Source organism: Dermochelys coriacea, chromosome 6, assembly GCF_009764565.3.
Source record: "Dermochelys coriacea isolate rDerCor1 chromosome 6, rDerCor1.pri.v4, whole genome shotgun sequence".
In the NCBI taxonomy this organism is placed as follows: Eukaryota; Metazoa; Chordata; order Testudines; family Dermochelyidae; genus Dermochelys; species Dermochelys coriacea.
In genome coordinates, this window is record NC_050073.1 from 90,144,489 (window position 1) to 90,721,204 (window position 576,716).

At 41.6% G+C, this 576,716-nt stretch overlaps 1 protein-coding gene and 2 long non-coding RNA genes across 4 annotated transcripts; 2 read left to right on the forward strand and 1 right to left on the reverse strand.

Annotated features, from left to right (window-relative positions):
- Window positions 1-32,809: 32,809 nt before the first annotated feature.
- Window positions 32,810-467,430, reverse strand: CEP128 (centrosomal protein 128). Of its 2 annotated transcripts, XM_038407035.2 has the most exons (24): window positions 467,279-467,430; window positions 438,240-438,400; window positions 435,633-435,719; window positions 426,968-427,094; window positions 426,196-426,317; window positions 423,356-423,447; window positions 422,134-422,206; window positions 407,566-407,682; window positions 387,197-387,283; window positions 377,812-377,886; window positions 374,537-374,669; window positions 372,430-372,590; window positions 316,272-316,622; window positions 304,997-305,647; window positions 299,040-299,204; window positions 275,367-275,543; window positions 271,029-271,088; window positions 260,955-261,147; window positions 131,205-131,254; window positions 102,695-102,718; window positions 65,633-65,710; window positions 58,326-58,439; window positions 51,308-51,416; window positions 32,811-36,922 (listed from the first exon to the last, which is right to left on the reverse strand). In XM_038407035.2, exons 2-24 carry the CDS (start codon window positions 438,384-438,386, stop codon window positions 36,816-36,818), a joined length of 3,300 nt encoding a protein of 1,099 aa, XP_038262963.1. In that variant the 5' UTR covers window positions 438,387-438,400; window positions 467,279-467,430; the 3' UTR covers window positions 32,811-36,815. The 2 variants fall into 2 exon arrangements, with proteins under 2 accessions (XP_043372060.1, XP_038262963.1); XM_043516125.1 differs by lacking the exon at window positions 407,566-407,682 and having other exon boundaries at window positions 32,810-36,922.
- Window positions 467,431-467,632: 202 nt separating this feature from the next.
- Window positions 467,633-473,025, forward strand: LOC122460612. Its single transcript, XR_006282032.1, has 2 exons — window positions 467,633-470,939; window positions 472,950-473,025. It is a non-coding gene; the product is annotated as an uncharacterized LOC122460612 (long non-coding RNA).
- A 1,224-nt stretch (window positions 473,026-474,249) lies between these two features.
- Window positions 474,250-481,212, forward strand: LOC122460613. Its single transcript, XR_006282033.1, has 2 exons — window positions 474,250-476,590; window positions 480,923-481,212. It is a non-coding gene; the product is annotated as an uncharacterized LOC122460613 (long non-coding RNA).
- Window positions 481,213-576,716: the final 95,504 nt, after the last annotated feature.

Below are 576,716 nucleotides of genomic sequence, written 5' to 3' on the forward strand. Positions count from 1 at the left end.
GACACCAGTAGTAATCCTCTTCTTAACAAAGTGCCCCAGGATCCTTAAATCTCATTTGGACAATAGCCACTATGTCTGGATTCCTGACACACCATCCTTCTCTAACACCTTTCATCCAAGGACCTCAAACATAATGAATTTCAATCATCAGCTTCTCCCGTGAGGCAGGTTAACATTATTATCCCCATTTGACAGAGGAGGAAACAGAGTTACGGAGAAGTAAAGTGACTTGCCCTAGGTCACATGGCATGTTTGTGTCACAGTCCAGAGTAGAACCCAGATACCCCAACATCTAGTCCTGCACTTTAACCAAAAGTCAATCTGTTTCTCTTTTTGATAAGCAGAAAGAACCTTTTGTTTGTCATCTGTTTCCAAAGACGCCCGCTTTCTCTTCAGTAGATTACCTTTGGAAAATGAGAGGGTTCTTTCTTGGGTTGATATGCATTCAGCATATTCAGGGTTCAGTGTTTAGCTATTGTGGTGATAGATGCTGTATATCTACCTCATGTAGATTGGATCGGGTATACCTTTCATGAGCATTGGTGGGAACTGCTTTCTGTCATGCACTGACAGAAAAGAAACTTGATTTAGGTTTCATACCATCACTGTTAGAACTTTTATTTCTATAACTGCATTTCTCCTGCATATTAACTGATTCTTTTCATTTGTATGTTCCCTGTAAAAAGGTTACCATGAAAGTAAAGCTGAAAAGGGCTTAGCAAGATGCTCTCTTTGGTGGAGGAATAGGAAGAATAGACAGGTTAAAATAAATTCACACAACTTATTCCATGAACATGCACCGCTCTTCTGGGGGCACCATATCAGTGCCTTTACCCAGGAGAAATTTTCTATCATTTAGAACTCCCCCACATGCAGTCTATTGGTACACACATGCCCCCTGGAGTGTTTCTGTGGTACAACAGCTCTGTCTCTTGAGTGGGTCAAGTTGACTAAGTGGACCAGTCACCAGAGAAGCAAATGACACTCTGTTACCATAAAAGGGAGTGTTTCCTGCCTACTTCCTCCCTGCCCCCTCACATAAACAAAATCCATCATGTATCAATATATCATTACTTCTGTTTTCTAGTGTGAGCAGTGAGAGTGCCAGACAGACCGTGGTTTCTGGGGCACTGAGCACTGACCTGGCTGACAGGAATTTCCAAGTTCTATTCCCAACTCTGCCACTTACGCTGTGTTACTTTGGACAAGTCATTCCACTTTTCTGTGCCTCAATTTCCCCTCTGTAGAATGAGGTTAATAACTCACAGGGGGGGTTGGGGGCCCCAGGAAGTTAATGCTTAATACTATATAGCAATGTTCTTTTACAGAGCACAGTACACCTTCCTCACCACCATCTAATGAGGACCCTTTTCTATACTCTTAGCATCAGAAGTTTGGGGGATGCTTTATGAAGATTGGCTGATGAAGTATTATTCAATAATCATATCATTATTTTCATTCTCTGTTTTGCTTTTCCCTTTCCAATCCCTTGCCGCCCTACCACTGACCAACCTGGCTTATACTCAGCTCCCCCATAGTGCCACAGAACAAAGATTCTGTAACCTTTTGCCCAGAACCCACAGCCAGCAGATAATCATAATGTAGGGCACTGGGTGCCTTGGTTCTTGTCCCACAGGGAATGGCCTTTTAGAATTAACAGTGCTTTTAGAGACTTATTTTAACATTTGGACAGCACTCAGGTTTCAGGGCAAACTGCTGAGCTTTTTTAAGCATTTGGAAGCAACATACAGGTGATGTAACACTTTATCCTGATAAATAACCACAGACAAGATTAAATATTAGTCTTTTCTGTTGAAAGCTCATCCAAAAAGCAAACAGCAAAATCCCTTCCAACTCACAGGTGCTAGGTTATATATTTATTTAATGTGTTCCCTTATTTCATCACTAGTGCTATGTCTTCTCATAGGAGTTTCCACATCATAATAGAACAATGGTCTATCTAGCCTAGCAGGGTCCTATACTAGATGTCCAAGAAAGAAAAACACTTCCATATTGCATTGGACAGTTGATCAACATTAAATTGTGGGGGTTAAGTCCTGACTTCTACTAGTGGTAAGGACATGCATCTGTTCTGGCCTTCTATGTCTAGAGCACATGGAATATAATCCTTATTTTGTTCACTTTAGATTCATAGCTCTCTGATCTTTGGCACACTGGACAGCAGAGTACAATAGGCTGCCATGTGAAAGAGGAGTGGAGAAGGGAAGCCACTTCACCCACTCAGAACATTACACCAGCTGCTGCTACACTCTACATTGGAAATGCATGATATAAATGAAACTCCACAAAGGTGAAAGGGTTTCACACAGAAGAAACTTATCTTATCTCTGCTGCTCTTCCAAACCTTTGCACTGGCTTCCAGGTAGTATAGATTTTTTATTTTTTTTAACATTAACTAGAATGGATTTAAAACAGATTCAGCTTATGACTATTCAAAGAGTTGAAGGTCTCTTATTTTATCTGGGAAAAGCTGGAATTTCTAAGTTTCACAGCACTCACTTACCACTTATAGAGCATGACTAGGATCTGGGGGTGAATCTGTGTCCTTTGTACTGTATCAGAAAACCACAAAGGCTCAAGCACACAGAGAATAGTTCAGAAAATGAATGAAAGTGCCATTACTTAACTTTTTTAATGTTCACAGATTTTTAATAACATATGCATATGCATATGTTTTTTCCTTAAAATGTATAAATTAACACAAAAAACAGATGAACTCCATACAGTATTTACAAACAGTGGGAAGGCATTGAATGTTTCCCAGGAGCACAGAACACAAATTTACATAACCAGTGTGAATTTAACATTTACTTAGCAGTTTGCCTATTACTGTCAGAAATATACCAGAAAGGTCAAATATGAGTGTGACTAACAGCTAGCTTTGTATCTTAAAAAGAAGGAAACTAGATATGTGCAATAGAGAACACACTAAAGTATTAATACTTTTCATGTCTATAAGACTGTAAGTCTGAGGATCTCAAAGCATGTTGTAAACATTAATTAAAGAACAAGAAAAGGAGTACTTGTGGCACATTAGAGACTAAAATTTATTTGAGCATAAGCTTTCGTGAGCTAAAGTGTCACTGAATGCATCCGATGAAGTGAGCTGTAGATCACAAAAGCTTATGCTCAAATAAATTTGTTAGTCTCTTAGGTGCCACAAGTACTCCTTTTCTTTTTGCGAATATAGACTAACACGGCTGCTACTCTGAAACCTAAAGAACAAGAACCATTCATGAGGTGAGTAATATTACCCTGGTTCTACAGATGGGCAAACTGAGACTCAGAAATGTGAAGTAACTTATCCAGGGAAGCACAGCTGGTCAGGGGCAGAGCAAGGAACAGAACCCAGGAGTTCTGTTTTAACTAGGGGATGACAGATTCTTATTTGTTCAGTAAGTCTGTAAGAGACATTGTTATTGTAATACTTCAGGATAAACAGTTTTTGTTTGCTTGGTTTTCTGAGTTTTCTTCAGTGTTCCCAGAGATTGCACAGAGTTGGTTAACTAGGACAGGTGAGTATCTCTTCTCACAACCCATTAGCATTCCCTTTCTAAACCTCCACTACTACTTGCATCTGGTGGTGTGGAATCCTCACTAATACAAGAGTGACGAGGTCTGTCTCTTTTAAAGTAGAAAAAACAGAGTGCTGTCTCTATGTCATACACTCCCACTCATGTTACTGCTTTCATTCTTGACAGAGGTCCTGCACATTGCAGCTGGAACTCTAACACTCTCTTCCATTTAATCATTCTCTCTCTCTCAACTCCACATTCATTAAAAAGGACTTCACAGAATGCCCTTTGAAGGTCATCAGCATTGCTCTGATCTATTTCAACCATGTTTTACTCCCAGTGTTGCAAAGAACATGGCGCTAATGAAGATGCTGTCTTGCTGATGAGAATAAGGCTTTGAGCTTGCCTGGATGTAGCACTTTTCATAAGAATGAAAGAGATAGGAGGGTCTCATGGCTAAGGCACCAGACTGGGGGCTTGTCTACACTAGCCCACTAAATCAGTGCTGCTGTGATTGATGCAACGGTGTCAATTTTCAGGTCTGGTGAAGACATGATAAATCGATGGGAGAGCGCTCTCATATCGACTTCACTACTCCACCTCCCCGAGAGGTGGAAGCTAAGTCGGCGGGAAAGCATCTCCCACCAACATAGCGCGATGTAGACACCATGTTAGGTCAATGTAAACTACATTGCTCAGGGGGGTCATTTTTTCACCCCCTGAGTGATGTAACTCACATCAATTTAAGTGGCAGTGTAGACCAGGCCTGGGGCTCAGGCAAGCAGGATTCAATTTCTGAATTTTAGTGCGGGAAGGAGTTAAAAGGTAAATTAGTTTGTTTGATATCCTGTTTGTAGAAGGTTGTAGGTGTAGGATCTTCAGTTGCTATTATAAATGTCAGTCATTATTATTTATTAAACGAGGTACAGATAGCACTCATACAGTTCCCTTGACATATTTACAGAAAACTTTAATAGCATCTGCTAGATAAATGTGAAAGCAAGGAAGCTAAGAGTAACTTCAGCAGCCGAGTCTGACTGACTATATTAGCAAGTGACTCCGTTTTCTAGTAAAAAGACCCAGCAGACTATTCCCCATCTTGATTTATTGTTTGGATATTTAAATGTGCTTAACCATCTGCTCTAGGTGCATGAGTAAAGATAATTAAAATCTTACCGATTTCTTAATATTTATCATTTATGTTAAAGTACTCCCCAACATGTACAGACACATGCTCACTGCTTGAGACAGTTTACAGGCTAGGAAGACAAGTGGCACATGAAATGTAAGGGAGGCAACCAGAGAGGAGACAATTTTTGTGCACACCATAAATATGGAATCAACTATCCCAATCTGGGCAATTGCTCAGTACTACCATCTCGGAACACTCACAAGGAAAGCATGGAGCTATTCAGGAGTGACTCTATTCACACTTGCATAATGACAGGTTTCAGAGTAGCAGCCGTGTTAGTCTGTATTCGCAAAAAGAAAAGGAGTACTTGTGGCACCTTAGAGACTAACAAATTTATTAGAGCATAAGCTTTCGTGATGCATCCGATGAAGTGAGCTGTAGCTCACGAAAGCTTATGCTCTAATAAATTTGTTAGTCTCTAAGGTGCCACAAGTACTCCTTTTCTATTCACACTATATCAGGGTCTGTAGGTGGGCCAATGCCACCTTGTGGTCAATGGTGTTGAAGGCAGCTGACAGTTCATTAGTGTCTGTAATGCACAATGTCTGTAACAGAAGGGGCACCATTACCTCCCCAGGACTCCTTGTGGCTGAGTGCGTCTCTGCTGTGGCCTGCCTCAGTTTTGCCTTCTTAATGAGGTAACAATGAGGTCACTAAAACAGCTTGGTCACGTAGAAGTCAAACACTATACTTTCCAGTAGTATATCTCCCTTTAATAAAGCCTTCTGAAAGGACCACAGGGTACAAGCGTCTGAAAGCTTTTTCCTCAGAGCCCAGATAAAACTTAAAAGTCCCACAACAAAAGCGTCTATGTTCCAGCAGCAGGTAATTCTGCTGTAAGGCTTCAGACTTCTCCGCCACCTGGAGAGCTCTGCAGTCTCTCCCATTGGCTCATGGTCTCTCCCAGGCCTCACAGCCTGGGAAGCTTTAGCCTAGCTTGGGCTCCCCTCCTCTAGAGCTTCTTTTCTCCTCAGGAGCCTTTTTCAACTGAGCACTCTTAGCCTTTTATCAGGCCCAGGTTCTCCTTACTTAATTAACTGCCTTCTAGCTACCTGAAGAAGAGCTCGGTGTAGCTCGAAAGCTTGTCCCTCTCACCAACAGAGATTGATCTTTTAAAAGTTAATACTTCACACACCTTGTCTCTCTAATGTCCTGGGACCAACATGGCTACAACAATACTGCATACTTCCAGCTAGTTAGGCAGCTAACGATCCCCAGGTGGACCTGGGTTAGCTCATTCTCTTCAGTGGAGCCTGTCACAGGTAGGTTGGGAGGCTGACGCCCTTAAAGACCCAGCCCTGTGACACATACATGGTCTAAAGTCCGGTTGATTGTGCTGAGGAGACCAAAGGGATCCAGGTGTTCCTGGAGGTATCCCATCATAACCTTCACATTCATGATCCATAAAGATAGAAGATTCAGAACAGCATGGTAATCGGAGAGTTTGTCAGCATCAAGAGGTGGCTTTTTGAGCAACAGTCTAACAATTGCTTCCTGATAGGAAACTGGCACCTTGCTCTCCAGATGGGAGGTGTTCAAAAATAATATCCAAACAATGGCTCCAACAACTCCATGCTGACTTTCACCTGCCAGGAGAGACATGGATCTAACTTATACATCACAGCTCAACACTCTTCCAGCAGTTATAAAATGTCAGTGTACAACACAGGCTGAAATTTAAGCAGAGAAGACAACTGTTTGTCTCCCATATGGCTGAGTTCTGCAACAATGAAAGCAGACAGTGTGGTCGAAAATTCAGTGATGATACACAGTTGTTTCCATTACTGAGTGTAAACAATACTGATTAAAAAATTTTTCACTGCCAGGATTAGGCCCACCAATTGGTGACTTGACAAACGCTATTTTCAGCTCCTAATTTCCATTTCTAAGTGAGGAAGCAAAAATTGTGGTTTGAGTTGCTGTGTTTGTGGATCTGTACTTAACACATCAGTTAGCACAGCCTTTAGCTACAATACACACAAACAGTGTTGTAATTTTATATGAGATTCTCCCATCCAAAAGAACAAAAAAAGGCAGAAGTCAAACCCATGCATCTTAAGAAACATTTAGCCTAGAGACTTGTGTTCAGTCATGAAATTCCAGCTACTTCACCTCCAACCCATGGGATGCACATTTATTCTACAGAATGGGATCATCACACATAGCCAGTCCCTCTCACACTGGTGGCAATGTCCAAAAAGCCCTGTATCTTCAATGTCCCTGTTTGACCATCAATAATACCACTTTTTTTTCCATCTTAAGATAAATTGTATTGCTGAAGTACTCCCCCAGAACAAGTTCAGCAAAGGAAATGGCAATGAAAGTTTCTCCCAGAACTAGGGTGATCATACATCCCGTTTTGGCCGGGACAATCCCTTTTTTAAGTGCTATCCTGGCCAGCCTGACTTTTTTTGGAAAAACTGTGCATTTGTCCCATTTGCTTTTGCCAACTGCTCATCAGTTGGCAAAAGCAAACAGGACAAATGCACAGTTTTGCCAAAAAGTAGGGTGTGACCCCCAGCGGGGCACAGAGGAAACCATTTGATATTAGCCAAACACTCATCAGATACTAATACATTTAGGACGGTAAAAATGAAGCCAAGTTCAGTTCAAAAAATAAAAAAGGTCTGTAACTCATTTGTAGTCTCCTAAGCCAGCCACCAGCCCTATCCAGGAGGGCATCTCTGATATGGGAAAAAACAGCCGATCAAAACCACAAATTCTTTCATATCCCAGCATGAGAGGAAAGCATTAAATCAGATTTAAGATCCTGTGTAATTTTGATTTATGGAGCCTGAGTCTTCATTGCCCTTTATCTTTTGTTTTCATTTACATTTTCCACTGCAAAACAATGGAGAATCAGGTCCATGTTGTTTTAGGGAAAGCTAGATGGGATGGGAAAAATGATGGGAAAGCTAGAGCAAGCCTTTAATCTAAGCATCATGTATGTTCCAAGGTAAATTTATGATAAGCTGGTGTCTATTTTGAGTATTTGAGCAGTATCCTACATCTTGGGGTAGAATATTTTACAATGCTATTAATTCCATAATTTCTAGTCATACACACATCTCAGAAGAACTGGATATTTATTGAAATCACCAACTCAGAATTTAGTATTTTCATCCAAACCAGCAAAACTGAACTGGAAATCTTGCAAGGAGATTTCCAGTACTCCCTACTTCTGTTGAGGTTAGAAAAATCAGGAAAAAAGCCTTTCTCACGGAATCTTAGAGCTTCTAGTTCCAATCCTGGCTGGACCAGGAAGTGCAAACGCATGTGAAAATGAAACTTTATTGTTTTAAGAAGTTAATTGAACTTATTTCAATCTAAAGTTCAAGTGAGTCAAAGTCGAGAGTGAAGATTCAGGTCAATCTTTATTTATTTTTTCAGTTTGTAAGAGGTATCTATTGCAGTCTCTAAACACATGGAGCTGGGAGCTAGCCATTCTCAGTAGTAGACCTTGGCTTCTGAACCAAATTCTTAATGAATACACAGTATGTCTGAGCACAAACGGGGCCACGTGTTAAAATGGATCTCTTTGTACAGGCTAACTGTAGGACAGAATCCCCTGCTATTTAGCCGGCTGGCTGAGTTACCCTAACTCTGCTCCTTTCAGATGTTGCTTGTGGGTCAGAGAGCATATGTTCCCTATATTTTGGAGGTGATCTTTGCTCTTAATCTAAACCATGTGCAATGTAATGTGCCCAAATGTTACTTTGATGGGCACCTTTATTATTTTGTATAGTAATACCTTCAAGTCTCCCCTCAAAACTCACCTTTGTAACAGTAAATATAGAAAACTGCCATCTAACAACAGCTAGACAAGTGGTAAGTTCTGATTACTGTTTGGCTAAGAAACTGCGTGCATCGCTAGTCTGTATTAAAATCTCATTTTATTTTGTTTTCCCATCCGCCTACCCACTTTTTAGACTCATCCATCTGTTATATCTTGTCTTTTAGACTATAAGCCTTTTGGGACAGGTCATTTTGTGTGTTTGTACAGCACCTTGTACAATGGTGCCCCAATTTGGTTGGTTTCTATCTCAAAATAAATGTTAAATAGGAATAATAGTACCCATAGGTATTCAGTTTATAAAACTCACACATTAAAACATAATTACTTTAATGTGATTTCCGCTAAAGAAGATTCATAAGCCTCCCCAAAACACAAGTTACACAAATTAGGTCACCCATCCCTAATAAATTATCCACCCCACTACCTCTATTTAGATTTAAGGTCTTTGGAGTAGGGAAATTATTTACCTACAGGACTGTAAAGACATGGTTCTATATAAAATGGAATAGCAATAATACTATTAAGCTACTTGCAAGTGTACGGTCAAGACTGAACTCCTCTGTGTATGAATGAGAAAGGCCCAAGCCAAAACACCAGATCCAAGAGCCCCATAGCTTTGGGGTAGTCAAAATCTGAACCAAGCTCCAAATTTTGTAGTCCAGGTCCATCTGTAAGTATGTATCAAAAGGCAGGAAGAAAGATTATTCTCAGTTCCTACTTCTATAATAGTATTTTGGGTTATTACTATTGCAATAGTGAAATCAGGAACTAGTTGTACTGCGGGATGCTATTACAAACATGTTTCGAGAGTCTCTCTGTCCCAAAGAGCTTATCATCTAGACAGACAAAAGTTGAGAGATAGGAAATCTCATCAGAGGCACATGGAAACTAAGTCTAGTGTGAACTCCAGGTCCTACGCAATGGGAACTTTGCAATTGACTTGAATGAGGCTAGGATTTCAACCACAGTTCATCTAAGACAGCCAGGAATTGAACCCAGCTCCCTCAAAACCCAATCTAATGCCTTAACCGTAAGGTCACACTTCCTCTCAGGTTGCAGAGGGTTAAGTTAGGTTGAATATCTCTTCTACTTGTTTGGCTGAAGAAGTGAAGGTTTTGCTGAAACTGCTGATATGCAAACTTGTCAGGACTCCTCTCCACTCCCTCCCCAATCTCATTTCATCATCCTGCAACTGAACAACAGAAGTGGTGGGAATTAAGAATAACACCCAGAAAAACTACCTAAATAAAGCAGTTACCCAAAGGTGCAAGCTTAAGCACTGTCTAATCAACTTGATTTAAGCATGTCAAGTTTTGTTCATTAATCTGGAAAACTAACATTTGCTCAGCTTGGCAGCCCTTTGTGTTTAATAATGTCTGAACATAATGTACAGTCCTCTCCATCTTGCTCTGTTTGTTCAGTGCCTATGCAAGCGTCCACTGCCTGGTTAGACTAAGCTGCCAAAACTTCAGAGGGTATTTGGCAGTGTCAAAGAAAATGTAAAAATAAAAACAAAATAATATTTAACACCTGAGGTTCTTTTCTCTCTGGTCACTGTTGGGCCGGATCCTCAAATGGTGCAAATTGGCACACTTCCACTGAAGCTGAGGATCTGGACCAGCCTTATCTATTCTTTCTTGAGCACCACTTAAGATGTACCATTTCATGAACAAAAATTGCACTCGTATAGAGGGATTAAGTTGCTAAGAGACCCATGACATTTATGCAGGAGTTCTGCCCACTTTGTTTCCTTGTGGGTAAATCTGGGAGATATTGGGTTATGATGGTGGCATGAGAGTAGGTGGGAATATGCTATAACATGCCAGTGAAGTTTTAATTTTCTGGAGGTATCTTTTACTTCTGATCCCACTGGAACTCGCTTCTGCTACTCCAATAAACTAAGTGTTGTTCATGACTTCTTTATATCTTGCTCCCTCTACCTGCTTGCATCAAAACCTCGCTATCTTCTGACTGACCACCCAGGAAGACGACTGCATTTGGTTCCTCCCTTCCTTTTCTGTTACTTTCAGACCTTCTTCCTGCCTCTCACACAGCATATTGCTTTGAGATCTGCTCTGTCTGGCTTTCCTTTGAGTTGCTGTGATCTATTGTCTCCTTTGATCTCCTCTTTCCACCTCCTCTGATCAATGTCTGCCTCTCTCATTTACTTCTTACTCCATCTTGATCCTGGATCCAACCCCAGACCCTATTGCTTCTACTCCTCTCCTTTGACCACGAACAGTGCACCAATTCTATATCCCCCATCTCTCACACACTCTTGTTGTAGATATTAATATGAGATGCACTTTTTCTCTCCCTCCTATTGTCTTCCATCTGTAAATTTTCTCTCCTCATTCATCATCATCTCTCGCTGAACATTGTTCATTCTCCCTGCCTCTCATGATCTTCTGTTCAGTAACCTCCCGCAACCGCTCTCTTGCTCTTGGCTCCCCGCAACTTGCACTTCACTCTGTTGATTCCAGTTTCTCCATAACTCTTCTCCTTTCTCAGTACTTGATATCTTTACTGCTCTACTGGAGTTCTACTCTCCCATCTAACCTTCAACTTTGGCTCTGTCTTCTCCTCTGCCACTTAGACCCAAAACTTCGCATATCTCTGAAGAAAGGGATAGTAGTACAAGCTTGTTCTTCCCTGTATCAGCTGCCTGACTAAACAACTTTACTTGCCCTCCCCACAACTTTGACACTTCTAACCTGCAGTATTTCTTCATTATCCCCCAAGCCCTCTTGCTGTTTCCCTGTATTCTTGTGGTCACCCTTTCTAAGAAACAGTGTGCAGGATTTTCAAAAGCAAAGATGACACTGTCTGACACTTTGTGCTGCTGCTTCTTTCCCAACTCCAATTCTCAAATCTACTTTCTCCTGTCCTCATCGCGCCCCATAAGCTGAATATTTTATCTTGTACCTCCCACCACCTTCCTCTCCCTCAGATGTCTTCCTCTCTTTGTGAGGTCAAAGGGCTTTTAAGTATCCCCCCACCTTCTATCTTGAAAGACCTCTCCCTTGACTCTTTTTGGCTCTCCAACCACTGACGACCCATTTCCTTCCTCCTCTTTGCCTATAAACTCACCCTGAAGAATTAACTATTCTTCCAACTTCTTTATCTCTTTAATCCCCTGATATCTGGATTTTGTATCCTGCATTTCACTGACACAGTTCTCAGTGTTTTGAAGGCATTTCTCCTGAACAAGGCCCATTCTGCACTCTTGTTCTCCTTGAACTATCTGCTGGCATTGTCACAACTATATACACTATTGCCTCCTTACTGACATTTGCAAAGTGTTGCTTACTCCTGGGACTCTTCTGGCTTCACTGATTAATCAATCCTTCCGCATTACTTTTGGGCTTCCTCCACCAACTCTTTCCCTCATCACTATTGGAGACCCCAGGGTTCCAGATTAGGATCCTTCTCCTCCTTCTTCCTCTGTGCACTATTCCTCTGTGCTCTACTGTGATATCTCTGTGGAGATCTACCATACTTCTCTGTCTGGGATCTTTCGTCATCTGCCCAAGAGCTTATCTCTTTGATGCATCATAGTTAACAGTTTAGCATGTCATAACCTGTGGTTATAATTATTCACCCACTTCTCTCCCACCCACCCAGACTTTCAACCTTAGTTTCATCTTTGCCTCCTTTCTTCTTTCCTTCTTAATGTATAGAGTGAAATTGATGCATAAAGAGCCTGAACTGTAGCCTGATACAGCACCAACTGAAATGAACAGAAAGATTCTCATTGACTTAAGTAGGCACAGGATCAGACCCTTGCTGAGTTACCAGGAAGTAGAACAGAGATGCTACTTTGAAGATTCTGACTTTGGCCAGGGGTTAGAGAGGATGAACTCTCTGACAGTTTTTAGAGTAGCAGCCGTGTTAGTCTGTATTTGCAAAAAGAAAAGGAGTACTTGTGGCACCTTAGAGACTAACAAATTTATTTGAGCATAAGCTTTTGTGAGCTACAGCTCACTTCATCGGATGCATTCGGTGTTTCTGATACCACCTCTCAGAGTCCTCTCAGAGTCCAGGAAAGCAGTTTAGAGCAGCTATATTCATAGTGCACTGGCCCCATGAGTTACAGGATCAGAGGCAGGCAAGGAAGCATGCTCTGGCTATAAAATGGTCAAACAAGATGTACAGTTGACAATTATGCTCAAGGTGCCGTATCTTATGCGTGCATTACACCTAAATTATGCTGCAGGACCTATGAATTATGAGGCACAAACTCCAGAAATGTGGCACTGCCTACCCAACACCACCGCCACACACCCTTTTACTTTTCAGGTCTATGTGTTTATGCCTAGCTTACTGGCAGAAGCTACACACTTGACATTATATGGAGCTGTAATGTAGTCTGAAGCTTTGATGGAGAAATGACCACAGAGTCTGAACAAACAGCCTAGGACATACTGTATCTGATTTAAATGTATATACAGTAGAATGTAATGGCCCTTAAGCACACACATGCATTTTTAAAACACACAGACACGCACACAATTTGAGTTGAATTATTTTATTTTTTAATTCAAACAGTAGTTTGCACTTAAATGTTACCTTCTATCTGAAGAGCTCAAAGTGCTTTCCAAACATGGGTACTATTACTACATTATATAGATAGGGAATACTTCAGCACAAGAAAGTTAAGTGTCCTGTACAGCACATTATACCTAATGTATGCTGAAGGGGCCTCCCAATTATGAGGCACAAAATCCTGAAATGTGGCCACACCTTCTGGACCATTTTACATCAGAGCATGATTCCCTGAAAAAGGTCACATAGTGAATCAGCGGCAGAGTTGTGAATGGAACCTATTTCCTTGTTAATCACTAGCCAACCATGCCTGTCTTAAACTTGTTTCCAAGGAGAGCTGCCTAAGTTTTGATCAATGTTTGTGGCCAGATATGGCTAAGTGAATGAAACATCCAGCCTCTCTCCATTAGATTTGATAAATTGTTGTTCAGGTGCATGCAGTGTCTAAAACAAGAGTAAAAAGACTGTTTGAAAAGGAGACAACTCTCCTGGAATTCTGAGATTTATATTTTAAAATGTCTTTTTAAAAATAACAACCTATGAAACATCCAATCTGTTTAGTGTTTATATCATTTTGGTTCTTTCTGTATATTGACCCAGGGGAAAGGGAGGGATGAAGCAATGGTAATTAGCACCTTCTTTCATAGTCATTCTTCATGTATACCATTCTTCATCTCTCTAAGTGCTTTCACGCCCTAAGCTCTTTTGTTTCTCAGTAAGATTGGATATTTCTCCCCTTTCATTCAAATATGACAATCCATTTAGAAAGACTTAGTGCAATCTATGTATCTAGAAAATGCCAAGGTGCAGCTTTTCGATTGCTCCATTTACAGTGTCCCCATGAAAATAAACTTCACCTGGAAACAGTAGGGAAAGATGATTTAATCATTATAGCTTTTCTAAATCACACTCACTGTTGTGCAACCAGGTTAGGTTACGGTACATTTGTGAATGAATGTCTTTATAAGACTTTTTTTTTTCTTAAATGTAAGAAGTGGACAAGAAAGATCTTATGCTGCAAAAAGATCACATCTGGAAGTATCAAAGACACCCCTATGAATTTGGTGTTTTTTTTTTAAACAATAAATTGTATCCTGCCATTGCAGTCTCTCTTGCCAAGACCTGTGCCAATGGAAACTGTGATAAACTTGAAAAAACAAAAAGCTTTGGGTGGCTTATGTGGATCTTCTTCATTGGTCAGTTTCTAAGGAAGGTTAGTGAAATTGGTGGGAGCAGGAAGGCAATTATTATTTTTTAAAAGTCCTAATTAAGATGTCAGATTGAGCTGTGGAATGTACTTAGAATCCCATGTAAATTGATTATGTTGGCCTATTAGATAAATTGCCTTTGAAAGACAAACAGGCAACTTAAAATGTTCAAAAGGCCCAGGCTTTGTTGCAGTGTTTCAAGCCATGATCGAAGCAATGGCCTTATGAAAGTAATAGCTTACCCAGTGACAGACACTGAAGTGTCAAAGTCTGTTTCATAACATGGTGGAGGGGAACTGCTGCAGGATACATAAGCACATGAAAATGACCATTAATCGGATAACCTGTTCAGTTCCTGTTTTTTTTTTTTTAAATTTAAGCAATAAATACTTCTCCTCTGAAGTACAGACCTTTAGGGATTGGTATTAAGATATTTTCCTGTAACCCTCGGCCTTTTCCTGACTAGGACTTTGAAACATCTGCAGTAGAGACAGTTGTCAAAGATACTACCCCATGTATTACACAGAGCCCTGTGACAGAATATTTGAGCTGGCTTTTAGCATGAATGCGTGCAGTAAATCTGCTAGTTCCTGTTGTTAGCACTAGGTCTTAGAACACGTTAATGCTGGTCTCGGTAACCTGGTCACACTGCAAACACTTTTGCCCTAAGGATCTGTGGTACAAATCTGTCCCACGGTAGGGTTGTTAAAATGTCACTGGTCTCAGTCCAGTATATTCCTGCACACCAATGTCCTACTCATTACAGAGATCATATATAGCATTAAGAAATCTCCCTCACCATATACATTTGCTTCCAACGAACAACCATCAGATGGTACTGACTACAGAAGGATTGATCTTTGACGCAGTTGTGAAAGGCTCCATACTCTAATAGCATACCAGAATCATTCAATCGCCTCAGCAAAGACAATCATATTGTCGGTAGTAGGTGCTGCATTTAAGCCTCCTCTTTTGTTGTATTAGGTGCATAACTTCAGACGATGTCTACTGCTATTAGAAACAATTCACGATAGGTCTCCAGTGACTCTCTCCCTTTTTCAACGATTTAATTTGCCAGCTTATGAACAACATAAAATCCTTCAAGTCCTTTTGCATTGCACAGCAGAATGAGTTAGGGAGCAAAGGGGAAGATACTATTCTCCAGTCCAAAGAAAATAACTCTACCCCAGGTTGCCTTAGTTGTAAATTCACAGGCAAGTAAAGGGGTGGATAACTGTTGCCCCTGAGGAGACACTGGTTTAGCAGCAGTCCACACTAATGATACACTTTGATTCTCTCAGGCAGGAGCATATAGCTCTCCCTCCTCTAATACCCCTTTTAACTGGTGTTTCTACTCTCTGGGCAGGATCAAGACCTTCAGGTTTGTTTTTTTCTTCAGGTGAACCAAGCCCGTTTTCTTGTACTTTACTCTGCAGCTCACTTGACATGACTAGGGCTCTCTGCAATGGTTTAAGCAGGGTAATTGTGAGGCTGTCAAGGCAAAAGAAAAAAATTCTTTTTGGTGCTGGAGGTGTGGAAAAACCCAGTAGCACTCTCTGACTCAGTGGCATTGTGGAAGATTAGCTCCTGAATGCAACATTAATTCCATGTTGATTAAAGTCTAGTCCCAACCTTTCTTTTCCTCACATTCTAGATCAGCTGTCCTGGGGGTTTTAATCTGCTTTGCTCAGGTACATGAACCTGGGAATCACAGGGCAAAACTGAGCATGTGCATATATGTTTGTTTAATTCCAGCTCACAGTGAGTGCGTTGGCCTTTCCTAGTCATTGAAGGTTACAAATTCCCATCCCAGCACTGTGGTTTGAACTACAATCTGAACTCATGCCAGCATAATGGGACATCCAGTGAATTTCACACCAGGCAGCACAAAGGAGGAGAAACAAGGTTTTTGCTCCCAGGGCAAGAAGAAGGTGAGAACATTGCCCTAGTTGGAAGGTGAAAGAAGCAGCTGCACATAGCCAGCTTGGCATGGCTCAGCAGCTATTGAACTTGCCCTGGCGTGGCCAGGAGAATTCAACTGGAGGATTGACTTGTTCCAGTTTTCCCTTCCCCAGACCTTATTAGCACTGGCTGCACACTATGCACCTGGTTTGTAGGGTTATTAAAACATACAAAGTCTTCCCAAGTTTGACCTACTTTTCCCCTTCCCCTCCTGAGGAAATAGGAGGAGGACAGCAAGAGGATTTGTGAAAGCTATTATGAGAATTAATTCAGAGCCGATACCTGAAGTGCTAATCAACCCAACTTCCGATTAATTAATCAGGTTTAAAGCAACAGGAACAGACTGTTATGGCACAAAAGCAGAATAATCCCAAAGCTTTGGGGGACTGCAATTCACATGACAGGCATGCATGGGAGCTCTCTGCCAGGGCAGCAGGCAACTTATGTGAGACATTAGATATGAGGTAGGCCCTGGCATGCTCAACTTCCCTAGCATTTATTTTATAAAATTAAAATTAAATTCTTTAGATTTATTTTCCTTCCTGAAATAGCTAAGAAGATTGGGAGCAGGACTGATATTTCCTGACAGCTGTGACCAGTTATTTGACTCCTGGCTTTAGAAGTATTTTTCCTCCCCCTGACTTGTGCATTTCCTTTCAAAGCTTGGCGTGTGTTGATTAGCTCGCTACCACCTGCCATATGTCCAGATCTCCTCTGGTTTTGGTACTATTGTGCCTTCCCAGTGCTCAGGCACAGGACTCAAAAATCAGTCAGGCAAAGTCTTCAATAGACATTCTCTCATGCCTCTTATTCCATTCACAAAGGCAACTTGTTATAGTATAAATGTGAGTTTTAGTTCTCTGAAATATTTTGGCTATAAGTATCTTACGTAGATTACATTGTAGATAGAGAGTCTTATGGTTAGAGCAAGGGGACTGAGATAAAGGTCTCCTAGGTTCTCTTCCTTGTTTACCCATTGACTTAGCACTACTTTGGTCAAGTCATTTAATTTCTTTGTCTCAGTTTCCACATTTGTAAAACGGGGATACTGTTACTTACCTGCTTCATAGGAAGCATAAGGGCTAATTAACTACTGCATTCTAATAGGGGAAGCTATGGAAGTAAGATGAATAATACAATATTTTGTATATGTACTAACCCAGTGAGATGACTCAGTTTGTAAAATGCCAGTTGTTATACTCATGAATCTTATACATTATAAATAAAATAATTAGTATTAAGTATCTTTCACCCAAGCCCAGAGTACTTGGCATGCAGCACAGAAATAAAAAACATAATAAACATATTAAGACTTCATAAGATGTGCAAAACAAAACACAAACAAATTGTAAACAGAGCACTGAAAAGGAGGTGTTTATGTCTCATCCAAGACACCGTTTCCTGCATTATGCTGGGGCATAGATTCAGCTCTGATTCAAATGGCAGAGCAGTTCCTACTGAGTCACCTGCATCACTCCTTCTGGCACACTACCTCCTAGCAATATGCTGGGGCATTGCTATTGGCACGGACTTGAGGGAAGAGCAGCTCCTACTGTATCACCCACACCACACTCTTTAGCACAGATACTGCTAGCAGCATGCTGATGCCTGGGATCAGTACTGACTCTTAGGGAAGAGCACCTGGTAGATAGCAAAGATCAACTGATTGAAATCAGAAATCATAATCACAATTATTGGTTGCAATCTTTTGGATCTCTCAGAGTTAGACAACACAACGGATGCTTTTGGCTGGAGGGAGACAAGAGTTCAATCAATCTTCCATTCTATTACAGTAGTGGCCAGCACTATTCAGACAAACCTGTATCGATAGCTGATGAATGACTATGGGCATAAGACCACAGATACGTTTTCCTTCCATGACAGTCCTGCAGGAATGTGAGCAATGCTACCCAACCCTAGTAAGCAAATCCTTCTTAAATAAATACATAAACATGATTTGGTGAGAAGGACTACTGCAGTAATACACAATATATTAAAATAAATCAACCACTGAAGAAATTTCTCTGAGTCTCCTGCTACTTTTAAAAAAATTTAAATCAAGAAATTAAATATAAATTCTATCAACAAAACAAAAAAGCTGCTCTAAGTTCAAAATTTTAGTAACCTCTTATTTTGCATATATTATTAAACACTACTATGGTCTGTGGGCAATGACAGAGAATCAGCTGTTTTTGCAATTTCTGCAAAAAAATTCATGGCTGGTCTGAAAGGTGTTAAACTACAAACTCTGCCATCCTTGGTCGAAATATTGGACCAGATCCTCTAATGATGAAAATCAGCTTAGTTTCACTTACTTCAATAGAGAAACACCACTCTCACTTACAGCACTCACAAATCTGGCTCAGCATGTCAATGATATTTTTGTCATCACGAAGAATTCTCTGAAATCCTTAACATTTTCAGAACAAAGATGTTGACCACTTTAGAGAACTGACATTTTTGATTATCTGGGGGAAACAGTCTGGACAGTGGCAGTGTGAAGTTCTCCATACTGCTCTGCCAACATGTCTCAATTATGACTTGGAGGGACTGTTTCTGGAGATGACTAAGATAATTCAAATCTCCATGAACAATTCCCTCCTTTGCTTCACTACTGAGACCGCCAACAAATATGCCAATTAAAATAAAGGCTTTTTGTAACGTAGACACTACTGGGATGTGGATGAAAGCCACATTAACTGGAATATTTTTTATCAGACTATATGAACATGAATTGAGTCTCTTTTTTGGAATAGAAGGGTCTAAGGGCAACCCTCTCCCCAGTCTGTTTATTTCAAAAAGAAAAACTCTCATAGCTCCATGAGTTCTAATCCCACTTCTACCACTGACTCACTGTGTGACTTCAGGCAATACACTAGGGCCAAATTTTAAAAGCTGGCCTCTGGCTCTAGGTGCACAGTAGAACATGTAGGGCCTGATTTTTAGAGTGATACGCATTCATATTCCCCTTTGACTTCGGGAGTCAATGACTGCTAAGCATCTCTGAAAATCAAAGCAGAGGTGTCTCAAATTAGAAAACCAAAAGTGGAGGTAGCCAAATTTAGTGGACGCTTTTGAAAATGAGTCTCTGCCTCAGTTCTCCATATGTTCTCCTGAACTACCTCCCAGAATGTTGGGAGAGTTAATTAGTTTATATTTGTACAGTGCTTTGAAGATGTAAAGCATTCAGCCCTAAGTATATTGCCTGAGGTCACACAGTGAGTCAGTAAGAGTTCAGGCTTTATATGTTAAAACCTGTGACATTAACAGGAATACAACAGCTGCTAAATTACTGCAGACGGATTGTCTGTTTAGTCTCCTGCATCTGGAAGTAGCCTATCCGAAATACCTATAAAGAGAAAAGAGGAGAGAAACAGTAGTTATGTAATACTTTTAACATGGAAGGAAATTTGCTTCTAACCCCCAGAAATATGCCCTAAAGCTTAAGTTAAAACAGAGGAGTGAATTTTTAACCCAGCTCATTGCACATCTGTTCACTGCAGCAATTTATTATGGTTGTTAGAGTATAGCAGTGGTTCTAACCTTTACTGCAGCCTGCACCCCTTTGGTTCTCAAAATACGTTCTCGCACCGCTTATCAAAAATCGTTGAAGTAGGTCAGTTCTTTAAACCTACATATATCATAACTATAGAATGAAAGAGATGGAATTATATATTTATTTTAATTTCGCAGTAAAATTAAGAATACATGAAAAATTACACACTCTTTACAAATTTACCGGCTCAGTGACTCTTCTGCTGTTGCTTTTGTTCAATGATGTTTGAGAAATGAGGAACTTTTTTTGAAATAGCCACACGCATGTCATCACTCGCATTTAGGCGGTTTCTGGCCTTTATTTTGATGTGTAAGAGGGATGAAAATTCTATCTCACACATGTATGTAGTCGCAAATAGCACAAGGATCTAGCACATCTCGCACCCCCAGAAAGGACATCTCGCATCCCCAAGGGGTGTGCGCACCCCAGGTTAAAAACCACTGGAGTATAGTGTTGTCACCATCTCAGAATTTGCAGCTGATAAATGCAGAGAGGAATCATTAGCCCCCTCAGAATACCTTTCTCTTGAACTCCCAGAATCTCAGAAGAGTTGTAATGAGTTTAGAGACCCTTGAGATACTATCCATAGATACAAATGAAGATCCCACAACTTTAGAAGACCAAATGCAATCCATATGATGACCAAGAAAGGGGGACTCAGTCTGTTATTGGTGAAAACAAAATCCACATTAAAGCACACACGTGATGGACAAGTAACTGCCACCAAAACCCTGTTCAACTGGCAACGGGAAAATCAGTGTGAGAATGTTTGCATCTTTCTGCCTTGTTGAAAAGGCAGGAAATAGAGGAACTTTGCAAATATATAAGTGCTTTCATTCTGAATTCCTTTTGATTCTGAAAGGGGACAAAATAGTTCTTCCAGACTACTGGATCAGTTTCTGTAACTAGTGTTTACTTCTAAAAGTTTGCATTTGCCAACCTTACAACAGAGTGGATTCTGAAATTAGCACAGATTTATCCTATAATTAAAATAGGAGAGATCTGTGGTAGCAGCTGATAAATATTAACTTTTTAAAGGCATCTACTCTATGTTCCACTGGACCTGTATATTGCTTGTCCTAGGATTATTTATTACATTTTCTCATGTCTGTTTCTTTTTAGCGCTTTATAAATTAGATTTAGCTATCAGCAACATTCATTAACTTTCCCTAAAGCGGGTCTAAGATTGTAGCCAGGAAGGTCTGAGATTGTAGCCAAGTACTGGCCTTTGAACAATTAAAAAAAAATAAAATTTTAATTCCTCTACTCCAAGCCTCCAAGGGAACCAAGAAATACTTTAGTAAGTTGCTTACACATGTGCATGTGACACCAGTTGAAAGTAAGCAATCAACACAAATAAGTTGACAAAAGTAGCATATGAAAGTCTATAGTCTTTTTAATGATACATTGTACATACACATAAAAAAGTCACTATTTTTATTTCCGCTTCTTTAAAAATCTGGCAAAGGCAGACAACATCTTTGAGCTAAAACTTTTCCCTACTCCATTGCAATATGAAAATACCAGCCAACATAAATTATATAAACAAAAAAATTGATTTGTACTTAAAATCTGACCTTCAGCAGTGGAAAGATTTTGAAAATGATAATCTGTTTGGGCGTATTTTTTTTTTCTTGGAATCTCTAGAAAACATACTCATACCATACCAACTGCAAACTTACCACAGGGAAAATCATTACAAAAACCTATCATCACTGAATGGTTCTTTCTTATCTTGGGAAAAAACACAAATAAGTTCACTATGTATTGCCACAGATAATTATCTATCTGCATAATACAAATAGGGAAAAGTGTAATAATTGCAGTAATAATATAATTATATCATAAGCTCTTAGGTTAACATGGCACGTTTTGTCTAATAAGTGCTTTATGTAAACCCTAATGGAACTCATTCTACCCAACAGCTGCTCCCAAACTTGCTGCTTCTTTGGCAGAGATTCCCAGCTATGTTTGTGGGAAACCTCCGATTATGCACTGGCAGATATGCACCCCTCAGCCCATATTCTTCCACACTATGCCCTGCAATACTGCTAAATCTCTTCTTTCTTCAACCCATTTTCTCTCTCCTTTGCTCCCTAAATTGTTTTTTCCTGCTCAAAGTTTCTTTTCTGTCTTCTTCCTCTTTTTTCTTCCCTTTTTAAAAATTTCATATTGAGGCTCATTTGCCTTTTTGCTGGCTGTCGTCAGTTACTTCCCATCATTAGGACTTACATACTGCTCTGGATCCTTTGGTGGCCCTGTGAAACAGGAGCACACATGCTCTTGTAGATGAGCTTCCTTGTGAGAGCAAAGATGCAAAACTTAGACCAACAGACTGATGAAAAGCTAATGGCCCTGTATTGTAAGATGCTCTTGTTGTGAGATATGTTAGGCACAACTACAGAAATAGGAAAGCAGGCAGCTTTCAATAATCTACAGACTGCTTTACCCACAGGTGTGGGAGTAGATTTGTAGGGTGTGGAGATAATATGGCTCCACATGTCACATACTCCACTTGCCTATGTTCTCTAATCTTTCCTGTGTCCCCTCTTGGACTAATCTGCACCACTCCCCTCTAAAAAAAGCCAGCAATTGCTTAACACTGCATAGAAATGCTACAACAGTTTAAGGCAGGAAATGAAGAGGAAGCCCATATCCAACTGGAATTGTACAGGGTAGGCAGAATGTATGTAATAACCCAAACTGGAACTTGTCCAGGACATCTGGGCTCAATCCCAGACTCTGGTGAAAAGTGCCAGGAGATCTCCGATAAACACATGTGGTCAAGATCCTCATTTTTAGACTCAGCTGAAAGACAGGCAAAATTATTGCTTTGTGGGTTCCTTGCAACCCACTCAAACAAAAGGGATCAACAGTGGGTGGCAATGGCCAAAGGTCACTACTTAAGCCCCATTAAAAAGAGATGAAATCTTCACTCGGTGTACTTTATTAGACTGTAGGTTTAAAAAACTTTATTTTTAATGCAGGAAGTTTCATGTTTAAAGTATCTTTCTGTAAAACAGTATCTATCCACAGCAACAAAACATTCACTGTGAAGTTTTGTCCTCTGTACTATTTCCATTGGCTCAGTCTAGCAAATTCTATGTATTCCTCCTGGAGTCTTCCTTGTCAAACAGTGATCCAGATTGATGCTGTTTAGCTTGTCAGATATGAAAGGATAGTAGTCTAGGGTGATACAAGACACAGGCACTGAACAAAGTATCAGCTGCTTTTTAAACTTTCTTAGTCATGGTTTTTGCATGACTTGAATTATGAGGGAGGGACTAGAACTGACTTCAGCTGTCTGATACTAATGACAGACCACACATTGGCAGGGATGGGGTCATGTAAGAGACAGTTGCATGAGACAACTGGGTTGTCACAGGGTTATATAAAAATTTCAAACCCAACAGAGAAGAATGTAATAGAGGACAACAGAGCTAGTGATATAATTATGGGTTTTCAGTGAAGAATTCTCATGGCATTATGAAAACAGAGCCTGGGTAGTTTTCCACAAGAACCCCAATGTGCAAGTTTCTTTGTTATTGCATTGCTGAATGTGTAATAATTTTGTTATTTTTCTGAACATAATACAAAGCTCTGCTTCTGTTTGAAATGTCTCTCGTTCTATGTGAATTTTCAGCAACAGTTTATTTTATAATTATTAGAAACTTTACACAATGTGCCAAACTATCTGAAGGTTTAGATGTGTACAGCTCCCATTGACTTCAGTGGAGTTTTGCACGTTTACATCAATTAAGAATTTGGTCCCACATCTCCATGAAGGATGATGTGTAAGGTTAAGTGGCTGTACACACAAAGGACTTGATCCTCCAATCTGATCTGCACAAGCACACGCTTGTGGAGCCTCCACTGACTTCAATGGGACTCAGAGCAAGTGTAAGGGTCTCTTTGTATTGATTTGGTCACAGGTTTGGGGCCAAACACAACAACATGTTGCAATGGGAAAATGCTCCATTCTTCCTCCATTAATAATGCAAGTATATTTTTACTTAAATAAATGGCAATACACACTTTTTGAGGAAGCCTATTTAGGGCTCGTAACTGTATCAAAACACACATCACAATTGAATATTTAACAGATTTAAAAACATTTCAAATAAACATTTTTAAAATTAAACACAAGAAGACCAAAAGGCTTTTTTTCTTCCAGTGTCAAGATAAAAAACAAAAAAAAAATAGTTAATATAAATCCATATCAGATGCCTAAAGATTTCACACAAAGCATAAGCAAATCAACTGATCTAAACACACACAAACTTAAAAGATATCAAAACTCTTTACAAAAGTACAAGACAGATGTATCTGTTAAAAAACATGTGTATACAATATCAAGCCTTATTTGAAAAAAAATATTTAATTTTCCAAGTTACAAAAATTTTCATAAAGTTTTGTGTTACACTAAAGTGGTGAATAAAAGCTGGTAGCTTTGATCCTGCTAGGTATTAGGCACCTCCTGAACTGTGAGGAGCACTTCCAACTCACACTGACTTCAGTAGGAGTTGAGGGCACTCAGTGCCTTGCTGTACTAGACCAAAAGTCAGCATAGTTAACATATGATAGAAACCTCCACATTTTGACTACTGCAGAGGTATAAATGTTGGCATTTTGTGAAAATATGGACATTTCATTTAGGGCCTGATCCAAATCCCACTGAAATTAATAAAAAGACTCCCACTGACGTCAATGGACTTTCGATCAGGCATTTAGTTTTTATCAACATATTCAGGGGCATGATACTAGAGATTTCAAAAACTTGCATCTTAAAGTTCCTGTTGTAATGATCATAAGTGTGTTCTGCCTAGGTTCAGACATTGCACTTAGTGGGTAAGGTAACAGCAGGACTGATTCTGATCTCATGCTGGTGTAAATTGGGTATACCTTAATTAAAGCCAATGACGTTATGCCCTGGAAAAGCGGCTGTGAGATTGGAATCAGGCCCAATGTGACTATCACAAACTCCACAGATTGTGAATGGTCCATGGTTAGGTATATCCACATTACTAAGTTCCTGCCTTTATACTTCCCTAGCAAACCCTTTGTTCCTAGAAAGAGAAAAGACATTTTTTTAAAAATGTTTTAACTGTAAACTTCAGGAAGATAAGAGGAGTGAAGGTTAATGTATGTATAGCAGTAATTTAATTTCACAAATCTCAATGTCAGCCTTATAAGGATATTATTTGAAGACAGCGTCTAGTGGGAAAATATCCTATGATGAGACTACTTTGGAATAAAACCATCAATTGACAAATAAGACTCTCATCACAGAAGCTGGGTGATCTTTGACAAAATAAGATAAATCACAAGAGAATCTCACTACACAGTGGTCTTAACTAGTTAATATCCTCTTCAAATGTATAATCCCATCAATATGCAAGTATTTAGACCTAGAGTGTAATTAGATCCTGACTAGTGTAAATTAGCACACACGTGCAAACACACTCTCTATGTCTCTGGTTAATTTTGTTGTGCAAACCAGCATGAAACAGAAAATTCAACAAACAGTGTGAAATGCAAGGTTTCTTTTAGACCCCCATTTCCTGGAGTATATTTTTATAACTGAAATCCTCTCTCCACCCCCTGCTGTAGCAGGGATGCACTATTTTGAGAGCTCTATAATAGCATCATACAACAGAGGGAACAAAGACAGGGTAGTTATATGTCTAAACTTCCTGACTTTTGTTGGTTTGTATTAATGATATGTAAACGTACAGTGGGTTTGATTGTGTATTTAAGTTTCTTTTTAATCTCTTGAAAAAAATAGGATTAAGGTCTAACAATGGCCCATAATGAAACCATACTGTGTAAATATCCAGTTATTGTATTTTCAAAACACAGCCTACGTGGCAAAGTTAGGTAACTTTGAATTATTCTGAGTCATTATGGTCTGTCGTGAAAATATATAGATGAAACCATGTTTTTTTGAATACGTATTTGTTTGCCCATCAGTCTGACAATTATTTATGGTCTTGCAAAAATGTGGAGCCAACAAAAAACCACATAAATCTGTGTTTAGAAAACATTTAGAATAGCCTACGATGAAATCCTGGTTCCATCTAAAGCAATGGGAAAAAACCCATTGATTTCAATGTGGTCAGGACTCATTCCTAAAGTATACTATTTTCTTTGAAACATAAAGCTTAATGGTGCATGTGTGTTCATGTTCATGCACATGAGTGAATATAAAAGAGATAAATGTATCTATATCAACATACAAAATTTACATATTAAATTAAAATATTTTAATACAACCTTAAAAAATTATGAAATCAACCACTCTAATGTAAAGGAAACTTTAAGAGTGAAGATTGCTTCAGGAAAGTTAGCTTGGCTATGTTGCATGTTCTATATATTTTATAGTATAGACACATTAATATAGCACTTTGCATGTCCCTAGTGTTTTGCAAGCATTATCTAATTAATCTCCACAAAAACCCATGAGGGAGGATAAAATATTTTACAAAGGAAAGAGGAATGGAAAGTTCTAAACCGTGGCCCCAGATTATCCACTGAGAGCGAAGCTCATTTGTAGTGAACAGGGTGGCACAGGAAGCACTTTGATAAAAGGCAACTCAGCCTCAGTGCAGATTAGAGCTGCAAAAAGGCAGCCCTAACATACATCACAAACATAAGGTCCCTTAGGGACTTTATGCTACTGAAGAACCAAGCATAGCTTAATTTCATTCTGCCAGACTCTTCCCCATATGCTGTAGGTCTGTGGGAGGGGCTGGTTTAGGAGGTGGTGGAACCACCTCTGACAACTTTACACCAGTCCTTCTGCACAGGGGGAATTCTCTACTTGCCTTCTCTGGATGCTTTAAAACCATTTTGCACTACGTAAGCAGTGCAAAGTGGCCTTAGTGGACTGGAGAATCTTGCCCAATAAGTGTAATGCTGTCAATATAATACTGCTAGACCAACCTTGATTTTTGTAATTTCCTGCTTTAAGTGCATAAGATTCACTCTGCATCAATGCTAGGGGTTTTTTTTGCATTTAGCTTCTTACTTTTTTTTTCTTATTAAGTAGACACAAAATCAGAAGGTAAATATCTCATGCAGCAGTTAGTTTTATGAGCTGTGTTTGTAATTTCTGTGATTTAGCAAGTGCACACTTGACTAGACATACATGACTGTGACTTGTCCAGCTTTAAGAGATTGATCTGGTAAAGAGCTGATTACCTATTTTAAGGTAGTGGGTCTCCAAAACTCGCACTGAAGTCAGTTGGTACCTCAAAGATTGCACTAAGCCTCTTGCAGAATCAGGTCTAAACTGAGCTGTTGATAACTGCACATATTGTCTGCTATACATGCTCAGTCAACATGTTCAAAAAAAGATTATTTCAAACTGAAAGCCCGTGCTGCTCATAAAGGTCTAACTATAATCAAGTGTGAAATCTTGGCCCCATTGAAATGTATGGCAACTTTATCACTGATTTCAACCGGGCCCGGATTTTGCCTCAAAACTGAGGTTTCAAGTTCTTAAAATTTAGCCAGTTTTTAATTAACCCAAAATTAAAAAGAAAGTAAGTGGCCAGAATGTTATTTGAAAATTTAGAAAAATGTATTTGTTTCACTGGCCATGAACTCAAAAATGGCTAAATGGATTTTACTCAAGTACTCAAAAAAAATCAACTTTTTGCAGCCATCAATCATGGAAGATTTCTGAATGTTTGAGGAAATTGAGATATAGAATGTAAACTATCTTGCAACATTACCTACAGCATAAATGTTGCTTATCTATTTTCTCTGTCTCCCTACACCCTCTAATAATTTTTTTAAAAACTTATGCTACTGTAATGTTAAGGCTGAAATTTCAACATGTGACAAGTCACAGAAAATGCACAGTCCATTCCTGCAAGTCCTCCATGCGCAGAACACCTACAGTCTTCAATGGAATTTCTTCACAGAGGACACACAGGATCAAGCCTTAAATACTGTATATACCATTATGCATATCAGAATTTTCTGAAGTGCATGGATTTATACATTAAGACATTAATGTAGACAATTAATTAAGACAAGTGAGCATTTTACAACACATGGAGACTGACCGGTTTTGTTTCCCTGAAGCTTTCAAAAATTTGAGAAATGACATACAATTTTGTTGTAAAGACACAACATAAGATGATCTACAAAAAGTAGCAACTCAAGATGGGATTAAGAAATTACTTGAACAAAGGAAAGGCAACACAGTGAGGAAAGTGTTTCCTGACTCTTCTTGGAGACTATTTGTCATATCCTGCTCTGACATAATTACACCTGAGACCCTACTGAGTTGAGTGAGAAAAGGATTTTGTTACTAACAAAGAGAAGGCGTTTTGGTCACCTGATATGGTGCTAGCAAACCTTTATTTATTTATTTATTTATATGATGGTGGGCTAGCTAAAAAGCTCTCATTTGCACATACAACTCTCTCAAGAAACAACATATGGCATGCTAACAGATGCATATTTTGCCACTGGTGAACATCACCACTGCTATACACCTATGTAGCACTCTGCATTCTCCGGTGTTCACTCTGACTATGGCTTCTTGTTCTTACAGTCTGATGACTTCACTAAAGACTTCTCCAGTCGAAAAAAGAAAAAACAAATCCACCTTACTGGGTTTATTGGCTACTCTATCAGTCAAAACACAGAATGAACAAACTTTGCCGACCACCTAATGTTTTCAAATCTGCAGCTGTTTGAATAAGGTGGTGTTGCCAGGGTTGCCAGTGGCAGCAAAAGCCTCATTAAAAATGATGCACCCATCTTGCTCAGTAAAGCATACAGTTCTATGGGTCATCTGCAAAGCATACCCAGTCTTTATGGTTTTTAATTAATAACCATGTTTTTGCAGTAAGGCAACTGACATCTTTTGGGACACCGGTGGAACACGTGAAGGGCTCAATTGCAGAACAAAAACTAGGCTCACATCCCAATTTAATGCTTGTTTAATAATGACACAAGCAACATCAAAACTCAAATGTGCAAACTGACACCAGGACCGTGTTTAGCAAGCATCAGTATAACTTTTTAGCAGTATTGTATTTGTCAGCAAATGGCTACAGAGATGGTAATTTGAAACTGACACATGTCCAAAAATTACCTTTCAGGGTATGAGCTTTTAGAACTCTGTACTGAGCAACAGGGGTGCAGTTCTCTTAAGTAAACAGTCTCCATCTTTTATTTTCTAGACATGACTTACGTACTGTACTCAACACTGATTATACTATCTCTGAGCACCCCCCCCTCCTCCTTTCCACTAGTCCACTCATGATTGGGGGGGAAATTGTAGCACTCAGCAAATCTGGATAATAACTCAGTATAATAACTCAACAACACCACATTCAGATGTACTTGCTCCTGCCCAGGAGATGATCTTTAAAATTAAGCAGCATGTGATCTGATGTTAGCCTGTTTACAGTATGGCTTTTATTTTAGCAAACAACTGGAGTTACAAAATCCTCATGAAAAGAGATTATAAGAAAGCATTCCCTTTTATGATGCTACCACCTTACAGGCAAATCAGCTATTGAAATTGATCCCATGAGCTAAATGATGTGATGATGAACAGCTGAATGATTTCTCCTGATGTACAAGTGCAACATATAAAACAGCTTGAGATCAAAACAACTCCAGTGTAAAGAGAGAGGGTTAAAATCCTGTAGTCCTTACTCAGGCAAAGCTCCCACTGAAGCCAGAGGTGAAAGTAAGCCGGTACGCCCTGATACGGTGTACCGGTAAGAGCTGGTGTGCGTACCAGGACCGGCTTTCCGAGAGGGCAATTTAAAGCCCTGGGGTAGCGGGGGCGGGGCTGCGGCAGGGATTTAAAGGACCCGGGCGCTCCAGCTGCTGCAACCCCCCCCGGGGCCCTTTAAATCCCGGCCTGAGCCCTGCTGCCCGAGCCCTGGGGTAGCGGCAGTGGCGGGGCTCTAGTGGGGATTTAAAGGGCCCCAGAGCTCCAGCCCCCGCTACCCTCCCGGGGCCCTTTAAATCCCCACCTGAGCCCTGTTGCCGAAGCCCTGGAATAGTGGCAGTGGGGCTCCGGAGGGGATTTAAAGGGCCGGGGAGGTAGCGGTGGCTGGAGCCTCAAGCCCTTTAAATCCCGGCCTGAGCCCTGCGGTAGGGGTGGGGAGGCTCTGGTGGGGACTTAAAGAGCCCCGGAGCTCCAGCCACTGCTAGTGCCCCGGCCCTTTAAATCCCTGCCAGAGCCCTGCTGCCAAAGCCCTGGGGTAGCGGTGGTGGGGCTCTGGCAGGCATTTAAAGGGCAGGGGCGGTAGCGGCAGCTGGAGCCCCGGGGCCCTTTAAATCCCAGATGGAGCCCAGCCACTGCTACCCCAGGGCTCGGGCAGCAGGGCTCAGGCCGGGATTTAAAGGGCTCAGGGCTCCGGCAGCTGCTACCACAACGGAGCCCCAGGCCCTTTAAAGCTCTGCCAGAACCCAGAGCCCTGGGATAGCGGTGGCAGCCGGGAGCCCCCAGGGCTCCTTAGTGATTTAAAGGGCCTGGGGCTCCGCAGCTGGTAGCTCAGGGGTGATTTAAAGGGCCCCAGGCTCCCAGCCACCACTACTGCAGCTGAAGCCCTGGCCCTTTAAATCAAGATTTAAAAGGCCCAGGGATTTAAGGCCCTGCTTCTTCCGGTTGAGGCCACGCCCCCTGCGCAGGACTCCAGTGTACCGGTAAGTCCTCTAACTTACTTTCACCCTTGACTGAAGCTAATGGCTTCAATGGGTGTTTTGCCTGAGTAAGGATGGCAAGATCTGATCCATAATGAGTTATTTTCATAAAATATTTAATCACATGAAAGACCAGATATTCAGTAGAACTTAGCCCTTAATAGTTCCTATTAGGCTCTGAAATGAAGTAGCCAGACTTTCAAAAGTAATCAGTACTTTTGTTGAAAACAGGATATGTTGGGTACTGAGCACTTTGGAAAAAGCTGGCCTGCTATATACCTATTTCTAATTTCTCTAAGATCCATTCATCACACAACAGGGAATGTGAGTGGATTTCCTCTTTTTTCTTTATTTGGTCTTGCAGTGAAAGCACACTGATGAGTGTAGGATATTATCTTTTCATGGCAACCGGCTGATGGTGCAGCCACTAGATTACTTCAAAATACAAATACCTTTAACAGTAACAGCACAGAGAAGAGAGAGACAATAATTGCTGACAAAGTTGACTGCTTTTTGTATAGTTTCTGTTTGCCCCCCTGAGTCAAGTCCTTCATTAAAAATAAGGACAGGAATTTTTTTACAAAAAGATACAAACACCCTGAGAGTAATTAATGAGCCTAATTTGTCCTCCCTTGCTACCAAATCACAGGAGAACTGGTCTTTGTTTGATTTTTAATTATAAGCTTGACTTATTAGTGATTTTACTATCCATTCGAACAGTTGAAACTTATTTTGCTTCAGGCCCACATTTTGTTTTCTATTTCAGTAAAATATCTGTGCTGACATGACACAGAAAATTGTACTTAATAAAGATACATTGTCTCCCACTCACTTTTTTTTTTATTTAAATTAAAAGGCCAATCAGAAATTTCCCTTGGGAATAACCTGCAGTATAGGTGTCAAGAAATCTCAGTCGATGAAACAAGTGGGTTTGCTTTATATTTGTTATATTGAAATCCATATCACTGCCTATCTTCTCAAGGTATCCGTGCGTGACATTAAAATTTTACATCTGCCAAGTAAAAACAAAACAAAACAAAAAAAACAATAACCAGAGTCTCATTCTTGCAGGCTGAGGCATGGCAGGTTTGTAACTTGAAACTTTAGAAATATGACTATTTATTGTTGCTAGTACAGATGATATATGGTGGATGATATATAGATAACCACAGTAGCAATTACTTTCTTTTCTCTTTCAGTTTTGCTGCCAACGTTCTCAAAGAAACTGGGTTCCAGATTTTGCAAGACCAAGTTCGCCAAATTATACTTTGCTTCTGCTGTACTTCTAACTATAATACATATGTTTTGCTAAGTTTTAAAATTTGATTTATGCCTCCACACAGTAATGCAGTAAAGTTCAAACCCACAATTGTTGCATGAAAATGTGCTCAAATCCCTGTAGAGATTTTTGAATGAATGATGAAGGAGTTCTGAAGATTCATTGTGAATCCATGGGTTTTACTCATTGAATTACTGTTCTGTTTAAATGCTGATAACAGCTAAACACAATAGCAAAAATATGCAGCACCTGGAAATTCATCCTGGTGAACAGATCTCAGATAGGATGGCACAACTATTCCCTGAAGAGGGACCCTTCTCCTCCATATCATACTTGGTTCTAAATTGTTTTTTTAAATCATATCTTCTTCATCATCAGCACCTCCACCAGATTAAAAGACACAGGAATTCGTTCTTGCAACATTATATTCATTTGGACCTGCCTATGTCCCCAGACACATGGGTGCAGTTCCTATAGACTTCACTTAGAATTGCACCTGTGGGGGCAGAACAGGGCCCAGCTGAGAAGGGACAAGGTTACTAACACTATAGATGATAGACTTGTAGACCCAAAGGGTCAGAGTTTTACAAAAATGGGGTAAGATTTAACTCTCTTGTTTACAACACACAAAGCAGAGGACACAAAAAGAGGCAATTTAAGCCTATGGCTACATTCTTGCAACAGCTACAGATGTGAAAATTTCTCCATTTTTTCCTTTAGGAATTTTTAGACATAAAGACTATGGTGATCATTGCTATAAAAATACCTGAATACACTGCTGGGCCAATATATTGTCATTTTCATGCAGAAAAGCCAGTTTTTCCAGGAAAACACAGTTATCTAGTGCAGTGGTTCTCAAAGCCGGTCCGCCGCTTGTTCAGGGAAAGCCCCTGGTGCACCGGACTGGTTTGTTTACGGCCAATCACGGCTCCCACTGGCCGCAGTTCGCTGCTCCAGGCCAATGGGGGCTGCGGGAAGCAATGCAGGCCGAGGAATGTGCTGGCTGCCCTTCCCGCAGCCCCCATTGGCCTGGAGCGGCAATCGGGTGAACCTGCAGACGCGGCAGATAAAAAAACTGGTCCAGCATGCCAGGGGCTTTCCCTGAACAAGCAGCGGACTGGCTTTGAGAACCACTGATCTAGTGCCAGGTCACTTAAGAGGCCATGTTGTTGAAACATGTCCATGAGAAAAACATGGGATGTGGGAACAAACACTCTCCCACCCAAAAGAGGATTGTAGGGAACAAGATGACAGTATTTTCTTAGGGACTGGGTATTCTAATCCATTCAAATCTGTTTTGAGGAAAAGCTGGAAGGAGTAGAGATGTGGGTGATGCATGAATGCACAAAACTTCAGTACCGTTACTGTTGAAACCTCTCATTTCCATGAAAAATTTGAGGAGAAAAAAGGCTGCATTACTTCTCCATGTGGTGATCTATCCCTGCCCTCTCTACTCTTCATTCCACAAGAGGAAGACGTGTTCTGTGCCTAGCTCTATTTTTTTCTTTGCAGTTGTTTCCAGAAGAACCTAAATTTGATAATAAAAATCAGCAGTTTGACTAATTAATAATTACATCCAATAGGTAAGGCTTTTAAATATAAGTGTACTAGGATTCTGACTTGCCCATTCAAGTAGAAGAAAGTTTACCATTAAGCAGGCATCACTGGATTACATGGCTGCCAAACCTTGAAAATATATAAGGTTCCAGATGAAGCTCTAGAGAACTGAGGGACAATGTAAAACTGAAGTAACTCAACTGAAGATGCTTGGATATCACAACATGTGGTGTTTTTCTTGCATACTGAAAGCGCTCATGTGTACAAGGATTAGACCATTAATGAATTAAATAATATACAGAGGATCTATGATGAATGAAATGGTTAGTAATTTTAGGATAGTGAATGCACAAAATGTTTCAAATGAGCAATCTGATTTTCTACTTTAGAATCAGAAACTGGTCAGGAGGAATAATTTTTTTGCCAAGATGAAAAACTATCATTTATTAAACCACAAAAGGATATTTTTAAATAGTGTCAGGAAAGAGACTTTAACCCTCATTAGGAAGGAAATTAATTCATTGTATTACAACTGAGGTGTTGCAGGAAATATGATCCTCTATCTAAGGCAGAATTCAGGCCGATGTTATACATTATCTGGGCTGCAGTGCCAAGAGGGTAAGTTTAGGAAAGAATTTCCTGGGTTTGGAAAGCTTACACCAACCCATTAAAAAGTTCCTTTACTGTTTTTGTGGTTTAATTTCTTTCTCCCAACCCTCTTGGTAAATTACAAAAAGGAAATAAATTGCTTGAGAAAAGATATCACATGGCCCAATTTGTAAAGAATTAACATATTTAAGGAGTTTTAAAGCCAGTATACTTCACCCAATAGTCATTTTCATTCAATTGTGTGAATGTATTTATAGAGCATTTTGAAAGCATGTCCTGGAGTTTAGATTCCTTAAACGTAGTAGTCAGAGAATGCAAAAAACAATTATTAAAACTAACTAAACTGCTTTTAGAAAACACAAGTAAGAACTAATAAATACAAGCCAAGAGAGCCAGAAGCAATGAGCTTTTTTCATATTCCTTAGGAAAAGCAAAGAGATTTTTATTTTTACAAAAATAGTAATTTTGCTCCTGAAATGAGGCTCTCAGTTGCCAGGTTTCAGCCTAGTCCACTTACAAACAGGCATTTACCATGGAAATTGTTCCAGATTCAATAAAAGGTGGTTGATACACATCTATCTATCCAGCAATTCAAACTGTAGGGGGTTCTTTTAAAAAAGATCTTGCAACGGTCTATTTTAAGGTCACAATTTACTGTGTTGCAAAACAACAGTTTTTATTTTAAATTGACCGTCCTATATTTCTTTTAACCATTATCTGTATGCACCATAAACTCGGGAAACTGTAAATATCTTATTTTCTAATTTTCCAACATTTCACCAGGCAAACTGGCTGAAGTGTTTTAAACACCAATTTCCAACTGTTACCTGATTTAACTAAAAAAATAAATTACAAATGCTGAATACATTTATAGTTGGTTTAGTTTAGGGCAACTATGGACTGAGTTAATCCCATATTTCATGATGTCCATACTCCTTCCTACTCTATGACAGAAACAAGTTTTCATTAACTTTATTTTCACTAGTAGAGAGGGGGTTTTTTATGTATTTTTTTTATTCTGGCTCTGACACAACCATTGGGATTGGAAGAGATGGATGACCCTGTTATGCTTTTCTGGGCCTTCGAGGTAGGAAATGCACCCGCAATCTGTAAAGGGCTAATGCCAGCACAACTACAGCCTACACTATGCACATATAGAAGGCAAAGAGAATATCTTCAGAAAGGCTAATCCAATCTTTTATGAGACATAAGAAAAATAGTCAATAGCTGTTTTCATACAAAGAAGTTACAATATGCACATAAAATTAATGCAAAGCATAAATCGAGTGTATCTTCTCATCTCCCTTTCTGTGGAATCTATGATGTTAATACCCTCAGCAATAAGGCGTGCTTGGAACAATGCTGAGTATAAAGGGCTTGCTCCAACAGACTCCCCACTTTCCCAGCTGTGAGCAGAATCTGTCTACAGTAAACTCCTTAAAAGCACTGCCTGCCTGTTCCTTAGTTGGCACATAATGACCTGGACACTGCTACTAAAGGTTCCATCTCTACTGACATTGCTGGTAAAAGAGTCACAGTCTTTCAAAGGAGAGGGCTCTCTATACAAGAAAAGGCTGACATAAATGAACCATTACAATGTAATTCATATTACTCTGATACTGCCTGGTGTGTTTGGCCAGTAAGGCACTTTAGTGGTGACTCAACCTGGAACACTAAAGATAGGCATGTATCATAAAACTGAACCAAGACTGGTGCAAATATTGAAGATTCTTGAGATAGTGGAAGATGCTACAATAGTGGTTAGTTGGGGACTTTAGTAAGCTAGGAAATGTATCAGATTTGAATGGAATGGGATCATCAGAAGCAAGAAGGACATCCAGTATTATGAATAATCAGTAACATTTTAAAATTAAGGTGAAATTTCATAATACTTAATATAAAATAAGAAGAATAATTAAGTGGTTATTAGAAGTTGCTTTTAAAAATGAACAATGTTTCATGCTCATATATAGCATCACCTTTCATCGAAGGTTTTCAAAGTGCTTAACAAATATCAGTATCATCAGGTCATTTTGCAGGTGAGGAAACTGAGGCACAGAGAGGTTAAGTTATTTGCAAAAAGTCACACAGTGACTTAGGAGAAGAGCTGAAAACCAGTCTTCTGACTGCCATTCTCTTGCTCTAACCATTAGATAATAATGCCTTCTTGCCATACCATTGGATTTTAAAATATTATATTTTAGAAATAATTCTAAACCCCTACAACAGAGATAGGCTGCACCAAACTATGATCTACATTCCCTCCAACTTTGGGAAAATTTGGTTCTAAGTTTTAAACTTTGCTGAGTGGATTCTTTTCTAATAGTTAATGACCTGTTACATGGTTTTTATAAACTGAAATACCTAAAATCATGTATACATTTTGCTGCAACATATTATAAAGCCTCTTATAATATATTGGAACAAAAGTAATTTCTAGTAATTGTTTCTTGATTATTAATCATTATTAAACAATGCCTAAATTTAAGTGTCAACCAAAGTTCCTTACACCTGTAATTTTGCTCTTAGTAAAAGTGTGTGTACTAGTTTTTCAGCTAGTAATCTTTAGAATCCATGTATGCTATAAGCAAGAATGAACTTTAGTCAGGCGAACTACAGAAACGAATGCAAAGAGTACAAAGCTTTATGCCATGAAACCCTTTGGCAGATGTGGTACATACCGTTATCTTCAGGTTTAAAAAGGCTCACTCCCCTGAAACAACTATGATGAACTTTCAGTCAATATTTGGCAATTGATGAGTTACTGAAGCTGCATCACTCCTATAAGTGCAGCTGTGCTTGATTGCAGACAGAATTATTGTTTTAGAACAATGGAGCAGAATTGAACCTCCAGCAAGTAAAGCTGCCGTGTTTTTGCATAATTTTTTAGCTGCTCTAGTGCTTCTCTTTTTCTGCATGTGACTTCATTTCATTGATAGTAATACTAATGGGATCTTCCTTGGTTGTATTTAAATGGAAAGGAACCATTCTTCTCATAAATGCTGGAAAGGAAAGAACAAAGGAATGTGAGGGACCAATCAACCATCTGCAAAGAAATACTATCAATAGCTAGTAGTGTACATAGGTTTGCTAGGGGCAGCTACCATAAGTTTGACCTTGGTCAATTTAGCTGGTGTGCTAAATCATATTATATTACAGTAATCTCACTATTGTGCTGTTCTTCACAGTCAGAATTTGTACATACTTGCCTGATATAGTACTACATGCAAAAAGCTATGTTAAATACAATATTTTGGTTACAAATTTAAAATTTTGAAGTCAGAAAATCCAAGTGATGATGGTGCTCATACAGCAACATACTATGGTATACATTTATCAATACAGAGAGTAATATAAGTGCTTATTGGTCAAGAAAAACAGATTTTTTAAGTCCATCCATGATTAACCTGGCCAAGTGAGCTTTGTTACACAGATTTCAGAGTAGCAGCCGTGTTAGTCTGTATTCACAAAAAGAAAAGGAGTACTTGTGGCACCTTAGAGACTAACAAATTTATTAGAGCATAAGCTTTCGTGAGCTACAGCTCACTTCATCGGATGCATTTGGTGGAAAAAACAGAGGGGAGATTGATATATACGTTCTCTCTGTGTGTATATCAATCTCCCCTCTGTTTTTTCCACCAAATGCATCCGATGAAGTGAGCTGTAGCTCACGAAAGCTTATGCTCTAATAAATTTGTTAGTCTCTAAGGTGCCACAAGTACTCCTTTTCTTGTTACACAGAGGAAGCCTTAATTTCTACTTTACCTGACATTTAAGAATGTTAATTATGTGCCCTTTATATTGTATTTACACTTTGCTTGCATTTAATTTTGTAGTTTTTTTAATAAGGGGAAAAAACTCAGAAAATCCCCAAAGAAAATACCCTTCTTAGAGGAACATTCTAGAGGAACAAATTGTATTGGCCCCAGTGTTTTTATGACATCAGAATTAATGTATATGTACTTTAGGCGTGCATGTGTAATTTTTTAAATTCTTGGTTCTGGGTACTTCCACAAACTTAGCTTGAGTGCATGATATGGCACAAAGCCTCAAAGTAGATATGAACTAGATGAAGCATCTAGTAATTATCCATTGGTAAAAAGAACACTGATTGGATGGTAAGGACTTGACAAGAGGCAGAGGCACCAAGTCATGAAACAGAATCAGTCATCAGGCTTCTATTTCTACAAAATATCATTCTTGTACTGTCCATGCATGCATCACGAAAGTGTCAGAACACCGGGCATACCAGGCAGTTTGTTATAAATATGCTTAGTGTACTTTTTACAAAGGGTACTGTAATAACTTAGCAGCTCCCATCTGGGAGCCATGTAACAAGGAACAAGACTTCACTCTTTAATGTAGAATCCTTCAATTTCCAAAAGTGAAAGTAAAATCACTATCTTGATTCCTTAGCCCTTAATAAATCCTTGAATTATCATTTTTCTGCACCAAAGAAACTAGAATTCTCTCAAGAATTATACAGTGTTAGCTTTCTAAGTGTGAAACCATCATTATTTGCCACAAACTTCTTTTCTGAATGCGCACCCTCTTCTCTTCAACACCCAGGTAAATCTGGAAAATTTCCATAGACCATATTAGAGAAGCAAAGTCTAGCAACCTGAGTACAAGACTGAAGACAGGAATTCTTGAATTCTAATCCTGGCTCTGCTGCTGTCTCCCAGTCACCATAGGCTAGTCATAAGTTAACTACTACTGGATGCACCTCAATGAAATGGGGATACTACTACTTACCTCATAGCAAGGTTATGAGGCTTTGTTGTTTGTAAAAGGGCTTTGCCGATGAAAAGCAAGAGGTAAGTACTACAATGTATTCAGTTTTGTTAGCTAAGGAGTCCCAGATCTGTGATATGACTCCCGTTGCAGAACATAAAATTAAGAGGCCCCTTGGTGCTAGAAAATTCAAAGGAGTAATGATAATATTGAAAACCTAAAGGCTGTTTTAGACAGAAACACAGCCTCCCCCCCTGCTCCCACTCCCCCCTCCCCCCAGTGTGAGGCTGTGACAGGTTGGCAGAAAACATGAAGAGCACATTTTTCACTAATCTCTCAGTCATGGTACTATTTATTCTCTGAACATTTACAATGCTCATCTCCTAAGAAAACTAGAAATACCTAATTCATTATGCAGTTTCTTTTGGCAAATAAAGAGAAAAGCTATTACAGAGAGCCTGCTGGTAAAATTAAACACATTTTTGCAATGTCATTTTTTGTAGCTATCCGGGGAAAATAAAAATAAACACATATCAAGTTCCTCCCATAAGATCTAAGAACATAAGAACAGCTACACTGGGTCAGACCAATGGTCCATCTATCACAGTATCTTGTCTTCTGACTGGCTAATGCCAGATGCTTCAGAGGGAGTGAACAGAACATACAATCGTTGAATGATCCATCCCCTGTCATCCACTCCCAGCTTTTGGGAATAAGAGGCTAGGGACACCCAGAGCATAGGATTGCATCCCTGACCATCTTGGCTAATATCCATTGATGGACCTATTCTCCATGAACTTATCTAATTCTTTTTTGAATGCTATTATAATTTTGGCCTTCACAACATCTTCTAGCAACAAGTTCCACAGGTTTGCTGTGCATTGTGTGAAGAAATACTTCCTTTGGTTTGTTTTAAACTTGCTGTCTATTAATTTCATTGGGTGAACCCTGGGTCTTGGGTTATGTGAAGGAGTAAAAAACACTTCCTTATTCACTTTCTCCACACCAGTCATGATTTTATAGACCTCTATCATATCCTCTCTTAGTCTTCTCTTTTCCAAGGTTGAAAGTCTCTGTCTTTTTTATCTTTCCTCCTACAGAAGCTGTTCCATACCCCTAATCATTTTTGTTGCCTTTCTCTGTATCTTGTCCATTCTAATACATCTCTTTTGAGGTGGGGTAACCAGAACTGCACACAGTATTCAAGGTGAGGGCAAACCTTGGATTTATATAGTAGCATTACATTTTTTTCTGTTTCCTTGCTTAATGGTTCCCAACATTCTGTTAGCTTTTTTGACTGTTGCAGCACAGTGAGCGGATGTTTTCAGAGAACTATCCACAATGACTCCTAGATCTCTTTCTTAGTGGTAACGGCTAATTTAGTCCCCATCATTTGTATGTATAGTGGGGATTATGTTTTCCAGTGTGCATTACTTTGCATTTATCAACATTGATTTTCATCTGCCATTTTGTTGCTCAGTCACGCAGTTTTATGAGATCCTTTTGTAATGCTTCACAGTCTGCTTTGGATTTAATTATCTTGAGTAATTTTGTATTGCCTGCAAATTTTGCCATCCTGTTGTTTACCCCTTTTTCCACATCATTTATGAATATGTTGAACAGCACTAGTCCCAGTACAGATCCACGAGGGACACCACTATTTACCTCTCACCATTCTGAAAACTGACCATTTTCTAATGCTCATCACATTCAGGGCTTTGTCTCACTGGTCTCTTCCCATTAAAGCTAATTTCATTTTTTTAGGAGGGAGGAATGTTATAGTGGATAAGGCACTGGACTTAGTAAATGTGGGTTCAATTGGGCTCTGCCACATATTTCCTGTGTGACCTTGAAAGTCATTTAGTCCCACTGACTTCACCCTTAATCTTCAGAATTTCACCCTTAATCTTCATGTCTGTTGCCCAAATGGAGATAATACTATTTCTTTTATTCCACTCTTTGTCTTGTCTATTTAGACAGAAAGCAATTTGGGACAGAGTCTATGTCACTGTGTTTGAATAGAGTTTAGCCCAGTCTTTGTTGGAACCTTTTGGGGCAACCATAATATAAATAAAAAAATAAAATAAAATAATAATCTGCAATAAGGAAGAGTTAAATAAAATGTTTCAGAGTAGCAGCCGTGTTAGTCTGTATTCGCAAAAAGAAAAGGAGTACTTGTGGCACCTTAGAGACTAACAAATTAAATTTGTTAGTCTCTAAGGTGCCACAAGTACTCCTTTTCTTTTTAAATAAAATGATGATTTTTCCATCTTTCCCACTTATGTGGGAAACATGTAAACCATTCTGTCTACCACACCATGAGCACTACAAGCTGAGCAGAAAAAGAAAGAAAATGGGAAAGATAATAAATATATGGGCAAAACTTTAGGGCTTTTTTGTTTTGGTTTATTAACAGCAGGAAGTGATAGACTCAGATAGCTTTCAGGGAGCAGTAAGTTTCAGACACTAAGAATCTTCTACAGCAAAAACCTGAATACTAGAAGAAAACACACAGTGAGTGGTATCTGAGCATAGAAACACTGCCAAGTACGTCTCCTTTGGTTTGTAAGAAAGAGAGTATACTTCCAGCACTCTTCCTGCAAATACAGTTCATCTCTCTGGAACTACATACTTGCAAAGTTGACGACATTTTCTACAAACTCAGGCCACATCTACATTGGGAACACTTTACAAGATTAGATATAGGTATATGATACTAGCAAAGTGCTCCTAGAGTAGACGCAGCTTATACTTATACCAGGAACTCTTACCAGTATAGCTTATTCCACCACACCTGAGCAAAGCAAGTTATACTAGCAAATGAGCACTTTTGCCAGCATAGCTGTATCTACACTAGGGGCTTCTGTGGCACGGTTCCCCTAATTTTATGAGAGATAACTCCTCATCACATCTGTGGCTGACACAGCTTTGTTGGCAGAAAGCTGTGGCATAGACCTGCCCTCAGTATGCAATTTTCAAAATGTTCTTGTCTTTGTTAATTTCAACCATTTAGCAGAGTATTACTGACACACCAGATTTCAGAGTTCAGCCATTTTTGAGTTGTCTGGTTGATAAAAATATAGTAAACTTTTATTTTATAGTAGAAAGAGTCTATTCTTTTTTCATCACCCCATAGATAAAAATGGCTGCTTAGAACTTTTCAGGTGTGTTTTTCCAGAGAGCTAAGAAGGTCTTAAAAGCAGGGATTTGCAATGCACATTATTTTCAGTACCAGCTGGTAACCAGTACCAAGGAATTGGTATATAGACTTATACAGATGTAACAGTAGACAGTTTCTGTTTGCCCTTCCAATAATACAAGAACTAGAAGGCTCCTGATAAAATCAGAGGCAAAAAATTTAAAACACATAAAACAAATCCTCTTTTAATCCAATGTATAATTAACCTGTGGAATTTGCTGCCATAGGATACTGAGACAAAAAGTTCAGCAAAGATTTAAAAAGGATTAGACACCTATGACTAAGAGTTGAATCTACAGTTGAAGTAACTAAGATAAAAATAGATTTCAGAGTAGCAGCCGTGTTAGTCTGTATCCGCAAAAAGAAAAGGAGTACTTGTGGCACCTTAGAGAGTAACAAATTTATTTGAGCATAAGCTTTCGTAAGCTACAGCTCACTTCATCGGATGCATGCAGTGCGAAATACAGTGGGGAGATTTTATATACACAGAGAACATGAAACAATGAGTGTTACCATACACACTGTAACGAGATTGATCAGGTAAGGTGAGCTATTACCAGCAGGAGAGAAAAACAACTTTTTGTAGTGATAATCAAGATGGGCCATTTCCAGCAGTTGACAAGAACGTGTGAGGAACAGTAGGGAAGGAAAATAAACATGGGGAAATAGTTTTACTTTGTGTAATGACACATCCACTCCCAGTCTTTATTCAAGCCTAAGTTAATGGTGTCCAGTTTGCAAATTAATTATTGTCATTATACAAAGTAAAACTATTTTCCCATGTTTCTTTCCCCTCCCTCCCGCTACTGTTCCTCACACATTCTTGTCAACTGCTGGAAATGGCCCACCTTGATTATCACTACAAAAGGGTTTTTTTTTTTTTTCCTCTCCTGCTGGTAATAGCTCACCTTACCTGATCACTCTAATTACGGTTTGTATGGTAACACCCATTGTTTCATGTTCTCTGTGTATATAAAATCTCCCCACTGTATTTTCCACTGCATGCATCCGATGAAGTGAGCTGTAGCTCATGAAAGATTATGCTCAAATAAATTTGTTAGTCTCTAAAGTGCTACAAGTACTCCTTTTCTTTTTAAGATAAAAATGTTAACAGCTATCACCCTGTGCTTGAGATGTTCTTTCAAAATGTGGTCTCTAGGCTCATCTTCCTGGCACATTGTTCAAACCACTTTACACCCATGTTTTCACCCCACTCTCTCTCCATCCCCCATCTCCAATTTTACACCATATAAGGCCCTTCACCATTTAGTTCTAACTTGTCTTCAAATCTAATTTCTTACTGCAACGTCATCCCCTGACTTTGGTCTGCCCATGACATCTGCCTTGATCACAGCTTGCCTACTTTCCCCATATGTGCCTTTGTGCTTTCTGCCATGCTGTCCCTTATATTTGATAAGAACTCTCCATCAAAATTGGCAAATTTCCCACTTTATTCTCTTTTACATCTCTCCTTAAAACCTATCTTTGCTTGATTTTGCTTTGATTTTGCAAACAAATCACTACTGTCTGGCAATGCTTAGGTATGGCCTGTGACTAGAGGAATAGAGAAAGCCAGCACTACAGTGGGGTGAGTGCGTATGTGTTATAGTGGGAAGGACAAAGTTTCAGGATTACTTATTTTGCCCAGTGGTTAGTCCATCCCTACTATATACCATGGTGACATAAGAGTGCTATGTATCAGCAAAACCAATGGGTAATGGAATGCTGTGATCCCAGTTTTCTGAGATCAGGAAGACTAACCACTATTTCCTCTCTCTGCAGGCTTAAGGTACGAAAGCCTGGGATAGAGACACCTATCAACAATATAAAGCCGAGAAGCAATATGACTTCTGGGAAATATTCCAGGTCAAAACCTTGAAACGATAAACTGTACAAACAGAAGGACAGAATCAATTTACAAAACTAATGCAAAGCATCTGCAATTGTTAGAAGCTTAGTAATATAAAACTGCAGAAAAACACAGTGGCCATGAAAAAAGCAATTTCTGAGGATTATTCTATAGATAACAGCCAGTAGCTGATTTTTTTTTAGACTAACCTTTTTTCAGTTGCAGCTGAAAATAATATGGACTGCAAACTATGTATCTAATGAGTGCCTTCTTGTCTAAATTATGCTCTCAGTTAAACCTCTTCCTTTCTAAGAACATGGGTATAGTAAGCAAAACTAGCACTCTATAAAATAGCTGGTTATGGAAAAGATATTGTAATTGTAGAAATTATAACAAAAACATGAAGACCAGACATGAAGCAGATGACTAATTGCTATCCCTTTCATTGACTGCTGTAATTAGCATCTCCATACTAAATATATCTATAAATACACAGATTGCAGTTTATTTACTTTTTATCATTTATTTTCTTCTCTTTCCCTCCAACAATTTTACATAGATCAAGGTTTAATTCAATTCCAGTGTCTCCTTCATTTCTAAATTATATCAAAATTGTCTTCTCGCCTCCCTACAATGATCTCTCCAAGTCAGGGCTGAACCACACTGGCAGGGAAAAATAGGGAAAATTTGTAGTGCTACTGGCTATACTGTTTTTGTTCTGTAGAAGACCTCAGTTCCCATGTTGTTAATCTGGAAACTTTCATCAGAATATAGGAAGAAAAATATAATGTTATAAGGTCTAGCACACAGTTACTGTGAGTGACTGATCGAAACTATTATTGGTTCATATGGCTAAAGTCTAGTCTTCTGTTTCTGAACAAGCAAGGAGATAAATTAGACACAGGAATGAGTGACAAAATAAGAGAGACTCATTGTCGATTTTATTAAATACCCTAGGGCTCAGGAAAAGAAAATCAGATATGATTGTCAAAACCTTAAATTAGTGCTGATAAATATCACTGCTTGAAATTAGAAGTAAAGGAGCGTATGCCACTGAGGTGACTCAAATGACGATTTACTACCTGCCTTTCAATGGTGATGGCTAAGCCCATGATTTTGTCATGGAGTCATGGACAGATGACGGGCATTAAACAAAAATTACTAAAAACATCCCTGACAAAATAGGGAAGGAGGAGGATTCAGCACCCTGTCCCCTCCTCCCCACAGCAGCTAGGAGCTGAAGTGACCCCATTGCCCAGTGGCTGGGAGGGTTCCCCCCAAGCTGCAGGGCTAGGAGATGCGGGGGGCTTGCCAGTGGTGGGGTCTGGGGGGGCTGTGCCCCCTGCAACCAAAGCTGGCCTCTGAGCAGCTCCAGGGTCCCTCTGCAACCGCTGGCAGCAGCTGGGAGCTGTGGGGGGAACTGGCTGCTCATGGCAGCTGGGAGCTGCCGGGGGAAGAGGGGTCGCACCTTGCATAGACCGAACAGCTGCAGGGTGGGCGCCTGCAAGCGGCAGCTGAGAAGCTGCAGACCCCTCTCCCCCCACATGGCCACTGAGCAGCTTTGGGGTCCCTACTCACAGCGGGGGAGTCCTGCCAGTAGCTGCGGCTGGGCAGCTCAGGGGGCAACGGCAACAGCCAGTCAGTTGTGTGGATCCCACCGCCCGCAACTGTTGGACAGCTGTGGGAGGGTCTCCTGCCATCCGCGGAAGCTGGGCTGCTGCGGGGTCCCCAGTGTCCCGGAGGTTGCTGGAAGTCACAGATTCCGTGACATAATCTTAGCCTGAATGATGGCAAGAAGAGTTGGTTATGTGAATTGCTGCCAGAATATTTCAAAGTCCTCAAAAATTCTGGAAATAACTTCAGGACCTTCAGTTCTTTGATTGATGGAGATTAGGCTCACCATATAAGTGACACATCAAGTTTGGAAAGTGATACTAATGGTTTTAGAGGAAACTCATTTTCTTGACAAAGGTAAAGACCATCATAATAGCAGCTACTATTAAGAGAGTATGCAATCCCTACACTGAGAAATTAAAAAACCTAATCATGTGAATAAAAACAATGTATTCCTTCAGAATCAACTAGCAAAAAAAGAGCACAAAAAGAAAAGATTCATAGTGCTGACAGGTTCATGAGAGGATTACCACCAGACCTACAAGGGTGGGTTGTTAGCCAAAATGACCATATGGGAAATGCCACCCCAATCATTATAAAAGTTAAGAAAAACTCAGTAAGCAACAATCGTTCAGCCACATTTATATACTTAGAAAGGAACTTTCCCTATATGATGTTGAATGCAGATATACCATAACGATTACAGTGGGATCAATGCTCTTATCAAGCAGCTGCTTTTCTTTTTTCCCCCTCCAGAGAGTTTAGTTTCGCTGAAAGGTCTTTCTGATTAGCTCTAGGAAATGAATTTCACTGTTCATCTAAAAAACATGTACATTGTGGAGAGTGGCCATTTAAGCTTACCCCACATTACCCCATCATTTTGCTCTACCCTGGTGGAACCACTCCTCTAATGGTTGAAGAAGAATTCCATTTCAAGGACCCATTCAATTTTTGCTCTCTCTGCCTCATGTGGTTGTGATATTTTGATATGGCCCCTTTTCACTAGGAACTGGACAGAGGTCCAGGACCTCATGATGTTCACCATTATTTATGTAGACTTGAACCAGTGATCTAGAGGTGATAGAATTTTTATCCCATTACCAGTCCCCTGAATCAGGTAGACCACTGCTACTTCCCATACAGAAATCCATGAATGTTATAAAAATGATTGTTGCTAATTGTAATTCCAGTTCTTATTTGGAAGAAAATCAAATTTAATCAAGGATAAATGTAATAATACACAAACACAGACTCCACGTTTGTATTTATCCCCATCACTGCAAAGTAGAGCTGTCAATTAATCACAGTTAACTCAAGTGATTAATGCAAAACAAATTAAGTAGATTAAAAAAATAGTTTTGATTAATCACATTTTTAATCGCACTGTTAAACAATAATAGAATACAAATTTAAATTTATTGTAAATATTTTTGGATTTTTTCTACATTTTCAAATATATTGATTTCAGTTACAACACTGAGATAGTTGATAGAATGTCAGAGGTAGTTACTAGATTGCACTGCAAGACAGACTGTGTCAGGACTTCCACCTAAAAAAAAAGAGTATCTCCGCTGATTCTGTGGTGAGTTTCCTTGTGCTGTGTAGATATAAGAGCCCAGATGTGCTGGAGCAGCAGACCAAGGCAGAATAAATTGTTAGATTTTTTGTAGGGTTTCACAGAAGTATATTATAGTGTTTCATCTGATTGATACTAAATTAAGAGGTGACTGTCAAAGATTCATAACCAAGGACTGTAACAGAAGAAGTATGATGAAAGGAAGATGATAATCCCATACACTATACAATCAATATCATTTGTGAAGTGCTATAAAATTAAAGATTGCTATGGAAGCACTAATTACCACTTTACAGGATCAGAGATGGCCCATAGTTTTGCAAGGCCCTTTGTCAGGTAACATAAGTGGATGCAATCCAATTCCCTCTCTACATAGCTATCTTACCACCACTCCACACACAGAGGGATGGAATATAAAATTGTTTCCCATCCCCTCATCACTTTCTGCCTGCCTGTAATCCTCACTCAGGGTCTGGCAACCTTCATTCTGCCAATATTTTAACAAAGGGTTCCAACCAAAACATTGTATTTATATTAGTCTGCAGGAAGCCCTGTCTAGGGTCAGAGAGGAAGAATAAGGGATTGGTAAATCTATTTGTTTACTTCCAAAATTGTTTTTCAGAACCACAACTGCTGAAGTAGGTAAAAATTACTTGGCTAATAAACTCCTATAAATGCCACTCAGAGAATATCTCTACTCTGTGTGAAGGACATGGGGATGCCTGTAATATTTTATGACAGGTTTCAGAGTAGCAGCTGTGTTAGTCTGTATTCGCAAAAAGAAAAGGAGTACTTGTGGCACCTTAGAGACTAACAAATTTATTTGAGCATAAGCTTTCGTGATCCGATGAAGTGAGCTGTAGCTGTAGCTCACTTCATCGGATCACAAAAGCTTATGCTCAAATAAATTTGTTAGTCTCTAAGGTGCCACAAGTACTCCTTTTCTTTTTGTAATATTTTATGAATATTATATATTGTGGTTGATTGGTATTGTGTTTCTTGCTATAGGACTGCAAGAGGTTAATTCAGGCAGGGGTTATTTGCACATGTGCAGGAAAGAGAACAATAGCTTCAGATAGCTCCACTTGCTGGTATTTAAAAGATGATATCGGGGTCATTTACCTCATACACTTTAAGGTCAGAAGGGACCATTGTGATCATCTAATCTGACCTCCTGCACATTGAAGGCCACAGAACCTCACCCACCCACTTCTGTAATAGACCCCTAACCTCTGGCTGAGTTACTGAAGTTCTCCAATCATGATTTAAAGACTTCAAGTTAGAGAATTCACCATTTACACTATTTTAAACCTGCAAATGACCTGTGCCCCATGCTGCAGAGGAAGGTGAACCCCCCGTTCCAGGGTCTCTATCAATCTGACTAGGGGAAAAATTCCTTCCTGATCCCAAATATGGTGATCAGTTGGACCCTGAGCATGTTGGCAAGACCCACCAGGCAGATACCTGGGAAGGAATTATCTGTAGTAACTCAGAGCCCTCCCCATCTAGTATCCCATCTTTGGCTGTTGGGGATTTTTGATACTGGCAGTTGCCGATGGGCCACAAACCACTGTAGGCTGTCCTATCATACCATCCCCTCGATCATGTTATCAAGTTCGGTCTTGAAGTCAGTTAGGATTTTTGCCCCCACTGCTCCCCTTGGAAGGCTATTCCAGAACTTCACTCCTCTAATTTTGAGCCTAAACCTGTTGGCCTGTTTATAACCATTTGTTCTTGTGTTCACATTGGTGCTTAACTTAAATAACTCCTCTGGGGAGCAGACTGAACTTCAAGTTCCCAGAGATTAGGGTATCTGGGATAAGCTTGCCTACCTAAGTCTATATACAAAACAGATATGTGTGTAGACCTCTTATTGTGTTTCAAAACCTATTGTCATGACATGCTGTGTATCTACTGTTGTGATTAAACAATACTTGGTTTTAAAAAGGTTGTTTTGGGTAACTATTTATCATTGGTCATGGCTCAGAAGGGAAGAACCAAGGTAGCCAAACACATTGGGTCTGCTGAGCAATCATAGTTGGTACACAGAATGCAGCACCCCTGTGTGACAGTTTAAGAGTGACAGAACCACAGGATTCCACATAGAGGAGGTGAGGACTCAAGACCTGTCACCTGTGTTGAAAGAAAAGGAGTACTTGTGGCACCTTAGAGACTAAAAAATTTATTTTGAGCGTAAGCTTTCATGAGCTACAGCTCACTTCATCAGATGCATGCAGTGGAAAATACAGTGGGGAGATTTTATATACACAGACAACATGAAACAATGGGTGTTACCCTACACACTGTAACGAGAGTGATCAGGTAAGGTGAGCTATTAGCAGCAGGAGAGAAAAAAAAACCTTTTGTAGTGATAATCAAGGTGGGCCATTCCCAGCAGTTGACAAGAACGTGTGAGGAACAGTAGTGGGGGAAAACAAACATTGGGAAATAGTTTTATTTTGTGGAATGATCCATTCACTCCCAGTCTTTATTCAAGCTTAATTTAATGGTGTCCAGTTTGCAAATTAATTCCAATTCAGCAGTCTCTTGTTGGAGTCTGTTTCTGAAGTTTTTTTGTTGAAGAATTGCCACTTTTAGGTCTGTAATCGAGTGACCAGAGAGAATGAAGTGTTCTCCGACTGGTTTTTGAATGTTATAATTCTTGATGTCTGATTTGTGTCCATTTATTCTTTTACATAGAGACTGTCCAGTTTGGCCAACGTACATGGCAATGGGGCATTGCTGGCACATGATGGCATATATCACATTGGTAGATGTGCAGGTGAATGAGCCTCTGATAGTGTGGCAGATGTGATTAGGCCCTATGATGGTGTCCCCTGAATAGATATGCGGTCAGAGTTGGCAATGGGCTTTGTTGCAAGGATAGGTTCCTGCGTTAGTGGTTCTGTTGTGTGGTGTGTGATTGCTGGTGAATATTTGCTAAAGGTTGGGGGGCTGTCTATAAGCAAGGACCGGCCTGTCTCCCAAGATCTGTGAGAGTGATGGGTCGTCCTTCAGGATAGATTGTAGATCCTTGATGATGCGTTGGAAAGGTTTTAGTTGGGGGCTGAAGGTGATGGCTAGTGGCGTTCTGTTATTTTATTTGTTGGGCCTGTCCTGTAGTAGGTAACTTCTGGTACTCTTCTGGCTCTGTCAATCTGTTTCTTCACTTCAGTAGGTGGGTATTGTAGTTGTGAGAACGCTTGATAGAGATCTTGTAGGTGTTTGTCTCTGTCTGAGGGGTTGGAGCAAATGCGGTTGTATCGTAGAGCTTGGCTGCAGACACTGGATCGTGTGGTGTGGTCTGGATGAAAGCTGGAGGCATGTAGGTAAGTATAGCGGTCAGTAGGTTTCCGGTATAGGGTGGTGTTTATGTGACCATTGCTTATTAGCACTGTAGTGTCCAGGAAGTGTATCTCCTGTGTGGACTGATCCAGGCTGAGGAAATTGTTGAAATCATGGTGGAATTCCTCAAGGGCTTCTTTTCCATGGGTCCAGATGATGAAGATGTCATCAATGTAGCGCAAGTAGAGTAGGGGCATTAGGGGACGAGAGCTGAGGAAGAGTTGTTCTGTCACCTGTGTGGGGGCACTCAGAGAGACCAAAGAGGGATGAAAGGTGCAGCTAGCACTGAACTGTGACACTGTTTCAGAAAAATACAGAGTACAATATTGCAAATGTATAGTACAGCATTCAACCTGTATATGTTGAAAGTATTTGGGGGTGTGTGTGACAAAATTGCAGGGGTTAGTATTGTGCTCCAGGATTTTGTTAAAAAATATCTGATGCCTGCTGCAAACTGGCCTGTTTCAGAGGAAAAAAACCTCTTCAGAGGTATTTTTGTAAGTCAATTGTGGCAGAATTGGTTTAGTAGCGTTCAGAAAAGAAGCAACTTCATCAGAGTTGGAGCTTAAGATCCCTTCAGAGTCTCCCATTCATCACATCACTACCTCTTTGAGAGACCGCTGCAGCCTCTTGTGACCCGTTACGCATAGACTCGTGGGCTAGAAGTTGCAACCAAACAGCAACTTTCCAAAAAGGAGGTCATGGATAGGGAATTCTACTTCTGCTGTTACACTCCACTGGCACTAATGTCAGACAGATTAATTAATAGGAATTTGAATGGGGTGCTTTGGTTGGGTATTTGCATGTGGCCTGGAAATGCAGTGTCTTTTAAAGCTAAGGCTCCCACTTCCAGGATTCATATTACAATGCATGTAATTTTCTTTCTTCTGGACTTTGCTGACAAAATGCAGTATTTCCAAATGGAAAAAATCCCAGTGTGACAAAGCACTAACTACAGGATAAATTCAGTGCCTGAAGCTGAAAGCCAGCAAGAATCCTATGATGATTTCAGCGGGGTCTCTGTCATTCCACTCAAATAATTTTAAAAACAGAGGATACCCAATACTTACAGCCTGAATCTGAAAGCAGTGAGCTGGACATAAAGCTCGTTTTAGTCTGCCAGTTGGAGGAGAAAGCTGCCGCTTGTATGTCAGAAACATCAGCATCCATTTTCTCATCCTAAGAAAGGCAATGAACATGCTTTCTGTGAAAAATGTGCAGTACTTAAGTTATATACCTCCTTATTTACTGAGATTAAAAACAGCCTCCAGTTTGGTTTTACACAGAGATGGTATTTTTTAGCATTAAACTGATAAACTCTGATTCCAATCCACAGAACATAAATCTTGTAGTTAGGTTTAAATCTGATTTTATCCCAAATTTCTTGTCCTTGTCAACATTCATAACTCCTGGAAAGAAGCTACTTTCCCTGCTTTGCCCAGGGAGCTTGGCTGCTTCTTGCCACTATAACAAGCTGTATAAATGTGGCATGGTTCCTTTCCTGTATAATCACATCTAGACCTCAGAATGAAACAGAAGGACAGAGCATGCATGCATTGATGACACAACTGAACACTGATCCACATCAACTTGTTCCAACAATAAATCTAAGCAACTGTAAAACTCAAATCCATTTTCCCCTCCCATTAATTAAATCCAAAACTTTTATCTTTTAAATACAGGTTTGATTTTTCACCTATGAAAACCTGAAATTGCTTTTCCATTTTTCCTCCCAATTTTAAAATAAAGTAAAATCCCATATATGCTGTTCTTATTTATACAGTAAAGAGCATCTGGATATGTGCACACAACATATTACTTTGTTGAGAGGAGGCACTTGGTTGAGCGGCTAGAGTAGAACATTTAAACAATGCAATTTAACCAAAAATATCTGGAAATCTGTTTGAGCATTGAAGCAAAGGGTCTTTAGATATATTGCTCTCCAAAACAAGATTAACAGGTTGGCTTAGTTTCTAAATTACTTTATTTCTTCAGATGAGAAGGGATGATAACACTCATATGTATTAGTTCATGGAATACTATACTTTGCTACTCAATTTCCTCAGAAACAGCATCAGGGGATTTTCTTAAAAGCATCCTGTAATTTATCATTCTTGTATTACACTTTGGAAACTGCCCCCCTCCTCCCCGTGCATTAATTTAGAGACTAAAAGGGAGCTTTTGTCCCATTAATGTACAGCGGATTTGCTCCTATTAATACTAATGGGAATTAAACACATTAATCCCCTCGTGTGTCAATGAGGATCTTGGTACCTATAATATACACACTACAGTAATAACCTTTAAAAGGAAAAACAAATTTCAGGATTTTTTCCTGAATATGGAACTGTAAAGAAGTTCTTCCTTCATCTTCACTCCCTCCAAAAATCCAATCTTAAAACAGACCTATTAACAAGCAGTACTTGGGGCCAATACTTCACCTGCAATCTCTGCATTGCAAGAAGCCTCTCCATTTGCAGAGTAAGCAGCTTCTCTGTTACACCCTTTTCCCACATCCTTCATGGCTTTGCTTTTTGTTGTTTGCATATTTTGGTTGTAAGCTGTTCAGAGCAGGGAATTTTTCTTAAAACGTTCAGTTCTATGTAGCACAGTGCCCATCACTGTAAATTTTCTCTCTCTTATTTCATTTTGTTATTCTACACATTGTTTTATCATCAGTTCTATTCCTGTATTCTGCCCTTCCTCCTGCTCCCTTCCCCTACCTTAATTTCTCTTTTCTCCACTATCTTTCAGCCAATGACTGACAGCTCAATACTATGCTTAATGTTCCTCAGCCCACTCCCCACCTCCCCCATTGAAATCTGACATTTTAATCTGTCCAGATAGTACTTATAACTTGTCCTGCTCTTCTAAGCAATCAGGTTTTTAGAGCCTGTCATGAGCCTAAATTCAACAGATGAAATCAGAGAGTATGGGAGGGAGGTGAGAAGGAGAGGAGCCAACTGAAAACAAAGGGACAGGGCAAAATTGATCTTGGGATAGCAATCTACAAAGAGTGATCATGCATTTTCTGGTTTGTCTTTGTTTTTATTTTTGTTGCTTAAAATAAAATAATCAGGTCCCAAAGTGAGACCAAATAGAGCCTTCTCTGAAATTAATGTGAGAAAGCAAGGTGAAAGAAGTACGTTCGGTGAGGAAGGGGTTGAAGGTCATACAGGAGGAGGGAGGCTGACTCAGGCAAGAAGCTGTATGTAAAAAGGTTGATACTACTGCACACACAGAAGCTCTTTATAAAAACTCCCTTTTAACATACACTTCCTTATCACTTACTTGGCTACTTTATACAGTGAGAGTACTGCACTGCATATAAAGTGTGAATTGAAATGGTTAGCAAGCAGGAACTTTGATCTCTCTAGATCTCCCTCTCTTCCATAAGGCTGAGTGATAGAATAGCTAATGATAAATTGTAACAACAACATAAAGAAGCAAAACAATAGTGTATTTGAGGCAGATAAGACAATTCAGTGCATGGTAAGAAATGCAAGCAATAAAGAGGGATTTCTTGAACTAAGCCAGGCTGATCACTGAAATCAGATTACACCCTTCTGTTACCTGCTTTTGAACATTCTGTTCTATTTGCAACAACTGTGACAGCAAAGAAGACTCTATATTGTGCAAAAACCAAATTAGGCCTGACTAAAGGGAAGCCATGAAATGTTTCCAGTTGTCTACAGAAAGGGGAAATTATTATTTTGGAATAAGCCAAGTATTGGGTTCTTAATATAAGTTCAGAACAAGCCAGCACAGTGAGCTTAGTCAGCTTGTGCAATACTGCATTACATTCTCAGCTGATGCAGCCCTTACTGCCAGCCAACATTTCAACAGGTTTCGAAATCTCGTAATTACTGATGGTAACTGCTGTGGAGGGACATGAAAAGTGGGGGAAATTGAAGGTTATCTCCAGCACTTGAACTGAAATGAATGCTGCCTTGCACACTTCCTGTTAGTCCTTCCTTACAGAAGTATAGCTTGGACATGTCAGAGAAGTCATGGGCTTCTTACTATAGCAACACTGTCAGCTGCAAAGTCAATGCCCAGAACATCTCTCTTATTTTTCTGCCAGAGGAAATAGATAAATAATTCCATGCTTATGTGCTCAGAATCTGTAGACATTAGACATTACGTACTACCCCAGAACAAAACTAAGCCCCCCAAATACAACTAAATCATTGAACGTAGCTTGGAATCTTCATAGAGTAATAGAAGATTAGGGTTGGAAGAGACCTCAGGAGGTCATCTAGTCCAACCCCCTGCTGAAAGCAGGACCAACACCAACTAAATCATCCCAGCCAGGGCTTTGTCAAGCTGGGCCTTTAAAACCTCTAAGGATGGAGATTCCACCATCTCTCTAGGTAACCCATTTCAGTGCTTCACCACCCTCCTAGTGAAATAGTGTTTCCTAATATCCAACCTAGACCTCCGCCACTGCAACTTGAGACCATTGGTCCTTGTTCTGTCATCTGCAACCACTGAGAACAGCCTAGCTCCATCCTCTTTGAAACTCCCCTTCAGGTAGTTGAAGGCTGCTATGAAATCCCCCCCTCACTCTTCTCTTTTGCAGACTACATAAGCCCAGTTCCCTCAGCTTCTCTTCGTAAGTCATGTGCCCCAGCCCCCTAACCATTTTCGTTGCCCTCCGTTGGACTCTCTCCAATTTGTCCACATCCTTTCTGTAGTGGGGGGACCCCAAAACTGGATGAAATCCAGATGTGGCCTCACCAGTGCCAAATAAAGGGGAATAATCACTTCCCTCGATCTGCTGGCGACGCTCCTACTAATGCAGCCCAATATGCCATTAGCCTTTGTGACAAAAAGGGCACACTGTTGACTCATATCCAGCTCCTCATCCACTGTAATCCCCAGGTGCTTTTCTGCAGAACTGCCACTTAGCCAGATGGTCCCCAGCCTGTAGCAGTGCATGGGATTCTTCCATCCTAAGTGCAGGACTCTGCACTTGTCCTTGCCCTTGTTGAACCTCATCAGATTTCTTTTGCCCCAATCCTCCAATTTGTCGAGGTTACTATGGACCCTATTCCTACCCTCCAACATATCTATCTCTCCCCCCAGCTTAGTGTCATCTGTAAATTTGCTGAGGGTGCAATCCATCCCATCATCCAGATCATTAATGAAGATGTTGAACAAAACTGGCCCCAGGACCAACCACTGGGATACTTCGCTTGATACCTGCTGCCAACTAGACATCGAGTCTTTGATCACTACCCGTTGAGCCCGACGATCTACCCAACTTTCTATCCACCTTATTGTCCACTCATCCAATCCATACTTTTTTAACTTGCTGGGAAGAATACTGTGGGAGACCATATAAAAAGCATTGCTAAAGTCAAGATATATCACATCCACCACTTTCCCCCATCCACAGAGCCAGTTATCTCATCATAGAAGGCAATCAGGTTGGTCAGGCATGACTTGCCCTTGGTGAATCCATGTTGATTGTTCCTAATCACCTTCCTCTCCTCCAAGTGCTTCAAAATGGATTGAGGACCTGCTTCATGATTTTTCCAGGGACTAAGGTGAGGATGATGGGTCTGTAGTTCCTCAGAATCTCCTTCCCTTTTTTAAAGATGGGAACTAGATTTGCCTTTTTCCAATCATCCTGGACCTCCCCCAATTGCCACGAGTTTTCAAAGATAATGGCCAATGACTCTGCAGTCATATCAGCCAACTCCTTCTGCACCCTCAGATGCATTGCATCCGGCCCCAGGGACTTATGCATGCCCAGCTTTACTAAATAGTCCTTAACCTGTTCTTTCACCACTAAGGGCTGCTCACCTCCCCCCAATACTGTGCTACCAAGTGCAGCAGTCTGGGAGCTGACCTTATCTGTGAAGACTGAGGCAAAAAAAGCATTGAGTTCTTCAGCTTTTTCCACATCATCTGTCACTAGGTTGCCTCCCCCATGCAGTAAGGGTCACACAATTTCCCGGACCTTCTTTTTGTTACTAACATATGTGTAGAAACCCTTCTTTTTACCCTTCACATCCATTGCTAGCTGCAACTCCAATTGTCCTTTGGCCTTCCTGATTAAACCCCTGCATACTCGAGCAATATTTTTGTACTCCTCCTTAGTCATCTGTCCAAGTTTCCACTTCTTGTAAGCTTCCTTTTTGTGTTTAAGGTCACTGAAAATTTCTCTGTTAAGCCAAACTGGTCGCCTGCCATATTTACTATTCTTTCTACACATCGGGATAGTTTGTTCCTGTGCTCTTAATAATGCTTCTTTGAAATATAGTCAGCTCTCCTGGACTCCTTTCCCCCTCATATTAGCCTCCCAGGGGACTCTGACTCCCTTAGGGGACTGATGGGCAAAGTCTGCTTTTCTGAAGTCCAGGGTCTATATTCTGATGCTCTCCTTTCTTCCTTTTGTCAGGATCCTGAACTTGACCATCACACGGTCACTGCTGCCCGGTTGCCACCCACTTCTACTTCCCCTACCAGTTCTTCCCTGTTTGTGAGCAGCAGGTCAAGAGGAGTATGGGCAACTTGACTAGAGTTTGGCCACTGGCCTGAAAAATAGTTGAAATAAAGGGAGTTTCACTTTGTCTCTGTTGTTTTGTGAGAATATTGGTAAAGACCTTTTGTTTTATTTTGGTCTTTGCCATCATCTGTTGCCTGTTTCTGTGTATGATAAGTTGTATCTCTCTGACTGCCCCCTGGGTTAAGCAGGGGAGGTGCCCCTCTCTTATCTTGGATATCCTTTTCTGGACGGCAGCATGACTGTAATCTGTGTTATGTACTTGGGATACATAACTCTTAGGGAGTCTGCCCTCTTCTGGTTGGGGCTAAAATAATTCAAAAGAAAAAGGCAAAAGATGTCCATGGCTCACAAATGGGCTGGGTCCCTGCAGCCTCATGTAGGGTAAAGGCCAATAGTCCTTGGGAGGAAGATCTGGGCTCCTTATCCCTTGCATATCCAAACAACCCCGGCTGAATCCCAGGGATTCACAAAGAAAAGTAAGGAAAAGCTGGTCCCTCTTTTTCAGCAGAGGGCTCAGCGTGGCTGGTCCTCTCAAGCAGTTTTCTCAGTAGACAGCCTGTTGCCTGGGACCAGGGAGCTCTGTACTCTAGTGCAGTTTTTTACCAGATGCCACCCAGTATGAGCCTGGATCCCCCCTTTTGAGGACCCATCCTTAAAAGATTCATGAGCTCTTTAACTCCTTCTTCACTGGCGCAGGAAGCTGCCCTGCCACACTGTGCCACAAGAAATTCTCAATTTCCAGTTAAAGGAAGCAGCTATTAGCAGTGTAACCAGTGAGAAGTGACATGATGAATAAGCACTTTGCTGTAAGTAGATAAGATTGGTAGCTGAGAGAGGGGATCAGGCAGGGGTGAAAGTAAGTTGAGTGACTTACCAGTATGCTGGGGCCAGCTCTGGCCCCCGGAAGGGGCAGGGCCTAGGGTAGAAGGGGAGGGGCTGAGGGGGTCAGAGCCAACCCCAGCCCACCCTGTAATGTAAGTGCCCCCCCACTCGTTCTCCTCCCCTCCTCCCATCCCTCTCCGGGGTAGCAGCAGCAACCCGGGGCTCCGGGGGCTATTTAAAGGGCCTGGGGCTCCCCTGCTTCTCCTGCCCCGGTCCTTTAAATAGCCGCCAGAGCCGCACAGCTGCTACCCCAGGGTTCCAGCAGCAGGGCTCTGGTGGCCACTGCTGGGAGCCCCAGGCCCTTTAAATTGCCCCCTGGGGAAGCCAGGCTGCTCCAGTACGGTGCACCGGCTCTTGCGTACCGGCTTACTTTCACCTCTGAGATCAGGGTACTTTTCACTTGGGGAATTGGGGAAAATTAGATCTCTAAGTTTACCTTTTAAGTTAGAGGACCAGAAGGAAAGCAAATAGAAAAAGTGCAAAGGGGTGTTTCCAGGGAATAAATGCTGACAGAGCTGGAGCCCATTTGGCTGCACACTTGGCAGGCGAGGCCTGATAACTGAAGCAGAAACATTGCTCATATAGGATTTTAGTCAATGCCTGAAACTTGAGCTAATCTCCATAAAATGCGCATCTCCTAGTGACTGAATGCAAAAGGGAACAACACAAGAGAAAGGAGACAGACATACTTTGAAGTTTTTGATTCTGCGCTTTGAATCCTCCAGCTGCTGCTGTAGAGAGCCCACGATTTCCTTGTATTTAGTGTATCTCTCTTCAATTATCTCCCTCTGACGATGAGATTCCTGGAAACACACAAAAAGGTCTGACTGTTTTTGTAAGGTGAAAGAGTACCTAAAGAAAGAAATCTAGTCTACTTGTGTAAATAAGAGTATCACTAATGGACATTCAAAACAGTAAGGACTGATTAAATACTGACGTTCAGGGCTAGAAATATAGGAACTTTATTGCACTGCTGGTGATAAAGGTGTAAGAGGCTCTCTACAGAACCCGGATGTTAAGATGAAAACAATCAAATTAAAAAATAAAAGGCTTTTCCCCCCTTGCTAATTAATATTGATTAATCAATGATTCTTTACAACTTCCCCTAAACACTAAATCATATCATGGAATTCAATTTATTTCTTTCATGGGGGAAAAACAAAATTAGTTAGGGGTATTTAGATACAGCTGCTTTTTTATAAATTACGGTACTGATCGCATATGACTCCAGTTAAGATCCATCATATTTTTGCTGCTAGGGAGGAGCTCTCTTGGAGAGGTTGTGGGGAAAAGGGAACATACTTGCACATGTGGTGATTGTGTCCAGGAATTAGACAGTTTGGAGAGGAAATTATTAAAGAGATTCACTTCATGACAAAATGCCAGCTTCCTAGAGATCCCCATATCTGCTTACCTAATGCTCCAGTAAAGGATCTACATTTTAAATGGAACAATAAATTAATTTATTTTTTATTGTTAGACTTTGTATTGCACAACATTGGAAAAATGTGACTTCTCCTTATAGGGAATTGTGGTATAGTAAAATATGGAGTATCCTTATAATGGAAAACTTTCACAGAAAGTATGTACACAAGAGAAGCTCCAAAAAGAAGATAGGTATTTAGAAATGTGGTCACCCTTTTTAGAGTATTAAGAGGAGGAGGGCTCCCCAGCCAGCAAGCCATATCCTTTAGTCAAATTCCTTGAATATTACCCTGATCCTGAATAAGTAAAGTACAATGTCGTATGTTAATGTTTTATTGTAACTTTCCCTTAATACATAAATAAATAAGAAAGATGTTCTGAGGGTACTATCTTACAATGCAACAATCTTACGATGCATTCTTGGAAATGAAAAGAAAAAAATGCAACACAGACACGTGATAAATCAGCCAATGCACTACGTAAATGAGTCAGTGTAGTAGGATGCAACAGAGGCTGTGAACCATAATTACAAAGAGAAGTGCCTCCTTTTGCCCAACCCCACCCTCCCACTGACATATGGGGAACAACTAACATTAGCTTTGGAAGGAGATAAACAGTGTTGAAGCGCTTAACTTGTTCATCCTACAGCAAAGTGAAATTTGCTGGAAGTGTGCTGTAATATTCTAGGACTCTGCTGTACTTAGCAGGATCTAGAAGAGAGATTCTTCCCCATAGTATGGAAGCATCATTTTCAAATTTATCATTTCAAACTGAAATACTAACAGAACCTCAAATCAAACCCTACTTTCACAGCAAAGGGATAAAAATCTAGCTCTCTATAATACTGCAGTCAGATAGTTATTGTGGCTTAATGTAGGAAAACACTCAATAGAAGCACTATTTTCAAGCATTTAAATTACAACCACCACCTACATGGCATACTAATTAGGAAACATGACAGAACTCACATTTAATAAATATAATTTTGTCTTCCTATATAAAATAATCAAAAACCTCCAGCATAAGGGACCAAATGCTGCCAAATTCAAATTTGAAATTTGTACTTCAAATTGTACCAAGTGGCAAGTTTTCAAACAGGGTTATATAGACATACAGTACTAGAGATAGGCCGGAACTAAAAATCTGGATATGAACTGAACCCTAAGTAGCAGATCTAAATTATATATCTGAAATTCATGGCAGATTGACTTGGAAGGAAGAATTCCATATACAGACCTATGACCACCATTTTCTACAGTACTTTGGTGTTCTTTGGAGGTCTCCATTCAAATACAAATCAGGAACGACACTGCTTAGCTTGTAGGATCTGATAAAGTTGTAGTACAGCAGAAATATCCCTTTGAGAGCACTTCTCTGTCTTGGAAAACACACTCTTAGTAAAGTGAGGCTTTTTCTTAAAAATCCAGTATTTGTAACCATTCTTTCTTGAGGTGTTGGGTCAGGGACATAAGGGTGGATATTTATGGTCAGAAAAATGGCTACACAAAAATGACAGGTTTCAGAGTAGCAGCCGTGTTAGTCTGTATTCGCAAAAAGAAAAGGAGTACTTGTGGCACCTTAGAGACTAACAAATTTATTAGAGCATAAGCTTTCGTGAGCTACAGCATCCGATGCATAGCTCACGAAAGCTTATGCTCTCATAAATTTGTTAGTCTCTAAGGTGCCACAAGTACTCCTTTTCTTTTTACACAAAAATGCTTACTCAATCAAGGTTCTCCTTGAATTAAAGTTCTTCTATTATGATTAGGACTCCGTGTCTGTCATGGATTCATTGACTTTCCACAATCTCTGTGACTTCTGCAGTGGCCAGTGTGGCTGACCCCAGGGCCAGCTGCTCAGGAGGCTCTGGGGACAGCCCAATGGCTGCTGCTGGAACAGCTCTGCAGCCAGCCACTTGGGCAGCCCTGCAGACAGTTGCACCAGCCACTGCTGCAGCGGACCCTGGGCCAGACACACCAGCCACTGTTTGGGCGGCCCCAAGCAACGGCCAGTGTGGTTGACCTTGGGGACTGCCTGAGCAGTGGTCCTGGGCAGCTGGAGCAGTTGCTTCTTTGCGGGCCCCAGCAGCAGTCTCGGGACAGCTGAAGCAGCGGTGAGTGGGTGGCCCTGGGGGTGGCTACAGCAGCCACTGCTTGGTGGCCCCCAGCAGCTGGTGCAGCTGGCCCTGGGCCCACCCCCCGGGGTCCCTCCCCCAAGCAGTGGCTGCTGTAGCCACCACCCCACTAAGATTTAGTCATGGGTATATGTCATAGACAGGTCACAGGCCATGAGTTTTTGTTTATTGCTGGTGACCTGTCCATTTACTTTTATTAAAAATACCCATGACTAAATCGTAGCCTTAATTATGATATCATTATAACTATTTATTATTTGCATGACTATACATTCTCACCAAAGCTAGTGGCCTTATTGTGCTAGGTGCTCTATAAATCCATAGTAAGAGACAGCCTCAGCCCCAAATATCTTAAAATCTAAACAGACAAAGGAAAGGAGAAATTAAGTAATGCTGTCCGCATTTTACCAATGGGGAACTGAAGCACATAGAGATTAAATGACTTGCCCACAATTACACAAGATGTCCGTGACAAAGCATGGAGTGAAATCAGATCTTTTGAATCCTTATTCAGTGATTTTACCACAATATCATCATTTCTGTACATACTTGACTGAAAAAAGCAAAGTTTTTTCCCACCTTTACTCACAGGTGAATTTGCAGAGTCAACACAGCTACTGGAGAGTAACCTAGGGTCTAATCAGGCACACATTCCACCCAAAGATTTATAAACTAAGTTCCAGTCTCAGAACTTTCAGTGCATATGATGATGATTATACGCGTCAGAAGAAACTCAACTTCACATTCAGAACACAGGTTTAATTTTCAAAGCTAGCAGTTACAAAAAAAATCAGATTTGTAAACTCGGTAAAATTGTTATGAAGTGACTCAGAAACAACATACATAGAACCCCACAAAGCCATTTTTATAATGTCACTTTTCAGAGCACATCTACACTTTTTAAAAAAAACCTAATTTTCCCTGGACCACATGAATTCCACCAAGTTTACTGGGTAGAGGCTCTTCAGAAAGGACCTTAAAAATGGAGGTCCTATCTGTTCTATATGGATATTACCCAACTTATTTCACTTGTCTGAAAAGTCTGCCCTGGTGACTCTCCCTAAAATTTTCCCTCTTCACATTTTGTGCAAAGGGTTGGCTCCCCCACCCCAATACTGGCTACATTTCAGTGCTGATGTGAGTAAATATCAAAAACAATAATTGGAATGAATGCTTTTCCCTTTGGTAATCTCACAGTGCTTTACAAATACTAATTGCCCAACCACTCCAACTCCTCTGTGAGATAGGTATCATCAGCTTCACTTAACAGACAAGGAAAGTGAGGCACAGAGAGGTGCAGTTTCTTGCCCCAAATCCCATTGCCAAGTTTAGAGCTCAGGAGTCTGATACTGATCTTACTCATGCTGGGGTATATCAGAACTAGAGCTAGAGCAAAATTTTCAGAGCAAATAGTTTATTCACTAAAAAATACAGTTTGGGCCGAACCGAAACTATTTGCAAATTTGATTTGAATTTGCCAAATGTATTTGGGGCATAAGGTGCCATTCACAAAACTACCAGAGGAGGTGGTAGTTGTGGTGTTGGTGGTGCACTTCTTCATAATTTTTAGCCCAGTGGTTAGTACAATCACGCGGGATGTGGCCACAGGTTCAATTCCCCCCTCTACCTAATGTGGAGAAGGGATTTTAACTAGAATAGCCCCAACTTGCAAGAGACAGCCTAACCATTAGGCTATGGGATATTCTGTTGTGGGTCTCTCACTCTCTCCCACTGAAGGTGTTCCACTTTTTATAAACAAATTATGAAATACTATGAATTGCTACTATGAATGACAATGAATAGTCATTGGACCAGTGAAAAAATGTGAGCATTACTCTATAGCTTGGTGTTTAGGACACTCCCCTAAGATATGGAAGACTCTAGTTCAAGTCCCTTCTCCAATTACTAGTTAATTATTCATCAAAAGTAGAAGAACTTCAACAGGAGAGACTGAGAAAGACCAGAATATCCTATAGTTAAGTGGCTAGGGTGCTCTCCTGCAATGCATGAAACCCAAGTTCAAATTCCTTTTCCACATCAGAAGGAGGAACTGCCAATGAACCAAAAAATCAGTTATTCGCCCAGCTCTAATCAGAGCTCGACTGAAGACAACAGACATACACTGATGTAAAACCAAGATGAAGTCTGAATCAGCCCCAAGGTCTCCTAACTCACAGCCTTGTGCTTTAAAGACCAGAATACAGTGTCTCCCATACACAAAATGTGTGCAGTGCTTTTGGATCTCTCAGTATGAAAGATTCTATATAGAAAATAAATGAAAATTAATATGCATTTTCACTGATGGATGTTTTAAACAATTCTGATTTAAAAGTTTGTTTGAGTTTATTGGGTTCCCAACTCTCCTTTAGAAAATAACAACAGGTTTTCAGAATTTCTTAATTTTGTGAGGCTCTCATGAATGTAGAAGAATTACAGCACAACAATTTAGCCATTAAGCTCCAAAAGATCTAATTGTAGGCTTACCAGCCTTGACAGCCTCTCTCTTAACACTGTCAATATGTCCTCATGAGTCAAGACAACCATATATCTTTATTTGACAGCTGTGCTGTGAAAATACCACACTTTTGTAGGTGTTGGGTCAGAAACCAAGTATAGAAACTATACAGAAGATTTACTGCAAACATCAGCTATTTCTACTCACTTCTCCGCATTTGTTGGGAAGATATTTTAAAAACTGGGATGAGTGGATTTAATTGCCGTGTTCAGAGTGAATTATTACTGATGATGGTTAAATAAGAGCTAACTGTATTACTGTTATTATTATTATTTGTTGAAATCCTAAAGTCCTTACACAATCAAAATTCTTATTGAAATCATCAAGTAACTAAGTAAAATCTGAAGGACTTTATGATTTGACCCATTATTATTCCTACAATGCCATAAAGGTGTGTAGTGCTTCACATGCAAAAGATGATGGCAAGGGCCGTGTACGCCAAAGAATTTATAACCCAAGTTGAATGGCAGGTTAGCATGTAAGCATTACAGCCCCACTCAGCCTCTCCGTATCATTACAGCTAATCAATTATCAATTGCTCTTCAACCTTCAAATATAATTTCTAAACTCTCTTCTCTCTCCCTTTTGTGCTACAATTTAACTCTGTAAAGTGCTTTAGGAAATGTTTTGTCTGAGATAAAAAGTGAAGTGAAGTACATAAAATAAAGTGAAATTCTGCTTACCTCTCTCATAAGAGTAGTCTTATTAAAATCAATGGGACCACTTGTCTGAGTACAGCAAACAGGATTTGGCCATTAAATTGCATTGTTCTGTATTACTAATGTATCTCCCTTCATCATACACAACAATCTTTCTGTTAATACACCACTAAGCTGGAAAAACCAATAGCACAAAGCTGCAAACTGTCTAAAGATGAGACTGAGACCACTACATTCATTCTGCTGGGACCTGATTCTGCAAAGCTCATCAGCTTCTATGGAACTTATGCGCATGCTTAAGTGCTTTGCTGAATTGGCGCCTTGTGACCTAAGTCATTCTTGAACCTTGGAACTGTCAAACAGAATGTGGAAGATCTGCAACACATATTGTAACCTTCCAAAGAACGCACTTTGCATGTAAGAATTGCACTCCTAAATATTGGAGTAAACATTAATAGAAAGTAATGATAGCATTTGATGTTCAAGATGATGTGACAATGTTTATCAATTTGGCATACTGAACTTCGTGCTTGATTTTCCCCTCAATATATGAGGATGTATCTACCTAACATAATGAACAAACTTGACTCTCAAACAGCTTTTATGCTCATTATCATAAATGACTTATCAATAAATGACCTGGGCTAGGAAAGCACAGGCACTCAGCAGTCCTCATCCTGGATAGCCAAGGGAACTGCAGGATGTTATGTCTATACAAAAATCAAACAATAACCTGCCTCTGTCTAATTATTGATGCAGAAGTTGTTATCACTAATAAAAAAGGCATCGCATCAACATATTTTGAACAAGTCAGTAAAGACTATAGCAACAGTACTTGAAATAGTTTACTCAATTATCTTGGCTTGCCTAAACTGAAAGTTTTATAATGTAGTCATATGACTTTTAAAAACTAACTTTATATTTGTGGCTAATCTAAGCACTATACCCAGATGTACAAACACTCTTTTCCCAACCTACGTATTATATAATTTTTTTAATGTTAGCTTTAATAAAATTTTTAAATCTGTTCTTATTCCAGTATTTCCTTACCGGTATAAAGTTAAACTAATTCCACGATTTTCAACTAATTCCTCAAGAGTAGGAAATAAACCCCATTATTACTATACGAGTTAAAATTGGAATACTGTAGTTTAGATTTCATTGTATGTCCTTTAGGTAATAGATTTTTCTTTGCACATCAGGAAGTTGTCAATTATTCTCAACAATTCAGAAATACAGAGAGACAAATGAAAACTTTCTCACTCCAAAATCTTTGAAATCTTCCAAAAGGCTCAGTTTCTCAGGAACAGACTCTAGATGGTCCAAGGCCACTCGGGTACTCTGAAGAATAGAACACAAGAAAAAAGAAGCATTATAAAAGTTTGATAAATGCTTTCAACCCTATTCTGAAGTCTGAAACACTAAAATTCCCTTCACATGTTGTAGCCTCCAGGATTTAAGTAAATATCTGTGTAAGTGTCATTAAACTACTCAGTGTAAAAATAATTGCTACTTACAGCTAAAATTGACAACAATAATGCAATTGTCAACAAATTGCTCTGTTATCATGAGCATCTATAAAGAATTTTCATCAATTTTTGATTGCTGAATGATTCTTATTCACAATGGATGTAATTTCTAATTTTCATCTTATTATTAATCATCATCATCATCATCATAGCCATAGCATTTAGGAGACCCAGACCCCATTGTGTTAGATTCTGTACAAACAGAACAAAAAGACAGTCCCTGCCCCAAAGACCTTAAAAGCTAATTTTAAGACAAGAGACAACATATGAATACTGACAAATACAAGAAAACGATGAGACAATATTGGTCAGCATGATAGGTTGTGGTCTCAGGACCCCAACAGCTGAACCATTGTACAACTTTTGTAGGCATCCTAACAAAGGAGAGTTTTAAGGGGGTTTTGAAGGAGGATAATGAAGTAGCTCTATGGATGTTTACAGGGAGCTCCTGTCAAGCATGAGGGGCTGCATGGAGAAAGCATGATGGAGCTTGTTTAAAAATATAACAAGCAGACAATGGAGACTGGCATCATAGACCAAATGAGGTGCAGGTCAATCTTTTGATACAGAATGAGAGATGATAGGCAGGGTAGGGATGGGTTGGGATGGGTCCTGAAAGCGCAAACAACTAGCTTGTTTGATCTGATAGAGAGAAGGGAGCCAGAAGGAGGAAGCAAAGAAAACGGTGATGAGGTTAAAGCATCATGCTAGGAAAATGATCCCTGCAGAAGCATTCTGACTGGGTATGAGTGCGGCAAGAAAAGGACATTGCACTAACTGAGATGTGAGATGATAAGAACCTGGATGAGAGTGTTAGTTTTGTGTCGTGCTTAAAATGCTCCAGGTTGCAGCTGTAGGAAATAACATTTCCTAGAAATGAACTGTGTTGCTGAATATTTCCAACACACCTCTGAACAACATACTAACCCACAGAGACCTTCCTACCAACACTCCCCAACCTCTCCTGGGAACGACTGGATGGCTCCTCTGCTCCTCCCCTCTTCCTCCCTGCAACATGAGGCTTGGGAAGGGCAGAGGGGGATGAAGAACCCTTGGAGCTGCCCCCCCAGCCTGGAAGGGGCAGAAGGGGTCCCTGCTGCAGGCCCCCCCACTAGGCCTAGAAGATGGATGTGAAAAAATCCAGGGGCTGCAGGAGGAGCAGAGATGAGGCTGGATGTGGCAGAACAGATGGGAGGGCTGAAGGGACAGGATTGATTTGGGCATTGGGGTCAGAATTGAGAAATGGGCAGGTAGATGGGCAGATGTGGGGATCATGACCCCCTCCCAGTTTTTTTCAGAGCTCTTTAAGCACTTGATGTGTGGCTGGATAGAATAGACCAAATCTTAGTGATATTATGCAGAAAGAAGCTACAATTTCTTTGTATTGTAATTATAATAGTGAAGTGGATTTAACAAAAATATTATTTTGTAAAACTGCAACAAAAGTAGGTGTGTATGTTCATTCCCCCCCCACAAAGAGGAATGAACCACAGTCATTTTTCATAAATAGAAACATTTACAGTTAAGAATTATGCAAAGAATATGTATAGTCAAAATTTTTTATTTTTTGCAGTAGAAATATATCTACTAAATATTGCAGAAAGTTTCAGGCAGTGAATCAATAGCAAGATACATAGGCAGCATTTCATCTCTACGCCAATGGTTCAAATCCAACCTATAGCAAGTTGAGCACAATTGAAAACAAGTGGGTTGTAAGATCCAGGGAAGGTGTGTGGCTAGGTTAGATGGTGCATGCACTAATACTGAGCATCTCCTCAGCCTTCCTACTGACCAGGTTCCTCTGGAGCTCTTCAAAGGCTGTCCCTCCACTACTTGCTGAAGGACACGTAGAAGCAACACTGCTTTTTCTTTTTTTTTTTTTTTTTGAGTGAATACTTCCTTTGGCATAAGAGGTCTCACTGGAACATGGAGATATAAATTACCGGTACATTACTCTGCATCGGGTTCTTTTACTCTAGTTCCTAATCTTCAAAGAACCATGAACCTTGCTGCTGCTGCAAGCTGAAGTATAAACCAAAACTAAGCAAAAACCCACAAGCCACACAAAATTAATAAATTACAAAGTCAAATGACAACATGCCCTGAAATCTGTGCAAACTGGGCTAAGGTCTTCAATTAAGGAAGCTTTGCTGCTCATCCTGGAGAGTTCAGCTCACCAGATGCCAAGACCATCCTATCTAGGTCCGAGACCAAGCTTTTAGAGTGACAATGACACCTTTAATTTTACCAAGATACAAAGAAAGAAACAAGTGGATAGCTCTAAGCAGGGCTATTACATGTTTAGTGCAGTCTGCCACAGAAGGGGCTGCAATCTACATCAGATGAAAGGTCACCCAAAAATGTTATAGAAGCAAAATTACTAATGAATAAAAATTGTTATATGGTCAGCATTAGGAAGGAAAAGGTACACCTCCTTGGTCAAACAGAGATTTAATATGGCTTTGCAAGCCTCCTTTATTCCCATAGAGAATCAATCTGTATCAGACTGAAATATAGCAAAAGGTGCAGTTCTTCAACTGCATAGTTGGAGTCAAACCTCAATCACCTAACAGAGATAAAAGGGTCTCTAATGACAAAGGAGCTATGGAAGATGCATTTAGATGGCAGCCCAGAAAGCTGTTGCTATTTGCATTGCACTGTACACTCACAACAAAAGACAGTTCCTGTCCCAGAGAGTTTAAAATCTCAGTAGTACCAAACCTTACTATAATGTGAAGACGAAAACATCAAAAAAATAGAATGTGCAACAGTTTCCTAACTATACAGATAAACAGATTAAACAAGGCAATATTCTAAAGGGAAGCAGGCCTGTCTCATCTTTTTTCAGAGGATTGTATCTCTTTGTGAAACTGCATATCATAAATAAAAACAAAGTGTGGCATATGCTCAAAAACTCACTTTCTAGATCTAACAACAACAGTCCTCAGGGTATAAAATTATTATTTTTTGCTCAATTTAAAAAAATCTGGAAAAAAGTCCAGGATGTTCATCTGCTCAGCTCATAGAAAGCAAACTAGTAACAGCTATTCCTCAGGAAAACAAAGTGTCTTCTGTGACCCTCATCAGTGTATTGGTGTCAGCCAAACAGGGGATGAGAAACTGTATAATTCAACTAAAGCCATATTTGAAACTTATCCAAAACAGAGAAAAGAATGATTACTTACCCTACAGTAACTGTGGTTCTTTGAAATGTTGCTGTCAGTGTGAATCGCACTGTAAGTGCATATGAGTCTCACAAGCATGGGATCAAAGTCTATTGAATAGCAGTATCCATTGGGGCTTTGCAAGCACCGCACGGCTTCTCATGCTCCAATGCAAAGGCAGCAAAGTTGGAGCAGCCGCAATCCTCCATCAGTTCCCCCGCAATTCAAAGCCCATGTTCACTGAGGTCTCTGAAAGCAGGAAATGGAGGGCTGGTCAAATAACTGCAGTTACTATAGAGTAAGTAACTGTTCTTTCTCCTTTGAGCGTATGCCAGTATGGATCCCACTGTATATGACAGGTAAGTAGCACCCTTGCTGGATGGTGGGATGAAGCATTATCAGCTGCATCAGATGAACAGTGATTGTTATACCGCTCTCCCAAACTTGGCATCTGCCCTTGTGGCTAAGTCCAATCCATAACATTTGACAAAGGTCAGTGGGTTACTACGTGTTGCCACCTTGCAGATTTCAGAATTTGGCACATTTCTGATGCAGGCAGAGGATATTGCTTGAGCTCTGGTGGTATGAGCCTTGATGTTCAGTGGGAGAGGTACAGCAGCCAGCTGGCAGCACAGAAAGATATGTTGCATTATCCACTTAGATATTAGATGTGATAAGGTGGCCTGGCCTTTGGAACGGATGGCTATAGCGAGAAATAAATGGGAGACAATATGATTAGTTTGGTTCTGTCCATGTAGTAAAGTAAGACTCTGGAAACATCGAGCATCTGTAACTTCTCTCTCAATGTTAATTGGGTATTGGGAAGAAGACAGGCAAATTGATTGACTGATTGAGATGGAACTGTGAGACCCTATCTTGGGGATGACCTTAGGGTAAGGATACAACATCAATTTGTCCCTATGAAATATCATGTAGAGAGGGTCAGCCAGAAGTGCTTGGAGCTCAATCACTCACCTACCTGAAGTGACAGCATCAAGGATGACCATCTTCAGAATGAGCTGAAGTAAGATGTATTCTGACAGAGGATCACAGGGAATGCACATGAATCTCAAGAGGACAATGTTGAGGTTCCAGGCAAGAGAAGGTTCTCTTATTAATGGATAAGTATTTAGCAGGACCTTGAGGAACTTCAATGCCCTGTGGTATGAGAAGACCAAGCATGACTGCACTGGCATATGGCAAGCAAAGACTGCTGGAAGCTGGACCATAAGGCCAGAGTGTTTCAGATGCAGCAAGCAATGGAAGATCTTTGGTACTGTAGCCTGCATAAGGTCCATGCCCTATGGAGAGGTCCAAATCAAGAATCTCTTCCATTTTGATGCACAAGTCCTTTTGGTGGATGTCTTCCTGCTCTATATCAGGATCTCCTGGACTTCTCTAGAACAGTCCTGTCCGTGTTATTTACCCAGCTAACATCTGGGCAAATTAATCAGATGCAGTGACTTTTGGTCTGGATAGGCTATCAGACTGGTGCTGTGCAATCAAATCCAGGGAGAGGGGGAGATGCACTGGCAGCTGACAGGATATCTGTAGCAGGTGTATCATCCAAAGCCATTTCTCTTGGTATGAAGCCACAAGAATGATTGCGGTTTGTTCTCCTTTGATTTTGGAAATCACCCGATGAATCAAGGGAATCAATGGAAAGTTGTAAAGAAGGCCTGGGTTCCACTGCAGAAGGAAGGCATCAGGCAATGAGCTCTGGCTCCTGTCCCCCCTGGAAAAGATATTCTGGCATTATCCTTGGTCTATCATGGAAATCTCACAAAGATGGAATTTCAACTTTATGATGGATCTCCACAGGGACCATGCATGATTGGTCATTGGTAGTTTGCTTAGGAAGTGTCTTATCAAGTGGGGTGTTACCATGACTAGATATTTTGTAAAGACTCTCAGTGCTCTGGAGAGTCCAAATGGCAAGTACCTTGTACTGATAATGATTTGGCCCAGTAGGAATCTCAAGTACTTTCTGGGGGCCAAGTGAATGTGGAAAGATGCTTCCTGTAAGGTGAGAGCCAATAACCAATCCTGACCCTGGAGAGATGGAATGACAGAAGCAAGTGTTACTTCCTCGTGGCTGGACTTTACAAAAACTAGACAAGCCATTTCATAGATTCATAGATACTAAGGTCAGAAGGGACCATTCTGATCATCTAGTCTGACCTCCTGCACAGTGCAGGCCACAGAATCTCACCCACCCACTCCTATGAAAAACCTCACCTATGTCTGAGCTATTGAAGTCCTTAAATCATGGTTTAAAGACTTCAAGGAGCAGAGAAGCCTCCCTCAAGTCAACCATGCCCCATGCTACAGAGGAAGGCGAAAAACCTCCAGGGCCTCTCCAATCTGCCCTGGAGGAAAATTCCTTCCCGACCCCAAATATGGCAATTAGCTAAACCCTGAGCATATGGGCAAGATTCACCAGCCAGATGCTACAGAAAATTCTTTCCTGGGTAACTCAGATCTCATCCATCTAATATCCCATCTCAGGGGATTTGGCCTATTTACCCTGAATATTTAAAGAACAATTACTTACCAAAATCCCATTATCCCATCATACCATCTCCTCCATAAACTTATCAAGTAGAATCTTAAAACCAGATAGATCTTTTGCCCCCACTGCTTCCCTTGGAAGGCTATTCCAAAACTTCACTCCTCTGATGGTTAAAAACCTTCATCTGATTTCAAGTCTAAACTTCCTGGTGGCCAGTTTATACCCATTTGTTCTTGTGTCCACATTGGTGCTGAGCTGAAATAATTCCTCTCCCTCTCCTGTATTTATCCCTCTGATATATTTATAGAGAGCAATCATATCTCCCCTCAACCTTCTTTTAGTTAGGCTAAACAAGCCAAGCTCCTTAAGTCTCTTTTCATAAGACAAGTTTTCCATTCCTCGGATAATCCTAGTAGCCCTTCTCTGTACCTGCTCCAGCTTGAATTCATCCTTTTTAAACATGGGAGACCAGAACTGCACACAGTATTCTAGGTGAGGTCTCACCAGTGCCTTGTATAATGGTACTAAAACCTCCTTATCCCTACTGGAAATGCCTCTCCTGATGCATCCCAAAACCGCATTAGCTTTTTTCACAGCCATATCACATTGGCAGCTCATAGTCATCCTATGATCAACCAATACTCCAAGGTCCTTCTCCTCTTCCATTACTTCTAATTGATGCGTCCCCAATTTATAACTAAAATTCTTGTTATTAATCCCTAAATGCATAACCTTACACTTCTCACTATTAAATTTCATCCTATTACTATTACTCCAGTTTACAAGGTCATCCAGATCCTCCTGTATAATATCCCGATCCTTCTCCGAATTGGCAATACCTCCCAGCTTTGTATCATCTGCAGACTTTATGAGCACACCCACTTTTTGTGCCAAGGTCAGTAATAAAAAGATTAAATAAGATTGGTCCCAAAACCGATCCCTGAGGAACTCCACTGGTAACCTCCCTCCAACCTGACAGTTCGCCTTTCAGTAGGACCCGTTGAAGTCTCCCCTTTAACCAATTCCTTATCCACCTTTTGATGTTCATATTGATCCCCATCTTCTCCAATTTAACTAATAATTCCCCTTGTGGCACGGTATCAAATGCCTTACTGAAATCTAGGTAAATTAGATCCACTGCATTTCCTTTATCTAAAAAATCTGTTACTTTTTCAAAAAAGGAGATTAGGTTGGTTTGGCACGATCTATCTTTTGTAAAACCATGTTGTATTTTGTCCCATTTACCATTGACTTCAATGTCCTTAACTAATTTCTCCTTCAAAATTTTTTCCAGGACCTTGCATACTACAGATGTCAAACTAACTGGCCTGTAGTTACCAGGATCACTTTTTTTTCCTTTCTTAAAAATAGGAACTATATTAGCAATTCTCCAATCATTCGGTACTACTCCTGAGTTTACAGATTCATTAAAAATTCTTGCTAATGGGCTTGCAATTTCAGGTGCCAATTCCTTTAATATTCTTGGATGAAGATTATCTGGGCCCCCCGATTTAGTCCCATCAAGCTGTTTCAGTTTCGCTTCTACCTCAGATACGGTAATATCTACCTCCATATCCTCATTCCCATTTGTCATGCTACCATTATCCCTAATATCCTCTTTAGCCTTATTAAAGACTGAGGCAAAGTATTTGTTTAGATATTGGGCCATGCCTAGATTATCTTTAACCTCCACTCCATCCTCAGTGTTAAGCGGCCCCACTTCTTCTTTCTTAGTTTTCTTCTTATTTATATGGCTATAGAACCTTTTACTATTGGTTTTAATTCCCTTTGCAAGGTCCAACTCTACTCGACTTTTAGCCTGTCTCACTTTATCCCTACATGTTCTTACCTCAATTAGGTAGCTTTCCTTGCTGATCCCTCCCATCTTCCACTCCCTGTATGCTTTCTGCTTCTTCTTAATCACCTCTCTAAGATGCTTGCTCATCCAGCTTGGTCTACAACTCCTTCCTATGAATTTTTTCCCCTTTCTTGGGATACAGGCTTCCGATAGCTTCTGCAGCTTTGATTTAAAGTAATCCCAGGCCTCCTCTACCTTTAGATCCATAAATTCTTCAGTTCCATCCACTTCCCTAACTAATTTCCTTAATTTTTGAAAGTCAGCCCTTTTGAAATCAAAAACCTTCGTTGCAGATTTATTTTTGTTAATCCTTCCATTTAGTTTGAACTGAATTAGCTCATGATCACTTGAGCCAAGATTGTCCCCTACAACCATTTCTTCTATGAAGTCCTCGCTACTCACCAAAATTAAATCTAAAATGGCATCCCCTCTAGTCGGTTCAGCAACTACTTGATGAAGGAATCCATCAGCTATCGCATCTAGGAAAAGCTGAGCCCTATTATTATTACTAGCACTGGTCCTCCAGTCTATATCTGGGAAGTTAAAGTCTCCCATGATCACGCAGTTTCCATTAGTATTTACTTGATTAAAGACATTAAAAAGGGCTCTATCCATATCCAAATTAGATCCCGGAGGTCTATAGCACACCCCAAGCACTATCGTAGGAGAGGCTTTACTAGTTTTCTTCCCCAATGTAATTTTTGCCCACATGGACTCTGTCTTATCCATTGCATCGCTTCTTATTTCTTTACATTCTACCTCATCATTGATATACAATGCTACTCCACCACCTTTACCTTTGTTTCTGTCTTTCCTAAACAGCACATATCCTTCAATACCTGTAGTCCAGTCATGACTACTATTCCACCATGTTTCTGTTATCCCTATAATATCTGGTTTCACTTCCTGCACCAGTAGCTCTAGCTCCTCCATTTTGTTACCTAGGCTCCTCGCATTGGTGTATAAACATCTTATTACACACACTTTGCTTCTCCACAAAAGAAAAAGGAAACTAAACTATCTAAACTACTACATGCCACAAGGGGCCACAACAGTGGTTCCCTTGATTCACCCAGCAATATTGTTAATCTATCCAACTATACTCTTAGCCCCACAGAAGAATCTGTCCTATCTCGGAGCCTCTCCTTTTGCCCCTCCACCTCCATGAACATGATACAGTTCTGTGGTGACCTAGAATCCCATTTTCGATGTCTCCGACTCAAGGAATATTTCCAACACACCTCTGAACAACATACTAACACACAGAGACCTTCCTACCAACACTATCAAAAGAAGGATTCCGTGTGGACTCCTCCTGAAGGTTGAAACAACAGACTGGACTTCTACATAGAGTGTAGACATGCACGGGCTGAAATTGTAGAAAAGCAGCATCACTTGCCCCATAACCTCAGCCGTGCAGAACACAATGCCATCCACAGCCTCAGAAACAACTCTGACATCATAATCAAAAAGGCTGACTAAGGAGGTGCTGTCGTCATCATGAATAGGTCGAAATATGAACAAGAGGCTACTAGGCAGCTCTCCAACACCACTTTCTACAAGCCATTACCCGCTGATCCCACTGAGGGTTACCAAAAGAAACTACAGCATTTGCTCAAGAAACTCCCTGAAAAAGCACAAGAACAAATCCGCACAGACACACCCCTGGAACCCCGACCTGGGGTATTCTATCTGCTACCCAAGATCCATAAACCTGGAAATCCTGGACGCCCCATCATCTCAGGTATTGGCACCCTGACAGCAGGATTGTCTGGCTATGTAGACTCCCTCCTCAGGCCCTACGTTACCAGCACTCCCAGCTATCTTCGAGACACCACTGATTTCCTGAGGAAACTACAATCCATCGGTGATCTTCCTGAAAACACCATCCTGGCCACTATGGATGTAGAAGCCCTCTATACCAACATTCCACACAAAGATGGACTACAAGCCATCAGGAACAGTATCCCCAATAATGTCATAGCTAACCTGGTGGCTGAACTTTGTGATTTTGTCCTCACCCATAACTATTTCACATTTGGGGACAATGTATACCTTCAAATCAGCAGCACTGCGATGGGTACCCGCATGGCCCCACAGTATGCCAACATTTTTATGGCTGACTTAGAACAACGCTTCCTCAGCTCTCGTCCCCTAATGCCCCTACTCTACTTGTGCTACATTGATGACATCTTCATCATCTGGATCCATGGAAAAGAAACCTTTGAGGAATTCCACCATGATTTCAACAATTTCCATCCCACCAGCAACCTCAGCCTGGACCAGTCCACACAAGAGATCCACTTCCTGGACACTACGGTGCTAATAAGCAATGGTCACATAAACACCACCCTATACCGGAAACCTACTGACCGCTATGCCTACCTACATGCCTCCAGCTTTCACCCAGATCACACTACACGATCCATTGTCTACAGCCAAGCTCTACGATACAACCGCATTTGCTCCAACCCCTCAGACAGAGACACACACCTACAAATTCTCTATCAAGCATTATTACAACTACAATACCCACCTGCTGAAGTGAAGAAACAGATTGACAGAGCCAGAAGAGTTCCCAGAAATCACCTACTACAGGACCTGCCACAAAAAGAAAATAACAGAACGCCACTAGCCATCACCTTCAGCCCTCAACTAAAACCTGTCCAACGCATCATCAAAGATCTACAACCTATTCTGAAGGACGACCCATCACTCTCACAGATCTTGGGAGACAGGCCAGTCCTTGCTTACAGACAGCCCCCCAACCTGAAGCAAATACTCACCAGCAACCACAGACCACACAACAGAACCACTAATGCAGGAACCTTCCTTGCAACAAAGCCCGTTGCCAACTCTGTCCACCTATCTATTCAGGGGACACCATCATAGGGCCTAATCACATCAGCCACACTATCAGAGGCTCGTTCACCTGCACATCTACCAATGTGATATATGCCATCATGTGCCAGCAATGCCCCTCTGCCATGTACATTGCTCAAACTGGACAGTCTCTACATAAAAGAATAAATGGACATAAATCAGATGTCAAGAATTATAACATTCAAAAAACAGCTGGAGAACATTTCAATCTCTCTGGTCACTCGATTACAGACCTAAGAGTGGCTATTTTTCAACAAAAAAAACTTCAAAAACAGACTCCAGTGAGAGACTGCTGAATTGGAATTAATTTGCGAAATGGATACAATTAACTTAGGCTTGACTAGAGACTGGTAGTGGACGGGTCATTACACAAAGTAAAACTATTTCCCCATCTTATTCTCCCCCCAACTCCCCCACTGTTCCTCAGACGTTCTAGTTAACTGCTGGAAATGGTCCACCTTGATTATCACCACAAAAGGTTTTCTTCCTCCTCTCCCCTTATCCCTCTTCCTGCTGGTAATAGCTCAGCTTAAGTGATCACTCTCCTTACAGTGTGTATGATAAAACCCATTGTTTCATGTTCTGTGTGTATATAAATCTCCCCACAGTATTTTCCACTGAATGCATCCAATGAAGTGAGCTGTAGTTCACGAAAGCTTATGCTCAAAAAAATTTGTTAGTCTCTAAGGTGCCACAAGTACTCCTTTTCTTTTTGCGAATATAGACTAACATGGCTGCTACTCTGAAACCCATTCTGAACCTGAGAAAGCATATGTATTTGCTCTGGAGTTGTTTTAGGATGGGATGATGAAGTATCGGGAGTTAGAAGCCTTTTCCCTTGTACTCTTGTGATACCTGTAAGTGCCGAGATAAAGCAATGAGGTCACTTCTGTATGTAATAGTTATGAGAAGGTGTGAAAGAAGAAGCCCATTGGTGGTTCACTACTCTGTGTCAGCAACTCCTGTCAGGCCTGACATATTCATTATACTTAACATGCGGTTGTCATGATATATACCCAAAAAGTAGCATGTAATATCTCACTGGAAAACTAACTCACTGATCCTTAATATTCGTGTGATGTATGTGAAGGATGTGTACAAAGAATTATAAATATGTGATAGAATTATGTTCTTTAAATGTGTTTGACAAGCAATGCATAAGCCCCATCTGCCCTAAACATAGGAATGCATATTTACTTGTCTGAACCTGGTCATCAGGCACAGACCCTGAAGGCACATTTACAATCAAGGTAGACAAAGCCATCATGAGAGCAAGCGGGAAAAACTGACCACCTAATAATCTTGATGGGGATGGAGACTGCAACTCCAGGAAGCCTTCCTGCCTCTTGAAGTAGGGTCAGTGACTTTGGGAAGATATAAACAAGGACAGAAAGCCATTTTGGCATCCATCTCTTGAAAGAACAAACAAACCAGCACTCTGATTCTGTAAGGGTGGATCCTGGAAGCAACAGCTAGTCATGCTGGAAAAGTTGCTGTAAGTAGGGAAACCATTGTGAACAAGGATCATATAATTAAGTTTTACTCTTAGAAGTGTATATTTACTTTTGTTTCTTTTAACCCTTTCCATCTTTATTCCTTTTATTAGTTATCACTTAAACCTATGACCTTCTGTTTAATAAACTTGCTTTATCTTTTCTATAAACCAATTCAGTGCTTTGATTAAAACAGAATGTTTGTTAACCCTAGTTAAGGTAATAAGCCAGGGGGTGCTCTCTTTTTACGGGAGCAGTGAACTTAACTTCTGCACGTGTTCAGCGAGAGAGCTGGACACTCCAGGGCAGATGGTTTTGGGGAAATTTGGGACTGGCGGGTGTTGTGGTCACCCTGTAAAATGTGACTGGGCAGTAGAAGCCAGGATGTGACCTGCATGCTTGTATGCTGGCTGTTAGTGTCAGGGTGTGAGCCACAGCTGCATAACATTTAAGGAACCAAGAGTTGCAGGGCAGGTGGTGACACAACCTCTTACTGTCTGGGTTGAACAGCTAAGCATCATAAAAGGGTCTCTGAAGAGGAAAGGGGAAGGGAGGTGAGTAGTGGGTAAAGTGGAAATGAATAGCGTTGCCTTGTTGTTGATGTCTCTGACCCATGTGTCTGATATAACAGTGGACCAAGCTCAGTGGAAAGGGGCAAGATGGCTCTGGAGGGTAAAGAGAGGGTTTGGATCAGCTCTGGTGTGTCTCTTATCAACACTCTTATCAAAGCAGCTGCCTCTATGACTGTCAGGTAAGTAACAGAGAAAGTCAAGGATGGATGTCTGCAAAATTACTGGGATCTTTTAGGAGGCTGAAATTCTGGTTGTAGGCCCATAGAGTATGACTGTGACCTTTGTCTCTGTTGGGGCTGATATTTATAAGATCTCAGGTAGAGAGCTGGAGTGTAAATCCCTAAGGACCTTAACATAGCCTTTAAGTCTTTCAGGAAATGGAGCACCTCATTGTTCTTTGATCTCAAAAGGCAGTAACTCAATGGTGGCTTGTTCCTTTTGGGTATCACTGACACTAGCAGCAAAGCATCCATCTCATCATGGTATCTGTGGCCATCAACCTCATAGCCATGTCATCCATGGCTGTTTGCAGTGCCATGCTTGCAACTATTTGGCCTTTTTTTTTTAAACTTCTCCCTATACTGAGGTGGGACCTTTGTCAGGAAGGGAGAGACCTCTCCCACATGAGGAAGTTGTATTTCATGAACAAGGCCTTGTAGTTCACCACCTGGAGATGAAGTGAGGCCAAGGAGTATGCTTTGCATACAAACAAGTCTAATTTCTTTGAGTCTGTGCCCTTAGGAGTATCTTATGAAGATCTGGATTTCTGATGGACTCTAGATACTAGTGAGGACTTTGTGTTTGAGTGGACATAAAGATGTTTGAAGCCTTTTAGAGTCACCTGATATCCCTTTTCCAGGCATTCAGAGGTGGGAGGAAGAGTGGCCAGGGTTTGCCACAATGCCTTAGTTGGCTCCATTACACCCCCAATCCTGGCCCAAGTAATGCAGCTGAGAATACCGAACAGTTGGTGGGACTTCTCTTGGATAACTCTGTTGATGCACAGGGTCTCTGCTATATAGGATAGAAACTCCTGGAAGGCTTTGAAGTCATCACCCGGCAGGGTAGGGACTGGTGTCATTACCTCATCAGGTGATGAAGATGACAACTCTGGGTGGAGCTGTGGATCTCTGCTGGCTTTCCATTAACTCCATCTGCCAAAGGGCAACATCAGGCTCTAGTATTACAGATCTGTCCAAGAAAGCTGATGGACAGTAGGATCTCATCCTTTTTCTGGATACGTAAGAGAGATCTGCTCTAGGATTTGTACAATGATGGTCCCCAGTAAGGTGGGTATGGTCAAGATGGCATGCTTTAGGGATCTGGCCCAGTGCCACTCCTATTTAGCCTGGGGCAGCACACTTGGCAAGGAACCACCAATATTGTTCCAGGTGTCACTCTCTGAAGGCAAGGGAGAGGCATCTCTGCTCAATGCCAATGAGAAGGAGTAAACTGGTGAGGATGAGGGTGAGTAGCCCTTTGAAAGGCAGTACTTTGAGGAGAAATATCAACATGTGAAAAATAACCTGTTTGCTATAGGCCTAAAAAGGGTGTTTTTTTTTAAATAAGGTACATAAATGTTTACAATATAAATCTAGATAAACTGCTTAATTAAAGATGTTTTATCAAGTCTTGGTGCAGGTTTTCCAAAATACAGTGGGCTCTTAAAAAACTAAAAAATATCAGTAAAAATAAACTACTTTACTACTATATATTTCTAATATGTATAAGGTGTTATATGATTCTGCAGAGAAAATTTGGGGACCACTGTCTGGGGAAGACTAAGCATAGACTAAGTAATCAGAGTGAGTTCAGACTGTAAAGTCCATATTTTGACTTTACACATACAGCATTTGTTTTTATTAGTATCAATAAATTGGCACATCAGAGGGTGTTTTCATTCATACATTGAATCTACACATTTTATGTTAAAAACAGTAGTTTTGCTGACTCCAAATCACAAAACGTATCTGTAAGTGTTTAATCTACACACAATCTGTTAATGATTTGGGATCTTAAGTGGTGTATTCATTTAATTTTTTAAAGGATTTGAGCTTATCTGTAAACAAGACCAGATATAAATTATACCTTAGAAGTGGACAAAGAATAGAAAAGGACCTACATTCATAATTATCCATGGTGAAGTAGGATTGAAATCATTATGGTATAGGTACCTTTTCAGTCTGGAGTGATCGGAGGCAAATGCAGTTGTATAAAATTCACCAGGGAGATGTTTCAATAAAGTTATATAACAAATTTGCTGAAAGTGGGCCAAACATTTGCAGAAAACATGCTTGTTGCAACTCAACATGTCAAATAAAAGTGGAATACTCCCTCTTCCGTTTCTATCACTTGTAGACCTCTGAATTAGGCTGCAGGATGGAACATGCATAAAGATGCAGTTGATGATGCACATTAACTTGTTCCAGCAAGAAATCTAAGTAACTGCTAAAATCAATATAACTGAATTGCTCAGAGTAAATCTGATACATTTTAATTTAAAACCATGGATTTTCGTCTTTTCACCTGATATTACTGTTGCATTATTTTGCCTGAGTCTCAAAATCTAATTCAAAAGGCACCATGGGTACAGATATGGAAAAAACCTATACAAGGAAAGGCTTCAGAGTAGCAGCCATGTTAGTCTGTATTTGCAAAAAGAAAAGGAGTACTTGTGGCACCTTAGAGACTAACAAATTTATTTGAGCATAAGCTTTCGTGAGCTATAGCTCACTTTATCGGATGCAAGGAAAAATGCTCTCAGATAAGTGAACCACTTCTTGAAGCTGGAAGAATTTGAGGACATACAATACAAAGAAAAGTGATGAACTGTGAGACTGAACACTTACCATAACAAATTGTTTATAAGAGATAATACCAAAGAGATGGAAAGGAAAGTTAAGTGTATATTCATTCTAATCAGGTATAAATTCTTACTGAATATTTCCCGGAGGTGCCTCTCTCCCCCCACAACATGCTATAAAAACTCCAGTGGGGGTTGAAAATATATACTGGAGCTCTGCCCTGGACAGCTCTGGCTGAATTTAAGCCCTGATTCTAATTATCTTTGAACAGTGGGCTAATAAAAGTTGGTCTTGCAAAATTCAAACCAAAAGTGAGAAATATTTTTGATAACAAGTGAAACAACATTTCTTTCTTTATCATCACCAAAATGGGAATGGTGAGTGAATAGATTTTGAACCTGGCTGGTAAATTTTCATGATAATTTTGCAAGGCTTATCTAAGCCTAGACAAAACTGGATTGTATATTTCTTATTTTCAGATGAATGTCTTGTAATTTAATTTATTAAGTCCTATTGAAAATGTTTTAAAGTTAAATTATCCATTTACCTTCAAAGTTCATGTTAAGAACATGTTAAAGAAATAAAGGAATTATTTCCTCCTACACCATATCTGGTTCTTTACTGCTCAAACTCGTATAATTTGCAAAAATTAAATTAATCAACAGCACACTCAGCTGGATTCTTCTCTATACCTCCACCCTGCAAACAATGATATGGTAATCACATGCTGATTAAGTGCTTTCCACAGATTTTAATTTAGAACTGTTTTTATATCTGTAAAATACCTAAATCAAGTTTTTCAAACAGGGTCTCACTATACCTTTCTGTTTCAGGTTAAAATTGTCCCGAAGTATCTATCAATCTCTAAGCATCTCCCTCATTAAACTGCCCACAATTGCTCCTCTCCCACAATGAAACTGTACTCATTCATACTGCATGCTTCATTTACAGTGGCCTTATGTTCATCAAAGCCTTGATTTTCCACTCCATTAATTTACGATGAGTTGCATGGTTTGCTACTTCTTCCCAGAGTAGTTTGTGGTCCTGGTCTGTATGTGGGTTTGAAAGGTGGAGGGATATGTGAAAGAGACAGTAGATTCTCACCACAGGTTTCAGAGTAGCAGCCGTGTTAGTCTGTATTCGCAAAAAGAAAAGGAGTACTTGTGGCACCTTAGAGACTAACAAATTTATTAGAGCATAAGCTTTCGTGAGCTACAGCTCACTTCATCGGATGCATTTGGTGGAAAAAACAGAGGAGAGATTTATATACACACACACACAGAGAACATGAAACAATGGGTTTATCATACACACTGTAAGGAGAGTGATCACTTAAGATAAGCCATCACCAACAGCAGGGGGGAAGGAGGAAAACCTTTCATGGTGACAAGCAGGTAGGCTAATTCCAGCAGTTAACAAGAATATCAGAGGAACAGTGGGGGGTGGGGTGGGAGGGAGAAATACCATGGGGAAATAGTTTTACTTTGTGTAATGACTCATCCATTCCCAGTCTCTATTCAAGCCTAAGTTAATTGTATCCAGTTTGCAAATTAATTCCAATTCAGCAGTCTCTCCTTGGAGTCTGTTTTTGAAGCTTTTTTGTTGAAGTATAGCCACTCTTAGGTCTGTGATCGAGTGACCAGAGAGATTGAAGTGTTCTCCAACTGGTTTTTGAATGTTATAATTCTTGACGTCTGATTTGTGTCCATTCATTCTTTTACGTAGAGACTGTCCAGTTTGGCCAATGTACATGGCAGAGGGGCATTGCTGGCACATGATGGCATATATCACATTGGTAGATGCGCAGGTGAATGAGCCTCTGATAGTGTGGCTGATGTGATTAGGCCCTATGATGGTATCCCCTGAATAGATATGTGGACAGAGTTGGCAACGGGCTTTGTTGCAAGGGTAGGTTCCTGGGTTAGTGGTTCTGTTGTGTGGTTGCTGGTGAGTATTTGCTTCAGATTGGGGGGCTGTCTGTAAGCAAGGACTGGTCTGTCTCCCAAGATCTGTGAGAGTGATGGGTCGTCCTTCAGGATAGGTTGTAGATCCTTGATGATGCGTTGGAGAGGTATTAGTTGGGGGCTGAAGGTGATGGCTAGTGGCGTTCTGTTGTTTTCTTTGTTGGGCCTGTCCTGTAGTAGGTGACTTCTGGGTACTCTTCTGGCTCTGTCAATCTGTTTCTTCACTTCAGCAGGTGGGTATTGTAGTTGTAGGAATGCATGATAGAGATCTTGTAGGTGTTTGTCTCTGTCTGAGGGGTTGGACCAAATGCGGTTATATCGTAGCGCTTGGCTGTAGACAATGGATTGAGTGGTATGATCTGGATGAAAGTTAGAGGCATGTAGGTAGGAATAGCGGTCAGTAGGTTTCCGATATAGGGTGGTGTTTATGTGACCATCGCTTATTAGCACCGTAGTGTCCAGGAAGTGGATCTCTTGTGTGGACTGGTCCAGGCTGAGGTTGATGGTGGGATGGAAATACCAGGGGATACTGTTCCTGACGGCTTGTAGTCCATCTTTGTGTGGAATGTTGGTGTAGAGGGCTTCTACATCCATAGTGGCTAGGATGGTGTTTTTAGGAAGATCACCAATGGACTGTAGTTTCCTCAGGAAGTCAGTGGTGTCTCGAAGATAGCTGGGAGTGCTGGTAACGAAGGGCCTGAGGAGGGAGTCTACATAGCCACTATGGATGTAGAAGCCCTTTACACCAACATTCCACACAAAGATGGACTACAAGCCGTCAGGAACAGTATCCCCGATACTGTCACGGCTAACCTGGTGGCAGAACTTTGTGACTTTGTCCTGACCCATAACTATTTCACATTTGGTGACAATGTATACCTTCAAATCAGCGGCACTGCGATGGGTACCCGCATGGCCCCACAGTATGCCAACATTTTTATGGCTGACTTAGAACAACGCTTCCTCAGCTCTCGTCCCCTAATGCCCCTACTCTACTTGCGCTACATTGATGACATCTTCATCATCTGGACCCATGGAAAAGAAGCTCTTGAGGAATTCCACCATGATTTCAACAATTTCCATCCCACCATCAACCTCAGCCTGGACCAGTCCACACAAGAGATCCACTTCCTGGACACTACGGTGCTAATAAGCGATGGTCACATAAACACCACCCTATATCGGAAACCTACTGACCGCTATTCCTACCTACATGCCTCTAGCTTTCATCCAGATCATACCACTCGATCCATTGTCTACAGCCAAGCGCTACGATATAACCGCATTTGCTCCAACCCCTCAGACAGAGACAAACACCTACAAGATCTCTATCATACATTCCTACAACTACAATACCCACCTGCTGAAGTGAAGAAACAGATTGACAGAGCCAGAAGAGTACCCAGAAGTCACCTACTACAGGACAGGCCCAACAAAGAAAACAACAGAACGCCACTAGCCATCACCTTCAGCCCCCAACTAAAACCTCTCCAACGCATCATCAAGGATCTACAACCTATCCTGAAGGACGAGCCATCGCTCTCTCAGATCTTGGGAGACAGACCAGTCCTTGCTTACAGACAGCCCCCCAATCTGAAGCAAATACTCACCAGCAACCACACAACAGAACCACTAACCCAGGAACCTACCCTTGCAACAAAGCCCGTTGCCAACTCTGTCCACATATCTATTCAGGGGATACCATCATAGGGCCTAATCACATCAGCCACACTATCAGAGGCTCATTCACCTGCGCATCTACCAATGTGATATATGCCATCATGTGCCAGCAATGCCCCTCTGCCATGTACATTGGCCAAACTGGACAGTCTCTACGTAAAAGAATGAATGGACACAAATCAGACGTCAAGAATTATAACATTCAAAAACCAGTTGGAGAACACTTCAATCTCTCTGGTCACTCGATCACAGACCTAAGAGTGGCTATACTTCAACAAAAAAGCTTCAAAAACAGACTACAACGAGAGACTGCTGAATTGGAATTAATTTGCAAACTGGATACAATTAACTTAGGCTTGAATAGAGACTGGGAATGGATGAGTCATTACACAAAGTAAAACTATTTCCCCATGGTATTTCTCCCTCCCACCCCACCCCCCACTGTTCCTCTGATATTCTTGTTAACTGCTGGAATTAGCCTACCTGCTTGTCACCATGAAAGGTTTTCCTCCTTTCCCCCCCTGCTGTTGGTGATGGCTTATCTTAAGTGATCACTCTCCTTACAGTGTGTATGATAAACCCATTGTTTCATGTTCTCTGTGTGTGTGTATATAAATCTCTCCTCTGTTTTTTCCACCAAATGCATCCGAAGAAGTGAGCTGTAGCTCACGAAAGCTTATGCTCTAATAAATTTGTTAGTCTCTAAGGTGCCACAAGTACTCCTTTTCTAGATTCTCACCAGCTATCTATCTGGCAGCTTTCATGAATGGAAAAGTTAACTATGTGTGAAACAAAACATCAGCCCCTACTGCTCAGCAGTCATCCTAGGGTATGTCTACACTGGCAAGTTTCTGCACCACAAGTTATACCACTTTTATTAAAATTATGTAATTAAACTGCTGTTACATGTCCACATTGTGCTCCTTGTGATGCTGGAGCGCATCCAGATAAGCAGCTCTTGCAACGGCAGACACAGCAGTACACTGTGGTAGCTATCCCACTGTGCAACTGGCCATAGGGTGCTTTGGGAAGGGTTTGCAATGCCTCATGGGGCAGGCATAGTGTCACATGATGCAGGTTTTCAATCTTATTGTTCCTTGGGCATCCTACTACATTGTCAGCTGCTTTTCAATTGAAGTGTGTGTGTGTGTGTGTGTCAGTGTGTGACAGGGAGTGTGTGTGTGTATGGAGGGAGGGGGAGAAAGACAGTGTGTTTTGGGGGACAAAGAGTGTGTCAGTATGCTGTAAGTTCAGATAGCGGCAGGAAGCAACCAGTCCTGAAGTAGGAGGAGGGGGAAACCCAGACATCTGCCCCCACCTCTCTCTCTCTCTCTCTCTCTCTCTCTCTCTCTCTCTCACACACACACACACACACACACACACTTGTGTTCAACAGCACAAGCATTCCACATTAATGGTTTGCTTTGTGTTCGGGAGCAGATCAACACAGCACCCAACAGTTGTCAGAAACAGTGCTTTGAAAGGGGAGAGGTGCATGTCTCCAGGGCAGATAAGTTCAAAACAATGAGCAGAGTGGTCACTTGGAGCATTATGGGACAGCTCCGGAAGCCAATTACAGTGCAGAAAGCAATCTAGTGTCTATACTGGCAACAGAGTGCTGGAGCCTCTACACAAATAGCCTTATGACTCTCATCGAGGTGGGTTTTTTTGCAGCGCTGCAACTGAGGAGTTTCTGCACACAGAGTGGTTTGGCAATGTGTACATGTCTGCAGTTTGAGAGCAAAAAGCTGCTTTACTGCACAGAAACTTGCTAGTGTAGACAAGCCCTTAGAGGAACAATACCTTTCAGAACATCCCATCACATGAAAAGGACTGTAAAGCTACTGACTTTGAACAAAAACACCTAACAAAATGAAACATCTTTTGTTTTCCTGGTTTACAAGCCAAATCAAACTTTAAAAGCTTTAGTTTATTGTATACGTTAACTTCTTTATCTTCCTGAAGTACTAGACTTCCAAACAGCAAAGCAGCTTTCATTTGAGATTTAACTTTCATGTGGGGCTGAATTAAAGCTCACTGGGGGCCCTAGGCACAGCTCACATGGGGCCCCCTTAACATCAGGCCTATGATATTATCCTGCACCTCTTTGGAGTGGCAGCAAGTTTCAGAAAGGGCAGTTCACACGTCTTGGATCTCATGTTTCAGACTGTCTGCAGACTCAGGCAGGCAGCAGTTATACTCTTTTCATGTTTTAAAGCTTTACTTTGCATCCACAACGGTTTCATACTTTTAAAAATAATGAAAACTCAGATTCTCATTTTATCATGTGATGCCAGGAGCTGAAACTCTTAGCATGTGCCTAGAGTACCTATGCCTTAATCCAGCCCTAATGCTGAGAAAAGCCCTCAAGACAGCATTCAATTTATATATGTTAATTTAAAAAGAAGTTCAAACTCCACAGAGTAATTTATGATCTGAGTTGCATAGGATAACTTGTATACTCCCAAATGTATCTCATTTTGAGGCACAGAAGGCACATAACATCTGTCCCACAAGACCCTAGGAAGACATTTTGCGGGTGGGGGAATGGAAAGGGCAAAATAAACAAACCAAAGAGAGGGAGGAGAACTGCAATAAAGAGGGAGGCAGCACAAAGAACCAGTCAAAGAGAGGGAGAGAAAGAAGAAAAGAAGGCTAAGCTTTTAGCTGACCCATAGAAGTGGTGCAACAATGGTTTAATAATATGCACAGTAACCTCAATAATATGGATCAAGTGCTGCATTTATATCATTAATGACTACACTCTTCTCTATTAAAAGAGTTTAGCGACACAGAACAAAATGCTAAAAAGAATGGTGGAAACACCTGACACAGAGGGCAATTAAGTGCTGCTAATTATTTTCCAGAAATCAGCAAACTATGTGCCATAATGCATACAAGTAATCCTGAAGAGAGCAATCATGTCTGTCTGCTCATTATTTAGCAGGGAACAGAGGGTACTGATACAGTGCACTGATGGTACTGATAAGTGGAAAGAACTCCAATTGTACTGATAGAAGCAGCATCCATGTTAATTTACTTAAAAGCATACTGTTCCATTCAGTTAATGATATTAATCGTTTGTTTTTAAAATAAAAGTTTATTTATTTTTTAAGAGGCATTATGTTCAGACAGAGAATGATAAAACGAATTACTCATTTTCCATGACTTCATATAAACACTTTGATGTTTAAAGTGCATGTGAACAGTTAATCCTCCTATACTGATGTATCCTCGGTGATAGGCAGCTGTGTGCTATCCCCAGGGACAGATCTAAATCAAAATCAGACACTCTTTTATTTTTAGTCTCAAAGCCACAGTGATAAACACAAAAATAAATCAAATCAGGTTTGTATATATTCCACCTAAAGTTTGGTTTAATAACTAATACACTGAATACACACACAATAAAATTTTACTGACTGTCATGTATAGTGTTGCTTTCTTTCCTGAGATAGATAAAACAAATGACCAATCAGTAGAATGAGAGTTTTTTTAAAAAAAAATTAGCGATGATTTAAGTACCAGTTAGTTAATCCCCAAAGATTATCCATAAAAAAATTAAATGTATGCATAATTTTAAGTGACACCATGCATTTCAGCAGGCAGTTACTTACAACTCATCTGGAAGACATAATGTAAAAGGTGACCCACAAGAATTTTTTTTTTAAAATGAACTAAGTGTAAAGTTGCATGTTGAATACCCGAATAGCAAAATGCACCTAAAACACGTGTGATTTTGAAGGTCTCTTTTTCTTTCTATTTAAAGACCCCTAAAATTGAACAGTGCCAGATCCAACACCTAAACTAGTACTAGGATGATGATATCTCAGATCCACTATGGAACTTGTCTGGATGATAGACCCAGTATAAAATATGCCAGGTAAATGGTGTTTTACTATATATATGAGCTTTCTCATTGCTTCAGATCACAAAGAGTCTAATTAACAATGGGGATAGGAAAGACGGGATTTTGCAAAAAATACACCACACAATGTAAAAAATTACATTTAATGTACCTGACTGCTTATAGGCTAGCTCATGCATCAGACAAGTTCCATGGTAGCTGAGACATGCTATGACCCAGTGACCCATGAGTTTAGGAGGAGCCCACGATGAAAATAAAATATAGTTCACTACACTTTAATTGCCCCTCTTGCTCATCTTAATTGTGCATTTAGGCACAAAATAGTACAATTAATTTTGAAAAGTGCAGATTACCTTTAAAATGGGTGAAAGAAAGAGCAAGAAAGTGAAGATAAACAACTCTCCATAGAAACTTATAAAGTTACACAATGTATGAGTTCAACTGGCATTTGTCACAATGGATTGTTTTCACTGATGCTTAAATGACTTGGAATTTTTGTTACGCAAAAACTGTATTCATACACATTAAAAACAATGGATCTTTGTTAACATGGGGATCTGAATAAAAAATAACTGGACATGCCAAAAAAATGAACTTTCAATCTAGACACCAGATGTTTAGCATGGGGTAGACCACATTGTAATTAAGATATTGTCTCACGGACACTTCTCCTCCTATTTGCAATTGCATGGACCACCTCCCCTCACATTCATGATCACGTAACATCCCTGTGGTAACGACAGGAATTGTTTACATGGAAAAAGTAATATTATGAATGTATTTCAGGCATTTTGATCTGTTTTAACGCAACCTAGCAGTTGGACTTGAGGAGGCGGCAGCACTGTATTAGCCAACCAGTTCTCTATAATTCACTAGCTAGTGCTCTGTGGACCCACTAGTGGTCCATGGACCACACATTTGGGAAACTCAGTTTAACATAATTTACTAAGATCTGATCCAATGCCCACTGCAGTCAATGAAAATACTTTTGGAAATAATTATTTGAAAGCATGTGTGGAAAGAGCCTGACTCAATACACATACTACAGGTTTAACAAGGATTTCCAATCATGAGGGACAATCAATTTTTCTGGGTTGTTACAGGCTGAAATCTTTCACTTATGATTTAAATTAACATTTTGTACTCTAAAATAATTTCACAGCGGCTCACAAAGAGCATTATAAGCATTAATTAACTGACTCTCATAGAGAGGGAGGAAAGCATCATTACCCACAATTTAAGGATAATGGAAACTGAAACACAGAGCAGCTATGTGATTAACCCAAGGTTACACAGCAAATCAGGGGCAGAGCTAGGAGGAGAACTCAGGAGTCCCGACTCAAAGTTTCTTCCATCTTAACCACTAGGTAGCATGAAAAGTGTCTGCAGTTTCACCATTTAATGCAGTTGGTATTTGTGTACTCCTTAGGGTTATGGAATTGATTGTAAAGAGTTAATCTTAATGTATGGGATACTACAGTGAAAATTATCAACACATTAGAAACTTCCTTTATTATTAGATTACATTAAAACTGTGTTTTTTTAAACTTTGACAAAACCTCTTTATGGGGGTGGTTACTTAAAATAAAATGCTTACAAAAACATATGAATGGCCTATTTACAAAATTTATTGGCATATTTTACTACTGTGTATGGAAATATGCAGAAAAACATTTCACATACAGAGAAAGTAATATTCCTGAAGAAAATCCTATGGACTGAATACAAAGCATCCCCTTTAAGCAGTTCTATAGTATGTGCCATGCCCAAAAAATTGCCTCACTGAGGATCATTGTATATCAGCACTTGTGCTTGGTCTCTGAGAAATGAAAGATGATATCTAGAAAAAAATTATAGCCCCTGACATTGGAGATTTGTAGATTTCCACTCTCCCTGGAAGGAAACCAAGAACATTTTTGTATATTAAAATCTTGCAGCAGGGTTCAATCCCTTACACTCTGCAGAACAAGCTCACATTATCTTCACAAAATCAAAGGACAGTTTCTTACTTGGAGAATGCACTATGTACTGATAGCATTCTGAGCCAGACTATAAAGCACATTATCAAGCCAGGCAGTTAGACAAACCGGATAACTACTTATCAGCAACCAAATATGAAGCTGTCATTCTGATCTCCAAACACTGACTGATTTAATAAAGCTTAACCCTTCTTCGGGCAGATCTACCTTCATTAGTAATGTCTTTTCCATAAGAAGTTCAGCAAGGGGTTCAAAGCTGACAAAAGCCCATAGGTATGTATAAAAAACGTGGACCTTAACGGAGGACTAGGTGTGTGTGAGTGTGAGTGAGAGAAAGAAAGAGAGAGAGAGAATGAAAAGTTACAATTGGGTCATAGGAACAACAAGAGGAAAACAGTGGAGTAATCTGCTCAACATCTTAGGTGTCTATAAACAAATGCAAGGTGTATTGGGAATAAACAGGAAAACTGGAAGTATTAATACATAAACTAAATTATGACTTAATTGGCATCACAGAGACATGGCGGGATAAATCTTATGACTGGAATATTAGTATAGAGGGTTATAGATTCTTCAGGAAGAACAGGTAGGATAAAAAGAAAGGAAATGTTGAATTATGCATCATGAATATATATACTTGTTCTGAGGTCCAGGAGAAAGTGAGAGGCAGAGCAGCTGAAAGTCTCTGGTGAAGGAAAAACTGGGGTAACATCATGGTAGGGGTTCACTATAGACCACCAAATTAGGGGGAGCAGGTGGATGAGGTACTTCTATATTAAATAAGAGAATTATCCAAAACATAAGACCTGGTAGTAATGGGGGTCTTTAACTATCCAGACATCTGCTGGAAAAGTAATACAGCAAAACACACTATATCCAAATAAGTTCTTGGAATGTATTGGTGACATCTTGTTTCAGAAGATGGGGAAAGTAACCGGGGAGGCTGCCATTTTAGACTTGATTCTGACTAAGAGGGAAGACTTGGTTGCGACTCTATAAGATGAAGAAAATTTGGGTGAAAATGATCATAAAATAGTAAATGTAATGGTTCTAAGAAAAGGAAGGAATGAGCAAAGCAGAAAAAGGACAACGGACTTCAAAAAAAGCAGAATTCAGCAAACTCAGAGAACTGGTAAGTTAGATGCCTTGGGAAGAAAATCTAAGGAAAAAAGGAGTTCAGGAGAGTTGGCAGTTACTTAGGCAGAGAATATTAATGGCACAAAAGCAACCAGTCTTGATGTTAAGGAAAGATAGGAAGAGAAGTGAGAGGCCAGTATGGCTCCTTGAGGAACTCTTTACTGACCTGAAAATTAAAAAGGAATCCTACTAAAAGTGGAGACATGGAGAAACAGCTAAGGAGGAGTACAAAAGAATAGCACAACCATATAGGGTCAAAATCGGAAAGGTTAAGGCACCTAGCAAAAGAAATAAAAGGCAATAAAGTACTATAAATACATTAGGAGCAAGAGAAAGATGAAAGAAACTTTAGGTCCACTGCTTAGCAGGGAAAGAGAGCTAATAATTGATAACATCAGGAAGGCTGAGGTGTTTAACATCTATTTTATTTCACTCTTCGTTAAAAAGGTTAACTGTGACCAGATACTTAACACAATTATTATCATCATCTAGGGTCAAGGAACACAACCCAGAACAGAAACAGAAAAGATTAAAGAATATGTATATAAGTTAGAAGTGTTTAAATCAACAGGACCTGATGAAATTCATCCTCGGGTATTTAAGGAACTAGCTGAAGCAATCGCAGAATGCTTAGCAATGAATGTCAAGAACTCATGAAGAATGGGGGTGGTCCCAGAGGACTAGAGAAAAAGTGGCTACTAACGTTTCATAAGTGTTGTTTTTCGTAAGTGTTGTTGCACATGTACATTCCATTCTTGGTGTGTGTATGCACCATTCACAGTTGCCGGAAGTTTTCCCCTCAGTGGTACCCACTGGGGGCTTGAGCGTCCTCTGCTGCAGCATGCTGCTGGCATTGGTATAAAGAGCCCATCAGTTCCTTCTTTCCAGAAACTCCAATGTAAAGGGGTACAAGGGTAGCTCATGGAATGGACATGAACAACACATCTCGAAGAACAACAGTTAAGAAAGATTAGTCACTATTTTTCTTCTTTGAATGATTGCACATGTGTATTCCACCCTTGGTGACTCCCAAGCACTAGTATAGGCAGAGGGATCAGAGTTCATGTACAAACAGTCTGTAGAACAGTTTGACCAAATTTGGCATCATCTCTAGAATAATGGGTGACGGCATACTGGGAGAAGAAAATATGCACTGATAACCAGGTTGCTGCTTTTCAAATGTCCTAGATAGGAATCTGAGCTAGAAACGTTGTTGAGGATGCTTATGATCTTGTGGAGTGAGCAGTCAATTTGACAGGTGGTGAAATGCCTGCCAAATCATAATAAGCGCAGATGCAGTAAGTTATCTAAGACAAAATTCTTTGTGAGAAGATTAGAAGATCTTTCATTCTGTATGCTATTGCAATGAACAGTTGGATGGATTGTGGAAATGGTTTGGTCCTGTCTAAGTAGAACGCGAGTGCTCATCTAACGCCCAGTGTGTGTAGCCATTGCTTCTCCCTATTTGCGTGTGGTTTCGGGTGGAAAACAGAAAAGTAAATTAATTGATTGTTATGAAAATTTGAAACCACTTGAGAGAAAACTTGGATGAAGGTGTAAGTAAACCTTATCTTTAAAGAAGACTGTACACAGTGGTTCAGATGTGAGGGTGCACAGTTCAGTGACCCTTGTGGAAGAAATTATGGCAATTAGGAAAATCACTTTCCAGGAAATGTGTAGTAAGGAGCACATTGCTAAAGGCTCAAATGGTCATCCCATCAGTTTAAACAAGACCAAGTTCACGTCCCAAAGGGAAACAGGCTCCCTTAATTGAGGATAAAACCTTTCCGGGCCTTTAAGGTATCTGATTGTCATGTCATTAGAAAAACAGAACAGTTATCCACACAACAGTGGAAAGCTGATATTGCTGCCAGGGGAAATTGCTAAGCCTTGCTGTTTCAGGTGCAGCACATAGTTAAGTAGGTGTTGGATGGATGAATGGATTGGTGAGACTCTGGTTTGACAGACCCAGACTGAGAACCGCTTCTATTTTGACAGGTAGGCGGCCCCGGTGGAAGGCTTTCTGCTACTTAATAAGACTTGGCAAACTTGCTCCAAGCAAGCTTGTTTTCTGGGATTTAGCCGCAGAGTTTCCAAGCCATTAGATAAAGGGACTGCAGGTTTGGGTGGAGCAGCCAACCGTGGATTTGGGAGATGAGAGCCAGGTGCAATGGTATTGAAATTGGAGATGTCACTAAGGAGTCCAGTATCATGGAGAACCAGTGTTGGCAGGGTCACGCTGGGGCTATTAACATAACCTGGGTGTGATCCCGCTTGATTTTCAGTAGTACTCGGTGTTTGAGTGGAATTGGTGGAAATTGTAGCAAAGCTTTTCTGCCTAGGGTAGCAGGAAGGCATCAGTGATTGAGCCCAGACTGTGGCCATGCAGAGAGCAGAACTGGTGACATTTTCTGTTGAACTTGTTTGGAAATAGGTCTATTTGAGGAATTCCCCCTCCCTCCCCCACTGGAAAATGCATCTGGCTACATCCGGACAAAGAGACCACTCGTGGTGACTTGAAAATGACCTACTCAGGGAGTCTGATAGCTTTTTCTGAACCCCTGAAAGATAAGAGGCCTTCATGTTGATTGAATGGGCTAGCAAAAGTCCCATAGGTGGACCACTTCCTGACAAAGGAGTGATGAGCGAGCTCTTCCCTCTCTGTTGAGAAAAAACATAGCTGCAGTGCTGTTTGTAAGAACAAACAGGTTTCTCCCTCTGACATGAGGTAGAAAAGACTCACAGGCAAGATGAATCACCCGTAGCTCTTGGACACTGATATGAAGAGAGAGCTCCTGCAAGGACCAAAGACCCTGAATTCAGAGGGGTCCCAGGTGAGCCCCAAGCCTAAAGCAATGTGTCTGAGACCAGAGAAATTTACGGTTAAGGACAGATGAAGGGAACGCCCACAGAATCATTGAGAGGATCTAACCACCAATTCAGTGAAACCAGAACTTAAGAAGGTACTGTGAGCACAGTGTCCAGACGAAGATGGCTTGCTAGTACCCTGGGGGATCTGAGGTGCAGTCTCACATGTTGTATTACATATGGACATGAAAAAATGTGCCCTAGGAACCTCATATGGTTTTGGGCTGTTGTGATTGGATGAAACTTGAGGTGAGTCACTAACGATCAGACAGATTGGAACCTTGACTCTGGGAGAAATGCCCTGACCTGGGTAGAGTCCAACACTGCCCCTATAAACTCTATCCTCTGTAACGGGCAAAGGGTAGACTTGTCTGCATTGATCAATAGGCCTAGGACCCTGAACGTTGAGTAAAATGAGTACAACACTGGATATTACTTGGACCAGTCCATGATTAGCCAGTTGTCCAGATAAGGGTAGACCTGCGCTGCTAGTGTCCTCAAGAATGCTGTTACACAGCCATGCATTGTGTGAACACCTGAGATGCTGCAGAGAGGCCAAACAGAATCACCGTGATCTGGTAATGTGAATGCTTCACTAGAAACCTGAGGAACTTTTTGTGTCCTTCATGTATTGACACATGAAAGTAAGCATCTCTAAAATCAAGGTTGACATACCCTGGATCCAGAGAGGGAATGATGGATATCAGGGTGACCATGCAAAACTTCATCTTTTTCAGATAGTTGTTGAGCTAACACAGGTCTAGGATATGTCTGAGGCCTCCCTTTACTTCTGGGATTAGGAATACTGGGAGTAGAAACTCTTCCCTCTTAAATTCTGTTAAACCACCTCTATGGCTCCCACCGGAAGGAGAGATTGAATGTCTGAAACCAGAAGTTCTTCATGAAAGGGGGTCCTGAAGAGGGACAGGGAGGGAGGGTGGGAATAAAGTGTAGGAATAAACCAGATAATGTATCCCACTTCTACAGTGCTCAGCACCCAAAGGTCTATGGTGATACAGGACCAAGGACTGAGGAAATGGGAAAGGCAGTTTGCAAATAAAGGAAAATGGGGTTTGGCATCCTGGGAACTGGTATGACATCCTCAAGCATCCCATCAAAATGCCTGCTTAGAACTCCTTAGATGTCTAGGTAGAACAGGCATTAATATGGAGGTAGAAGGAGGATGAAGCCTACGCCAATCACCTCTACTCAGTTTCCTCTGCAGGTCCTGTTGGACAACTGGAGCAGAATACTGGAGGGATTACGGGGGCCTGAAGTGATTCCTGGAAGGGGCTGGGGTGTACAACCCAAGGGACTTTAAGGTTTCCCTTGAGTTCTTTAACCCACAGAGCTTAGGGTCAGTCTGCTCCAAAAAGGAGGAGGATCCCTCAAAGGACAGATTCTGCACAGTCTGTTGGACCTCCTGCGGGAGGCCAGAGAACTGTAACCAGAACTCCTATGAATGGCCACAGACCTGGCAGCCAAGTCAGCCACATCCAGAACAGCTTGCATCGAGGCCCTCGCCACCGAGCTTCCCTCACTCACTAGTGAGGAGAACTCCTGCCTACCATCTGCTGACAGTTTCTTTAAATTTTAGCACAGAGTCCCATATGTTAAAGTCATACCTGCCCCAAAGTGCATGCTGGTTTGCAACCCTGAGTTGCAACCCCCCAGGTAGAATAAATGTTCCTATCAAACTGGTTTAGCTTTTTTGAGTCTTTTGATTTTGGGGTTGTGCCTTGATGCCCCTGCCTTTTTCTATCATTAGTACCCAAAACTGCCAGGAACCCCAGGGGGCAGGATGGGAGTAAAAGAACTAATAACCTTGGGCAGGTGCACAATACTTGCATTTGGCCCAAACTTAAGGCAACCATTTTTAACTATTCTTGGTGTGCCTTATAGTCATCTGGGGGAGGTGACATGACCCCTTCTGAGACTACCTCATCAAGGGAAGGGGAAGAGGAAGAGGAGGCCAGAACTGGCTGAAGATGCTCTTCTTTCATTTCTTGATCTTCCAGGTCCTGATGAGCCAGCTCTTGATGTCCGATACGAGGTTGGTACGAGAATCAGGAACGGATGCTGTAAGGTGAGTAAGAGCCGCACTCCTCTCCAGGGCAAACAAATAGAAGAGCCTGGAATCGGATCTGGAAACGGGGAAAGAGGGATTTCCAAAAGGCTATGGGACAGGTACCAGTGACCTCCTGGCCAACCACTCTATGGCATTTCTGTGACAGGATCTGTGGAAGGGTGGAAACAACTGGAGGTGGGTTAGCAAGAGCAGCTCTGAGCATGGGAAATGTAGGACCCAACCTCCTGTTCAGAAGAAGATAACTCTCCTTCTGTTCACCAAGGAGGCACAATTCCAGATGATGCCTATGTGGAGAAGCCTGCAGAGAAGTAAGCATCATGGGTTTTCCCTTTGACAGTACCAAAGAATGAGCTATCCGGAGTACATGAGACTGACATGGTACTGAGAGCTGTAACAATCTTGTTGGTTCTCCCATGCCCTCCAGCACCAAGAGCATCAACACTAAGGTCAGGATGTCCCTAGCAGTTGCAAATACCTCTGGCATGGTTGGTACTGAGATTGGGTTGGTACGGTGCAGTACCACAGATGTGGAAGGTGCTTCTTCTGACTACTCAGTCAATGGTACTTTCCTACATGTTGGGGTCAACGGTGCTTTCTTCTGCAGTACTGAAGCATGAGTGTGATTAGACTTAGACTACTCTTAAGCCCGTAACTAGCAGTCTTTGGTGCCGGGATCTCCCCCTTTCTGCACTCTGCTTCTTATGCCTCTTCTTGGGAACTGGGGATGGTGAATGGTGACAGGACTCAGGTATGGTAGGAGGCACAGTCCTTACTGAGGCCGAGACACCCAGTGCTGAGTCTGATCGACCTGGCTCAGATAGAGGTCTGAGGAACACTCTATGAGTAGAAACTTTAGCCTGGCTTCACAATCTTTCCTCATGCGGGGCTTAAAGTGCCTGAATATTTGACAATGCTCTCTGATCTGAGCTTCCCCGAGGCGTTTAAAGCAACTTGAGCACAGATACTCACAGCCATAGCCTCACTGCAGGAAATGTAGGGCTTGAAGCCCGATGACAGAGGCATCCCTTGGCACTCGGAACCAAATGAAACCATCAGATGAAGTAAAAACCTAGCTAACTAAACACTAATAAACTTACTTACACTGAATTATTCAAAATAAATTACAAATGAATACAGTCCACTGAGAACGAGGAGTACTTGTGGCACCTTCGAGACTAACAAATTTATTTGAGCATAAGTTTTTGTGGGCTAAACCCACTTCATCGGATGCATGTGTGGGAAAATACAGTAGGAAGATATATAACACAGAGAGAACATGAAAAAATGGGTGTTGCCATACACACTCTAAAAAGAGTGATCAATTAAAGTGAGATATTATCAACAGGAGAAAAAAAAACCTTTTGTAGTGATAATCAGGATGGCCCATTTCCAGCAGTTGACAAGGGGGGGAAATAAGCATGGGAAAATAGTTTTACTTTGTGTAATGACCCATCCACTCCCAGTCTTTATTCAAGCCTAAGTTAATGGTGTCCAGTTTGCAAATTAATTCCACTTCAGCAGTCTCTCGTGGGAGTCTGTTTTTGAAGTTTTGTTGTTGTAATATTGTGACTTTTAGGTCTGTAATCGAGTGACCACATTGGTAGACATTTATATGTGATATATGCCATCGTGTGCCAGCAATGCCCCTCTGCCATGTACATTGGCCAAACCGGACAGTCTCTACGTAAAAGAATAAATGGACACAAATCAAACGTGAAGAATTATAACATTCAAAAACCAGTCGGAAAACACTTCAGTCTCCCTGGTCACTCGATTACAGACCTAAAAGTCACAATATTACAACAAAAAAACTTCAGAAACACACTCCAACAAGAGACTGCTGAAGTGGAATTAATTTGCAAACCGAACACCATTAACTTAGGCTTGAATAAAGACTGGGAGTGGATGGGTCATTACACAAAGTAAAACTATTTTCCCATGCTTATTCCGCTCCCCCCCCCGCCACTGCTACTCTCACCTTCTTGTCAACTGCTGGAAATGGGCCATCCTGATTATCACTACAAAAAGTTTTTTTCTCCTGCTCATAATAGCTCACCTTAATTGATCACTCTCATTATAGTGTGTATGGCAACACCCATTGTTTCATGTTCTCTCTGTGTGTATATATATCTTCCTACTGTATTTTCCACTGCATGCATCCAATGAAATGGGTTTTAGCCCACAAAAGCTTATGCTCAAATAAATTTGTTAGTCTCTAAGGTACCACATGTTCTCCTTGTTCTTTTTGCTGATACAGACTAACACAGCTACGACTCTGAAACCAGTCCACTGAGAGTACTTGCAGAAGCTACGAGAGCAGTCCCAGTGACCATCAGAGCCAGTAAGAAGGAACTTAGAAAGAAAGAACCTTTATACCGATCCCAGCGGCAGCAGAGGGCACTCAAACCACCCCGATGGGTATCACTAAGGGAAAAATTTCTGGTGACTGTGCATGGGGGCGCGCACACCAAGAGTAGAATGCACATGTGCAATCACTCGAAGGAGGGCAACCACAGTGTCTACCTTTTAAAAGGGTCACAAAGAGAACCTATGGAATTATAGACCAGTCAGCCTAACTTCAATACCTGAAAAGATACCAGATCAACTGATTAACAATCAGTCAACATAACCACCTAGAAGATAAGAGGATAAGTAATAGCCAACATGGATTTGTCTCGAAGAACTCATGCCATACCAACCTAATTTTCTTCTTTAATAGTGTATTGGCCTAGTGGATGGGGGAAAGCTGTAGAGATGATATCTTGATTTTTGTAAGGTTTTTGACACAGTCCCAATTGATGTTCTCCTCAACAAACTAGGGAAATGTGGTCTAGATAAAATTACTATATGATGGATACATAATTGGTTGAAAAATGAGCTTAACTTGAAGCAAGGGAGGTTTAGGGTAGGTATTACAAAAAGCTTTCTAACTGTAAGGATAGTTAAGCACTGGAACAGGCTTCCAAGAGAGGCTGTGGAATCCCTGTCATTGATGGATCTTAAGAACAGGTTAGACCAGGTATACTTGGTCTTGCCTCAGTATCGGGGACTGGATTAGATGACCTCTTGAGGGCTCTTCCAGCTGTACATTTATATGATTCTATAGAATGCCTTCTAGTGCCACTGTCTTCAAGCATTTTTTATTACATGCAAGGTAAAACACTACTTTTCTCAGATTATGCTGGGTCACATATTTGGCCTTCAAGGTCTCACCACAAGCATATTCATTTTTTCCATTAAAATATTAGCTGATTATTTCACATTATTTTAAAATACAAAAATGGATCTATATTTTAAGAACAGAAAACTAGCAATACGCTACTCCAGAATAAGGAGTACAAATTTGTATAGAATTTTATGATGATGTGCAACGTTTAAGGGAAGTAGAGTTGGGAGACAAACTTTGAATACAAAAGTTTTATTTTGCAGAGTCTATGTATGTAAACTAGATACTATAGATGAGTACTGTTTAAAGTATCCTTATAAATCTATTATGGTAACCTTTTCAATCCTATTTTTTTAAAATGCAGCAATGGGGTAAGGAACAGGAAATAAGAGATAGCTTGGACAAAGGGTCATTGGAAGGTGCTGGAGGCAAATGTGTGTCATTGAGCAATAAAAGGAGGAGGAACTGCAAAACAGGGTGGGGGAAACTATTGAGGGGGCTAGGTTAGTAGCGAACTGAAGGACAAGAGAAGAGCCATAGAAGAGGCTAGAGAACCAGAAGGGGATTTGGGCAAGAGCAGTAGCCTATATGAGAGAAGCAGACATAAGTAAAGAGTACAAAAGTAAATAAGTAGCTGAGGAGGAAGGTAAGGACCTGGAGGAAAGAGGCAGGTGGGAGCCCAAACTGCAGGGAAACGTAACTGGGAATGCTTCTGGCAGTGGTAGCTTCAGTAGCTGCCAACCAAAGGTCTTGGGTTTGGGGAGAAAGGAAGGAAGCAGGGAATCTTGTGCAAGGGTCATACCACTGGCTAGAGGAAGTGGCATGCTAGCTAGTTGATGAAAGGAAAGGAAGGGGTAAGGCAGGCAGGGTGGAAGAGCTTTGAGTTCCCTTCTCTCGTCATTTTTCTAACATCAAAAGACTGCCAGAAGCACTCCAAACCCTTTGATGTGAGAGCAGTTCTGGCAAGACACTACAGTAGCACACCAAAAAGGGAGGGGACTATTAACTCTTAGATTAAAGAGTTCCTAAATGCTCAAAGACACATAGAACGACAGCCAAGAAACAGGCATGAGAGTGAACTGCCTAGTACTATATGACACCCCGAGATTTGAAAATATTGCGGGCCCCTCTAAATTTCAGGGGTCGGAGATGGTCACAAGACCCTTCTCTGATGCACTGTGATCCTTGTCTCTCTTTCAGTGTTACTGCTGGAAGGGGAGATTGAACAGAGAATTGACTCCACTCTGGTCCTCCTAATGGAAAAGAAGAGTAGAGCATCTCTTGAGTTTCTGAGTCTGTTCAAGGCCTCAAGGAGAAATTTGCCTTACTGATGCTTAAAGCCTTAACTTTCATGCACATACAATATAGTTTAAAACAAAAAACACTAATACTGAAAAAAGAAGTCCATATATAAAACCATTTCATAACATTCAGGACCAGTCAATGATACTGGCATAAATCTACAGAGTTACTCTAGATTTACACTACTGAAAAGGAGAGAAGAAACCATTCCTAGGTGTCTGAACCAAGCTAACAAGAGCCAAGAATTCAGAGTAACTTTTTCCTCAACTTCCGTGTTTTCTGTTGATGAGCATGAGAATAGCAAGCTATAATAGACATCAAAGGAGATGTAATACATTGGCCCAATGGGGTAAACTAAGGAAGAGTTAATCTCAAATAGAATTTTCTGGTCTTTCATTTAAGTCAGACTGATCGTGTTAAGGTAACATAGGGCCAAATCCTATAGCTTTTTAATGATAGCTTTGTTTAAGAAAGGACTAAATCGTTTGATCTACACTATTTTGTATGCAACAGTACATTTTAGCATGCAGATATTTTATGAATGAACAAAATATAATGGCTGATGTTAGGAAATTTATTATTTGACACATTTACTGCTTGTTTTTTAAATGACATTTGAAAGATATATTTTTTTTAAATTAGGGACAGTGAATAATCAAGAGATTTGTCTCATATGGCACCCAGCACAGAAGAAAAGACCTCTAGCCCGGATGCAGTAGAGGATGTGTTTATCTGGTTATTTTTCTTAGAAGGAGGAGGAAGTGCCATGGCAAACACAAATGTTGCTATTGATTAACATGATTGTCCTGCATAGCAGAGAAAAAGGTATTTTTAATATATTCTTACAATCAACAAGGTATATGGAAACTGTTACCATGGGTTTACCTGGAATAAACTGACACATTACTCAATTTCTTATTGGATTAGAGTATTGCTATAAAATATTTGTTCAGATGGAATTTTTGGAGAATTTAGTTGCAAAGCTCTACCAACTCTCTACTGCAGTGCTTCTCAACCAATTAATCATTGTGGGCCACGCATGCAGAATTTCCCCAGAAGTATTAATTGTAGTTTACTTGCTCATTTCATCTGTCCAAGTGCAAAATTGCTGGTAAAGAGATACTAATATATACTTTATATTAAACTTAAGCAAATTAAACAAATTCAATAAATGGCAATGTTTGTCTAATTAGTATTTATAGAGCTTTGACCTTTAAAATATGCTAGGCTTTACCAACATATGTCCATTAAATGACCTCATGCCAACACACTGCTAGTTGATAATTTCACCTATTCTTTGGTTCATTTTTGTCAATTGGCAAACAAAAACCTCTTGGAAGTTGGGTTAGTGTTTGGAAAATTGCTTTCACACATCCTGGACCTTTTTCCTTTTGAGACTATATGAAAATCTGTTTAAGAACTAGAATTGGGTTTGAAAAGGAACAAGAGAAACTTACTGTTTCTAAGGCCATGATGCGCTCCTGCAAATAAAGAAGAATACATAATTAGAAAAAACAAGTTGAACATGATGAAAGGGCTTCATTTTGTCTTTGTTGTATTAGCACATACAACATTTTGTACAAAAACTTATTATATAGGAACACAAGAATTGCCATACTTGATCAGGCCAGTGGCCCATTTAGTTCAGGATCCCGTCTTTAGCAGCTGCTTTAGTGGAAGGTGGAAGAAAACACTTATGAAAGAACTTGCAAAAAAGAAAGGTTTCTTCTTAACCCCCAGTAGAGGCTGGCTTCTGCCCTGAAGCAGGAGAGATGATAGAAATTTTTTGAAGTATTTATTATCATGACTTTGAATATTTTTTTAACCATGTAAATGTCCAATCCTTTTTTGAATCCTGATAAATTCTTGGCCTCCATGGCAATGAGTTCCATTGTCTAACTGAGTGTTACATGAAGTATTTCCTTTTTGCCATCTTTTAATTTTATTGGATGCCTTCTTGTTCTTGTCCTTGCATCATATGAAATTGTAAAATGAAGTTCCTATCTACATTATCTGTACCATTCATTATATATATACATATATATATATATATATATATATATATATATATATATATATATATATATATATATATATAGTGCACTTTCTTATTCCTTTCCTCTAAGATGAATTTTTTCAATCATTCAAAACTCTTCATGTGAGAGTTTCTCCATGCACCAACTCATTTTTATAGCCTCAAGCACCCCACTGCATTTCTGTTATGTCCTTCTTGGGATGGGGTTACCAGAACACAAATTCCAAGTGAGCGTGTACTCCTGATTTCATATGGTGTTGTTATATTTTCAGTATTCTCTACCGTATTTCTTACGCATCCTGACATTTTGTCTGCTTTTTTGACCATTGCTGCATGTAGACATCGTTCTCTGTCAAATGAAGCTGCTGGTAAAAAAACCAAACAAACAAACATGCACACACATAGAAAAAATATTTTCATCATTGGCCTCTGAACTAGCCAGGGCTGGTTTTCAAAAAGAGAAAAGAAATCTCAACATTTGTTAAAAATTATTCTTCCTCCTGCATTTCCAACTAAAGTGCCCCCTTGTCCTACAGATAATGTGCATGGATCCATCTTTCAGATGAGTAACTGAAAAACTGGCGGTTTAAGTGACTTGACAAAAGTTATATAGGACATACATGGCACAGCTAAGAACAGAAACCTGATAACTAAGGTAATAGACCACATTGCCTCTGATACATTAAGAAAAAAACTCTAGCTGTTATATAGTGCTTTTTATTTGTAGATCTCAAAGCTCCTTATGAAGAAGGTCATGTCATTATCCCATTTTACAGATGGGGAAGCTGAGACCCAGGGAGGGGAAGTGACTTGCCCAAAAACACCTGTTGCCAGTGTCAGAGTGAGGAATGGAACCCAAGCCTCCTGAGTTTAAGTCCAGTGCCTACTTGATTAAGCACACTGCCTCCGAAGTTCCCTCAGTTACGTAGGGTAACTGTAAAATGGGGGTAATACTCACCTTTGTAAAGTGCTTTGAGATCTATAGAGAAAAAAGTGTTAGATACGACAAAGCTTTATCACCACTACATAATTATCATATTCTTAAAATGGATAAGAAAGACACGATGAGGTTCAGTGGGTGGTACAGGCACTCTGACCTAGTAGTCTGGGCACTAGCTGTGAAACCAAAAGACACAGCTTCTAGTGTAGTGTTTGACACCATTTGCTATGTTTTTCTTTTAGCACATCTTAGCACATTCAGAGTAAGACAGTAGGCCTGCTGCACTTGCATGCATGGCTAATTTCACTATTTCAGGAATGTGCATCTTTTCAGATATGCATTGTATAAGGCAGATTTGCACAAGAGTCATTGTGCAGATTTGCACAAGTGTTTTGATCAACAAAAACACTTAAGGACTTTACCTGAAAATCCTGTCTTGAGATAAATAAGTCAACTGAAATTTTCCCACTTAAGCGTATCCTTACGAAAATAATGTTTAGATAGTGCAAAAACAAAACATAAAATATAAAAGAAGCCAACAGTCCATCGATCCATGTTTGTTGTGCTGTGATGGAATATGCATTTCTTTATTACTAAATAATATGTTCTCATTATATGGACTGCGCTATATTTATGATTACTGTAACTATTTATTTGCTGCTTCAAGTGCTTGGATTTATTAATGATGTGATAGATAACTACACTGTTCTCACTTAGCAACCTTAACTGGTTTTGACAGAGGCTTGAGTTTTTTGGAATTATAATTGTATAAGGTGCCTAGAGGGTTTTTCTGTCTATATTATTATGTCTCTCATGTACCACCATTTATCTGGGAAAAATCCACAGAGCTTCACTTTATCATCCTATACAGATCAAACCAGAACACTTTATAAAACAAGACACCCTGAAAATTAGTACCCCCAGGACACCATAAAAATCTACTGGATATGATCTTGGAAAAGAAAAACATTTGTGACACACCTTTGACATTGAACTTTCTAAATTTGTCCCCTGATGCTATTAGTACACTGATAACATATGCAATGGAATATTTGTTTCCTCATGATTTTCTTTCTGGGACTGACCTCTCCTCTAGTCCAAGACAAACGAGCTGTACTTCTCAGCTACTGGAGCAGTTCAGACTCATCCATGAGCGCTCTGGGGCTTGGCTATACCCTCTTCTGCTCCTGTGCGAGATCAATGTTTCCAAAGTTGTAAGGAAACACTTAATTCTTATAAGTAGAGTAAGCATAATTTATAAATTATGCGCTAACTGTGCTATCTTTATACAAAGAGACTAAAGAAGCTACACACACACACACACACACACACACACACACACAGAGACAGAATTTTTTTCAGGTGGAGAAAGAATGGGGAGAGGTCAGTCCAGAAAGGAAGTAATCAAGTAACAAATTTTCTATTTTGGTTCTGTTTTTGTCTTCCAATCTCAAACTGGGAGATAGGAAGCAGCATGGAAAAATTAGTTCTGAGGAGAAATAAGGCAGAGGAAAAAGTTGTTCCATCCCTAAAATTGGTAGAATTAATCTATTTTGGGACTACTGTTGGAGCACTTTCCTTCTGAAGGATCAGGGGGTAGCCGTGTTAGTCTGTATCCACAAAAACAACAAGGAGTCCAAATTACAGATGCAGGCATTATTATACTGACACATGAAGGGAAGGGAGTTACCTCACAAGTGGAGAACCAGTGCTGACAGGGCCAATTCGATCAGGGTGGATGTAGTCCACTCCCAATAGTAGATGAGGAGGTGTCAATTCCAGGAGAGGCAAAGCTGCTTTTGTAATAGCCAGGCACTCCCAAGCCCCTATTCAGGCCCAAATTAATGGTGTTAAATTTGCAAATTAATTTTAGTTCTGCTGTTTCTCTTTGAAGTCTGTTTCTGAAGTTTTTTTCTTCAAGTATATTCTTTTATATTCTTATATATTCTTTTAAATCAGTTATAGAATGTCCAGGAAGGTTGAAGATTCAATGTCCTAATGGCTTTTATATGTTACCATTCCTGATGTCTGATTTGTGTCCATTTATTCTTTTACGTAGGGACTGTCCGGTTTGGCCAATGTACATAGCAGAGGAGCATTGCTGGCACATGATGGCATATATAACATTAGTAGACGTGCAGGTGAATGTGCCTCTGATGGTGTGGCTGATGTGGTTAGGTCCTCTGATGGTGTCGCTAGAGTAGATATTGGGACAGAATAGGCAACAAGGTTTGCTACAGGGATTGGTTCCTGGGTTAGTGTTTCTGTGGTGTGGTGTGTAGTTGCTGGTGAGTATTTGATTCAGGTTGGGGGGCTGTCTGTAAGTGAGGACTGGCCTGCCTCCCAAGATCTGTGAGAGTGAGGGATCATTTTCCAGGATAGGTTGTAGATCGTTGATAATCTGCTGGAGAGGTTTTAGCTAGGGGCTATACGTGATGGCCAGTTGTGTTCTGTTATTTTCCTTGATGGGCCTGTCCTGTTAGGTGATTTCTGGCTAACCATCTTGCTCTGTCAATCTGTTTCCTCACTTCCCCAGGTGGGTACTGTAGTTTTAAGAATGCTTGATAAAGATCTTGTAGGTGTTTGCTCTGTCTGAGGGATTGGAGCAAATTTGGTTGTATCTTAGGCATGGCTGTAGACAATGGATTGTGTGATGTGTCCTGCATGGAAGCTGGAGGCATGTAGGTAAGTATAGTGGTCAGTAGGTTTCTGGTATAGAATGGTGTTTATGTGACCATCACTTATTTGCACTGTAGTGTCCAGGAAGTGGATCTTTTGTGTGGACTGGCCCATGCTGAGGTTGATGGTGCGGTGGAAGATGTTGAAATCCAGGTGGAATTCTGCAAGGGCCTCTTTCCTGTGGGTCCATATGATGAAGATGTCATCAATGTAGTGCAAGTAGAGGAGGGGCGGTAGGGGACGAGAGCTGAGGAAGCGTTGTTCTAAGTCAGCCATAAAAATATTGGCATATAGTGGGGCCATGAGGGTACCCATAGCAGTGCCATTGACTTGAAGGTGTAAGTTGTCTCCAAATCTGAAACGGTTGTGGTTGAGGACAAAGTCACAAAGTTCAGCCATCAGGTGTGCCGTGGCCTCCTCAGGGATACTGTTCTTGACAGCTTGTAGTCCATCCTCATGTGGAATATTGGTGTAAAGAGCTTCTACATCCATGGTGGCCAGAATTGTGTTTTGAGGAAGATCACCAATGCATTGTAGTTTCCTCAGGACGTCGGTGCTGTCTCAAAGACAGCTAGGAGTGCTAGTAGCATCGGGTCTGAGGAGAGAGTCCAAATAGCCAGATAATTCTGCTGTAAGAGTGCCGATGCCTGAGATGATGGAGCGTCTAGGGTTTCCAGGTTTATGGATCTTGGGTAGCAGATAGAATACCCCTGGTCGGGGCTTTGATGGTGTGTCCGTGTGGATGTCTGAAGGATGTTTTTCTCAGAGGAATGAAATTCAAGATGAAGTGCTTTATAAAAGCGTTGGTAGATGAACAGGTGGCCGGATGGTCAGCGATGCCTCTCTGCCCACAAGGCTGTCGTGCCACACTGGGTGGGCTCCAGTCCTTTCTGGAATCTGATTATCTGCAGCTGAATGTGCTCAAGTGATTCAGCACTTGATCCTAACTATGTGGTATTTGGATGGTTTCAGGCCCATGAAGTTAAAATTGAAAGAAACAAAGTTTTGGGCTAAAGGAAGGAAGAATTTCTCCTCCTCTGAGGTACAAGAGGAAGAATTAACCTTGGCTATGAATGATTCAGACGTATCTTGTCCTTCTGGAAAATGTACTATATAAGACCTAAGTATTATTAAAAACAGTGATTTCAAAGACTTTCTTTGCCAATGTGACTGTGACCAGAAAAGAGATACAGGGAGCTATATATTCTTGGTTTAACCAGATAGATCATGAATAAGGATTTCCACCAAATGCATCCGATGAAGTGAGCTGTAGCTCACGAAAGCTTATGCTCAAATAAATTTGTTACTCTCTAAGGTGCCACAAGTACTCCTTTTCTTTTTGCGAATACAGACCAACACGGCTGCTACTCTGATACTGTCACAGATACCGTGACTTGAATGGACCTCCATGACATCTGTGGCACCAGCATGCTACAGTGGCGGGGCTGGAGCAGCTGTCAGCTCCCATCCAGTTGCAGCAGCAGGACAGCAGCAGTCGCCCCCCGGGACTGGAGCAGCAGCTGGCTGCTGTCAATTCCTGGGGCAGAAGCAGCGGCCAAGGCTGGGACAGTCACCGGGGGAGGAGCAGCAGCTGGGACAGCGCGTGGGGCAGGACCAGCGGCTGGCAGTCAGCCCCTAGAGGGGCTCTACTGTTAGTCTCCCTCTCCCCCCAGAGTATTTTTAGTAAAAGTCACAGACAGGTTGCAGGCTTCCGTGAATTTCTGTTTATTGCCCATGGTCTGTCTGTGACTTTTACTAAAAATACCGGTGACAAAATCTTAACCTTACTCACAAAGGCTTGTAGTGCTCTAGGTAGATTCCAAGTAGGGAACACTGATTTGGAAAGAGATGTTGCTTTAAGGAACAAAAAAGCCACCTACTGGAGGTTTGGATGAGTCCACATTTATGCCATTTTTTAACACGGAGGCGTGAGATGAGTTCTTGCCAAGAGACTGTTACCCACTTGAGTACATGGGAAAGGTGTCTGGAGTTTTTTCCTTTGGGATAAATTGGACAAGGCACCTTAGGGTATTTACCCCTGTAGTATCCCTGAAGGTAAAGATGGTCTACCCTGTTAAACCATAAGTGCTGAAGAAATCTGATTTACAGAGAGGTGTCTCAGCTGATGTGGAGACTATCTGCTGGCAGAGGGAGGGTCTATGGGTTGAACATGTCATGTTCCATGGTCAGATAAGGGGTGTGACACAGTCAGAAGGTGCTTGGCTGAGTGGTCCCTGTTGGGGAAGAGACCTCCATAAATTTTGGCCCCAAGGAGAACGGAAAGAATATGTGTGAGCACACATGTAGATGGAGAGAGTGGAAAGAGATTTAAAAGAAAATAAATAAAGCAGGCACAGTGAATTGCCATTTTGTTTACACTTCCAGAGACAAAGAATCTAGTGAAAGGGTGGAAAGGGCATGGCCAAACCCCAGAAGGTATGTCTATACCGCAATTAAAAACCCATGGCTGGCCTGTGCCAGCAGACTTGAACTTGCAAGACTCGGGTTACAGGACTGTTTAATTGCAGTGCAGATGTTTGGACTTCGGCTGGAGCCCAGGCTCCTAGACTTTGCAAGGTGGGAGGGTCCCAGAGCTCAGGCTGCAGCACCAGCCCAAACATCTACACAGCAGTTAAACAGCTCCTTAGCTCACGCACCACAAGATCCAGTCAGCTGGCATGGGCCAGCTGCATGTTTTTAACTGCATTTGTAGACATACCCAGAGACAAGACTGAAGGGCCTCCAGTATTTGCAGGAACAGAGATGCTGCTCATTTGTCTTCCACAAAGGTAAGAGATCAGGATCCAGAAACTGATCTTGCTGTATGTGTTGATATCAAAGCAATTTCTTTTTACCTCAGGGTGACAGTGAGCAGAAAGGGCTCATCAAGAATTTTTAATTATTGTATTAGGAAACCTAATAAGAATGGCTATTTGTATTGACTGAACAGCTGAACCAATTAGCAAATCAGTGTGTAAACTAGATATCAGTTGCCATTGATTTTATCAAACAATACTAAGATTAATGTATTTAATCTTTCCGTGGGATCAGAGCACTATATGCCTTTATTATCATTGAAAACTTCTGAAATACACTGTGACGGTGCCCCCATAAGGCTTTATGGAACTATGCTTCTGAATATATACATGACATAACTGGAATATGTTTTATACTACATATGCCATGTAACATATCTCTGTAAAGGTTATGATCTAGTGAATCCATTCATCCTATTTGTATGCATGTGTCATTATTGTATTCAAAGTTATGAATATTGGCTGTATACTTGTTTGCTGTTAAATAACCTTAGTAAGGCATTTGGTCAGCTTCTTTAGAAAAGAATTTGCAAGTTAAACGCCCAATCAAGAAGCACTTAACGCACAATGGATCTTGGGAGGCTCCAATCCAAATAAGAAGTCTACATGAGGACATTCAAGGTAGCATGTGGGCAATGGCTGCTGCCTGTAAAGACTGAGTAATGCATGGACATGTGACTTTCCCATGTGACTCCAAAACTCCATCTTGGAGCTGGACTTTGCATAGGAGAGAGGAGGGGGTATCCACCCACAAGAGAAAGTCTATTCAAACTCTTGGGAGATCCCCTCTATTTTGTCTTCAGCTGGCTCAAAAGATAGCCTCTCTACCCCCAAGGATACCTGAAAGACACTGGAACAAAGGACAGTAACAACAGGGGTGTGATTGCTGGACTCAGACTAGAAGGAGACTAGTCTGTAAAAGTAAGCTTACTGGAATTCCTCTGAGGGTAAGGTTTTTAGCTGTATTCAGTGTTCGTACTGTATTAGACATAGACTTGCGTGTTCTATTTTATTTTGCTTGGTAATTCACTGTGTTCTGTCTGCTATTACTTGGAACCACTTAAATCTGTATTTAATAAAATCACTTTTTACTTATTAACCCAGAGTATGTATTACCTGTGGGTTGGGGGGGCAAAAAGCTGTGCATATCTCTCCATCAGTGTTATAGAAGGTGAACAATTTATGAGTTTACCCTGTATAAGCTTTTATACAGAGTAAAACAGATTTATTTGGGGTTTGGACCCCATTGGGAGTTGGGCATCTGAGTGTTAAAGACAGGAACACTTCTGAAGCTGCATTCAATTTAAGCCTACAGCTGTTCGGGGATGTGGTTCAGACCTGGGTCTGGGTTTGCAGCAGGCTAGAGGGTCTGACTCAAACCAGCCAGGGCACTGAAGTCCCAAGCTGCCAGGGCAGGAAAGCAAGGACAGAAGTAGTGTTGGCACATCAGGTGGCAGCCCCAAGGGGTTACTGTGATCCAACCTGTCACATTCACCCACTACATGATGTTGGGGTTGAAATAAAGTTAACTTGCATCAGCATTGTACAGTAGTTGCACCCTTCATTATAGTACTAACATATTTTTGTCGGCAGGTTGCCTTAAACCACAATCATAGCTCCTTTGGACATCTTCAAGGGGCAGAAAGAAAAATAGACAACATATTCCAGTAAAAAGAAAAGGAGTACCCGTGGCACCTTAGAGACTAACAAATTTATTAGAGCATAAGCTTTCGTGAGCTACAGCTCACTCCATCGGATGCATCCGATGAAGTGAGCTGTAGCTCACGAAAGCTTATGCTCTAATAAATTTGTTAGTCTCTAAGGTGCCACGGGTACTCCTTTTCTTTTTGCGAATACAGACTAACACGGCTGCTACTCTGAAACATATTCCAGTAAAAACAGCTTTATCAAATGAAAGTGAAAAATCCAAGAAAATCAAGTGACATGTGGTTTTGAAAACGTGCAAACCATGCCAGAATTGCTCATAGAAGACTGGAGAGGGTGAATGAGTATAAACATATTCAAAAAGCTAGGAAAAAGAAAACTGGCACAAAAGTGTGTGCAAATTAGCATATTTGAGATCCAAAACACAGTATTACAATACAACTGTGTAAAAATTATAGCTGATTTCCTGCCAGTAAAAATGGATATCAGTAAGACTGGCTGACATTGAAACCATATGAACAGTATGGATGAACAAAATAGAGAAACACAGTAAACTTGAAATCTAGTAAATTTCAAGTTTACTGTGTTTCTCAGTTTTTGTAGTTTTAGAATTACATTTTCCAATTTAGAATATTTTTCTCTCCCTTGAAGCTGTGTGAAATGCCCACAACAAATAGACTTTACTAACTATAGTAGTAAAATGGTGAAATCGACACAAACTGCTGTCAAATGCTGAAAGTAAAAAAAAAAAAAAACTAAGAAAATAGGGGAAAATGTCCCTCTTTTGTTTTAGGTATAGGAATCTTAGGTTTTAACTCTGAGAATAGTTGATAAAAAAAACAGAAGTGTAATTATTAAGTTGCTATCCTTCGAAAACAGAAAAGATGGTTTTGTGTTTAAAACACTGGATGGACATTCAGGACATTCAGGTTTGCTACCGACTTCCTTGAGCAAATCACTTAATCTTTCTGTATTTCAGCTCATCAGTAGAACAATAAGACTAAATTTCTTCCACACTGAGCTTGTTTGGTTCTGTAGAGCTGGTACTGCCTCTTACTATGTGTAAGAGCACCTAGCACAAAGGGACCCTAAACTGAGTTAAGGCATCAAGGTGTCACTATAATACAAATAATAATAAAAGAATCTTACAAGTTGCCTTAATACCTTTGGGACTTTAGTCTAAACGGAGTCTTGGCTGTGGTTTGCAAGCATGTCTGAGACATCTGATTAATATTTGAACTTGTGACACAAAAATCAGTTAAACAAATATAATGTAAAAGAAGATACAACATCCATTTTGAAATGCCCACTTCCTCTATGAAGTTGCAGTGGTAGTTACAAGCACTTACACTTGTTCAAGAGCTTTCTCATCAATGAACCACATCTGGATTGGGAACACCAAGAGAATATTTACATATCTAATAAAGGTTTGTGGCAATCCAGATGACAAGTTCTGTAGACTACACTATACAGTTTTGTCGACAAAAGTCAGTTTTCGTTGACAAAACAGTGGAGGTGTACACACTACAATACTTCTCCCACCAATTTAACTCTCCTGCTACACTGACATAATAAAACTACCTTGACAAGAAGTATAGAGCATTTTGCGACCAAGGTAGAGCAATGCAGTGTCAGTGTAGTCACTTTGCTTGTTTATGTCGCCCTAAGTGGCCTCTGGAAAATGTTCCACAATGCTCATCATGACCTCTCTGGTCAGCAATTTCAACTCCACTACCATGCAGCGAAGTACACAGGCATGCACTTCCCCCTCTTTAAAACCTTGGAATTTTTGCAATTCCACTTCCTGTTTGTTCAGTGTGGAGAGCTCACATCGCTTCTTCCCAGCTGACCATGCTGCTTTCTGCAGCAAACATGCTACCACCTGAAATATACTGGATCTGTTGGGTCCATGGAAAGACAAGGCAGTGTAGTCGCAGCTGTAGGAACTTGGATACCTAGAAGCAGATTGTTCATAGCATGGAGGAGAAGGGGCATGAAAGGGACACGCAGCAATGCCATGCTAAGATCAAGTTGCTGAGGCAGGCATACCAGAAGGCCAACCATTACTCTGATGCAGTGCCAAAGATATGCCGCTTCTACAAGGAGATTCACGCCATCCTCAGTGGCAATCCCACTCCCACCACCAAGAGCCCCAGGGATATTTTGGGAGGACTGGAGGCAGCAATCAGCGGAGTCAACCCTGAATACAAAGGTTTCAGAGTAGCAGCCATGTTAGTCTGTATTCACAAAAAGAAAAGGAGTACTTGTGGCACCTTAGAGACTAACAAATTTATTAGAGCATAAGCTTTCGTGAGCTACAGCTCACTTCATCGGATGCATTTGGTGGAAAAAAAAAGTGAATACAAAGTGGCAGATGAGGAAGTTGAGTTGGAGGAGGATGTGGGACAGGTGACAGGATCATCTGGTGGCACAGTGAGCAGAGGGGTCTAGCGAGTCCCAGTACTCCAGCTCTGGCTCACCTGAACTAGGAGAAGAGAGCTCCAGTAAGTACTCATTTTGCGTCAATACTGCACAGTTACATGGAGAAGTGTCTTTTATTTTGTTACATGGTACAAGTGGGAGAAGGGACAGAAAATAACACTGGGTACTGTTTGCATCTGCTTCACATTCCCCTGTGCAGCTCTGCAATGGGGACCCTGTGGAAAAATTTGTTAATACACACCGGCCTCTCCCAGGAATCCTCCAGAGAGATCTCTAGGAAACTTTCTTAAAAGTACTCTGCAATCCTCTGCCAAAGGTTCCTTGGAAGAGCTGCTTTGTTTCTTCCCTGCTGTAGGAATCATTGCTGTGCCAATCGGTAACTATTTCTGCAGGAATCAAAGTAGCACAGAGATGAGCAACATATGGACCTGATCTGAAGCTGCATGCATGCAGAGATGCACCTTTGTATCCTTGTTTACCCTCAGCAATGAGATACCAGCTTCGATCACACCCACCTATGGAAAACAGTGCAAGTATTCAGAATAGTGTCACTAGACGCTTGTTGTGATCCCCCTCTGAAACCACCCACACCCTTTGTCCTATTTTGCACCTTCCCCGCTTGGGCCAAACTCACCATATTTATGGCTTTCACCGTGCTCTGTGCTTGCCAAGGGAAAGTGAGAAAGAGGTAAATGTAACTTTTATGATTCAAGGCTGTGAGTGCACTCACAATACGGACTCTGTGCATAGTTTCTTTTGCTTCTGCAGATATGCCTTTGAGGGGCAGCTCCTATATACTGGTGGAGCACCTCTGCCCCCATGATACACTGCAATCCATTCCCAAAACTCCTAGAAGCAAAAGATTGTGATTTGTACAGTGGGCTAGCTACCCTCATTGCACTGCTCTCTCTGTTGGTGCTAAAGCACCGACTGTGGATGTGCTCCGCTGCCATAAGGAACATTGTGTGAACACGCACAAGCGTTGTAATTACAGTGGTTTATGATAGCTGACGTAACTTAAGTGGACTTAACTCTGTAGCTTAGACATGGTCTAATTTAAAATGAGGACTGCTAAGCAAAAAGTAGCTTTTGCATGGGGATAAGAATAGTAGGATGACCCCAATATTGGAAAATAAACAATATTTTCAAAAGGATTTACATTTTAAAATTAGATGCATTTGCCTCTAGTTTTGAACTCCGAGGTATTTGCCTGTTGAATAAGCTTAGAGAATTTCTTCAAACATAATTTTTCAATGATTACGGTGTAATTTATGAAGAGATTTGACACAGAGGACTCGGGCATGAGTAGTACAGATGTTTCACATATTCAAATTGACAAACTCACCTTTTACATTAACACAAAATTATGTCTAAAAATATTCCTATAATTTTCTCAATGATAGAGCAGCTGGCAGCTCCTCAACACCTCTAGGACTGATCCCTTGACAGCTATGCAAACATCATATCCTGGCTTTCCAAGCTGGAAACTGCTCCAACTGTATCTATGCCACCTCCAAAAAATGTTGCATTTGGTGGCAAGCTGTACCATGTATTGTGTATCATAACTATATAGAGGAACCACAACTCTTATGTAACTGTTATCAGTTTTTCTCTTCTATGTATTCATTTTATTTTATCTTGCATCAAAGCACTGCACACACTACACACAGCTGCCACCTAGGATAAAACAGTTATCTACTGTTCGTAACTGTTGTTCTTTGAGATGTGTTGCTCATGTCCATTCCATGTTAAGTGTGTGCGCATGCCACATACAGCATTGCCAGAGATTCTTCCCGTAGTGGTATCTGGAAGGCCGGATCTAGTGTCTCCTGAAGGCCTGCACTCGTGCACTGGTATAAGGGGTGCCACTGGCCCCGCGCCCTTCCATTTCCTTCTTGCCATCAATTCTGGTGGTGGGATAGGAGGGTGGGTCACGGAATGTACATGAGCAATACATCTGGAAGAACAAATGGTAGGTACAAAAGGTAGGTAACCTTTTTTTCTTTTTGAGTGCTTGCTCATGTCGATTCCATGTTAGGTGACTCACAAGCAATATCCCTGGAGGTGGGCTAGGAGTTCAGGGGCATGCCAATTGTAACACAGCTCTCTCGAAACTGGCATAATCTCTGGCCTGTTGGGTGATCAAATAATGGGATGTGAATGTGTGGCTTGATGACTATGTCACTGCTCTGCAGATGCTCTGCATTGGTATTTGCACCAGGAAAGCTGCTGAAGATGCTTGCACTCTCACAGAATGGATCTTCACGATGGCCAGTGGAGGGGCCTTTGCCTGTTGGTAGCAGGTCTGGATGCTGGCCATGATCCAGGACAAGATCCTCTGGGGAGACCCTTTCATTCTATCCATGACAGCAACAAAAAGCTACACTGATTTGCAGAAGGGTTTTGTCCTGCCAATAAAAACAGGTAGGACCCTTCTAACATCCAGAGAATGCAGACACCATTCTTCTGTTTTGTGCAGTTTCGGGAAGAAGACAGGCAGAAAGATGTCTTGATTGATGTGAAACTGCGACACCACTTTGGGTAGAATGGCTAGGTTGGGACGCAGTTGGATCTTATCTTTGAAGAAAACAGTATAGGGAGGTTCCGAGGTCAAAGCCTGAAGTTCTGAAACACTTCTGGCTAAAGTGATTGCTACCAAGAAAGCAACCTTCCGTAAGAGCAGCAGCAGGGAGCAAGATGCCAAGGGCTCGAAAGGTGGCCCTGTGAGCCTGGACAGGACCAGATTTAAATCCCAAGGTGGGATTGGGTCACAAACCTGTGGGTAGAGCCTCTCCAAACCTTTAATGAATCTGCTCATCAGCTGCTGGACGAAGATCTGCCTTGGATCGGGCGATGGAACACTGAGATAGCTGCCAAGTGGACCTTAACTGAAGACAGTGAAAGACCTTGGTGCTTCAGATGAAGGAGATACTCTAGGATGGACTGCATGGACACCTGCACCGGGCAAAGGCCCCACTTGGCTGCCCAGCAAGTGAAGCGTTTCCACTTGGCCATGTAGAGGGCTTTCTGCTCCTAGCAAAACCTGCTGGACCTGCTCCGGGAATGCTCTCTCCTCGGGATTTAGCCATGCAGCAACCATGCTGTCAAGTGTTGTCAAGGCTGTTTCCCCACTCTGGCATTTCGAGTGCAGAAGGTGGGGGTCCTCAAGGATTCTAAAAGTTAATACTGGCCACTCCAGGCTTGTATTAAACTCCCAAGGTTACATTTTCGCTGCCACCACCCAAATGCAAAAAACCCTTTTGAAACCAGAAAGGCACACTTGTGAATTCCTTCCTGTGGGGTACCCTCAAGCCCTTTCACCCTCACTTTGGGGAAAAGCTGAGAAAGAAAAACAAAGGAAATCAGCTGTTGCCACCAGCTAATTTAACAGCATATGCACAAACCTCTTAGGACACCAAAAATTCAATCCTGTTCTTAAAAAAGGTAAATTTTATTAAATACAAAAAGAAAGAAAATACAACTGGAACTTAGGCTTTTGCTAGATTTAAAAAAACCCACTTATAAAATTTAAACGTCAAGAATAACATTCTTGAGGTCCAGCTTAAAGGTTACAAACAAATCAAAAAGCATTTTGGGTTAGCACAGAGGAGTCCACAAGCCAATTCGAGATAAACAGAAATAAACCTAATCATGTCTTTCTAGACATTACCTAATTTACTTACATATCTGGGGTTTCAGGTAAGCAATTTCTAGGTATGATCTGATGGTTTTTTCATATCTGGCTTAAGCTTCTCACAGCATAAATGCTCCCTGTTCTCCTCTCTCCAGAGAACCATAACAACAACAGACAAAGGGAAGTTTTTTTCCCCAATTTAAAAAAGTTCTAGCCCTCCCATTGGCTCTTTTGGTCAGGTGCCCACTCCCTTTCCTTTACTGGGGGACTTTTTTAACCCTTTACAGGTAAAGCAAGCAGAGACTCGCCACCAAGAGGGACTTTATAGCTAACTGGCTGGCTGGGTGTCCATAAAAGGGAGCTACCTCCCCACTTCATTTATCACAAGTGTAGACCTGTGAGGTTCAGATGGAGGAGTAGCTCGTCATCCTGCAAGATCAAGTCTGGTCTGAGAGGGAGCGTCCACTGGGCTGCGACTGAGAAGTCTAGGAGCATGCCAAACCAATGCTGATGACACCATGCTGGGGAAATCAGGATGACCTTCGCCTTATCCCCTTTGATCTTCAGGAGGACCTTGTGAACCAGGGGGATCAGAGGGAAAGCATACAGAAGGCTGTCCAACATGACTGTAGGGAGGCATCGGAGAGAGAGCCTTAGGCAAAAGCAGTGATACTTCCTATTCTCTGTGGTGGTGAACAGGTCCACCTACAGAGTTCCCAACCTCTGGAAGATGACACTGATGACCTCTGGGTGGAGAAACCACTTGTGGCAAGAGGAGAAGGATCTGCTGAGGCAATCCACCAAAACGTTCAACTTCCCAGGGAGATGCAATGCCTCTCGGTGAATGGAATCCTTCATGCAGAAATCCCACAGCCCGAGGGCTCTGGGCAGAGGACCATGGAGTGGGCCCCTCCCTGTGTGTTGACATAAAACATTGATACTGTTTTGTCCGGAAATACTTGCACACTTTTGCCTGAGAACTGTGGAAGGAACACTTCACAGGCCACCAGAATTGCCCAGAGTTCCTTCACATTTATGTGTAAGGATAGTTCGTCCTCTGACCAGCGACCTTGGGTCCTGAGGTTGCCAAGGTGGGCTTCCCACCCCAGGTCTGATGCGTTGGACAGCAACATTATCGATGGCTGCGGGAACTCAAAAGGCACTCTGGATAGAACTGAGACTGGGTCTAACCACCATGTCAAGAAGCCAGAACTGATGCTGGAATGCTGAGAATCGAGTCCAAATGGTGCCTGCTTGGTGAGTAGATCGATGCAAGCCACATCTGAATCTGTAAACCATCGGAGAAGGTTTGAAAACACAAGGAAGAGAAGGCTGTTCCAGCAACCGTCAAGGGCGATAAGAAGGAACTGAAAAGGCACAGGACTGAGGGCACCCCTTATATCGGCACATGAGCACAGGCCTCCAGGGGGCACTATCCGGCCCTACGGACACCACTAGGGGGAAAATCTCTGGTGATGGTGCACATGGCACACGTACACGCCTAACATGGAATCAACATGAGCAAACTCTTGAAGAACTAGGCAATTCTTCAATGTGCTTCTTGGATTCATATAGTGATATGTGCCTGCAAAGATTAATTTCATCTGCTAAAAAAAACTATTACTAATAACAGACTTTTGGCCCTATCATGTTAGTCACAGTCCAAACACACAGGATGATATTTTTCTTTCCTAGTAGAGCAAATCCAACCTAACAGATGCAAATTTCATGGGATGGCCTCAACAAAACTGGGCTAACTGAAGAAGAGTTCTGTATAGCTCTAAAGACCATAATTTCCACCAATAGAAGCTGGTCCAATAAAAGATATTACCTCACCCACCTTGTCTCTCTAATATCCTGGGTATAACACACCTATAACACTGCAAACTATTTTTCCTGTCCTTCATACTTTTCAGCTGATGGCCTTGTAGATTAGTAAACATAAAAAGCACGAAGTGTAACTATTTGTATTTACAGCAGTAATATTGCTTATTTTCTGATTCTTTCAGCTGAGTACTTGTAAACAAATCATTCCCTAACTGGGAAGAACTTTGCTTGGGGTTATAAAAACCTTAGTTTCAACTCATTCCGTTTCTTGCAAATTTTTTGACAATGGGGTGGTGTTTACCTCCTCATGCCCATCTCACCATAGCAGAATGAGCAGAAGTCAAGGCCCACTAAAATCCATTGATTTCCTTACATCTATGGGGAATACTCCTCCACACTACAAGGAGGATGTGGAAAAATTGGAAAGAGACCAGCGGAGGGAAACAAAAATGATTAGGGTGCTGGAAAACATCACTTATAAGGAGAGGCTGAGGGAACTGGGATTATTTAGTCTACAGAGGAGAAGAATGAGGGGGGATTGTGACGGATTGGATCACAGAAATCCTCTTGCGGTTGCCAACTGATGTTCAAAGACTACTTCTGCCCCTGCTTTCCCTGCCAGCTTGGGACTCCAGCACCCTGTCTTGCTGAGCCAGACATGCCAGTCTGCTCCGACAGACCCAGGGTCTGAACCACATACCCCAAAGCTGCAGACTTAACTGAAAGCAACTTAAGAAGTGTTCCCATCTTTAACACTCAGATGCCCAACTCCCATTGGGGTCCAAACCCCAAATAAATCTGTTTTACTCTGTATAAAGCTTATACAGGGTAAACTCATAAATTGTTCGCCCTCTATAACACTGATAAAGAGATATGCACAGCTGTTTGCGCACCCCCCCCACACGTATTAATACATACTCTGGGTTAATTAATAAGTAAAAAGTGATTTTATTAAATACAGAAAGTAGGATTCAAGTGGTTCCAAGTAGTGACAGACAGAACAAAGTGAATTACCAAGCAAAATAAAGTAGAACACGCAAGTCTATGTCTAAGAAAACTAAATACAGATAAAAACCTCACCCAGCAAGCTTCCTTGTCACTCACACCCGCTGAAGTTACTGTCCTTTGTTCCAGTTTCCTTCAGGTATCCTTGCGGGTGGAGAGGCTATCTTTTGAGCAAGCTGAAGACAAAATGGACTGATCTCCCAGGGGTTTAAATAGACTTTTTCCTCCGTCCCCCTGTGTAGAATCCAGCTACAAAATGCAGTTTTGGAGTTACATGGGCAAGTCACATGTCCATGTATGACTGAGTTTCTTACCAGCCAAGCCACATTCCTGGGAAAGCTCAGATGTGGATTGGCATCTTCAAGATCCATTGTCCGTTAAGTGCTTCTTGATTGGGCATTTAATTTGCACATTCCTTTCTCAAGAAGCTGACCAAATGCTTACTAAGGCTACTTAGAAATCAAGCAAGTACAGTGCCAATATTCATAACTTCGCATACAAAAATGATACCTGCATACAAATAGGATGCATAGATTCAGTAGATCATAACCTTTACAGAGATATGTTACAATGGAATATGGAGCCTAAAACATATTTCAGTTATGTCATATATACCTTCATAAGCATATTTCCATAAAGCCTTATGGGGTGCACCATCACAGGGATCTGATAGCTGCTTCCAACTACCTGAAAGGGGGTTCCAAAGAGGATGAAACTAGACTGTTGTCAGTGGCAGCAGATGACAGAACAAGGAGTAATGATCTCAAGTTGCTGTGGGGAAGCTTTACGTTGGATATTAGGAAAAACTTTTTCACTAGGAGGGTGGTGAAGCACTGGAATGGGTTACCTAGGGAGGTGGTGGAATCCCCGTCCTTAGAGGTTTTTAAGGTCAGGCTTGACAAAGCGCTGGCTGGGAAGATTTACTTGGGGATTCATCCTGCTTTGAGCAGGGGATTGGACTAGATGACCTCCTGAAGGTCTCTTCCAACCCTAATTTTCTATGATCATGAAACTTCCACTTGGGGTAGCAGCACTCACATAGAATCCCAGGGCCTCCCCTGACTTCCCTCCTCCATAGCAGTACAGTGATTTCTGGATCTGTGCTGCACGGTCCTCCCTTGTCACTGGCTGCTCTGAGGCCACCCACCTTTAAGATGGAGTTTACCCATATGGAGGAAGAACCCATGAGAGATAATGTTGACTAGTCAGCATTATATTCAGTGAGGAAATGCTCAATGGTTGGGGAACAGAGATGGGGCAAGTGCCTCCCTCCACAAGGATGCTCTGTGGCATGCCCACCTAACAATAACTAAGCGCTGACCTCACAGAAAGTGGGCAGAGGAACATCTGCAGGATTAAGCAGAAGAGAAGTGCAGTATTAACTTCACAGAGTTAACTTCCTCCTACCCCATGTAGTGAAGGGGGACATAGCCTTTCAAAAACACTTTAAGCTGAGACTATTAGGATTATTCCATGTTTGATTTTTTCAAACACCTACAAATTTGATATAGAACTTTTTCTACCTGCTGAAGAGAGCAGTTTGAATATGAACATGCTCTAGATTAGAGACAATGACTATGTTCTCTTCCGAAAAGCAACCCAGAATTATACATCAAACAAGAAATTTCTAGAAAAGAAAGTCATTATGACATGAATATTTCCTTTTGTAGACCTGTATAATTTATGTATGACATTTCTTGTCTACACTTCCATGCTGCATATTCCAGCATTCTTCTTTTGAGCCTCTATCCAAGACTGACCCATATTTCTTTGCCAAATTAATACAAACAGAATTTAGAATATTTTAAAATTTTAACTAAGGAAACGCCACCCAGTAGAATTATTTTTATGCACATCCTGTAAACACAGATATCACAGTTCTATTCTGTTTAAAACTTTTCCCTCCCTTGCCTAACTTACTTATCTGTTGTTTTCTCTTTTTGTATCACATCTAGCTTAAGGAATGATCCAGTCATCTTCATGCTGTCCCACAGATATCAATGGGATTCATTTTATGAGAGGAAGGAAGTGTGAGCTAGTGAATAAAGCATTGGTAGTCAGGAGACCTGGGTTCTATTATTCCCAGCTCTGCCACTAACTTGCTATGAAACCTTGAGCAATTCACTTCACCTCTCTGTGACTCTGTTTCCCCTCCCATCCTTTGTCTGTCTTGTCTATTTAGAGGGCAAACAATCTGGGGCAGAGACTGACACTTATTCTTTGTAAGGTACCTAGTACAACAAAAACCCAATCTCAGTTGGGGACTATAGATGCTACTGTAATACAAATAATAAACAACAACTATCAAACTGACACACTGTCAATTGAAGTCAGTTGTCTCATTGATTTAAACGGCCACTGTACCATGCACTAAATGAATAGGGTCATAACTCTTTTCAAGATCTGGTCTCAAGGTTCTAAACTCTTTGGGCAGAGACTATCTTCTGTCTGGAAGAGTTATGAACAGCTAGGATGATGTATGAACACCACAGTCCAGCATTTGACTTCAAGGAAACAACTCACATGATAAGTACATACATGAGTGTTTGCTGGATTGGGCCTTAAAATGGATAACATTTTATATTGCTCTATTAAACAGCATCAACAAACAGTATAGTTCAATACTTGTGGCACCTTAGAGACTAACAAATTTATTAGAGCATAAGCTTTCGTGGGCTACAGCTCCCTTCATCGGATGAACAGAATGGAACATCTAGTAAGATATATAGTGTCCAAGAAATGGACCACTTGTGTGGATTGGTCTAGGCTGAGGTTGATGGTGGGATGGAAATTGTTGAAATCATGGTGGAATTCCTCAAGGGCTTCTTTTCCATGGGTCCAGATGATAACGATCTCATCAATGTTGTGCAAGTAGATTAGGGGTGTTAGGGGACAAGAGCTAAGGAAGCGTTGTTCTAAGTCAGCCATAAAAATGTTAGCATACTGTGCAGACATGTGGGGTACCCATAGCAGTGCTGCTGACTTGAAGGTATATATTGTTCCCAAATGTGAAATAGTAGTGGGGAGGACAAAGCTTCAAAAACAGACTCCGAGGAGAAACTGCTGAGCTTGAATTAATATGCAAACTAGATACCATTAACTTGGGTTTGAATAGAGACTGGGAGTGGCTGGGTCATTACATATATTGAATCTATTTCCTTAAGTTAAGTATCCTCACACCTTCTTGTCAACTGTCTAAATGGGTCATCTTGATTATCACTACAAAAGTTTTTTTCTCCAGTTGATAATAGCTCATCTTAACTAATTAGCCTCTCACAGTTTGTATGGTAACTTCCAACTTGTGTGTGTGTGTGTATATATCTATATCTTACTATATGTTCCATTCTACACATCTGATGAAGTGAGCTGTAGCTCACAAAAGCTTATGCTCTAATAAATTTGTTAGTTTCTAAAGTGCCACAAGTACTCCTGTTCTTTTTGCGGGTACAGACTAACATGGCTGCTACTCTGAAACTGTCAGTATAGTTCAATGTCCTTCAAGTGTGCACACGACAATATCTGGAGATATAGGTGTGCTCCATCTACTTCTGAAATACAAGGATGGTTCTGAGAGTAAATATTAGGACAACTGTACTAATTCTCCAAGTAAATGTTTAACTTAAAAAATTCACTATTCATACGTGGAGTAATCCATACTTTAACAGAATAATATTTCCCCTAAGCAGCAGGGGAACCCTGTAATTTATCATTTACTGAAGACAACCTGTCACTATCCAGGGAGACACCCTCTACTATCATCTGTTATTCTGATGAGTCAAAGAGCCATTCAAATTGAGCTTCTGTTTGATACTTTCCCAGAAGATGATTCAGTTGCTGAACTTCAGTATTATTAGCTGAAGGATACATTATTCTCAGGGCATCTTATTTTCAGGTTTATTTGTAATAAATTTGAGTTCAAAATTAAGCTACAAACTTCAGGTAAAATAGAGTGATAAAATTTAACCACCACTAAAACTTAAAGTGAAAAGGTGTTTTACTCTCCTCATCTCTCTGCTCTCCTGAGATCTCCCAGCACAGTAAATTGAGAAGTACAGCTCTAGTTGGTTGAGGCTCTATTTGACCATGTTGCAAAATGGTGAGGTTCCAGTCTTGAGTAAATTTTACACAATAAAGTTAGATTTAGCCTTTTCACCTTCATCAAAATTGGAGATTAAGAGGCCTATTAGGACATCTAGTCCACCTCCAAACCAATGAAACTTTATTTCCTCAGTATGCTCCCCATAACTTTGTCTAGTTCAATTTTAAATTACAAACAACAGGGAACCTACCACCAGCCTTGACAGACTGTGCCACAGTCTCCTAGATCTCAGTGTTTAGAATTTTTCCCCAGGATTTAGTTCAAATTTACTTTTGCTTAATATCATTCAAATATTTTTTAGTTCTGTTCCTTTACGCTACCCTAAATTATTTCGCTCCCTTCTCTCTGTCTATACCTTTTAAACACTTGTAGATGGTAACCATTTTGTTATTGATAACATAGCACCCATCATTACAAAGGATCCATGAGCCCTTCACAAATCATGTACTATATAGAAATCACTCCACCTATCACTAAAGAACAGTCACGTCTTTTGTGAAACTAGAGCAACTATTTAACAGCACAAACAAACTCTACACCAGAGTCTAAGAGCGGAAATGAATAACAACATACACAATTAAAATTACTAGGCTAGAGGATCAGATCCTGAAGTAAAGGAGTACTTGTGGGCCCTTAGAGACTAACAAATTTTTTTGAGCATAAGCTTTCATGAGCTACAGCTCACTTCATCGGATGCATTCAGTGGAAAATACAGTGGGGAGATTTATATACACAGAGAACATGAAACCATGGGTGTTACGATACACACTGTAAGGAGTGTGATCACTTAAGGTGAGCTATTAGCAGCAGGACAGTGCGGGGTGGGGGGAACCTTTTGTAGTGATAATCAAGGTGGGCCATTTCCAGCAGTTGACAAGAACATCTGAGGAACAGTGGGGGGTGGGGGGGAAATAGTTTGACTTTGTGTAATGACCCATCCATTCCCAGTCCCTAGTCAAGCCTAAGTTAATTGTATCCAGTTTGCAAATTAATTCCAATTCAGCAGTCTCTCGTTGGAGTCTGTTTTTAAAGTTTTTTTGTTGATGAATTGCAACTCTCAGGTCTGTAATCAAGTGACCAAAGAGATTGAAGTGTTCTCCAACTGGTTTTTGAATGTTATAATTCTTGACGTCTGATTTGTGTCCATTTATTCTTTTACGTAGAGACTGTCCAATTTGGCCAATGTACATGGCAGGGGGCATTGCTGGCATATATTACACTGGTAGATGCGCAGGTGAACGAGCCTCTGATAGTGTGGCTGATGTGATTAGGCCCTATGATGGTGTCCCCTGAATAGATATGTGGACAGAGTTGGCAACGGGCTTTGTTGCAAGGAGAGGTTCCTGGGTTAGTGGTTCTGTTGTGTGGTGTGTGGTTGCTGGTGAGTATTTGCTTCAGATTAGGGGGCTGTCTGTAAGCAAGGACTGACCTGTCTCCCAAGATCTGTGAAAGTGATAGGTCGTCCTTCAGGATAGGTTGTAGATCCTTGACGATGCGTTGAAGAGGTTTTAGTTGGGGGCTGAAGGTGATGGCTAGTGGCGTTCTGTTATTTTCTTTGTTGGGCAGGTCCTGTAGTAGGTGACTTCTGGGTACTCTTCTGGCTCTGTCAATCTGTTTCTTCACTTCAGCAGGTGGGTATTGTAGTTGTAAGAATGCTTGATAGAGATCTGGTAGGTGTTTGTCTCTGTCTGAGGAGTTGGAGGAAATGCGGTTGTATTGTAGAGCTTGGCTATAGACAATGGATCATGTGGTGTGGTCTGGATGAAAGCTGGAGGCCTGTAGGTAGGAATAGCGGTGAGTAGGTTTCCAGTATAGGGTGGTGTTTATGTGACCATTGCTTATTAGCACCATAGTTTCCAGGAAGTGGATCTCTTGTATGGACTGGTCCAGGCTGAAGTTGATGGTGGGATGGAAATTGTTCAAATCAAGGTGGAATTCCTCAAGGGCTTCTTTTCCATAGGTCCAGATGATGAAGATGTCATCAATGTAGCGCAAGTAGAGTAGGGGCATTAGGGGACGAGAGCTGAGGAAGCGTTGTTCTAAGTCAGTCATTAAAATGTTGGCATACTGTGGGGTCATGCAGGTACCCATAGCAGTGCCTCTGATTTGAAGATATACATTGTCCCCAAATGTGAAATGGTTATGGGTGAGGACAAAGTCACAAAGTTCAGCCACCAGATTTGCTGTGACAATATCAGGGATACTGTTCCTGATGGCTTGTAGTCCATCTTTGTGTGGAATGTTGGTGTAGAGGACTTCTACATCCATAGTGGCCAGGATGGTGTTTTCAGGAAGATCACCGATGGATTGTAGTTTCCTCAGGAAATCAGTGGTGTCTCGAAGATAGCTAGGAGTGCTGGTAGCGTAGGGCCTGAGGAGGAAGTCTACATAGCCAGACAATCCTGCTGTCAGGATGCCAATGCCTGAGATGATAGGGCGTCCAGGATTTCCAGGTTTATGGATCTTGGGTAGCAGATAGAATACCCCAGGTCGGGGTTCCAAGGGCGTGTCTGTGCGGATTTGTTCTTGTGCTTTTTCAGGGAGTTTCTTGAGCAAATAGTGTAGTTGGCAACAAAGCCTGTTGCCAACTGTGTCCACATATCTATTCAGGGGACACTATCATAGGGCCTAATCACATCAGCCACACTATCAGAGGCTCGTTCACCTGCACATCTACCAATGTGATATATGCCATCATGTGCCAGCAATGCCCCTCTGCCATGTACATTGCTCAGACTGAACAGTCTCTATGTAAAAGAATAAATGGACACAAATCAGACGTCAAGAATTATAACATTCAAAAACCAGTTGGAGAACACTTCAATCTCTTTGGTCACTCGATTACAGACCTAAGATTTGCAATTCTTCAACAAAAAAACTTCAAAAACAGACTCCAATGAGAGACTGCTGAATAGGAATTAATTTGCAAACTGGATACAATTAACTTAGGCTTGACTAGGGACTGGGAGTGGATGGGTCATTACACAAAGTAAAACTATTTCCCCATTTTCCCCCACCCCCACCCCCCACTGTTTCTCAGACGTTCTTGTGAACTGCTGGAAATGGCCCACCTTGATTATCACTACAAAACGTTTCCCTCGCTCCCGCTCCCCCCCGCTCTCCTGCTGGTAATAGCTCACCTTAAGTGATCATTCTCCTTATAGTGTGTATGGTTACACCCATTGTTTCATGTTTTCTATGTATATAAATCTCCCCACTGTATTTTCCACTGAATGCATCTGGTGAAGTGAGCTGTAGCTCACGAAAGCTTATGCTCAAATAAATTTGTTAGTCTCTAAGGTGCCACAAGTACTCCTTTTCTTTTTGTGAATACAGACTAGCACGGCTGTTACTCTGAAATCAGATCCTAAAGTAAAACTTTCCAAGGCCAGATAGAATCGACCCTGTTTCTGGAATTTGCTCTCCTTCACAATCCAAAGCCCAAGTCTAGTGAGCTTCTCTGTAAACTATTAAAATGAGACTCATGAATTTTTCACCCAGCTTTTTCCCCTCTAAGTTTCAGCCCTTTCTGAACACTGCCTACAAGACACATATCCTCCTGTCATTTCTCCAAAGACTTCCATAATGTTGCTGTACCTTGCATGGTTATGAAGGGATGATGAGAACAGCCTGGGCTTGTGTCCGTCTCTCAAAAAATTAAGACCACTGCATCTGCAATACTCCCACTCTCTATACTAGTGGGGATAAAGTAATAGTCTCATGATCTCAGTCAGCTAGTTTATCTCAATATTTGCCCCATCCCTAGAGCTTATGGTCTTCATTTTTATAGCAAGGTGAAAAAACCGAGGCTTTATAACTTCATTATCAGTCAGCTACTAGGAATCCATGTTTCTTTCTTTCTTTTTTTTAAAGTACAGGACACCTTGTTATCTTGCCTGGCAAAGTAATAATTTAATGTAACATGCCAATTCCTGCAAATGAAGCTACAAAGCTAGACTGAGGGCTGGAAGCTAGAACCTGAATTCTGAGAAATCCATGGTGGCCTTCCTATATGTAATTAACGGTTAATTCTCTATGGTCTCTACATGAGTAAATTGTTCAGAGTGGATAAAAAAATCCTGGTAGTCTGGGCTGAGCCTGACATTAGAGGTTGGATTCTAGCCCAGGAGGAAAAGGAAGAGGAGGAAAATTGCTTTCACAACACAAAGTGCTTTGTCTAACCTGCTCTTTTTGTACATTTCTATTTTGTTGTATGTTTATGGGAAAATATGCATTTTAAAAAGTCATGTTGCTATATCAAATAAAGTTAGAACAAAGATCTCCACTGGCACAAAGGATTAACAAACCTTTTTTAAACATGAATAGATTTTTCCAGACATTTAGTAAACAACTGCTGAGTACCACCAATGGCTTGGCTTCTTTAACAATTAGGCAGCACTATGACCCCTCAGCAGTGCTTCCCAGGCACTGACTTTGCAAAGATAAATATTGTAAATCAAGATCAGACATGCACTCAGACTGCAAGATTCTGTAGGAAGTTTTCATTGCCTTGATGTGTCTGAAAAGGAAAAATACTCCAAGGGTCCATTTGCACTCATGCTGCTATGCTGAATAAGGAAATGCTCCCCTCAAGTCATTTTTCCAATGCCCCAGTTGATCTGAAGTGGGTTGGAGAAGGGATTTAGCTGTTTGACTAGTTCATAAACCCGTAAGCAAATGGAACTATGATACTTTAGAAAGCATTTAAATTTAAAAACAATAACATTACTAAAGAGAATAGACAACTATTGTATATGCAAGAAACAAAACACAGGGGATAAAACTAATGACACAAACAATGAACAAGCATGCCAAGCTGCAATGAAGAGTTTAATAATTGTACGGTTGTAATTTAAAGACACCCTAACATGTGTTGTTACAATTTATTAATATTTTACTTTTATAGAGTTTCCCAATCTCTTCAGTCAACTGTTCCAGTTTATCAATAAAAATACCACCTTCTAAAGATCTTGGCTTTATTGTCCAAAACCTCGCTTTTAATTGTGCATTCTCCTACGCACAATGAAACTTGACTTGTTCGAAAGACACTACGGTTTGGAGTATTTACTGCAGTCCAAGAAAATGAAAATGAAAAATAAGTGGATAGGACAGTCACGAAGGCACAGCACAGTAGCTTGGTATCAAGGTAAAACATGGAGAGGCTAGTGTACCAATCACAAAATCTGAAAAGGACCAGCACTGATACGTATCCTGTTTATTGTGAGCCACTGAATAAAGTTAATAACAGAAGTATAGAACTTAGTAAAGCCCAAGAGTCAAAGGATAATTTTGGAGCTCAGACACTTAATTCATATATCCTTCAGAACTCTTGGGTGTACTATATGGGCTTGGTACCTTGTTGCTTAATTTAACAATTTGTTTCTGTACTACTACTTTTGACCTCTCAACCTCTGATTGTACCTCATCTTTGCAATCGGAAAAGAGTAGATATCTTAACTACCCTGTGGCAAAAATTTATGCAGAGAAGTCTTTAGCTTCTCCACAATAGCCTTATTCTTCTTCATTGCTCCTTTTACTACCTTTTAATGCAACAGACCTAGAGCTTCTTTCACAATATTCCTGTTTCTGACATAGTTAATTATGTCTTATTTATTTTTAATATTTATGACTATTTGCTTTTCACGTTTTGTTTTAGCCTTTTAACTTCCATACTACATGTTGCCTGCTGTACCTTTTGCTCCTCTCAAATGTTTTCATATGGGTTTGATTTTTATTTTCTGAAAGACACCGGCTTTGCTTGAATAAACCTCCCGAACCTCACCATTTAGCCATACTAGTTTATTTCTTGCCTTCCTATTCCTTTTGAGTTCAAAGGAATGCATGCCTTCTCTGACTGTTACGGTATGCTTAAATAGTATTCCAGTTCTGGGTCTAAGGTTAAAAAGTGTGAGCTTTGAAGACTAATGTAAACCACTAAGTGCTAATAAAATTAACCACTTCACTGCTCGATGACATACTAAATTCTGTACATCTAGCAAGGGTTTGCCATAGGAAATTCAACCATACCTGGCACACTCCAATGGTTCATTTATTTGAATGGACATTTCATTGGAAATTGCTGCCAGAACACACACACACATGCAGTAACTGCATGGAGATTTACAAAGCTAGCTGGGATGAGAATGGTACCTAAATTTGAGATTTTATTCAGTGTTATGGGAAAAACAAATATGTTCCAAGAAGATGAATCAACCTAACGAACTAGAGTAAAAACACAAAAATACATCACACACATATATACATATTACATCACATATGTGTGCATAGCTCTATAATTTTCTTCTGAAACATCTGGTCTTTCAACTAAGTTTTCTAAATAATGGAATTTGCTTTCCTGGCAAAGAAAATTGCGAAGTGCTTTCATAAATTTCCCCCTGCATTTGCATTGTCCTTATATATGTGCCCACATGGAGAGGGGCCAAACATATGATATAAACAGAGCAACTGCCAACTGAGACAAATTCAGTACAGCTTGGCTCACTCCAAAGGGAAAGCACTTGTTTTGCTGATGAACTGCATTTGCCACCTACAGAACACAAGAGTAATTGGGTTGAATCTCACTGGTGGCTATAGTATCATGAATAGAATAGACAGCCAGAAGTGCAACCACCAGATGGAAGACAGTTAAGTCTGCTTTATTATCAGTCTAGCTATTGGCTGGCAGGAAGCAACCCAGAAGTGTGGTCTTACTGGTGAGCAGTCAATGTGTGGCTGTGGGTTTCCTCTATGTGGATTTAGGAGAAAGACATTAAGGAGGAAGGTTACCAAAAAATAAAGCTTCTTCAGTCTAATCAGTAGATATACCTGTAGAGCTCCCATTTCTTCCTCTCTCCTGTGAGTCTTCTCCAGTAGATCTGTAAGAAAGACACAGAACGCAAAGCAATGAGAACTGAGTTACTTGTTATTAAGCTAACCTTGAAATGTTAGCGCCTGATAAAGAAAACCTGTAATAAAGATGTCAAGTTTTTGTATGAAATGTCATAAAAATGTGCCCTGTGAAACTGAAATGTGTCAGTGATAAGAATGCTACCAAGCATGGGCTGCTGAAGTGATTAAGAACTATATATGAAGACAATTTGACTCAGAAAGCCACTGAATGGGGTAGAGTTTAATTCAGACAAAAAGATATATTTACCTCTAATTTTTCTTTATTTTAACACTTGTATCAGATATGAACAAGGAGATCTTTTCTGAAAACTGATTAAAAATAGGAAAGACATCAAAGACATTCATTTACATGTCATCGTTCACTTTGGAGTAAATTTTTATGGCCAAGATACAACACCTTGAAGAAAAGGACACTTATTAATAGAAGTGCAGTCTTAATCACAGTCACAATAATTATCACCTTTCACCAGGAGGAAGTGAAAAAAACATTTGATCATGGAAATGGCAAGCTCCCTGAAAGATCAGCGCCTGACAGGAAAAGTACTCACCAGAGGAGAACTCACTCTCTTACAGTCTATGCGCCATGACACCTTACATTTTGATATTCACTTATGTAACAACCACCAAAATATACTCGACAGTTCATGTTGCTGTGCACTTGCCTATTGCAGCTCCACATAGGATTTGTCACATGAGTTGCACTACTCTTGGTTTCACTCACATACTTTGGCAATACAATTAAACTCAGGATATAGCGTGTGATGTTCACAGGTCTATCTGGGAAAGCTTGACAGGTGACCTCACAAAGTCCTCAAGAAAAACAGAATTGACTATTCTAACACATTTTTCTTTCTAACTACTGTAACTGACAAAAATCTCAGTTCAGAGTCTGGCATCAAACAGAAAGAGCAACAAAGTCAGAGATAGTTTTGAACCAAGATGTGCTCCAATATGCTGGGATGAGGAAATTTGTTGGTTTGAGAGAACTTCAACTGCCACAATAGCCTTGTGGGAAAGTACGAATGGAGTCTCAAGATGCACAGCTCCCCCCTGATACCGCTCAGGTAAGGAGCAGTGGATTGTCAGATGTCCAAAAGCACCTATTCAGACTTAGTGGGAGAAATAGTCCATTCATACAATTTTCAGAGTAGCAGCCGTGTTAGTCTGTATCAGCAAAAAGAACAGGAGTACTTATGGCACCTTAGAGACTAACAAATTTATTTGAGCATAAGCTTTCGTGGGCTACAGCCCACTTCATTGGATACATAGAATGGAACATATAGTAAGAAGATTATATATATATACACATACATACAGAGAACATGAAAAGGTGGAGTAAGAGGCTAATTAATTAAGATGAGCTATTATTAGCAGGAGAAAAAAACTTTTGTAGTGATAATCAAGATGACCCATTTAGACAGTTGACAAGAAGGTGTGAAGATACTTAACATGGGGAAATAGATTCAATATGTGTAATGACCCAGCCACTCCCAGTCTCTGTTCAAACCCAAGTTAATGGTATCTAGTTTGCATATTAATTCAAGCTCAGCAGTTTCTTGTTGGAGTCTGTTTTTGAAGCTTTTCTGTTGCAAAATTGCCACCCTTAAATCTTTTACTGAGTGGCCACAGAGGTTGAAGTGTTTTCCTACCAGTTTTTGAATGTTATGATTCCTGATGTCAGATTTGTGTCCATTTATTCTTTTGCGTAGAGACTGTCCGGTTTGGCTAATGTACATGGCAGAGGGGTATTGCTGGCATATATATTGGTAGATGTGCAGGTGAACAAGCCCCTGATGGCATGGCTAATGTGATTAGGTCCTATGATGGTGTCACTTGAATAAATGTGTGGACAGAGTTGGCATTGGGCTTTGTTGCAAGGATAGGTTCCTAGGTTAGGGTTTTGTTGTGTGGTATGTGGTTGCTGGAGAGTATTTGCTTCAGGTTGGGGGGCTGTCTGTAAGCGAGAACTGGTCTGTCTCCCAAGATCTGTGAGAGTGAGGGATCATTTTATAGGATAGGTTGTAGATCTTTGATGATGCACTGGAGAGGTTTTAGATGGGGGCTGAAGGTGACAAGTATTGGCGTTCTGTTATTTTCTTTGTTGGGCCTGTCCTGTAGTAGGTGACTTCTGGGTACTCTTCTGCTCTCTCAATCTGTTTTTTCACTTCAGCAGGTGGGTATTGTAATTTTAAGAATGCCTGACAAAGATCTTGTAGGTGTTTGTCTCTGTCTGAGGGATTGGAGCAAACGAGGTTGTAGACATGTAGGTAAGTCTACCGGTCAGTAGGTTTCCGGTAGAGGATGGAGTTTATGTGCTTAGAGCTTCATACAATGGCACATAGTTCACTGGGCAACAAGGAACCAAAAGCATCCATAGTGAGAGCTATTTAATTATTTTTCCTGTATGCAAAAAAGCTTTCCTTCTTTTCTTGGTACTCTTATTTTTCTTACTCAGTCCACAGTATTTATTGTTACACATATTAAAAGTTTCTCAATTTCCCCGTTTGCCACTGTTTCTTGATAGTTACAAGAAATCACAATCCAGGGGAGAATGAGTATAACAGTAATTTGTCCTCATTACATACTACTGAACATAAAGGGATGTGGAAAAAGCCTTCTTGTAACAAATCTTTTTGGTGGCCATCACTTACCTCCAACCCGAAACCACGATTACCCCTTTGGGATGGCCTGATGAAATAGATTCTGCAGAGAGTAGTATTCCAGACCCATCAAAGAACAATCAAACCACTGCATGACTCTGGGAGGACACCCTTTAGGGAAAGGGTCACACTAGTGGAGAGGGAGAGGAATTTCTGGTATCAATGGGGTGCTTCAGACAGTTCAAATGGGGTTTCTGATAACTACAACACAGAGACAGTTGCTGTCCAAATCAAAAAAGGGATGAGAAAGTCAAACCAGACTTAACATTCAAAAAATACATACAAAGGCAAGATTTCAGATGGAATCTCTAAAACCCATAATAGCAAGTCTCTCTCAACATACCCATACCGGAGCCTCACTAGCAGTAGATATGCTTCTACTATTACAAGGGCTCTTCCAGCAAAAAGCCTTCTCTTTTGTCCTAATGACAGTCTTGAGGTATTTTACCAAAATACCAATGGTTTTAGTAGCAGTCCTTCTACTCGTTCCTATACAACCTGCTAATCCAATCTTTCTTAAGAAAAAGGCCATTCAAGAAACAAACACCCAGATCATTCCTATAAAAGCAAGTATGTGGCAAATTAGATTCGAGCCATTCAATCCTGACATAGGCTGCAACACCTTGGTAATAACTCCAGACAGAGACAAAGCCAAGGGCTCTATTTAACATCCTACTTGGTGCAGGAAAAGAAGTGAAGGGCAAAGGTGGTTTTATGCCACTTTTTCACCTCCCCATATTCTTGGGTTATTTTGGTCTCCTCCATAATTTAGAGCAGCATGGCTATTGTGTTAGCCAAGAAAAGGCAGACCACAGTGGTGCTCTGGTGATATCCTCTTCCACCTAAACATACAAGGGTCTAAAGAGTTAAAAAATATTTTCCTCTGGGAGTTTCCTTTCTTAGACCCTTAGAGAAATATAGAAACATAGGGCTGGAAGGGCCCTCAAGAGATCATTTAGCCCAGCTCCCTGCACGGAGGCAGGACTAAGTATATTGAGACCATCCCTGGCGGGTGTTTGTCTAATCTGTTCTTGAAAACACCCAATGACAGGGATTCCACAAACTCTCTTGGAAGCCTATTTCAGTGCTTAACCATTCTTATATTTAGAGAGTTTTCCCTAATATCTAACCAAAATCTCCTTTGGTGCAGGTTACACTCTTTACTTCTCCTACCTTCAGTGGATATTGCAGAACAATCACAGTCCTCTTTATAACAGCGCTTAACAGGTCCTCCCTCAGTCTTATTTTTTCAAAATTAAACATGACCAGTTTTTTTACCTTAGCTTATAGGTCAAGTTTTCTAAATCTTTTATCATTTTTGTTTCTCTCCTCTGGATGGTCTCCAGTTTGTCCATTCCATTCTTTAAGTGTGGTGCCCAAAAATGGACACAGGACTCCAGCTAAGATCTCACTAGTGACAAGTGGAGCAGAACAATTACCTTCTCGCTTACATATGACACTCCTGTTAATATGTCACAGAATGATATTAGCCTTTTTTTGCAGCTGCATCATATTGTTGACTCATTTTTAATTTGTGATCTGCTATGACCCCAGATCTTTTTCAGCAGTATTACTGCCTAGCCAGTTATGCTCCATTTTTTGTGCATTTGATTTTTTCTTCCTGAGTGTAGTACTTTGCCCTTGATTTAATGAATTTTTGTTGATTTCAGACCATTTCTCCAATCTGTCATTTTGAATTCTAATCCTGTCCGCCAAAGTGCTTGCAACTCCATCCACAAATTTTATATGCATACTCTCCTCTGCATTATTCGCATCATTAATGAAAATATTGAATAGTACCAGACCCAGGACAGACCCCTGCAGGATCTTAAAATATATGTCCTCCCAGTTTGACAGGGAACCATTGATCATGACTCCTTAAATATATTTTTTCAACCAGTTGTGCACCCACCTTATAGTAATTTCATCTTGACCATATTTCCCTAATTTGCTTAAGAGAATGTCATGTGGGATGGTATCAAACACCTTAATAAAATCGAACTATATAATGTTTACAGCTTCCACCCTATTTACTAGGCCAGTAACCCAGTCAGAAAAGGAAATTAGGTTGGTTTGGCATGATTTGTTCTTGACCAATCCATACTGGTATTACTTATTACCTGATTATCCTCTAGGTGGTTACAAACTGATTGTTTAATAATTTGTTCCAGTATCTTTCCAGGTACCAAAATTAGGCTAACGGATCTATAATTCCCTGGGTTCTCTTTGTTCTCCTTTTTAAAGATAGGTACTATGTTTGCCCTTCTCCAGTCCTCTGGGAGCTCACCCATCCTCCATGAGTTCTCAAAGATAATTGCTAACAGTTTCAAAATTGCTTCAGCTAATTCCTTATGTACCCGAGGGTGAATTTCATCGGGACCTGACAACTTGAATACATCTAATTTATCTAAATATTCTTTAACCTGTTCCTCCCCGCTTGCTAATTTAATTGTGTTAAGTAGCTAGTCAAAAAAAAACTTTTTAGTGAAGACTGAGACCAACAAAATTAAAGGTTTTAAAAAGAAGACACATTAAACATCTCAGCCTTCTTAATGTCATCTGTTATTAGCTTTCATTCCCCCCCAAGTAGTGAATCTACACTTGCCTTCCTCTTTCTCTCATTTATAGATTCACAGATTCCAAGGCTAGAAGGGACCATTGTGATCATTAAGACTAACCTCCTGTGTAATAAAACTTCCCCAAAATAATTCCTAGAGCATATTTTTTAGAATAAACATCCAATCATGATTTAAAAATTACTAGAGATGGAAAATTCACTACAATCATTGATAAATTGTTCAAATGGTTAATTACCTTTACCATTAAAAAATTACATCTTATTTCTAGCATGAATTTGTCTTGCTTCAATGCTGGATTGTGTTATAACCGGACGGTGTTAGAACTCTTTCTGCTAGATTGAAGAGCGCATTATTAAATATTTGTTCTCCATGTAGATAGTCATAGAACATAATCAAAGCTCCCCTTAACCTTCTCTTTGTTAAGCTAAATAGATTTGGCTCTTTGAGTCCATCACTGTATGGCATGTTTTCTAATCCTTTAATCATTCTTGTGGCTCTTTTTTAAACCCTCTCCAATTTATCAACAGCCTTCTTGAATTGTGGGCACCTGAACTGGATGCAGTATTCTGGCAACAGTTGCACCAGTGCCAACTATAGTGATAAAGTAACCTCTCTACTCCTCCTGGAGATTCCCCTGTTTATGTATCCAAAAACTGCATTAGCTCTTTTGGGCCCAATCTGATATCTGTTCAACTGATTATCCACCACCACATCCAAATATTTTTCAAAGTTACTGATTTGTAGAATAGAGGTTCCCCTCCCATAAGTATGGCCTATATTTTTTCTCCTAAATGCATACATTTACATTTAGCCAAAATAAAATGCATATTGTTTGGTTGCACCCAGTTTACCAAGTGATCCAGATTGCTCTGTACTAGTGACCTGTCCTCTTCATTATTTACCACTCCCCCAATTTTTGTGTCATCTGCAAACTTTACCAGTGAGGATTTTGTGTGTTCTTCCAGGTTACTGATAACAATGTCAAATAACACAGGGCCAAGAACCAATGCCTGTGGGACCCCACTAAAAACTCACATTCTATGACGATTCCCCATTTACAATTACATTCTGAGACCTATCCATTAGCCAGTTTTTAATCCATTTAATGTGTGCCTTTTTTTATCATTTTAGATTTTATAATCAGAATGTCACACAGTACCAAGTCAAATGCTTCACAAATATCTAAGAGTATTTATACACTCCAAAAAAAGACCTGCGGCAGCAAGTCTCAGAGGCTGAGTCAACTGGCTCAGGCTACAGGACTAAAAATAGCAGTGTAGACACTGGGCTTGGGCTGGAGACAGGGCTCTGAGATTCTTCACCGTCATGGAGTTTCTGATCCCTAGCTGCAGCCCAAGCCCAAACATCTACACTGAAATTTTTAAGATCTGCAGCCCAAGACCCACAAGCCAGAATAGGCTGACCTGAGCTCTGACACTCAGTGCTGTGGGTTTTTTATTGCAGTGTAAACAGACCGTAAGTATATTACATCAACACTGTTACCTTTATCAACCAAACTTTTCATCTTAAACAATATATCACGTTAGTTTGAGAGGATCTATTTTCCATAAACATATGACACTCTGAACCTCAAAGTAGCACCCTGTAATCCCCAAATTCATCATATGGTTGCAATATTTCATACAAAGCATGCCAGGTTTAAGATACTATATGAAACTCAATGTTCTGTCAAAATACGTATATCTATTATGTATGAAGTTATGAGATTTTGCTATAAGGTGGTTAATGAAATGTGTTGTGAATTTGGGAGATGCCCACTGCTAGCTCTCCAGTGATAACAAAGGTGATGACCCACACCCAAATGGATGTTAAGCAACCATCACGAGCTATTGACCAGTGGGGGAACTGTAAATAAGAGATATACAGTTCAATAAGAGACAGTTGCACAAGCACCACACAATGGAAATTGCTTAACTCTGTGACTCAACAAGCCTCGCCTGAACATATTGGGGCCAGTATCTTTCCTGGGACATGAACTGAGAGTATAAACAAGGGACAGCAGCATCATCAGACCACCTCTCTCCTCCCTCACCTATGCTGAAGGCAACAAGAATGCTGGGAAGACAAAGACTTGAACTGAGGAGATTGGTCCCAGGCTGAGAAGGAAATTCAGACTGTGTATTAAGAACTGTCAGTTGCCTGTAACATCTATTAGGGTGAGAAAAACTGATTCAAATCTTGCTTAGTCTGATAAAGTTTAGAATTTAGACTGTGTTTTTACTTTTATTTCTTTTGTAACCATCTTTATCCTATATGCCTACCCCTTATAATCACTTAAAATCTCTCTTTCTGTAGTTAATACACTTATTATAATGTTTTATCTTAACCAAGTTAGTTTGTCTAAGTGCACGGGTAACCTGTTTAGATTACAAAAGGTGGTGCATGTCCACTATCCTTTGACAAAGTGACAAACTAATTAATGAGCTTGCATTGTTCAAGAGGCGGTCTTGAGCAGTATAAGACGGTACATTTCTGGGATGCAAGGCTGGGGGGATTTGCTCGTGTTTCCCTGTGTATGGTTCAGGAGTGGCTTAAAGAGCATTCATGCAATTTAGCTGTGTGTGTCTCTGTATGCTGGTGGCTGAATTATAACAGCATCTGGAGAGGTTTGCTGCCTAATATAGAACAGAAATATTTACTGAAAGCTTCTGCTTTATGTGCATTATTATTGATAATTTTACTATTCCATCGAGTAATGGATCAATACCATGGTCTGGAATCTACCCCTCCCCGACCCAATACAATGTAAAAACTGCTCCTTATTGTCCTTAACTCCTCTGACCAGAGATTTCTCCTCATATGCCTTTGCTTCCCTTATCAATTTTCCATAATTCTGATTTATATTCATTATCAATTTCTGCTTTCTTCCATTTGTGTACGTGTGTGTGCACATGTGTGTGTATAAGTAAAAACAGCTGCCTTCTCCTCCTCTCTAAACCTAGTCAGTTTTTTAAACCAGTATGACTTTCCCCCCTCAATTATGGCTTTTTTGGAACATCTAGTAAGGTGTTAAATGATTCTCAATTATCATTCAAATTTTTCTGATTAAATTCTTTCTCCCAGCTTATTTGGCTTATAATTGTTTTCAGCTTTGTAAAACTGGCCCTACTGAAGCATCAAACATATATATTACTGGTCTAGACTTTATTCTGTTTGCACATAATGCATTATTCCTAATGTATTTATAGAACCTCTTCTTATTACCTTTTACTAGGTGCAACTCCTTCATGGCCAGCAGTCTGACACAGTCATGGAGAATTCAGTTAGAACAATCAGAAATTCCATAAAACCTGACTGAAGTCAGTGGCACAAGTAATAAATAACCATGACCAGTCCCCTAACAGTCCATGGAAGTAATTAGCTCTTCCTCAGACAGCCAATGCAAGTGAAAATGGTCTCTTCTATGCAAAGAGTCTGAACAGAAAGTGAGGGCCTTTGAAAAGACAATCAAGAAAAGAATTAGGATTCCAGAAGCCTCACATTTGGAGGGGAAATTTGGCTTCCTATAGCTAGGTTTTTAAAACACAAATGAAACAGCCAGAGTCTTTGAACCAGAGAAAGTGGCGTGGTACCTTTAACAGGTGTCTTAATATTCCTGCTTCCCTGTTTCTTGGGGAGTCCAGTCCTTATGATCTGTTAAGTTCAACTCCCAGCAAGAGAATGAGTCATACCTTTCCCCCTTCTCATATTCAGTTTTCCTGTTCCATGTGTGTAACTATTTTTAACCGGACCCTATTCCATTTCTCACTGACTAGTTTCCCCAGCAGTCAGTCTTTTGTCAAAAAGAAAAGGAGTACTTGTGGCACCTTAGAGACTAACAAATTTATTAGAGCATAAGCTTTCGTGAGCCACAGCTCACTTCATCGGATGCATTTGGTGGAAAAAACAGAGGAGAGATTTATATACACACACACAGAGAACATGAAACAATGGGTTTATCATACACACTGTAAGGAGAGTGATCACTTAAGATAAGCCATCACCAACAGCAGGGGGGGGAAGGAGGAAAACCTTTCATGGTGACAAGCAGGTAGGCTAATTCCAGCAGTTAACAAGAATATCAGAGGATATCACTGTCCTGTAGTAGGTGACTTCTGGGTACTCTTCTGGCTCTGTCAATCTGTTTCTTCACTTCAGCAGGTGGGTATTGTAGTTGTAGGAATGCATGATAGAGATCTTGTAGGTGTTTGTCTCTGTCTGAGGGGTTGGAGCAAATGCGGTTATATCGTAGCGCTTGGCTGTAGACAGATTGACAGAGCCAGAAGAGTACCCAGAAGTCACCTACTACAGGACAGGCCCAACAAAGAAAACAACAGAACGCCACTAGCCATCACCTTCAGCCCCCAACTAAAACCTCTCCAACGCATCATCAAGGATCTACAACCTATCCTGAAGGACGAGCCATCGCTCTCTCAGATCTTGGGAGACAGACCAGTCCTTGCTTACAGACAGCCCCCCAATCTGAAGCAAATACTCACCAGCAACCACACACCACACAACAGAACCACTAACCCAGGAACCTATCCTTGCAACAAAGCCCATTGCCAACTCTGTCCACATATCTATTCAGGGGATACCATCATAGGGCCTAATCACATCAGCCACACTATCAGAGGCTCGTTCACCTGCGCATCTACCAATGTGATATATGCCATCATGTGCCAGCAATGCCCCTCTGCCATGTACATTGGCCAAACTGGACAGTCTCTATGTAAAAGAATGAATGGACACAAATCAGACGTCAAGAATTATAACATTCAAAAACCAGTTGGAGAACACTTCAATCTCTCTGGTCACTCGATCACAGACCTAAGAGTGGCTATACTTCAACAAAAAAGCTTCAAAAACAGACTACAACGAGAGACTGCTGAATTGGAATTAATTTGCAAACTGGATACAATTAACTTAGGCTTGAATAGAGACTGGGAATGGATGAGTCATTACACAAAGTAAAACTATTTCCCCATGGTATTTCTCCCTCCCACCCCACCCCCCACTGTTCCTCTGATATTCTTGTTAACTGCTGGAATTAGCCTACCTGCTTGTCACCATGAAAGGTTTTCCTCCTTCCCCCCCTGCTGTTGGTGATGGCTTATCTTAAGTGATCACTCTCCTTACAGTGTGTATGATAAACCCATTGTTTCATGTTCTCTGTGTGTGTGTGTATATAAATCTCTCCTCTGTTTTTTCCACCAAATGCATCCGATGAAGTGAGCTGTGGCTCACGAAAGCTTATGCTCTAATAAATTTGTTAGTCTCTAAGGTGCCACAAGTACTCCTTTTCTTTTTGCGAATACAGACTAACACGGCTGCTACTCTGAAACCAATCTTTTGTCAGTTTCCTTCTCGGGATAAGGCTTTAAAGCTCTTTCTGCCAAACACTGGATGATCCTTCCACCCAATCACACAGAGATTTTTAATAGAATTTTCCCATTGACAAGTATTAGGGAAAAATGCCAGGAAGTTTCCCCATAAGGGTTTCTATACTTTTAAGTGGACAGTTCATGGCAAGGCACATTAATGACACTGTTTTCTCCCAATAATTGGGTTACAGAAGTTTGTTACCACTACATATATTTGCTAGCTGCTTTGTTCTGGAATACGCTTATGGAATAGAAGACCACATGTACGCTAATGAAGTGATGTAAAAGTACAGCTACAGACCTACCTGAAACACTAATGCATAACTTAGGAGGAGAAGGGGATACAATTCAGGTGGTGTATGGGTGTATAGAGCTGAGTCTAACAGAAATGAATTAATATCACTTGTTACAAAGACCAATTTAGTTGCTGTTCATTCTTCATGACCTTGCACCTCCTTTGCATTGAAAGAGCTAACGCTTGTCTCTTCATTTCCACTCTTTATTGGCATATTCATGGTTTTCTTGATTATACTTAGGTATGCTGTTCAATACAATGATTCAACTGCCAAGCAAATTACTGTAGCTAAATGCACTTCTAATAACATTAGTTAACGAGAAAATTTGGGGTTTGGAGAGTGTCTGACTTGCATGTTTTTGTTGGTGTTATCTAGTGTTGTAATTGAGGTGGTACAAAATGATTATGGAATACTGACTCTGTTTTAAAATCTTTATCGGAGAAAAGCAGGAGAAGGTGAGAGGATTCTTCCACATTCACTGGAGCCCTCAGATTCCCACTATGCTCCGCTTAATGCTGTTTTCACTATATTGAACTACTTGAGACTTCATGGAACAGATTTCTCCTTTCTAGCTAAAACACACTGAATGAGAACCCCTTTAGAGTCCTCCAAATCATTATGGTAGCTGAGGCAAGCTTCTGCTAACAGCCTCTGGATCTGAATTTTGTGCTCCTGAAGCTAGAGAAGTCTGGAATTTACTCCCTTTTTCAATCCAAAGCCCAAGTTGGTTGACCTTAGGATACTGTGTAAAGCTCTTGCCCAAAGGTGATGGTACTAAAGAAATTTAGTTTAGCTGACCACGGTCAATATGATTTTTTGTTGTATTTTATATATCTACATTATGGGAGTGCAACTTGCAGCTCCATACTTAAGATGGAGTTGACTTTTGCACTTAAAGTGGTGATTCAGCCTCTGTTATGTAGGGAAAATACAGAATGTGATCTCAAAGAGTAAGTGTTGTAATTTTTAACACAATGAATTTTCCAAAAATTTACAAATATCTTTTACATTTCGTTAAATTGAATTAAATTTAGTAAATTTTGTAAAAAATATGTTTAAAATTAATTTAAAAACTGGTCCTTTAAGAAATATAGCACCTGGTATCAGACAAATAGCAATCTTGGATGATATTAATATCAGAACATCCCTGTAATGTATTTTACCCTAAATTACTGATAGATGTATTCTTAACCTTCAATCCATTTTAACGTAGTTTTTGTCTGGGCAGATTTATAGGTGTGTGTATTTGCCCAATTACTTAGGCATGGGAATATTTTATAAATTGTAAAATAAATCAACTCAGTTTATTTACTGTGGTGGTGTTCAGCACATTCTCCTCACAAAGACACTGACTATGTAGAACTTCAAGTTACCACGAGTCTGAGGAGTTAACAACTGGATCAAGAGTCAAACAAGAACATCCTGCAGAGAGCCAATAGAGAAAGCTCTCTGTGCCCCCTTCTCCCCTATTTCCCACTTCTTGTGTGAACAATGTCAGTATTTCTCTAAAAACACTTTTGCTGAAAGGAAGATGCTCAATATTATGAATTCCCAGATTTCAGACCCTAGTAAACCATCACTTATTTTCAAGGCCTGATATAATCTAATGGTTAAAAAGGTGCTATATTAGCACTCTCGTTGTCATGAATTATGGGTCACAAACCTGAGTCCACAGGGTTTCTTGGGAGAGGCCCAACCCTCCACCTGGCAGCTTGTTGACAATTGTTTACCTAGGACCCATGAAGCCCAGCCCCAGTTTGAGGCTCCCTACTTAAGCTAGCAGCAGGAGGTTGTCAAACAACTGGGCTCCACTCTGATCAGGACTGTGTGCCTTGTACTTTCTGGTGCTGCTCCTGCTCCCCATCCCCTGGCTTGACTTCCTGGCACCGCAACCCAGCTTGACTCCTGGTGTCTGACTTGTGGTTCCTGACCTTCAGTTTGTCTCCTGCCTCTGACCCTTTGGTATCCTGATTCGGCCTGACTCTGGCTCCTGACTTGTGTTTCTGATTTCAAGTTTTCTTCTGCTTCTGATCTCCTGGTATCCTGACCCAGCTTACTGTTGATTCCTGTCTTGTGATTGTGGATCCGGCTCTGACCACTGCCCATGATCAGACTGTGACAGCTTGTTTGGATCACAATATCCATGTGGGACCAAGACAGGTGTGAAAAGGATGGACCCAGTAGCATCACCACAGCCACCATAAGTATCAGACTCGTCCAAATGGGCCCTCTGCCTCCAGGAGGATAATCAAGCTCTGCAGGCCCAAGTTGTGCAACTCATTGGGGAAACCAGTGGCTGCAGGAGCAAGTGAGGCAGCTCAGCGCCAAGAACACCCTGCTGCACACAAAGCCTGCTGCACACAAAGCCTACAGCACCTTGCCCCGAACACAGAGGAGCAGTACCCTTGCCCGAACAGTTCGATGGGAACCACTAGTGGTTCTGGGGCTTCACGAACCAATGCTACCTTCTATTTCTGATGAATCCCAAAATCTAGGCCTCTGCCCAGTGCAAGGGTCTTGGTAATAAGACTGATGAGAGAAGATGAATTAGAAGGTGCCACAACTCCACAGTGCAGGACACTTGGGGAGATATAAAACATAATGATTAATGTCCTGGTACTTCTAGTGATCCCTTATGTGCACCACTATAAAGACCTTTGTCACTTCCTGCCAGATGTGTGCCCACACCAAGATCCCAGGCCAAAAACCCTGTGATCTCCTCCAGTCTCTGAACACCCTGTTCAGTCCTGGCAGGCCATTTCCTTGGACCTTGTGGTGGAACTACCAGAATCCAGTGGTTTCATGACCATTCTGACCATGGTGGATCGCTTTTCTAAAATGGCCCACTTCATTCCCTGCATGGTTTACCTTACACAGGGGAAGCCACCTGGCTCTGGATAAACAATATAGTCAGTCTTCCTGGCCCCCTGGATTACATCACCTCTGACCAGGGGGCCCAGTTTACTGTTCATTTCTGGCACAAAGCCCTATGTTTATTAGCGGTCTATGTGCACCTGTCTTCTGCCTACCACCCTCAGTCAAATGGCCAAAGGGAAAGAATCAATCAGATCCTAGAGCAATACTTCTGATGCTACATCAACCATCACCAGGACAACTTGTCTTCCCGATTACCATATGATGAATTCTCACATTATAATACAGACCATGCATCCATGGGCCACAGCCCCTTTTTTGTCAACTACGGATACTATCCCCAGTTTCACCCACAACTACCCACATCCTCCCCCAACCCATTGGCCTCGGACCTAGTACAATGCATCCATCACATTCCCAGAGGAGGTGAAGGACCACCTTGAGAAGGGAAAGGAAGACTACAAAAAGCAGGTAGGCAAGCGTAAGCAACAAGGGCCCCTGTACTTCACAGAACAAAAGATATGGCTGTCTATTGAACACCTCCACACCCTCTCAGAAATTAGAATACCAGTACCTTGGCTTGTACCAGATTTCGTGACAAATCAACCCACTCACCTTCGAGCTCCAGCTCCCTGGATCACTTCGAGTCCACCCTGTATTCCATGTCTCACTTCTAAAACCCTACACTGAGAACCCATTGGCCCATACAACCCAATCATCACTCCCGCCAGTGCAAGTACAAGATCAGGAGGAATATATTGTTCACAAAGTCCTTGATTGCAAGATCAAGAGGGGTAAATTATGGTACCTGACTGACTGGGAAAGTTACGGCCTGGAGGAAAGCACTTGGGAGCCAGCTGAAAATGTTCATGCTCCTGCCCTGGTTTGGGCCTTCCATAGCAGCCACCCTGAGAAACCTGGACCTACGTTGCCCTGAAGGGTCCCCTAGGGGAGGAGCAGATGTCATGACCCACAGACCGTAAACTCATGTCCTTAGAATTCAGGGGAGTGGCCACACTTCATCGCTCCACCTGGCAGCTTGCTGACAACTGTTTATCTAGGACCCATGAAGCCCAATCCCAGTTTGAGGTTCTACGCCCGAGGTCCTAACTGGCAGAGTCCCAGAGCAACTGATTGGCCCGCTGGCCTACTTAAGCCAGCAGCAGGAACAGAAAGCTGTCAAAACAACTGGACTCTACTCTCCACGGGACTGTGTGCCTTGGGCTTCCTGCTCCCACTCCCTATCCCCCGGCTTGACTTCCTGACACCACAACCCAGCTTGACTCCTGGTGTGTCTGGCTTGTGGTTCCTGACCTCCAGTTTGTCTCCTGCCTCTGACCCCTTGGTACCCTGACTCGGCCTGACTCTTGACTCCTGTCGACCGTAGTCTCCATCTCTGACCACTCGATCTGTCTGCCTATGAGCCGGCTGTGACACTCATGCACTGTGAAATACACATCAATTCCCTACTTTTAAAGGAGAGTTTGCATTAGTGGAAAGCCATCATGAGGGCACTTTCACATATGGCTTGCTTCTCCCCCAGTATAAGATTAATGTTCAGAAAAGGACACACATTGGTAAGAGTTAAAAGGATTGGCAACTGATATGAGTTATAAAAATAATACATTTGTTAGCACATTTTTCTTCTCTTTTATTAGACCAATAAAAATCAAACACTATTATAATAAACTCCTGCTTAAGCCCAAACTATTCCAAACAATCACGAGTTTCAGGAGTTTTTTTTAATATCAATGAAAATCAATAGCAAATTCAGGATACTGTGTGGAAAAATAAGGGATCATATTTTAAAACCTGTAAAAAAAAAGTATGTTGGACCTCGGCCTAATGTATTGCCTTCAAAGAGCGCTTAACTACTGTGCATAACTAAATAATCTAAGCTTATGTCTCAGTCTGCTGCCACCCACTGGTGCACAGCTGGGTATGCCAGATATTATAACACAGTAGCTTAGATGTTCCTGATCAGAAGTCACTGCAAAAAATGTGCACGTTAAAATTTAAAACATTCCAGAAGAATGGATACCCTCTGTGATTTGTTTTTGACACTGAAACAACATGGCAGTCTGCAGACAAATTCCATGCTATCCAATAAATGAGGATTTTATAGCTGATCATACATCTTGTGTGTGTGAAAAACAATTGTATAGTTATTCAGAGTGGTTGCTTTTCCTTCTCTCGAGTTTCTATTTTCAGTGAATTCACTGTTGGTGAACAGTGTCAGACTGACATCCTTTACAAAACAGACAGCAGCAGTCCAGGCTTATCTACACTGGCTACTTCATTAATATTACATACTTCAGATCTGGAGTATTGAAAAGGCAGTTCAGTCTCCATGGTCACTATGCTGAGGCTATTGACAAGGAAGTCAACTATGATAGTATTCTCTGTGAAGTGGAACAGCTGCCCCTGCGACCTGAACTGAAATCACCCATTCACTTCAGACGGGACACTCAACTTTCAATCAATACCTACCTGGGGCTGGATTCAAAACTCTCACTTTCAGATTATAGGGTCACTATTTGCATGATGATTTTCCTTTTTAGAAACTAAAAATGGCAGATAAAATATACCTTGGGCAGGTGCTCTGCATATCTGTATCTCTTTATCGATTGAATAACACAAACTTCAACAAAGGGAATAAAAGGTGGAGTAGGGGTTCCTACATATGAGCTTAAAGCGATATGAAACTGTACCCAAAGTAAGGCAATCAACATTTTGTCAGTATTAATTAATTTTAAGTATTTCTCTCAGTAAATATCCATTTAAAAAAAATCATAGCACTCTAAGCTCATACGTAGCAATCTTTGCCCCTTCCCTTTATCAATGATGGTATTCAATTTGGATTTAGGTTCTTGGTACTTGTTCTTATTTACCACATTATAACATGTTTTAATCAATACTGTTAAGGTACTGTGATAACTGTATGTTTAATATGGTCTATGTAGCACCCAGAGTGTACAGATGGTGAGTACTTAGAAGTAGCATGGCCTGGTGGACCAACCAAGGATTTGGGAGCCAAAACTTCTTGAACATTATCCCTGGCTCTATCTCAGATTATATGAACATGGTCACTTAACCTTCCTGGGTTTGATGTAACTACAATAAAGGTAATGGAGTTACATTAGGGATTGCTTTGGTCCTGTGTCTCAATTTTTACATCTGTAAAATGAAAAGTACTTAATTACCTGCTTCACAAGGGGTGATCAGGCATAATTAATGTTTATACAGTGCTTTGAACATATTTATATAGTATATGTGAGCTATATATCTATCTGTGTTATGTATTAATACATTTATTAATTAATAATTAACAATTCTATCATTTCAGTGCTAAAAAAAATGAAGGACTCCTAGTACCAGCTAGAAGCTCTGCAAGCTTTCCCTATGGTTCACAAAGACAGGGCACCACAATCCTATTACACATCATGCTATTACAAACAAGAAGTTCTAATGTTGGCTCCTACCCCTCCCTGACATGACTGGCACAATCAGAGAATATTAATGGTATACTCTATCCATCACTGAACCAAGACAGAGATGACCTCTTGACTCGGTCTGACTAAAACAGAAATAAGGACCTTCAAATGTACATTAGTAAAAGGACCCTTTAATTTTCCCAATATGAAGAAAATGAGAAACCTATATTTTATGCAATTACTTGGCACAAACTGTTTCATTAGGAAACACCTTACTAGATTCCCTGACCATTTTAATTTTAAATTTGTTTTGATCACAAATTGCTGTAGGTCAATAGGTTACCTCAGGTTTAATCATTTTAGCTTCAGACATACATCATACTTCTGCAGTTTTGAATTGTTACTTTGATATGCAGCCTACAAATTTTCCAAGCAGTTTCTGAAGAGTTCCTGTAGGTTCCCCAGGCAGCCAAGCAGGTTTTTCCATCGTGTTGGAAGGGCATTTGTCCTGGAATTTCCAAGCAGCTGAATAAACTAGTTTCTCTCAGCTAGCAATTAACCATCCTGTGTAAATCTGCAGAGCAGAGTTGAATCATATATTATGCCAATTATACATTTTCCCTTTCACGTTGTCACTCTAACATTAAGGCCCTGTCTACCTTAGAGAACTAAGCCATTCCTAATTGAACCTGTATGACGAACCAGTTTAAGCACAAAAAGTTTAGTATGTCTACACTAGCCATACTCATTCTGTGCCACTGCAGTTTTAACATGTATTCACATTAGTGCTGTTCTGTTGCAATGCCCTCTGAGTATCTACACCAGAGATCTTACCGTGGCTTCTGGTAGACTTTGAAAGGCCATAGATACACTGTGAGAAAGCAATAGGAGGAGAATTTGAACAGTCTGAAATACTATGCAAGCAACCACAATCCACACTGGCACTAAAATGGTTGAAAATGAAAGAATATAGGGACATTTGCTGGCAGAGCAATATAGCAGTGCACAGACAATCCAGGAAGTTTTTGGAGAGTGTTGGGGACAACTTCCTGGTGCAGATGCTGGAGGAATCAACTAGGGGCTATGCTCCTCTTGACCTGCTGCTCACAAACAGGGAAGAATTGGTAGGGGAAGTAGAAGTGGGTGGCAACCTGGGCAGCAGTGACCGTGAGACGATTGAGTTCAGGATCCTGACAAAAGGAAGAAAGAAGAGCAGCAGAATACAGACCCTGGACTTCAGAAAAGCAGACTTTGACTCCGTCAGGGAACTGTTGGGCAGGATCTCCTGGGAGGCTAATACGAGGGGGAAAGGAGTCCAGGAGAGCTGGCTGTATTTTAAAGAAACCTTATTGAGGGCGCAGGAACATACCATTCCAATGTGCAGAAAGAATAGTAAATATGGCTTGGCTTAACAGAGAAATCTTTGGTGAGCTTAAACAGAAAAAGTAAGCTTTCAAGAAGTGGAAACTTGGACAGATAACTAGGGAGGAGTATAAAGATATTGCTCGAGCATGCAGGGGTGTAATCAGGAATGCCAAAGCACAATTGGAGTTGCAGCTAGCAAGTAATGTGAAGGATAACAAGAAGGGTTTCTACAGGTATGTTATCAACAAAAAGGTCAGGGAAAGTGTGGGACCCTTATTGAATGGGGGAGGCAATCTAGTGACAAATGATGTGGAAAAAGCTTTTTTTGCCTCAGTCTTCACAAACAAGGTCAGCTCTCAGACTGCTGCACTGGGCAGCACAGTTATGGGGAGGAGGTGAGCAGCTCTCAGTGGTAAAAGAACAGGTTAAGGACTATTTTGAAAAGCTGGTCATGCACAAGTCCATGGGGCTGGATCTAATGCATCTGAGGGTGCAGAGGGAGTTGGCTGATGTGATTGCAGAGCCATTGGCCATTATCTTTGAAAACTCGTGGGAGGTCTGGGACGATTGGAAAAAGGTAAATCTAGTGTTAATCTTTAAAAAAGGGAAGGAGGATCCGGGGAACTACAGACCAGTCATCCTCACCTCAGTCCCTGGAAAAATCATGGAGCAGTTCCTAAAGGAATCCATTTTGAAGCACTTGGAGGAAAGGAAGGTTATGAAGAACAGTCAACATGGATTCACCAAAGGCAAGCCATGCCTGGCCAACCTGACTGCCTTCTATGCTGAGATAACTGCCTCTATGGATATGGGGAAAATGGTGGATGTGATATAGCTTGACTTTAGCAAAGATTTTTATAGGTATCCCACAGTATTCTTGCCAGCAAGTTAAAAAAGTATGGATTGGATGAATGGACTATAAGGTGGATAGAAAGCTGGCTAGATCATCAGGTTCAACCGGTAGAGATTAATGGCTCGATGTCTAGTTGGCAGTTGATATCAAGCAGAGTGTCCTAAGAGTTGGTCTTGGGGCTGGTTTTGCTCAACATCTTCATTGATGGTCTGGATAATGGGATGGACTGCACCCTTGTCATGTTCATGGAGGACACTAAGCAGTGGGGAGAGATAGATATGCTGGAGGGTAGGGATAGGATCAAGAGTAACCTAGACAAATTGAAGGATTGGGCTAAAAGAAATCTGATGAGGTTCAACAAGGTCAAAGTGAAGAGTCCTTTACTTAGGAAGAAAGAGTCCCATGCACTGATACAGGCTGGGGACTGACTGGCTAAGTGACAATTGTGCAGAAAGGGACCTGGGGATTACAGTGGATGAGAAGCTGGATATGAGTCAACAGTGTGCTCTTGTTGCCAAGAAGGCTAATGGCATATTGGGCTGCATTAGTAGGAGCATTGCCAGCAGGTCAAGGGGAATGATTATTCCCCTCTGTTCCGCACTGGTGAGGCCATATCTGGAATATTGCATCCAGTTTTGGGCCCCCCACTACGAAAGGATGTGGACAAATTGGAAAGAGTCTACTGGTGGGCAATGAAAACGATCAGCATGCTGGGGCACATGACTTATGAGAAGAGACTGAGAGAATTGGGCTCATTTAGTCAGCAAAAGAGAAGAGTGAGGGGGGATTTGATAGCAGCCTTCAACTACCTGAAGGGGGGTTCCAAAGAAGATTAAGCTCGACTGTTCTCAGTGGTGGCAAATGACAGAACAAGGAGCAATGGTCTCAAGTTGCAGAGGGACAGGTCTTAGTTGATTGAGATAGTTTAGAGGGATTTTAAAAGAGTTGAGATCAATATTGTAGAACTCTTAGATTATTTTTAAGTTAATTAAGCTTCACAACACAACACAATATTAGGAAAAACTATTTCACTAGGAGGGTGTGAAGCACTGGAATGGGTTACCTAGGGAGGTGGTGGAATCTCCATCCTTAGAGGGTTTTTAAGGCCTTGTTTGACAAAGCCCTGGCTGGGATGATTTAGTTGGCGTTGGTCCTGCTTTGAGCAGGGGGTTGGACTAGATGACCTCCTGAGGTCTCTTCCAACCCTAATCTTCTATGATTCTATAAAGTTTAATCCAAACAGTATTTAGCATGCAAGTAAACCATTTAGAACACTTCTGCATGTAGACATGAAGCATTTTACAGGGACCTAGTAGGAACAAATATTTATTAGAATGGTAAGTTTCTCTAGTGTAGACAAGGCTCGAATTAGGAGAGACCTAGAAATAGCACTGTATTGTTAAGAGACTAGAATCTGCCATCACCTCACTGTATCGTCTTGTGTGTGGCCATCTTTCTGTGTGTGTAAAATAGGGAAACAATTTCTCACCTACTGTATGAGGGTTATGAAGCTTACTTAACTTAAAAATAATCTAAGAGTTCCACAATATTGATCTCAAGTCTTTTAAAATCCCTCTAAACTATCTCAATCAATTATTTCCAGTGGAAGTGAATTCTATCCAATATTCCTTTACACAGTACTTTATGTAATAGGATTTCTTTCCTTATTTGGTTGTTCAGTTATTAAGAGAAAAAAACTATTCAGGAGGCCTCCAAATTGTATATGGAGCCTTGCATTCCTATTACATTCGTCTTTGTCCTCTCATCTCACCTCACCCCATTGTGTTATACACCTACCTGTCATAGTCCTTCTCCCTATTTAGACTGTAAGCTATTTGAGGCAGGGACTGTCTTAGGGTGTCTAAGCATAATTACAATACAAATAAATAGTAATAAGTAAAAAAAAAAGTAGATGAGCTATTCCTGAAGCCAGACACAAATTCATAAAATCTTTCCAAACTGTCGAAAGCTCATGAATGAATATAAAGAAGGATTGCAATTTATGCTGCATTGATCCTTCTTTATTCATGAGAATTACAAATTCATTTTTCATCTAAGCATTAAGAATTAAAAAATGTGCAACTGCTGTTCAGAGAAAGCAAAGAAAAGTGAAAATTTCCAATGTGTGTATTAAAGATACAGCTGGGAGAAGCCTCCAAAGCTAATGTTTTCTTTGGAGTAATATTCAGATGGCTAATGGTTTTCATGGCCAATCTCACAGGTCATTGCTCTCTTTAATTAGTAGCTTTTGCTAAACATAAAAAGCCTCAAGTAATTTTTAATACTGATTACAGCTGTCTAGTCCATTAACAAATTGTTGTATTAACACTGCCCACCTTGCACTGCCTATCTTTAAAGGTTTCCTTGGCTCTCTTTCATAGATTTTAATTAACTTTTCCCCCCTAGTGTTCATCACTGTAAGCAGTGACAGCACCGAGGAAAGAAATAGTTCAGTTTATTCGAGGCTGAGCCAATAGCATTCTATTCAGTGCACAGGAATAATACACACATATGCAGAAGAATGGGGCAATTGTGTCAGAAAAGTTTACCCCACAAAATCCCCAAAGTTTAACATAAAATGTAGCAGTGTATTAGATTCTGTCATATACAATTCAGCTGCATGTTCAACATTCAAGGTGTTTTATGCTTTACAGACTAAAAGTGTGTTTTTATAGACCAACAATGCTTAGTTTTGCCAGACTCTTGAAACCAACCTTCTATACCAGTTGTTCCCAAATTTGTTCCGCCGCTTGTGCAGGGAAAGCCCCTGGGGGGCTGGGCCGGTTTGTTTACCTGCCACATCTGCAGGTTTGGCTGACCAAGGCTCCCAGCGGCCGCGGTTTGCTGCTCCAGGCCAATGGGAGCTGCTGGAAGCTGCGTAAGCCAAGGGATGTACTGGCCACCGCTTCCAGCAGCTCCCATCGGCCTGGAGAAGCGAACCGCAGCCACTGGGAGCTGTGATCGGCCGAACCTGCGGATGCGGCAGATAAACAAACGGGCCCAGCCCCCCAGGGGCTTTTCCTGCACAAGCGGTGGAACAAGTTTGGGAACCACTGTTCTATAGCAATGTGCTTTGTTTGCATTAACTTGAAGAAGCACATATAACCATAACAGATAAACAGAAAAGGAGGAGTTTAAACTCTCAATCTGGGGATAGAAAAGGACAACAGTCATTGTTTGGATTCCTCAAAGAAGAAACTTATCTTTGTTCAGGAACCAGAATGTACTGTACTTGCTCTCTAATCCCTCAGGCTTAGGTAAGTTTGACAGTTTTTAAACACAGACCTTAAAAGTTTCACATCTCGAATGCCAGCCTACTTTATATCTCCCTCATACGAAAAGCAACTAAACAGTTTTTTTGGGGAAAAAAACAAAAGTAACACAGAACAGGCAAATTTAATATATACATAAATCTCCTTTTCCTTTATGTAGAGTGCCACAGATCCTAGTGAGCTCCCCCCTCTAACCACCCACCAGGACTGCTGAAAGGGGAATCCAAGTCTCTGTGCTCTGGATTCCTGGGGAGCGTTAACCTTCTACACGCCCGGCAGGCAGTAGCACAGGTTCCTCCCTTGGCCCTTCTGGCACATTTCCTGGGCACTGACTCTCAGTCTGGTAACACTTGGAAAGGGGACAGATTTTCATAATAAAATTTGTCAATATCAATCAAAATTCACATTTTGTACAAATATAGCTGCAATTCATCACATATAATTTAACTACATATAGCTTAGCTAAGCTATGACTGAGATGGTCGTAGGGAGAGGGATAACCATTTCCTGGAATAATTTAAGTTGCCTCAAAAAACAAACAGAAAAATCATAAACCTGACTAGTAGGGGATATCTTCCACTATCTCCCACTCCTTTCCATTGAACTTTTCCCCTTCCTCATCTTGTCCAACTCTGTCTCTAACTTTCTTTTCTCACTATCTCTACTGTTAAAACCCAGGGCCATGACTTGGTCATGTTCCACATTGATGGCTTCCACATTTCTTTCTCTATCCCTTCAAGACTGCTGTTCCTAAAGTCATCTTTCTTTCCCACCTTTCATTGGCTCTCTGCCACAAACTCATTTCCACCTACAACTTTGGACCACCTTTCTTCTTTTTCCCCTCTTGTTCCTTATGCTCGGCATTGTTCCTTTAAGCTCCCATTCAGCTTCACATCTGTTTCACATAGCCAGTTATACTTAGTCTCCCATTCCCTGTTCATTAAGTATCCTCTCTGTCATCTTCAAGCCCACTTCTTCCAAGAATCCTTCCTAATTTGCCATCCTCACTATTAATCGCTCTACTGTTCTTACCGGAACTGTTATTTTGTTTGCCTTAGATTATAAATTCTACAAAACATGGAGCAAGTTTACAGGTATAAGACAGTGCTGTGAAAATCCACATCAAAATTAATTATACTTCATGATACAGAGACATCCAAAATGAAATTTCACAAGCTTTTGGCACAGAGCATGGCACCACAGTCTACATCCTGAAGTGAACACAAGTGTACTTTTGAGTATGCACAATTTCAGTGCACAATATGTTTACATGCAGTACCTACATCCTTAGACCTGGTCTACACTACCACTTACTTTGGTATAATGACTGTCGTTTGGGGTGTGAATAAGTCATCCCCGGAATGATGTAAATTACACTCACCTAAGTGCCTGTGTGGACAGTGCTGTTGGCAGGAGAGCTTCTCCACCGACATAGCTATCACCACTTGCAGAAGTGGATTTATTATGCCACCGAGAGAGCACTCTCCCATTGGCATAGAGTATCTTCACAGAGCAGAGCAGTTGTGCCAATGTAGCGCTTCTAATGTAGACTAGCCTTAAATGTGCTTGCCCTGGAATACTGTGTATTTGGAATATGGTAAATTAAGTAAAGAGAACGCTTTACTTAGAAAGAAAAGAAAAAAAGAAAAGAAAGGCATTACTTATTACAAAACAGCTGACCAACAACTATAGAGTCTAATGAATTTCTTGTGATATTTTGAAAAAAAGGCCTTCATCCAGAGGAAAATGGTTATTTTTTAGTAGTCAAACAGGACTCATTGGTTCTATTCCTGGCTCTGACGCTGTCTCAGTGCATCACTCAGGGCAAATCACTAAGCCTTTATGCTTCATTTTATTCTTCTGTAAAAAAGAACCAGGGAAATATTTCCTTATCTTCATAGAGTTCTTGTAAGGCTTAAGTTAACGTGAGAAGCAACGCTGGAGATGAAACAAAACCCACAACATTTACCACTTCAATCAAATCCTAGTACTAAGTAATGCCTCAACCAATTGAAAGTGTAAATGACTTGCAGACTTCCATAGCATTCAACATGCAAGTGAGCTATGAATTTAGAAGAAAAAATAATTACAAATTATGGATTCTGGCCAAACAAATCAGCAGTGAAGCCTAATGTAAAGTGCATGAATGATTCAAAGTAACACTAACTTCAATGTGGTATATGATGTATAGTGATTTCTTTAAATAAATTAACATCTTGACAAAATGACAGCTTCATTTCAAGCATTGCTCTGGGAGAAAATTGTTAAATATTAATAGAACATTGAGCATAGTAAAGTATGCAGAAGCCAGTAAACATTGTTCTTAAAAGCTTAGAAATTAATTAAAGCACCTGCTGCTAGTGAGATAATGGCCAGCGATCTTAGAGAATGGGATGGAAGCCATTAACTCTAATCTGTATCATTACAACTATTCGAAAACAAGAAAAAAGGGTAATTTTGTAAAACAGTACTGATAAATTGAGATTTTAGAAAAGATATCTTTATTTCCTCTGACATTAAAAATCAAACAATCAATCAGAATGAAGACTCGAAAGAAAGACGAAAGACATCAGATTTTTTGGTTCAGATTTACTCAAAACAGAAGTTAGTGTTGAGGAAAATAAGAAATTAATAGCAATTTCAAGAGACAGGAGCAATGCTCACAAAGTACAAAGTAAACCTTCTCCAACAAAGATGCAAAAGTATCTAAATCATGTCAAATAAGACCTCTGGTATTCCAGTTCTGCATTCCCAAACAGTTTAGTCAATGAACCTCAATCCTGACCTGCCACCTGGCCTGCTATTCCAATCCTGGACAGAGACTATGAGATACTGCAAATGACATTGTGGCCTTCTACTGTCTGATAATGTACTAGGATAAGACCACCAAGTCAGTTTTTAATTGAGCCCTAACTGGATTTTAAATCTAGGTTTTCCAAAGTAAACCAATACTGTGCTACCAACTATCTTTCTGTCTTAGCATCTTCACTTCAATGAGTTTATAAATTAATGTAGCATATAAATATATGTTTGTAATTCAAGAATTATTCTAGTAGAAAGAAGAAATGTCCTTGGTGAAAGATAAAAACAGAAATAAATATGGTACATAAAATAAAAACAACAGTAGATTTATAAGAAATAGCCTCAGTAAGTTGAGTTTTTCTGAATGCCCTAATTTCTGCCATCTTAAAATATATAGTTTCCCAAACTGAAAGAAGAGCTCTGTAAACTCAAAAGTTTTTCTCTCTCACCAACAGAAATTAGTCGAATAAAAGATATTACCTCATCCACCTTGTCTATTTTAAAATATAGTATCACACATCAGATAACAGCAGCACACCTGGAAAGTTAAAATATAAAATTAAAAAGAATTGAAACATTTATCCTTTTGCTATTTTGAAGCATTTCTGGACTTTCAGGATGCTGGCATTTTCCAGATTACAATCCAGAGAAACACATAGGGCTTGTCTACATGGAACATTAGTGAACACCAAACCAGGGTGTGAAACTACAGTGCTCTAGGTTGCAGTGCAGTAATGTCTTGTGATACAAGTGCACTAAAAGTTCAATACTGCACTTTGACATATTTTGAAATGGAAGTATGTTAAAGTGAACTACATAACTTTTAGTGTGCTGTAACAGTGTCTTCATGAAACACAAATGGACATCAAACTAGTGCACTTCAGATTCACACTCTGGTTTACCATGCACTAACATCCTGTGCATACAAACCCTCAGTGTTCCTCTGGATTGTAATCTGGAAATTGCCAGCATCCTGAGAGTCCAGAAACCCTTCAAAATAGCCCTTAGAAAGATTATGTCCATAGATCTGCAGCCCTTGGCTTTTGATGCTTGCTTAGTCTTTACCTGACTACTGACTAGGTCTTGTGTGTGTGTGTGTGTGTGTGTGTGTGTTCAAGTTCTTCCTCTGCAAAAATCTCAAAAGCAATTAACCCGACTGAATCATCTACAAAATCAATTCCAATTACCTTAAAGCAAAAAGATAAGTGATAGAAACTAAAGATTAATATCATAAAAAGAAAAGTAGTTAAAATGAGGGAGATGCACAAGGGAGATACTGAGCTCAAAGGCTTTTTAAAAAAATAATTAAACTTAAAACATTCAAGAAACATAAAGGCACTAATAGAAACACAACATTCACTGAAGACAATGACAAGTGTGCTAATGGAAACCTCCCACCCTGTAGGCATCCTACAGATATGTGTGTAGGCCAATGCCAGGAGCAATAACAGCAATACGTGTAGTATACACTGCAGCCCTATTCCTACTAAGTGTAAGAAAAACATTCAGCAATAGTCTGTCAGGGCCTACTGCATTAGGGAGAAATGGTTACTCACCCTGCAGTAACTGTGGTTCTTTGACATGCTATAGTAGCATGGAACCCACAGTATTTGCACACAAGCCTCATCCATACAACATCATAATCAACTGAACAGCAGTGCCCACTGGGGATGCAGCTACATCCTGTGACCCCTAATGCTCCTGTGCAAGAGCATGCAAGGTGGAGTAGCAGCGACCCTCCCTCAGTTCCTTCGCTATTCAAAACCTGTGTTTGCTGAGGATTCCAACAGCATGGGATGGAGGGAGAGTCATGGGATCCACATTGACAACATCTCAAAGGAAGGTTAATTGCCTTATAATAACCAAAGTTCTTCGAGATGTTTGGTCCCTATGGGATTCACTGTGTGCATACATGCGCTCCGTGCTTGTGGGACCAGAAGATTCTTCAATAGCAGTGTCTGTTGGTCAGCACCTGTGCCCTATACTTCCTTGTGATCTGAACCGAGGGTATAAAGGGCAGTGTAGACCAATCACCTGACCAGTTCCTACTCTATTGCAAATCAAGGGAGGATCTGAGCAGAGGGGAAGGAGGGCGGGTTATAGAATACCCATAAAGACCACATATCTCAAAGAACTCCAGTTACTATAAGATAAGTATTCTTCTTTTCTTTTTTGAGCACTGGTCCTTATGCTCATTGAGGAGGAAGGTGCACGGAAATATTCTGCACCACAGATCCCAGGACTACTGAACCAAAGGGAGCATTCTGGGCAGAAGCATGCACTAAGGCATAATTAGTGAAAGTGTGAATGGAGCCCCAAGTTGCTTCCCTGTAGATCTCGAAGAGTGAGATTCCTTGTAGGGACATCACCAAGGCAGCTGGGGGTCTGGTTGATTGAACCTGACATACTGAGAAGGACAGACTTCCATAAACTCATAGCAAAGGAGGATGCAGCTGGAAATACATCTAGAGAGTCTTTGGAAAGCAATTCCTTTCCTGTTCATCATCTTGGTTATGGAGATAAATAATCTCATAGATTTCCTAAAGGACTTTGTCCTGTGCAAATAGAAGACCAAGGCCCTGTGTGCATCCAGGAAGTGGTGCTCCCTGTCTTCCCTGTTATCATGAGTCTTCTGGTAGAAGATGGGCAGATTAACAATCTGTTTTAGGTGAAACTCAGAAGGTAACTTTGTGAGGAGCTTGGGATGCAACCTCACAGATCCCTTATCCCTGTGATACACCATGTAATGAGAGCACAGAGCTCACCCACTCTCCTATCCGAGGTTATTGCCATAAGGAAGGCCACCTTCATAGATATGTAGGAGGGAGCAAGAGGCCAAAGGCTCAAATGGCAAGTTTATAAGTGCCAATATCACCAGGCTCAGATCCCAGATAGGAGCAGGTTTTCATTCTGGAGGAAATGTTCTGATAATGCCTTTCAGGAATTTCATGGTTGTGGGCTGGATGAAAACCGAGCAGTTCTCCACCAAAGGCTGAAAGGCATTAACAGTTGCTAAATGTACAGATAGTGAACAGACAGATAGGCTTGGTGTCTTCAAGGAAAGAAGATAATCCAGGATAAGAAGGATCCCAGACTCCTCAGAGGTAAATGATGCTGCTGACACCAAATGGAGAATTGCTTCCACTTTGCACTTCCTTGTTAAGAGTTACTGCTATTGTTAAGGATGGATCATAACTCTTGTGAGCATGACCTCTCTAAATTTGTTGTCCATCCAAAAAACAGATTACAAATAGAGGGATGCTGGGCTGGGATGGATGGTTCTGAAACAGTTGGAGGTGTATGTAGGGGCAAGAGGCCATCTTTAGGACAGCAGTGAACCAGAACTGCCTTGGCCACCACAGCATTATGAGAATTACTGTTACCTTGCTTTGCTTGATTTTTCTGAGCATTGAGGTAGTAGAGGAGTGGGTGGGAAGACATAAATCTGTGGGTCCAACCACTGTACCAGGAAGTCATCCCCCATGGAATTGTGTCTCAACTGGCTTGAGAGCAGTAATCTGGGGACTTCTTGCTTCTTCTTTCAAAGATGTCTGAGGAAAATCCCCACTGCCAGAAAATGTACTGAATCACCAAAGAGTGAAGTTCCCATTAATGATCCTTGTGAAAATGCCTGCTGAGACTTTCCGCCAGGGAGTTCTACTGCCGAGTGGGTACTATGATGTTGGATGCACCAGTTCCAGAGTTCAATTGTTTCTCTGCAGCATGGGGCAGACCTTGCTCCCCTTTGTTTATAGAATAACTAGTAGTCATGTCATCTAACTTGACCTGGACAAGATCTTTAACTGGATGAAGGGTAGGAATATCTTGCATGCCTGGTGTATGGCCTGAAGCTTGAGAAGATTGATATGTAATCTCGAGTCCTGTAGAGTCCAGGGAATCTAAGGTGTATGGCTATCCAGGTGCTCTCCCATCAAAAAGACACCCCTACTATCTTTATGGGTGGCCTGGTAATGAAGGGAACCCCTTTGGACAACCAGACACCCAGAATTGTGGGAAACTCTGGGCTACAGAATGGAAAATTTCTTACCAATAATTTCCTTTTGCTAGCAGTGTCTCCCATAATTCTACCCACCCTGCATGGCTTATAAATCAAGGGTCAGATATTAAGTGGAATCGTCATCATATGACTGTTTTCCTTGGTCTAATGTACATCGCTATTTTGTTTTCTGGAATATTTATTAATGATGTTTTGTGAATTTTACAGGTTGGGAATAACTCATTTGACAGCAAGTAGGAGCAGGGGAGGCCTGGCCAGACTGGGCAGTACCAAAATGCTTATTCTCCTCTATGAGCTGCAGAGAGAGGAGACCAACCCAGACATCTAGAATTGTGGGAGATGCTGCCAGAAAGGAAATTATCAGTAAGAAATTTTCTGTTCCCTTGGAATCAAATAATACCTCTGGGGTGCACCATCATTCTTAAAGAGTGGGTGTAATATAATCCCAGTGGTTCACACTACCTCCCTGCTACATTCTACTCTAGCTGTATCTTCCATGTGTCTTCCAAGACTAGCCCCATGTACAGTGTATTGCAGTAATCCAATCCGGAAGTTGCAAAGGCAACATGCATAATTCTGGTAAAGTGCACCTCAGAGATATATGAATGTACTCCCGTAAACTAATGCAATGTACCTGAAAAAATTGGGAACCACTGTTGTAATGTCTGACTATTCTGCCCTCCTTTTTGTTCTCTGTATACCAAAAAGTGTAATGCTTAAAGTGCGTGTTAAGTCTAACAAAATGTGTGCTTGTCTACCACAGAAAGAATTTGCTTGGCTACCCTTTTTTCTTCGGCTTTGTTCTCTTCTGCTTCCATCTTCTCATTCTCAAGTAGGCTTGGTGCTCATAGTACTGCAAGTGTCACGTCCTTTCAAGCAGACAGTAAAAAGAGAGGTAATCAGAGAGCTTACTCTTGTAGTACATTTTTACTGGCCTGGATAGCACAATGAAAAATTCCCCTTAGGATTCTCCATGGTATCAGAATAAAAAAAATGTCCCTAGATGGAAAATGTTACAAGTGTAGAGCCAAAGGCCATATTGGGAAGTGGCATCACAGGTTTCCATCAAGAGAGCCTTATTTCTCTGGTCAGGAGAACTGGTTGTAATGGGGTGCACTCACTTCTCGTGAGTACCCCCTTCGCCGACTGCGTGTGCCTGCACACTCTTTCTCAGATTGTCCCTGCTCTGGGACAGAGCAGCTCCCTCCCTGGAGACAATGTCTTCACCCTCTTGGACTTCCTGGTTACAGCTCTCTAGGTGGGCCACTATAATTCAGTTCCCCCTCTGGGGTGCCTCAATGTCCCCAGTGGGTAATGGGGGGTTGGGAGACATGGGCCTGCCCACTACTCTGGGTCTCAGCCCAGGGACTCTGTAGATAGAAGTTGTCTTCTATGACCCTTTAACTATGTCACATGGCTTCTCTAATTCCCTGGGTCACTTTCCCACAGGGCCACTTCCCTCAGGGCCTTGGAGTCCCAGCAACCAGCTCAGGGCTCCTTCTTGCTCTCCCCAGCTTCTGGCAGCACTGCCCTGTCTAGAATTTTGCAGCTGGGTCAGCAAGCCATACACCAGCCACATTTCTACAGCTCCAGCAAAGAACTGAACTGCCTCTGACCCTGCAGCTCTTCTTACATTAAGCTGCTGGGACCTGAATAGCTGTGTCCCACACAGCCACTCTAGGCAACTTGGAGGATCCTCTCCACTGCCCTTTTTGGGGGTTGGGTAGAGTGTGGCAGGGGTACGAGGGCTCCAGCAGGGAGCCTTAGAGGGTCTGGTATATTCCATTACACTGGCCGTTAGACATGCTGTGGGTTTCCGAATGTGTGTCTGTCTTGCCGGATAATTTTAAACACTTCACTGAAATGGCAAAAACATGGCTTTCTGAGGAGGAAGAAAAGGAGTCAGAGGATTCATATCATCTGGATATTTTGTGCATTTACTGTCCATTTTTAGTCTTTTAAAATGTTTAAACCTTTGTGGCATGCTTTGGGAGCATAGAAGCATGCCTTCCTTTGGGATGGGAGCCCTCTCGAGGGGTCTGTCTCAGGATCCTCTCCTACTGGGTCCCATTCCCCCGGGAGGGGTGGACTTGTTGTCAGAGCTCTCTTGGACAACTTGGGAGGGAAGGGTCTGATTAAAACCTCTGCTTCTGTCCTGAGGACAGTCAGGACCCACGCTGGGGTGGTGTGGACTTATGGCCCCACAAGTCTTCCCTCTTTGTTCTGCAGAGGTCCCTTGAGTCAAGGATCACCCTGCTTTTGGAACCTCTACTTGCTCTTCACCGGGGTTCAAGATCCATTTTCCCCCCACTGAATTTACAGCTGCCTCAATAGGTAGGGGACCCCACCATCTTGTCTGACTCATAACCATGTTCCCTCTAAGCTGTGTGCATGTGCACACAGATCCTAAACCCTGTGCACATGGCGAAACACCGTGCGCACAAAAATTTGCACAGAAGCACAACAATTTGTACAGAAGAATTTTTTTGCGCACATGGTCTGTCAAAAATTAGAGGGAACACTGCTCACAGCCCCATCCCTAACAGAATTAGGGATTGAAGGCTGGGTGCAGGGTGGGCACAACTTGCAGTCAGCCAAGCCTGGGAAAGCTGCCTAACAAAAAGAACAGCACTGGGATTTGAGCTGCTGCTTTCTTGGCTGTTCTCCCCGCTCAGGCTGGCCTGAGATGTTCTCGCTAGCCCTCCTTCCAGCGCAGGGCTGGTGTTGCCACTCCCCCACACCCGCATGTTCCTCCATGCCCCTCTAGGGGTCCGACTCCACTTTTTTGGCAAAACTGGGCATTTGTCCCATTTGCTCTTGACAACTGATGATCAATTGGCAAGAGCAAACAGCACAAATGCCCAGTTTTGCCAAAAAGGATGGATTGGCCAGGACAGGGCCTAAAAAAGAAACTGTCCCAGCCAAAATGGGACATATGGGTCACCCTAATTAAACTCTCAAAGGATTAACAATCTAGGGAGGAGGAGGAACCCTACAGAGAGAGAACACTGCTCCTCACTGCCCAAAAACTAGGGAGAAAAAGTTAAAATAGAAGGAGTAAGGGTGGGAGCAAAGGCAGAGAATCTGGAACTCCAACGGGAACAGAGGGGCATGGCCTGATCGTGCTTTGCCAGAACATTGATTTGCTTCTGTGAGCTGCAGAGAAGGAGAACAACCAAGATATCCAAATTTGTGGGAGATGCTGGGCTGTAGAAATATATGGTATTTGTTCTGTAAAGCATTGCATAGATTACATACTGGTTGCTTGAGAGTTTACTTCTTTCCCAGCTTACAACTGCAGCAGCTGAAATAGCCTAGGGCATTTGAGTGTGCATGTAGGGGTTGTTGACAGGGCATCTTCACTGAAAAGTCCACTGATTTGGAATTTGCTTCTCACTGCACGAGGAGAGGCAGTTTGTTGGCTTCCAGAGCACACTTTTTTCTTATAGGCTTTTGCCTCAGAAGTGTGATTATGGGTGACATAGTTTAAGGATGGATAAAAGACTTCTCCTGTTGATATTTGTGAGCTACATATTTTATAGTTCAGTTGGAAAATCTAAATACCTAAACTCATTGCATTATAGATAATTGCTAAAAAAAATTCTTAAACTTTTTTATTCCAAAGGTGTTTCTGGTGCTGGATGAAGAATGTTGGCCCATATTTATTACCTTCTGGTTTTATGGTAGTTTACAAATGTTAGTGTGCCCTTTTATTTGATATTTTAAAATGTATTGTAAATTTTTATTATTCAGCAGATCACCCTCAATAAGGGTGCTTTATCATTAAACAGTTCCTAATAAATCATGGTGTAACAGATTTTTGAGTGCCTCCAATGAAGGTTAATTCAAGGATTTTTTTCCATTGTGTAACAATATGGTTGAGGCGTACTGGCCAGAAAACAGTATTCCTAGGTACCAGTAAAACTATTCTCAACCTATTCTCAAAGCTGTAATAAAGTACAGAAAGTGCTGGGTGGCACTGTTACATCAAAAGATGTGGCACACTTATGTGTAAGGACACTAGCTAATAGATCATTTACAATGCTGTTGACAGTATTGACCTATATTTACTAATCATCATTTACAAATAGACATTTTACACATCAAGGCAGAGGCAAAAATTCATCATATAATCTCAAGAGTTAGAATTAGAGATCTCTAATGTATCTTTGTGGGAGAAAGAAGCAGGAAAACTGAATCTTCTCTTTGTGGAAAAAGGAGAAGAGAAAAAAAAAACTTGCTTAGAAACACTCCATATCTCAAAACAAGCTGAAGGAAGCGGATGCCTACTGTGACAAAGCTCTGTCCTTGTCTCCATGGGTCCCGCGTTTCCTGGCGGATTTCGCTAGCCTCAGAGGCTCACTGGGACCCTCCACATAACCCTTCTTTCTCTAGAGACAAGGGTCACAGTTACTGAGCCATTTTCATCATAAGCCAGCGAGGGAGGTGAGGAGAAGTTATCCTTACTTGCACAGTCTCTGTTGTCTCCCAGTCTCAGTGATTAAACAGGGGGCAAAGGTGGTTATGGGGGAAGAGCCCGGGCCCACCCTCTACTCCGGGCTCCAGCCCAGAGACCCTAATAGTATCAGCTAAGGTAGCTGACCTTTTAGAAACATGACATGTACAATTCCCTGGGCTACTTCCCCCACAGCAGCCCTCACTTCCTCAAGCTCCACTTCACCCTTACCTCAGGGCCTGCTTCCTTGTACCTGATATGGTGTGTACTACTCAGTCTCTCCAAGAGCGCAACTTCTTCCCACAGCTCCTGACATGCACACCCACCTGACTGACTGGGAGGCTTTTAACTAGTTTCAGCCAGCCCCCGATTGGCTTCAGGTGTCCCAAACAACATAGCCTTCTCCCTGCCTTCTGGAAAGTTCTTAATTGTCCCCAGGTGTCTTAATTGACCTGGAGCACCTTCCATTTCACTTAACCTGGTATCAGGGATTTGTTTAGCCTGGAGCTAATATATCTATCTCCCACTACTTTTCTATAGCCATCTGGCCTTGCCCCGTCACACTACCTATAATTTGAAAAAGCCACCAAAGTGAATGAACAGTTAAGTAAAAGTAAAGATAACATTTCGATAACTACATTTCAGCATCAATTTTATCAGTCTGTAGTTCATATGAGTGTGCATGGTGACCATACAATCATGTGTATTACAGTTAATTACACTTACTATTTTTGAAAAAGATGGTTGTAAGTTTCTATTGATAGAAGGCAGATTCAAATGAAGGAAGATGGCAGTAGAGGCTACTCAACATGGACTGGGCAGCAAAAGCTGTCCTCTTTGGAGGCATACAGCAAGCCCTTTACCTGCTGCTGTTTATGTGGGTCACCGAAGTCTGGAATTACTGATCTGTGCCTCCAAGTTATCAGATCTGTAAATAGCAATATGAGGCTATTGGAACACAGTGGTTTCCAAAAAAGGCAGTGATTCATTAGGGGGCATGACTTTTCACAGAAGTGTGATGAACAATACATAATATCAATATTGCCAATCCGAAACATTCAAAAATCATGAGTCAGGACCCAGATAATGAGAAATCATGAGCAGTTTTGTTTGTTTGTTTTTCAAGTTTTGGGTTCTTTTCATTTACTTTCTGGGTTTTAGGGTGAACTTGGGTCACATTTTCAAACTTCTCTCCACAACCATGAAGGACAGAAACTTTTCTTTTTTTAAATAAAAGTTGAGATTCTCATGTAATCATTTGTCTCAGAGGCTGAGGCTTTAAGTAAAACGCCAAATCTCACAATAGCTAGTAACCATGAGTCATCATAAATCACTGATACAGCATTTAACATTCTAAAAGTTAATTTATTAGTATTATTACTACACTCAGGGCAGCCCTCCCAATATTTAACATTGATTCATTAAGTCCAAGGCTGGAAGGGACAATTGTAATCATCTAGTCCAGCAGTTCTCCAACTATGGGGCAGGCCTCCCAAAGGTGGCGAGTGTGTGTATGTGAGAGAGAGAGAGAGAGAGCGCGAGCGAGCGCGTGCACTCTGGCTGTTAGCTCCAGATAGCTGGGGTTCATGCTGAAGGGCCATGTTCACCTGGAAGGCAGGGATAAAAGGAACAGCCAGAGCCTCACCACCTGGGATTCCTTCTCCTCAATCCCTCACTGGAAGGCAATCCAGGCTCAGGCTCTCCTTCCTTCCTCCCCACAAATCCCTCACTTGGAGGCAGCAGGGCTCTGGCTGTCAGCTCCGGGGTGGCAGCAGCAGCGCAGAAGTAAAGGTGGCAATGGGAGTACTCAGATTGCTGTGAAAAGTGATATTGATAACTTTCACATTGCCACCCTTACTTCTGACCTGCTGCTTGCACAGAGCTGCCTTCAAAGCTGGGCACCCAGCCAGCAGCCGCTGCTCTCCACTCTGCCTTTAGATCTGGATGGCGGTATATGTACTTGTGGGAAAGGGAGTGTAAAAAACAACAGACAAAGAATCGGAGCCCAATCAAATACATTTGAGAACTGCTGAGCTAGTCTCACTTCCTGTATAATACAGGCCATAGTACTTCCCCAAAATAATTCCTAAAGGAGATCTTTTAGAAAAATATCCAATCTTGATTTGAAAATTGCCAGTGATGGAGAATCCACCTTGACCATTTGTAAAACACATCATGTACCTTTTTCAAAAGCAAAATCTAAATCCAAGTTCTACTTTTCTGCATTCTATCATGTAGTAAGATCCAACTTCAAATTATTCTCACTGAAATAAAAGCTGTTTTTCAATTACTTAACTGAAGTTACTATACAAATGTAATCCAAATCATCTTCATTATTGCAGAAACACTCAAAAGGCGTGGTTCAGAAGAAGAGTTCAGACAAAGCAATATTTTATAGAGGACAAACGTGCATATATTACCAAAAAGAGACACTGAAGCAAGCAATAGCAAGATGTTCAAGAGAACAAGATGTGCTCCTAGATAACATCTAAATAGAAGGTTTGGAGTGAAAGATGAAGGGCAAGCTAAGACAAGTAGTGGGTGCACTCATGTTTCACCTAGGAATATAAGCATTTGAGTAACTGAACTCCCTCCCAACACCCAATAATGACAAAGCTGTAAAGCATCCTAACTCAATTTTTAATACATTGGTTAAGATCTTTCAAGCAAGCAAATTAGGGCTCATGATGTGTGTAAGTCATATTATCCACCAGACTGGTCTAGCAATTATTACATTGCAACAGAAAAAAAAAACTAATTTTGTGTAAAAAAAAAATTAAGTGACAGAATTAATATGAGAAAAACAAGAAAAGTCAGATTCAATCTGTCAAGAAATCTGGGTTTTAAACAAAACTCTACCAAAGGCTAAACTGTGTGGTCATATTATGTTAACTTACAGTTCCTGAAAAGCACATTAGTAGAGCACAAGATGGCTCAGAGAACTAATTGGTAATGCAATATGTATCTGGTTCAAATTCAATTCAGGTTAATAACAGCAAAAATGTGTCACTCTATAAACTGTTCAATGGTCTATGTGAAGTGAGTTGGTTATCTAAGTCCAGTTGTCAGTGGACAAACCATGATTACAATTGGCATTTAACTGGTCATGCCAGTAGAAAGGCCTGCAAATGGATGAGCATAGAGAGCGAACTTTCTTTAACCCAATGTTGCAGTACATTGATAAGGAAGCCTGAGGGAAGTTAGAGGTAACAGATTTGAGGAACTGTCCCAGACTGAGGTATTGGTATAGGTGGTTTTGGAACAAATTGATAAATTAAACAGTAATAAATCACCAATACCAGAAGGAATTCACCCAAGACTTCTGAAGGAACTCAAATATGAAACCGAAGAACTACTAAGTGCGGTTTGTAACCTATTGCTTGAATCAGCCTCTGTACCACATGATTGGAGGGCTGCTAGTGTAATGTTGATTTTTTTAAAAAGGCTCCAGAAGCAATCGGGGCAATTACAGGCTGGTAACCTTAACTTTGGTACCAGGCAAATTAGTAGAAACTACAGTAAAGAACAGAATTGTCAGAGACGTAGATGAACACAATATGTTGGGGAACAGTTAGCATGGCTTTTGTAAAGGGAAATCATGCCTCACCGACCTATTAGCATTCTTTGAGATTATCAACAAGTTTGTGGACGGGGTGGGGGGGGTCCAGTTTATATAGTGTACTGCAACTTTCATAATGCTTTTGACAACATCACACACGAGAGGTTCTTAGACAAAGTTTGCAGTCCTAGGATAACAGAGAAGGTCCTCTCATGAATCAATAATTGGCTAAAAGATAGGAAATAACAGGTAGGAATAAACGGTCAGTTTTCACAATGGAAAGAGCTAAATATAGGGGGTCCCCCAAGGATCTGTAGTGGGACCTAAGCTGTTCAACCTATTCATAAATTATCAGGAAAAAGGGCTAAACAGTTAGGTGGCAAAGTTTGCAGACAATACTAAATGTGTCAAAGATAATTAAGTCCAAAGCTGACTGTAAAGAGTTCCAAAGTAATCTCACAAAACTGGGTGACTAGGCAACAAAATGGCAGATGGAATTCAATGTCCATAACTATAAAAAGAAAAGGAGTACCTGTGGCACCTTAGAGACTAACAAATTTATTTGAGCATAAGCTTTCGTGAGCTACAGCTCGCTTCATCGGATGCATTCAGTGGAAAATACAGTGGGGAGATTTATATACACAGAGAACATGAAACAATGGGTGTTACCATACACACTGTAAGGAGAGTGATCACTTAAGATGAGCTATTACCCGCAGGAGAGCGGGGGGAGGGGGGAGGAGGAAGAAAACATTTTGTAGTGATAATCAAGGTGGGCCATTTCCTGCAGTTGACAAGAACATCTGAGGAACAGTGGGGGGTGGGGAAGGGGGGAAATAACATGGGGAAATAGTTTTACTTTGTGTAATGACTCATCCACTCCCAGTCTCTATTCAAGCCTAAGTTAATTGTATCCAGTTTGCAAATTAATTCCAATTCAGCAGTCTTTCGTTGGAGTCTGTTTCTGAAGTTTTTTTTGTTGAAGAATAGCTTCTCTTAGGTTAGCCTGAGGTTTTCATTGCTACAAGATGTAACTGAGTCAAAGAAAATAGCGGGATTCAGAAAAATTAAAAAGGACATTTATAGGAACAGTGAAAAAATTGCTGAGGATTTTTAAAAAGTTTAGACGGGACATACACCCTCATGCTTCAGGGCATAAGGCAGTATCTAAATAACAGGGGTAAGAAGCTTCCTGTATGGACAGAGTATTCCATAACAGCCCATTGCAAAGTTCTTGCACCTCACTCTGAAATATATGGTCTAACCACCATCAAAGACATTATGATAAGAACTTGTGAGCCAGATCCTCAGCTGGTGTAAATTGACATAACTCCATTGACATCAATGGGGCTACACCAATTTATACCAGCTGATGACCTGACCCTAAATTCCTGTTTTCAGGCACTGATTTTTGCTCATCATATCTGAAAGGGAACATCTGGATTAAATCTCAACTTCAATTGGTTTCTCAAGTACATTAAAATAAAAGGCACATCTCCCCATGGAGGAGTATTTGTTCACACAATGGATTAAATAATCAGTACACTGAACTGGAATTTTGCTTCATTCTTGCACTCATCTTAGTAGGGCTTCATGGCTAATTCCTTGTGCATGGTGCTGCTGAATACAGTGTAAGTCTTATCTACCTGTTAAATTACAACTGAGCCCTGGTCTATACTAGGAACTGAGGTCCCATTTAGCAGCGTTAAATCAATTTACCCCTGCACTTGTCCACATGACGAAGCCCTTTTTTTCGACTTAAAGGGCTCTTAAAATCGATTTCCTTACTCCATCCCCGACAAGGGGATTAGCGCTGAAATCGGTTTTGCTGGGTCGATTTTGGGGTACTGTGGACACAATTAGACAGTATTGGCCTCCGAGAGCTATCCCAGAGTGCTCCATTGTGACCACTCTGGACAGCACTCTCAACTCAGATGTACTGACCAGGTAGACAGGAAAAGGCCCATGAACTTTTGAATTTCAATTTTCTGTTTGGCCAGTGTGGCAAGCTGCAGGTGACCATGCAGAGCTCGTCAGCAGAGGTGACCATGATGGAGTCCCAGAATCACAAAAGAGCTCCAGCATGGACCGAACGGGAGGTACGGGATCTGATCGCTGTATGGGGAGAGGAATCCATGCAATCAGAACTACGTTCCAGTTTTTGATATGCCAAAACATTTGTGAAAATCAACCTGGGCATGAAGGACAGAGGCCATAAGAGGGACCTGAAGCAGTGCCGCGTGAAACTTAAGGAGCTGAGGCAAGCCCACCAGAAAACCAGAGAGGCGAACGGCCGCTCTGGGTCAGAGCCACAAACATGCCACTTCTACGATGAGCTGCATGCCATTTTAGGGGGTTCAGCCACCACTACCCCAGCCGTGTTGTTTGACTCCTTCAATGGAGATGGAGGCAACACGGAAGCAGGTTTTGGGGACGAGGAAGACAATGATGATGAGGTTGTAGATAGCTAACAGAAAACATGCAGAGAAACCGGTTTTCCTGACAGTCAGGAACTGTTTCTCACCCTGGACCTGGAGCCAGTACCCCCCGAAACCACGCAAGGCTGCCTCCCGGACCCGCCAGGCAGAAAAGGGACCTCTGGTGAGTGTACCTTTTAAAATACTATACAAGGTTTAAAAGCCAGCATGTTTAGTGATTAATTTGCCCTGGCATTTGTGGCTCTCCTGGATATACTCCCAAAGCCTTTGCAAAAGGTTTCTGGGGAGGGCAGCCTTATTCCATCCACCATGGTAGGACACTTTACCACTCCAGGCCAGTAGCACGTACTCGGGAATCATTGTAGAACAAAGCATTGCAGTGTATGTTTGCTGGCGTTCAAACAACATCCGTTCTTTATCTCTCTGTATTATCCTCAGGAGACTGATATCATTCATGGTCACCTGGTTGAAACAGGGTGCTTTTCTTAAGGGGACATTCAGAGGTGCCCCTTCCTGCTGGGCTGTTTGCCTATGGCTGAACAGAAATGCTCCCCGCTGTTAGCCACACGGTGGGGGGAGGCAAAATGTGACCTTGTAACAAAAGCACACGTGCTATGTATGTAAAATTAACAGCAAGGTTTACCATGAAAGAGTGTACTCATTGTTCTATAAAATGTATCTTTTTAAATACCTCTGTCCCTTTTCTTTTCTCTACCAGCTGCATGTGTTTCAAGGATCACAAGATCTTCTCCTTCCCAGAGGCTAGCAAAGATTAGAAGGCGAAAAAAACGCATTCGTGATGAAATGTTCTCTGAGCTCATGCTGTCCTCCCACACTGACAGAGCACAGACGAATGCATGGAGGCAGACAATGTCAGAGTGCAGGAAAGCACAAAATGACCGGGAGGACAGGTGATGGGCTAAAGAGAGTAAGTGGCGGGCTGAAGAGAGGGCTGAAGCTGAAAGGTGGCAGCAGCGTGATGAGAGGAGGCAGGATTCAATGCTGAGGCTGCTGGAGGATCAAACTAATATGCTCCAGAGTATGGTTGAGCTGCAGGAAAGGCAGCAGGAGCACAGACCGCCGCTACAGCCCCTGTGTAACCAACCGACCTCCTCCCCAAGTTGCATAGCCTCCTCACCCAGATGCCCAAAAATGCGGTGGGGGGGCCTCCAGCCACCCAGCCCTCCACCCCAGAGGATTGCCCAAGTAACAGAAGGCTGGCATTCAATAATTTTAAAGTTTTAAACTTTTAAAGTGCTGTGTGGCCTTGTCCTTCCCTCCTCCACCACCTCTCCTGGGCTACCTTGGTAATTAACCCCCTATTTGTGTGATGAATTAATAAAGAATGCTTGAATGTGAAGCAACAATGATTTTATTGTCTCTGCAAGCGGTGATCGAAGGGAGGTGGGGAGGGTGGATAGCTTACAGGGAAGTAGAGTGAACCAAGGGGCGGGGGGTTTCATCAAGGAGAAACAAACAGAACTTTCACGCCATAGCCTGGCCAGTCATGAAACTGGTTTTCAAAGCTTCTCTGATGTGCACCGCACCCTCCTGTGCTCTTCTAACCGCCCTGGTGTCTGGCTGTGCGTAACCAGCAGCCAGGCGATTTGCCTCAACCTCCCACCCCGCCATAAACATCTCCCCCTTACTCTCATAGATATTGTGGAGTGCACAGCAAGCAGTAATAACAGTGGGAATATTGGTTTTGCTGAGGTCTAACCAAGTCAGTAAACTGCGCCAGCACACTTTTAAATGTCCAAATGCACATTCTACCACCATTCTGCACTTGCTCAGCCTGTAGTTGAACAGCTCCTGACTACTCTCTAGGCTGCCTATGTATGGCTTCAGGAGCCACGGCAATAAGGGGTAGGCTGGGTCCCCAAGGATAACTATAGGCATTTCAACATCCCCAACGGTTATTTTCTGGTCTGGGAAGAAAGTCCCTTCCTGCAGCTTTTGAAACAGACCAGAGTTCCTGAAGATGCGAGCGTCATGTACCTTTCCCGGCCATCCCACATTGATGTTGGTGAAACGTCCCTTGTGATCCACCAGTGCTTATAGCACTATTGAAAAATACCCCTTGCAGTGTATGTACAAGCTGGCTTGGTGCTCCGGTGCCAAGATAGCGATATGGGTTCTGTCTATGGCCCCATCACAGTTAGGGAATCCCATTGCAGCAAAGCCATCCACTATGACCTGCACATTTCCCAGGGTCACTACCCTTGATATCAGCAGATCTTTGATTGCGTTGGCTACTTGCATCACAGCAGCCCCCACAGTAGATTTGCTCACTCCAAATTGATTCCCGACTGACTGGTAGCTGTCTGGCGTTGCAAGCTTCCACAGGGCTATTGCCACTCGCTTCTCAACTGTGAAAGCTGCTCTCCTCTTGGTATTTTTGCGCATCAGGGCAGGGGAAAGCAAGTCACAAAGTTCCATTAAAGTGCCCTTACGCATGCAAAAGTTTTGCAGCCACTGGGAATTGTCCTAGACCTGCAACACTATGCGGTCCAACCAGTCTGTGCTTGTTTCCCGGGCCCAGAATCGACGTTCCACCGCATGAACCTGCCCCATTAGCACCATGATGCCCCATATTGACAGGGCACGTGCTCTGAGAGAAGTCTCTGTCCATGTCCTCATCACTCTCGTAACCGCGCTGACGTCGCCTACTCACCCAGTTTCGCTTTGCCAGGTTCTGGTGCTGCATGTACTGCTGGATAATGCGAGTGGTGTTTAATGTGCTCCTAATTGCCAAAGTGATCTGAGCGGGCTCCATGCTTGCCGTGGTACGGCGTCTGCACAGAAAAAAGGCGCGGAACGATTGTCTGCTGTTGCCCTGACGGAGGGAGGGGCGATTGACAACATGGCTTACAGGGTTGGCTTACAGGGAATTAAAATCAACAAAGGGGATGGCTTTGCAAGAAACTGAATGGCCCCCTCAAGGATAGAACTCAAAACCTCAAGGATATAACTCAAAACTGGGTTTAGCAGGCTGTTGATTTCACAGAGGGAGGGACGGAGGGAGGAGAAAATGAATACAAAACAATTCTGGTCTATTTCTTGTTTTGAGCCACTTCATCTATCTTTATACATCTTGCTGGCAGCAGACTCTGCAGTACGACTGCTAGCCATTGTCACCTCCTGGGTGCTCGGCAGAAGACAGAGCAGTATGACTGCTGGCCATCATCTTCTGCTGGCTGCAGATTAAAAGACAGTGCCCTGCCGGTAGGACTCAATCGCCATGAGATGAAACAAGGGAAATGACCTGGCTGAGTCACTCCCATGTTTGCCCAGGCACCCCGGTTAAAAGAGCACCCAGGACTACGTCGAAGATGGCTACCAGTCATACTGCACTGTCTGCCGCCAAAAGGCAATAAACCGCTGCTGTGTAGCAATGCAGTACCACGCCTGCCAGCACCCAGGAGACATACGGTGACGGTTAGCTGAGCGGGCTCCCTGCTTGCCATGGTATGGCGTCTGCACAGGTAACTCAAGAAAAAAGGCGCAAAACGATTGTCTGCCCTTGCTTTTATGGAGAGAGGGAGGGAACGTGGGCCTGACAATATGTACCCAGAGCCACCCGCGACAATGTTTTAGCCCCATCAGGCACTGGGATTTCTACCCAGAATTCAAATGGGCAGTGAGACTGTGGGAAAGCTACTCACAGTGCAAAGCTCCGGAAGTCAACGGTTGCCTCGGTACTGTGGACACAGTCCGCCGACTACATGCACTTAGAGCATTTGTGTTGGGACACACACACTCGACTGTATAAAAACGCTTTCTACAAAACTGACTTCTATAAATTTGACCTAATTTCGTAGTGTAGACATACCCCTAGTGTCCAGCTGATGCCTGGAAGCAATCTCCAAAGCAATTAAGTTTTATTTGACTATTTACATAATAGTATGCATTTTTGCAAAGATCTTAGCATTACTGCATAGCACACAAGTTCTAAAGAATATTTTGGTGCAAACCTGTTCCATATTGAAAAGACCTGACACTTGAAGACTGTCTTAGGCTGGCTCCAACAGCATTCTTTGATGGATGTCATGGCAGCACAGAGTACATGCTGGTCCATCATTCAGAGAAGTTAGCAAACAACATAGGACAAGTAGGCCTTTGTATGGCTTGAGAAAAATAAAGAGGCTATTCAGTACATATTGGAAGGATAATCTTGTTCTTAATGTGCAGGACTGTGCATCAGGGGACCTGGATTCTATTTCCAGGTCTGCCACGTTTTCTCTGTGATCTTGGGTGAGCATTGTAATCTTTCTGTCTGAGAGCTGGGGCTAATACTTGATTTACATCACAGGACTTAAAGACTTAATTCATTAAAGTTTGTACAGTGCAGACATCCTCTTATGAAAGTTACAAAACAAGTGACATATTTCTAAGCTTTTGACATGACATTAGATTCCTTTACCTAAGATCTCCCAAAACTCACAATAAGAAATCACTTGTTTAACATTTTCATTTGTAATAATAAAAGCCCACATAAATTGACAGTGCCTTCTTTGATTACTCTTACAGTATCAAGTACTTCATCATCTATTGTAATAAAGCAAAAAGGGGAGTTCGACAAAAAATGCACCATATGAATACCTATACAATTTGTAATATATGTTTCTGTCACATGTAATGTAGGCTAGAGGCAGCCTGAGTTATAAAAGTGGGTCACAGCTGGACCCAAGATTAAAAAAAACAAACCAGATCTCTAATGAGGTGCTAAACTATAATGCCACCCTCTGAGAATGCATCATTGCCAATATCCATTCCAGTGAAGTGTAAAAGGATGAGCAAATGTTAAAACATTTCCTCTGACACATTCATCTATCAAAGCATCTTGGAAGGTGTGGAAGTCAGCTGGTGTGTGATCATATGCACTCAGAGTGCATCAGAAAATTAAATGCTTTCAGCTAGTTTCATATATGTTCCACTGAAGTTTGCAGAAGCAACAATTCGATATTGAATGTAATGCGTGTGTATGAGTGTAACAGAGAATTTCTTTGTACAATATGCGCAGTTAAAGGCTTTAGTCTGCATTGTTGTACGATCTCTGTTATACACTTTTTCCTCCTGAGCTATTTTAGCCTTTATTATTTCTTTTATCAGGAAAGGTCATGATGAGTCAGTGGCATACACATTTTCCAGCCCAGAGCCACTTTGGCAACATGCCCATAGCCAAAGGGCTGTGCTGAATTTGCTTGCACTGAATTGGATTAAAATGTAGAATGTGTAGCGCTCAGTTCTCTCCAGTTAGATTTAGGAAAGACTGTAGATAAACCTAAGACTGAAATTTGCAACACTGTAGTTTTCACAGTATGAAATTGTATAGTATCTGGTATATTCACAATGGTACAGTAAATACATTTTAACTGGACATACCTGAAACGTCAACAGCAGCTGTCAATTGATTAGTAAGAGATAAGGGAGGGCTTGTGTGGTTACATAAGAAATAACCCAATAGCAGTTGACAGATTAAAGTAGTACAAAATAGGAAGTGCACAAGATATCCATTCATCACCTGAATCATTGTTTGAGTTAATTTTTTGATTGCAAGGCCATCAGTCAATGTTCAATCACCACATTGATGGCAGTGGTCATGCCAAAGCTCTTAACAGGGAAGAATGCGTGAAGGTTGCCATTGTCCTGTTATGCTCACAAATCATAAATTTCATGTACATCTAATGAAACAGGCCAGCAGACTTCACCTGCTGAACAATGAGCTCCCACAGGGATTTGACTTGACACCTTTACTATTTAATATTTATAACAGTGACATGCCATTGACCCAGCCATGGAAATTTGGATAAGTGGATGATCTTATGCTCAACATCCAAGCAAGCAATTTCACCCAGGTGGAATGCATCCCAACAGAAGAGTTGAAAAAACTAGAGGAGTACTACTGGTTATGTCAACTCCAATCACACCCTCAAAAAATAGCTGTTTCCGCATGTCACCTGAGCAACCAACATGTAAAAAAGTACCTATATGTTACCTTCTGCAACACGAAACTCAGGCACAAGGATTTCTTGCAGTGGTCCTAGAACACAGCCTCACATGTTGCCAACATCCCACGAAGACTGCTGCTAAGATAAAGGCTAAGAACAATATATTCCACAAACTATCCAGGACCAGTTGGGGAGCAGTTGCTCAATCCTGGAAGACAGCTATTTTGGCCCTCATCTTCCCAGCACCTGAATATTATGTTTCAGTATAGCATACATATATTTGTTGACATGCAATTGAACACCACAGTCTAAGAAGAGCTGAAGTCAACAGACACAGCCTAGCTTTAGAATGCTGGTCTTTATATTTACTGAAATATATTCCCTCCCTTCTTATTTAGAAAATTAGACCCAAATACTTCTGTTCAGTTCACCTTTTGTCCACAGGGCTTTGTTGCCCAAATGGAAGAAGAATTGGAGCAGTTCACCTGTGTGGAGAAGGCATGCAGGCTGCACAGAGTTAAAGCAAAAGGAGCATAATCCCTAATGGTTATGGAGCTGTGTTTTGCACAACTCCACTTCTAGGAAGGTATTTGTGGAGGTAACGGAGTGTAGGGCTGTCACCCATGGATCACAGCTGCCACAAGAGGGAGCAGCATCCATGTACAGCAGTGGTTCCCAAACTGGGGTTAGCAAAATGTTACAGGGGTTCTCGGGAAAAAATTCCCTAATGGCGGACAGAGCTGTCCCTAGGGACCCTGGAAAGTATGGGGCCAGCAGCCCGTAGCCCCTGGATTTCCAAGAGCTAAGCAGATCAAAGCATATCTATCACTGAGGAGATTTAAACTTCAAGACTTATAAGAAATGGAAAGCTAGGTGGATTTTTTTGCTGTTTTTAAAATTAAATAGGCAGCTAGTATTGTTTTTAAAATTATTATGAAGAACAAATTTAAGCTTTGTTGTAACATGCGTTGTTTGCCTGGACTGCTCAAGACCTGAATGCTTGTGTAGGAGGAACTCTTTGAGCTGGCTTCTTAAATACCTTCATGCTGTTTCACATCTGATACTCCTTGACGAAACATAGGAGCCTGGTCTTATAACAGGCTTATTCAAAGTGATACAAGCTACAAAAGTGAGATCCTGGAAGAGTGTTGCCGTTTTCATAATGTAATAAAAATACTATAATTATAAATAATAATTAAAAATAAATAGTGTGTAATAAGCATGTCATAAAAACAAATTGTATATTTCCAAGATCACTCCTTTTATAATTTATACTCAGGTAAAGGAGAAAATCCCTGGAAATATTCATTTTTAGGAGGGGGTTCGCGAGACTTGACATTTTAGTGAAAGGGTTCACAGGTTGTTAAAGTTTGGTAACCACTGATGTAGAGGTTTTCTAGCCTGTGGGGTGGGGTGGGGGGGAAGAGTTAGTGGATTCCATTCAACCCAGACCCCTGAACTCTGTACACCTCCATTTCATCGGCTATCCCTCGATACAAGACTGATGTCTGCTGGGGGAAAAGTCATTGGTGAGACTTATGATGGCTAAGGAGTCCAATTCGTAATTTAGGTTTTTCCATATATGTGACAGGTGGTTGCTTGAAAAGAGCACAACTACTGGCCAGGATGCTGTATCCTTTCCCTTCTCCTCTGCCATTTGTCAGCCTCTTGAGTAGAGTGATTCTCTTCAAAATGGGCTGAGGCTTGTTGTATGATGCAATGCTATTGCAGTCTATTGCCAGCCGTCTCTTCCCAATTCATGAGGTCAATGCCTCCCTTCTTAAGATATACTTTGTTCTTTTAGTGTTTCCTCTGTATAAGGACATCCTGAAAATATATCTTAAGAAGGAAGGGATTGACCTCTATTTATTAGTTTTGCAAATGATTTATTTCAAAATTTACCTGCCCTATACAAAGTGCCTTAAACATATCTATACCTGGATTCAGTACGGAAACTGGAAACCAAAGCTATTTTTGCTTTTAAAAAATGGTAAACATAGTTTTTTGTTCTTCATGACCAAACCTGCAAGACAACAATATTCTATGTTGCTGATTTTCTCTTATCTGCAGTTAACGTGAAAGGGCAGATTTTCATTCATTTAGATTGGCCCAAGTCACGAAGACACTGACAGAAATTCCCTGTTCTCACCTGCCCTCATCTCAGTCTAAAATTGAACTTTTCTTAACAAGAATTAAAAGAACCAAAAATAGGTTCTCTAGTCTAAAGAGGAAGTTCAGTCTAGTTGGATTAGATCAAAACCTAAATGTTCAGTGCCAAATTTTCATAAGCACCATTTAATTTGAGGTCCCTCAATTTTTGGATGCCAAGGGATTTATCAAAGGTGCATGGTAATCCTGAAAAAAATCAGACTCTAGGTGTTTTAAGTTAGGCACCCAAGCCTGAGATACCAAAAATTGGAAACTACTTTGGAAAATGCTGGCATGTTTTTACCTATCTATTAATCCAGAACAGATCAAAATAGAAAAATAATGAATGCTCCTTGTTTATCTATGAAACAAGAAATCAATTTCTATAATTTTGTTATAGTAGCTGCTAATGGAAATCATTTTTGCTATAATTCAAGCAAGGCATGTTTAAAAGCATAGATTTTCATGACACATCCATTCTAAAAAAAAGATTGTACCTACATTCCAATGGATATCAGCAACAGTGCAGCTTATAACAAGTTTTCATGAAATAAGAGTAAAAATGATTATATCCTGTCTGCCATGCACTATTATTTATACCATTGCTTAGCAGCAGCAAAGCAGCAACACTGTCAGCCATTGCTAGAACACAAGTAAAAATGTTTCTATTGCAGACAAAGCCTCAGTACATGAAGTTTAAACAAATAGCTCCTCATACTGCTTGAAAATAAACACAAAGTTTACATGAGGGTGGGGGAAAGAGAAGCCAGCAGTCTCTTTCATTAAGAGTCTAACTGGCCACTGGTCTTTTCTGCTATGTATATGATTCGTAGTAACTGAAAGAACTTGTAACCAAGAAGGAAAACTAGTGAATTAACATTAAGTAGGATAATTAAATATACCAAGGAATGTTTTCAAAGCGATGCTTCTGAAATAGCCTACATTTTAAGTAGAAAGTCTAGTTAAGCATCCTATTTTGTGAATCTGCACATAGTATAATTTTTAAAAAGCTCTCTCTCAAATGGAACTAAATTTCCTTTCCAGATGATTTAAATCCTCCGAACATAAGGAGAAAGAAATTAAAACTTAATTTGTTTTAATTCACCTAGTATAAGTTTAAAAAGGTAATTTGTCATTTCTGGTTTTAGAAAATGATGATGATATTGCTTATGGGCATGGCTGTTATATAAGAATTTTGGTATGACTTGTATAAAATGACATGACAGGAAATTGAATGATACATTCTGTCATAAGTTTTCTGTCTTAATATCATAGTGTTTTGTTTTGTCTGCATGCTTTATTGCCCTATCCATATTTATACATCAGCAAATTTCGTCTTGGCTACATAATGGCAGCTGTTTATCTCTACTCCCAAGAATATACCAAAGCTCATCCTGGGCTCAGCAGCAAGGGCTGCTTTCTAGGAGACTTGTTATCAGCTGGCCTTTGTTTTGGCACCAAAAAACACACTTCAGTAACCAATGCAGTTCATCTGGAGGAGAAGAGCTTCATAACTGGGCTTGTTGAAGAAGATTGTCATCTGGGAGATACAGGAGGCTTTTCCGGATAGGGGTATTTCATACTTTTGGATGAATAACTTCTCTGGAGCTCAGCAGTTAATTGGGCTGCCAATCACTGCAAAGTAATCCATTTGCAACACGCTCAGCCTAGAGTGTAAATAGCTGGACTGGGGCATTTGTTGCTGAGAAGTTGGAAGGTTCTGGGCCCACACATAAATCATTCTATGAGAAGGAGAGTCACACCAGACAAGAAAAGAAAGTAATGAAATAGGTTGTGTGCTCTGAGAAAGCACTTAAAGAACAAAGAACCCAAAAGCATAGGGCTCTGTGGGGCTGTCCACTTGATAAATGCCTAAGGCCAGACCTGGTTTCTAGTTCCCTTCCTTTAAGAGTCTATTTTTATTGTTTCTTGGAAAGAGTCAACATTTTAAAAATAAATTAAATGTTACCACTTAGCACACACAAAGCTTGTAGGAACCAACAGTTCCAAGGGAGTTGATTGCATTGGTTTGGTTCATTGGTTTCTGCATGAAAGCAGAAGTGGTCAGTATGTCACATCCATATGCTACTGTCCATTTTCTAGTTGCTCCATAATGTTAAAGAAAGGACTTTAGTTTCCTGGGGATGATACTCTGGTATCTTTCACCAGAGAAAAATATAGTTTGAAAGCAGTAAAATAAGTAATTTCTTATCTGGGGCTGTTCCAGAACTTAATCAGCTGATTTTTATATCAGGTGTCAAACATGATTTCTTTCTACCACCACCCTAAACAGCCCGTGCTGAAAACAGTCGTTCTGTTGCCACAGATAGGCTAGGTTTTGTTCCACATCTGTTGTAAGAAGCCATGGTTGATCCTTATTAGGGTCAACCACACTGTTAAAAAGATTGAACTTGGCTCACTGTCAATACTAGCAAGAAAAACATTCCCCACAGCACTTGGGGAATGGCTTCAAGCTGGAAGTTGTGTTGGAAACCCCATGTTCAGTGCTACAGATAGGCTAATATGTTAAAGGTTCATGAGTTAAAGGGACACCTTCAGGTTAAAATTAATACATGGGGAAGGAAATGGATGATTTTTAAAGTAAGGTTAATATTCAAATGTTGGATAAATAAAACAAATAATTTGGAGATTAATTTATTTGTCATCATTTAGGGGATTTGTTTCCATGTTATACTTCATCCATCTTGGATAATGAAAACTAACCAAATAGTTTCATCCTCGATTCTAGTCTATTTTGATTTCAAGTGTTTGCAGAACGCTATAATGTTTGGGTTGTAAACATTCACCTGAGGAGTTTGCTTCTTTCCCCTAGTCATCTTCTCCCCATCATACACATGTAAGTGTGGTACACACACACCCTATAGGCAGAGAAGGTAATGCACCTACAGTTGAGGTTGCCCAACACTTTTTATTATAAGCAACTGAAAACAGGGTATTATGAAACTTTTCCAAGCAACCTGATTCGGCTGAAATTTTTCATGCCAAGTGTCTCCCTCTAGCTGATTTCTAGGGGGATGTTTCAACTAAAATGATACAGCTATTTCTGAGAACCAAATTAGGGAAAAATGCATTGTAAAAGAAAGTCTTACAACTGTTTCATTAAGCATCTGTATTGACCGCACACTTTAGCATATGGACTTGAAATATGGCAAAGGGGTACCCTGATATTATAAGAACGCCTTTTGCTTTACCAGTGAAAAACTGCCGAATTTTGGGCAAGTTCTGAGCCTCTTAAAAACAAAACAAAACAAAAAAAAAACCCCAACAACTCAGTTTGTATATACTCAGTACAGACTTGCAGAGTTTAACAGCTAAATATTCAGAAAATTCCATCTACACTGAACATGCTCCACTCCTTCACAACTCCTATGTGCTCACTGAACTTCATATGAACCATTCGCACAGAACAAAAACATGCTCCAGCCCAAGGCTACAAGAACGAAGCTGGACTTTCGCAGTAACGGCTGCTCTAGATTGTGGGGGAAACAACACAGGTACAGGAACTCAGAGCTGGGACACTCTCTCTCTCCTCTGCTCTCAGTGCTGCCCTGGTGGTGCCCAGGCAGTGAGAAGAAGGGGAAGGAAGAATGTGCCTAACTCAAATGCAGAGTGGTGAGAGACAGGTCAGGGAGGGAAAAGAGATGCAGGGTGGGGACAGAAGATTAGAGGAGCAGGGCCGGAAATGGGAGAGGGGAACACTCCCCTAAAGAATCTGAAATTGAACTAAGAATTCCTGAGTCAATATTACTTTGCTGTGCAGCAAGAAGCTGTGAAATCCACTAGCAAAGTGTCTCCCCATTCCCCTCTAGTACCATATCCATATAGAAGATTTCTACTCTGTTACCTCAAGTAGTAGAGCAACGGTTCTCAAACTTCATTGCGCCGTGACCCCCTTTTGGCAACAAAAATTACTACATGACCCCTGGAGTGGGGACCAAAGCCTGAGACCCATCGCCTCAGACTGGGAAGAGGGGAGCCAAAGCCCGAGTTCCACTGCCCCGGGCAGGAGGGCCAAAGCCCAAGGGCTTCAGCCCCTGGCAGGCAGCCTGTATCTTGAGCCCCACTGCCCAGGGCTGAAACAGAAGCCTGAGCCCCACCAACCAGAGCTAAAGCCCTCAGGCTTCGGCTTCAGCCCCCAGCAAGTGTAAAACCAATCCTGGCGACCTCATTCAAATGGGGTCACGACCCACTTTGGGGTCTCGACCTACAGTTTGAGAACTGATGCAGGAGAGGATTGTGCTGTGGATCTAAAGATCCCAGTTCTGCTAATGAGTCAAGTTAGGAGTCGTTATGGCTCTATATGATGGAATTTTTTCAGTTTTTGTTTTTAAAAGACATAGGAAATTACATCCAAATAAATATGTTAAAAGAATGTTGAGGTTGCAAAATCAAATGCTCAAAAGTTTGGAAATGCCAGAAGTATGCATGGTCAACCTTAATTTGGCATCTTTGTGCCTATGCATTTTGACACAGTCTTTAATTACATGATCACATACTGTTTTCTCCACAGGACCCCGCCTTGTTCAGTGCACAAAAATGAATCAGAGTTGTGCACTGAAAGAGGCTGTCGTCTGTAGGACTCCTGTCTCGATTACTGCAGAAGTTGAAAGGAATGTGGAAAATAAGACAAGGAAATGCAGGAAGAGAAAGGATGGTCTCCTGTTTAAGCCAGTTGAATGTCACCCTGGAAAACGGTATTCTATCCCTGCCTCTGCCACAGACTTTCTATGTGATCTTGCACAAGTCATAGAAGCAAAAAATTTCACACATAGCCACTGTATTTTCCTCATTTTGGGGGTACTTAACTTGAGATACTTGGTGTCTGAAGAGCTCCTCCAGGTCAATTGCTGCTCTGCTGTGAACATATAGAGTGCTATAAAAATACTAAGTATTTTGAAAAATCAGATCACAGACATCTCAAATTGGGCACCCAAAATTAGTGGGTACTTAACAATTGTGGGTTTAATCTCTGTGCCACAGTTCCTCAGCTGAAAAATAAGGATAATACCACTTCAAGTCACAGTGATGTTGTGAAGATAAATTCTTTAATGTTTGTAAAGAACTATGGTACTACAATGACAGCCCAATGGAAAGGTCCAAGAAGAAATAAATGATACTTAATTCTGTGCAGGGTTTCAATAACAAGTAGTAAATAATGCCTGAAGCCACATGCTGAATAATGAGGATAAAAGAAATACTGAATAGTGAGCACCATCCATCCCGTCACTGAAGGAAGCAAGGGTCCTATGGAAAATGTAATATGTGATTATGAAGATAATATCATAATGCATTCATACAAGTTGGCCAAATTACATACAAAATATCCCAAAATACCCAAACCAACAGTTTTGCAACTGCAGTGAGAAAGAATAAAAAACTATTTCTGAACTATAGTCTTTTCTTTCGTTTCCCTTCTTTTCTCTCAAGGTCCTTTGTTTTTTCTTTATATTCCCCTCCCCAAATGGCACTCTAGCTCTAGCCACATAGATAGAAGTCATCGCTAAAGGAAGTTTCCCCATAAATGTTAGCTAGCCATTAACCGCCAGTGCTTAGGAACTGACATACCAAATCAGACTAGAGGGAGTGCAGTATCCTATCCCCAACTGTGGTCAGCATCCACATGCTTTGGAAAAAAAAATGCAAGAAACCAAAGTGGGCAATTACAAAAAACTATCATAATACAAGTTTCTTCCTCAGATAGAGGTTGGCTTGTGTTCTCAAATATTAAGGTGTGTGGGTGTGTGTACATATATATACGTAATGGTATTTAACGTAACTGTGGCTGTACCTCCATAGTGTACTGCCACTAGTCGGTATTGATGAGAGATTCCCCTCATTACCTCTACATCCCCTGGAAATAAAGTATGGAAAACAAGGCTCATCAACTCAACAGGTTTCAAGTTTTAATTTTCAACAACTGGTGATTCTTTTCTTAATACATCACAAAACTCAGCTGTTCATATCCAAAATACATTAACTTAACCAGATTTTTTTTTCTAATCTTGTGGAACAACCACAACATAACAGTCCAAGTAAAATATGCAGAATATCATATACAAACCAGATTTACAATACTAAACTTAGTAGTAAGGAAAGATTCCCTCCTACCACAAAAGAAAAAAGAAAAATTAAAAAAAAAGAAATATATCAAACATTAAAGTTACATAATGTGATGAATGCACAAGGCAATTAAACATTAGCTAACCTTGTTATTCTGCAAATGTATCAACTTTAATAAGTGATAGAAATGTATTTTTTCATTGAAAGGAACAATACCAATATCACAACCTTTTCACTAGAAACTGCATTATAAGCAACAGCAAACAGATAGGCATCAGTGGCATTTAGTTTATTATAGTAAAATGTATAGTCATTCTAAGCAATAGTAACACATTTTCAAAGTTGGATGTGTAATTATATGACAAATCAGCACCCCAGTATCTTCCAATTATAGCAATGCACTCAGACTACCATATGTGCTGTATCAGGTTGTCTCAGAGTTCTTAACTGAAGTACAATACCTGACATAGTCAGAATAGAGCCCCTTTTAAATGCAACGTTCCCAAGCCACACAGCATGCAATAAAGACTGTGTTTATTGAGTACATATCAGGGATCACAGATTCAAACTTTGTGGCAAATTCGGGTCAATAGCTGATTAGGCAGCCACTAGATATGAGCGATATAAAGATTATCATCAAGAATATGTAATCTTTAACTTCTTAGTTATATTATAATCCTATCCAAATTCCCTACTCACAAATGAGAAAGTGTACTTTTTGCCTTAAGGACACAAAGGTTCCTTGGAACTGGATCAGCTCTATTGCACATCATAAACAATTATTTTTAAAATCCTAAAAATATATTAGATAATATATTTGATGTTGTAAAGTCCACACTCTGCTTGTACACACAGGTGAAGACTAATTGGCTGGGCTGCATATGAAGAAACTTTTGCATGAAAGATGCTATACAAAAATGTGTCCTACTGCACATTGCAGAGGAATTTCTGCTTTTCAGAAATTTTTTTATAGGAGAGATTTTGTAATCCAGCATCACAGTACCATCAGCCTCTTCCTCTTGTGCTGTTATATGTAATCCATTTTCTGTTTATTACAGACATTTTATAGGTCTGATAATATAATTCTAGTTCCTAAAATGCAAGCAGAAACTGACAGACACATAACCAGAGGAACTATGTTGCCTTCAGTGTGAAACAGGGTAATAAAGGATTTTTGTCACAAATGTAATAGAGGATACATGGAGAGATTCACATCCAAGAGCAACTGGGCAGTTTACATATTCACAATATAAAATTGGCTTTGCTATTCACAGGCATTAGCATTTCTATGATAAGAGTTATCAGAGCCTTGAAGTACCCTAAGTTTTTTTTTATAAATCTGCGATTGCCACTATCCAAACAATATATAATTTTGCACATTCACAGACATTATTCCCCTCCCCACCCCCCACTGTTCCTCAGACGTTCTTGTGAACTGCTGGAAATGGCCCACCTTGATTATTACCACTAAAGGTTTTCTTCCTCCCTTCCTCCCCCCGGCCTCGCTGGTAATAGCTCATCTTAAGTGATCACTCTTCTTACAGTGTGTATGATAAAACCTATTGTTTCATGTTCTCTGTGTGTGTATATAAATCTCCCCACTGTATTTTCCACTGAATGCATCCGATGAAGTGAGCTGTAGCTCACGAAAGCTTATGCTCAAATAAATGTGTTAATCTCTAAGGTGCCACAAGTACTTCTTTTCTTTTTGTGAATACAGACTAACACGGCTGCTACTGAAACAGACATCTAGTTAACGTTTCCAGACAAAACTGGTGGAAGAATACTACCTTTTTCCTTTCAGAGACCACTGAAGGGAAAAACAAGTGTGCTCCACAGGAAATAGCCCATTCTAATGTTGTAGCAGTGTCAGTCCCATGATATTAGAGAGACAAGGTGGGTGACGTAATATCTTTTATTGGACCAACTTCTGTTGGTGAGAGAGGCAAGCTTTCAAGCTACACAGAGCTCTTCTTCAGGTCTGGGCAAGGTATTCTGAGTGTCATAACTAAATACAAGCTCAAACACATAGTTTAGCATAAGTAGTTAGCACATATTATAAGGAACCATTCAAAGTGAAGGGACCCATTAACATCCCGGTAGTCAAAAAATAAAAAGGAGGGTTAGTAGGTTACGGATTATTGTAATAAGCCATAAGTCTAGTGTCCTTATTAAGACCATAATTTTTAGTGTCTAGCAAAGTTATGAATTTAAGCTTCCAGGCTTGTCTTTTGAAAGTATTATGCAGGTTTCCTTTGAGGATGAGTGCACAAAATGCCCAATAACAACTATGTGGGTGAAACCAGACTATCACTATGCTCTCAAATGAACTCACACAGGAAAATGATACAAGACAAAACCACCACATCACCTGTAGGTGAACACTTTTCACAAAACGGTCACTTTATATCTGACCTATCAGTTCTCATCCTCAAAGGAAACCCGCATAACTATGAGTAAGAGTTACAGTATCAGGCCTTAAAACTGACACTATGATGATTTATCACTGAGATTCCCCCTTCTACGATCAGCAGGATTGGACAATTCATATAGATTAAACATTTGTATTTGAGTAGTATCTAAAAGCCCAAATAAGTATCATAGTCCTATTATAACAACAAGGAGTCAGGTGGCACCTTAAAGACTAACAGATTTATTTGAGCATAAGCTTTCATGGGTAAAAACCTCACTTCTTCAGATGCATGGAGTGAAAGTTATAGATGCAGACATAAATATACTGACACATGAAGAGAAGGGAGTTACCTCACAAGTGGAGAACCAGTATTGACAGAGCCAATTCGATCAGGGTGGATGTAGTCCACTCCCAACAATAGATGAGGAGGTGTCAATTTAAACACACAGGATACCAAGTCTCTACTCTAAGGAGTTTACAATCTAAGAAGAGCTACTTGTATCATCCATTTAGAACACTCAATAGGCATCCTGGAAGCTTGCTATATTCCAACTGGTTTTATATTTTGATTCTTTGGCTTCCATCTCCTTACTGCCAAAAAACAAATAAGTTCTGTACCCAGAAAGATAATGGAGCAAATAATTAAGCAATCAATTTGCAAACATCTAGAAGATAAGGTGATAAGTAACAGTCAGCATGGATTTGTCAAGAATAAATCATGTCAAACTAATCTTTTAGCTTCCTTTGACAGGGTAACAAGCCTTGAGAATAGGGGGGGAGCAGTATTTGTGGTGTATCTTGACTTTAGTAAATCTTTTGATACTGTCTCGCATGACCTTCTCATAAACAAACTAGGGAAATGCAACCTAGATAGAGCTACTATAAGGTGGGTACAAAACTGGTTGGAAAACGATTCCCAGAGAGTATTTATCAGTGGTTCACAGTCATGCTGGAAGGGCATAACGAATGGGGTCTTGCAGGGATCAATTCTGGGTCCATTTCTGTTCAATATCTATATCAATGAATGAGATAATGGCATAGACAGTACACTTATAAAGTTTGTGGACGATACCAAGCTGGGAGGGGTTGCTTGGTGCTTTGGAGGATAGGATTAAAATTCAAAATGATCTGGACAAACTGGAGAAATGGTCTGAAGTAAACAGGATGAAAGTCAATAAGCACAAATGCAAAATACCCCATTTAGGAAGGAATAATCAGTTTCACACATACAAAATGGGAAATGACTGCCTAGGAAGGAGTACTGCGGAAAGGGATCTGGGGGAACGTAGTGGACCACAAGTTAAATATGAGTCAACAGTGTAACATTGTTGCAAAAAAAAAAAGCAAACATTATTCTGGGATGTATTGGCAGGAGTGTTTTACGCAAGACACGAGAAGTAATTATTTTGCTCTACTCAGCGCTGATTAGGCATCAACTGGAGTATTGTGTCCAGTTCTGGGCATCACATTTCAGGAAGGATGTGGATAAATTGGAGAAAGTCCAGAGAAGAGCAACAAAAATGATTAAAGGTTTAGAAAACATGATCTATAATGGAAGATGGAAAATTTGGGTTTATTTAGTCTGGAAAAGAGAAGACTGAGAGGGGATATGATAACACTTTTCAAGAACATAGAAGGTTGTTACAAGGAGGAGGGAGAAAATTTGTTCTGCTTAACCTTTGAGGATAGGACAAGCAGCACTGGACTTAAATTGCAGCAAGGGAGGTTTAGGTTGGACGTGAGGAAAAACTTCCTAACTGTCAGGGTGGTTAAATACTGAAATAAATTGCCTAGGGAGGCTGTGGAATCTGCATCATTGGAGATTGTTAAGAGCAGGTTAGACAAACACCTGTCAGGGATGGTCTAGATCAGTGGTTCTCAACATATTACACATTGTGGGCCACATATGCAGCCCACAATGTGTAACATGGGCCACAGGGGCCGGGCAGTGGCAGCCCAGACCCCAACCCTGTACCCCAGACGCTTGCTGCATGGGCCGCTGCCACCCACCCGGGAGCCAGCTGACTGCCCACCCCGGTCCCCCTCTGTGCAGATGCCCCAGATCTCAGAACCTGCGGAACTCCTGCCACACAGGGCGGTCCGGCTGCCTGGCCTGGTCCCAGCCACGCAGCTGCCCTGGCCTCCGGCACTTACGGGGCCAGGTGGCTGCCCCAGACCCCAGAACTTGTGAACTCCCATGTTCCATCAGGAGCCCAATCACTTGAACTAGGCAGTGGGGCAGCCTAGACCACTCCCCCACCCCGGGGCAGTTGGGAACCTGGGAATCTGGACACACCTGGGGCCTTTAGCACACAGCTGAGCTGGGCCACAGCTGTATGCTAATTGGGCCTCATGTGGCCAATGGTTGAAAACCGCTGGTCTAGATAATACTTAGTCCTACCGTGAGTGCAGGGGACTGGACTAGATAACCTCTCGGGTCCGTCCCAGTCCTATGATTACAATATATGAAGACTCCCTTTTCCAGGACCAGCCTATATGTTTTAATATGCAAGCTTTGGGGATAAAAGGAAAATTCCTCACCTTCAGATGTGGAGAACTTTGAAGAGAAAGAAACCTACAAATTATAAAAGGGGCTGTGCGGGCCGCTAATGTATTGTGATTTGCAGACATCCACTAGATTTGCATTATGGGACACGATAGCTAACATCAGATCAAAGACAGAAGATCAGTGGAAGGAGATGGTCACATTTTATTGTATGGAGCGAAACAAGCAAGTGGGTAAACAGGACAATTAATCACAGTTATGGAACAAGGATCTTACTTCCCTGTATGGTTTATGGAAATACTGTACTCTATACAGTACATTTGTACTTGTGTGCCCCACAGTAATGTATCAGGAAACTATTTCCAGCTTAGTAAAAAGCTAACAAATAGCATATAAAAAAAAACATTGCCATGGGTATTGAACACTAAGCAGGACTCTGGTACTAATTACCCAAAAGATCGCTGAGAGTCTGACACCCTATTTCATCAGCAAGAGAATTATAGGCAGCCAAACTGTTGTATCAGCCAATTTGAGAGCTTTTCTGTTCCTAAAACAGTTCTAACTGGGAATTTTTTTCAGCTCTGCAATGGGAACTTACAGGGTAGGTATACAGCAAACCTGAGAAATGAGGTCTTGCACCTCACTACCTTTCTTTCAGCAAACAAGGAAATAACCAGAGTGAAAAGTTGATTTTGCTTTATATACTTGTCTTCTGGCTGTTCTCCAAAAGACCATATCCCTTTGCATGCATTCTGTAATTTAATTCTTGTACTTGTATTTGGCATAACTTCATGTAATTATAACATGGTGACATTGGTGCCTGCACACTTATTTCATAAGGGATTATATTTAACATGTGGAAGAAATTTTTTTTCTGTGTGGAAAACTACCAATTAACAATCAAAATACCTAACCTAAATATCAAAGACAGCCATTTAGCAGACATTACCTTTGAAATTGCAGAAGTTATGTTGATACAATGGAGTCAAAGCTACCTAAATACTGTGCCTTTTCCAATGCTGCCTTTTATGCTTAGAATAATCTTCCAATCCCAGTGCAACAAATACCCGCTCCTCCACATTCAATGTCATAAAGGCTCACTCAATTCTACCACACAAACCACAAACTCTACTCCTCTTCAGTTATTAACATATATATTTTCACCTGTGTTCTGAATCAGCTCACCTACTGTTTTATCTTGTCTTGTCTATGTCTGTCTTAATCACTGTAAAGTCATCAAGTAGGGGCTGTCTTTATCTGTATCTTGTATACCTGCTAACTATGGTAAATTCAGATTGAAGGTTAATGGCATTTGACCCACTGTTACAATACTGGGCTAGATTCTGGACTTACTGAGGCTTGTTTGCACTGCTCTGGCAGTGCAAGGTAGACTTAAAACCAGTTTAACTGGCTTCCCAAGGAATGTTCAGGAGGCATAGAGCAAACATAGTCTCTTTTTATTGTCCCCACAATATGAGGTGTGGCTGGGAAAGGGTTAGTGGCTAGGGAGCTACAACTTCCATCCAATCCCCAACTGCCACACAACTCATGGAGGGACAGGGGAGAAAAAGGGGTCATAGGCAGCCAATAATAAGACAAAAAAAAGAGTCCTGAGACTGCTTTGTTTTGTGTCAGGGACCATATAATTGGACCCAATACCAGTGTGATTTACCAGCACCCTACTTTGGCTTACCAGCTCCCCGGCTCTTTCCTTCCAGAACTATGATGCAAGCAACATAACTGATCCCCAGGATCTGGCCCAATATTCTATTGCTATTTAATTATATCAGTCATAGTCATATAAATTACATTACTGAAGGATGGCAAATTACCACTACAAGTGATTAACAAACAGCAATTTAGATCTCTTTGGATAAACTCACCAAGAAGTTAAATTAGTGATTGATTTTTAATTTTAATAAAGAAAAGTTAATTGCAAAAATTTGTGCAAACTGGACATGGAACAAAAATGAGTTATATAATCAAACAAATTAAGCTACACTTACTTTGTAATCTATGATTTAAGGCAATAAGGTATTGTATTTTGGGGATACTCCAAGCTCTACTTACTCTAACTTCTGTTCTTTAGCTCTCAAATTGAATACCATAATGACACCTATACACTGGGGACAGGACTATCAAAGAAAAAATTGGAGAGTACTCAATGTTGCTGAATGATCTGCAAACACTGATTCTCATTTTTAAGAAGTAATATTGTATGTTACTGGAATTCATTGCTCTGAAAAAATAATCTTATTAAATCTAATAAAATTAATCTGTTACCTTCAACAAGACTACTGAGATATTTTACATGGCAATAGCATTTACATAAATTAGGAGTCAAGGTGCTGAAGTCTACATCAGCAATAAAAGTTTCAGCTGTAGTGCATAGTAAGCATATAAAATACTAAAATGGATTTGTTTTAAGCACAACTAAGTCAACCAAGAATAAATTTTAGGTTTTAGAGTCTCATCTCCCTTCAGTTAGATATCCTATCATGCCATGAGAGTGCTTTTTCTCTCCCTCTTTTATATATGGGATGATGGAGAGATGAGAACGTTTTGATTCCTGACTCAGAATATTTGTTCCAAGAAATGTTAAAGATTCCAAGTAAGTTCTTGGAAAATTCTTATTTTTTCTCCTGTCCTAGCAGCATGAATTCCATTGTAATCTACGCTGCAACATCATGAGCAGGGAGTCTGTCTGCATATATGTAGTTGTGAAAGAATAAAGAATACATTTTCAACTTGTCTTCAACACTTAAGGGGGATTTTCCTGTAATAAGTTACTCATATTCCACTCTTTTTTAAGAAGCTACTTTTTAAAAATACATACCATAGTCTCTTTAGTGCTCTTGAAAATTAACCGACAGGTAGCAAAACACTATGCAAACTGAGCACTACAAGTTTGTCTCACAGACAAAATTTAAAGGGTGTAGGGAAAAAGTTAGTTAAACTTCCCTTACCCCCCACTCTCGCCCTTACGGTTCACTTTAAGTTTTGGGTTCAGGCTCTTGAAAATTTCCATTTCTTCTGATATGAAGATAAATGGGTAACAAGGATAGATCCAGATCTTTGAACCAATGATAAACCACCATTCTCAGTGACATGGACTAAAAATATGGGAACCACAAAACAAAAGGATGAAGAAAATAAAAAAATAAATAATTTTTTTTTAAAGAGTAAGATTACTCCTTCATCTTGGATACTAATCTATACAACTACCTTTGTCCACATCCAGGCAGAAAGTGTTTAAACCTACTGTTGCACTTGTAATCCACTCAGAAACTGCAGCTGGTTCTGAGTGGAGTAGGTGACCTTCTAGACAGGCCAATAGGTCAAACACTTTAAAAGCACCATTATCTGCACTAAAAGAAAAGGAGTAGTTGTGGCACCTTAGAGACTAACAAATTTATTAGAGCATAAGCTTTCGTGAGCTACAGCTCACTTCATTGGACACGGCTGCTACTCTGAAAATTATCTGCACTGGCTTTGAAGGTCCTAATATTTATCTATACAAAGTCCTATATGGGCTAAGATCTGTCTACTGCAAAGATCTCTTCTCAATCAACAGGCTGCTGCTGTAATCAATAAGGCATACTTTTATTGATTGTCTCCAGCATGGAACTTATAGGGAGAGGATAGTTTTTGTGGAGGGCTCTGGAATTTGCTGCTTCTGAAGATCCTCCTCAGTCACTGTCATCCCTCCCCTAGGGCACAATGCAAGACTCAGATTTGTTCTGGCCTTCTGAAATTCTATAGTTGACTACCCATGGTATTATTAACTTGAGATTGCCTTATCATAATAAGGATACAAAAGTTGTGTTTCACAATCACCTTTTGTGAGGAATTGAATTTCTGAATTATGTAATGGGAGTCTAATTACTATGTTGAGTAACCCACTATAAATTCACAACTACAACCATAGCATTTCTTCTGTGGAACATAAGCTGATAGAGAAAGGACAATTTCCATTAAGCTTAAAATATGAAAAGCTTCCTTATGAGTTTAAGAATCTGAACATTCCAAGTTTCACAGTGTAACTTAAAGAAATGTTGATAGTATACCACAGATTATGTTGATAGTATACCACCTTAGCAGCTGTCTATCCAAATGTGTACTCCAACTTTGCTTTAGCACATTTTGGTAAAGGCAAATGTTTACTTTAGCATTTTGTATGTGATGTAGCACCTTAAGAAAGGAGAGTCATTTGGGCATTTAACTTAGGGCACATCTACACTGGCAAAGTTACAGTGCTGGCAACAGTACCACTCAAAGAGTGCTGAAGGGAAACCGCTGTTGTCTTGTGCAATAGCGTGTTCACACTTGCGGTGGTATTCGGAGCAGTGCACCCTGGGCAGCTACTCCACAAAGCACCTCTTTGTCTTCTGCTGCTAAGACTTGTGGGAAGGTGGAGGGGGTCACAGGACATCCTGGGTCCTGTCCCAATGCCCCATGACGTATCGCTTCGTATCCTAGCAATCCCTGTGCTTCTGTCCACATTTGGCTCCATTTTTCACCGGTTTGTGTACTGCGCGCCCCGCCTCTTCGGGCTACAGGAATGGACCCTGCACTGTTGACCAGTATGCTGCTTGCTCTGACTAACATGTCACAAGTGGCAGTGGAGTTATTCCTTAGACTACAAAGGCAAGAGGAGTGCGACATTGAGAAGCACGTGGCGATTGCACTGTGGAAGCTGGCTACTCCAGACTGCTACCGATCGGTCGCTAACCAGTTCAGAGTAGGAAAGTCAACCACTGGACTCATATTGATGGAAGTGCACAGGGCTATTAATTGCATCCTGCTCTGAAAGACCATGACTCTTGGCAATGTGCATGACATGGTGGATGGCTTTGCACAAATGGGCTTCTCTAACTGCATAGGGGCGATAGATGGCACGCATATTCCAATTCTGATACCAGCCCACCTAGCCACCAAGTACACTAATCGCAAGGGATATTTCTCAATGGTTCTCCAGACAGTTGTGGATCACCGTGGCCATTTCACTGACATTAACACAGGCTGGTCTGGAAAGGTGCATGAAGGGAGGGTCTTCTCCAAGTCTGTGGCTTCTGGCCTGGCCCCTATGCGTCTCGCTTGTGCGCAGCAATGATCCCCCCTTCCGCTCCTGTGATGGCACAGTGGTGTGGGAAAGTTACCGTCAATGGGGCAAGAAACAAAGCAGCTCTGCCGAAGAACCTGTGGCAGCAGATTGCCCAATAATCTCTATGAGAGTTTCCAGGAGATCTCTGAGGGAGATTCCCATGAAGTGAGGGAGTCAATCAACAGTCTGTTCCACCACGCAGATTAGGCATGCGGTGGGAGACAAGACTGTTTTCTGCAACCCTCCTGCCCCCAACAACTCCCTTCAGCAATTCCCAAAATCAAAGCCACTTACCAGGGGCCTCCTCTCCTGTTTGCGCTTCATCAAGCTCTGACAGCTGTGACTGGCTAGACTCCTCCAGGATAGAAAAGAGCTTCTGGCTGCATGCATCTCTGGCCTCCAAGTCATCTTCTGCCCCTGGGTCCCCTCCCCCTCCACATCCTCATCCAAGATTTCCTCCTCCTCCTGGCTTGGTCCACTCTCAACTGACACACAAGCCACCAAATTATCCACAGGGGCCTTTGCAGTGGAGGTGGGGTTGCCACTGAGTAGCTCGTCCAACTCTTTGTAGAGCTGGCAGCTTGTGGGTGCAGCACCGGAGCGGCGGTTTGCCTCCTGCACCTTGTGGTAGGTGTTTTGCAGCTCCTTCACTTTGACCCTGCACTGAAATGTGTCCTGGTCTTGGACCCTTTCTGTCATGCATCATGAAGTCTTTCTGTAGGTATCATAATTCCTACAGCTGAAACGCAGCTTGGACTGGATGGCCTCCTCTCCCCAAATGCTGATGAGGTCCAGCAGCTCAGAATTGCTCCAAGTGGGGGATCGCCTGGTGTGTGGAGCAGGCACGGCAACCTGGAAAGATGCGCTAAGACCACTGAGCGCATCACCGAGCAAACCAGAAGGGGACTTTCAAATTTCCAAAGGAATTTACAGGGTGGGGATGACAGCTGGTCACCTGAGGGCTGGACAGTAGAGTTCAAACTAATGATCAGAGAGGTGACAAAAGGCATTGCGGGACACCTCCCGGAGGCCAATTGCAGCATTGTAATTGCCATGATGTCTACACTGGCAGTGCAGCACTGTAGCCCCAGTGCAAAAAGCTGTATGTCTCTTGTTGGGGTGTTTTTTTTAAAGCGCTACAACTGCGCAGTTTCTACGCACTAAGTGGCTTGGAAGCATGTACACCTCAGGAGTTACAGCGCAAAAAGCTGCTTTACTGTACAGAAACTTGCCAGTGTAGACAGGGCCTTAGCAAATTTTCACTCCAGAAAATGCTGTTCCTATAGCCTGAGAATCATATAGATAGTAATATTTTATAGGCAGTAAGTCACCACCAGTTGGTCTCAGAAAGGCACTGGTTTTGTTCAGACATTTAATATATAGTTGAGCATGTATTTGTTTCATTTTAAACAAAGTAAGTTTGCCTGGTTTTTATACTTAATTTATTCCTAGATACAATGACTTATAGTCTATATTTCAGAACACCTAAAATGAAGTCTTATTTGAAAGAGGCATAGTGAGAAGATACAGTACCTAATGTGGCAAATATCTTGTACATTAAAGGGCTTGTGTTAAATCATGTTTAGTCACAGTTAGTACACCTGTTGTCCAAAGCAAGAAAAGGCCACTCTGGTGCTGAGATACCATAGGGATGGACAAATAAAACTGACAGATTTATAAAACAGTTCATACATAGTTTGGAAAATAAAGGACAGTCTCATGCTTAAGGCATTAGACTAGGACTCAGGAGACCTGGATTCTATTCCCAGTTCTCCCAGTCTTCCTGTATGACTGTAGGTAAATCAATCTCTCTGTGCCTCAGTTAACCCATCTATACAGTAAGGAAAACACTTCCCTATTTCACAAAGATGTTATAAGAATAAATCTCTTACTATTTGTAAGTTGCTCAGATATTAGGGCAATAAGCAGCATCGAAAAGCCAATACATAATTTAAATACATAATCTGACCTCAGAAATGGACTTGTGTGTTGTATTAACACCATTCAACACCACTGTCTCTCACAAAACTAGCAACTGTTTTCCTTTAATGTACAACATAAGAGAGTATACATATACAAAAGGACCAAAACAGCTATCTTGTCATATTAACCTAAAGGCTAAACTGATGTAGTGGGAGTAAAAACTACACTAACACTCTCCTTTCCATAGTAAACATATTAAGATTTGAATACATGAACAGGCTTCACTAGAATGTATTACTCCTTTCGCAAGCAAAGGACAACTGGATCTTTTAATTCTATTAACTATGAAGAAGGATTGACTGACTATATCGGATATCACTTTGTGACTTATTGTTCACAAACCACTAATCCCTTATTGTATTATCTGTACAGTTATCTGTTTGCCCTGATCGGTTTTATAGGAAAAATCCTCAAAATTATTCCCACATATCAAAACTGATAGGTGTTCAAGGTTCAAAATCATCTTTCACAGTTCCCCATTTGATAAATGCAAAGATAGAAGATCCAATCCAAAAAGAGGTGCCACTGATAAAATCTGATTTTGAAGTACAGCAATTTATCAATTATGAATAAGAGGTTTACAGCTTTATTTAACTTTGACTACATTAATTAGAGGTCTATGCAATTTGCCAGATTTAAACTTGTGCATCTGCAAAACTGGAAGGAAAATAAGCCAAGCCAGCTGAAGCTGCTTTTGTTAAAAATAATATTCATAAAGAAAAATAGCTGCCCTTTCATCATTTTCTAGGAATTCAGCTTATATTCTTGAAACTATAATTAAAAGTATACTGTTGTACACAATCAACATTGAGCATAGGCTTTCCTGGTGCTGATGCTTGTAGCAAAGACAAAAATGCTCTGGTACCAAACAAAGCACTAAAACTTCAATTCTCAGAATATGCTGCAAAACTCTGTATCTGAGCACTCCTTTTACAAAAAGAGTTTTTTCAACCGAACAAGGATGTCAGTTAATAGGATATTAAAGCTGTCAGATACACATATAGAGAAATTACAATGAGTTACATGTATTATAATAGGGCCTGACAATCCCCTAGCTAGGTAAGAAAAGAAGATACAGTAACTAAAATTTAAAGATGTTAATGTAACAAATAGTATCAGAACATTTTTTTCCCACTGTTTGAAGCCTTTCGTTCATCTTTTACACTTACAAATTCTATTAGATACATGATTTTCTTGTTTATTCTAGCCAAATTTACAATGTTACTTGTTATTCTCTTATACAAATGTGTCTAACACCCCATCTGTGATGGGAAGATCATGGAGCCATTTTATTAATTTAATTTAAAAAAGGGTAGAGTATATTTAATGAAACTGACATTTTATCACTGGTTAGACAGTTACATATTAAGAATAAGTATTTTAATCTCATGAAGGCTAAGTTAAAGGTGACGTATTTTCTTTAAATACATTTCAGGCAAATAATTCAAATTTCAGAATAGAAAAGTTGTAAAGCGTGCCTGCAATTTCTTCTCTTCTGTAAATCAGTGATTTTCCCTCATTACTTCCTCAAAGTGTGGAAACATTTGTGCCCTGTAAGTTTTCTTTTCTGATAAAGTACCATGGTTGTTTACAAGATCTTCCTCATTAGGCAGAAGAAGAACCAAATATCCTTATGCACTGTGTATATAACTCCATATACATACACATACGTCCCAACACCATTTCAAGTTTTAAATGAAACAATATTTCTTAGATCATTAATTTTTTAGCTTGGTTTAAAACAAGTCCCAATTCACAAAAGGAGAGAGAACTAGTAAAATATTAGACATTAAATTCCCCTCTTTCAAATTTTTCTTGTTCATTTTGATCTAGTTTCTTGCAAGTGTATTTAAACCAAGTGATAAAATTAATTATGATATTCCCTTGGTATTAATGTACATAGAAAACTGAAAGAACACATCATGCCTTCTTAGCTTATCATAAGTCCATATCTTTGAGATAATCATTAATTATAAAACAGGTTAAGGAAAGAAAGAAAGAAAATCAAGTTAGGTTTTAAAGCAGTATGTAAGACATAATTTGATCAAACATCTTACCTTTCATTTTTCACCCAGGCTTTCATACTTTTACGTTTGCATAAAAACAATGGCAGACAAAGACAAATCTGCATAAATATTAGGCTAATGCATCCAAGAACTGATCTCTCTACTCTTCCACTACATCAACATTCGAGATTTCCAAATGGTTTGGGTTGATTTCCATTCCCCTAATACTCTGAATCTAGGTTCTTTTCAGCAAACTTTAAAATAACTCAGAAGTCACAATAAAAACAAAGAAAAAGAGCCAAAAAAAATCCTAACACCCCAACAACAAAAACAAAGCAACACACACACACACACACACACACACACACTTTTAAAGAACAAGCCCACTATAAAAATTAATAGGTTGTTTGAACAGAAATTACATTTACCTCTGATGTGTTTGTGGATCAGCATCAGTAGTACTTATTAAGGAGGGTTTATTCAGTTTCCTTAGAGTCCCGTCAATTTTATTTATTTATTCCCCACAGACTGAGACCTTTTGTCACTGGATGCTTCCAACAGCAATTCAATAATATGGAATCTCAGAATGTGTCTATGCCATCTCATTTGTTGACATGGAAAGGATTGTGTTGCCATTTTAAAAAGGTAACATGAGGTCACATGCAAAAAAAAAAATCAAATAATCTTAAAGGGACACTACCAGGTTAAAATTATATCCTAAAGTAGCTCACCTGCTTTACTATTAATCATAATAGCTTATTAAACTTGAATATTGTAAAATATTTTATTTTTTACTACTTATGCAGTTTGTTTTCTTTTTGCATTTCTCTGAATTTGGATAATGAAAATACATTCATCATTTTCACAGAGTTTATAATTATTGTACTTTCTGGCTGTCATTGGTACAGTGCTGCAATACATGTCAGATTGACTACAAGTCTTCAGTTCTAGAAGAGCCTCATTATTTGGGATGGCTACCTTTGCAAGGACAGAAACCTACAAAATTTCTAAAAACTTGTGAGTATTTTCTTTCACAAACTCTGCCTGGATGCCCAAAGATGCAGCCACTCTTCTCAGAAGTGCCTAATAAGACTTAATCATCTAGAACTGAAGAAGATTCTGGGATCGTCAAGTCATCAGGTAAGGAAGAAGACAGGTTTACGGGAGCAAATGGATCCTCCTGTGATAAAATCTACTCCACAGGTAAGGGATCCGCCTGGTACATTGGCTGCTCTGGGGGAAACAGTATCTTTTCGTACTTCAAAAACAGATGCCTCTGGAAGTTTTATCATCATGTGTTCTGGGTGGGGAAGACACCTCAGGCATTCCAAACTGGCCACTGAGGAAGAATATAAAGTATCAGGGGCCAGTAAGAATCTGGCTACAGTGATCTTTCCCTGTTGTATGTTCTGTCCTATTCCTGGGACTGATACTCCCTGTCTGGAGGCAGTCTGGATGATCTGTTAGACCATCTGTGTCTGTGAGGGGATGGCAAACTCCTGGAAGACACTAAGCTAGATTTCAGTGAGTCACCAGAATCAGGCACCAGCGGTAGAAAGTCTGATTGATCCACTAGATGACCTGATCAATTTTGAACCCATTGTGAAGACATCAACATCAGTACTGAGGCAGGTATGACAGACCTTCTACTCAGTACCATGGAAGTGGTAACAAAGTGGATGATTGCTACAATACTGACACTGTTAGTGAAGAACAAGAGTCCAACACCAAAACAGAGGCCTATGACTGCACCGATGCGGACAGTGAGTGCCGGTATCAAAGATAGTACTGGAGAATGAGTCGAGCATCTGTCATACTTAGCTGGTCCTAGCATTGTACCACAAACTGCTTCTGCACTGGAGCTGAAGAGACAGACAGACCCAGTATCAAAGGAGGGGCTGACAAAGCAATCATCTCCTGAACACATGAGAGACAAAGCAAATCCTGAACTGTCCTACAAACTTGCAGGGTTGTTGGTACCAAAAAGGCCGGCAATGAAACAGCATCCATTGCTACTGGACTCAATGATCATCTGCAGATGGTATTGGAGTCAACAGTATGGAGTACTTCAGTACCAGAGGTACTACCGGGGAGTCACGGGTTGATGGCTCACCTCTACCCTGGGTATTGGATGAATACCAATGATGTTGTGATTCCTTTCACAAAGAAGAACTCTTCTTCAGCTGTGAGTGAGCCATCTCTCTTGTTATGTCCTTTTCTTGAGGAGGACCTGGAGAAGACCAACCTCTTTTTCTCATGGAAATGAAAATGAGTCCAGGGGTCTGTCCAAGACAACCACAGACATACTTGTAGCCTATGTATGGAAGGCTGGGTGGTGTCCTGAGGGGCTCAGAGCTGAGGCAGGCTGCATCACCTACCTCCAGGAGATGATGCCTGAATCTGGTATCTCTAGAAATTTGCATTCTTCTCTTGAAAGAGTGACAGAGGCTTCACTTCTCCTTAATGTGCCCCTCACCAAGGCATAAATAGCACTGCGTATGGGCATTGCTATTCAGGAAAGAGATCTCACATGACGTACAGTGCTTAAACCCCAGAAAGCCTAACAATTATTTTGTTCAGGCAATTTATCCATGTATCCTTTATTCCATTTGAAAGTATAAAAATACTACAACTTTGATCAGTATTTTTGGTTGATTTTTTTCACCAATATGTTCAAAATGTGATCTTAAACAGGACTATGGGCCTGAGTCTCTTTTACACTGAGTTCCCTACACGCCATTCTGGCAGTGTAAGTCCTTAGTATAAATAAGAATATGGCCCATATTTGTGAGTTTAAAAGCAGGTTTATATGTAAGCATTTTATGCTTGTTATCTGACCAATACCATGTGACTAACACTTTTTTTTAAATCACATTGGTCAAATCAAATCAAATGCAACTTTTTAAACATGTCTAAGTGATATCATACCAAGCTTTCCAGCATACTTCAGTGTCTCATCTCACTGTTTCTTTCAATTAAGCAATCAGCATCTACTTTAACTGCTCTCTGTTTGCAGGATCAGTTGTCTCAAGAACAAAATTGCAGATTACAAACATTCTGGGACACAGACAGTGCATGTCTAAAGCTGGTAAAGTCCTACAAAAGCAAAGTGAGGTGAAAGGATCAAGAGAGGACACAGATAAATAAGGTCATGGCCTGAACTCAGAAAAACAGTGTTTTTAAACACTTACCAGACTTCTCTCCCTCTCTCTTTTTTTTTTTTTTTTTGGAAACATGAGATGTTCCAGGACAATGGCTCCCAAGGCTATTTGAACCACAGCTCACATCTAAGACACGCTAAACACTGCTAAGCCTGATTATAATCAGAAGTTAAGGATTTAAATATACAATAAAGACAAAGAAAAATAAACCAGCATTGCTTACACACACAGAATAGTTTGATATTATTGCTTACTAATTACAGAATTAGAAAGGAATGAAAATGGCAAGTGATTTAAGGGCATTTGGGCAGCAAAGGAAACTATTTTTTCCCAGGGAACATAAGGAAATTGTTCTATTATAACTTTTAAATTTTCAAGGATAAACATTGTGAGATCTAACACAGCAAGTCAGAAGACTACAAAAAGTTTATCATTTTCTGGTTTCCTTTTACTAGCATACTCTAAATAAAGTGATTGCTATCTGTTGCATGTTTAGGACATGCAATGTGGTTTACTGGAGTGGGACCCAAGAAATGTGAGCTCTGTTCCTAGTTCTGCAACCTTGGGAAAGTTACTTCACCTCTCTGTACCTCAGTTTTTCCTCCTACTCTTTGTCTAACTTGTCTATTTATACTGTAAGCTTTAGGGGGCAGGGACTTTCTCTTTTCTATGCACCTTTACAGTGCCTCGCACAACGAGGATCTGATCTCAGTTGAAACCTCTAGGTGCTAGTGTAATGTAAATAATAATACATAGGTTTCAGCACAGAAACTCTTGGGAGAATGACATGCTAAAAAAAACATACTTTCAACAGAAAAGTATATAGCAGTGTCACAATTACAGGGCAAGCTGCATCTTTGACCCTCTTAAATATCTCCCTAACTTAGTGAACCCTTTCCAGTGAGTGACAAGCCCTGTGCTTTCACTCTTCTCTGGGTGGAATCTTGGAATTCTCCCATTCTCTGGTTGGGTACCGGGGCTGCAGCATTCATTTACTAACCATGTTTCTTGAGCAAGTCCAACTGGGTTTGGAATTTGAAAGAAACTTCCTTTCAGGAGCAGCAGGTAAGTGCAGTGACTCAGAACAACGTCTTCAAAACAAAGTACTATGTATTTATCCATAGGAATGAGAAAAAGGTTAAAACAACAAAAGGCCTATATGCATATTTCCTATGTAAAGCTTAGCATTTCCCTCAAAGCTTGGGCAGGTTGAACTTCTCCCGTTTCTGAGATCTGAGACCCAATCTGTCTCCATGCAGACGCTGCCTCTGTGACAGTCTTCCCTGAGCATAAGAAAGAGCTTCTTTTTAAAACCAAGCAGGCGCCTTTGTTCTCTGTGTCCATAAATTGGGCCCTCCTTCCTCTTGCCAAACTCATCTGCTGAGCATATTGGAGGGGGTGGAGGGAGGTAGACTATTGAAGAGAACAGTCCAGTCACTGTCTTGTAAGTGTTGGTAGATGACTGGATATGTAAAGACACTGAATTCCTTTCCTAGGGATATCTGGGTAACTCCTGCAGAAATTAACCTCCCCTAGTCACTGCATGGCAGACAACAATCAAACAAACAGAGGTAAATATAATGTTCAGTAAAATAATACAGATATCTCCCATATTTTTAATGAGCAATATAAACTCACAAGAACTGAACTCACATAAACTAAATACAAAATTTCTGCAGATGATTTTTTGCGGGGGTGAGGGGAGGGGAGATAATATTAATTAAAATTAAATGGAATAGCATGTATACAGTGCAGTCAGCACAAAACATGTTTTCATTTGATGCTAACATTGAAGGAACTCAGCAGGTCTGCAGAAAAAGACAAGAAATGCTATCTACATCATCTACTATATAAGCTAGCTAAATGTCTGAGAAAACACCTTCTATATAATCCTAATTTTAAAACAGGAACTTTCACGTCCTGTCTTGAAAGGAAATTTCCATCTTTTTAACTCAGCCCAACAATATAGATGTTTAAAAAGGTAGAAAGCAGTCTTTACCATGAATAAGATGAAAATAAAATACTTTACAATACTTAAGATATAAACCAGTTTCCCAATCTGAAGAAAAACTTTAATGTCCACATTTTAAATAAATAGTAAGGATTGTACACCACTCACTCAATTTCTTACAGAGTGCTATAATTTATTGTTTCACTGTATTCTTGAATTCTGTAAAGCATTTTAAGGTACTGGTCTCCCACAGTATTCTTGCCAGCAAGTTAAAAAAGTATGCATTAGATGAATGGACTATACGGTAGAGAGAAAGCTGACTAGATTGTCAGTCTCAACGGGTAGTGATCAACTGCTCGATGTCTAGCTGGCAGCCAGTATCAAGTGGAGTGCCCCGGGGTCAGCCCTGGGACCGGTTTTGTTCAACATCTTTATTAAGTATCTGGATGATGGGATGGATTGCACTCTCAGCAAGTTCGCAGATGACCCTAAGCTGGGGGGAGAGTAGATATGCTGGAGAGTAGGGATAGGGTCCAGAGTGACCTAGACAAATTGGAGGATTGGGCCAAAAGAAATCTGATGAGGTTCAACAAGGACAAGTGCAGAGTCCTGCACTTTGGATGAAAGACTTCCATGTACCGCTACAGGCTGGGGACTGACTGGCTAAGCAGCAGTTCTGCAGAAAAGGACCTGAGGACTACAGTGAATGAGAAGCTAGATATGAGTCAGCAGTTTGCCCTTGTTGCCAAGAAGGCTAATGGCATATTGGCCTACATTAGTAGGAGTATTGCCAGCAGATTGGGGGAAGTGATTATGCCCCTCTATTCGGCACTGGTGAGACCACACCTGGAGTATTACATCCAGTTTTGGGCCCCCCACTACAGAAAGGATGTGGACAAATTGGAGAGAGTCCAGCAGAGGGCAACGAAAATGATCAGGCAGCTGGGGCACATGACTTATGAGGAGAGGCTGAGGGAACTAGGTTTGTTTAGTCTGCAGAAGAGAAGAGTGAGGGGGGATTTGATATCAGCCTTCAACTACCTGAAGGGAGGTTCCAAAGAGGATGGAGCTAGGCTGTTCTCAGTAGTGGCAGATGACAGAACAAGGAGTAGTGGTCTCAAATTGCAGTGGGGGAAGTCTAGGTTGGATATTAGGAAACACTATTTCACTAGGAGGGTAGTGAAGCACAGGAATGGGTTACCCAGGGAGGTGGTGGAATCTCCATCCTTAGAGGTTTTTAAGGCCTGGCTTGACAAAGCCCTGGCTGGGATGATTTAGTTGGGGACTGGTCCTGCTTTGAGCAGGGAGTTGGACTAGATGACCTCCTGAGGTCAACACTTCAAACCCTAATCTTCTATGATTCTATGATATAGTTCATATGAAAGACACAAATAGCAATACTACTCTGCATTTATGCAATGCTTTCATCCACAGATCCCAAAGCATTTACTATAGAGAATTAGACTAATTATCCCTTGCATAATGACAGGTTTCAGAGTAGCAGCCGTGTTAGTCTGGATTCGCAAAACGAAAAGGAGTACTTGTGGCACCTTAGAGACTAACATTTATTAGAGCATAAGCTTTCGTGAGCTACAGCTCACTTCATCGGATGCATCCGATGAAGTGAGCTGTAGCTCACGAAAGCTTATGCTCTAATAAATGTGTTAGTCTCTAAGGAGCCACAAGTACTCCTTTTCTTTTTACTAATTATCCCCTTTTCCATGGTGAAAAGAAGACATAGTAAGGAATAGCTCAAGATCACAATAATGTCAGAAGCAAGAGTAGAACATACACTTCCAGCTGTGTGTGCTATTCATTATAATCCTGCCATGAAACAGAGTGGTGAATTTACTTGCAAAGGAGGCTTCCTCACATTTTTAGTTAGTTAACCAGGATCTACATTTTTAGATATGAACAAATCAAATAGGATATTTCAACAATGACATAACAGAAGGGGAACAGAAGACGTTTAACTTATATTGATTCTTAAAAGTGGGCTCATAATGCAAAGCTGAAAAATGCTACATTTTGAAGCACATTATATAATTGAGCAATCAGGTTATGCTACTGACATCTAGTCATTCATGTACTAGATAAATATGACCCTAACACGAATGGGACAAGTAAAATCAAAATCTGTAAATATACAAAAGAAAAATGCCAATTAACTCAATGTGTAATAGAAAACAAGATGTTTAAATTAAATGGCTGAGGCCTATAATAAAGTCAATTTTTTCTCCAATCATCTTTATAATCGTATTTGATAGAAGTTACATGTGTAGAAATATTTTTCACTTCAAATGTGGATTCCAACAAAAGGCTGGCTACTATATAATTTAAGTCTGGAACTTAGATTGAAATGAAAGACTCAGCATCTGCAGATCAGCAATTAAAAAACTGTTTGGATTCTACAGAGGGTCAGACATCACATAGCTGCTATGAGTCCACAATTTTAAAGGCAGATTCCATAATTTCTCATTTTATGTAAAAAGTCACACACAAAAGCAATACTAATAGATACAGATGTCCCTTCATTGCAGCTATATCTATAAACGAGTCTTCACAATTGTGTTTGTTCATGCCTCTTTGAAAATAAAATATGAAAAAACGCTATTTTATATTATACCACATCTGTTTCACCTCTATCTAAAGGTGAAAAAAAAATTGAATTGTGGTTCGCCATATTTCATTTAACCAGCTCATATTTAAGAATTGCTACAATGGATCAGATCAGTGATCTATCTAATCCAGTATCCTGTCTCCAACAGTGGCCAGCACCAGATACTTCAGAGTAAGGTGCAAGAAACCTCCTAATCCCTAGTAGTAAGATGTTGGCTAAATCCTGGAGCATGTGATTTAATATCACTTACCAAAAATTTGTTAGCATTAGCTATACAAACTCTGGATAATTTTGTTATCCACATAAATTATCCTATCCTTTTTTTTTTTTTTAGATCTTACTACATTTTTGGCCTCAAAGACTTCCTGTGGCAATGGATTCCAAGGTTTAATTATACGTTATATGAAAAAGTATTTTCTTTTATCAGTTTTGAATTTGCCATCTTTTAATTTCATTGCTTATTCCCTTGGTCTTGTGTTATAAGACAGGGAGAACACAAGCTCTGAATCAACTTTTTGCATACCATTCATTATTTCGTTTACTTCTAGCATATGCCTTTTTTCTCCTCTCTTTTCTAAAAGAACCATCCCAAACTTTTTAATCCCTCTTCATATGAGTTTTTCCATGGTCCTACTTGATTTATATTGCTCTTCTCTGAACCCTTTATAATTTTGCAATACCACTGATTAGGATGGTAGCCTGGGACTTGAGACCCAAGTTAAATTTCCTGCTCCACCATAAACTTCCTATGTGACCTTAGGAAAATCACTTAGAGTCAGATTTTAAATGTATTTAGGTACTGTGACAGGGTCGGGCCAGATGGCTACAGGAGAATAATAGAAGGCAGATATATTAGCCCCGGGTTAAGTAGGTCCCTTTTCCCTTGGTAAGGTAAAAGGGAAGGTTCCAAAACAATCAGGAACCTTCTGGAGACAATTAAGACAGACAGGCTGATTAGAACACCTGCAGCCAATCAAGAGGCTGCTAGAATCAATTAAGGCAGGCCAATCAGGGCATCTGGGTTTAAAAAGGAGCTCACTTCAGTTTGTGGTGCGCGTGTAAGGAGCTGGGAGCAAGTGGCACTAAGAGCTGAGAGTGAGAACGCATACTGTTGGAGGACTGAGGAGTACAAGGCGAGCAAGTCCGCCAGTAAGTGCAAGACCCACCAAGATAGAGGAGGAACTTTGTCACAGTACATATCGATGCAGGTAGGTGCCTGTCTCTGTATTTAGGCACCTACATACCTTTAAAATAATTGGCTCTTAGTCAAGAGTGATGAGGATAATTACAGAAAAGATTGTGAGGTGCTCAGATACTACAGTAATGAGAGACATATAAGTAAAACAGATAGATTAGATTGGATTGGATACAGAGTTAGAAAGATAGATAGTCCTACACAAGTTATTCCAGATAATGTCACTGTCACAACCTAGCTCATCCCCCTCTCAAATGACAGAGATTGTTTAAGTGGACCCAACCATTGGATCTTATGTGCTCTGATGCTCTCATTACAAAGAGGAAGTGCAATCTAATAAATGTACTATGAGAGCATAATGGAGCCCATAGGACAAAGTGACCTCTTAGTACCATCTTATTTTTCGGGGTAATTACTAAGTTTGTGGTGGCAGACGGTAAGCATGACAGGCCCCTCTTGGAGAATACAGTCATACAGATTTGATTAGAATTTTATAGCTATAGTGCAAGAAGCAAATGAAGAGTCCCATGGAAAAAGGAGATTATTTTAAAACATATGGCAATGGGTGCCTCAAAAGAAAGCTGTAAATGGAAGCAGGCCCCACAGTGGAACCCATGTGCTTACCAGTGGCACTACATAATCTCAAGGAGCTTGAATGTCTGCAGAGCAAGGATATCAAAGCAGCTGTAGAGGCCAATACAATCTGGATGAGCAGCATGGCAGTGGTGAAGAAGCCAGCAGGCAAGTTACACATTTGCACAGACCCAAAAGGAACTAGGCATTGAAAAGATGCCACTAGCCTGTGGCCACAATTGATGACATTTTGACAGAACTTTCCAAAGCCAGAATCCTTGCAGTCTGTGATCTGAAGAATGGGTTTTGGCACATAAAACTGGATGAAGAGCCCAGAATGCTGATAATTTTGTGACACCATTTGGTCACTATAGACGACTGTGCATGCCAATGGACATAAACCCAGCATGGGAGATGTTATAGAAAAGACTCATCCAAGCGCTGGAATGACTGCCTGGATTGAAAATAAATTGCAGATGAAATCCTCATTGTAGGTGAAAGGAGCAGCGATACAGATGCTGAATGAGACAAGAACAGAAAACTACAAGCTCATCTACTGTGATGCAGGGACAAGAACATAAAACTCAACCCAGAAAAAATCTGACTCAAACAGCATGATGTGACATATATTAGACACCTATTCACAACAGAGGGACTGAAAGCAGATCCCAACAAGATCAAGGCAATCAGAGACATACCGGCTCTAAGGCTGTGGTTCTCAAAGCCGGTCCGCCGCTTGTTCAGGGAAAGCTCCTGGCACACCGGACCAGTTTGTTTACCTGCCGCGTCCGCAGGTTCAGCCGATCTTGACTCCCAGGGGCCGCGGTTCACTACTTCAGATCAAGGGACATGTTGGCCACCCTCCGCAACCCCCATTGGCCTGAAGTGGCGAACCGCGGCCCGTGGGAGTCACGATCGGCCGCACCTGAGGACGCGGCAGGTAAACAAACTGATCCCGCGCGCCAGGGGTTTTCCCTGAACAAGCGGTGGACTGGCTTTCAGAACCACTGCTCTAGGGGACATGAAAGGGGTAGAATGCTTCATAAGAACGATAAATTTTCTGTCCAAGTTCTGTCCACACCTGACTGCAGTAGCAAAACCCATACGTCAGCTCACAAGGCAGGACACTGAGTGGGAGTGGGAAGGACCCCAACAGTAAGCATTTGAAACAAATGATAATGGATGCCACTGTCATGAAGTGCTACCACTGACAAACCTGTATGATGCACCAGAGAAAGGACTGGGTGTAGCTCTTCTGCAGGAGCAGCCAGTTGCTTATGCCAGCAGAGCCCTGTCAGAGACTGGACAGGGGTATGCCCAAATAAAAAGAAGAGCCTCTGGGTGTGGTATTTGGAGTAGAGCAATTCCATCAGAACACCTTTGGCCACCCAGAAATAATGCAATTGACCCACACAACACTAGAGACAATCATGGCAACGCCCTTTCTTAGTGTTCCAAAAAGATTGCAGCAGATATTGATGCACCTTCAGCACTAGCAGGTAGAGATCAGATATTGTACAGGATGATTACTGGTGTTAGCTGACACCCTAAGCAGGGCATGTACACCCAGCATCATTGAGTTGAGGGAAGGGGATCAGACCATAGTGCAACATATTAATGGATTCAATCTCACCATTTCAACAGTGAAGCTGATGAAAGTCAGGGAGGCTACAGAAAAGAACATCCAACGACAGGTATTCAAGAGAAAGAGAGGGTGGCCAGAAGGCAAAAGCCAAATTCTGACAGGAGCAGAAACATATTTTCAAATTAAGATGAGTGTGCAGGATGAAATAATATTTTGAGGACAGAAAGCTCATTACCTATGGATGTCAAGCAAAAAATATATACCTCATATCTGGGCATTGACAGCTGTCTCAGACAGACTCAAGAGTGAGATTATTGAACAGTAATGAATACACAATTCCACTCCTTGACAGAAAGGTGACATACCTGCTGGTCATCTGATAACAACCAGCAGAAACAGACACTGTTACCACAAGAGCTGCCCACCCGACCATGGGAAAAGATGGGAGCTGACTTATTTATCTTGAAGAAAAAGCAGTACTTGATTACAATGAACTACTACTCAACATTTCGGGAGGTCGATGCCTGCCTGATATTTGTTAGTCTCTAAGGTGCCACGGGTACTCCTTTTCTTTTTGCCTGATATAAGAAGCAAGTCGCTGATAGGCAAACTGAAGGCCCACTTTGTCAAATATGGCATTCTGGACACTGTATTCACTGATGACAGACCCCAATTTGACACCAAAAAGTTCCAGGTATTTGCACGTGAAAGGGGAGTTTGACTACCATCCTCCTCCCCAGCATACCCACAGAGTTATGTTAAATTGGAATTAGCCATGAAAACAGCTAAATGCATCCGATGAAGTGAGCTGTAGCTCACGAAAGCATACGCTCAAATAAATATGTTAGTTGCTAAGGTGCCACAAGTACTCCTTTTCTTTTTGCGAATACAGACTAACACGGCTGCTACTCTGAAACCAGCTAAGAGATTGTTACACAAGACTGCTTCTTCTGATTCAAAATCCTTGTGTTAGCATTTTTGGCACACATGAATACCAAATCATAGGAGTATTGAAATAGTCCAGTGTAGGCTCAGATAGGACAAAGGCCCAAACCCCTGTTACCAGTGAGGGAGGCCTATTACAGATAGGAGGATGGGGACACCATTGAGAGTAGAGAGAAAGCAGGCACTAGGTTTATGTCAAGCAGTCAAAGAGCTATCTGAGGGGATCCAGCCATTGGAGAGACAGTAGGACCAGACTAAAGAAATCACGAGGGGTGCAGTGGCATGTGGGTCATACAAGGTAACTATGCAAGAGGGACAAGTGATCTGAAGAAACTGGAGACATTTTACAAACTGTCAAACACAACACCCGGGGTGCGTACAGAGATCATCACAAAACAAAGAGGCAGAAAATCAGCCAGATGCCAGCCACAGGAAGACTGACTCTGCAAAGAGTTTCCTAGCCTCAGAGACAAGTGCCAGGGAGACGGAGACAGATAACGTCCAGTATGGTCATCTGTCCAGTATGGTCATCAGGATACCAAACTACCTCTACTCCTGGGGGAATTCTGCACCAAAAAATTTAAAAGTATGCACACTACATTTTAAAATTCTGCACAATTTTGTATATTTTATTTGTCAAAATAACACAATATAATCACACCAGTTTCAATTAGTTTGCTAATTTATTTAAACTATAATACACTGGATACAGAATGGCAGTGGGGAGCACTGGAGGAAATTCCCAAACCCACTTTGTCTAATAATAATAAAGCTAGGTTTGACCTTTATTTCTACTTATTAGTCAACAAATATATGCAGTCATATGCTTAGTATTACCTCATAGGCAACTGAAGAGCAAGTGATGACTGGGGAATCAAACTCACAATTTATCTCTCTAGAAAAGTCAGTAGTGAATAGTTCATGGAACACATTTTGATAGGCAAATTTTTCAGTCCAAATAATGCGGCCAGTTCTAATCACTAAAGCACCATAAGCATTTATAAGGCCATACTGTCATTTACACTAAGGCTCCTTTACACCACTCTGGCAATGTAAAAAAGCCTTAAAACTTTTACACCTGTTTTATACTCCTCGGGGAATTCACTAAGAACAATGGGAACAATTCACCAAGAGGGCAGACGGCTACATTCTGCTCTGCTTGAGGGGACAGAGCCTCCTATGTCTATCTCCTCAAAAAGCACCCCAAAGCTGTGCGCCTCCACACAGGGCATGCTGCAACAGCGAGAGAGAGGAATAGAGTTCCTCTCACTAGCATGCATACCTGCCCAGTTGTGCCCGCCCCCCCAGTGGTGACCCACATCTCCCCATGCATGCACGTCCAGCTCTTCTCCGGCAGTGATATATGTCTCCTCTGAGAGCCTGAACTGACATGGCCGTGCTGCCAGGGAGGAGCGCGTGACCGCCCTTGTGGATTCCCTTTGCTTCCACGTCTGAAGACATTTTTCTGTGGGGAAGAAAAGAAATCTGTGGGGGAACATTAATTCTGCACGCATGCAGTGGCACAGAATAACCTGAGGAGTAGGTTATCAAACAGAATATGTCACCAGCTAAATCAATGGTAAAAGACGAGACTCCAACTTGCCCATGTGCTAGCAATCTCTGACCAAAGGAATACAGGGTGGGGGTCTGCACATCAATTATTTGTTTTTAATGTTTATATTAAAATGTTTGTAAAATACAGAAGATATGTTATGATCAGTGAAACTGGAGTCAGAGGGCCCATGTTCCCTAGAGGTACTATTATTGATTGGACAGCAGTAGAACTAGGAATGTAGAGAGTTAAACTGAAAGTAATTCACCTACATGGACAGAACACTGAAAAGGGTTTAATAAAATTCCATTTGTTCAATTCAACGTGGTTCAGTTTCTTTCTTTGTGAATGAAACACACTTGAGCCTCCAGGTGTCTAAACATGTTCCCTCAGAGTTCCATCTCGATGTGCACTCTGAGTGTCTCAATTAATCCTTCAGGGGCAACGTAACATGCAAGCAAGGAATGCAGGCTTAGCCAAGGAATTCCTTAACCCATGTCACATTTATTGTTAAGAAATCATTAGTTACAGATCACATGCTTTGCAAACAGTTCTGAGTCCTCACAGTAAACTTAAATGTATTTTTCTTTATTTTCTTTCCCCCCATTTTTCAGCCTTTTTGTCAGTTCTCCACCATAGACGAGATTATGATTTCTTGATACCTTAAAATGTCCTAGAACCCACAAGAGGGGATGCAATTCTTGATTTAGTCATAAGTGGAGCAATGAATCTGGTCCAAGAGGTGAATATAGCTGGACCGCTTGGTAATAGTGACCATAATACAATTAAGTTTAACATCTCTGTGGTGAGGAAAACACCACATCAGCCCAACACTGTAACATTTAATTAAGGGGGACTACACAAAAATGAGGAAGTTAGTGAAACAGAAATTAAAAGGTACACTGCCAAAAGTGAAATCCCTGCAAACCGCATGAAAACTTTTTAAAGATACCATTACAGAGGCTCAACTAAACTGTATACCCCAAATTAAAAAACATAGTATGAGAACCAAAACGTACAACCATAGTAAAACAATAAAGTAAAAGAAGCACTGAGAAGCAAAAAGGCATCCTTTAAAAAGTGGAAGTTAAATCTTAGTAAGGAAAATAGAAAGGAGCATAAACTCTGGCAAATGACGTGTAAAATATAATTAGGAAGGCCAATAAAGAATTTGAAGAACAGCAAGCCAAAGACTCAAAAGTAATAGCAAAAAAATTTTTAAGTACATCAGAAGCAGGAAGCCTGTTAAACAACCAGTGGGGCCACTGGACAATCAAGATGTGAAAGGAGCACTCAAGGAAAATAAGGCCATTGTGGAGACACTAAATGAATTCTTTCCATCGGTCTTCACGGGTGAGAAGGTGAGGGAGATTCCTGAACCTGAGCCATTCTTTTTAGGTGACAAATATGAGGAACTGTCCCAAATTGAGGTGTATTTAAAGGAGGTTTTGGAACAAATTGATAAACTAAACAGTGATAAGTCACCAGGACCATATGGTATTCACCCAAGAGTTCTGAAGGAACTCAAATGTGAAATTGCAGAACTACTAACATTTAAATCAGCTTTGTATCAAATGACTGGAGGATAGCTAATGTGACACCAATGTTTAAAAAGAGCTCCAGAAGCGATCCTGGCAATTACAGGCCAGTAAGTCTGACTTCAGTACCAGGTAAACTGGTTCAAACTACAGTAAAGAACAAAATTGTCAGACACATAGATGAGCATAATTTGTTGGGAAAGAGTCAACATTGGTTTTGTAAAGGGAAATCATGCATCACCGATCTATTAGAATTCTTTGAGGGGGCCAACAAGCATGTGGACAAGGGGAATTCAGTGGATATAGTGTACTTAGATTTTCAGAAAGTCTTTGACAAGATCCCTCACCAAAGGCTCTTAAGCAAAGTAAGATGTCATGGGATAAGAGGGAAGATCCTATCATGGATTGGTAACTGGTTAAAAGATAGGAAACAAAGGGTAGGAATAAATGGTCAATTTTCAGAATAGAGAGACGTAAATAGTGGTGTCCTGCAGGAGTCGGTACTGAGACCAGTCCTATTCAACATATTCATAAATGATCTGGAAAAAGGAGTAAACAGTGAGGTGGCAAAATTTGCAGATGACACAAAATTACTCAAGATAGTTAAGTACAAAGCAGACTGCAAAGAGTTACCAAGGGATCTCACAAAACTGAGTGACTGGGCAACAAAATGGCAGATGAAATTCAATGTTGATAAATGCAAAATAATGCACACTGGAAAACATAATCCCAACTATACATATAAAATGATGGGGTGTAAATTAGTATTACCACTCAAGAAAGAAATCTTGGAGTCATTGTGGACAGTTCTCTGAAAACATCCACTCGATGTGCAGCGACCGTCAAAATAGCGAACAGAATGTTGGGAACAATAAAGAAATGGATAGATAAGAAAACAAAAATATCATATTGCCTCTATAAAATTCCCTAGTATGCCCACATCTTGAATGCTGCATGCAGATATGGTCTCCCCATCTCAAAAAAGATATATTGGAATTGGAAAAGGTTCAGAAAAGGGCAACAAAAATGATTAGGGGTATGGAAGAGCTTCTGTATGAGGAGAGATCAATAAGACTGGGACTTTTCAGCTTGGAAAAGAGATGACTAAGGGGGGATATGATTGAAGTCTATAAAATCATGACTGGTGTGGAGAAAGTAAATAAGGAAATGTTATTTACTCTTTCTCATAACAAAAGAACTAGGGGGTCACCAAATGAAATTAATAGGCAGCAGATTTAAAACAAACAAAAAGGAAGTATTTTTTCACACAATGCACAGTCAGTCTGTGGAACTCTTTTCCAGAGGATGTTGTGAAGGTCAAGACTATAACAGGATTAATAAGAGAACAAGATAAGTTCAGGGAGGATAGGTCAATCAATGACTATTAGCTAGGATGGACAGGGTTAGTGTCCCTAGCCTCTGTTTGCTAGAAGCTGGGAACGGGCAACAGGGGATGGGGGATGATTACCTGTTCTGTTCATTCCCTCTGGGGCATCTGGCATTGACCACTGTTGGAAGACAGGACATTGGGCTAGATGGACCTTTGGTCTGACCCAGCATGGCTGCCCTTATGTTCCTATTGAAGAAATTCATAAAGAGGAGCCAGCAGATCAGAAATGAAAAGGCTTCTCTTTACTCACAGAAACTTTGGAAAGGAATCAAGATGGGGAAGGAAATGCAGGAAGAGTACACAGCAGTTAAGTTAACAGTATTAAATTTGGTAAAGGTTCCTGGAACGTGGCTATGGCCTTCAATGCAGCAGTTTGACACTAAATAATACTACTACCTAGCTCATATATTTCCACCATGAACATTGCTTCCTCTTTCTTCTCTTTCCCACAAAAACAACACTGGAATATTTAACAATTTTAGGAGAGGCATCAACAAATTAATTGTTAAAGTAGTAAATTTTCCCTATCTTGTTTTTTATCTTTTATCTGCTTCCAAGTGAATTTAAACCCAAGGACTCATTTTACATTGCATCTTGTTATGTGTTAGGATAAATGTTTCACTTTAAGTGATTTATTTGTTGAATACCATCATCTTTATCTACAGAGGTATAAATAAACCTTCTTAATAAACCACACCGTCTATCGCTGGCAACATTCCATTTTTCAGCACTAACCTGTTACAGATGGTTGAACCAAATCATTTCATACTTAATATGGTACATCATCTATCACAGGATAATACCCTGTTGTAGGAGAAAGATTGATTCTCATCTATTATAATTAGGGCTGTGAATTAATCACAGTTAACTCATGATTAACTCAAAAACATTAATCGTTATTAAAAAATTAATTGCGATTAATCGCACTGTTATACCAATTGAAATTTATTAAATATTTTTGGATGTTTTCTACATTTTCAAATATATTGATTTCAATTACAACACAGAATACAAAGTGTACAGTGCTCACTTTATATTTATTACAAATATTTGCACTGTAAAAAAAGAAATAATTTTCAATTCACGTAAGACAAGTACTGTAGTGCAATCTCTATCATGAAAGTTGAACTTACAAATGTAGAATTATGTACAAAAAATAACTGCATTCAAAAGCAGAACAATGTAAAACGTTAGAGCCTACAAATCCACTCAACCCTACTTTAACCAATCACTCAGACAAACAAGTTTGGTTAAAATTTGCAGGCAATAATGCTGCCCACTTCTTGTTTACAATGTCATCTGAAAGTGAGAACAGGCGTTCATATGGCACTTTTGTAGCTGACATTGCAAGGTATTTACATGCCAGATATGCTAAACATTCATATGCTCATTCATTCTTCGGCCACCATTCCAGAGGACATGCTTCCATGCTGATGATGCTTGTTAAAAAAAAATGCATTAATTAAATTTACGATTGAACAGCTTGGGGGAGAACTGTATATCTCATGTTCTGTTTTACCTGCATTGTGCCATATATTTCATGTCATAGCAGTCTCGGATGAAGACTCAGCACATGTTGTTCATTTTAAGAACACTTTCACAGCAGATTTGATAAAATGCAAAGAAGGTACCAATGTGAGATTTCTAAAAATAGCTACAGCACTTGACCCAAGGTTTAAGACTCTGAAGTGCCATCCAAAATCTGAGAGGGACAGGGTATGGAGCATGCTTTCAGAAGGTTTAAAAGAGCAACACTCATATACGAAAACTACAGAACACAAACCATCAAAAAAGAAAATCAACCTTCTGCTGGTGGCATCTAACTCGGATGATAAAAATGAACATGTTAGTCCACTCTGCTTCAGATCGTTATTGAGCAGAACCGTCATCAGCATGGACACATGTTCTCTGGAATGGTGGTTGAAGCATGAAGGGACATATGAATCTTTAGCGCATCTGGCACGTAAATATCTTGCAGTGCCAGTTACAACAGTGCCATGTGAACGCCTGTTCTCACTTTCAGGTGACATTGTAAACAAGAAGTGGGCAGCATTATGTCTTGCAAATTATACCAAACTTGTTTGTCTGAGCGATTGGCTGAAGTAGCACTGAGTGGACTTGCAGGCTCTAAAATTTTAAATTCTTTTATTTTTGAATGCAGTTATTTTTTGTATATAATTCTACATTTGTAAGTTCAACTTTCATGATAAAGAGATTGCACTATAGTACTTGTGTTAGGTGAATTGAAAAATACAATTTCTTTTGTTTTTTACAGTGCAAATACTTGCAATCAAAAATAAATAAAAAGTGAGCACTGTACACTTTGTATTCTGTGTTGTAATTGAAATCAATATATGTGAAAATGTAGAAAACATCAAAAAATATTTAAATAAATGGCATTCTATTATTGTTTAACAGTGCAATTAATCGCTTGACAGCACCAATTATAATTATAACCCTAAGCTTTATCCATAATAGATAATGTAAACTCCTGATGGTTCTGTAACAAAATTATACATGTTGCTTTTTTTTTTTTAAAAGAATCCTTAATTTGAGTCGTTTAGCTATATTTTTTATTAGCTTGGCAGCTTGTTCTTGACAGAAAGTTAGACCACACAGCCTTAGCCTTTTCAAAATTTTTACTCTGTATTTGGTCTCTAATTTCACTAATCTTTCTCAAGTTTCATTTTCAAGTCACTTATCACTAATTTTAAAAAGTGTTTATTTACATTGCTTGTATTTTGCTGGGCTGGTCCTAAAGAGACTTTGTGGTTGATTTTTAGTGGCATTTTATAAAAAGAAGATTTTAAGTGTCAAGTCTTTTGTAAAAGTATTTTCTCAGGAAATTGACTAGCCAATGTCTGAGAGCAAACAATATTTATAGTGAAGATTTCTTCATAAAAAATGCCTACGTAAGAGAGACCTAAAATGCTCTTGCAATGCTCCATTTAAATCCTTTTGTCTGTACAGAGTTTCTGTTATTTCTAAACTTTTGGAATAAAACAATTTGAAACATTTAAAATGTGTACAGAAGAGAAATATTAAAAAATTTCCATCTCTTGGAAAAAGAAAAGCCCAGTTAATTTCTGAATCTCACATACTAGCAGCCATGCATTTACTCATTTCTTTCCACCTGAATCTCACAAGCTCACAAATACAAATATTGATCTGATTTATAGGTTAGTCATTGTTCCCCCCCCCTCAAAAAGTATTAAAAACACTGTAGAACAGGCAGATGAAATTCAGATTTAAATGAAAAATTCAATATTTTAACATGTTCTACTATGTGCCATATCTTTTCATTCAATGTTATACAAAACTACTATCCATCATCTAGCCAGCCTTCCCTTTTCTAAGCAAGCTAATCAAGAAGCTTACAAAGAAATAAAGTTCCAAACAGCACCTATTAGTGAAAAGTATCATGTGTCCATCTTCAGGCCAGGGCATAGTAATGAGACAGTTCTTATTGTTCTAGTGAGTGACCATCCCCTGATCAGCAACAAGGGGATTACACCTCATACTCAGCCTTCTGGCTCTTTATGCAGTATTTGATACTGGAAATCACAAATAAAACTGTCCCACTTCCAGGAAACTGCAGGGATGAATGGAAATGTCATGAAATGGCTTTGGTCTTCCCTCTCGGCCTGAACCAATAGGTGACTTTTGATCAGCTATTCCTCCACTCCACAAAATTCACACTGGAAGAGTTCTACTAGTCTCAGTCCTCTCCCCTACATTATTCAACACCTATATGTAGCCACTGGGTGACCTGGTAAGACAACATTACAGATGGACTAGAACTGAAAATATATGATATTTTGCTGCTAAATATATGATAAGTATGAACACTTTTGCCCCTTTCCTACTCCCATAAAAACACAAAAATCTACGAAGCTGCATTAACATCAATTATTAAAACCAGAAATCTAAACAATAGATTTTCTAGTAATATATTTTAGGCCCTGACCCTGTAATCTTTCCACTCAGAAAGACTTCCACCTGGATGGATTCAATCGCAGAATCAAGGACTAAACTGCTTCTTTCCTGCCAACACCACCCACCCTGTGTCCTTCCTCTCTCCAACAAATAAAGATAAATAGAATTGCTGGCAGTAAATATATTTTCTTACATAATCAGTGAATTCTTAAGTAACTCTGGGTGCAGGGCTACTGGTGGAGGAAAATCTATTTGGAAGGTAGATTATAGCAATTCTGCCCCACCCCATTCACAGATACACTTTGCTGTTTGATAGGATCTTTGGAGAGAGTTGAGAGTATGCTTCCCACAATGATGAAGAGGCAGAAGGCCATTTCTGTAGACAGTGGACTGAGTTCATGTTGAAATTATTCCTTTAATGTTGCTAGAATTATATACTATTTTATTACCATATTTATGGTGTTAAGGTGCCTGTACATTTATTATTTAAATACAAATAAATACATAAATGTTTTACTTTTTGTCTCACATTCCATACCCTCCATTATGAAAATTATGCTAGTCTCAATACCCCATTCATTGAACCACAGAATATCAGGGTTGGAAGGGACCTCAGGAGGTCATCTAGTCCAACTCCCTGCTCAAAGCAGGACCAATCCCCAACTAAATCATCTCAGCCAGGGCTTTGCCAAGCCTGACCTTAAAAACCTCAAAGGAAGGAGATTCCACCACCTCCCTAGGTAATGCATTCCAGTGCTTCACCACCCACCAAGTGAAAAAGTTTTTCCTAATATCCAACCTTAACCTCCTCCACAATCCAACCTAAACCTCCCCACAATCTTCTTTGTTGTTTCTTCTATGCTGCCACATACAGGGCGAATTCCCTTTTCTTGAGCAGAGCAGCAAATCCACTGCTCTCTCCTACTTCAAGTCTCTCTATAATTGACTTCTGCTGAGATGCCTTCATGGATCCAGTCAGTCAAATTCAAAACAAAGAGTATCTTTACTATCTCATGTCACATACAAAATCTTGCTGAATAGCTGTGTAACCTTATTAATGTAAATTGCCCTTCCTCTTCCTTATTCAATCCTGCCTAGTGTCATTTCAATCACCATCATTACCACCTATACCCCGTAATAACATGGGTAAAGAATATCATTTGTATACAAAATATCAGCCAAATTTGAAAAAAGCAAACTAAATGTTTCACATAAGTACAGAAAACATGAGACATATGTCCTGGTCAACAGCGAAAAGCAATTAATCTTTCTTAACAGATATACCCATCATAGGGAAAACCATTCTTTGTGGGAGGGGTTTAGTATTTCCCCCACAGAAACTTTCCAAGGTAGCTATAACTCCTGAAATAAAAGATTTTATGATGTGAAACTCTGACAAAGCCTTAACCAAAGCATGTGCTGCTATAACATGAAACAAAACAAAAAGCCTAATTTGCTGCTTACAATTAAATTTAAAAGGGCAGCAAGGGACTCTGGGAGATCATTTGAAAAAGGCCTTGTGTAATTCAAGATCATTAAAACTTATTACTAAGATTACATCAAGGTCTCAGCATCCATCCGTCGTTTTGGACAAATAAAGAATCACAATGGGAACATTCAAGCTTGAGGAATTAAGCTGTGTTCTCTATCAAAGCTCTTTATACCAAAGGGTAAGTAGAAAATCCTGACCGGAATTTAAGATCTCTCTGTTCCTGTAAAGAAAATAATCTGGGTTGTTTTATACACATATTTTCAGCAACACAGACTGCTATTAAAATAATTAAGAGATTTAAAAAGTGAGCCACCTGAGGTTGTGACAAATAATGTACACGTGAATCCAAGGTCCAGTCTGAATGCACACCAATTGTGTCCAACACAGTTAATGCCATCATGCTTAGAAAACAGCAATTGTTGTAATCTGATACTCCCTTTCTGGAGGCAGCCTGGATGATCTGCTAGGCCATTTGTGTCTGGGAGGGAATGGTGAACTGTTGGAAGACATCACGCCAGAGAGCAAGGAGTTACCAGAATCAGGCATCAAGTGTGCAAAATCTGATAAATCCACTACACAACCTGATCAATCTCTAATCCATTGTGAAGAGGTAAACATTAGTATCAAGGTAGGTATGATAATACCGTAAAGGTTTCATGAGACATTGATGGTATAGTGTCTTAAGATGGTGCTGGGAAAGGCCTCATGGTTGGTAGCATGGTAGAAACTGAAGTCAGTACACAAGCAGATGTTCACCACTGTACCAAAACAGTTAGTGCCAAGAAAGAGTCCAACATCAAAACACAGGCCTATAACTGTAGTGATGCAGACATAGTGAGCACCAGTGTCAAAGACAGTACTGAAGAACGAGCTGAGTCTCTGCCACACTTCTTAGGTGGTCCTGACATTGGTATCGCTAACTGCTTCTGTATCAGAGCTGAAGAGACAGATGGACCCAGTATCAAAGGAGGTGCTGACAAAGCAATTGTCTCCTGACTACAGGAGTGTCTTGGAACAGAGAAACAAAGCAAACCCCCTACTGTCCTATAAACTTCCAGTGTTGTTGGTACTGAAAAGGCTGGCAATGAAACAGCATCCATTGATACCAGATTCTATTATTGTCTTGCAGATGGTGCTTGAGATATTGGTATAACACTGAAGTCTTCCTGAGGCAGTACCGGAATATCATGAGTTGATGACCCACCTCTTTCCTGGGTCCCAGATGAGTATTAATGACATTCTGGCTCCATTTTCCAAGACAAGGAGCTCTTCTCAGACTCTGAGTGACGACAGTCTGTCTCGTGTGTCCTTCTCTGGAGACATCCTAGAAAAGAAGACTGACCCCTCTTTCTTCATGGAAAGAAACGGAGTCCAAGGTCTGTCTGATACAACCTCAGACATACTTGTACCCTGAGTACAGGAGGGGCCCAGAGCTGAAGCAGTCCTCATCATCTGCTCCAGGAGATGATGTCTGAATCACAGGTCTCCAGAAATCTACATTCTTTTATTGAAAGAGCAGCAGAGACTGCACTTCTCCTTAACGTGCTCCTCACCAAGGCACAAAAGGCACTGTGTATGGGCACTACTATTGGGATAGAAACCTCTCATGATGAGCAGTGCTTAAAGCCCAGAGAGTGCTGCATACCAACAGTGCCCAGCACAGAAAAATGACTACAATAATAAAACAAGCTTTAAAAAATAAAACAAGAACTATACTTCTAACTATTTACAGATAAGGAGAAAGCTAAACTAGCACTAGTGACACAGAGGAAAACCACGAAGTAAACCTCATGGGGCGCGCCAACTCAGGACATAGGTTGTGAGAAATAACTGTGGGGGAGCTGGGTGGTGCCACCCTTATATAGCCTTGAGAGAGGCCACAATAATGTGTAGGATGTGTGCGCTGCCCTAATGGGTACTGCTGCAAAACAGTCTCTGGGGCTCCAGCAAGCTGGGCACACACACATCTGAGTGGAATATACTTGAGGGAGAACACACAATTAGTGATTACCTGTGAAAAGTTTGGTTTAAAGGACTTGTCTAGCATCACATAGGAACTCTGTAACAGAGGTAGAGATAGAATCTAGTTGTCCAGAGCAGCATTCAATTGCCTTAACCATGAGATTAGTTTTTCTCTTCCTGCAATCTTTTGCCTCATACACTATACACAACAAATGAGGCAGGGATCCTACAGGCGAGTCTCCTTTATTACACAACCATGATTCATCTCCAGAGAAAAACTGTTTTCAGAGCTATTTGAATAGTGTATAGTCAATAAGGCACGAGTCCACCAATTGAACAATGAGAAAAAGACAAAATATTGAATAGCTGTTCATTACATGAACACAGTCCATCCCAGGCACTGAATGAGGCAGGAGCCCTGTGGGGAAAAAAACAGTATCTGATCATGTAATTAAAGACTATCATAATGTACATGCAAATACTGTTGAATTAAGATTGCACTGACAACTTTGATTCTGGCATTTCCTAACTTTTGAGTGATTGACTTTCCAACTGTAATAATGTTCTTTTAGCCTAGTTTTTGTCTCTATGTATAAAAAACCTATATATTACGTTGACCACCAAGATGCAGTTATCTCTGGGGTAGAACACAGTAGTCATTACAATGGCACCAAAGCCACCTATGAGTCAGGAAACAAAAATACATTATCCAATTAAGGTGACAGAATTTTAGACAGATAATATATTAACTCAAGTGAATCTTACTAGAACACTGCAGTAGATAATTGTCCAGTGGCAGCACTGGACCCCAGAAGTCCTTTACAGGAAGACAGGGATATTTGCCTGGGAGCCTACAATTGCCTCTGCAACGAGAAGGATCTGCACTTGCCAGAGTTGTAGAGTTTTATCTCCCAAGCTATGCAGAAATCTAGAGGTGTAAAGTTGATGCAAGACCTTTAAAGTGACCACATGAAGAAAGGGGAAGGCAAGAAAAATCTACTATTGGAAATCCAGATAAAATTAAGAATGGTAATGCTTAGGAGTTACTCTCCAGCACAGACAACCAAAATACTGATTTTTCTATTTAAGGTAGTGAGAAAAGAGCCCATCAATCTCTCTTCACTCCTTGGAAACAAAGAGGCCATAAAATAGCAGCAGAGAGCTTTGTTACAACCCGAGTCTGCACACAGCAGGACTGAACTAGAAGCATTGGGTTCAGATCAGGCATGAAAATGTGTCAACATGTTCAGGTCAGGCTTTAAAGATAGGTGGGGATGAGCATGGAGTCACAGGCAGAGAGGCTGGGACAGCAACAAATAGTCCATTATTTACATGGACCAGTGGCTGGTGCAGGCTATGTCACTGGGGAAACAAGTGCTGCACTCACACCAGCAGTTTCCTGCCTTGAGACACACACAGCATGGCTCAGTTACAAGCAGAATGGTGCAGCCAGCTGGGATATTGCATTGGGCACCCTCTATCCTGTACTCCTCCTAGCGTGGGGCCCGTGCAAAAGGTGCCCTCAGTGAAGCACTTCATGAAATCCGAAAAGCAGGTGATGGGAGGCTCTGCAGGTTGACATGACCCTGTGATGCTCTGCCCTGCTGGGCCTACACCACCCACACCCCTGCAATAGGGGCTGGTGGGAGGTGGTGGAGGGGAAGGAGGAGGAAGACTGGTCTTTGACCATATGGCAATGAGGTTGCCTGCCACCTGGCTGCCCTGGCTGTGGGTCTAGTGGGCTGTGGCCCCACTGGGGTGTGGGCAGCCCCAGACTTCTTGGAGAGGATGCATGGTGGGGAGCATGAGCAGGGCAAGTTTGTGAAAGGCAGAAGCACGTGGGTCTGTTTGCAGCGCCCTGGTCATGCTGCTCCGCAGGATCCAGCTCTGCAGCTCTACGCCTGACCCTGCAACTTGACAAGAACCCAATGAGACCCAACTACAATGACTTGACACTCTTGGGCTCGGATCAGCTGTAGTCTAGTCAGGTTTGGGTTAGGCTTTAAGATTAGGCCTGACTAGACCTCTAACACAACAGACAATTGTAGGAGCAGAAATAAGGGAAAAGGCTTTCCCAGAACAATAACAAAGGCTCATGCCCGTCACACTTGCTTGAACCACTATAAAAGTTTCCCATCCTCACTCAATTCCTATACTTCACTCCACTGACACAAGTAAGTATTCTAATCTCCCCAGAGGCTCTATGGTTAACAGAGGTCACTTGACCTCACTTTTTGATAACCACCAAGAAACCATCATCTGCAGTGATATTTTTGCATTGGATTTCTACAAAAGTTAATTGCCTTTTTATTTATTTATTTTAAAGACAATTACACTTTAACAGGATTAACTGAGTATAAATTCAAAATTGGTCTTATATACTTATTTGGAAGAGAAGACTAAAAATATACCAAGTCTTTCTGTAAAATTATATTCTGCTTTTTCCTAAATGAATGGGACAAAAGCCCAGCCAGCCAAAAAGGCTGGCCATGTTTGGTTAAGTAGTAGTTCTCCTGCCAATGCCCCATAAAAGTGGCTTGGAATGGGAATTAATTGTATGCTCAGTTTTCCACAAAAAGATATCAGTATGTTACACAAGGAAACTACTTCACAAGGACAAATGGATATTGGCAACTTACAGGCAGCTAAAATAGCATTCACTGTGCGTGGAGACAATGGGTCAATACCACAAAGCCAGCCTTGCAAAAGGGTCTCTGAGAATCAATGTGTGTTTATTTTACTTTTACTAACTTGTTCAGTTTGTATCTACAAATAGCCGGGCCAGAAAAAGATCAATATTAGAAAAGCTAATTTTATTTTATTTTTCCCTTACTCAATTAGCCAAATATTAAATATCACCAAAACTTAGTTTCTCTCTGTGCCAGCCTCACTGATTACTCCAGCCACAGGAAGACAACTTATGCAAAAGAAATTCAATACTTGAAGAAACTCCGCCCTGACCCCCAACCCCTAAACAGAAAACCGGGTAGTTCAGTGCAAATCATAACTCTCCTCTTGGAAACAACAGATAAAATGAGGTGATTGTTAGTTTGAACTGCTCCTATTTATACCACAGTAATTGGAATAAAAAAGTCAAATGTAAGATTTGTAAATTCACTGTTTATTTCCCAATCTGTGACACAGCAAATGAAGAGGAACAGTATAACCACATTCAACAGAATTTAGGCATTTTAAGTAACCAGGGAAGTGAAAAAGATGTTTAAAGGTGCCCAATTTTAAAAAATAAATCTGGGGTCAAACTCAAAGTGTATACAATGCAATGCACAAAATATATGAAACCATCTACATACTGTAAAATTGCAGTAAAAAAAGATATAGGTTCAACTATAAAAAGATGTGCTTCAGACCATAAGTAATATTGTTAATGTACTTTTCAGCAGAATATGTGTTTCACTCCCTATGAGTTTAACACCCACTGCAACTGTGTCCCATGAGGTGTCCCATGCAACTGTGTCCCATGAGGTGCTATATTAATATTATAACCTATTAATAACAAGACAGTCACTGGTTAATATGTTTTAGCAGTCTTGGTCCTAATAGTATTTCCATTGGAAGGCTGCTATTCCCTTAGACTGGACTGGATTTATGATTTTCTGGACTTAGGGTTGCCAACTTTCTAGTTGCACAAAACTGAACACCCTAGCCCTGTCCCTGCCCCAAGGCCCCGCCACTACATTCGCCCTCCCTCGATGGCTCGCTCTCCCCCACCCTCACTCACTTTCACTGGGCTGGGGCAGGGGGTTAGGGCTCCAGGGTGGGGCCAGAAATGAGGGATTCAGGGTGTGGGAGGAGGCTCCGGGCTGGGGCAGGGAGTTGGGGTGCAGGCTCTGACTTGGGGTGTGGACTCTTGGGTGGGGCTGGGGATGAGGAGTTTGGGGTGCAGGAAGGATGTGGCTGAGGGATTCGGAGTGCAGGAGGGGTATGCAAATTGGGGGTTGGGGTGTGAGGGCTCTGGGCAGGGGGTGCTCGCTCTCAGGTGGGGCCAGGGATGAGCGGTTTGGGGTGCAGGAGTGGGCTCCAGGCTGGGGGTGGGGCCAAGGGATTCAGAGTGCGGGAAGCTGATGAGGGTTGAGACAGGCGGTTGGGTGCAGGAGGGTGCTCCAGGTTTGGGGGGGACTCAGAGATGGGGCAGGGGGTTGGGGCACAGGCTCACCTCAGGCGGCTCCCGATCAGCAGCACAGCAGGCAGTCTAAGGCAGGCTGCCTCCCTGTCCTGGCACCGCACTGAACTCTGCACACCCCGGAAAGAGCCAGCAGGTCCGGGTCCTAGACAGGAGGCTCCATGGGCAGCTCTCACCAACAGGCACCTCCCCCAGCTCCCATTGGCCAGTTTCCAGCCAATGAGAGTGCACAGCTGGTGATGGGGCGGGGGCAGCGTGCGGAGCCCTGTGGCCTCCACACCTAGGAGCCAGACTGGCTGGCTGCTTCCGGGGCACAGCGCGGTGCCAGCCATGGAGGTAGGGTATAGCCTGTCTTAGTGCTGCAGCACCGCTGACCAGAGTTTTAATGGCCCAGTCAGCAGTGCTGACCCGAGCTGCAGGGTCCCTTTATGACCGGGTGTTCCAGTCGAAACCCAGACACCTAGTCACCATATATTGACTAGATTTGACCTCCTAGTAAATCTTTTTCACATTTCTAATTTCTATTACTCAGGTCTGAGATAATTAAAGTACTGAAACTGAATATATTTGCATAGGCAAAATTGCAAGGTATCCTAGCAGAAATATTTTAAAAAAAGGGGGGGGGAGAAGAGGGGAATGAACCCTAAAATTACCAAACTAACAGTAAACAGGGGATTCAGGCAGACTTATTTCACTGAAAAGCTAATAAAAGCACAGAATATGATGTTAAATCAGCTGGACACTTATGGAGGGATGGAGAATGAAGAGCCCTGTGTCATTGTGATGGAGTCAAGATCAATTTATAAGAGGATAGGCATGCTGAGCCAAGCAGTATTTATGTCCTGTCTAGAATTTGCCATAGTTTTCCCAAAACTGACAAAAGAAAAAAGGTTCTGATTTATCTCAACTTCCCCAGCAGATATTTTTTTTAAGCAGGACAACACAGTGTTTTGAAATGAAAAAAGGTCATTTATATAAAAGCTTTTTTAGAATAAGTTTTGTGTATAGCAGCCTCAGCCCTAGGATAAAGTATAGATTTCCAATTCAGTTTTTGTCAGACATCAAAGTCAAACATACACCACCAAAAAAGAAAAGATAGCAAATACCATGAAATATTATTAAATTGCATTTTTTTTGCCAGAAAACTCATGCTACAACTGCATGCTAGATTCAAAATGGGAAAGAATTTTTTTTTAATGACTTAAGAAGATAAGAACAGCCATCCAGCTAGCACAGTACCCTGTGTGGAGGAAAATCTAGTAGGCCTAAACTAATAGGCCTAAAACTTTGGTCAAGCTAACTGTGTGTATAAAGAATAAGAAGAGGGTAAGGAAAATTCCATTAAGAGGCAAATAGCAACAGCTCAGCTTAAAAATGTAACCACAACCGCTAGAAGTTAGAAAAGACCGTTAACCACAAAGGAAGCACCTGTCAATAACAGGTAAAACTTGTTTTGCTATATTCCAAGTAAGGCAAAGCTACCGTTGAAGTTTGCACTGTATGCCAAATAAAGAAAATGCTGTTAAAGGAAATGTGCTTAACAGATTGTGGTTTTCAGCTATATAAGCTCCTGTATTTTCTGTTTACGGCAGAGCAGCTCCGGTTGACTCTCTCTGTATGCGCATGCTTAAATAAAGAGAACCTCAGACTTTGTTCTGATCCGAACACAAGGCATGGTTAATTTTTCCACCACAATTCTTGGTGCCATGACTCGGATAGATGGTGACCCCCGAGAGCTGGAGGACCGCGAGCTGTTCCTCACCAGACCCCAGGCCCATCAGAAAGGTAAGAGACCTTTTGAAATCTCTATATTGGGTTTCTGGTGGAGGACTGCCCGTAGGCTCTGGGCTTGGGTGAGTTGTACGCTCTATCCGGACTTTTGCTGCCAAATACGCCTGACGCCCTTAGGATGGGTTAGAGTCCCATCCAGCTTTGGTTTCGCCCTGGGAAGAGCCCCTGGGTGTGGCTGGGCAAGTCATAGATAGACCTGGTTCCGTGTGCCAGTGTGAAAGTGAATGTCGGTAGACCGGTGTGAATGTGAGTCACAAGAAGACGCCCAGAGCTCCCTGCACAGCAGAAGTGTCTCTAATGCAAGCCCTGGGACTCCATCTGGTGGAGTAATAAATGCCCTGACCTTGGCAGTTTCCCTCTGCACGGCATGACCAGCGAGGGGCCTGTCTGGGTCTAGGTGTGCGTGATCCCATCCCTTCCATCCTCGGACGGTCTGTTTCCGTACCCTTTTTCCTCCCCTGTCTCTAGTTCCCGCCCCAAAGGCAGTTTGACAAGCCACTGACTGGTCTGATCACCTTGCCTGAAGTGACAGAGTATGCAGCATCAGTCAACGCTCTTTGCTGAAGGGAGGCTGTAAGACAGTCGTGGAGACCCTAAACAAAACCTTCCCTGTGTGAGTGTGACTAGTGAAAGATCCATAGGGATTCTGGGAGCCAGGGGGTCCAAAAAGGGATTCCCGCACTCGCCAGAAAAAGATGGGGGCCGGTGATCCAAAAAGGATCACTGCCTCACCAAAAGGCACACCGGCGTACTACCTGTGCGCAAATTATAGTCCTTTCACTTGCAAGTTTTTAGAAAAATGGAACTGGTATACTAGAGATGATTCAAAATTGCCTTAGAGGGAAACTTTGACCTTGACAAGATTGTGCACCTCAGAGGCACACTTCTTGCCAATAATGTCGGACAAGGTCAGTTTGATGCATATTTCAATTGGTATGGGGAAACAGAAAAACAGCACTGTGAATCTCAAATGAGGAATCTCAAGGACTCTGAGGAGAAACTTAAAACATAATTTAAAGAGGCAAAGGAGAAATTAACTCTTCCCCAAACCTCGCCTGGCCAGCAAATACCCCTTTAGCCTTCGAGACCTCTTCAAAAAACCGCCTAGGCCCCATCCACAGGTCTTATAGAGTTATACTTAGACAGCTAACTGCCCCTACATCACCTAGACAGGCAAGTGCAGGTCCATTCACTCAGGGCAGAACAAACAGAGTGGGCAGTGGACCCCACACGTCTCAACCAGACTACATCCCTCCACTAGGCTGCAGTCTGGAGGCTGACTCCACTATCCAGGGACTCCTACTCCAAGCAGTAACACCAATTTCAGCATCTACTTCACCCTCTTCCCCTGAGTCGTCCTCAAATCCCACAAAAAGACCAATCACTACCCTAGCAGACTCAGACCAATACCTATATGACCAATTAGATGGACTGCCGGAAAATTCATCCAGACTGCCAGCATGGAATACTAGACAACAGAAATTATGATCCCAGAGGCCCCTCATGTTCAGCCCTCAGCCCGTCTCCCCATCATGAAACAACGTTCCCCTTGCAGCAAATCCCAGGCCCCAGTGTTGATTTGGGTCAAGCAACCCTGGTGACTGTACATGCCCCTTGGTCTCCCACGGATTTGTATAATTTGATTGAAAAATTTCCTAAAATAAGTGACAACCCCATCAAATTTCAAGAAGAATTAAGAACAGTCATAAGCTGTTACAGCACTAACTGGGCAGATTTAAATAAATTCCTAAGAAGAGTCCTGCCCAGGGAAACATTAAATCACCTCCTACAAGAGGCCCAGTGGCCCAATGATGACCAAGGCCATAATCGGAACTTGAACACAGACAGGAACAACCTGCGTGATGCAGTTCTTAAAATCTGCCCCAAAAAGGCAGCTTGGACTAAAATTAGTTCTTGTAAACAAAATAAAGGAGAAAACCCTGCTGATTATATGCAGTGCATTAAACAGCTTTTCGAGAGATATTCTGGCATAAATAATGCAGAGGAAGATGCTAAACAAGCCATAGTGGTCGCTTTTGTCCAAGGATTCAATTCACGATTGGGATACCAATTAAAAATTGGTACCGTAGATTGGGAAGGAAAAAACCGAGATGAAATTCTGGCAGTCACCCAGCATTACTACCATCAGTTAGGAAAAAAAAGGATGACATCGAAATTAAATTAATGAGCCTCCAGATCCAGAATATAAAGAAACCCCATAGCAACCGCCCATTAAGGGGAAGAGTAGGAAGACCCAACAGAGGTCCCTACTGTCTCCCTACCCAGGGAAAAATTAATAATGCCTGTTTCAATTGTGGACAAGTGGGCCATTGGAAAAACAATTGTCCCAATCGCCCTGACCGGTCAATCGACCCTGCCCTTGCACCGCAATATACTTCCCCTGTTCCCTTGTGCCCACAAAGCCATTAGGATAGCCAGGAGACGGGTATCATCATCCCTCTTTAAACCAAACAGGACCATATGTAAACTGTATAATTAATGACACCCCTACCTCTTGCCTGCTAGATACCAGTGCCTTGCGGTCCACCCTCTGCACAAGCGACTTCCCTTCCCTTCCAGTAACCTCAGAAATAGTAAACGCAGTAGGAGTGAACAACACTCCTATTCCCCATCCTGTCTCCTCACCTCTGACTGTCTGAGCACCACGCTTTCCTCCTCTGCTCCTGCTCACCTGTTAACCTTTTGGGAAGAGGTTTTTGGGAAGAGACTTAATTTTGTGCAAATTAAATTGTACAATTTATTGTACCCCAGACAGTGTGTATTTGGATGTCCCTGATTCCAGTCAAAATGAGGTCCTGGCAGTCCTGCAATTGGGTGCTCCAGAGGAGGAGACCAACCCCAGCCCTTCCTCGTTGCAACAGGAATTGCTGGCCAAGGTTCCTCCCCGTTTGTGGGCCGAGCATGCCAACCAGGTAGGGTGCATCAGGACCAACTGGTTCAAATTCGCCTAGATCCGGCAAAACCTCTTCCTAGAGTTCAGCTATACCCTCTCTCAAGTGAGGCTGAAGAGGGAATCTGCCCAGTGATTACCTCCCTAATTTGGCGAGGAGTTATTATTCCTACAGTCCGAACTGGTCTGCCACTATTGTGGGCTAGGCAGATCGGACAAGAATTGCAGTACTGAAGCGATCATCTCCCCTTTGCTCACAGCGCCAATCCATGGGACGCACGGGTGAGATAGAGGAGCACAGCCTTGGGCGTCACCAAGAGGCCATCCACAAGGCATCCGGACGCAAAGTACAACAAAGTTTTTCTTTGATATACCTTAATATCAACCCAATCTCCAGGCTGAAGAGTGTGGCACAGTGTGTCCGCTGATTCCACCAGAGCACTTTTGACCTGTGAGTGGATAGACCTAATGCAACGAATTAGCGTCTGACTGTATTTCACAATGGTATCATTGTTTAGTTGCAGGTCCAATGAGCAAGGGAGTGGGGGGAGGGGATGCCGGCATATGCATGGGTCTGGCCATGCGGATTTCATATGGGGACAGGCCATATTTGCATGTAGGTGTGTTCCTCATATACATGAGAGCAAGGGGTAGGACATCAGGACTTTTAAGGTTGGTTTCAGCACAGATCTTAGAGATTTTGTTCTTTAGTTCCCCATTTTTGCTCTCAACCGCCCCTGCACTCTGGGGGTGATGAATACAATGCAAGTGTTGGGTGATGTTAAGAGCCTTGCAAATCTGTTGCATGATTTGGCCTGTGAAATGGGTACCTCGGTCACTGTTAATAGAGAGAGGTAGACCAAACTGAGGAATAAAATCCTTGTAACCATTTTTTTGCTACGGTGAGGGAATCTGCCTTGGCGCAAGGGTAGGCCTCTATCCAACCAGAATACATACAGACACAAAAAAGAACATATTCATAAGCACAACATTTTGGCATGTTGATAAAATCTATTTGTATATTTACAAAATGTCCCCACAGAGTAGGGTGCGCAGTGGGTTTTGTCCAAACTGGTCTGCTGCTATTGTGGGCTAGGCAGATCAGACAAGAATTGCAGTACTGCTGTGCCATAATGGAGAAATTTGGGGCATACCAATGACGCAGTACTAAAGCGATCATCCCCCCTTTGCTCACATGCGCCAATCCATGGGAAGCATGGCCGAGATAGGAGAGCACAGCCTTGGGCGCCACCAAGCGGCCGTCTAGGGAGCGCCACAAGGCATCCGGATGCAAAGTACATCCATCCCGCCTGCATCTGTCCTTCTCTGGTTCTGGGGACGAATCTTGCATAAGAGCTAAATTGTGGAGAGAGGCAGCCATGGGGGAGAACTGTGAATTGAAGAAAATAAAATCAAATGGAGCTGGAGACTCAAAGAGCTGTCTGGCAGTAGGATCTGCCAGTGCATTTCCTCTGGTAACATCATCATAAGGTTTCTGGTGAGCAGTACATTTTACAATGGCGATGGCAGAGGGGAGTTGAAGGGCAGAGAGAAGAGCATCAACAAAAGGCCTGTTACTAATCTTTGCCCCCCCCCCCCCGAAGTGAGAAATCCTCAGTGTTTCCATAGTTGCCCATAATCATGAACCACCCTGAAGCCATATCGAGAGTCTGTGTAGATGGTAACAGACTTGTCCTTGGCTAAAGTACAAGCATGGGTAGGGGCGACAAGCTCTGCGACTTGGGCTGAGTGTGCTTCCGGGAGGCATTGGGCCTCCGCAGGCTCATGTTGGGAACAAACAGCACAGCCGTTCACAAGCAGGCCGGCAGGATTTCTGAGGCAGGACCCATCTACATAGAATAGTAGATCAGGATTATGAAGTGGGGTGTCTTTTAGATCAATCCTAGGAGTGGAGAGTTCTGTTGTCTCGGCTAAACAGTCATGGGGTTCTCCTTCAGCTGCTGTGGGAAGTAGGGAAGTGGGATTAAGGACAGGACAGTGAGTAAGAATTACATTTGAAACATTTAAAAGCAGCATTTCATACTTAGTTAATCTGGAGTTAGAGAGATGCTGGGTTTGCTTTTTAGAAGCAGGGTGGTCACAGCATTCAGGACAGCAACACATAAGGGGGAACCCAAAATGAGAGTAGCAGAAGCCTCTACAAGGGAAGCGGCTGAAGCTACCGCCCGCACACAAGGAGGGAGTTCAGCTGCTACAGGATCCAAAGGTGAGCTATAATATGCTACAAGAAAAGGAGTACTTGTGGCACCTTAGAGACTAACAAATTTATTAGAGCATAAGCTTTCGTGAGCTACAGCTCACTTCATCGGACAGGCATCCTTTGTCACCGTGAGTTTGAGTAAGGACTCCCAAGGTTAGTCCCTCCTTCTCATGGCAGTAGAGGGTGAAGGGCTTCTGGTAGTCAGGTAAGCCCAAGGCAGGGGACCTGGTAAGAGCCTCCTTAATCTTACTAAATGCTTTTTTGGCTTTTGGGGTCCAGGCTTGTCAAGGGTTAATTCTTGCAAGGGCCTAACAATAGCTGTATACCCAACAATCCACTGTCGGCAATACCTGGCCAGACCCAGGAAGCCACGCTTTTGTTTCTTAGTGGTTGGTTTAGGGACCTGGAGGATAGCTTGTATTCACGCAGAGAACAAGTGTCTCTCTCCAGCTGAAATATCATGTTCCAAATAGTGGACTTTGGGCAGACAGAACTGCAGTTTAGACTTGGAGGCTTTATGACCCTTCTCAACTAGAGCTTGCAATAGCGTAAGGGAATCAGTTTTAGAGGCCTTTAAAGATGGCGATGCCAAAAGCAGGTCATCTGCGTACTGGAATAGAGTGGACCCCATTTTCAACTCGATTTCATCTAGATCCCTTTTGAGGATCTGCGAGAACAAGGTGGGCGATTTGGTGTAACCCTGGGGTAACCTGGTCCAAGTGTATTGACACCGTTGGTAGGTGAAAGCAAACAGATATTGACTATCTCTGTGGATAGAGAAGAAAGCCAAGCAGAGATCAACAACTGTGAAATAAACAGCAGAGGGAGGAATATAGGAGAGAATAGTAGCAGGGTTTGGGACAACTGGGTAGGTAGTGAGAACAGCAGAACTGACAGCTCCTGGACAAAGCGCCAAGTATGCTTGCCAGTTTCCTTACAGGTAAAATGCTGGTGTTAACGTTAATGAAGTGAGCTGTAGCTCACGAAAGCTTATACTCAAATAAATTTGTTAGTCTCTAAAGTGCCACAAGTACTCCTTTTTTTTTTGCGGATACAGACAAACACGGCTCCGACTCTGAAACCTATCATGTTCTTCCTACTATTGTTGAATTTTCATGATACTGTTATGTTCTTTTGGATGTACAAAGCCACCAGCAGTTAGAATCATAGAATATCAGGGTTGGAAGGGACCTCAGGAGGTCATCTAGTCCAGCCCCCTGCTCAAAGCAGGACCAATCCCCAACTAAATCATCCCAGACAGGGCTTTGTCAAGCCTGACCTTAAAAACTTCTAAGGAAGGAGATTCCACCACCTCCCTAGGTAACGCATTCCAGTGTTTCACCACTCTCCTAGTGAAAAAGTTTTTCCTAATATCCAATCTAAATCTCCTCCACTGCAACTTGAGACCATTACTCCTTGTTCTGTCATCTGCTACAACTGAGAACAGTCTAGATGTGGAACCCCCTTTCAGGTAGTTGAAAGCAGCTATCAAATCCTCCCTCATTCTTCTCTTCCGCAGACTAAACAATCCCAGTTCCCTCAGCCTCTCCTCATAAGTCATGTGTTCCAATCCCCAAATCATTTTTGTTGCCCTCCCCTGGACATTTTCCAATTTTTCCACATCCTTCTTGTAGTGTAGGGCCCAAAACTGGACACAGTACTCCAGATGAGGCCTCACCAATGTCGAATAGAGGGGAACGATCATGTCCATCGATCTGCTGGCAATGCCCCTACTTATACATCCCAAAATGCCATTGGCATTCTTGGTAACAACAGCACACTGTTGACTCATATCCAGCTTCTCGTCCACTGTAACCCCTAGGTCCTTTTATGCAGAACTGCTGCCGAGCCATTCAGTCCCTAGTCTGTAGCGGTGCATGGGATTCTTCCGTCCTAAATGCAAGACTCCGCCCTTGTTCTTCTTGAACCTCATCAGATTTCTTTTGCCCCAATCATCTAATTTGTCTAGGGCCCTCTGTATCCTATCCCTACCCTCCAGCGTATCTACCTATCCTTCCAGTTTAGTATCGTCTGCAAACTTGCTGAAGGTGCAATCCACGCCATCCTCCAGATCATTAATGAAGATATTGAACAAAACCAGCCCCAGGACCGACCCTTGGGGCACTCCACTTGATACCAGCTGCCAACTAGACATGGAGCCATTGATCAGTTCCAGTTGAGCCCGACAATCTAGCAAACTTTCTATCCACCTTATCATCCATTCATCCAGCCCATACTTCTTTAACTTGCTGGTAAGAATACTGTGGGAGACCGTGTCAAAAGCTTTGCTAAAGTCAAGGAACAACATGTCCACTGCTTTCCCCTCATTCACAGAGCCAGTTATCTTGTCATAGAAGGCAATTAGATTATTCAGGCATGACTTGCCCTTGGTGAATCCATGCTGACTGTTCCTGATCATTTTCCTCTCCTGTAAGTGCTTCAGAATTGATTCCTTGAGGACCTGCTCCATGATTTTTCCAGGGACTAAGATGAGGCTGACTGGCCTGTAGTTCCCGGGATCCTCCTCCTTCCATTTTTTAAAAGATGGGCACTACATTAGCTTTTTTCCGGTTGTATGGGACTTCCCCCAATCGCCATGAGTTTTCAAAGATAATGGCCAATGGCTCTGCAATCACATCTGTCAACTCCTTTAGCACTTTCAGATGCAGCGCATCCGGCCCCATGGACTTGTGCTCGTCCAGCTTGCCTAAATAGTCCCAAACCACTTCTTTCTCCACAGACGGCTGGTCACCTCCTCCCCATGCTGTGCTGCCCAGTGCAGTAGTTGGGGAGCTGACCTTGTTCTTGTGAAGACAGAGGCAAAAAAAGCATTGAGTACATTAGCTTTTTCCACATCCTCTGTCACTAGGTTGCCTCCCTCATTCAGTAAGGGGCCCACACTTTCCTTGACTTTCTTCTTGTTGCTAACATACCTGAATAAACCCTTCTAGTTACTCTTAACATCTCTTGCTAGCTGCAACTCCAGGTGTGATTTGGCCTTCCTGATTTCACTCCTGATTGCCCGAGCAATATTTTTATACTCTTCCCTGGTCATTTGTCCAATCTTCCACTTCTTGTAAGCTTCTTTTTTGTGTTTAAGATCAGCAAGGATTTCACTGTTAAGTCAAGCTGGTTGCCTGCCATATTTACTAGTCTTTCTACACATCGGGATGGTTTGTCCCTGTAACCTCAATAAGGATTCTTTAAAATACAGCCAGCTCTCCTGGACTCCTTTCACCCTCATGTTATTCTCCCAGAGGATCCTGCCCATCAGTTCCCTGAGGGAGTCAAAGTCTGCTTTTCCGAAGTCCAGGGTCCGTATTCTGCTGCTCTCCTTTCTTCCCTGTGTCGGGATCTTGAACTCGACCATCTCATGGTCACTGCCTCCCAGGTTTCACTTTTGCTTCCCCTACTAATTCTTCCCGGTTTGTGAGCAGCAGGTCAAGAAGAGCTCTGCCCCTAGTTCCTCCAGCAATTGCACCAGGAAATTGTCCCCTACACTTTCCAAAAATTTCCTTGATTGTCTGTGCACTGCCGTATTGCTCTCCCAGCAGATATCAGGGTGATTGAAGTCTCCCATGAGAACCAGGGTCTGCAATCTAGTAACTTCCGTGAGTTACCAAAAGAAAGCCTTGTCCATCTCATCCCCCTGGTCCGGTGGTCTATAGCAGACTCCCACCATGACATCATCCTTGTTGCTCACACTTCTAAACTTAATCCAGAGACTCTCAGGTTTTTCTGCAGTTTCATACTTGACCTCTGAGCAGTCATACTGCTCCCTTACATACAATGCAACTCCCCTACCTTATCTGCTCTGCCTGTCCTTCCTCAACAGTTTATATCCATCCATGACAGTATTCCAGTCATGTGAATTATCCCACCAAGTCTCTGTTATTCCAATCACATCATAATTCCTTGACTATGCCAGGACTTCCAGTTCTCCCTGCTTGTTTCCCCAGGCTTCTTGCATTTGTGTATAAGCACTTGAGATAACTTGCTGATCCTCCCTCTTTCTCAGTATGAGGCAGGAGCCCTCCCCTCTCGTGTGCTCCTGCTCGTGCTTCCTCCTGGTATCCAACTTCCCCACTTACCTCAAGGCTTTGGTCTCCTTCCCCTGGTAAACCTAGTTTAAAACCCTCCTCACTAGGTCCGCCAGCCTGCTTGTGAAGATGCTCCAAAGAAAGGCCCTTTTGAGGAAGCAGATGCAGTGCCAGTAACCTCTCCCTCGTATAATGTTAAATCAAGGACATTTCAAGAAAGGAAAAGGAACATCCGCTCTACTGAAGCCAAGGTACAAGAATTTCTGACCACAAAAGACATTAAGAACTGGACCTGGTGGAAAAGACGGAGTGTTGTAAACTGGCAAGGAGGAACTTTTGGGTCCCATTCTTGGGAATGTGGTATTGATTAGGTATTGGGATTTATTCCACAGGTTGCACCCTGTGTTTTTGGACAAGTGCCTTCACCTTGCACTGCTCTCCCTAATTGTCTTCCAGACAATGAATATCAAAAATGCCTTGCTACCATAACCACCAAACCCAACATCCCTTCCTCCATTGGCCTCACCACCACCTCCACAATCTACCCAAATGTAGATGATACCATATATTCAAATGAAGCCCAATGGCCAAAACCTTCACATTTAAGTGATTTATGGAAATTTTGCTTGGAGAAATTATTTTTTAAGGTTCAGGACCGTTCACATGAGCAAATGACTGAGTGAAGAACAGATTGGGTGGTAGAAACAGAAATATATCATATCACCGCTACGAAGCCCCAAAAGTCGGAAATTGAAATTGATGGGGCCCATAGCGGGACAGATATGATGGCCATTCCCGGAGTTTGTAGCATGATAAATCAAAAAGGCCCTTATTGTTATCTGGTCATCCAACTGGTAAATAATCAAACAAGTACCCAAAAAGTCTGCTCTACTGCTGAAAAAATTTCCTGTACTGAAAATGTCCCAATAACTAATAATTTAAACTCTACCATATTGCAGTACGCCCAGTCCTATGCTATTGATGCTGAGGCCTCTCAAAAGCATATAAAGGCATTCAGCCATCAATTGTGGTACTCTACTTCATCAAAGAAAAATGAGTTGGCGTTTCGATGGACTATAATTAATGCTACACTAGGGATGTCATAAATATAAAGGGAAGGGTAAACACCTTTGAATCCCTCCTGGCCAGAGGAAAAACCCTTTCACCTGTAAAGGGTTAAGAAACTAGGATAACCTTGCTGGCACCTGACCACAATGACCAATGAGGAGACAAGATACTTTCAAAGCTGGAGGGGGCTGGGGGGGAGACAAAGGTTCTCTCTGTCTTTGTGATGCTTTTGCCAGGAACAGAAAAGGAATGGAGTCTTAGAACTTAGTAAGTAATGTAGCTAGATATGCGTTAAATTCTGTTTTGTTTAAATGGGTGATAAAATAAGCTGTGCTGAATGGAATGTATATTCCTGTTTTTGTGTCTTTTTGTAATTTAAGGTTTTGCCTAGAGGGATTCCCTATGTTTTGAATCTGATTACCCTGTAAGGTATTTACCATCCTGATTTTACAGAGGTGATTCTTTTACTTTTTTTCTTCAATTAAAATTCTTCTTCTAAAAACCTGATTGCTTTTTCATTGCTCTTAAGTTCCAAGGGTTTGGGTCTGTGTTCACCTATGCAAATTGGTGAGGATTTTTATTAAGCCTTCCCCAGGAAAGGGGGTGTAGGGTTTGGGAGGATTTTGGGGGGAAAGACGTTTCCAAGTGGGCTTTTTCCCGGTTACACATTTGTTAGATGCTTGGTGATGGCAGCAATAAAGTCCAAGGGCAAAGGGTAAAATAGTTTGTACCTTGGGGAAGTTTTAACCTAAGCTGGTAAAAATAAACTTAGGGGGTTTTCATGCAGGTCCCCACATCTGTACCCTAGAGTTCAGAGTGGGGAAGGAACCTGGACAAGGGACTATAAAATTTACACTGCCCTTATCTAGTTTTCAGATTACCTCTGTATATCCTAATTGTTCAAAGGGAGCTGCCATTAGGTTGACATAGCAGCAGGCCTAGGCTTCCGCTAGAAAAAAAAAAGGACTTCATTGGACACCTATTGGATGGTGCAAATAGCATGGCTGCAGTCTGGAATATCTATAAAGGTCAGCAGCATGAGGAAAAATTGGGACAGTTGGAAAAAGCCACAGGCCTTATTACTGGAGCACAGCTAACCCAGGTTCAGGCTGGTGTTGGTAAATTATATGTTATCTCCACCCTTAGTTCAATGACCAAAAAGCTGTTAACAGAGATGGTACTGGGTATCACCAATGACGGAGAGGCATTGCAGTGGGATCTGGCTTGTTCGGATGTTCAGGATTTTCTGAATGATCAGCTCACGGCCATTCAGAAGGATCTTGAACATCAGGCGTGGCCTACTGCCCTTACAAATACCTCAGGAGTTCCATCTAATCTGTGGCTGTGGAAACATACTTGGAGATTTTCTGAGTGGAGATGCAGACATTCACAATGCTCCTTCGAAGCATATGGGCCGGTCGGAGGGGTATGGACTTCCACCTATCAAATCCTGCCGGGTCCATGGCAAGGATGCATGTGGGATTGGATAATTTACCAAGACATTTGGGAACTTAAACTACCTGGTCTGCCCAACCGATTCATAGTCAGTACTCCTGGAGTAACGCCCGACATTTGGCTAGGGGTAGGAAGCCAATGGACACTTTGGCCATTAGAACCTCCTCAACTTCAGTGTGTACGTAAACTAAAACCAGGAGAGGTTGTCACTGTTCGTGACAACATTTGTTGGGAGAGTATGGGACACGGGACTACGCTGAGAGGACGCTTATTTTTCCAAGCTAATAAAGCTGTGTGCATGTTGAGACTACCATCTTAAATGACATACATTTTAATCTCACCACAGCTGCAGGCAATCATAAAATTTATTGGCCTGCAGATAAAGCTCTACAATTTGCCCTAATGTTCCAGATATCCTTTAACTGGACTACTCTAGTATCTGACAGATTCCAAAATCTGCGTTCACTCCTATTGGAGATTCAAAAAATTTCCAAATAACAGGGACAAGTTCACATGCTTCAAAACTTATAACAAGCTGAAAAGAACGCCTTTTACACTGTCTACAGAATGTCTACTTTGTGTACCAAAACTGATGTATTGTGTTTTGTGACTAAAGCTATTCGGCAATCCCAACCACATCATATTATCGCCATGGGAATGTTATTGCTTTTACTGCTGTTTAGCATATGATTGTGTTATTGTTGCTATAAAAGATGTATTTACCATTGCTTTGTCCAGCCCTAAACCTGCCAGCCTCAGTGCAAGGAAGCAGGTGGCACTAATGATGGTAAATGAAATGTATGACACAGTTTGAGCAGAAGAACATGAGAACGAAAAGGAGGAAATTAACAGGCTCATGGCTATGGAAGTTTAGGCCCAATCAGTGGTGCCAAAAAAGGTACCAAAAAGGGGAATGTGGAGGAAAATCTAGTAGGCCTAAACTAATAGGCCTAAAACTTTGGTCAAGCTAACTGTGTGTATAAAAATAAGAAGAGGGTAAGGAAAATTCCGTTAAGAGGGAAATAGCAAGAGTTCAGCTTAAAATGTAACCACAACCGCTAGAAGTTAGAAAAGACCGTTAACCACAAAGGAAGCACCTGTCAATAACAGGTAAAACTTGTTTTGCTATATTCCAAGTAAGGCAAAGCTACCATTGAAGCTTGCACTATTTGCCAAATAAGGAAAATGCTGTTAAAGGAAGTGTGCTTAACAGATTGTGGTTTTCAGCTATATAAGCTCCTGTATTTTCTGTTTACGGCAGAGCAGCTCTGGCTGACTCTCTCTGTATGTGCATGCTTAAATAAAGAGAACCTCGGGCTTTGTTCTGATCCAAACACAACGCGTGGTTAATTTTTCCACAACACCTATCTTCCGACAGTGGCCAATGCCAGGTGCCCCAGAGGGAATGAACAGAACAGGTAATTGTCAAGTGATCCATCCCCTGTCGCCCATTCCCAGTTTCTGGCAAACAAAGGCTTGGGACACCCTCCTTGCCCATATTGGCTAATAGCCATTGATGGACGTATCCTACATGAATTTATCTAGTTCTTTTTTGAAGATGAAAATACATTTCTTATTATTTACATTCTATGAAAATACATTTATTTAACTGAGATCCTGGGGTCCAGAGATAATTGTAATGTATTTTGCTTTCTAACTATTATTCTCAAAGTGCTTTTGAAAATTAAAGCTTTTGTTCTTTAAATATAGGTTGCATTTCTTAACTCTAGAGGTATTCTGTTTGGGAACAGGTAGGGGAAATAATTGAGATGACCCAGAGGAAGATGGATGCAAAGTTCTGTGCAAAGTTTGACAACCAGGACAAATCAAAGATTCCAAATCATAATTTGACACAAAGAATAGTGTGAAGAAATGGAAAATTTATAATCCCACTCTAGCAAGAAGTAGTTCTCAATACATGTCAAATTTTCTGAATTTTTCTCACCACAGATTTTTAAGATTTTTTTTTTAATCAGAGACATAAGTCTGCAAATAGGATCTTTGTTTCTTAAGAGTTTAGCTGCTTTTGCTGCTCATTCTCAACCTCATATTTTAATATAAGGAGATGATTTTCCCTCTTTGTACTGCTTAAAAGACCCAGTTTAATTTTAATTGAAACTAGTTGGTGAATTTATTCAGAGTAAGTGCTTTAAGTTTGAAGGAGATGCACTATATTTTGCCACTCATAAAGCAGGGAATTCAACCTTTGTATTAAGTGCAAAATGGAAGTGAACCTTAACTGAATTTGCAATCAGTGCCTACATAACACCAACAGATGCATCATAATATATAATTGAGCACCTTATTTTACAGAAGTTATTACAATTAACAAGTATGGATGTTAATGCTGTAATCCAATGAATGGCCTTAGCTGAATTTAAGAAAAAAGTACCTACTATTAACCTCTTACATGAACTTTAGAATGAGACAAGAGGATTCTTTAAGGCCTCTGCAGATATAATTTGCTTCAACATCAAGATAAAAAGAAAGAAGGCATTACTGATTTCTCTAGAATGTGGTGTTTAAAGTGAAGGAAAAAGTAAAAGACTATGAAAACAAACTTTAAAAAGAAAACTTAATGGCAAAAAACAGTTACCATAGGGTCCATATACATTTCTAATCTAGAAAAGAATTCTTCTAAACCTTCTTTAAGGTTCTACCTAGGTAAAGAGAAGGTGAACTTGTTAAAGATGGGAACAATAACTGCATACTGGAACCAACATTTGATAGGTCTGAAAATTTCCAAGGACAAAGGGATAGGTACTATTTTAGCTAAGCTTATTCATTTCCATCACATCCTCTATGGCCTTTTTTAATTTTACAAGTCACAAACTGATGCACAGTAACTTGCTGTGTAAGCAAGCCCCAAATTTCTGTCACTGGTGCAGTGTAGTAAGGTTTCCTCTGATCACCAGAAATTTATAGGATTTTTTTTTTCAAAAAACAAGACAACAATGACTGCACAGGACTTGTTCAACAATTAACAAAATCAGATTAACTAATCCTGAAAGACGTTGGAGGGCCAAATTCTCTTAATTAATTCACTTTGGATCTATCTATCTATAGTTGTTCCACATACAGTTGGCATCAATAAGAATTCCATTCAGAACAAGAAAGATATCCGCATTACAGACTCAAAAAGAGAAAATTGCCCTTCAATGATGGGGCTGGATGAAAAGAAAGAGAAAATGGTGCTACAGCTATTGAAAATCCCCTTTGAACAGAAGACTCTAACCTAATTAGTGAATTATTAGTAGTCAAAAATTATTCTTCATTTCGGTAAGAGAAATTACTTCACTTCAAGTAAGAGAATATTTACTATTTTCATTTCCTTTTTTTAGTACTAAGCTGTTTTTAAAAGTTACATAACTTGGAAGATTTATTTTTTCTTTAATGTTGCTTTTACTTGTTTTAAATTGAATACAAAATTAATTGATAATTCCACTTCAAGGCTAGCTATGGAAGATGTGAAAATTTAAAAGGCATGTTTGAAGGATCCACATATTATATCCTATACACCACAACTGACTGAATTTTGAAGGTCAAAAACAACTCAAAACAATTTTCTTAACCTTGCTGCACATCAGGCTCTGCTGTAAAATGAATTAATGTGGTATGAGGAATGTTTTAGATACTTGAAATTTTTGAAACCAGAATGAGACAACTATATAATTAACAGATGCTCATAACAGACATTATGGCAGCAACATTCCTATTATAAATTTAAGTCAAACAGAGCAATGATCTTTTGCAAAATGAAGACTAACTATGAGACTCTTATGTTCTGGTAAAACCACACTTATAAGAATATAGAGATTAAAACAGACACCGTAGAAGATAGCAGTTCCAAACTTTTTTTTCTTATATCTGGTTGAGTGTTCATATTATTTCTAAAAAAGAAAAGGAGTACTTGTGGCACCTTAGAGACTAACAAATTTATTAGAGCATAAGCTTTCGTGAGCTACAGCTCACTTCATCGGATGCATATTTCTAAATGTGTTTTACATGTTCTTTTAAAACAAGGCACAACTATATCCAAGGAAATTCCATGCTAGAAACTTCTACTGCTGCTACTATGGAACTACCATGAAAAGAACAGGACTGCTATAAGGAATGGCAGGTATTTGTAATATATATGTATATTTCTCAGATTTACATTGTGCTATAAAGCTGAAATTAGAGGAATCTTCCTCACCTGACCCTGGTCTACAAGAAAGCAGGCTGACAAGAGTGTCTGCTATGTTCTTCACAAGAGGAGAGTGATCAACTTGTTAAAAGAGGCAGTGAGCAACTGAGTGAGGCAGTTAGCTAGTTGTGGGAAAGCCAGTGGTAGAAGGTGGCGTTTCCACTTCAAAGGAATCCCGCGAGTACTGCAAGGGTATGGAAGATCTCCTCGCGATGTGAAGATAAAAAAGATGCAGTTAAGGGCAAAAAAAAAAGGTATGGTAGGGAGCTCCATTGAAAAAAGCAAGAAAAGCCTTAATCTTACCATGGTTACACAGTCAAGTAAAAATTAAATTTATACCACCAACTTTGCACTCACAAGCTGGCTAACAATTACATGAACAACAAAAAGTGTTCTAACAATGAAAGAGGAAAAACAGTAGGAAAAAAAAACAAATTTAATTCAAATTCCTCTCAAGTTTACAAATAAATTATTTTACTTAGCATTTTCAAACTGCTTTCTTAACTTTAATCCTCACACCACCACTTTGAGGTATGCAATTATCATCCTAGTTTTACAGATGAAAATACTAAGGCACACAGAGAGTAAGTGATCATCCAAAAATCACAGAATGAACCAGAATCTGAGCTAACATTAAAACTCATGAAGTTTCTGGCTCCCTCCTTTGTTCTGAGCCCACTAGATCATGTTGCTTTCCATCAATGAAAATGTTTTTAGCTATAGTAAACCCCGATAGTAAAGCTAGGCAGAAATCCCCCCAGCCCCCAGAAATTTTCAATTTGTTTTCAAAAAAACAAATGTTTTCATCCAAAAAAGTAAAAAAAAAAAAAATCATGGAAAGAAAACTCTTTTTGGCAAAAAAAAAAAGTTTGTGAAAATTCCAAAAACCCAATTTTGCCTCAACAAATAATTTTAATGGAAAATTATTGACCAGCCCAACTGACAAACCCTTCTAAACCATGACAAGCAACCTAAATGGTACTGGAGTTTTTAACACTTGATTTCAGCATTATTTGTATGCTTTTCAACATAATTCCCTTCTTCCCTATTTTGAAACATTACTGTCTTAGGAGGAATTTCAGAACCTTACATTCATGGAACGTAGCTTAGATATACGTTCTATAACAGAAGTGACCAAATATACTGACCCTCCAAGCTGCATAAGACACTCTTCAGAGTTTGAGAGTGGGGGGACATCTGCCAGAGCGAGGCTTCAGTCCTGCAGCAGGGTGGTGGGGCTCAGGGCTTCTGCCCTGTGGGGAGGAGAGTCTTTGGACTTCAGCCCCATGAGGTGCACCTGCTGGGGCTTCAGCCCTGCTCCTGCAGAAGCCCCAAGCCCCGGAAGGTGTGCCCCGCTCCTGATGAAGCCCTAAGCCCCACCACCATAGTCTAGTAAGTAGAGAATGGGAGAGGGGGGTGCTCCATAAGCTGCCCTTTAATTGTAAAAGATTGCATGTGGCTCTCAAGCCGTGGTTTGGCCACCCCTATTCTATAAAATGCTAAGTACACTGTTAGAGTTTAAATAATAATTGTGCGCAGAAAGCTGGATTGTTTTACATTGACCATCAGGCACTCATTTGTGATTATGACAATTTCACGTGGCACACAGTGCTCTAGGATTTTAAAATAATTATGCTTTAATGTCATATATTTTTGCTTCCTCAAAAAGTCTATTTCGTGTTGAGGAAAGGTTCATAATTTACAGCAGTGAACAACAACCACCTCTCTTTATCAAAAGAAGGGGTACAACATGGGTAGTGACAATGTATATTTTTAAAAAATACCTTCCACCAAAAGGCAACAAATCTTATTTTGCAAGGAATCTCTCCTACCTCTACCACACATACCCCACTCTACAACCCCCACACCATGTTCTTTAACCTCAGCAAAGACACTACTACTATCAACTACTTCGGCGGTTTCTGTGGTGGGAACAACTATGTACTAGGAACTGAACTGAGATCACCAATTTATTTCACAAAAAGCAGCAGACATCTATCACATGACAATATTTTCTGGTTACTATTGACCTGAGTCCAATGTGAACTGGAGATAGACATGGGAAAGAAATAATATAATACAAACTTATAATTATCAAGAAAATAGAAGGAAAGATGCACGAGTAGCAACTGAACTATTTGAACTTGAAAGCTAAATTGTTATTTAAAAATAGACTTTTGTTTGACCTGGAAAGTTCACTTGAAGATGGGAAATCTGTAAGAGGGAAAGTCATTTGGCCAGAAAAATCTCTAAAAGCTGCACAACATAATACGTCTAAATGCAATTTTATTTGACAAGGATGTTTTGATTTGTTTTTTAAAGGAATTAGATTTCCTTTAATTTGTAGTTTTAAATTAGTGGTTTTGTATCTGTAAAAATTAATACCATTTAGCAACCTGATGCCACTAAGAAAATGAGGTGTTTAGCTGATTAAAAAAAGAACTTAAAAACTTTCAAAATCTAAGCACACAAACTTTCTCAATATGCTTTTACATTACAGTGATATCTTGGTTGGAAAATTAGTTGCAATTGTTATGAGAGCATCTGTTGAAAGTTGCTGTTTCTATTTCTGCCAAGATCCTTTTCACAAGTGTCTCTGGGATCTGATTGCTATTTCCAACCAGGCCAAAAAAGCATCTCCTTCTGTATCACCTAACTTTGCAGTTATGGCAATACATCTTTTGGGCAAGCTTTAAATATTTAAACTTTTAGAAACAAAATAAGAACTTTGTGCACAAGAACAGAAATTCATCCACAAAACTTCCCAAGGGGACATTTCAGCATTTTACTACAAAGATATGCACATACCTAAATAGAGGTAGATGCATGGTTGTGTTTCTGTAACCCTTATTGCAATGGAGCAGTACTATGCAGGAAGATGTCTAGGGTCTGTCTACGACATAGGGCTGATGCTGGCCTCAGAAACGTGAAGCCTTAGAGTGGAACTTCCGTGTGAAAGGAATGAAAAGGGGGGAAGCATTAGAGCTAGGCTGACAAAAGATATCTTGGGTCTGAGAAATTCTAGAAGGTAGATTGTGTAGACCTGTGCTATGAACACCCAACCTTTGGGAGAAGGCTTGGACTGGACTTTACCTAATTAACAAAAACAACAATAAAGTCCAACTCCACCCTACAAAGTAACTGTCTTAGAGCAGATGGGAAAGTCACTTTCTCACACTTGTCCTTCCTCTCCCCATCCTTTCCCTACTATAGGCTCTCACCCATTATCACTTTTACATGCAGATTTCACCCATCACCATGTTTACATATAGATTATAAACTCTTTGGGACAGGAAACATGCCTTTTTATATGTTCTGCAAACTGCTTAAAACAGTTGTGTGTAGAAATAAAAATAGTAAAAAAATGTATTTCCCAGTAACAAGATAGAAATTACATCATTAAAGTACAATGCACCACAGTCAAAAACCATCTATCCACTCCTTCCTGGTGTGGAAATATTCATATGTATCCCATAATTTAGAAGATCAGTCTGAGATATTTACTGTTTGCTTTACTCCTAACCATAAGAAGAGCTGTGTGCTTCTCTCAGTCTGTCAGTATCACTTATACTATTACGCATTTAATAAGTGGCTTTCATTCTCTAGGCTCAGTCTGTATGGGAACACTAAAACAAACAACTATCCATCGTACTACTTGCTTCTTTTAAAATATATATATATTCTGAGTCTTGTCATCTAGAATCAACAGAAAAGTTGATCAGGGACAAGAAGAGAGAGGAAGAAAGATCAGCAGTGAGCATTAGATCTAGAGTAGAAGATTATTGAAAGAGTGGATTACAAGAAGAAAAAGACAATTAATGTAAATACTACTCTTCTTATGTTAAATAGCATGTGTGGTTATTAGAAAAACAATATATTTGCATATGTCTAGTGCACCATAAGTAAAATGCAATTAGTAGCAATAAAATACCCAGTCTCGCTCCTGTGAATTCTTGCTGTACTAACATGTTAAAGGATGTCTGTAGGCGCAGCAAGAAATTTCTATTGCTGGGAAATGGAAACTTGGAACAAGGGACAGCTTTTGGAGGCTGATAATTTTGGTATCATATTATTCAGATGACAGATTATCTTCAACGAAACACTTCCGACCATATTGGTGAAGCCGTTTCCTGTAGTCAGAGCACAAGCACTCCTGTAGTCAAAGCACCAGAGCACAAGCACTAACAACAAGTATTAGATTAAAGAATAGGAGTACATGTGGCACCTTAGAGACTAACACATTTATTAGAGCATAGGCTTTCGTGGGCTACAGCCTACTTCATCGGATGCATAGAATGGAACATATAGTAAGAAGATTATATATATATATATATACATACACACACACACACACACACACACACACAGATAAGTAGGAAGTTACCATACAAACTGTGAGAGAAAAAAAAACTTTTGTAGTGATAATCAAGATGGCCCATTTAGACAGTTGACAAGAAGGTGTGAGGATACTTAACTTGGGGAAATAGATTCAGTATGTGTAATGACCCAGCCACTCCCAGTCTCTATTCAAACCCAAGTTAATGGTATCTAGTTTGCATATTAATTCAAGCTCAGCAGTTTCTCATTGGAATCTGGGAGTGAAATTGTGCACATATGGAAGTTTCATAGGGACTGAGATTGGGTCAACATTCCTATCATTTGCCCAGATAACAAATCTTTTCCATTTAAAATTATAGTTTTTTCTGGTAAGAAAAATAAGAAATAAGAATTTGCTGCATCTCAACAGAGCATGATCTTTCTAAATCTATTAAATTCCTATCAGCCAAGCTATTAGGTGTAATGATTGGAATTCTGAGTGGAAAACCTTCCCCTCCTGCTGGGGTAGTAAGTTAGTCAGTAATGGAAGCATCTTGTATTTGCTGTTGGATAAACAGAGTAATTCAGTGTACCACTGTTGTTTCAGTCATGCTGAAACAACCAAAATTACGCTGGCCAAATCTTGTTTCATTTTCTTTAAAACTTTGAGGATTAGAGGGAATGTGGGAAATGCAATTCATCAAACCTGTTTCCCAATCTAGGAGAAATGCATCCCTCAATGATAGACTGTTCAAGGCCGCTCTTGAGCAAAATCATATTTCATTTCATATTGAATCCGGTGACAAACAGATCTATGGCCGGAAACTCCCAAAGGCTGAAGAAGTTCTGAATCATAGAATCATAGACTTTAAGGTCAGAAGGGACCATTATGATTATCTAGTCTGACATCCTGCACAACGCAGGCCATGGAATCTCACCCACCAACTCCTGTAACAAACCCCTAACTTACGTCTGAGCTATTGAAGTCCTCAAATCGTGGTTTAAAGACTTCAAGGTGCAGAGAATTCTCCAGCAAGTGACCCGTGCCCCCCACTGCAGAGGAAGGTGAAAAACCCCCAGGGCCTCTGCCAATCTGCCTGGAGGAAAATTCCTTCCTGAACCCAAATATGGCAATCAGCTAAACCCTGAGCATGTGGGCAAGACTCACCAGCCAGACACCCAGGAAAGAATTCTCTGTAATAACTCAGATCCCACCCCATCTAACATCCCATCACAGGCCATTGGGCATATCTACCACTAGTAGTCAAAGATCAATTAATTGCCAAAATTAGGCTATCCCATCATATCATCTCCTCCATAAACATATCTAGCTTCAAGACAAAGCTTGATATGTGGTTTTCCCCCACTGCTTCCCTTGGAAGGCTGTTCCAGAACTTCACTCCTCTGATGGTTAGAAAGCTTCATCTAATTTCAAGTCTAAATTTCCTGATGACCAGTTTATATCCATTTGTTCTTGTGTCCACATTGGTACTGAGCTTAAATAATTCCTCTCCCTCCATGGTATTTATCCCTCTAATATATTTATACATAGCAATCATAGCTCCTCCCAGCCTACTTTTAGTTAGGCTAAACAAGCCAAGCTCATTGAGTCATAAGAGAGGTTTTCCATTCCTGAAATCATCCTACTAGCCCTTCTCTGTATCTGTTCCAGTTTGAATTCATCCTTCTTAAACATGGGAGACCAGAACTGCACACAGTATTTCACATGAGGTCTCACCAGTGCCTTGTATAATGCTACTAACACCTCCTTATCTCTACTGGAAATACGTCGCCTGATGCATCCCAAGACCACATTAGCTTTTTTGACGGACATATCACATTGGCGGCTCATAGTTATCCTGTGATCAACCAATACTCCGAGGTCCTTCTCTTCCTCTGTTACTTCCAGGTAATGCGTCCCCAGTTTATAACAGAAATTCTTGTTATTAATCCCTAAATGTATGACCTTGCACTTTTCACTATTAAATTTCATCCTATTACCTGGATCGCTTTTTTTACCTTTCTTAAAAACAGGAACTATGTTAGCAATTCTCCAGTCATACAGTACAACCCCAATCAATGACTCCTTTAGAGACAGGAGTCTGCTAGGAGTCCCTGTCCAGATGATCTCTGACTTTATTGGGTTCTCCATGACATTCAAGGCAATTGGGTAAATGTTGTATAGGATGTACCAGTCCCAAAGCTTTATCACCTCACTGCATAGCTGGGATGATTGTTTATTCTAATAATATACTGCAGACATGTTGTCAATGCCTCCCTAAATTACTGCATCCTGTATCTGTGGAAGAAACATGTTGAGAGCAAGATGGATGGCCCTCAGTTCTAATACATTCATGTGTAACAGGGAATCTCTGTAACCCAACAGACCTCAGATGAAAAGATGTAGAGATGTGTCAGATAAATCTGTGGTGACTATTAATGAGTCCTTTATGTTGTAGATGCCATGAGGCTTAATAATGCCAGAAATTACTCTCTGAGAGGGTTATAAAAGGAGTGTCTGTGTGGTGATGGTTATTTTCAAAAACCTCTTTTCCAGCAGGAAAGCCCTTTCTTTTATGGAGTTGAAGATCACCCCAATGAAGGAAACCTTTTGAAATGGAATCAGAAGACTTTTCTTTGTTTATGAGAAGACTAAAGTTCTCAGAAAACAGGTAATCTAAATGGATCTTTCTAATTCCTTTTCGGACAGAGTTTTCAGCACCCAGTCATTTAAATAAGGGAAGATGAAAATCCCTTGCTTCTTCAAATGAGCTGCTACCAAAACCAGGAGTTTAGTAAAAACCCAGGGTGCAGTGGAGAGGCCAAAGGGTAAGATTTTGTACTGGAAATGCTCTGAATCAAGAACAAAACATTAGATATTTGCAGGGAGATTATATTATTGAGATATGGAAATATGAATCCTTGAGATCTAGATCAGCAAATAAATCCAGAATAGACAGGGAGGGAATGATCAAAGCCAGAGATAGCATTCTGAATTTAAACCTGACATATCTGTTTAGAGCTCTGAGATCTAAAATTGGATACCTCCATTCTTTTTTAGGATTAAAAAGTAATGGAAGTAGAACCCTTTGTTTCTGTGAATTAATGGTACTATTTCTACAGCCACTGCATGCAGCAGAATCTGTGTTTCCGCTCTTAATAATCTCTCCTGGGAGGGGTCACTGGAAAGGGAGGGGAAAGAGAGGTCGCATGAAAGAAGGGATTTGAATTGGATAATATAACATTCCTTTATTGTGTCAAAACCCCATCTGTTTGAGATGATAGGCTCAGATTTTAAGGCCAAAAGGGACCATCGTGGTCATTTAGTTTGAGTTCCTACACATTGCAGGCCACAGAACCTTACCTACCCACTCCTATAATAGACCCGCAATCTTTGACTGAGTTATTGAAGTCCTCAAATCATGATTTAAAGACTTCAAGTTGCAGAGAATCCACCATTTGCTCTAGTTTAAACCTGCAAGTGAAAACCCCTCATCATCAGCCATTGGGGATATTTGCTACTAGCCGTCGCAGATCTGCTACATGCCATCGTAGGCCGTCTCATCATACTATCCCCTTTATAAATTTACCAAGATGAGCCTTGAAGCCAGTTTGGTTTTTCCTCCCACTGCTCCCCTTGGAAGGCTATTCCAAAACTTCACTCCATTGATGGTTAGCAACCTTAATCTAATTTCAAGCCTAAATGTATTGATGGCCAGTTTATATCCATTTTTCTTGTGTCAGTATTGGTGCTTAACTTAAATAATTCATCTGCCTCCCTGGTATTTATCCTTCAGATGTATTTACAGAGAGCAATCATCTCTCTCCTCAGCCTTCTTTTGGTTAGGCTAAACAAGCCAGGCTCTTAGAATCTCTTCTCATAAGGTAGGTTTTCCATTCCTCTGATCATCCTAGTAGCCCTTCTCTGTACCTCTTCCAGTTTGCATTTATTTTTCTTAGACATGGGAGACCAGAATTGAGCACAGTATTCCAGATGAGTGCCTTGTATACTAGCACTACCACTTCCCTATCTCTATTAGAAATACTTCACCTGATGCACCCTAGGACTGCATTAACCTTTTTCCACAGCTGCACATTGGTAGCTCTAAGTCATCTTATGATAAACCAATACACCAAGGTCTTTCTCCTCCTCTATCACTTCCAAGTGATTAAGTCCCCATCTTATAGCAAAAATTCTTGTTGTTAGTCCCTAAATGAATGGCTTTGCACTTTTCACTATTAAATTTCATCCCATATCTATTACTCCAGTTTTCAAAGTCGTCCAGATCTTCTTGTATGATATTCCAGTCCTTCTCTGTACTGGAATACCACCTAACTTTGTGTCATCCGCAAATTTTATTAGCACACACCCACTTTTTGTGCCAAGCTCATGAATAAAAATGTTAAATAAGATGAGTCCCAAGACTGATTCCTGAGAAACTCCACCAGTAGTCTCCCTCCAGGCTGACAGTTCTCCTTTCAGTATGACCTGTGGTAGTCTCCCCTTTAACGAGCTCCTTATCCACCTTTTAATTATCATATTAATCTCCATCTTCTCCAATTTAACTAATAATTTCTTATGTGGAACTGTATCAAATGCCTTACTGAAATCCAGCTAGATTAGATCTGCTGCATTGTCAAAAATCAGTTATATTCTCAAAGAGATCACATTGGGCTGGCACAAACTACCATTTATAAAACCATGTTGTATTTTATCTCAATTACCATTTACCTCTATGTCCTTAACTACTTTCTCTTTCAAAATTTGTTCTAAGACCCTTGCATACAATTCAGGTCAAACTAACAGGCCTGTAGTTTCCAGGATCAATTTTCCCCTCTTTCTTAAAAATAGGTAAACAATTCTCCAGTCATAGGGTATGACTCCTGAGTTTATTTTGGTATTTGGTGTAATATAGTCTTTTTTTAAAACTGGTTGGCACGATGACAGATTAGACCAAAGGGATTTAGCTGGTTGCCAGAGCCCTTCTAATATAGGTAACAAAATTTTAGCCTTTGCAGTAGACCCCAAAATGTCAAAAACTGGATATGTGGTCTCCTCCAAAACCACTGATGGTAATTTTAAAATGGATATTCTATCAACTAGTTCATGAAACTGAATTGCATCTTCTGATGGAGACAATGCTGCTGTTACTCTCATATTGCCATCAGGACATGAACCACTTTCTGGTTTCATGAAATCTTGATATTCATCAAGTGGAGATCCTTCCTAGTACTTCTCTTTCAAAAGAGCATCCTGTGCCAAAGAAGGGGAACATTTCCTACCTCTCAGATCTGTATACCTCAGATCTGTAGGTTCCAGTGGAAGATGATCCAGCACCAGAGTATCACATGGTATTGGTAAGTAGGAGATAGCCAATATGGCCATGGCACCAAAGATGGCATGAATCAGTCTTGCAAAATTCCCCAGTCTGGCATCATATCATCCGCTTCATACAGAAGTATTACTTCAAGTGGAAGACTTTGCTTAGGACAGGGATCGGCAACCTTTGGCACATGGCCCGCCAGGGTAAGCCCCCGGTGCGCCGGGCTGGTTTGTTTACCTGGTGCTTCTGCAGGTTCGGCCGATAGCAGCTCCCACTGGCCACGGTTCGCCGCTCCAGGCCAATGGGGACTGCAGGAAGCGGCGCGGGCCGAGAGATGTACTGACTGTCGCCTCCTGCAGCCCCCACTGGCCTGGAGCAGTGAACCGCAGCCAGTGGGAACTGCTATTGGCCGAATCTGTGGACGCGACAGATAAACAAACCGACCCAGCCTGCCAGGGGTCTTACCCTGGCAGGCCATGTGCCAAAGGTTGCCAATCCCTGGCTTAGGAATTACTTGGGCTTTGGTAAGAGCCTCAGATCAGGCTCAACATCCAATTGCAGATCCAATCCTGAAGCAATAGGTGAGCTAACTGATGCAGGATTTGAAAAATAGAGAGCAGTGAGCCAGCTGGAGTCTTAGGCAGGGAGGATATTGACTGAGGAGATCCCTCATGATCCTCTATTACCAGGCAAGCACTGTGGTTAAATCAGATCCATTAACAGGTGTGGATCCAAAAGAATTTGGGCTGTAACTATTATTGTATGTGGTTGGGTTGGCCTGATTGGATCCGATGATCTTTTCTTCAGATGCATATTCTCGCAGCAATCTGGAGGTCCTAAATCCAAAGTTCTTGGATCTATATAATGTGAATGATCCAAGGAGCCACTAGAGATGTGCTTATTTCTTCCTCAGAACCAAGATAGCTGGTTCTGGTAAGTCTTGAGGAGTCTCAGACTGTCTGAAGACCGTACCCATTTTGAACTGGATCTGAGAACTTGGCTAGCAAAGAGTCAGTTAACTTGGAACAGGAGCATGATGCTGAATCTAAAGCCTTTGCTGTCTATGCTTGTTTGGATCTGGATATAATCAGAGCCAACTGAAGTCTCCTCTCATTATTTTCAGATCCTTTAGAATTATCAGATCCCTGAAGCTTGTCTGACAAGGCCTCTTGTAACAGAAAAGCCTGAAGTTTATTCTGTCTCTCCTTCCAGGCTCAAGAAGTAAATGTGCTGCAGGTAACACCATGTGCCCGTGAATGATTCTTGGCTAAGCACTTCAGGCATTGAACATGTAAGTCAGATGCTGGGAAAAACAATGGACACGACACACACCTCTTAAAATCATGCTTCTTTGCACTGGGATTTGCCGTGTCCGAACTGCTCAGTATTTTACTTAACTATAACTACTATCTAAAATGAACTTATCCTATTAACTACACTAACTTCAAACAACAACTAATCTAAAGGCACTTAACTATGGATCTGAGAAGCTGGAGAAGTTCAAGTCTTATCGTTGCTGTGGCTGGAAGGAACTGAGGCAGCAATGGGCTCTATGCCCTTTTCATAGGCATGCCCTCCTAATGCGCTCAAACACTGGAGGCAAGGAAGGGGGGGCAAGGCACCCCTATCCACCCTGCTACTAGAAGGTTCCACTGTCCTAGCTGCACCTGGCTGGCCAACCCCAAGAGTGGAAATATGCAGAGGACACTTAAAGAAGTGTAAAAAGAAAAGGAGGACTTGTGGCACCTTAGAGACTAACAAATTTATTTGAGCATAAGCTTTCGTGAGCTACAGCTCACTTCATCGGATGCATTCAGTGGAAAATAGTCCTCCTTTTCTTTTTGGGGATACAGACTAACACGGCTGCTACTCTGAAACCTGTCATTAAAGAAGTGTATAAGTTAAAAATACTGGCCAAAGTACTCACAACAGGACCAGGCCTGAGAGGAACCTTCCCACCATGGCGTGACTCCGAAGGGGTTGGGGAAAGCTCTGACAAAGAACCCCCCCCCCCCCCCCAAAAAAACCCTCTCTTTTTTTATATGCTATAACAAAAAAGAGAGGTCATTCCTGGTTATTAGATTTTAGCCAAAGCCAGATGAGGCAGTTTAGGGCTGAACCATGCTCTTCTCAAGGTTTTCATCTCATCTTACTTTACTATATTTGTCTTTAATTATTACATAAAGATTTTTTTAAAGCAAACTTATATAACTAATTATTTACTGTACCTAGTAACCAATTAACCATTTTTTCTTTATTTGAAACCTTTTGCTCAAACCTTAAATAAGATAATGCTGGTATTCCAAGGATCACTACAAGTTTAACACAAACAATCCCTCTTTCTCATGATCTTATTCTTTTTGGTTACATGCTTTGGGCCTGTTGTTCAATATCCAAATTCAATTTAAAACCATAGTTCACCAACGCCCAGCTTAGGTGTATATTTCTACAGATAGGGAGTGTGTTCTTCATTTCTTTGTGTTCTTCTATTTCCAGATTTAATCTTTGTGTTCTTCTATTTCCAGATTTAATCTGAGGTTGCTATTATATATAGTTTAATGAGCTTTTAAAGAAAGATTAACGGGTACCGTAGAAAAGTGTGCTTTTAAGAGAGTTATTCTTCAACACACCTGTGAAACACTTAAATACCTGCCATGAAGCTTGGGGTGACTAATTACAGAATGAATGAACTTACCTAGATTCTTCAATGAAAACAGCCCACAGGAAAACTCACATAATACAGAAACTGAGCAAATCAAAAATGCAAGATTTCTAACAAGCTCTGCCAAATTAATAGAGAAGACATTAAGTCTACATTTTCTAATGTGGATGTTGAAGGCAGACTTTTAAAGCAATAAACACAAAACAAGTAATTGCGGCTAAAACTGCCCATTTGGCAAAGACCCAATTTAGGCACCCACATGAAAAATATGGCCATTTTGAGAGATTACCACATCACGAGAGGCAATATCTAAAGTACAGGGTATAAAACAAAGTATGGCAAATAAGAGGTCCGTTACTTTGGTAATAAATATCACACACTTTGGTAATAAATATCTCCCAATCCTCTAAGAGTCCAAAGATAAGGCAAAGTAAAGAATTAAGAAGCATAGCATCATATTATTCATGATAAGGAAAGAACTGGGCACAGAAAGGGGCACATGAAGCCATCTGGAATTCAATTCTACATAGTATGATGTGGTTGAGTCCTGTGAATATTTCGACTTCAGTGTGTCAGGACACAACATAATGGCACAAGAGAACAAGCTACTGAAATAGTTTTGGTCTACTCTGGAACCATTAACTTACAAAGAAACAAATCTGAGTAAAAGTACTGAATTGTGAAATTTCTAACTAGTCTTTCCTTAGGACAAAATGGAATCAGCCACATATTAAGAATAGATTTGAATAGCTGAAAATTGGTGTGAACAGGAGAATTTTCAGGTACATGAACATAACACACAAGACTTGATTCCTATACAAAGGTTAACAACCCAAAAGTTATGAGAATATTATGAGATGAAAGAACAGAGAGCTGTAGGAGCAACTTTAAAGTAGTGGATGGCATATGCTGTAGGCCTGATGAAACACAAAGTGCTGGTTCAGTTCTGATCACTTGAACTTACCATGGTGGAAGATCTTGGATTTTATTTTTAAAAAATATGAATAAAAATGGATTTGCCTTTGTGAGATTAATGGGTGCTTGCCTTTCACCCACAAAAAAAGTACTGAAATCTCAGTTCTGAATATGTGGCACTATATACAAATTATCAGGGAGATTTACATCTCTGTTGACTAGTTCCTCTCTTCTCAATCTGTTCACTCACATTGACAAAGTTATTTATTAGACCTTCTGAAACTGGACTCTGGACCTGTTTATTTGGGGCCTTAAATTGTTTCTCCAACTTTGTTCCAGCATGAAGAAAATGCACCTACTCAAAAACAAGAGAGATTTTTAGATGGCCATGTGCCATCAGGTCCTTCCTAAGTGAGCTGTAAGCACTATCATTCCCATACTGCTAAAGGTTATGTAACAATAAAGTGTTTTGTTTATTATTGCTGAGAAATATCATGTAAATAATATCTTACTTTTATATAGTACCTTTCATCCTGAGATCCCAAAGCAATGTACAAAACTGAAATGCAACCACTCATCCTCCCATTCTAATAGTTCGACTCAGCTAATATGCCTCTCCGTTTTCAAGTTTCAAATTGCTGGTGTTCACAGGTTAGAAATCACAGGAGGGCCAAATCCAAGCATGGTCAGTTGTGCCATTCATCTTTCTGAGGTAGCCAGATTGAGTATTATGCAATTTATTGTGATCAACACCTTAAAAAACACAAGTTCTTCATAGACTTTAAAAATGTAAAGACATTTTTGGTTGGCATAGGTCTGGTATCCTTTGCCAAAAAAATTCCCGCCACAAATTGTTGATTAGCTCTTTTCTGTTACCTCTATTCCAGAGGTTGCTGTTTTTCAGTGTTATATGTTGCTTTTGGACCCTTCAGGGTGGAAGGTGCTATATAAATGCAAGATCTTTTTAATAAAAATCTCTCTCAAAAATATTGAACAAACTTTAGTAATACAGATCCAAAAAATAAAGTATACATTTCTCTAGGTCCTGGTGTTGGTTTCCTTTTCTTCTTGCCTGTGTTTGGCATTTTTGCATATTGGTTTTTCAGTGACAGAACCACAGGACCTGAGGACCTCACGCTCATTAGTGAATTTATCCTCACAAAATCCTTGTGATATAATAACAAAGTATTAACTCCATTCTACAGATGAACAATGGAAGCACCAAGACATGAAGTGTTTTGCAAAAGGTCATGCAAGTCTGTGGCAGGGCCAGAAACAGAACCAAAATCTTCCATGTTCCATTCTAAGGCCTTAATCACAAGACCATCCTTCCAAACTATTTTTACCAGCTTCACTCACCACTAACTTGGCAAAAAATCCAACACAGAATCTTCTAAGAAGAAAGAGGCAACTGAAATAAGATTATTGAACTGGGAAGAAATAATATTAATTAGCCAGAGAGAAAACATATAAACAATGTAATCATAATACAAGGTAAACCCCCCAAAAGTAATGAGGTACCTCATTGGCTGTTTCTTTGGTATCTGTATGCAAACACAGAAAAAGCTCAAAGAGAAGAGAGATAATAGCTCTCAAATGTGCTTGACATCATAGGCCTAAGAAAATGGAATAAGAAGGGTGCCAACAGTAATAATAATGCTAATAATATAATGGCACAGTCAGGCATTTGACTAGATGGGCTCCTTAGACTCTTTTCCATTAAAAAATGTCCTAGTTTAAATTAGGTTAAATGCCTATTTTCCAACATGCAAAGTTAATTTTAAAAAAATACATTCTCCCGTTTTATTTTTCTATTTTTTCATTCCACATGTGACTGGTTAAAACTCATTTTAAATAACACAAAGCTTATTTTCTTCAGTATTTTAACACGTGTAAGAGACAAGACAACATTTACCAATAAATCTTGTAATCCGGCTTCATTAGACCATCATAAAAGGAATTCAGGACATTCTCTGACATTTACCATTTTTGTATTTTCCATTCTTAATAGGCCATCATTATGACAAACAACAATACTATTTATGTAGTTCATGACAGCAAAAAGTAGTTATGACCATTAAAATAAAAAATGGGAAAATTCCAAAACAAGTTCTTCCTATGTTTGTATAACAAAAAAGAGATTACTTGAGAATAATTTATTTTACAGATAAAAGCAGGATAAAGGCAAAGACAATGTAAGCTCCTTTCAATGCTGCCTCCTATCTCTCCTCTATAATTTCTACTAATGTTTTGGTCATGATATGCCTCAAATATGAGAACATGAAAGACTAATTGGCATGTCTACTTCCCATTTCACAAACCCATGTGTTGTTCAGACATTTACTGAACTGAAATATAGCTGTTGGCAAAACAAGCCAACTTAACCAAGGGGAAACAAAAATCTGTTTCCCTAGTTATCACTAGCAACCACCAACTGGATTTCTTAATGACTACCAGATAAAGCAGATTTGGATGTATTTTGGTAATTCTCAAGATCAGCATTTCTCCCTTCTTTTTCTTCCTTCATTAACAAAAATGAACTGGTCAACTCACCTCTCTTTTCTCTGTTAACTTCCTCCAGGATATGTTCTTGCTTTTTTATTTGTTCGAAGAGAGATTGACGCTCACACTCCGTGCTCAGTGTCAAGTGCTTAAGATGCTCTCGACTCTGCAATAGGTGGCGCCGCAGCTTCCTTTCCTTGCTTTCTCTCTCTTTCACCTCTTCACACATCCATTGAAGTTTAGTCTAGAGAAGAACAAATTTATATAACACTAAAAGGAGAGAGCATTCTAATAAAAATACTAGGACTTAAATTCTATACTGAACAAACAAGAACATTTGGAATCACCTTACTGATTTAAAACAGCTATTGCTATACAAGTTTAAAAAGAAATATTAAAAATATATTAAAGGACAAATTCTGACTTAACATGCAAATGGACTCAAAATGTGCACATATATTTTGGTTGGCAGCAACTGCATGCTCAAGCCAAACATGTAGATTATTTTTTCCAGAAGAATAAGCCTGCAGGCTGAGAGTCTACTGGCCATTGCTGGTTCAGAGGGCATACAGGCAGCCTGGTGAACAGGCCCCACCCTGGAATGCGATGGCATGATTCCTGCAACACTTGGTTTGCAGAGGAACATAGGCACTGCCACAGTGGATCAAACCCAAGAGCTATCTAGTCCAGGAACCTCTATCTGACAATGGCCAGCAACATGGCCATGCTTCAGAGGAAGGGGTAAGAAACAAGCTATAGGTAAACGTGGGAAAATCTGCCTCCCACATAAGGTCTCCTGATCTCTAGCAGTTAGAGACTGGATTATCCCCTGAAGCATGAAGTTTAATAGCTCTTCCACAACATTTTTATCATTAATTATAACAACTTTCAATAATCTTGTTATCCATATAAATGTCTAATCCCTTTTTGAATTTTATTATGTTAATGGCCTAAATGTCTTCCTGTGGCAGATAATTCCACAGGTTAGTTACATATTTCGTGAAAAAGTATTTCCTTTTATGAGTTATGAATTTACCACCATTCACTCATTAAATGTCTTTGTTCTTGAGTTACGAGACAGGGTGAGCTGAAGTTTCTCCATCTACCTTCTCCATATCATTCATTATTTTATCCATTTTTATCATGTCCTCTATTATTTCCTAAGGAAAATAATCCCAATCTTTTCAATTTCTCTTCAGTTCTTTTCCAGGTACTTAATCATTCTTGTCACACTTTCCTGAACTCCCTCTCGTCCTGCAATATCCTTTTGAGATGGGATAACCGTACTGCACACTATATGCAAGATGAGGTCATGCCACTAATTTATCTAAGGGCCTTATATTATTCCCATATTCCTCATTCCTTATGAAACCTAGCATCTTTTTTGCTTTTTTGACTGCAGTTGCACCAGGCAGAGGACTTCACTGAGATGTGCATCTGTAATGTGAATAAGCCATTTAATTTTCCCCTCCAATTTCCATTACTTTGCATTTATTGACATTAAATTTCAATTACCATCATGTTGTTCATTCACCTTGCTTAAGTCTCTCTCAACTTCCAAAATATTCTCTGAACAAAATTAAGAGAAACAACGAATGGGATGCGTGACTTCTGCCCCATATTTCTATCGCAGAGGCGTTTATTTTTGGGAAGGGTACCTACACAAAATGCCCTGACAAAATCTGGCTCTAACGTTGAAACCAGAGCTTCTAAGCAAAAAATGCCCAGCTCTAAACTGACCCAAATTCAGATGGTTTGGTTGTCCCATAAACAATAGAAGGAACACATGAGCTATTGAACTCACAAATACAGCTTTGGCCTGAAGCCTTCTATATCTTCCAGTACATTTTAAAAAAAATTAAATCTTTGTATTAAATTGGGGTGTATGGAGATTGCAAGTTCCAATAAGTCTTGTGCTTTTACTAAGCTCAAGATGGTGCAATGTACCACAGATCGGTACAGGACCCACATCATTGCCATGGACGAGTTCAAGTATCTAACAAGAAATCTATTATTTTAAAATTTATGCAACTCAAAATACTAAGAGTGGACCTATGATCTACCAGTTACACACCAGGGTCTGGACACCACAAATGGAGAGGTAGGCTTGGGGTGACTGTAATAGTTTCAAGTCACCATTTCACCACTCATAGTTTGAGGTTGGAAGCCATTTCACCTCCATGTACGTGTGTCAGCCTATAGCTTTGGGTGAAAAAAGCATTTAATTGAAAACCACATAATGCATTGTCCAGTGAAAAAATATTTACTCCCAATCTGCCTCACAAAGAATCCATTAAAGTATATGGATTAAACTACAATAGCTACAATAATAATAATAAAAAAGGCCTATTCCCACAGTCTCCACTCCAATTAAGAGCTGAGTTTTTAAGAGTTAAACCTGAACAAAACCATTTCTACACTCAAATTCCAAGAATTAAAGAAGAAGGGAAGAAACAGAAAGAAGATGGGGAAGGAAGAGAAACATAGGACAGAAAAAGTGATGATTCTAAAGGGGAGTAGATTCCATCTTGAATGATAGTGAATGTGACAACAGGATGCAGAACAAATAATTTAAAATTGTAAGTACTGCAGTACTTCATTCAGTACCTAAAGACTAGTTTGATTCTGTCCTCATACATGGGGATTGAGGATAACATGTCCAGAATTCATACTCCAGCCTCAGGTCACAATTAAAAATTGAATTTGAGCCTCTCCATTGAATGAGCCAAAAATCACCAATTTCAGGCACAGCCTATACAAAGATGACAATGTCATGATTATAGCAGGACTGTGAAAACTAACTCCAACACCTGCAGCTCTAACCGCATTACCTTCAGTGTCAGCCACATGAACCACAAAATCATTTCCCATCTACCCCTCCCTTGACTGCAGTCAAGAGATATGTCCCCATACCTGAGTCCCTGATGCTGCAGTGGCTAAGATTCCATTACAATCTTTGCTGTGAAATGGGATGAGACTGCTGGGTTTTGTGAGAGTATCATCAGATTTGCATATTAGTAAAGTGAAAATGTGTGAGGGTTTACAGAATGCTGTACATAATACATACATATATATATATATATATACACACAGTTTAAAAAAACTGAACAGATAAAGCAGAAATCCCTTTTGCAGTTAGCAAAAATATCATTTCAGAACTAAGATGTAATCTGAAAGATGACTTTTAAAGCATTAAAAACAACCAGCTTTTATGCTAACAGCTAAATATTTAAGGTGTCAACCACTTTAAAAATAAAAAAAGCCCAGGACTTGAATATATTTTAACCACTTGCACTTCAGTTCACTTGAGTAATTGGGGTTATTGAGGGACCAAATTGGGGTTTAACTAGGAATACAGGATTTTGGCTGTGAGACTCTTGTTTTCCCGGTGCTCCAGAGATCCAAAGTAGCAGTGCCAGAGGACGCAGAGTCTCTTCAAGCAAGGCATCAGTGCTTGAAGAGATCTCCTCAGTGATGCTGCTTTGGGGCACCAGGGAGCTAGAGCAGCAGTAGCAAGAAGAGCCCTGAACAAGTGCCAAGGCTGCAGCATAGGGACACTGAACCTCATCTGCCCAGCCCATGACCCCTATATACACCCACATATATCACTCCTGATGCAAAAGCTTCTCTCTCACACATGTCCCAAACACCTCTGTTAAATCCCTTTTCTTCCAAACGCCCTTCTGAAACACATGTGGATCCAAGTACATTTCTCTCCAGCTCCCCACCACTCCCTGCTCTATCTTCAACATTTCTACTCACCCCACATGCATCTCCAGAGCACTACCACCTCCCCCAGAATCTACCCCCATATACCTCTGCTGCCCAGAGGTATGAACAGACCTTATCAGATGTATGTACAGACCACAACTGGGGAGAGAAATAGTTAGAAAACATCCATTAAAACAAAGTTTCAATGAAAAATTAAAATAAACTTTCCTAATATATTTGAAATTTGTTGTTTCTCATCAACACACCTGTAGTCAGGAAGGGAAGATCGGCTAGGTTATGACAAATAAGGGAAATAAACTGTGCATTTCATTTTAAAAGTTCAAAAAGCAATCTATGTCTGAGAAGTTATTAGTATGTCTGTGGGAGAAGGGTTTATGGGGACTATTGAGCTTCAGAAACCTAATGATACATGAGGAAAACAAAACTAAATTTCAAAAAGGGAACATTTTAAAACAGGGCCTCTGCAAAAGTTAGTTAAAAAAACATGAAAACAATTGCATGGAAAATTCAATTGTCCGATGAAGAATTACTGTGCCAAATGTGGAGTCTAAATTCAACCACTGCAGTAGGAAACAAAGTCGATTTTTAGTCCTGTTCTAAGGGAAAATCTTAATGTAACCTCAATTATTGAATTGTTACTCTGTCACTCAAACATTTACACCCCCCCCGAACCAAAACAATTTTTATCTATTTTCTCCTCAGCTAGCAATGAAAAAAATGGTTACTAATCTGTTCCAAAACTGTTGTTCTTTGATATGCATTGCACATGTCCACTCCACTCTTGGTGTTGGTGCGTCCAGTGCACAGCCATCAGAAACTTTTTCACTAGACAGTACCTGTTGTATGGCTCGAGCTCTCCCTGTTGTCCTCATACAGGTATAAAGAGCAGAGCCATCCTTAGCCCCTCCCTTCTTGTCGTAACTCTGATACAGAGGGGCAGGAGAGCGGGTTGTGGAATAGACATGGGAACACTTCTCAAAGAACAACAGTTATGGAACAGGTTAGTAAATATTTTTTTCTTCAAGTGATTGCACATGTGCGTTCAAATCTTGGTGACTCACAAACTTTCAGACAGGAGGTAGGGTCGGAGCCTACTTCAATAGAGATTGGAGAATAATTTGTCCCACTCTAGCATCATCTCTGGAGTCTTGAGTCACAGCATAGTGAGAGGCAAACATGTGGACCAAAGACCAGGGTACTGCTCTACAAACGTCTGCAGTTGAAACTTGTGCCAGAAAGGCTGCCAAGATAACTGTGACCTCAATAAACGAGCTATGATTCTGTCAGGTGGAGCAACATTACCCAAGTCATAGCACATGTGTATGCAGGATGCTATCCATGAAGAAATTCTCTGGTGGAGACTGATTGACCTCTTACTCTGCCTGTCACAGCTATGAATCGCTGTGAGGATTTACAAAAGTGTCTAGTTCTATTCAGGTAAAGCACCAAGGTTCTTCTGATGTTCAAGCCATGCAAATGCTCTTCTTCCCTGGTCATATGTGGTTCTGGTAGAATACAGGCAAATAATTTGACTGGTAGATGTGGAAAGAGGAAGCGACCCTTGGGAAGAACTTCAGATGAGGATGTAGGTAAATCTTGTCCTTAAAAAAGATTGTATGTGGAGATCCTGATATTAATGCCCACAGCTCCCTTACTCTTCTGGCCAAGCTAATAGCCACCAAAAAGGCCAACTTCATTGATAAATGCAACAGTGAGCAGTAGTCAATGATTCAAATGGGGGACCCATATGTCTTGACAATATTAAGTTTAGATCCCACAATGAAATGGGGTCTTGTACTTGAGGGCATACTTTTTCTGGGTTGATTAACAGCTCCAGAGGATTGAATGTTGACTGGCTAGGGGCAACTCTGCTCTGCACTTGCAGTTTGGACTGGATTTTGACAAGGTAGGGGTAAATCTGCACTCCTGATCTTCAGAGGAATGCAGCTACTACCGCCATGACTTTTATAAGAGACCCTGGGAGCTGCGGACAGGCTGAAAGGTAGTATGATGAACTAATGATTTTGATTTACCAGAAATCAGAGGTACTTCCTATGAGCTTGAATGATTGCCCCAAGGAAGTAGGGATTTTTTAAATTGAGGGCAGCAACCAGCCCCTGGGATCCAGGGAAGGGATAATAGAAGCTAGGGTGAACATGCGAAACTTTATCCTTTTTAAGAATTGTTGAGATGACAAGTCTAAAATTGACCTGAGATCCCCTTCATTTTGGGGATTAGGAAATATGGGGAATAAAACTCCTTCCCTCTGATACCACATGCAACCTCCTCTATGGCTCCCTGGATAAGGAGTTTTTCATGAAAATGGTCCCTGAAGAGGGAAAGGGAGGGATGGTGGGAGGGAGCAGTAGAAGCAAACTACAGAATATCTCCCACTTCCACCATGCTCAAGATCCACTTGTCCCAAGTAATCCAGGACCGAGCACTGCAGAAGTAGGAGAGACAGGGTTCAGGCCTGGAAAGATGGAGACTGGTATGTCAACCTCAACTGGCTCATAAAAATACCTGTTTTGTGATTCCTGGGTGTCTTGAGGGGCCGAGTGCCAAAACAGCAAGAGAGGAAGGCATACACCTACACTCTTTTTTGATAGGTCCTGCGGAAGAGGAGTGGAATGGGCCATCTGGTCCAAGGATAGTGAAGGAAACCTCAAATGGCAAGTCCTGGATATTAGTCTGGACTTCATAGTGAAGACCAGAAAACTGCAACCAGGATGATCTATACATGGCCACTGCAGAGGCCATGTTCTACATGCAGAGTCTGCTGCGTCCAGCCTCACCTGCAGTGAAGTTCCCATGATCAGTCTGGCCTCACTGACCAAGGAAGAGAACTCCTGCCTAGCGTTCTCCGGAAGAAGCTCCTTTAACTTTTGCATGGAACCTCACAAATTTGCACAAACGAAGTCCCAACAAAGCTTGTTAGTTAGCAATATGCAGCTCCAAACACCCTGTTGAATGAATCTTTCTGCCAAACAAGTCCAGCCTTCTGTCATCTTTTGATTTGGAGGTGGCAGCCTGGTATCCCTGTCATTCTCTCTCATTAGCTGCTGTGACAACTAATGAGCCCAAAGGTGGGTGAATATACTCAAACCCTTGGGAGGGTACATAGTACTTTCTTTCCACTTTTTTAGAGGTTCAAGGCAAAGAGGATAGACTCTGCCCCCAAAGCCTTTATTGGCTCTAAAATCACCTTGTTAATTGACAGAGATACTGTGGAGGGCCCCACCGATGATAAAAGGACAACTCGAGGGCACCCTGACCTCTTCAACATGTGCACCTAAGCCTGCAACAACTCTTTTCAATAACTCCTGACAAACCTTAAAATCATCAGGAGGAGGAGAAGTTGTGCCAGATCAAATGTCCTCATCTGAAGAGGAAGCCAAGACCAAGGGGGATAGAATCTCGTCTACAAGCTGTTGCTCTCCATCTGGAACCTCCTCTTAATGCTTGATACCAGTCTTGATGCTGGCCTCTTGAAACAGAGCTACTCTGTGTGTAGACTCAGCCTTTCTAGAGGAGTGCACTGAGTATGCACAGTGTTGGGAAGGTCTGGAAGCTGGGGGACACCCTCAAGAGTTCCAAAATGGCCACTGAACCAGGGCAGGGTCCAACTGTCAGGTCCCATTCAAGGGTCACAGCAGTAGGTGGAAAGAAAGGATCTCTGCAGAGACCGGCATGTCCTGCTTCAGCACTGTGATATATTAAATCCCCCTCTGAGTTATACAATGAGAATTCCCTTCCTTTGACCATGGTGCGGTTGATCCAGTCAGTGTCAGGGAACAGTGCCGAGGACCTACTGGTGGATGGAGCAACACCATCAGAGCCCACTTCCCCTTGGGGCTTATCTGGGAAGAAGGCAACTGGGGTACCAGAGGTTGAATTGCTGGCAAAAGTGGCAGTGGTGCCAAGGGACTAGACTCCTGTAAGGAAGGAGTCAAAAGCACTGAGAGGCAGAACGGGTTTCTTACTGCTGCAAATGCCTCTAGGTAGGTGGCACATAGATGGTCTCTTGTTGCGGTGCTGAGAAAGTTGGTGGTGCTGCTTCCAACACAGCACTCAACAGTCCTCCTTGTGGAGCCAGAGCTGACTGTGCTGATTTAAGCACCAAGTTGGAGGAGGATGCTGAGGTTTCAGGTGCACTCTATTGACTCCTCCTTGACCCTCTTAACAAACTTAGAGGGTGGAGACTTTCCCCTGGCCAGTGCCTCTGTTGAAGCTTTGTATTTCTTCCTCGGTGTGAGCAAGGGAGAACAGTGCCAGGATCCTGCTAAAGGTGGAGGTGCACCGCTTTCTGAAACTGCAGCACTCAGCACCGAGTCAGACCTGGACAGTGCCAACAGTGGCCTGACCACAGCCTTCATCAGCAGGAATTTCAGCCTAGCCTCCTTATCCTTCTTCACCCTAGGTTTGAACTCCCTGCAAGCCTAGCACCAGTTCCTCACATGTGCTTCTCCCAAGCACTTTAGGCAGCTGTTGTGCAGGTCACTCATGGGCATAGGCCTGGAGCCAGAAACACATGGCTTGAAATCTGATGACCAGGGCATACCTCAGTGTCATACGTAGAAAAAACCCTGAACAGGGAAAACAAGAAGTCAAAAAAACTTTAAAAAAAAAAATCTGTAATACTGTTAAAACTTACTTTCATAACATTACTAAGACTAGACTAACACTATACACTATATTCAAAAAGGTTGAGAGAAATAACAGTTCTGGTAGAAAACAGAGTTCCAATGACCATTAGGGGTGGTAAGAAGGAACTGAGGGGGGCTAAAGGTAGTTCTTCCCTTTATAACTAACTACACACCACCCAACAGATACCGCTGAGGGAAAAAGTTTCTGACAGCTATGCACTGGGTGCACTGACACTAAGAGTGGAATGCATATATGGAATCATTCAAAGAACAACCAGGAAACACAAAATTTGGATTTCAGAAATGTTAGCAACCAAAGTCCCCATCTTTACAATATTCATCAGCAATTGCAGTGACCTGGAAGTAGAATTGAAGTGATTCCACGTGATCAGAGATTCAGCCCAGAAATATAATCTTTTATATACAAGGTGCAAATCTATAGAACTGCAGTATTTCTATTCCCTTCATTTCAGGTCTCCTCTACCAATAAGTAAAGAAACTCATTTGGCAGATTTATGAAAACAATTACTAAATGCCCTTTGGAAGGTCCTTCTAATACTGCCTTAGATGTCAGCGGCACCTATCTGAATAGTAGACTGTTTCCTACACAGTTCTTGTCCTCTGATTCAAAATCTTATCTCTGTTATTTATAGTGATATTCACTCTTGATCTATGTGTATTACATGCTAGCCCATCTATAACCTCAAGTCACCTTGCTAGCAAACAGATGCAACTTCTCCTCAGTCAATTGGTCAACTTTTCTTCCCTTGCCATGACCCTTTTACACTGCAGAGGAAAAGGTTTGTTTCATGCAGTATAAAAGCTATTTTTAATCATGAGAAGCTTAATCCTATTAAAAGATACTGGATAAGACTGCTTACAGGGCTTGCAAAGTAAAAAGCAAGGGTTAGAAGTTACCAGTCATCTCTTTGAACCATTAAGCTGAGGCACAGAAATGAAAGCTTACAGTATGCTCACATGCCAGGATTGTCAGGCTCATGAGAAATTTCCAAGTATGTGTGTACTCACATTATGTGGTCAAAGGCTTTAGAAGAAGGGTAAAAGGAAAAATAGCACATTTTTCAAGAATCCAGTCTAAAAGCGTTTAGATATAAACCAAAACTGCTTAAAACAAAAAAACATGTCTTGGCTTTTCTTATAACCCTATAGAAAGAAGCATGCCTGTGGACTATAAATTTACCTTGTTTTACTCCAAAAGAATTGATAAAAGAGAAAAGGCAATCCAGGACCAAAGGGTCATATTTTCAGCAGGCTTCCATCATTTCATCCACAAATGCATTTGTTTTGCTGGGTGCTCAGAATTTGGGTGTGCTCAAATTTAGTGAGCGCAATAAAGGGAGAAATGCTGTAAATTTGGCTCTACAAATATCTATTGCTTATTGATGTTAAGTACCATAACTGCCAATAAAAGGGCCAATAAAAAGGCTAAAATCTGATACCCTTCAGAAATATGGTGACACTTCACACTGGAAATCCCCTACTGCTACTCAGCAAGAGATAGCCAAAGACCTTCAGCTGAAAAAATCTTTACCATCTATTGGCTTGAAAGGCCAGTCACCATGCTGGAAATATCAATATACCTATCAGAGAAATGTTGCAGGTATTTAAATTTTTCTTTTTCTCTCTCCCTCAACCCCTTTTTAACTGCAATTTTCAAATACCATTTTTAGTGACCAAAACCAGCTTAATATTATTTTATCCAATAATATCCAACAGATGAAATTACCTTTGTTTCTGCTAACCAGCGATGAGGGTCATTCTTTAATCCAGCTGTAAGTGATATTGCCTGGAAAAAAAATTTAAACACAGAGGGAAATTTTTTATTATTTACTGAACAAAATGAGTATATTAATTCAAAAAATCATGACTAAAGATCAGTATTGGAAGGTTTATTCCTAAATATTTTAAAGAGCTGTTAATTTTATATCGGTCACATTAAAGGATAAGGAATGCAGTGTCATCAGTATAATTCTTGTTTAAAATGCAACTCAGGTCAACAGTTATTTGGTACATAGTAATTTGTTATTTTTCCTGCTTTATCCATATGATCACTACAACACTATGTGATTAGAACATCCTCAAAATGCTTAAATGTTTTATTATTAGATTGTAGTTTACTGTACCAACAACAATGCATATTTGGAGTCGGGAAGGAATTCTCCTCCAAGGCAGATTGGAAGAGGCCCTGGGGGTTTTTTTGCCTCTCTCTGTAGCATGAGGCACAGGTCACTTGCTGGAGGATTCTCTGCACCTTGAAGTCTTTAAACCATGATCTGAGGACTTCAATAGCTCAGACATAGTGAGAGGTTTATTGCAGGAGCGAGTGGGTGGGTGAGATTCTATGGCCTGCATTGTGGTCAGACTAGAGGATCATAATGGTCCCTTCTGATCTTAATACTATGAGTTTATGAGTCTAAGATATATATTCTGGGTGCCCCTTTGTGAAAATTATGTTTAATTTACAGGGAAATGCAATTTACAACTATTGATATGAATTACATGTTAAAATGCTTGTTGAAGGGTTAAAATCCATTGCTGATGTAATAACCTGGTATATGGATTTGTGTACAGACCCAAAGTCAAGAGTTTGGTCAAGGTCAGAGGCCTAGCAAATAGTGATTAGCTAAGAGAAAGCAGAATAACCAAAGATAACCTTGTTTTTGTTAAGATATGCCTGGTCAGCAAAACGCCAGATTTTGGGGGCAATAATTGTGTCTTATTCAAAGTTGCAAATAGAACAAAGAAGCCCTGTTTCTGTTCTGTTTCTTCTGTAGGGAGATGTTCTTCCCACACATCCATCCTTGAGTTTATGAAAGGTTCAAGCATGTCAGTATAAGATATGACCTCTTCCCACCTCCCTTCCCCAGGAACCAATGCCTGCCTTAAAACACAAATAAGCAACTTGAAAAACAATCTTTATTGCCATATACTTTCCCTGTTTCTTTGCTTTTACCCCTAGATATGTATCTGTTGGACAATCAAAGGATCTACTTCATTCCTATGGACCCCAAATTGAATCTAACATATATTCTATACTAATACATTTATTAAAGTACTAATTAAATGTTAAATGTTAATTTGTTAACTTGAGACCATGGGCAGAGTCATTATGTAGCCTCTTGATCATTGGCTACTGTGCTATCAGGTCTTGCAGCTAAACCTATCCAGGGGTGTGGGACTGCCTACCCCATCACTTTCCCTGCCCATGGAAAATATTGATTGACAGTGTCTCTGAGCCTAATAAGCGTCAGTGCTGTACGTAATAAACTCCTATGTTTGACCTCTACATGGTGTGGATTTATGTCCTTCACTTGTTTGTTTCTCTGTTTTTTAAAAAACTAGGTTCAGCGTCATCCAACCTCATTTCCTCCAGACTGAATGGCACCACATTGTGTAGCACAGTAGTAGTACAGGCTATTCTTACTTGTGATTTCATTGTTACCAATTTGGCTTTTCTTCTGGAATAGAACATGAGATTTTGACTGCTTTATTTAATTACACATTTCTCGCTTTATCAAAGAGTGAGAGAAATGTACAGTGGGCACCAATAAAAACCTCAATATTTGCTATTCCATTGTGATGATGGTATCTTCTATTCCAGCTATAAGAAGATACCATACTTACTTCAGGTATTTGAGATTGATGATTTCAAGTTCTTACATATCCCTTCTAGTTTATTAAGGTAATAAAATTACTAATTAAGACAGAAGATAAATTTGTACTGGGTATTTCATTAGCAAATCATACATCAGGTAGTCTCCCAGGCCTCTCTTCCACCAATCCCTTTTAAAGCCTACTACACCACAAATTAAAATTTGTTAAAAAGGAATTATTATACCTAATTCTACATTTTTTATTAAATACATCTATTCCTTTTAGGGGGTTGTTTTTCATTACTTCTTTTTAAAGAAGTAGAAAAAAATCTGTGTTTTGCACAGATCTGTATTTTTAATGGAAGTCTAGTTAAGTCCATTTAACATCTGATATATCCTCTTTTGTAGAGAACAAATCTGTATCATGCCTTATATATCATGCTCTTTTCCATCTCAAAGTGGTATGGCGGTATTTATTGTTTAATTTACAATACTTCTTGGACTGGGATAGTTTTATCTGGTATTCATTACTGTATGCCTTTTTGGGGCTTCTTTTGTGCAAATCAAGATTTTTTTTTTGTAAGAAGTCTATTAAGTGGGTTCTACTACTGATGCCAAAATGAAAGGATCACAAGCAGGACCTCTTGTACTGGTTTGTATATTGAGAAAGCCAAAATACTTAAGGGTTTTGGGGGGGGTTTTTGCAGAGGAAGCAGAGGGGAGTTCATGTGGCAGCAAAAGACTGGTTGAAAAAAAAATCCCAACAGTTTATCTAGAATTCTTTAAGTTAAAACTCCACTTTGGGATAACTAGCAAATCTGGTCAGATTTTTGCTTTCAGGAGAATTCAGTGGATGAAGACTAGAGATTCTCTAGCTTCCTCCAATAGCACCATTATCTTCCTCTTAAACTCTCACAAGACAACAAGATTGCAGTGATACTCGTAGAAGAAAAGGACTTGAGTTAAACCTTTCTAAAGCCCTTGACAAAACCCATAGTGCTGGGGAGAAAAGCATCACTGAAATCCAATGAGAGCCACGTTTTCCCTAGTCCTCCCAGGGCCAACTGCACTGCCTCCATACAATACCTCTACCAAGTATCAATATGGGAAGAGAGCAAGAAATTATTTTGCTGTAATAAAAATGATGTCCCCTTCATGGGCTAGTGGTTAAGTGGCTCAAATATGTTTTAAGCTTGCCAATGGCATGCAACTTAAGGGGTTTGATAAAACTGGATGAGTAAGGAGAAGCTGACATGCAAACTTTTATTTTAAAATGAAAACAAAACCTTCATACTTTGGCATTACTTTTAAATTCCAAGTTAACTGTAATTTCTAGGAACCATGTAAATTTAAACAATAATTCCATCTGTGCTGTCCAGTAGATTTTAGAAATCAAAACTTGGGAGTTCAGAAAAGGAGGAAAGTTAGGAAATTTGCGCTTTATTATGTGGTGAAACATTTAAACAGATCGATGTCTGTCTGCCAGGATGTCACACTCAGTTCATTACTCCAGAGTCTGAATATCTTTAAAATATTCAGAGAAATTTCCATGTTGAAAAAATGTCTATTTTCCCTTTTTTAAGATAGTACATTACAGCAGTAGCAACATTTACACTCTTCAAAAACCATGCAGTGTTTAGTGATAAAAGAATGTGTGTTAAAGTATAAAGCATATAAAGTATAACATTCTCCATTTTTGTAATATTAGAAAATATATAATGACTTTTAAAATTGAAACACATTGTTCACAAGAACAAACAAGACATTTTTTCCGTTGTACTACCAATCTTATTAAACAAACAGAATTTTTAAAATAAAAAATTAGTTTGAATCTAAGAAAGAATACTTTATTAAACTGAGTTTCTGAATCTTTGTTCAGAAACTATAGATTTTTTACCAAAGATTATCTTCATTATTTGCTAGAGCAGCATGCTGAGGTCTATAAATAAATACCTTAGGGGTTGAAATATACTGACACTTTCTCTCTTAACCACTTGTCATATGAGAGAGACAGGACACAATATGAATTACTGATATGACCCACAATTTTAAGATTTGATCATCATTTCCAAGCAAAACAATAAGAAAGTTAATGTTCAGTGTCAAACAATGAACCAATGTGATGCAGTTTGCTACCAGGGAGGTCATTTCACATCAACCACTAATAATTGGAAACCATTATTTATGAAGAAAAAGACTGGCAACTGAAAATAACTTCTGGTGATGCACAGGAGGGGGCTTATGTTATTTCTTTATAAGATACATAGCAACATGTGTCACTCCAAAACTCCATAATACACTTAATACCATATTTTTTTAAATAGTGTCACCTGTCATATTTGAAATCTTTTACTTAAGAAACTATCTGTAGCAAATATGTGAATACAAGCAGTCATGCATAAAAATTCCATTACAGTTACCCATTAGGTAGCAAACTAAAAATCTAAAGCAGACTGAAAACTAATAATTACTTTGAATTTCTCCACAGAGTCCCGGGAAAGGATTTCACAAGCTGCATCAATTTCACTTCCTATCATGGTGAGAATGGATTCTTGTTCTGTCTCTAGACAACGCAGCTGATCCCTGCACTGTAATCTGTACTCCTCCATCCTCCTCAAATGATCTTCTTCACTGCTTATCTGTTTATCCTGGGGCAAAAGAATGAAATAACAATAAAAAAAGATTTACTATTAAATTAATATAACTCCAGAATCTTTTTTTTTTAAAAAAAAAAAGATTGTGCTTTCAGAATCCAAAGGGACATTTCCCCAGATAGCTCTCAGAACTTTATAAAAAAAAACATAAAAGGGTAACTTTTATAGTAAACAGGCAGGAAACGTGAAGATTTTCAACAAATAAAGGCAGCTTGCCTTAATGACCTATGTTCTTGGCAAGTTATTGCCATATTAGATGGGAGATTTGAAATAATTTAACCAAATAATTAGAAAAAATGGGGAAAAATACTTTCATGCTAAAACACATTTCTGTTAACAGACCATAGCAAATCTGCCTTTCAATATGCACTTTGAGCATATAAAGCTCACTAAACCTTCTCAGTCAAGTGAGCATACAAAATGTGGCAAATTATTATGACCGATAAATTGGTATTTTCTTGCACCCAATCCAGAAAAATACCAGCTACTGCCAATTCAATTTCAGCCAAACCCATGAGAGGAAGCAAAGGGAGTTGTTCACACAGTATTTTTAACAGGGATTCCCGTAATCTCAGGCAACCTCTAAACAGAATATCCACATATATATACAGTACTTATATGTACTATGCAATACATACATACACACACACACACACACACACTGTTCATGTATTACACTACACATTATACTTTCAGAATTGCTCATTTAAAAAAAGACAACAGTTTTATGAAATTAAGATAAGCTAACAAATTTGACAGGTGTCCCGCAGAGAAGCCTGGCTTTTTGTAATAGAGAAATACCCAAATTAAACAAACAGCAGCTACTTTAAATCAAAATCATCACAAGGATTTTACTATGCAGTTACTAGTCTTTGTGTATTACATACTACCAGGAGTGCTGATGGTACTGTTATGATCTATGTTACTACGAATGCAGGTATTAGGGTTGCATTATTTAGCTTTATAATATCAGTACCCTCTGCCACCTCAATATAGAGTGAATATGGAACATCATACTACACTCCAAAAATCCAACCTGTTTAAAGAAATGACTCCTTAATTTTAAATTTTGCTTTACATTTCCTTTATTTGTTTTTTGATCAAGCAGCCAGCAGTTCCCCATCTTCTAATATCTTCAGGGACTAAAGGGGAAGGAAGTAGTCATGGTTAACTGGGATATGCATGAAGGGAAAAGGACGAAGTTGTTCAGAGATTTCTATCATCTCATCCTCACCTTCAAAAATAACCAAGCTATTTATGTATATATATGCCATAACCCTTTACACTGAAATTTACACTCAGATGGAGAAAAGGTAGAAAATTAATAAATATTTCTTCAAGAATTATAGAAAAAAATGGCTTTCGCTAAAGAAAAAGAAAAAAGGTGCTTTACTTTATGTATTTGCACATCACATTTCTGAAGATGTATTATGATGACAGTTAATATTAGCTGTGGAGTTCTTTTCCAAATGCAGAGTAGAGAGGATCCAGTACACAGATACCAGCAATATTAATTGCATCATCTTATCTGGATTTATAATTGTCAATATCAAGAGTGTTACTATTAATAAATCACCCTTTTCCTCCTATACAAACACTTTCAGAGAACTCCAGCCATGTGGGAGGGGAGGAACTATTAGTTGCAGTAAATGTTTTGGGTGATTCAGAAAATGATACTCTTACCTGTACTGAATCAATGCCCTAGTCAGGTGTCAGGATACATTGTATAGTTGTTCAAGCCACAGTCTTTCAAGGTGAGATATGAAATAATATGTAGCACTTATATTAGTATTTTCCACCTTTGAAACACCCTATGCACATTAGCTATGTAATCAACGAATCCAACAACCTAACCATGCATGGTCATTAAAGAGATCTTATGGCATTTTTATTTTTTTGTGTGAAAGTAGAAATGTTACCTCTGGTGCCCTTGTATTTTACATATTTAATTTCTCCTGCAGTTTCAACTGGATACAGTGCTTTACACTTCTTGCTGTGATGCTGTTTAGTGTTAAACAGGTGTCTTGTGCTTCTCCACGCATAGACTGCATTTCAGTGCTGGATGAAATAATTCCCATATTTTATGGAATACCACTTTGGGACGACTTCTGGATAAATGGCGCTACTAAAATGTAAGCGGCTACTGTGCATGTGCAGCAGGATATTTATCACATTACAGTATCAAGGAAAAATAATATACTTCCTTTTCAAATGACTCAGTGCTGATAAAAGAGATGTCATAGTGGCTGTACAAATGTTATCTCATTTTTAAGCATGACAGCATAATAATCTTATTAAAATGAGAGCCAGTTATAAAGAAAAGACAATGATATAATAACAGAGGGCATTCTAGCTCTCCCTTTCCTCTTTTTGTCCCCCTAGCTATCCTGCACTAGGACCCAGCAGGACACACTGGGCCCCAGTGCCTCACCACCAGTCCAATTTCCCAAAAGCCCACATAAAGCAGGAAATTCATGGACAAATCCTTTTGAAAAGTCTCTGGAAGAAGCCTTCACAAAGTCAATGGTTTGGTAATGTTGCAATTACTTATCCATATTGAACTCACTGACTCTTGTCTGGTGGGAATGGGGAGACAGATAATATAAAACAGATGAACAAAAGATATTACTTTAAAAAAATCAGACCAGGTTTAAATATACTTTTCCCCAAAAAATCAAGTAGATGGGATTTAAAATATCGAAGAAAGAACAATGGTCCAAAATTAATAAAATAAACCCCAATCCTCCAAAGGTATCTCCTTAGGCAGATCTATATACCTGTTCCGAGTCTCACTGGAGTCCTAAGGTATAAGATTTTGAACAGACTCTTTCTCTTGGTTGGAATGAGACCAAAATAAAAAGCAAAGCACTGATAGTGAGGTATGGGATCGTGTTAACTAAGGTATGATCCTGCAATTGGATCTTCCCAGCTGGGCTCTCTGAGTCCCATTAACATGAAACATAATAACGACAATTTAGAGACAATTTAAAAGACAAGAAGTGGGGGAGGAAAGGATATACTGGAAGACTAAAATAGGGAAGTAATCCACAGAACTGCAGTTGGTCACAACTGACACCCTTCTTGGTCTTTCGCTCTAGTCATAAGGAACCCAAAATGAAACAAAATCTAGCCCAAACATTCTGTCCAGGCTTGATTGCTCAGTCCACTGCCTTAGTCTTCTTTCTCTGAGAGTGGCTATCCTTCAACAAAAAAAACTTCAAAAACAGACTCCAATGAGAGACTGCTGAATTGGAATTAATTTCCAAACTGGATACAATTAACTTAGGCTTGAATAGAGACTGGGAGTGGATGGGTCATTACACAAAGTAAAACTATTTCCCCATGTTATTTCTGCCCCCCACCCCAACCCCACTGTTCCTCGCATGTTCTTGTTAACTGCTGGAAATGGCCCACCTTGATTATCACCATAGAAGGTTTTCCTCCTTCCTCCCCCCACTTCCTGCTGGTAATAGCTCATCTTAAGTGATCACTCTCCTTACAGTGTGTATGATAAAACCCATTGTTTCATGTTCTCTGTGTGTATATATAAATCTCCCCACTGTATTTTCCACCGAATGCATCCAATGAAGTGAGCTGTAGCTCACGAAAGCTTATGCTCAAATAAATTTGTTAGTCTCTAAGGTGCCACAAGTATTCCTTTTCTTTTTGCGAATACAGACTAACACGGCTGCTACTCTGAAACCTTCTTTCTCTGGAAAGCCACTTGCACACACAGCCTTATCTCTAGTTGGGGTAAGCAACTGCCTCAATGTTTAACCAGAAGGCACGTAACCCTTTCCCAGTAGGATCAACGCCAGCAAGCAAGGAGGGAAGTACACTAATTTTAGATTGTCTGGAGTAGAGTGTAAGAATTACTTCTCATGTCTTCCTTATAACATTTCTGCTAATATCATTCTGGGATGTGTTTGCTTTGTTTGCAATAGTATTACACTATAGACTCATATTTAGCTTGTGACCCACTATGTCCCCCAGATCCCTTCACACAGTACTCCTTCCTAGGCAGTCATTTCTCATTTGTATGAGTGCAACTGATTGTTCCTTCCTAAGCGCAGTACTTTGCATTTGTCTGTATTGAATTTCATCCTATTTTCTTCAGACCATTTCTCCAGATCATTTTGAATTTTAATCCTATCCTCCACAGCATTTGCAACCCCTCCCAGCTTGGTATCATCTGCAAACTTTATAAATGTACTTACTCTCTATGCCATTACCTACTTCGTTGATGAAGAAATTGAACAGAACTGGATCACTGTGGGACCCCACTTGACATGCCCCTGTAGCTTGACTGTGAACCACTGATAACTACTCTCTGAGAACAGTTTTCCAACCAGTAATGCACCTACGTTATAGTAGCTCCATCTAGGTTGTATTTCCCAAGTTTGTTTATGAGACGGTCATGCAAGATAGTATCAAAAGTATTACTAAAGTCAAGATATACCACATCTACCACTTGTTACCCTATCAAAGAAAGCTACTAGGTTGGTTTGACACTATTTTTTCTTGACAAATCCATGCTGACTGTTACTTATCACCTTATTATCTTCTAGGTATTTGCAAATTGATTACTTAATTATTTGCTCCATTACCTTTCCGGGTATTGAAGTTAAGATGACTGACTGTAATTTCTCAGGTTGTCCTTATTTCCCTTTTTACAGATCAGCACTATATTTGCCCTTTTCCATTCCTCTGGAATCTCTCCAGTCTTCCATGACTTTTCAAAGATAATAGCTAATGGCTCAAATACCTCCTCAGTCACCTCCTTGAGTGTATTTCATCAGGCCTCTATCTTTTCTAAGTTTTTTTTTTTAACTTGTTATGCAGCAACTTAAAATGTAGCTTTAACTTGTATGTAGCAACCAAGAGTTATCCAATGATTGTTCAATGGCCAGTGTGCTGTGAGTTGCAGTATAAGAGGTTAAGTGTCTACATCACAAAAAGCATAGTCTTTACAGTTGGTACTCTGTTGGCGGTCCCAATAGAGTCCAAGAACTCAATGAGTATGAAAACTCAACAACCCCATTATCCCTAGAATGCAATCCTGGTCTCTCCAGATTAGGTTTTAGGCATGATACTGAAGTAGAAGGGACAGATGTTTGCACCATTCTTACCCAAAAGATTGAATGCAAACTCAGAGTGTATGATCTAATTGTTTTCTGTAGAAAATATACTTGCACTTACAAGTATTGCCATTTACACTGATTTTTAAGTAAAAGTAGTAAGCTTGTAGGTTTGAGTCAACCCTGTAGGTGCACGAAGTGCAATTTGCATTCTCTGCACTCACAAGGGGAAGTTGTGCCAAAATGGCAGTTCAACCCAGGGGACGAATAGGTGGCAGCACAGTCTCCACCACTGGCCAAGGTTCCACCAAAATAAGGGCAACATTAATTTATAGCTAAGATTCTTTTTGGTGGCTGCTTCTAGGAGTGTGCTGAACCAGTACATCTTCTAGATACCTTGGCTTTGCTCTCTCCTTAATTCTCATCCACTATCTGGGCAGCATCAGAACAGCTCCCACCTCCAATATAAGAAGGTGGGGGTGGGTTTTTTTGTTTTATATTGTTTTTTGGGAAGGTTTTTTTTCCCCCCAGCAGCTGTCACAGCCACAATCCCCAAGTTTCACAGCAAACTTTCTACCGTACAAGACAACAGAACTCAGGCAGTGAACTAAACTCAAAGTCTGTTGAATTAGAACCAAAGAAAGAAAATCACAATCACTTAAAACATCATTTTATGCTTAATTACCAAGGTACGTTTTCAACTGGTGACATCTTCCACTTGAGAAGTGCCTCCTCCCAGTCACATGAGAGCTTAGCTCAGAGCACAATTTTTATACTGATGGAAGAGGCTATGAGAGCTTAAAAATTATTAAAAAGAGGCAGAATTATTTTTCCCTTAAACCTAATTACAGTGTTATTTAAAAAACCAAAATGATTACTCTGTCATACAGTTCACATAATAGCTATGAATGCATAGGGTGCAATTTTTGATTTGCTCATAAGAAAATAATTATTAGAGAACATGATGGGCTATAACAACAACATTTTAGCCTGTTAAACAGCATGCTATGAAATCCAGTTCAAGTCAAATTTTTCTAGGTGATTGATGTTTTAAAATATAAGCCAAATTCTTTTCCAAGTGAAGTCAACTTCATTGCAGATTTCAATGAAGCAGAATCAGACCATGGATCTACGTTAAATTGCACACATTTTTTAATTTACTTTGACTTTTTCCAGTGAAATGTTATTAGGAAATACACATTTATTTTTTGTAAAAACCGTGGGCAGCAGTGGGACACAATCACATTTCACATATTTCAGTGCAGCACAAGGAAATCCCACTTCAAAAGAAAAGTATAATCAACAATGACAACAGGTAAAGGATACAAAGGATCAAAACTACTTAGTTTGTTTGAGAGGAAGTCCAAAGAACGGGGAGATATTTACATCAACTTAGGGAATATTGGCCATATTTGGATGTAGAGCGGATTAACTTTGCTTGGCCAAATGTTTAATGAAATATAGTATTAAAAGGATATTAGAAGCAGCTTTCTGGCTTGGAGATAAAAGTTTATTATAGGGTGAGGTTACTCGCTTGCCCTAGACTCTGCCCCCATAAGAACATAAGAATGGCCATACTGGGTCAGACCAAAGGTCCACCCAGCCCAGTATCCTGTCTACTGACAGTGGCCAACGTCAGGTGCCTCAGAGGGAGTGAACCTAACAGGTAATGATCAAGTGATCTCTCTCCTGCCATCCATCTCCATCCTCTGACAAACAGAGGCTGGGACACCATTCCTTACCCAATGACTACAAGACTGTAACCCTTTTTTGGCCTTTGAAGACGTGCAGGTGTCCTCTGAGGCAGCATAAGGGGACACCGACATCTACAAAACACCTTCACCATCCAGAAAGTGGCAGGGGCTCTCTCACAACACTGACCACACCTGAATCGTATCCTGAATCGTATCCTAATGTCTTTTTCTGAGACCAGCCCTTGAAAGAAGAAGAGGTGAAAGGTTCTCACCATCAGCTCAACAGAGCCTGAAGTCTACAACTGAGAGAGAAAAAACCAGACTCCTCCTTTGATACAAAAAGCTACAAGTTCATTCTATCATCAATAGAAATACCAATAAACATTAACTTAGTTCCAAACTAAGACCAATCACAAGAGCTAAATACTTTGGAAAAGAAGAAGGCATGAAAATCCTTCTGTAGAGCAATTCAAGGATGCTCAAATCACTCCAATGCCTCTGTGTGTGTGTGTGTGTGTGTGTGTGTGTGTGTGTGTGTGTGTTACTAACTGTTCTGCATAGACACTAAAACCCTAAGTCTGTTATCTAAATAGTAAGACACATCTGTGTTAAACTAGTGTCATTCTAAAATAGGTATAAGCATGGGACTCTGGAAATTATTTTATATCTGTGTCAGACTGCAAGAAAGATGGGGAAATAGACTAGATAAAGAAAAGCTTGATGTGATTTTTGTGAATAGTGAAGCTTAATGGAAGGAAGCAGCCAAAAGGAAGAAGTTATCAGGAAATCATTTTAAGAGCTGTACTTCCTTAAAACCAAGGCAACGAATAGCCTCGGTCTTTAACAGACTCTTAGCTAAATTGCTTAAATCAAAGCTTCTCCTCTTAACCTTCTTGTACAATGTTAAGACAACTGTTTTCCTTAACTAGTTCATAGTAATTTATTTAATTACTTATTGTAGTAACTGGTAAGCCAGATAAATTGAACCATTGCCTTTTTGATTATATTTCGATTATAACCTTGATTTGACTTGCATCTTTGTACATTAGGTTAGAAAAACTATAAGTTAGCTAGTAACATATTTCATTTATTTGTTTTACAACAGCTTGCTTAATCTTTTAATAAATTTATAAAAGATAAATCAGTTCAGTGTATCTCTCAAAACTTCAACACAAAGTAACTTATGAAGAAGAAAAAGGTGGAATAATTAAAAATAATTTCTGAACCCATCCTATCATTTTAAAAACTTAAAACAACACCCTATTTTTCCTACATCAGTACACCAGTTTTGCTTCTGAAAACATGGCTTGAAATCCTGCTTCAAGTTGCAAGTGAAAGTCTATTTGGTGGTACAAATAATTGTCCACACAAAAAAAGCGCACAAATTGAATCAATGTCAGCAGTCTGTGATCAGGAGAGGCCCAGGTCTGAAATAGAAAGAAGAATGCAAACCAAGACTGATGCAAATTGGCAAAGATATTTGGAGAATCCTACAGAGTACTAGCCTGTACAGTGCCTGGACTCTAGCCGATTTTGCCATACTTTAATTTCATGAGCATTCACAAACATAAAAAGGGTTCTTTGTTCCTCCCTTCTTCCCACTCCTTCCTCCCCACTCCGTTGATGTGTACCCCCTTTTTGCTGAGACATAGTTTGGTGGGACTGTATGTCCAAAGAAGAACTACTAGTGAAAAGCAAGAATGGCATATGTACTGGCAAGAATCTGTTGGAGATATGTATTCACATTTCAAAGCTAAATGCAAATTTAAGATAAATGTATGGATTCATTAATTTTTGATGGCATGATTTAAGACCTGAGCTGAAGTTTTCATAATTACTTTAAATCTATTTACCAAATGAAAATATTAACTGTTCTCATTTATACCCACTGATTTCTGTTGCATAGCAATTTCTAAACAAAAAATTCACATATCAAATAAACTTTACATTTTGCTAGTTAATAGCAGTAACTTTTATCTGGTTACCTCTATTCTAGACTAGATTACTTCAATCTTCCCCTCTTCAAACCACCCCAGTTCCCACCTTGCTTCTCTATAGTCTGTCCAAAATCCATGGAAGTCTTCTGCAAACTCACTGCGAACCTGTTACCTCTCTTGCCTCCTTTTCAAGCCCTCCATTGACTCCCCTTTTTCCTTCCATATCATGTTTAAGATATTGGTTCCCATTCTCAAGGCACTGTGTAGCTCTGCTCTAGATTACATCTCTGCTCTACTTTCTCTCTACTACCTGCCCCTCACTCTGCCTACAGCTCACACCTAACCACTTCCTTTAACTCTCTCCCACTGACATTTCCATTACTTCTTCCACACTGTCCTTTATGCACAGAATTCAGGCACAGAGATACTATTCCGACAGGGAAAATGGATACATTAGACCAGGGGTCTATAAACTCTATAAAATTTACCTTAGGACCAGTGCCAGTCCTCAAATTCTCCGAGTGGGCCAATAATGTCACTGAAGATGGTGTTCAGAAAAGAAAACATTTATATTGTATTTTTTATTTCAAATTTCTTAGAAATAATAAAACTGCCATACAACTTTATACAATTCTTCGCCTGCCAGAGAGTTTTTAGTGTTTTGCCAGATACCTAGTAACGCTTCAGTTCTGTCAGTTTGTTGATGTTTGGCCTCAGTGACTGAACACAGTTGAAACCTTCAGAATTGCAGCAAGGTGTGCATCAGATAGTTGTGTTTGGTATTTAGACTTGTTTATATTCATTGTGGGGAAAAGTGATGCTGCCTCCATGGCTGACTCTGCCCGGCGACTATGTAAATTTTGTCTAGAATTCATGAGATTTATTAATGGTTTGAAAAATGTAAAAACATTATTTTATAAAGTAAAATGACAGTCTAATGAGGACAAAAACTGTAGAATGCAGCAATCTAGAAATAATCTAGATTCCCCCCACACATGTTCTTAAATATGTATAATATATTAATAAAGAGATACGTATTAGACACATGAGCTGAACGGAAAATTGTCCACAATGAGATGTTAAGAGTCCAAGAATCAGCTTCAGAAATGAGAACTCAAAACTAATGCTACAGCATATTCAAGCAAATGAAAGTAAAGTGAAGGACTACATGGGAAAATGAAAGCTTCTCCAATAACTCCACAAATCAATAATGACAATATGCAGTTCTTTAAAAAAGATTATTTATTTGTTGTGGAAAAATGGCCAATGTTGGTATGGTGGATCCCACGCTTTTCTTGGCGGAGGTCTAGGACACCACCCCTTGCCCCTGCTATTGGGGCACCAAGGGCCCCGCTAGTGGCCCGGGAAGGTGGTAGAGGAGGGAAGCAGGGAAGGGGTCTGGGTTTGCTCCTCACTCTGAGTCCCAGCCCCTCTCAACCACTGTAGGTTTCTTACCCTCTTCCACTTGGCAGGGTTACCCTTGGTCCTTGACACTGGAGAAGGGAGTTTCCCTGCCCTGCTAGAGCAGGGTCTTCCTTCCTCCGGTTCTCTGGTCTTTCAATTGTCAGCAACACAACTCCAAACTCCATTCCTCTCTCCTTCCTCGCACATCCTGTCTGCCTGAAGCAGGGGTTTTTATTAGGTTCCTGGCTGGGCCTTAATTGACTACAGGTGCTCCAATTAACCTGTAGCAACCCTCTCTAGTCTATAGGGAACCAAGCTTTAATTAGCCTAGGGCTTACATATTTCCCCTCTACTACTCTCCCACTACTCCCTGGCCCTGCTGTATCACATACCTCCCCCGCCCTCAACACCACGGGGTTGGGCTACTTGGGCGAGAGACAGGGGTGTTGTGACAGGCCATCCACGTTGCCGTGTTGGCTTCCGGTTTTATGCTGTATCCGGAAGTAGAAAGATTGTAGAGATATGCACGAGTGACTAGAGCCTTCCTCTCCTTGTTTGTGTGCATCCATTGGAGTGAGGCGTGGTCCGTCACAAGAGTGAACCGCTGCCCAAGTAGATAGTACTGTAAAATCTCCATGGCCCATTTAACCGCTCGGCATTCCTTTTCTACTCTGATATATGTTGCTCCCTGGGCAGGAGCTTCTGACTGAGGTAAAGGATAGGGTGCTTCTCATCCCCCGCCATCTGTGAAAGGACGGACCCAAGTCCTACCTCTGAGGCGTCTGTTTGTAGGATTAATTCTTTCTTGAAATCTGTGGCTATGAGCACTGGATGACTGCAAAGGGCCATCCTTAGATCTGTGAAAGCTTCTTCCGCCACCTTGGTGCACTTAACTGTCTCCGGGCCCCAAGCTCTTATCAGGTCTGTCAGAGGCACTGCCCTCATGGCAAAGTGAGGGATGAACCAGCAATAGTACCTCACTATCCCTAAGAACACTCTGACTTGCTTCTTGTGAATCCAGCTGGGCCATTCTTGTATTGCCTCCACTTTGTTACATTGGGGTTTCACCAGGCCCCTTCCGACTACATACCCAAGGTATCTGGCCTCAGCTAGCCCTATTGCACATTTGGATAGGTTAGTGGTGAGGCCAGCATGTCTTAGAGCATCTAGTACCACTTCCATGTTCCCCAGGTGCGTCTCCCAGTCAGGGCTATGGATTACCACATTGTCTAAATAGGCAGCAGCATACTTGGCATGGGGTCAAAGTAATCTGTCCATCAATGGTTGGAAAGTCGCAGGGGCCCCATGGAGCTCAAAAGGGAGGATGGTATATTGGAAGAGACTGTCGGGTGTACACAAAGCATTTTTTTCCTTGGTGTCCTCAGCGACGGGGATCTGCCAGTAGGTGTCAAGTCCAAGGTGGTCAAGAATCGGGCCTTGCCTAACTGATCCACCAGCTCATCGATACGTGGTATTGGGTAGGCATCAAATTAGGATACCTCATTTAACTTCCAGAAGTCATTACAAAACCTCAGGGTGCCGTTAGGCTTCGGGACCAAGACAATAGGGCTGGACCACTGGCTGTGGGATTCCTCAATCATCCCAAATTCCAGCATCTTCCTTACTTCTGCCCTAGTTTCTTCTCTTTTTGCCTCTGGCATGCGATATAATTTTATTGTCACCCTTGCTCCACGACAGGTGATGATGTGGTGCTGGATCAGCGTTGTACAGCCTGGTTTTGTGGAGAACATGTCTTGGTTCCTCTGGATTATCTCAACGACCTCTGTTCGTTGTTCTGGGGCTAATTCGGGAGATAGACTTACCTGCCCTTGTGGGCCATCTGCTGGTAGTGGAGCCGGCAGGACAGCCAGGCACGTCTTCCGATCGAGCCATGGTTTCAGTAAGTTGACGTGGTAGATCTGCTCTGGCCTTCGGCACTCTGGCTGCTTCACCTTATAATTCACCTTCCCAATGGCTTCCACGATCTCATACGGTCCACACCTGCTGGCCAGGAGCTTGCGTTCTGTTGCTGCTACCAGCATCAGAACCCATTATCCTGGTTGAAATTTCCGTGTTTTTGCCCAGCGGTTGCAATAGGTTCGCTGGGCCTGTTGTGCTTTCTCCAAATGCTTTCGTAGTATGGGGGTCACTTGGGCTATTTGTTCTCTCATCTGAGCCACGTGTGCAATGACATTCTTCCCTGGGTTGGGTTGTTCCTCCTATTCCTCCTTTCCAATGTCTAATATGCCATGTGGGTGGCGTCCATATAGTAGCTCGAAGGGGAAGAATCCAGTAGCTGCCTGTGGAACCTCTTGTTTCGCAAACATCAGATATGGCAGGAGGGCATCCCAGTCTTTTCCGTCTTGGGTCACCACCTTTAGGATTATGCTCTTGAGCGTGTGGTTAAATCGCTCAACCAGACCATTTCTTTGGGGATGATAGACCAAGGTCCGCAAGGCATGGATACGGAGCAGAGTACATAAGTCTTTCATTACTCTCAACATGAAGGGAGTCCCTTGGTCTGTCAGGATCTCCTTAGGCATGCTTACCCTAGCAAAAACCTGGACTAGTTCTTTTGCAATTACCTTGGACAAGGGGTTTCTTAGAGGAATGGCTTTGGGGTACCATGTAGCCTAGTCCAGGATGACAAGTATGCTTGTATGTTTACACAAAGTATAACTATTTCTCCATGTTTATTCCCCTGCCGCCCCACTGTTCTTCACATGTTCTTGTTAGCTGCTGGAAATGGCCCACCTTGATTATCACTAAAAAAGGTCCCTCCCCCCCCCGGTATCCTTTCAAAGGGGAATTCAATTACAGGCAAGGGTACCAACGGGGCCCTGAACTGAGGTTGGGGGCTATGCAGCTGGCACTCTGGGCAGGAGGTGCAATAGTGCTGGACTTCTGCCCATACCCCCGGCCAGTAGAACCTCCTTAGGACTCTACCTAGGGTCTTATCTGCTCCTAAATGTCCCCCGAACAAATGACTGTGAGCTAACTCTAATACAGCCCTTGTGTGCTTCCGAGGCACCAAGAGCTGTTCTACTACCTGCCCCCTATTGGCACTACCCTGTACAACACAGATCCTGTTTGATTATATAGTATGGCCCTGGGCCTCTGGTTTTTCCTTTTACTGGCACGCCATTTACCTCTACTACCTCCTCCTTCACATTCCCATACAATGGGTCATAGGTTTGGTCCTACCCAAAACACTCATGTGTAGGACCGATCTGGCCTGATTCTATTGGATCGGTCTCCCCTCCTTCCCTTGGGGTGCTTCTGTTCATGCTGGGGGCCATCTCTGGGTCTCCACTGGTCCGTACTACCTTGCCGTTTCCCTGACGGGGCCTCCTCCTGTCTGCCTGAAGCAGGGTTTTTTTTTATTAGGTTCCTGGCAGGGCCTTAATTGACTACAGTTGCTCCAATTAACTTGTAGCAACCCTCCCTAGTCTACAGGGAACCACGCCTTAATTAGCCTAGGATTTATATATTTTCCCTCTCCTACCGCTCCCTGGCCCTCCTGTATCACATTGTCTATAAAGATGTGTGTGAGAGCCTGAATTAAGACAGAGGAATTCTATGGCATTTATCAGCCTTACTCAAAATGGAGGCTTAGAGATTTGTAATTATCACATATTGGACAATGTTAAACAATTTTAGTAGAAGCCAATGTGGGATGGAAAAGATGACCTAAAATTGATTCCAGACAAATACATTTGTGGTAACATTTGCTCATTGCTTTTACACGCTGTTTTGTCTGTACGGTACTGTGTGAAAGAGGCAAGTAGTACAGTCCAGCCCAAAGGAAAAAAACCCAAAGACCTTGGCTTTCATGTACTTGTTGGGTGGGTGGGTGGGTGGGGGGGTCAATGGTTCATTTATTTTCCTTCCTTCCTTTTTGCTAGTGAACTTTTTTATCGTTCCTACAGTTTTGACTAGACTATGGTAAAATTCATCTAACGAGAGTTAGACAACTCTTGATCACAGTTAACTCGATTGTGATTCTGTAGTGAAGTGAATGTCCTGTACACAGAAAAGGACATTTGACACACTGATATTTTTTTAACATTGTAAAAGGATTAGCAATCCTGAACAGCTGGTCAGATTTGATCCAAAGAACACAGCAGTAAGGATAAAAATCAACTTTTTTCCCCTGGGAAATCTTTTGGGTTGGTAAAGGTCAATCTGGAGTTCTCATGTTTTCTTTTTCTTTCTTTCTTTCTTAATTATGTCCATGTGGCAAACAAAGTTGTGCCTGTCATTAACATTTGCAGTCCAAACAAACCTTGCCATAACAAGATTTGAAAGTTACTCGCATGAAACAATAAGACATGAGACTTGTAAGCCAATGGTTTTAGCATCATTTTAGTTGCATAATGGGCTGGAGACTATTTGAAATCCTAAGTAATTTCCTGTGGGATGCTACTTTATTTCCTTTTAACTTTTTGTGAATCTTAATATATGAGATTAACTTTTATGTCATAAAAATGAGGAACAAAGTCTTCCATTCACAATTTTGCCATTAGAACATAATATTAATTTAAGTTCTGACAAAGTACTTGGCACTGTTCAAGATAAATTCAATCACCATCTGTGCAACGAAATCTCTCTTTGAAGATACAGTGTCCTGGAATAAGAACAAGGAGAGAAATCTCTCTCATGGTATACCAACAGCATTGATTGGAATATACTTGTGTGCTGAAGAATACATTAAAAGCCATGATGGTGTGAAGAGGAAATTGGAAGCCAAAATGAAGAAATCAGAAGACAACATAATAAAAGACTTCAGAAGCTGAAGACTGACAATCGTGTGTTTGAAAAAGAACTCTGGAAGGTACAGAAAAAACTTTATCGACTTACAAAAGAATGGTGATAAAATGTTAAAACAGTCCAAAAGCATGTGAATATTTAATAGTATACAAACTAAACATTAACCTATTGTTGACGGTGGTCAGGAGTACTTCTGGATTTACAATGCCAGTTCAACAGAGAAACCGCAGAACAGGGAGATAAATATGTCCTGCTTTCCATTCAATATCATTCAGACACACCAAAAGAGAAAACAATCAGATTCTTTGAGGAGAAAAAAAGTTGTACACAACCACACAGAATCCAGGAAGTCAGTTTATGGATTTAATCTTATGTCCACCCAGAAACTGAAGCTAGTGTAAAATTTGGCTATGTCTGTTAAACGTCGTTTCTTCAAGCAGTGTTTTAGTTTTTGTTTTGAGCACACGACACCTGTGATCCTTGAGCTACACTGGCTATCTACTGGTTTCCTGGTTGTGTTTAACTTCGGTCACAGGCCATTTAGGGCTTTACTTACCTCAGAGATCACCATGCCCCCTATGAGATACTGATATGTTTGCACTCCACAGAGGAGCCTGAGCTGGGCTTCTGCTGGTAACTCTGGCATAACATTCTCTGTTAGGTCCTCAAACCTTGAGAATTCCTTCCATCCTTTGGCCCATAACAGCCAAAGTTAATTAGATTCAGGGAGCACTTCAAGGCCCATCTTTTCTTCCTGGCTCATGAAAACTGGGAAACCAGTGAGCCTGGGTAGTGCGACCTAACTAGGATGGGTGTTTGGTTGAGGGTTTATGTTTTGTATATTTTTTCTATGGTTGGTGTATTGTGCTCTGAAGCAGTTGAGGAAGTCTATTACTTATGTGCTACATTTTTAAAGACAGCCAAGGACACTCAAAACACTTTAAAGACAGCCAAGGATGAGTGGTCATTTGTTGTTGAAGTGTAAATTGATAGAAACTAACACTGTGTCTTCAATGCAGTACTGTTGTAGCTGTGTTGGTCGCAGGATATTAAAGATATAAGGCAGGTGAGGTAATATCTTTTATTGAACCAACTTCTGCTGATGAGAAACAACCTTTCAAACTTACACAGAGCTTGTCAAAAAAACTTGAAGAGTTCTGTGTAAGCTCGAAAGGTTGTCTCTCTCATCAACAGACATTGGGCTAATAACAGATATTACCTCACCTGCCTTGCCTCTCACAGTGTCTTCAAGTCATAGTAGTCTATAAGAAACTTCTGAAAAAGTCTACAGCACCCTAACATCTTTTCAGAGACTAGAGAACAAGCTATTTTTTGAATGTCATCATCATAAAATGATGATCAGTAACAAAGATGTGCAGGACTAATAGTTCTCTCCATATCAATCTCTCAACATGCCCGGATTCTAATCTTCAGCTCTTGATATAGAACCCAGCAATGAAATTTAAATATCCTCTTGTGACTTTGTCCTGACCCATAACTATTTCACATTTGGTGACAATGTATACCTTCAAATCAGCGGCACTGCGATGGGTACCCGCATGGCCCCACAGTATGCCAACATTTTTATGGCTGACTTAGAACAACGCTTCCTCAGCTCTCGTCCCCTAATGCCCCTACTCTACTTGTGCTACATTGATGACATCTTCATCATCTGGACCCATGGAAAAGAAGCTCTTGAGGAATTCCACCATGATTTCAACAATTTCCATCCCACCATCAACCTCAGCCTGGACCAGTCCACACAAGAGATCCACTTCCTGGACACTAAGGTGCTAATAAGCGATGGTCACATAAACACCACCCTATATCGGAAACCTACTGACCGCTATTCCTACCTACATGCCTCTAGCTTTCATCCAGATCATACCACTCGATCCATTGTCTACAGCCAAGCGCTACGATATAACCGCATTTGCTCCAACCCCTCAGACAGAGACAAACACCTACAAGATCTCTATCATGCATTCCTACAACTACAATACCCACCTGCTGAAGTGAAGAAACAGATTGACAGAGCCAGAAGAGTACCCAGAAGTCACCTACTACAGGACAGGCCCAACAAAGAAAACAACAGAACGCCACTAGCCATCACCTTCAGCCCCCAACTAAAACCTCTCCAACGCATCATCAAGGATCTACAACCTATCCTGAAGGACGAGCCATCACTCTCACAGATCTGGGAGACAGACCAGTCCTTGCTTACAGACAGCCCCCCAATCTGAAGCAAATACTCACCAGCAACCACACACCACACAACAGAACCACTAACCCAGGAACCTATCCTTGCAACAAAGCCCGTTGCCAACTCTGTCCACATATCTATTCAGGGGATACCATCATAGGGCCTAATCACATCAGCCACACTATCAGAGGCTCGTTCACCTGCGCATCTACCAATGTGATATATGCCATCATGTGCCAGCAATGCCCCTCTGCCATGTACATTGGCCAAACTGGACAGTCTCTACGTAAAAGAATGAATGGACACAAATCAGACGTCAAGAATTATGACATTCAAAAACCAGTTGGAGAACACTTCAATCTCTCTGGTCACTCGATCACAGACCTAAGAGTGGCTATACTTCAACAAAAAAGCTTCAAAAACAGACTCCAACGAGAGACTGCTGATTGGAATTAATTTGCAAACTGGATACAATTAACTTAGGCTGAATAGAGACTGGGAATGGATGAGTCATTACACAAAGTAAAACTATTTCCCCGTGGTATTTCTCCCTCCCACCCCCCACTGTCCCTCTGATATTCTTGTTAACTGCTGGAATTAGCCTACCTGCTTGTCACCATGAAAGGTTTTCCTCCTTTCCCCCCCTGCTGTTGGTGATGGCTTATCTTAAGTGATCACTCTCCTTACAGTGTGTATGATAAACCCATTGTTTCATGTTCTCTGTGTGTGTGTATATAAATCTCTCCTCTGTTTTTTCCACCAAATGCATCCGATGAAGTGAGCTGTAGCTCACGAAAGCTTATGCTCTAATAAATTTGTTAGTCTCTAAGGTGCCACAAGTACTCCTTTTCTTTTCACCTTTGCAAGTTAGGATTCAGTTTCATTGGCAGAACTGTGTGGCTATGTCTACATTGTTATTAAACACCCAAGGCTGGCCTGTGTCATCTGAGTCAGGCTCAGTCTGTAGGGCTATAATATTGTAGTGTAGAGCTCTGGAACCTCGTGAGGTGGGGAGAGGTCTCAGAGCCTGGGCTCCAGCCCAAGCCTGGATGTCTATATGCAGTTTTATAGTCCCACAGCCTGAGCCCTGCGAGCCTGAGTCTGCTGACATGGGCCCGCTGCAGGTGTTTAACTGGAGACATACATTGTGTAGCCTAAAACTGGATCAAATGGGGATGCAGCAGGTCAGAATTCAGGCAGATCAAAAGAGCTGAATCAAGAACACTTTCACAGGACTAGCTCATATTATGCTTCGTAATATTGCCCAGAATTACGAATCCTTACTTCCTTGATCAGGAAAACTTTATACAATATTTTAATGAAATAAAACCTTGTCAGTCCAAAAAATAAAAAGCTATCAATTTTATTTGGGAAAATGAAAAACATTTAATTCAGAAAAAAATCAATTTGATCATATTTTCTTGCTCACCTTTATTGTTTTGCACAATTGCATGAAAAAAATAGTTACTATCCTTGCTCTGTAATTGTTGTTCTTTGAGATGTGTTGCTCACATACATCCTACTTTAGGTATGTATGCACCCAGTGCACCAGTATTGAAAATTTCTCTCTTAACCGTATCTACCATGATGGCACATCTTCCCTTTGCTGCGTCATGCTGCTATGCAATGGTATAAAGGATGGTGCCACCCTGATCCCACTCAGTTCTTTCTTACTGGAAACTAACACTGACTTTTATTATGTGTATTAGGATAATGCTTAGGGGCCTCAGTCTTGGTCCTGGACACCATTATATTAGGCACTGTAAAAAAAACTTATGAAAAAGATAGAAAAAAAAGTCCCCATTCCGAAGATCTTACAATCTAAATATAAGATAACAGATAGATTCAGACAGGCAGATGGGAAAGTGCAAGGAAACAAGGAGACAACACTGGTCATCAGAATAGTCTGTGGTCTTATCACACCAGCAATCTAACCATTGTCAAGTTTTTTTTAGTTTTCTTGACAAACAAGAGTTTTAAGGAGTAATCAGGAGGACAAGGAGGAATTTGTTTTATGGAGGTTTACAGAGAGCTCCTCCCAAGCATGAGGGAGGGCAATATGGGAGAAAGCCTGAAGGTGCGTGTTTGAAAATTTAGCAAGTGGTCAGCTGGCATCAAGGGCTGACTGGAGATTGGAGTTGACTTTTTGATGCTGAATGGGAGATAATAAGTGGGGTGTGGATACATCATGAAGGGCCTTGAAAGTGAAGTCAGGTAGCTTAAGTTTGATATGCTAGAGAACAAGGACCCAGTGGAGGGATGCAAAAGGAGGGGTGACATGGTCAAAATGGACTCTTCATGTACTTAAGCACATACTTCAGTGCATTGCAGAATTGAAGCCTTATTTTTAAAGACTGCTATGTCCTCTTCAGATTTTTGCCATTAATACTTGAACCTTCAGTACACCTTTAACCTTCTACAGCTCAAATGTGGGACATGATACAGAGCCAAAACCTCAAATGAAAGATACAAAAATAAAAGAAGGCCAAAAGTGATTCAAGATAAGTTTCTTTAGCATAACTTGAAGCCTTTTCTGACTCAGAAATATCAACTCCAGTTTGCTAAACTGAACACAAAAGTCTACACATTAATGTAGGTGTAAATCTAAATGCTGTTGCAAAAATTGTTAATAAAATTGTAATTTATTCTTATTTAGATTATTACAAACTTGCCTCCATCTTACTGAATTTTAGGAGATACCTGCAATTACTTTCATATACATTATTTTTATCTTCTTATGATAGCGTATAAGGACCAACCAAGAATGGGGCCCTACAGTCCTAGGCACTATACAAACAAGGTAGTAGGAAATCCCTTCTCTGAAGATATTACAACCTAAATACACATGATGTCTGGAGAATCAGATAAGTAACCAAAACTAATTTTGTGAGTTCTGTCATTAAATGAAATGTTCAAGCTAAGGAAAATACCACCTCCTCAGTAATACAAGTCCACAAGTGTTTACACAGGCTCTGAAATACAGCTTTATAACTTCTATTTTGCTGTAACATTTTATGCTATTCTCTTTTATACTATGTTCTGAAAGGTGTACATCACTGTTAGTAATTGTGACTCATGCTTTGTATAGAGTGTTTGCTAGGATTCTAATCATAACTTGTAAATGCTATAAAGAGTGGGTCGTAAATCAAGAAACCATTTGATCTACAGGCAAACAAACCAATGAGATTGTCTTATCAGAAATCAAGCTATTCCCCTTGTACAACAAGCTTGTTTTGTATTGAGATGATCTTATCTCAAGAAAACAGCTTTTTTTTTCCCCCTTACAGACATAAATATCTTACAGAATCCTGACTTAAAAAGAACGTTAAGGCTATTCTCTATTGAAGAGGAGTAAAAATCAGGATGTGTTCTCAGAGAAATAAAACAAATCATCAAAATGGGCCTTCTTCCCCCTTAATAGAGCAAAATCTTAGTTTAAACCTCAAAAAATTTTAGGAATATTCTTAATGGAACTGTTTCTTTCATAAGAAGTCAATAATCTTCAAATGTTAAGAGAATATTTAAGGTTGGAAACGTTCTATAGAAGACCTTTGTTGCTTCTAATTCAGTGGTTCCGAAACTTTAACAACCTGTGAACCCTTTTCACTAAAATGTCAAGTCTCGCGAACCCCCTCCTAAAAATGAATATTTCTAGGGATTTTCTCCTTTATCTGAGTATAAATTATAAAAGCAGTGATCTTGGAAATATACAATTTGTTTTTATGACATGCTTATTACACACTATTTATTATTAATTATTTATAATTACAGTATTTTTATTACATTATGAAAATGGCAACACTCTTCCAAGATCTCACTTTCATAGCTTGTCTCACTTTGAACAAGCCTGTTATAAGACAAGGTTCCTACGTTTCATCAAGGAGTATCAGATGTGAAACATCATGAAGGTATTTAAGAAGCCAACTCAAAGAGTTCCTCCTACACAAGCATTCAGGTCTTGAGCAGTCCAGGCAAACAACGCACATTACAATAAAGTTTAAACTTGTTCTGCATAATAATTTTAAAAACAATACTAGCTACCTATTTAATTTTAAAAACAGCAAAAAATATCCACCTCTCTTTCCATTTCTTATAAGAAGTCTTGAAGTTTAAATATCCTCGGCGTGATAAATATGCTTGCTTTGATCTGCTTAGCTCTGGGAAGTCCAGGAGCTCTGGGCTGCTGGCCCCATGCTGCCCAGAGTCCCTAGGGACAGCTCTGTCCACCATTAGGGAATTTTTTCCCGAGAACCCCCTGTAACATTTCGTGAACCCCCAGGGGTTTGCAAACCCCAGTTTGGGAACCACTATTCTAATTCATGTTTCCTTTTAAAGGTGAAAACCTTGCTGTCCCTCCAATGCTTAAGATGGTACGAGATTCTTTTGAGATGTTTATCAGATACCATTGTTATGTGAATAGTGAAAAGCTTTACGTACAAATACAATAAGATTATTTGATGCTATAACTGGTTACTAATGTAAGAAGCCATTTGAGCATAGAAATATTTATATTAATTGGGGAATTAGTTATCTTGCAACGCTTAAGCAACTCCTTATTAAACTCAAGAAAAAAAGAACCACCTCTCCAAGAAGCTTTAAGAGGAAAAGACAATTTTTGATGACCATTTAAGTTAAAGATTTCCTTTAAGAATCACTTAAGTCTGAAAAGATTATTTTAAGAGCTGAAGATCTTTATATTGGAAAGCACTTGAACTAATTTTAAGAATAATTTCATGTTCTATTAAATCCTGAGGAAACTAATGGGAAATCAGAAAATGAACTCAGTAAAAGAAAGAGTTAAAACTCTAACTTTAAAGATGTGCTGAGAACTTTCCACCCCAAAAGACAAAGCTCACTACAACTCTGATGCATGTGTATTAGCAGACTGCATATTCATGAGCTTTAGATCTTGCCAAGACAACCACAAGGGTGTTGAACCAATGACCCAAAGAAGAGCTCTGTGTAAGCTTGAAAGCTTGTCTCTCTCACCAACAGAAGCTGATCCACTAAAAGATATTACCTCACCCACCTTGTCTCTCTAAAATAGTGGAAGTCACGTCACTGAATTGGCATTAAGAGATACAATTAAGACTTAGCCTATCATTTCTTGTTTCTTTAAACTACCAGTTTTTAGTAATTTTGAAAAAAAATACTTGATGCTCCACCACTTAAAAACACATCCTTTACCCCATACTAACCTTTTCCATTTGGTGAAATCACCATTATGGTTGAGAAGTTACTCCCACTACAAAGTCCACATTTTCAGACACTTACAGATTTTCAAAAAAGTTATCCTTTGAATTGAAATTCCTCATGTTTCTTTCTGAACTCAAAAGTGAGTTTTTCTTATAAAATTGGGCAAAATTCCATTTGCCATGCTTTAAATAGTCAAGCATGAAAATACTTTAACCAAGTTATTTTTAATTCCTTTTATTGTGCTAAGATAACTTTATATTTATAAAACTTTTAAACTTTCCCTGGACTTCTTAGCTTTACACAACGATTTAAGGACAAAGTGAAGAAGAATAATTTATCCACTCAAAGCAATAGAAGAGTTAGACACAGAGCTGTTAGTTACCCACATCAGAATCTGGGAGGATGCGAGGACAGATATCTCTACTCTTGCAGGAGGCCATCTTTGATGGCCACTTATGATCAGGAACTCACTTTAACATACACCTCTACCCCAATATAATGGGACCAGATATAACACAAATTCATATAGAAAGCAGTAAAGCAGTGCTCTGGGGGGTGGGGCTGCACACTCCGGTGGATCAGCGCATCAGCGTGTCTGGCTCTGACAGGCTGCTCTGAGCAGCGTGTTAAGGGTGCGGGGCCGGGGTCAAGGGGTTGGATAAGGGGTAGAGGGTCTTGAGGGACGGTCGGGGACAGGGAGCAGGGGAGAGGGGAGTTGGATGGGTTGGGAGTTCTGAGGGGTCAGTCAGGGGGAGGGAAGTGACTATTAATAACGGAAATGCTCGAGGTCAAAGCAAGTTCGATATAATGCGGTTTCACCTATAACACGGCAAGATTTTTTGGCTACCGAGGACCGTGTTATATCCAGGTAGAGGTGTATTTGAAAGACAGTACTGTTAGCACCATTGTATAGTGCACACTAAAATCAAGCCAGGGATTGGTACAATTTTGACTGAGGGAAGGCAGTTCCCTATTGAAATCACCAACACTTCTCTTGGAGGTGTGCTATGAAAGTACTTATCTCATGCAACCTTATTTACCTGATTTGATCTAACACAATCATAGCCTAAAGTAGCATGGCTGCAAGTGCTCTCCCAAAGCGTACATATATTATTTGGCAGTCTAAACCATCTAAATAGAATAGTGAAATTGAATGGATTCTGGCCCTTATATATCAGATGCCCAATAAGATTAGGATGCCTGTTTACCTTTTCCTCCAGTTCCTGTTTCACAAACTCATATTTCCGTCTAAGTTTCGTGTTTTCCTCTTCATACTGGGTTAACTCTTCTGTCAGCTTATCGCATTCAGTTTTCATCTTCTCCACCTGTCGACGCTGAGCTTTCACTACATTTTTCTCATCTTCAAGTTCTGTCTGATGGTAGTAGGAAACAGAAGACACAATCAGTATAGAAGTTCTTTATGAACATTCCCAGATTGCATAGCCCCAGATCCATGCAGAAAAGATTAGGGGAAGATACCGATATTTAATCAGTAAGACTTTGCTACACTTTTATTGGAATTCAATTTCTAAAAATAAGCATCAGCATTGTACATATATAAATATATAACATAGAAACTGGACCACTAAGCAATGCTTCTCTACTCATAATGATATGATTTCAACACTGGCTGTATAACAGTTAAAATATAAAGAAGGTTTTTCCATTACAAAGTGGATCTGTCATGCCGTTTATCCACGACACAAGAATAACAGCAAAACCAGTTCAAACAGTTAAAAAAAAATGTTGATGCCTGCAGTGTACTTTGTGGGATTCGGTAAGATCTTGCAAGATCCTGTACAATTTGATATCTCTGTATGAAAAGCTCAATGTTTAAACAAATCAACATTCCAATACTGAAATTCATTCCGTTACTAAAACACTAAAAATGTATTATTTTCTTTATCAGGATCAATGACACAGATTAATCCTATGCTTAAAGGGAAAAGAACTAGATGATTTAATGGTCTTTTTCTGGAATTCTGTGACTTGAAAGCTATTAGGATGGACACTTGTACAAAAAGAGACATAACTTTAGCCCCTTTAATGCTTTAAGGTAAAATGATTTTTTTAGATGGGGCAGAATGAATAAAATGGGTTATCCTTTAGTGTAAAAATATTGAGACTTCTCCTTCCTGAAATAAGTAGAGTTGATGTATGCAATAAAGATAATAGCAACTTGACTGGCACTGAGAGGTTTGAGAAATTCTGCAGAGAAAAATCTACATTACAAAAAAAAATGCAGAGAGCTAACAAGGAAACCAAACTTGTTCCATATTGCCACTCTACTTGGGAAAGAGAGTTATATTTTCATGGAGCCTAAGATTCAGGCACACAATAAACAAACTTGAAAAGTAAATTATCCCATCAGAGAAAGCAAGAATCCAATACCATTTTACGTGCAAGCACAACATGGTGTCAACCTCTTATGTTCCCTACATGGCAACTGTATTAAAGATTTATACAGCTGGAGACAATCAAGGAGACAATCCCTTGCCAACATCAACTTGGTTTTCTGCATTCTACTAAATGTGAGAGTATCAGAGAACAAGGAGACACTAAGACTCTAGAAAAGAAAAATCAACATTTTCAATAATTTCTGAGACTGAAAAAGCAGGTATGATGTCAATTTATAAGACCTGAGATGACCCCATAACAGTAACTGGAGGAGGAGAAAAAAAGCCAAAAGCCATATCTGCCCAGTGTGTATGTAAATTACACTGTGTATATTCTTTAAGTAGTTATCACTGAGAATGTCTGTTATTATTCTAAAAGTACAATAATTATTTTAGAAGCAGAAAGGGGACAGGAGGGATAAGAAGTGAGGACAGAGTCGAGACTCCTGGGCTCTATTTTTGAGTGTGTAATAGACTCACCAAGGGACTTTTGAGCAAGCCACTTAAATCCCTGTGCCTCGGCTTACTTGTGTTTAGAATGGAGACACTGGTAGTGACTACATAATTAAGGTAGCATTGCAATTTCTATTTAAAATAGAATTAAAAACCTACTAACTTCTGCAGCATGGGAGCCCTTCAAGAACTGATGCCTCAGTGCAGAGACAGAGGGCTCCTCCCAAGCACAAGTCTCTCTCTCTCTCTCACTCACACACACTCCAGCCTGCCCCATGCCAGGTTCCCTCATATATATACACAACATTCCCCATGCACGACTGCCTCTCCTGCTACACACACACTACTACTCACTACTCCTGCTACTCGCTCCCCATTTATCTAACACACCATACAGCAATTCCATGGAAGCCAAAGATGATGGAGGAGGGGGAAAGGAGGAAAAAGTCAGTGGTTAAGTAGAGGGAACATGGGAGGGAACAGCAAGAATGTGAAGGGTGCTGGTAAAACTGGATTCTGCAGAGGCAGCATGAAAAAATTAAGTTTCTATTCTATTCAGGTTCTTATACCAAGCCTCTTACTGCAATATCTGCACTGTGGGTTTGAACTGCCTGGATTGAGGAAAACAGTCACCAGAAGCTCCATTCTGAGGAATTTAGCACCTAGAAAACACACGCACCTCTTCCCTCTGCTCCCTCCATTAACAGTCATCTACCTATTTTAAGGTTTTATACTGCTATCTATCACTAATATCTGAACACCTTCCATATCAACCAACACTTAAGCATAACTTTCAAAATTTGACACAGCATGCATTAACCATATACTTCAAATTAACACCAATTCAAATTTCTAAGCAAGGAAAAAAATATCCATTTCTAACTACTCCACATGGCTAAGTTAGAAGTTGCACATTGTGTATAAAGAAAGAAGGAACCATGTATGTTACAGGAGGTTGATGAGGATAAGGTTACTTGGAGTAGGCAAAATCAGGGTTGTAGGTTGCAAAAGATAGCTGAAGATTTAACTAAGAATGTCCTGGCTTTTTTATGGTTGCATTGATAGAATATTCATTTAAGAGGCCTGTTTTTGTTTTTTAACAAAAAAAAAATATTCAGTTTGGGAAGAGTATGTTTAAGTTTAATGTACTACATGGTTCAGACATATCCCTTACCCAGAACAGCTTACTGTCTACAAACTATTTTCAAAAAGAAAAGGAGTACTTGTGGCACCTTAGAGACTAACAAATTTATTAGAGCATAAGCTTTCGTGAGCTACAGCTCACTTCATCGGATGCATTTGGTGGAAAAAACAGAGGAGAGATTTATATACACACACACACACACACACACACAGAGAACATGAAACAATGGGTTTATCATACACACTGTAAGGAGAGTGATCACTTAAGATAAGCCATCACCAGCAGCAGTGGGGGGAAAGGAGGAAAACCTTTCATGGTGACAAGCAAGGTAGGCTAATTCCAGCAGTTAACAAGAATATCAGAGGAACAGTGGGGGGTGGGGTGGGAGGGAGGGAGAAATACCATGGGGAAATAGTTTTACTTTGTGTAATGACTCATCCATTCCCAATCTCTATTCAAGCCTAAGTTAATTGTATCCAGTTTGCAAATTAATTCCAATTCAGCAGTCTCTCGTTGGAGTCTGTTTTTGAAGCTTTTTTGTTGAAGTATAGCCACTCTTAGGTCTGTGATCGAGTGACCAGAGAGATTGAAGTGTTCTCCAACTGGTTTTTGAATGTCATAATTCTTGACGTCTGATTTGTGTCCATTCATTCTTTTACGTAGAGACTGTCCAGTTTGGCCAATGTACATGGCAGAGGGGCATTGCTGGCACATGATGGCATATATCACATTGGTAGATGCGCAGGTGAACGAGCCTCTGATAGTGTGGCTGATGTGATTAGGCCCTATGATGGTATCCCCTGAATAGATATGTGGACAGAGTTGGCAACGGGCTTTGTTGCAAGGATAGGTTCCTGGGTTAGTGGTTCTGTTGTGTGGTGTGTGGTTGCTGGTGAGTATTTGCTTCAGATTGGGGGGCTGTCTGTAAGCAAGGACTGGTCTGTCTCCCAAGATCTGTGAGAGTGATGGCTCGTCCTTCAGGATAGGTTGTAGATCCTTGATGATGCGTTGGAGAGGTTTTAGTTGGGGGCTGAAGGTGATGGCTAGTGGCGTTCTGTTGTTTTCTTTGTTGGGCCTGTTCTGTAGTAGGTGACTTCTGGGTACTCTTCTGGCTCTGTCAATCTGTTTCTTCACTTCAGCAGGTGGGTATTGTAGTTGTAGGAATGCATGATAGAGATCTTGTAGGTGTTTGTCTCTGTCTGAGGGGTTGGAGCAAATGCGGTTATATCGTAGCGCTTGGCTGTAGACAATAGATCGAGTGGTATGATCTGGATGAAAGCTAGAGGCATGTAGGTAGGAATAGCGGTCAGTAGGTTTCCGATACAGGGTGGTGTTTATGTGACCATCGCTTATTAGCACCGTAGTGTCCAGGAAGTGGATCTCTTGTGTGGACTGGTCCAGGCTGAGGTTGATGGTGGGATGGAAATTGTTGAAATCATGGTGGAATTCCTCAAGAGCTTCTTAAAACTATTTTGTAAACCACTGTGTACACTGGTAGCACTATGGAAATGCTTATTAATAAATACAAATTATTCTTATCCTACACTAGTTTACATCAATAAAACATGTAATAGATGACTGATCATAAGGCTGCAAAGTCAAATGTTGAAAATTAATAAGGCTGTTTAGAGTATCCATTTCAGTTTAAATACTCTTGGGTTTTATTCAGATCAGCCTATGAAATATAAAATGCTTTTGTTTTCTTCCTTTTTAATCATATAGCCTGGAGTCAGCAGCAAATGAGTTGCACTAAAAATGTGAACTTGTTTCTAAATAAATGTAACAATCTGCTTCATAAAATATTTTTACGGTAGTTATTGGGTGGGGTTTTTTCTGTAAATTATATGGAAATTGTACACTCTGGAAATGCTTTAAAATACAAGGAATCATTAAAACTAACCTTTGCAAATTCGACATGCTACTGTGATTCATATTCAGAAACTGTTCCTGGAGTGCCTGTGATACTGTTTCAGCTATTGTGCAATACACACACTTCCAGAAATGCAGCATCTCTGGGACATGATAGGTCCACAGTATAGCAGGGGTAACAGTTATAAAGACAGTAATCAGAGAGGTTAGTATCAAAGTGTTAGAACTCCAATGCTTTACACACCCTGTTCTACGCAGTCAACAATCTAACTTACCAAAGTTACTGTTGTACTAATGAGGGCTTTTGTCTTAAATCTACTATGGACACAATAGGGCTTCACCCAGATCTTTTAACCTCTATACCTCTGAAATGTATCCTATTTTAGGTTATTTATCACCACATCTACTGTGACAAAGTTCCTGCTCTACTTTGGAGGGCCTTGCGCTTATTGGTGGATTTGCTCGCCTTGGAGCTTCATGGCAGCCCTCAGCTTGGACATTTTTCTGAACCCACAGTCCAGGTCGACTCCTCCTGTGTCTGACCAGGAGTTGGGGAGGATTTGGGGGGAACCCGGGCCCGCCCTCTACTCTTGATTCCAGCCCAGGGCCCTGTGGAATGCAGCTGTCTAGAGTGCCTCTTGTGCGACAGCTACAACTCCCTGGGCTACTTCCCCATGGCCTCCTCCCAACACTTTCTTTATCCTCACCATAGCACCTTCCTCCTGCTGTCTGATAATGCTTGTACTCCTCAGTCCTCCAGCTGTCCGCGTTCTCACTCTCAGCTCCTAGTGCCTCTTGCTCCCAGCTCTTCACACGCACACCACAAACTGAAGTGAGCTCCTTTCTAAAACCCAGGTGCCCTGATTACCCTTCCTTAATTGATTCTAGCAGCTTCTTGATTGGCTTCAGATGTTCTAATCAGCCTGTCTTAATTGTCTCCAGAAGGTTCCTGATTGTTCTGGAACCTTCCCTATTACCTTACCCAGGGAAAAGGGACCTACTTAGTCTGGGGCTAATATATCTGCCTTCTATTACTCTGCTATAGCCATCTGGCCCGACCCTGTCACACTACCTTTACTGGAACTCCAGAATTCTTCTTAAAAGGCTTCAGTGATCATGCAGAAGCACTCCCTAATTTGCTATAATCCATTTCAACCAGACTAAATGTGCATGAACCCCTTTATTGTTAGCTTTATCTTTTCTACAGTGTTCAGAAATACATTAAAATCTTTAAAAGTCCATGCTTTGTCAACTTCATGGCCAAATAGAAAAAAAATTAACAACAGAATTCAGCAAAAGTTACCTTCAGCCTCCTAATGTGGTTCTCTGCCTCATCCTTTTCTTGCCTAAAGAGCTTTATCAGCTCTTGAACATTTCTCTCATGCTTTGTTTTCACATTCTGCAACTCTGATCTAAGATCCGCCAGCTCCTGTTGGTGAACATCTCTCTCCATCTTCAGCTGCCAATTAGTTGTAGTCATCTCCTCTTGCTTAGACTCCTGATGTTTCTGAAGGTCTGAAAAGTTCTTGAGAATCTCTTTCTTGGCTTTCTCTTCCTCTGCTATTCTGTTTGTCAGCTCTGCTCGAATAGCACTTAAGTTTTTTATATCTTCTTGCATCTCTAAGAATCTTTCCTGGTCTTTTTCATTGATCATGTTAGCTGTTTCAAGCTCTTCCTCTAAACGTTCTTTTTCATTTCTCATCTGGTTCTGTACTAGAATCTGCTTTTGCAACTCACTCTCCAGTTTATTTGCTGTATCTTGGACTTCCCTGATCTCTTGCTCAAGAACTATCTGTTGAGACTTGGTTTCACTGAGCTTCATCTCCTTACAGTGGAGTTCCTCTTCTTGCTGGGCCCTCTTTGTAAGCACATCACTCAGCTCCTTTCGAAGGTTTTCTATTTGATGTATAGCAGAGAGAAGCTGAGCCTTCAAGTCATCCTTTTCTTTAAGGACCTAGATAATATGAAAAAAAAAGATTATTACCTAAAAATTCATTAGATCAAAATTTGGTGCAAACTATGGTGTTTGGAAGCAAGAAACAAACCTTATATTGTGAGACGAGAAAATGTTTTATTATTATTTACAGATTATGGCCCTGATTTAAAGGTACTTGGGAGTTTAGCTAACTTTAAACATGCAAGTAGTTGCGCTGAGTCAATGGAACTAATCGAAAGCTTAAGGATAGGCACAGGCTTAAGTAACTCACTGAATAGGGGCCAATTTGAGTCAGTCTTCCATTTTTCCCAGCCTCTTTGCAGTCTGAGATATACTGCTTTCTACGGGATAGTACTATGGAAGAAAAAGAAATAAACAGCAACAAAGCAGAGAAACTACCTTATGGGCACCTGAATATTTATCCTTCAGTATTTTGGTTTGCCCAGAATGCTGTTTGATCAATAATTTTACACCACCCCGTTTCTTCTTCCAGTATCTGTTTGCATTATAACAATTTTTAAAAATTCCTTTCCCAAAGTATATGGGAACTTACAATACTTTCTGCTACTAATCAGGAGTGTCACTATATTAATGGACCAAGATGCGGCAATGATAAGGACCTGCATGAGATTTTCCTATATTACATTATATCCACTACTGGATTTTTTAATTCTTAAAAGTAGCGAAGGAGATTTGTTTATGTTTGACAGTAAACTATGCTGACTGTTTCCAAGAGGTTACCAAATATCAATACAAGAGTCTACTTATAAATAAAACATATGTTAAAATATTCCAAGACAAAAAACTATGTTATATTTAAAAGAAATTCAGACATGTTAAGATATTAATATATGGATTTAAAAATAGAGTAGCAACCATAGCAGTTTTTATCTGGGAGTGCATCAGTGTTCTAGCCTTTCTAAAACTGCATGTTAACTGCAGGACTGTATTCAAGAACAATAATTTAGCACTTATCCTAAATTCTTTTCAAGTATTTAAAATGGTGATTGCTTGCATTAACTTTAAAAATGTGTACATATATTTCTATGTTTTATATGTATTATACACTTTCTCATTGTCGAGACAATATATGAAAGCTAAGAAGAAAAGGAATAACAATTTAAAGATTCTAGAAAATGAAACAACATCCTGTGGAAGGCTAACCACATGGCCAAGACGTTAACAAACTATCCTGATAACTCAGAAGAAAATTACATCTAGGAAAGCCTGCTACAACCAATGTGTAAATGAAGCTTGCAAATATTTGGAAAAACTCAGAAAACTGCAAATTATGTTCAGAATTCAAGTTTGATATTTTTCAATCATCACTTTCAACAAATGTATCAAAAGCAAGGACTTCATGCTGTATATTAAAAAAATCCCAGTTTATCTGAGACACTAGATTATTGTGTCTGTAAATTTTTTCAGATGTCCAAATTATTTTCAACTAGTTCCCTGAAGCTCATGATAAATGCTGTCTCTAGGTTTCTAAAACCCTCAGATGCAAAGTGTGTGTGTGTCACTATTTAAAAAAAAAATACAATAAGATATTTGTGTTTTGTCCCCATAATGACACGCAGTTTATTTTATATTATATATCCACTAGTAAAAAGTTTTTTTCAGATGTCACACACATCTGTCAAACTTGTTAGCAAGGTGTTGATAACCTCTAATGTGGAAAACAAGATTCAAACAGATTTTTAAATAAGGATAAAAACATACCAGTACCATTTAGCATTTTTATGCACTTTTAATGGGGAAAATGTAAAACTTAAAAGAGAAAAATCCAAGTCAGACAACCTTAAATACAATATCTGTAGGAAGATTCAATCTCAATACAGCACTATTTGAGTTGCCATCACAAAGATTGTACTCATCTATCCTTTTATACAAAAACTAGTTTTGTGGGCTTGTAACTGAGCTTCAAACCTCCTTCCTTCCTTTTTCTTTTTCATGTATTCAACTCCCATACTGTTCTTCACTGTTTGCTCTACCTCCGTCTTTATTTTAAAATATCAAAACATACATTATTCACTTTCGATACAACTCATGTTATCTTTGTTTTAACCCTCATCCTTCCTTTCTCTAATGTTTTCCTTTGTCTAGATTAAGTGTTCTACATTGATTTAATTTAAATTTTTAAGCTTCTCAGGGTAGGTGAATTTTTTTAAAATTTGCGTAAAGCACTATCCTATCGTGCTTTATAAATGTGAATAATAATTGTAATACCTAGTTACTGCTGTTCCTCAACAGATCTCAGTGTTTTACAAAGGAGGGAAATATCATTGTACCCATTTTACAGATGGGAAAACTAAAGCATACAGGTTAATGACTTGCCCAAGGTCACCCAACAGGTGAGCAGCAGAGCCAGGAATAGAAATCAGGTTTCTTGAGTCCAAATCCACTGGTCTATCCTCTATACCAAACCCTATGATGCTATTTTGTACAAAGACATGGCATTAGGACTCTGGTCTAATGGTTACATTGGGGAACTGGTAGTTTGATTCCCTCATTCACCAATTGACTTGTGACCCTGAGAAATTCATTTAGCCATTCTAGGTCACAAATTTTCTCCAGCTATAAAATTGGGATACTACTTTCCTGACAGAGCTGTTGATTAGCACGTATAAAGCAGCTTTAAAACCTTCACAGAAATTTTCTAGGTCTGGTTTCAGCCCAAAGGTGTAGGGCTTTTTTGGACCATTTGGAAAGGCTTAGCTGCTTTTAGTGCAAGGAGTAAGTGAGAGCTGTTGGGTGCTGTCAAGGTTCCTTCCCCACTCTGAACTCTAGGATACAGATGTGGGGACCTGCATGAAAGATCCCCTAAGCTTATTCTTACCAGCTTAGGCTAAAAACTTCCCCAAGGTACAAACTTTGTCCTTAAACCCTATGCTGCCACCACCAAGCGTGTTAAACAAAGAACAGGGAAAGAGCCCACTTGGCGACGTCTCCCCCCCAAATATCCCCTCAAGCCCTATACCCCCTTTCCTGGGGAAGGCTTGATAAGAATCCTCACCAATTTGTACAGGTGAACACAGACCCAAACCCTTGGATCTTAAGAACAATGAAAAATCAATCAGGTTCTAAAAGAAGAATTTTAATTAAAGAAAAGGTAAAAGAATCACCTCTGTAAAATCAGGATGGTAAATACCTTACAGGGTAATCAGATTCAAAACATAGAGAATCCCTCTAGGCAAAACCTTAAATTACAAAAAGACACAAAAACAGGAATATACATTCCATCCAGCACAGCTTATTTTACCAGCCATTAAACAAAAGGAAATCTAACACATGTTCTAGCCAGATTACTTACTGATTTAACAGGAATTGTAAGGCTGCATTCCTGATCTGTTCCTGGCAAACGCATCACACAGACAGACGAACCCTTTGCCCCCCCCCCCCCCCCTTTCCAGATTTGAAAGTATCTTGTCCCCTCATTGGTCATTTTGGGTCAGGTGCCAATGAGGTTATCTTAGCTTCTTAACCTTTTACAGGTGAAAGGGTTTTGCCTCTGGCCAAGAGGGATTTTATAGCACTGTATACAGAAAGGTGGTTACCCTTCCTTTTATTTTTATGACAGGTGCCCATCATTTTTTGAAAATCTAGCTATTTATGTAGATACCTACATATGCATTTCAGAGCCTAACTTTAGGTAGTATGTTGTTTTTTGTTTTTGTTTTTTTAATTTTGGACAAAATGCTGAAATTTTAACAGGAGATACCTCTCTTCAGAGAAGGTTGCCTTACTATTCTATGAAAAGTTGGTTCTATGGAAATTTTTTCATCTAATGCATCCTCAGAACCACTACTAAAAAAAAGCCAGGAAATGTCTATTAAGATTGCCTGAAGAACCTTTACTCTAGCTATATACATTACATTACTGTCTTTAATGACGTATGCACATGCACAAAAGCTCCATCTTATACTATTTCTCAAAACCTCCAAAACAGCTTTAAAAGTATTTACAACTTCGTAAGTTTCATCTTGTATAGTGCACAGGGCTTTCATAGGTCTTTCTAGCACAGACAATATAATACACATGTAATATATGTGTCTACGGTTGTGGGCAAATCATACAACACAGAGAAAGTGTGTTGTTGTGATACTAAAAGACCAAAGGGCAGCAGGAGAGCTATATAAGTTCAATAGGAGCTATATAAACCCCAGGATGATCAGGGCCTTATTCCCCATGGATTGAGGAGAGATTACTACAGGTTAATTAGAGCACCTGGAGCAAATTAAGACCACACCAGAGACCTAATTTAAAAAACCCTATTCAGTCAGACAAGAGGAGGGAAAGAGAACTGATTGTAGTTTGGAAGAATACCAGGAAAAAGAAAACCTTCCCAAGCAGAGCAGAGGGACTCTCCCACACAGAGGACCAAGAGAAACCCTGCCCAAGGGGAAAGAGGGTAAGGAGCCAGTTAAACTGAAGGGGCTGGGACCTGAAGTAGGGGATGGATTCGCGTCCCTTCCCTGCTCCCCTTCTCTCCCTCACCAGGGCACTAGTGGAGGCATCATTGCCCAAGAATAAGGGCAAAGGGTGGCATACTGACCACCACACCAAGGAAAAGCACGGGACCCACCACAGTAGTGTCAGCCATTTGCCACAGTATTCATATTAATGATTGTATTGTAATGCACACATACAACAGGGAAGAGTTAAAGTTCTATGTGCAATCTTTGATTTGGCATTTCCTCAACTTTAAATCTTAGGCTGAACCCATCCAACCGTAACGTTCTGTTAAAGTGGTTTGCTGATGGACCAAATGTGGTTTGATCACATTTCAATTATTTCAGGTTACATGTTTGTTTTTTCTAGTTTTATTATTCAAAACACATTTTACTGAGACCAAGGCCTATTATACTGACCAAAATTGGGCTCTGAGATAGCACTGGGCATTCTCTGTCTCAGGTACTTGGTTGGCTGGTTTCTGCTCACAAGCTCAGGGTCTAATTGATATCCATATGGGGGACCAAGAAGGAAGCTTCTCCCAGGACAGACTGGCAATAACTTTGGGAGGTTTTGGTCTTCCTCTGCACTGAGTGGTTGTGGGTCACTTGCCAGGATTATTTGGGTGTATCTCATAATCACTTGCCTGTCATTGGGGGGACCTTGGGCACTAGTGCACCTCAGTCCCTCTTATTCTCTGCACCCGGCACATAACAGTCTACATTTCTGTGAGCTGTAATATTTTGGTTTAATTTTGGTTTGGGGGTTAATGTGAGAATCCTGGGTGGCCTGTGATATACAAGAGGTCAGACTAGATGACCTTGTGGTCCCTTCTGCCCTTAAAATCTATGACTCTATAATTGCAATTACAATGCTAATTTTTTCAGCCAGTTACTGAAAGATGAAAATTTCATTAATCATAGCACTCTAAGCATGTAACCACACCCTCCTTGGGTTGTAATTCCACCAGCACTGAAAAATTGCATAGAGTGAGATGATAATGAAAACTTGGAAGGGAGAACTCCAAAAAAAAAATCCCAAGTGCTGCAAGAAATTGTGTTGACGACTCAAGAGGTAGTGCTGTTCCCTCTAAATCAGCCACCAATCCCGCAAAGTGAAAATAAGGGAAGCTATGCTGCTGTGTTTTAGATGAGATGTAAAACCAAGTTGCAGTGTACTTGGTAATTCTCTAGCCTGTACTCCTAGAATTTCTTACTATCACTACCACCAGTAGGAGCTCCAATGAAGACCAGCCAGCACTATTATAATCAGTGTCACTTAATTCTGCTCAGAGCATTCTTGTCCAGCACCACCAGCTGATATTTCAGAAACAGAGTATTCAATCCTCTCTCCAAACTTCTTGAATAAAGGATGTTCAAATCCACTAAAAACAGTGAAAAAAATTACCTGTGACATAGCCTACCAGAGCCAACTACCCATCACCTCCAGAGTTTCAGTCAGTATGGCCTTATATAGATCCTAGTATTAGTTAGACATTGAAAAAGGCTACACTATACCACTCACACCTGACAAAGACAGAGAGCTGAATGTAATGCACATGGCTAGTTGCACCACAGCCTATATGGTCTTGTATCTTCTCTAGAAGAATGACACAGTCATCAATAGCTCCATATATAGTTGGCAGCCGGTATCAAGCGGAGTGCCCCAAGGGTCAGCCCCGGGGCCGGTTTTGTTCAATATCTTCATTAATGATCTGGAGGATGGCATGGATTGCACCCTCAGCAAGTTTGCAGGTGATACTAAACTGGGAGGAGAGGTAGATATGCTGGAGGGTAGGGATAGGAGACAGAGGGACCTACACAAATTAGAGGATTGGGCTTAAAGAAATCTGATGAGGTTCAACAAGGACAAGTGCAGGGTCCTGCACTTAGGAAGGAAGAATCCCATGCACCTCTACAGACTAGGGACCAAATAGCTAGGCAGCAGTTCAGCAGAAAAAGACCTAGGGGTTACAGTGGATGAGAAGCTGGATATGAGTCAACAGTTTGCCCTTGTTGCCAAGAAGGCCAATGGCATTTTGGGATGTATAAGTAGGGACATTGCCAGCAGATCGAGGGATGTGATCGTTCCCCTCTATTCGACGTTGGTGAGGCCTCATCTGGAGTACTGTGTCCAGTTTTGGGCCCCACACTACAAGAAGAATGTGAAAAAATTGGAAAGTGTCCAGTAGAGGGCAACAAAAATGATTAGGGGACTGGAACACATGACTTATGAGGAGAGGCTAAGGGAACTGGGATTGTTTAGTCTGCAGAAGAGAAGAATGAGGGGGGATTTGATAGCTGCTTTCAACTACGTGAAAGGGGGGTTCCAAAGAGGACGGATCTAGACTGTTCTCAGTGGTAGCAGATGACAGAACAAGGTAATGATCTCAATTGCAGTGGAGGAGGATTAGGTTGGATATTAGGAAAAACTTTTTCACTTGGAGGGTAGTGAAGTACTGGAATGCGTTATCTAGGGAGGTGGTGGAATCCTTCTTTTGAGGTTTTTAAGGTCAGGATTGATAAAGCCCTGGCTGGGATGATTTAGTTGGGGATTGGTCCTGCTTTGAGCAGGGGGTTGGACTAGATGACCTCTTGAGGTCCCTTCCAACCCTGATATTCTATGATTCTATGAGCAGAACAGGTGACAAAACAGAACTTCAAAGAACAATACAGCCCTCAGAGCAGATAAGCAATTACCAAAACCATCCTCTAAGTTACATTCTGCCTTGATTAAAAAACGCCCCTTGTAGTTTTAGTTTAAATTATTCTCCACCTCCCATCCCGCTTTAATACTGTATTATGTTAATGATGCACACTGACTTTTTTTTTTTTGGTTTGGGTTTAAACATTTATCTGCAGTGTTAGCAACCCAAATATTGGAGCATAAGCTAATTTACAGCAGTCAAAAAGTGAAACTGGTTAGTTCCTTTTCCCCATCTAAGCTGTGCACAGAAGTGCAAAAGGAAAAACAGTATTAGTGGTGAAAAGTATTTTTTTTTTTTTTTGCTTTCACAAGCTAAGGTGTTGTTAACAAATCATACCGATTTAGAAAGGAGACTGAAAAGCTTTGAGTATAAGTAATTAATATGGAGTCATAAGAACGGCCATACTGGGTCAGACTAAAGGTCCATCTAGCCCAGTATCCTGTCTTCCGACAGTGGCCAAAGCTAGGTGCCACAGAGGGAATGAACAGAAAAGGTATTTATCAAGTGATCCATCCCCTGTCGCCCATTCCCAACTTCTTGCAAACAAAGGCTAGGGACACCATCCATGCCCATCCTGGCTAATAGCCATTGATGGACCTATCCTCCATGAACTTATCTAATTCTTTTTTGAACCCCGTTACAGTCCTGGCCTTCATAACATCTTCTGGCAAGGAATTCCACAGGTTCACCGTGTGTTGCATGAAGAAAGACTTCCTTTTGTTTCTTTTAAACCTGCTGCCTATTAATTTCATTTGGTGACCCCTAGTACATGCGTTATAAAATGGAGTAAATAACATTTCCTTATCTACTTTCTCCACACCCCCAGTCATGATTTTATAGACCTCAATCATATGCCCCTTTAGTCGTCTCTTTTCCAAGATGAAAAGTCTCAGTCTTATTAATCTCTCCTCATTCGGAAGCCATTCCATACCCCTAATCATTTTTGTTGCCCTTTTCTGAACCTTTTCCAATTCCAATATATCTTTTTTGAGATGGAACGACCACATCTGCATGCAGTATTCAAGATGTGGGCGTACCATGGATGTACATAGAGGCAATATGATATTTTCTGTCTTACTATCTATCCCTTTCTTAACGATGCCCAACATTCTGTTCACTTTTTTGACTGCTGCTGCACATTGAGTGGATGTTTTCAGAGAACTATCCACAATGACTCTGAGATCTCTTTCTTCAGTGGTAACAGCTAATTTAGATGCCATCATATTATATATATAGTTGGGAATATGTTTTCCAGTGTGCATTACTTTTAATTTCTCAACATTGAATTTCATCTGCCATTTTGTTATCCAGTCACCTAGTTTTAAGAGATCCTTTTGTAGCTCAACACAGTCTGTCTGGGACTTAACTATCTTGAGTAGTTTTGTATCATTTGCAAATTTTGCCACCTCACTGTTTACCCTTTTTTCCAGATCATTTATGAATACGTTGAATAGGACTGGGAGACACCAGTATTTACCTCTCTCCATTCTGAAAACTGGCCATTTATTCCTACCCCTTGATTCCTATCTTTTAACCAGTTACCAATCCATGATAGGATCTTCCCTCTTATTCCATGACAGCTTACTTTGCTTAAGAGCCTTTGATGAGGGACCTTGTCAAAGGCTTTCTGAAAATCTAAGTACACTATATCCACTAGATCCCCCTTGTCCACGTGCTTGTTGACCCCCTGAAGAATTCTAGTAGATTGATGAAGCATGATTTCCCTTTACAAAACCATGTTGACTCTTCCCCAACAAATTACGTTCATCTATATGTCTGACAATTTTGTTCTTTACTATAGTTTCAACCAGTTACCTGGTACTGAAGTCAGACTTACCGGCCTGTAATTGCCAGGATCACTTCTGGAGCTCTTTTTAAACATTGGCGTCACATTAGCTATCCTCCAGTCAATTGGTATAGAAGTGGATTTAAATGATAGGTTACAAACTATAGTTAGTTGTACTGAAATTTCACATTTGAGTTCCTTCAGAACTCTTGGGTGAATACCATCTGGTCCTGGTGACTTATCACAATTTAGTTTATCAATTTGTTCCAAAACCTCATAAGAACATAAGAATGGCCACATTGGGTCAGACCAAAGGTCCAACCAGCCCAGCGTCTCATCTACCAACAGTGGCCTATGCCAGGTGCCCCAGAGGGAGCGAACTTAACAGGTAATGATCAAGTGATCTCTCTCCTGCCATCCATCTCCACCCTCTGACAAACAGAGGCTAGGGACACCATTCCTTACCTATCCTGGCTTATATCCATTAATGGACTTAACCTCTATGAATTCATCCAGTTCTCTTTTAAACCCTGTTATAGTCCTAGCCTTCACAACCTCCTCAGGCAGGGAGTTCCACAGGTTGACTGTGCGCTATGTGAAGAAGAACTTCCTTTTATTTGTTTTAAACCTGCTGCCCATTAATTTCATTTCATGGCCCCTTGTTCTTATATAATGGGAACAAGTACATAATTTTTTCTTATTCACTTTCTCCACACCATTCATGATTTTATATACCTCTATCATATCTCCCCTTAGTCTCTTCAATTCCAAGCTGAAAAGTCCTAGCCTCTTTAATCTCTCCTCATATGGAAACCGTTCCAAACCCCTAATCATTTTAGTTGCCCTTCTGTGAACCTTTTCTGAACCTCCTTTAATGACACCTCAATCTGGGACAGTTCCTCAGATTTGTCACCTAAAAAGAACGGCTCAAGTTTGGGAATCGCTCTCACATCCTCAGCCGTGAAGACCCATGAAAAGAATTCATTTAATTTCTCTGAAATGGCCTTATTGTCCTGGAGTGCTCCCTTTAGCATCTTGATCATCCAGTGGTCCATGGGTTCCTGCTTCTGATGTACTTAAAAAAATATTTGCTATTATTTTTGAGTCTTTGGTTAGCTATTTTTCAAATTCTTTTTTGGCCTTCCTAATTATATTTTTATACATCATTTGTCAGAGTTTATGCTCCTTTCTATTTTCCTTACTACGATTTAACTTCCTTTTTGCCTTTCACTGCTTCTTTTACTTTGTTGTTTAGCCACAGTGGCGCTTTTTTGGTTCTCTTACTATGTTTGGGGTATACATTTAATTTGGGGTGTATATTTAAGTTGAGCTTCTATTATGGTGTCTTTAAAAAGTTTCCATGCAGCTTGCAGGGATTTCTCTTTTGGCACTGTACCTTTTAATTTCTGTTTCACTAACTTCCTCATTTTTATGTAGTTCCCTTTTCTGAAATGATATGGTACAGTGTTGGGCTGTTTCCCCAGTTCCTATTAAATCTGAACCCCGCCTTTTACTTCTAGGCTGACAGTATGAATCCAGCGTAGGTCAACAGAAAATCATTAGTATCTGCCAGCTGTTTTGTGGCCTATGTAAATTCACAGTGCAGTGGTTAGATGGCAGGTGCATATGTCACATCCTCATCTCTATTTCTAAAATAAAAAGGGAAAAGAGAGGAAAAATAAAGGCTCTGCTCTTACCTGATTGCTCTTGTCCATCAGCTGATTGATGGTTTCATTCTGTTTCACCATATCACGTTCCAGTTTCTTATATTTTAGCTTCCAGTGTCGAATGGATTCCTGAGCTTTCACTTTCAACTCTTCTTTCTTCTTCTCAGTCTCTAGCCTAAGGGTCTCAGACTGCCTGAATTCAGCAAGGTACCGATCTACTTCCTTTGTAGACTCTTCAAGTTGCTGGGCCAGCTCAGCAGTTTGGAGTTCAGTTTGCCTACGTTCACTCTCACTGGCCTTGTAGCAGCTCTGTATCTCCTTCAGCTGGTCCAGCATCCTTTGCTGCTGCTTCTCCCTGTTTTCCAAGTCGGATGTTAACACCTGCATACAAACATATTGTATTATAAAAGTACAGTCCTTAGAGATACACAATATGAAATAGTAGTAAAGCAACAAACAGTGTAGCTTATGAATAAATCACTTTCCTATTTATAGATTATGTGCAACAACTTAGAAGATCATTGTAACTAAAGATGGAAAAACCTGTTATATCACAGAATACATCTCCCTATAATGGCAACTCTTAGTGCTCCAACAGAGGGCACAAACAGTACATTTATATTATCTTGAATTTTACTGTAAGTACCTGGAATCCAAACACTCCCCTTTTGGTGCTTAAAATCCTGGCTTAAGTTTTGTGGCTCAGGCCAATATCTAATACTTAATCACAAGTCAAATATTCCCTCACCCAACCACCTGTTCCTGAATGTTTCATAAGCAGACAAAAGAATTTTTAAAAGGGTTGTAGCGGGGTGGTCACCGCTCCTGCCTTAAAAGGCTTAAAACAGCCCAGGGAGAGGGCTGTGGCAGAGAAGGAAAAGCAGGGCTGATTGGGAGAAGCAACCTCAGCTGGGGCCATGTCCCAGTCAGGCTGCAGCTGGCTTAATCAGGGCCCAGCTTGCCCTTATAAGAGGGCAGTGGGCTAGAAGCACATAGAGGCTCCCCTAGCTGTGGGGGAGACAGGCCTGGCTGCTGGGGAGCGTACCAGGGTACCTGAGGTGAAGCAGGGCTGGGGAAGGCCAGATGGGTGGGGAGGCTCCAGACTGGAAAAGCCCCAGGCTGCAGGACTGGCAGACGGCCTAAGACAGGGTACTGGGGTTGCAACAGGGCAGCCCAAGAGAAGGCGGAGGCATCAGGTCCAAACCCCACCTTGCCTATGACAACTGGTTTATACAGACTGCAGTTGGCCCCAGTGAAAGGGGGCTAGATGGAGACTGGCAGTAGCCCATAGGCTGAGGCAAGGTGGGGATAGAGGGTGGGGGGTTCCCTGGGGAGGGGAGACCCAGATCTGTGGGGTATTGCCTGGAGGGGCAGCACCCCTGGTAAAAGGACACCGGGGTCCGAGAGGGACACGGGGGCCAGTGATGGCAAGACACTGTCAGAGGGCACTCCGGAGCTGGTAAAAAGAGCTAATTCCCAGACAGCCAGTAGGAGGTGCTGCTGGGTGAGTCTGTACCCCATTACAAGGGTATTATTAAAAAGCAGTGGCCAGCACATCCCTTGGCCCACACCGTTTTCCACAGCCCCCATTGGCCGGGAACGGTGAACTGCGGCCAGTGGGAGCTGTGATCAGCCAATCTGCGGATGCTGCAGGTAAATAAACCGGCCCGGCCTGACAGCGGATTTCCCTGACAGGCCGCATGGCAAAGGTTGCCGATCCCTTATCTATGCTTTCCTTCTATTTTAATTTTAATATAGAAAGGTCAAAAAGAAATGTAATTTTAAACTTCTTACATATTCTGACATTCATCGCTCTCTATATAAATGAGTCTGCAGCCTCTCCAATTTATACAACCATCTTTCTGTATATTAAAGCTCCACAAATGCTTCATGAAATAGCAGAGGCAACAAAATGGCAGATGAAATTCAATGTTGATAAATGCAAAATAATGCACATTGGAGAGCCTAATCCCACCTATACATATAAAATGATGAGATCTAAATTAGCTGTAACCACTCATGAGAGAGATCTTGGAGTCATTGTGGATAGTTCTCTGAAAATATCCACTCAATGTGCAGCGGCAGTCAAAAAAGCTAACAGAATGTTGGGAATCATTAGGAATGGAATAGATAAAATGACAGAAAATTTCATATTGCCTCTACATAAATCCATAGTACATCCACATCTTGAATACTGCATGCAGATTTGGTCAGCCCATCCTAAAAAAGATATATTATAGAATTGGGAAAAGATACAGAAAAGGGCAACAAAATGATTAGGGGTATGCAACAGATTCCATACGATCAGCGATTAATAAGACTGGGACTTTTCAGTTTGGAAAAGAGATGACTAAGGAGGTTTATAAAATCGTGACTGGCATGGAGAAAGTAAATAAGGAAGTGTTATTTACTCCTTCTCATATCACATGAACTAGGGGTCACCAAATGAAATTAATGGGCATCAGGTTTAAAACAAACAAAAGGAAGTATTTTTTCCACACAACACACAGTCAACCTCTGGAACTCTTTGCCAGAGGATGTTGTGAAGGCCAAGACTATAACAGGGTTCAAAGAAAAATTAGACAAATTCATAGAGGATAGGTCCATCAATGACTATTAGCCAGGATAGGCAGGGATAGTGTGACAGGAGATGGATTGCTTAATGATTACCTGTTCTGTTCATTCCCTGTGGGGCACCTGGCATTGGCCATGATGGACCTTTGGTTTTACCGAGTATGGCCGTTCACATGTTTGATTTATTAGCAATAATTTTGCTTCCCCCATTTCGATGATGTTTGAAGAAACTTGATTTTTAGTGTTCACCCAATCTGGCTGCCTTCATGGGTCCAGAGGCAACTTTATGTTCTAGAATGTTTGACGTCAGAGTTTGAGACCTTCACTTCTTTTTCAGAGAACAGCAAATGCTGAAAGAGCACGGGGAGGCAATAGGCTCAGCTTCTAGAAAGAGAAATCTGACTGTTATGACTCTACAGTTAACCCCACTAGCCAATACAGTTGCAACACTGAGCCTCCAGAAGAAGTCATGATCTATTACAAATGACGAAAGGGAGATGTTCAAGAGCTGTAAGAGTCTTCCCATGCTGTCAGCAGGAAGGATGATTGCCATGCAAAACGGGCATAAGGATAGGTAAAAAGAAAAGGATTATCCTTAAGGGTTCTCAAAATAATGTGCACATGTCATTTCCTATCCTTCAGGACACCAAGAAGGAATTTCCCTGCTTCCCTCCATGTACACAGTTATACTACTGACCAAGCACATTAGAAGAGCACACTTGCCTTTCTCCAAAACATTAGGCATTGGCTGATACCAGAGGCTGGATACCAGATTTGATGGATTGTTCATCTGCTTTGGTATGTCAAATTGTATGGTCCTGTGATGTGAAGGGCTAATCTTCAGAGGTGGGAGAGGCATCTACATGGGGCTATGGAGAAATATAAACAACTATACCTTTTAATTAAATATTACTATTAATTATCAATCATCTAATAATGTAAATTCTCTACTCACCAATACTAAGTCTTTATAACTTATTTCCATCTGAATTCAAGTAAACACAGTCTGTCTATATCTTATTGATATAGCAGTCCAGCAAAGGCCACAAGCAAAGCACAGGGCACTTATTAACTAGATGATCTCATAATATTGCTGACAAAGCATCATTATCTTGGTGCTTATTCTCAAGATTAACTAGACAAAGAACAAGAAGCACACAGTGCTATTTTATCTTGGTAAAATCGTGAGTTTAAAGCGTAGATGAAGCCACTCTTGGATTCCAGGCTTTCCCAACATCACACTCTGAGAGCACTGAATAAAGTAATTGTCTATTTCTGGATTAATTTTATGACTATTTGACCTATAAAAAGTCCTAAGTGGCCTGGAACCTACTTAAGGGTATGTCTACTCTACGAAATTAGGTCTATTTTATAGAAATCGATTTTTAGAATTCGATTTTATACAGTCAATTGCATATGTCCACACTAAGCACATTAAGTCGGCAGAGTGCATCCTCACTACCGTGGCTAGCATAGACTTACAGAGCGGTGCACTATGGGTAGCTATCCAACAGTTCCCACAGTCTCCATCGCCAATTGGAATTCTGGATTAAGCTCCCAATGCCTGATGGGGCAAAAACATTGTCGCAGGTGGTTTTGGGTACATGTCGTCAGTCGCCTCCTCTCCCTCCATGAAAGCAACGGCAGACAATCGTTTCGTGCCTTTTTTCCTGGGTTACCCATGCAGACGCCATACCATGGCTAGCTTCAACTGCAACTCTGCTCTCCTGCAACTCTTCAGCGGACGGTGCAGTAGGACTGGTAGTTTGGCTGGGGGTTCTTGGAACGTCTTCCCTGCCCGGCACCTAGCAACCTCCATGGCATGGTGTACGGCTCCACCACTTCTGTTGCAACTCTGCTCTCCTGAGAGCTGGAGGCTTCTGCCTCAGGCTGCTCTCCCAGCCGGAAGCACCATGCAGTCGCACCTGGCCCTTGCTCCCATGGCTCATGAAGCCTGGACAGTAGTAAGGAGCAGTTCAACTATAGGCTGAGCAAGTGAAGAATGGTGTAGAATGTGCCTTTGGACATTTAAAAGCTCGCAGGCGCTGTTGGTCAGAACTCAACACAACCAACATTCCCATTGTTACTGCTGCTTGCTGTGGGCTCCATAATATCTGTGAGAGTAAGGGGGAGACATTTATGGCAGGTGGGAGGTTGAGGCAAATCGCCTGGCATCCGATTTTGAGCAGCCAGACACCAGGGTGATTAGAAGAGCACAGCAAGGCACACTGTGCATCAGAGAGGCTTTGAAAACCAGTTTCGTGACTGGCCAGGCTACGGTGTAACAGTGGCGTGTGCTTCTCCTTGATGCAAACCTGCCCCCTTTGTTGATTTTAATTCCCTGTAAGCCAACCACCCTCCCCGCTTTGAAATAAAGTAACTATTGTTTTGAAACCATACATTCTTTCTTTATTAATTAAAAAAAAAAGAGATAACAGACAAAGTAGCTCAGGTGAGGTGGGGGAGGAGGGAAGGACAAGGCCACACTGCTTATTGTAGCCAAACTAAAAATCAAACTGTTTGAATGACAGCCTTCCATTGGTTGGACCATCCTCTGGAGTGGAGTGGCTGGGTGCCCAGAGCCTCGCCCACTGCATTCTTGGGAGTCTGGGTGAGGAGGCTATGGAACATGAGGAGGGTAGGGGGTCATACAGTGGATGCTACAGGGGTCTGTGCTCTTGTTGGCTTTCCTGCAGCTCCAACAGACGCTTCATCATGTCCATTTGCTCCCCCAACAGACACTTCATCGTGTCCTGCCTCCGCTCTTCATGCTCACTTAATTCTTTCCTGGCCTCTACCACTGAATGTCTCCATGCACTACCAGGGATCAGCAACCTTTGGCATGCGGCACGCCAGGGTAAGCTGCCTGGCGGGCCAGGCCAGTTTGTTTACTTGCCGCGTCTTCAGGTTCGGCTGATCGCGGCTTCCACTGTCCATCGTTCGCCGATCCAGGCCAATGGGGGTTGCAGAAAGCGGTGTGGGCAGAGGGATGTGCTGGCCGCCACTTCCCGCAGCTCCCATTGGCCTGGAGCGGCAAACTGGGGCCAGTGGGATCTGCGATCGGCCGAACCTGCAGACACGGCAGGTAAACAAACCAGCCCGGTCTGCCAGGGGGCTTTCCCTGGTGGGTCACATGCCAAAGGTTGCCGATCCCTGAATTAATCTGTGCCCTATCAGTGCGGGAGGACTGCATGAGCTCGGAAAACATGTCATCACCAGTGCGGTTTTTTTGCCTTCTAATCTGCGATAACCTCAGGAATGGAGATGATAGGGGGAGCGTAGACACATTCTGCTCTCTATGATTCTGGGGGGACTCCATGGTCACCTGTGCTGCTGAGTTTGCCACACTGACCAAACAGGAAATGAAATTCAAAAGTTCCCGAGGCTTTTCCTGTGTACCTTGCTAGTGCATGCAGTTCAAAATGCTGTCCAGAGCAGTAACAATGGAGCACTCTGGGTTAGCTCCTGGAAACCAATAATTTTGAATTGCATACACACTACCCCAAATGCGACCCAGCGAGGTCAATTTTAGCACTAATTCCCTCGCCAGGGAGGAGTACAGAAATCAATTTTAAGATCCCTTTAAGTCGACAAAACAGGGTTGGTCGTGTGGATGGGTGCAGGGTTAAATTGACCTAACACTGCTAAATTCGACCTAAACTTGTAGTGTAGACCAGGGCTAAGAGAAATCCTCTCTCCTCATGACATCCTGCCACAGCTGTAGTCAATGAAGGCATCTCAGCGGAAGCCCCACTGTGAAGAAAGAGAGGGTTGCTAGCAGGGCATTCTACACTAAGGCCCCAGACCACTAACTTGCTTCTTACACAGGCCTCTAATAGCCCGGTTTGTTAGCCTTCAGGGCACATGTTTTTTTACTCCCTCACCTGTGAGGAGATGAGCATTCAGTAGGGCTTGTTAGTGGTGGTGCGGGACTCGAGATTGTGTGGGCAGGTTGATAAATTCTTTTTATATTTATATTCTTGCTGCATTACTTGATTTGATTTCCGGTAACTGTTGGGTCTTTTCCCTTATTAGTGTATTTTAAAAAGTGATTGCCAAGAGTGCACAGAGCATTGAATGTATGCTCTTTTATTGTAGTTTGTAAAAAGAAAAAAAAAGAAAAATCCCAAATATATAAATATTGGTTAACCAGTCATTAAGAGGAGGAGGGCGGGTGCTAACAGCAACATCTCTTTACTATAGTATACTGTATACTATATATATTATACTATATACTCTTTACCTGCCTTTCTCAAACAGAGTTTTTCCCTCACTGCGTGCACATACAATTAACGTTCGTAAGAGTTAAAGACCCTGAAGAACCCAGCATTAGGCAAGGTATGGATTATGAAGTAGCAGTTTTCTACTCAGGAGATGCTGTAAGAACAATGAATGAGACAGGCAATGATTTGTTAATGCCATTGTCCACTCAGGTTAATAATTTAATAATTTACAAAACAATAAGCATGAATGGTTTTAACTACTGTCTTTAGCACAGGGCAAGAACCAAGTTAGAGGCAATGTACTTAACCTCTTTTGGTAGAGTATCTCATATAACTTTTGAGCAACTCCTTCTGGCTAATCCAAAAGTAATAGTGTTCAATTTCAGAGGAAGCAGCATTCAGTCTTCCTTTGCCAGAAGCAGGAGCTAGCCTAATGCAAGGCCTTGGAAGAGGGGCAAAATGATAAGTGGGTAAAAATGGGGAAAGCCCTAGAACCCCTCCTTCACCATCAAAACAAAGTTGTCTCCCTTATTGTACAATTGACTGACAACTAAACAAGATTATATTACTTTTTGCATTATTCTCTGGGCATTCCTTGTAATGAGTATGAAGAGGCAGTGTGATTTAGTAAATAGTACACTGCACTGAAAGTCAACATGGGTTCTAATCTCAACTTTACAAATGACCTGCTGTGTGACCTTCAACAAGTCACTTCCTTCTCTGTACCAGTTTTTCTCCTTGCACTCACTGTCTGTGTTGTCAACTTAGATTGCAAGCTCTTCCGGACAGCGACGGTCTCTCATTATGTATTTGTACAAAGATGAGAACAATGAGACTCATATCTCAGTTGGGACCCTTAGGCACAACTGTTGTACAAATATTAAAATAATAAATAAGAATACCAAACTAAATCTTACAGATATATCAACAAAGTAAAATGGGAATGTGTCTACTGGTGAAAGTGTAAATATAGAGAATGATCACAAACTTGCTCTACTATCCTATTACACAAATGATTTTTGGCTCATCAAGAAAAGTAACTGTTTAAACTTATAAAATCTGCCTGAAAAGAGAATTTTTTTTTAAAAAAAGATACTTAAGCAGCAATATTTATGTACCCAAATGAGTTTAATTTCAAGGGAAGATGCATATTAAACGTAACCTTTGAAGACTATGGATTCAAATTTGGAACATGGTAAAAATTAAAGCAGCCAAATAAAACATCAGAAATCATTATGCCTACCCTTCCACAGCTTTTATACAATGGCTAACCTTTTGACTCATGTACCAAACAATATTTGATTACATATGCTGTTATTGCTTTCCATTTACTGACTCTGGTGATAGCATAAGGGATGTGAGTCCAAAATAATAGGTTCTCCAAACTTTCTGGGTCATTAAAAATAATTATTTCTCCACAAACCTTAAGAGAACTCATCTTGTTCATATAACTACATTTTCCATGTACTTGTTAATGAAACATTATTCCAAGCTTAAGCAAAGTACAGAAAACAATGTTCAATTAATTGAAGACACTCATCTCACTGTGCAGAAGTAAAATGTTAACCTCCACTTTATGAATAATATTCACTGTGGGGAAACATTTCTTTGGATTATTTATCCTTAAGCACAAAGAGACATAATTAACTTAGACACCAGCAACCAGTTTGATTTCTACCAGGGAAAATCTGGCCTGTGGATCTGAAGAATTAATTCAAACATATGTTCTTACATTTTACTTAGCAATTCCTGCAAGTGAAATAGAACTTTCTATCTAGAAATAAATAAATCAGTCTTGCTTTACTTCATTTTTTTATATTTATTTTTGCAGTTCTGCCAAGCTAGTCATTCAACCCATCCCCACATTCAGCACAATAGGAACTGCCTGAGGGGAAGAATTAGCTTTGCATATTTACCATTAGAGCTATTGAATACATTGAGTATGACACAAGGTGACATTGGCCCTTTATGAGGGAGCAAGGCAAGTGCACCTATGCCTGGTCAGCAGACCCCAAATGGGCTAAAAGAGAAGATACCTGGGCCTTAAAGGAGTGAAGCATGGATGAATCAGGCTGGAGAGTTAATCTGAAAAGGGGCAGAGAGAGCAGACATAGGGTATGTCTATATTGCAATTAAAAACCAACTGCTGGCCCATGTCAGCTGACTCAGGCTCTAGGGGCTCAGGCTAAGGGGTTGTTTAATTGCAGTGTAGACTTGCAGGCTCAGGAAGCAACCAGGGCTCTGGGATCCTTCCACCTTGCAAGGTCCTAGAGCCTGGCCTCCAGCCCAAGCTCGAACATCTTCACCGCAATTAAACAGCCCCTTAGCTGAGCCCCAGAAGCCTGAGTCAGCTGACATCAGCCAGCCGTGGGTATCTAATTGCAGTGTAGATATACCGATAGGGCTCTCACTGCTAGCTCCCTGGGAATTGGCAGACAGACCTGAAGCAGGAAGATCCCTGGGAGTGACTGTCAAAGTCCCCTATGAGGGAAGGCAGTGGGAACCTGCTGAGAGAAACCCAGAGTCAGAGCCAGAGAGCTGAAAAAAGCAGGAGCAGCAGGAAGTTTCTAGAAGAGGCTGCCAGAGACCCTTGGGAGACAAGGCAGTGGGAATCTGCCCGGAAAAAGTGGCCCTCCAGGCAGAAAGCCCTAGCTGGCAGTGCTCAGTGAACATAACAAAGAAGATTCCTGCAGGAAGCCCAAAAGCAGGAAGGACAGAGTTGAAGGGGGGAAAACACTGGGAGCTGTAGCCTAGGGTGGGCTGAGGAACTGATTTTGTCTGTTTTGCTTGCGTTTCAATAAATAAAATTGCCTAGAAAGAGATTCCGGGTCTGGCAGTGGGTCCTTTGTGAGAGGGAGAGAAGGCCAGCTTATTACATGGAGGAAATGCCAGACAGAAGATCAAGATAGAACCAGATTGATTTATCTTGAAGCCAGAAGCCAATCCAAACACCAGAATGCCTGAAACAGAAAAATATAGGGCAAGATGGAGTAGATATGTTGTTCGCTAGAGAACAGAGTGAATTAATGGATTTTGAAGCCCCTGGGGAAGGGTAGTATGACTTCTGGTGTGCATGTAGCTTACTATACAGCACCCGGGATGTCTCACCTGAATGGGCAAGGCTAACCAACCCATGATAATGCACTTGACAGCCTTTTGTGATAAAAGATTTCTATCTAAAGACCTGAACTGAAATGAACAGAAAAATCTAGATTTTCCAGAATACCATGTCCTTAGAAATAAGGAAGATGGGACACTTCTTCAGCTAAAGGGGGGTTTCCAGGAAAGAAATGGAGGAAGTGATCCAAAACCTACAAAACACAAAGTAAAATACTTTGGGAAACCACTTTATCAGCATCTGTTGAGAAACTAATAGAACAGTTGAAAACCAACGTAACATCTGATCGGTCTGTATGATAGAATCTGACTCTACTTTACTGGCTCTAAAACTACAATTTTCAATTTGATAGTCTCTGTTCAAGCTAAAATTGAACTTCATATGTTTATATGGTTGTTTCTCTTCCCTCGTGATATTTGAATATTGTTCAGCTGATATACAAGTTAACCAGAGGGTCCTTGAGAGAAATTATATAAAGTGGACAGTATTCTCAACTGTATGGTTTAAACTTGTTTTTGTTCTATGGTCTGTTTTTTTTCAAATGATAATGTATCATGGTCAATGGTTTTGTACTCCTGACCATTTTTTTTTTTTAGAATTATCCTACAATCCAGTTAACTGTAATATACTAATAGGCTGTTACACTAATATAGCTAGTGTCTATAATTTTTCCAGCAATAATGCAATCCCTTAATTATCATTTTTGCATCCTGAATCCAAAACTAAAAATATATAAAATAATTAAAAATTTTGTAACACCTATTTAAATCCAGAAAATAAAAGCAACGAAACACTTTTAAAACTTCAACTTTTGAAGAGTACAATGCTACATCTCCAACATAAACAACTAGTCCACATTTTTTTTAAAAAAAAAAGTTAAAAATTAAGGAACTCCAATTTAAGGACATCAATACTGCCATCAAATAAAACAGACTACCATAGTCCAATGACAACAAACAACTACAAAATTATTTTCACATTCATGTTATCAAAATAATCTTAAATCTGACATAATTTTGATTTATTGATCAGAAATGTTATGTGAAACAAGTCATAGTTGTCATTTTCTGAGCAGTGATTGCTTGAATGGGGTATCCTATTTAGCAAGGTATGTTGTAATGTCTGTGCTTATGTAGGCTTGTTAATAGGCTGCATTTAAAGAATTTTAAACAGAATGCTATTTTGATAGATAGAGCATATAAGAACTGTGATGTGTATAATGTAAATGTTTAGCTAATGATAAATGTAAAGCTAAATGATAATGTAATGTTTTTATGCTTAATTTTTATTTTTGTGTGTGTTAAGATTGTTTTGATAATGTGAAAATGATTATGTTGATGATTGCTATCATTGGAAGAGTATTTTATTTTATGGCAGTGTGTATACTCTTAGTTTTCCATTTCCTTACTTTTTAACTTTTTTTTAAAAAAAAACAAAGAATAGTTGGTATTTAAGTTGGAAACATAATATTGTACTTTTCAAACAGAACTTTTGCTGTTTTCTCTTTTAATTTTCTAGTTTTAGGATTTTAAAGTATTATAAAAAATTGTCATTCAATTTATTTACAGATGTCCACTGCATTTCCTTTATCTAAAAAATCTGTTACTTTTTCAAAAAAGGAGATCAGGTTGGTTTGGCACTATCTACCTTTTGTAAAACCATGTTGTATTTTGTCCCATTTACCATTGACTTCAATATCCTTAACTAATTTCTCCTTCAAAATTTTTTCCAGGACCTTGCATACTACTGATGTCAAATTAACTGGCCTGTAGTTACCTGGATCACTTTTTTTTCCTTTCTTAAAAATAGGAATTATATTAGCAATTCTCCAATCATTCGGTACAACTCCTGAGTTTACAGATTAATTAAAAATCCTTGCTAATGGGCTTGCAATTGCAGGTGCCAATTCCTTTAATATTCTTGGATGAAGATTATCTGGGCCCCCCCCCCGAATTAGTCCCATTAAGCTGTTTCAGTTTCGCTTCTACCTCAGATATGGTAATATCTACCTCCATATCCTCATTCCCATTTGTCATGCTACCATTATCCCTAAGATCCTCTTTAGCCTTATTAAAGACTGAGGCAAAGTATTTGTTTAGATATTGGGCCATGCCTCGATTATCTTTAACCTCCTCTCCATCTTCAGTGTTTAGCGGCCCCACTTCTTCTTTCTTAGTTTTCTTCTTATTTATATGGCTATAGAACCTTTTACTATTGGTTTTAATTCCCTTTGCAAGGTCCAACTCTACTCGACTTTTAGCCTGTCTCACTTTATCCCTACATGTTCTGACCTCAATAAGGTAGCTTTCCTTGCTGATCCCTCCCACCTTCCACTCACTGTATGCTTTCTGCTTCTTCTTAATCACCTCTCTAAGATGCTTGCTCATCCAGCTTGGTCTACAACTCCTGCCTATGAATTTTATCCCAAGAAACGGGAAACAGGCTTCTGATAGCTTCTGCAGCTTTGATTTAAAGTAATTCCAGGCCTCCTCTACCTTTAGATCCATAAATTCTTCAGTCCAATCCACTTCCCTAACTAATTTCTTTAATTTTTGAAAGTCAGCCCTTTTGAAATCAAAAACTCTAGTTGCAGATTTACTTTTGTTAATCCTTCCGTTCAGTTTGAACTGAATTAGCTCATGATCACTTGAGCCAAGATTATCCCCTACAACCATTTCTTCTATGAGGTCCTCGCTACTCACCAAAATTAAATCTAAAATGGCATCCCCTCTAGTAGGTTCAGCAACTACTTGATGAAGGTTTCACAGTAGCAGCCGTGTTAGTCTGTATTAGCAAAAAGAAAAGGAGTACTTGTGGCACCTTAGAGACTAACGAATTTATTAGAGCATAAGCTTTCGTGAGCTACAGCTCACTTCATCCAAATGCATCCGATGAAGTGAGCTGTAGCTCACGAAAGCTTATGCTCAAATAAATTTGTTAGTCTCTAAGGTGCCACTAGGACTCCTTTTCTTTTTACTTGATGAAGGAATCCATCAGCTATCAAATCTAGAAAAATCTGAGCCCTATTATTATTACTAGCACTGGTCCTCCAGTCTGTATCTGGGAAGTCTCCCATGATCACGCAGTTTCCATTAGTATTTACTTTATTAAAAACATTGAAATGGGCTCTATCCATATCCAAATTAGATCCCGGACGTCTATAGCACACCCCAAGCACTATCGTAGGAGAGGCTCTACTAGTTATCTTCCCCAATGTAATTTTTGCCCAGACGGACTCCGTCTTATCCATTACATCGCTTCTTATTTCTTTACATTCTACCTCATCATTGATATACAATGCTACTCCACCACCTTTACCTTTATTTCTGTCTTTCCTAAACAGCACATACCCTTCAATACCTGTAGTCCGGTCATGACTACTATTCCACCATGTTTTTGTTATCCCTAGAATATCTGCTTTCACTTCCTGCACCAGTAGCTCTAGTTCCTCCATTTTGTTACCTAGGCTCCTCGCATTGGTGTACAAACATCTTAATTTTTGCTGTTTGGCCTCGCTCACATTTTGTACCCTATTAGGCACAGTCATTCTATAGCCAGTATAACCTATTAGACTGATATCCACACTGCCCTCGCTCCTTATATACATTCTCCTACCCACGGCTGTATCCTTTCTTACTTCATCTTCTTCCCTCTCAATGCTAAAATCTGGCGTGGAGTTTACCTGGACATCTCCCAACCATCTCCCCCAAATTCCTAGTTTAAAGCTCTCTTTATCAGTTGTGCCAGCCTCCATCCTAGAAGTCTATTTCCTTCCCTACTCAGATGAAGTCCATCCCGAGAGAACTGCCCTCTGTCCATGAATGCCTCCCAAAGCCCTCCTTATAGCACCACTGCCTACGCCATCTGTTGACAGTCATAATCTTGTCACACCTTTGTTGCCCTTCTCTAGGAACAGGCAGGATCCCACTAAAGATCACCTGAGCCTCAATTTCTTTAAGCGTCTTCCCCAGCCTAGCATAGTCTCCCTTAATACTTTCCAGCGAGAATCTAGCCGTATCGTTTGTTCCCACATGAAGGATAATTAGGGGATTCTTTCCCACTCCCTTTAGGATCCTTTTCAACCACAGGTCTACATCCCGTATCTTAGCACCCGGAAGACAGCACACCCTTCTATTCTCTGGATCTGCTCTGGTTACAGGCCTGTCTATTCTTCTCAATAAAGAGTCCCTGATCACATAGACCTGCCTTTTCCTGGTGACAGTGCTATTCTCCAGTCTCTCCCCTGTTCCCTCTGGTTGCAAGTTCTTTCCATTCCTATTTTCCCTTATAATCCTCTTCAACCCATCCTGTATCCCTCTGGGGCTCATATTTTGTGTAGTCTCTCTTGACTCTTCCCCTTTTCCTATAGGACTAGGCTCTCTTCTCTTCTTCCTTGCCCTTCCACCTTCAGCGACTACCTGCTGAGCCCCTTCTTCATTTTCCAACTCTGCAAACCTGTTCCTGAGCTCTATTTCTCCTTCACTAGCCCATCTTTTCCTCTGCCTGGTTCTTTTAGTCACATGCTTCCACTGACCACTTTCCTCACCCAGTCTCCCCTCAAAATTCCCCAGCCTTGCTTCCATCTGTAAGTCTGAGCTTTTCCCTTCAGATACCTCATGTCTTTGCTCCATCATCTGCTCAAGCCCCTTCCTAAACTCAACCAGACTTTCCACCTGCATCTCCAAACCTCGGATCTTTTCCTCCATCAGCTCTATCAGACGGCATTTCATGCAGAAAAAACTCTTACCAAGTCCCCCCTCCAGGATCATGTACATACCACAGCTTCCACATCCAGTCATCTTCATTGTGTCTTCCACTACAGCAGTCACTCCCACAGCTGCCTCCGTATCAGTCATAGCTTTCCCACCTAAGTCCTGTTAATCTTCTCCTCCAACAGAACTCCCACTCAAACTCCCCTGTTTACAGCTCTGTTTGCTAGCTCCTGTGCCACTGCAGCTGTCATGCAAGGGCCTAAAAGGCAAAATGGCCTTGATCCTCCCTCAGTTCCCCTGCAACTCAAAACCCATGTTACCTGAAGACTCCACAAGCAGGGATGGAGTGTGGATCATGAGATTCACACCAACAAAAACATTTCAAAGAACCATACAGTTACTGCAGGGTAAATATCCATACAGTCTTTTGAGTATGCGTCAGTGTGGATTCACACTGTAGGTGACTAGTAAGCAGTATCCTCATCAGTCTAACAAAGACTGGAGTACAAGCCCTCCCAATCTTTGCACCAGATCAACCCACCAAGTCCACTGCATCGTGCTTGACAAACATAAGAAAGCTGCTCCACACAATAGCCTTGTAGATTTCAGATATTGGTGCATTGCAAAAGCATACTGAAGATGCTGCTTGGGCTCTGATAGAATATGTGCTTGTGATAGGAGAGGGACATCAAGCAGATGGCAGCATAGCGAGATGTGTGTTATTTTGAAAGTCTGTGAGATGAAATGGCTAGGCCTTTGGAAATCCCAACCATAGCCACAAACACACATGGAACCTGTGATGAGGTGTCCACCCCACACAGGACTGGAAGGGATTAAGGTGGCCTAATAGGCCTATTAACTCCACAAGCTGAACCTGGAGGAAGAGCCAGGGATTGATTGCAAGCAAGCTCTGTCGAGAAGGAAGAGGCAGGTCTTATAAACCCAGGAACCTGGCTACAGGCTGGGGTAGTCATCACTCCATGGAGAGAGGAGGAGAGAGAGGGGCTGCACACCAGAGAAAGAAATGGAGTGATGGTGTGCAACTGTGAGAAGGGGCATCAATCTGATCAGCTAATCCCCAGAGTGTCCAGGAGGAGGCACCAGACTAGCGGTGAGTGAAGCACCCCATCACAGGCCCTGAAAGATTTTGCCCTGTCACTGCAGCATCTGAAAACTCTTGGTACAGCCAATGTTTGCAACTGCTTCTTCCTTTGTGCTGAATGTGGCTTTGGGAAGAACACAGGTAAAATGACTGACTTACTGATTCAGATGGATTTCTGAAAACATCTTTTGGGAGGAATTTTGTATGAAGTCTCAGTACCACTTTATTTCTATGAAAGAAGGTATATGGAGGTTCTGTCATGAGCCTCTGGAGCTCACCGACTCTTCTGGCTGAAGTGATGGCAATGGGAATTCTGGGGCTCAAACAAGGCTCCATAAGTCTGTGAAGGACAATATTGATGTTCCATGCTAAAGCACTGTCTCTAGACAATGGGTAAGTATGCATAGGTTTCTTAAGAAATTTGGATACTGTGGGATGAGAGAAGAATCAAAAACAACAGTAGGGTGAATGATATGCTGATACTGCTGCCAAAAGGACCTTAAATCAAATTTCAGAGTAACAGCCGTGTTAGTCTGTATTCACAAAAAGAAAAGGTGTACTTGTGGCACCTTAGAGACTAACAAATTTATTTGAGCATAAGCTTTCGTGAGTTACAGCTCACATTCGATGAAGTGATCTGTAGCTCCTGAAAGCTTATGCTCAAATAAATTTGTTAGTCTCTAAGGTGCCACAAGTACTCCTTTAAATCAAATTGTGAGTCAGAGTGTTGCAACTGAAGCAAGTAATCCAGAATCTTTGATAGCAGGGGCTGCACATGTCTAGGTCATGTTAGGTCACCCACATCAAGAACCGTTTTATTGCAGGGATTCTCAAACTGTGGGTCGGGACCCCAAAGTGGGTCATGACCCCTTTTAATGGTGTCGCCAGGGCTGGCTTACACTTGCTGGGGTCTGGGACCAAAGCCCAAGGGCTTCAGCCCTGGGCATCAGATCTCAGGTTACAGGCACCCTGCCTGGAGCTAAAGTCCTTGGGCTTCAGCTTCAGCCCCCACACCTCGGGGCTCGGGTTGGCTCAGGCTTCAGTACACCCTCCTGAGGTCATGTAGTAATTTTTATTGTCCGAATGGGGTCACAGTCCAATGAAGTGTGAGAACCCCTGATTTCGAGGATTACATTTTCCTCATGGATAATTTTCTTCTTGCCGCAGTATCCCCTGAACACAAGCAGCAGTCCCTTTCCATGGTGTTCAGCCAGCCAACATCCAGGCTGTCAGCAGCAGCAGCTTCAGCTCTAGATGACAAAGATTGACCCTGGTTTTGCAAAAGGTCTGGGCAGTCCAGGAGCAGAATTAGTGATTGTGTGGACATCTATAGCAAGTCCATCAGCCAGAAATGTGTCAGGCAGTAGGGAGCTATGAGGATGAGCCTCACCCGATTTAGTCTGGCTTTGGCAATCATCCTGGGGATCAGTGGGAAGGGATAAAACAATGCCTTGATTACAATCAAGGAAGGCAGGCACCTGGTAAAGATTCTGGGCTCATGCCTCCTCTGAAACAGAAGTTTGAGCACTTAGATCTTTGGTAGCAAACAGGTTTTACCATCCCATCCCTGGATTTCCTCATTGATGGAATACTGACTTAGTGATGGATTTCAGCAGTGACCACTCGTGATTTATGGCCTATCATCTGCTCAGGAAGTCTGCTATGTCATTGTTGTCTCCTGGAAGGTGCAGGACTGTCGGAATCATGCTCATTAGGGAACACTAGTTCCACAGCATAATTGCTTCCTTGCAGAGGGGCGCTGGGGAAGCATGGGTATCCCCTTGTTTTTGCTTATGTAGTACAGCATGGATGTATTGTCTCTTAGTATCTGCACTACTGAATGTCACAGGATTGGGAAGAATGCCATACATCCCAGTCACATCGCTCTGAGTTCTAAAGTGTTTGTGTAGTTTCATGTCTTCTAAGGACCAAGTCCCTTGTATCAGCATATGATCCTTTGGAAATCATGGAGTTGGACTCTCCAACTCATGCCATATGTGTCTGTAATTAATTCTGTAAATGGTGATGGAGTCACAAATGGCACCCCTTTTGAACATTGTCAGGGAGCGACCACCAGGTCAATGTCACATGTGTGGGGTGGAACCACAACCGACTTGGTCACCTAATGTTTTGCAGGAGAGTAGACTGACCTGAACCAGAGCTAGAGAGTCTTCAGGCAAAGTCTGACAAGTGGCACCACACGTGTACACGTAGACATACGGTCTAACCTAAGGCAGCTCCATACTGCCATTGCGGTGTGTGAAATCACTGCATTCAGTAACGACTGAAGAGCAATGAATCTACCTTGAGGTGACTAAGCCCTTGCTATTGTGGAATCTATCTTGGCTCCTATTAACTCTATCATCTGGGATTCGGTGACAGACAACTTCTCAGAGTTCACCAAAAAGCGCAGCCGCAAAAACAAGAAGGCACATTTGAGGCCTTTCAGAGCTTTCCTGATGTGATCTTCCTTTGATCAGCCAGTTGACAAAATATAAACAGAGGTGCATGTCCTTCTTTAGATGCATTGCCACAATGGCTTGGCTTTTCGTGACTGCCTCTGAAGGGCAGTACCTTGTACTGATAATGGTTCAGCCTCACTGTGAATCTCAGGTACTTCTATGGGCTGGGTGGAAGAACGCATCCTGTAAGGCTAAAGTTACAAACCAGTCCTGAGCATGGAGGCAAGCATTACTATCCTGAATCTGAGATGACATTTTTTTTTTTATCATTACCTCATGTCTAGGATAGGACAAAGGCTCCTTTCTTCTTCAGAATGATAAAATATAAGGCGTAGAAACCTCTTCTTCTAATCCTGTGGAATCTCTTCTATGGCTTCTAGATGAAGTAATAAGGACACTTCTGCTTACAAGAGAGTCTTGTGAGAAGGATCCATACAAAGGGATGTGGAAGGAGATGATGTCACACATCCAGCTCAGTGCCCCCTTGCATCTACCCACCGGACTGCTATGAGGGGAATCCAATCCTTTGTGTACCTGGATACCCGCTGGTGTTTTAAGCTTACAGAGCCTGAATGCAGTCCAGCCATTGCCCCAATCTTGGGGCCTTTAGGCATACTCTCAGGTGCATAACTTTTACTTGGCACTCCTTTGTGGAACCCACTGTCCAGCTGCCTATCTCCTGGGCACACTGGAGACTTATCAGACTCCCCTGTACTTAAACACATGCTCTTCCAGAACTCTCCTGAAAAAGGTGTTCTTGCTCATTTTCTTAAGTAAAAACCGAAGGAAGGATGTTGTGTGCATGTGTAAACACAGAAGAATACACACACAATTTTTAAGGTGCACAGAGGATAAAGTACATAAGAACAGCCATACTGGGTCAGATCAAAAGTCCATCTAGCCCAGTATCCGGTCTTCCAATTCCAGGTGCTTCAGATGGATTATCAAGTGATCCATCCCCTGTAAAGCCAAATAACACACCTCAGCCCAAGTACACTTTTTGTAAGAACAACTGCAGAACAATTTTTATGATATAACACTATATTAGGAAATAACATATCATGTAATTAAAGATCGTCTTACAACATATTTACATAGGGAACAGCCTGAGCACTCACTCTGATATGTAAGTGTTTGACCGTGCAATCTTAGCAGTCTTCTGATATTTTTTGTATGAAATTACACATACTAGTTTAGCATCCTTATTTTTTTAATTTAAATTTTACAGTGACAATTTCATAGAATCACAGAGCCATAGGATTAGAAGGGATCACAAGGGTCATTAGTCTAATCCCTTGCCAAGATGCACAATTTGCAGCGTCTAAACCATCCAAGACAGATGGTTATCCAGCTTCCTTTTGAAAACCTGCAGTGAAGGAGCTTCTACAACCTCCCTAGGCAGTCTGTTCCATTGTCCTACCATTCTTACAGCTAGACATCTTTCCCCCCGAGATTTAATCTAAATCGGTTTTGCTGTAGCTTGAACCCATTGCCTCTTGTCCTGCCCTCTGTGGCGAAAGAACAACTGTTCTCCATCTTTTATTATGGCAGACTTTCAAGACTGCTATCATATCCCCCTTAATCTCCTCTTTTCCAAACTAAACATATCCAGCCTTTGCTCATCTGGCTTGCATTCCATCCCTTTGATCATCTTTGCCTCTGCATCCAGTTTCCTCTACATCCTTTCTATATATTAGTGACCAAAATTGAACACAGCACTCCAGCTGAGGCCGAACAAGTGCCAAATAGAGCAGTACCTCCCATGACTTGCAAACTATACCTCTGTTAATACAACCTAAAATTACATTTGCTTTTTTTTTTTGGCAACAGCATCACGTTGCTGACTCATGTTGAAGTGATCCACTACAACTCTCAGATCCTTCTTAACTGTGCTGCTGCCAAGCCAGTTATCCCTCATTTTATATTTGTGCATTTGGTTTTTCTTCCCTAAGCATAGCACCTTACATTTGTTTTCGTTGAATTTAATTTTGTTGCCCATATAGCCCAGTTCTACAGTTTTTCAATATTCCTGTCAATTTTAGCTCTATCCTCCAAAGTGTTAGCAACTCCCCGCCCCCCGCTTTGTGGCATCGCAAACTTATCAGTATGCTCTCTATTCCTACATCCAGGTCATTAATAAAGATGTTAAACAGCACCTGATCCAAACAGATCCCTGTGGAACCCCATTTGAGACCTCCCTCCAATCCAACATCATTCCATTAATAGTTAGTTTTTGTTGGCAGTTGTTTAACCAGTTTTGTATCCACTTAATGGTAGTTTTGGCAAGCCAGCATTTCTCCAGCGTACTTATCAGAATGTCATGTGGGACTGTGGCAAAAACCTTGCTGAAGTCCAGGTATATTATGTCCTCTGCGTACCCCCATCCACCAAATCAGTTACCCTGTCAAAGAAGGTTTCAGAGTAGTAGCCGTGTTAGTCTGTATTCGCAAAAAGAAAAGGAGTACTTGTGGCATCTTAGAGACTAACAAATTTGTTAGTCTCTAAGGTGCCACAAGCACTCCTTTTCTTCCTGTCAAAGAAGGAAATCAAGCTGGTTTGGCATGATTTCTTGGTAAATCCATGGTGGCTGCTCATAATTACCACCTCATCTTCCAGGTATTCATAAATTGAATGTTCTATACATTGCTCTAGTAGCTTCGCAGTATCAAAGTCAGGCTGACTGGTCTATAGTTCCTTTTTCCCTTTTTTAAAGATGGGCACTATATTAGCCCTTCTCCAGTCTTCTGGGATCTCTCCTGTCATCCATGAGTTTGTAAATATTGCCAGTGGCTCTGAGATTTCGTCAGATAATTCCTTCAGTATCCTTGGATGAATAGCATCTGGCCCCACTGATATGAATTTAAATTGGTCTGAAGATCCTTGATGTGTTCTTTACTTATCCCAATCGGCATCCCTTCCCTTTATTGTCCACTATGGTGGTGACCTGCAACAGATGTGCCATGTTCTCTTTCCTGCCTGAAGCCAGAAAGGTGTTTCTGTGCATGAAGTCCAAATTGATGGCGGCGCTGGAAGAAAAGATTTTTGCATTGGAGGGGCAAGTTGAGACATTACTGACAATCAAAGAAGTTGAGGGGGTCCCAGATGACCAGGTTCAAGAAACACCAGTACTCCAGATCCAAGGAAGTATGGAGCTGGCTAGCAAGAAATCAGAGAGACAGAGAAAATCAGAGAGGAGGTCTGGCAGAAACCACCAGACACAAGAGGTCACAGTGGCATTCTACATGGCTGGAGGAAAACACACAGACTGTGTCAACCAGAAAGAAGAGAAGGAGGAGGAATTCCACACAGCTAGAAGTTTCAAATTGATACTAGGTCCTCAATCTGGAAACTATGGAAGACACCTCTCGAGAAACAGTAGGTCCAAGGAAGCAGAGATTCACGCGACATACAGGTATAAGCTTGCTCACATAGAGTTCTCCAACTGTCCAGGGACGACACATGATCCTTGTCAGAGATTCAATATTCAGAAGACTCGAAAGAACATTCTGCAAGAGATAAGTGGAAAACAGAATGGAGTGCTGCCTTCCCACAGCCAAGACACAAGACGTCAATTTGAGATTAGATAGGCTCCCGAAATCAACTGGCAAGGATCCACTGGTAATCATTCATATTGGCACTAATGACACTATGTCAGAGGATATCTCGCAGATAATGGATGATTTCAGGAAACTTGGAAACATGCTGAAGAAGAATGTCCAACCAGTCTTCTCAGCTTTCTTTCCTGTTTCACAAGTAAAGGAAGGCAGAAGATACTTGAAATAAACTGCTGGCTAGGTAAGTGGCATAGAATAGACGGTTTTGGTTTTTTGGAACATTGGTCTACATTCTGTGGGGAAAGAGAACGGTGTAGTTTGAATGGCCTCCACCTCAGTATATGGAGGACCAATTTCCTTGGGAACAGGCTGGCTAGCATAGATAGGAGGGGGTTAAACTCATTTCAAAAGAGGATGGTAGAGGGAACATATGAGCATTCAGCACAAAATCAAGATGTTGAGAATAAAATTAATCAAGGAACTATAAGGATACAAAGAGAAGACATTCTACACCAGAGCTCCCCAAACTGTGGGGTACAGCCCCTTAAGGGGGCACAAAGGAATGTTCGGGGGGAGGCACGGTAGGGCACAGGCAAGCCCCCACGGTGGGTGGGGAGGGACCACCACCAGCCTCAGTCTGCCCCCAGCTCTGCTCCGGCCCAGCCCCTTGCTCTAGCCTTAGCTCCACCCCCAGCCTTGGCCCACAACTGTGGCCTGCTGCAGCTTCCATTCCCGGTTCCGCCCCCTGACTTGATCCCTGGCCATGGCTCCGTTCCTGGCCCCAGACCCACTCCCAGCCGCCATCCCAGCCTCATCCCTGCCAAACCTGTGGCCCCACTCCCAGCCCCAGCTCCCTAGGGGAGGGGGCATGACCATGAAAAGTTTTGAGGCCACTTCTCTAAACCAATACTAATAGCCTGGGTAAACAAGAAGAACTGAAATTTCTCATTTATGAGGATAAATTTGATCTAGTTGTATTACTGAAAGATGGTGGGATGATTCACAATACTGGAATGTTAAAATCAGTGGTTATAACCTATTTAGGAAGGACGGAATGGACAAAAGGGGAGGGGGAGTGGCACTCTGCGTTGTCAGGGTTCCCTCCCCACTCTGAACTCTAGAGTACAGATGTGGGGACCCGCATGAAAGACCCCCTAAGCTTATTTCTACCAGCTTAGGTTAAACTTCCTCAAGGCACAAATTCTTCCTTGTCTTTGGATGGGTACTGCTGCCACCACCAAGTGAGTTTAGACAAAAAATCAGGAAAAGAACCACTTGGAGTTCCTGTTTCCCTAAAATATCCCCCCAAGCCTCTCCACCCCCTTTCCTGGGGAGGCTTGAAAATAATCTACCAACCAAATAGGTAAACCAGATTCTTAAAAAACAGAACTTTATTATAAAGAAAAAAAAGTAAAAGAAACACCTCTGTAAAATCAGGATGGAAGGTAACTTTACAGGGTAATCAGATTCAAAACACAAAGGATTCCCCTCTAGGCAAAACTTTAAAGTTACAAAAAAACAGCAATAAACCTCCCTCTTAGCACAGGGAAAATTCACAAGCTCAAAACAAAAGATAATCTAATGTGCCTTGGCTTATTTACTTACTCTTTTTGCAATATTGAAACTCATTTTAGGATGATTTTAAGAGAAGGAATTTTCTGACCTGATGCTTCTCTGCTTCCCCAGGGAATACACACAAAGAGCACCAACAAAGCCTTCCTCCCCGCCCCCTCCAGATTTGAAAGTATCTTCTTTCCCCATTGGTCCTTTTAGTCAGGTGCCAACCAGGTTATTTGAGCTTCTTAACCCCTTACAGGTAAGGAGGAATTCTAGGCTACCCTTCGCTGTATGGTTATGATATATGTCCAAAATGGCATTACGTGTTTCTGAGTCACTGATAAATCAGAAAAAAAATGATCTTGAATGTTTATGGATTAATGTCATAACAGATTATGCACAAAATAGGCCATACTGGTTTAAAAAAACCTGACCTGGATTAGAGGGCAAGTGAAAGCAGCTATAATAAATTTAAAAACAACAACAAATGGAAGAAAGGGGAAGTTGATAGGAATGAATATACATCAGAAGATAGGACTTGTAGAAAATTAATATGAGAAGTAAAAGGGACACAAGGAAAACTCTACGGTTAGCAGAGTTAAGGACAATAAGAAAGAATTTTTTAAGAACTAAAAAAGAATCCCACCAATAATATTGGTCCATTGGTAGATGGAAATGGTAGAATTTTCAATAATAATGCAGAAAACACAGTGTTCTGTATTTAAGAAAAAAAAACAGATGGTACAGACTCATCATATAGTGATAATACCCTTTCCATTCCACCATTGTTTCAGGAGGAAATTAAACAGAAACTACTGAAGTTAGACATTTTTAAAACCAGCAGATTTAGGTAACTTGCATCCAAGATTTTTAAAAGAGCTGGATGAATGCTGGTTTTCAATACATCTTGGAGCACCGGGGAAGTTCCAGAAGATTGGAAGACAGGTAATGCTGTACCAGTTTTTTAAAAGGTAAACAGGATGACTGGGGCCTTATCTACATTATTGCTTAAGTTGACATAAGTCATTTAGGGGTGTAAAAAACCCCACGCCCCTGAGCAATATAATGTACATTGACTTAACGCAGTGTCTACACCATGCTATGTTGGTGGGAGATGCTCTCCCATTGACATAATTTCCACCTCTCATTGAGGTGGAGTAATTATGTCCATCGCATCTTCACCAGACCCACTAAATCGACGCCACTGCATTGATCGCAGCAGTGCCGATTTAGCACAGTAGTGAAGACAAGCCCTCATGTAATTACAGCCCTGTCAGTCTGACATCAATCTCAAACAAGACAAAAGAGCAGCTGTCTAGAATAATAAAGAACTGAAGGACATTATGTAAATAATGCAAATCAACATAGGTTTACAGAAAACAGAACCTCTCAAACTAATTTGATTTTTTTTTTCATGAGATTGCAAGTTTGGTTGATGAAGGTAATAGTATTGATGTAATATACTTAGACTTCTGTAAGGCATTTGTCTTGCTACAGTAAAACGTTTTGATTAAAAAACTAGAATGATATAAAATTAACATGGCACACATTAAATGGATTAAAAACTGACTCACTGTCGGATCTCAAAATGTAATTGTAAATGGGGAGTTGTCATTAAGTGGGGGGTTGTTTCCAGTGGGGTCCTGCAGAGATCAGTTCTTGGCCCTACGCTATTCAATATTTTTATCAATGACCTGGAAGAAAATATAGTATCATCACTGATAAACTTTGCAGATGACACAAAAACTGGGGGAGTGGTAAACAACAAAGAAGACGGGTCACTGATTCAGAGCAATCAGGATTGCTTGATAAACTGAGCACAAGCAAACAATATCCATTGTAATATGACTAAATGTAAACATCTAGGTTAAAGAATGTAGGCCATAATTACATGATAGGGGACTATATCCAGAGTAGCAGTGACTCTGAAAAAGATTTGGGGGTCATGGTAGATAATCAGCTGAGCATGAGTTCCCACTGACTCTGTGGCCAAATTAGCAAATGCGATCCAGAGATGTATAAACAGGGAAATCTCAAGCAGGAGTAGAGAACTTATTTTCCCTTTGTATTTGGAATTAGAATACCATGTCCATTTCTGGTTCCCACAATACAAGAAGGATGCAGATAAATTTGAGAGGGTTCAGAAAAGAGCCACAAGAATAATTAAAGGATTAGAAAACATACCTTAATGTGATAAGAAAAGGAGTACTTGTGGCACCTTAGAGACTAAGGTGCCACAAGTACTCCTTTTCTTTTTGCGAATACAGACTAACACGGCTGCTACTCTGAAACCTGTCTTAATGTGATAGACTCAAAGAGCTTGGTCTAGTTATCTTAACAAAGAGACGGTGAAGAGATGAAATGATTACTGTCTATAAGTATATACTGTGATAGACCAGGCCAGTTGGGTACAGCAGAATAGCAGAAGGCAGATATACTGGCCACTGGATTAACAGTTTTCTGTTTCCTGACAGGGACTGCTCCAGGCTAATGAGAACACCTGACTCCAATTAACCTGCAAAGAGTCAGGTGAAGCCATTAAGCTAATGTTACCACCTGACTCTAATTAAGGCCCCTCTGATAATATAAAAGGGCTCACTCCAGTCAGGCAGAGAGGAGCCAGAGAAGAGGAAGTGTGGCTGAAGGGCTGGTTAATGAAGACACCCTCAAGTCATTGGTAAGGGAGAAGCAGGAAAGCAGCCCAGGGAAATGTAGTAACTCTGGCAGTAAAAGGTTGGCTGCTACCCAGAACCCAGAGTAGAGGGCGGGCCTGGGTTCCCCCTAACCCACCACTATAGAAACACTTCCTGGGAGGAGAAAACAGGTCCCTATCAGGACAGGAGGCTAAACTGTTTTGGCATGAGGCCGTAGGAGCAACAGAGACTGTGGGAACTCTCTCACCAACCTCCATTGCTGGCTTATGATGAAAAGGGCTCAGTAGACTGTATCCCTGGCCCTAGAGAGAGAAGGTCTACGTGGAGGGTTGCAGTGAGCCTTTGAAGCTAGCATAAACTGCCTGGAAGCGTGGGACCTATGAGGACAAGGTTGGAGCTCTGCCACAATACATAGGGAACAAATATTTAATATTGGGCTCTTCAATCTAGCAGAAAAAGGTACAATGCAATCCAATAGCTGGAAGCTCGACAAATTCAGACTGGAAATAAGACATACATTTTTAACACTGAGGTTAATTAACCACTGGAACAATTTAGTAAGGGTCATGGTGAATTCTCCATCACTGGCAATTTTTCAATCAAGTTTGTATGTTTGTTCTAAAAAAATATGCTCCAGGAATTATTTTGAGGAAGTTGTATGGCCTGTGTTCTACAGAAGGTTAGACAAGACAATCACAATGGTCCCTTCTGGCACTGGAATCAATGAATATATATCTAAGTTGTGCACAGAAATAAATATTTGTCATTTAATGTATTGTATCACCTGATGTAAATGGTATATGTGTACAAGAAAAAGCAATTTCCTGCACACACTGCATCATATATGCAAAATTATAGTCCACAATCATTATACAAAGTATATTACACATTTTATACAAAATCTTATAAGAAGTTCAATTTTCTCTTTGGAGTTAGATAGTCGTAAGTTATTTAAGTAAACAACGTTCTGACAATGGATGTTAAGATTAAAATGCTGTCTGCACATTTAGTTTATTTTGATTTCAGTATTTTTTAAAAATATTTATTTCTCTACTCTTTTTTAGGCCAAGTGAAATCTCATTTCTTTTTATGTGGGAAGGCTGCCTTAAAGCAAATACTACCTAGGAAAGAATTATTTGCCATTTAAGAAGATATGCTGTCAAATTAAAATCATGTGACAAGTTAGCTGTACACTTTGCTGAAATTATGCATGAACAATTAAACATTTTTATTCCAAAAACTTTGCTTATTTCCCTTCATAATGTTATTTGTGGTAGTCAAGAAATGACTAAGTCATTATCAGAATGACTGATACTATAAGAACACAACTATTCCCTGGCTTTGTGCCTCAAGCTTTTACACAAAGATATTAGTCATCTTCATAATTACTTTAAACACACAAGAAGACTAAACTGAACACAGATTTTTATTATTTTAGCACAGAGCAAGAGCTGCAGACAAATCAATTAAATGTGAAACTTTTTTTTAAAGACATTTTCAACTCAAGTGGAATTTATCTTTTTAGATGCTTTGTGGTTATTACTTGTTACAGCTCCTACTTTCAGAGGAAAAGCTTTCTAATATAAACCTTGAGTTTTTTAGGTGCCTTTTAAATGACCTTTAGATTTTCTTTCCTCAATCCCTTCTCATTTTAGGAAAATATGTTAGAGTAAGAATCTTTGTCTTGCTCTCTTAGAATTTTAGGCTCCTCCACAAGTAAATCTAGCTACCAGCAACATGCTGTTGATGTGGACACACAAACTATGAGACAGAGACATTATAATGTGATTAAATGCAGTTTATTTAAAACTACTACTTACATGAGTTAACCACCCCAAACTACCTGGTAGGGATCTTGCTTGCATTGTGGTTGTCAATGGGCATGAATGGGCCTGGTGGGCCATGAACTTGAGGGTGAGTATGAAGGTCAAGCCTTTACTACACTCTCAGGCCTTCCAAGGGACTCTTACTCAAAGCCAGAATCCTGACCTGCTCCTCTCTCCCATGCAGGACGTGGGAAAGAAGAGAGGAGCTACAAGCTGCACAAGATATGGAAGAATACACCCTTACTACATATTGCCATGCCCAGAACCAAGGCCCAGGTAGTCCACTGGGTTACAAGGACTTCAACTGCATCCTTTCTGACTCACCAACTTCTCTAGAACCTGCCAAAATTGTAACCACTGTAATTTAAATCCCCCAAAACCAAATTTCCAAGGTGCTGGATAGATGGAGGGGAAACCTTCATAGCAATTTACCAATTTTGCTTTATGGGCAAAATCCCTTCCAAATTCCAAAATGAGGATCCACCTACCGCCTGGCGTCACCAGAGATCAAGCAACTAGATTAAGGAAGGGAAGGGTGGGGCTGAACAGGGAGCCCAAAATGGCAGCACACTACAGCCATCTCCCCTTACACTCTACCACCAAACTGAGAGCAAATCATCCAGCCAAAGTTCTGTCCACACCAACCAATGGCAAAATCAGTGGGTGGGACAGGTCCCGAATCCAGGACCCCAGCTGAAGCATGTGAAACACACACACACACCCTCCACGCACTGGGCATGAGAACAGATGGAGGCAATGTGGTAGAGATAATCAGCAGGCAGCACCTGCTAAAAGAAAGGAAAAAGATGCAGGGAGGAGAAAGAAAAGAAAGGAGAAGGGGCACCTGGAAACTGCCTCAGTAGCTCCCAGTTAAGAGCTCTCCCTCTCAGACCCAGCAGTGCTTCCACTACTCCAATCCCCAAAGCCACACCCCAGCCAGGGAGTTGAGCATTTTAGAAGATACTGCCCAAAAAACTTCAAAAAAATGGCCAACTCTAACAAAAAGTGTAAAATAGTATAAATACAAAACTCCAGAAAGCAGGAGAGCTCAGGCTCCCCTACTTTGGAAATAGGTCCTGCAGGGCCAAGGACCCAAAAGCAGGATTCCTCCCTTGACTATTTATATGACAGTATCATCCTGAGGCGACAACCAAGAACAAGACTCCATTCTGCTAGAAACTGTGAAATCACATAGGGAGAAACAATCCCAGCCTCAGAGAGTTTATAATCTAAAGCCATAAAAAGGGTGGGAGGAAGGACGTACTATTATTCCCATTTTCCATACGAGGAGTGAAGATCCAATAGAGTAAATTACTTATACAAGGTCACAGTGGGAATTGTAGCAAAGCTGAAAACAGAACCCACATCTCCAAAATCCCAGAAATTGAATCTAAGCAATAATTTTGTAACTGTTTGGAGTGAGGACAATGTAACCATATTGCATATATCTAAGATAAAAACATGCCATAATGCCTTGGATGGAATAAGATTTGATATGGTCTTCTAATTCTATGGTCCTCAGACAGCTGCAGCGGCACAGGAGCTAGCAAACAGAGCTCTAAACAGGGGAGTTTGAGTGGGAATTTGTAGTTTGTATTGTGGGGTTGGTTTTGCTGGGGGGGGTGGTCTTTTTGGTGTGGCTTGTGTTTCCCAGATTAACAGGATTTAGGTGGGAAGGCTATGACGGATACGGAGGCAGCTGTGGGAATGACTGCTGTAGTGGAAGACACATTGAGGATGACTGGATGTGGAAGCTGTGGTATGTACATGATCCTGGAGGGGGGACCTGGTAAGAGTTTTTTCTGCATGAAATGCTGTCTGATAGAGCTGATGGAGGAAAAGATCCGAGGTCTTGAGATGCAGGTGGAAAGTCTGGTTGAGTTTAGGAAGGGGTTTGAGCAGATGATGGAGCAAAGACATAAGGTATCTGAAGGGAAAAGCTCAGACTTACAGATGGAAGCAGGGCTGGGGAATTTTGAGGGGAGACTGGGTGAGGAAAGTGGTCAGTGGAAGCACAGTGACTAAAAGAACCAGGCAGAGGAAAAGACGGGCTAGTGAAGGAGAAATAGAGCTCAGGAACAGGTTTGCAGAGTTGGAAAATGAAGAAGGGGCTCAGCAGGTAGTCGCTGAAGGTGGAAGGGCAAGGAAGAAGAGAAAAGAGGCTAGTCCTATAGGAAAAGGGGAAGAGTCAAGGGAGACTACACAAAATATGAGCCCCAGGAGCATACAGGATGAGTTGAAGAGGATTATAAGGGAAAATAGGAATGGGAAGAACTTGCAACCAGAGGGAACAGGGGAGAGACTGGAGAATAGCACTGTCACCAGGAAAAGGCAGGTCTATGTGATCGGGGACTCTTTATTGAGAAGAATAGACAGGCCTGTAACTAGAGCTGATCCTGAGAATAGAAGGGTGTGCTGTCTTCCAGGTGCTAAGATACGGGATGTAGACCTGAGGTTGAAAAGGATCCTAAAGGGAGCGGGAAAGAATCCCCTAATTATTCTTCATGTGGGAACAAATGATACGGCTAGATTCTCGCTGGAAAGTATTAAGGGAGACTATGCTAGGCTGGGGAAGACGCTTAAGGAAATTGAGGCTCAGGTGATCTTTAGTGGGATCCTGCCTGTTCCTAGAGAAGGGCAACAAAGGTGTGACAAGATTATGACTGTCAACAGATGGCGTAGGCAGTGGTGATATAAGGAGGGCTTTGGGATGTATGGCCACTGAGAGGCATTCACGGACAGAGGGCAGTTCTCTCGGGATGGACTTCATCTGAGTAGAGAAGGAAATAGACTTCTAGGATGGAGGCTGGCACAACTGATAAAGAGAGCTTTAAACTAGGAATTTGGGGGAGATGGTTGGGAGATGTCCAGGTAAACTCCACGCCAGATTTTAGCATTGAGAGGGAAGAAGACGAAGTAAGAAAGGATAGAGCTGTGGGTAGGAGAATGTATATAAGGAGCGAGGGCAGTGTGGATATCAGTCTAATAGGTTATACTGGCTGTAGAATGACTGTGCCTAATAGGGTACAAAATGTGAGCGAGGCCAAACAGCAAAAATTAAGATGTTTGTACACCAATGCGAGGAGCCTAGGTAACAAAATGGAGGAACTAGAGCTACTGGTGCAGGAAGTGAAAGCAGATATTCTAGGGATAACAGAAACATGGTAGTCATGACCGGACTACAGGTATTGAAGGGTATGTGCTGTTTAGGAAAGACAGAAATAAAGGTAAAGGTGGTGGAGTAGCATTGTATATCAATGATGAGGTAGAATGTAAAGAAATAAGAAGCGATGCAATGGATAAGACAGAGTCCATCTGGGCAAAAATTACATTGGGGAAGATAACTAGTAGAGCCTCTCCTACGATAGTGCTTGGGGTGTGCTATAGACCTCCGGGATCTAATTTGGATATGGATAGAGCCCATTTCAATGTTTTTAATAAAGTAAATACTAATGGAAACTGCGTGATCATGGGAGATTTTAACTTCCCAGATATAGACTGGAGGACCAGTGCTAGTAATAATAATAGGGCTCAGATTTTTCTAGATGCGATAGCTGATGGATTCCTTCATCAAGTAGTTGCTGAACCGACTAGAGGGGATGCCATTTTAGATTTAATTTTGGTGAGTAGCGAGGACCTCATAGAAGAAATGGTTGTAGGGGATAATCTTGGCTCTAGTGATCATGAGCTAATTCAGTTCAAACTGAACGAAAGGATTGACAAAAATAAATCTGCAACTAGAGTTTTTGATTTCAAAAGGGCTGACTTTCAAAAATTAAGGAAATTAGTTAGGGAAGTGGATTGGACTGAAGAATTTATGGATCTAAAGGTAGAGGAGGCTGGGATTACTTTAAATCAAAGCTGCAGAAGCTATCGGAAGCCTGTATCCCAAGAAAGGGGAAAAAATTCATAGGCAGGAGTTGTAGACCAAGCTGGATGAGCAAGCATCTTAGAGAGGTGATTAAAAAGAAGCAGAAAGCATACAGGGAGTGGAAGATGGGAGGGATCAGCAAGGAAAGCTACCTTATTGAGGTCAGAACATGTAGGGATAAGACAGGCTAAAAGTCGAGTCAGACCTTGCAAAGGGAATTAAAACCAATAGTAAAAGGTTCTATAGCCATACAAATAAGAAGAAAACTAAGAAAGAAGAAGTGGGGCCGCTAAACACTGAGGATGGAGAGGAGGTTAAAGATAATCGAGGCATGGCCCAATATCTAAACAAATACTTTGTCTCAGTCTTTAATAAGGCTAAAGAGGATCTTGGGGATAATGGTAGCATTACAAATGGGAATGAGGATATGGAGGTAGATATTACCATTTCTGAGGTAGAAGCGAAACTCAAACAGCTTAATGGGACTAAATCGGGCGGTCCAGATAATCTTCATCCAAGAATATTAAAGGAATTGGCACCTGAAATTGCAAGCCCATTAGCAAGAATTTTTAATGAATCTGTAAACTCAGGAGTTATACCGAATGATTGGAGAATTGCTAATATAGTTCCTATTTTTAAGAAAGGAGGAAAAAAAAGTGATCCAGGTAACTACAGGCCAGTTAGTTTGACATCTGTAGTATGCAAGGTCTTGGAAAAAATTCTGAAGGAGAAATTAGTTAAGGACATTGAAGTCAATGGTAAATGGGACAAAATACAACATGGTTTTACAAAAGGTAGATCGTGCCAAACCAACCTGATCTCCTTCTTTCAGAAAGTAACAGATTTTTTAGATAAAGGAAATGCAGTGGATCTAATTTACCTAGATTTCAGTAAGGCGTTTCATACCGTGCCACATGGGGAATTATTAGTTAAATGGAGAAGATGGGGATCAATATGAACATCAAAAGGTGGATAAGGAATTGGTTAAAGGGGAGACTGCAACGGGTCCTACTGAAAGGCGAACTGTCAGGTTGGAGGGAGGTTACCAGTGGAGTTCCTCAGGGATCGGTTTTGGGACCAATCTTATTTAATCTTTTTATTACTGACCTTGGCACAATAAGTGGGAGTGTGCTCGTAAAGTCTGCAGATGATACAAAGCTGAGAGTATTGCCAATTCAGAGAAGGATCGGGATATTATACAGGAGGATCTGGATGACCTTGTAAACTGGAGTAATAGTAATAGGATGAAATTTAATAGTGAGAAGTGTAAGGTTATGCATTTAGGGATTAATAACAAGAATTTTAGTTATAAGCTGGGGACGCATCAATTAGAAGTAACGGAAGAGGAGAAGGACCTTGGAGTATTGGTTGATCATAGGATGACTATGAGCTGCCAATGTGATATGGCTGTGAAAAAAGCTAATGCGGTTTTGGGATGCATCAGGAGAGGCATTTCCAGTAGGGATAAGGAGGTTTTAATACCATTATACAAGGCACTGGTGAGACCTCACCTGGAATACTGTGTGCAGTTCCAGTCTCCCATGTTTAAAAAGGATAAATTCAAACTGGAACAGGTACAGAGAAGGGCTACTAGGATGATTCGAGGAATGGAATACTTGTCTTATGAAAAGAGACTTAAGGAGCTTGGCTTGTTTAGCCTAACTAAAAGAAGGTTGAGGGGAGATATGATTGCTCTCTATAAATATATCAGAGGGATAAATACCGGAGAGGGAGAAGAATTATTTAAGCTCAGCACCAATGTGGACACAAGAACAAATGGGTATAAACTGGCCACCAGGAAGTTTAGACTTGAAATTAGACAAAGATGTCTAACTGTCAGAGGAGTGAAGTTTTGGAATAGCCTTCCAAGGGAAGCAGTGGGGGCAAAATATCTATCTGGCTTTAAGATTCTACTCGATAAGTTTATGGAGGAGATGGTATGATAGGATAACGTGATTTTGGTAATTAATTGATCTTTAAATATTCAGGGTAAATAGGCCTAATCCGTGAGAGGGGATATTAGATGGATGGGATCTAGTTACTACAGAAAATTCTTTTCTGCGTATCTGGCTAGTGAATCTTGCCCATATGCTCAGGGTTTAGCTGATCGCCATATTTGGGGTCGGGAAGGAATTTTCCTCCAGGGCAGATTGGAAGAGGCCCTGGAGGTTTTTCACCTTCCTCTGTAGCATGGGACATGGGTCACTTGATGGAGGCTTCTCTGCTCCTTGAAGTCTTTAAACCACGATTTGAGGACTTCAATAGCTCAGACATAGGTGAGGTTTTTCGTAGGAATGGGTGGGTGAGATTCTGTGGCCTGCGTTGCGCAGGAGGTCGGACTAGATGATCAGAATGGTCCCTTCAGACCTTAGTATCTATGAATTTTAAACCAGCTTTACCATGACAGTCTGAAATGCAATCAGCCATTTAGACATGGTCATCTTAATGACAACTTTGCCCAGGGAAACAATGTTAAATGAATTAAGTTGGGTGCACTTTTTAAGGGTTTTAGCTTATGTCAAACAGAACCCCAAAAGAATATTTTATACCAAGTGTATTCAAAGAGGAATGAGGGGTTACAGATGGAGCTGACAAATCTTTCAACTGAATGAATCCCAGCTCTTCAGGAGAACAGCATACAATAACACTGCTCAGTTTTCCTGCTAGCTATCAGTGTCTTAGATACTCAGCTCTCATAGGAAAGGCGGAGACGGTGGCAGAAACATCCACAGAGGAGAACACACTTTTTTTCTTTTTCCTCAATTGTCTTCAAGGGAAAAGAGTTATCTGCCACTTTCTTCATGTCAATGGTCTGAAATGCATTTATGCACTCTGGGAAGAAAGGATGGTCCAGTAGTTAGGGCACTAGCCAGGGATTCAGGAGACCTGGGCTCAATTCCTTACTCTGTCACAGACTTCCTGTGTGATCTAAGGTAAGTCACTTAGTCTCTCTGTGCCTCAACTCCCTATATGTAAAATAAGAATATGTGAGGTGATGAGATACTCCTGTGATAGGCTCCAGCCAATCCCACAAGTCATGTGATTCCCCGACCCGGTATATAAGACCCACAGAGGAACATCAGCTCAGTCTGCTCAACGTCACCCCAACGCTTTGAACTCTCTTCTGCTTCAGGGTGGCAACAGACTCCCCAAGCATTAGCATACTCCAGCCTTGCTCTCACTCCAGCTCTGTTCCTAGTCCTGCTTCAGCCCTATTGTTGCTGCTGCCCTGCTCCAGCATCGCCCCAACCCCACCCCAACCTCCTGATTACAGCTCTGACCACTAGGCATGACTATCTCCATCCCAGTTTCTGACAGAATAATAGTACTTCCCTTCTTCACCAGGGTGTTGTGAGGATAATTACATCAAAAAGTGTGAGACACTCAGATACTACAGTGATGGGGGGCCATAAATATAGCTAAAATAGAATGAGAGATTCTACTGGCCTAATATAGGCTAACAAACATAGCTTCCCTAATGGATAGGATTCCTAGCTCAATCTTCTTTTGACAGGGGCCCTTGAAGATTCCATGACTGTCACCAACACAATGACTTACTGCCCATATGGTAATCCTTTTACTAGGACTCTCAGCAAGATTTCTGGTAATTGCAGCCTGTTTGCTTACAGGTTTTGGCACACAATCACAACACTCATATCCTGAATTCTTTATATTGGCTGCCTTCACTGATTTTATGCTAGCACTTCTAGGTTATAAAATCTTAGTGGCAATCCTGGCTACATCTGAAACCTCTTCCTTAAATTCCACCCTTATGGTAATTTTATTCACACACCACCACCACCAGAGGTCCACGAATATGGAGCTCATCCTCTGCCAATTATAACTCCCTAGTCTGCACACTCTAAACTTTTTAAAAAACACCTTAAAACATAGTCACACCTCCTCCCACAATAGATTTTTTAAAAATTTATAGTAACTCCTCGCTTAACGTTATAGTTATGTTCTTGAAAAATGCAACTTTAAGCAAAACGATTTGAAGCAAATCCAGTTTCCACATAATTAATGTAAATGGGGGCGACAGGTTCCAGGGAAAAAAATTTCGTCAGACAGAAGACATTATATACATATATAGTACAAGTTTTAAACAATGTAATACAGGTATAAAGTTTTAAACAAACAGTTTAATCCTGTACTCAGCAATGGTGATTGTGAAGCTCGGTTGAGGTGGTGGATTCAGAGGGTAAAAGAGGGTGGATTGTCCAGCTGCTCCTCTTGCTGTTCTTTCCAACGTGCCAGGGGATGCTTAACCCCCAGCTCTGCCCCAGGCCCACCCCCACTCCACTCCTGCCCCAAAAGCCCCACCCCTGCCCTGTCCCCACTCCACCTCTTCCTACCCCTGCCCCTCCAAGCACGCCACATCCTCGCTCCTCCCCCCTGAACACTGTGAAACAGGTAATTGCTGCAGGTGGGAGGCCTGGGGAGGGAGGGGGTAGGCTGCACATCACATCCTCACTTCTGCCCCCACAGTCCTCCAGAATGCTGCGAAACAGCTGATTGCTGTGGACAGGAGGCATGATGGGGAGAGAAGAGGCTGCATGCCGCATCCGCACTCCTCCCCATCCTCCTCCCCACAGCCTCCTGAATGCCGTGAAACAGCTGATTGCTGCAGGTGCGGGGAAGGAGAGGAGAGGTGCTGATCTGCGGGGCCTGCCGGTGGGCAGGAGGCGCGGGGGGGTGGAGGGGAGCTGACAGGGGAGGCTGCTGGCCCACCCTGCTTCCATGCCCCAACCCACTAGCTCCAACGGGATGCTCTTCCAGAGAATCCCACAAGTTTTGGACAAACTACTGTACTAGCAGGTGGAAGCCAAACAACATTACAAGTGAACACTGAGCAAGTTTAAATGAGTACGTTCTCTAATAGATCAGCGACGTAACAATGAAACATTAACCGGGATGACGTTAAGTGAGGAGTTACTGTACTTATAATTGGCTCCATATTTATTACTTTCTTCTTCAATCCCTTTTTATCTGCAGGGATCCCCTTGATCTGTATGGAATAACAGCGAATGTCAGAACAGAGTTTAGACACATTGTCATTACATTCTTTAAGCTGTGTTTTAATTTGAAACCCAAGTCAAGAGTTGAACCCAAACAAAGCAAAAAGGATAGTGCACTTATCTACTGTATTTCCATTAAGGACTTAATTTACAATAGTTTCAATTCAATTCCACAACATTTAATATGAGTGAATGAGTAATTTCATCTTTGTTCATAAGAATATGTATATTTCACTATTTCCATGTGTAACAATGGTCTTAACAATTAATAAATTAATAGTCTTAATTAATAAATAAAGCTAAATATTCCTATACTTATTAGTTTTATTTAAGAACCAAACCCTGTAACCTCTGTAATCTTATCTAAAGCCTACTAAGTCAAGTCTACATTATCCCTTTCATATTTTACACAATAACTGGTCAGCCTGTTCTGGGACACTGGAATTACAGATATATTTAGCCTATAAAACTTTACAGTACATTATATTGTGTCCCAATTTCTCTAATCAGATTCATTTTTATTATTACTTTTTTAAACAGTTTCACAGTGTAGTTCTCTTAACAAAACTGGGGAAAAGGCACTGGAACATTGATCTTAACTCTTATGTCACCAAAATAACATCCATCATTTTAATCCAGGTTTCTGTGCAGAAGATTTCAACTAAAAATATTTGGAGCATCTATAAGGAACTATTAAATTTAGATACTGGTTTATGGGACACAGTACATTTTCCTTCCTGCTCTGTACTTCCAGACCCTCACTTTAAAAAAAAAAAAAAAAAAAAAAAACCACCAACATGACCATAAAACTTGAGATCAAAAATAAATTTTAGGTATATAAAATTCAACTACAATGCATCACTTCAAAATACTTATGAACATTTGAAGTTGGAGTGGGAGTAAGGATAAATCATCTGGTATAATTTACTATAAAAATCAAACCTAGTTCCTTATACCAGAGTTAGCTACTGTAAGTAAAAACATTCTATGCTGACACAGTCATAATGAGATGTATCTCACTCCATTTCATCCATTATATTAGTCATTTAAGGAAGTTCCTCTATGTTTTCTCTTCCTGCACAAGTATCTTGGCAATAGTCACCAGTTTCTAGTGAAAAATGTTATGGCTTGTCACTCTATCACCATTTAATCTAAAATTCTGTATCTTATTATTTCTCTCCTTAAGTTTCTTCAGTGAATGCAAAATTCAAATATTAGTTTATTTCAGTAAGCCTAACTCCAAGCTGATAGAAAAGAGAGAACCACAGATCAAGGACGCTTGGTATTCTTATGAATTAAAAATGCCTAACAAAAGTTAATGAGATTCAACTTGACATTAAAAGAACAGAAGAATTTATTTTGTATGGCCAGTATATATGGGGATTTAAGGTCTTGGGTAAGTTTTGAAAGCTACATTATGAAAATTCAAGTTAGCTTCTTCTAATTTCGGTTGAAAAAACTACCTTCTCGATTTTTCTCAAGCATTAAACTATTGCTTGTATTGTTGGGCAAACACTTATGCAGTAACAAAGACAAAGCTAATATCCATTAAAAGATTTCAACTTCCAAGGAATAATTTGTGTTTTTAAGCAAATATCATAAGAAAAATGTATATAAACCTTATCAAAATGCACTATTATATAATACTAATTCAATGTTTAAGAGCTAGTCAAATACAGTTCCTGCAGTGCCTGCTGGTCAGTGATTATAAATGGATTTTCCACTTGCTATCTTTCTTTGATGCAAGCAATTTTAAAATAACTATGTTTGTGGATTTTTAGACCTCTTAATTGATCTATATTAGTCGTCAATTATTCTCTATTTGAATGCCATCCTCTTATGAGTAAAAGGGAAGGCCATTAACTGAATTTTAGCTGAGGACAAAATTAATTCAGAAGCCATAAATTGCTCTTAAGTTTGAAAACATGGATACTAACAAAAGATAAGTCTACATAGCAATTAAATACCCGCAGCTAGCCCGTGTCAGCTGACTCAGGCTTGTGGAGCTCAGGCTGGAAAATTGTGAAGGAGAGGAGCATCCCAGAGCCCAGGCTCCAGCCCAAAAGTCTACACTGCAATTTTACAGCCTTGCAAATCTAAGTCAGCTGACATGGACCAGACAAAGATGTTTAATTGCTGTGTAGACATACCCAAAGAGGCAATCCTACAGCAAAAGTACAGCAATCTAACCTTCCCCCTTCCCTTCCAAAACCCAATACAGTCATAGTGGAATGGTCCAATGTTCAACAGTGTTACACTGTTCAACAGGCCCATTTTTTTCAAGATTAGAGAGTTAGAAACCTTCAGTCAATCAAGTAATTTCATCCACTGTGCATTTGAACCATACATTCTTTCATAGGGTTACCAAGTGACCTTCAGTGCAAAAGCAATTCTTCTGTGATGATGAACAGTTTTTACAATGAAATACTAAGCTCCAGACACATTCTAATGATCCCTGATTTGCAAGAGAGTAATTTAATTTTGGAAAGTCACATCTCTATGAATTCATTCACCTACTACTTTTAAAAGTAGCACACAAGTTTACTACAACTAAAAGATTAGAAAAATATTTTTCCAATTGGTTTATTTTGTGGATAGTCAGTTTCATTGTTGTCCACAGACAGTAAATGAGGTTTCCCTTATTTTTGTGTGGGTCCATGGAGAAAAATAAAGACAGTTTAAGAATATATATTTAAATTCGGTTAACAAAGCCCGTTGCCATACAGCTTAGTGCTGCCAGAATCTCTCATAGTTATATCAAGGGAATTAAAAGGTAAATTTTGCTTTGAGCTTATATAGGATAAGAAATGGAAATTTATTTCTGTCATGATCTATTTTCATAACCAACTTTTACACAACTGCATAGGGTAATTTTTTAACATATGTGCTAGCAACTGCAGCAGATAAGAAATGTGATTGGTTCCGCGACATGAACAACAAGTTATGCAATTGTAACCTAAATCACAAAAGAGGAATAAGTAGGTGGACAACTTGGGAGGAATTGAATTAAGTACTAAACCTGAAACTTTGCATAGAAAAAATTAAAAATTACTTCAAATGAGCTTTTTATTGTGTACAGAATGGACATCTATGAGGGAACATGATTCACCCTGCCCATGCATAGGAAATGTTAACCACAAATATGACATTCATATATGAATGAATTGTAGCCAATTAGTTCATTTTATCATCCATTTATCATTGTTTTATGTGGTGTTATGGTCAATTTACATGAGATTTCATATATAATTAATGTATGCTATATAGATTGTACAATTAGATGCATAGGTAATTGTAACTTTACTTATTGCTTTAAAACAACATGTAGTACAGATAAGATTTTGTATTTATGACTGTATCTGCAGTCACTATCCTTGGACTTTGTGTGTTCCTGAAGTCTCCAAATTTGAGAAAAGCACCAGAAGCTCTGTTGAGCTTGAGCTTGAAACTATAGCAACAAGAGCTGAACCCATGAATACTAAATTATTACGTTCAATTTAAATAAAAAAAACTACAGCATAACGCAAGTATAACAGATATGGTAATATCCTGCACAAACCTTACTGAATTAAGTTTATGTATCATTGTGGACCAGGGACTGTATGCAATTCCTTGGGGGAGAGGGACTACCACCCTCCAGGAACTAAGAATAGAGGGGGATGATTAAGCAAATTCACTCAACTTGTTACACCTCCTGCAAGGTACGCTCACCTGGAAAGACTTGCATATACTGGTTCAGACTGGATTCTCTAGAAAAACCTAACAGATGAAGATAGCACTTTTGGATAAATAGGCTGAGTTTAAACTGACTCAAGGCCTTCTTTTTAATCCAGCAAATGGAAAGGCCTTTCTGTCCAAAGGAAGCCCCAACTCTTCCTGGGAAGGATTGGAAGGACTTAACCTATTTATGGTGGTATTTGTTGTGAGCAAAGGTGTTATGAACTTGTAACCACAGAAAAACCTGTGTAGGGTTTAAAGGACTGTTCACCTGCCAGAAGCCTTGCTGGAGGTGGAGTAAAATCTCTCATCAATTTGTTAGCATGCACACCGCTTCTTTTATTGTTTCTAATGTTTTCTCTGTAATACTTTTAATTTAAGAACAAATATGCTTGCTTACAAAGAACCGTGTGGTAACTTAACTGTGGACAATTATGCTGTTTATAGAATACAAAGCAGGTCTGCTTAGGCAATCTGATTTGCTAGGGAATTCACAGTATTAGCCTGGAACTGTGCAGCCTGGAAATACCCTGGTCAGGAGGGAAAGAGACATGTCTCCACCCAAGAGAGGTGACAGCTGGGGGAGCCAGAAGCCTAAGAGTGGATGCCATTGCTGGACCATGGAGAGAAAATACAGGTCCAGTTGCCATGTACTGTGACAGCAAGTATGTAAACCAACTGCACAGGGCACAGTGAAATGACTGGTTAAGAAGCATTATGCTGCTAACCACAATCATAATAAGCTTTCTTGTTAAACAGGCAAAACTATTACGATCCTTTTCAGGGATTCAAGCTGTCAACTTAAAGTGTAATGGAATCTATGACTTAATATGCAGCTGTCTACTCTAGACCATTACTAGCAAGGTTGGCATTTGCTGGTGAGTGGATGGCGCTAGGTGTGCAGCTAAATGCAAACTGTAGAAAGAGGTTAATAAAGTATAAAAACCCATTCAATTATAACCAATTCAGAACAGAAACAAAGCTGCAAATCTGAGTCCCTGGACTAATTAAGTTATTAACCCTTTCTGTGTTGTACTGATCTAGTTTTACTTAATAAAACGCAATTGATCTCTGCTAGTATCTCAATCAATAATCTAAACTGAACTCTAACAAGCCATAACAACTAGCAAGGGGACTCAGGCAGATATAATAAACAAAAGAGGTTACTCATCCTAGGCAGTAACTGAGGTTCTTTGAGATGGTTGTCCTTGTGAGTGTTCCATTTTAGGTGACTCTGCACCCCTGTGCTTATAATCTGAGATTTTTAGTAGCAGTGCCTGATAGGGTCACACAAGCACTGTCTCCATCTCCCACTGTTTCAGGCGGTTACATAGCACTGTGCGACCAACCCTCCCTCAGTTCCTTCTCTACTGCAGAGTCTAAGCAAAAAAAACTCCAAAGTAAAGGGGAAGAGAGAGGGTAGTGGAGCACCAAGAGGGACAGTCATCTCTAAGAACCTCTATTATTGCACAGGGTGAGTAACCTTCTCTTCTTGTTTGAAGAGTGTCCCTGCGGGTGCTCCACTTTAGGTGACTGTAGTGCAGTTTCCCTTCTGTGGAAGGAATTGGCTTCAGAGTTGCAGTCATGGTGAATGAGAAAACCACAAGTCCCAGCAGAACATGTAATAAGTGCTGCTCTATGGCATAGTGTTTTGTGTGAACGTATGGGCAGACGCCCAGGTTGTGACTTTACAGGTGCCCATAACAGACACATTGTTGAGGAAGGCTATCCATGTAGATAGTGCTCTGGTGGAGTGTGTACATGTGGGTCCCTGGTGGGAGGAGTGTAGTAGTTCATGACGATAACAAAAGTCAATGCAGCCGGAGATCCATTTCGACAGCCTTTGTTTGGATACGGCATCTCCCTTAGATTGTTTCATAAGGGAAACAAATACCTGTGGTGATTTTCTGAAAGACTTTGTCCTTTCAGTATAAAAAGCTAGTGCCCTTCAGATATCCAGGGTATGAAGCATTGCTTCTTGTTTGTTCCCAAGAGGTTTTGGGAAGAATGATAGGAGATGGATGGATTGATTCAAATGGAATGATGAAACTATTTTAGGTAGGAATTTGGGATGGGGTCTTAGAGTAACTTTTTTTTGAAAAATATTGTGTTGGGGGGTGCCATGAGGGCCCCCGGTTCCACCACATATCGGGCAGATGTGACAGTGACAAGCAAACTCACCTTCATCGAATGGTGGCAAAGTGAACATGTCGCTAATGGTTCAAAAGGGGGCCCCATAAGACATTGAAGCATCAGATTGAGGTCCCATGCTGGGAAAGGGCTCATATTTAGAGTAAAAGTTATGGAGACCCTTGAGGAAGCATTTAGTGGTAGGGTGGGCAAAGATCAAGAACTCATCCACTTCATGATGGAACACCATGATTGCCATGAGGTATACTCTGATCAAGCTCATTAAGAGACCAGATTTCTTGAGTTCAAATATGTAATCCAATACCACTGGTAAAGGAGAATAGTTGCCATTGTTTGCTTATTCTGGCACCATACATGGAATCTCTTCCATTTGCACAGGAAGGTATGCCGTGTAGGAGACCTTCTGCTGTTTAAAAGATGTCCCTTACCTCCTCTGAACAGGTCATTTAATTGTTCTCAAGGCCTCAGGTGCAGTCTTGCCAGCTTCTTGTGGTAGACTTGGCCTGCATCTAGATGCAAGAGATGTGATAGAAATGGAAGTTTGTGTGGTGGGCATGCAGCCATCTTCAAGAGGTAAGGAAACCATGTTTGTCTGGGCCATGTGGGGGCTATCAAGATGAATCTGGAGTTGTTGATCCTTATCTTTTGTATGAGCCTGACTAGGAGAAGGGTCAGGGGACAAGCCTACAATAGATGTGCATCCCATTAGAGGAGAAAAATATTGTGTAGCGAAATGGAGTCCCAGTCCCACTCTGGAGCAAAAGTATGGGCACTTGGCATTCTGGGTTGTCTCAAAGAAATATATAGTAGGAAAGGAACTCCCAGTGTATGAGTATGTTCTATAGTACCCTGGTGTTCATTTCCCACTTGTGATCCTGGGAAAATTTTCTGCTCAGTGCATCTGCAGTGGTGTTTGGCATCCTGGCAGGTAGGAGGCTGAGATGTCGATGTTGTGGCAGATGCACCAGTTCCATAGGTGTATTGCTTCTGTGCATTAGGGAGTGTGACCATCCCCTCCCGCTCCCATCAGCTTATATAAAACATACAAGTGACATCTGTCAGAACCTTTATGGCCTTGTCCCTAATCCTGGGTAGGAAGTGTGAGCATACATTGTAGACTGCCCACAGCTCCAATATGTTTAAAGTGTGGTCTTGGATCGTGTGGTTGGGCAGGTGTGCCCCTGTCCATTGTGAGTATAATTGATGGTGGGGTCTGTGTGAAGGGAACTCCTGTGCAAACGCTGTGTAGTTAATGTAGATAATTTTTTACTTTGGTTGGCATCATAAGATGCTTGCTTATATTATGTTTGTATGGAACATATACTGTCCTGAGCCAGCCCTGGAAGCATTGCATGTGCAGTCTGGTGTGTTTGATGACAAATGTCATTGCTGATATATGGCCTAACAATTGGAGGCAGGTCCTGGCCAATGTCTGTGGACTGGCTTGCATTATGGTGATCAGATTGGTTACAGTGATAAATCTGTGTTGGGGCAGACAGGCTACAGCTTCCAGAGAGTCCAGGTAGGCCCCAGTGAACTCCAGTCTCCACACAGATGTGAATGCTGCTTTTTATTAGTTTATTTGTAGACCTAGCTGTGTGAAGAGACCTAGCTACTGTCTTTTGGGGAGCTTCTAGTGCCTCTCCTCAAGTCGATGCTTTGACTAAGCAACTGTCCAGATAGGGGGAAAACGGTTACCTACCTTTTCGTAACTATTGTTCTTCGAGATATGTTGCTTGTGTCCATTCGATTCTAGGTGGGTGCGTGCCCACATGCGCAGTTGGAGATTTTTGCCTTGGCGCTATTTGTGGGGCCAATCATGGAGCCCTCTGGAGTGCCGCGTTCATCTGTCAGTATATAAGGCACCACCGGCTTTGGCCCCGCACAGGGCAGTCGGACTTGGGCTTTGGCTCTGGCCCCCCGCCCAGGGCAGCAGGGCTTGAGTAGGTTCAGGCTTCAGTCCCCCCTCCTAGGGTATTGTAGAAATTTTTGTTGTCAGAAGGGAGTCGTGGTGCAATGAAGTTAGAGAACCCCTGGATTAAGAAACAGCAGCAGTAGAACCCTCTTCTCCTCATCTCTCGAGGACCCTCCTCTACCACTCCCAGCCATAGGTGGTTTTCCACTTCCTGGGTGAGGAATCACTTGTGAGAAGGGTCCCTGAAGAGAAAGAGAAGGCCAAAAACTGCAGGGGATAGCCCTGAGATATTATGTCGAGTACCCAGCGGTCTGAGGTTACTTGCAACCAAGCCGACCTGAAGGGACGCAGACAGTTGAAGAATGAGTAGCGGGGTGCATCCTGAGGATTGACTGGGGCGCTGTCCTCAGGCACACCTTCAAAATGAGCGTGTCTGGCCCCCTTGGTGTTTCGAGGGGCCTAGCTGGGAGGGCGAGTCGGAGGCAGAGGGGTGATGGCTAAACGCAGAGTTTCGGTCTCTTCTCCTAGATAAGCTCTGCTGAGGAGCCCAATGCCTAGGAGGCAGGTTTTCTTGCCACTTGCAGCATATGCAGCCCTAGTGAGAGGAGGGTCACCCGAGTGTCCTTGAGTCCATGCAGCCTCGAATCCGTTTGCTCCAAGAAGAACCCACTCCCGAAGGGGCAATCCTGGATGGAAGACTGCATCTCTTGGGACAGGTCCATGGATTGAAGTCAGGAACTGCGCCTCATCACCATGGCCAAGGCAACGACCCTGGCAGCTGAATCAGCTGCATCCCAGGCCATCTGGAAGGAACTCCTCGCCACAGCAGTACCCTCCTCCAAAATAGTGGCAAACTCCTGGCACAGGTCCTTTAGGGAGTCCCACAAATTAAAATTGTATCTGCCCACTAGGACTTGATGATTTGACATCTGAAACTCGAGGCTGGCGGTTGAATAAATTTCCTCCCAAATAGGTCCAGCTTCTTGGCATCTTTATTTTTGGAGGTGGAACTCGCCTGTCCCTTTCATTAGCTGCATAAACGACAAGCGAACCAAGGGTGGGTGGGTATATAGACATTCAAAACCCTTAGCAGGTATGAAATACTTCTTTTTGGCCCACTTGGAGGTTGGTGGGATGGAGAATGGGGTTTGCTAGAGGGAAATGGCGATCTTGAGAACCCTTTCATGCATGGGCAATGCGACTCGTGAGGGGCAATGCCACAAGAATATTGAACAGATTTTCCAATTGCTCTGCCATTTCCTCCACCTCCAAGCCCAAATTTGAGGCCACCCTCCTCAGCAGGGCTTGGGGCTCCCTAAAAAATCATCGGGAGGGCTGGCCCGCGAGGGTCCCGCAACTGCCTCGTCTGTGATGAGGATGATGATTACACTACTGGGAGAGGGACTGGGGCAGTCTCCCACTACTTCGCAGTGGGCACCTGCTCCTCTCCCACAGTGTCGGAGTCTGCTCCGCATACCAATTCCGGTACCGTCGATGCCTCTCCAAGCGGCAAACAAACACTAATGTGAGAACGGTACCAGAATCATTGGTATGTCTCATGCGTTCCAATAGGGCCATTGGGTTGGCCACTGGCCTTGCTGCCATGCCGGCACTGTAGGAGCTGAGATAGTTTCCGGGGCTCACTGAGGTTGGAGCTACCTTGGCGAGGGACTAAAGTCCCACTCTAACTCCAAAGAGTCCCCTTCCATTGACCAGGGCAGGGCTATGAATGCCTGATTGTGGCGGCTGACCCTCAGCGCAGGGGAGCAGTGCCTTGAGTGGGGCAAGCGATGCCTGCAGGAAGCTGGTGCTGGGAACGTGGAGACTGGTGCCATGAGGAGGAGCAGTCTCATGATGGTGGGGAACGAGACCTGTGCCACAGCATCAGCAGGTGGAAGGGCAAACGGTACTGGACATAGGGGGACCTATGTCTCATTGCGTCATGCCCACGGAGACTGGGATCGCAGTGCCAGCAACCTAAGCTGGCTAACCGGGGACCTAGGATGCGGAGTCTGCCTCTGGTCCGGAAACTACTGCCCTCTGAGGTGGCCCTGAACTCGGCTTGCCGAGCGGGGAACCTTTGTCGCTTCCAATAATGTATGTGGCACCGGGGCTGGGGGGGGGCTTGCTGATGTTACCACCTCAGTCTCAGGAGGCAATATCGGGTGCCTGCATCCCCTACCATTCCCAGGAGTCAAAGGTGGATCCCTAGGAGGGCTGAGGAGTCCAAGCGGCGATGCACCTCCATGCAGCTCTGGCGTGGGCAGATGGCCTGTACTTGGTCCTTTGCCCAAAGTCCCCTGCCCTTCCTTGCTCAGTTCCAGAGGGATTCGCTTCTTTAAACACTTCTTGGGTGTCGGTGAAGGGGATCCGTGCCAGATGAAGCTCGGTTCCAACATGTTCCTCTCCAATGCTGAGGTGCTGGGCATAGAAGCACAGCCTCATAAATGAATATCCTGCTCCTCCTGAGTTCTTGGTCGAAAGTTCTTACAAAGTGGCACTTGCCTTTTACATGCGACTCTCCCAAGCACTTTAATCATACAGATGCATGAGCACGGCACTCCAGAGGGCACCATGACCGGCCCTACAGATACCGCTAAGGCAAAAATCTCCGACGATTGTGCACATGGGCGTGCACACGTCTAGAATGGAATGGACATGAGCAAGCACTCCAAGAAGATGATTCTGACACCTTCTCTGTGGAGGGGGTTGGCTACCACTGCAAGGACTTTTGAGAATACCTGTGGAGCCACAGATCATCCGAAAAGCAGTATTTTTTACTGGAAATAATCCCTTCTTCTGAGATCCAGAAATATGTTAACACAAGCAACAAAAAATAAATATTTCTCATCCGGTTTTATAAATATAAGCATTTTGAACATTAAGTTAAGCCTCTAGATATCTTACCATCCCATTTTAGCTTAGAGAAGTCCTCAACCTAATACTTCTTCTAATTAAGATGAGAAATTCATTACTAAAAACAGGTCCTGGGAAAAATGGAAGTTTTATTTTTCTTAGAAGGGCATCCATATTTGATATAATTTGATTACACAATAATAATGGAAATTAAGCAGTTTGTTTCAGATACAATCCTATATTGATTTTAATGCTGCAGCTCTTATTATTTCCCATTTATGCTATCTAAACTTGATTAATATAAGCACTAATGTATGGCACTTCAAAGAGCAATAGACAGGTTTTTAAAGTATTTTTTAAAGAACTGAACCAAGTTGTTTTTATACTTTGTTATCTAGCTTTCTAAAAAAGTTATATACTTCAGGATCTAACTGGTTACTCATTATTGATATACCAAAGTCCTTAATGATATAGGACATGAGTACTTTCAGCCTGGAGAATAACTTGTAACTTCATATAGCAGGAGTGGTCAACCTGTGGCTCCGGAGCCACATGCGGCTCTTCAGAAGTTAATATGAGGCTCCTTGTATAGGCACAGACTCTGGGGCTGGAGCTACAGACGCCAACTTTCCAATATGCCGGGGGGTGCTCACTGCTCAACCCCTGGCTCTGCCACAGGCCCTTCGCCCACTCCACCCCTTCCCACCCCCTCCTCTGAGCATGCCATGCCCTCGCTCCTCCTCCTCCCCCTCCCCCATCCCAAAGCCTCCTGCACACCATGAAACAGCTGATCAGGAGGTGCGGGGAGGGCGGGGGAGGCACTGATTGGCAGGGCTGCCGAGAGGCGCTGGGAACGGGTTGGTGGGGGGGAGCTGACGGGGGAATGCTGACTTATTACTGTGACTCTTTGGCAATGTACATTGGTAAATTCTGGCTCCTTCTCAGTCTCAGGTTGGCCACCCCGTCATATAGTGTAAAAACAAGTAGGTTGCCCTAATGGTCAGTCTGAAACAGACCAGTAGTAGATCCATGGAGAGGATTCTACCTTTAAGCATAAAATTAGTCATTAGGATGTCCTTCATAACTATGAATATTTTCCTGTTCAGCCCTGTTACCTCATAACCATTTAGCTCCTTGTGTCTACCGACCCTTCTGTGCAAATGGAAGCTGGTTGTTTGTAGGTGGGAGAGGGGAGACCTGATGCTGATAGTTGGTAGCTGGGCAATATGGCTTAGCTTTCAGTTAATAGATGTACCAGACCCAGGAGTCCAAAGAATAGAATGAAATTATTTTTATACAGAATTTAATAATTCAGTACATCTCAATATATTTCAGATATGCTAGCTGCCACCCATCACCATAACATCTGAACACCTTCCACATGAAATCACTAATAGCAGCTAAGTTCCTAGATAAGATTGCAAAATATAAAATCTCCTTATATTCTCCATTTAAAAAGAGATTGTCTGATACTGTTTTCCAAATTCTCTCACTAATAAAGATCTTAATTTACTGTCAATGAATTTACATACATTATGTTCCTTTATGGCTTACATGCTAGATAAAATAATACCTATTAAAAGATACTTTTCTAAATTCCAAAAACCATTGCATGGATTTTTAGCCCCAAGACTGACTCTCATTTAAGTCAATGAATGTCAAGTGACTACTAAAAGCCTTTGTAATGTTTTTAAAATGTACCCCTTATTTTCCTGATTGGGTATAATAAACACAGTTTATCCTTCAGAGACTTTACCAGAAGTGACAAAATTGGAGTAAGTTCAAAAATATAGATCTCAGGATCTAAAAATTTATGATATCATGACATTTCATAGAATCATAGAATATTAGGGTTGAAAGAGACCTCAGAAGGTCATCTAGTCCAATCCTCTGCTCAAAGCAGGACCAACACCAACTAAATCATCCCAGTCCAGGCTTTGTCAAGCCGGGCCTTTAAAACCTCTAAGTTTTTCTGAGATTTCAGTTAGTAATCAATCAATACAAAACTTTCAATTCGTAGATTGCAAATTTCTACTTGGATGTAGACTCCTTGACAGAAGAACTGTGTCTTCATTCTTTAGCAAGAAACCTTGCACACATAAAACACTATATACAGATAATTAATAGTTGCACTGATACTTTCCATACATAGAATTATGGTTTGAAAGACAAATTTGCATTTCTACTCTTTAATTCTTCAAAGGTTAATTGTAGTTATAGTACAGCAGTAGTAGAAAATACTGTCTCAGATAACAAGGTACCTCAGGAGTCCAGTTTTAGCTCAAAAATATTATGGAGCTGGGCGTGGTGCTTTTGGTCTGAGAAATGGGAGAAGCAGTAGATCTCTAAACACTCCCAAGAATCATTCCCCAGAGCATCAATAGCAGCCTTTGAGAATGTCAGATCTATATTTGCACAAAGAAGTGTCACTGTAATAGATGTTAACCATAGGAACAAAAAAAGGGGGAAGAGGAGGAGAAAACCAGAAAATGAAAGCAAGGGCAATGGCACAGACTCAGTTGCCAAAAGAAGGAGAATAACAAAAGGTGAAAACTCTGCAAGGTTAAAACACTGTTCAAAGGGGTTTAAAGAATGGATATCAGAGTTGGGTCAGAGTGACTATTTCAGTGATATTCAGACTAAGGCTCGCAAGCCGCAAGTGACTCTTCAATGTGCATCCTATGGCTTTTTACAGCACATATTAAAACACTATGTGATTTAATTATTAACCAATCTAATTTATTAACTAATCAGGATGCTTTTACTATATTAACAATTGTAGCTGATAAAATAATAATACTTGGCCAGACATTTTGCTGTGAGAATAATAAACACACACACACACGCGCACGGCTAGATTTAGGGGCAGGTGACCCCAGCAACCACCTGGGGTGCCGGGCTTGGGGAATGCCAGGCACAGAGTGCTATTTTAGTTGTTAGCGACAAAAGGAAAAATAGAACATCTGAAGTAAAATGTTTTATGTATTCTGTATGTGCATTCATTTTTCACTACCCCCCGGACTTTTGTAGAATTTCATGGAACCTTCCAGACTTTTTGAGAACTACATTTTCCTTGAACCTCCTAGAATTTTGTCAGCCATGAATATATAAGGCACTCGATATTCTGAATATTTTTTATTGTGTAATTGTGAAAGTGTATTTGTGTTTTAAGACTTAAAGAATGTAAGTAGTGACTAATGAAGGACACTTTTTATGAGACAGCCGAGATATCTAATGAACCCCTATCTACGCAACAATATAAAAGAAATACTGTTACTTCTTTTGGCATGTGCAATACATAATGTTTGACTACTTTCTAAGAATGCAGAACATAGACTTTTGCTGTCCCTAATACAGTCTGTTTTCCCCTAAAGAAACCTTAAGGAGCCCAGTATGGGAAGCGAAAAACTCAGTTGCAATCTAGTTTGCAGCAAGGGGCAAATTTGATGGGAAAATATCTGAAACAGAACAACATAGACCAGCTTTAGGCAGTAGCGATCATCCCAGTGCACAAAAAACTGAGGAGTGAAGCGTAAATGATGGAATTCCTATTGCTAAGGAGTTAGCAGATTTACCTGATGATAAAGAATGGAAATTTAAAAAAGTGATGGAGAATCGTCCAGTTTTCCTGATGGCATAAAGGAGAGTGACGATTGGGAAGAATTGGCTCACATGAAAAGGAGAGTAATGACAAAGAAAAATCTGGTTTACATGAAAAGAGAGAAATGATGAAGAATCAGCCACACGTGATGACAAACAATAATGAGAAAAACTGCACACCACAAATTGATACATCAGATCCTGCTTTATGGCCAGTGATCCTAAACTCTGCCAATCATACAATTTTGAACAAGACAGGCAAAATAGAGAATATGACGTTTCCAGTAAATGAGCAGAAGCGACTCTTCTCAAAGTCACGCTGCAAAAGAGTGCTCAAGAAGAGTGAGATACAGAATGGGCATTGGCTAGTTTACTCAAAATCAACCGACAAACTGATCTATTTTTCTTGTAAAATATTTGACAAGAATGCAAATTATTGCTTGTGCTTTCTGGGTACAAATGCTGGCATAACTTAGCTGATACTCTGAAGCAACATGAAAAGTCACTCGGCCATTTTACAGCCCAATCCAAATGGATGTGAGTTGAGTCCAGGCTCAAGCTGAATAAATGCAAAGATGCAGAAAAACAGTACATTATTCAGTGTAGAAACTAAGCATTGGAGGAACGTTTTCAAGCATCTGTTCTGAATTACCCTTTTCCTTGCAAAGAATAATTTGGCTTTCTGGGGCTCGTCTAATATATTGTTCACTGAACATAAAGGTAATTTCCTTGGTTTTGTAGAGCTCTTTGGGAAATATGACTATGTCATATGTAAGCACCTACGTCAACTAGTCTGTAAAGAAGCTATGGACCATTACTGCAGCAAAACAATTCAAAATGAATTGATTAACCTTATGGCAAGGAAGGTGCTTAACAACATATTGATGCAGCTCAGCAAAGCAAAGTACTACGCTGTAATAATGGACTGCACTCCTGAGAGTAGTCACAGTAAAAGATAGGTTTCAGAGTAGCAGCCGTGTTAGTCTGTATTCGCAAAAAGAAAAGGAGTACTTGTGGCACCTTAGAGACTAACAAATTTATTAGAGCATAAGCTTTCGTGAGCTACAGCTCACTTCATCGGATGCATTTGGTGGAAAAAACAGAGGAGAGATTTATATACACACACACAGAGAACATGAAACAATGGGTTTATCATACACACTGTAAGGAGAGTGATCACTTAAGATAAGCCATCACCCACAGCGGGGGGGGGAAAGGAGGAAAACCTTCCATGGTGACAAGCAGGTAGGCTAATTCCAGCAGTTAACAAGAATATCAGAGGAACAGTGGGGGGGTGGGGTGGGGGGGAGAAATACCATGGGGAAATAGTTTTACTTTGTGTAATGACTCATCCATTCCCAGTCTCTATTCAAGCCTAAGTTAATTGTATCCAGTTTGCAAATTAATTCCAATTCAGCAGTCTCTCGTTGGAGTCTGTTTTTGAAGCTTTTTTGTTGAAGGATAGCCACTCTTAGGTCTGTGATCGAGTGACCAGAGAGATTGAAGTGTTCTCCAACTGGTTTTTGAATGTTATAATTCTTGACGTCTGATTTGTGTCCATTCATTCTTTTACGTAGAGACTGTCCAGTTTGGCCAATGTACATGGCAGAGGGGCATTGCTGGCACATGATGGCATATATCACATTGGTAGATGCGCAGGTGAACGAGCCTCTGATAGTGTGGCTGATGTGATTAGGCCCTATGATGGTATCCCCTGAATAGATATGTGGACAGAGTTGGCAACGGGCTTTGTTGCAAGGATAGGTTCCTGGGTTAGTGGTTCTGTTGTGTGGTGTGTGGTTGCTGGTGAGTATTTGCTTCAGATTGGGGGGCTGTCTGTAAGCAAGGACTGGTCTATCTCCCAAGATCTGAGAGAGTGATGGCTTGTCCTTCAGGATAGGTTGTAGATCCTTGATGATGCGTTGGAGAGGTTTTAGTTGGGGGCTGAAGGTGATGGCTAGTGGCGTTCTGTTGTTTTCTTTGTTGGGCCTGTCCTGTAGTAGGTGACTTCTGGGTACTCTTCTGGCTCTGTCAATCTGTTTCTTCACCTCAGCAGGTGGGTATTGTAGTTGTAGGAATGCATGATAGAGATCTTGTAGGTGTTTGTCTCTGTCTGAGGGGTTGGAGCAAATGCGGTTATATCGTAGCGCTTGGCTGTAGACAATGGATCGAGTGGTATGATCTGGATGAAAGCTAGAGGCATGTAGGTAGGAATAGCGGTCAGTAGGTTTCCGATATAGGGTGGTGTTTATGTGACCATCGCTTATTAGCACCTTAGTGTCCAGGAAGTGGATCTCTTGTGTGGACTGGTCCAGGCTGAGGTTGATGTAAAGATGTCATTTACAGTAAGATTTATTGACAAGGATGGGTGTATCCAAATAAGGAAACGCTTGATCTGTTTCCAGTCTGGACAACTCTACTGGAAAAGGCCTACCAGAACTGTTTATGAACATTTTGAATGAGAATAAAATAAAGCTTCAGGATTTCCATGGCCAAGGCTACCACAACGGCACAAACATGAAAGGAAGAAACAGTGGCGTCCACACAATGATCCTTGCCTTGAATCCAAGAGTTTTCTTTATGCCTTGCAGCTGCTATTCCCTCAACCTAGTTGTGTCAGATGCAGCGTCATCTTCTTTAGATTCAGTATCTCTCTTCAGAGTACTGCAAAGGATATATGTCTTGTTTTCAGCATCAACTATCAGGTGGAAGATATCACAGACAATATCACAAATCTGACTATGAAGCCACTAAGAGAGAGGTGCATTGACAACATACGGGCAAGGTAAATCTCACCATGAAGCCACTGCTGAGAGAGCTGCATTGATAACATAAGGTCAGTGAGGTACCACGTGACTGTTGTTTATGACGCCATGATCTAACTGGCACAGTTGAGTAGAGGCCAGAATCTGACACGACGCACAAAGCCCGGTAAACCAGATCACTGACTTCAAATTTCTGCACTCAGTTGTGGTTTGGCATGATATCCCCTTCCAACTCAATGTTGTAAGTAAGGCATTACAAACTCAGTAGATGGACACTGAGACCACTGCTACTTTGATTAGAAGTTGACTTGATTTTGATGTGGCCTACAGAGACAATGGATTTGAACATGCCATCACAGCTGCCAAAGAAATGGCAGAAAACTTAGGAGTTGAGCCTGACTTTAAAAAAAAAAAAACCCTCATATTCATCATAAGAAGAAACAGCTTGGTTACAAGGGCAGAGATATGGTGATAGGAAGTGTGGCAGAGCTCTGACCTTGTCCCCGTGGGTCCCGTGCTTCCAGGAGGTTTATGCTAGCAACAGAGGCTCACTGGGACTCTCCACGTAGCCCTTCTCTCTCTAGGGCCAGGGTTACAGTCTTTTCATCATAAGCCAGCAAGGAGGTTGGTGAGAGAACTCCCACAGTCTCTGTTGTCCCTACGGGCTTATTCCAGAACAGTTTAGCCTCCTGTCCTGACAGGGGCCTGTCTTCCCCTCCCAGGAGGTTTTTCCGTAGAGGTGGGTTGGGGGAACCCAGGCCCGCCCTCTACTCCAGGCTCCGGCCCAGGAACCCTAATGGCAGTAACTGTTGGCAGCCAACCTTTCACTGCCAGAGTTGCTACATTTCCCTGGGCCACTTCCTCACCGCTCTCCTGCTTCTCCCTGTTAATGCCTTCTTCACCCTTACCTTAGGTTTCCCTTTCCAGTGGCTTGAGGGTGTCTTCATTACCCAGCCCTTCAGCCACACTTCCTCTCCTCTGGCTCCCTGGTTCTCCTCGGCCTGACCGGAGCGAGTCCTTTTATAGCATCAGAGGGGCCTTAATTGGAGTCAGGTGTCCACATTAGCTTAACGTCCTCACCTGATTCTTTGCAGGCTAATTGGAGTCATGTGTCCACCCTAGCCTTGAGAAGCCCTGCTCTGGTCAGTCAGGGAACAGAAAACTGTTTATCCATTGGCCTTCTACTACTCTGCTGTACCCAACTGGCCTGGGTCTATCACAGAAGCTTGGACGAAAAATTCAAGGAGGAGGTTTTTTGGTTGCTCATTGACACTGCTCAAGTGTCCATCAAAGAAAGGTCTGGATAAATGAAGCACCACGAAAAGACCTAGAGGATTTTGTATGAACTTAGTAAGCAGGAAAACACTTGAACAATTGTACGGACCTTCACCAGACTCTGACACATGGAGAATGTTCAGATGTCAATGATGAAAACCTCTATGTTGAACTGGACAACAGCGATCACATTTTGCAACACAGGAAGCACTCTCCACTCCAAGTTCTCCTATTTTGTCATGATGCAGAGCCGGAGAACACTTTTCCTAATGTGCGGATACTTTGAGGATTCTGCTCACGCTGCTGGTTATAGTCGCAAGAGGTGAGTGCAGCTTTTTGAAGCTCAGGCTCATGAAAACATATTCAATTGACGATGGCCAATGAAAAAACTGACATCGTTTGCTATTCTATTGCTTGAAAATGGCATTGGCCAACTTTGGATCTCTCATGCTGTGCTTCAGTTTGGGAGGGCAAAAGGTGAGAAGAGCAACTTTTTGAACTAAAGGATCGGGTTAACATTCAAAGGCTGTCACCTTCTGTAACACTATTTAATACTGGTCCAACCAATGTTGGTGCAAAGTTCAATTTCTTCATGTTAGAACATTTCAGTTATTCTTAAAATTAAAAAAAGTTTCTATAAACAATTATTTTTATTTGCTTACATAGGGTATAACTTACAGATCCTAGCGTACAAATTTATCATCTTATGAGACAGGGATAAATCATGCATGCTAATCATGTATCAAAGTTGTGAAATGGGCTACAAATGCACTAAAAAATAAGAGGTTTCAGAGTAGCAGTCGTGTTAGTCTGTATTCGCAAAAAGAAAAGGAGTACTTGTGGCACCTTAGAGACTAACAAATTTATTAGAGCATAAGCTTCCGTGAGCTACAGCTCAGCTCACGGAAGCTTATGCTCTAATAAATTTGTTAGTCTCTAAGGTGCCACAAGTACTCCTTTTCTTTTTTCTAAAAAATAAGGTATTCAAAGTTTAACAAATGGAGGGGGGGGCACCATCTGTTCTAGGGCCAGCCCTGTATATACATAAAAATAGTAAATGAAACAATGAATTCACATTACAGTGGCTCTTTTGTGTAACGTTGACCACTAATATGGCTCCTGAACCACTAAGGTCTGAGTATCACTGGAAATATTTGTTTTGGAGATTTTTGTCACCACCCAACCTAGCCCATCACCAACCACAACACATGGGAAACCACTTATAAAGAAAAGGTTACCTCTATGTGCATTGCAAGTTGTGCTTTCTCCTTGTCCTTGTGCTCTATGCATCGCTTTAGCTCCTCTACCTCTGACATGACAGCACTATGATTCAGCTTTGCTCTTAACTCCAGGATCTGTTTCTCCAACTCTTGCTTCTCCCGCTCAGACCTTTCAACAACTACAAAATAGCGTGAGCCATTTGTGAACAAACAGAATTGATATGCCAAGTGAAAGCACTAAAATATAGAAATTAAATTTCTCATTCCTATCTTTGCAGTACTATTTTCTTCTTCCCATATAAATTATGGGGTATTAATGGGAACATATGAATATCCCACAGCTATTGATTTTATCAGTATACAACCGGAAGATACTCTAAGTTAAAAGTATGATTTCATAGCTAGGGAAATATTAGCCTTCTATTCACTGCAGCCAAGCCATTTCATGTTCTCTTCCTCCTTTGTAGGCAGTTTTAATATAGGAGTGGAAAAAAAACATGGATGAAATGGGAGTTTTACCACTGACTTCAACAGAGCCAAAATTTAACCACATTAAGGCACAGTTGCAAGATCTGGATGCTATACCATTAGTGAAGAGTACTTTATAAAAAAAATTGTCAGGATGTATCACTTTTTACTATATCTAGGTAAGTTTGTGAAGTTTCCATTCTTATCCAGAACTTATAAGGTAAATTGCTATCTAAAAATTGCAGTAATTATATCAGCTGTTCCTTAGCTAACAATCAAGGTTCTTCAGTTTATAACTCATTAGAAATTCAGAAAACCTCAGTCCCTAACCCTTTGCATGACTCTCTGTTCTATCCCCATACTACTTACTGTTGAAATATTTGCTTAAAGCTTTATTCCTCTTTTTGGTAAAATTGCTCCAGGACAGGTTTTGTTTCTTTCTTTGCATTTTTACAGCAACATTTTATAGCATAGTTATTATAATTGCAAAACAAGTGGTGGAAAGGAATTTTCAATATGCAATATAAGGCTCTCATACTATTGTCACAAATAAGGTGACCATTTTGCTTAAAATTGAACTTATCAGGTGGTTCAAAAATGGCTAACAATTCACCCTCTTCTGAAAAAACAAAGTATTTGATACAGAACTATAGATTCTTCAGTTTTCTGAGGAAGGGAAGATTTTTATAAAAAATGGAATCACAACTCCATTTTAATGACCATGAGAATCTGTCTGGATGCAAGAGGAATTAAGCAGCTGTAATAAGAAGTTATAAAAATAGAAAGTAGGACTTAAGCAAGCTGATGAAAGATTCATTGGGATATTGACCCTAGCCTAGATACCACCTAAATCACACAGAAGTGTGTCACTATAAATGATAGACCATAGTGACTCCAAAAGATATTGACTTTTTTTAAAAACACAAGTCAAGATGCATTTAGAGAGCTCAACTACAGATCAATTTGTAATTTTTTATCCAAAAATACTTTCGAGACATTATAGCCTACTATGCAATTACCTCTTGAGATTTTAAATGTATTTTTAAATTCTGAATACCATGACCTACTTGCACATTTGTAAGGTGTCGCAAATACAAGCATTAACTGAATGTGATTGAGACTATATTATCTACTTCTCCCTAAAATAAGTTGTCATTTCTGAAGGATAATTTGGAGGTTTAACAGGCAGTTTAGCAGCCTTTTTAATTAAGAAAAAATCTACACAGGCAGGTGAATCTTGCACCTGTGCTGCAATATGGCAAGAGTTAACCTCATGATAGGTAGAAATACCAACATTTCAGAAAAATGCTATCAAAATTTTTATAATAAATCTTTTGATACTACAAAAACGGTTCAAAATTTCTCTTCAATGAAGAAACCATTGATGCTGCTCAATTGAATAATCCTATACATTTTGGATTTTTTTAAAAATAACCAGTATGAAGATAATGTATTTCAGTCTTCTCATAACTTTTGTTTCTCTTAACTACTTAGCTACCAACATCTGACACCAATACTAACAAAAGTTAATTGAGCCAAGATGATAACTAGCTGTATTAGTTCAACCAACAGAGGATCTAGATTACAACTCAAAGACAGAGATCATTCTCTTGCAAAGTTGTAAATGTATGTCCCGAAAAACAGGAAAAGGCAGTACCTGATCTAATTCTCCTGTTGTCCTCTTGCTCATCATGGCAGCTTTGGCGGTGCAGGGCAACCTGTGAAACTTGATGCTGCAAATCCATGCGGTCCGCTTCCGCTCTCAGTAATTGGGAATGGAGATCCTCAATCTAACAAATAGACAAGAACCAAACATTTAATAAAACGAAACAAAAATGCAAACAATTCAATTCTACCAAACACCATAAACATTAAAAGACTTGATATAATTGCCACTTCTTTAGCAGATTCCTAAGTGCTCAGAGAAGGCAAGCATAAACCAAATGAAAGTTCATTCCTAGATATGGTCAGAAAGGGATGATCAAAATACCAGATGAGTTAGTATAAATCATTACATTGCTAGTTGCAAGGAAAGGCTTTAATCTAAACCAAGCCATGTTCTAATCATTTTCACATCCTGTAATTGTCTTGTTTTATCTCTATCTGATTCTGGGTGCGGGGGAAATAAAGATTGCAGTCATCAGAAGTGTGATATATACATATCAATACTTCTTTAGTATAAGAGGATTCTGCAGCTCGTTTTCATTTTCTTTCTGAATATAATTGTATGTCACATATTAACAATACTGTACAATATTAACAATACAAATAACATTTGATAGAGCACCATTAATGTGTACGTTAAAACAAGCCAAGCACAGAACCAGAATTAAAGCAAAAAATATTCTTCTTAATACATCTCACTGTGCCTAGGTATTTCAGCATGTATGAGACATAACATCTTCTGAGGTACCTACACACAATGGGGTGAATTCAAAATAAAACAGCATTTTCAACTAAAAAATCTGTACTGTTAACAAAAGTCAAACAATGAATGCTAATGAAACTGAGCCCCAAGTCCCCCTCAACCAATTTCATCTCTTTTTCTAGCTCTCCAAAAAAGAGGGGGGGCGAAAAAGCACTGAGTAAATAGGGAGAGTTTCTGATGCTATAAAGTATTAGAGGGGTAGCTGTGTTAGTCTTTATCCACAGAAACAACGAGGAGTCTGGTGGCACCTTAAAGACTAACAGATTTATTTGGGCACAAATTTTCATGAGTTAAAAAAACCACTTCTTCAGATGCATGGACTGAAAATTGCAGATACAGGCATAAATATATATTGGTACATAAAGAGAGCGAGTTACCTTACAAGTGGAGAATCAGTGTTGAAAGCCAATTCAATCAGGGTGGATGTGGTCCACTCCAAATAATTGAGGAGGAGGTATCAATACCAAGAGAGGGAAAATTGCTTTTGTAGTGAGCCAGCTACTCCCAGTCCCTATTCAAACCCAAATTAATGGTTCTAAGTCTGCAAATGAATTATAGCTCTGCAGTTTCTCTTCGAAGTCTGTTTTTGAAGTTTTTTTTTGTTGAAGAATGGCTACTTTTAAATCTGTTATTGAATGTCCAGGGAGATTGAAGTGTTCTCCTACTGGCTTTTGTATGTTACCATTCCTGATGTCTGATTTGTGTCCATTTATCCTTTTAGGTAGAGGACTGTCCAATTTGGCCAATGTACATGGCAGAGGGGCATTGCTGGCACATGATGACATATCACATTAGTAGATGTGCAGGTGAATGAGCCCCTAATGGTATGGCTGGGTCCTATGATGGTGTCGCTAGAGTAGATATGGGGACAGAAAAGGCAACGGGGTTTCTTACAGGGATTGGTTCCTGGATTAGTGTTTCTTTGGTGTGGTGTGTAGTTGCTGGTGAATATTTGCTTCAGGTTGGCGGTCTGTCTGTAAGCGAGGATTGGCCTGCCTCCCAAGGCCTGTGAGAGAGGGGAGCTTTTTCCAATATAGGTTGTAGATCATTGATGATGCGCTCGAGAGGTTTTAGCCAGGGGCTGTACGTGATGACCAGTGGTGTTCTGTTATTTTCCTTGTTGGGCCTGTCCTGTAGTAGATGACTTCTGGGTACCTGTCTCGCTCTGTCAATCTGTTTCCTCACTTCCCCAGGTGGGTATTGTAGTTTTAAGAATGCTTGATAGAGATATTGTAGGTGTTTATCTGAAGGACTGGAGCAAATCCAGTCGTATCTTAGGGCTTGGCTGTAGAAGATGGATTGTGTGATGTATCCTGGATGGAAGCTGGAGGCATGTATAGCGGTCAGTAGGTTTCCGATTTAGGGTGGTGTTTATGTGACCATCACTTATTTGAATTGTAGTGTCCAGGAAGTGGATCTCTTGTATGGATTGGTCCAGGCTGAGGTTGATGGTGGGGTGGAAATTGTTGAAATCATGGTGGAATTCTTCAAGGGCCTCCTTCTCGTGGGTCCATATGATGATGTAGATGTCATCAATGTAGCGCAAGTAGAGGAGGGGTGCTTGGGGACGAGAGCTGAGGAAGCGTTGTTCTAAGTCAGCATAAAAATGTTGGCATACTGTGCAGCTATGCAGGTACCCATAGCAGTGCCGCTGACTTGAAGGTATAAATTGTCCCCAAATCTGAAATTGTTCTGGGTGAGGACACGGAAGCTTATGCCCAAATAAATCTGTTAGTCTTTAAGGCGGCACTGGACTCCTCATTGTTTCTGATGTTATACTGGATTCCCGGGTCTTTGAGATTCAACAGTTTCAGTGGGCCTTTTTCAGGCCCAAATATAGACGGTTTGCATAATACTTTTACTATATTTCTATTGTAGCAAGTGTTTCTATACCACTCTGATGTCACTGACTATCAACAATACTATGTACCGCATATCACAGAACAGTTACAAATACACAATATTCAAAAACACCCTATGAAATGCAGCTAGAACAGTGCATGTGTTTATCCAATGTAAACAACTCAACTATTTGAAAAGTTGGAGGATAAAAAGTACATACACACAAAAGTGTGTTTGAGACAGTAATGCATTCAGAGATACTTACAAATGCAAATGCCTACATTATGTATTATATATATTTCTTCATCCCCCAGCTGGATGTCTGCAACAAATGAAGCTCTCGGGAACAGTTTGTCTTCTTGATCCAGTCTATTTTTATAACACACACCAAGTATATACCCTGAAGGAGCTTCGGTAGATATCAACATGACACAATGCCATCAAAGGAATGGCTTTAGTGACTATTTTTAATGCTGAGAAGCTCCCATTTTTTATATGATCTTATGTAGATCAGTCTAGTAGGCATTGCTTTGTACATTTCTTTCCTTGCTCTCCCAAACAAAATGTTGTTATTAGAGTAACTGACAGCAAGATTAAAGAGACAGGCTTGAGCCTAGCTTAATATGAAAGGAGGAGGATTTTCATGGCATGAAAGTTGTTACCTGATGCAGAAGAGCTTCTCGACTGCCTTCTGACTGATCTAACTTCCTCTGGGACCGCTCCAATTCCTGCTCAAGCTTATAATTTGATTAAGGATGAAGAAACAAAGTTACGCATTCATCCTGGTACTAAAATATTTTAACTATTTAAAACTAACAACTTATATTTAAAAAATAAAATAAAAATAATTTCTTATACCTCTAACCCTGAACATGTAAAGCAAACTGTAATATAAGATGCTACAAACATATCTACAATTATTAAAATGGTATAGTTTATAAATTTATCATGCATCATGTAATCATTTATCTCATTTATACTCTGTACTACCACCAGTGGCTACAAAATGGCATAGGCATTCCCAAACCAAAACAACATTAAAATGGAAGTTAAAACTGAGAGCACATATCACTAATTTAGGGTAAATTGCCTTACAAAGATGATGCATTTCAGAGTAGCAGCCATGTTAGTCTGTATTCGCAAAAAGAAAAGGAGTACTTGTGGCACCTTAGAGACTAACAAGTTTATTAGAGCATAAGCTTTCGTGAGCTACAGCTCACTTCATCGGCTGCATTTGGTGGAAAAAACAGAGGAGAGATTTATATACACACACACACAGAGAACATGAAACAATGGTTTATCATACACACTGTAAGGAGAGGTTTCAGAGTAGCAGCCGTGTTAGTCTGTATTCTCAAAAAGAAAAGGAGTACTTGTGGCACCTTAGAGACTAACAAATTTATTAGAGCATAAGCTTTCGTGAGCTACAGCTCACTTCATCGGATGCATTTGGTGGAAAAAACAGAGTAGAGATTTATATACACACACACAGAGAACATGAAACAATGGGTTTATCATACACACTGTAAGGAGAGTGATCACTTAAGATAAGCCATCACCAACAGCAGGGGGGGGAAGGAGGAAAACCTTTCATGGTGACAAGCAGGTAGGCTAATTCCAGCAGTTAACAAGAATATCAGAGGAACAGTGGGGGGTGGGGTGGGAGGGAGAAATACCATGGGGAAATAGTTTTACTTTGTGTAATGACTCATCCATTCCCAGTCTCTATTCAAGCCTAAGTTAATTGTATCCAGTTTGCAAATTAATTCCAATTCAGCAGTCTCTCGTTGGAGTCTGTTTTTGAAGCTTTTTTGTTGAAGTATAGCCACTCTTAGGTCTGTGATCGAGTGACCAGAGAGATTGAAGTGTTCTCCAACTGGTTTTTGAATGTTATAATTCTTGACGTCTGAATATTTCCAACACACCTCTGACCAACATATTAATCCACAGAGACCTTCCTGCCAACACTACAAAAAGAAGGATTCTAGGTGGACTCCTCCTGAAGGTCGAAACAGCAGCCTGGATTTCTACATAGACTGCTTCCGCCGACGTGCACGAGCTGAAATTGTGGAAAAGCAGCATCGCTTACCCCATAACCTCAGCCATGCAGAACACAGTGCCATCCACAGCCTCAGAAACAACTCTGACATCATAATCAAAAAGGCTGACAAAGGAGGTGCTGTCGTCATCATGAATAGGTCAGAGTATGAACAAGAGGCTACTAGGCAGCTCTCCAACACCACTTTCTACAAGCCATTACCCTCTGATCCCACTGAGAGTTACCAAAAGAAACTACAGCATTTGCTCAAGAAACTCCCTGAAAAAGCACAAGAACAAATCCGCACAGACACACCCCTGGAGCCAGGACCTGGGGTATTCTATCTGCTACCCAAGATCCATAAACCTGGAAATCCTGGACGCCCCATCATCTCAGGCATTGGCACCCTGACAGCAGGATTGTCTGGCTATGTAGACTCCCTCCTCAGGCCCTTCGTTACCAGCACTCCCAGCTATCTTCGAGACACCACCGATTTCCTGAGGAAACTACAGTCCATTGGTGATCTTCCTAAAAACACCATCCTAGCCACTATGGATGTAGAAGCCCTCTACACCAACATTCCACACAAAGATGGACTACAAGCCGTCAGGAACAGTATCCCCGATACTGTCACGGCTAACCTGGTGGCAGAACTTTGTGACTTTGTCCTGACCCATAACTATTTCACATTTGGTGACAATGTATACCTTCAAATCAGCGGCACTGCGATGGGTACCCGCATGGCCCCACAGTATGCCAACATTTTTATGGCTGACTTAGAACAACGCTTCCTCAGCTCTCGTTCCCTAATGCCCCTACTCTACTTGCGCTACATTGATGACATCTTCATCATCTGGACCCATGGAAAAGAAGCTCTTGAGGAATTCCACCATGATTTCAACAATTTCCATCCCACCATCAACCTCAGCCTGGACCAGTCCACACAAGAGATCCACTTCCTGGACACTACGGTGCTAATAAGCGATGGTCACATAAACACCACCCTATATCGGAAACCTACTGACCGCTATTCCTACCTACATGCCTCTAGCTTTCATCCAGATCATACCACTCGATCCATTGTCTACAGCCAAGCGCTACGATATAACCGCATTTGCTCCAACCCCTCAGACAGAGACAAACACCTACAAGATCTCTATCATGCATTCCTACAACTACAGTACCCACCTGCTGAAGTGAAGAAACAGATTGACAGAGCCAGAAGAGTACCCAGAAGTCACCTACTACAGGACAGGCCCAACAAAGAAAACAACAGAACGCCACTAGCCATCACCTTCAGCCCCCAACTAAAACCCCTCCAACGCATCATCAAGGATCTACAACCTATCCTGAAGGACGAGCCATCGCTCTCTCAGATCTTGGGAGACAGACCAGTCCTTGCTTACAGACAGCCCCCCAATCTGAAGCAAATACTCACCAGCAACCACACACCACACAACAGAGCCACTAACCCAGGAACCTATCCTTGCAACAAAGCCCGTTGCCAACTCTGTCCACATATCTATTCAGGGGATACCATCATAGGGCCTAATCACATCAGCCACACTATCAGAGGCTCCTTCACCTGCGCATCTACCAATGTGATATATGCCATCATGTGCCAGCAATGCCCCTCTGCCATGTACATTGGCCAAACTGGACAGTCTCTACGTAAAAGAATGAATGGACACAAATCAGACGTCAAGAATTATAACATTCAAAAACCAGTTGGAGAACACTTCAATCTCTCTGGTCACTCGATCACAGACCTAAGAGTGGCTATACTTCAACAAAAAAGCTTCAAAAACAGACTCCAACGAGAGACTGCTGAATTGGAATTAATTTGCAAACTGGATACAATTAACTTAGGCTTGAATAGAGACTGGGAATGGATGAGTCATTACACAAAGTAAAACTATTTCCCCATGGTATTTCTCCCTCCCACCCCACCCCCCACTGTTCCTCTGATATTCTTGTTAACTGCTGGAATTAGCCTACCTGCTTGTCACCATGAAAGGTTTTCCTCCTTCCCCCCCCTGCTGTTGGTGATGGCTTATCTTAAGTGATCACTCTCCTTACAGTGTGTATGATAAACCCATTGTTTCATGTTCTCTGTGTGTGTGTATATAAATCTCTACTCTGTTTTTTCCACCAAATGCATCCGATGAAGTGAGCTGTAGCTCACGAAAGCTTATGCTCTAATAAATTTGTTAGTCTCTAAGGTGCCACAAGTACTCCTTTTCACTGTAAGGAGAGTGATCACTTAAGATAAGCCATCACCAGCAGCACGGGGGGAAGGAGGAAAACCTTTCATGGTGACAAGCAAGGTAGGCTAATTCCAGCAGTTAACAAGAATATCAGACAAACAGTGGGGGGTGGGGTGAGGGGAGAAATACCATGGGGAAATAGTTTTACTTTGTGTAATGACTCATCCATTCCCAGTCTCTATTCAAGCCTAAGTTAATTGTATCCAGTTTGCAAATTAATTCCAATTCAGCAGTCTCTCGTTGGAGTCTGTTTTTGAAGCTTTTTTGTTGAAGGATAGCCACTCTTAGGTCTCAGAGTAGCAGCCGTGTTAGTCTTAGGTCTGTGATCGAGTGACCAGAGAGATTGAAGTGTTCTCCAACTGGTTTTTGAATGTTATAATTCTTGACATCTGATTTGTGTCCATTCATTCTTTTACGTAGAGACTGTCCAGTTTGGCCAATGTACATGGCAGAGGGGCATTGCTGGCACATGATGGCATATATCACATTGGTAGATGCGCAGGTGAATGAGCCTCTGATAGTGTGGCTGATGTGATTAGGCCCTATGATGGTATCCCCTGAATAGATATGTGGACAGAGTTGGCAACGGGCTTTGTTGCAAGGGTAGGTTCCTGGGTTAGTGGTTCTGTTGTGTGGTTGCTGGTGAGTATTTGCTTCAGATTGGGGGGCTGTCTGTAAGCAAGGACTGGTCTGTCTCCCAAGATCTGTGAGAGTGATGGGTCGTCCTTCAGGATAGGTTGTAGATCCTTGATGATGCGTTGGAGAGGTTTTAGTTGGGGGCTGAAGGTGATGGCTAGTGGCGTTCTGTTGTTTTCTTTGTTGGGCCTGTCCTGTAGTAGGTGACTTCTGGGTACTCTTCTGGCTCTGTCAATCTGTTTCTTCACTTCAGCAGGTGGGTATTGTAGTTGTAGGAATGCATGATAGAGATCTTGTAGGTGTTTGTCTCTGTCTGAGGGGTTGGAGCAAATGCGGTTATATCGTAGCGCTTGGTTGTAGACAATGGATCGAGTGGTATGATCTGGATGAAAGTTAGAGGCATGTAGGTAGGAATAGCGGTCAGTAGGTTTCCGATATAGGGTGGTGTTTATGTGACCATCGCTTATTAGCACCATAGTGTCCAGGAAGTGGATCTCTTGTGTGGACTGGTCCAGGCTGAGGTTGATGGTGGGATGGAAATACCAGGGGATACTGTTCCTGACGGCTTGTAGTCCATCTTTGTGTGGAATCAGAGTAGCAGCCGTGTTAGTCTGTATTCGCAAAAAGAAAAGGAGTACTTGTGGCACCTTAGAGACTAACAAATTTATTAGAGCATAAGCTTTCGTGAGCTACAGCTCACTTCATCGGATGCATTTGGTGGAAAAAACAGAGGAGAGATTTATATACACACACACAGAGAACATGAAACAATGGGTTTATCATACACACTGTAAGGAGAGTGATCACTTAAGATAAGCCATCACCCACAGCAGGGGGGGGAAAAGAGGAAAACCTTCCATGGTGACAAGCAAGGTAGGCTAAATGGACACAAATCAGACGTCAAGAATTATAACATTCAAAAACCAGTTGGAGAACACTTCAATCTCTCTGGTCACTCGATCACAGACCTAAGAGTGGCTATACTTCAACAAAAAAGCTTCAAAAACAGACTCCAACGAGAGACTGCTGAATTGGAATTAATTTGCAAACTGGATACAATTAACTTAGGCTTGAATAGAGACTGGGAATGGATGAGTCATTACACAAAGTAAAACTATTTCCCCATGGTATTTCTCCCCCCCACCCCACCCCCCACTGTTCCTCTGATATTCTTGTTAACTGCTGAAATTAGCCTACCTTGCTTGTCACCATGGAAGGTTTTCCTCCTTTCCCCCCCCGCTGTGGGTGATGGCTTATCTTAAGTGATCACTCTCCTTACAGTGTGTATGATAAACCCATTGTTTCATGTTCTCTGTGTGTGTGTATATAAATCTCTCCTCTGTTTTTTCCACCAAATGCATCTGATGAAGTGAGCTGTAGCTCACGAAAGCTTATGCTCTAATAAATTTGTTAGTCTCTAAGGTGCCACAAGTACTCCTTTTCTTTTTGTGTGGAATGTTGGTGTAGAGGGCTTCTACATCCATAGTGGCTAGGATGGTGTTTTTAGGAAGATCACCAATGGACCGTAGTTTCCTCAGGAAGTCAGTGGTGTCTCGAAGATAGCTGGGAGTGCTTGGTAACGAAGGGCCTGAGGAGGGAGTCTACATAGCCACTATGGATGTAGAAGCCCTTTACACCAACATTCCACACAAAGATGGACTACAAGCCGTCAGGAACAGTATCCCCGATACTGTCACGGCTAACCTGGTGGCTGAACTTTGTGACTTTGTCCTCACCCATAACTATTTCACATTTGGGGACAATGTATACCTTCAAATCAGCAGCACTGCGATGGGTACCCGCATGGCCCCACAGTATGCCAACATTTTTATGGCTGACTTAGAACAACGCTTCCTCAGCTCTCGTCCCCTAATGCCCCTACTCTACTTGCGCTACATTGATGACATCTTCATCATCTGGACCCATGGAAAAGAAGCTCTTGAGGAATTCCACCATGATTTCAACAATTTCCATCCCACCATCAACCTCAGCCTGGACCAGTCCACACAAGAGATCCACTTCCTGGACACTACGGTGCTAATAAGCGATGGTCACATAAACACCACCCTATATCGGAAACCTACTGACCGCTATTCCTACCTACATGCCTCTAGCTTTCATCCAGATCATACCACTCGATCCATTGTCTACAGCCAAGCGCTACGATATAACCGCATTTGCTCCAACCCCTCAGACAGAGACAAACACAAGATCTCTATCATGCATTCCTACAACTACAATACCCACCTGCTGAAGTGAAGAAACAGATTGACAGAGCCAGAAGAGTACCCAGAAGTCACCTACTACAGGACAGGCCCAACAAAGAAAACAACAGAACGCCACTAGCCATCACCTTCAGCCCCCAACTAAAACCTCTCCAACGCATCATCAAGGATCTACAACCTATCCTGAAGGACGACCCATCACTCTCACAGATCTTGGGAGACAGACCAGTCCTTGCTTACAGACAGCCCCCCAATCTGAAGCAAATACTCACCAGCAACCACACAACAGAACCACTAACTCAGGAACCTACCCTTGCAACAAAGCCCGTTGCCAACTCTGTCCACATATCTATTCAGGGGATACCATCATAGAGCCTAATCACATCAGCCACACTATCAGAGGTTCGTTCACCTGCGCATCTACCAATGTGATATATGCCATGTGCCAGCAATGCCCCTCTGCCATGTACATTGGTCAAACTGGACAATCTCTACGTAAAAGAATAAATGGACACAAATCAGATGTCAAGAATTATAACATTCAAAAACCAGTTGGAGAACACTTCAATCTCTCTGGTCACTCGATCACAGACCTAAGAGTGGCTATACTTCAACAAAAAAGCTTCAAAAACAGACTCCAACGAGAGACTGCTGAATTGGAATTAATTTGCAAACTGGATACAATTAACTTAGGCTTGAATAGAGACTGGGAATGGATGAGTCATTACACAAAGTAAAACTATTTCCCCGTGGTATTTCTCCCCTCACCCCACCCCCCACTGTTCCTCTGATATTCTTGTTAAATGCTGGAATTAGCCTACCTTGCTTGTCACCATGAAAGGTTTTCCTCCTTCCCCCCCCCCCCCCGCTGCTGGTGATGGCTTATCTTAAGTGATCACTCTCCTTACAGTGTGTATGATAAACCCATTGTTTCATGTTCTCTGTGTGTGTGTGTATATAAATCTCTCCTCTGTTTTTTCCACCAAATGCATCCGATGAAGTGAGCTGTAGCTCACGAAAGCTTATGCTCTAATAAACTTGTTAGTCTCTAAGGTGCCACAAGTACTCCATTTCTTTTTAAAGATGATGCAATTATCCAAAAAAAATAAGCATTACAAACTCAGGAAATTCAAAATAAAAGATTGTTTAAAAGAAATCCAAACATGTTAAAATATGAAAATGCACAGGTAAGGCACTCAAAACGCTTTAGTTCTGCCTTTTAGCCATACCACACAATAACTATGGAATAATGACTGATATATAACAGAACTTGGTCCGAGATAATAGGATACTCATTTTTAAAGAAAGGCCGGGGGTGGGAGGATGGGTTCCATTTTTTTCTCCTCATGTTGTTATTAAACTGTTTTGTTACCTTGACTGTGCAATTCCATACTATCTGGTAGATAACAACAGAATGCTGAATTGTTTTTAGTCAAGCTTTAAAAAAAGTATTGCTCCAGGGCCAAGAAGAAATGTGTAACATTTTAGACTGAAAGGTAATAGACTGATAGTGTTATATAATCTGAAAATGACTTTTAAAAATGAAAATTCTTGTTACTGCATGCTTCATTTGTAAAAACTTTAAAGAGTGCATCTAGTTGATGCTTCGCCTGATGGCCTACTGACAGTGCTCTGCAGGGTTCTGAGGGAAACCTGGGTTTAATTACTCTTTTAATTCTGCTCCTAATGTTTCAAATACAGAAGAGAAAAAAAATACTAGCCTGAAAATTTAAATTATAAGTGTCCAGACTTCTATGCAATTAAAATATCTACTGTAAATATGATGATAGAAATTGTAAGCCATGGGCACTACCAGAAATCATTATCAAATGGATGTTCAATTTCCATTAGTATTAATGCATTTAATCGTCTGTGTATGGTGCAGTTAATTCATCCCTGCAACTACTCTATTGAGACCCTCTCTGGGGACATAGTTATATTTGGATTGAGAACACTGTATTTGCATAAATGGCAGGATGGAGGGCGGCACAGAAAGGTTAATCAGAGAAGCTGATAAATAGGCAACAAGCCTGGTATCAATGGCAGAGCAGAGTAGGTAGGAGAATGTGAAACAATACATGCATGGATATAGCAGAGAAGAGCAAAACTTCGAAGGCATTGACAACAAATCTGAACTTTATGCAGTGGAGAAAGGGTAGCCAGTGGAGAGATACAAAAAGGGGCGGCATGGTCAAAACCACTGGCAAGGCAGCTAATCTTAGAAACAGCATTTCTATGGACTGTAGGAGAGTTATATGGGTGTCAGAGAGGCCAGGAAGAGGAGATTATAATAATTAAAATGGGAAATAATCCAGATGAGAAGTGAGCTGCAAGGATGTAAAGAATATGTTAGATCTTAGAGATGCCGTGAAGTAGGAAGCCAATAACTTTCCACATGGTTTAGCTGTGTGGGACAAGGTGAAGGAAAGTGTCAAAGTAATCCCTAAGCTACAGCCTTGATTGACTGAGAGGTTGCTGGTGTTGTCAACAATGACAAAAAAGAAGGGTAGAAGTGAGGGTTTTGGAGGGAAGATAAGGAGTTCAGTTTTGGCTGTTTACAGTGTATAGTACTAAAAAGTACCTTGCCATTTTAAAAACTAAAAACACAGGGTTTCACACTGTTAATTCCTCTTACAAGACGTGGCTTTAAACAAAATATAAGAGACTGGACATTCTAGACCAGCGCTTCTCAATGACAGTCTGTGAACCGGCACCGGTCCCTGAGATCTCCCTGACATAGTTTAGGAAGTCAGCAAGCCAGTGCTTGGTATCAAAAGAGTTGTTCTAGACCACAAGCAGTTGGAAACCATCACAAAAGAAAAAGATTACTCTGCAAACTGTTTTTAAAAAATAATTTAAAAAGAGAAAATTAAATTCTTACTTTGCTCTTTTCATTTTCAGATTTCAAAAGTTTATTTTGCATCAGTCCTTCCATTTCGTCAGCTTTAGCATCTCGTTTCCTTAAAGCCTTAGAGGGGGAAAATATTGTGAACTTTATTACAGCAGAGTTACTGAATCCTCATTTATAAAATCTGCTGAAATGTAAAATATCACCTGATACATGTATTAAGAAAAAAATATATTTTAAGTATTTTGTCTATGCTCAATATTTCTAAACAAAAACTATATAATCTGTCTTGCTGGGAGAGATAATATTTATTTTTTCCTCCCTCTCTCTCTCTTTCTCTCACACACACGCACACAGCTGTGCCAGATACTTATGAGTGCAGAAACAAGATTAACCTTGGCATCCTTCTAATCTATCAACTTCCAGATCCAAAGTTTGACCCTGGCCTTTCCTGCATGGAAAGAGAATAGAAGCACGGTTCTCCTACAAATATTAAGACTTTCTTTTACATCGAAAATCTACTACCCAATCTAAAATATGCTGATAGTAGCAAGTACTATGTACCTGCATTAATTATGACCAGTACTAAGGAAAACATTATTAGATACTAAAGCTGAACCTGAATAGTGGCAAGATACCCAACTCTATCTATAACTGGGAAGATGCCTGCATTTTATCCTATCAAATACAGACCCAACTACAAAGTTTCATATATTCATTACTTCAAAGGTTGATAATTTCAACTTGTACCTTGGAATGAAGACACCCAATCTAAAGCTCTACCTCCTACAAAATCCAAAGATACAGTACCAATTCTGCTTAGTAACAGTTTACCACAAACATCTGCTTTCTGAATTCATTGTGGAACTAATGAAAAGGTCAGTTCAAGGTCTCTATCTTCATATTCAAAGCCCTTCTAAAGTGACCATGAACTCCTACAATAGCAGTGTACAACCAGAACAATGAAACTGTTTACCAGAACGCTTGAGCATGTGGAAAGAAAATTTTCACAGCAGCTGGATCTAGACTATGAAACTCGTTCCAACAAGATAGAAGAATTATCATAGACTTTACCACTCTAAGAGTTCATTTCTTCAACTTAGTTTTCCCTCAAAAAGTTCTTCATTCACACAAAAAAGCCCATTCACACAATGACAAATAAAAACAATTTTGAGAGTTAATTGAGCTATTTATTTTACTGGCTGAGAAAGGAGACTAAGTTTGTTGTATTTAAATTAAAAAGATACTTAGATACAATGGTGACTGGGTCAGTGTTGATAAATACTGAGCAGTATATCAATTCAAAAAATATGTTCATGTAATCTACTTAAGAGTTCAAACCTACATAAGAGTTAGGTGTTCAAAGCTAAGGTTTCCGCAGCAGTTACAACCCAACTCCCTTGCAAATGTGCATTACTTCAGACTGTATATGCTGTTACACACACAAATACAGACATGCATGAGTGCACACACAGCAAGACATAATTATTATAGCTTCAATATCTACAACTATGGTTTCACAGGTTCGATGGCTCCTTTAAGCTGAGTCCAGGCAGAGGTTACCCATGACAAGTTAATTTAAGGGGAACAAGCCTATCTGGGTAGCTAACTGAGTAACAAGCACGTCAGCCTGAAAATGACCATCAGGCTCAGCTATGGGGAGGTGTTCACAGAGAGAGTAGCTCTCCTACTAGAGAGGAGCTCCCAGAGAATCAGAGGCCCTGAGGAGGAGGTCTGTGCAATCCCTGAGTCCTAGGACAGAGGCTTTATTTTAAGTTTATTTGTATTTAATAAAGTAGAATCCCAGCAGGGGAATTCTGTCTTATACCTTGTTGAACCTCAGTGGAGTTCTTACGGAGCCCTGAAAGAAGGGAAACCAAGGGAGAGAGAGGAAGGGAGTACCTGCAAGGCTCCTCCCCACCCTAGGCAAGCAGGGGTCACTACAGGGGAAGCATACCCTGTAACATATGGATTTATTTATATTTACAGAGTTTGGTCAACTATAACATTGCAACAATATAGCTTTTGCATTTTATATTTTCAAAAAGCAAAGGTTAAATTACACACCGTGAGATTCAGAATGTATTAAAAATCCATCCTAGGGAAAAGATACCATATAAGTATAAAGTATTATTAGAAATAGTATCAATTATTACAAAAGTTTTAAAGAAACAGTCTTTATTTTCTATTGTACATAAAGTAAAGGGTTTGTTTCCTGATCATGTTTCAAGTGCATTCTGAATCTTGCATCGCTGTGTTCATTTTAATGTGCAATCACTGAACTGTGGGTATGTTTTTTGTATTTTTTAAAAATAAAAATTAAATACTAAAAGCTATGTTAATGGAGAAGTCAACATGAGAGAGGAGCAGAGGTTGCAACTCCCTCCCCAGAGGCTAATCGGAACACTACCAACATCTCCCTAATTTTCATAGCAGAAAATTGAAAAGTTTTAAGGGCAAACTCTTGCCTTTTTAGAGAGGGGTGTGTGTGTGTGTGGTTTGTTTCTAAAAGAGAAACTTAAGTTTTCCTGTGGGGGGTTTCACTATAAAAAGGGACAACTGTTTTTCCTAGAACATTCAAAATATGGTTGTGTGTGTCATTGAACTCAGTCTACCTACTGGTTATAGTCCAAAACTTCCTCCTCTCCATTTCCTCTGAAAGTAAAATGACAAGAAACTAGATATGTTGTTTGCAGTGTTGTTGTAGCTGTGGTGTCCCAGTATATGAGAGAGACAAAGTGGGTGAGGTAATATCTTTTCATGCACTAACTTTCATTAATGGAATAGATAAGCTTTCAAGCTGCACAGAGCTCTTCTTCAGGTCTGGAAAAAGTAATCAGAGTGTCACAGCTAAATACAAGGTGGGACAGATAGTTAAACATAAGACATTAGATACTAAAACTGATAGAAAAATATAATTGACTGATCTACAAGAGAACTAGGATCCTGAAAATTATGCTATTGTAAAGCCTTAGATATTGTGCAATTCAAGGCATTTCATAAAAATGCAGCTTATTTGATAACACTCATTTATATGATACTATTTATTTGCATATTGATCCCACAAACTCATAGTAAGTACAAAACAAAGCAAAAGCAAAATAGGAGTTTATGTATTATTTTTCCCTTTAGAGTTTGTTTTTACTTTAAAGTGGTTAAGATATAAAGCAATGTGTGCCCTGATCTGATATGCTTGTTGTCTTTAAAATGCTTTAAATTACAGCAACAGCTTAGAGCCTTAATGCAAGGCCCCTGGGGCATATTTAAATATTTAATGACAGTTTTTCTTTAAATTTGCATATTTCCATTATAAACAACTCAAATTGTTGAATATTACACTAATGTAAACATGAGGTTGATGAATCTGAAATCTCACATTTACATATTCTCTAAAAATACTTTTCTTCTAATTTTGTTTTAAATTACAATTTTAAAAAATTAATTTACAGATCTACCACTTGCACAGATAACTGCTTCAAATGCTGCCATAACAATATGTGTCTGCACATAGACTTTGAAGACAAAAGGCTAAGTTAATGCAATGTAAACATTCAAATGTTAAGAAATGTCTCAGCTAAAGCTGAATATGTAAACTTCATTCTGCCCCTATAATGTCTCAATTACTTGATACAGTTTTCCTTAATTACCTATGTAGCATTTTGTTATGTCCCCACAACTGTCACTTATTCTATTTTCATAATCATCCAACATTTATCTTTATTGACTTTTCCTTTGTATACAGTTCTCTTCCCTCTAAAATAATGCAAATTAATTTGCCAGTACACATGTACTATATCAGCAGTACTAAAATTATGATCCCAGAAAAATGGTATTTTAAAGTCCTGATTGGTTGTGTACCAATGAGAAGTATACTATAATAATTTATATATATATAAACCATCTTTCATCCAAAAAATGTTCAAACTGAGACTCACTTTTCCAGTGGTGTAAGGCTCCCATTTCTAATCCTCCTGCATGATCACAAGATATCAAAAATTAAACCTGTTGCTAGTGAAAAACTGAATATTGGCTGTCTTAGAAAGGCAAAGGGGAGAAAGTCTATATTTGGAGAAAGAAGGAAACATTTTTATCACAGGTTGATTAAAAAAGATGGCAGCTGTTGAAACTCAAGTTTGAAGCAGAATTATTGTAGTGCTTGAGGAGATGAAATAGTGGACTATGTGCAATCAGGGGTATAATAAGTGCAGTTTATCATACAGCTATCTCCACAAAAATGTTATATTTTATATGCAACTTATTTGCACACCCAAACCCATTATCTTTTTCTAGTAAAACTCTCATTGATACCCAGAGAGAGCACAGGGATAAGAGGGTAGAGAGAAGATCACCCAGGCATAGACTGGGCTGTTCTAAGGCCTGTTGTGTGTACAGAGGAATAGCAAAGATTCTCAGTGAACAGACATCAATGGGGTTACAGGAGGGTTGAGACTGAGCTGAAAGGACCGGCTGCAACATCTGTATTTCTTGTCCAAAATGAACAATGTTAGAAACATCTGAGTGTAAACATGCATAGCCTAAATTTTCAGAAGTGACTACTGATTTTGGGTGTCTTGATTTTTGAATCATCAACTTGAAATATCTTAAGGAGGCTTGATTTTCAGAAACAGATGAGCACCCACCTCGGGGCAGGGGGAGGAAATCAGATCTCTAAGGTATGTCAAATTGTGTACTCAAAATTTTTATCACTTTTGAAAATTTAGGCAAAGTGTTTTTCAAGGCTGCAGGTGCCTGAAATGGTGGTTGTGATGTCTTTTTAACTTTGTGAGGAAATAGGGACTATCAGGGGACTATATCTGTTCCTCAAGAGAAACAGTTATCTAATAGCTCTTTCCTACCTTTAACTCTGAGCCTATGGTATGCGATCAGAATCACAGTAAAACAAGCATGCATGTCAGTATACATCATAGATATTATTTACACTAATGCACACATTTTGCAATACATATTCATATCCAAACTCCGTCCCCTGCAACCCCACTGATGTCACCCACCCGCCCTACATATTGCCTGGGGACTCTGCTTCATAGATCAATTACTATACTGATATGACTTGCTCTGAATCAAGTCTTAAATCAATAACTGTTCACTCCTTTGCTGTAAACCAGTGTTTCTTCACCTTGCATTGTCACCAAGCTAGCTGGCTTATTAGAGCTCCAAAATAACTCCCCATTATACTCTTCCAACATCCAGGGTTCTATTAAATCTCATACATCTGTCATCTTCCCCTCTATCTTTACTGAATCCACCACAGATTCCAGGAACAGACAGCCCTTCCAATACGAAACATCCATTTCCCAGCCACTTCCAAGAGCAGAAAACAACCCTTCCTACCCTGTTTTAGTTCTCTTGGGCCACACTATTATTTCCCAATTTAAGGAATCTCTCCTGATCCATAAATATGTTTTAGCTTTTGGGACCCACCCACTCTGATTATTGTGGACTGCAGCCAATCGCCTGAAACACTATTTTCCTCACTATATCTTTGGTGTGAAATCCTGGCCTCATCCGAGCCAATGGAAAAATTACAATGGACTTCAATTGAGCCTGGTTTTCATTCTTAAAACTTTTCCTTTTACATTTTGACTTTAAAAAGGTAACTTAAAAGAGAGGGGAAAAATTGGGATTGTGTTATACCCCTTCCCTCCAAACAATATACACAAAATCTTGAAAGTTATGTTTTTGGTTTTTAATCAAAATAGATTGGTGTATTTTCCTGTTTTAAAAAAATATATATTAAAAATTCAGATCCTGGAATAAGTTATGATGACTGGAAAACTAAGGAAATTATGCCATAACAAGAATCAAAGGACCAAAATTGAAGTTGAATCAGCTACTGTAAAACTGGGTGAGTATTAACATCAATTTTACTGACTAATGAATCGCTGAACAAATACCTTTGTTAAAGGTTCAACATCCCAAGCCTTTCAACTGAAAGTGCAAAAGTTCACCACACATGCTCTATGACTCCCCTCTTCCCTCCTTGCCCCAAAGAGGTTCTCCAGCAAAACTAGGGAAGAACAGATTTGACATTCCAGGTATTAAGGTTTTAAAAAAAAAAAAAAAAAAAAAAAGCTTAGAAAAGAAAAGCTCTGACGTCTTCTTTATATAGTATAAAGAACAAAGGCTCAACATTTTAAAATCTTTTCAAGGTAATCTTCAAAATTTGACACTTTTCTGACTAATTCAAGGGGGGAAATCCCTCCTTTTTAGTTATATCCATTACAGCGCATTTTGAGTATTTGTCTGCTTACTTCGTACCATCACTAACCCCAATTCAGCTTCACCTGTGTTAGCAACATTAGAAGTTGGTGTATGCAGCCTGATGCCTGTCAACATTGTATCAATTATCAGTAGTCTGCTGAAACATGTCTGCTCACAGGAAGTCTACACTAGGGCTCCCAACACTGCTAATGCCAGGAACACTGATCTGGGGTTAGAGAACGGATAGTATGTGTCTTTACATCAGCAGTGCAGCTTAATCCACAGAAGACAACCTAGAAATCAATACGCCATCTCAATTTACCAAACGTACTGTGATAACTGAAGGGGGGGTAGCCCCCTTTTATGGACACCTAGCCAGCCAGTTAACTATAAGAAAAGGAGTACTTGTGGCACCTTAGAGACTAACAAATTTATTGGAGCATAAGCTTCCGTGAGCTACAGCTCTAAATGCAGCCGATGAAGTGAGCTGTAGCTCACGAAAGCTTATGCTCCAATAAATTTGTTAGTCTCTAAGGTGTCACAAATACTCCTTTTCTTTTTATGAATACAGACTAACACGGCTGCTATTCTGAAACCAGTTAGCTATAAAGTCCTTCTTGATGGCTGTTCTCTGCTTGCTTTACCTGTAAAGGGGTAAAAAAAAGTCCCCAGGTAAAGGGAGCGGGCATCTGACCAAAAGAGCCAATGCGAAGGCTAGAACTTTTTAAAATGGGGGGAAAAAAACTTCCCTTTTGTGTCTGTTGTGTTCTCTGGGAAAGAGGGGAATAGGGAGCAGTTATGCTATGAGAAGTTTTAAGTCAGGTATGATCATATATCATCAGATCATATCTAGAACTACTTATTTGGAACTCTCAAATGTGTAAATAGATCAGGAATGTTTAGAAAGACGCAGTTAGGTTTATTTCTATTTATTTTGAAGGATTTATTTTTAAAAACAAACTATATCTCAAGATCCAAGCATTTAAGGCTAAGGATGAATACTCAGATTGTTCATCTAAAAGCTATACAAAGATTTTTTGAGATGTGATTTTATAATCTTCAGCAACACACTAATGAAATATTTTTAAAGCAAAATTTAAAGTAAGGTCCTGTAGACTAACATATTCTGAGTAAATATTACAGTAATGCACAACTGTTTTGGTCAGTAAATTCAGAAACTGACAGTATATACCTGAGGGTTAGCAAATACCTATTAAATGGCTTCATTACCACTTGAATGGCTCTTTAACAGTTTCAGTGTTGTGCTAATAGGTCTGGCAGGCAGAAGGGCTTTGTTATTTTTAAGAACTAGATCCCCTCAGGAGGAAGACTCACCAGGCTGCAGCAGCCAGCTGTGGTGGAAGCATGCAGGAAGGGTCAGAACAGGGACAGGAAGAGGCAGGTGGGTGGACACTAAGACCCGGGGTGCCCCAAATTTCCAGGTGCCCTACGCAGCCGCGTATGCCTAAGAACAGCCTTGTGTCTCAGTTTATTCTCATAACAGTTGTTGGGGCATCTGATGCACTGGATGAGTTACACCACACGTTGTGATAGGCATGGGTAGGAGCCATGCATCTTAAAAGGTGTGTTTGGGGGGAGGAGGGGAGTATGGATCATCACAGCAATGGAGATAATGACTGCAGATTTTGCATCTGTTGTTATGGCAGGAGCTGGTGTCACTTTGAGTTGGTGTGCTCTTGTCTGTGGACAGCTTACTTCTGATGGTGAGATTGTGGGGGTTGCTTGAAGCCAGAAGAGGGGTTTGGAAAAGATTTTTTTAAGGTTGTGGTCTTCATCAAGCATGGGTTGTAATTCTTTGATGATACCTCATACGGATTCTAGTGTGGGGTGGCAGGTGACAACTAGTGGTGTACAATCACTAGGGATTCTTTTCCCCCCTATTGAAGAAGATTCTTCCAGTGTATTTGGGTGGCCCATTCCATGATGCAATTTACTTTTCTGGTGGTGAGTCCTTGTTTAGTGAAGGCAGTTTTAAGTGTTTAAGTGTGGTTAAAAGAAAAGGAGTACCCGTGGCACCTTAGAGACTAACAAATTTATTAGAGCATAAGCTTTCGTGAGCTACAGCTCACTTCATCGGATGCATCCGATGAAGTGAGCTGTAGCTCACGAAAGCTTATGCTGTAATAAATTTGTTAGTCTCTAAGGTGCCACGGGTACTCCTTTTCTTTTTGCGAATACAGACTAACACGGCTGCTACTCTAAGTGTGGTTAGGTATGTATCCCAGACTTTCTCTACTTAGCAAATTCTATGGTATCCGAGTGCCTGGCTGTAGATAACAGATTTATTAGTGTGGCTGGGCTGATTACTGGATCTCTGAAGGTAATACATGGGTTTCTTTTGTATAGTCATTTGTAGGTTCCATTGTTGAAGCTGATCATGGTGTCCAGTTGATGCTGGTATAAGTGTTCTAGAAAGAATCTGATGGATGGGCAATGGTTGTTGATATAGTGGTGGAAATCTGAGGTAGTTTATGTCATCTGTCCAGAGGAAGAAAATATCATTGCTGTGCCTCTTGTATATTGCTGGTTTCGTGTGCATTTTTCCAGAAATTCTTTCTTGAGGTGGCCCATGAAGAGAGTGTCATATTGGGGAGCCATCCTAATACCCACAGCTGTTCCCATGGTTTGGACAAGTATTTGTTGTAAAATGTAAAGTTGTTGTGGGTGACAAGGAGATGGATGAATTTTGAGGACTATGATGATGTCTGTATTGTCTGCTGCTTCAATCACTACCTGGTGGCTGGATTTCAGGGGCTGAATAGAAATCTTTTTGGTGGTTCAGAGATTGTGGTGAATGTAATGTTGGTTGAGGATTTCACAATTTTTTTTTTTTGCACTGACGCAACCGATGTAATGATCCAATGTGTGGTTCTGTCCACTGGAGATGTCCAGGCAAATGATTCTTTTTTCTTATATAACTGTTGCTGGGGATGTGATAGTTGTGGTTGGTGACATCTTTCTTGTGAAAGAATTCCTTGAGGCAGAGTTGGTGGAATTAGTTTAGAAAGTTCTTATAAATTATCTATTGGAAACCAATTTGAGAAGAGATCATCACAATAAGTAGGTAAACCACTTATAATTTGGGCCAAATAAAATACTCTGTTATAACTCAGAATATTTGCATAAATTTAAAGCTAGGTGAGAAAAAAAGATATGTCTGGAATAACCAAAAGAGTATTACAATTATTTACAAGGGACTGAAGAAAATCAACCATGCAAGTTGCTACCAAATGAATATGCCATTGTGCCTCCTACTCCACTGCACTTATTAGAAGAACAGGGAAGACTCTAACCATTGCCCCAAAACTGTACTCCTGGCTTTGTGGTATAAAAACATGCCTCTATCTCTAGCCTGGGCTAGAATAGGTAGCAAAAAATGGTTACTACCCTTTTGAAACGATTGTTCAAGATGTGTTGCTCATGTCCATTCCTTGCCAGGTGTGTGTACGCTGAATGCACTTTTGCCAGAGATTTTTCCCTTAGTAGTATCCATTGGGCTGGCTCTAGCGTCCTCTGGAGCTGCACGTGTATGCACCGGTATAAGGGGCACTGTCAAACCCACATCTTCTCAGTTCCTTTTTGCCAGAAACTCTGACAGAGGGGTAAGAGAGTGGGTCATGGAATGAATGTGAGCAACATATCTCAAAGAATAGTTACAAAAGGTTAGTAACCATTTTTTCCTTCAAGTGCTTGCTCATGTCCAGTCCATCCTAGGTGATCCACAATCAATACCCCAGGAGCTGGGCTCGCAGTTCATGGATGTGCTGACTGCAACACTGCTCTCCCAAAACTGGCATCGTCTTGGGCCTGTTGGGTAATGGCGTAGTGGGATACTAAGGTATGAACCGACGACCAGGCTGTGGCTCTGCAGATGTCCTGGCTTGGTATCTGCACAAGAAACACTGCTGACAATGCCTGGGCTCTTGTGGAATGAGCGGTCACGATGGCCAGAGGCGGGATCCTTGCCTGATCGAAGCAAGCCCGAATATAGGCGGTTATCCAGGATGAGATTCTTTGGGTTGACACAGGTATCTCTCTCATCCTTTCTGCTATAGCTACAAAAGAGTTGTGTGGATTTGTGGAAGGGCTTAGTCTTCTCAATATAAAAGGTGAGGGCCTGCCTAACATTCAACATATGAAGCAGTTGTTCCTCAGAGCTTTTTTGAGGTTTTGAGAAGAAGACAGGTTGAAAGATGACCTGGTTGTTATGGAATTGTGACACCACCTTTGGCAGGAAGGGCTCAGTTGGCCCTTGTCCTTGAAGAACACCGGATAAGGTGGTTCTGACGTAAGGACCCTGATCTCAGAGACCCTTCTGGCCGAGGTAATCGCTACCAGGAAGGCAACCTTCCAGGAGAGAAGTAGTAGTGAGCACAACACTAACTGCTCAAGTAAGCCTTGACAGGACCAGGTTTAAGTCCCATAGAGGGGGTGGTTTGCAAACTTGAGGACAGAATCTTCCAATCCCCTGGAGAAAACAGACTGTCATTTTGTGAGAAAACACTGCCATTTACTGCAGGGTGGAAGGCTGAGATGGCTGCCAAATGAACCTTAATAGATGAGTGTGCTAGACCTTGCTGCTTTAGGTGGAGCAAATAATCCAAGATCAACTGAAGAGAAGATTGAGATGGAGAGAGATCCCATTCAGAGCCCAACAAGTGAAACGTTTCCTATTGGCCAAGTAGGTAGCCCTGCTGGAAGGCTTTCTACTAGCTAGCAAGGCATGTTGAACTTGTTCCAAGCAGGCCTGTTCTTCAGGGTTCAGCCACGAAGCATCCATGCAGTCCAGTGCAGGGATGCAAGGTTCAGGTGAAGCAACCGGTCATGGTCTTGTGAAATCAAGTCTAGGTGGAGTAGGAGTGAGAGTGGCACTGCCACCAAGAGATCCAGAAGCATGCCAAATCAATGATAGCATGGCTACTCTGGGGCTATTAGGAAGATTCTTGACTAGTCCCTTTTGATTTTCAGAAGAACCCTGTGTACCAAGGGGATTGGGAGAAAGGCATATAGTAAACAGTCTGCCCACAAGAGCAGGAAGGTGTCGGAGAGGGAGACTGCACAGAAAACAGAACTGATGGCATTTTCTGTTCTGCCTAGCGGCAAGCAGGTCGACCTGGGAAGGCCCCGACTTTTGGAAGATGACACTGATGAACTCTGGGTGAAGACACCACTTGAGGTGAGAGGAGAAGGATCAGCTGAAATGAGTCACTAATACGTTCCAAGCTCTTGGGAGATGAGACACCTCAAGATGAATGGAGTGTTTCACACACAAGTCTCATAGACCAATGGCCTCCTGACACAGGGTAAAGGATTGAGCCAATAGGCTGATGGGAAGGAAACTGGTAGTGGCAATGACACACTACAAACCTAAGAAATTTTCTGTGGCCACGGAAGACAGAAATGTGAAAGCGTGTTTTCTTTAAGTCGAGGGCAGTATACCAGTTTCCTGGGTCCAGGGAACGATAGAAGCCAGGGAGCCCATGCAGAACCTCAGTTTCTTGAGATATCCATTGAGGGGATACAGGTCCAAGATGGGGGGGGAGGGGAAGGTGGTGGGGAGGGGTGGATAAAAACTGAAGGGTATATCCGACTGTCACTGTACTCAGGAACTATCATTCCGACGTTAGGATGCCCAAGCAGGGTCAAAGAGAGACAGACTCTCCAAAAATGAAAGCAGGGGGCAGATCTGAAGTGGCAACTGGTACAGCACCCTCACACGCACCTTCAAAAGGCCTGCTACAAAAGTATCTCTGAGGCTCTGACTGGGAGGCTGAGGTAGGCAGGAGTGGTTGAAGTCGTTTATAACCTCTGCCTTTTCTTTTGTAGTTGTTTTGGAGATCCAGAGAACCCAGGAGGCTGCTGCGACCTGAAGTGTTTTCTGGTGGCAGACAGAGCGTACAAGCCTAAGGATCAAAGGGTGGCCCTTGAGTCCTTCAGTATATGAAGTCTCATGTCTGTCTACTCCAAGAAAAGGGAGGAGCCTTCAAATGGGAGGTCCTGAATTGCGGGGATGGCTGGAGGACTGGAACCAGGAAGAGCGCCTCATGGTGACCACAGAGGACATTGTCTTGGCCTCCAAGTCAGCAGCATCCAGAACCGCCTAAAGAGAGGTCCCAGCATGTTCTTACCTGCAAACTCTGTTTTGACTCTTGAGGCAGGAAGTCTTTGAGCTTATTGAGGGAGGCCCATAGATTAAAATCGTATCTCCCAAGTAAAGCTTGCTGATGGGCATATGCAGTTGTAGGCTACACAAGGAATAAACCTTTCTTCTGAAAAGATCCAGTTTCTTAGCATCTTTTTGTTTCAGGGTAGCACTCGACTGGCCCTGCCTGGCCCTTTTGTTAGCTGCAGACACCCTGAGGGACCCTGGGGAAGGGTGTGAGTATGGGTAATTAGATCCACTTGCTGGAACATAATATTTTTTCTCTGCCTCTTTGAAGTGGAAACCAGAGAAGGAGGAGTTTTCCATAGGGCCTTGACTGGTCCGATCACCGCCTCATTGATGGGCAGGGCCACTTTGGGTGGAGCTGCTGCAATCAGGACATCAATGAGGCTGTGTGATGTCACTGAGCTCTTCTATCTCCAACCCTAGGTTTCAAGTGATCCACTTCAGAAGGTCCTGAAGGGCCCTGAAGTCATCCTGGGGAAGTAGGCTGCTGGGACCTGCAACAGCCTCATCTGGGGAAGAGGAGGTGGCTGCTTGCACCAGAGGAGGGGATCCTTCCTCTTCCTCAGCTATGCCCACTGGCAGCATCTCCTGGATTTCAGTACCGGGGCCAGTACTGGAGTCTGGATCCGGTGCCGAGCAGGAGGGATCAGTAGCCCATCTCTCTGAGGCCACTGAGTAGGAGCGGTGGGAAGCAGGCCCCAGTTCTGGGGGAAGCCCCAGGGGTTCCAGTAGGGCCACTGCATCGGCCACTGACCAGATGCCCACAAGGGGACCAGCAGTGAAGTTTGGTGGGGCGTAGGCTGGGTACAGGTAGTGGGCTTTTGGCAGTACATAGGGTTCCCCTTTGGACCCCAAAGAGGATTCCTCTCTCGGGGACCATGGTGCAGCTCTACCTGCATACGCTTCCATATGGTGTTGGGGTTTCAGGGACTAGTGGCATGCCAGGGAGTGGGATGCCGGGATCAGCTACGCCTGCCCCTGGATGGTGCCAGGGGACCCAGTGCCAGGAAGGCGCCTGACACAACCTGTTCCCTCCTGCTTCCGGATGCTGGAATTGAGAGGGTACAAGGCCAGCGGTGCCCTTTATACGATCCGTGATGGGTTCTCCAGGTTGCAACCTGGAACTGGGATACTGCTGAGCCCTCTGGCATACCAACCTGGGTTCCCTCTCACACTTTGATGCTGTGACAAGCTGCAAACCTCTCCAGGTATTGCACTTACACAGACATCCACAGGCAGGGACACATGCACTGAGTTACATGAATGATCTCTCCGACACTCATGAACCAACAATAGAGAGGCTCCAATTCCCCACAGCTCCCCAGCTTAGGACCCCAGAGCTGTACCACCTTGCCCTGAGTTGTACAGAATTGTACAAGAAGCCTAATCAGTGTTAGTTTATTACCCAGACCTCCCCTCCCTCAGTGCGAAGAAGACATGCACCAGTTCTTGTTCCTGAGCAGATTTCCCAAGCCCTTCAAGCAAAACACACTTTTAGGTAAAATATAAAACAGATTTATTAACCACAGAAAGATAGATTTTAAGTAATTATAAGTAATAAGCATATAGCTCAAAGTTGGTTACCTAAGAAATAAAAGTAAAATTGCAACCTGAGTTCTATAAACTAGACAGGATCTGAATCAAGTAGTGTCTCACCCTGATGGTATCGTTCCTTAATACACAGTCTGGAATTTTCCTCTTCAGCCTGCGACCATCTCTCCCATTCAAAGTCTTTGTTCTCCAGATGTGTTTCCAGGTGTTGTGAGGGGAAAGAGGACAAATAACGATGTACTTCCTGTCCTTTATAGGTTCTTCCAATTTGCTGGAAAGAACTTTTGCTATGATATGAGTCAAACAGTCTCCACTGTCTATGGGCTCTCTCCGAGAGGTCTCCATTGTATACAGTTCCTGAGGTAGTCTTTGAGAGTGTGTATTCTGCTTAATGGGCCATCATCTCTGTCTGTCTGCCCCATTGTTGTACCTCAAAGGCTGATTTTGGGTGTTTCCAATTAACAACATATTTCAGTAACATACACATAGCAAAACTTCATAACTTCACATACAATGATAGCACATACAATCCAACAGGATATTAATGTTCAACAGATCAAGACTTAAAATGATACCTCACAAGGCATGCTTTGTACAAAACATATCAATCATATCACCATGGCAAATATGGGGTACCAGGGTGTTGCTTTGGGGTACAGAGTGTTACACCAGTGCATACACATGCAGCTCCAGAGGGCGCTAGAGCTGACCCAACGGATACCACTAAGGGAAAAATCGCCAGCAACAGTGCAAGCAGCATGCACACACCTAGCATGGAAAGAACATGAGCAAGCACTCGAAGAACTATTTTGGTTCATACAGTGCCACTGATGCACACAGCATTTTAACAAAATATAAACAGACAAGTCTTTTTGCCAAAGAGCTTGTATTCTCAGTAAGGCAGCAAGTAGTAAGTGAAGATGGACAAGTGGTGTGGGAGCGGGAAGAAGAACTGCTAGAGGATTGCAAATTTTGTTGCTGCAGTAGGCCGAGCTCACTGAACACTCCAGGGACTCCTTGCGTTCCTCCATTCTCATCCACAAATGCCCTGTGTCCCATCATCCCATCCCCCTCTACTTCAAGGACTCCCTGCATCATCCTCATCTCCTCCCTCATGTCAGGACCTCGGTATGCACCCCATTTCCTCCTTTCCTCCACTCCCAAAGTCTTCCATTTCTCTCTTCCCCCCTCACATTTAGACAAACCGCTTGACAGCATTTCTCTGTAAGGACTCACAAGATCAGCCAAACAAAGATCATATGATTTTTAAGTTGCATATACATCATCTTAATGCTAAAAACTAGTTGTGCATATTTATGTTTCTCTTTCTAACTAAAGATGACAGTTTGGAAAAAAGTTTTTGAGGGTGGATTTTAATCATGAATTAAATACACAAGCAGGAAAACTTGATTTAAGCCATCGATTTTCATCATGTTTTGAATTTGTACTTTTTAGTTCTTTTCCTAAGGGATGGTAGATTCTCATTTGTTGGTAACCATTAAAACAAGTTGATTTACAACTAGATATCCCTATAAACTAAATTTGGTGCTTCTTTTTGCTAACCAGGAGTATAGATGATATTTGTAAGACTTTATTTAAGCAATTGTTGCTTTATTTACATTTATTTTGATTCATTTTATATTTATTACTTTAGAAAATGGTGTATGAAGCATATACTAGATGATAGTTAATTTTTTACTTGTGATTTGCAACAAGCTCTATTTGGATGGAAATATAAATTCAGCTAAAATGCACAAAACCAGCATTTTTGTATTAAATAAAACTACCTTAAATGTAGTGGTAACCTAAGGAAAAAAGGGTATCAAATGTTTATCAAAACATGTTTTGCATTTAAAACTGATTGATTTATTAAACAAATGAAGTATCATCTGTAATTAGGTAATTGAACTTATTGTTTCTAGCCACTGTGTCTTTCAAGTTTTTAAAACTAGTAGATCTCATCCTCCCAAGCTTTCAATCATAGATTGGTAGAGGAAAACAAGCTTTTCTTCTTTTTCAACTCCCAATTGGTTTTTTAACTTTGAATGAACGAGTGATTGAACTAAACTAGTTGAATAAACTGAAATGAAAAAAATATTGTTACTGCATTTGCAGAAGAGGCTATTTCTGTCAAAATCTGATTTAGCACTTCAACAGACTCTGGTTCTAGGTACTTAGGCACCTAAACATTTTTAAAACCTAAAACAAAATATTTTGTATTTAATCTAAATGATTTTAATAGTTATAAATTTAGGTCTTAACGGCTGTTAATTTCAAATTCAATTTTAAATAGGTTTATTTTTAAAAATAAACCTGTATTTAAATTTTAAAAATCATCAATTTTCATCCACCCTGCTTCACATGCACATAATGTTTAAATACTATTAGTAATTATGGTAGCTCAGAAACAAAGGAAAAAAATACAACTAGTAAAATAATTTTAATCATACCAGCCACATCATATACAAATAAACTCAAAAATATGGGTTAACTGTTAAATTTGAAGATGGACAAATATTCCTAATACATTCTACATAACACACAGTCATGTCATTTAAAAAAAAACAATTAATTTAATGACAGCAACATGGTAGAATAAAAATAATAAATTTGAACATTCAAAAATGGAAAACAATCACTGAGAAAAGAAATTAGTCATGTTCAGCTAGGCTCTGCAAGTGTGCAATTGCATTTGTTAAATTTAGTATGATGGCTTTTGTAGGATGGTGAAATACTGACAAGTAGTGGCCAGTTGCCTTCATTGCATTTTCTTCAATATTTACCAGCATCAACATTTAAATCTTAAAATGCTGTCTCAATTACAAAAGCTGAAAGGCATATTTCAACTTGTTTGATTTAATGAATGTAAACTAATATCATTACCTAAATTATACAGTTGCAACTAGTTTAGTAACATTCCATTATAACATTCCATTCAGACCCAATATTGAATGGAGACATTTTGGGACAATTAATATTTCTCATTTCAAGGCTCTATTTTTAGTAGCAATATTTTGAAAAGTGTCTTGGAAAACAAAAAGGACTTTTTTTTTTAATTCATCTGAGAGACAAACTTTTTAAAAACTTCCTGTATGTTTTTCATGCTGTTTTACAAAAGATGATGGGAAAAATTCTGATCCTACTGAAGTCAATGGAAGTTTTACCATGGACTTCAACAGAGCCAGGATTTCACCCAAAGAGTCATATTGATATTCTATAACTCAACCTTTCAAGCAGGTTAATCAGTTAAATAAGAACATTTAAAACTCCTTAGTGAAATTACTAAGTCTATTGTGCCTGAAAGAGTGTAATGAATTCTCTTATCTAAATGCACAAATCACAGCTATGAGATCTGGAACTTGCTATATTCTGTTCTGGACCAATGTCACACACACGCCAAACTAAGGACATAGCAAAAAAAGTGATATAGTTCTGTTAACCTCCTGCAGGACTGGAAACCAATACTTTATAAGCATATTATGAAGTATTAATATATAATAATACCGGATTCTGCTAAAATTGACATATTGGAGAGGCTACTGTAAAATGTTTATTGGCAACTCAATACAAATACTTTGGGAACTAATAAGTCTTCTCATGTGCTAGCCCTGAACCAGCAGTGACCAGGTGGAAAAGTGCTGATCCCTGACATCTTAAAAAACTAAAACATTCCCACTATTATGTACATGACCTTTTGAAACCAATATACACAACACCAAAAGGAAATTTCTCCCTATAAAGGCTGATCTCACCAGGCAGGACCTTCACCCCAGCTCCAAAGCATGTGCTGCCACACCCAGTCTCAGTCAAGGAGGTTTATTTTCTTAACAATAGTTAACAAACAAACAAACAGAAAACAATCTTAACTAAATCCTTAGCCTCAGGGCCACCCCTCCCAGGGGTTTCTAGCACTCCAGATCCTGGGAGGTTCCCAGACTCAATCAGCTCCGCTCCTTGCGTGGAGTAGCAGCCACAGGACTGCTTCCCTGGCCCCTTGCTGCAAGGACACACCAGAGGAGCTAGCTCCACTCCTGTGTGGCTTTCCCTTCCTAGGGCTCAACCTGTCTCAATCCTTCCTCCTCCAGCTGTCTACTAGCAGCCCTTTATAGGCCCAGGTATAGCCCAGCCATCTTTATTTGCTGGATTGGGCTCACCTGCTTTGGTCCAGGGTCACTTGGCTTCATCTATCTACAGGGACCAACCCTGTGACAGATGGTTAAGGTTTTATTTGCAATTAGGGGGGATGGCTCTTCCAGTACTGGTAACAAGATAAAGAGCTTCTCACTTCAAGTCCAGCCCTGGTCAGCAGTAGCAAAAAGTTAGCACCATCTGCTGGATATTCTGTGGTCTAGTTTAGGAAATAAATTGGGGATCTCAGTACAGTTTCCAGCTGACAGATATCCATCACAAAACCTACCACTAATATTGTCATTAGTCAGCTGTCTTGTTGTCAGTCTCAACAAAAAAGCCAAAGAATGAGTGAGGCAATTTCTTCAGGAGGCAGCGTATGGAAGCTTGAAATATTGCTGCCTTTTCTGTCCACTGTTTTCCCTTGAGTAATTTGAGAAAAGAAGAATTCTCAGTTTCCACCTTAGGGGCAATCTTCAGTGAGCTCCATACAGGGAGACCCCTTGGCCTGTCCAGAATCCTACACACTTCCGTGGGGACTACACCCATGCAAAGATCATTTCAGGATTGGGGCCTTTGACAATGAGCTACTGTCAATGATCCATCTAACCACTATTTCAAAGCATGAAGTAGGATTAGAGTACTAAAATGCTCTTTTTCAAAATTATTCTCGAATGCATTTTGTCCAAACTGCTGTTTAACTCAGCAAAGTATTTAGAGATTATATTGTTCTACCTTCACCAGAAGATGCAATAGCATAAAATTTAACATCAGCCATTAAAAGTGCAACAGATTGTTCCAAAGTGCTGCAACAAAGATTATGGAAGCATACATCTTGCTCGGGAAACATACACACAGAACACATTCATCATTAGTAAAACATCAGTCTTCAATTTGAAAATTAAATTCCCAACTGTAAAAATGTCCTTAAGATAAATCATTACTCCTTATAAAGGGTAAAAAAGGAAATGTATTTATGTCAGCCGGTAACAGTACCAAATCACACATCAAACAGTTCTCATTAAACATATGTCCACAAAATGGACACTAACAAAGTCTGAACATTGATGTATAAATATTTGAAGAATTTTTCTCTCAGAAAATCCTTAAGAAACACTTTCCTCTTCTGAGAGCATAAGAATGGCCCTACTGGGTCAGACCAAGGCTCCATCTAGCCCAGTATCCTGTCTTCCGACAGTGGCCAGTACTAGGTGCCCCAGAGGGGAATGAACAGAACAGGTTATCATAAAGTGATCCATCCCCTGTCGCTCATTCCCAGCTTCTGGCAAACAGAGGCTAGGGACAGCATTCCTGCCCATCCTAATGAAGCACTCTCACCCACCTCTCATTATCTACAAGGGAGGAAAGGGAGGTAGAAATGTAAAGCTGTTACTGACCTCAATTGGCAAAGTACTACAAACGTTTTGATAAGCATAACTTTTTCCCCTATTAAAAGAGTATGTTATCTTCTTAAATATGACCATTAAGGAGAATTTCTAGCCCTCTACAAAACAGAACGTGTCAATATAAATTAATCCACTTCAGTTTCCACTGCAGTGTATAATCCACAGTTGCCTTTTTAAAAGCACACAAGTCACCCCTTAAAGTGACAAAATATTAAACATTTCATATCAGCAGTGATCCCCATTGTACAGTCAAAAATCGTATTCCAAATAATAGCTCAACTCTTAGTCAAATCAAAAATTAGAATGCAAAATGTTGAGTCTTCCTGGTTTCTCATGTGTTAGTTTTGGAAGCAAGCTCCTTGCCTCTCTTTTGTGTATTTTATACTTTTTTTTTTAAAGAAAGAGGGGGAAAAAAAGCCAGGGAAAAAATTCTCCTAATTTTCTTTTCTAAAATGAACAATAATTGAGGTCATCTCCTCAGCACTATTCTTGTGGCTCACCAAATTTAATTCACTTTGAGAGCAAATGATTTCACAGCACTGGAAAGGTGGAGTATGTTATATTTAATTGGCCCATAGAACAGTACTCAAAAAGTGATGGCTCACTATTCCTAAATAGTTCAATTTTAGAATAAAAAACACAATACAAACATTTTTAAATGGATCAAACCCAGGAACCAGACTTTTTCTTAGGATCTGTGTGCCATTAACAAGAAACATTTAACACTAGCAACACTGCATCAGGGAATGACAGTCTTTATAGCTTATCACTGTCAGAGGTATAGCCCGCAGAGCTTGTTAATGTACATACTTTAAACCATGGAAAAGTGACACCTGACCCCTTTCTTCCTTGTCTGAGCCAGGCTCACAAGTACAGCAAGAAATTAACGTAACTATCTTGCATACCTCTTGTAACTGCACAGACATATGTCCTAGTTGGTCGTGGCGTCTTTCTACCAGCTGCCTTTCTGTGCGCATTTCTTGTTCTATCTCTTGAAGTCTTCTCTCAACCCGCTCTGACACCTTCACACACACACACACACACAAAAATTAGAAATTAGAAATTTCTTCCACATATCAGAAGGACCTTTTTTTTTTTTTTTTTTTTTTTGAGTGGAGGGATGTAGGAGAAGAAAAGGAAGACAGTTTATAAAATAGGATTTGAAAGTTGATGGAAAATAACTACCTTGAGGAGCATTCTTACTCAAAATCACAAAGATTCAAAATGGAATGAGACTAGTTATCTTGCCAATCTACCCTATTCTGATCACTGCAGAATTTGTCTCTCTAGTATATGTACCTATGCTTTGACCAGTCAAGTGTTAAATATCTCTAGTGATGGAACTTCCACCTTTTTCAGCATGGTCCAGACAACAGAGCAATGAACTGGGATTCTGGAGCCCTGAGCTCTACTCCCAGCTCTGTCACTAGCCCAATTAAACTTGTGCAAGTCATCTAACCTCTGTGCCTCAATTTCTTCACCTGTAAAATGTCGATAATGATACTAATCTCCTTTGTAAAGTGCTTTGAGAGCTACTGCTGAAAAGCTCTATAGAAGAGGTAGGTCTCATCATCACTGAATATCAGAGTTTATTAAACCATCACTGAATGTCACAGTTTATTAAACCTCATTAGGTCAGCACTAATATGAATATACAAATCATTTGCTACAACAACTGGCTTCCCTCTTGGATCACAGGTACAGTAATTGGAAATGAAACTAAAATAGAATAATTCTATGGTATCTTCAATTGAATCCACTAGCAGAGAGTGCCCTCTAGTGAGCTATGTGGATTCAATCTGCAATGAAATTTGATATCATGACTACATAGTTTATTTTTTTTTTTTACTGTTCTCTATAATTGTAGTGAATACAGAACATAAGGCTTAAAAATGTGTTTTACAAGCACCAGATTATCAAAATACTACTCTGTAATTATCAATTTCCTGTTAAGTGATCAGTTAAAGGTTAGACAAGGTGGGTAAGGTAATATCTTTTACTGGGCCAACTTCTGTTGGTGAGAGAATGGTGTTGGTTCAATAAAAGATACTACCTCACCCACCTTTTCTCTCCAATATCCTGGGACCAACATGGCTAAAACTATATGGCATACAGCTAAAAGTTAATCAGCTAAGAATAAAGCCAAGAAAAGCTACATCTTTTAAAGAATTTTGTTGCAGGGATACAAATGCTGAAATTGATAGGATACTCTCCATCAGTATGGAAGAGAAAATGATATCGTTTTAGAAAACTATGGAAGAAATAACATTCACCCTCATCAAAAAAAATGTAAGATTAAAGTAGCTCTTGAAAGCTCTGAGGACTCCAAATGACATATACAGTAACACTACATGTTAAGGTTTCATTCATTAACTGGCCCTATGTACTCTTAAAGTGAACTCCAAAAATGTCTTCTTTTTTTAAATAAAGATGTAACAGATTAGCTACTTTATTAACAGAATATTTTCCATTTGAGGGCTTTATTGGTTCTGGATTAAGACTACTAATTTTGTTTTCGGAGAAGCACGAGTTGTGGAATTACGAGCTGACTCCAATATTTAAATTATACAGAGCCTAGGGATTACTGTTGTCTCATGCATAGAAGTTGCAGAGAATACATTCAATAATTTTCATTTGTTCTCCCTCTGATATGGTATATTGTTAACAAAAGTGTTTCCGCTATTAGGATGAGATTATTTGCAGGCTCCTGGGTCAGAGGATTTAGATCAAGAGTGGGCAAACTTTTTGACCCAAGGGCCACATCAGGGTTGCGAAACTGTATGGAGGGCCGGGTAGGGAAGGCTGTGCTTCCCCAAACAGCCTGGCCCTCGCCCCCTTCCATGTCCTGACCCCCTCAGAACCCCCAACCCATCCAACCCCCCCCCCCCGCTCCTTGTCCCCTGACCGCCCGCATCCCTATCCAATCCCCCACACACCCCTTAGCCACACCCCTACCCCCTGACCGGCCCCCCCCGGGACTCCCACGCCTATCCAACCCCCCCACTCCCCATCCCCTGACCGCCCTCCCCCAGAACCTCCACCCCCTGCTCCCTGTCCCCTGACTGCCCCCCAGGATCCCCTGCCACTCTTCAACACCCCCCCACTTTCCCCCTTACCATGCAGCTCAGAACAGCAGGAACTCGCAGCCCCATCGCCCAGCCGGAGCCAGTTACACCACCGCACTGCCCGGCAGGAGCAGCAAGCCAGAGTGCTGCCAGCGCAGCAAGCTGAGGCTGCCGGGGTGGGGGAGACGGGACAGCAGGGGAGGAGCCTGGAGCTAGCCTCCCCGGCCTGGAGCTCAAGGGCTGGGCGGACGGTTCCGCGGGCCGTAGTTTGCCCACCTCTGATTTAGATGCACTGATCTGGTCATATTCTGCGAGAGAAGATCCCAGCGTGCTCTGTCTTCAAAATTTACTTTGCAGTGTTACCATTAGTAAATGGAGCTAGCTAGCTGCTGCCTTTTTTTTTGGCACGCTAAACTTCTGCTACAAATAATTTACTGAAAGTAGGAAAATCCAGATGTAGGAATAATGTACTTATAATATTTGCATGTCTCTTGCTCAAAGTCTCAAAGTTTACACTAGTCCTTGAAATATCTCTGAATTGTCCCCAAGTTTTTCCCCCTCATGCAGAGCTGATGAGAGGGAAAAAGACGTGTCCAATATCACAATATCAAACAGCTAGTGTGTGACACATCCAGGAAAAGAACCAAGGTTTGAGTCCCAGTCCTTTAACCACTAAACCAGTGCTACCTCCCATGTGTTGAATGTTATACAATACATATACATGAAAATATTTGCTGTGTAATTAGACAGCTTAGATAGCTAGGCATACTGATAAAAGGTCTGACTACAGGATTTATTTATATTCTTGGTCAGCAGAATTCTGTAATACTTTAAAAGCCCATTCTAGTGAAAGGCCCTATTGAATTCTGTAAGAGGAAATGTGACTTCTACAGTTTGTTTTTGCTTTGGGTTTATAATGATAATGATGATAATGGTTAATTTACAGAGCCTGGATATGTTCTTTCAAAAAAAAAAAAAAAAATACTATCCATGAATACGAGGTAAAGCATAATACACAAAGCCAGATTCTGTCCTCAGGTACATATGTATACAACACCCATAGACTTAATCAAGAATGATTAATTACTACAAATTAGCAAGTACAAACAAAAATTAAAAGAACCATGTGTCACACAATGTTTCAGTTTATATTTTGACAACTGCAGCTTAGTTTTAATTATTATATTTATAATACTTCACGATATGCTAATAAATGTTCTGTAATATAGTTTGCAAAAATAATGAAGGCTTACAGTATTTATGAGACACCTCAGTTCAGCATTATCCTTGCTGGGAACTGGGGAATCAATGCTCTAACTTTTTTAGAATGGTTTATAAAGTGTGCAAATTAACAAGGTTGTGACACTGCACCCCATATTCTTCATAGTGATTTATTATGATACAATTATTACCTAATTATGATTCCTTTTATGCATAGGGTTGCCAACCCTCCAGGTTTGCTGGGAGTCTTCTGGAATCAGGCTCTATCTCCTGTAGGCTACTGATGCCAAACCTGGAGATTTTTGGCCGCTAAAAGTCCAGTGGTACAGCGGGGCTAAGGCAGACTCCCTGCCTGCCCTGGCCCCACGCTGCTCCCGGAAGCGGCTAGCTTGTCGCTGCAGCCCCAGGAGTGGGAGGGTTGCAGAGGGTCTCCATGCACTGCCCGCGCCCCAATCACCAAGTCCACAGCTCCCATTGGCCAGGAACTGCACCCAATGGTAGCTGCAGGGGCGGTGCCTCCAGGAAGGGGCAGCACATGGAGACCCCTACCCTCCACAGGGGCCGCAGAGACATGACGGCCGCTTCCGGGAGCAGCACAGGGCCAGGGCAGGCAAGGAGTCTGCCTTAGCCCTGCTGCGTCACTGACCAGGAGACGCCTGAGCTAACCACCACCCGGCCAGAGCCCATATCCCTCACCCCCTCCCACACCTCAACCCCCTGAGCCCCCTCTTGCACCTAAACTCTCTCCCAGAGCCTGCACCCCCTTCTGCACCCAAACTCTCTCCAAGAGCCCGCACCCCATCCTGCACCCCAACACCCTACCTCAGCCCTGAGCCCTCTCCTGCACCCAACCTCCCTCCCAGGGCTTGCACCCCGCACTCCCTCCTGCACCCCAATCCACTGCCTCAGGCTCAGACTGGAGCCCTCTCTCACACTCTGAACCTCAGCCTCAGCCCAAAGCCTGCACCCCCTCCCAGACCCCAAACCCCTGCCCCAACTAGGTGAAAATGAGTTAGGGTGGGAAACAGCAAGTGATGAAGGGAAGGGGGATGGAGTGAGCAGGGCAGGGCCTCAGAAAAGGGGCGGGGTAGGGGGTGGGAAAAGGGTGTTTGGGTTTGTCTCATTAGAGACAGTTGGCAACTCTATTTATGCCAAATAAGTCGTGTGAGGTATCACTGGAAAAGTTATGATTTGCCGAGTATGATTATCCTATTTTATGCATGCATCATTTTTGTATCAGAAGTTATGAATACTGCCTGTCATAAATATAAAGGGAAGGGTAACCAACTTTCACTACCCAGTACTATAAAATCCCTCCTGACCAGAGCCAAAGTCCTTTTACCTGTAAAGGGTTAAGAAACTCAGGTAACCTGGCTGGCACCTGACCCAAAATGACCAATGAGGGGACAAGATACTTTCAAATCTGGAGGCAGGGGAAAGGCTTTTGTCTGTCTGTGTGATACCTTTGCAGGGAACAGATCAAGGTTGCAAGCCCTCCAACTCCTGTAAAGTTAGTAAGTAATCTAGCTAGAAAATGCGTGAGGTTTTTTTTGTTTTGGCTTGTAAATTTGCTGTGCTGGAGGAAATATGTATTCCTGTTTTTGTGTCTTTTTGTAACTTAAGGTTTTGCCTGGAGGGATTCTCTATGTTTTGAATCTGACTGCCTGCAAGAGCATCTTCCATTCTGATCTTACAGAGTTATTCTCTTATCTTTTTTTTTTGTTGTTGTTGTTCTAATAAAGTACTGTTTAAGACTCTCATTGGGGTTTTTGGGTCTTAAAAATCCATGGCTGATTTGTGCTTATCTTGTTTATTCTCAAGCCTCTCCAGGAAAGGGGGTATAAGGGCTTGGGGGGATACTTGAGGGAAATAGGAACTCAAAGTGGTCCTTTCCCTGTTCTTAGTCTAAATCAGTTGGTGGTGGCAGCATACTGTTCAAGGACAAGGCAAAGTTTGTGCCTTGGGAAAGTTTTTAACCTAAGCTGATAAAAATAAACTTAGGGGGTCTTTCATGCGGGTCCCCACATCTGTATCCTAGAGTTCAGAGTAGGGAAGGAACCTGACAGCCAATGTAATTATATTTCAAATGTAGTTACACCTGGGTAATGCCCACTAGACAAGATGCTTTCTAGATAGTGGGTCTAGATAGTGGGTGGGGAAGGGCCTATTCAGGGCAATGGGCCATTAGGAAAAAACATAGGCCTTAGGAGAAGTTTAAATCCCACCTGGGGAGCCTTCCTGAAAACGTTACAGATAGCCTCTAAGTACTGGCTGCCATGACTCTACAAGGACATGTGATGAGACCATATGTCTCTAGACTCCATCTTGGGATGGCAGTATTTTTTCACAGACCAGTCTGGGAACCAAGCTTTGGGAACAAGCTTTTGAGCCATACGCAAAAGCTATATAAGGCAGGGAGTGATCTCATCTGAGGTTCTTCACTCCCCACACAAGAAGACGCCTGAAAACACCCGAGGAACAAAGACTGAACTGAGGGAAGTGCTGGACCCAAGCTAAAGGGATTTCTAGCCTGTGAATGAAAAAACCTGGGGAGTCCAAGCTGTAAAGCAAGTGCAGCTTGCCCCTTGTATCATCTCTTAGGGTGAGAATCTGCTATTCATAGCCAAACTATTTAGTATATTAAGCTTAGTTTGCGTTTTCTGTTTATTTGCTAGGTAATCTGCTTTCATCGGTTTTCTATGACTTATAACCACTTAATCTACCTTTTGTACTAAATAAACTTGTTTTTTCTTTATCTAAACCATTGAGTTGGAGTGAAGTGGTGACAATCGTAACTCAGGGCAAAGGCTGTTGCATATTCCTCTCCACATTGAGGGAGGGGGCAAATTTTATGAACTGTACAGTTCCCTGTATAGCGCACGACGGTATCATTTTGGGTTTATACTTCAGAGCGGTGCACACTTGGGGAGCTGGGAGTTGCCTTAACTGTAGCCTTCCTATGCAGAGGATGGTCAGAGAGCCTGCGTGTAACTGCAGATGGGTATGTTCCTACCTGTATGTGTGCTGGTGAGAGTGCAGTCCGGAGGGCTTTGCAGTTTGTCATAGCAGTACAGTATGAGAGGGAGCCCAGGCTGGTGGATCAGGGTGTTCAGTAGTACCCCAGTTCCACATGGCACACCGGGGAAAACCCGGCACAGAAGTAAGAAGCTTGTTTTAGTATTTTTTTTAAATTAAAAAGTTAAAAAATTAGCTTGTGGATACCGTCTAAAGAAGAAAGCATCTTTTTGAAGCTGCCACCCCATCTCTTCTCTGTATTATACCTTGCAAGAGAACTAAGTTTATAGGGGAAAAAAACACAGGATTTAGGGTGAATGAGAGGATCCCTTGTATTAGCACCTTTGAATAAAATAGTGTTCAACTCTCAGATAACTAAGAAATTAAAGGCGATTTGTGGACTTATGTACTGGTATGAGACTCAATAGACCAGTTCTTAAATTTGCCACCAACTTCCTGTGGGACTTTGGGCAAAATCATTCATTCAATCTCCTTCTGCCTCAAATCCACATCTGTAACATGGGAATAATATTACTTCTCTTCCTCCCAGGGTATTGAAGGATAAACTCATTAATGTTCGTCAGCGACTCGGACACCTAGACGACGGAGGCTATAAGTACAATCAGAAAATTTATCTGTTATCCTCACACCATTAAAGAGCTGCTTTCATCTCATGGAACACTTTGAAAAATATTCCATCAGAAAACTCAATTCACGTATCTCAGTTCATTCACATTCTCTGCACTTCTCTTCCCTTTTGCTTTATCTTTAAGGAGATTTTCATGGAATGGGGTTTGCTATTGTGAAGATTTCATCCACTCCTATTTATTCCCTATTACAGTTGAAACCCTGTCCTCATTAAATGAGTTGCTTGCTAAGTATAGGATAGTGAGAACAACAAACCGATTACTCCACATAAGGATGAAACAGCAAAAGTAGGGGGAATTTGAAAAAAATGAAAGCTTGTTTTCATGCAACGTTTTGGACTAGAAGCATCAACTGTTTCAAACCCAGATATTTTCCATTTAAACGTAAGCTCCTCTTTAAAGGAAAAGTTACTGTAAACAATAGTAGAAATTTCTTTGGAAGAGAAACTTGAGGTGTTTTCTAATGGGAATGTTGCAATAAATATTTAAGATCCACTGAAGCAAGACATTAAATTATGAGAACAAAGAAAACCTGTGTATTAAACAAAGGGATCCAGGGGTCTTATTCTGATGACCCATTAATGATAAAAGAAATTTAGTCTTCCACTGGTCAAAAGGTTGGTCTGATGTCTTTCCAGCCCTTTGAACATGATGTCACTAGGAAGAATATACATCACTTCTAACCCCATATAAGTTTTTATGTCAACCATTACTGTGGCATCCTAGCACTTTCCACAAGAAGTGAACATCAAATTCTCTATTCCAGCCCAGCCAAGGGAAAAGAGCTTCAAGTTGTTAGATTATTTTAAAAAAAATATGAAGTGTGAGTATTCTAATTTATCATTAGTTATCGCTGAGGGTTACTGCAGAAAAATCACCTCAAGTCAAAGGGCAGGTTTTGCATTTAGTTCTGAATGCAGTGAAGTTCGTGGTTATTCTTATTTCATTTAGCAGCAAATGTCATGGTCCCACTCCATTTCCTGTGAAAAAAACAGTAAGTCGCTTACCCATACAGTAACTGTTGATCTATGAGACATATATGCACATATATGTTCCACTGCAAGTGTAGTTGCACCCAAATGCACTCGAGACTAAGACTTTTGCCAGTATGCACCCCTGCTCAACTTGTGCTCTTGGGTGAGAGCATAGAAGGGTCACATCCGCCACTTCTCTCTCCATTCCTTCACACTGCTTTATGTAATGTCCAAAGTCGACGGGAAGGTGAGTAGGTGGTGGAATGTTTATATGTACAACACATCTCAAAGAGCACAGTTACAGTACTGGTAAAGAACAGTTTTTTCTCTTCAATTGATTGTGCACATACTCATTGCATTGCAGGTGACTCATCTGAAGTCCCTCCACTTGAAGGGAGCTGCTAATCATCTGAACAGAGATTGTAAAACCAACTTGTTGACTTGGACAAGAATCTAGAGACTTGAATGATGGTAAAATCTCTGGAAAAGTTACGTACAGATGACCGCATTGCTGATTTGAAGATATCCACTACATGAATGTTGCAGGTCTTGTCTACACTAACAGGAAAAGTCGATCTAAGCTATGCAATGAGAATTACGTGACTAACGTAACTCAAATCAACGTAGCTTAGATCTACTTAGGGTCCACACTATACGACGTCGACAGGAGATGCTCTCCCGTCGATTCCCCCTTACTCTTCTCGATCAGGTGGAGTACAGGAGTCGATGGCAGAGCGATTGGCAATCAATTTAATGGGTCTTCACTAGACCCACTAAATCTACAGCCCATGCATCAATCGCCACAGCGTCAATCCTCCAATACGTGTAGACAAGCCCTCAGAAAAGCTGATGAAGTACACTGAGCTCTGGTACAGTGAGTTGCTATCCTTGGTGGAGGAGAGACTTTAGCATGGTCATAGCACAGCTTAATGTAGTCAGTTATCGAGTGAGAAATACACTGAGCTGTTACCACTTGATCGCTAAATCTCTCAGTGTAGGCAACAAAAAGCCTGAGAGAGGCTCTAAAGGACTTAATATGATCCAAATAGAATGCCAAAGCCCTGTGAATGTTTAAAGTGCAGAGCTTGTCTTCAGCTTTGGAAAAAAATATGAATAGTGAGAGTCAGGTGGAAAGCTATTATCTTGGGCATAAACTTTGGGTTTGGCCTAAAAGAAATTGTGTCTTTTTAAAAGACTGTGAAAGGAGGATCCACTAAAAAAAACCCGAAGTTCTAAAACTCTCCTTGCAGAAGAGATTGCCATCAGAAACACCATTTTCATAGACAATAAAGACAGTGACATTCTCATCACAAGTTCAAAGGGATAACCGATTAATCTAGAGAGGACTAAGTTGAGGTCTCATAACAGTACTGGATCATAAGAACATAAGAAGGGCCATGCTGGGTCTGACCAAAGGTCCATCTAGCCCAGTATTTTGTCTTCCAACAGTGGCCAATGCCAGATGCATCAGAGATAATGAACAGAACAGGAAAGTTATCTAGTTTTTTTTTTTTAATCCTGTTATAGTCTTGGCCTTCACAACATCCTCTGGCAAAGAGTTCCACAGGTTGACTGTGCATTGTGTGAAGAAATACTTCCTTTTGTTTTAATCCTGCTGCCTCTTAATTTAATTTCATGATCCCTAGTTCTTGTGTTATGAGAACAAGTATATAACACTTCCTTATTTACTTGCTCCACGCCAGTCATGATTTTATAAACCTTTACATATCCCTCCCACCCCAGCAGTAATCTCTTTTCGAACTTGAAAAGGCCCAGTCTAATTCCTCATATGGAAGCTGTTCCATACCCCAATCATTTTTTTTTGCCCTTTTCTTTACCTTTTCCAATTCCAATATATATATTTTTGAGATGGGGCGACCACATCTGCATGCAGTATTCAAATGTGGGCATTCAAATGGACTGATAAAGAGGCAATATGATATTGTCTGTCTTATTATCTATCCCTTTCTTAATGATTCCCAACATTGTTAACTTTGATAGTCGCTGTACATTGAGTGGATGTTTTCAGAGAACTATCCACAGTGACTCCAAGATCTCTTTCTTGAGTGGTAACAGCTAATTTAGACCCCATCATTTTATATGTATAGTTGGGATTATGTTTTCCAGTGTGCATTACTTTGCATTTATCAACAGTGAATTTCATCTGCCATTTTGTTGCCCAGTCACCCAGTTTTGTGAGAGCCCTTTGCAACTCTTCACAGTCTGCTTTGGACTTAACTATCTTGAGAAGTTTTGTATCATCTGCAAATCGGACACAGATGGGTAGATGTAGCATCTGTAAATAATGTAGATGTTGACTAGACCCTTCAGAAATTTGGAAACCAGAGGGGTGAGATAAAATGGAAAATCCATCCACTGGCAGATGAAGAGCAGATATGGAAGCCAGGTGGGCCATCTGAAAGGTTGGATGATTTTAGGTGCAACAAATAGATCAGTATGAGTCTAACATTTGTGTGGTGGGGAGATGGTTTTGATGGGGCAACTGCGCCACATTGGCTGGTTAGGGGTAAATACAGCCCTGAAGCGACTGTGTTAAACAGAGCTAAGAGGAAAAACTCCACAAGGAGCACCCAATCAGGGCTGGGAAGGCCCATATAACAAGAGCTGCAGGGCAGAATAAATTCAGTAGCTGCCTGGAACTCAAGGAGGGAGGACCAGGCTCCTAGCAGGAGGAAGAAGTGCCAGCACCCTAGTCAGAGCAGTGCTGCCTGCAGGGATCAGGGAAGCTAGAGAGAGCTCCTGGCTAGCTGCTAAGACTGGCAGGCTGAAGCCCTGAGGTAAGGGCGAAGCAAGTGCTGAGGGCTGCAGGGAAGTGGCCCAGGGAAATGAACTGAGAAGTCGGAGGGGACGCAGCAAGTGGTGGCCACCTGCAGGGTCCCTGGGCTGGGTCCCAGAGTAGTGGGGGGGCCCAGGGCTCCCCCACCACTGCTCACCACTGAGGAAGTGGCTGGACTGAGGGACTGTGATACTGTTCCCCAGAAGGGGGCACAAAGAGTGCGGCACAGCTGGAGGGCTGTGTCCTGAAGAAGACGCCACAGTCTTTGGAGCGACACAGGTCCAGGAGCAGAAGTGACAGCAGCGAGACACCACCAGAAGAGGGGGGTGGACTGGCTAGCAGAGCTAATCCCTGGGACAGCCAGCAGGAGGAGCCACAGTGGTGAGTGCACCCCATCACATATGGTGGAGAACACAGGTATTCAGTTGCCCTTGAGGGAAGGGGACTGAGTGAGGGACTCAGAGACTGTTTGACCGCTACCCCGATACAAGGGGAATTTGAAAGATTATCTGAGAGACAGTAAAGGTGGAGGGACAATGGATCCGCACTGGGCATCTTTTGCCAAGAGCTCATACACCCTCCCAGACTGGACTCCAGAGTCGGTGACCCTGCGAAAAGGAGCTGACAAGCAGCAAGGGCAGCTTCAGGCCCTGCTGCTGCAGGTTCTCCAGATGCAACAGAGACAGTGGGAGACACAGGAGTGCTTGCGGGCCTATATGATCCAGCTAGCTAAACAGCAGCTTTATATACTTAAGCTCCTGTGGGAGCGGGTCCACAGAGGCCGCAGCGAACGAAAGGGGAAGCAACACACCAGGGCCAGGAGGCCTGTGGCTGAGCCAAGTGACTGTTATGCCAGTAGGCAGCAAGGACACTGGAAGGGAGAATGCCCCTATCAGGATGAGAGACAGAAGCCTCTCCCAGAGATTGGGAAGAAGCAAGAGCCCAAGAGAGTCCCACCTGTGAGGAGAACAGGAAGGGAATGGCCGTGTTGGACCTGTGGGCAGCAAGGACACCTGCAGAGGGAATGCCCGGACTGTAAGTACAAGATCAAAGCTAGCCCAGGGGAAGGGCTGAGCAAGAGAAGGACAATGGGAGGCCCCTGGTCCAGGGGAGGCAAAGAGGTTGCTTTCAGTGCCACGAGGAGGACCATATATAGAGGCTCCCTTAGAAGAAGGCAGGGTAGAAAAGGGGTGTCTGGGAGCCAATCTGGGTCAGAGACTGCCCAGATGGATGTAGTAGTGATGACCATGGACTTGGTGGGGAGCCAGCTACCAGCAGGGGACAGTATGGAGGTGCTGAAAAACATGATTTGGATGAAGAAGACCCAGACGGACAAGGGAACCCACACTGGAGCAGAACAGGCTACGATAGGGACTCAGACCCTAAAGGAGGGAAGTAGATTGCTCCTCCTACTGAAGAACCTGAGGCAGGAGAGGGACATCCTGTGGGCACAGCTGCGTGGGAAGCAGGGAAGGTAATATCCCCCCTGTAACAGTTGATCTTAATGGGGAGGGTGTGATGGGGCACCTGCCCCAAACTGGCCTGTTAGGAGTTAACAGAACCCTAGGGGAGCTGTGCAAAAAGCAGCCAATAGGAAAGGAGCTGCAAGGAGCATCCAGTCAGACCTTACTAATGACTGACCCTTCCACAAACCAGAGATTATTTTTGCATCTTTTATTTAGCTTATTTTCTGAAATAAGCTAAAAAAATTCATTTTCTCCCCTCATAATAATCAAGTTTAATATGCTTTTGTATCACACTCAATTGGACAGTATCAAGGCAGCTAACGATCTCAAAGTCTCCCTGTGATGTTACACCTTTGCAATATTGATTATTTATTACCACATACTGTAAGGCATAAAATCCTTATAACAGCAACATCCTAAGCACATTAAATGATTATTTTGAAAGGACAGCTCAGTTAAAAGGGGTAACTGACACCCAAGTTGACTCTGGAGAAAGGAAAATGTACTTTTAATCACAAAAAATTATTTTTAGAGCTTTAGGATATTTTGTTTGCTGAAAAATGCTGCTACTAATGCTCAGCACTCAAACTACAGCACCGCCAACTTTCTCCATGCTAATTTATTGTGAATTAACAGAAAAAATACCCTAAACAATTGTAAAATGCCACTGTGATGGGTTGGGTCACAGAAACCCTTTTGGGACTGCCACCTGATGTGCCTAGACTACCTCTGAACCTGATTTCCCTGCCAGCTTGGGACTTCAGTCCCTTGCCTGGTTTGAGCCAGACATGCTTGCCTGCGGCAAACATACATCCAAGTCTGAACCACTCCCCCACAAGCTACAGGCTTAACTGAAAATAGCTTAAGAAGTGTTCCTGTCTCCAGCACTCAGATACCCAACTCCCAATGGGGTCCAAACTCCAAATAAATCCGTTTTACCCTGTATAAAGTTTATACAGGATAAACTCATAAATTGTTCGCCCTCTATATACTGATAGAGAGAAATGCACACCTGTTTGCCCCCACCCCCCAGGTATTAATACATAATCTGGGTTAATTAATAAGTAAAAAGTGATTTTATTAAATACAAAAAGTAGGATTTAAGTGGTTCCAAGTAATAACAGACAGAACAAAGTGAATTACCAAGCAAAATAAAATAAAACATGCAAGTCTAAGCCTAGTACAGTAAGAAAACTGAATACAGATAAAATCAGACATGTTTCAATAAGCTTCTATCACAGACTGGACACATTCTTAGTCTGGGCACAATTCTTTCCCCTGGTACAGTCCTTGTTCCAGCTCAGGTGGTAGCTACGGAATTTCTCATAGTGCAACCCCCTTTGTTCTGTTCCACCCCCTTATATATCGTTCGCACAAGGCGGGAATTCTTTGTCCCTCTCTGGGTTCCCACCCCCTCCTAAATGGAAAAGCACCAGGTTAAAGATGGATTCCAGTTCAGGTGACATGATCACATCACTGTAAGACTTCATTATCCACTTGCCAGCACACAGGTATACAGGAAGACTTACAAGTAAACAGAGCCATCTACAGTCAATTGTCCTAGTTGATGGGAGCCATCAAGATTCCAAACCATCAATAATGGCCCACATTTTGCATAATTACAATAGGCCCTCAGAGTATATTTTATATTTCTAGTTTCAGATACAAGAGTGATACATTTATACAAATAGCATAATCATAATCATAATCAGCAAATCATAACCTTTCCATAGACACCTTACACAACAACCTTTGTACAAAGAAAAGGAGTACTTGTGGCAGCTTAGAGACTAACAAATTTATTTGAGCATAAGCTTTCGTGAGCTACAGCTCACTTCATCGGATGCATTCCTGATGCATCCGATGAAGTGAGCTGTAGCTCACGAAAGCTTATGCTCAAATAAATTTGTTAGTCTCTAAGCTGCCACAAGTACGCCTTTTCTTTTTTCGAATACAGACTAACACGGCTGCTACTCTGAAACCTTTGTACAACATTTGCTGCAAATATATGACAGTGGTTGCAACAATGATCTATATGGTCACAGGTTATATTAATAATGTCACAGCCCCCATTTAGTTCAACTAGCAAGGATCTGAGGGATGAAATGCTACATTTTTCCTACACAGTGAAAGCACTCAAGCCCCCTGACCTAGACTTCACTATGTTTTAAGGACGCATTAACATGTCGGTGTTAAGTTGATTGGCAAGATGCATATTGAACTAGCAACATAATACACCTGTTCTCCTTTCTCCCCAACCCAGTTAGCTATGCTGAAAACACACTCACAGTTTCTTGTCTTTGGGATTCAGTGAGCTTTTCAGACAAGTCTGCCAAGATTTTTTTGGTTTCTGCATCAGTCCTTAGAAGGAAAAAAAAATGCAAAGATTAATTTTAAATTTTAATAGTATGGGTTAATTTAAACTGAACAGCAATTATATGCCTTTAACAAACATTTATTTATTTGGGGTTTTAAGCTTTTGCAATGCCTATAGGTTAGGGCAGTTTTTAAAACAGATCTTCTCTATCTGCCAAATCCTAGAAAAAGCAGCGGTCAGACTCGGGTGGCAAAACCACATACTAAAATGTATCCACACTTTGAGTGCAGATAATGGGGAGCTAATTTGTGAGATATACCACCACTCAAACTATAAAATGTCTGACTAACATGTAAAAAATCAGCAACAAGAGAACCCAGAATGCAAATCATTTCTCAAGTTACTTTCAGCAATAATTTTGTTCTAGGATTCAGATTTTGATGAGGACACAGCCATTATATAGTAGCTATTCTATGTAGTGAGAAAGTCATATTCCTGAGTTTTAGCTGCCCATACACTTGCAATAAGTGCTAATATTTGCTTTGTCATTCATTTAAAGATCTGACAGCACCTTGCAAACAATTAACTTAATCCTTGCTACACCTTTTCACAGACTATACCCATTTCACAGAACTATAAAATGAGGCACAGAAAACATAAGTGACCTGCTCAAGGTCCATCTGTTTTTTTTTTTTTTGGATACTACAGAAAACCTTAAAGGCTTCAATCAAAGCTCATTGAAGTCAATGGTAGTCTTTACAGTGACTTCAGGGGGCTGCTGATCAGGTCCTAAACACAATCTACCAGTGGAAGAGTTGAGAAGAGAACAAATGATTCCCAATTCCTAACCCACTGAATTAACCAATGAAAAACACTACCTTTGAGAAGGATTGTGTTTATTATATACTGAATAGGAGGATGATGTGACTTAGATAATTTATCATCATGCAGGTTTTCCTTCCCCCACATTTTGGAAGAAAGTTCTAAAACTCTCCTCCTATTAAAATTATAATAGGATGCATATTGTCCATTTTGTACTCCTGTGATTGTAAATGGAACAAAATATAAAAAAAGCAAACATGGAACAAAAGTTAATGTCTATATTTATAAACAGCCCTTAAACTACATTTCCTAATTTATTCTTTAAACAACTCATCTTTTCTGCCTGATGTGGAAATGGATACTACTTATACCGGTTTCTTCTTGAAAGCTCTCTGCTGATATCGTCTCCTAGGCGAACCTGTTCACTGCTAAGGTCTCGAAGGGAGTGGTGTAAGGAATGCAGCTGCAAATTAGAACAAACAAATTAAGCTGAAAAGTTTGAAATGTCTTTCTTCAGTGTCATTTCAAAAGGAAAAACATATTTTAAAATTTTTTAAAGAAACATTTAAACAAAACATATAGGTTAAAGATGACAAAATGTGTCAAACAATTCCTGACCTAAGGGTCCTAGAGATCTGCTTCTGGTTCTAAATACTGCAACTATATTATTTCATATGTAAGTTAACATTTACTCATAGTACAGGGCTGGATTAGGCAGGTGTGCTAGTATAGCACTAAAGCTTTTCTCCCAGCAACCATATCACACCACCACACTTCTCAGCTGTGCAACTGAAAATGAAGTAACAAGATTCTAAACCACAGTTATTCTAGTGCTTTAGAGCGCATTGATTTCAATTACCTGACCCTTTCACAATCCAGTCCTGGTCTCCCCGCTCCAAATCAATCAGCAGATCTGGGCAGGTGGAGAAATTAAATTCTCTGAACCATTTGTATTACCTTTCTAAGGCATTCTTCTAAATTTCACTTTGATTCTCCACTCTGAGCAAGCGGAGCAGTATAGTTACAGTGTAGAGCAGCATGGTGAAGTAGGAAACTGCTGGGGGAGAGGAAGTAAATCTACTCAGAAGACATTATTTATAAATGAGTCTAGACTTATATGGATTTAAATTATTGTGGAATTATCAATATATTTCATGACTTGTCATATCTAAGAAATATGGGAAGACCTGGCAAGGTAAACATAGGGAATGTGAATACAGCGATTCAAGGGAGGGAATACCAAGATTCAAGATGTGGTAAGTGAGATTTGAGCATCACCTCATCCCAAAAATCAAATTCAGCCTATGGCCATAGTCAATAAGAACCATGCCAGAGAACAACAACTTATCTATGTTTTTACTGAAATAAAATGATATGGTTAATATTTAAGTAGTTTTATAAAAATAAGCAAAGCAGTACTTATATTGGCATATAAGGACTCTCTCTCTCTCTTTGATTGTGTGTATGTGTGTACACACACACACACACACACACACACCATCAAAATAAACAAAAAAAATTTTAGAAAGATATTTAACTATACATGCAAAAATCTTATTTGTATTCTGGAAACCACCATAAAAAACACACCATCAAAAACACACCCATCAAAAACAGTGTTTTTCCAAAGAGCTTCTTATTACAGATATTTTATTGTTGAAAAGGTTAACTAACTCCTCTTTTAGGGGAAAGGTCATTACAAAGATTATGGTGGAACAAAGATTATGGTGGAACAACTCTGGTAGTTTCTGGGGTCCTCAGATTTTCTTAATCCCGTGTAACAAAGATTTAGATTGGATTACAATACAAAAGTTGCATTTTTATATCAACTGATCGTCTAGCAACTAATGAAGATAAAGAGCTCATGCTGATTTGTTAGATCTATCGACTGTCTTTAATACTAATTATGGTGAGGTTCTGTTGGCATAACTGTGGTTTACTGCAGAGGTAGAGGAACTCGCTCAAGTAGCTCCATTCATATCTACCTGGGGAAGCCCAGAGAGTAGTTTGGAGTACATGCTCATATGCACTGAAGCCTCTCACATAGGAAATACAATAGGAATCCATCCTATTATACTACCCATTCAAAGTCTATATCAGGCTGTTTGGAGAGTTAATGAGTAGACATGGGCTGAGGTGTCTCCAACAGAACAACTGACACCCAAATCTTCATCTCATTTCACCTGCCTGGTGCAATGGGACAAATAACTCTATGTCTACATCTAAGAGGGTGAAAATGAGGGCATGCTGGCTGAAGTTAATCCAAACAAGATTGAAGACACTGATATCACCATACACCATGCCTTTATCACCAGGAGTTTGGATTGCCATATATGTAACTTTATGTATAGTGCATTATGAAACCATATGAAAATTGTGGCCAATCATTTAATGAGCGGTGTATCACACAGAGCAGATTCTCCCCCTGGGCTATCCACTACAGTTGTAGTCATTAAACAAGCTCAAGATGAGCTCCCTTAATTTAAAAAAGATGGTGCTGGTCCCAGGGCATCCCACAGAAGAGTTCTTGAATCCATAGCTTGCTCTCCTCATAAGCTGGTGAAAGTTAAAAACTGTTAGCTACAAGACCTGCTTTAAGCAGACATTTGGGATGAAGATGAATGATGGACTGAGAACTGGAAGTCCCAACATGTTTGAGATAAGCATAGGTGAATTAAGCATGGGACAAGACTAGTGTTTTAATTCTGTGTTGATGTTTATTTAAATAATTGTAAAGCACTAAAAGCTGTAGTCTTTAGATCTTTTTCTCATGATTACAAAAGCTAATTTATTACATGTCAATCCTATATCAAGAGATTTTCAAATAGTACCTTTTAGGATACATACAGCATGTCACAGCCTCTGTCACTCTTTATATAAATAAACGATCAAGTTTCAGAAGGAGCAATGACCAGCCCACCTCAGCCAGGAGGATGGTTCCCACATGGTTAGTATTTTGAGTCTGAGAGGTGAGAGTGAACAAACTACAGCAAGGGGAATCTTAGAGGACCTTCCTCAAAAATATGCACAATGTGCTGTGCTCACAAGTGACATGAGTGCACTATGCGTAAAGAATACTTAGAGAAACTCTAGAAAGGACTTTCGTGTCAGCAGCCAAATTACAAGTGCATCTGCTCTCATTTCACAGATTTTTTTTTTTAAACCACCGAAAGGGAAGTTTGAGAACACGTCTCCTACTAGTATTGAGTACCTGGTCCAAATTATCGGCCTCATCGACAAACCGGACATTAGCAGATTTAGACCTCTGACGTCTAGTGCTCCGAGAGTCTCCATAATCCTTGAGAGGTGAGGTAGGCTGGAAATGGCGACTCCCTTTACAAGATAAGAGGTAAAAAAATAAATAAATGGAAAGACAACACTGCAGAAAGGGAAAATTTAAAAAAAAATTCTCACACACACATATAGGCATATGAGAAATCAAAGACACAATGTGATACATTTCACAGATAACCAATAAATACATTTATTGTGTGTTTGTGCATTTCATCACTCAAGTTTCCCCCCAGAACACCTGCCATCTGCCCACTAACCCATCTTCCCAGATTTAATCTAACATTTCAAACAGTTTTGTTTCTCAACCTCCTAAAGAAATATTTCCTTCTCATCCCAAAAGTGAAGAATTTGTCCCCAAAATTACACCTGTCCAAGTCCTAAGAAGGAAAAAATTCAATACTGGGCAATGTCAGGTTTTCCTATACATAAAAATATCACAATTTTAAAGTCCAGTATTTTGGAGCTCTTTCAGGCTAGAAAGAGGAAATTTATATTAAAGGAAAAGGAAGATTCCCAGCTTCCCACTTACTTCCAGCCCTGAATAGGCCCAAAACATTGGATTTTTAAAATCATGACTTTCCTTTAAATGGAGTAGAACCATGTTTGTTTTTCTTTTTAATGTAAATTCACTCTCTAGCCTTAAAGCAACGTTACAATGCAGTGACATACTAGAGCTTCTTAACATTTACCTGTGGCTGCTTCACCCTCCAGGTCACTTGTGTATAAACTTGAAAGAGAGGCACTTCTCATTCCAAAATTTCTGGACAATCGTTGGCTCCTTAATTGGCCTATAGATTGTTCCAGTGTCTCTTTTAACTGCAGTAAAATGACAAATTGTTAAAAGGTGTGTATACAGACATGCAAGAAAGTATGAATGTAAAAAGTGTGTGTGTGCACACGCGCACACACATGAGCATATATATAAATAAATAAATAAATTGGTTTTGCTTTGAAAACCAAAACACAAAAATCTGGAAAATTGACTAAAAAAAACAAGTAGAGTTGCAGTCTAGGAACACCAGTTTTTGCAGTCGGAGTTGAAGAGTAATTTCATTGTGGCATGACAAAAAACTTGTTGCATGCGGTGTCTATGCAACAAAGAAGCATCATATTTTGATGTCTCCACATCATAATACACCTCACGTCACATTTGCTGAAGTGAAAGTTTTGGAGACAGGTCAATAGTCCTCCAACCCTGCTGGCAAGAGGTAGAACTGGTCTGAAGAAGACAGGAGTGATAGCCTCATAGCATTTTAAGTACAGTATCTTTAAAATAAAAGGACACAAAAAAGTGCAGTGCAGCAGGACCACAACCTAATCAGACAATGGAGAAAGTCTCAGCAAGACCAAAGAACTCTCACCAACTTGAAATGAATTGAGAAGGAAATGAGAAATATCAATTATTTCAAATTTCATAGAATTTAAGGCCAGACTGGACCATTATGCTCAGTTAGTCTGACCTCCTGTATAACACAGGCCTTAGAATTTCACCATGTGATTCCTGCATCAAAACTATATGTTCTAGTTGAGTTAGAGTATATCCTTTAGAAAGACATCCAATTTTGATTTAAAAAGAGTTCAAGTGATGGCGAATTCATTGAATACCTAAGTAAGTTGTTCCAATGGTTTATTATTCTCACTGTTAAAATGTTCACCTTATTTTAAGATGAATTTATCTATCTAACTTCAGCTTCCAGCCATTGGATCCTGTTATGCTAGATTAAAGAGCTTCTGTTGAAAGGAAGTCTCTCCCAATGTAGGTAGCTATTTATAGACACTGAACAAATGACAGTGGCTCAAGACAGTTAAATCCAAAGCCAACTGTGAAGAGTTACAAAGGCATCTCACAAAACTATCTGACTGGGCAACAAAATGGCAGATGAAAAATAATGTTATAAGATCAAAGTAAAGCACTCTGGAAAACATGAATCTCAACTATACATACAAAACAATGGGGTCTAAGTTAGCTGTTACCACTCAAGACTTGGAGACATCATGGATAGTTCTCTGAAAACATCTGTTCAACATGCAGCAGCAGTTATAAAGCTAACAGAACATTAAGACAGAAAATATACTACTACCATATAAATCCATAGTACATCCACACCTTGAATACTGCATGCAGTTCTGGTCACCCCATCTCAAAACACCTTTTACTTATCACAAGAACCAGAGGTCACCCAATGAAATTAATAGGCAGCAAACACAAGGAAGTACGTAAACCAGTGGTTTCCAAACTGTGGGTCATGACCCAATACCGGTCGCAGAATGTAAGGCACTGGGTCACGGTGGCTCTGGTCTGCACCGCTGACCGGGCCGTTAAAAGTTCTGTCGGCAGTGCTGCCCAGCTAAGGCAGGCTAGTTCCTACCTATTCTGACATCACACTGCGTCCTGCAAGCAGCCAGCAGCACGTCCGGCTCCTAGTCAGAGGGGCAGCCGGGGGCAGGTCCGGCTCCTAGGCACACGCTGCCCCCACCCTGAGCACTGGCTCCACACTCCCATTGGCCGGGAACCAGCCAATGGGAGCTGGGGGGCTTGGTGTCTGTGGGCAAGAGCCATGTGGAGCCGCTTGTGCGCCTCCACCTAGGAGCCGGACCTGCTGCTGGCCGCTTCTGGGATGCAGAACGGTCGACGGTGCCAGGACAGGCAGGAAGCTATTAGCCAAGATGGTCAGGGATGCAATCTCATGCTGTGGGTATCCCTAAACCTCTGACTGCTGGAAGCCAGGATGGAGTGATCATCAACTAATATATTTCAAATATGAATAGAGTTGCATACCATGCAAGAAGTAATTCAGCAAACTGAATTATGCCAAAAAAAAGGCACGTACAGAAAACTATGCCGATGGGATGAAATAGTGTGGTGCACCTGGCTTCAGTGCTCCTGCTCTAGTCCCACAAAGTCAAAGATCCCAAGTCAAAGTGAGGCATGAGTCTAGAATACCTTTAAAAAGGAAGTCCCTCACCCAATTAAAATTAACTTTACTGTTTCTATAGAGAAATTGAGGTGGTAATGTAAGTACTCAAGGGACAACATCACAGCAACAAGAAGCAAAATCATTTTAAAAATAACTACAGAAAGAATTAGAGAAAGATTCCTAAAAATGTTCTGTTTTACATCAACCTAGTCTATGTTAAATGCTGAAAGAAACCAGATGTCATAAGAGGCATGAAGATAATCACACATTAGTAAGTTACACACACATTATTAAACAAGGTGTAGAACACAAGTGGTACATTCATCCAGTCACTCATTTATTAGGCTAATAGCTAATATCTGTTCATGCTTTTAATCAATTGTCTCACTTTAGCAGATAAAATGGCTGTTTTTGCAAGACAAAGGTAAAAACAACACTATTTATATTCTGGTGATTTGTTAGATGAAGACCTGGGTACAATACTTATCATAGAACAACTGGACAACCAAATAAGATATGGATTTAAAAAAATTACGTTGTAAATTGCATGTGTCAAATTTAGAAATCTTGATTCAGTAGAACTTACCCATATATACTTGATCATAAGCCGGTTCGTTTATAAGCCAACCCTCACAAGATGAATAAATAAAAATGGAAAATGTTTATGACCCATTCATAAACCGACTCTATAATTCAGGGGTCAGCAAACTGTGGCTCCCGGGCCATCAGGATAAGTCACTGGTAGGCCAAGATAGTTTGTTTACCTCGAGCATCTGCAGGCACGGAGGTAAACCTAAGTAAACAAAGTGTCCTGGCATGCCAGCTGCTTACCCTGACAGGCAGGGACAGCAACTGGTGGGGAAATTTTTTTTGGGGGGAGAAGCTGGGGGTCAGGGGAGTAACCTCTGTGACCACCCCCCACATAACCCCACCCCTAGCCCGGGACCTCCACACTCTTTGCATCCCATCCCTTCCCACCCTATCTGGGAAGGGCGAGGGGAGGATGTTTCTGGCCTGGCCGGAGCTGCTCCGGCAGGCTGGGCAGCGCGGTTGCAGCCTGCTCCGGCGGGCCAGACCAGGTGGAGTGGCTGCAGCATGTTCCAGCGGGCTGGGCCAGGTGGCATGGCTGCAGCGTGCTCCGGCAGGGCAGGCCAGGTGGTGCAGCCACAGTCTGCTCTGGTGGGCGGGGCTGAGCAGCGCAGCTGCAGCCTGCCAGCCCTGGAGCTGCAGCTGCTTCGGAGGCTGAGAGGGAGAGCAGTGTGGCCAGAAGCGGAGACACTCTGGCCCTGCCTCTTCCCTTCTAGCTCTGCTGCCTCTCCTTTCTCCCTCTGTTGTGGGGAGGGGCTGTGTCCCACCTCTCCGTCTCTACACCCGTTCATAAGCTGACCCCCTTCTCTGGTGCTTCCCTTTTTTACTAAAAAAAATTCGGCTTATGAATGAGTATATATGGTAATTAAAGAACAGTGTACTAAAGAAAGAAGGATTCCAACTGTATAGTGGCAACCAAAACTGATTTTTTTTTAAATAACACCACAATAAAAAGATATTTGAAAGATAGGCACTCAGTTTTGAGAACAGCTATTATTTTAAAAACTAACAGAGATAGAAATATCTGGTCTAAGTTCTTAAAGTGATAGTAGTAGCAGGAACAAAAACCATTAAACATATCTTTACAAGAAAAGCAAACTTATTTTAAGACTCTCCTGAGACAAACACATTGGTTCTCACATGAGATTCAAAGCAGGAGTGAAAACAACAAGGAGTCTGGTGGCACCTTAAAGACTAACAGATTCATTTGGGTTCAACCCACGAAAGCTTATGCCCAAATAAATCTGTTAGTCTTTAAGGTGCCACAGGACTCCTTGTTGTTTTTGTGGATATAGACTAACACGGCTACCCCCGATACTTAAAGTAGGAGTGTTTAAGTTACAAATATCTGAATTCTACCCAGGCCAAAGAGAAAGAGGCAAGAATTGGAACTTGATAGCTAAGAAAAGACAAAGGCAGACTTTCACAAAAGAATAATGAAAACTCCAGTGGCTATTAGACACACAAGGGTAGGCAAACACATCCCTAGTCTAGCTAGAGGCCACACAGCAAGTAGGGTTAGAATCAGGAATGAAATCCAAGTCTCCTACCTTCCAGTGAACCACACTGCCTCATCTTATGTGACGATAGTGACATAAGATCTAATGTTTTCACTAGCTAGAAGGAACCAGATTCAATCAGGCTAAGGAAATTAGAGGCAGGAAAGAACTAGGATTTTTACAGAGTCTTGCTTTTCCTCATTTAATTGTTCCTGGTTAGCTTTGTCTTTGATATATGCGTCTTGCATCCAGAATTGGTCTAATCCTTCCTGGCTATCTTCTTCACTACAGCTACGAAAGAAGCATCTTGGGGAGCCATTAACATGCATTTTCATAGTCAAGCTGAGCATCCTGAGCTGACAGACAAATCCTGTTTCTGAAATATATTTAGTACAATCATCTAGGTAGTGCACTGTGGCTTCCTTTTGCCACCACTCCTCTCAGTCACTGACAAACATATGGAGTTCTTTCCAAATAGACCACAAATTGTTGAGTTTAAAGAGATGGGCATGGAAGTACAGTCAGTTGTGCAAGAACAACTCTGGACTGACCTTGTTTAAAAACTAAACAAAACCAATGAGCTGTAAATAAGGTTTACATAATGAAAGTACATTTGGAGGATACTGCATAACACTGCAAAAAACAGATCTATTATAACATATAGGATTTGCTGCACTGGATCACTGTGCCATCAAGCCTACTACCCTGCATCAAAGAGTAACCAACATCTTAATACTTCATAGGAAGGAAAAGACATTTCCCCCTTCATTCACCCATCTAAATGTTTTATACATAGGGATAAGAATGAAGGGGAAGAAACAGATTCCTTTTGAAGTAAAGTGAAAACCAGGATTAAAATTCATTCATTGTAGGAGCAGCTCATAATCAAGACATGGCTATATTATGACTAAGCTAATTGTTGATAGTCAAACTTCCCCTGAGCAACTGACGACAGGCAAAATAGAAGGATGCTGACTACAGTATTTTTATGCAAAGCAGGATGCTGTAATAATCTTCTTCTAATTTCTCCGTCAGGAATCAGGGCCTGCAGCAGAGCTAGTCTCCAGGCAGCCTCATTAGTATATCTGGGCTGCAGCCTGATTAGCCATCCAAACTGATTGGCTGCAGAGGCCAGCAGCTGCAGCTCACTGGCTTCTCAACACTCATCCCCATCACTGTGGCCTGCTCCTGCATTACCTTGTTTATGCTGCTCCTGCTTGCACCGAGCCTTGCCTCTGTCCTTCCCCCTACCTTGAACCCCTGCTTTCCTGCTTGCTCCAGTTCCTAAAGTCCAGTTTGACCCTTGACTCCAGCTCCTGTCTCGACCCCCTGGCTCTGGTATCCAGACCCTGACTTCCGATTTTGACCGTTGGTTTTGGCTCCTAATGACTGATTATGGCTCTGAACTCAACCACAAGGCCTGCTGCATGCTCCGGCCAATAGGCTACACTGCCTTCCTCCAAGTGGACTGACTTCCCTCATAGAAGCATCCAGGAATGGAAAGAACTATTAAAACCATATTTTTTACTCTTTGCTTAAGTTTCAACAAGAGATGGCAGAATCCTAGATCAGCTTAGATATTTTGAAAACTGGATCATTCCCTGGAGGTAACATGTAATTGTGGAGTTAGAAGGTAGATTTCTGGCTGCTAGGATTCAGAGCAAGACTCTTTTGAGAACACAGTCTCAACACAATACATCTATGTTTAATTCCCTTGTATGGCTTCCCATCATTCAACAAAAACTTCCTCACTGTTCCAGCAGGCTTGGAACCGTATAAGAGGAGATGATTGTATCAAGGGTTCCGGCAGCCAGGGATGAGAAATAAATGGTAGCAAATCAGCAGCATGTCAAAATAAGCAAGTGAGACTGCTAGCAGGCAGGAAGAAAACATCGGACCATTGGTACACAGGAAGTAGAATATGGATGTAAAGGTAATGGAAGATGACTTTTTTATGTTTAGGGAAGTGAACAGGAGCTGTTTGGAAGATGAAGTTTTTTTACTAATAGAGGGTGGAGACTATACTTTAGTATTCTAAGTCTCCGACAAGAGGTGTCCCAAAACTTTATTGCTCAACTTGGAGAAATCAAGTCAGAAAGATATCAGTCATCCAGATGCTAAAAGAGAAGGTCCTGGATCAAAATAAAATTCTAACACGGCCATGTTCAGCCAAAACCCAATTCAACTTCTAGCTGACTGAAAAGAACACCTACCAGTATATTGAGAGTAAATAAGCCAATCATGTTTTTCTATACTCTGCAAAGTTAGTGTCTCTCTGAAAAAAAAACACCTGAATAAATTCTATTAGTAAAACAATGAAAACTAATAAAACCTAACTGTGAACCTACATTTGTGTCTCCCACGTCCAAGAGAAATGTTAAGAGTAAAAATCAGCAATTTGCTGATATATCAGCAAAGGCACAAGTACTCAAGTTTATCTTCTAAATCAGAGAACTGTATTAGTATTGAAGACATCTACACTTCCCAACTGAGATAGTTATATTCCCAATTACTAGGATAGAATAAAATTTTCCTACTGCTTTTTCAGAAGAAAAATAGCAGGTAATTCTACATTACAATGTAGAAGTATGGAAATTCTACATAATTTAAATATTTAAGTTTAATTTCTTTAAATATTCTACTTATCTGTATTGTGCAGTTGTATTTGGTAATAGTACAACTGAGCACTGGGGGGCATATTTCACTAGAATTTACACAACTTACAAAAGTTGTATTATTGAATTCAATGAATATATACCAGAGTACTCAAACATTAGGCCAATTTTCAAGCAAAACAGTACATTTTCCACATTTCCTTTCATACCACAGGATTCAGTTTCAATACTTCTCTGACTAACATCTCAAACTTGATAGCTCCTGTCATAAATATAAAGGGAAGGGTAACCACCTTTCTGTATACAGTGCTATAAAATCACTCCTGGCCAAAAGCAAAATCCTTTCACCTGTAAAGGGTTAAGAAGCTACGGTAACCTCACTGGCACCTGACCCAAAATGACCAATGAGAGGACAAAATGCTTTCAAATCTGGGGGGGGGGGGAGGAGGCTTTTGTCTGTCTGTCTGATACCTTTGCAGGGAACAGATCAAGGATTCCAGCACTCCAACTCCTGTAAAGTTAGTAAGTAATCTAGCTAGAAAATGTGTTAGGTTTTCTTTGTTTTGGCTTGCAAATTCGCTATGCTGGAGGAAATGTGTATTCCTGTTTTTGTGTCTTTTTGTAACTTAAGGTTTTGCCTAGAGGGATTCTCTATGTTTTGAATCTGACTGCCTGTGAGACTTCCATTCTAATCTTACAGAGTGTCTCTTTTATCTTTGTTTTGTTCTTCAAATAAAGTTCTGTTTTTTAAGAATCTGATTGGGTTTTTAGAGTCTTAAAAATCCAAGGCTGGTTTGTGCTCATCTTGTTTATTCTCAAGCCTCCCCAGGAAAGGGGGTGTAAGGGCTTAGGGGGATATTTTGGGGGAAGTCTTCTCCAAGTGGTCTCTTCCAGGATTCTTTGTTAAATCACTTGGTGGTGGCAGTGTACCAGGTTTTCACCTAAGCTGGTTCCCAAGGCAAGAAAGAAATCTGTGCCTTGGGGAATTTTTAACCTAAGATGGTAAGAATAAGCTTAGGGGGTCTTTCATGTGGGTCCCCACATCTGTATCCTAGAGTTCAGAGTGGGGAAGGAAACTTGACAGCTCCCAGAGTACCAACCAATTTGTTCATCCTTAACATTATCCATCTCCTGTTTTACTCTACAATTAAATATCATCCCATTCATTTCTGATTAAGTTCACCCTGGGGCAAAGGCTTGCAAAATGCCCGTGTACCACATTTAAGCACCATTCCACATCAGAGGCTTAAGCCGTGTATAGGGCCTTGTGTGGGCCCTCTGAACCATGGTGAATTTCGCCCTTCAGCCATTTCCTAAAGGGACCACAAAAAAGACTGGGCCATCCAGTAATAAAAGTGTTCTAATCTCATTCAGAAACTCTAATACTTTCAAAAGGTGGTAGTACAGAAGACTATTAAAAGATTGATTTATACTGTTTAAATCTCTCTCTATATATAAAAAACAAGGAGTCCAGTGGCACCTTAAAGACTAACAGATTTATTTGGGCATAAGCTTGTGGGTTTTTTACCCACGAAAGCTTATGCCCAAATAAATCTGTTAGTCTTTAAGGTGCCACCGGACTCCTTGTTGTTTTTGTGGATACAGACTAACATGGCTACCCCCGATACTTCTTTCTCTCTCTCTCTCGCTTGCCCCTTGCTAAACACCAATTTTCGACTGGTTATATAATAATACAGGAGGAAGAGGCTTAAGGTTACATTGAAAGTTGCTCACAGTTGCTATAGCTTCAGTCTGTTCATTGTTGTACTCTCTGTACTGTCCTAGCATCTGGTCAACATGTCTCAGGTTTCGGTTGGTATCCTTAAGAACAAAATTGAGGAAAAAATGTTAAATTAGAAATCTTCTCTCCAAAGAAACAAAAATGCATTACTTTGTTAGCTTTACCATTAATACTTTGCCTCACATTAGGTATCTAAATAAGTGATCTGATTTTTAATGTGCTGAGCACCCACTACTCCCACGGAAGTCTGTCAGAGCTGGAGATGCCGAGCACATACGAAAACAAATCAGACCAGTCATTTTCAATAGTGCCTAAATTTAAGCAGCCAAATTTTGGACCTTAAAGGACCTTAAAGCAATCATTTAGCCTCATATTATGGGAATCCCATTGAGATTCCAAAGTATCATTATTAAGGCTACATTGTAGTCACAGGTATTTTTAGTAAAAGTCATGGACAGGTCACAGGCAGTAAACAAAAATTCATGACCCGTGACCTATCCATGACTTGTACGATATACCCCTTACTAAAATTTGGGCCAGAGGGCCAAGAATGGTCTGGAGCAGCAGTTTGGGGATGCTGCAGGTGCCAGGAGGTGGTGGTCGCAAACCGCCTTTGGTGCTGGGGGGGGAGGCAGGCTGCAGCGTGAGGCCCAGGACTCCTGCTAGTGCTGGGAGGCAGGCAGCAGCATAAGGCCCGAAACCCCTGCTGGTGCTGGCAGGGGGGAGGGTTGGCGGGGATGACAGGCTCCCGACCCGGCTCTGCCCAGTTCCTCGGAAGCAGCCAGCATGTCCGTGCAGCTTCTAGGCGGAGGCAAGGCCGGAGGGCTCCGTGCGCTGTCCCCGCCACGAGTGCTGGCTCTGCAGCTCCCATTGGCCAGGAACTGTAGCCAATAGAAGCTGCAGAGGCCGTGCCTGCAGGCAGGGGCAGCGCGCAGAGCCTCCTGGTCCCTCCATCTAGGAACTGCAGGGACATGCCGGCCACTTCCAGGGAGCCTCCCCGAAGGTAAGTGCCGACCCGCACTCCAACCTCCTGACCCAGCTCTGAGTCCCCTCCCACACCCAAAGTGCTGCTGCCTGGAGGAGAGTGCGGTGGCCCAAGACTGCCCCAGCAACAGTCAGTGCGGCTGCCCCAGGGGCTGCCTGAGCTGCTCGGGCAGCCCCAGAGCCAGCTGCATCAGAAGTCACAGAGGTCATGAAAAGTCACGGAATCCATTACTTCCGTTACCTCCATGACAGATACACAGCCTTAATCATTACCTGTATTTTACAGAGGCAAAGAGCTTAAGCTACCTGTCAAGTTCAACAAACAAGGAAGAGAGAGCTTGAAGCTACGGGTAGGCACTCTGAATAAACTGAAAATAAATAGTTATATTGTCTGGCTCAAAGCCTACATAAAAATATAAGACACTGTCAAGTAAAAAGGAAGTGTGATCTTCTAGTTATGGCATTAGACTGGAGTCAAGAGATAGGGATTCTATTCAGTGCTGGGATTCACTTCACTCTCAATGCCTCAGTTCCCCCATCTGCAAAATGGGGACGATGCATACTTCACACCAAAATATTGAATCTTAATTCGTTAATCAAAATGATGATGAACACAGTGCATCTAAATCAGGATCTTTCTTCAGCTCAGAATTAAAACTGCAGTGTCGTATCTCACTTATTTCAGCTCAAATGTACTGTTTTCAAGTTAAAATTTTTCTTTTCTAAAGTTACAACTCCGCAGACTCACTGTGGGTTCTCTCCTTCTCACACATCACCAGTAGCAAAGATACTGCAGGGCAGGCCAACTCGCACCTTCATTTTTATTGCTGGTGATGGATGCATAAAGAAGGAAAGAACCCAGCTTGACTCAGAGCTCAAGGTGCAGGGCTGTCTGCTAGAAAGCAGTCTTAACTTGCAAACTGAGCAAGTTTGAGCTGGAGTCAGGGATACATAAAACATGGAACCCCACAATGCCAATTGTACCGAATTACTTTTGCCCATAAAGAAGCCACTGCCACAAAAAGTCATCCAAACATGCGACATGCCCTCTCTTTTGCACTCTAGCCTGTCCATGATCCTTCATCTGAACATTACCTATTCAGATTATCAGATCTGTGGGGAAGGGATCTTTGTCTTCACACCCATCTATAATTATTTTTTTTATTTATATTGTGATAACACCTAGGATTCCTAGGACCCCATTGCTAGGCAATGTACAAACACAGAACAAAATGACGGTCACTGCCTCAAAGACTTAATGCATCCTGTTTGAATTCTCCAGTTAATTTAAAAAAAGATTGCTCTGTTAAAAAAAACATTTTGCCAACTTTGTAACTGAATGAAACATTATCAGACCTTTCAATGGTTTAAATGAGTCATTTCTAACAATATTTTATCATGCTTCCATGTTGCTGTCAGAAATAGCAGTAAAATACTCACTGTAAACACAGACGTGTCATGCTTTATTTCCCAAATACTTTTTACAGTTTGTAAATGGCAAGTAATGTTTCCCATTACCACAGCACTTTAGACCATCTCATTCAGAATATTGGGCACTTTCTTTTACACAAACATAACTTATCTGTTTGCACAGCATCTGATCATTTTCTAACAACCTGTAAAGTGCTTGCTAAGGTATGGATCTTCTCTGTAACATCTCCAGCACCATGGTTTCGGGCTCTGCTGTGGGTGGCTCTTAGAGGGCCCCGCCTTCCTACACGACCCTGAAGAAAGTTCTCTGAATCACTGGATGAATCTGCCATTGATGTATTAAAATCTGGAGAACAGGGGAAAAGGACAGATCTGAATATAACCACACTTATATTATAAAATAAAGTCATTGAAATATGAACAAACTTGAACATCTCTATTTGCCCACAAATATATATTTTTCAGAGTGGTGATTAAGAAGTGTGCAAACTACGATGAATCAGGGTTTTTGATTGTAATAATAATGTGAAGGGAAGATGACTATTACAGCGAATGCTGACAACTCTGGAAGCATAAACCAGCTGAAACAATTAAAGAAAAACAGGCACATGAAAATAGTTAGTTTAAGATGTAACACAGTATAGATTTCTCTGCGCTATAGGTACACGCAAGAACTTTAAAGAAGCAACTGATGCCTCATGAAAAAAACATTCTATATATAAATAGTTTTGCCTCTATTTTCTCTCTTTATAGGAAGAGGTGAATAGATGTAGTGGGTAGGAGATTCCTTCTATATTAAATATAGAAGTTGACATAAAATCCAAGATCTGTGTTTCTTACAAGATCACCTGCTTCAGGTTAACATGAAGTCATAATCCCATTTCTAACAACATAATTGTCACTACAGCAACAAAATGATAACACCACAAAGGAGGAATTAGGAGTTCAGGTGATCATAGGTAGAGAAGAAAACTCAAAACAAATATATTTTTAAATGCAGCTACCACTAAAAAGAATTTTTAAAAAGGGAGGGGCAGAAAAAAGAAATATAGGAAAAAAGTAGCAATTCTTAGGCAAAACAGCCTTGAAATAGATTTCAAAAATTTTCCATGAGGCATGAACTCATATTTAGTATTTTTTATTTAATCTAGAGAAGTGTTAACTTCCAGTAGTGGAAGCAGATTACTGGAGTCAGGACATCTCTGTTCTCTTCCCATCTTTCCACGAACATTGGACAAGTCACTTGCTAAGTCCCATGCCTCAATTTTCAGCCTGATCAGTCAAGCAGTGTGTTGCAAGTTTTAATTAGTCATGGTAAAGTACTTTGAGACCTTCAGATGAAAGATGCTTTAGAGCTATTTTAGTATTTTTGCTTTATTTAATTTTCATTAGACATATCTCTTCAGACTCCTCACATCAAGTATTCAACATAGTTTTTTAAAGTCTTTCTATTCAGACATCATCTTCATGATAAATTCTCAATGTGGTACATGCAACTTCTACTATATCAAATGTCTTTTAAAACCATTTATGTCATCAACCCATCTATCACTTTTCTCCTCCAGCTTTGACAACCTCTTTGTCCACTTCTTCAATGAAGACCTCATCTTTTTTCCAGGCTGCCTCCTGTTCTCTGTTCCCTTTATATAAATTTAACTAAAATGAATAATCTCTTCCTTGATGTTTATGGCTAGTGATTAAATTATATTCACATTTCTCCCTCCCTATGTATTTTTATTGAACTGCTAAAATATGCATATACTTAAACTGAGTAGCAGCACTACTGTAAATCTTGTTTTTCTTCACTTTATGCCACTCTACTGTTTGTCACATCTTAAATTCATATTACACACTCTTTTGGGCAGGAAGCATGTCTTTTCACATTTTCTGTGAAGCACCTAGCATAGTTTTGGATTATAAAAATAGTGTTTATAAAAATAACACTGTTAAAGAAATGTGTACATCTTAGCAGTCAATCATATAATCTACATTGTTTTAAAAGACAAATAACTGATATAGCAATATTTTGGAATAATGTGATAACTACTAGATACATTAATGCAAGCAAACTCCCTGACTTTTCTGAAGGTCTTCTTTTTAACTCCATAACTGCAATACATTAGCAGCCTAAGAGCTTTACTAAAACCAATGATAATATTTTGCACTTATACAGCAGCTTTAATCCAAGGTTTTCCTACACAGCCATAAATCACTATCCCCATTTCATACATGCAGAAACTGAGAAGGCAGGAATGAAATCTAGAATTTGCCAAAGGTCACATAATGAATCTGTAGCAGAACTGGGAGTATAACTCAGGTCTCCTGACTCTCAGGGTATGTCTACACTATGAAATTAGGTCGAATTTATAGAAGTCGGTTTTGTAGAAAGCGTTTTTATACAGTCGAGGCAACCGTCAACTTCCGGAGCTTTGCACTGTGGGTAGCTATCCCACAGTTCCCGCAGTCTCCACCGCCCATTTGAATTCTGGGTAGAAATCCCAGCGCCTGATGGGGCTAAAACATTGTCGCGGGTAGTTCTGGGTACATCTCGTCAGGCCCCCGTTCCCTCCCTCCCTCTCTCCCTCCGTAAAAGCAAGGGCAGACAATCGTTTTGCGCCTTTTTTCTTGAGTTACCTGTGCAGATGCCATACCACGGCAAGCATGGAGCCCACTCAGCTAACCGTCACAGTATGTCTCCTGGGTGCTGGCGAACATGGTACTGCATTGCTACGCAGCAGCAGTTTATTGCCTTTTGGTAGCAGACAGTGCAGTATGACTGGTAGCCATCGTCAACATACTCCTGGGGGCTCTTTTAACCGGGCGCCTGGGCAAACATGGGAGTGACTCAGCCAGGTCATTTCCCTTGTTTCGTCTCATGGCGATTGAGTCCTACCGGCAGTGCACTGTCTTTTAATTTGCAGCCAGTAGAAGACAATGGCCAGTAGTCATACTGCTCTGTCTTCTACCGAGCACCCAGGAGGTGACGATGGGTAGCAGTCGTACTGCACAGTCTGCTGACAGCAAGATGTATAAAGATAGATGAAGTGGCTCAAAACAAGAAATAGACCAGACTTGTTTTGTATTCATTTTCTCCTCCCTCCCTCCCTCTGTGAAATCAACAGCCTGCTAAACCCAGTTTTGAGTTCTATCCTTGAGGTTTTGAGTTCTATCCTTGAGGCGGCCATTCAGTTTCTTGCAAAGCCACCCCCTTTGTTGATTTTAATTCCCTGTAAGCCAACCCTGTAAGCCATGTTGTCAGTCGCCCCTCCCTCCATCAGGGCAACAGCAGACAATCATTCCGCGCCTTTTTTCTGTGCAGACGCCATACCATGGCAAGCATGGAGCCCGCTCAGATCACTTTGGCAATTAGGAGCACATTAAACACCACATGCATTATCCAACAGTATATGCAGCACCAGAACCTGGCAAAGCGAAACCAGGGGAGTAGGCGACGTCAGCGCGATTACAAGAGTGATGAGGACATGGGGACAGACTTCTCTCAAAGCACGTGCCCTGACAATGTGGGCATCATGGTGCTAATGGGGCTGGCTCATGCGATGGAACGCCGATTCTGGGCTCGGGAAACAAGCACAGACTGGTGGGACCGCATAGTGTTGAGGGTCTGGGACAATTCCCAGTGGCTGCGAAACTTTCGCATGCGTAAGGGCACTTTCATGGAACTTTGTGACTTGCTTTCCCCTGCCCTGAGGCACAAGAATACCAAGATGAGAGCAGCCCTCACAGTTGAGAAGCAAGTGGCAATAGCCCTGTGGAAGCTTGCAAGACCAGACAGCTACCGGTCAGTCGGGAATCAATTTGGAGTGGGCAATTCTACTGTGGGGGCTGCTGTGATGCAAGTAGCCAACGCAATCAAAGATCTGCTGATATCAAGGATAGTGACCCTGGGAAATGTGCAGGTCATAGTGGATGGCTTTGCTGCAATGGGATTCCCTAACTGTAATGGGGCCATACATGGAACCCATATCCCTATCTTGGCACTGGAGCACCAAGCCAGCAAGTACATAAACCGCAAGGGATACTTTTCAATAGTGCTGCAAGCACTGGTAGATCACAAGGGACGTTTCACCAACATCAACGTGGCATGGCCGGGAAAAGTACATGACGCTCGCATCTTCAGGAACTCTGGTCTGTTTCAAAAGCTGCAGGAAGGGACTTTCTTCCCAGACCAGAAAATAACCGTTGGGGATGTTGAAATGCCTATAGTTATCCTTGGGGACCCAGCCTACCCCTTAATGCCATGGCTCATGAAGCCATACACAGGCAGCCTGGAGAGTAGTCAGGAGCTGTTCAACTACAGGCTGAGCAAATGCAGAATGGTGGTAGAATGTGCATTTGGATGTTTAAAAGAGCGCTGGCGCAGTTTATTGACTCGGTTAGACCTCAGCAAAACCAATATTCCCACTGTTATTACTGCTTACTGTGCGCTCCACAATATCTGTGAGAGTAAGGGGGAGACATGTATGGCAGGGTGGGAGGTTGAGGCAAACCGCCTGGCTGCTGGTTACGCACAGCCAGACACCAGGGCAGTTAGAAGAGCACAGGAGGGTGCGGTGCACATCAGAGAAGCTTTGAAAACCAGTTTCATGACTGGCCAGGCTATGGCGTGAAAGTTCTGTTTGTTTCTCCTTGATGAAACCCCCCGCCCCTTGGTTCACTCTACTTCCCTCTAAGCTAACCACCCTCTCCACCTCCCTTCGATCACCGCTTGCAGAGGCAATAAAGTCATTGTTGCTTCACATTCATGCATTCTTTATTAGTTTATCACACAAATAGGGGGATAATTACCAAGGTAGCCCAGGAGAGGTGGTGGAGGAGGGAAGGACAAGGCCACACAGCACTTTAAAAGTTTAAAACTTATTGAATGCCAGCCTTCTATTACTTGGGTAATCCTCTGGGGTGGAGTGGCTGGGTGGCCGGAGGCCCCCCCCACCGCGTTTTTGGGCATCTGGGTGAGGAGGCTATGCAACTTGGGGAGGAGGGCGGTTGGTTACATAGGGGCTGTAGCGGCGGTCTGTGCTCCTGCTGCCTTTCCTGCAGCTCAACCATACGCTGGAGCATATTAGTTTGATCCTCCAGCAGCCTCAGCATTGAATCCTGCCTCCTCTCATCACGCTGCCGCCACCTTTCAGCTTCAACCCTCTCTTCAGCCCGCCACCTCTCTTCCCGGTCATTTTGTGCTTTCCTGCACTCTGACATTGTCTGCCTCCATGCATTCGTCTGTGTTCTGTCAGTGTGGGAGGACAGCATGAGCTCAGAGAACATTTAATTGCGAGTGCATTTTTTTCGCCTTCTAATCTTCGCTAGCCTCTGGGAAGGAGAAGATCCTGTGAACCTTGAAACACATGCAACTGGTGGAGGAAAAAAAGGGACAGTGGTATTTGAAAAGACATTTTATAGAACCATGGGTACACTCTTTCATGGTAAACCTTGCTGTTAACATTACATACATAGCACAAGTGCTTTCGTTACAAGGTCACATTTTGCCTCCCCTCCCCTCGAGGCTAACAGCGGGGAACATTTCTGTTCAGCCATAGGCAAACAGCCCAGCAGGAAGGGGAACCTCTGAATGTCTCCTTAAGAAAAGCACCCTATTTCAACCAGGTGACCATGAATGATATCACTCTCCTGAGGATAATACAGAGAGATAAAGAACGGATGTTGTTTGAACGCCAGCAAACATACACTGCAATGCTTTCTTCTACAATGATTCCCAAGTACGTGCTACTGGCCTGGAGTAGTAAAGTGTCCTACCATGGTGGATGGAATAAGGCTGCCCTCCCCAGAAACCTTTTGCAAAGGCTTTGGGAGTATATCCAGGAGAGCCGCAAATGCCAGGGCAAATTAATCATTAAACATGCTGGCTTTTAAACCTTGTATAGTATTTTAAAAAGGTACACTCACCAGAGGTCCCTTCTCCATCTGGCGGGTCCGGGAGGCAGCCTTGGGTGGGTTCGGGGGGTCCTGGCTCCAGGTCCAGGGTAAGAAACAGTTCCTGGCTGTCAGGAAAACTGGTTTCTTCGTTTGTTTGCTGTGAGCTATCTACAACCTCATCATCATTGTCTTCCTCGTCCCCAAAACCTGCTTCCGTGTTGCCTCCAACTCCATTGAAGGAGTCAAACAACACAGCTGGGGTAGTGGTGGCTGAACCCCCTAAAATGGCATGTAGCTCATCACAGAAGCAGCATGTTTGCGGCTGTGACCCGGAGCAACCGTTCGCCTCTCTGGTTTTCTGGTAGGCTTGCCTCAGCTCCTCAAGTTTCATGTGGCACTGCTTCGGGTCCCTCTTATGGCCTCTGTCCTTCATGTCCTGAGAGAGTTTCACAAATGTTTTGGCATTTCAAAAACTGGAATGTAGTTCTGATAGCACGGATTCCTCTCCCCATACAGCGATCAGATCCCGTACCTCCTGTTTGGTCCATGCTGGAGCTCTTTTGTGATTCTGGGATTCCATCATGGTCACCTGCAGCTTGCCAGACTGGCCAAACAGGAAATTGAAATTCAAAAGTTTGCGGGCCTGTTCCTGTGTACCTGGTCAGTGCATCTGAGTTGAGAGTGCTGTCCAGAGCGGTCCCAATGGAGCACTGTGGGATAGCTCCCAGAGGCCAATACCATCTAGTTGCGTCCACAGTACCCCAAATTCGACCCAGCAAAACCGATTTTTAGCGCTAATCCCCTTGTTAGGGGTGGAGTAATGAAATCAATTTTAAGAGCCCTTTAAGTCAAAAAAGGGCTTCGTCATGTGGACGGGTGCAGGGTTTCATCGATTTAACGCTGCTAAATTCGACCTCAACGCCTAGTGTAGACCAGGGTTCAGTCTATAGGTCTAAATACTAAACACTGCTTCCATAAATGCACAGAATCTTTCTAATTTCTCTCTTATTTCTACATGGATTCTTTGTAAAGTTTTTTCATTTAAAGATGAATGTTTATATTATGTTGTCTTATTAGCCGGTCCAGCCCCAAACCAGATTCCCAGATCCAAGCTTTGGGAACGTTCAAGTACAAAAAAAGAAAAAAGCTTTCAGCTCAGGCCCACCTTTATTTAATGTTTAAAAAATAAAATAATCACTGGGAGGTACTGAACACTCATTTCTTACCAACTTCCCAGGAAGTTCCCAGAACCTCATAAGACTGGGGCCTAAATTTTTGAGACTATTATTGAAAGTGTTTTTGATAATTGAATGTTAACAACGTAAGGGGGTGGAGGGATAGCTCAGTGGTTTGAGTATTGGCCTGCTAAACCCAGGGTTGTGAGTTCAATCCTTAAGGGGGCCATTTAGGGATCTGGGGCAAAATTTGGGGATTGGCCCTGCTTTGAGCAGGAGGTTGGACTAGATCTCCTGAGGTCCCTTCCAACCCTGATATTCTATAAGAACAACCATACTGGGTCAGACCAAAGGTCCATCTAGCTCAGTATCCTGTCTTCCAACAGTGGCCAATGCCAGATGCTCCAGAGGGGAATGAAGAGAACAGGTAATCATCAAGCGATCCATCGCCCATTCCCAGCTTTTGGCAAACAGAGGCCAGGGACACTCCCTGGCTAATAGCCATTGATGGACCTACCTCCTCCATAAACTTATCTAGTACTTTTCTGAACCCTGTCAGTGTCTTGGCCTTAATAACATCCTCTGGCAAAGAGTTCCACAGATTGACTCTGCATTTTATGAAAAAATACTTCCCTTTATTTGTTTTAAACCTGCTGCCTATTAATTTCATTTGGTGACCCCTAGTTCATGTGATATGAGGAGTAAACAACACTTCCTTATTTACTTTCTCCACACCAGTCATGATTTTATAGACCTCCTTCGTCATCTCTTTTCCAAGCTGAAAAGTCCCAGTCTTATTAATCTCTCCTCCATATGAAAGCCATTCCATACCCCTAATCATTTGTTGCCCTTTTCTAAATCCAATATATCTTTTTTGAGATGGAGTGACAACATCTGCACAGTCTTCAAGATGTGGGCATACCATGGATTTATATAGAGGCAATAATATTTTCTGTCTTATTATCTACCCCTTTTTTAATGATTATCAACATTGTTCATTTTGACTGCCGCTACACATTGAATGGATGTTTTCAGAGAAGTGTAAACAATGGCTCCAAGATCTCTTTCTTGAGTACTATCAGCTAATTTAGACCCCATCATTTTATATGATTCATAGATACTAAGGTCAGAAGGGACCATTATGATCATCTAGTCTGACCTAGTCTGTAGTTGGGATTACATTTTCCAATGGGCAGTACTTTGCATTTATCAATACTAAACTTCATCTGCCATTTTGTTGCCCAGTCACCCAGTTTTGCAAGATCCTTTTGTAACTCAATGCAGTCTGCCTGGGACTTAACTATCTTGAGTAATTTTGTATCATCTGCAAATTTTACCACCTGTTTACTGTTGAATAGGACTGGTCCCAGTACACACCCTTGGTGGACACCACTATTTATCTTTCTCCCTTCTGAAAACTGAGCATTTATTCCTACTTTTTGATTCTTATCTTTTAACCCAAGGGTGGTCAACCTGTGGCTCTGGAGCCACATGTGGCTCATCAGAAGTTAATATGCGGCTCCTTGCATAGGCAGCGACTCCAGGACTGGAGCTACAGGTGCCAACTTTCCAGTGTGCTACAGGGTACTCACTGCTCAACCCCTGGCTCTGCCCCAGGCCCCAGCCCCACTCCACTCCTTCCCCCAAGGCCCCCGCCCCCTTCCCCTGAGTCTGCCATGCCCTTGCTTCTTTTCTTCCCCCCACCCCCTCCCCACCCTCCTGCACACCACAAAACAGCTGATCATGGCAGGTGGGAGACACAGGAATGGAGAGTTAGGTGCTGATCAGCAGTGCTTCTGGCGGGTGGGAGATCCTGGGAGTGGGAGCGGGGAGCTGATGGAGGGCTGCTGACGTGTTACTGTGGCTCTTTGGCAATGCACATTGGTAAATTCTGACTCCTTCTTGGCCACCCCCGTTTTAACCAATTACCGATCCATGAGAGGACCTTCCCTCTTATCCCAGAACAGCTTACTTTGCTTAAGAGTCTTTGGTGAGGGACCTTGTCAAAGGCTTTCTGAAAAATCTAAGTACGCTATATCCACCCAATCCCCCTTGTCCACATGCTTGTTAACCCCCTCAAAGAATTCTAGTGGATTGGGAGGCATGATTTCCTTTTACAAAAACCATGTTGACTCTTCCCCAACAAATTATGTTCATCTATGTGTCTGACAATTTTGTTCTTTACTATGGTTTCAAATAGTTTCGCCAGTACTGAAATCAGGCTTACCAGCCTGTAATTGCCAGGATCACCTCTGGAGCCCTTTTTAAACATTGGTATCAAATTAGCTATCCTCCAGTCATTTAGTACAGAAGCTGATTTAAATGATAGGTTACAGACTACCTACCTACTCCTAGTTAGTAGTTCTGCAATTTCACATTTGAGTTCCTTCAGAACTCTTCAGTGAATACCATCTGGTCCTGATGACTTATTACTGTTTAGTTTATCATTTTATTCCAAAACCTGCTCTAATGACAACTCAATCCAGGACAGTTCTTCAGATTTGTCACCTAAAAAGAATGGCTCAGGTTTAGGAATCTCCCTCACATCCTCAGCCATGAAGACTAATGCAGAGAATTCATTTAGTTTCTCCGCAATGGCCTTGTCGTCCTTGAGTGCTCGTTTAGCATCTCGATCATCCAGTGGCCCCATTGGTTGTTTAGCAGGATTCCTGCTTCTGATATACTTAAAAAAAATATTTGCTATTACTTTTGAGTCTTTGGCTATGTGTTCTTCAAATTCTTTTTTGGTCTTCCTAATTATATTTTTACAGTCTTCGTTTGCCAGAGTTTATGCTCCTTTTTATTTTCCTCACTAGGATTTAACTTCCACTTTTTAAAGGATGCCTTTTTGCCTCTCACTGCTTCTTTTACTTTGTTGTTTAGCCATGGTGGCACTTTTTTGGTTCTCTTGCAATGTTTTTTTAATTTGGGATATGCATTTAAGTTTCTATGCGGCTTACAGGGATTTCACTTTTGGTACTGTACCTTTTAATTTCTGTTTCACTAACTTCCTCATTTTAGTGTAGTCCCCCTTTCTGAAATTAAATGCTAGTATTGGACTGCTGTGGTGTTTTCCCCGCCACAGGGATGTCAAGTTTAATTATATTTTGTCACTATTACCAAGCAGTTCAGCTATATTCACCTCTTAGACCAGATCCTATGCTCCACATAGGACTAAATCAAGAATTGCCTCTCCTCTTGTGGGTTCCAGGACTAGCTGCTCCAAGAAGCAGTCATTTAAGGTGTCAAGAAACTTTATCTCTGCATCCCATCCTGAGGTGACATGTACCCAGGCAATATGGGGACAGTTGAAATCTCCCATTTTTATTTAGTATTTTATTTTTATAGCCTCTAATCTCCCTGAGTATTTCACAGTCACTAGCACCATCCTGGTCAGGTGGTCGGTAATATATCCCTACTGCTATATTCTTATTATTAGAGCATGGAATTACTATCCATAGAGATTCTATGATACAGTTTGTTTCATTTAAGATTTTTACTTCATTAGATTCTACGCTTTCTTTCACATATAGTGCTACTCCCTCACCAACACGACTTGTTATTTTGTATCCTGGTATTACATGCTCCTCTGCACCTGTCGGCTTTCCCCCAGCGCTTAGTTTAAAAACTGCTCTATGACCTTTTTAATTTTAAGTGCCAGCAATCTGGTTCCATTTTTGTTTAAGTGGAACCCATCCTTCCTGTATAGGCTACCCCTTCCCTAAAGGTTTCCCCAGTTCCTAATAAATCTAAACCTCTCCTCCCTACACCATCATCTCATCCATGCATTGAGTGTTGCAATAATTAGTTTAATTCATACCCCATCCATGAAAGTACAATTAAATACCTTTTCAAAAATAAAGGGAAGAAATAACAATGGAGAGTTAGGACACAATCCTGAATTGCGCTCTGCACAGGCAGACATCTGCACTCACATGGAGCATCTTGCAGGACCGGGGCACAAATGAGTACAAAGATCTTTCCTTGAAAAGAGCCATTCTAGCCACTTATAACAGGGATTTCAAACAAAAATTTGGCCCATAGGCCAGATCCAGCTTGCAAAATGTATTTATGTGAGCCTGAATGTCTACACTGCAATTAAACAGCCCTTTAGCCCAAATCCCAGAAGCCTGAGGCAGCTGACATGGGCCAGTCACAGCTTATTAATTGCACTGTAGACATACCCTTAGGGTTTTGAATGCTGTTACTTTCTATCTCCAAACTAATAAACAGCTCCAAACTAATAACATCAATTAAATAAGTTTGTTGATTTTGGATTTAAGGAGATTCTTCTGTACTTAATACTCCTAAGGTCACTATTAACGACAAAAGTCATTTTACAAGGCTGGCCCAGTACGACCATATTTTGCTAAGCAACAGGCACATGAAGGATTCTTCTTCTTCTTCCAAGTACGGTGAAAACTAAACATCTTTTGGAGGAGACTGATAACACACTGTACTTCCACAGCATCTTTCGTCCAAGCACATCAAAGCACTTTAAAAACAGTAATTAAGCCTAGCAAGATAGCCGTGATGATTTTACATATGGGGAAACTGAGGCACAAAAAGTTAAGTAGCCCATCTCTGGATGCGAATAGACATACTTCCTCAGTGTTGCTGGGAAAAGAATCAAGTGTGCCTTCTTAGCCCTTCACCACTGTTCAATGCTTGAAAGCAATCTGCAGACATAACCGGAAGTGCAAAAATACAGTACCAAAAACAGGGGTTCAAGGGAAGAATCTAGTTTGATGGAGGGAAAAAAGACTTAAAGCAATACCTGATATCAATAACTTAAAGGCACATAAAAAAAAATCTATAATTAAGGCTACGATTTAGTCAGAGGTCAGGGCAGTCACGGATTCCATGACGTTATTGGACCTCCATGACTTCTAGGGCTTCATGAGGAGGAGGCAGGACTGTGTGCCCCTGCCCTGCTGGGGCTGGCTGGAACCAGGACCCCGCAACCCCAGTCCTGTGGCTTCCTCCGGGAACTGCAGGTGAGGCCCATGTGCCTCAGCCCCGTGGTTTCCCAGCCTTGGCGAGGACTGCAGCTGGGGCCCTGAGCCTCAGCCCCACGGCTTCTGCCAGGGGCTGTAGCCAGGGCCATGCGCCCTAGCCCCACAGCATCCTGGGCTTGGCAGGGTCCATGCGCCCCTTCCCCGCAGGCTTGTTGGGGGTTGCAGCTGAGGCCGCGTGCCCCAACCCCGCAGTGTCCCAAGCTTGGCGGGGGGCTTGGCAGGGGCCGCGCGCCCCAGCCCCGCAGCTTCCCAGGCTTGGCGGGGGCTTCAGCTGGGGCCCTGTGCCTCAGCCCCACAACTTCCACTACAGGCTGCAGCCGGGACCGCGCACCCCAGCCCCGCCATGTCCCAGGATTGGCAGGGTCCGTGCGCCCCAGCCCCACAGGCTTGGTGGGTCTGCAGCCAGGGTCACAGTGTCCCGAGTCCTGGGCTTGTTGGAGGTTTGGCAGGGGCGTGCACCCCAGCCCCACAGCATCCCAGGCTTGCCGAGGGCTTTGGGGCCATGCGCCCCAGCCCATGGCTTCCACCAGGGGCTGCAGCTGGGGCCGCGCGCCCCAGCCCAGTGGCTGCACCGGGAGCCATGCGCCCCCCCCTTCCAGCTTCCCAGGGCTGTGTGCCCCCGCCCTGCCGCAGTCGGGGCCGCGAACCCGTGTCACGAAGCTGGGCCAGCTTTGAAGTGGGGGCTATGTGCCCCCCATGGCTGCGTGCCCCTCTGCGGCCACTGGAGTTTGGGCTCCATTCCCCACCATGGCAGGGGGCTCGGCCTGTTAGGGCCCCCTCCTCCAGGGGACTCCATTCTTTCCCTCTATCTAATCCTGCCCTCTGGTTATTTTTTAGCAAAGTAACAGACAGGTCACAGGCTCCTGAATTTTTGTTTATTGCCCATGACCTGTTCATGACTTTTACTAAAAATAACCGTGATAAAATCTTAGCATTATCTCTAACATATAGCACAGTGGTCACAATACTGATGAGGCTTATATGGAGAAAGCAACAAGAATGAATTCTCTCCCACCATGAAAGGTTAGTGTCTTCTGAGTAGGTTATGGTCATTACCATATAATATATTTTAAAACAAATCTCTAATCACTGTAAGCTTCATAACCAGCCTTCAAGACAGCTGTATGCAAGTCTGTCCAGTGTGTGCATACAGTTAACCAAGAGATACTGCATGTGTCAAGTTAACCTGGAAAATATACTTACCCTGAAAGGTGTATAGTCTTTAACCTCTGGATTCCACTCAAAGTAGTCTCAGTAAAATAATTTTTGCAGAAAGGTATTTTTAAAAATCTGCTCATACGATTTTATTTCCCGCAAATCCTGTAAATTAAGTAGATCTTACACAGGGCTCAATCTTATTCTATTGATATCAACTGGAGTAGGATCAAGACTGCACATACTACACCACATCCATTACCATAGTATCTGAGCACCTTCCAAAGAAGGATAAACATACTGCGACAAAAATTTCACTGTTTGAAAACTGTTAACACCAAAACTATACTAATCACAATTTTGCAATTAGTATACACTAGAACAAAATCACATTCAACATTAAATTTTAGGATTTAATCACAATTAATTGACAATTGATTAATTGAAATCAAAAAGATTCATAGATTCATAGATACTAAGGTCAGAAGGGACCATTCTGATCATCTAGTCCGACCGCCAGCACAGCGCAGGCCACAGAATCTCACCCACCCACTCCTATGAAAAACCTCACCCATGTCTGAGCTATTGAAGTCCTTAAATCATGGTTCAAAGACTTCAAGGAGCAGAGAAGCCTCCCTCAAGTCAACCATGCCCCATGCTACAGAGGAAGGCGAAAAACTTCCAGGGTCTCTCCAATCTGCCCTGGAGGAAAATTCCTTCCCGACCCCAAATATGGCAATCAGCTAAACCCTGAGCATATGGGCAAGATTCACTAGCCAGATACTACAGAAAATGCTTTCCTGGGTAACTCAGAACCCATCCATCTAATATCCCATCTCAGGGGATTTGGCCTATTTACCCTGAATATTTAAAGATCAATTACTTACCAAAATCCCATTATCCCATCATAACATCTCCTCCATAAACTTATCAAGTAGAATCTTAAAACCAGATAGATCTTTTGCCCCCACTGCTTCCCTTGGAAGGTTATTCCAAAACTTCACTCCTCTGATGGTTAAAAACCTTCGTCTGATTTCAAGTCTAAACTTCCTGGTGGCCAGTTTATACCCATTTGTTCTTGTGTCCACATTGGTGCTGAGCTGAAATAATTCCTTTCCCTCTCCTGTATTTATCCCTCTGATATATTTATAGAGAGCAATCATATCTCCCCTCAACCTTCTTTTAGTTAGGCTAAACAAGCCAAGCTCCTTAAGTCTCCTTTCATAAGACAAGTTTTCCATTCCTCGGATCATCCTAGTAGCCCTTCTCTGTACCTGCTCCAGTTTGAATTCATCCTTTTTAAACATGGGAGACCAGAACTGCACACAGTATTCTAGGTGAGGTCTCACCAGTGCCTTGTATAACGGTACTAAAACCTCCTTATCCCAACTGGAAATGCCTCTCCTGATGCATCCCAAAACTGCATTAGCTTTTTTCACAGCTATATCACATTGGCAGCTCATAGTCATCCTATGATCAACCAATACTCCAAGGTCCTTCTCCTCTTCCGTTAATTCTAATTGATGTGTCCCCAACTTATAACTAAAATTCTTGTTATTAATCCCTAAATGCATAACCTTTACACTTCTCACTATTAAATTTCATCCTATTACTATTACTCCAGTTTACAAGGTCATCCAGATCCTCCTGTATAATATCCCGATCCTTCTCCGAATTGGCAATACCTCCCACCTTTGTATCATCTGCAAACTTTATTAGTACACTCCCACTTTTTGTGCCAAGGTCAGTAATAAAAAGATTAAATAAGATTGGTCCCAAAACCGATCCTGAGGAACTCCACTGGTAACCTCCCTCCAACCTGACAGTTCGCCTTTCAGTAGGACCCGTTGCAGTCTCCCCTTTAACCAATTCCTTATCCACCTTTTGATGTTCATATTGATCCCCATCTTCTCCATTTAACTAATAATTCCCCATGTGGCACGGTATCAAATGCCTTACTGAAATCTAGGTAAATTAGATCCACTGCATTTCCTTTATCTAAAAAATCTGTTACTTTTTCAAAAAAGGAGATCAGGTTGGTTTGGCACAATCTACCTTTTGTAAAACCATGTTGTATTTTGTCCCATTTACTACTGACTTCAATATCCTTAACTAATTTCTCCTTCAAAATTTTTTCCAGGACCTTGCATACTACAGATGTCAAAGTAACTCGACTGTAGTTACCCGGATCACTTTTTTTTCCTTTCTTAAAAATACGAACTATAGTAGTAATTCTCCAATCATTCGGTACTACTCCTGAGTTTACAGATTCATTAAAAATTCTTGCTAATGGGCTTGCAATTTCAGGTGACAATTCCTTTAATCTTCTTGGATGAAGATTATCTGGGCCCCCAGATTTAGTCCCATTAAGCTGTTTCAGTTTTGCTTCTACCTCAGATATGGTAATATCTGCCTCTATATCCTCCTTCCCATTTGTCATGCTACCATTATCCCCAAGATCCTCTTTAGCCTTATTAAAGACTGAGACAAAGTATTTGTTTAGATATTGGGCCATGCCTAGATTATCTTTAACCTCCACTCCATCCTCAGTGTTAAGTGGCCCCACTTCTTCTTTCTTAGTTTTCTTCTTATTTATATGGCTATAGAACCTTTTACTATTGGTTTTAATTCCCTTTGCAAGGTCCAACTCTACTCGACTTTTAGCCTGTCTCACTTTATCCCTACATGTTCTGACCTCAATTAGGTAGCTGATCCCTCCCATCTTCCACTCCCTGTATGCTTTCTGCTTCTTCTTAATCACCTCTCTAAGATACTTGCTCATCCAGCTTGGTCTACAACTCCTTCCTATGAATTTTTTCCCCTTTCTTGGGACACAGGCTTCTGATAGCTTCTGCAGTTTTGATTTAAAGTAATCCCAGGCCTCCTCTACCTTTGGATCCATAAATTCTTCAGTCCAATCCACTTCCCTAACTAACTTCCTTAATTTTTGAAAGTCAGCCCTTTTGAAATCAAAAACCCTAGTTGCAGATTTATTTTTGTTAATCCTTTCATTTAGTTTGAACTGAATTAGCTCATGATCACTTGAGCCAAGATTGTCCCCTACAACCATTTCTTCTATGAGGTCCTCGCTACTCACCAATATTAAATCTAAAATGGCATCCCCTCTAGTCGGTTCAGCAACTACTTGATGAAGGAATCCATCAGCTATTGCATCTAGGAAAATCTGAGCCCTATTATTATTACTAGCACTGGTCCTCCAGTCTATATCTGGGAAGTTAAAGTCTCCCATGATCACGCAGTTTCCATTAGTATTTACTTTATTAAAGACATTAAAAAGGGCTCTATCCATATCCAAATTAGATCCCGGAGGTCTATAGCACACCCCAAGCACTATCGTAGGAGAGGCTTTACTAGTTTTCTTCCCCAATGTAATTTTTGCCCAGACTGACTCCGTCTTATCCATTGCATCGCTTCTTATTTCTTTACATTCTACCTCATCATTGATATACAATGCTACTCCACCCCCTTTACCTTTGTTTCTGTCTTTCCTAAAGAGCACATACCCTTCAATACCTGTAGTCCAGTCATTACTACTATTCCACCATGTTTCTGTTATCCCTAGAATATCTGGTTTCACTTCCTGCACCAGTAGCTCTAGTTCCTCCATTTTGTTACCTAGGCTCCTCGCATTGGTGTACAAACATCTTAATTTTTGCTGTTTGGCCTCGCTCACATTTTGTACCCTATTAGGCACAGTCATTCTACAGCCAGTATAGCCTACTAGACTTGTATCCACACCACCCTCGCTCCTTATATACATTCTCCTACCCACGGCTGTATCCTTTCTTACTTCATCTTCTTCCCTCTCAATGCTAAAATCTCGCGTGGAGATTTTCTGGACATCTCCCATCCATTTCCCCCTAATTCCTAGTTTAAAACTCTCTATCAGTTGTGCCAGCCTCTATCCTAGAAGTCTATTTCCTTCACTACTCAGATGAAGTCCATCCCGAGAGAACTGCCCTCTGTCCGTGAATGCCTCTCAGTGGCCATACATCCCAAAGCCCTCCTTATAGCACCACTGCCTAAGCCATCTGTTGACAGTCATAATCTTGTCACACCTTTGTTGCCCTTCTCTAGGAACAGGAAGGATCGCACTAAAGATCACCTGAGCCTCAATTTCCTTAAGCATCTTCCCCAGCCTAGCATAGTCTCCCTTAATACTTTCCAGCGAGAATCTAGCCGTATCATTTCTTCCCACATGAAGGTTAATTAGGGGATTCTTTCCCGCTCCCTTTAGGATCCTTTTCAACCTCAGGTCTGCATCCCGTATCTTAGCACCTGGAAGACAGCACACCCTTCTATTCTGTGGATCAGCTCTATATTGAGAAGAATAGACAGGCCTGTAACTAGAGTCCCAGGTCACATAGACCTGCCTTTTCCTGGTGACAGTGCTATTCTCCAGTCTCTCCCCTGTTCCCTCTGGCTGCAAGTTCTTTCCATTCCTATTTTCCCTTATAATCTTCTTCAACCCATCCTGTATCCTCCTGGGGCTCATATTTGGTGTAGTCTCCCTTGACTCTTCCCCTTTTCCTATAGGACTAGCCTCTCTTCTCTTCTTCCTTACCCTTCCACCTTCAACAAGTACCTGCTGAGCCCCTTCTTCATTTTCCAACTCTGCAAACCTGTTCCTAAGGTCTATTTCTCCTTCACTAGCCCGTCTTTTCCTCTGCCTGGTTCTTTTAGTCACATGCTTCCACTGACCACTTTCCTCACCCAGTCTCTCCTCAAAATTCCCCAGCCCTGCTTCCATCTGTGAGTCTGAGCTTTTCCCTTCAGATACCTCATATCTTTGCTCCATCATCTGCTCAAACCCCTTCCTAAACTCAACCAGACTTTCCACCTGCATCTCCAAACCTCGGATCTTTTCCTCCATCAGCTCTATCAGACGACATTTCATGCAGAAAAAACTCTTACTGGTTCCCCGCTCCAGGATCATGTACATACCACAGCTTCCACATCCAGTCATCCTCAATGTGTCTTCCACTACAGGAGTCACTCCCACAGCTGCCTCCATATCTGTCATCACCTTCCCACCTAAATCCTGTTAATCTGGGAAACTCAAGACACACCAAAAAGACCACCCCCCCCCCAGCAAAAGCAAACCCCAAACAAGCACCACAATCCAAACTCCCCTTGCAAACTCCCACTCAAACTCCCCTGTTTAGAGCTCTGTTTGCTAGCTCCTCTGCCGCTGCAGCTGTCTGTGCCGCTGCCTGACTGGCTGGCTACCTTTATAGGACCCCTAGTCAGAAGCCCCACCCCCTAAGCAGGGCTCAGCTGCTCTCCCAGCACAAAGCCCCACCCCCAATCAGGCTCAGCTGCTCTCCCAGCACAAAACCCCTACACACACACACAAATACTAAAAATACAAAACCAAGTACAACTACCTTCTCCTCCAACAGAACTCCCACTCAAACTCCCCTGTTTAGAACTTTCCTAGTCTACACTGATCACAAAGTCATAGTCATAGTCAAAGTCATAGTATTGTTTCAGCAAACTTGATTTTTCACAACTGTATTCAAATATGGTAAAATTTTACAGAATATAAATTCATAACGGCTTATATCTACCACATATAATCTCTTCTTTTATTTTATTAATAGATCCATTCTTTTGTAACAAATCTTATTAAATTGTAAAACAAATTTTAATAGAGGTAAACTATATTATACACACACACGTATTGCAGTTATTAATTGGCCTACGGAAGTCTGTAAAGTTGTACTGACAAAACCTGCTACTAGTCATTTTCTTCAACTTTGGATACTGATCACATACATTAGTTAATGCTTTTCTCCTCTTCATCTTCCTCTTTTGTATTTTCATTTCATAGTGTCAATTAAAGTCTTTCACCTCATATTTAGGTCCAAACTTCTGTTTTTCGGACATTGAGATGTGTAATCTATTTATTAGTTATCCTATCAAAACTCTATACAATATTAAGCTTTTCTCCTTCTTCTTCCTATTTTAAAGCCTTTGTTTGGAGTTTAACTTTTACTATGTTTGAAAAGGTTTTTCCCTTCCTTAGTATTCAAAAACACTTCTCAAACCATCAGGTTTGGTGGCAGATGATGCCCTCTTCCAGCAAACTCCAAAAAATTCTGGCAGGTTTCTAAGTAGTTCTGTTTTCTTCCTTCTCCCCTGTAAAAACTGAGTTAATTCTTCTATTACCAGAATTTCCCAGATTTTTTGATACCCATTAATGGATTTAGCAGAGTCACTGTTCTTCCACCACCTTGCTATAGTAATTAAAGCAGGAACTAGTACATAAATGATCAATTCTCCATAGCTTCTGTAAGATGCAGAGTTTTCAGGACAATTTAAAATACTAAGGGGTTATCTGATAGCTGACACCCTGTTATCTCCTTTATGTTGCCTCCAACTGCATTTTAAAATGTCTTACTTTGGGGGCATTTCCACCATGTACAGATAAATCCTTCCATTTCATTACATTTTCTTCAGCATTTGCCCGTCCCTGCACCATAAATTCATTTAATTTAAAGAGACGCTAGGTATCATTGATAAAAAATGGTAACAAGGTTTTATTAATGTGTTCATTATCGACCATTGCTCCATATGTTCTCCCATTCCTCAGTTTTGGTGTCTATTCCTACGTCAATTTTTCTTCTTTTCATGAACATACTTGTTTCCAGTAAGTAACAGATTACAACAAAGCCCGATGCCAACTCTGTTCACATATTTATTCAAGTGACACCATCATAGGCCTAATCACATTAGCCACGCCATCAGGGGCTTGTTCACCTGCACATCTACCAATGTGATATATGCCATCATGTGCCAGCAATGCCCCTCTGCCATGTACATTGGCCAAACTGGACAGTCTCTACGCAAAAGAATAAATGGACACAAATCTGACATCAGGAATCAAAACATTCAAAAACTGGTAGGAGAACACTTCAACCTCTGTGGCCACTCAGTAAAAGATTTAAGGGCGGCAATTTTGCAACAGAAAAGCTTCAAAAACAGACTCCAACGAGAAACTGCCGAGTTTGAATTAATATGTAAACTAGATACAATTAACTTGGGTTTGAACAGAGACTGGGAGTGGCTGGGTCATTACACATATTGAATCTATTTCCTTAAGTATCCTCACACCTTCTTGTCAACTGTCTAGATGGGCCATCTTGATTATCACTACAAAAGTTTTTTCTCCTGCTGAAAATAGCTCATCTTAACTAATTAGCCTCTCACAGTTTGTATGGTAACCTTCAATATATATCTTACTATATGTTCCATTCTATGCATACGATGAAGTGAGCTGTAGCTCACAAAAGCTTATGCTATTATAAATTTTTTAGTCTCTAAGATGCCACAAGTACTCCTGTTCTTTTTGCGGATACAGACTAACACGGCTGCTACTCTGAAACCAGAGATTACTTTGTACAGAATGGGGAGTAAACCTTTGTGTTTTGTGGATGTAGTGAGTAGTTTTTCAAATTGCATCAATTTTCTGCTTAGGTTTGCTTTTTCATAGGGATGGGTTGAAAAGACTCAATTGTAGGTATTTATATACTGCAATGTTGGTGTCTTTTGCTAGTTGTATTTCATCAGTTGATCTAAATATATTGTCTCATCAGTTGGCCGAATTTTTATGCAAGTTCCCGAACGTTAAAACTTCCAGGTTTTTATTGAGGTTACAAGAGATGAGGGGTATGAGATTAAATTATTTAGAAAGCTACCCCAAGTTTCTATTGTTGTTTTCATAAAAGGGTGGCTATATACTGATTTTGGCCCATAGGATTTCTTTGTCCAGGGGAATCGTTTGTACTTTGATTGCATAATGATGAGCTTGTTCTATCTCTAGCCAGTCCTGATTAGGGTTTGGTGTTCATAGAATCATAGAAGATTTGGATTGGAAGAGACCTCAGAAGGTCATCTAATCCAATCCCCTGCTCAAAGCAGGACCAACACCAACTAAATCATCCCAGCCAGGGGTATGTCAAACCGGGCCTTAAAAACCTCTAAGGATGAAGATTCCAATACCTCCCTAGGTAACCCATTCCAGTGCTTCACCATCCTCCTAGCAAAATACTGTTTCCTAATATCTAACCTAGACCATTGCTTCTTGTTCTGTCATCTGCCATCACCGAGAACAGCCGAGCTCCATCCTCTTTGGAACCCCCCTTCAAGTAGTTGAAGGCTGCTATCAAATCCCCCCTCACTCTTCTCTTCTGCAGACTAAATAATCCCAGTTCCCTCAGCCTCTCCTCATAAGTCATGTGCCCCAGCCCCCTAATCATTTTTGTTGCCCTCCGCTGGCCTCTCTCCAATTTGTCCATATCCCTTCTGTAGTGGGGGGACCAAAAATGGACACAATACTCCAAGTGTGGCCTCACCAGTGCCGAATAGAGGGGAATAATCACTTCCCTTAATCTGCTGACAACGCTCCTACTAATACAACCCAATATGCCGTTAGCCTTCTTGGCAACAAGGGCACACTGCTGACTCATATCCAGCTTCTCATCCACTGTAATCCCCAGGTCCTTTTCTGCGGAACTTCTGCTTAGCCAGTCGGTCCCCAGCCTGGGGTGGTACATGGGATTCTTCCTTCCTAAGTGCAGGACTCTGCACTTGTCCTTGTTGAACCTCATCAGATTTCTTTTGGCCCAATTCTTCAATTTGTCTAGGTCACTCTGGACCCTATCCCTACCCTCCAACATATTGCTGAGGGTGCAATTCATCCCATCATCCAGATCACTAATAAAAGATGTTGAACAAAACCGACCCTGTCATAAATATAAAGGGAAGGGTAAACACATTTAAATCCCTCCTGGCCAGAGGAAAAACCCTTTCACCTGTAAAGGGTTAAGAAGCTAGGATAACCTTGCTGGCACCTGACCAAAATGACCAATAAGGAGACAACATACTTTCAAAGCTGGAGGAGGGAGAGAGAAACAAAGGTTCTCTGTGTGTGTGTTTGGTTTTTTTTGCCAGGAACAGAAAAGGAATGGAGAACTTAGAACTTAGTAAGTAATCTAGTTAGATATGCATTAGATTCTGTTTTGTTTAAATGGCTGATAAAATAAGTTGTGCTAAATGGAATGTATATTCCGGTTTTTGTGTCTTTTTGTAACTTAGAGGGATTCTCTATGTTTTGAATCTGATTACCCTGTAAAGTATTTACCATCCTGATTTTACAGAGGTGATTCTTTTACTTTTTCTTCAATTAAAAGTCTTCTTTTAAGAACCTGGATTGCTTTTTCATTGTTCTTAAGATCCAAGGGTTTGGGTCTGTGTTCACCTATGCAAATTGGTGAGGATTTTTATCAAGCCTTCTCCAGGAAAGGGGGTGTACGGTTTGGGGAGGATTTTGGGGGGAAGACACCTGTACCCTAGAGCTCAGAGTGGGGAAAGAACCTTGACAGGCCCCAGGAGCATTATGCTTGATACCCCAGGGGTCGGTCCAGTCGATGTTATCCAGTACATCAGGTTTGTGATCTGACTAGCCTGGTAAGTGTTTAATGTTTGGTAGAGCCAATCCTTCCTTTTGCCACAGCCTCTGTAAAGTAGTTTATCATGTATTGCCACTAATTTAACAAACAAATTCATCTGAGGAAATAAGAAATCCAGGTTTAAGCAAATTCCCAGGGACTAAAACCAGGAATGTTTGGAAAAGGAAGTTAATTCAGGGTAAAATACTCACTTTTACTGCTGCAATTCATATTTTTACCAATGTTTCAGATCTCTTTTGATATTTTTAATCAAAAGCATACAAGTTTTGCCATCTTTTAGAAATGTGGATTGACAGATATCTTATTGAAGTAGCTACCATCTGTGTTTGTATTTATCTTTTATATCTTTCAGTAGATCATAGCCCATACTTACACCCAGGAGGCCTAACTTGTCATAGTTTATACTAAATCCTGACACAGACAAATTTTAAGGTTTTCTCTTTCAGATCTAGTAGTGTGTGAGATGGATTCATAACAAATATCATGACATCATCTGTATAAGGCTAATTTGTGTTCCCTGTTTCTTTTTGGAATTCCCCTCATACAAGGATTATTTCTTATCAACTTAATGAATGACTCCATTAATCTGGCAAAAAGAAGAGAAGACAATGGGCATCCTTGGTGTGTGCGTCTAAAGGAGTAGCATTTTTCTGATATCCTTTTACTCTTACAGTAGCATATGGTTTGGAATAAGATGGAAATCCAATTTTGAAATTTAGGGCCTAAGCCAAATGTATCTAAAGTATCTTTTAAGAACTGCTAATTTACTCTGCCACAAACTTTTTCTGCATCTAGTGATAAAAATAGATGGGGCTCGCTGGTAAGAGTGAAAAGATCAGGTCTAAAATTCAGAGCATTATCTGACAGCTGCCTGTTTAATACAAATCCTAGATGATCTATGTTTGCCACATGTAATTTATTCGCTCTTCCCTTCCAGAGTGAAAAGAGATGCATGTGTCTAGAATTGTTTTCTTTATTTTTTTTATTTTTAAGTACATAAGATGAAGTGCTATATGTTATTTGGGAATGCAAGATCAAATAAGCATGTTTTCCATTTGGCTCAAAAGGACTGTTACCTTATAGGATGTTTCTGTTCTGTGTAACTAGAAAAAATTAGCCTTTCACCTAAGTGGAGCTTCCCTGGCCGCAGAGGTGCAAGTTAGCAGATCCAATCGCAGGACTGGGGCCTAATTCTTGCCCCACATCCTTCTTTCTCTACCACCACATTTATTTCCAATATCTTGGGTCCCAAAATAATAGCAGCTCCGATTGTTTATCTTCAACACTAGGGAAAATGACTTTTCTAAAGCTTTGCAACTATCTAATTTTAAGCACATCTAAGGGCAGCATGGATTGGAGGGAGTCAAGATTTGTCAAGAGACAAAGCGAAAATAAGAAAATATTTTAAAGGTCATTTGACAGCATTCCTTCAAGGGGGACTGTGGGGAGAGGATTAAGAGAAACTATGTTCCAGGGTTCATTTAGGCTATACCTACACTATGAGCAAGGAGTCTGATTACCCTGCTGGTGTACACATACTTGTGGAAGCTCAAGGGCAAATTGTATGTCGTTCAGAAGCGTGAATATTCGACCCCCCTCAGTGACTTATGTTACACTGACATAAGTGTTCGTGTGCACAGCTCTCTATCTGCAGGAGAACTTCTAACACCGGCATAGCTTATGCTGCTCCTGTTGGCACAGAGCATCTTCACTACATGCGCTCCACTGGTGCAGCTGTACCAGTACAACTGCGCCACTGCAGCACTGTACACGTAGACATGGCCTAAATAAGTACAAGAAACCAGCATGGCACTTCTTGCGACAATATATCAGGCAATTCAAAAAAGGAGAACCGAATAGTCATATGGCTAATGAGAACATCCACAGATACATTAGATAGAAATATCAAAAAAAGTTTGTAAGGAATATAAGCCTTCTTACTTCAGGGCATATGCCAAATTCTAAAATGATGGAGAAAGGAAGAAACTTCCCTCATGGGCAGGTTATTTCATAATTGCCCACTTAATGTCTCCTTCATTTTCCTCTGAAGTATCTGGTACAGACAGATATCTGAGAAGGGATCCTGAACTAGACAGGCCATTGGTATGGCAATCCCTATGGGGAGGCTTTAAGTTTATCAACAACATAGCAGCTAAAGCAGTGGTCCCCAAACTGAGGAATGTTTGGGAAGGCACATGGCAGGACCCGGGTCAGCTCCCACAGAGTGTGGAGAGGGAGTGCCTGCTCCACCCCAGACCAGGTTTGCCCCCAGTTGCAGCTCTGCTTGGCACCCAGCTGCACCCCCAGACCAGGTCTGGACCCAGCCACAGCTCCTCCCCCATCCCCAGTTCTGCCCCCAGCTCCACCATCAGCCCAAGTTGAGGAAGCCTGGGATACTCATTAATGGGAAGGGGGGGATGTGGACCGATTTCATTACTGGTAAGGGGAGATGGGGTGCAACAGGAAAAGTTTGGGCACCGCTGAGCTAAAGACAAAGAGTCCTGACTATGGTCAGGGGTCAGCACTCAGGGAATAATCATAACACGCTTCCCTAGCTAGTGGAAAAAGCTCAATAATTTGAAATATTTAAAATGAGGTAGGACAAAATACTAAAAAGTGTACTAAAAAGGGAACAATCATTTTATTAGCAGGGAGATGGACTGTATGATCTCATAGATCTTACCCCTGTGGGAATTCTGTACTATTTCGCAAGTGTAGAATTCATGTCCCCAGCAGACTTTTTTTTTTTTTTTTTTTTTTTTTAACTGTCTGTAGAAAATATATTCTGCCAGAGAGGGACTGAAGTTACACCTTTCATCACCCAGGGGCTGCTGTGGCACCAGAACAGCGAGCAGCCTGTTCACCGGCAGTAGCAGCCAGTGATAGGGAAGAGGAGAGGGTGCGTTCCTCACAGTGCCCTGCCCATGGGGCCAAGTGAGGAGGCATGGGATGGGGGGGGAGGACACAGACAGAATGGGGCACACAGTTCTTCTGGGAGGTGGGAGTGTCAAATCCGAGTTCACAAGGGCTAGTGGGGCAGATAGACTGGGGCAAGGCTGAATGGGAGTGGGGGTGCAAGGCCATGTGGGGATGGGGTGGGGCAAAGGGTGGCTCAGTTGTGGTGCTGGACCACATGAGGATGGGGGTGAGGGGTGGCTGAGTCGGGGTGCAAGGACACATGGGGATGGGACAGAAGGGGGATGCAGAGACACATGATGATAGGTGCAGATGTGCCTGACTGAATGGGAGAGGCTAGGGGTCAGACAAGGTCAGCTGCCTAACAATCCCTTTCCCCTAAAATAAACCCCTCAGTAGGTCATCTAGTCCAACTCCCTGCTCAAAGCAGGGCCAATCCCCAACTAAATCACCCAGCCAGGGCTTACATGAGGGCATACATTTCTGTATTGTAGTTTAAATGTTACTTTAAACATTACTCAAAGTTTTGTATTAATATGCCTAGCAGGGAATCTATTTGTCAAAAAAACAGATCCTGAATCTTTTTTGTTGTCTGTATTGTTACATACTTGCTGACAGGTATTTTGAAATAAATTATCAAAATAACAATATAATCGTGCCAGTTTCAATTATTTTGGTAAATAAAATATGCAGAATTTTGCATAATTTTAAAATATTGTGCGCATAATTTTTAAATATTTTGCACAGAATTCTCCCAGGAATAAGATCTTTTCTACCTCTAACTTTTATAAGCAAGATTGTTTCTAAACAAAAAGTAACATTCGGTGCCCTGATTCCTGCCAGTCCTTATAGCAGCTGACTTTCCTCTTGCAGTGTACTTTCTTGAGTGGGAAGGGAAGAGAGACTCGGACACTGTAGAGCAGAAATCATACTTTGCCTAAGCATCCCAGGATGGGCACCTTTGGGTTCTTTGACTCGGATATTTAAACTGGCACAGAAGCTTTTTCCAAAAGCATGGTTCTGATCATAGTTATTTTTACTGAATTTTTAAACACTGAAATAAAAGTAATGCTGAACAGCACTGAAGTTAATTTGCTAAAAACAATATAAAGTTCCAAGAAATGTCTCCACCAAATTAGGTCAAGAAAAAAGAAACAACCCTAGAAGTAGCACAAAGGAAATGAAGATTTACGACATAGAAGGTTAACGGGTTTATTTTTAACTGTCCAACACAAGGTTTGCTCAAAAATGCAATGGCTACAGTGCTGACAGGAGGCTAGTAAATAAACTGTTAAATAAACAAAAAAGGACTGAATGAGGACATTTCAACTGACAGAAAAACAATTTTCTACTAGATTTTCATATAGCTTTCAAGCTTCCTCTTTATTCAAATAAGCATACTAAGAGGAAATGCAAGCACTTTCATGCTTAAGAGAGATTCAGTGTTTGTAGATCTGACATCCTCATTTTTAATATGGTTATGATAGTCTCTAATTTCAACTCCTAATGAGGAGAAATTCTTAGAAAAATAACTTATACAAGATAATTAGAAGTACAAATGTATGCTGCAACAGGATGAAAGCCAGAAGAGATATTTGCCAAGGAGATGTTTCTTGAAGCTAAACACACACACCCATTTGACAATTTAGTACTCTAGTCTTGCTTGAAGTCCCTGCAGGTTTAAGACTGACCCTGATGTAGAACAGATCCCAAAACTGTATCAGTATTGTTTCTTTTTTGCCCTTATCTTATTCACAAATATTGAAACAAATTTCAAAGCAGGGAGGTAGGATATTAGAATGAACCATCACCCTGACAATGCCACATTTCACTGTCATTTTGCCATGTTTCAAGGCAGAGACCCGAGACTACTACATTTTATAGTATCCGATGCATCCGATGAAGTGAGCTGTAGCTCACGAAAGCTTATGCTCAAATAAATTTGTTAGTCTCTAAGGTGCCACAAGTACTCCTTTTCTTTTTGCGAATACAGACTAACACGGCTGCTACTCTGAAACCTGTCATTATGCAAGGCACTGAATTTAGCCGTATAGAGTGGAAATCTGTCAACTTCATTATTTAAATTTGTTAGTCTCTAAGGTGCCACAAGTACTCCTTTTCTTTCTACATTTTATTGTTATTCTGAGAGAGGATATTCCCACACTACACTACACTACAATGCCAGGTAGGGGGGAGGGATAGCTCAGTGATTTGAACATTGGTCTGCTAAACCCAGGGTTGTGAGTTTAATCCTTGAGGGGGCCATTTAGGGTTCTGTGGCAAAAATTGGGGGACTAGTCCTGCTTTGAGCAGGGGGTTGGACTAGATGATCTCCTGAGGTCCCTTCCAACCCTGATATTCTATGCAAGTATCTATGCAAGCTATTTTTCAGGTGCCACTTAGAAACCCTACAAATGCCTACAAGAAACAAATATATTGATAACATCTAATAGCAACAATGATATCATCAGATTCCTATATAGCACTTTTCATCACTAGATCTCAAAGCACTTCACAATATTTAATGTAATTAATCTCACAACACCCCTGTGAGATTAGGAAGTATCATCCCCATTTCTACAGATTTCTATCATCCCCAGGCACAGACAAGCTAAGTGACTTGCCCACGTCAGGCTTGGAAGTCTGCGGTGAAGCAGGGAATTGAACCTGGGGACTCCCAGCTCCTACCAATTAGGTAATCCCCACCTCTGGAGTCCTCAGGTTTCCTGTCTCCTGTGTAGATTGTAAACTCTTAGTTGGGGCAAAGGAGTGGATGATACTATCATTTGTGTGCTCTGACCAAGGCTAAGCTTGTTGTCAGCACTTAAAGTTTGGGTTCGCCCAGTTTCATTCTATTACACAACTCACAGACACTGCTACGCCACCTTTCGACACCAGGGAAGCATGCTTCCTCCAGACATGCCAAATCCATGAAAAAGCCACAGAAATTGGGATGGCTTTTGGCATATGAGTTGCTTATTGGCTAGTTTTTGGCTTGTAGCTTATTGCTTATTTGGCTTGTATTTTTTTTTAAATGGGCTCCCAGCAAGCAGGGGCAAGGAGGCGCAAGCAGGGGTGCACAACGGGCCCACCACAGTCTCAGACTGCACGTTGGAGAGATCTAGTCACATCGAGGGTTGAGGTTCTTTAGGGAGTGGCTTGTTTTGGCCTTGTTTTGAAATGGGATTAGCTTTATTTTTGGCTTATTGTAAATCAGGGTGCTTATTTACCACGTGAAAGTTGGCAACTGTGGTTTCCTCTGTGCAGCTCAAGGCCAGCTTTCGAAACACAACACTGCAGTACCACTCTTCTGTGCAGGCTGCACAGCCCCTTCACCCCGCAGTCCCACCGGCCCCACAGCGACGGCAGTGCCCTCCAGGCACCACAAAGCCCCCCACCGGCCAGACATCGCCCCCATGCACTGCCCTCCCGGGGCCCAGCCCCTACAGTGGTCGCCAGTAGCCCCCCTCTGGGCTCCGACCACTTGGCCCCCGCCCCCGCCCCCGCCCCCGGGTCCTACTCCAGAGCCACCCAGGCCCAACATGCTCCTAACGGGGGCCGACCCCCTCCTCACCTCTCGAGAGACCTCAGCATCAGGGCACCCCCACCCCGCCGGCTCCAACCGCCCAACTCTGCGCAGCTTCCTCCCCACCTCGCCGCTATGGCAACTTGAACTAGCCGCCTTGCCACAGGGAGAGAGAGCGGCCTCCCAGGCTCCAGGGCCCCCGACGCATAGCACCGTGGGATATGTAGTCCTCAGGCTCCGACACCGCCCTCAGAAGAGAAAGTTGAGTGGACTACAAATCCCAAAAGGCCTTGCGCCTGCTCCGCAGGGTCTCGCATGAGGCGCCACTATCCGCGCCGGAAGCGCTACCGAGGCAGTAGCCTGAAGCTCAGGCCACACCCATTGCTTAAAGGGCTATTCCTCAGAGGTGTGAGAACAGTATCCTCAGCAAGACCTGATCCTGACGGTGACTCTACAATACACCTGGGGGAGGAGTGTAACTGGAAAATCAGTATTAAAATAATTAAAATGCAAATAAGTATTCTTTTTAATTATAGTTTTAGTGATTAATTTCTAGAAATTTTTCAACTGCAAACAATTTTGCATTTGAGTCATTTATAACACAGGGAAGCAGTCCAAACTACTCATCTGCATAATATCACTCATGTTTGTTAGTGCTTTCAAGATCAGGGCGTTGGTCAGTAATCTGTTTGAGGTAGGAAAAAAATATCTTATGTGGTGTCTATGGGCTTGTCTGCACTACCAGCCAGATTGGCGGGCAGCGATCAATCCAACGGGGGTCGATTTATCACATCTAGATGCGATAAATCAATCGCTGAGCGCTCCCCCATTGACTCCAGTACTCCACCAGAACAAGAAGTGCAAGTGGAGTCGACGGGAGAGTGTCAGCTGTCGACTTACCGCAGTGAAGACACCGCGGTAAGTAGATCTAAGTACGTCGACTTCAGCTACATTATTCACGTAGCTGAAGTTGCATATCTTAGATCAGGGCTCTCAAACATGTGACCCGCAAAGTTATTTCCTGTGGCCCACCATAGCTCCCCTCACCCCCCGCTTCCACCACCCCCAGCACGCTGCGTCCCAGCTCTTCCACCTGCCTGCAAACAGCTGTTTGGCGGCGCTTAGGACTTTCCAGGAGGGAGCTGCGGGGACACAGCGTGCTCAGGGAAGCTAGTGGGAGCGCTGCGAACACAGGCTGGAGGACTCAGGAGGAGCACAGGGTGGCTGTGCAGCCGGCTGGAGAGAAGCAGCACTTTGAAGGAGAAACCACCGCTTCTCTCCGGCCGCTCCTGCTCCTCCGGAGTCCTCCGGCCATGTTTGTAGGGCCGCATTCCAAAAGGGGCTTTAGAGCTGCAGTCCAGAGCCTTGCAGCCCCTAAAGCCCCTGCAATCCAGGCAGCCCTGCCTGGCAGGGGGCAGCTTCCAGAATCGCAGCCATGGGGGCGGTGTTACGCTGCACAGAGCCACCTGCACCCCCCCCCCGCACCAAACAGGAGCTGCCCAAGGTAAATGCTCTGCACCCCTTGCCTGCCCCAGCCCTGTGCTCCCTCCCAAACCCTAAGTCCCTAACTCCCTCCCAGATCCTGCACCCCCAGCCCTGAGCCCCAGAAGGAGACTGGAAAAAAAAAGAATGAAAAACAAGGGGGGGAGAGAATGCTCCCCCCACAGGGAGGCCCAAAAATGAAGCTGAGCACAGGGTCCCACTAACTCTAAATCTGCCACTGTGAAAAGGTGTCAGTGATGCAGCCCTTGGGCCAATGTACTAGTCCTCATGTGGCCCTTGTGGTGATTTGAGTTTGAGATCCCTGCCTTAGATCAACCCTGCATGGTACTGTAGACAAGGGCTATGGAACAGCTTGCACAGTAAGGTCACTATCTTGATTGTGGCCTGCAGGCATTAATGTAGAACAACAATAAAACAGTGCCTGGTGTCTATGCTGGAGTTTGTTGTGGTCAGAAGTGTAAGGGCATAAATTTAAGATACAGTAAGGGCTTTTCTACCCTACCACGCGGGGTTGATCTAAGATACGCAACTTCAGCTAAGTGAATAGCGTAGCTGAAGTCTACACACTTAGATCTACTTATCGCGGTGTCTTCACTGCGGTAAGTCGACAGCTGATGCTCTCCCGTCGACTCTGCTTGCACTTCTCGTTCTGGTGGAGTACCGGAGTCGATGGGAGAGCGCTCAGCAGTCAATTTATACTAGACGCAATAAATCAAGCCCCGCTGGATCGATCGCTGCCTGCCAATCTGGCAGGTACTGTAGACAAGCCCTTAAGGGACTTAACAATAGGAGGGAGTCAGGGAACAAGACCAAAAATAAGCAGTAAGATCCTGCATTTACATAGTAACTACTGCAAAAAAAATTATGATGTCTGATTCATTTAGAATGTTGGGTGTTTTTGCTTGTTTTATCAGTCCTTTGGGTGTCTTTGTTTTTAATTGTTTCTCTGTGACCATCGCTACTCTAGACTGCCAAGCCACTTCAGAGACTGTCTATTAAGCACAAGAGCATTAAACTGTTTGGTGATTTTATAAGGTCGCATGTCCACTGGAGCTCAATTGAGATAAAAAAATATTCAAATCCTATGACTGCTAAAAGTAATTTCATGTGGTCTTTAAAAACATGTCAAGCTGGTAAAGTCACATACAAAGACAACCGTCCTGAAGTAGGTATGAATCAAAATACTCATGTGCAGCAAGAGATTCCAGAGAACTGGCCACACCTTACAGAAAAATATATACAAACTACATTTTAGAGGAAAATAAATCTTAATCAATGCTGTTGGGTTTTTTTATTATTCTAGTCAGGAAAGTCTGTTAGTTATCTTTTAATTCTTCCTACCTTGCCTCTTCTGAGTCAATTATCTCTTGGTTCTCTTTAAACCAAGTGTAAAAGGTGTTATGTATGCGCTCAGATTATGAATTTGTGCAATAAACAGTTCAAGTACAAATACTTCTAGTTTCAGGATACAACGGCTAATACACAGCATAGTCTTAAAGAGAGAAGATAGAAATCTGTATAAATGCCAAGTCATCATTACAGGAAGCTTAGCCTGGGTCTCTGAAACCTCCAAAGGAAGTTGCAAGAGAGGCTTAAAACTGTGCTTACAGTGTAGTTTTGTGGCTTTTATAGCTGATAATTTTATTATTTTGTTTTGGGTATACTAAGTGTTAAACAATGTTGCTAACCCCAAAAACAAAAATCATGAATCAAGACCAGAAAACACAAGATTAAAAAAAGAGAGGAGGGAGGAGGTCTTTTGATTTTCTTTCTGAGCCTTTACAATGCATTTGCTTCTACGTTTTCAAGTTTTTATCTGCAGCCATTGGGGCTAGAAACTTCATGTAAAATAAAAACAAAAGCAGAGATACACTTGTACTCACATGAATCCAGATGCTGGGACTTTTAAGAAAAACACCAAATACCGTCCTACATAAATACAACTCTTTTTTCAAAGATAGATATGGGGGACATCGGTGGCAACTGGTTGAGCTGTAAACTATGTTCCTAAAAAGTTAAGCAGCTGTTAATTTTGCTCTCTATGTTTGCTTAAAGGCTACTTTCTACAATAGCTGATTTTTCTTTAAACCTTCACACTACCCTCTTCTCAGGCAGTTCTCCCACTCTTCCTTCCCAACCCTCACACACATTCTTAGGTCATGCCTGCTATTGCTAAAGCATCCCCATCCCTGTCTTAGGGAGAGAGGTTTCAGAGTAGCAGCCGTGTTAGTCTGTATTCGCAAAAAGAAAAGGAGTACTTGTGGCACGTTAGAGACAAACCTATCCTTCAGGATAGATTGTAGATGATGCGTTGGAGAGGTTTTAGTTGGGGGCTGAAGGCTAGTGGCGTTCTGTTATTTTCTTTGTTGGGCCTGTCCTGTAGTAGGTGACTTCTGGATACTCTTCTGGCTCTGTCAATCTGTTTCTTCACTTCAGCAGGTGGGTATTGTAGTTGTAAGAATGCATTGTAGGTGTTTGTCTCTGTCTGAGGGGTTGGGGCAAAAACACCATCCTAGCCACTATGGATGTAGAAGCCCTCTACACCAACATTCCACGCAAAGATGGACTACAAGCCATCAGGAACAGTATCCCCGATAATGTCACGGCTAACCTGGTGGCTGAATTTTGTGACTTTGTCCTCACCCATAACTATTTCACATTTGGGGACAATGTATACCTTCAAATCAGCGGCACTGTGATGGGTACCCGCATTGCCCCACAGTATGCCAACATTTTTATGGCTGACTTAGAACAACGCTTCCTCAGCTCTCGTCCCCTAATGCCCCTACTCTACTTGCGCTACATTGATGACATCTTCATCATCTGGACCCATGGAAAAGAAGCCCTTGAGGAATTCCACCATGATTTCAACAATTTCCATCCCACCATCAACCTCAGCCTGGACCAGTCCACACAAGAGATCCACTTCCTGGACACTATGTTGCTAATAAGCGATGGTCACATAAACACCACTCTATACCAGAAACCTACTGACCGCTATTCCTACCTACATGCCTCTAGCTTTCATCCAGATCACACCACATGATCCATTGTCTACAGCCAAGCTCTACAATATAACCGCATTTGCTCCAACCCCTCAGACAGAGACAAACACCTACAAGATCTCTATCGTGCATTCTTACAAATACAATACCCACCTGCTGAAGTGAAGAAACAGATTGACAGAGCCAGAAGAGTACCCAGAAGTCACCTACTACAGGACAGGCCCAACAAAGAAAATAACAGAACGCCACTAGCCTTCAGCCCCCAACTAAAACCTCTCCAACGCATCATCTATAACCTATCCTGAAGGACGACCCATCACTCTCACAGATCTTGGGAGACAGGCCAGTCCTTGCTTACAGACAGCCCCCAACCTGAAGCAAATACTCACCAGCAACCACACACCACACAACAGAACCACTAACCCAGGAACCTATCCTTGCAACAAAGCCCGTTGCCAACTCTGTCCACATATCTATTCAGGGGACACCATCATAGGGCCTAATCACATCAGCCACACTATCAGAGGCTTCTTCACCTGCGCATCTACCAATGTGATATATGCCATCATGTGCCAGCAATGCCCCTCTGCCATGTACATTGGTCAAACTGGACAGTCTATACATAAAAGAATAAATGGACACAAATCAGACGTCAAGAATTATAACATTCAAAAACCAGTCGGAGAACACTTCAATCTCTCCAGTCACTCGATTACAGACCTGAGGGTGGCTATCCTTCAACAAAAAAACTTCAAAACCAGACTTCAACGAGAGACTGCTGAATTGGAATTAATTTGCAAACTGGATACAATTAACTTAGGCTTGAATAGAGACTGGGAGTGGATGGGTCATTACACAAAGTAAAACTGTTTCCCCATGTTATTTCTCCCCCTCACCCCACCCCCCACCGTTCCTCAGACGTTCTTGTTAACTACTGGAAATGGCCCACTTTGATTATCACTACAAAAGGTTTTCCTCCTACCCCCCCTTCCCCGGCTGGTAATAGCTCATCTTAAGTGATCACTCGCCTTACAGTATGTATGATAAAATCCATTGTTTCATGTTTTCTGTGTGTGTATATAAATCTCCCCACTGTATTTTCCACTGAATGCATCCTATGAAGTGAGCTGTAGCTCACGAAAGCTTATGCTCAAATAAATTTGTTAGTCCCTAAGATGCCACAAGTACTCCTTTTCTTTTTAGGGAGAGAGGTCTCCCTTATGTATACTCCTTCACCCATCTGAGGTGAGCCACAAGATCCCCTGGATAACATTTCTCTAGAGTACTAAACAAGACATCTTCCATCATTCCATTGTCTTTAAGGGCTGAGCCTCAATAATGCCCATGTGGGCCGTGCCTTAGAGAAGCCAGCATGCTTTGTTCCCTTTTTTAAAAGTTCTTGCTGTCTCACTTATTGTATTCCCCATTGTAGCAACCTGCATGGAAGAAGGAGGGAGGAGTATGGGCTATAGGAGGAAAGAGTTTGAAGAAGGCACCAGGAAGTCAATTCTGTATGCCTGTGTTTAGGATTGCTAAACTGGAGCTAGAGGAGCTCTAAATAGTTGATGTACTAAAGAGCCAGTTTAGTTTAATAAAAATGGAGTTCCATTATTGCCAACTCACAATTTTATCATGAGTCTCATGATAACTAGTATGTAGTCTTAAAAATCTAGCTTCTGGATTCATATGATTACATGAGAATTTTGGCTTTAATTTTAAAAAGAAAAAGAAAATTGCTAGCTATCGTGGTTGCAGAGAAAAGCTTGAAAACATGTATTACTATTTAAATGTCCTTGTTTTAGGGGCCTGACTTGTGATGTTTTAGCAGTTGGGGTTGTCTACACTGGAGTCCTCTCAGATTATTTCCAGAATATAGGACACACAATATCCCTTGTTGCTTCCAGGTGACTTTTAAGGTGTTTCTTCCTATAGTCTATGAAAAATGGTTCATTGTCATTATCCTAGGTAAGACAAATCCAAATTGGTAGTTGCTTCACAGAATCACCATTTATTGAGTAAATCAACTGTTGGCCAATAAATATTTCGAGAAGGCTTTGTATTCTTTATACTTATGCTAACAGTGTATCACTATTAGGCAGATTCCCAGCATGCTTTGCACTCATGCTAAGCTTACAGTAAACTCTCAATAAACTCAAGAGAGTTTACTGTCTGTAGAATCTGACAGAGATGAGATGTATGATTTGTCTTGCCAAATATGATAGTGTGCTTGATACAGTTGGACAGCATACTAGGGAGAAGACAGATGATTCTTATGACACTTGACCAATATGCAATCTATAACAGGCTACGGCTGGTGCAGGATGTGTCTGAGTTTTCTAACTTCTGGAAAATAATGTTTAAAACAAGATAAGAAACTGATAAGAAAGGGTGGGTAAATCTTAGGCAAGCTTGTTTGTTATAAACAAGTCAGGTATGTATATGAGTAGGGTGAAGCTCATAATTTCAGGATAGTATGACCGCTGCACTGCTGTCTTCCAGATTGGTAAAGTATTAACCTTTCTATAAGGCTGTTTTGACTAATAAAACCTGATTGAGCCTGTGTTATCTGATGTCTCATCAATACTCTAAATCAAACCCTAACAACTGAGTCTCTTCAGGATCAGGCATAAATGCATAAAAAGGGAAACCATATCCAACCATTTTCTTAGGATGTTTTTGAATTTGAGACAGACCTCAGACTTTATATAAGAGCAACTCTCACCTGGGTCTTCTGCCAGGTTGAGACTGTCTCTGTTCTCCCATATTTTCCTAGCCATTTCCCATTACAAGAGAGCTACAAATCCAATGTGTTCTTTCTTAAAATGAGTGGTAGCATAATCACCTTTTCTGGAAATTTGAGATAATTTAGTCATGTGGGGAGTACAGTTTTCAAGGACCTAGAGAAACAAAGGAATTAATTCTTTCATATATTCTAGTCAGTCACTTTCTCATGTTACACCATGTTGAACAACTCTGTGCCAAAGTAGCATCTCTATTGCAAAGTATTTTTGATAGAATAAAAATTAGCTGAGAGATTGAAGTAGGAACAGGAGGAAATTGGTGAAGGATACACATTCCCCATTATATCTGAAAAGTTGAGCAGAGAAGGCTATCACTCCTACCAGTTGCTCACATACATCAACTGTATCATTTGATGATCCACACACAAATTAACTGAACCAGATGGAGCGTCAACTGGAAATAGATGACCAAATGACCAAACTGGCTGGAAAGATATTAAAGAAATGAGAATACAATTAGTCATTATGGTGATTGACCCATAAACAACTATTAGGATCAGAGGCACTTAGGTTTTATGGTGAAGGAGCATTTTACAAATGTCTATAATAGGTAAATATGTTGATTGATTAGACAGAAAATAGGACTTTATTCTACTCTGTACTGAAGAACTCTCCCTGCATGGGCACTTCCTCATTGTCACAGGGTGATATGGGCCGTTCAAGAGGGATGGGGACAGAAGGCCAGTGCACCTGAGGCTGGTTAGTTGCCATCCCCAGCTCCCTCAGTAAGGTTTAAGAAAGGGCCCCAAGTTAGGGGAGGTGGGAAATCCAGTGAGCTGGAAACTTGGAGAGCCAAGAAGTAACAGGAAAAAAGTACCTGAAGGAAAGCACTAAATGTGAGGTGCTGGTGAGGAGCTTAGAGGAAAGCTGTTGGTGACAATTGACAAAAGTTGTGGTCTCCTGATGAGCAGAAGGCTTGGGCAGAGGCCCCTAGGAAAGGAAAAGATGTATCTTGATCAAGGGAAGATGAACCTGGAAACAAGAGGGTTGTTGCAAGAGGGTGGATTCTTCTGAACAGAGGTAGGATGCCTTAGTAGATAGCCTGGAGGAATGGAATCCTTTGGGCGAAGGACTGTGGGAAGACCAGTCACTCTCAGGCAGGGAGGCCTAGAGAGTGGGACTCTGGATCAGGGGTAAAAAAGGAACGGGACAAGGTGCTGCTCTTGACTCTTGTGTGGGTGACTTGAAGGTGATGTCTGTGAAGAGGGGGAGGTGGGGAAACCCCTGCTTTATCTGCTTTGTGTTTGTTATGGAGAATGATCTCAGTGTAAGGTTTGGGAGAGTCACTGAACTGGTGTAGATGAATAAATTATGCCCAAAGGAGGGCTTTGTAATGGACACTGAGAGACTATACACCTTTCATGGGCAGAAGAAAGGGGAAACAAAGACAAGCGTGTGTGTCAGGTGGTAGCCTACTGCAGGAAGATACCAAAGATAGAGGCCACTTTTGTCATATTCAGATACTGGAGAGCTTAACTTTTGAGGTCTTAACTTTTGTATTTCCTCAGGTGAAAGAGGAAGTGGTATGATTTTGTGGTTTTTTTCATAATGTATTTTTCCCTAGTGTGAACCTGTTTAAGCTTTATATGATAAAAAGTTGGGGGTTTTGTACATTTAAAACAAAAAGTGGAAGGGCTGGACCCAAAAAATGATGCATACCTGAGTAGGTTGGGTTTTGACCCACAGAGAGCAATGTTATATATCCACAGAAGAGAATTAATCAGAAATGAACATCTGAAGCCATTTACTTAAATTTGTTTGGCTTTGAGAATACGTAAGTGTTGGTTTGTATTTTTTGTTTTGTGGAGTCTGCTTACAGTATAGTGTGTGGGTTTTTTTCGTTTGTTTTGGTTTTTTTGGCAGGAATGCAGCAGTCTGGCATTTGCATTGTCAAGGATGATTTAACCAAAATAATCTCCTGAAACAAACCTCAAACTGGGTTTTTGTTTCTACATCTCATGCTTGTGGGACCTCTAGTTCCAAAGACCCTGCCCTTGCATTAGCTTGCCTAACATTCTCTTCTGGCCTAGAGTCTTCGTCAGCATAGCCAGGTGTCTCTCAATTCCACATTTACTTCTAAATATCACTAATGGTTTTGGGGATCTATAGATAATGCAGTTTTTTGCAAAGTTTATTAATATTTCTATTCAAACATAGGCAATATTGTGAAAATAAAATAAAATAGCAGGTAATTGAGTCCACTGTTCTCCACCCCATTGCGGAACCCCAGTAAGTGTGATGTCACCAACATAATGCATACTGGGACACATGGAGGGCAGGCGCTGGTGGTGCTAAACAGCAGGACTTATAAAATATAAGAATTTGTTATCAATTATTTGCTAGATTTTCCACCCTGCCTGATCACAGTGCTTACGCCATTAAACAAATGACTAAATCAACTGGATTTTTTAAGCATTTGCAGGTCATCTTAAAAAAGTACATCTCCAAACTTAAATCTGGATTTTGGGATAGGTATGTATATTTCAGTAAAAAAAAAAAGAAGAAGAAGAAGAAAAAATGTCAAAATGAACCATTTCAGCACTAGCAAAATGTCTCATTTTAATTTTTCAGGCTAGATTCACAGATGGTATTTAAGAACCAAAAACACTGGTAGGGGAGTTGGTAGTGCCATCTTTATAACCTTTAGCTAGGTTGTGGGAGAACCAGGTATGAATCCTCACTTTGGAGCAGGTGATTGAACCCAGGTTGCTGCTCTTTCATGGGTGGTCACTCTAAACACCAGGCTATTGAGTATTTGGAGGGTGAATGCTTCTTAATCTCGCCTGTTAAAGCTGGCTCACTTGGTATAAAATACTTGAATAGTCATTGGGCCAGAGAATGAGAGAGTGACTTTATAGCCCAGTAGTTAGGGCACTGAGAAAGGGGAGACACTTGAGTATTCAGTGGAGCAGGGGCTGGAACACAAGTATTTATACAAAGTGGGAAAGCTTCAAAAGGAGAGATTGAGTGCCTAAATCCAGAATATCCTATAGCTTTGCTGTTAAGGCATTTACCAGTGTAGGAACTCTCTTATCAGGGATTTCATGTATTACACACAGCCCTTCAAAGGGAGTCAGATATTCAGTAATATCATCCTCCTCACTGTATGCAGGACACAAGTGTTCCCATTTGTGGATTTTTGGAGTGATGGGAGTCGTTGGGGTCGTGGGCAGGGCCGGCTCCAGGCAGCAGCTTTCCAAGCAGGTGCTTGGGGTGGCATTCAGAATGGGGCGGCAGTCCGTGTCCCGCGGTGGCAATTCAGCAGCAGCTCCGCCTCTCTTCCGGGCGCAGCAGCAATTTGGCAGCAGCTCCAGCGCTGTTGCGGCGGCAGCAATTCGGTGGCAACTGCTTGGGGAGGCAAAATTGGTAGAGCCACCCCCGGTCAGAGGCCTCTGATTCTGCTTCTATGGCAAGTCCAGCTGGTGTTTTCTTTCTCTCTCTTTTTCTTGTGGCACCTTAGAGACTAACAAATTTATTAGAGCATAAGCTTTCGTGAGCTACAGCTCACTTCATCGGATGCATTACAAATAAATTTGTTAGTCTCTAAGGTGCCACAAGTACTCCTTTTTGCGAATACAGACTAACATGGCTGCTACTCTGAAACCTCTCTTTTTCTTTTATCTCCAGTTCTTTCAGTTGCAATAATCTCTGGTGCTACCTCTTCTTTCCTGCAACCTACAGCATAAAAAGCTCCAACTTTGCAATTGCTTCACTGCTTTCACTCATTTTTCTGCTTTCCTGTTCTGACTTCCCTTTCCCAAAATAAGCAACCAGAAAATAACAAAACTGTGACCTCCTCCTGACTCTTCTTAGCCACTGCACTTAAGACTCACTTAAAATCACAAATATCAGTGCTTAAAGTGTGAACTCCACTTGGAGTAACAAGCTGGGCGTACCACCCCGCTCGCTGCGTCACTGTGATGTTCCCATGGTGTTAGCTGGACTGGTGATCTGCTAGGTCACTCCAATCCTCAACTCTGGGAACCAGCCTTACCCTGCTTCTCTGTGAGAACTCCCATGCTGTTCACGCACAGCCTCTAGCATGTAAGCTGCTCCCAGCACGTGAGTGAGTACTTTTGGCCAGCTGCTGCTTGGATTGTGCAACCGAATGACACTAGCCAGTATCTCTAGACCCAGATACAACCCTAGGTACCTCCATCTTGCAGTGTCCAGTTATGCCTGCTGGACGCTGCAAGCTTATATGAGTTCATCAATTTAACAAAGAAATTGATATGTACCAGGCTTGTTATCCTAAGGGGAGTCTCTGACACACTTCAAACCAAATGCACTGCTTCAGGTAGAATAAACAAACACATTTATTAACTACAAAAGACAGATTTTAAGTGATTATAAGTCAAAGCACAACAAATCAGATTTGGTCAAATGAAATAAAAGCAAAACACATTCTAAGCTGATCTTAACACTTTCAGTGCCCTTACAAACTTAGATGCTTCTCACCATAGGCTGACTGGTTGTCCTTCAGCCAGGCTCTCCCCTTTGATCAGTGCTTCAGTCACTTGGTGGTGGTGTCTGTAGATGGAGGTGGCAAAGAGAGGGAGCATGGCAAACGTCTCTCCCTTTTATCATGTCCTATCTTCCCTCTTGGCTTTGCCCCTCCAATTCAGAGTCAGGTGAGCATTACCTCATCATAGTCTCAAACTGACCAAGGGAGGGGGGTGACTCACTCAAGAGTCCAACAGATCCTTTGTTGCTGCCTAGGCCACTGTCCTTTGTTCCTGTGAGGCTGGGCTGCGTTTGTTCTGTACATGCCCTGATGAGGTGTGAACTGCCCCTCTGCTCTTGGAGAGTTTTGCCTGGGCTTGTTTTAAGCCATGAGCATAATTTTTCAGCCTCATAACTATATACATTAAATTACAACCTATAACATTACTATAACAACAATGCTCAAAAAGAAAAGGAGTACTTGTGGCACCTTAGAGACTAACAAATTTATTAGAGCATAAGCTTTCGTGAGCTACAGCTCACTTCATCTTATGCTCTAATAAATTTGTTAGTCTCTAAGGTGCCACAAGTACTTCTTTTCTTTTTGCGAATACAGACTAACACGGCTGCTACTCTGAAACCTGTAACAATGCTCAGTGCATCATAAGCCTTCCGAAGACACTCAACATGATAAACTTTGCATTGGAAACCACACAATAATATTATAAGGGTGAACATGGGGGTGCAGGGTGTTTCCCTGAGGTACAGAGTGTCAGAAGCACAAACAATGTTACACTGTTTCATTTCCATCTTTATTTGCATAGGGAAAACAGGATTTGAATGCCTGTTCTCACAAATGTTAATAATCTACTATAACAGGTTCCTACCCTTGAACTATAAAGCTTCTTCTGTATAAAAACCAAAACATCCTTGTAACTTTTTACCTGGGCAACAGGTATCAAAGGCCAGGGTAAGCTAAGCCTCCCCTAACCAGGCCGTGGCCCTGCCCTAGCTCCCCGTCCTCCCTGAAGCCGGTGGAGGCTCAGCTCCAGCCTGCAGCCTGGAGCTCAGGGGTCAGGCCTGAGCGGCCAGGGGCTGGGGTGGCTGAGACTCCTCCAGCTGCAGGTGGGGATGGTGGCTCGGGGTGCCTCTGGCCATGGGGTTGGGGGCTCAGGGGTGGAAGGGGTGGAGCTGGGGGGCTAGCCTCCCCGAAGGGGGGTTCATCTGCCACTCATGCATGGCTGTTTAAGATCCTGATCACCTCTTAGGAGGTTCATCCCTCTATCAGTGCCAGTCTTAGTGGAGGGACAGAGTGGAGGTGGATGTGCCTACCTGATTCCAGGCCTCCTGGGTGCCCTAAAACTGCACCACTGCAGCACCACAGAATCACCGGGGTAAAAAGACCCTAGCCACTTTCCCTTCCACCCTTGGCATGCACACTGACTGCTCCTGAATTCCACCTGCACCTGGGATGTGTGTGAGAGGGTGCAGGAGGGGGGCATGCAGCACACAGAGCCAGCTCCTGTAGAGTGTTGAGCCAGAGTGTTTCCTGAAGGGCCTGTGCAGCTGCAGAACAGCTGTAAATTGGGCTCCAGGAGAACAGCTTCTCGTGGTAATTTGGTATTTCTGCTTCATCCCAATAAAAATTAAAAAGTGCAGAGGAACTGTAGAAATGTTGTTAAAATTTGTGCTTTTTAAAAAAACTTATAGAAATGTATGACTAGGGGTAACTTTGAGAGGTCATCTAGTCTAGCCACATGTGCTGAGGTAGGACCAAGTATATCTAGATCATCCCTGACAGATGTTTGTCTAGCCTGTTCTTAAAAACCTCCAGTGAGGAGGGATTCCACAGCCTGCTTTGGAAGTTTATTTCAGTGCTTAACTAGCCTTATAGTTAGAAAGTTTTTCTTAATATCTAAGCTAAATCTCTCTTGTTGCAGGTTAAGCCAATTACTTCTTGTCCTGCTTTCAGTGGATATGGAGATAACAACTAGAGCTATTAAAATGGGGGCCTTAAACTTGTCTCTGTAAAATGGGCATGGTATTACTTAAGCCTCACAACGTCACTGAGAGGAGTAATTAATTATGCATATGTGCTTTGATGTCCTCTGGTGGAAGGTGCTATTCAAAGTAATTTGATTGTATACTGTTTGTTAAAGTTTAAGTCTTACAACATTACAAGTCTCTTTTGTCTTTTTGAATGTGTTCCTGCCACATAAAATCCGTAAAGCTGTAGCTCACGAAAGCTTATGCTCTAATAAATTTGTTAGTCTCTAAGGTGCCACAAGTACTCCTTTTCTTTTTGCGAAAACATTAACTGACACCTGAATTCCAGTGACTTAACTGCCTTTTAAAGAATTACAACAAAATATTGTGCTGTAAATTACATGCTGTGGGACAACTATTTTACTGACAAATCTTGTAAAGTGTATTTTATTTTTTAATCTAATGTGAGGTTGTGATGTTGCACTCTGTATGATTTTATGAAGATATACTAATGAATATAATATACTAAAAATATGCTTCATGCAAAAGGTCTCTTGTAAGGTATCATTACAAAGTTTATAATCTTGTAAGTGTGATCATCCTATTTGTATAAATGTATCACTCTTGTATCTGAAACTAGAAATATGAAATATAACTCTGAGGGCCTATTGTAATTATGCAAAGTGTGGATCATTAATAGTTGTTTGGAATCTTGATGGCTCCCATCAACCAGGACAATTGACTGTGGATGGCTCTGTTTGCAGGCAGGCCTTCCTGTGAGTCAGGCTGGAAGGAATGAAGGCTTGGGGTCTCACAGGACATGTGAGCAGGTCACCTGGTACTGAAATCCATCTTAAACCAGGTGCTTTTCCATTTAGAAGGAGGGGTGGGAACCCAGAGAGGCACAAAGGATTCCCGCCTTGTGCAAAAGATGTATAAGGAGGTGGAACAGAACAAAGAGAGGCAATCATTAGAAATCCCTTAGCTACCACCTGAGCTGGAACAAGGGCTGTACCAGGGGAAAGAATTGTGCCCAGACTAGGAAGGCATCCAGTCTGTGATAGAAGCTTATTGAAACATCTCTGAGGGTAAGATTTTATCTGTATTCAGTTTTCTTACTGTATTAGGCATAGACTTGCATGTTTTGTTTTATTTTAATTTTGTCTGGTAATTTACTTTGTTCTGTCTGTTACTACTTGGAACCACTTAAATCCTACTTTTTGTATTTAATAAAATCACTTTTTACTTATTAATTATCCCAGAGTATGTATTAATACCTGGGGGGTGGGGCAAACAGCAGGGCATATCTCTCTATCAGTGTTATAGAGGGTGAACAATTTATGAGTTTATCCTGTATAAGCTTTATACAGGGTAAAATGGATTTATTTGGGGTTTAGACCCCATTGGGAGCTGGGCATCTGAGTATTAGAGACAGGAACACTTCTTAAGCTGTTTTCAGTTAAGCCTGCAGCTTTTGGGGACGTGGTTCAGACATGGGTCTGGGTTTGAAACAGGCTAGTGTGTCTGGCTCAAACCAGGTAGGGTTCTGAAGTCCCAAGCTGCCAGGGGAAACTGAGTGAGGGGTAGTCTCAGCACATCAGGTGGCATTTCCCAAGGGAGTTTCTGTGATCCAACCCGTCACTGAGGTATTATGATTTACCTTGTTCATTTGTTCCCTCTCTGGGTAGGTGGGTGGGAACTACAAATCTCATCTGCTTGAAAGCACAGACACAAAGTAGATGCGGTGTGAGAAAATAAAATTCACATACTCTTAAAAAAACACAAATGAAATAACCCACACAGCAAGAAAATGTAATGGACATCTACATAAAACACATAGGAGTACATGCGGTAGAGCTTGTCTGAATAAGCTGTCCAAATAACTTTAATGTGTTTACTGTTTAAAATAAATAACAAGACTGCACGTCTTATTCATTTGTACCCTCCCACCCCCAGGAGCTCCCGTGTGTGAGAGAGATAAATACTATAAAATTAGGTTCATCCACTGAGCTGTACAAATAGTACCAGAGAATAAAAGAGGAACAGCTCTCAGATGTGATCTGGCCAGGGTGAAGTACTCCATCACTACATGGAGTGATGCTGTAAATGAATGGTTAGCTATTATACTGTTCAGCCATGTATAACATACCTTAAATTCACAATAGACCTTCATGGCTGTGTGCATTAAAGGATGGTTTAGCTAGCGAACACATCTGCTGTATTGGGAAAGAAGGGCCACAGCCAGGGCATCCTGGCTTTGCTAGTAGCAGCCTGCAACCTACCATGTACAAGAAGTACATGATGGGTGAGTTTCAGAGTAGCAGCCGTGTTAGTCTGTATTCGCAAAAAGAAAAGGAGTACTTGTGGCACCTTAGAGACTAACAAATTTATTAGAGCATAAGCTTTCGTGAGCTACAGCTCACTTGAGCTCTGTCTCCTTTTCCCCGGTGCTAGACCCTGTTTCTTTTCCTTACTTATCTTTCTTGTATGGCCTCATATTTTGGTCATTAGATTGAAATCGGGACACTTCCTACTCTTTCCTATCACACTGGTTTAATAGGTGTGCTAGTCTGAGTTTTGACTGTCCTGTGTGTCCCTTAGTTTCTGTACTTGGCAAAATTCTGCCTTAGCTTTGCACGTTTACATTAGGTAGGTCAGCATAATAAAGGATCACAAAGGCACGTCCCAAGCTCTTGCTGCTTGGGTACTCTCTCACCGGCCACCTCTACCCTGCGAAAACGTATTCTCTTACAAATTGTGTTAACTAACAAAAATATTATTAGAGGGCGATGTCAGGTTTATGTTTAAAAATGGGTTAGCTGGTGATGGGAGTATCTGGTAAATAATTCCATACCCGTTTTACAGAGACATATAAGTTGAAGGTGTTCGTGTTAACACCTTTTCTATCAGAAAGCCTCTTCTGAGCGGTTTCAGAGTAGCAGCCGTGTTAGTCTGTATCCGCGAAAAGAAAAGGAGTACTTGTGGCACCTTAGAGACTAACACATTTATTAGAGCATAAGCTTTCGTGAGCTACAGCTCACTTCATCGGATGCATTTGGTGGAAAAAAAAAACCCCTTCTTCTGAGCGCTGGACCTGGCTACAGACACGCGGTCTCCTTTCTCACAGCGTGGTAGCTAATAGGCTCATAACCCACATCGGAAACAAACCACCCACCCTCTCACACAAACCGGGGGGACCCTCTCCCTCGCACAACCCCGTGCGCGCACACACACCTTCGCCTCTTGCCCCCCGGCCCGTCCCCTCCAGGCCGCTCTCGGCAGGTGGCCCTGGCGCCCCGCGCCTGGGCCGGCTCGGCTCGAGGCAGCGCCTGCGGCTGCCGCTAGGTGGCCGACGCGGACAGCTGCTGGAAGCGGTGACGCGGAGGGTCGCAGCTCTGGTCCGCGTCCCAGCGGAGACTCGGAGTTGAGAAGCAGCCGCCGCCGCCGCCGCCCGCGCTGAAGTGATGCGCCCGGCTGAGGGAACGGCCCCAGGAGCCGCCTTCGCGGCTCTAAACGCGGCGTGAGGGGGAGCTCCGCGCCCAGCAGCGGGGCCCGCAAAGTTTGTGCCGGTGAGGGGAGCTCGGGGCGGAGCGGGGCAGGGCAGCCCCCCGAGGGGCTGGGGAGCGGCTGAGCAGGAGGGGCTTGGCCGTGGGCGAAGGGGCTGTGGCGGGGCAGTGCCTGGCAAAGCTTGTCTGGGGCTGTGGATGGTACACGGGTTAGTGTACCTGGGGAGAGTTGTGGGGCTGGGAGCCGAGTCCCCGTGGCGGGGGTGGAGCGGGGTGCCCGGGGAGACTTGGGCGGGCAGAGGGGGTGTGCCTGGGGGATGAGTGACTGGAGAAAAGTGGGGGAGTGGGGTGCCTGGAGAGAGTGGGGGCAGGGGCAGTGGAGTGGGATACCTGGGGAGAGTTGTGGTGTGCCTCAGGAGAGGGAGCAGGGTACCATGAGGAGGCACAGCAGCACCGGGGAGGCAAGTACTCAGGATTTCTGTTTTCTGTTTAATGATACCTCTTCTGCTTCCCTTTAGGGAGGAGGAGGTGGCTTTTTGGCAAGGTGCAGTTTCCTACTGCCCCACACTTTGAATGACAGAAGAGTCCTGTGCCATCTGTATCCTTGGTTGCCTTGTTCCCCCTCCACTGGAGAAGAGCTGGATGAAGTAGCACCAGCAGCAGGTTGTGGAAGATGCTGTGGCTGCTGGTAGCTTTCCAGGTCCTGCTGTTGCTGGAGACGGTGCTGTGGAGCGCGGGCACAGAGATGTGCCCTTCATCAGAGTGTGAGTGCTTAGACTGGGACCACTACAAAATCACCTGCAAGGAGACACATTTCATTCCCAGCCTTCCACAGGACACCAAAACCCTGTGAGTAGTGGAGTGGAGTCATACAACAGCTTTGTGTGAGAACTTGGAGGGGATACACTCAGAGCTGGTACCCTGTGACAAATGGGGAGGGAGATGGCAGTGAGATGTGGTGAATGCTGGCACTAAGGCCTGAGAGTACTTAGGGATGGAAACAATGATATTCAGATACTAAAGGTAACTGTGGGTGAGGAGAGCAATGACCTTCAGACCCTGCAATAATGTGTGGGGTATAGAATCATAGAACTGCAAGGGACCTCAAGAGGTCATCTAGTCCAGTTCCCTGTACTCTATCATCTAGACCATTTCTGACAGGTGTTTGTCTAACCTGCTCTTAAAAATCTCCACAACCTCCCTAGGCAATTTATTCCAGTGCTTAACCACCCTGACAGTTAGGAAGTTTTTCCTAATGTCCAACCTAAACTTCCCTTGCTGCAATTTAAGTCCATTGCTTCTTGTCCTATCTTCAGAGGTTAAGAAAAACAATTTTTCTTCCTCTTCCTTGTAACAACCTTTTACATACTTGAAAACTGTTATCGTGTCCCCTCTCCATCTTCTCTTTTCCAAACTAAACAAACCCAATTTTTTCAATCTTCCCTCATAAGTCATGTTTTTTAGACCTTTAATCATTTTTGTCACTCTTCTCTGGACTCTTTCCAATTTGTCCACATCCTTCCTGAAACGTGGCGCCCAGAACTGGACAGAGTACTCCAGTTGAGGCCTAATCAGTGCAGAGTAGAACGGAAGAATTACTTTTCATATCTTGCTTACAACACTCCTGCAATACATCCCAGAATGATGTTTGCTTTTTTTGCAACAGCATTAAACTGTTGATTCATGTTTAGCTTGTAGTCCACTATGACCCCCACCCTTTCCTCAGTACTCCTTCCTAGGCAATCATTTCCCACTTTGTATGTGTGCAACTGATTGTTCCTTCCTAAATGGAGTACTTTGCATTTGAGTGTGATGAATATAATGGATATTTGGAACTTGTAAAAGTTTAAATGGGATGTGGGAAAGTCAGGCACTAAGAGTACTTGTAAGCAAGAAGATGGGAAGCTTGGATACTATGATTAATATACCTGGAAAGGGAGGAGGGACAAGGCAGGGGTAGGTCAGACACTGTACCCTAAAAATGAACAGAAATCAGATGTGCCACTACCAAACAGAATAGTTCCATACGACCTCACCATATTTACTTTTCCTGTTTGCCCCATTTTGACAGACAAGATATAACTGTGCAGGAATTTCAAAAGGACATGGAATTCATTTTTATTCTTTAGTGTAAAATAACATATGCTAACACCTCAGGTTCCCGATTCAGTCTTTCAGGTGTCAATCAAAATGCTTCATAGTTAGGCCCCTACCAAATTCACAGTCCATTTTTGTCAATTTCATAGTCATAGGAATTTAAAAATGGTAAATTTCATGATGTCAGCTATTTAAATTTCACAGTGTTGTAATTATAGGGGTCTTGATCCAAAAAGGAGATGTGGGGGGTCGCAAGGTTATTGTGGAGGGAGTTGTGGTACTGCTACCCTTACTTCTGCACTGCTGCTGGCGGCAGCACTGCTGCCTTTAGAGCTGGGCAGCTGGAAAGCAGTGGCTGCTGGCCAGGAGCTCAACTCTGAAGCCAGAGCTGCCACCAGCAGTAGCACAGAAGTAAGGATGGCATAGTATGGTATTGCCACTCTTACTTCTGCACTGCTGCTGGCAGTGTGCTTCCTTCAGAGCTGGATGCCCGGTGAACAGCCACTGCTCTCTTGCTGCCCAGCTCTGAAGGTGTAATGGTGGCAATACTGCGAACCCCCTAAAATAATCTTGCAGCTCCCTTTTTTGTCAGGACCCCCAATTTAAGAAATGCTGGTCTCCACCGTGAAATCTGTATAGTATAGGGTAAAAGCACACAAAAGACCAGATTTCACCGGGGAGACCAGATTTCACAGTCCGTGACGTATTTTTCAGGGCCGTGAATTTGGTAGGGTGCTATTCATAGTAATAAAAGAGTACATTAGCTGAGATAATAGTAAATTGGAGGCATGTGAGAGTGATAGATACCTCTCCTTTTACAGTATTTTTTTGCAAGATTCAAAATGTTTCTAACCCCAAAAGAGAGACCCTGGTTTGTTTGTAACATTCCAGTAAAAAAAAACAAAAAACAAACAGCAACTTCTAATTTATTAAACTTGGAATTAAAACCATTTCAGGTTATTTGAGAAGCCTAATTAAAATTATAGATTTTAACTGGATGTTAAAATCAAGTTATTTTAATAATGAACTTCTCAAGAATATTTAAACCCTAAAGAAATAGGATGTTACAGAACCAACTTCTTACCTGCAAGTACAGCTAAAGAAATGTTTACGTGCTTTCCATTGTTTATCTATGTGTGCCTTGTAATTTTTGTACTATTGGACTGCAGCTGTTAGTTGTTAGTGGATATTCTTGAATTTCAGATTAGACTCATTTGTTCTTGGAAATGCTGGACTTGAGGCTTTATGTGGTTTAGTTTATAAATATGATAATATTGTACAGAGACAGTGCTTACTGTATGTCTTGGGAATCTGTGCTGCCAAACTGGAAAAACAGATAGCTCTCAACTCTTGAGATAGAAATTTAAATCAATTCCCAGAAATGTCTGAAATCCCCAACTAAAATTGGAGGCACTCTTTTTGGAAAAGGGTTGCATAAGAATGGCCATACTGTGTGCATGTCTTTCAGTATCCTGTCTTCCACACGTGGCCAGTGCCACATGCCTCAGAGGGAAAGAACAGAACAGGGCATTAATCAAGTGATCCATTCCCTGTTGTGCAGTCCCAGCTTTTAGCTGTCAGAGGTTTAGGGACACCCAGAGGAAGTGGTTGCATCCTTGACCATCTTGGCTAATAGCTATTGATAGATCTATCCTCTTTGACCTTATCTAATTCTTTTTTTGAAGCCAGTTATACTTTTGGCCTTCACAATATCCCCGGCAATGAGTTCTACAGGTTGATTCTGCATTGTGTGAAGAACTACTTCCTTTTGTTTGTTTTAAACCTGCTGCCTATTAATTTAATTTGGAACCACTGGTTCTTGTGTTGTGTAATTTACCCTTTACACTTCCTTATTCACTTTCTCCACACCATTCATGATTTTATAGACATCTATCATAACCCCCCATTAGTCATCTGTTTTCTAGCTGAAAAGTTCCAGGCTTTTTAAGTTCTCCTCATATAGAGGCTGTTCCATGCCCCTGACCATTTTGTTGCCCTTATTTGTACCTTTTCCAATTCTAATATATCTTGTTAGAGATGGGGCAACCAGAACTAGTATTTGAGGTGTGGCATACTATAGATTTATATAGTGACATTATGATGTTTTCTGTCTTGTTATCTAGCCCTTTCCTGATGGTTCCTAACATTCTGTTAGCTTTTTTGACTGTTGCTGCACATTGTTTTCAGAAAGAAAAGGAGTACTTGTGGCTCCTTAGAGACTAACAAATTTATCTGAGCATAAGCTTTCGTGAGCTACAGCTCACCTCATCGGATGCATTCAGTGGAAAATACAGTGGGGAGTGTATACAGTGTATGTTTATATACATAGAGAACATGAAACAATGGATGTTACCATACACACTGTAACTAGAGTGATCACTTAAGGTGAGCTATTACCAGCAGGAGAGTGGGATCGGGGGGGGGGGGGGAACTTTTTGTAGTGATAATCAAGGTGGGCCATTTCCAGCAGTTGACAAGAACCTCTGAGGAACTGTGTGTGTGTGTGTGTGTGTGTGTGTGTGTGTGTGGGAGGAATAAACAAGGGGAAATAGTTTTACTTTGTGTAATGACACATCCACTCCCAGTCTCTATTCAAGCCCAAGTTAATTGTATCCAGTTTGCAAATTAATTCCAATTCAGCAGTCTCTTGTTGGAGTCTGTTTTTGAAGTTTTTTTATTGAAGAATTTCAACTTTTAGGTCTGTAATCGAGTGAACAAAGAGATTGAAGTGTTCTCCAACTGGTTTTTGAAGGTTATAATTCTTGATGTCTGATTTGTGTCCATTTATTCTTTTACGTAGAGACTGTCCAGTTTGACCAATGTACATGGCAGAGGGGCATTGCTGGCACATGATGGCATATATCACATTGTTTTCAGAGAGATTTTTCGGAGATAGTTCATGATGAATGAGAAGTACATAAAAATCTAGCCTCCTAAAGGAAGCACTAGGTGTTGTGTGGAAATCTAATATTTTCAAATACCAATTTCTAATGAGGGGCTGTAGGAAAATGAGGATGATCACCAAAAAATTTAAATAAAGCATGCAGAAACTTTAATTCCATCAAAACTGTAGAAAACAGCTACAAATTGTTTTCAGAATGTTTGGGTGCAGTCTAATAATCTGTATCAATGGAGAAGGCACTTGTGAACGTCTCATTATAAAATAATTTCTTAGTTTAATCTACTCTTCAGATAACAAGAACAGATTTAGGCAAGTGAAAAATGTGATTTTTACACTGTGCAAAGTGGAAAGGGTAGAGTGTTCAGTGTTTATCTTTATCAGTTTCTATCTGAAGTTGCATTTATTTTAAAACAAATCAGGGCTAAGGAAATAGGGAAAGCACTGTTTTGTCTCATAAGAATTTGCCTGGTGGTTTACTTTTATTCACAGTTTCCCCTAATGGGAAAGGAGCAAAAATTTTCACCCTTACAACTGAGTTGTCATATGTGTAATCCAGTGGTTCTCAATCTTTTTGGGCTCAGGGCCCATTTGTAAATATTTATGGCCTGTCACAACCCAATAAATAGTCTCGGGGTGGAGGCCTTGGGTAGTTTAGGTCAGATCCTGTTCTGTCCGGCACTCACCCTACAGAGGCGGCTCCTGTGCTGTGGGGCTGGCTTGGCTTGGCTCTCCATTTCAGGCATTGCAACCTCTGGGGTTGTAGCACTGCTCAAGTTTGGCCCCACCTGCACAACTGGACCAAATGTGGGTGAGTAGAGTTGTGATCTGGCTCACTCAAATTTGGCTTACCCGGATTCCCCTCATCATGACGGCTGAGCTAAACTTGAGTGGTTCTTGGACCTCAGAGGTTGTAGTGCCTGGAGCAGGGAGGCGAGCCCAGCCAACCCTGTAGGACAAGACTTGTCTCACAACCCTTTAAAACATTCTGGTGACCCAATTTTGCGTATAGCTGAAGTCTAGTGAACTGAGTCATAGGATTGTGAGTTAAAATATTTGGGTTCTGATTTTGTTACTGACTGCTCTGTGACTTTGGACAAGTTACTTAATCTCTTTTGTTTTCCCCATCTATAAAATATGAATGATAATACATATATACCTTTCTGTTTTCCATGCACACAACATCCATAACACTTCAGTATTACTGTTTATTTTATATTAAGGAAAAAATAACAAAAATAGTCTCCGTGAGAGAGCACAAAGTTCAGACTCCTCTTTAATGTACTGAATTCCTCTGCTTCACAAAATAGCAACAGTCTCTGCAGACTGCAGATTTCTAGAAGTTTAGTTTCAGTTGTTAATTGAGAATAAATCAAGATATACTTTTCTTTTTGAAATAAGGTACATAAATGTCAAAAACCTAAAAAAATTGTACAACTCTAGCAAAATCATAAAACTTTTTAAACATTCTTACATGGCTAACCAGTTTTGTAGAACTTGTAAACCTAAATGATTGATTGCGGTAAATATGGGAGTAGACTGGATGGCTTTTGGGGTAAGTGAGCCCTTTTCAGTAGGCAGAATCTTGAAACTTTAGTTGCAATATCACCAAGCTTTTTCAATCTGGACTGTTCTCTTTTGTGTGTCCTACTTTAGAAGAGCAGCATACAGTCTCTTTTTTGTTTGTATTTTAAGCGAGGTGTATGCTTATAAGAAATTATAGGAAATGTTTATTTTAAAACTCAGCTGGTGGAACAGTCTTATGAAATCCAGCCAGAAAAGCTTGCTTGTCTTTGACTGTTCTTACTGTACTTATCCAAAAATGACTAGTGCAGATGCTTATCCAGAATGGACCACTGCACAGCAGTTATTCATGGAACAGCTTATTTTTCAGTGTTAGAATTTTGTTTTTTGCTGTGGAGTAAACCAGATAAATAGAGATTGGCATATATGTTATATGCATAGCTGGTAGTGCTGCCCATTATTATTACCCAACAATTTCAAGACCCTGTTTTCAGTGGTTTATAACTTTGCCAGACTTTAACTATTCATGCTGAAATTTTCCACTCTGGGTGTCTGCCTCAGGCTGATTATTTTATTTTAATTTTTTGGGAAACTTTCAGCAAAAATGGTTCAGCAGTTTCTGAGAACACAGTAATGGAAACACATTATTTTGCCCATATTAAAAGAAATTCTTATAGCCATTTCTCTGAGAACCCTTTGGTTCAGGGACTTGAAATTTGGCAGTGGGTGTTTGTGTCTGGGAAATGCTTTTTGCCCACATTTGGCCAAGTTATAAGCCATTGAAAAAGGTTTCAAATGGCAAATGGTCACTAGAGACTTGTTAGAGTTTAGGAGCTAAATTCTCTAAGAGTCCACTCTTCTGAGCATGCTCCATCCCAGGGCTGAAGGGGCTGAGCAGGATTTTTCTTCAGCTGTTGCTCTGGACCACCAGAACTGAGAATAGGGAGACTATGACCAGGTCTACACTGCAAACTTACATCGGTATAACTGTGTCGCTCAGGGGTGTGAAAAATCCACACACCTGAGTGATGTGGTTATGCTGATCTAACCCCCAATGTAAACAACACTATGTTCATGGGAGCGCTTCTCCCACTGATTTAGCTACTGCCTCTTTTGGAGGTGGATTAACTATGCTAACAGAAGAAGCTCTCCAGTTGGCATAGTAGCATCTTCACTAAAGCACTACAGTAGTATAGTTGCACCACTGCAGCTTTTTAAGTGTAGACCTGTCCTAAATCTCCAGTGTTCTCTGTGCCCCAATGTTGACTTTACAGGCAGTGTGGAGGAAGATTGTAGTCTGACTTAAATGTAGAGGGAACAAGAGCTGGGTCTGGTGTGGGGTGGAAACTGTAGGAATTGGCAGGGAAGGGAGAAACGGCTGAGGGCGTGTCTACACTTAGGCCATGTCTACAGTACAAAATTACGTCAACCAAACTTATGTTGGCGTGTAGCCACCGCAGTTATTAAATTGCTTGTGTGTGTGCACACTTGGCTCCTTGTGTTAATGGTGCGCATCCTCACAAGGAGCACTTGTATTGATTGTATTGTCAGTGTGGGCATTGTGGGACGGTTACTGAAAACCAATAATAGTTGACATAAGCAATGCAGTGTCTGCACTGACATTGCATCGAACTAATTACATAGCCGATTTAGTAACACCACCTCCCAGAGCAGCATAGAGGGACACTTCAGTGGAGCCAAGTTTAAGTAAAGACACTTCCACAGCTAGGTTGAAGCAAGACAGTTTACGTTGACCTACCCTGTAGCGTAGATCAGGCCTTATAGTGCTGCAGTGGCACAGCTGCAGCACTTAGTGAAGATACTAGTATCAAGAATGAGAAGATTGGTGTGAGGAGTAATTGCCATTACTTTGTGGCCTGAGTTGCTGTTCAAAACTTATATTGTTGAGAAGTAAAACATTATTGTAATCTGATTTATGAGTGTAATGTGCATTAATTTAGATTTATAAAAAGGCACTCCTTCAAAGGCTCTGGGAAACCAGACATCAATTCGAATTGCAAAGATATATAACAAACATGCTGTTAGCTTTTCTATTTTACTGACGCCAACAGGCTCTGATAAACACATCAATATCCTGCAATACTTCAGTTATTATCCATCCATTTGTACTCTAACTTTCTCCAAAATCCTGGAGAAACTGTCAGCAGAGGGGAGACTGAGTCGCAACAACTGTTTCCTTTGCATTTCATTACAGTGCTTAAATAGTTAACTAAGATTACTGTACATCCAGGTTTTCCCAGACATGATCTCTTTTTTGATTCTCCAATCTCCATCCAGGTGGATTTTTGAAATATGAATAAATGTCCATGATTATGAACTGGGTGGCCAGAAAGCAGCAGTTGCTGGCCAGGCATCAAGCTCTGAAGGCAGCGCTGCCGCCAGCAGCAGCGCAGAAGTAAGGGTGGCATGGTATGGTATTTTGGTGGGGGAGGGTCGTCACAGCCTGAAATATTTTCAAAGGGGAGCCTAGCAAAAAAAAGGTTGAGAATTCCTGAACTAGATCAAAGCTAGCTTGGGTATGTAAACAAATGCTGCAGTCACACCTCTCATAGCAGTATAGACTATCCTGAATCTGGCAGTGTGTAAGTCCAGTATCGACTTGGAACATCCACTAGCCAAGGTAGCGCTGTTTCTGGCTTAAGTGGCATCCATCTCCCTGCTTTTATGTCTGAGAACCTGATGCCAAGGCCTCAGATTCCCCCAGGTTCACCTATTTCAGTTCTGATATTTTGGCACTGTTGTCAAGGTAATGAGGTCTCTGGGTCCCATTGGTATGATTGAATTCGACCCTGGCATCTTGGCACCATTGACACAATGCATTGACCAAGATTGCCTAGAATCCAGCATCATAGATCCTGGTGAACCACTTGATTAAGTGGTCCGGTGCCCATTATAGATAGCATTAATGTTACCACAAATTCCAGGTCATCTAAATCTGGTGCTAAGGTCTCAGTACCACTTACTTAAACTGGCCAGCACCAGTATAAGTAGTGTTAAACCAGGAAAAATCTGAGGAACGAAAACCATGCCTACTGGATCTAGTGCCAAGGATCCAGCATAACTTGAAGTGACTCAGTGCACAGTAAAAGTGGCACTAAGGTTGATCTTAGTTGAAGTGGCTATGTACCCAAATCAACTGGCAATAGGAACCTCAGATCTATCTGAGTCAATGTAATTCAGTGACAAGAACTAGCACTAGTAACTTGGGTAAGTCTCTTGATGAAGTGGTTTGGTGCCCAGTGTCAGGAACACTCAAATTCCCAGGTTTGCACAGGACAACTGGGTCCAGGCTGGCATGATTCACTGTCTCTGAAGTGCTACTTGCCAGAAGAGTATTATACTCTACATAAGTGTCACCAAGATTCCCTGATTTGTCACAGGTTAAGGAGAATTACATATTGTGGTGCTTTAGGTCAAGTATAAGTGGCACATAGGTCACTGGACCTATTTACATCAATTGAGTCTGGTTCAGAGAAACTGGCACCATAGATCTCTGATCCTTTGGGGTCTCGTAGATTGGCATCTCTAAAATCTGAGTCTACTATCCTGGTCTCACTTAAATACTACTGAGAGGTGATATATACCAATATTTATTCCCAGAGCCTGTAGGGATAGTTAACTGAAGCTCTAGGATTCCTTTTATTGGAGTCTTTCCAGATGAAATTGGTAGAACTGTTCAATGTTTCCAGGTCTAGGTTTGATGAGGGCCTAGAGCAGTGTTGGAGGCACTGAAACCCTTCAGAATTGTGTTACGGGTTTTCCCCAGATGGTATGGATAGTGATTTCAGCTTCCACCAGTGCCTGCTTTAGTCAACAGTTCTCACTCATCTTGCAATACTCTAGACTTTAGTGGGATTGCTCCGCGTATTACTGGGATTACTTAAGATGACTGCTTTGCCATCAGGGTTGTGCCAAAGGAAACTGGATTTCCTTATATTAGTATACTTGGTTGTGCTGTGAGTGTAATGGGATGGATGTATTAATTTAGTTGCCCAAATGATATTTCTTCTAATGCATGTATCTCTCTTGGTATGGAATTGGAGTCTTGTTTCTCAGAATTTGTTGGACCTCTCATCTGCTACTTGATAGAATATCACCTGTACTATAACCTGAGAAGAGGACATTGCTCCTATCCATAGCTACTGCTTGGAATTATTGAGATACAGACCACATGGGTTGTTTTCTATAAACTGTAATCCATATGGGAAATGTGATTTGGTCAGTCAGTGCCCTCATCCCCATTTCCAGTCCCAATTCATCTCTGTTTCTATCTCAAACTGTTGCTAATATGACTGTATTTCCCTGTAGTGGGGCAGTTACAGAGCTCTGGTGGAGGAAGGCTGGGCTGACTGGGGAGGCAGCCACAGCTGGGGCCACGCCCCAACCAGGCCACACCTGGCCCTATTATAAGGGCTCAGGGAGGAGCTGGGTCAGTTTCTTTCTAGCTGTAGTGAGAGAAGGACCTGGCTGCCTGGGAGCACAGGGTACTGGGAGTAGAGCTGTACAGGGGAAAGACAAGACAAGACAAGAGGAGTGGGGGAACTCCGGCATGGCAAATCCCCAGGCTGTGGGCCTTGCTAAAGGCCAGAGCAAGTACTGGGGTTGCAGAGGTGCAGCCTGGGGTTAAGCAGAGGCAGCTGGTCTGCCCCCCTTGCCAATGATGAGTGGCCTTTACAGATTGCAGTTTGCCCCAGTGAGAGGGAGCTAGATGACAACTGGCAGTAGCCACTGAGGCAAGATGGGTGTAGAGGGCTGGGGATTCCCCAGAAGGGGAGACTGAGAATGAGAGGCTACTGTTGGGGCAGAACTTTGGGGTAAAGGGCCCTGGGGTCCGGGAGGGACACGGAGCCTGAGGCAGGCGAGACATTGGCCAACAGGAGGCACTCCAAGTGCTGAAAGAACTAATTCCCAGGATGACCAGCGGGAGATGCCACGCCAGTGAGTCTTCACTTTGCTACATTCCCCAAGTCTCTTTTACTTTCTTGTTAATCCAGGTCTTCATTCACCTGCATTTATCAGAAGGTATTCAGCTAAGATGATGGCAGCCTCAATTGCATGCTTCTCTCTTGTAGAATTTGCAAAGCTGTTACTTGAAGCTCTATGTATTTTTTTTAATTACCCTTCACTGAGGTCTGATGTGAGAAAGTGATATTTTGGTCACTTCAATACACACTTGACTTGTCACCTACAGCTCATGCTTGTTTTGGCAGTATTGTAGTTCTTATTCACCTAGAGTGCCTGCACCCAACTTCCTAGGGGTTTGTAGTGCTTGCTAATCTCCCACAAGTGGGAATATGTAGAGGCCACTCAAAGGAAGGAGAGGTTACTTACCAGTAACTGTTGTTGTTTGAGAGTGTTGTCCCTATGTATTTATATTTCCCACCCACCTTCATCACTTCTTTGGAGTGTCAGGTAAAGAATTCCAAAATTAGGGAAGAAACTGGAGGGTGGTTGGTGTCACTCCTCCTTTTAAACTCTCAGAATCTTTTGCACGGTAAAGGGGTACATAGCCCTAGTTGATACGGCTTGCTAGAAGAATTCCACAGCTTGATGCCAGTAGTGAAATATCCCTCAAATGTGAATATGCAGAGGCAACACTCTCAAGTAACATAGCTACTGGTAAGTATCCTCTTGTTCCTTATGGTGAGTTTACACGTACTGTTGGGTGAAAAGCTGAAAGAAATTGTTGGCTTTCCTCAGAGGCCTGCCACCAGGTGCTTTTGGGAAGTGGGGATGAGGCTAAAGTTGTTGAGGGATAGTGTTGTGCTCTCTCTACTAATTTCATTTCCTTTACTATATGTGGGAATTTCACAAATGCACTGTAGGAAGAAGAACCCTTATAATTTGCTGCATGAGCATAACAAGGGTCAATAAAGCAATTTTTTAGATTGGCATCCTTTATAAACTGGCCTCGTCACATAGTATTAAGATGTTTTATCTTTATCCAGTGTTGTCTTTGCACAATCTGAAAAAATGGTACATGAGTCATGAATGTTTCATCTAGTAATAAGAAAAGGAGTACTTGTGGCACCTTAGAGACTAACAAATTTATTAGAGCATAAGCTTTCGTGAGCTACAGCTCACTTCATCGGATGCATTTGGTGGAAAAAACAGAGGAGAGATTTATATACACACACACACAGAGAACATGAAACAATGGGTTTATCATACACACTGTAAGGAGAGTGATCACTTAAGATAAGCCATCACCAACAGCAGGGGGGGGAAAGGAGGAAAACCTTTCATGGTGACAAGCAGGTAGGCTAATTCCAGCAGTTAACAAGAATATCAGAGGAACAGTGGGGGGTGGGGTGGGAGGGAGAAATACCATGGGGAAATAGTTTTACTTTGTGTAATGACTCATCCATTCCCAGTCTCTATTCAAGCCTAAGTTAATTGTATCCAGTTTGCAAATTAATTCCAATTCAGCAGTCTCTCGTTGGAGTCTGTTTTTGAAGCTTTTTTGTTGAAGTATAGCCACTCTTAGGTCTGTGATCGAGTGACCAGAGAGATTGAAGTGTTCTCCAACTGGTTTTTGAATGTCATAATTCTTGACGTCTGATTTGTGTCCATTCATTCTTTTACGTAGAGACTGTCCAGTTTGGCCAATGTACATGGCAGAGGGGCATTGCTGGCACATGATGGCATATATCACATTGGTAGATGCGCAGGTGAACGAGCCTCTGATAGTGTGGCTGATGTGATTAGGCCCTATGATGGTATCCCCTGAATAGATATGTGGACAGAGTTGGCAACGGGCTTTGTTGCAAGGATAGGTTCCTGGGTTAGTGGTTCTGTTGTGTGGTGTGTGGTTGCTGGTGAGTATTTGCTTCAGATTGGGGGGCTGTCTGTAAGCAAGGACTGGTCTGTCTCCCAAGATCTGAGAGAGCGATGGCTCGTCCTTCAGGATAGGTTGTAGATCCTTGATGATGCGTTGGAGGGGTTTTAGTTGGGGGCTGAAGGTGATGGCTAGTGGCGTTCTGTTTTCTTTGTTGGGCCTGTCCTGTAGTAGGTGACTTCTGGGTAATCTTCTGGCTCTGTCAATCTGTTTCTTCACTTCAGCAGGTGGGTACTGTAGTTGTAGGAATGCATGATAGAGATCTTGTAGGTGTTTGTCTCTGTCTGAGGGGTTGGAGCAAATGCGGTTATATCGTAGCGCTTGGCTGTAGACAATGGATCGAGTGGTATGATCTGGATGAAAGCTAGAGGCATGTAGGTAGGAATAGCGGTCAGTAGGTTTCCGATATAGGGTGGTGTTTATGTGACCATCGCTTATTAGCACCGTAGTGTCCAGGAAGTGGATCTCTTGTGTGGACTGGTCCAGGCTGAGGTTGATGGTGGGATGGAAATTGTTGAAATCATGGTGGAATTCCTCAAGAGCTTCTTTTCCATGGGTCCAGATGATGAAGATGTCATCAATGTAGCGCAAGTAGAGTAGGGGCATTAGGGAACGAGAGCTGAGGAAGCGTTGTTCTAAGTCAGCCATAAAAATGTTGGCATACTGTGGGGCCATGCGGGTACCCATCGCAGTGCCGCTGATTTGAAGGTATACATTGTCACCAAATGTGAAATAGTTATGGGTCAGGACAAAGTCACAAAGTTCTGCCACCAGGTTAGCCGTGACAGTATCGGGGATACTGTTCCTGACGGCTTGTAGTCCATCTTTGTGTGGAATGTTGGTGTAGAGGGCTTCTACATCCATAGTGGCTAGGATGGTGTTTTTAGGAAGATCACCAATGGACTGTAGTTTCCTCAGGAAATCGGTGGTGTCTCGAAGATAGCTGGGAGTGCTGGTAACGAAGGGCCTGAGGAGGGAGTCTACATAGCCAGACAATCCTGCTGTCAGGGTACCAATGCCTGAGATGATGGGGCGTCCAGGATTTCCAGGTTTATGGATCTTGGGTAGCAGATAGAATACCCCAGGTCCTGGCTCCAGGGGTGTGTCTGTGCGGATTTGTTCTTGTGCTTTTTCAGGGAGTTTCTTGAGCAAATGCTGTAGTTTCTTTTGGTAACTCTCAGTGGGATCAGAGGGTAATGGCTTGTAGAAAGTGGTGTTGGAGAGCTGCCTAGTAGCCTCTTGTTCATACTCTGACCTATTCATGATGACGACAGCACCTCCTTTGTCAGCCTTTTTGATTATGATGTCAGAGTTGTTTCTGAGGCTGTGGATGGCACTGTGTTCTGCATGGCTGAGGTTATGGGGTAAGCGATGCTGCTTTTCCACAATTTCAGCTAGTGCACGTCGGCGGAAGCAGTCTATGTAGAAATCCAGGCTGCTGTTTCGACCTTCAGGAGGAGTCCACCCAGAATCCTTCTTTTTGTAGTGTTGGCAGGAAGGTCTCTGTGGGTTAATATGTTGGTCAGAGGTGTGTTGGAAATATTCCTTGAGTCTGAGACGTCGAAAATAGGATTCTAGGTCACCACAGAACTGTATCATGTTCGTGGGGGTGGAGGGGCAAAAGGAGAGGCCCCGAGATAGGACAGATTCTTCCGCTGGGTTAAGAGTATAGTTGGATAGATTAACAATATTGCTGGGTGGGTTACGGGAACCATTGTTGTGGCCCCTTGTGGCATATAGTAGTTTAGATAGCTTAGTGTCCTTTTTCTTTTGTAGAGAAGCAAAGTGTGTGTTGTTAATGGCTTGTCTAGTTTTTGTAAAGTCCAGCCACGAGGAAGTTTGTGTGGAAGGTTGGTTCTTTATGAGAGTATCCAGTTTTGAGAGCTCATTCTTAATCTTTCCCTGTTTGCTGTAGAGGATGTTGATCAGGTGGTTCCGCAGTTTCCTTGAGAGTGTGTGGCACAAGCTGTCAGCATAGTCTGTGTGGTATGTAGATTGTAATGGATTTTTTACCTTCAGTCCTTTCGGTATGATGTCCATCTGTTTGCATTTGGAGAGGAAGATGATGTCTGTCTGTATCTGTGCGAGTTTTTTCATGAAGTTGACAGATTTCCACTCTATACGGCTAAATTCAGTGCCTTGCATAATCACAGGTTTCAGAGTAGCAGCCGTGTTAGTCTGTATTCGCAAAAAGAAAAGGAGTACTTGTGGCACCTTAGAGACTAACAAATTTATTAGAGCATAAGCTTTCGTGAGCTACAGCTCACTTCATTGGATGCATTTGGTGGAAAAAACAGAGGAGAGATTTATATACACACACACAGAGAACATGAAACAATGGGTTTATCATACACACTGTAAGGAGAGTGATCACTTAAGATAAGCCATCACCAACAGCAGGGGGGGGAAAGGAGGAAAACCTTTCATGGTGACAAGCAGGTAGGCTAATTCCAGCAGTTAACAAGAATATCAGAGGAACAGTGGGGGGTGGGGTGGGAGGGAGAAATACCATGGGGAAATAGTTTTACTTTGTGTAATGACTCATCTAGTAATGTAATTTAGTAATAACAAAAAGAGGACTTATCAGCTTTCCAGCAGCTATTTTAAAAAAAAAAAATCAATGTACTTTTTAGCTTGGAATAGTGAGGGTTGTTTTTCTTTTTTACATCTTTGATAATTAATATGCTGTTTGGGTGGTTGTCCTTTATTTGATTTCTCTTTTGCGGTAATTCATAGATTTTAAGGCCAGAAGGGGCATTGTGATTATCTAATTGGACATCCTACATAACACAGACCATAAAACTTCTTTTAATTTAATTCCTGCTTCATGCCTAATAACTGTGGTTGAACTAGAACAGATTTTTATTCAATCTTGATTTTTAACATTTCCTGTAATGGAGAATCCACCACAACCGTTGGTAGGTTGTTCCAGTGATAAATTACCCTCATTATTAAAAAAAGTTGTGCCTTATTTTTAGTTTCAATTTGTCTAGCTTCAGCTTTTGACCATCAGATCTTGTTATATCTTTGTCTGCTCGACTAAAGAGCTCTCTATTATCAAATTTATTTTCCGCATCTAGGTACTTACAGACTGATCAATTTGTTCCTTATCCTTCTCTTTGATCTAGATAGAATTGAGCTCCTTGAATCTCTCCCTGTAAGGCATGTTTTCCAATCCTTTATTCATTCTTGTGGCTTTTATGAACTCTGTTGAATTTATCAACATACTGCTTGAACTGTGGATACCAGAACTTGACACAATATTCCAGTAACAGTTGCACCAGTACCAAATGCAAAGGTAATACAATCTTCTTATTCCTATTTGATATTCCCCTATGTATACACCTAGAAATAACATTAGTCCTTTAGCCATAGCATCACACTGCAAGCGCATGTTCAGCTGAATATCCACCATGACCTCCACGTCTTTTTTTAGAGACACGGCTTCCTAGGATCGAGTTCCCTATCCTGTAAGTACTGCTTTCATTCTTTGTTCCTAGATGTATAACTTTACATTTGGCTACATTGAAATGCATTTTGTTGTCTTGCACCCAGATTACCAAGTGATCCAGATCACTCTCATAATGATTGTCCTCTTTGTGCAGTACCAAGTTAAATGCCTTACCGACGTCTACTACATTAATATTATTATCTTTATCAACCAACCTTGTAATCTCATGAAAAATATCACATTAGTTTGATATCTAGTTTTCCATAAACCCATTTAGATTGACATTAATTATGTTACAAGGACTTCATTAATAAAGAATTAAAAGAAAGTATTAGCTCCGTTATTTTGCCTGGGATCGAAATCTGGCTATATGACAAAGTGGGATATGTCTGTGTCAATTTAAGACTTGTTAAACATGTCTAAACTTGCTTGGGGGCAGCCTATTGTAAAGTGGCTGTCTAGAATGGATTACCCAGGATTACTTGATACTTCATTGAAAGACTACCTCAGGGAAGCCAATGAGATGGCAATCTAGAACTATTGGCTTTGAAAGATAACTACTGGCCACCTGTCAAGCTCCATGGATCCTTCACATGCATATGGTATACCTCATCCAGGGCACTAAAAGCCCCAATAACTATGTGGGTGAAACCAGACAATCACTATGCTCTCAAACTCTCACAGTGTGATAAAAGATGACAACACTTTATCAGCAGTGGGTGAATGCTTTTCACAAAGAGATTGCTCTATATCTGAGCTATCAGTCCTCATCCTCAAAGGAAACCTGCACAATACTTTCAAAAGATGAGCTTGGGAGCTTAAATTCATTACTCTGGTAGACACTAAAAATCATGGACTTACCAGACACTCTGGATTTATGGTTTATTACAACAATCTGTAACCCAGTAACGCCCTCTTACTGTGCTATGTATGGCTCAGAATTTTATCCCAAACTCTCATGTATAAGTGGGCCTTGACATACCAGTTTGTTCTCCTTTGTTTTTGTTGTTGTTCAAAATGCCCTGCATATTGATCAATTTTCCAAGCCAGCATTTGTTACTGAAGATTATCACATCTTCATACACCCATAAGTCAACTCTTCCTGGCTCCATGCACTATTAAAATCTGACACCATCACCCCCTACGTACAAACACCCATACAAATAAATTCTGGGCTCTTCCTCTCACTCATATCTGTTCTTATGAATCCTGGATTCGTTCACTCTCTTTCCCCCACATTAATGAATTCTAGTCTGTTTTCCTAAGTATTTTATGTATTCTACTGCTTAGTTTACAAATCAAAACAGGAATTTTTCTGAATACCAAGACTGCAAGATCTGAAAACTGGTATCCTTTCTCTCCATTATTCATATAATCACAACATAGTTGACAATTTAATTGATATAAGAAGAGCTCCTATTGGAATATATTTTACATTTGAACATGCTCATTATATATCACAAAGATATAAATAAAATATTTTAGGTTGCAAGGGCAAAATTTCTGTGTAGTATAATATATACCAGTTTTACTGAACATAATATGAATAGAAACCTTTTTCATGAAGCTGAAAGAATAATCTAAAATGTAGATATTTCTTACTAATTTTGTGACTCCAAACACCATTTTTCAGAATGACCACTAGAAAAGAGAAGCAAACTATTTAAAGAAACTAAGAACTTATTTATATGCAGAAGTTAGTGTGGAGTAAGATAGTGTGAATTTAAAGTACACTAACTACTTTGTATTAATACATGGTGCATTAATGCTGAGTAGCAAGTGTGCACTAACTACTCTGGCCTTTTTTCTTCAAGCAGAAAAGCTCTTAATAATTAATGTTGTCCACACTGAATGAAATGTTAAAAATAAGCAAAGTGAAGACATGGGAAAAATTAGATTTTTAATTGTTAGTAACAATTTTAATTTTATCTGTAAAAACCCTCCTGTGCTGTATCTCTGTTTTATTATAAGAAGTGTTGCTGGTGTGGTGGGTTTTTTTGTTTTTTAATTTCCCGATGTTCTTTTGCTTTTTGTCATATCTCCAAAAAGGTAAGTTTCAGGAGATTTTCTTGAATTTTAATGTATTTTTTTATTTTTAAAAGCCCTGGTAGTTTTCAGTCTGTTTCCTTTTCCCCTCATCCATGATCTCAGCCCAAAAGTGCCCTTCTTGCCTCACAAAACCAGATGTTGCTACTTATGCAATTGCAGAAATTTTTTTAAGTTTACATCAGAAATATAAAAAACCTACTAGCTAAAGCATATTGCTCCCTAATACGTGCTTCCCAAGTCAAATTCCAACTGAATTCCCTTCCTGTTCTCAAATAAACTTATTTATACTGTTTTTCCTTTTGTAACTATTTCTTTAAAGGGACACTATTCAAATAGTCTGTGCACCAAATTTGACCTACCATAACATTTTCACAATCTGGGGTAACGGTCTGTGGATTATAAATATTTTTGTTTTAAATCCACCAATCTAATTTAGAAAAATTAAGAAACCACAATAACAACAAAGTAAAAAGGGCTGTGAGGGAGGGTAGTTGCGTTGACACTGGGAATGAAATCTCTGCCAGGTTCTTCCCCTCTAGGAGGTGCTCTATAGCACAAAATTTTACCATGTCTGAACACAGTTGTGAAAAGTCTGATAATTGACAAGAGGCTGACTGTGACGTAGCAGTCAGTGTAGACCAGGACAAATCATGCTAGCGATTTGTCTGGTCAATGCTAAATTCAAAATTGTGGTCAGTATTGTATCAGCTAACCTGATTCAGTACAACCAGGTTTGGACATGATAAAATTTTGCAGTGAAGACAACCTATGAGAGATTCCTCTGAATTCTTTCATGAGGGAAAGAGGTTTGTCCCTTTCACCTTCACCCTCCCACTCTTCCTTCCCCCAAACATGAAATAGGAGGTTTGACCCTCAAATCCTCAATGTATGAAGATTCCGTGAATGTCATGGGATTCACTGGTGGTCCTTTGCCTCTCATCTATCTTCACGGATATCTGTTCCTCATCCCATTCTGTAGCTGACCCTACAATCTCCCTAGAAAGGGAGAGAGGGATTTCCATAATGTGAAGAGGCCCTGCAAGAAAACTATACTTTATATAGGCTATATTATCTTTTGTGCAGATTCCCTATTTTGTTGGGCAGCGGTAACAATGTGAATCCTATAACCTCCCCCATCCTTAAACATACAGAACTCCCTGTAGGGACTGAAACAGGCAGGAGTAATATTGTGGAGGTCACTGGGCCCTCTTCCTCTGTGGCCTATAATGGTACTTCATGACCGTAGTTTCGTTCTGCTACTATAGAAAAGTGGCTAGCAGAGGGAGCACAAGTTAACAAACAAACCCTATTGCCAGAATTTTCTATATCATCAGCAATGATAATAACAAATTAAGAAGTAAACCAAAATAAATCATATTGATTTTTAAACATAAGTTTGGGGGTGGAGATGAGACTTGACAGGGGTTTAGTTCCTACCAGGCAGGTGCCCACATCACTGGAAAACTGTCACACTTGGTGCTGATTGTCCCATTTGTTGGTGGTTGTAGCAGATAAATCTAGGAATGAATGCAACATGCAAATGAATGACTTTCAGTTACAGAGGTGACCCCCCCATAACAGGATTGAGATTCATTTGCAGGGCTATATTGGGAAGGGAAACCTGCACTATTGCTAGAAATACTGTAACAGTTCTATGGTTAAATAGAGGACGTAAGTCTTAAGTGATGTAAAGCTAGTAATTTTCACCTGTACTGAAAAGAAAATTAATTAGAAAAATGCAGGAGATAAGTATATTAAGAAAAATTAAAAGGAGTAAAAGTAAAACTGGTATAAAGTTCAGTAATGGACATTGATCTTTGGAGTTATGATGTTCTGAAGAAGTAACTTTATTTCACTTCATTTAATAAATAGGGTGCAGCTAGATCATCCCTTCTCTGTCAAGAGGCAATTCATCTAGGGGACTGTGCATACATCACCAGATCAGTCTTATTCCTCTATACTGAACAGGTATTCAGAACAAACAGCAGACCAACTCGGCAGGAAGTGCTTTCTGAGTCACAAATGGACTTTCAAAGATTCAGTCTTCTATCAAGTCATCCTCAAATGGAGTCTTCTTTCCACAGGCCTGTTTGCCACCAGTTTGAACAAGAAGTGTCAGGCATTTTGCTCCGGAAGAGACATAAACCCAGGTTCCCTTTCAGATGCATTCCTAATCCAGTGAAACAGAGGGCTGATGGATGCTTTTCTGCCATTAATTCTCAGAACAGTAAGGCAGGACAAAGTCTTGCTTTGTGCATGGGTACATCAGTTCTAGGTATTCACAACTGATGCAACTATTAACATATCCACCCATCACTCTTTCAGATCTCCTGGACATTGTTTTCACAACCCTGGTCCTACACCCAGACCTCTCTTCTCTATATCTGATAGCCTGAAGCTGCTCTGCAAGATACAAAATATTCTGATTCAAACAGGAATGTTTCTGCAAAACTACTGAGACTCTCCAAATGGGTATCAGATTTGTACTGAGATCTCCAGTGAATTAAATAAATTAGCTCCATCCTTTCATATTAGAGCACACTCCACTAGGGCCCAAGTGACCTACTTGGCATGTTTGTGAAACATCCTTATATCAGAAATATGCAGTGCAGACACTTGGAGCTCAGTGTGTACTTTTATTCAGCACTACCCATTTGTTGCAGCTGCTGAGTCTGGTGCCCTGGTTAATAGGGCAGTCTTTATTTAACCAGGATTCCTGGCATCTACCACCTTAGGGCAATAACTGATAGCCAGATAGATGTATGGAGTGTATCTATGTCAGTAAATACTTGAACAAGAGAGATGGTTACTGACCATACAGTGACTGTGGCTCTTTGAGATGTTTTGTCCACATATGTTCCATAACCTGCCATCCTTTCTGGTACTGCAGAGTCCTTTTGCTTTGGGATACTATATTAGCAAAATGACAGGTTTCAGAGTAGCAGCCGTGTTAGTCTGTATTCGCAAAAAGAAAGAGTACTTGTGGCACCTTAGAGACTAGCAAATTTATTTGAGCATTAGTCTCTAAGGTGCCACAAGTACTCCTTTTCTTATATTAGCAAAGGAACTGAGGCTTTTGTTCCCACTCCACCTTTTAGGTCCCCATGGGGGCCACGAGCACATACAGGGTGCAAGTAGGGAACATGCTCACCTAGAGTGGGACCCATGTGGAAAAAATATCCTGAGAAACCAGAGTTATTGTAAGGTAAGTAACCATTCTTTCTCAGTGTGGAAAAGTTAACATGGAGGGACTAAATGACCAGGGGCTCAATCCTGCAAGTCCTCCATGCACTGAACTAATATTGATTTCTGTGTGTGGAACTCCCACCAAAGATTTGTATGATCAGGCTCTTAGATTAATTTTATAAAATCAGAGAAATGTAGGGCTTGAGGGACCTTGAGTGGTCATCTAGTTCAGCTCCCTGAGCCGAGGCAGATCCAAAATACCAATCAGGTATCATCTAGGTATATTTAGACCCACCTACTCTGTCTAACCTGTTCTTAACAACTCCAATGTCAGGAATTCTACAAACAATTCTACAAATTCTCTTGGAAACCTATACCTGTGCTTAAGTACCCTTATAGTTAGAAGGTTTTTCTTAATATCTAACCTAGATCTCCCTTACTGACGATTAAGCCCAATGCTTCTTGTCTTACCTTCAGTGAGAACAGTTGATCATGGTCCTCTTTATGACAGACCTTAATAAATTTGAATGCTGCTACAGGTCCCCACTTGGTCTTTTTTTCTTAAGACTAAACATACCCAGTTTTTATAACCTTTCCTAATAGGTCCATTTTTCTAAACCTTCCATCATTTGTTACTCTCCTCTGGACTCTCTCCAATTTATCCACATCTTTCTTAGTGTGGCATCCAGAACTGACACAGTACTCCAGGGGTGGGCAACCTGAGCCTGAAGAGGAGATAGAATTTACCAATGTACATTACCAAAGAGCCACAGCAATACATCAGCAGCCCCTGCACTCCGCTCCCAGCGCCTCCCACCCACCACAGATCAGCGCATCCTCGCACCTCCCGATCAGCTGTTTCCTGGCATGCAGGAAGCTTGGGGGGGGGGGAAGGAGGAGTGAGGGCATGGCAGGCTCAGGAGAGGGGACAGGAAGGAGTGGAGTGGGGGCAGGGCCTGTGGCAGAGCCGGGGTTGAGCAATGAGCACCACATGGCACATTGGAAAGTTGGCGCCTGTAGCTTCAGCCCCGGAGTCGATACCTATACAAGGAGCCGCATGTGGCCACCCTTTCAGTATTCCATCTGAGGCCTCACCAGTGTTGATTACAGCAGGACAGTTATCTCCCATGTCTTCCATACAACACTCATGTTAATCCACCCTAAAATGATATTAGCCTTTATTGCAACTGTATCACATTGTTGGTTCATAGTCAATACACTAGAACTCCAGATCCTTTTCAGCAGTATTATCACTTTGCCAATTATTCCCCATTTTATAGCTGTGCATTTGATTTTTTTCCTTCCTAAATGTAGTACTTTGTACTTGTCTTTATTGAATTTAATCTTGTTTTTTTTTCAGACCAATGCAACAGTTTGTCAAGGTTGTTTGGAATTCCAATCCTGTCCTTCAAAATTGCTTGCCACCCCTCAGAACTTGGTGCGATCTGCATATTTCATTAGCATACTCTCCAGTTCATTATTCAAGTCATTAATGAAAATATTGAATAGTGCCAGACCCATGTCAGAGCCCTGCAGTACCCCACTAGATATGTCACCCCAGTTTGAGAGCAAACTGTTGTACTCTTTGAGTACAGTCTTGCAACCTGTTTTGCACCCAACCTACAGTAATTTCATCTACGCGAGATTTCACTAGTTTATGAGAATGTCCTATGGGGCTGTGTCGAAAGCCTTACTAAAATCAAGATATGTCATGTCTGCAGCTTTCCCCCATCCAATAGGCCAGTAACCCTTTAAAAAAAAAAGAAATTGGATTGGTTTGGCATGATATATTCTTTACAAATCTATGACACTACTAAAAACTTTATTATTCTCTAGTTGCTTAAAAATTGAACATTTAATAATCTGTTTCAATATCTTCCGGGTATTGAATTTAGGCTGACTGGTCTATAGTTCCCTGATGTGGAAACTTCAGAACCTGAACCACCAAAAAAGAAAATCAGCCTTCTTCTGGTGGCATCTGACCCGAATAAGTTCCCTGACTCCTCTTTATTTCCCTTTTAAAAGATAGATACTCTGTTTGCCCTTCTCCAGTCAGTGGGATATTACATGTTCTCCACAGGTTCTCAGAGATAATTGCTAACTGCTTCAGCCGGTTCCGTAAGTACCTTAGGATGGATTTAATCAGGTCCTGCCAATTTAAATACATCTAATTTATTTAAATATTCTTTAATCTGTTCTGGCTTGTGTTCCATCCCCATTGTTAATATTAATTTTAAATGTCTGATCACAATTAACATCTTAGTGATGACTAAAGGAAAATAGGCACTAAACACCTCAGACTTCTTGATGTGATCTCTTATTAGCTCTCCTTCCCTGCTAAGTAGTGGACCTACACATGCCTTTATCTTTGTCTTGCTCCTAATGCATTTATAGAACCTTTTTTTTTTTTAGTGCTTTTTATGTCCTTTGGTAGATGTAACACATTTCGTGCCTTAAGGTTTCTGATTTTGTTCCTAAAGCTGTGGTGGAAAACCTGCAGCCCGTCAGGGTAATCTGATTGCGGGCTGTGAAACATTTTGCTGACATTGACTGTCTGCAGCACGCCCCCTCCCTCCCCACCCCTCCCCCTGCAGCTCCCAGTGACTGCGTTTGCTGTTCCCAACCAGTGGGAGCTACGGGAAGCAGTGGGCTGCCGGGACATGCTGGCCACCACTTCCCATAGCTCCCATTGGCCGGGAACAGAGAACTGTGGCCACTGGCAGCTGCGGGGGGCCGTGCCTGCAGATGGTCAATGTCAGCAAAATGTCTCATGGCCCGCTATCAGATTATCCTGATGGGCCACCCACAGGGTGTAGGTTGCTCACTACTGCCCTACGTGCTTGTGCTATTCTTTTGTACTTGTCCTTAGCTATTTGTCTGTGTTTCCCCTGTTTGTGGATTCCTTTTTGATTTTCAGATCATTAAAGAGCTCCTGATGAAACCATATTGGTCTCTTGCTATTCTTCCTGTCTTTTTGTCTCATCGGGATAGTTTGACATTGTGCCTTTAATATTCTCTGTTTGAGAAATTGCCAGCTCTCATGGCTTGTCTACACTGGAAAGTTTTTTTTGATGAAACTAATGTTGCCAAGGAAAAAGCGACAAAAGCAAAGTCACCAAAGCAAGTCTACATTTGCTCCCTCTGTCAACAGATTGTGTCTACGTTTGGGGCACCTTTGTCGACAGTGAGAGCAATGGACAGTAGGTATGTATCCCACAGTTCCTGGTGACAACATCCATCACTAGGTGTTGTGGGAATGTGGAAACAGAGCGCAATTCATCCTGGGATGTGCAAAATGTACTGTCATGCACCACTTTGTGTCCCACCTCTCCAAAGGTCTCTGGCTTTCTTTTGCAATGTTTTTCCAACTGTCATTCTTTTGTAGTGCACACAAGCATCTGCAGTGAGAGAGGATGGATCCCACACTTCTCTCCTATGCGCTGTTAGCTGTTGTGACAACATTGTGCATGGCAGCACAGTTATTCACAGAGTTACTTGCAAAGTTAGCAGAGGATGAATCACAGGCACCCGAGTGTAATATTGATGGCAGCAACTTTATCATTGCTTTGTGCGTTCACAGGACAGCTGCATATGGTAGAGCGTCGCTTTTGGGCTAGGAAAACAAGCACTCATTGGTTGGCTTGCATTGTCATGCAGGTGTGGGATGACGACCAGTGGGTATAGAACATTAGGATGCGTAAAGCAACCTTCATGGAGCAATGTGCTGAGCTGTCCCCCGACGTGTGGCGCAAGGACACCAGATTGAGAACTGTCCTTCTGGCAGAGAAGCATGTTGCAATCGCTGTGTGGAAGCTGGTGAATCTAGACTGCTACCAGTCAGTCGCAAATCAATTTGGTGTAGGAAAGTCCACTGTTGGGGCTGTATTACTTCAAGTGTGCAGGGCAATAAATCACATTCTGCTGCATAGGACCGTGACTCTGGGAAATGTGCATGAAATAATGGATGGCTTTGCAGAGATGGATTTCCCTAACTGTGGTGGGGCAATTGATGGCACACACATTCCAATTTTAGTGCCAGACCATCTTGCCTCTGAATACATCAGTAGGAAGGGATACTTCTCCATGGTGTTGCAGGTGCTCAGATCTGCTCAGTCTGCAGCTTTATCAAAGATTTGAGCATCTCTGTCTGATCCTCATAACTTTTATCATTTGCTTTGTTGCTTTCCTAGCAAAAGCAGCATTCTCTTTTCTGTCCTGCCTTTCGGCTTCCTAGCACTCAGACCAGGGAATGGAAAATCTCTCATCATGCTGTAGCACGTTGTGAAACATGTCTTCTTGCTGCACCTAGGTTTTTTTATCTGCTGAAGCTGGTCTGTGGGTGTGTGTGATGTGTTCTTCAATGTCTGTGCTGAACAGAAAAGGGATTGTTACATTCCAGAAAACAATTGAAACATTTTAGTAAAAAGGGCATTTTGCTAGTAGAAATCACTTTTTCTCTGAGACTCTAGGCAGGGGCACAGCTCCGCGAGCACCCCAATCATGGTGAGTTTCGGAAGTGGGGGGAAGGAGGTTGTGCGTATCATGACAGGGTCAGGCCAGATGGCTACAGGAGAGTGATAGAAGGCAGATATATTAGCCCCAGGTTAAGTAGGTCCCTTACCTGTGGGTAAGGTAACCAGGAAGGTTCCAGAACAATCAGGAACTTTCTGGAAACAATTAAGGCAGACAGGCTGATTAGAACATCTGCAGACAATCAAGAAGCTGCCAGAATCAATTAAGACAGGCAGGCTAATCAGGGCACCTGGGTTTAAAAAGGAGCTCACTTCAGTTTGCGGTGTGCATGCGAGGAGCAGGGAACAAGAGGTTGAAGAAGGTTGAAGAGTGAGAAGGCGTACTACTGGAAGACTGAAAAGTACAAGCATTATCAGACATCAGGAGGAAGGTCCTGTGGTGAGAATAAAGAAGGTGTTGGGAGGAGGCCATGGGGAAGTAGCCCAGAGAGTTGTAGCTGTCACGCAGCTGTTACAGGAGCTATTGTAGACAACTGCAATCCACAGGGCCCTGGGCTGGAACCCAGAGTAGAGAGTGGGACCCAGTTCCCCCATCCCTACATTCCCCCAACTCCCTATTTGATACTGGAGGAGTTGACCTGGACTGTGGGTTCCACCAGAGGGGTCTCTGGCCTGTTCCCCAATCCACTAGGTGGATCAGCAGAGACCGTGGGGATTGTTCTTCTTCCTTTTCCCCTTGCTGGCCAGTGATGAGGCTAACTGAGTGAACGGCAGATTTGAGCCACAAAAGTGGCCAAACTGAGGGCTGCCATGAATGTCTGAGGTGAGCAAATCCGCCAATAAGTGCAGGACCCACCAAGGCAGAGGAGGAACTTTGTGACAGTGTGGACAAAAAGGTCACGGCTTGCAGGGCAGCTTTGCAGGGAACTCACTTTAAAATTATCCCACACATTTTTCACAGGCGGCCAACCTGCTGGCTGACATCTTGCTCCCGAGGGTGACCAGAGAAACCAGGGCTCAACAGCTGAATGCTTGCGGCTTTCACCCCAGTCTATATGCAGCTCAGCTATGTGCCGCTTTGGTCCCAGGTCCAGTGATTGCTAAATGGCACGGTACAGTTTCTTACAATTGGGGAACTAATAAGGCTGCAAGCCCTTGGAATCTGTGGCTGAGGATTAACAAGTACCTCTTGGAAACTTTCCAGAGCCTCTCTGGAGGATTCCCTTCAGGTCTTGATGTCCATCGGCACCTTGCTTGGCCATGCAGATTAGCTACACAGGGCAAGGTCCAGCTCACAGAAAACACTACCTGCCTCCCACTTTTCTGTTCCCTATCCAAGCCACATCAACTTACCTGGGATCTCATCTGTTTCCTGCTCCCCGTTGAGCACTTCTGGAATGGAGAAAAGTTCCTGGCTGCTTGCCCCACAGGACGACCCCACTGGGAGCACCACATCCTCTTCTAGCTTGACTTCTTCATCCACAATTTCAGCCTCTGGGTTACCCCCTCTTTCAGCTGCATGCAAAGTATCCACAGGGCAATCAGCAAGTGAGGTGGGGTCTCCACCGAGGATAGCATTCAGTTCCTTATAGAAGCGGCAGGTCTTAAGTGTACCACCGGAGTGATGGTTCACCTCCCACACCTTATGGTACACCTGCCTCAGCTCTTTTATCTTCGCTCTACACTGCTGCGTGTCTCGATCATAGGACTTTTCGTACAAGCCTTGAGAAATTTGCCCAAATATGTCCCGATTCCTACTGGTCACTTGCAGCTGTGACTGAACAGGCTTCTCTCCCCATATACTGATCACATCCAACAACTCGGCAGTGGTCCAAGCGGGAGCGCGTTTGGTGCGATAGCCAGCCATGCTGACCTGGGAAGCCACCTGGAAAGCTACTCTGGGAAGCCAGCAAGTAGGAAATGATATTTAAAATTCTCAGGGCTTGTAAGGGGGAGGGGCGGGTTGGCTGCAGGGCAGTGGAGTTCAAACCACTGACCAGAGTGGCAGCATGAAAATTATTGGGATATTTTCTGGAGACCAATAAAATCGAAAAAAAAACCCTGTGGTGTCTACCCTCTATTTTTACCCTCTATTTACATCTTTAGGTCCTATGGGAAGAAAATCTAAGGGCTTGTCTATACTTGCAAGTTTTGTTGCCAAAAACTGGCTGTTTGTCAACAATAAAGGGAGGGGAAAAGACACAGTCTCTCGCAGGGGTGAAAGTTTTTTGTCGCCAAAACTTTTTTCCTAAAAAAGTGACCTTGCAGTTTGTATACTATCACTGTTTTGTTGCCAAAAGCCAGTTTTTGGCAACAAAACTTGCAAGTGTAGACAAGCCCTTAGATTTTTTTTCCTATAGGACCTAAAGATGTAAATAGAGGGTAAAAAAAGTAACTGTTTAACCGATTGAATTTCAATAGGTTAAACATTTAATGGGGAATTAGTGGTGCATGGGTACTGCAGGCCCCCCCTCCCCGCATTTTACGTAGGGCTCTACTTCCCCCTGAGTGCCTGGAATCCCCGCTGCCCCACCCCCTGCATGCCCAGGATCCCGGCTGCCCCTCCCCCCCAGTGTACCCAGGGTCCTCGCTATGCCCTGTCCCGGCTGCCCCCCCACGCCCAGGGTCCCAGCTGCCGGCCCTGCACCTGGGGCTCTGCTGCTGCCAGCATCCAGGGGCAGAAGCAGAGCCCCAGGCACAACAGCAGCAGAGCCCCATGCACGGGGCCAACAGCACGGGTGGGAGCAGCGGAGTGTGATCATTAACTGGAACTGATGGGCATCAAGCTTATCGATGGGGTGGAAAACTGGTTAAACTTTTACATCCCTAATAGGACCTTACCCAGTTCCCTGAGATTGTTAGTCTGCTTCTTTTTTTTTTTTTTCAAGTCCATGGTCCTTATTCTGCTGCTTTCACTCTTTTCTTTCCTTAGAATCATAAAATCATCATTTCATGATCACTTTCACCCAAATTGCCATCAATCTTCAGATTTGCAATGAATTCCTCCCTGTTAGAATCAAGTCTATAATGGCTGTCCCCCTGATTACTTCCTCCATCTGTTGCCCCCCCATACATTCCAAGAACTTATAGGACATTTTGTTTTGCCATTTTACATTTCCAGCAGATGCCTGTGTAGTTGAAATCCACCATTACTACCAGATCTTCTGTTTTGGATCTCTCTGTTTTGTTGTAGAAATGCCTCATCCACTACCACATTCTAATTTGGTGATCTATAAAAGACCCCTCTCGTGACGTTGCTTGTGGGTTTTTTTCCTGTCTCTCATCTTTCTTCAGTTTTATATATCTGCATCTTTAACTGGAGTTGGTCTCTGATTGAGGGGCTACAGTTGCTGTTGGCATAAAGGGTGCTCTAGTCTGTAAGAGGAAGAGTAACCAATTTAAGGTCACTAACCCTGCAGTGCCAGTGTCACAGAAATGTTGATAGGGGGCTTCAGTCCCTGCTCACAAACGTACCAATGGGTCCATGCTGGCAACAGGTGCTTAGAATTACCTGGACATGGTGCCCAGCTGTTACAAACATAATTCCAGTAAAAGAAAATAAATCAGATGACATGGAACTTTAGAACTGAATTTATATGGAACATTGCAGATTTCTTTGGCGTGCTTGATGATGGGATTCTGTTTTGGAAAGGAGGACTGCTGGGAAAAGATGGGGTCCAATCTAATGAGGAGGGCTTTCAACTAGGTTCAAAGGTGGTAGGTGACAAAAAAACAATAGGTAGGAATAAAAAAGGTTACCTTAATGAAGGACTAGATGTTGGCAATGGAGTGGAAAATTACAATAGCATCATTAGAGCAACAAGAGGGAAAACAGTGGGGGAATCTGCTGAATATCTCTGTGTGTGTGTGTGTGTGTGTGTGTGTGTGTGTGTATATGTATATATATAATAAAAATTGTTGCCCAGTTCTACTCATTTACAGTATTTTTCCTGTAAGTAGCTGCGCTATCTTTTTTTTATCAGTCTAGTTTCTTTTGGGTCAGGCCATTGATATAAAAAGCTGCTAACATGTGAAAGAATTAAAGTGAACTCCTTAAAATAATTTGTCACTTAGTGATTATCAAACAGTGTGACTATTAGTCTCAGTAACACCCTAAAGCCAAAAGTCACACTGAAAAAGATCAAGGAAATCTCTGAAAGTTATTGTATCAAACTCTTCTCAATCTTCCTCTGTAAATTCAGATTGGAAGAGTAAGAATGATTGGAAGATGACCAATACTGAGGCATGTGTGTGAGCATCTACTTAACAGATGATTTAAGGCAAGTTGGCACCATGTGCCTGTCCAATTTCTACACATAAACACTGAGAAATTTGACATATTATTCTGTGTTCAAGAGAGACACTTAATTGGAATAATACATAGTGCTGCTCGTCAGGATTGAGGTGCGCTGGCAGAGAAGTATGAGAGAGAGGCTTGCATACTACCTGCCTACACTTTTGCCTAAATTGTAGAGCCCTTCTTCTCAAAGCCCTAATTCACTGGGGTAAGGAGGTCACCCTCTTCTTAGTTAGTTCTGCATCTGCTCCTATTGTGGGGGGGAGGGCAAGGGCAAGAGGTTGTCTAACACACTGCCTGACTTTTGGTGGGTGGGGGGAGGGGGAGGAATGTCACTTAGGAACAAAGACAGGTGGTTGATTAGTCAGGGGTAGTGGGTAGAGTGCGGTGCAGGGATATCACTCCAAAACAATGACTGGGACTTGTCTTTTGGTTACCTGGTTGACTCTGAACTAATCAGCTGCCTCAGGCTGGGAGGCTGTAAAAGAAGCTATATTAGCTTTATGGTGGGAGGGAAGAGGAGCAGGAGAACAGAGAACCCTGCAGTGGTGAAGGTGTTCAGCCAACAGAATAGAGAACAACAGAATGCAGAAGAGACCAACCAAGCAGCAATGGGATCAAAGTCAGCCTATGCAGCAAGAACATCACAGTGAGCTCACACCTCTCCTCAGAGCATCAAAATGCATCAGAGAAAATGATTAGAAGGTACCTTCATCCAGGACTGAGTGTTGGGCTGTTTAGACTCTTAATTGGCTCAGAGAGCTTTAATCTATATGACAGGTTTCAGAGTAGCAGCCGTGTTAGTCTGTATTCGCAAAAAGAAAAGGAGTACTTGTGGCACCTTAGAGACTAACAAATTTATTAGAGCATAAGCTTTCGTGAGCTACAGCTCACTAGTGAGCTGTAGCTCACGAAAGCTTATGCTCTAATAAATTTGTTAGTCTCTAAGGTGCCACAAGTACTCCTTTTCTTTTAATCTATATGTTTAGGCATTGGAAACTGGGCATATTGTCCTGTTTCTGGGGAAGGTATCCTTGTAACTCCCTTTAAGAGTCACTTTCTGGAATCACCCATTGTACAGGCTGAGGGTTCATCTCAGTTTGGATAAAGGTATTGCTCTCTGGTTAAATATAGTGTCCATTCCTAGCAGTTCACTCCTGTCTACCCAAAAGGTGGTTGATACTTTTAGAGGCATGTGACTGGGATTTGGGAACCACTCATCCAACCTCAAGGGCCATCATGTTATACAGTTATTTTCTCAAGTTTCATTAGTACTGAACTCTGAAATGTTTAATTCAGGATACCCCTACAAGAGGAAAAACAGGATGATATGTTCATATAATATATGGCACAATAGCAGGTACTACTTACCCAATACCACATAGTCAGGGAGGTTGGATTTTGTCAGCATGGGCTGTGATATCATACAAACGCTCTCTGATTATGGTATATGTCTGATAAACCCAACAAGATAAAACATTTCTTTTTATTGAATTAATGATTTAGGTGGATCAGTCAGTCCTTCAGAGGCCCCTTATTTATTTAAATATTTCTGGCTAGCTATTTTGAATAGGAGAGCTGTTCTGCAAACTTCAGTAACCGCAGCAAAACTTCACTAACAAAAATAACATTAACATGGATTAGGGACACCTATAAAAGGCTAGGAAAGATTTTATCAGTTCATTAAGGTTTTGGTCTTACTATCTCCTTAAGAAAACTAAAACAGCATTCTACACATCTCTTCATCAGAACTGAAACAGAAAATGAAATAACAAACCTGAAACTCATCCATGAAGTTAATTTTGTTGGTTGGATATTAATCCAGGGTTAATCTTGGGATTTTTTTTTGTTTATACTTTTTCTGTTTTTACTATGTGTATATATTACAATTATGAAAAAGAGACATAATTTCAGGTCAACTTAGTCACTAAATGTATGTTATATAAGACAAACATCTGCAAATACTGAAATGGAAATCTTTACTGGAAGAAACTTACTTTTTTGAGTGCTTGCTCATGTGGATTCCACATTTTCATATATATTGTATTCTGAATTGATTGAAATCAAAGTGTATTTTATATTAAAAAAGATAACCAAAAGAAATAGTATTTTTCAATTCACCTCATACAAGTACTGTAGTGCAATCTCTTCCTTGTGAAAGTGCAACTTACAAATGTAGATTTTTGTTGTTACATAACTGCACTCAAAAACAAAACAAAACAATATAAAACTTCAGAAGCTACAAATCCACTCAGTTCTTCTACTTGTTCAGCCAATTGTTAAGACAAACAAGTTTGTCTACACTTACAGGAGATGATGGTGCCCTCTTCTTATTTACAATGTCACCAGAAAGTGAGAACAAGCGTTTGCATGGCACATTAGCATATCTGGCAATGCCAGCTACAAAACATGCCCCTTCATACTTCAGCCACCTTTCCAGAGGACATGCTTCCACACTGATGACACTTGTTAAAAAAAAAGAATGCATTAATTAAATTTGTGACTGAACTGCTTGGGGGAGAATTGTATGTCCGCTGGTCGTTTTACCCACATTCTGACATATATTTCATGTTATAGCAGTCTCGGATGATGACCCAGCACATGTTCATTGTAAGAACACTTTCACTGCAGATTTGACAAAACCAAAAGAGGGTACCAATGTGAGATTTCTAAAGATAGCTACACACTCGACCCAAGGTTTAAGAATCTGAAGTGCCTTCCAAAATCTGAGAGGGACAAGGTGTGGAGCATGCTTTCAAGAAGTCTTAAAAGAACAACACTCAGATGTGGAAACTTCAGAACCTGAACCACCAAAAAAGAAAATCAGCCTTCTGCTGGTGGCATCTGACCCGAATAATGAAAATGAACATGCATCAGGACGCACTGCTTTGTATTGTTATCCAGCAGAACCCATCATCAATATGGACGCATGTCCCCTGGAATGATGGTTGAAGCATGAAGGAACATGTGACTCGTTAGCGCATCTGGCATGTAAATATCTTGCAATGCCAGCTAAAACAGTGCCATGAGAATGCCTGTTCTCACTTTCAGATGACTTTGTAAACAAGAATTGGGCAGCATTATTTCCTGCAAATTTAAGCAATCTTGTTTGTCTGAGCTATTGGCTGAACAAGAAATAAGACTGAGTGGACTTGCAAGCTCTAAAATTTTTACATTGTTTGTTTTATTTTTGAATGCAGGGGTTTTTGTACATGATTCCACATTTGTAAGTTCAACTTTCATGATACAGAGATTGCACTACAGTACTTGTATTGGGTGAAATGAAATACTATTGTTTTTTTTCAGTGCAAATACTTGTAATCAAAAATAAAGATAAAGTGAGCACTGTACACTTTGTATTCTGTATTGTAATTGAAATCAATATATTTGAAAATGTAGAAAACACCATTTATTTAAAATTTTTTGGATATTTTATTATTGTTTAACAGTGCAATTCATCGTGATTAATTTTTTAAATTGCTTGACAGTCCTAGTTCTTAGCATTGGCAACCCTTGTCTTTTTCCTCAGCCTCCCAGTCTGGCTCAGGTAGATACCTGAATGGGCCTAGACAGGCCTTTTGAGGGTGCACCTAAGGGCAGTATACTAGATTTGAACGAGGATCCATCCCCTCCCCCCCCCATTTGTTTTTGGACTGCAGTTTCCTTTCAGTTCTGTAGGGTCCCACATAATCTCAGACTCTTGGGTGCTCAGAACAGTGTCAACTGGGTACACCCTGCAGTTTTCATCCACCCTTCCCTCCCACCCCACAATCCCACCCCCTTCAGTGACCCTTCTCATGAACAACTTCTCACCCTGGAGGTGGAAGCCCTTCTGTGGGCAGAGGCCATAGAGGAAGTTCTTCCATGCTTGAGAGGGAAGGGGTTTTACTCCAGATATTTCCTAATCCTGAAGGCCAAAGGGGGCCTCAGGCCCAACCTGGATCTGCATCTCCTCAACAAGTATCTCAGGAAGTTGAACTTTCTCATGGTCTCCCTGGCCTCCATTATTCCCTCCCTGGATCTGGGAGACTGGTACGCCATCTTCAACCTAAAGGACACACATTTCCACATCTCAATCTTCAGAGCATACAGGAGATTCCTTTAGTTCATGGTGGGCCCATGCCACTATCAGTTCACTGCCCTTCACTTTGGACTATTGGCTGCTTCAAGGGTTTTCAGAAAGTGTATGGCAGTGGTTGCGGCTTACCTGAGACATTTGAGGTGTACAGATCTTTCTGTACCACGATGATTGGCTGATCAAAGACCATTTGTAAGCTCAGATCCAGTGCATTGTCGATTTAGTATGAGATGCCTGTCGAGAGCTGGGCCTGCTAATAATCGAACAGAAATCAGTGCTGTTCCCAGTTCAGAGAATAGAGTTTATCGGGGCAGTGCTCAACACCACTCAGGCCAGAACCTACTCACCAGAGTCCTAGTTCTGAACAATGTCAGACCTTATTGCCTATGTCAAGGCCCACCCATTCATGACTTTGTGGGTGTGCCTCAGGTTGCTGGGTCATATGGAAGCACCACATGGAAGTACCACATGTATTTACGTGGTACAGTACGTGCAACTGTGGCTCAGACCCCTACAGATGTGTCTAGCATCAGTCTACTTGTTGGCAGGCACCACTTGGATGTGATTTTCAGTCCCACCAATGGTCTTAGCATCACTGACTTTGTGGATAGACTCACAGTTGGTGATGGTACTTTTCGCGGTCCTGTACCTTTTGTGAACTTTGGTCTCGGATCCTTCGGATCCTGGGGTGAGGTGCCCACCTCGGCAGTCTCAGAACCCAGGGCCTCTGGTCCTAGGAGGAGTTTTCCTTGCACATAAATGTCAGGGAACTCAGAGTCACAAGATAAGCCTGACAGCTGTTCCTCCCCCATCTATCAGGCAAGGTAGTACAAGTCTTGACAGACAATACAGCCATCATGTTCTACATCAACAAACAAGGAGAACCTCACTCTTCAGTCCTGTATTAGGAGGCCCTCAAACTGTGGGACTTTTGTGTAGCTCATGCCATCCACCTTGAGGGAGTGTACCTGCCGGGAGGCCAGAATGTGCTGGCAGATCACCTCAGCGGGTGGTTCTCCTCTTGCCACAAGTGGTCCCTTCACCCAGAGGTAGTCAACGCCATCTTCCAGAAATGGAGGACTCCCTAGGTGGACATGTTTGCCACCAAGCAGAACAGAAAATGCCAAAGGTTCTGCTCGGCACGTGGGCTCAGTGGCTTCCTGTCTGATGCCTTCCTGCTCTCGTGGGTGAGTGGTCTGCTGTATGCCTTCCCACCAATTCCACTGGTTCACAACATCCTCCTAAAGGTCAAGAAGGATAGGGCAAGGGTTTTCTTGATAGCTGTGGTGTGGCCTCATCAACATTGGTTTGGAATGTTGCTGGACCTCTCTGTGACAACGCCCCTACCACTCATACCTTGCCAAGACTTGATCTCACAGAACCAGGTCAGACTGCTTCATTTGAACCTTGCCTCCCCACTCTTGATGGCATGGCTGCTGCATGGCTGAACCCAGAAGAGTGAGCCTGCTTGGAGCAGGTCCAACAGGTCTTGCTGAGTAGTAGTAAACCTTCGACCAGGGTGACCGACTTGGCAAAGTGGAAGCGTTTCACCTGTTGGGCCTCAGAATGGAGTCTTTCTCCCTCCCAGTTGTCACTGCAGTCCATCTTGGACTATCTGATCCATCTAAAGTACCAAAGCCTGGGTTTTTCATTGATCAAGGTTCACTTAGCAACCATCTCGGCCTTCCATCCACTGGTCCATGGTAGATCAGTCTTATCCTATGAGATGGTCAGGTTCCTGAAAGGGTTAGAGAGGCTCTACCCGCAAGTTCATAACCCGATTCCCTCTTGAGATTTAAAACTGGTGGTGTCGAGGCCTGTAGGACCTCCCTTTGAGCCGCTGGCATCCTGTTCCATACTGTTCCTCTTGTGGAAGGTCGTCTTCCTGGTAGCAATCACTTCAGCCAGAAGGGTCTCTGAGATCAGAGAATTGACATCAGAACCCACCTTATATGGTGTTCGACAAGGTCCAGCTTCACCCTTACCCAGCCTTCCTACCAAAGTTGGTGTCACAGTTCCACAACAATCAGGACATTTTTTCTATTGGTCTTCTTTCCAAAGCCTCACAAAACCAATGAGGAGCGTTGTCTGCATCCCTTGGATCTTAAATGGGCCCTGGCCTTCTACATCAAAAAAACTAAACCCTTCTGCAAGTTGACGCAGCTCTTTGTAGCACTGGCAGACAGGATGAAAGGTCTGCCGGTATTGTCCCAGAGAATCTTATTTTGGATAACCATCTGCATCAAGTTTTGTTATGAATAGGCGAAGGTGTTGCCCCTGTCCATCATAACCGCCCATTCCATGAGAGCGCAGGCTTCATCAGCAGTGTTCCTCATGCAGGTACCAATCTAGGACATTTGCAGAGCTGCTACCTGGTCTTTATTCCATACCTTCACATCCCACTACACCATCATCCAACAGGCCCAGGACAACGCCAGTTTCAGAAGAGCAGTATTGCAAACAGCATGTCAGTGAACTCCGAGCCTGCCTCCAGGGAAACTGCTTAGGAGTCATGTAGTGTGGAATTGACATGAGTAAGCACTCAAAGAAGAAAAAAGAGTTACTGACCCTTTGTAATGGTTGTTCTTTGAGGTGTGTTCCTCATGCCCATTCCACGACCCGCCCTCATCCTGCTCTGTCAGAGTTGATGACAAGAAGGAACTGAGAGGGCGCAGGGCTGGCAGCACCCCTTATACCAGTGCATAAGTGTGGGGCTCCAGGGGGTGCTAGGGCTGGCCCTATGGATACCACTGAGGGAAAAATCTCCGGCTACTGTGCACATGGGTGCGCACACACCTAGCATGGAATGGACATAAACATATCTCGAAGAACAACATGTATAAAAGGTCAGTAACTATTTTTCTTGTTTTATTACCTACAGGAAATGAACTAACTTTTTTCTTTTTTTAATGGAACCACCAAGAAGTATATGTGCATGAAGGCCCCAATTCAGTGAGGTACTCGAGCATGTGTGTAATTTTATTCACATAAGTAATCCCATTAACCTCAGTGGGAGTACTCACATGCTTAATCAGCAAGCCCATTCAGGAAATGTGTGACCTTATTATTGTACCACTTATTCTAACCCTCCTCTTGCTTTCATTTATTATCCTCATGTGCAGGTGTAGCCAAGCCATGGTTCGTGAACCACATGTGGCTCTTTTACAGTTAAAAGTGTGACTTGTGGAGCCCCCCATACCTTTTTCCCCCATTCTGCACCTACCAGACTGTGGGGTGAGGGAGGGGAGAGCTCGGGGCTTCTGCCTGAGGCTGGGTTGTGGGGCTTCAGCCCTGTGAGGCATGCATGCTGGGGTTTGGGGCTTCAGCCCTGTCAGGTGCTTCCTGTGGGGCTGAAGCCCTGAGACTCCCCTTACCGTGGGGCTGAAGTTCAGAGTCCCAGCAGGCACTACTGGCTCTTGAACTTCTGAAGATTATCGTATGTGGCTTGGAGGGTCAGTAAGTTTGGCCATCCCTGCTTGTATGGGTCACAGTTGATGTTAGTCCATGACTCTGCTTGGGTTGACCCCTGTGCTTGCACAGAACCCAGTTAATTTCAGTGAAGGTTCATATGTGTGCAGATGCAGTGTGTGACACTGCACCACATATTCTAAGTGATATTATCAGGATTGGATTATGACCTAATTATAATGTATTTTATGAATAAGTCATGTGAGATGTCATTGAAAAGGTAATGATGATCCTATTTGTATGCATGTATCATTTTTGTATCTGAAGTTATGAATATTGTCTATGTATCTGTATTTCAAATGTAGTTATACCTGAGTAACACCCACTAGACAAGATGCTTTCAATCTAGATAGCTGGGTGACAAAGAGCCATTAGAGAGAACAATAGGCCTTAGGAGAAGCTTATCTCCCACCTGGGGAGCCTTCCTGAGAATGCTACAGATAGCCTCAGAGAAATGGCTGCTATGACTCTACAAAGACATGTGATGTGACGACATGTCTCTAGACTCCATCTTGGGATGTCAGTGTTTTTCCACAGACCGGTCTGGGAATGAAGCTTTGAAACAGAGGATTCCCACCATATGCAAAAGCTATATAAGGTGGGGAGTGACATCACCTGGAGTTCTTCGCGCCCCACACAAGAAGACTCCTGGAAACAACTGAGGAATAAAAACTGAATTGGGGGAAGTGCTGGACCCAGGCTAAAAGGATCTTTAGCCTGTGAATGGAACACCTGGGGATTCCAAGCTGTAAGCAAGTGCAGCTTTCCCCTTAAGAATCTGTAGTCTACTTATATTATCTCTTTGGATATGAATAGAAGATTCTCACCCTATTTAGTGTATTAAGTTTAGTTTGCATTTTTTGTTTATTTGCCAGGTAATCTGCTTTGATCTGTTTGCTGTCACTTATAATAACTTAAAATCTATTTTTTGTAATTAACTTATTTTTGCTTTATCTACACACTTTATCTACAGTGTGTTGGTTTGTGACTCAGGGCAAAAGACTGCTGTATATTCCTCTCCACACTGAGGGAGGGGGCGAATTTCATGAGCTTACATTGTATAGTTTCCTGTGCAGTGCAAGATGGTATAATTTTCAGTTTATACCAAGGGGGCATATGCCTGAGGAGCTGGTAGTTGCCCTAGCTGTAGTCTTCCTATACAGGAGCTAGTCAGAGCACCTGCATGTAACTGCAGCTGGGTGTTTCCCTACCTGTGTGTATGCTGGTGAAAGTGCAGGCTGGAGCCTGGAGGGCTTTGCAGCTTGTCACAGCTGTACAGTGTAGAGGGAGCTCAGGCTGCTGGGTTGGGGGGCTCAGTGGTAGCCCAGTTCCAGGTGGCACCCCAGGGGGAACCCGTCACACAGGGTCTGCCCATATGGAATAATTTACGGTTTAAGACTCTGATACTGCAATTTCTTTGGTGAAGGGAAAGTTACTATGACACTTTTAGGTTCTTACCATTAAATAACAGGTTTCCTTGATATGTTTTAATTTAATCTGTAACAGTCTATTTCAAAACTAATCAGAAAAAATTAAATACAGGAAGGTAGCGGGTCTGACACCCCTTTCAGTAAAGCAGTGCATGTCTTCCAAAGCTGGCTCACAGCTTTTCTTGAATTCTTCTGGATTTTCAATGGGGAGCCTAAGAATCTTCTGACTTAGCCAAAACCTTGCCAGTCTTGGTAATAGTCATATAGTCTTTTTTTCCCCACAAGACACCATTTGAAGGATCAGTTATTTTGTGCACTTCTCTTATGTCCCCACTTATTCATCTCCTCTAAAATAAATAGTCCCAATCTTTTCTCTTTCTGCATGTGAAAATATTTCTGTCTCTAATCATTCTGCCACCATTTTTTGAAACCCTTCTATTTCTATTATATCCTTTTCCAACTAGAATTAAGGCATACTATTGATTTATATAATGTCATCATATTTCCCTAAATTTCTGGCCCATTCTTCATATTTTCTAACGTTTTGTTTTTTCAAGCCATTGCACATTGAGAAAAGATTTTCATTGAGTGGTCCTAAAAGAAACTCAGGTCTATGATAGCTAATTTAAATAACTTTGCAAATTCTGCCACCTCAGTGTTCAACCCTTTTTCCAAATCATTAATATATTAATCAACATTAGGACAGCTCATTGTTAACCTTCTGCTATGCTGAAAATTAACCATTTATCCCTACTCCTTTTATGTCTTTTATCCAGTTCCTAATCCATGATTTCTCAACCCATCTCTACATAGTTTTCTTAAAAATCTCTTGTGATTTTGTCAAAACTTTTTTAAAAGTTCAAATAAATGTATCTATCAGTTCTTTTTTCCATTGTTTTTATGACATGTTCAAAGAATTCTATTAGATTAAAGAGTAGAAAACAACATTTTTTTTATAATTAATTTCAAAATGTCTTGGTTTTCCCATCCCATAAAAATTTCCCTCTCCTCACTGGGACAAAACCATTTCCTGCCCATCTCTGTTAAGGTATGATTATCCTTTGCAGAAACTGATGGTTTTTCCTAACATTTCAAGTCACTTTAAGTGTCTTATAATTCTCTTTTTACATAACATTTCCACCAGTTTACCCAGTGCTGAAATAAGGCTCACTGGTTTACAATTTCCTGGATCACCCCAATGCCTCTTTAAATAATAGTTATGACATATTTGCTACTCTCCCAATCTTTTGTTAGTAACCAAGAGAGTTAGCAGCTCAGTGACCTAATTCTTACATTCATCTAGAACTCTTGAATGTATACCATCTGGATGTGGGACTTGTAAGGGCTTGATCCTGGAAGGTGCCAAGAACACTGATCTTGGTCCAGCACAGCTTGCAATATTTAAGCACATGCTTAAAGTGCTTTGAAGGATTGCTGCCAGAAGACTGCTCTGCACCATGCAGGACCAGTCTTCATTCCAGTACCTCTTTGACATATCAGGCTTTGAGAAGATCATACCTTTTATTAGCTGGGAAGAGTAGGTATTTCCCAAGCATCCTGTGTAGTGAAGACTGATTCAGACATCATTTAAATTTGTATTTCTCAAACCTAACCCTCTTTTTACTGTTTTGCAATTTTGAGTACATATGCTGCAGAACATGTGTTGTTGTTCTAAATTTATAAATCTGTGATGATAAAAGTAAGTGCCAGCAGGATTTGTGAAAAATTAGCCTACTTTTTAAATCGGTGTTCTCAGCATAAAAGGAATTTTATCTAGTTTTGTGCATAAAGTCCCACATACACATTCAGCAGTTAAGTAATTTACAGTACTTTGTAATCCTTCTTAGCTGTTTCTTTCCTTTTGCAGTTATATCGATAAGCTCAGCTACTCAGTGTAATAGACAGCTACTATTTGTGCTTCTGAAGTCCAATGTGCTGGGAACTTTATTGTTTCAAAAGTAAGCAGTGAAATCACAACAGGCTGCAGAAATATTTAAGATGTAATGAACCAGACAGTTTATTGAATCCATCTGTTAAAGTCACTGCTGAAGTCTTTTGATAAAAGAGAGATTCCCCCTTACTGTCAAGTAAAATTATTTTATTAGAACGATCAGAGTTAATAGTCTCCACATGCACTGAAAAAATAAAAATTCTTCTGTCTGGTCACTGCTGTCTCTTAATGACAATGCATGGCATTTTGTTTATGTTCTTTAGGGGATACAGGTGGGCATCTGCTGGCTGCCTACTTCTCTATCCCACAGTCAGTGTGTGTAATTAAATCATGTTAAAGTCATCCTGTTTACATCCACTATTATATGGCAGCAAATAATTTTTTGGTTTTGTTTTAGATGTTCCCCAAATAATCTTGTGTGAATTTCTAATCATGGTTAGCACATTTTGGTCCTTGGGGTATTATACCCTCCCCTCCTTTTTGCTGCATCCACAATAATTCCTGTGTCTTCATGTGATCACTACTTTGGCCATTTACATTTCAATGGTGCAATAGATATATAATTTATAAAGTGCTTTAAGATCCTGGAGACTGAATTCTGTTCCAAGCTCTGACAGTAGCTCACTGTATGACTCTGTACAAGTCACTTCACCTCTCTTTACCTAAGTGTCCCATCTGTAAAATACAGATAATACTGACCGATCTTTGTAAAACACTTTGAGGCCTATGGATAAAACATGGTATATTAAGTGCTAAGTTTTTGTGTGCCCTTATTTGCACTATGATGTTAGGAATAGAAAGTAACATTTTTCCCTTGCAAGTGTGGTTCCACTTCGAAAAAAGTCAAAAGTGACAGTGTGTGATTTAAACTGAGAATGAACTAAAAATACAGATTTTTATAAAGTGCAGCACTTTTTAGGTTGCAGTGCTTGTGGGATGAAGAAATGGTGCTCAATTGTCTAAAATACACATTTACTTTATGAACTTGGAAACTATATTTAGTAGAATTCATTTAATCACGGTTAACTCACGCAATTAACTAAATTAATTTCGATTAATCGTAGTTTTAAATCGCACTTTTAAACAATAGAATACCAATTGAAATTGATTAAATATTTTGGATGTTTTTCTGCATTTTCATATGTATTGTATTCTGTGTTGTAATTGAAATCAAAGTGTATATTTTGATTATCATTTTTACAGTGCAAATATTAGTAAACAAAAGAATAGTATTTCAGTTTACCTCATTCAAGTACTATAGTGTAATCACTTTATCGTGAAAGTGCAACTTACAAATGTAGATTTTTTTTAAATTACATAACTGCACTCAAGAACAAAACAATGTAAAACTTCAGAGCCTACAAATCCACTCAGTCCTACTTCTTCTTCAGCCAATCGCTGAGACAAACAAGTTTGTTTACATTTACAGGAGATAATACTGCTCTCTTCTCACTTTCTGGTGACATTATAAGTAAGAACAGGCATTTCAATGGCACTTTTGTAGCTGGTATTGCAAGGTATTTATGTGCCAGATATGCTAAATATTCATATGCCCCTTCAAGCTTCGGCCACCATTCCAGAGGACATGCTTTCATGCTTTTGATGCGCGTTAAAAAAATTAATTTATGACTTGGGGGAGAACTATATGTCCCCTGTTTGTTTTACCCGCGTTTTGCCATATATTTCATGTGATAGTAGTCTCGGATGATAACTCAGCACATGTTGATCATTTTAAGAACACTTTCACTGCAGATTTGACAAAACACAAAGGTACCAGCGTGAGATTTCTAAAGATAGCTACAGCACTCTACCTAAGGTTTAAGAATCTGAAGTGCCTTCCAAAATCTGAGAGGCACAAGCTGTGGAGCATGCTTTCAGAAGTCTTAAAAGAGCAACACTCCGATGCGGAAACTGGAGAACTCGAATCACCAAAAAGGAAAATCAGCCTTCTGCTGGTGGCATCTGACTCAGATAATGAAAATGAACATGCATCGGTCTGCACTGCTTTGTATTGTTATCGAGCAGAACCTGTCATCAGCATGGACACATGTCCCCTTAAATGGTGGTTGAAGCATGAAGGGATGTGAATCTTTAGTGCATCTGGCACGTAAATATCTTGCGATGCTGACTACAACAGTGCCATGTCAGGTGACATTGTAAACAAGAAGCGGTCAGCATTTTCTCCTGAAAATGTAAACAAACTTGTTTGTCTGAGCGATTGGCTGAACAAGTAGGACTGAAGGGGACTTGCAAGCTCTAAAATTTTACATTGTTTTATTTTTGAATTCAGGTTTTTTTGTACATAATTCTACATTTTAAGTTCAAGTTTCATGATACAGAGACTGCACTACAGTTCTTGTACTGGGTGAATTGAAAAATATTATTTCTTTTTTTTTTTACAGTGCAAATACTTGTGAGCACTGTACACTTTATTCTGTGTTGTAATTGAAATCAATATTTTTGAAAATGTAGAAAAATATCCAAATATTTAAATAAATGGTATTCTATTGTTCAACAGTGAGATTAATCATTAATTTTCTTAATTGCTTGACAGCCCTAGTATTTAGTTATTTTATGAAAGGCCAGTTAGATTGTGCTGGTTTTCAAACAAAGGTTGAAAATATAAAACTGAAACTAAACTGCAGTGATGCTTTGAATAAAATCAGCTAAGATTTTTAACAAAATTTAAAAAGGAAAGTGTGTGATTTTCCTAAATGAAAGAGCGAAGGGAATAAAAAAAAATTCAATGTTGTGCATTCATGTATGTACAGAGCAATGATCTTTTCAGTCTAAAATGATTTCTACTTTAGATTAAAGAAAACAGCAAGAAAAGACAAAAGTAAAGCATTCAGTAGAGTGCGTTGTATGTGAATGCGTGCACATGCCCCTTCTATAAAAGGCTCCAGAAGATCTGGGAATAAAATCATTGCTGTCTCCACACACAAAGTTAGACATTTAAAAGGTTCAGTATATACAAAACAAAGCCACCAGTTTCATAGCTATAATACGTTGCATATAGGTTCAAATATTGTCAAGAATGAGGAATATTCTTCCATTTCTGAGGAATGTGGCTGATGAAGGGGCCCTATCTCAGTGTTATATTTGGTACTTTGTGTATGTGGTTCCCTTTCATCTTCCTCTTAAGGCTGTTACACTAATAAAAATGATACCAACAGGATCTTGTAAGAGGGACACGGCAAGTTGCCATGTTTATTGAAATACAACAAAATATTCCTATATGCAATTTCTTTATAGATCCATTCACACACACACACATTCACACACAGGTTCTGCAAAAAGGTTGTTAGTTACCAGCCTAGACGTTGCTCGTGCCAAGTCACTGGCCAGATGGCCTGGATACGAGAGTGGAGCCGAGTCGTGGTCAGATGCGCATCCGATGTTCCTGGAGGGTGGTCGTAGAACCAGACTCAAGAAACACAGTCCCTGGACCCAATTTTTATAGGTCTCTGGTTCAATACAAGTCTATGGAAGTTACTTCATCATGCTGAATTTACAATTGAGATGACCGTCAATCAGCAGGTGGTACATCCATGATGGCTCCAAGATGGCTAGATGTTATCTTCTTCTTCCTTGATGCGTTTTGGGTGGATTCCGGTTCGGCCTCTGGGGGTCATTGGTTATCTCCACTTTGCATATTCTTCGGCCCATCTATACCAAGGTTGAAATTCTTAGGATTAGGCTAGCACCATTTACTAGCCAATTATTTCCCTGCTTCAAGATCTCAATTCCATGCACTCATCATTCATTCATTTTTTTACTTAACAACACAATCTATGACTCTTGATTCATTTAACAAGTTTTATCCCACTATCTATTTTTCCCTCTTTGGATATCAAGATTTACATAGGCATGACAAAGGGCCCCTGTGGGGGAAGAGCATCAGGGTGTTGTTTTAAAGAACAGCATTGTTTCCTCAAAGTTCTTATCACTTTCCAGCACAGACTTTGTCCTGTACCGACCTGAAATAATTAGCACTTTGGCCTTGCATTTGTTACAGAGTGAAATTCAACAGCATGGAACTGATGTTCATACCTTTTTACAATACCTATATACTCGTTTTGTTTATATTTCTACTACTACATAATTATAATTCTATCATACTTATATAACTTTGAAGGTGACCCAACAACGCATCTGTATTGATATAATATGAATGGCTACTGCCAGTTTTAATATTCTCTATGTTCTTAACTCAAACTACTTCCCTGAATTCACGCATAAACAGTAGTTGTGCACTTGGATCAGAGGCAGCATAATGAACTCTAATTGCATAGTGAACTCAGTGTCTGCCAAAGACTCTGAATTGCATCGTAATTGATGTGATTTGAAGTTTGAAGTAAGTTACCATAGTCTGTCCCCCTCTTAATATATGTGTCTAGAGCCTGGAAAGTACCTTAATTGAAGTATCTTTTGAAAATTACAATTATTTTAGGAATTGGCAATTTTCTTTACCATTTGAACATTTCAGGCACTAATTATTTTTCAAGTGGCTTTTTCTGGGGAATAAACAGCAAATCTGCAAAACAATGATAATCTTCCTATTTAATTTTATGTTTAGTATTAACTGAATGAAGACAAGCCATGCTAGGAAAAAGAATGTACATCTTCTAAATAGCCTTTTGTAATGGGATAACTGGTCCATTAAATGAAACTGGGCTCAGCTCTCCTTTGCCTAATTGGGCCAATTAAGAGGGTGGGATAGCACCTGGGGTATGTCTACACTGCAATTAGACACCATGGCTGGCCGATGTCAGTGGGGCTCAGGATAAAGGCAGGGGTGAAAGTAAGCTAGAGGACTTACCAGTACGCTGGAGTCCTGAGCAGGGGGCATGGCCTCAACCGGAAGAGGCGTGACCTCAACCGGAAGAGGCAGGGCCTTAAATCCCCGGGCCCTTTAAATCTTGATTTAAAGGGCCAGGGCTCCAGCTGCAGTAGTGGCGGCTGGGAGCCCGGGGCCTTTTAAATCATCCCCAAACTACCAGCTGCAGAGACAGCGGGGAGCCCCGGGGCTCAGGGGCAATTTAAAGGGCTCAGGGCTCCAGCTGCTGCTGCCGCAGCAGAGCCACAGGCCCTTTAAATCATTGAGGAGCCCTGGGGGGCTCCCAGCTGTCACCGCTACCCCTGGGCTCTGGCAGAGCTTTAAAGGGCCTGGGGCTCTGCTGTGATAGCAGCTGCCAGAGCTCCAAGCCTTTTAAATCCTCACCTGAGTCCTGCTGCCTGAGCCCTGGGGTAGCGGTGGCCGGGCTCCATCTGGGATTTAAAGGGCCCCAGTGCTCCAGCTGCTGCTACCGCCCCATCCCTTTAAATGCCTGCCGGACCCTACTGCTGCTACCCCAGGGCTTTGGTAGCAGGGCTCCGGCGGGGATTTAAAGGGCTGGGGCAGTAGGGGTGGCTGGAGCTCCGGGGCTCTTTAAATCCCCGTGAGAGCTCCCCCCATTCCCCCCCGGGCTCAGGCAGCAGGGCTCAGCTGGGGATTTATAGGGCTTGGGGCTCCAGTCGCCACTACCGCCCCGGCCCTTTAAATCCCCTCCAGAGCCCTGCCACCGCTACCCCAGGGCTTCGGCAGCAGGGCTAAGGCAGGGATTTAAAGGGCCCCGGGAGGATAGCAGGGGCTGGAGCCCTTTAAATCCCTGCCAGAGCTGCACCTCTGCCGCTACCCCAGGGCTCGGACAGCAGGGCTCAGGCTGGGATTAAAAAGGCCCCAGAGCTCCAGCCACCACTTCTGCTCCGGGGCCCTTTAAATCCCCACCTGAGCCCTGCTGCCCAAGTCCTGGGGTAGCAGCAGTGGCCGGGCTCTGGCGGGGATTTAAAGGGCCCCAGAGCTCCAGCCCCCGCTATCCTCCCGGGGCCCTTTAAATCCCCACCTCAGCCCTGCTGCCGAAGCCCTGGGGTAGCGGTGGCGGGGCTCTGGTGGGGATTTAAAGGGCCCCAGGGCAGTAGCGGCAGCTGGAGCTCTGGGGCCCTTTAAATCCCCGCCAGAGCCCCACCACTGCTGCTACCCTGGGGCTCGGGCAGCAGGGCTCAGGCGGGGATTTAAAGGGCCCCGGGTCAGTAGCAGCGGCTGGGGCTCCAGGGCCCTTAAAATCCCCACTGCAGCTCCACCGCTGCTATCCCAGGGCTTTAAATTGTCCTCTCTGAAAGCCGGTCCTGGTACGGCACACTTGCTCTTACCGGTATGCCGTACTGGGGCGTACCGGCTTACTTTCACCTCTGGATAAAGTGCAGTTTAACTGAAGTATAGACATTCAGGCTTGACCTGCAGCCCGAGCGCTCGGATCCTCCCATCTTGCAGGGTCCTACAGTGTGTGCTTCACGCCAAAGCTGAATTTCTACACCACAGTTAAACAGCCTGTTGGCCTGAGTCCAAGTCAGATGGCACAGGTCAGCCACGAGTTTTTAATTGCAGTGTAAACATACCTTTCTCCTGATTTTCCAGATCCCTTACTCACCAGGCCTCTTAAGGTGAGGGAGGAGAGCTACAACAGAGAAAATGTGGGTCCCAAATGCCTGGGAAGAAGATTTTATTGGAGGCTAATACATTTTCCAGGCAGTGCTATTTATTTATATTATAGTAGTGCCCAGATGCCTCAGTCAGAATTGGTTTCAGAGTAGCAGCCGTGTTAGTCTGTATTCGCAAAAAGAAAAGGAGTACTTGTGGCACCTTAGAGACTAACAAATTTATTAGAGCATAAGCTTTCGTGAGCTACAGCTCACTTCATCGGATGCATTTGGTGGAAAAAACAGAGGAGAGATTTATATACACACACACAGAGAACATGAAACAATGGGTTTATCATACACACTGTAAGGAGAGTGATCACTTAAGATAAGCCATCACCCACAGCAGGGGGGGGAAAGGAGGAAAACCTTCCATGGTGACAAGCAAGGTAGGCTAATTTCAGCAGTTAACAAGAATATCAGAGGAACAGTGGGGGGTGGGGTGGGGGGGAGAAATACCATGGGGAAATAGTTTTACTTTGTGTAATGACTCATCCATTCCCAGTCTCTATTCAAGCCTAAGTTAATTGTATCCAGTTTGCAAATTAATTCCAATTCAGCAGTCTCTCGTTGGAGTCTGTTTTTGAAGCTTTTTTGTTGAAGGATAGCCACTCTTAGGTCTGTGATCGAGTGACCAGAGAGATTGAAGTGTTCTCCAACTGGTTTTTGAATGTTATAATTCTTGACGTCTGATTTGTGTCCATTTAGCCTACCTTGCTTGTCACCATGGAAGGTTTTCCTCCTTTCCCCCCCCTGCTGTGGGTGATGGCTTATCTTAAGTGATCACTCTCCTTACAGTGTGTATGATAAACCCATTGTTTCATGTTCTCTGTGTGTGTGTATATAAATCTCTCCTCTGTTTTTTCCATCAAATGCATCCGATGAAGTGAGCTGTAGCTCACGAAAGCTTATGCTCTAATAAATTTGTTAGTCTCTAAGGTGCCACAAGTACTCCTTTTCTTTTTTCAGTCAGAATTGGGACCCTGTTGTGCTCAAAGAATGCACAATATAATACTAAAAATGACAAATGGATGTAACAAATAATTGGAAGACATGGAAAAGATGACAAGAGAATAACAGTGGTCGGAAACAGTTCTCTAGACTAGTTACGGTATGTGAACAGCTACATAGATATCAGAAGTCTAGAATGTTAAGCATGCAGAAAGGGTTCTGTTCTGATGTTCTGTTAATCCCTGGATTTATCCTGTTTCTTCCTGAAAGAGAACTAAAGAAATGAATGGGACTATTTGTGAAGTTAGGTACTTAATACAAATTAAGTAATCAGAATCTGGCTCACAGGGTTTTCAGGATAGCATTTTCAGGTTGATTCAGGACTGGGTTAACTGGGTAGTTGGGGGTTATTGCATGGTGCTCTGTTTCAAGAGTCAGGATTTTTAGCATAAACCTGTGTCTTGCTCGTTCCACCCCATTGGCCGCACTGTTGCCACCTGCAACACAGATTAGGCTGGGATGAATGGAGAGAGATGGGAGAAGAAGTCTAGTATAGCTGGAGAGGAGGACTTAGCGGTAATGGGAGGATGCTATATGGGCAAAAGGCAAGGAAAACAGAGAACCTGGAGCAGAAAAAAAGAATAATGCCAGGTGGTTGAGAAAGTGGGCCCAGCAGAAGCTTAATTAAAAACACATTTTCTTTGGCACTTTAATATTTTACTGCAATGGGGTTTTAAATAATCCTACTTATTGCTATGGTAATGTGACTGATTTTAACCAATCAGTCCTTGAAAATTCTGAGCCTATGCTTTAATACAAATTAATGCTTTTCAGTTGATGGTCAGAAATTATTTGACTTTGGAATGTAAAAAACCACATTGCCTTATTATGTTACATAGAAGAATTTCTTCAGTATGGGATGCGGTGCTGAAAATTACATTCCTGGGAACCCTTGTTATTCCATATAGTACCCAATGAACTATCAAACACCATCAGAGGTTTTCAACTCAAAGTTATTAGCTCTACTATAAATGCTCCCAGATGGCAACTGGGACGGTTGCCAGGGAATCACATTCAGGGAATCACAATCCTGCACCCACTGTAATCCATTGCAAGCTTCCTACTGACTTCAAAGGGAGCAGGATTGGACCTTCAGAGTAATGTGTTTCAATGCCTCCACTCCATGGCTAAACAAAGAATCTGTCTTGTTTCAATAGCATCCCTAATGATGCTTACAGGCCTAAATCTTGTAACAGGTGAAAATGGGTGTTCTCCAGCATAAATTTCCCACTACCTAGCCCTTAATTCACATTGTCTGGCTTCCCTACTGTGCTGAGATTGCTAATAGCATTGTTCACTACACTGCAGTTTTCCTTACATCTTTTAATGCTTTTAAAGCAATTTATGAAATGCAGCTGAATAACTCTCAGTACTGTGTGAAATTTAATTGGCACATTTGGATACACCAACTTCTGTGTCAGCAAACAGGATTGAATTTTGTAAAGTTCAGAAAAATCTAGATCTTTATGAAGTAAATAGGAAGCTTCTTTTGGGAATGCAGCTATAAACAAGTGAAAGTTACTGCACTTAGGAAGGAAAAAAATCTAATTCACAACTACAAAATGGAGAAAAGCTACAGAGTAGTATTGCAGAAAAATATCTGTGGGTTGTAGTGCATCACAAATTGAATGAGTCAGCAATGTGGTGCAGTTGTAAAAAAAATGCTAAAGACATTCTGGGGCCTACTAACAGGAGTGTCATATGTAAGATGGGAGGAAACTGTCCTCTGCTCAGCACTGGTGGGGCCTCAGTTGGAGTATTGTGTCTGCTTCTAGGTGTCACCCTTCAGAAAAGATGTGAAGAAATTGGAGAGAGTCCACACGAGAGCTAGCAAAATGATAAAAGATTTAGAAAACTGGATCTATAAGGCAAAATTTTAAAAACTGGGTGTGTTTAGTCTTGGAAAAAAGAGAGGATTGAGGGAGGACCTGACAAGTCTTCAAGTATACAGGCTATTATAAGGAGTATGGTGATAAATTGTTCTCCAGGTCCACAGAAGATAAGACAAAAACTTAATGGGCTTAATTTGCAGCAAGGGAGATTTAGGTTAGATATTAGAAAAAGCTTTCCAACTATAAGGATAGCTAAGCACTGGAATATGCTTCCAAGAGTATTTGTGGAGTCTCCATCACTGGAGGTTTTAAAGAACAAGTTAAACAAACACCTTTCAGGGATGGTCTATGTATACTTGTTCCTGCCACAGCACAGGGGGCTGGACTAGATAACCTCTTAAGGTCTCTTCCAGCCTTGTGTTTCTGTGAGTCTATGATTGTCTTACATCTTTCTTAGATGGGAACTCTGTCTTGACATGCTGTCATGGGGTGTCTCACCACACTGGTGCCTCCTGCCGGCCATTTTGTGAATTAGCTCTGATCAGCAGGTGTGCCCTCTGGGGTGGTGGCTCTTCTGTACTAGTTTCTGCCTGTAGACCCACTGCAATTCCAATCTCACTGCCTCCGCTTTTTGGCACAGCCTTCCGTCCGTGTCACAATCCAGGTTCCCCCCTTCCAGGGGACTCCTTCTGCAACAGTCTAGCTGCTCCTCACAGTGGTGTGGCGGTCCACAGCCTGGCCACTTCTTCAGTGGCAAGTGGCGGGCGGGACCCAGGCCCACCGACTACTCTAGGTCCTAGCCTAGGGACAGTCGGGACAACAGCTTCCTGCTGCCCCTCCTTTCTTTCTCCACCAGTCTGTCTCAATTCCCTGGGCCACTTCCCTGCAGCCCCAGCACCTTCGGCTCCTGCCTTTGGCTCTTTCACCCTGTTCCCAGGGCCTCAGGCCTGCAAGCCCTATTCACAGTGTAGTCTCTGCAGTCCTCTAGGAAGATGGTCTCCTCTCTGGAGCTTCCTGTATCAGACTGAATTGCTCTGGCTTGCAGATTCCTTTTTTAATGGGCTGGCTGGGCCCTGATTGTCTGGTCCAGCCTCCTCCCTAATTGACTGCAGCCACTGCCCTAATTGGCTGTTTCCTTGCAGCCCTTGAGGCTGGGTTTTAACCCTATAGGGAAAGTGCAAGGCAGATGCCCCATCACACATGCCTAGTGCGTTTTGGGCCCTATGATATAATAAATAGCAATAGCTGGAATAACTAACAGATCATACAGATTTCTCATTGAGAAAGTAGGTTAACTTTACTGATCTAGGGAGAGATATTGATGATGCCAGGTAGATTTTTTTTCTATTGATGCATTTCCTTCTTTTGATCAAAATGTGATGGATCTTTGTCTTTAATCACCTTCTCCACTCCCCCTGCCCTCCCCCCCTTTTTTTTTTTGGTAACCTCATTTGCTGCAGTTACAACCAGCATTAAAATGTTTTTTTTTTTGGTTAATGTTTTTAAAGCACCTTTTTATGCTGTAGCTGATGGGATCATGGGAACATTTAAAGAGGTTTAGTTCTCCACTCAGTGTAAAAAGTAATAAGCAATTAAACATAACTAAAATGTTTCTGGCTGTGTCATTTTAGTTTTTCACTATTAGGGTCAAAATAAACACAAGCTCATTTGGAACGCTTGTTAATTCCAGGTGCAGTGGTAGATTTGTATGGAGTTATCTTACAATTTTTTTTGAAAGTTAGCACTTGAGGTAATATAAATATCTAGGAAAACTTTGAGTACTATGCAGTAAAGAATATAAGAATGTGAGAAGTCTATTCATTTTCATATTTAACAGAAGCCTGCTCTGGTGATTCAGTGGGCCAAAGGATCAGCCTTTTACCTCTAGAGACTTGGGTTCACACTTTACCCTAATTTAGATGTAATTATGCTTTGCAGTACTATGCTGCCTCCTATTCAATAAACTTTATAAGCCTTAACTTATTAGGGTTGTCAAGCAATTACAAAAATTAATCGTGGTTAATCGCACACTTAAACAATAATAGAATACCATTTATTTAAATATTTATGGATGTTTTCTACATTTTCAAATGTATTGATTTCAATTACAATGCAGAATACAAAGTGTACAGTTCTCACTTTATATTTATTTTTGATTACAGATATTTGCACTATAAAAACAAAAGATGGTATTTTTCAATTCACCTAATACACGTGCTGTAGTGCAATCTCTATCATGAAAGTTGAACTTACAAATGTAGAATTATGTATAGAAAAATAACTGCATTAAAAAAAATGTAAAACTTTAGAGCCTACAAGACTACTCAGTCCTACTTATTGTTCAGCAAATCGCTCAGACAAACAAGTTTGTTTACATTTACAGGAGATAATGCTGCCCACTTCTTATTTACAATGTCATCTGAAAGTGAGAACAGGCATTCACAGGGTATTCTAAATCAGATGCCAATAACAGAAGCTTGATTTTCTTTTTTGGTGATTTGAGTTCTGCAGTATCAGCATTGGACTGTTGCTGTTTTGAAAACATGTTCCACACCTTGTCTCTTTCAGATTTTGGAAGGCATTTCAGATTCTTAAACCTTGGGTTGAGTGCTGTATCTATCCTTAGAAATCTCACATTGATACCTTCTTTGCATTTTATCAAATCTGCAGTGAAAGTGTTCTTACAATGAACATGTGGTGGGTCATCATCCGAGACTGCTATACCATAAAATATATGGCAGAATGCAGATAAAACACAGATCAGGAGACATACAATTCTCCCACAAACAGTTCAATCACAAATTTAATTAACAATTTTTTTTTAAATAATGCCATCATTATGTCATTTAATGTGACCAGCATGGAAACATGTCCTCTGGAATGGTGGTTGAAGTATGAAGAGGCTATACATTCATATGCCCATCTGACATATAAATACCTTGCAATGTCAGCTACAAAAGTGCCATGTGAATGCCTGTTCTCACTTTCAGGTGACATTGTTATTAAGAACCAGGCAGCATTATCGCCTATAAATGTAAATAAACTTGTTTGTCTTAGCAATCGGCTGATCAAGAAACAGGACTGAGTGGACTTGTAGGCACTAAAGTTTTACATTGTTTTGTTTTTGAGTGAAGTTATGTAACAAAACTACATTTGTAAGTTGCACTTTCATGATAAAGAGATTATACTACAGGAGGTGAATTGAAAAATACTATTTCTTATCATTTTTACGGTGCAAATATTTGTAATAAAAAATATGAAGTGAGCACTGTACACTTTGTATTGTGTTGTAACTAAAATCAATATATTTGAAAATATAGAAAAACATCCAAAAACATTTAATAAATTTCAATTGGTATGCTATTGTTTAACAGTGTGATTAAAACTGCGATTGAGATTAATTTTTAATTGTAATTAATGTGAGTTAACTGTGTGACTTAACTTCCAGTTAATCAACAGCCCTACTTATTATGCCTTACAACATTGCTCTGAGGTTGAAAAATGGAAGCAGAAGAGGTTAGAGAAAATTTTCAGAAGGTGCTTCAAATTTTCTGAGACATCTAGGGTCTGATTTTCAGAAGTGCTGAACACTCACAATTCTGATTGAAGTTCATAGGAAATGTAAGTGCTTAGCATTTTTGAAAATCAGACATGAGATGTATCAAGCTGGGCACACATACCAGAAGTCAGTTTTGAAAATTTTGGCCTGAGTGACCAATATACAGTCATGTCAGTGGCAGGAGAACTGAAGAATTGCCATACTGATTCAGACCAGCGGTGAGTCTAGTCCAGTATCTTTTGTCTGACAGTGGCCAGTACTAGACACTTTAGAGGAAGGAGAAGAAACCCTAAAGGAGGCAGCTGGAAGTAGAAGCTGAATCGGATTCTCTCTTTAGTGGACAGAAAAAGGCTATGATGAGTACAAAGATATTAACTACACAGGGGACTTGCACTTGTGAATATGCATTATCAGACGGAGCTAAAGCTGCACTTTGTTACCTACTCTATTCAGAAGGGAGTATGGGTTCACTAGGAGATGGCCTAATGTGTCAGCTCGTGACAAAGTTCCTCCTCTGCCTTGGTGGGTCTTGCACTTATTGGCAGTTTTGCTCGCCTAGGAGCTTCATGGCAGCCCTCAGCTTAGCGGTTTTTCTGAACGCACAGTCCAGGTCAATGACTCCTGTGTCTGACCAGGAGTTGGGAGGATTTGGGGGGAATCCAGGCCCGCCCTCTACTCCGGGTTCCAGCCCAGGGCCCTGTGGAATGCAGCTGTCTAGAGCACCTCCTGGAACAGCTGTGCGACAGCTACAACTCCCTGGGCTACTTCCCCATGGCCTCCTCCCAACACCGTCTTTATTCTCACCATAGGACCTTCCTCCTGGTGTTTGATAATGCTTGTACTCCTCAGTCCTCCAGCTGTCCGCATTCTCACTTGCAGCTCCTAGTGCCTCTTGCTCCCAGCTCCTCACATGCGCACCACAAACTGAAGTGAGCTCCTTTTTAAACCCTGGTGCCCTGATTAGCTTGCCTTAATTGATTCTAGCAGCTTCTTGATTGGCTGCAGGTGTTCTAATCAGCCTGTCTGTCTTAATTGTCTCCAGAAGGTTCCTGATTGTTCTGGAATCTTCCCTGTTACCTTACCTAGGGAAAAGGGACCTACTTAGCCTGGGGCTAATATATCCGCCTTCTATTACTCTCCTGTATCAGGAGAAGACATTCGACAGGGTGGACCACAGGTATCTCCTAAGCACTCTGCAAGCATTTGGCTTCAGACCCCAGTTTATGGGTTTTCTCTGGGTGCTGTATGCCTCCGCAGAGTGTCTGGTCAGGCTCAACTGGACCCTGACTGAACTAGTCAGCTTTGGGCGAGGAGTACGGCGGGGTGCCCCCTCTCGGGCCAGCTGTATGCTCTCGCGATCGAGCCCTTCCTCTGTCTCCTCCGCAGGAGGTTGATGGGGTTGGTGCTGCGGGAGCCAGAGCTGCAGCTGGTCCTGTCAGCGTACGCTGATGACGTGCTCCTCGTGGTCCAGGACCCGGGCGACTTGGTGCGGGTGGAGGCTTGCCAGGCCATCTATTCAGCAGCCTCCTCTGCCTGGGTCAACTGTGTCAAGAGCTCCGACTTGGTGGCTGGAGGGGGACTGGTGGCAGGCGAGCTCCCTCCCACCCACTCTTCAGGCCATCCGGTGGAGTACCGGTCTGCTGCTCTATCTCGGCGTTTACTTTTCTGCCACGCATCCCTCTCCGCTGGAGAACTGGCACAATTTAGAGGGCAGGGTGATAGAGCGACTCCAGAAATGGATAGGACTACTCCAGTGCCTCTCCCTTTGAGTGCTTAATCAACTAGTCCTGGCCATGCTCTGGTACTGGCTCAACACTTTGGTCCCGGCCCCGGGTTTCCTGGCCAACCTCCGGAAATCGATTCTGGAGTTCTTTTGGTCAGGACTGCACTGGGTCCCTGCAGGGGTTCTCCATCTACCCCGGAGAAGGGAGGGCAGGGCCTGAAGTGTCTGCACACTCAGGTCCAGGTCTTCCGCCTCCAGGCCCTGCAGAGGCTCCTTTATGGTGCAGGTAGTCCGGCGTGGAGCATAGTGGCACACTCTTTCCTGCGCCACTTCTGAGGGCTCTGATACAACTGGAAAAAAAAATTACTATCCTGTAGCCATTTGGCCCGACCCTGTCACACTCTATATATTTTATTTAAATGTACAATGAAAGGAAAGCCTTGAAGAGGCAGATAATACTCAGAAGCATGGATATTTTACTGCTTCTTGTAGTATTGGTATTATCCTTTTTTAAAAAAATCTCAAATATTTATCAAGAAACATACACATATACCATCTTTAAAAAGTGGATCTGTGGTTTTGTGCTTCAATGGCTAGCCCATACATAAAGTGTTGTGTATTAGGCTTTATTTTATCATATAGTGAATTATAGAAATTTTACATGGAAAAGACCTATGTGGTTAGGAAGATGTATTAATCCCTTACCCTAGGGCATGTACAAAGTATCTGTGGACCTTTAGGGTGTCTGGACCTGGATTGTCACAGAGATCAAGGGGACACAGGGTAGTAATAATTTCAAATTTAGTTAAGAAAGATTGCCCCCTCCAGCCCAGCAAGGCTATCTACTGGACTCTGTCACACTGAAAATCTGTCATTAAAAGCTGGGGAACTCACTCTAAGGGTAGCCCAGAAAGATACTCTGAGTAACTAGACCATATTCACAAGTTATGATTTCCCACTATATGGTACAATGTTATTGAAAATCAACAGGTGCAGAGGTTAGGGTACAGGACTGGGAATCAGGAGATCTGGGTTCTAATCTTAGTTACTGATCATTTCTGCTGGGCACATCAGTTTGTAGCAAGGTTCTTCCAGAGGTCAGATGCAGGATTGAAGACAAGATGGAGGAATTTCCAGGGCCTTTTAATATTCTCTACCCCTGGAAGGACACTTCTTTGTTCTTACTGTGGAAAAATCACAGCAGCAAGATGGAGTCTGGATTCACATGTCCATGCATGACTCAGTTTGCAGCCAACACCATTGTTTACATGTTAGTTTGAATGTTCCCAGGAAAGCTCAGATGTGGATTGGCATCTCCCAAGGTTCATTGTTAGTTAAGTGTTTCTTGACTGGGCACCTACTGAGAATAGTCCCTTCTGAGGAAGCTGACCAAAGGCTTCACTGAGGCTACTTAGAGTCAAAACACACTGAGATACAAGTACATAGCCAATATTCATAACTTCAACTACAAAAAGATACATACAGATAGCATAATCATAACCAGCAAATCATAATCTTTACATAGCTACCTTTCTGACAACCTTTGTACAATATTTTCTGGAAATATATAATGGGTTGCAACAATGATCTATACTGTTACAGGTTTCAGAATAGCAGTGATGTTAGTCTATTCGCAAAAAGAAAAGGAGTACTTGTGGCACCTTAGACACTAACATTTATTTGAGCATAAGCTTTCATGAGCTACAGCTCACTTCATCGGATGCATTAAGTGGAAAATACGGTGGGGAGATTTTATTTGAGCATAAGCTTCCATAAGCTACAGTTCACTTCATTGGATGCATTCAGTGGAAGATACAATCTCCCCACCGTATTTTCCACTTAATGCATCCGATGAAGTGAGCTGTAGCTTATGGAAGCTTATGTTAGTCAGTCTATGGTGCCACAAGTACTCCTTTTCTTTATACTGTTACAGTTTATGTCAATAATGTCACATGGATGTGAGGATCACCATCTTTATTCTCACGCATGTTTTGAACTGCCTTTAGGGATTAATTTGGGATTTGTGCATTGGGTTTATTCTTTTGTTTATAGCTGTTAAAATCATGCTAGGATACTTGCAACTTTTGTTTTCTGACAGACCTAATAAAGGGCACTTTCTTATTTGAAGTGTATAAGTATTCTTGTGAACTCACCAAAGGCTAGAGCTGCAAGAATGTGATGCTTGGAGGACCGTGATGCTTGGAGGACCGAAAACACTGTCCTCCAAGGATGTGGTACACATAGAATGGTAACAGACATCTAGGGACAGGTGTACCATAAAACTCACAGAAACACTTTGCTGTGGGTTGGGTTACAATTCTTCCCTTCCTTTGTAAAGCACTTTGAGTTCTGTGGAAAAGCAATGTAAAACTGCTCATACTAGTATTATTGTAAGTCTTACCCCATGGAAATATTTTTCTCCAAAAATAAATTCTCATTGTTCTGAGTGTTCCCCAGGGAAATAGGAGAAGCTAGCATAACCAGTTAGACAATGCAGTTTTCTGAGTTGCAGAAGCACATCCTGCTTTATGGGGGGATTTACACAGGCACAAAGGACAATTAGATGCCTGAGTCCAAATACCTGCCCTTTTTGCCTCTAAAATCCTTATCCTTAATGAATGAGGTGTCACTGTCTAGTGAAAGATTGTATTGAAGTTCCCACTGAAAAGAAATGAATGGGGGGGACTGAATGAATTTTGCATTTACAGGGGGGCTTTTCATTTCCTAGAATCTCAAAGTGTTAGTAAGTATCTCTCTTTTACAGGTGAAGTGGATATTAAGTTACTCTTTTTAATATGTATTTCATTGTTGTGATCTATAATATACATTTTCATTATACAAAAAAGCCGAATACAAAACAAATCAAGTTGTAGAGTTTACATATCCTCTTTGTAGATTAATATATTAAATAGAAAATGAGTTGCATTGCAGAGCCAATATTACATTCTATATTTTGTTACATTGTTACACAATTGTAGATTATATTACATTAAATTCTATAGTTGCACATTTTCCATACACATTCTAAAGAGTGATTGGAATATTAATATGTGAAATATAGCATCACATTCCTGCTATTCCAGGTTTTCCCCATCCGTTACTTCTATGTGATCAGAAATACACTATATATACTTGATATAACATTGTTTCATTTTTTGTTTCCTTCTACCTTTCCTCTAAATTACTTTATTACTAAACAAAATGTATGTTTCACTGCTTACATCTTAGCCCCCCAGCATGGGTATAGATAGCAGTCTAGATAGTGAGGCATGGCTTAGATGGTTAAAGACACACCTGAAGTCTGTGGTTAGGTACTGTAATAGGGCTCCACTCACCACACTGCCACCTCCTGCTGGCCGTCTTGTGGATTAATTCTCCAGATGGTGCCTCATCTGCTGTCACTTTTCCTGGATTCATGTCAATCCAAGGACCATGGCATGCCCTTCATGACACAGCCTTCCAGCTGTGTCACGATCTGTGCAACCCACTTCTGGGGCAAGTCTTGCAGTTCAACTGTCCCAGTCACTTCCCTAAAGGCAACTGCATGGGAGACCCAGGCCTGCTCATTACTCCAGGTTCCCAGCCCAAGGACCCTGTAGCTGGCAGTCACATGCTAAGTCCCCTCCAATTCCTCAGTACCTTTCTCTGGGCTACTTCCCAGTGGCCCCAGCACCTTCTTCACCCTTGCCTCAGGGCCTCAGCCTGCAAATCCCAGCAGCCAGCCAGGCATTTTCACTAGCTCCCCAGTCCCTGATAGCAGCACTGTTCTGTCCAGAATGCTAGCTTTCTCCTTCTTGCCAGGCACCCAGTTCCCCCTCTTTGAGCCCAGGGAAGTAACTGATCATGCTCTGCAGCTCTTATGTGGGCCTGCCAGGTCCTGATGGGCTGTTCCTCTCAGCCCATCTCTAATTGGCTGCCTCCTGCACAGCCTCCCTTGGGCTGTATGCGCACCCCTAACTCCTTCACCCTTACTCCCAGAGCCCTGTAGTCACTTCTGATCTGCCCAGGGTCATACCTCTCAGTATCATTAGTACTCAGATGGTTGAGTATCGTGGAGTAGTACTTGGAGGATTAAATGATCTTCAACAATCCCTCCAAAACATATCAGACAGTGGCTCCTGGCAGACAGCATACCTCCTTGGATGCCATGTCAGGTCAACAGATGGGTGCCTCCACCCCACTCAGAAGAGAGTCACCACTTAGGTTCCCTGTAACCTACGCTGCAGGCTATTTATGTCCACACAGCTCCCCCAGCCCCTCCAGAGCTGTAAGGGAGAGGAGCTCCTCCCCTGGCCCAGCCCAGGCCCTCTGAAACTGCCAAGGCGTGTGAGAGGCTCCCCTCCTCCGGTCCGGCCTGGAACCGCTGGAGCGGCCATGAATGGGGAGAGGAGTGCTGGCTCCCGCTCAGACCCGCCCTGCCCCGCCAGAGCTGCAGCGGCCAGAGAGACGAGCCTCAGCCTGGCCCAGCACCGCTCTGCTGGAGCTGCTGTGAACAGGGAGAGGAGTCTCAGCTCCCAGCCTGACCCCACCCTGCCGGAATTGCCATGACCGGGGAGAGGAGCCCCAGCTCCTGGTCTGGCCCAGCCCCGCTGGAGCTGCCATGAATTGGGAGAGGAGCCCTGGCTCCTGGCCCAGCCCTGCCGGAGCTACCGCTCCAGAGGAACCCAGATCCCACACCTCAGCCAGAGTCATCACCCCCCCCCCCCACACACACACACACCTCAACTCTCTGCCCTAGCCCTGAGCCCTCTCCTACACCCCTCATCCCAGGCCCCACCCCAGAGCCCTGACCCCAACCCTCTGCCCCAGATCTAAGCCCTCTCCCACACCCCAATCCCCTCATCCCTGACCCACCTCAGAGCTGGCATCCCCAGCCAGATCCTTCACCCGCCCGCACTCCAACCCTCTGCCCCAGCTCTGAGCTCCTCATCCCCAGCCACACCCCAGAGCCCGCATCCCCAACCAGAGCCCTCACCCTCCACACCCCAACCCTCTGTCCCAGCCCTGATCTCCTCCCACACTCCGAACCCCTCAGCCCCACCCCACATATGAACTTTGTTATGTGCACCAATATGCAGGTGATGTGTCACAAATAATCTCTGTATTCGTGCACATAAAATTCATTCTGCACGTGGGTGGGAAAAATTAGGTGGAACACTGATCACCACTATCCTACATTTTCTCCTGGAAGTGGTGGCTGCAATCCTCCCAGCCTTGGGGGTACATGGGTTTTCCTCCTCCACCTTCGGGGATGATTCCTCATTGCTTGATGCCAGGGCAGCATAATGGTTCTTCATCACTGTGGTGGGTGAGTTGGGAGTAAAGGGTGGAACATTGCCTGCTGCCAGAAGCCACTGTCCTCCCTGTGACAGAGCTACATCCTCCTCCCCTGGTGGCATAACAGCAGTCCCCTCTAGATGGATAGCTTCCTCAGCCTTGGATGTTTCCTTGAGTACTCTGAATGAATTCCTCATGGGCACAAATGCTCCTCAGCCTAGCCACTTCATTCTGTAGCTCTCCCACCAGCTTCCTGAGAGATTCTACAAGCACACATCTTTTACACTGGATGGTTCCCCCAGCTTGGCTTTCTCAGAGTGGGAAATGCAGGCTACCATTTCTGCAAATCCACACCAGTGTCTGGCATTCATGGTCTGGATACACGTGCAGGTGCAGGAGACAGGAGGCGTGTTGGCACTGGTGATGACAATGGAACCCTACAGGCAACCATATACAAGAGACCCACAGATCCTTCATAGATCCAGTAGCCACCCCAACACAGCAAAAAATCTGTTATCTACAGCCACTCAGATTCTCCTCAGAGCATATTCTGGGGTAAGTCCAGGATATATACCTTAACACACTCAAAATCAATTTCATCAAACATGGACATTACACCATGATGCAATATATTTCTCTGGAATGGGCTACCCAAATACCCTGAGAGAACCTATTTCAATACAGAAATACCCCCCCGCACTGACTAGACACCCCTAATTGTAAGTGACCACCCCACACTAGAACCCAAACGGGATATGATCAAACTACAACCAATACTCTATGGGGATCCCATGCTGAAAAATCTTTCCTGGAAACCCCTCCCCTGCACTCTCCAAGCTCATCATCTGAAGCTAGCCACCCATAGACAGGACACACCAGTTCAAAGCAGCACCAGACCCTGCCAGAACAGATGCAAAACCTGCAGACACATCTTCTACTGATATAATGATCAACCCCCCACCCCCATAACACACCATTCAAGATTCATAGATTCTACACATACTGTCAAGGTTCCTTCCCCACTCTGAACTCTAGGGTACAGATGTGGGGACCTCTATGAAAGACCCCCTAAGCTTATTCTTATCAGCTTAGGTTAAAAACCATCCTCAAGGTACAACTTTGCCTTTTCCTTGAACCCTATGCTGCCACCACTAAGTGTTTTAAACAAAGAACAGGGAAAGAGCCCACTTGGAGACGTCTTCCCCCCAAAATATACCCCGAAGCCCTACACCCCCTTTCCTGGGGAAGGCTTGATAAAAATCCTCAACAATTTGCATCGGTGAACACAGACCCAAACTCTTGGATCTTAAGAACAATGAAAAAGCAATCAGGTTCTTAAAAGAAGAATTTTAATTAAAGAAAAAGTAAAAGAATCACCTCTGTAAAATCAGGATAGTAAATACCTTACAGGGTAATCAGATTTAAAACAGAGAATCTCTCTAGGCAAAACTTAAGTTACAGAAAGACACAAAAACAGGAATATACATTCCATTCAGCAGAGCTATTTTACCAGCCATTAAACAAAAGAAAATCTAATGCATTTCTAGCTAGCTTACTTACTAACTTAAAAGTTCTGAAGAGCATTCCTTACCTGGTCCTGGCAAACGCAACACACAGAGAGAGACCCTTTGTTTTCCCACCCCCCTTCAGCTTTGAAAGTATCTTGTCTCCTCATTGGTCATTTTGGTCAGGTGCCAGTGAGGTGATCTTAGCTTTTTAACCCTTTACAAGTGAAAGGGTTCTGCCTCTGGCCAGGAGGGATTTTATAGTTCTGTAAACAGAAAGGTGGTTACCCTTTCCTTTATATTTATGACACACCCCGCAAATCACAGATAGGGTGAAACACGGCTGGGATTTCTTCCTGGAGCTCTAGGAAGAAACAGAGTTAATAAGACACATGCACTTGTAAATATACTACTAAGTGTATAAAGACTAACAATATTTTCCACCTCTCAAGGACGATTTTAACCAGTTGATTCTGGGAACTTTCACAAGAGAGTATATCAGCCAGTTTGTTAGAAGCTCCTGAGATATGTTGGATGTCGAAATCAAAATCTTGGAGAGCTAAACTCCATTGAATAAGTTTTATTTCATGTGGTGGTCTGAAAACACTGTAGCTCAGCATGGTCAATTTGCAGGTGGAAACACCATCCCCAAATGTATGGGCGTAGCTTTTCCAGAGCGTAGACAATGGCATAACATTCTTTTTCACTGACTGATCAGTTGCTTTCCCTCTGAGACAGCTTCTTGCTGAGAAACACTACAAGATGGAATTCTTGATCTGGTCCTTCCTGCATTAAAACTGCTCCCACACCACACTCGGACGCATCTGTGATTACTAGGAACAGTTTGTCATAGTCTGGGGCCCTTAGCACAGGGTCAAACATGAATGTTGCTTTAAGCAGGTTAAAGGCCTTTGGACACTCTTCGGTCCACTGAACGGCATTTGGCTGTTTTTTTGGTTAGGTCTGTCAGTGGGGCGGTGATTTGGCTGTATTGCAGTACAAATCACCTGTAATATCCGGCCAAGCCTAAGAAGGATTGGACCCGTTTCTTTGAATTTGGGACAGGCTATTTTTGGAGAGCATCCACTTTGGCCTGTAGGAGGTTGATAGTTCCTTGACCCACCTGGTGTCAAAGGTAAGTCACTCTGTTTAGGCCTATTTGACACTTCTTAGCCTTAACAGTTAGTCCTGCCTCCCTTATGCGCTCAAAGGCTTTTTGTAGATGTTCCAGAAGTTCTGCCCAGGAATCCAAAAATATGGCCACAATGTCAAGGTAGGTGACTACATATTCTCCTAATCCCGATAGGAGACCATCTACAAGTCTTTGGAAGGTGGCGGGTGCATTCCGCAGCCCGAAAGGGAGCACATTAAATTCATTCCTCCTGACATGTGTCGTGATTGGCAGATTCATCTAGTGGTATCTGCCAGTACCCCTTGGTTAAGTCCAAGGTAGAGATGAACTAGGCCCATCCCAGTTTCTCCAATAGTTCATCTGTGCATGGCATTGGATAGTTGTCTGGGCGAGTCACAGCATTTAGCTTATGGTAGTCCATGCAAAAACGTATTTCCCCATCTGGTTTGGGAACTAGAACCACTGGAGATGCCCATGCACTGCCAGAGGGGCAGATTACGCCCAGCTGTAGCATATTCTGGATCTCTCCCGTTCTATAGCAGTTTTAGCTTGAGGAGACATCTGGTAAGGTTGAGCTTTAAATGGGTGAGCATTACCTGTGTCAATGGAGTGGTATGCCCATCCAGTCAGTCCTGGGGTGGCTGAGAATGTTGGCACGTAGTTAGTGCACAGCTCCTTGATCTGCTGGTCGCTTCATACGCCCAAGGATCATGGAGAGGTTCACCTCTTCTACACCTCCATCACTTTTCCCTACGTAGTAGACACCTTCAGGCCACTTAGCGTCATCTCCTCCCTGGGCTGTAAACTGACAAACCTTTAATTCTCTGGAATAAAAGGGCTTTAGAGAATTAATATGGTACACCTTAGGCTTTCAGTTGGAGGTGGGGAATGCTATGAGATAATTAACAGCTCCCAGGTGCTCTTGGACTGTGAATGGCCCTTCCCATGACGCTTCCATTTTATGGGCCTGGAGCACCTTTAAGTCCATGACCTGGTCCCCTACTTTGAAGGGACGCTCTCTGGCATGTTTATCATACCAGGCTTTTTGCTCTTTTTGAGCATCCTGTAGGTTTTCTATAGCAAGGGCTGAAGAGGTTTGGAGGGTGTTTTGTAGGTTGGTTGCAAAGTCCAGAATGTTAGTTCCTGGAGAAGGTGTAAACCCCTCCCATTGCTGCTTCACCAACTGTAATGGCCCCTTAACCTCACGGCCATATACAAGTTCAAATGCTGAAAACCCTAAACTAGGATGTGGTACAGCTCTGTAGGCAAAGAGCAACTGCTGCAACACTAGTCCCAATCATTGGAGTGCTCATTTATGAATTTATGTATCATGGTCCCCAAAGTTCCATTAAATTTCTCCACCAGGCCATTTGTTTGATGATGGTAAGGGGTGGCAACCAAGTGATTCACCCCCATGAGCTTCCCAAAGACTTTCCATAATTCCTGCCAGGAAATTAGTTCCTGCATCAGTGAGGATGTCAGAGGGCCAACCTACCCTGGCAAAAATGTCTGTTAGTGCCTGACACACTTTTAGCCCTGGTGTTGCTTAGAGCTACTGCTTCTGGCCATCAGGTGGCAAAATCCATGAAAGTCAGTATGTACTGCTTTCCTCTGGATGTCTTTTTTGGAAGAGGACCCAGAATATCCACAGCTTCTTGCTGAAATGGAGCCTCAGTGATGGGGAGTGGCTGGAGAGGGGCTTTGACCTGGTCTTGGGGTTTTCCCACTCTTTGGCATACCTCAAAACCAGACACAGGTAGAAACATCTTTGTCCATTCCCTCCTAGTGGAATGACCTCCCCAAACGGTCTTTGGTCCTGTTGACCCCAGCATGGCCACTAAGATGATCGTGGGCTAAGCTCAAGAGCTTTAGCCAGTACTTAGTTGGAACTACTAACTATCTCTGTGGATGCCAGTCTTCCTGGTGTCCACCAGAAAGAGTTTCCTTGTATAAAAGTCCTCTTTCTACAACAAACCTGGATCGATTAGAAGAGCTGAGAGGTGGTGGGTTGCTCTGTGCCACCATCCAAGCTCTCTGGAGGCTTTCATCTGCTTCCTGTTCAGTCTGGAACTGTTCCCTTGATGCTGGAGACATCAGTTCCTCATTGGATTGTGTACCTAGGCTTGGTCCCCCTGGAAGTGATGAAGGTGATAGGGCTGTTTCCATTGACTGAACCGCTCTCCGCTGGGGCACTATGTTGGGGTTCAGGCTCTGGCTGAGCCTCTTGTGTAAGGTTATCTGCTGCTGCTGGTGCAGGTTCAGTGGGGCCCTCTGGTGTTGGGGTTGCAAGCACTGGATTCAGTGTGGGCACTGGTTCTGGTGCTGGTTGTTCTGCCAGGTCTGGTTTTGGAACTTGCTCTGTCTAGTTCTCTGGGACTGGATCCACTACTGCTGTTGCTGACGTTAGCATGGGGTCCAGTTCCATCACCTCTGACCGGGTCCTGGTAGAAATTTCCAGAATAGAGCTAGGTGTGACAGATTGCTTAGCCTGGCTGCGGGTGACCATTCCCACCCTCTTGGCTAGTTTCACATGATTGGCCAAGTCTTTCCCCCAACAGCATGGAGATGGGATAATCATCATAGACTGCAAAAGTCCATGTTCCTGACCAGCCCTTGTACTGGACCGGCAACTTGGCTGTAGGCAAGTCAAAAGAGTGACTTGAAGGGTTGAATCGTCACTTGGATCTCTGGGTTGATTAAATTGGGGTCCACTAAGGAAGCATGGATAGCTGACACTTGTACTCTGGGGTTCCTCCACGTGGTGACCTTCTTCCCGCCCACATTCACAGTTTCCCTCTGCTCCGAGGTATCTGGGAGGCATCTGGGCCTGAGGACCTCTGGTGTGATTCCAGGGCAATGAACTGTAATCTGTTTGGGTTCTTGGGGCAGTTGACCTTTACTTGCCCTGGCTCATTACATTTTAAACATTGTCCAGCTGACGGGTCACTGGGGCGAGGTGGGTTGCTGGAGAATGGTGTGGCAGGATAAGGTGTCTGGAGTGTTCCTTGGTGTGGAGTTGGGGCTTTGGGCTGTCCCTGATAGAAGGGGGAAGTTGGAGGTTGTCCCTTCTGGTCTCTGCTCCAACTGCGACCAGGATTGTTCCTCTCTCCTCCCTCCACCCGTTTTGTTCTGGTTTGCCCCTTCTGATATTCGCCCCAACTGCTACTAGTTTTTTTTTTTTCTTTTCTGCCACCTCCACCCATTTGGCTCCAATCTCCCCTGCCTCGATTGCAGTTATGGGCTTCCCATCTAGGATGTATCTTTCTGTTTCCTCAGGTGCACCCTCTAAAAACTGCTCCATTTGCATTAGGAAGGGCAACTCTTTTGGAGATTTAACACTTGCTCCTGATATCCAGGCATCCCAATGTGGTAGGCATGTCAGGTAAATGACATGTCTGGTTTCCACCTTAGGGTTCTGAACCACTGACAGGAATGCTTGGGTATCAGCCCTATTCTGATTCTCGCCTTGGTTTTAAACAGTTCATACTTGTTCATGTGTTCCTTAGGCATTTCAGCTGCCACCTCAGCTAAGGGTCCACTGAGCTGCAGCCTCAGCTCTACCATGTATTGGTCTGTAGAGATGCTGTACCCAAGACATGCCTTTTTGAAGTTTTCTAAGAAGGCCTCAGTATCATTGCCTGCCTTGTAGGTGGGGAACTTCCTGGGATGTGAAGCGGTACCTGGAGAAGGATTGCTAGGGTTTGTTGGTATATTCTGCTGAGCCTTTGCCTTCTACATCTCCAGTGCATGCTTCCTCTTTCCTTTTCCTCCAGTTCTTTTTCCCTTGCCTCCATAGCTCTCCTGTGGGCAGCCTCTTGGGTTTTTTCTGCCTCTTTCGCTGCCTCCAATTCTCTCCTGTGGGCAGCCTCCCTTTGCTCCTCAGCATACTTCCATTCTTTTTCCTTTACCTCAATAGCTCTCCTGTGGGCAGCCTCTTTGGCTTTTTCCGCCTTGGATTCTGTCATCTTAGCTTCTCTGTTTTTAACTAACTTTACACCCGAAAGTTAAAAAAACAAAAAAAAAAAAACTGGCTTGTAAAATTTTTGTCCTGTAATGTGATACCTATGTTCTCGATAGCTATTCTCAGCCTACAGAAAAATCCTTTATCTGCAGGCAAATAGACAGAAAAACGCTCTAGTTGCTCTTAGCTATAAAAAAACCCACAACCCTCTTCAGGTCTGTGAAAAACTTGTGAATTTCCCTGCAGGAGGTTAACTACCCTGCCTTTAGGTAGAGAAAACTCCAGCTCAAAAAGAACGATCCCTTTTGTTATGCCTGCTGCTCTGGCCCCCAGGCAGAGACAGAAAAATTCTAATTGCTTTCAGCTTAAAACCTACTTTCAAGCAGCCCAAAGAGGGAAAAATGTCCTTTTAAAATTCTACTGTGCTTCTGGTTCAAAATGATCCCCCCAAAAATCTCAAAATTGATCCCACCACTCTGTAACCAAGTCAAGGTTCCTTCCCCACTCTGAACTCTAGGATACAGATGTGGGGACCTGCATGAAAGACCCCCTAAGCTTATTCTTACCAGCTTAGGTTAAAAACTTCCTCCAGGTACAAACTTTGCCTTGTCCTTGAACCCTATGCTGCCACCACCAAGTGTTTTAAACAAAGAACAGGGAAAGAGCCCACTTGGAGAAGTCTTCCCCCCAAAATATCCCCAAGCCCTATACCCCCTTTCCTGGGGAAGGCTTGATAAAAATCCTCAACAATTTGCATCGCTGAACACAGACCCAAACCCTTGGATCTTAAGAACAATGAAAAAGCAATCAGGTTCTTGAAAGAAGAATTTTAATAAAGAAAAAGTAAAAGAATCACCTCTGTAAAATCAGGATGGTAAATACCTTACAGGGTAATCAGATTCAAAACAGAGAATCTCTCTAGGCAAAACCTTAAGTTACAAAAATATACATTCCATTCAGCACAACCTATTTTACCAGCCATTTAACAAAAAGGCAATCTAATGCATTTCTAGCTAGATTACTTACTAACTTAACAGAAGTTCTGAAGAGCATTCCTTACCTGGTCCCGGCAAAAGCATCACACAGACAGACAGACCCTTTGTTCCCCCCCACCCCCAGCTTTGAAAATAACTTGTCTCCTCATTGGTCATTTTGGTCAGGTGCCAACAAAGTTATCCTAGCTTCTTAACCCTTTACAGGTGAAAGGGTTTTGCCTCTGGCCAGGAGGGATTTTGTAGTTCTGTATACGGAAAGGTGGTTACCCTTCCCTTTATATTTATGACACATGCCTATCACAACATGATACCAACATGTGGTATACCTCATCCAGTGCACTAAATGCCCCCAAAGCAGCAATGTGGGTGAAACCAGACAATTATTCTCTTGAATTAACACAGAAAAGTGAAAAAAAAAAACACCGTCACCTGTGGGTGAACACTTTTTTCAAAGCCATCACTTTATGTTTAACCTATCAGTCCTCTTCCTGAAAGGAAACCTGCACAACATTCAAATGATGAGCCTGGGAGCATAAATTCATAACTCTGCTAGACACTAAAAATCACAGACTGAACAAAGACACAGAGGGCTTGTCTACACTGAAGTTTTGTCACCAAACCTGGCTTTTGGCGACAAAAGTGTGACAGTTTACACACTGCAAGGTCCCTTTTTCGAAAAACCCCCTAGTTTTGGTGACAAAAAAAACTTCCACCCCTGCGATATACTTTTGTCTTTTCCCTGCAGGTCTTGATGTCCATTGACACCCTGGTTGGTCATGCAGATTAGCTACACACTACCTGCCTCCCACTTTTCGATTCCCTACACAAGCCACATCAATTTACCCGGAGTCTCTTCTGCTTCCTGCTCCCCATTGAGCACTTCTGGAGTGGAGAAAAGTTCCTGGCTGCCTGCCCCACAGTGAGACCCTGCCTTTTCTAGCTCAACTTCATTCTTTCAGCAGCCTGTGAAGTATCCACAGGGCAATCGGCAATGGAGGTGGGGTCACCACTGAGGATAGCATTCAGCTCCTTTTAGAAACGGCAGGTCTTAGACGCACCATCGGAGCGATGGTTCGCCTTCTGCGCCTTATGGTACACCTGCCTCAGCTCCTTTATCTTCGCTCTGCACTGTTGCGTGTCCCAATCATAGCCCTTTTCGCACAAGCCTTGAGAAATTTGCCCATATGTGTCCCGATTCCTACTGGTCACTTGTAGCTGTGACTGAACACACTCCTCTCCCCATATATTGATCAGATCCAACAACTAAGCAGTGGTCCAAGAGGGAGCATGTTTGGAGCGATAGCCAGCCATGCTTACCTGGGAAGCTCCTCTGGGAAGCCAGCCAACAGGAAATGAGATTTAAAAGTCCCTGGGCTTGCAAGGGGGAGGGGTGGGTTGGCTGCAGGGCAACGGAGTTCAAATCGCTGACCAGAGCGGCAGCAGGGGAATTGTGGGATACTTTCAGGAGGCCAATAAAATTGAGGGAAAAAAAACCTGAGGTGTCTACACTGGTGGTTTGTCGACAATAAAGGGAGGGGAAAAGACAAAGAAAAAATCCTAGGCGCAGCAAAGAAGAGATGTTCCGGGAGGTGCTCTAGCTTGATGAGAGACAGAACAGGGTTGTCACAGGGCAGAGGTATAAAACTTTTCGATGCCCTGCTAAAGACATGGCTTCCCCCTGCTTTCCCGATGAAGTGAGCTGTAGCTCATGAAAGCTTATGCTCAAATAAATTTGTTAGTCTCTAAGGTGCCACAACTACTCCTTTTCTTTTTGGGAAGAAATATAAACCCAGGGAAGAGCTCAGTGGAGAGAGGCTAGCCAGGCAGGAGGATAGGAGGGTTGTGGCTCTGTCTCTGCTGGCTGACACAAGCCTCAAAGGCCAGAGGACGCAGTGAGGGGTCGGTGTTGGGGGAATTGGGACTGTATAGCCACTGTAAATAAAAAGAACATGGGTGAAGCACCTGCAAGAGGCATCTGAGACCCTTTCTTTTGCCATCCCAAGCACAGGGGGCAGGGACAAAGGGAAGGAAACTTGTGCCGCCCTATGACAAGGGCACAGAAAGAATGCTGGGAAGCCAAAAGGCAGGATAGAAAAGAGAATGCTGCTTTTGCTAGGCAAGTGACAGAGCGGATGCTAAAAGTTCTGGAGGATCAGACAGAGATGCTCAAGTCCCTGATACAGCTGCAGACCGAGCAGATCTGAGTTTGAGCAGCTCTGCAGCAGATGCACATTCTTTGCCAACCCCACCACCTTTTATGCCCACAAATTCCTTTTCGCTCCATAGCACTCCTGAGTTTCTCCATCACTCCACTCTCTCTCACAGCTTGCACAATAATAGCTGGAGCTACACACAGTTGTGAGGTTTTACCCTTTTTAAAAATAATGGCTAAGGTATTTAATGGTGCAGCGTTTTTATTCTGTGTTCTACAAAAGTGTATAGCAATCAATTCACTCTCAGGTACAGGATTCTAAAGCATTGTGTTGCACAATCTTGGGCCCCAACATTGTACAAGTATGCAACAGGGAATCCAAAGCAGACATGTGTTACTGCCCCTCGTTGTCAAGTGGTTCCTCAAAGCCTCTCTGATGTTAATAGCAGCCCTCTGGGCTCCTCTGACAGCCCTAGCATCTGGCTGTTCAAACTGTGCAGCCAAGCACTCTGCCTCAGTGCTCCACACCTGAGCAAACATTTCACCCTTAGATTGACACAAATTATACAAAATGCAGCATGCGGCTATGACCATGGTAATATTATCCTCAGTAAGGTCTAGCCTGCCATTTAACCACCTCCAATGAGCTTTCAAACAGCCAAAGGCACATTCGACTACCATGCGGCACCTGCTCAGCCTGTTGTTAAAATGCTCCTTGCTGATGTTCACGTGCCCTGTGTAAGGTTTCATGAGCCAGGGCTGTAAGGGGTAAGCGGGGTCTCCCAGGATTACTATGGGCATTTCCACATCCCCCTCTGTGAACTTTTGGTCTGGAAAGAAAGTCCCCGCCTGCAGCTTTCTGTACAGGTCATGGTTGTGGAAGATACATGCGTCATTCACCTTTCCAGATCAGCCTGCACTGATGTCCATGAAACACCCTGGGTTATCCACAAGCGTCTGCAACACCATGGAGAAGTATCCCTTCCTATTGATGTATTCAGAGGTAAGGTGGTCTGGCACTAAAATTGGAATGTGTGTGCCATCAATCACCCCACCACAGTTAGGGAAACCCATCTCTGTAAAGCCATCCATTTCATGCACATTTCCCAGAGTCACGGTCCTGTGCAGCAGGATGTGATTTATTGCCCTGCACACTTGGAGTAATACAACCCCAACAGTGGACTTTCCTACACCAAATTGATTTGCGACTGACTGGTAGCAGTCTGGATTCACCAGCTTCCACACAGCGATTGCAATATGCTTCTCTACTGAAAGGGCAGTTCTCAATCTGGTGTCCTTGTGCCGCAGGTTGGGGGCCAGCTCAGCACATAGCTCCATGAAGGTTGCTTTATGCATCCTAAAGTTCTGTACGCACTGGTAGTCATCCCACACCTGCATGACAATGTGATCCAACCAATGAGTGCTTGTTTTCCTAGCCCAAAAGCGATGCTCTACCATATGCAGCTGTCCTGTGAATGCACAAAGCACTGATAAAGTTGCTGCCATCCATATTACACTCAGTTGCCTGCAATTCATCCTCTGCTAACCTTGTGAGTAATTCTGTGAGTAACTATGCTGCCATGCGCGATGTCCTCACAACAGCTAACAGCTCATAGGAGAGAAGTGTGGGATCCATCCTCTCTCACTGCAGATGCTGGCACACACTACAAAAGAATGACAGTTGGAAAAACATTGCAAAAGCAAGCCAGAGACCTTTGGAGAGGTAGGACACAAAGCGGTGCATGACGGTACATTTTGCACATCCCAGGATGTGCCACGCTCCGTTTCCACAGTCCCACAATACCTAGCAATGGATGGTGTCACCAGGCACTGTAGGATACATACCTACAGTCCATTGCTCTCGCTGTTGACAAAGGTGCCCTGAATGTGGACACCATCTGTCAACAGAGGGAGCAAATGTAGACACGCTTAGGCAACTTTGCTTTTTTTGATTTCCCTTGTCAACATTATTTTCGTCGACAAAACTTCCCAGTGTAGACAAGCCCAGAATCTTTGGTTTATTACAACAATGTGTAATCCACTAACCCCCTCTTTTTGTCCTATGACTGCAGAGGTGTTAAAGGATCTTTCGACTTTGAATGATCCCTTAGAATATGTGCTAACTACTTATGCTAAACAATCTGTTTTACTTTGCATTTAGCCGTGATGCTCAGAATACCTTTCCCAGACTTAAAGAAGAGTTCTGTATGGCTCTGTGACAGGGTGCTCTGCTCACCACTAGAATTGTGCCTCCTCCTGGCCCTTCTGGGGATTAGCTTTGCAAGGCCTATGCCCCTTCCCACAGTTTCACACTGTCTCTCCATCCTTCTCTCTTGGTCTGGGAGTAGCTACCACCTCTTTGTAACTTGGCCTTCCAACCAGGTCACTATATATATTTTCCACTTCCAGGGTACCAAAGGGTTTCTTCAGCAATCCTAATCAGTCTTCTCATTCACTGTCTCATAATGCCACTTGCCCAGTGGCTGGCAGGAGAACCCAGGCCCTCCCTCTACTTTGGGTTCCAGCTCAGGGACCCTGTAGGTCCAACAGAAGGCCAAGGTCTGTTCCCTTCTTGACTTTACTTCCTTTCCCTAAGACCTTTCCTTTTCATCTGGCACTCATCCCTCACTGGATTTGCCAGCCTCCCAACTCCCTCCGAGAGAGTAACTATTCATTACGTACCTGTCCCTAGACTCCAGACACTCCTCCCTTCTCCCAGAAAGTGACTGCAGGCTTTTTCCCAGCATACCTCTTCTGTTTCCATTTTTCTGTCTTATAAATGCAGCCCAGCTGTTCCTCCCCAGCTGGGCTCCCTCACTGGTTCAGGAGATTACTTAGCCACCTGATTCCCCTCAGCTGTGGTCTGTCAGGTAAATTAGTCTCTTCTCAATCCACATTAACCATTTCCAGGCAAGTGTGTGGTGAACTCCTTATCTCAAACATGAAAGCTTGTCTCTCTCACCAACGGAAAATGATCCAATAAAAGATATTATCACACCCACCTTTTCTCTGTTTCAACATACACACACCGGTGAAAAAATATTTCCATTGATAATTAAAATTTACAGATGGGCAAAGCAAGAAATATGCTGTTTGAGAACTTATTAGAGTTTGATTTAAGGCTATTTACTTTGTATATTTTGACATAAGATATTGACAATTTGTATTTTAATGGTTATAAAGTTTTAACTTTTTGAATCTCAACGTCTGCTGTCATTAAATAATTATTGTCTGACCCCCAATATTTTCTGCAAGTGTGAAAATTTAAATTGATAAAAAAGTACAATGATTAGAAGTAACTATTGACATTATCAGTAGAATTTATAAAAAAAATAAAAAATGAATTCTGCCAAGCCTACCTAGATAGCATGTTTATTCTGGTGGTTTGTGGAGTTCTCCTTCCTTAGAAACGTCAATGACAGACCAAAGCTGTGAACAGGATACTTGAGATAAAATAGTGGTCTATTCCAATAGTACAGCTCCCATGTTCTTTAAAAGATTAATATTTTTAGTAAATTACAGAGAGGGGAGATTTTATGTTGTGCATACATTCACATACACACTATACAGAACAGAGGCTTATAAAATCAGAGCTAGTCCATGAAAATACAACATACAATTTATGTTTCAGTTGTTAATCTAATTACACATATCAAAGTGCTAGGTACCTTTGAAATGCCCTAGATAGAGAATGGCTAATGCTTTATAGGCTGACATTGTTAGTGCTATTAATTCTCTAAGTGTTCAGAGATTACTATCTGTAGAATGATGCATAAATTCTTCTTACTTAAAGTTAGGAGAGTGAGCACCAAAACTAGTAGGAATCACATACTACTTAATTATATATAAAATAATTGCCAGAATTGCACATTGATTAACACTGTTAATTTACAAATGAACAATTAATGCAATAGTCTTATAAAGAGAAAAAATATAATGTAAATCAAACTTAGCTTTTACATTGTTTGTGAGTTTGAACTATGAAATGGAGTAGTTGCTAACTGGCACAGCCTCTTCAATTTTAGTAGTAACTACTACAATGTGGCACAGCCTCTTCAATTTTAATACCAGTACCACTGTGTGTGACTTTTTTTCTAAAACTAATTTAAGGTGAATACTTGACAGTAACTTATTGGATGCTTGTTTTTTTTGTAATTAACTGCTGAGTCAGATAAAGATGTGATCTGAATTAATTGTAGGAAAAATGACACAATATAGACCACTGACATATTTATAAGAATATCACTCTTTTGAGGTTTGCTTTGCTCAATTCTAATTCGGAGGGCTTTGAGTTTCCATTCTGAATGCTGTGTGGTTGGTTATACTGACTCTAGACAGTTGGTGGCAGCAGTCTTCTGAAACTGTTTTGTGTGTCTGGGAGAGAGATATACCTCTGGGGGAGTTCTGTGCAACAACAACAAAAATTTGCACACAATATTTTAAAATTCTGCATATTTTATTTGTCAAAACAACACAATATAACCACATTAGTTTCAGTTATTTTGGTAATTTATTTCAAAAGACCTGTCAACAAGTATGTCTGTAATAATACAGACAGCAAAAAAATAAAATAAAAAAAATCTCCAGGAGTAGAGAGTTAAAGAAACCCCTACAACAATCCAGTTCCTGTTTCTCTATTATGTTTCTGTTAGATGCTTCAGTCTGGGTGTGTCACATGTGCCAGCTGGGCACATCTTGGGGGGAAACTCTGCCCTTCCAGCCTCAGGCACTCACATATCCACCACTATAGAACCCAGCAACAGGGTGCACCTCGGCCCAGGCATGCGCACCCTCTACCCCCAGAGCCCAGCTGCAGGATGCTCCCCAGCCCAGACACTTGCACTCCCTACCCCCAGATCCCAGGAATCCAGAGAGAGGAACAGCTTGGTGCTGGGTCCTGAGCTTGTACAGAGTTTCCTGCACACTGTGTCCTTCCTTCAGGAGCTGCTGGGAACCACAGCTGCAGCCCAGGACCCAGCACCAAGCTGTTCCTCTCTCTGGATTCCTGGGATCTGGGGGTAGGGAGTGCAAGTGTCTGGGCTGGGGGGCATCCTGCAGCTGGGCTCTGGGAGTGGGGGGTGCGCATGCCTGGGCCGAGGTGCACCCTGTTGCTGGGTTCTATGGGGGTGGGTATGTGAGTGCCTGAGGCTGGAAGGGCAGAGTTTCCCCCCAAGATGTGCCCAGCTGGCACATGTGACACACCCAGACTGAAGCACCTAACAGAAACATAATAGAGAAACAGGAACTGGATTGTTGTAGGGGTTTCTTTAACTCTCTACTCCTGGAGATGTTTTTTATTTTATTTTTTTGCTGTCTGTATTATTACAGACATACTTGTTGACAGGTCTTTTGAAATAAATTACCACCCTCCAGCTCCATCCTCCTCCACATCTCCCCAGCAGTGTCTTGTATTTGCAAACTGGAGAGCTGGGCTAGTGGCAATCAGCAGCTCCGCAGCACCAATTCTACGGGGGGAAACGAAATTCTACACAAATTCTGCATTGTGCAATGGCGCAGAATTCTCCCAGGAGTAGAGAAAGAAATGCACTACATGGACTGTTTTTAAAATTCACATTCTTTCAGCATAATCAAAAGAAATATAATCCAATTTTATCCAGTTCATTTAAGAGCTTTCAGTATGATCTAGTGGGTTAGATACATTGAACATTATCATCTTACTCATGCCACCTAAGTGTGCACTTATACTGTAAATTCCTGTTTGTTAATTGCATATAACTTTCTCAAAAAGTTACCACCGCAGTTGAAATTTCTCAGGCTTGTTTAACCTTATGGTCTGTTTTTCTTTCTATTGTTCACTGTGACTAGTTTCTTAAAAATCTCCTTACCGGCTACCCAAATCACATTGTTTTCTCTTCTTCAGAGGCTTTTCGGGGGGGGGGCATATTTTGGATAAAATTAAAATACTTTTATGTAACTTTGTATTGAAATGTCACATTGGAACCTACATGGTTTTAAAATAGGACTAGTGATTTCACCAGCTTTGAAGAATGCTGTTATAAATTGAGGTTGTGGATGTTTTAAAATGAGTACTGAGTATAAGTTGATGTTGTAGATGTTTTAAAATGAGAACTGAGCATATGAAGTATTTATTGAAGATAATAGCAAATTTTGTTTAAGTACATCAGAAGCAGGAAGCCTACTAAACAGCCAGTGGGGCCACTGGAAGATCAAGATGCTGAAGGAGCACTCAAGGATGATAAAGCCATTATGGAGAAACTAAATTAATTTTTTGCATTGGTCTTCACGGCTGAGGATGTGAGGGAGATTCCCAGATCTGAGCCATTCCTTTTTAGGTAACAAATCTGAGGAACTGTCCCAGATTGAGGTATCATTAGAGCAAGTTTTGGAATATATTGATAAACGAAACAATAATAATTCACAAGGACCAGATGGTATTCACCCAAGAGTTCTGAAGGAACTCAAATGTGAAATTGCAGAACTACTAACTGCAGTCTGTAACCTATGATTTAAATCAGCTTCTGTACCAAATGATTGGAGGATAACTAATGTGACACCAATGTTTAAAAAGGGTTTCAGAGATGATCCCGGCAATTACAGGCTGGTAAGTCTGACTTCAGTACTGGCCAAACTGGTTGAATCTATAGTAAAGAACAAAATTGTCAGACACATAGATGAACATAATTAGTTGGGGAAGCGTCAACATGGTTTTTGTAAAGGGAAATCATGCCTCACAAATCTACTAGAATTCTCTGAAAGGATCAACAAGCATGTGGACAAGGGGGATCCAGTGGATATAGTGTACTTAGATTTTCAGAAAGCCTTTGACAAAGTCCCTCACCAAAGACTCTTAAGCAAAGTAAGCTGTCATGGGATAAGAGGGGAGGTACTGTCATGGATTGGTAACTGGTTAAAAGATAGGAAACAAAGGGTAGGAATAAATGGGTCAGTTTTCAGAATGGAGGGAGGCAAATAGTGGTGTCCCCCAGGGATCTGTACTGGAACCAGTCCTATTCACCATATTCATAAATGATCTGGAAAAAGGGGTAAACAGTGAGGTATTAAAATTTGCAGCTGATACAAAACTATTCAAGATAGATAAGTCCCAGGCAGACTGCAAAGATATACAAAAGGATCTCTCAAAACTGGATGACAGGGCAACAAAATGGCAGATGAAATTCAGTGTTGATAAATGCAAAGTCATGCACATTGGAAAAAAATCCCCAGGATACATATAAAATGATGGGGTCTAAATTGGCAGTTGCCACTCAAGAAAGAAGATCTTGGAGTCATTGTGGATAGTTCTCCTAATGTGCAGCGGCAGTCAAAAAAACCATCAAAAGAGCAAACAGAATGTTGGGAATCATTAAGAAAGGGATAGATAATAAGACAGAAAATATCATATTGCCTCTATATAAATCCAATGTACACCCACATCTTGAATACTGCGTGCAGATCTGGTCACCCCTTCTCAAAAAAGATACATTGGAATTGGAAAAGGTTCAGAAAAGAGAAATAAAAATTATTAGGGGTATGGAATGGCTTTCATATGAGGAGAGATTAATAAGACTGGGACTTTTCACCTAGGAAAAGAGACTATTAAAGGGGGATATGATTGAGGTTTATAAAATCATGACTGGTGTGGAGAAAGTAAATAAGGAAGTGTTATTTACTCCTTCTCATAACACAAGAACTAGGGATCAAGAAATGAAATTAATAGGCAGCAGGTTTAAAACAAACAAAAGGAACACAATGCACAGTCAACCTGTGGAACTCTTTGCCAGAGGATGTTGTTAAGGCCAAGACACTAACAGGGTTCAAAAAATAACTAGATACATTCCTGGAGGATAGGTCCATCAATGGCCAGGATGGACAGGGATGGTGTACCTAGCCTCTGTTTGCCAAAAGCTGGGAATGAGTGACAGGGAATGGATCACTTGATGATTACCTGTTCTGTTCATGCCCTCTGGGGCACCTGGCATTGGCCACTGTTGGAAGACAGGATACTGTGCTAGATGGACCTTTGGTCTGACCCAGTATGGCCGTTCTTATGTAATTATGTCATTCATTATTCTGTAAAGTGCTATAGTGTGCCATATTTTTCTAATCTCTAAATGACTATTTCCCACCCCCAAATTCTCCTTATATGGAAGTCAATGCTTTATTATAATAGTAGTGAGAAATAGAATTATAATCAGTGGTTGAATAAAATTGACAGGCTTTACAAAATATCATTATTTATTAGTTTTAGTCACAGCTAAAGGTGTGCAGGGTTCCTCCCTGAACCAAAAGAAGACATAATCCTTGCCTGGAACTCCCTAACAAGCATGTAACAAGACACTAGCGAAGGCTTGGAGGGGGAACATGGAAGCAACACCAATATAGATTATGGAAGTGAGTTTCAGGAAGGATGGTATAACTTACATTGATAAAATGAGGGGAATGCAAGGGAAGATAATGAGTGAAATGCTGCCCCGATTGAAGTCAATGTCAAATCTCCCATGGACTTCAGTGGAGCCGGATGCACCCAAGGAATTCAAATTTTACCCATATTAGGTTTAAATTGATGGTAAAACAACCTTGAGGAGATGTCATGGATAAAGGCTGAGGTGCAGGATTGAAACAAGGGAAACAACTTGGTAAAGGGGAAGCCAATTTGACAGTTGGCTGTGTAGAAATAGTAGTTAAAACCATGTGACTAGATGAGACGGTGGCCTGGAGGTAAATTAGATAGTCTCATAACTAAAACCATTACATGCAGAAATGCTTATTTGTTCCCCTCCTCCCACTGCCCCCTCCCCAAGTATAATTTGCTGAACATCTAACTATTGTTAAATTTCATAGGCTTTATTTGTAATTGCACTCTGATGGGGATTATTATAAAGTACAGAGCTTTGTAGAGGAATGGGAAGTGCATCTCATGTTGTAGTTAATTACAAGGAATCTTCATGACTGAGCATTTCTGTTTATAAATGGATTTAATGCAAAGGTACAATCCTGAATAATTTATTAAATTTTACTACAATACATTGGTGAGAACTTCAACCTCAAGTGACAGGTCATCCAGAAAGAGAAATGAACCCCTTAAATAATTCACTGAAATGAAGCAGAAGGCCCTACATATTTCTGTCTGACTTGCCTGTATTCTGTTAAGGCTGTTTAAATCTGCAGACTAAGATATAAGTGTTAAGTTTGTTCTCGCCTTGCCAGTATTTAGACTACACAACACAAATTTGATTAGTGCTTTATTGTGGAATAATTTGATGTGATTTATACATGAATGGACACAGATGTCTCTGTATAACTTCCCTTTTTATTTTTTTATATAAAGGAATACATTTTGGCACTTGAGAATGAATGGTAGCAATGAGTTAGTTAAACACAGGTAGGTGCAGTAAATGTTAAATACACATAACTCTGCTGGTGCATCTTCATTGTGAAAACACCCTCCTGCTACTCCCTTCTCTTGGGTTTGCTACTAGAAGTGCCAAGGTTACCCCAAGTCTTGTGTGTGTTTGTGATGTGGGCATTCGTCCAAGAAAGACTAGGCTAATGATGCCAAACTCTGTCACTTGTGAGAGTTAAAGCACATTTGTATCAATGTTTCTAGTTTAACAATTTAAGTAGCACACTGAACGCTGATTTTATAAGTCATGGGCCAAATTCTGCTCTTGGGCTCTGTGTCAGTCTGTACCTGGTCTATACAGCTCCCTACAAGAGGCCTGGTGATCCTACTACACCCCAGGCAAGGAGTAGAGAAGGTGTGTCCTATAGGTCTACCAGCAGGCTCAGATAAAAGGAGCTGCAGGGCCTTAGCAGTTCAGTTCCTGGCTGGGACCAGGAGGACAAGTGTGCTCCTTTCTGGCCAAAGGACTTCACCTTAGATAACAAGAGTTTGTTTCTAGCTGCATTTTCTTAAGCTGGGTTTACAGAGAGAGAGAACCTAACAACCTTAACCCTGAAGTAAGGAAGGGGCCCTGGTAAGAAGGATCAATGAACTGAAATTGAGCAGTGCATAGCTTCTGTTTATAGGGTCCATGGGTTGGAACCCAGAGTAGTGGGTCTGCCTCGGTTCCTCAACTGGCCACAGTGCCATAAACCCCAAGAAGGGGATAGGGGCTTATTTGAGACCCCAAACAAAGGGCTGTATTTAAAGGGCCAGAGCCAGGCCTGAAGACGCTAGCCAGGGGAATGGGACTGTTCGTATATTGGACTTTTTACTATCTTGGTAAGAATACATTTGGACTTTGTGTCTTGGCTGGAGTGCCATGCCATGAAAGACTGATGAAGGTCAGTTGGCAACCTGTAGGGGGCACCAGGGAAGAGTAAAGGATGGCAATACCTCACCCAGCTGCTAGGTGGCACCCAAGAGGTGAGTGCCCCCTTTCCTGGTACACATGGGCAGCTGTAACTGATGTGGGGCATCCAAGAGGAAATTTGGCCCTTAAATCATTTCATTTTAAGTGGGTTACAAAAATGTTCTGTAACATTCCTTCTCTAATTCTACTTATCGTTTGCACAGAAAATTATTAGGTAGGTATGCACAGAGGTCTGATTTGAACACGCAAGTGGAAGTCTCAAGTTGCTGAGCTCTAATCATGGCTCTAACTGTGACTCACTCTGTGACCTTCATAAGTCACTGATATTGTCTTAGCTTCAAGAAAAGGAGTACTTGTGGCACCTTAGAGACTAACAAATTTATTTGAGCATAAGCTTTCGTGAGCTACAGCTCACTTCATCGGATGCATTCAGTGGAAAATACAGTGGGGAGATTTATATACATACACAGAGAACATGAAACAATGGGTTTTATCATACACACTGTAAGGAGAGTGATCACTTAAGATGAGTTATTACCAGCAGGTGTGGGGGGGAGGAGGAAGAAAACCTTTTGTGGTGATAGTCAAGGTGGGCCATTTCCAGCAGTTGACAAGAACGTCTGAGGAACAGTAGGAGGTGGGAGGGGGGGAGGGAAATAACATGGGGAAATAGTTTTACTTTGTGTAATGACCAATCCACTCCCAGTCTCTATTCAAGCCTAAGTTAATTTTATCCAGTTTGCAAATAAATTCCAATTCTGCAGTCTCTCTTTGGAGTCTGGTTCTGAAGTTTTTTTGTTGAAGAATAGCCGCTCTCCAGTCTGTAATTGAGTGACCAGAGAGATTGAAGTGTTCTCCGACTGGTTTTTGAATGTTATAATTCTTGACGTCTGATTTGTGTCCATTTATTCTTTTACGTAGAGACTGTCCAGTTTGACCAATATACATGGCAGAGGGGCATTGCTGGCACATGATGGCATATATCACATTGGTAGATGCACAGGTGAATGAGCCTCTGATAGTGTGGCTGATGTGATTAGGCCCTATGATGGTGTCCCCTGAATAGATATGTGGACAGAGCTGGCAACGGGCTTTGTTGCAAGGATAGGTTCCTGGGTTAGTGGTTCTGTAGTGTGGTGTGTGGTTGCTGGTGAGTATTTGCTTCAGGTTGGGGGCTGTCTGTAAGCAAGGACTGGCCTGTCTCCCAAGATCTGTGAGAGTGATGGGTTGTCCTTCAGGATAAGTTCTAGATCTTTGATGATGCGTTGGAGAGGTTTTAGTTGGGGGCTGAAGGTGATGGCTAGTGGCATTCTGTTATTTTCTGTGTTGGGGCTGTCCTATAGTAGGTGACTTCTGGGTACTCTTCTGGCTCTGTCAATCTGTTTCTTCACTTCAGCAGGTAGGTATTGTAGTTGTAAGAATGCTTGATAGAGATCTTGTAGGTGTTTGTCTCTGTCTGAGGGGTTGGAGCAAACGCGGTTGTATTGTAGAGCTTGGTGGTAGACAATGGATCGTGTGGTGTGATCTGGGTGAAAGCTGGAGGCATGTAGATAGGAATAGCAGTCAGTAGGTTTCCAGCATAGGGTGGTGTTTATGTGACCATCGCTTATTAGCACCATAGTGTCCAGGAAGTGGATGTCTTCTGTGGACTGGTCCAAGCTGAGGTTGATGGTGGAATGGAAATTGTTGAAATCCTGGTGGAATTCCTCAAGGGCTTCTTTTCCATGGGTCCAGATGATGAAGATGTCATCAATGTAGCGCAAGTAGTGTAGGGGCATTAGGGGACGAGAGCTGAGGAAGCGTTGTTCTAAGTCAGCCATAAAAATGTAGGCATACTGTGGGGCCATGCGGGTACCCATCGCTATGCCACTGATTTGAAGATATACATTGTCCCCAAATGTGAAATAGTTATGGATGAGGACGAAGTCACAAAGTTCAGCCACTAGCTTAGCCGTGACATTATCGGGGATACTGTTCCTGACGGCTTGTAGTCCAGCTTTGTGTGGAATGTTGGTGTAGAGGGCTTCTACATCCATAGTGGCCAGGATGGTGTTTTCAGGAAGATCACCGATGGATTGTAGTTTCCTAAGGAAGTCAGTGGTGTCTCGAAGATAGCTGGGAGTGCTGGTAGCATAGGGCCTGAGGAGAGAGTCTACATAGCCAGACAATCCTGCTGTCAGGGTGCCAATGCCTGAGATGATGGGGCATCCAGGATTTCCAGGTTTATGGATCTTGGTAGCAGATAGAATACGCCTGGTCGGAGTTCCAGGGGTGTGTCGGTGCAGATTTGTTCTTGTGCTTTTTCAGGGAGTTTCTTGAGCAAATGCTGTAGTTTCTTTTGGTAACTCTCAGTGGGATCAGAGGGTAATGGCTTGTAGAAAGTGGTGTTGGAGAGCTGCCTAGCAGCCTCTTGTTCATATTCCAACCTGTTCAAGATGACGACAGCACCTCCTTTGTCAGCCTTTTTGATTATGATGTCAGAGTTGTTTCTGAGGCTGTGGATGGCATTGTGTTCTGCACGGCTGAGGTTATGGGGCAAGTGATGCTGCTTTTCCACAATTTCAGCCCATGCATGTCGGCAGAAGCACTCTATGTAGAAGTCCAGTCTGTTGTTTCGACCTTCAGGAGGAGTCCATCCAGAATCCTTCTTTTTATAGTGTTGGTAGGAAGGTCTCTGTGGGTTAGTATGTTGTTCAGAGGTGTGTTGGAAATATTCCTTGAGTCGGAGACGTCAAAAATAGGATTCTAGGTCACCACAGAACTGTATCACGTTCGTGGGGGTGGAGGGGCAAAAGGAGAGGCCCCGAGATAGGACAGATTCTTCTGCTGGGCTAAGAGTATAGTTGGATAGATTAACAATATTGCTGGATGAGTTAAGGGAACGACTGTTGTGGCCCCTTTTGGCATGTAGTAGTTGGATAGTTTAGTGTCCTTTTTCTTTTGTAGAGAAGCAAAGTGTGTGTTGTAAATGGCTTGTCTAGTTTTTGTAAAGTCCAGCCACGAGGAAGTTTGTGTGGAAGGTTGTTTTTTTATGAAAGTATCCAGTTTTGAGAGCTCATTCTTAATCTTTCCCTTTTTGCTGTAGAGGATGTTGATCAGGTGGTTCTGCAGTTTCTTTGAGAGTGTGTGGCACAAGCTGTCAGCATAGTCTGTGTGGTATGTAGATTGTAATGGATTTTTTACCTTCAGTCCTTTTGGTATGATGTCCATCTGTTTGCATTTGGAAAGGAAGATGATGTCTTTCTGTATCTGTGCGAGTTTTTTCATGAAGTTGATAGATTTCCACTCCATAGGGCTAAATTCAGGCTTGAATAGAGACTGGGATCATTACACAAAGTAAAACTATTTCCCCATGTTTCCCCCCCCCCCCCACCTCCCACTGTTCCTCAGACTTTCTTGTCAACTGCTGGAAATGGCCCACTTTGATTATCACCACAAAAGGTTTTCTTCCCCCCACCATGCTGGTAATAGCTCATCTTAAGTGAGCACTCTCCTTACAGTGTGTATGATAAAACCCATTGTTTCATGTTTTCTGTGTGTGTGTATAAATTTCCCCACTGTATTTTCCACTGAATGCATCCGATGAAGTGAGCTGTAGCTCACGAAAGCTTATGCTCAAATAAATTTGTTAGTCTCTAAGGTGCCACAAGTACTCCTTTTCTTTTTGCAAATACAGACTAACACGGCTGCTACTCTGAAACCTGTCTTAGCTTCAGTTTTCCTGACTGCAAAATGGAGATAAAAGTCTTACCTCAAAGAGTTGTGTTGTGAAGATTCTTTTATTAGAGATTTGAGGTCCTCTGACTTAAAAGGTTACTTTTGTGCCCATTCATAAAATTCTATTCATGAAATAAAAGAGCTACTCAATGGATAGGTTTATTTTCTGAGCAACAAGTGAAGAGGAATCAGTATTGTGACTTGCACAAAAACAAAGCACTCATTTTCCTAATCTTGGCTATTATTGTGTGTGTTTTTGTGTAACTAATTTCTCAGGACAAGCCATGGTGACTGATATACTGAGAAAAAAAAATGTGTTGGCAGAAGAAGTATGAGACAATTGTACAGTAAACAACTTTTTTTAAGTCTAGTTACAAAAATGAAAATAAGTTGTGAGCTCCTGCTTGATGAAAGAATTAGGAATGTGACAGTTAATTAAGTAAACCAAGAAGAAGGAAGAATGTTTTGCTCTTCCCATCTCTTGTTGGCATAGGTTTACTTGGATTGTTTTGAGACAGATATAAATTCATAATACCCCATTTAAGACCTCAAAAAGAGTTCAAACGCATTTTAACTAAAATGATGGACTAAAAATTTGAACTACTGTACAATCGGATAGATTGAGGGCAATTAATGTGAATAGCCAATAACAATGGTGATCCAATTTTTAGGCTGTATCAGTTTGAGACTTACTTTAGTTTTACCATCCAATGCCTCTTGATAGACTCTGCTATTCACGTCCACTCTAGCACTTAAGTGTTCATAGAATTTGGAGCAGCAAAATGTCCCGGCAGGGATAGAGAACTCCTAAGTGAATGGGGAGGCAGGCAGCAGCAACACCCAGCACTTAGGCTTTTATTCAAGGTATTGCTGAGGACACTAGAGTACCAGTTACAAAAGCATAAAGCACTTAGTATACAAAGCAATGGATAGCAACTACTGGACAAGAAAAAATTTAAGGGAAGATATAACACTCCCCAAATACCTGCAGTATAATGGTATACGGGAAGAAAAAGGTTTAGGCACATTGATACAAGTGCTAGGAGTTTTTTCAACCGCTGTCAAGTGGAATTCTGATTCAAACAAACTTCACTCTGAGGCTATGTCTGCATTGGACGTGTACCTATGTCCAGGCTCACATGCATGCGTTTATGTATTAGTTAAGCCCTGCCTGTTGCCAGAGTACATGCTGCAGAGCCGCACGCAAGCTAGACCCTGTGTACTTGCATCCACATTGACTCTTATTACACAGTGTTTTGTGTTTGAATTTATGGTTGTTTATCCCATGGTCCTGAAAATCCTTGCCACATGGAGCTGTGGTAGTACTTTGTTTGTTGTGTGTTGTGGGATAACTTGTCTATCCTTCTCAAACCCCTATGTGGAAGGGCATTCAGACTGCCACATTTTAAATACTTTTTTTTTTCTGAGACATTTGTGCTATGCATGCTGCTTGTTTCTGTTCATTCCAACCCAGGGATGAGTCATGGATCTGTTATCAGCTGCTCCTGTGTGCAGGTGAATAGCTTGTGCAGCAGAGCAGAAGTTTGATGAGATGCTGGATGGCATTTCAGGAACAATTTGAGAAAAAGGTGATGAAACTTGGAGGGGGGCTCACTCACGGCAGACTGGACATAATGAATAAATGCTACTATTACTGTTCATTTTCCATCTCTAGACCTGTATTTCTGGTGCAGGAGAAAAAGCACAGTGTGATGGGACCACATCATCCTGCAGATCTGGATAATGAGCAGTGGCTCCAGAAATTCTGCATGAGGAAGCAGACATTCCTGGAGCTGTGAGAGGAACTTGCTCTGACCCTCCAGCACTAGAATGCTTCACTTAAGGAGGCCATACTAGTACAGAGTGAGTTGCAATTGCCTCTGGAAGCTAGCTACCCCAGACCAGTGGTTCTCAACCAGGGGTACACAGAGGTCTCCCAGGAAGTACATGAACTCATCTAGTTATTTACCTAGTTTTACAACAGGCCGTAGTACGTAAAAAGCACTCGCGAAGTCACTACAAAATTAAAATATATATTACTCCTTCACTATTTCTCATGGGCATACATTCTCACTTCTGGCATTGGAAGAGAGAGATTCTCTCACTCTCTGGTAAGTAAAATTGTTTTATATAAAAAAATAGGAAGATGAAGGAGGATGGGATGCAATCATGTCTCAGGGACTTTTATCAATAATGCCAATGAAGACAAAGTACCAGAATGGATAAAAGCAGTAATTTTCCAGGCAAATGGGAGAATGCTATCTATGTATGTTGTAACCCTTGTAGCAGGTGTAGTCAGCAACAACAAGGGCTGGGTTAAATATCTAGGGGTTCCTTTTGATAACACAGAGCTCGAGCCTCCACCCAGTAATCTGGGAAAACTACACACTACCCCTGGATGCTTTGAAGAAGCAATACTTCCACTCTCACAAGCACTGAGTCTGTGTATGGAAAAGAAAACCCAACATTAATTTGGGAAAACACCACAGGCATGATTCAAAAGCATGTAACCATGAGCAAAACATCCATGCCAGAGCATGTTGGGCAGTGTCCTTTCCCTCAGTCTCTCTCCTTGTGGTGTGAAAGTCTCACAAACAAATATCCCTTTAGCATGCCACTCCCCTCTCCTTCTATCTCATCCTACTCACAGTTGTTGTCCTTGTTGCCAGTGATGACCCAGAGTTCAGAGGTGTGTTCAGATGAGTTCACCTCCCACGCTAGGGTGGGGGGAAGAGGGGAAAGCATCAAGCAATGCCTCAGCTGCTGCTCCACCATCATTCACTCCACTGCTGGCTGCTTTGTCGTCATTTACTCTATCACTGCACTCTCTACTGCAGCCTCTAGGATGTCTTGAAGTCCCGCCACTTAACACAGCTTTCAGTGATTTCAGCTGTTAGTGGGGAAAACTTACTGAAAGTGCAGGCTGGACAGTTTCTTTCATCAGAGACACTGTTCCATTGGCAGATCTAAGGCTTAGCACTTAGACCTGGTTATCAGTGATTTCAGCTCTGCTGATCCCCACAACAAAAGACTCTTAACTGAGTCTTAATCAGCTCTGTCCTTAAATAGTGGAGAGGGGGAGGGTCAAATTATGTCTAGGGCCCTGAGGCAGAGCCCACACTACCAGGCACAGACACCTGTCCCCACCCTCTCTCATCTTCACTGGGCTTTGGCGCCACTACCCTCTGCTTAGTGAGTGCAGTTCAGTTGAGTGTGAACCATAGGGTGACCAGATGGCAAGAGTGAAATATCAGGACACATTGGGCGGGTGGGGGGGAAGAGAGCCACAGGTGCACAGCCCCGACCGGAGCCATGAGAGGGGGCACACAATCTTAGGAAGCTGCAAGAGGGGTGTATGGCCCCTGCTGCAGCCCATGCCACAAGACAAGGACTCAAGGACTCATTGCCCCAGCTCCAGCTCCCAGCAGAAGCCACAGGGCCAGGGGCACAGGTTTCTCCTCCCTCCCTCCGAGTGCCCTTTCCCACAGCCCCACCACCACAACTAAACAATGCCCTGACACATAAAGATCTCCCCCACTGCCCAGCACCCCAAAAAAACACAAACCTCCCCCACTGCCCAGCGCCCTCCACACACTCATAGCCCAGCACCTCACACACACCTCCCAGCCACTCAATCCATCATACCCTGCCCCCTTCCCTGACTGCACTCACCAGCCCTATTGGGAGGTGTCTGGCTCCTAGGGTCAGAGCAGTGATGGGGGTCTCCAGACTCTCCACATGCTGTGCCTGCCACAAGCATGAGCTCCATAGTTCCCATTGGCTGGGAAAAGTGCCAGTGGGAGCTGCCGGAGCAGCGGAGCGGGACTTGCAGGCAGGAGCAGCCCACAGAGCCCCCTAACCCTGAGAGCCAGAGGGACCTGCCAGGGTGGGGGGTCCCAGCGGTGCCTACGTGGGGTGGCTCCCAGGAAGGATCTGGCAGGTCCCTCTGACTTCTAGGATCAGGGGTGGCCAAGGGGTCCCCACATGTTGCGCCCGCCAGAACTGCGAGCTCCGTGACTCCTGTTGGCCAGGAAAAGCCCCAATGGGAGCTGCCGGAGCTGCGGAGTGGGGCTTGCAGGCGCCGGCAGTGTGCAGAGAGCCCCCCGCCCCTCCCACATGACCCTAAGAGCCAGAGAGACCTGCCGGGGGGCAAGGTGGGGTGTCCTAGTGGTGCTTACCTGGGGCGGCTCCTAGGAAGCATCCAGCAGGTCCCTCTGGCTCCTAGGATCGGGTCGGGTGGGGTGGGGGGTGAAGGGCTTTCTGCCCGCTGCCGGCATCTGCAAGCCCCGCCCCAGAAGCTCTGATTGGGCAGGAGGGAGCCGGTGCAGCACGCAGAGACCCCCTCCACCTCTGTGCCCGGGGCTGCCCTCAGTGCAGGCTTCTGCTGGCGGGTGCACGTGCAGCCAGGAGCTGCCCCAAGAAGTGCCATCACGCCAGCCCCGGGTCTTTGGCAGTGATGGTGAGTGGTCCATCCCCGATATCGGGACAAAGGGCATCCCAACCACTGTGCGGTCGGGATGCGGGACAAATGGGTTAAAATCGGAACTTTCCCGATAATATCGGGACGTCTGGTCACCCTAGTGAACCTCTCAATCAGGGCATGCTAAGCACAGTGCTGCTGACCTTTATTCACACAAGGATGACACTTTATTACCCCTGCACCCAATAACAAAGGGACTTGCAGTCCAACACCAGCCAAAAGTGATCATTTGGGAAAAGCAGCTTCACCATGCTGAGCACCTAGGCAGAGTGAATGTGTTTATGCAAACAAGGTTAGTTCCTGAAGTCTTCTCCCCTACCTCATTACTAGATGTCAGGGGAGAGCTCTTTCAGACCCTGGTTACATATACAAAGGAGATACATAGGGAACTGGTTACTGAACAATATATCAATGAGTGGCCAGTTGTGAGCTACTCGGGAGAGAAGGATGCAAGAAATTTTTCTTTACCGAGAAATCTGAAAAATTGTTGAATTCCTGCTCCATGAAAAGTTTTCAAATTTTACCTTCCAGGAGCAGAAGAAAATCAAAAGTAAAATTAACCAAGTTTTGGATTAAGAGGCATACTTTTCCAGCAGCAGAATCATCCCATTTCCCTCTGTCCCCCACAACCAGGCCCCAGAAAGACCAGGAAGAGACAGAGAGCACAAGAATGCCTGCTGCATGAACATTAATCAAAAAATTGCCTTTCAAAGTATAAAAGTGAAATCAGGATAAACATTGACTTTCAATGGACATACCATCACTGCTATATGGGACAATAATTTGCTAGCCAAAGTAAACACCTATACCATTAGCATAATGAATGCACATCAAGCATGACTGTCACAAAGAACTTTACCAGAACTGGACTTATAACCATCAATATATGGGACAATAATTTGGTAACCAGGGACTACACAAGTAGCATTACATAAGCATTCCCAATTTTACAAAAAGCTATGCTTGCAAAAATATGCACTAGGGCTTGCTAGGCCAGTTACCCTTTACCAATTTTGAAAACTTTAATTGAAAACAAGGTTTGAAACAGACAGTGTTGAGCCTACATTTTAATAGTGTCTAACTTTATTTTCTCCACTTGGCATCTATTTTGGATATAATGCGGCAGCGGGGTGTGAGAGAGACGAGGGAACGTGCCCTGTGGGAATCCCGTGGGTGCTGCCCTCCCCCCAGAATAAACATACTTCCTCCCGACGTGTAACATCCTCCTCCATAACAATCATTTTATTGGGCATAATGTGGAAATCCCATCCTAACAAACAAAATATTAACCACATGGTAATGATAACAAACATGATGGTTGTCTCTTACTGGGTCTTACTCTGGTCAGATCCAGCCCAGCCCTGCAGGGAGTAAATAGAGCTGCCAGGGGTAACCCAGACTGATGTGTAGGTTGGATCTCAATACAATTTCCTGTAATTTTACAGAAATCAGTGGAATTGAGCTTGGGAAAACACCATAAAGGAGCAATCACAGACTGGAGACCAAATGTCTTCAGGAGGTGTACTACATCATTAAACCAGAGACAGTGTGAGAGCCTAACAGCTACAGTAATTGTAAAGGTTTTTTTTCTTATTTGAAATTGTATATGTGCTCAATAGTTTGGCTGCTGAAACAACTAGATTCATAGATACTAAGGTCAGAAGGGACCACTCTGATCATCTAGTCCGACCTCCTGCACAGCGCAGGCCACAGAATGTCACCCACCACTCCTATGAAAAACCTCACCCATGTCTGAGCTATTGAAGTCCTCAAATCATGGTTCAAAACTTCAAGGAGCAGAGAAGCCTCCCTCCAGTCAACCATGCCCCATGCTACAGAGGAAGGCGAAAAACTTCCAGGGCCTCTCCAATCTGCCCTGGAGGAAAATTCCTTCCCGACCCCAAATATGGCAATCAGCTAAACCCTGAGCATATGGGCAAGATTCACCAGCCAGATACCCAGGAAAGAATTTTCTATAGTAACTCAGATCCCATCCATCTAATATCCCATCTCAGGGGATTTGGCCTATTTACCCTGAATATTTAAAGATCAGTTACTTACCAAAATCCCATTATCCCATCATACCATCTCCTCCATCTCCACTAGTTATGTAGTACAACTAAATGTTTTATTTAATTGTCAATATAATACCCAGGGTGAGCCTACATGAGAGCAGAAGTTCTCCAGTTGTCAGCAGTCCCAGTCCCTGTATTGATTTTGTAAGGAGTATTGTAAATACAGTGTGTGTGTATATATATATATAGTGGTGATTTCTAAAGGTTTTCTTCCTCCCTTCCTCCCCCTGACACCCCCCGCTGGT

What these genes read in the sequence shown, in the direction of transcription:
- CEP128 (XM_038407035.2), bottom strand. Translation starts at nt 438,386, where the DNA reads ATGGCAGATTCATCCAGTGATTCAGAGAACTTTCTTCAGGGTCGTGTA. An exon ending in GAGCTTTCAAGAAGAAACCG is followed by an intron (nt 422,207 to 423,355) that starts GTATAAGTAGTA and finishes TTTCCTTCTAAG; the next exon opens with GACTGATGCAGAAACCAAAA. An exon ending in AACAGGAACTGGAGGAAAAG is followed by an intron (nt 275,544 to 299,039) that starts GTAAACAGGCAT and finishes CTTTTGCCCCAG; the next exon opens with GATAAACAGATAAGCAGTGA.